General features: G+C 40.4%; 6 protein-coding genes, 1 long non-coding RNA gene and 1 other non-coding gene across 10 annotated transcripts; 6 read left to right on the top strand and 2 right to left on the bottom strand.

The window, feature by feature from the left end:
- Positions 1 to 126,311: 126,311 nt before the first annotated feature.
- Positions 126,312 to 126,384, top strand: trnak-uuu (transfer RNA lysine (anticodon UUU)). The gene has a single exon. It is a non-coding gene; the product is annotated as a tRNA-Lys (tRNA).
- A 130,463-nt stretch (positions 126,385 to 256,847) lies between these two features.
- spring1 (SREBF pathway regulator in golgi 1) lies at positions 256,848 to 291,774 on the bottom strand. The gene is made up of 5 exons (XM_052032269.1): positions 291,563 to 291,774; positions 261,215 to 261,371; positions 260,828 to 260,979; positions 259,577 to 259,690; positions 256,848 to 258,230 (listed from the first exon to the last, which is right to left on the bottom strand). The coding sequence occupies exons 1-5, from the start codon at positions 291,671 to 291,673 to the stop codon at positions 258,147 to 258,149; spliced, it is 618 nt and encodes a 205-aa protein (XP_051888229.1). The 5' UTR covers positions 291,674 to 291,774; the 3' UTR covers positions 256,848 to 258,146.
- A 617-nt stretch (positions 291,775 to 292,391) lies between these two features.
- On the top strand, positions 292,392 to 324,891 carry rnft2 (ring finger protein, transmembrane 2). Of its 2 annotated transcripts, XM_052032271.1 has the most exons (10): positions 292,392 to 292,473; positions 292,939 to 292,959; positions 294,655 to 295,133; positions 298,421 to 298,497; positions 300,933 to 301,033; positions 307,288 to 307,441; positions 320,200 to 320,349; positions 320,813 to 320,878; positions 322,934 to 323,035; positions 324,132 to 324,891. In XM_052032271.1, exons 3-10 carry the CDS (start codon positions 294,746 to 294,748, stop codon positions 324,348 to 324,350), a joined length of 1,257 nt encoding a protein of 418 aa, XP_051888231.1. In that variant the 5' UTR covers positions 292,392 to 292,473; positions 292,939 to 292,959; positions 294,655 to 294,745; the 3' UTR covers positions 324,351 to 324,891. The 2 variants fall into 2 exon arrangements, with proteins under 2 accessions (XP_051888231.1, XP_051888230.1); XM_052032270.1 differs by lacking the exon at positions 292,939 to 292,959 and having other exon boundaries at positions 292,398 to 292,473.
- Positions 324,892 to 341,616: 16,725 nt separating this feature from the next.
- On the top strand, positions 341,617 to 458,445 carry fbxw8 (F-box and WD repeat domain containing 8). The gene is made up of 11 exons (XM_052032225.1): positions 341,617 to 342,665; positions 351,235 to 351,339; positions 352,041 to 352,205; positions 360,847 to 360,935; positions 376,193 to 376,350; positions 403,415 to 403,611; positions 415,500 to 415,718; positions 439,998 to 440,125; positions 451,787 to 451,960; positions 453,702 to 453,818; positions 457,751 to 458,445. Exons 1-11 carry the CDS (start codon positions 342,198 to 342,200, stop codon positions 457,890 to 457,892), a joined length of 1,962 nt encoding a protein of 653 aa, XP_051888185.1. The 5' UTR covers positions 341,617 to 342,197; the 3' UTR covers positions 457,893 to 458,445.
- A 14,072-nt stretch (positions 458,446 to 472,517) lies between these two features.
- vsig10 (V-set and immunoglobulin domain containing 10) lies at positions 472,518 to 482,536 on the top strand. Its single transcript, XM_052032505.1, has 6 exons — positions 472,518 to 472,644; positions 475,572 to 475,853; positions 478,528 to 478,809; positions 480,405 to 480,689; positions 480,790 to 480,897; positions 482,520 to 482,536. The coding sequence occupies exons 1-6, from the start codon at positions 472,575 to 472,577 to the stop codon at positions 482,534 to 482,536; spliced, it is 1,044 nt and encodes a 347-aa protein (XP_051888465.1). The 5' UTR covers positions 472,518 to 472,574.
- Positions 482,537 to 483,462: 926 nt separating this feature from the next.
- Positions 483,463 to 491,756, top strand: LOC127579515 (uncharacterized). Its single transcript, XR_007957684.1, has 3 exons — positions 483,463 to 483,600; positions 487,038 to 487,104; positions 491,122 to 491,756. It is a non-coding gene; the product is annotated as an uncharacterized LOC127579515 (long non-coding RNA).
- An 11,571-nt stretch (positions 491,757 to 503,327) lies between these two features.
- wsb2 (WD repeat and SOCS box containing 2) lies at positions 503,328 to 525,877 on the top strand. 2 transcript variants are annotated; one of them, XM_052032352.1, is made up of 9 exons: positions 503,328 to 503,652; positions 505,983 to 506,157; positions 509,236 to 509,468; positions 513,551 to 513,682; positions 518,025 to 518,125; positions 519,427 to 519,599; positions 522,904 to 523,020; positions 523,316 to 523,423; positions 523,700 to 525,877. In XM_052032352.1, exons 1-9 carry the CDS (start codon positions 503,613 to 503,615, stop codon positions 523,860 to 523,862), a joined length of 1,242 nt encoding a protein of 413 aa, XP_051888312.1. In that variant the 5' UTR covers positions 503,328 to 503,612; the 3' UTR covers positions 523,863 to 525,877. The 2 variants fall into 2 exon arrangements, with proteins under 2 accessions (XP_051888312.1, XP_051888313.1); XM_052032353.1 differs by lacking the exon at positions 505,983 to 506,157 and having other exon boundaries at positions 503,397 to 503,652; positions 523,700 to 525,831.
- Positions 525,878 to 526,057: 180 nt separating this feature from the next.
- On the bottom strand, positions 526,058 to 560,348 carry rfc5 (replication factor C (activator 1) 5). Its single transcript, XM_052032354.1, has 11 exons — positions 560,142 to 560,348; positions 555,868 to 555,932; positions 545,550 to 545,686; positions 542,967 to 543,046; positions 540,065 to 540,138; positions 539,008 to 539,167; positions 536,543 to 536,624; positions 536,320 to 536,449; positions 534,272 to 534,349; positions 528,623 to 528,677; positions 526,058 to 527,307 (listed from the first exon to the last, which is right to left on the bottom strand). Exons 1-11 carry the CDS (start codon positions 560,180 to 560,182, stop codon positions 527,211 to 527,213), a joined length of 999 nt encoding a protein of 332 aa, XP_051888314.1. The 5' UTR covers positions 560,183 to 560,348; the 3' UTR covers positions 526,058 to 527,210.
- Positions 560,349 to 576,716: the final 16,368 nt, after the last annotated feature.

Here is a 576,716-nt window from a genome sequence, read left to right as displayed (position 1 = left end):
GACTGGTCTAAGTTTGTGTCCAGTGCCTCAAAAGTCATTGGCATAGTACTTTTTAATTCAGTGTTATGCAATTGGAAATTGTTTTTTGCCATGAGTGAAGCATGATAATGATCACTTTGTGTTACTTGGAAGATTCGACCAATCATTTCCTGTCGTGAGTCACCCATGCAACCCTGATGCCATTTCCCCAACAAACTCTTGCAGCATGACGTCATTCCCCCTGTCTACGGAGAACATAGACCATGTTGACCTGAGGACAGAGAATTTGGACCATCTTGCCCTGAGAGCACCCATTGTTGACACTCCTAGGACTAGTTTGACTCCTAGGACAGCCACCCCCAATGCACCACTGACCCCTGATCCATAATGCCCCCTGACCTCATGACCACCCCTCCTTTCCTCTGATCCCTTTCCTTTACACCCCTTCCCAAGGCTGCTGGATGCCTAATGTAAGGATTCCCCCCCACCCCCAACACGACCTCCCACTGGCCCAATTGCCCCCCCCCCTAAATTTTGATACATTTGGATAACTTACAAGTGGTACAACTTTGGAGAGCATTTAAATTTCAAAGCAAAGATCTAAGAGGTTTATAGGGTTACATGGTGGTTGTTGGTGATTATGGACCAAGGAATGTGTTTATCTGGAGATTTTGGTCATAGGATGAGGGTACATCTATTTATAACTCACTTCTACAAATGCAAAATGGCAGCAGTAAACAAGCAGAGTAACAGTTTTATTTATGATGTGAATAAACTAGATTAGACATGTGGTCAGTCAGACACACATTGCATTACATCTGCCTATGCTGCTCTGATTAGCAAGTATGTAACTTCTGTGACAGCCCTGATAGCAATTAGAACTGGATGTGGGCGTAAAGTTTCACACAGGGAGTCATTCTGGAGTGTATACTATCATACATTTATGTACGAAACATGAATTAATGTATGTATGTGTGAATAGATAAATAAATCCAGTGAATAAACATAGCCAATAATGGACTTTGCCTTCATGGAACATCTCCAATTGCTCATTGTCACAGTTTCACTGGAAGTGTTTGCAGGAATTAAAACAGAAGTATATCTGCTGCTGCTACTTGTCAGCTGATCATGGTGCATCATTATCAGCCACAACAATTGTATTCTGTATCTGCAGTTTGGCTCACACTCCTGTCTTAAAGAGGCATGCAGATCTAAACAGACAAAACAAAACAAGAAAATAATTGATCAGAGAGAATTTTAATTTGGAAACAAAAGTGCAAATTTTATGGAGAGGGTGAGAGATCATTTCTGTTGTTGGAAAAATGTAACATTTACTGACCCAGCACACTGAATTGCATGAAAATGAGTGTTATCTTATCTGAGAGTTGATTGACAATTTTTTTTCTCTCTCTATCTTTCTGCAAGATGCTTGGTTTCTCTCAGAGTTTAAATTCCTGTTGTGGTTTTCCTACCAACTGCCAGTTACTTCCTGTGGCTTGCAACGCAGTTTGATTTGGGCTCATTACTCAGGGAAGGGCAAGCAAGGCAGTGTTTGTGACATTTACTGACTGCAGGCATGAGGGGAAAAATTAATTAGACCACTTAATGACATTAAATCATAATCAGCTTTCTGAACTTAAGTAATGAAAATCAGGAATTGGATTTACTCTTTAGAATAATCTAGAAATAAAATTTATTAAAATCATTTGATACTTAATGAAAAATACTGAAACAAAAGCAGAAGCGAACTAAATATCTGACACCTTATTGTTCTCTGCAAGATAAGGCATCCCCCTAATTTTGTGAAGACTACAAAGACCAATTCTACACTTAGAAAGCCATTTCTAAAGAGACATAATCCTCCCTGTGCCAATCATTATTTATCTCAGTGCCTGTCATTTAACCAATAGGATGGAAAATATTCCAGATCTTTACCAAAAAATTAGTGTAAGAGATTCAACCTAGTATCCATCTCTGCCCTTACGCTTAGAGATGCCCTACTGACCTCTTTCATTCCAAGCTTTCCTCACCATTTGTTTTAAACAGTAGGTTAGTTAAGTATATGCTTCCTCTCTACATGTACATCTTATTCATAATAGGCATCTAGGATTTCCATTTAGTTGTCATTTATATTTTCCCTTTACCTTTTAAACTGCTTTAGTTTACACTGCAAATTGGAAATTATAATTTATAAATATTACTCCAATTACATTTGGAATGAATGTAGCACCTTTGACATTATCCAAAGAGCTAAAGCTATCCTGCACACTCCCCTATTGTTTCAGCATGAATGCTGAAATGGCTTACAACCTGAAAGATTTATCATCTATGCAGAGCAAATTTAAATGAGGGTACGTAATCCGAAGAGGGAAGGTAGGAAGGATAACTGCGATCAATATAAAAAAACTTTTGCTTTCCCAATTTGACCTCATTTCCTGTGCAACTTTACTTTGTTTTGTTCAGCAAGTGGTTTTGCTGCAGATACGTGAGACAAGATCAGCAGGCAATGCCTCTGCTGTTAAATTACTATCCTCAATGCTTCCCTATTAAGTAGGCAAATGCACTTCATAGTAAAGTACTGAGCATATAATTGGATTCAATTTCTCTGTGATATACAGGGCGAGTGTGTAATGATCCAGGATTCTAGTTTCTGTTTATTATGCAGTGACCATTGCTGGACAACTTACATGCTGGCATCAGGTCAGAAAATCAACAGATCGTATTGCAGTGGACCTGTACAGTTAAAATAGGGCCCCTGCATGTGGAGTCCTGGTTTATGCAGAGAGCGTGCTACTGCAGAGGTATTAATATCTATTGAACCACAGCAAGAGTCTCTGGTCTTTAGGAAATGAGGAGGGTGGGAGTAGAGAAATGGTATACTTCATATATGTGAGAACAAACAGTCACAATGAATGGGTAGGAACTCCTCTCTGATTTGGGTCACAGGTCAAAAATCTTGTCGGAGTGGTTAAGGGCCCGGTGACATTGAGTGTTTAAACTTGGTCCACAAACCACATTGCATTGCCAGAAAACAATAGTTGGCTTCAGAACTACTGTTACTGCACAGATTATTTAATTTCCTTGGCTGTTTTGATATTATGGCAGTGTGGAATGAATACATCACTCAATGGGATGTACTGTATTCCTAAAGATGGTGATCGCAGATTAATATCATCATAATCTTACTGATGTACCGTAGGCCAAACATTAATCCTCAAATGCTATCAGCAGGGGTATGTGTTGTGATCTGTTGAATAAGTAGAGGATATCTACAGGGAAGCAATGAATTCCAAAAATAAAGCCTTAAAGAAGCAATGGTTTAACTTACAGCTCCTGTTGTATCCCGTTAATACTGGGATACATATTTTCAAGACAGAAGGATTGTTATTCTGCAATTTAAAGCTACGCAATAGAAACTGGCGAATGTTGCCTCAGAGTTGGTGTTGAAAGATTTGGGTTTTGAGAACTCTTGTAAATGTAAATTAGCATATGATTCACGAAGATTACTCGAAGATGCAGCGGGTACTCACATCCAGATAGAGTGACAATTGATCCTGTGGAATCTTTTCCTGTTTCTGAGCAAGAGGGATTGGGTTTAGGGCCCACTCTTTCCTCCCTGATGAAAAGAGACCAGAACATAGGCTTTACATCCTGCATTTATATCCAGCATGAATAGTCATACACCATGCTGCATATCCTTACCCCGTCCCCAAATGGTCTTTAGTCTTGGGTGCAATCTTGCAAGGAGAAGGTAAAAAGTGTGAAGAAGGCAATCACCCTGGCTAGTCTTCAAGTTCAAGTTAAAGTTTACTGTCATAGACATATATGCCCAGGGTATAAATGCCATGAAATCTGTAAAAATAACTTGCAACTCTTCTCTTGTAAAAATGTTCTATCTGAAACTTGAGGAAGACTCATCCAAGGGCAGACCACAATGGACTGGTGGACTTTTAAAATTACGATTAGAGGCAAAATGGTTTGGAATTAAGTGGGTTTGGGGTGTAATTTACGTACAACTGACCAGGTCTGGGAGGGAAATGAACTGAGCTAGAAGAATATAAAGTTCAAATGCCTGCAGGAATGGAGATGAAAACCTTGTCCGAGACCATGGAAGGATTTAAACTTAACATTAGAACTTTAAATCTAAGAATGGAAAGTAATGTTGGTCAGTGAGCTGGAAGGGATGGCAAGAGGGCTTGACATGGAGGAGTCAATGGGCAGCATGGTTTTGGATTAGCGGAGGTTTACAAAAGAATAAAGGGCATCCTGCCTGTTCTTGAACAATCGAGGCACGAGGGACATGTGTATCAGCAGCAGATGAGTAGTGATGAAATGCATGAAATATCACTCCTAGAACCCATGGTGATTGTGAGGATATGAACATGAAATATGCAACATGAATATCATGAAATCTTTTTAAGGTATAAGCACATCAAGAGTTACAAAGATAAGTTGAAACTGGAACTTGTGACTAGCAGTACAGTCAGGTGTGGTAAATCATTCAAAGAGCTGGAAGTTTTGTAAGGTCCCTGCGGAGGATATCAGTTAATGTGTAACAGAGTGTGAGGAGACACTTTGGGATCTGTGCACTTTGATCCTCTGTTTTGTTTAAGCCACTGACAAATAGCCTTACTGTAGATAGTTATTTTGAAACCTGCCTTATTTTATGTCATGGTGGATGAATGAGTGAGGCCATTGGAACCACTGATTTGCAGAAAGAATATCCTGAAATCCCAAAAATATCACCTTTCCCTTTACCTCTTGCAATAGCATTGCCGTTGCTGCATCCAGCACCTGGAGATTTTTCCTGAGGGCTGCTCCATAGTATCAGTAGACAAAATTTCTAATGCGTTTGACTACCAGAAGTATTCTCCCCTTAAAACTATTGCTGCAGCACTTTTTTTAGCTTCAGAAGTTTCGAGCAATCTGCTCCATATCTGCAAACCCTCAATGGGGAAGCTTCCATTGATTTAGAATCTGGTCCCAAAGGATTCTGTGGTTGGCTGTAGAGAGACGGCAGGAGGCAAATCCGCTCTTACATTTGATATTCAGAGACATTTCTTTCATGGTGTCATAAAGGAATAAGAAGTATAACAAAGAGAAAATAATTTTGTTACTATTTCTGATCTGCAAATGTGTTTCACAGCATTAAATATTCTCACGACATCACATGGAGTAGCCACATCTCTTGGTGTGTTATTACATCGTGCAGATTAAGAATGTCTCAGTTTAATGCCTGTACTGTGCTACAACAGTTTATCGCAGCCAATGTGATGAGCTATTGTAACACAATTATAATTGGTCACAGTGGTTTGGACTAAGTGCGAAAAAGTTTCCATTTGCTGATTGCCACTGAGTTATTGAATGGCATGTCAACATAGGAAAGGGAACAGATCGGGGCTTTGTTGTCATTGCATTGTTCCCTTACTTGCTGGGTTAACATAAGAAGTGTGAGTCACATACCTGAGAGCTCAAGGCACCTTTGGAACTGAACCCGATCATGAATCAGTTACTTTCAATGAAAATTCAGAAAGAAAAGCTTACTTTTCCCTTGTTTTCCACAGGTTCAGACAAAAGAACGTCTAAAAGTCAAAACACTATAATTTCCAGCCATCCAATTAACATTCCACCCCTACTTTCTTCTTTCAATTCCTCTCAACACTGAGCTGACTGACTCCTCCATTTCCAGTACTGCAGCCCTAATCCAGTTCTGTTGCAATTTATTTACCTCACTGAATACTGCTTTGCAGGTGTGATTCACTGTAAATACAGACTCCGTCAACAGGCCTCAGTCTAATGAAGTGACTGAACCATACCGCAAACTGGTACATTAATATGTGAAAACTTTCATAAAATGTTAAATGTTGGCAAACCAAAAACCAAAAAAGATGCAAAGACAAATAAAGCCCAAGCTTTGGTCTGCTACATTACCTCCATTTGGCAAGAAAGCAGTCTTGAATGTTGATCATCAACTAATTAATTAATTAATCAGTTAGTTTAGAACAACATGTGGTAGTTTATCAGTTTCATTCCTGTTTGTAATCAGTTCAGGTGCCTGCTGATACATTTTGAACAGCCTGTCAGGTTCTATAATTGCAATCAGATTCTGTAACAAATTTGCTGATCAAATGACAAAGTTAAAGAGAATATGTTGGAAAACAATAAAGGCCAATGTTTAAAAATGTCTTGGCAATGTAAGATTTCAATAAACATGGGAAATGGTATGTTAGATTGCATTTCCAGATGATCAAATCCAGGGATATAAATCTAACACTGATTAATAGTAAGATCCAACCAACAATACTCCATTCAGATGTGGCCAGTAAACCACTGGAAGATATTAAAGGCAGCAGAAATTGTACAGGGAAGAACAGCAATGATTAATTGCCAGACACTGATGTGCCAGGCTAGATCATGGGTTCAGCCTTGCAATGGGGCTTGACCCCATGATTTGTTTCAACAATGAGAATGCTACCATTGAGCCAAGCCAACTCATTTACATTCATACTAGGCCCTGAAGTCACAGACAGCATAAGTATTATTTTGGCATTGGGTCCAGGAAGGCCTTGTGAAACTGAAGGATTATCACATCTGGTGAGATAGAGACCCTTTGTTTCTGCGATGATTCTTATTACAGGGTTTAAAAGCATGTTATCCAGTTTCGTAAATTATCTTAACAGATAGAATACAACAAAATGCTTTATCAGATGTGAGTTGGGAGCATGATCTCACAAGGTAGAAAAATATTTTCAGTGTTTTCTTTTTCCTTATCCATATCTGCAACATCTCACCACCAGAGTTAAAACCTTTACACCAACAAAGCACTTCTTATATTAATGATTGCTATACCTAAAGCAAAATACTAGTGCAGCTGCAGATGATAGAAATGTGTGAGCTTCTGAGAATTTACTAGGTATCTGATAGAATTCTGAAACATACAGGCTATGCACTCAACTGGAGTCAATTGCAGTGGTAAACCACAATCCTTGGAGCAATGCCACTGCCTAAATTATTATATGTGCACCCACTGAATGGTTTCTGTGTTTAAATAAATTATAATATGGAATCCCTTCAGTTACCAATAACATTGTACATAAGATCATGTGACTGTATTTTAATATATGAGAGCATGGAGCCCCCTGTGGCTATGGGTGTAAACTACATGACCCAGCAATTCCTTCGCAGAACAACTTAAGCTCTGTCAGACTATGTTTGAGAATGGATGCATCCCCTCCAAAGAACAGTCACATCTCACTTTGACAGAGAAAGACCTCAAGTCTTGCACTCAAATACATGTTACTCTTAAACTGTGAGTTTCACATAGCATTTTTATTCTTAGCATTAAACATTTCTTATAATAAGACATCACACAGGGGTCATTAACAAAATAAAAAAACGTGAGAAGTTGAGAAGAAAAGAAGCAATTGTAGAACAATTGGCCCCTGAAGCCTGTCCTGTCATTCATTCTCGATCTTGACTGCTCTGCCTCAGGCCTTATCCCCTTTTCTGTGCCAGCTCCCTATCGCCCTCAATTCTCTGACCGTTCAAAAATATGTCAACTTCCTCTTTAAATACCCCAAATGATCTAGCCTCCAGAGCAGGCTGTGGTGGAGTTTTCCAGAGATTCGCCACTCTCTGTGAGAAGAAGATCCTGTACACCTCGGTTTGAAATGACCACCTGCTGGTTTTGTAACCATGTTCCCTCATGTGAGATTCTCCCACAAGTGGAAACAACACCAACCCTGGCTTACTTCTTTAGACCTTATGTGTTTCAACAAGATCACCCCTCATTCTTCTAAGCTCCAAAGAATGTAGATCTAATTTCTTTAAATATTTGATTTCCCAACCAGCAAGTCCGTCATTGAAGGAGGAGAAGCACAAACCCTCCTAATCAACTGTGAACTTCAATTAGGATGTAGTTGGGCACCTGAAATAAAATCAGGAATCCAAGTGGGACTGTTTATTGAGCAGCTGCTGCAGAACTGGACCCAGTCAAATGAGAAAAGTCAGTCTTACAGACCAAGTCCTCTGAAGAGCCAGCACAAGCAGTCAATAAAAGGAGCATGTGGTGATAAACATGAGAGGACAAGAATGCTGGTGGGGAGCAGTTTCCTGCACTGTTGACTTCTTTCACTGTCTCCACCTAGATTTGAACTAAGAACCCCTTCTGGTTGAGACGGATCGTACTTTGTGTGAAGAAGCTTGACTGGCAAATGTTTGCAACCACGGTCTCATTGGATTCCAGGAATGTCAACTATTCTTTAGCACTGCGTTGCTTCCTCAGGTTACTTGCCTGCTGCAACAATGATAAAGTCATTGTCCTGTGACCTATTTGATCCATCAGTGCTTATCCACCTCTCAGTTAAGCAACACGTCGGTTTTAAAATTCTACCCTCGTTTCCAAGTCCTTTCATGTTGTGGCTTCCTCATCTTGTCAAGCCCTTTCTGTACCTGGGAGACCTGTGCTCCCCACATCCTGGCTTCCTGATCATTCTTTAATTGCTCCACCAATGGTGCCTTGCCTTCAGTTGCTGAGATCCCACACTCTGGAATTCCCTTCTCAAATTCCTTTTCTCTCCTTCAAGAGACTCTTCATCTCCTCCAATACCCACACGTGGTATGGATCCATGAAATGTTTGATAATGTTCCCATCAAATAACTTGGGATGTTTTGCAACATTAAAGGTGGGATATTAAAGCTAATTTTTGTTACGGTTACTGGCACACATCTCCCCCCTGGTAGGCAAGAAGGAGCCTGCCTTAGCTAAATTGAGGTGTTCCTAAAGAAGATGTCATAATGTTCCCTCTGCATCATCACTAAATGTTAGCCTCCTTGGTAACCCCTATTGCCATTACCAGGTGATGGGTTGTCCAGCAACAACAAAAACAATTTAAATTTTTGGGACTGTTGCAACATGGCAAAATGTCCAAAAGTGTTCAATAACAGCAGAATCAAAATTTTAACAACTGGAACATCAGAAATATCAAAGCAAGCAAAGAGGTAGAGTTTAATGAGTGTCTTAAAGGAGGAAGGAGGGGTGGAGAGACAGTGGTAGGGGTTGGCAGGAGTCGGGTCTAGAGCTGGCAATGGTTTGCAAGATCCAGTGCCACAGAGGAGATGAAGCAGAGGTGAAGTCAGTCAGGATGGGCAGGATCTTATGTGGCCTTCTCATTTTGGTTCGGCCCTTCGAGAATGCTGATCCTTCTCTGCATAAAACCAAGGGGGAGATTGGATCCAGTCTCCAAAGTACGGCAAAGTTTCTAACAAGATATGGATGTCTTTCCTTTCACTGAAGACTGCAAGTGACAGAATGCAGCCCTGGTGGTAGTGCCACTTTTGTGTGAGGGCTGGTGTCCTGTCAACTTTGGAAATATGGAGCAGTCCCAATGAAAGAGCTCTGCTCCTGGCAACAGCTACTTTAATTACTTTTACAGATGTCTCAAGCCCTGCAATGCTCTGAACCAGACTGCAGTCATGAGAATTTCCTTTGACAGAAAAAATAGCGGACAGGAAGTCTATGTTTACCAGCACTCCCAATAATATCATTAGCCACACGCCATTAATACCAGCATTAGGCTCAATGTCAATAATTTCCAGCCTCATGTCTTTACAATTAATTTGCATGGTAGGATTTTATAGCAGTTAAAAACTGCTTTTATGCTTTTAGTTATCGTAAGTTCATTTTAAAACTCATTTTCACAACATGGAGGAGTAGACCAATCAAAAATGAGGCAGAGACAAAAACAGCAGGTTAAAGTCTCAGATGAAAGTACCCAATGACATTATAAAATTCCACCGGCCTTGTGGGGAAGGCCATTTCACCGCTGAACTTTAGGATTTGATCAGCTGGATGGGTTAAACATTGTTTGGTTTACCAACATGGATGAATGATCAAGTTTATCCTTTGCAACAGAGTAATCTTTCTTCTGTCACAAGTCCAAAATTCATCCAGGAGGAACAGCTTGCGCTTATCTGACACCTTTCATGGGGTAAAATGCCTGACTCTTGTCACCAGAGTGTTATCCAAAGAGGTTTGATGCTCGGCCACATTGGAGAAATCAGGACAGATGACCATAAAGTTCCAAGGAGACAGGTTTCCAGGAGCTGTTTAGAGAGGTGGATGCTTGAATAAAATTCTTCAAGGTGATAGTAGGGCAGAGTTACAAATATGGAAACATTAACTATCATGATATATCATTAATGAGAACATTGCTTTGTAAGAAGAGAAATAGGTAGCTTGATCTTATCAAGCAGATGGTAGGTCATAAGATTCCAAAAGCCTGAAGTAAAGGGTCTAAAAAAAGGAGGAGAAACCTACCCAGGTTTCAGAATGCATGCAAGAATCATTTTGGGATGTCTGTGGATAATTGTTGGAGGAGTGCAAATTGCTGCTCTGGAAGGTGGATTTAGCTTACAGGTTGAGTGAGGTATTACCAGGCACGCTAGGTCAAGGTTTGCAATAGCTACCATCAGATGAGGAGAGAGATAACCACAGTGAATGCTGGGAACACTCGGCAGGTTAGGCAGCATCTGTGGAAGAATAAACAGAGTTAATGTTGCAGGAATAAGGCTTTGCCTCTTTTTGAATAGGACGTAGTGGAGGAAAGAGAAACATATGGGGCCACGTCCACAATACTTTTTAAGGAGCAGTGCAGAGCAGAGATCTAATACTTTGGTCAGTGGGAGAGATGGTGGTGGTGATGTAGGCCTACAACAGATGATGTAGGCCTCTCCTACATCTGGTCCAACAAAGGAGCAGGTAGTCTGCACCCAACGATGCAGGGCAGAGAGGAAAGGAAAAAGGGAGTCTGAAAGGTAAATATTCAGGTTCCAAGGATCCACCACGGCTGACATAAGTCAATAGTGTGTTATGTATTCTGGTCAGTAGCAGACCCTGGAAAAGGTCAGCGGGTCAGAAGGAAATCTCTCCATTTGCTTACTGAGCACAAAACTTTAGACCAAAATCTAGGAGGTCTGGTCTTTGGATAAAATATTAAACCAAGGCTCCTTTTGCTTTCTCAAGTGAACAGGCATGAACCCATAGTACAGGGGAGTTCCTACTAATGACCTAGTCAAGTTTTAGCTCATAACCAGCAATCTAAAAATTGCCATACTGCTGATTGTAGGTGTACGTTAAGCCCTAATTCCTCCACCTCAATAAGTGCTTCATTGAAACATCATGAATTTAGGAAAACATTCAAGTATTTGTTTCCCACCTGCAATACTTAGTGCTTTTATTGTGGGCCACTTGCCCGTGGTGTGAAATGAAGGAATCCTGAACTGAAGAAGGGCACTCCCTCCAGTGGAAATGACTGTGGCCTCCATCTCTGAAGGTATCTCTGAAGATACAGGAAGAATGTTTGTAAATAAAACCTTTAAAGTACTTGCCATTGACAAGCTGCACCAAAGGTCCAGGCTTATCTGACCACCCAGAGTGCAGGAACTCATGGCATTGCCTTCTTGAAACAATGGGCCCAACATGGAACAATTGCCTCTGTGTTCAGCCCTGCATCCTCCCCCAAGGGCAATGCATTTTCCTATAGTGACACCCATGGGAATCCACTGCATTGGACAGCCCCCACTCCACGGTCCTTCCATGGAGTGGAGTGTGCTGATGGTGCTGACCAGGGCCCAGGTGGGGGAGTCTAAGGCTCCAGTTATCCTCAAGTCCGTCACAATGGCTTTTATCAGCTCACTGTTTTTAAATGTTTTCAATACCTGAGAGGTTTAGAAACAGTTTAAAAGGTCCAAAGCAATTTTTGAAACAATTTTAAACCACTGTAAATTAATTAGAAATATAAATGTAAATTGAAGTAAAGTAATTAAATCATTAATCTGACCTTACCCTTCCATTCAAATGAATTGTTGTTTGTACATTAGCAACATAAAACTAAGGGACTAAGTATAAAGGATATCTGACTCTTTAGCTCAATATAAACTAGAACAACCTGTGGACTCAATGGTGAGTTCAATGAGAGAGCATCAATAACTGACCACTTATGTTCACTTTGCAGTGTACAGATGCAGAAGTTCAAGTTGCCTTAAACGCCCAAGACAGGGGTTCTGTGGCCCACATCAGAGCTTGTTCTGGCTCAAAATGCCTCTAAGTTACAACCAGACCATCCTGGAAAGTCTGTGGTGAGATTAGATCGAGACCTGGTGTAGTTCTGAGAAGTTCCATCATCTTCCTGCTGAAATACGCAGGGGAATTCACTGGATCAGACCAGGAATTTTTGTGGTTCTATCTTTTCAAATCATGTTGTTGCGTGCTTTAAATTTCCCATTTATGCCAATTGGCACAGAGGTATTTTCTGTCAGATATTAAGAGAATGCAGTGAGACAGGACTATACCTTTGTACAGCTGGGACCAGGGGGAATAAAAGACAACAGCTGTTAATCGCCAGCACTTGCACACTGTGCAGTGTTCAAGCATGCAGATCTTAAACTGCAGCTGAATATCCATGTGTCACATGAGGACAGAAAAATAACACTTTTTTAAAGGGGCCACATGTTAGTTGTGAGTTTGGTGCTTCACCAGCTGTGAATCCAGTCTTGTTTACAAGTTCTCTCTTATTCAGTTTCATAATTTTTGAACCAAATCTGCTGTAAGCTAAAACAGAATAAACGAGCCCCCGGAGAACTTCAGCTGAATCTGAGAGTAAATGTCAACACATTCTTGAAAGGGAATTTTGCAATTCTTGGTCAGATTATCATCCAACTTTTACCCAATATCATCAATGGGAATGATTTCATTTGTGTTATCTTCAATGCATTGTTTAAGCTCAGCGCATTATTTTTTTGTCACATCTTAGACAGTTTTGTCACATCTCTGTCTCAAAATTGTTACAGAATTGACCAACCTAAAATGGTGCTCACTTGCTTCAGAAATACAAATATTCAACTGCAAACATTACTTTGCTACCATTACCAGCCAAGTACACAGCATGTGTCCCTCAAAATGGATCCTGCTTTATTTTTTCCACACAGAAACAAGACAAAAGGAATGTCCTCCATCTATCATCCACCTGCCTCTGTCTCCCAACTCCACCCCTCCCCTTCCCCTACCTGGATTGATTTGCCTGTCATCCAACTTCCCCACCCCCCAACCCCTCAGACCACCAATCACCTCTGGCCCCTGTCTCACCACTCTCCCTCTCTACTTTATATTGGCCATCTCCTCTCTCCACTCAGTCCTGACACAGGGTCTCGACCCGAAATGTTTACGATTCCTTCTTCCCCCCCCCCCCCCACCCGCCACCCCACAGATGCTGCTCGACCTGCTGAGTTCCTCCAGCAGATTGTTTGTTGCTCTAAATTCCAGCATCTGCAATCTCTTGTATCTCCGAAAGGAATTCCTTGCTGAGAAAAAGTGCTGTAGTTCAGGGAAGCAGTTACCCAGACAAAAAAACTGAGCAGGAGCAGGAGCAACATTCATCAGATTGTAAAAAAAGATGGCATGGTTCTTCTGAAAATTTACCACTTCCAAGGTCTGAGGGCAGGCAGACTTCTTTAATAAGCAAAGATCCTTCCCACTCATTCAAAGAATTGAATGTTTGATTCTATGCTTTTTCATTTGTATCTTCAGCATTTATTATAAATGAATTATTAGTGAAAATTACAACAGAACATTGTTAAAAATTCTCTTTTCAGTGACCAAGTTGGAGATTGCAGCTCAGTGCCCGGTCTGCACTCTGCAGTTCCAGTAAGGAAGTGCTCCCCTACTAATGGCTCTTTCCTCCAACTTTCTCCCCTATTTGGGGCTCACAGGGGATTAGCTAATCAACTGTGGTACCAAGGTGCATTTTGAGGGAATGTCCTTCATTATGCAGAATACCATAATAAGGTTTGTCTGAAGTCTTCAAATAAATTAAATTTTGGAAAAAAACATTGGCTCTCAAGTGCCGGATTCCGACACAGAACACTTGGGGCCTACAAGTTGCCATTGTAAATGAATACTATATGTTTAAGAATGGACACTCTCTCAGCCTACTAAATGTACGCTCAAACTTTATAAGAGCGCACCATTGATTTGGTCAGCAGCAGTGCAATGATTGATAACAGTCCATGGTCTCTGATATAACACAGACTGCAAGAGGCTTCCTCAAAAGCAGACACAACATCAACCCAGAGCTCTAAATTGCTCTTCACTGTCAGATACCATTTTATGGTTTGCAATTACAGCTTTAATATGAAGAATCAACTGTAGTAGGCAAAATATTTATTGTTGAAAATGAAAGTGAAAAATAATTGTTTGCAGTTTTTAGAACTGAATTGTGACTATTTGCTGTCCTGATGTACTCATGGAAAGAAAATACAACAATTATTGGGTAACAATTATTATCAAAGCCTTGACCTTGGTCATCTGCACATACTTGGGAAATCAGTTTAAGTCAAGTGAACAAATGAAAAAAGCCTGATTAGATCTCTAATGCAAAAAACTGCACAGCTAAAGATCTGAAATAAAAACAGAAACGAGATGAGAGAAGCATTTCAGGTCCATAACCTTTCATCAGAACTGTCTGATACCTTGAGCATTTATGGTATTTTCTATATTTATTCCACCTTAAAATATTTCCAAACAATGAAGGTTTTTCTCCCCCAGAACATTGTGTCAAAATTCCCAAGGCCAACAGCACTTATAGTTATTTATGAACAACTCACACCAATCACACAGCAGCTTGAAATGATGGCACAGACAGACACACACACACACAACACACAGAGTTAAGCACAAAATCCAGAAGCTGCTGTCCAAAATCAGTTCAGCTTGAAAAAGCAAAATCTTGCAATCTCACTTATCGTCGGAATGTACTAAGTGGAGTGAAATTCATGTGTTTGTGTGGTTGCCAACACTGTATTCTAAAAGTGGCCAGTTTTCTTTGCATATTATTGTTCTTGAAGTAGTTGACAAGTTTGACAACAGCTAGTCAAAGGAACTGGCTTAGCTGGCTATCAAACTATTATGTGAGCAAGGCTTGCTCTTGCTCATCTCGAGGAAGGTTCCCAGAGGACCCACCAGTCGAATCACCCCCAATGTAAGTTTAAATTAATTCTGGAGGTCCACAAAATCCCAATCTTTGTGTCTACTGAGTGACTGCAGAATAATTACTGAACTGGAAACATGCTGCTCAGGACCAGTTTTTGGAGGTTTCAACATTCTGGGGTCACAACTGACCAGAAAGTCAACTGGACTACTCATATAAATACCATGGCTACAAGAGCAGGTCAGAGGGAGGGGATATCCTGTCACCTCCTGATACCCCCAACTTTTACAGGGCACAGGTCAGGAGCGTGGAGACACAAGAGACTGCAGATGTTGGCATCTGGAGTAACAAACAATCTACTGAGGGAACTCAGTGGGTCGAGTGCCAACTGTGGGAGGAAAGGAACCGTCCTGATGCCGGCTTTCGACCCAAAATGTCGACAATTCCTTTCCTCCCACAGATGCTGGTCGACCAGCTGAGTTCCTCCAACAGTTTGTTTGTTACACAAGTCAGGAGTGTGATGAAATGCTCTCCACTTGCCTGGATGAGTATAGTTCCAACAACTCTCAGATCGTTCAACACCATCCACGATAAAGCAGTCAGTTGGCGATGCAAGATGGCGCCGGAGCGTGGCAACTCGTTGCAAGCTGCTGTCTGCAGATCTACTCATGATACCAATACTTTCAATATTCATTGCCCCAATCACCAGCACACTGTGGCTTCAGTGAATTCCATCCACAGAATAGACAGTAGTTACTCACCCAGACTTCTCCAACAACACTTCCCAAACCTGCAACCTCTATCACCAAGGAGGAAAAGGGCTTTGGAGGTATGGGAACAACATGTGCAGGTTCCCCTGCAAGTTGAACACTATCCTATTTTGGAAATATAATGCCACCATTTCATCATCCCTGGATCTAAATCCTGGAACTCCTTACCCAAAAACATTGTGGGAGTACCAGTAGGACTGTAGCAGTTCGAGTAGGTGACTCACCACCATCTTCTCAGTAGCAATTAGGGATGGGTAATAAATGCTGGCCTTACCAGTGATGCCCGGATCCCAAAAAAATAGTAAATGAAAAAAAATTATCAGCAGAATGCAGAGTATAGTGTTGCATTTGTATGGACATTAATTTGTGTGGACAAATGGGAATTGTTCATGCAACACTATATTCTGCATTCTGTTATTGTTTTCCTTTTGTGCTACCTCTATGTACTGACATATGGAATGATCCGACTGAATGGCATACAAACAAAACTTTTCACTACAGCTTGGTACATGTGATAAACCAATAATAAACCAATTACCAATCGTCACTAACTTTGTTAATCTGACAAGGAAGAGTACTTAATTTTTTGCAATGGACCAATTACAAATCTCCAACTTAAATTGGTAAAATGGGCAGAGCAAGGGTAAATAAAATCTGATTGTAATCATGATGTATGTCCTTAAATGTCTGCCATGGCTTATCTATCATTTTACATGCTAATCTATTTTACAAATCCACTTTAGCCAATCCAGCCTTCTGAGAGAACATGGCAGTCAGGACTTTGGGGAACTGACAGAGATTTGGCTTGCCAGGGGTATCATATCAAACTGCAAATTTTTACTTCATTTTGTTAAGGCGCATGATTAACACTTCATAATAAAAATTACAATGTTAATCTGTGGTCATATTAAATGCATTCGTTAACTGTGACTAATTGACAGCACTAATCATTTTTCAAACACGTTCATCCTGATGGACAATCAGTAATTCCATGGACCTTGTTTTAGGTTAACCTGTGGTATTTCAGAGATTACTAAAACTTTCATTGACAGCTACATTAGTGGTGTACTGGTGAAATGGGCAGGGCATGTGATTATTGTTCTTATTGCGTGTAGGAAGAGTCAGAAATGATTATGTCAAGTCTATTCAATCGTGTTGGGAACACCAGATAACATTGTGGCATCAAGCTTTGAAAGGAAGGTTGGCATTCAGGCTCCCAGATAAAGAGCATTTGGTTTAATAAATTGTTCCTTCAAACTTTGCACACATTTGTTAATACAATTGCAATTATTTTTAGTGTTTCCTTCAAGGCCGGGAAGATGGGCTTTTCTTGGTAAAAATCAAACAACACTGCAGGGTTACTAGATATATTTTCATGGCAAAGTAATACGATATACAGGTTTAGAAAGCAAAGTGGATGGTTCAAATTCTGGTCAGCTGTAATTAAGTGAGAACTTCCATTAGGCTGTGGTGTGCAAGTCAATAAGCAACTCCCATACTGATTAAATGCAGAGATGACAAGCTGAGGTGTTTATCAAAGCATGAGAATTGCTTATTAGGAAGGACATACTGCAAAAAATGTCAAGTATTGTAACTGCAGCTGTGCTATATTTTAATAATAATGCTGAGGCAAACTAGAAAATATATTTGTAGTAAAAACGGAGTCAATATGGGCTTTCAAAGGAAATCAGATCAGCACTTGAGGGAAAGTATGGGGAAAGAATGGGATAATGGGACTGAATGAATCACTCTACAGAGACTCGACATGCATGAGTGGTGCTAAATGATCCATTGTGCAAATCCCAGAATGATTGCAGCAGGGAGGAAGGACATTCAGCCCATTGAATCTTTACTAGCTCCAAGTAAGAACAATCCTACTGGCCCCACACTTCTGCCCGGTCCCCACAGTCCTGCAAACTCTTACATTTCAGATACTTTTCCAGCTCCCATTTGAATGCTCTACCACTACACCTAGCAGTGAATTCAAGCCCTTAACCACTCGTTGTGCACCTCCTAGTTGTTGACTCATCCACCAATCTCTCTTTCTACTATGTTTATACTATTCATGATTTTAAATACCCCCATCAAACCCCCTCAAAACCTATTCAATTTTAAGTACCCAATCCACCCACATGTGGAATTATGTTGGTAAATCCCCTACATCTTCTCCAAAGCCTTCACATTCTTTCTAAAGTGTGGATTATAATACTCCACTTGTAGCCAATCTGGTATTTAATAAAAGTTCATCTTGACCTCTCTGCTCCTGCACTCTGTCCCTCTTCTTTTTAAGCCCATGATCCTGCATGCTTTCTTCTTAAATCTTCCCTCAGCTTGTCCTATCACCTTCAATGAACTATGAATACATAGCCCAATTGCTCTTTTCTAGTGCCCATTTTAGAATTTTGCCCTCTTTTGGTGGAAAGAATGAGAAGGTGCAATATAACACAATTGCATTTCCACATTTTATCTGCTAATCATCTGCCCACTGCGCCATCCTGTCCATAACTCCTTCAGATTTATCACTATCTTGCTCAGAGTTCACCGCATCTACAAATTCTGTGTCATGTGTAGATACGAAAACTGCATCCTGTGCGCCCAAGTCCAAAACTATAGATACCAAGGAAAGCAACGGATGCTGGGGAACTCCACTGTACACTTCCCTCCAATGTAAACAATCTTTCAACACTGTTAAGTTTCTTGTTCTTTGGCCAATATCCTATCCACGCTGTCACAACCCCTTTTATTCCATGGACTTCATACTTGATCGCAAGCCCATGATGTGGTACTGAGCTGTAACAATCAATGGTACCACATTAGAATTTCTAAATTTGTACAAGACAGGTTCTCTTGGCATTAGTGCATTGGATCATCTGAATACAGTGCCCAAGGGAAATTGTATAAAGTTCCTTAAATAGGTCTTCCCTATGTGCATATAGACACACTCCTTGCGGCTGAGAAAGCTGTCACAGTTCAATGCCAAAATTGGAAATCCATTTAATGGCTTCAGGTGAGGGAGTGTGAGTGTTTTTGTTGGGCAAAAGATCAGGTCCACCTTTACTGTCTGGACCTTCCCTTGTGTTTCATTTATGGCCACATCTTCTCTGGCCTGTACTCATGTTGTTGAAGGTTGTCCACGTTTTCCTTAAAAGATTAATTAACAGTTAGCACCAGTAACCCAGGTTCAATTCCGGCCGCTGTCTGTAAGGAGTTTGTATGTCCTCCCCGTGTCTGCATGGATTTCCTCGGGGTGCTCTGGTTTCCTCCCACATTACAAAGACATACGGGTTAGGAAGCTGTGGGCGTGCTATGTTGGCGCCGGAAGTGTGGCGACACTTGCGGGCTGCCCCCAGAACACTCTACACAAAGATGCATTTCATTGTGTGTTTCGATGTACATGTGACTAATATAGATATCTTATCTTATCTTCTTCATCCCTCAGAGCATTTACCAGATGATGGCTGGTTATTCTTGCGGTGAGCCAAGACGCAAGGCTGGCATTAGTTTGGCGAACATAGAGTGCATTCAGTAGGGGCAGTGGGATTTTGATTGGATGAATGGGTTTTTATGGGGTCCTTTATCAGTGGGAATGCTTCCTTGGCAGTGTTCCTTTAAGGAAGATGTTTCCCCTGTGGACATCAGAAGGTCCAAGAGGACTAGCACAGGAAGCCACTCAAGCTGTGTTGGTCTTAATGCTCTAGAGATGAACAAATGAACAGATATGACTCGGTTAGAGTCTGAAAACTGGATTTAACATCTTCAGCAAGGAGAAGAGATTCACCAGGATGTAGCCTGAATTGGAGGATTTTAGTTATGAGGAGAGATTAGATATGCTGGTTATATTTTCCCAGGAGCAAAAGAGACAGAGTGGTGACCTGATAGATGTATATAAATTTGTAAGAGGTATTGATAGGTAGATAGAATCTTTTGCCCATGGTGGGGTGTCAAAAACAAAAAAGACATTGGTTTAAAGTGAGAGGAAGGAGTTTTCAAGAGAATTTGATAGTATTTTTTTTAAACACAGAGATTGCTGGATATCAGGAACTCACTGCCAGAGGAGGTGGTGGAATCAGAAGCAATCACTATGTTTAAGAGATCGGCAAGGCAGAGAAGGATACCAATGTACTGTGGGCAAACAGGATGAGAGTAGATGGGCAAAAAGGCTGGCATGGATATAAATGGGCCAAAGGGCCTGTTTTTGTGCTATGTCAAATCTATGAGTCTATGAGGGGAAACATGAGCCAGTTAGGTTGGAGCCTTCCATCTACAGAACAATGGGATTTGAATTGTGAATGTGAACAAGAGTGTCAGAACTATTCTGTGAAGAGACAAACAAACCTAATACTTCAGCATCAATTTTCTCTCACTCCTTGACCCGCTGAGTATTTTCAACATTTTCCTGTTCATCAGATTTCCAGCTTTCCCAGCGTTTTGACTTTTTTTTTGATCAGGTTTGAACATTTGACTCTAATATTTTGGTAATTTTATACATATGTTTTGAATACTATCCCCAAGATCATCCAAGAATTTTATATCCATGTCATAGATGGCTTTTTTTTCTAGACACAGTAACAATGTGTATTAAGGTATCTTATAAGCAGAAGAACCTCCTTATTATAAACATCCTATCCGTAAACCTTCACTCTGTGGAATATCTATTTGAATCAGCAGAGTAACAAACACAAACAGATAAAAACAGTCCTTGATAAAAAAAAGAATCATTTCCAGGGAGTTATTTCAATGAGTGTTGACAGTAACTGTTTTATATCTGCAGAGAAAGATGACATTTGTTTAGTGTTAGATAATAGAATGGTAAAGGAAACTGTTCCTGTTAGCTATCAGAATACTCCAACTTCAAGAAAAGTATAAACAAATTAAGAAAAATGTGCCATTTATAGCCAGGCCAGTGTATATGCAATCATCGCATAAACAATTTTTTGGCAATTGTTCTGAAAAGTACAAATTGTTTCAAGTTCTGCTCCTTATATAGTGAATAACAAAAAAAAACTGTTATTTTGGGTAGATGTATTTTTTTCTCTTGTTCTGATTTTTTTTTAAACACATTGACATTATCAGAGAACAGTTATGGTTGAGTCAGTAGGAAACCTTTACCAAGCTTTAAATAAGCTTCCTTCCTGACCTGATAACATTTATTTTACAGCTTTTTATTTCTTATTTTAGTGTGAACTGAGTTTAACTGAGAAATTGCCTAATAGTGTGCAACATACTTTTGCTGGTCATTCATCAAAGACACAACATCAATTGCCCAAGACATCCATCAAAATAACAAGAACTTGCATTGGTATAGCATCCACCTAAGGTTTGTTGAAAGGTTGATATTTCCCATTCATGCTTGGGGGTTGAAATGCTGAAGCTTCCATTGAACCGGCAAATCAGATAATTTTGCCAACATGAGAATTCTGAAATACGTTCAGAACTCGCTGCTTTCTCAGGAGCACTGTTGGTGCTGATATCCCGTTCTAAGCGGAATGTATGTGACTAATAGGATAAGTCAAAGTTCAGTGTGAATGTTACAGTTACAATCACTATTTAACCAAGAACTAAGTGGAGTCAGTTTCAAATGGGAGCAAGAGGAATTCTCTTGCTTTCAGGTTAACTCCAATCCCTGGATGTCCTGATCCACAATCCAATGGCAGAACTCAGTCACTCACATTTTTCTGTATCATTTCATCGGTTATCCAGTAGCATTTAAATATTAGGACAATTTGTTAAATTCTGGAGAGGAATGTCATTATAAGCTGCTCAGCTGTCATTTCCTTAATGGGCTTATGCAAAGCACTTCTGTAGCGAGCTATATTTATCCAATGCACCAAAATATACTGAAACAGCAGCATAACAATTAAATGGTAGAATGAGGTTAATATTTGGATAACTTCATAATTGCATGTCAAAGAACAAATCAAAACAAGGTAACGGTGAATTATAAGATATAACCCTATGTATTATTGAGTACTAGGCACACAGTATAATCCTCATCATATCTGTTTTGCTGATTGTAGGATAATGTTATGAAGCCTCCAGGGCACAGTTCAATGACTTGTGTGAATTCCACATTCACGTAAGTGGATGTTGCATTTCATCTCAGCTTTATACATTTGAAAATGAGTGAACCTTCTCGTAGAACCAGTTAACATCAAGCGATCAGAAGGTTAATGCTTAATGTGTCCATTCTCATTCAACAGCAGAAACACTCATACAGTATTTAAGAGCTCTGTAAGGCAGGTCACTGAGACAGAGATGCTTGCTGCAGCTAAGAAATATAATTAATTAAGTTGTGATTTTAGTGAAAACCAGCTGCTTGAATCAAGTCTAAATCCATTCTTTCTGATTGCAGTGATAAAGTAGGAAATGATAACTCCTATGCTGTCTTTCCTCAAGCTGAGTCACACATAAAAAGAAGAGGAAGATGGAGAATGTTCATATCTGAATTATTAGCCTGGTCATATTAGTTAAACCATCAGAATGGATACATAATTAGAGGGACAGGACCTAGACTGTGTTGTGCCTGATGCAACAAATCCCTTCAAATGTTTTGCAATAATGTTAATCGATGAATCACATTAATTACAGAAGCTGATTTAGATTGCATGTGCAAGTGTTATACAGTTAGTGCTCATTTATTGTGGAAGTGGGAAGATTAAGTGGCACTTCTGTGTGTGGACATTTGTGCAGAAGGTACTTTCTTACATGAAGCCCTTTCTCAGAAATGAAAAGATTATTGGGAACAGTTAAACTACAGCCCCTCACCCACATAATTCAAAGTTAATAAAGCCTGCCAGGGAAAGAATCATAGGGCTGTTCCGGAGGAATCCATATGGCAACATTCAAATATTTATTTAAATCACACCATTCCAAATGTTTGAAAGGAGGATTAGCAGCAGATTCAATATTCTTCTCAGAAAGACAAAATGATCATAATTCTCTTTTTTCCTATCACTGTTTCTATGAACTCTTCTTTGTGGAGTTTTATCTAACCTGCTCTACCCACATACCGGCCCTCCCCCGACTCATATTGAATCCTTCTTAAGGGCTACATTTGGCTAAGTATTTGTATAATTGAATAAATGGAAAGAAAAATTTCCAGTTATAATCAAAGAAAGATTTTCATTTATACAGTACTTATGACAACCTCAGAATAATCTCAAATTACTTTAAAGCTGATGAAATACATTTAAAATATGGTCTCTGATGCCATATAGGCAGTTCCCACTAACAGCAGAGTAATAATGACAAGCTATTTCACCTGATTTTGGTTGAGGTTTATGTATTGGTGGGATACTAGACGAACTTCCTGCTCTTCTTCAAAGTAATGTCATGGAATCCCTTGCATCCAAAAGGGGAAGCATATAGGGACCTAAAGTTCTTGACTTTTCTGAAGGATGGAATCTCTGACTGTGCTGTATTTGTTTAGTGCTGAGCTGGAGGGCCTGCCTAGGTTTCTGCTCAAGATCCTGAACTGCAAATTAAATCTGTTGTCGTCTGACTTCCAAGTGAGAGTCTTACCAGTTAACATGATCAAACAAGACCTGAGTTAGACAAGACAGGAGAAGTGCAGAAAACCTGTCGTGGAATTAATACCTCCTGGCAGCCAACTTCTACAGAGTTTTGCAGAGGTATAAGGGCACAGCAAGTCTTCAGTCCCACAGAAACTAATCGTAGGTAGGTGTGGTAAATCAAGACAACCCCTCAAATAAATCTGAGAAATTCACATGCACACACTAAGGGAGATATAGAATTGGTAGGGAACTAGGAGCAGATGGCTTAACTTGACTTGTGTACAATATTTGCAGGACCGAGCTACAATATGATGAACTAAAAAATATGGGATGTTTTTCAGTGAATAACTAAAGAGAAGGGGAGGGAGAGAGAGAGAGACAGATAGTGAGGAGGCAAGAGAGGGAGATAGTGAGGAGGGGAGAGAGAGAGAGAAAGAGAGAGAGACTTAGGGAGAGCTTATAGAAAACATTCTAGAGCTTAAGGCCTTAGGATCTAAAGAACAGGCAATTAAAAATTGAAATGCACATGAGACCAGAATTGGAAAAGAGGATCACAATGTGTCCCACAGTTGAATAATGTGCCAAAATTCTTCACTAGCAGCCTGCAGAATGATCTTGGGTGGGGTATTGAAAGGAGACATTTGGAAGAAAAGGAAATAAAAGTTGGAAGCAGTTGTTAAAGTCAGGATAGGAAACCAAGAGGTTCCACACAGAACTTTGAGGGTGGTTTTCTCATACATAATTATCTTTCTCAGCAATTGTATCATTCCTTAGAAATACACATAAGGAGTACATGGTGGGGGAAACAAACAACTAAAACACACATCTAATCACACCTACAAGGTGAAACATCTTTTGTCATGATACAACTCACTTGTTTCTAAAAGCACAGAAACAGCTCAGTAATAAGCTGTCAGTAAGTCCATGTGTGCAGACAAGATGGTTGAGGTATCCACCAGTCTCTGTGAGAATCTAGTACTGTGCAGTACAACAGAATGCAAACAGGCAGTCATAATTAAAGACTAAATGGAGTAGAGGAAGAAGAACACAGCTTCCAGTAAAAGTGCTCTCAAAACCGTACAGACTCTGTTGCTATAATTACAAAATTGTTCTTAAAAAATGTGAATGTGATAATATGATCATGTTTATTTCAGGTAATTTTAATTTTGTTGTACATGAAATACTTGTTGTTGCTTGTTTGCCAAAATGAGTCATCAAAGAAACTTTGCAATAAAAGCTCTATTTTAGTAATAACAATTATGAGATTACATTCACGTATGAGAGGGAAGACAGAATCTGACAAATATTTAATGCTTTTGAAATAACCCAGTGTCCTGCTCAGAGAGTAACATAATTAAACAAACTTCATTTTGCAAAAATATTTCAAATCGGTTGAAACAAAGCATGCACTGAAAACAAGAAAAGAAATAAGAAGAATTTGCATTTGAATGATATCTTAACTGTTGTCAGGATATTCCAATTAATTGACAATTCAAGCGTTGCCTTCGAAGGATAGGGATTGTCACTGTTAAGGCAAATACGGTGGCCATTTTACACATCAAATCATGGATAGAATGAATGAGCAAATAACCTGACTTTCGTAGAGTTGTTTACAGATGAATCTTCTTCTGGATAGCTCTAGATTTCTATACCTGTATGAACAAGTGTGCAGGACCTCAGTTTAAATAGAGTTTTCTACAGCTACCAAAATTGAGAGTTGGGGTAGGAGGGGTCCAATTGAAACTAATGGGCTGACTGAAAGATAGAAAGAACTTATGAGAAATTAGGCAGGGAGAAACTTGAAGAATGTTAAAGAAGCACTCTTCCACAATTAAATTAATAAGTGAGGAACTATTAAACAGAGAAAGGAAATCACAGGGGAAGATGATGGAAGTGAAGTAGTTGCAGACATTGGCTGGAAAACTAAATCATATCTACCAAAGAGGAAAATATTGAAGATGATACTAAATATACAACTGGTTAAAAAAAGAGGCAACAGATGCTACAATCATTGAATGGACTGCAGATAAGGAAGGACAAAGTGAAGATGGAATATGTCTACATACTCTCAGGGTACTGGGGAACAAATCACATTTCAAGGCTCTGTTGTGCAGTGTGGAGAGTATCAAGTATGTGACAGAGGTTGCTATTAAGTTCAGGCCTGTTGTTCAAAATCTTTAGTTATCTTTAAAGCTAAAGTTATCAACTACCTAAATAAGACAATCTAAAAAGAAGAAATTAATGAGTATTTCAGATTGTCATACCATATTGGCAAATCATTGAGGAGGCCACAGGTATGAGTGCACGATGGATGTGATAAAGATGAGCCTTTGACAAGGCATCACAGAGGAGATTGCTGGAGAAGATCATGGGGTATGGAATTGTAAGTGTTCAAAGAAGGGCAAGTACAAACTCAATAATTACAGACCAGTCAGTTTAAACTTAGTGCTGGGGGAAGCAATTGAAACAATAATCTGGAACAGAATTATCAGTTACTTGGAAGTGTGGATTGATAGAGAAAGCCTTCATGGAGTTGTTGGATGTGGTATCGTGGGCTTCCAAAAGGCATTTGATAAGGTGCCACATAACAGTTTTTTCATCATGTTTGATGCAATAAAAGGAACTATGGCATCGTGGAAAGAAAATTGGTTAAGTAACAGGAAACAGAGAACAGCAGTGAATGGTTGCTTTTTTGGACTGGAGGTCAGTATGCAGTGAGTTCCCCAGGGTTGGTACTAGGACCCCTAACTTTCTTAATACATATTAATGATTTGGATTTGGGTGTACAGGACGTGATTTCCAAGTCTGACAATGACACAAAACTTGAACTGTGAGGAAAGATAGTAAATAGGTTTCAAGGAGATCTGGACTGAAGAAGCTGGTGTTATTCTCTTTGGTACAGAGGAAGTTGTGAGGTGATTTGCTAGTGGTATTTAAAATCATGAAGGTTACAGACAGCGTATATAGAGGGAATCTGTTCTATTGGTGGAGCGGTCAAGAACCAGGGACATAGAAGGAAGGTGAAGACAAAACAAGGAAGGTAATTGGGAAAAAGAACCAAAAGTGACAGGAGGCAAAATGTTTTTATGCAGCCAGTGGTTAAGGTGTGGACAGCATTGCCAGTGGAGGCAGATTCGTTTGCAGCATTCAAAAGGAAGCTGGATCAGTTTCTGAAAAAAAGTATTTGCAGGGCCATGGTGAGAGGGTGGGCAAGTGAGACCAGCAGGATTGCTCTTGCATAGAACTGGTACAGACTCCATGGGCTGAGTGCTCTCCTTCCATGCTAGTATCACTCTGTGACTCTGAGTTGGAATGTGGGCAAGGGTGAAACTAATAAACATAATTAAAACTGATTAAAAAGGAGGAACATTGAACTGAACACATAAGCCCAAGAGTATTTTCTCATTATTCTGGTTATACTGTCCCACAGAGTTCCTTTCTGGGAAAACTTCCTTTCACCAAGTGCATTAGTTTTGGAGATGTCACAAAAAGAGGAGGAATTGAAAACAATTCTGAGGACCAAGGGAAGCAACAGAAGGATATCTATGAACTGCTAGAATGGACATAAGAGGTAGATGGAGTTTGTTGCACATAATTTTGTGAATTTTGTTGGGCTTGGTTACACTTGATCTGCCACCTGGTGCTATATAAACCAATGTATCCTCTTCCATGATCAGATTGCTGGCTGCTAGATATGCCCTCATATTTGGACTAGACTGGTTGAGGAGGGTATATCAACATCCAACAGGACTAACGATGAACCAAGGTCCATCCACATCTGGTGAAGAGGTAGATGACATCAGTTCATCTTGCCCAAAGTATCAACTGTTGTGTAAAGCAACTCAATGAACATTGGAGTGGAGAAGGATTGGTCAGTAGCTGGGTGTCCCAGAGGTGCCCCAATTGCTCATGGCTGGCTTGATCTGGTTAGAACTATGAGCTGGTAGACAACAGAATTATGAGAATACTGCACGGGTTGAATAGCTTGTTGCCTGGTCAGAAGAAATACAAACTGCTCCTGGAAAGTGGAGAACAGTGAAGATAACAGATAACAATAGAAATGTTTAAAATTACTTGAGGAAGGAACAGGTGCAATTGGTACAGGAAAAGAGAACACAGAAGAAGATCAAATATGAGATTTATGATAGGATAGTGAAATGTCTTATTTTACACGAAAGTTTGTTAGGCTGTGGAATGCAAGAGCAGACTCAGTGACTGGAGCTAGGCCAAATAGGTTGAAGGAAGGGAGAATAGAGACATAGGAACAGATCTTGCTCCAATCAGCTTTCCCAGGTGTGGATGAAGTTTGTATACAACTGCCTCAAGTTCAGGTGCAGCCAGCCTGCTCATCATTGGCAGCCATGCATTCATCTGCCTTATCTCCAAGATCTACAATTGTCTCTCCACATTTGCCTCTCCACTTTCTGCTGCTTCTTAAGATCCAAACCCTTGGCAAAGGTTTCCATTACTCCTCATAACATTTTCATTTTCCTTACCTACTTGTTTTTCGCCTGATTGTGTATGAGAGCCACTACATGAATGCAAATTTAGGAAGGGTCCATCCCAGTTATTGAAAGTAAGAGTAGAGTGTGATGATAGTTCAAATTCCTTTCAACTAAATATCATCTCTTTAAAGTGTTGTGATGTTGCAATGACACACTGCAAATCTCTGTACTCAAACTCCAGGGTTTAAACTGAACTGCCAATCAATTTGAACCACAGTGACAACAGGATTTATTTCACTTCATGTTGCGGAGAAATGTCATGGCCTCCACATGTCAAATGCAAAATAAGCAACATTTGGGAAAGATTTCAGTCTTATGTAAGGATACAAATAATATCGGAATTCACAGAGCAGGGGTTTATGAATTTAAAAGAAATCCAAGCCTAGAATTTAAATTAACAGATTATGGAAGACAGTTAGTAAAATATGGGAATTTTATAATAATATTTTGCAGATTTGTGATAATTTGAGAATTCACTTCTGATTTTTTTAAGGGAATTCCAAAGTTTGGACACTTTTAAATGATCACAGAGGAGCGTTATCTTTTTTGTAAAACCAATATTGCTTCATCAGAAAATAGGAACACAGTAATGCTGTAAATAAAAATGCTATGGATTACATAGAACTTTACATTAAAATTAGTCTTGGATATTTTGGTGAGGAGAGAAAGCTTGGTGAGTAATGGGAGAGAGGAAAATACTTCCTGAAATGGCATCCAGAATAAAAGACACAAGCTGCATTCCTCAAATATTACCTTTATAACAAGATAGGATGATTGTCATGTTTTGAGAATCAAAAGGTAGATAACTTTTGACATCACTGAACTGTTTTTATTTGTTTCTAATATTTATTTTCCTTCACTTTAAGTTATTGAGTTGCACTGGACTGTCAAGGACATTGATCTTCCAAGTTATTTTCTGCACGTGCATACAGATACCTGAAATTCTCCAGGAGAAGTTATCCCTCTCCTAGACTGGGGTTTTCACAGTCTCTGATTGGAGTTGCTGCAGGGTATCAGAGGAAACACAGTAGAAATTCTGCCCCGAAGTTTACTGTAGTGGCTCTGAAGTGGCATGATCATTTATTTGGGTCTTTTACCCCCTCTGTATAGCTCAACGCATTTATTGGCTCAAATTGGTGGAAGTGGAGCTGTTGATGGTTTAATAAGTTTAGCAATGGGATCATTAGATTTCAGACAGAGAAAAACAAAACAAGGATGATGAAGAAAGAAGTCAGTCAATTACAGCCAATTTAGATACAGAAAGAAAAATCAAGAGAAGAAAAGAATGATTAGTTTGAGAGTAACAGAGAGACAGAAGGAAAAAGAAAAAGAACAACTGAATTAATAAAAGAAACATTTCAGAACAGTTTACTACCTTCATGAGATTCTATTTTTCCTTTCTTGAATTTGTTTGACTGAGTGACATTTCAGGGATATAAAGCCTGTCTTTAACAAGAGTCTTAAATTGCTAAGTAGCAATCCTAACTTTTTGCAGGGAATTTAATTCATTTCATTGGTGTAAATGCAACAATTCCTTTAAATTCATGAAGAGATTAGCAACAAGCTTTCCTGTTTGCAGACCTATCGGTAACTGACTGATTTCTATCTTCTTTTTGCAGTAACGCAGACGTTACTCATCGTCCCCCTGAGTGTCACCTTGGTACAAACTTGTTTACAAAAGTATAATTAACACTAACTGACGGAGCTTATCTGTGTCCTTTTGCACAGAACTGCCGATCTATTTACTAGAATGTTTTAATTACTTCTCCTGCTGCATAAGAGATAATTTTTACATTTAAAATTCATTAGAGATCAGTGGAGCAATGTTTTTCCAGCCCGAGGGATAAAGTTTTGTGTTGGGTTTCATTAGGGCAATAGATTAGTAGGCCTTCTGATATTTCAGTGAGTTTTATTTATCTAATTTTGTGTTTCTATGGGTGAACATGTGAAATTACTCTTGACTAAAACATTCCAATTACTAATCGAGTCTCTAACAAAATATAATCATGCTTCAACAGTGGCTGATGTTTTGCAGCAAAAATGTGATGGTCCAGAGTTTAGTAACTGTAACAATTAGCCACTTTGCTGCTGCACAATGGGTTTTCCTGCCAGCTCTATTTGCAATAGGATTGCCAGATCTGACTGGATGTATTCCCAGAGGTTTCCTGATATGACCTTTTGGCTTCAAGCAGTCAAAAATAAACATTTTGGCCATCTGCAATTTTTTTTTAGCTACTAAAAAAAGCGTTCAAAGATAATGATATTTTTTCAAATGCTCCTCTGAGTCTTCTCCTGGGCTGTTTGCAGTGGTGTTCAGGAGATTAAGTTTTAATTCATGCAGAACATTCCAAGAGGAGTGCCATCTCCGGGATGAGGCAGGTGGGTACGTGACTCAGCTCAGCAGGTTCTGTCATCTTTCAGCTGAACTGCTTAAGTGAGCAACCAGGGAGAAAGAAAACAACATTGACAGGTCTCAGCCTGCTATCACTTCTATCAATGCAGTGGTCAGAGAGAAATCTACACCTACGTTTCACCCACTATCTCAGCCTCAGGAGCATGTGTGCAGATAAGAAATATACCTGGAAAGAAACACAGGGAGAAGTGAATGAAAAATGAAAAATAAAAGAAGTTAGCCAGGTCCACTGGAGCTTGTACCCTTCTAATGGGCTACGTGCTGACAGAATAACCTTAGGACTCAGTACATCATTAAGTACAGTTTCAGACTCTCCCAAGCAGCAGGAACCTGCTCTCCAATCCCAGTAGAAAGAGGCTATTTATTTTATTTTTACATCAGAGTCACCTTTGCACCATTGATTAAACTTGTTGTATCCCCTTAACCACACGTTAGCACATTTATGTTAAATGAAAAGTTCTCCACCAAAGGAGTACAGAGGGTCAGAATGATAGATTGAACATCAAGTCTTGCATGACTGCTCTGATAAACATATACTATTTTAGTACAAAACCTGGCATGGCAAGACTGCAGAAATGTGAACCAATACGCATTTTAAAATTTCTTATTTATTGTCAGGATATGTTGCCTCTGACAAGGCAGGCATTTTATGGTCCATTTCTAGTTTGTCCTAGAGAAGGTATTAGCAGATTGATTCAACTGAATGCCTAGCTAGACCTCTTTAGAGAGCTATTAAGAAGCAACAATGGTGACGTGAGCCTGGAGTCACATAAAGGTCAGACTTGGTAAGGACACAAGAGAACCAATTCTACAATAACCTGATAGCTACCTGGCTACTTCACAGACATCAGCTATTTCCTTCCAATTTTTTTTAAACTGAATTTAAATTCACAAGCTGCCTTCGCAGAATTTGAACTCATGTACCTTGTTGAGCATGCACTGTGGTAAAGGCAGTGCACTGCACTTCTCTTCTGAAATTCAGTTCCATTGACTTCAAGGAGATTGAATTTCAGAAGGGGATTATGAAGTATGGCTAACACCCTGTTGCATATTTAGCATTAATGGCTGAAGACTAATTCCTCTCTTTTAGTCTTTGGAATCTTAGTACTATCCTGTTGGTGACAGCACTATTCTGGTAATGTAACAGCAACAACAAATAACAATTCTACAATTCACTTCCCAAATTATTTGCATTGATCTATAAACACCACTTTATTGCAAAATTCTATTTTGGCAAGGTGTTATGTGTTGCAAGTGTTTTGTAGCCATTTATACTACATATTGAGACAGCCTGTGCGGTGTAATAGCTAATGAAATTCAATCTGGGCCCAATGTGAAAGCTGTTTTGGGATTTAGTGCCATAATATATTGACCATCACTTTCCTATGCTAGTGTTGGTATATGGAACTGCAGCTTCTTCATAATTAAAAACATTAACATTTCCTAGCAGATGATTTAAGAAAAGATGAGATGTTCAGGGGAAGTTCTAACTGAACAAAGCGAGGACATTGTTCAGGAAAGTTTTATGCTCCCTTCAGAGAGAGAATAGACTTCTAAGATCTGGCATTCTCATCCAATGCACAATAGGTAATTATTTGCAACTAACAATGTAGCCTTTGTATCCCCAGCGACCTCAGGTTTTATAGGCCTCCCAACACATCACTAAATGTTGTACTTTGGGTGGAATACAGCTCGTGACTTCTGTTTTTTTTTGTTAACTGCTCCTCTTTCTTTCCTCTCATTTTTAAGTGACTTTGTATATGACAGGAATGAGAGAATATAGCCTTACACAGTTCTGAAGGCAAGATAGGAGGACCAAGGCTGTGGAATTAAGGGAGGCTGTGCATCGTATTAAACACTACAATGTGATGTGGTACCCTGTATTCAGTTTTGCAATGTATGAAGGGTAATCTTTATTGGTTCAGGTCCCAAAGAAAACAAAGAACTAGCAGAATCAAGGAAGTCTTTATAAATGTAAAGGAACATAAGATGACACAACATTGTCTCCAAAGAAAGTCTTATCACCAACCTCAGAAGAGAATAACTGTCTCAGTGTGGTGACATGTCCATTGCTTATATTCTCTATCCTTTCTTCCAGTAAAATAAAAATTGCTGAAGCTGAAATAACACCAATTACTGGTACTTCAGGGAGAGAGATCTGCACTAAGCTTGTATCTCCCGGGAACCAGTTTATAACTGCTGGAACCCAAATCACTGGCAGCCCTTAAAAAGCTTCAAAAAGAGGTACATTTGTTCAGATCAAATGGCAGATTCTAAAAGAAATGCACCTGCACCGAATCAGAGATTTATCTCCATATTTTGTAACATAGAGACATTTAGAAAAGTTAAATGGAGTTTAAGGATTTGACACTGATGTTTTGCCTTGAGCTGTAGCTTTAAATCCAGTCTAGGCCAATGAAACTAAAGCTTCCTCTGCCTGCTGGCTGTAAGGTCTTTTATGACAGGGGTTTGGGCCATTCCATTCACTCTTTTACTGAATGTCAGTCAGCCAGCAGTGTGAAATTGTCCCAAATGGGCACCAATGAAACAATCTCTTTCAAAGAACTCAAGACAGTTGCTGAGGGAATTGGAAAATTGTCACATCTGTGAAGAATAAAGTACTCACCTAGATTTAACCTGTTGGGATCTGTTTGTTATTCACTTCTGGGAACCTGAAATAAGAATGAATGAGCCTGCACTTACATAACACAGTTACAGTTCTCACGGACGCCCAAAAGTGCTTCAAAACCAACTAGTTGCTTCGGAAGGGTAGGCACAGCTGGTTGCTCAGTAGAGCAGGTTCATGTTCAGTCAGATGCAAAAGCTGCGTGTAGAAAGGTCACAAAACCAGGTAATTTGCTTTGCTAAGATTCTTGAATCATCTAATGCAGTGTTTTGCAATCTTTTTGATGTTGGGGACTAACCTGCTACCTTCCTTGGGGTAATTTTCACATGTGCACATCACAGATAACTAGTGTAAAATAAAGTGATCCAGTCACCTCATTCTAATAAGATTTCTCAGCTGCTGTGTCTGGTATAGCAGCTGCCTCACAGCTCCAGTGGTGCAGGTTTAATCCTGACCTCCAGATCTGCGTATGTGTAGTCTGTATGTTCTTCCTGTGACCGTATGTGTTTCCTCTGGGTGGTAATATTTAACTTTTCCCCCCTTTTTCTTCGAAATATATTCATTTATTTGTCTAATCTGACACAAGCTGGCAAAGATGCTGCTGTGCTCTTGTTGTTGAAAAGCTGTTGTCCAATGAGATGTTTTACATACACTCCTACAGGTAGGCGAGACATTTATTTATCATCTCACCACAAAGACTTTATCTTCAGCAACGGAAAACTCCCTCAGTATTTTACAAAGTCCTATCCAAGATGACACACTGGAAATCAGGATTGGGATTCATCATCCAGCAAAAACTTCCCTTGTCCTGGCTGGCAGAATTTGAAAACAAATTTTGCATCATCATGGCAGCATTGCCCAGTTTACAAGTAAAAAGAGCATTGTATAAGATATCTTTATTAATCACAGGTACATCGAAACACAAAGTGAAATACATCTTTTGCACAGAGTGTTCAACCCGCAAGTGTCGCCACACTTCCGATGCCAACAGAGCATGCCCACAACTTCCTAACCCGTACGTCTTGGAGTGTGGGAGTAAACCGGAGCACCCAGAGGAAACCCACACAGACACGGGGAGAATGTACAAACCGGAATTGAACCCGGGTCACTGGCGCTGTAATAGCATTATGCTAACCGCTACACTACCATGCCTGCCAAGAGATTCAGATATGACTGATATCTTCCTGGCAAGGCTTTACATTAACACATAATTTGCAGTCCTCAAGGCCAAATTTCTGTTTAGTTCAACCAAACACACATAAAAATGACTTAATTAAATCATCACCTCAACAATTACAAGTTAATCATTCAAAATTAACATTACTAAAAACAGAGGATCTGGTCATTATTTCAATGATGGGGCGTGGGATTTTGCTGTACACACGTTGGCTGCCCCGTTTCCCTAATGACACTACGTCTACACATCAAAGACTCTTCGTTACTGTTAAGCTCTGTGATGGCCCAAGAGGAATGAGAAAAGTGTGTTACAAATACTAGCCTGTCTTTTCATAACATATTACCACTTGGCTAAGAAAACATTCTGATATTTTACTGAAGAGATGGAACTAAAAGTGGCCAACACATGCCATGTTCCAACAAGTTGGACTGAAGATTAAGCAAAACTTCAGACCAGCTAAAGATATTAGGATATTAATTCACTTACAGAAACAAACGCAAATATGAAAAATGTAGGAAGTGGAACAAAATGGAACAGCTGCACTAGAAGTGCAAGGTTTGATTTTTGGTCGAGATAGGATGACAACAGTAAGGCCAGCTGAAAGCAAAACCAGAAATCCAGAGAAGTGGCCCAAGGTAGTTCACATCGGAGGCCTTATTGTTGGGAAGATGGGGGGATGGTGGAAAGTAGTGTAAAGTTGAATGACACGGAGGCTGTCCACCTATTTCAGAGGAAGGGAAGGGAAGGGTTGCAGGTATCTGGTATGGAGCAGAGTGTGAGGGGAAGGTGGGAGTGGGAAGATAGGCTTATTCAGGATGGTGGAAAGGATAAAAGTTGTTGAGGCAGCCGGAGCCCAGGCAGAGGTCCCACTCCCTTCAGGTCCAAACCAAATGTGAGGAAACCATTTTGTTGGGGTCCCATCTAGTAAAGGTCCTTTATGACGATGCTTTCACTCGTAAAAGCAGTTTCCCAGTTCAGTTAAGTCTCTAGGCATACCATCAGGAACAGTCATGTACATAAAAAGAAGATTCTTTCCAGTTTTGGGTAGGTTCCTTTGTTGACAGCAATGTGGGATAGGTTCATATACAGAACTGTGGGTTCCAAGCAGTTTTAAGTGGCTGGGAACACATTAGCTGCTACTTATGTGGAAGCTGAGATTGTTGTTGCTGCTGGTAAATAGCCAGAGTGACTTCAACTGCTATCCACCTAGATTCCATAGAGTTACAATCAGCCCCTTGTTGTTAATGCAGAGATAGAAATGTCTTCTATGTGTTGAATGAATTCAGCTTCAGATTCTACTTTATTGATCAGCACAGGCATTAGCCATATTGACATTGTGGCAAACGTCAATACAGCCAATGCCAATACAGTAAAGCTGGTGTGTCATCAGTACCCGGGAGGTTTAAGTTATAGGCATGAATGTTGCAGGGTTGGGAAGGGTGTGACAGGTGAGGGTGGTATTCATGCATTTCAAATGTGGTGGCGTAGCTCTGCAGCTGCTCTTGCACAGCTTCAGCAACTCAGGTTCAATCCCGACCTCCAGTGCTATCTGTGTAGACTTTCCTTGTTCTCCCTGTGACCGCATGCATTTTGACCAGTTCTCTGTTTCCTCCCAAAGACAAGCTACTAGGTTTATTGTCCACCGAAAATTAGTGTAGGTTGGCGGCAGGAGAATCAGGGGAAGTCGATGGGCATGTGGGAGATTACAGATTGCAGGAAATAAGTGGGGGTATAGAACTGATGGGAGTGCTCTGAGAGCTCAAATAGACCCAATGGGTTGAATGGCCTCCCTCTAAATCATAAGAAAAAATATGAGGATATGAGAAACCGGGAAGTTGGGATTCTACCTGAGCACGCTCTATCCCTGATAGATTACCCGTCCCGGTCAGGCTGAATGAGGGACTTGGCTTCCAAATTGCCTTAGCATTAAAGGTTAAGAGGGGGCAGAATTTTTGAAGTGTGTTCAGCAGAGCTATTTGACTTAGTGCACAGATAAACCAATGAGGGAAGGAGTATCACTGGACCTTATCTGGGGAAATGTAACTGGTCAAGTGGAGGGAGTGTCAGATAATGACCATAACTCTGCAAGTTTTAGAGTGGTTTTGGAAAAGGATAGGGATGGACCAGTAATAAAGGTCTTAAAGTGGGGAAAGATCAATTTCACTAGCATAAAGAAGGATCTGACAAAGGTAGATGAGGAGAATCTGCTTGCAGGTAGGTCTACATCTGCATAGTGGGAAGCATTCAAAGGAGAAATAGCCAAGAGTTCAAAGCCAACATGTTCCTGTAAAGGTAAAAGCCAAGGGTAACAAAAAAATAGGGAACCCTGGATGTTGAAAGATATTGAAGCTGGATAAAGAAAAGAAAGGAAGAAGATGACAGGTTTTGAGAACTAGTGACAGGGGAGATCCGTTAAGAGTATAAAAAGTGCAAGGAGGTGCTTGAAAAGGAAATTAGGAAGACTAAGAGAGATCACAAAAAATCACTGGCAGACAGGATTAAGTAAATTCAAAATGTTCTGTAGGTACATTAAGCGCAAAAGAATAACCAGGGAAAAAGTAGGGCCCATGATGGACAATGTAAGACTTAGCTGAGGTCCAAAATGACTATTTTTCATTAGTATTCACAAAGGAAACAGACATTGTAGAATTTACTGAAAGGGTAGGTGAATGTCTGGTGCAGGTCTCCTGAAATAAAGAGGAAGTACTCGATGTCTTAGCAGGCTTAAAGGTGGATAAACCCCAGGATCAGATGGGATTTATCCCATGCAGCTACAGGATGCAAGGGAAGAGATTGCTATGGCTCTGGCTGTGATTTTTAAATTTTGCTGGACTCAAGAGATGTACCAGCTGACTGGAGGACAGCAAACGTGGTCCCTCTTTTCAAGAAAGGCAGCAGGGAAAAGCCTGGTAACTATAGACCTTGAGCTGAATATCAGTGGTGGGGAAGTTACAGGAAAAAAAATTCTGAGGGAGACGATTAATGATCACTGGGAAAGTCAGAGATTAATCCGAGCCAGCCAATATGGACTTTCTAATGCCTGATCCTTCAAAGAATTCAATTTGATTGAATCCTTTGAAGAGGTAATGAAGTGTATTGATGAGGGCAGGGCAGCAGATGTGATTTACATGGACCTTGACATGTCCCACATGGGAGATTGGTTCAAAGGATTGGGGCCCATGGGATTCAGGGCAAGTTGGAAAACTGGATCCAAAATTGGCTTGGCAATAGGGACAGAGGGTGATGATAGATGGTTGTTTTTTCAATTAAACATCTGTGACCAGTGGAGTCCCACAAGGATTGGTGCTGTTTGGAATATATGTGAATGACATGGAAGTGGGAGACATGATCAGTGAGTTTTTTGGAGCACCTAGACAACCGCAAGACATACATCGGTCTACTGTTTATCAATTACAGCTCAGCGTTCAACACAATCATTCCCTCAGTACCAATAACCAAGCTTCAAAACCTGGGCTCCTGTTACCTCCCTCTGCAACTGGATCCTCGACTTCTTTATAGGAAGACGACAGTCAGTGTGGCTCAGCAATAACATCTCCTCCTTGCCGACTATCAACACAGGCGCACCTCAAGGAGGTGTGCTCAACCCACTGCTTTACTCTCTCTACACTCATGACTATGTGGCTAAGTACAGCTCAAACACCATCTATAAATTCACTGATGACACCACTGATGTTGGTAGAATCTCAGATGGCGATGAGGAGGTGTACAGAAGTGAGATAGATCGGCTGGTTGAGTGGTGTCACAACAACAACAACCTCGCACTCAATGTCAGTAAGACCAAGGAACTGATTGTGGACTTCAGCAAGGGGAAGTCGGCAGAACACACACCAGTCCTCATTGAGGGGTTGGGGTGGAAAGGGTGAGCTGCTTCAAGTTCCTGGGAGTCAACATCTTAAAGAATCTATCCTGGGCCCAACACATTGATGCAATCACAAAGAAGGTATGCAGTGGCTCTATTTCGTTAGGAGTTTGAGGAGATTTGGTATGTCACTAAAAGCTCTTGCAAATTTCTACGGATGTACAGCAGAGAGCATCCTGACTGGTTGCATTACTGCCTGGTATGGAGCCTCCAATGCACAGGATCACAAGAGGCTACAGAGGGTTGTAGACTCAGCCAGCTCCATCACGGACACAACCCTCCCCACTATCGAGGACATCTTCAAGAGGTGGTGCCTGAAGAAGGCAATATCTATTATTAATGACCTTCACCATCTGGGACGTGCTCTCTTCTTGTTACTTCCATTAGGGAAGAGGTACAGGAACCTGAAGACCCACACTCAATGATTCAGGAACAGCTTCTTCCCCTCCACCATCAGATTTCTGAACTATCCATGAACCCATGAACACTACTTCATTATTCCTTTTTTTTTGCACTATTTATTTTGGTAATTTATAGATTTTATGTCTTTGCACTTACTGCTGCCACAAAACAACAAATTTCACGTCATATGTCAGAGATGACATATCTGATTCTGATTCTGAAGATTGGCATAGTTGTTGATAATGCAGAAGGTAGTGTTTGCCGGCAGAGAGGTACCATGCATTGGTGATATGGGCTGAAAAATGACAGATGGAGTTTAATCCAGAGGTGATGCATTTTTGGAGAATGAATGAGGCTAGAACATACATCATGAAGGATAGGATCTTACTGAGGAACAGAGAGGTCTTGGAGAACAAGTCCATTGATCCTTGAAGGTGGCAACACAGGTAGATAACATGGTTAGCAAGGCATACAAGAGGTGACCTTCATTAGTCAGGGCATCGATTCAGGACCTGGCAAGGTGGGGTGGCATTGGGAGACCGGGGTCTGGGCAAAAGTGTTGCTAGAGATCAGAAGCCTGTGTTGAGGCAGAAGGTGTGCCCAGAGATTGGAGCCAAAGGAGAAATCCCTGTAAATTGGTGTCAGGGCATTCAGAGTTCAGAATGTTGGACACAAGATCTGGGTCTGTAAGGGGTCTTCAGAAGATTGTATGTTGAGGAGGGGGGGGGAAAGAGAGAGATAAGCTGCCTGAAGAGATAAGGTAAGCTGTAAATATTAAAGGTCACCTCCCTTAGTTGGATTTCCAGCATTGGACCAGGACCTGCTCCAGGAGGACCCCTTTAAATCGTGCAGGTGCAAAGGCAGCAGTAAATTGAAAGCACTATTTTTCTGGGAGTGGCTGACAACAGGCGCTCTTTGGACCAACATAACCTTATTTCCTCAGAGCTGCGTAGTGAAAGAAGTCACCTTGTGTGACACTAACACACTAATTACACCAGGCATTCAAGGGTGAACCATGATGGGCAGTACCTGGCCAAATTTCTGGAGTGGTGTAATTTGATCAAGAAGTAAATGATATTTTGGTGGGTAGAGCTGAAGAAACAGAACAACATGTTCAAAATTTCAAAACTTCTGTGAGGTGCCCTGTAGTATGAAGGAACAGTGTACAAAAGAACAGCAAAGTTAAGCAGGGATAAACAATTTCCATTGGCAAATGCATCAAATATATAAGGTTACGATCTCAAGATAACTTCTTGGTGTTTAAAGCAAGGATTAGGAGCTTGTTTGTGCAAAGATTGTGATGAATATTGGATGATGATTGATCCAAAATTAATGAAAATGTTCAAAAAAAGCACCAAATAAATACCTAAAGGTAATGAGGTATAATAGGTGGAACTGTGCAGCATGAATACAGGAAAAGGCACAGAAGTGGTGATATTGTTGTTAGGCAATGGAAAATTGGACCAAAGGAAACTAATTGCCTGTCTCCTGGGTAAAATCTCAGGCTCCCAGTCTCTGCCTCTTGCACCTACTGTTAGGTGAGATGGAGAGATACTACTTGAAACAGGCACTCCAATTCAAATTTACTGAGATCAATCTCGACCCTTCCCGCTTCCCCATCAAAACTGGACAGGGAGCTATTTCAGTAACTTCCAAGCACAGCTCCATGGATTTCCTGCTCCGAGGACAATTCCCAGCAGAGATGCACAAGAGAGACCACACCGTGGGAATGACATTTTTAGTATCGCCACACCAGCCCTCAAACAGAAAGGTGAGACATCAGCCCTATGTGGGATGACAACATCTCGAGAGGATCTATCCTGGGCCCAACACATTGATGCAATCACGAAGAAGGCACGCCAGCGGCTCTTCTTCTTTAGGAGTTTGAGGAAATAGGGTATGTCACCGAAGACTCTTACAGATTTCTATAGATGTACGGTGGAGACCATTCTGACTGGTTGCATCACAGCCTGGTATGGAGTCTCCAATCCACAGGATCGCAAGAGGCTGCAGAAGGTTGTAGACTCAGTCGGCTCCATTACAGGCACAACCCTCCCCACCATCGAGGACATCTTCAAGGGGCGGTGCCTCAAGAAGGCGACATCCTCTACTATGGCCCCGCATCACCTGGGACATGCCCTCTTCTCATTACTACCATCGGGGAGGAGGTACAGGAGCCTGAAGACCCAAACTCAATGACTCAGAAACAGCTTCTTCCCCTCAGCCATCAGACAGTGTTCATGAACGGTCCATGAACCCATGAACACTCCCTCATTATTCCTTTCTATTTTGCACTATTTATTTTTGTAATTTACTGTAATTTTTGTCTTTGCACTGTACTGCTGCCGCAAAACAACAAATTTCACATCATATAACTCAGTGATAATAAACCTGATTCTGATTCCATCCTTCCAAACTCCAAACCCATGGAAAAGAGATTCAATTCAACACGACATGGGGAGCTCCTCCAATATCTCTGGGCAGCTCAACTCCCCAGCATTACACAGGATTCTTCTCCATACTCACCCTTCCCCATAATTACAGGGATGTTCCACAGCACACCACACCGGTTGCTATTCTACTCTGAGCAATATGGGTCATATCTCCCATCATCCCCCAGAACCAATCCCCTCCCTGCATTTCCCACTCCCAAAGTCATAACAGCAGCTGTGCTGAGCCCAACGTGTAGGGAGCTGTTACCAGTGGCAGCCCTGCTCCACCAGTAACACAGAGAGAACAGCCCTTCTGACCAATAACAGAGCACAGCCCCCCCTGACCAATAACACATAGAACAGCCCCCCCAACCAATAACATATAGAACAGCCCCCTCGACCAATAACAGAGAAGCCCCCCCAACAAATAAGAGAGCATCCCCCCTGACAAATAACACAGAGGGCAGCCAGCCCCAAGCAATAGCACATAGAGCAGCCCTCCCCTGACCAATAACACAGAGAACAGCCCCCTCCCAACCAATAACAAAGAGAGTAACTCTCTCCTGACCAATAACACAAAGAGCAGCCCTCTCTTGACCAATAACAAAGCAGTACTCTCCCTCCAATAATACAGAGAGAGCAGCCCTCCTCCACCAATAACACAGAGCAGCCCTCCCCTACCAATGACACAGAGAGCAACCATCCTCCATCAGTAACAGAGAGCAACCCTCCTTAACCAATAAGACAGAGAACAACCCTCCCCTGACTAATGACACAGAGAGCAGCCCTCTCTCAGCCAATAACACAAAAAAGAGCAGCCCTCCCCCACCAATAACACAATGATGCCCAGCCCCTTCAGCAGGCCATCACAACAATAGACGTCCAATGTATTTGGGAGTCGCAATGCAATGGGGAAATCAAGAGGACATTTTGCTACTGCATACCAAAATCTAAGCAAGTTCCAACATCTTGCCCTATAAATTGAAATGAAAAACGTTGACTAAATATATCCTATATTTTAAGTACTAGAAGTTATTTTAAAACACGTCTCACCCACAGTATGAAGCAACAGAGGAAAGCCTGCGTAGACTGCCAAAATATATTATGATACGTTGTGCTTCAACCACTGAATGCACCACAACATTTTCCCCCACTTTTAAATCCTTCGCTGTCACTTGCATATGGCAAGAGCTGAATGTTACAAAATGTAAGGACTGGTAACACTGAGGAATATTAGTAAACATAAGAACCTATGAAGCAGAAGCAGGAATTAGCCATTTGGCCTGTTCCACCATTCAAATAAGATCATGACTGATTTATCTCAATATCGTTGTCTTGTTCTATCACTATATCCTTTAATAGAAAGATAAAATAAATACTCATGTTTATATTGCACCTTTCATGCACTTCCCAGCTCACCTCAGTGAAATTTTGTTTTTGAAGTGTAATCACTGTAGTAATAAAGGAAACAAGACAGACAGTTTATGGATGCAAGTTACTGCAAACAGGAAGATGACAATGACCAGTTATTTCATTTCTAATAATCCTGAGGACCAAATATCAGCCAAGCCATCGGAGAGAGAACTCTCCTAGTTCCCTTCAAAATAGAATCATGGGATCTTTTACATCCATGTGAGTCAGCAGCCTGTCCCTCAATTTAACATCTCATCTGAAAGATGACAACTCTCATAGTTCTCAACATTACATTGAGGACTCAGTCTAGATTTCTCTGCTTGAGCCCCTGGAGTTGGATTTGAATGTATCCTAACCCTACCAAATAAGCCAAGGCTGGCGTGACACAGGAGAGTTCCATTTACTTTATATTCAACAATGATGGCAAAACCTTGTACTGATAATTTCATTCTGTCAATATTGGTGATAGCTTATTTTTGATATACAAGTTAATAAGAAGTAAATATATGGCTATTTCCAGGTATTCCCTCCCCTTGCAGCATTCCAAAAGAATTTTTCCCTCCATGTCCCCTCAGTTCACTCTTCCATTTCCACCAATAGCCATTCCTTTCTCATGGCGTTTACCCATGCAACCACAGGAATTGTAATCCCTGCCCTTTTACCTCTTCCCATCTCACTATCCAGGGACCTAAACACCACTTCAGGCCAAAGCTGTGATTCACTTGTACAACTTCCAATCACCTGGTGCTCATGATGTGGTCTCTCCTTGGTTGGAGAAACCAAATACAGATTGGATGACCACTCAGCAGAACAGCTCCATTCAGTGACCCTGAGCTTCCAGTTGCCTGTCACTTTAATTCTCTGTCTCACAACATCTCGTTTTCCAACTAAGTATGTTTGAGCTCTGAGGACTCAATGAATTCAACAAATTCAGATAAGCAGTACGCTTCAGAACTACCTGGTTCTGATGGAAAATCACCAACCTGTAATATTGACTCAGTATTTCTCTCTCCATTGTTGCTAACTTACCTGCTGGACATTTCCAGCAATCCACGAACTGCAGTTTTTGCATTTCAATTACAGCAAAAAAGGACATGCCCTCTGCCATTAGAAGATTATTGGAATAATGAGATAAAAGTGCCAGGACATTGAGAAAATCGTAACACAATCAGGGAGAGTGAACATGGTTCAACGAAAGGGAAATTGTGTTCGACAAATTTATTAGAGTTCTTTGAGGATGTACAAATATGGTTGATAAGGGGGAGCCAGTAGATGCATTTAGATTTCCAGAAGGGATTTGGTAAGGTGCCAAATACAAGTTTACTGCACAAGATACCAGGACTGGAGAGGATAGCTGTTGAGGAGGTGCTTTCACTTTTGGGGAGATCTGGAACTAGGGATGACAGGTTCAGAATAAGATATCACCCACTTAAGAAAAAGATGAGGAGGAACTGGTTGTAACTCTTCGGAATTCTCTTCCTTGGTATAGTGGAGGCCAAATCATTGAATGTATTCAAAGTCAAGATAGAACTTTGGTCTCTATGAGAGTCCGGTGTTCTGGGAAGTAGGGAGGAAAGTGGAACTGAAGCCAAGATTAGATCAGCCATGATCATATGAATACAAGAACATAAGAATAGAAACAGAAAGAAGCCATGCTATTTCAGTTGCTGCAGTAGCACGGATGGAGCCAACCCAATCTCCCAATGATCCAGCTGCCAAATTGGAGAAGTTTGACACTCTGAGAGAACAGCAACATACCAGCAGATAGCAGCTTAATGTCCTCATTGATCAGAAAGAAGTCACTCATGAGCAGATTGCTGTTCTCATTGAGCAGTAAGATGCCACTTTTGAGAAGGTGACTGCTTTCAATGGGTTGCTGCCCATGAGTAGTTCATGGTTTGACAGGAGCAAAGGGATGCTGTGTGTGTGTGCAGCCAGCTACTCTCCACGAAGACAGCGATGCTGCATATCCCCAGACTGCTTTGCTTGAGCAGAGAAATGCCACATGTGAACAGGTGACAAGACATGGCACATGAGAACTTGTCTGTCTTCTGTCATCCCTACCAACCCCACTCATCATCCTGCTTAAAGTCTGCAGAGAGTTGATTGAGGAAAGTGCGAAGAAGCAGAGATCAGCCACCTGTGATTCAGAGTCAGTCAGCTGGCTCAGCTCCAAGCCTGGGGGTGGAAAGCGCCCTGTGTGCCAGCAGATCGGCACACCATTATCGACCCAATTTGCTGGTCCATCTGGCCCTCCCGGGCAAAAGCTTCTTGTAGGTCAGCAGGGACATCTGCATAGGCTCAAAGTGAATGCGAGCAGCATTCCAGCAGCCAGCATGCAGGGACAGAGGGGACATTAGGACATCGAAACCCACACATAACATGGTGAAATGGACAAGCAAGTAGTTTAACTGAAAAATGTTATGATTTCCAATCACTGTACTACTTATTAGTCTGTTATAAATAATTCTGTACATATTACTGAAATATGCCCCCATTCAGGGCAAATAACATCCCTCACTGTACAAAGAAAACAGATACTGGTGCAACGGCTGCTGGCATTGTTGTAGACACCGCATTGCCTCAGTTGGAAAAGCTGCTAATGGAATTCTGGCAGCAGTGTCACCAACAAGGCCCCCCCCATGGAATGAATCTCTCAGCAGCAAAATGCTGGAGAATTTTGGAAGGTGTTTGAGCAGCCGACTGCTAGCTGTGATGCTGCCTGAGTTCTAATGTCAGTAGTGGCCCTTCAGCAAGGCACAGATGCATCAAAATAGCAGAGTGCATTCCTATTTGTGGTGTGGATGTTCAAGAAAGGTTGTAGATTGCACCAAAATCTCCAATTTACATTGGTAAGGGAGGAAGTATGTCATTAGGGGTGTGATTGACATCAGGAAAAGGTCAGCAGTGTTAAAGTGAACTGTTCACATAAATGCCCAGGCAAATTTCCCAATGGGCACAAATTCACCTGGAAATGATCATGGCATGATCTTGTCTAGGTTAAAGTACTTTAATACATGATTTGCACTTTTAAAGCAGGCACAATTGGATCCAATTTCTTGGCTTTTCTGTGGAAAAAACATTTTCCCTAACATTTCCCCTGTATCTTCCTCTCATCACTTTAAGTCTATGTGCCCTGATCCTTGAACTATCCACTAATAGAAACAGCTTCTCTCTATTTACCCTGTCTAAACCTATCATGATCTTGTACACTCTTTCAAATATCCTGTCACCCTTCTTTGCACAAAGGAGAACAACTTCTACAGTCTGACATGAAAGCTGAAAGAGCTCATCCTTGGAACCATTGTGGTAAATCTTTTCATTTGTAAAGGAAGACCAGAATTATTGATCTGTAACATCATCATATCTTTTCTAATGTACTGGGACCAGAACTGGATGGAGTATCCCAGTTGGGGCCTCACCAGTGCCTTATAATGACTCAACATAACCTTTCTGCTTTTGTACTCCATGCCTCTGTTTTCAAATCAGAGACACTAACTGTTCTCTCAACATACCCTGTCCCTTTCAAAGATTTCAATAGTGCAAATGCCTTAAGTTTTAATTTTCTTCAACATTGCTACATTTGATGCATTTCAATGGCTGCAACAATTCCTGAAGAGTGAAAAATGCTATCTAAAAACCCAAGACCTTTTTTTAATCTATTAACAACCAATCTCCCTTTCTTTGAAATGGGAAACACTTTGAGCCACTTAATTGATCTAAATCCCTTTTATTTTGGTTGGTGATAGTTATGGAGTTCATGTTCCTTTTATCCAAGGCAATCACGAAATGTGACCAGAGCTAACACAGGAAATGCGGCACCGGTACATGCTATTACATCAATAATTCTGGTCTTCCTTTACAAATGAAAACCACTGTGTGGAGAAACATTAAGCTTCCTCTATTTTTCTTATTCCTGGCAGGCTTATGACTTGTAAGGTTTTTCTAAACATGCTCATCTTTTGCCATAGGTAAGGATTTCTCAGAGTGCCAATGTAACAGGTTTAAATATATTCAAGAAATACAGTTCATTTCATTAACATCACATGCCATTTTACCAAGAAAATAAATTGAATAGATTTGTTTTGCCTCTATTTTTAAATTATGTGGAAAGTAATGCTATTATAATAAAACAATTTGTTGAACATTCATGTGGAAAATAGACTTAACTCCTGACTTTAAATGAATGGAAAATCTTTGGGTATACAATCTGTTGTTGTCAATGATTTAGCTCTTTGCAGCACAATTTCAGATGCTTCTTCCTGCCAAAACAAATCTTGGCATGCAGAAGCATTTAATATTCCACACCTTCAAACTCATATTTTCCTAATTGGGCATGTCTGTGCTAAATATCTTCAACATGTGGACAATAACCTCTTCAGTTTGTAAGCCAATTTTATTTATGGTTTTTACGAGTTTGATCTTTTCTCTCTTAAGGGTGCATTAAACAAAGATTAAACAGAATTGTAGCCGTCACATGCCTTCTTCCTTTTAACAATGAGAATATTTACTGTGGCATGAATTAGCTCTCCCAGCCAACACAGAAGGAGAATTACTGACAGAAGTATAGACGAGTGAAAGGATGTCAATAGATTTAAAAATAAATTATTTCCAAAGTCATCCCTTTGAGTAAATGTAATCTTGGTGCTCAAGGTTTCCTGCTGAAGTAAGTTTAAAGCAACATCTTGCTTTTGCTTTGACCAAGCCAGATGCAGTCTGAAGAGGTTTGAATAATTTGCTTAATTCACTTGTTAATATCTCAATGACTAACTATTGGGAGGTAGTTTTTTATCACATTGAAGTATTGGCTCTTGTGTGAAGAATCACTTGTTGAAAATGTATTCATTTTTAGAATCTAATTCTTTTCAATGTTCTTTCACCAAGGACTCAGAAACTGAAGTTCTTTCAGTTGAGCTACTGAACTAGCACCAGAATTCAACTGTTCGACATCTTTGAAACACTTGAGAATGTAAATGAAGATGCATTTTTTTAGGCTCTATTTATATTCTTCAGTGGGCTAACAAACCATTGTATGGACCATAGCACAATGACTTTCTTGTGTCATATTTGCACATTTTATGTTGTTAAGTACTACAAATGGTATAATGTTGTGAATGGCAATAAAAAAGGTGTTAGCTGACAGAGATTAGTGAGAACATACAGATTTTACTATTACTTAAAAATATGCAATTCAATTGTTTCGAAAGGTAGATAATAAGGAAAGTATTTAGGTTTAAACTTTTCATAACCTGTCAAACATTTTGTATGCAGGCAGCTGGAAGCTGATTCACATCTTCCATCCAGATCCTGTCGTATTCTGGATAATTTCCCACATTCCCTCAGGTATCCTGTTACACAGATATGCATCGAATCAAATGGAGGGAGGAGGTGGTCAATGGGGAACTGTAATTAAAGGTTTGGGAAAGAGAATGAGAAAAAGACAATTGAAGGATGTTGTAATTTTGTAATAAAAAGCCCTGATGATTGGAAAGAATTCAGTGATGCTCTCAGCTCCAATCTTGTTATGTTTTTAAGAGTCAGAAAAAAAAATCAGTGTATGAGCCAACAAAAAGAAATACTGCAGCCTAAAACTAAGCAGCTATGTGCCCCTCTCCCAGAATTTCTGCCTCATGCTGATAGATTGGGAAATGATGTGGATGCTTTTGTCATGATGTGGAATTTGCTTTACTCAAGTCTCTCTTGTCATCCTAAAGCAATAAGATTTAGAGACAAAGCAAATGGCATTTTAAAACAAGGTATCATTTTACACTAATTAAAACTTCCTCAGGAGTCTATTCCATGACCAGTTTTCTTTTCTGAAGAGTACATGACAAAACTCCAACATGGTTTACTGCTGCTAAATATAATCTTTTATTTTTCAGCTAATCACTTGTTTTTGAAGCTGCATGCCCTCTTCATTTAATATTTTCCTTGGCTTCCTTCCAGACCCAATTTGTGTGCATGTGTTTGTGTGTCCATGTTTTATGTGGAAGGGTGTGTATGTGCTTTTATATCTCTCCTTCTCCCCCCTCTCTCTATGTTTCTCTCTCTCTCTCTCTCTCTCTCACACACACACACACACACACACACACACACACACACACACACACACACACACACACACACACACACACACACACACACAAAACAGTAATACACATCTGGTGTTGGAGTCACAAACACATCACATCATCACATTAGCTTTACATTAACCCAGCCAATACTCAGATCAATCTTCCCTTATCAATTAATTAGACTAATAAATCACATTAACAAAAAGATCTCTCATTCTAATGAGCAAGTCCCTTGTGTGTTCTGTGTACTGAGACCCCTGATCCTCCCACGAGTTGAGTCCGTGGTTCTAAACCCACAGCAATAAAGAACATTTCACTTTTGATCTTCTGGCGTGATTTAGGCCTCATCACTAATTACCAGAAATGTTGTTTCTATTGTACATCACTTGAACTTGTTTCAATTTATTTCCTGTCTTTGTTTAGATTATAGCCCTAGGATCACTCCTGAACATACGTAGGAAATACTTTGAAAATCTGTTTTCAGCATACTTAGAAAAGCAGTGCAAGGGCCATAAACGTTCTGTGATGTAATTTAATTTCTTTTTCACAAAAGTAAAAATTATAGAAAAAATTCCTTCTGCAACCAAACAAAGAAAATAAACAAAGTAACAGCTTGGTTTTCTAATATTTATTTTATGATCATGATTTAGGTATGAAGGGCTGCAATAACTCCCTGAGGTGTCCATTACCATTTCTGATCGCCATCCAAAATGTTTTGAATTTTTCCGTAGTTTATTTAAGTGGTAGTATTAACCAAAGAATGTCACATGCATTACAATTTTTTCCTTCTCGATGAGCACTGCAGCATTTTTTGCAATGACTCTGACTTGAAAGGATATCTGAAGTAAACATGCTGAGAAACAAATCATTTCAGAAATTCTTGAAGGGTGATTTAGTTAAAAGGATCTGGAACCATAGGCCAGCATTTCAGTGGAGCCAGTAATTAATTGCATTAAAGTTGTCTGCAATTCTTTAATTTTTTTGGGGGGAGCTGTATTGTGACCACTTCCTTCAATTCCTCTTTTTTAGATTCTGCTTCCCTGATATACCCTTTAAATGGAGGTCAGTTAAACAGTGTACAAGAAATATAGACTGTGACCTTCACTTTATTTTCCCACTGCAATACATTTCTTTACTTGACTCTACTTGCTGACAATCCAAAACAACTTCAGGAACTTGTGTTTTAGAAGATATACAACTCCAGTGTAGGGTGACCACTCTCCTTGCAGTTGATTCATAACATAAACAATACCATCAACAGGGGTGACAAGTATGCTTCACTCACTGATAAGAGAAGGATTTGCAATCCTACAGTGTTCTTGATGATGTGAAAACACTTTAGATTCAAGTAAGTATTTTTGAAGTGTAGTCTTTGTTGCAATATACTAAATAGGGCAGCTAGTTTTTACACACCAGGATCTCGCAGGCAGCAATGCAACAAATGACCAGATAATCAGTTGATTGGGGGAGTAAACCTTGGCAAAGACATCAGGAGAACTCCCATCCTCCTCTGAAAATCTCACAGGATCCTATACATCCATTTAAGAGAAACAGGGCCTTGATTTTAGATCTCATCCAAAGAGTGGTGCTTCAGAGAGTGCAGTTGTGAAATTTTATCTTACGTTTTCCATTCAAATTCCCAGAGTGGGACTTGAATTCACAAACTTCTGAGGCTCTTACTGACCCAAGGCTCATTGTAATGAATGTTGTTAAAATCAAGGGCCAATTAATGGTGACTTGCAAAAGGCCTGCAGGCAGCTTTCATGTAGTGGTAACATAGTCAGATCAAAGATTTGTGAGCAAGTATCTTGTTTGTTCTCTCTGCAAATGTAGAAATGATGCTCCATTCAAAGATGCCTGACCCAGAAGGATGAAAATCAAATACAAAACCAAAAGGTAAATGATAGCGAGGTGCAGTTTTTGGTATAAATGGCATTGATTTCCATGAAGCACTTTGAAATATCCTCCAGAATATGAAAGGCTTTCTCTCAACACAAATTCAGAAGTGAAGGACAATCTCAATACCAATCAAAGGCCTCTTTTGATAGATTAGATTTTAAATTTCTTGTTAGTGTTACTAACGAGCAAAAACTTGACTTTGCCTGGTACCATGACAGCAAATATTGTGCAATTTTAACCCCATTTACCAGCATATGTAGCCACAGGTAGCTGGAGGTTAACTAAAACCAGCCATGTGACATTTGCTAATATCCCATGGAATCCAGTTATCTTCATTTTAACCAATTCTTCTGAGCAGGTGCCATGTGCATCTTGGTATGTGAGGTTGTTGGAATATGCATTTGCCCAATGGTATTGTCAGGCCCAACTCACAAATCATGTATTACGCAGCAGATGAAGATGACAGAGAAAGAACCAAAGATCTTTTAAGATGTTTTTTTCCATTCTGGGTTCACAAAAAAGAGCGGTATCCCATGTGTCCTGCAAGGAAAGGTAATGGCTCTTCTGACCCCTCCTATTTTGGAAGACCCTAGCAACATTTCTTCTCTGCACCATCTCTTTATCCAGTGCCAGACCTGAAGCGAGTCATTCATCCAATTCCCATCCTGGGTTAAAGCCACAGCTGGCATAGAATTTTATGTACATTTATTGAATTGTAGGCTTGAAATTGGGCAGGAGGGGGACTGGCAGTGGAGGAGGGAATTGAGGACCAGTACTTCCAGCAATCTAACAACATGACTGCATCTCTACTTGCTGGCAGAGCTGATGGAACACAAGACTGATCTAGGGAAAGGGTAAAAATAATCTTTGTTATTTGATGGTCTTATCAGTTAAAAAGAAGAGGTAATGGGAGAGTAACCTAGATTGAATTCTGGGCACTTTATCTGACCTCTCATAGCGTAGGAATGAAAATGCATCAACATTCCCCACATTGGATGGAGAAAGGAGAAAGCATCCAGTTTTCCAATTCTAATGAAAGTGAAGGATCTCTCTCCATAGACACTGCCTGATCTGCTAAGGTTCAGCATATCTTGTTTTTCTTTCAGATTTCTAGCAGCTGTAGCATTTTGATTCTGGATCCATACTCTGTTACTTGTTAGAAAACAAAAGCAGGACATTTGGCCCATCAGGTCCATGCCAGCTCCCAACAGAGCATTCCATCGGTCTAATTCCCTTCACACATTTCCTTGTACTTCTGCAATTGGCAGTAGTTAGTGCTGCTGTCCTGCAGCTCCATGAATCCAAGTTCAATCCTGACCTTGGGGAACAGGGTCCAATCCTGACACAATGGGTTGCCTCTGGGTGCTCTTGTTTCTGCCTACATCCCTAAAACATGCTGGTAGGCTAATTGGCCACAGTAAATTGGGTTAATTGGCCACTGTAAATTAACCCTAGTAAAAGTATGTGACTGAGAGTACATCGCCAGGGTACAAGGAAATGGGGGTGGTGTGAGGTGAGACTGATGGCATTGCTCTTCTGGGAGCTGACGTCAACCCAATGGGCCAAAACTTACTGCTTAACAATGGTTTGACACTATTATTACCAGCTGAAAACAAAAATCAAATGGATCAAGTTTGCCTGCAATGTAAGTGGTTAGTTAAAGGAAACTGTTTACAATTACTCTGCTCACAAAAGTAATAAGGATCCCCTTTGTTCTTAGGGATAAAATACTTTCTTAAAAAATTAGGTGACAGACAGTCTTGATTTTAAAAAAAGTCCCTTGGCACATGTGCAGTTTCTTAACTAACAGCACAATCCACCACAGAAGCATACTGCAGAACTCAGGGCACTTTTAACTTTTGCTAAACTCTGCGCAGCCCTGAAGAAACCAAGTCAGCAGGTACAGTATGTTAAGGGAAATGGAAGGAAATTGGTGGTGGGGGTGGGGGTGGGGGGGGAGGAGGAAGAGGTGGTGTAGGTCTTACACACTCAATCCATGTTCACCAGTTCACAGATTTTTCTCTCAGCTGTAAATTGGACAGCCTTTATTGGAAAGTAGTCAATTAACCTACCAATTGGTACATCTTTGGGACGTGTGAGGAAATTGGAGTACCCCAGGGAAAGCGTGTGGTCACAGGACACAGGGAGAACATGCAAACCAGAGTTTAGGATTGAATCTGGGTTGCTGGAGTGGTGAGGCAACAGTGCAGACAGCTTCACCCCTGTGCAACCAATCCTCGCGAGATAAGAAGTTTTATCATGCAGATGGCAGTGGATCTTCTCGACTCAGGAGAGCTGTGACGACTCAATAACAGTGTATATTGAAACAGAGATCCATAAATTTCTAGATATTAAGGGAATCAAAAGCTATGGAGTCAGTAAAAGAAGGCAAAGGACTATTGAATGATCTTATTGAATGGTGGAGTAAGGGCGAGGTCTGATTGGAAATAGAAGCAGTGGTGGACCAATGTCCTTGCAGGAGGAGTCAGCGCTAAACCAGCACCATCAAGAGAGGACCTCAGTGGAGGATGGAGCCTCGGCCATTATTTGGAGCAACAACCATGGAGCGCAGAGATCACTGAAGATTACCGCCTATTTTTAATTTGTTCCTTCACAGGATGGGACATCACAGGCTTGGCCAGCATCTATTGCCCATCCCACAAGCAAGTTAAGAGTTAACCATGTTGCTGTGGGTCAGGAGTCACATACTGTATAGACCAGACCAGGTAAATATGGCATATTTCCAACTCTGAAGGCCATTAGTGAAGCAGTTGTGCTTTTACAACAAAACATAGGCTCACAGTTACCATTATGACACTAGCTTTATATTTTAGATTTATTTAATGACTTGAAATTATATTCCTCAGGCACTTCAGCTGAATTCATTCTCAGACCTGGACAACCTTAACACAACTGTATACTCATGGCCAACTTTCCTACCACCATCCTACCACTCCTAATTCTAAACCTCATCTAACTTGCAGGTTGCCACTGGTGCAACCAAACATGCCTCACTTGCTCCCACTCAACTCAACAAAACCCTATCCTTGTGATGATTAATAAATGGCCAACCACCAGCAAGTGAGAAAACAGACAGCAAAGAGGAAGGCAGCCGTCACTCCATCAGGACTACATGCAAGCCTTTTGAGTGAAGTAGCATGCTGATGACAGAGCTAAGCAATCCCACAACCAATGGATCTGCAGTCCGACCATTTCCAGCCATGAATGTGGTGGATAATTAAACAGCCAACTGGAGGAGGAGGCTTCATGAACATCCCCCCTCCTCATTCTTGTTAGAGTCAGCACTTGGAACCACTGCTTAAGGATGTCTGGTGCTGATATAGATATGCTCTGCTGCACCCTTATTGAACCAAGGCTGCTGTCTTGCTTCAATGGTAATTGTAGAGCAAGGGATAAGACAGACCATGTGGTTACCAATCGTAGTTCTGTTGCTGCTGAAGTCCCACAGTGTCTCATAAATCCTTAGCTTTGGATCCATCTCATATAGAATTTTATGTCCCCAGTATAAACTGAGACCTGGTCTCCAAAAGGACTGAACAATGGGCGATCCCAGCAATACTATCACTGATACATTTGCAACATGTAGATTGGTGAGTACAAGGTTAAAGAGGTTTTTTCTCCCCCACAAGTTGCTTCTCTCACCAGTTGCCACAAACCCAGTCCAGCAGTTATGTCCTTCATCCAGCAGAGGAGCTACCAAGCCACTGTTTGAAATAGACATCAATGTCTCCCACTTTCATACAACCTGTGCCCTTGTGGTTCTTCACTGGTGTTCAACATGGAGTACTGATTGATCAGCTAACGGATGACAGTATTTGATAAATTGAAAGTTTATCTTTGTTAGAAATCCTGAGCAGGGAGAATGCAAACTCAGAGACTCTTTGTAATTCTACACCATTTTCCCCTCAAGGGTTTCTCCGTATTCGGGAAGAATAGTCAATATATTTAATTTTCCCATCATCCTGCCTCCCTTCCAGCTGCATGTTCCTGGTTATTTTGCTCATGCATTTGAACATTTGTCTTGTGTAAAGGAGTCACGGTCAGATTGTTTTGATTTGGATAATTATGAGGTTTGCGCAATTTATAAAGGCAGGAAACAGCTTTGACTCAAGGTTGCAAGAGCGAAATGAAAAAAAAAGTAAAAGTTGTGTATGCCTCGGTAATGTAGAACTATTCCTGTGCTTGGATCAGCTATTTGGTATGTTGTGAAAATTAGTATCTGGATAAAGGTTGATTATTTAGTTACAGGGGAAAAGAGTCTGTTATTGTCAACAAAACTGAATGCAAAATAAGGTCAATTACTCAGAAAAAATATAGGAGGAAATAATGAGGCAAATTATTAAAGTGCAAATGCTGCTGCTCACACAAAACATACACAAACGATGGTTGCTAACTGAAATAATCAGTGATAAGATATTAGTTGACTCAACACATTCTTATTTATACAGTTTTAAGTAAGTTCTTGGAAAAACCTTGGAATAAAATAAATTTGGTTCTTTGCCAGGCACAACTGTTGATCAGGAGACAGAAAACTCCCAAGATGAATTACTATTGCCACTACTTGGGTAACAGGACTCCAATGAATTCATAAGCTTCTCTCTGCATCTCCAGTCAACAAATGAGGCATACAGAATAAGCTGGATATCTGGTAAAGAACAGGGCTTGATTCCTGGTCTTTGCTGTTAACTAAGTTGCACTGAGAAAACTGGCCAGTTTCTGCTCCTAGTTGTGCACCTAAAAAACAACAAAGGAAGTTCATTTGGGGAACTGGAGGATGGGTATTAGAATGTCCACTCCTACTATATAGCCAGTGACCTGCTATACAATGCAGAAACTGGTAAAGGCAAAATTGGACAAACTTCTCCATCACCACACACCTAGCCTCTGGGTTGTGCTGTTGTTTGACAGGATCCAGTGCAGTTGACATCAGCTGTCCAGTCCTAGGTTCTTGTCTTGCCAACAGATATGCTGGCATAAGGCTGCCAAGAATGCTAAGGTTGGCAGCAAGGAAAACCAAGTGAAGAGAAGAAAATGGATCTTCTGGCCTTCAACAAATCTAGGGCATTTTGGGCTTTTTTTTGGTGGTACTGGAGCTGATGACACTTGTACAATGTTGCTGCTAACTTAGCCAATGCATGAGGCACCTCACCACTGGGTGAGATGCTGGAGGGTATGTCAACATCCTTGAAACAGGAGCTCAGCACGAGACAAGAAAGGGAGGGGATTGGAAGGAGATACTATGGATGGAACATATTTATGTGTGTGTTATTTTTATTATCACTGACACTGATTCGGATGGTGGATTTGAATGGCCTACAAATACTGGAAATTATAAGACATCTCTGGTTGAAGACATTTACCTAGAAAGGTCCCACATCAGACCCCCCTACCACTTATTTCCCACCCAAATGTTAATGCAGCAGTCGACTGGAAAACTTACCAGAAAATCTTGAAAGAAAACACTGGGGAAAATAGAAAAGATCAATCAGAATGTCAAAAGGGAAAGAGAATACTTTGCATGAGAACTTTGGTTGTAAATGCTTTCCAGTGTATGGATTTATAAATGTTGTTAAATCTGCCTTATTGAATCTCCACTCTAATTGTCTTCTCAGGTTTTAATCTCAGGACAATAATTGCACAATCACGCCTGGAAACTGAAAGTTTACTCTTTATCGGTGTGTCAAATAGGCTCTAAGTGTACCTCCAGATCTCAGTCAGCAAAACTTCAAGAAATGCGAGAGAGAAAAAAAATCATGAATATGGTTTTTCATCCTGGATCATGTCATGCTGAATAAAGACCTTTTACATCTGCAGCTCCAGGCTCCAAGTGGCTCATTTATAATCACAACAGTTGGGCCTATAGAAAGGATGTCATTGCACCGGAGAGAGTGCAGAGGGGATTTACCAGGATGTCGCCTGCGCTTAAAGGAAATGTCATTGACCTGAAACGTTACGTCCGCTTCTCCATCTACCTCTGCTGCCTTCCCTGTTGAGTATCACCCACATTAACGCTCACTGCAATGGCTACTTACACAGAGTGCCCATTGCCCATGAAATCCATCATCTGGAGGGGAGGTGGAGCACAGAGGCTGGGAGGATAGTAAGAGCAAGAAGTTTGGCCCATATTAAGTTAATCAATTTTCAGCAATAGTAAACAATCATTCTTGCCTATTCTTTGTCTCCTTAAAACTCTCACAATTTTCATCGCAAATTCTGTTGCAACTAATCCAATTTCTCAAACAACTTGATTTAGGGGAAGAGTCCTTTGGAGCCGAGAGAATTTCCTCACCAGCCCGGTGTTACAAATCCCTGGTCAAAACACACCTGCAGACTTACATTTCGCCAAACAAATGCAAGATCTTATTTACGTACAACCACAACCTTGGCGCCAAAGATCATAGGACTGTGGGAACAAAGAAAGCAGCCTAGATGTTGTAGTTCAGACTCAATTCAAGTTACTGCTGTTTATTTGCACCATTCTAGCTCTCATCCTTTGCATTCATTTTGGGCCATACCCTCTTCTCACTGCTTCCATTGGACAGGAGGTTCAGAAGGCCTAAATCCCACACCACCAGGTTCAGGAACAGCTACTTGCCTCTAACCATCAGGTTCTTGAACTGACCTGCACAACCCTAATCCTACCTCAGCGACAGAACACTACCGACCAACTCTTGCACTACCATGGATTTGTCCCTGTGCTTTTTGTTTGCACAAATATCTTGTTTTGCAGTATTTTTTTTCTTCACTGTCTTGTATAATTTATAACTTACATATAACTTACGTTCTGTGTGTTGTCTGAATCCATGTGCCTGTGATGCTGCTACAAGCAAGTTTAGCTGTTTCTCACCATACTTGTGCATATGACAACAAACTCGAGTTGACCTGACTTGACACTGTAAAGGTATTTTTCTTCTTTGTTATCTCATTGCTTTTCTCCTCTCTTTTGACTGTCTGCATCCCTCTCTCTTCCTTCTGAACCACCTCATTTCCTTGCAGCCCCTGACCTCCATTGCCCTTTCCTTCCCCGTCCTAACCATTACCATCATTCTTGTGCAGCTGGGTCCCTTGATTCCAACCAGAGGAACTGGATGGTGTGGGAAAGAAAATAAAATCACCTGTTTAAACTTATCGCTGGTAGGACGGTTCTGTTTACTCTGGCTAATTTCTTACTTCTGCTTACAAAAATTGAAAGAGGAGCTCTTCTTTTAAAGCAGTTTCTTCTTTATTAAAAGTTACTATTAAAAGATAACAGATGTCTTTGAGCTTTTTTTCCCAGGGTAGTTGTGCTTTCTTGCTTGGAGAGAGCAGTCTCCACACCACCAGTGGCTCCCACCGGACTCCTTGGCCTGAAGCCTTTGGGCAATCAGGATTTTAATCACAACTATTTGGCAAAGAAAAACATGGACCTTTCACACTTACAGGGGCTGTGCCAACTAATGAGAAGCTTTTTCAAGCATGTTCAGTTCAAACCAGTTCTGAAAACTCCGCAGTAATGATCTGCTGATGACCCTTTAATAATTTTACCACAGAAATCCATTTGTTATGGAATTATATTCACACATTTGTCATCATTGTTAAAATAATGACAGAGATTTAAAAATAATGATTTGAAATTTGATTGGCATCAAGAATTCTACTGTACCCTATGTGCAAAATCCAAGAGAAAAATCTCACAAGGCACTTTTTCATGGAGGAGTGACTCTTTAAAAGGGACATTTATGAAGTATTCAAGTGGAATTCAAAAATTCCAAATTGCATTATTAATGCAAAGAAAATGGGAGGCCAGCAGAATAAATAGATGCCTACAGATAATTTCCTTTTTAACTTTTAAACATGTGTTTTCTATCATATAAATATCCAGTCAAATTGTAATGGTGAATAACAAGATCAAGAATTAAAAACCAGGGAGAACTCATTGAACTGCTTTTCATACAGTAACTATAAACTTAAAGTTAACAAATCTGGGAACATTTTAGGTTTTTATTTAAGCTGTAACAAATACTGCCATTTTTCCTGAAAATTGTATGGAATATTTACTTTCAAATCTGAAAACCGCCAAACCTTTAAGTACCTGCTCAATTACTGAAACAATAATATATCCCTTTCCTTCAATACAATATCCAACATCTAGAAATTGTAATAGTCATATTTAATAGTTTAGAACCAGTTTTTCCAGCCAGTGCTCTTCTGACTCCACATGTTCCATTATTACCTAGAGAGTCTAAGTTTCCATGATGCCCAAGAAATGAACTCCCTTCCTCCGAACATGAAACACAAAGTTATACCAGAATGTTCCAGGAAGCCACCTTGTCAAAAACTAACCAAGGAGGAACAGGTCAACCTAATAGCAAACACTATGATTCATGCACTTCTGCTTTGAAAGAAAATCTAATTAAAATCAAGGATTTTATTGGACTTAATCACACTGAATGTGGCCTATCACCCATTGCACCTTCCTCATGCACGTACTAACCTTGTAAGAATACATAATGTTACTCATCCAGTGCTTTTCAAAACCAGAGATGAGCAGTGAGATAAACATAGTCCTCAATGGCGACCAGGCCGCAGGTAACATACTGCTGAGGACCTGCTCCCCCAGAATGCTCTGACAACCTTTGACAGGAGATTGGGCTCGGGACAGACCTCTCAAAGTCTGTGAGACTTTGTAACTGTTTTTAAACACCTCAAATATACAAGGACATTAACAGATTGTTTAAATCATTATAAATAATTAAAACAATATACTTCTACAAAAAAGAATAAAATTGATTTAAAACACATTAGAACACTAATAAATAATTAAAACATTCAAATGAGGTAAAATTCGTACAAACTAAATAACTGAACTTGCCTTTCTCTTCTGAATCTCTGGGCCTGTCTTCACGTGGAGCAAAGTGACACATGCACCCACTTTGTGCTGGTCTAATACTGGAACTATGCAGTACCAGGCTGTACTTACCTGCGAGTGGCTGAACACCAGTGGTTTCCTTTGGAACCATCTGTCATAGTCAGCATGATTTACAATATCAGGCTTTAAACAATGCAAATACCTCCAAAATAAACAAGAGTGTCCACTATTAGAGCACCTTTCATGATCTTAGGAATTGGAAAAGTACTTTTTGAAGTGTATTCTCTGTTGCAATGTAATGTATCTCAGGAACTCACAAAGTAGGAAATGTTTGCAAGTTTACAAGACAGCTATGCAAATGTTTATAGAGTCATAGAATTATACAGCAAGGAAACAGGCCCTTTGGCCCAACTCATCCATGCTGGCCAAGTTTTGGAAAATGTTTAACAAACTGAACGTTTGATGTGGGGAATGACTGGGGAGAAAGTGGAGGTAAGTTTGTGAAATGAAGAGGACCAGCCTTTGTTATGCCGCACATTTGTGGATGTAACATCAAAATAGCACACCAGATTTAGACAGTAGCCAGGACAGCCCTTTGAAACAATATAAAAAATATCCTGAAATAAGACTCCCAATGCTGCAGTATTGATGTTGTCTTTCCAACTGAGAAATCTGCTGTGGCCAGTCTCTCTTTGGTTTAGTTCACCTTGACCTAAAGGTGAAGTTAAGTCAAGGTACTGAATGTATTTCACAAAAAGGTCAACGCTTAGAGAAAACACCTCAGTCCACAGGCAGAAGTCATCATTTCAAGAAATGTAAATCTTGACATATCAGACCATTATTTAGCTACAGGAATAGGGATGAGATGTCTCCCCAGCTATTGCATTTGTCTTTTTGTGGTCAATAGATATAAACACATAAACATTGCACAGAAAACATGGGTAAAGCAGAAATCACAGAGTCAGGAATTTACATTTTAATATTGGTGATTCATGGCCCAATTCTCAACATGGCTGTAATTTGTTATTTTTAAAAATTATTTGTAAAAATCTGGAATGGTGAAAGAGGTATTCCAGATTTCTGTTTTGGTATTGTAGTGTATGCAATATTGATTGTGAACAACAATTATTACTTTGAGGCTGTTATCCCTTTAAGGATTGTGTCATGTGACTAAATGCTCTCTGGATTTCAACAATGTGGACAGAAAGTTCCAGAGTTAGCCTCTGAGGATCTCTTGGGGAAAAGAAACACACACACACACATACTTTTTTGAGCTCATTATGTCTCACATGTGTCATTCTGTTCCTTCTGTAATGGGTATTGTTTGAGGTTAAAAGACCACTGTACACACATACTTTACAGCTTTCAATGAAGTTTCAAATAAATTGAAGTTGAATCTACCTCCCCTAAAGCCTGAATCATTATTTTCCATCATACTTTAAGGGTTTTCTTGAGAGGGAAATTCAATAGATCCCAATCCTAACAGTTCATTTTCTGTATGAATTAAACTCTGCAATGCAATATGCACATTGCATTTTTGCAGGAAAGTCAAAGTTCTTCTCTCTTTCTCCCTCCTCCTTACCAGCCATTCACATCCCATCCCTAACTTAATTTATTCAGTGGGCCTTTATTTAGTTGATATCATAAAGAATTTAAGAATGGTCATCATGTAAGTATTCATAAAATTCCCTTTCCCAAATATTAAATAAAGTCTATTTCAGGACAGCACCACATGCTGTCTTTTTGTTACACAAATGTCAAATTTCTAGTCACCCCCTTTTCAAAGAGAGGTGCCTGCATAGCCTGGAGGATATTGTTTGCCTTTTTAGTATCAGTGTTCCACGCAATGACAAAAATAATGCAGTATTCCATGTGTTAAATATAGTGTCTGCAGCATATTATTCATCACAAGCATCACCAACAACAGGAAAGCCCTGTAACACTGATACTTCATCTGAGTCAGAAAGTCATGAGTTCAAGGCCCAGTCCTACATCTGACTGGTGCCTTCGATGGCTCAGTCTGTAACCCTCTCACCTCTGCTTGAGAAGGAGGTGGCTTCAATGATCACCCTTGAAAATTTGGAACAAAAATCTGGGCTGGCATTCTGCAGGCTGCCCAAAGGATGAAGTAGTAAATCAAAACCATCAACCTTCTCAGGCACCATTCAAAAAGCAAGAGAATTCCCAGTGTCCTTGCTAATATTTATCTTTCAAACTATATCATTAAAATATAACTGGGGCACTTGCTGTGCTCAGTCCAGCCGCTATATTTCCCTGTATCACTGCAGTGACCTCCCTTCAAAAATACTGCATTGGCTTTGAAGTGGTTTGGGACATCCTGAGGTTGTGACAGGTGCTATATAAACGGAAGCATGCTTCTTTCTTTTGTAGTGCCAGTCATGCCTGCAGGCAGGACTGTGACAGGCACTCTCAGTGCTAAAGTTGACATAGCTTAATATCACACTTTGGCCTACCTGGCATCACACTGGGTAAGTGCTGGTTTATAAAGCAAATACTTTGAACAATTTATATTTGTTTATTGTTATGTTTTCCTGCCAAAATCTCAGAACCACAGGATGGTTACAGCATGGAATGAGGTTATTTCGCCTGTCGAGTTCACAGCAACTCTCAGTCCGAATGATCCAGCAAGTCCCACTCCCCTGCCCTCTCCCCATTGCCCTGCAAATTCTTTTCTGTCAGACATTTTCAGCTCCCGTTGAACACAATTCAATCTGCCTCCACTACAACTCCTTAGAATACATTCCAGATTCTCAACACCTGTCGTACGGCAAAACTTTTCATCCTGTCACAGAGACAGAAGAGATTCTGCAGATGCTGGAATCTGGAGCAACACACACAAAATGCTGGAGGAACTCAACAAGTCAGGCAGCATCTATGGAGGGAAATAAACAGTCAACGTTTCAGTCCTGACGAAGGGTCTCAACCCGAAACATCGACTGTTTATTCCCCTCCGTGGATGCTGCCTGACCTGCTGAGTTCCTCCAGCACTTTGTGTATATTTTCCTCACATCACTTTTGATTCTTTTGCCACCCACTTTCACTTTATGTCCCCTGGTTCTTGATCTGTCCATCAATGGGAACAGTTTCTCGCTACCTACTCTCTCTATACCTTGCATGACCTTAAATGCCTCTATCAAATCTTTTGCAACTTGCATTGTCCCAAGGAGAACAAACCCAGCATCCACATAACTAATGTCCCTCATCCCTGGAATCATTTTAGTCTAGTTCTTCTGCAACCTCTCTAAAGCTGTAACATCTTCTGTAAAGCATGGGACCCAAAACTGGACCCAATACTCCAGTTTTATAAAAATTCACCATAACTTCCTTGCTCTAACACTCTATGCCAATTTATAAGGCCCAGGATCCCACGTGCTTTTTCAAACACTTCCTTACCCTGTACTGCCCTTTACAATGATCAATGCACAAGCACCCTCAGATATAGAATGGTTGGCATAATATTGCAGCTGTTACCTCACAGCCCCAGATTCAGAGCTGACCTTGAGAGCTGTCTGCCAGGTACTCTGGTTTCCTCCCACATCTCAAAAATCAGAAATATGATATGATAGGTGGAGACCAAGTTTGCCTTGGTGATACAATGCTCTTGGAGCTGCCTTGTTAATAAATGAATGAGGACAGTTAGTGAGAGAGAGAGAGAGAAAGAGAGAGAGAGAGAGAGAGAGAGTTAGCGAGAGAGGGAGTTAGCGAGAGAGATAGCAAGAGAGAGAGAGAGTTAGCGAGAGAGGGAGAGTTAGCGAGAGAGGGAGTTAGCGAGAGAGGGAGTTAGCGAGAGAGAGATAGATAGAGAGAGAGTTAGCGAGAGAGGGAGTTAGCGAGAGAGATAGCAAGAGAGAGAGAGAGTTAGCGAGAGAGGGAGTTAGCGAGAGAGATAGCAAGAGAGAGAGAGAGAGTTAGCGAGAGAGGGAGTTAGCGAGAGAGATAGCAAGAGAGAGAGAGAGAGTTAGCGAGAGAGGGAGTTAGCGAGAGAGATAGCAAGAGAGAGAGAGAGAGTTAGCGAGAGGGAGAGAGTTAGCAAGTTAGAGAGAGAAAGAGAGAGAGCACACACACACACGCACTCAGGTTAGGTGAGCACTTTGCAGATCACCTCTGTTCAGTCTGCAGGGGTGACCATTAGCTTCCTTCTGCCTCTCACTGTAACTCACCACCTCACTCTCACCTTGACCTCACTCTATCTGGCTTCCGACCAGGCAGCACCACGATGCAGCGGGTAGTGCTGCTGCCTCACAGCTCCAGCCACTTGGTGCAGTTTGCATGTTTTCTCTGTGAGTGCATGGTTTCTGCTCCCGTTTCCTCCCACCTCCCAGAGATGTGCTGGTTGGTATGATAATCGGTGACTGAAAATGGGTGGTTGGTGAGAGAATCAGGTGTTGTCAGAGAGATACAGCACAGAGGCGGGCCCTTCTGAGCCTGCACTGACTATCAACCACACATCCACTCTAATCTTACATCAATCCCATTCTTTATTCTCCCCACACTCCCATCAACTCCTCCCAGATTCTACCACAAGCAACACACCAGGGGCAATTCACAGTGTCCAATCAACCTATCAACCCGCACACATTTTGGATGTGGGAGGAAACTGGAGCGCTCAGCAGAAACCCATGCAGTCACAGGGAGAACTTGCAAACTCCACATCAACAGCACCCAAGGTCAGGACTAAGCCCAGGTCTCTGGTTCTACAAGCTGCACCACTGTGTTGCCCTTTGATCGACATGTGACAGAAAGTAGGTTACAGGGAAATAAGTGGGGGGGGGATGAGTTTAATGGGATTGCTCAGAGAACTATCACAGACTAGCTGGGCCAAATGGCCTTCCTCTACGTCATATGAGAAATGCACTGTTCCCACAAAGCTCAATGTTAGGTGAGGAACAGAACCTCATCTTGCATCTAGGCAGACTGTAGCCCTCAATATTGAATTCAACAACTTCAGATAACCAGCCTTTCCTGTTTATGTCAGAACTGACTAATTCTGATGTAAGGCCATCTACCCCGTGAGATTAACTCAGTTTTTCTCTCTGCTGGGTACTTGCATTTGGACTTCCAGTAATTGCCAAGTCTGCAAATCACATTTCCATCATGCTCAGTTTTTTTCAATCTCTATCCGTCCTCATTCGTCTCTGAACTAGATGCTCCAAAAGGATTATATAACCAGGACCCCCTCTGTATCCGCCTTATTAAAAACATTCCTTTGTTCTCTTCACCCTTCCCCCTCTGTGCAATTTAACCTTACATTAATCCTTTTTCTTCTCACTTCTGTTCTGATGAAGGGGAATTGGCCTGAAATTTTAAATCTGTTTCTCACTCCTGACCTGTGGAGAATTCCCACCTTTTTCTGGATTTCTTTCACATTTCCAATGTTTGCTTGCTTTCTATCACTACTGTTCTCTGTTTCCCATTACAGACTCCTTCATTTCACAACCTCACAACCTTGATCTTTAAACTGCTTTTTTTCAGCTTTCTTAAATTAGATAAAACACCAGGTCTACAGTAAAAACTTTTCATCTCCCCTCCACCTCCTCCCCTTACTCCTGGAGGATAATACATAGCAGCTCATAGTAAATCTTAGATATTACAGTTCTCAGCTGTCCTTTAGGTACATCATCTCCTCCACACCATTGCCTCTGCTTCACTTTACCACCTGCCCCAAAGCCCACAAGTGACATCAGCACCCCTCACAATTATTCATATTTGACTGAATCATTACCACAGAAACCTAACACAGAGAACACCTCAGATAGACTGCGTGTGCAATGGTTAATTCAAGAAAAGGCATTGGTTTCTTGTGGTGAATTGACCTATGCTCAGGCATCCTAGGACCCCTACTACTTTAAATAAGGATAGTAATACCATAATTAAAATACCGGAAAAGCAATTTCACATGAATGTGTTTAAATTATACCATAAAAACAACACAATTTCACTCCTAGTTTTCCTATTTTCATCAGTCAATGTGATGCACTGCAAATTATGCTGACATGTATCATTCCAGCTGTGTGCTGCCCACTTACAGGATCTGATCTGCTCTGGGTATTTTCAAGGATTTCACTGAATTGTGGCTGTACAAGGAGCTGTCTGCTAATTTCATAAAAGCCATTTGTTCAGTTAATCGGTACTGTAGACACATGCACAGCCTCCAAAGCAAATGTCAAAAGCTTCTGACTCGGCAGAAACTGCAGCCAGTCTGTTGCATAAGCATCAAAACATTTTCAGCAAACTCAAGGACATCTGGCCCACGCAAATAAAATGGAACTCATGACTATGTTATGCAATGCATGTAATGAACTTGTAGATTCATTAGTTGATGCTGTGCTCACAAAACACTGAGTTACATATTGTTGACTTTGCTTAGAGTTAGTCTGAAACTTGAGCAGCCCGTTCATCATGTAAAGACAATAAGATCCTTCCTGAATTAATAACTCATTCACGTTAATACAAGGTGAATTTGGAGAATTATCAAGTTCACAATCACCTATCTTTCGCAACATCTGGTTCTGAAAATAAGATCAAATAAACATGTCTGGTCACAGTCAGCATGAGCACCACAAGACAAGAGTTTCAGTTGACCTTGGACTTTCCCCCTTCACTTTATTTGTGCCCTATCCAAAGAAATAGTTGCTTTCATCTCAGAAATAATTTTGAACAAAATGACAGAAAATTCAGTGAAAGATGTTGCTGGGAGAGACAAGATACAGTAAATTGACTTGATCCTCTGCACTTTATTTTGTGATCTTTCTAAGGTTCAAGGTAGGACTGGCACCAATGGATTAGGAATACAGCTGGGCTTAGAAATCTGAAAGAGGTCAGCACACCATGTGCTTTAATAGCAGAATATTTCTCTGCACAATAATAGTGGAGCTGTACTGTGTTTTCCTTCAAAGACAAAGTTTGTTGGACATCTCCATCAAGCTGAATTATGAAAATCAGAATTTAATGTGCAGATTGATGGAGGATTATGAATATTGGCAGTCAATTGCTGCTACTGATGGCAATGTAGTTGTAAATCTCATCTGTTAATACTCAATGTGACTATGAAATCTGAAGCCAGCTGCGGACCATTGACCAGAGTGTGGCCACGGGAAGTCTGCAAATGCAATGGTTGTACGTAAGTGCAATGGTTTCACAAGACCCTTTGGACTGGTATAGTCTGCTGAAGACTGGTCTTCAGATTATGTTTTATATGTTCAACCCTATTTCCTCATTCTCCCATACAAGATTGATATCAGGAGGCACTAGACTGCCATTTTAATAACATGTCCAGTCTACCTACATTATCTTTGAACATAATTTCCATGATGCTACTTGTGTTTACACTCTCAGGATTCCCAACGTTTGTAATTTTGCCCTCGCAGAAAATGCTCATCATTGAGTGCGGGGATCAAATGTGAAGTTGTTAAGACTACTTAATGTGCCAAAAAGGAGAAATGTTAAGACCACTGCATTGTGGATCTTCAGTTTGGTGGAACGGCACATGTTGTGTTAGCTGAGAGCTGATGTTCAGAGTTTGCTGAAGGCTAGCTAGCTTTAATGATTCCTGAAACAATTACATGTCCATCATTAGAGATGGTTAACCAATTACGTAAACCAGTCCAGCTTTTGTCAGTCATGAAGTGGTTAAAGCCGGTGCAGGGACATTAGAATGAGAAAGAATTAAGAATTGGAAGAAGATCCCATTCTTACTCACATTAATAGTGAGACCATAAATATTTAATGTTCAGGATAACTGTCAACGATGACCTGAAAATCAGTGTCTGTGCGTGGTTTGGAATGTAGGCCATTCAAGTTTCCTTACATATGTTTGAAATAAATCTGAGTACTTCCCCTGCTATAGGAGGGAAGAAAATACCTCTGTGGATTTTGCAGTCAACTTTCCTGCACTTATTTTCAGACAGTTGTGCAAAAGCAACACCCTTAAAGTCTTGTTCCATTCATTTACTGATCAAGGTGATGTGAAATACCTCAAAGGCCCATTTTGCACCCATCTGCTGGGCTTTCATGCTTGCCAGCATCCAGTTATTTGATGAAAACTTTTTGACCTCAGCTGACGAAGGGAGGTCTAGGTTCTCTTTGATGATCAAGGGCACAATAGGAAAGGATGGACATTCTGTTGAGTGAACAGCTGAAGTTTTCAGCCTAATTCTGTACAATTCCTTCTTTGTCTTTGATGAAAATGTTTGTTTTCTGACTTCAGGGGAGCTGTGTCAAATTTTCATGGTCCATAGAGAGAATTAAAAGACATTTTTGCATTATTTATATTCTGCAAATCCTCTCCCATTACTCACTCCATATTTTCTCCAAGTCAGATTTCAGCTTTCACTGTGGTTACATGGAATGAGTGGTGAAAATGAATGTTCTACCATTCAATCATGAAGGTGAGATAGATGTAAACACTAATAATCTTTTTAGGTTTACATGGTGGGGTACAAATTAATGACACAGTTACATTGATGTATGTTTGGCTGTAAAAGGATGACTGCAGTCTTAAAAATGCTATCTTGTTAAATACAGTGTCATGAGATTTTACTGTTCTTTGGTCCGTATGAATTTCTGTGAAAAGTGCTGAACTCATTTGGGGGTGATGCATAGCTCTGAGTTTGTCAATCTGTCCAATTCCTCTCCCACAAGATTACACAAATTATGCAGGTGCTGCACTGGCCAAAGGATGGACATCACTAATCATTGCCCATTTTACTGGGAAATTTATGGAAATGCAAGTAAACTAAAGCAAGCCAATTCCGAGCAGTGGACTAAATCAAGCAAATGGGGAATGAGAGAGTTCCAGGAAAAACAAATTCAGGCTAGATACATCACAAGGCTGAGTGGCAATGTTACAATGAGGCAAGCTTTAATATGCATGTGGAGCAAATGGAGATGTTTTTCTGCACTAATGAAGTTATAAATATAGCAGAAGAGAGTGACAGTGAACACAATGTCACCATTCATGAGCATAAGAAAGTTATCCTTCCTATGGAAATGGTTTGGATACTTACACAGCGCTTGTTAATTTACTAGCACTTGGAAGAAAATCAATGACTCACTCAATGAAGTTGTTGATAGTTTGAGGAACTACTTTAATCCAATGCCCTCAAAAATTTTCAGAAGCTGAGTTCAGTACTCACAAAACCCTAGAGAAGTGACTGTCAAGGGATTTATCACAACATTGCAATTCTGGGATATTATTAGACTGTGCATTAAGTGATCGTTTTGTCTGCCAGCTCACAGATGAATCCATTTAGGCTAATCTCTTTAACGTACCAGAGCCCACATGTGAAATCTTGCTGTGGTCATGGAAATAGTGTTGGAAAACATGAAAAACTGCTGTTTTGTGCAGGGGAAAGCTATGCACAACAGTAAAACATTGAGTGCAGTAATGTGTTTAATTTTGACTGTAAAAAGATGATTTTTTAAAAAAATGAGTGCTGGTCATGTGATGACAAGTAATAGTCTTGGCAAGATAGCCTCTACTGTGAATGGTGGGAAATCATTGTCAGGACAACAATTCAGATCAATTGTGTCCACTTAGAAAGCCTGATGTTTTCACTACAACAAAGCAGGACAGAGAGTATGTTTGCGGAAGGCAGTAAAAGCACTGCAGGTAGTAGCCCACAAGAGTTCATAGCGCAAGGAATTATGTTCACAAAGCAAAGCAACTCAGTTGGGAAAATGAGGGAAAAAAATAGGAAATGCACCTTAAGTGGTATTTATGCCAGTGACCAAAAAGCAAACAGCAGTGATTTGAAGACTACTAGGAAGATAAATGGCAAAGATCTAGAGATAGATATGGATATTGTGAGACACTGTTCAGTCATGGGATGGAATATTTACATTGAAAGGTCATTTGTACCCTGCTAACTGACAGCAGCACGGTGCTATGTGCATATTCTGGTTAGGTACTGAAGACATTCAGCAAAATGACATGCAACATTCTTTGCAAGGATCAAGAAATTGAATTGCAAAGATTGTGGCAGACTACAGACAGCAACCCACACTGTAAGGCAGAGATCTGTGACCAGGCTGAACTGGTCACAGATCTATATTATTAGGACAACAGATTTGTTGGACAAGCTTCTGAGACAATAAACAGATCTATTCAAGGACTCCCGCAGTGGCATTGAAGGGAACAAGACTCACATTTATATTTGGTAGGATGCAAAAGCCATACACTACAGTTGGAGACCAGTTCCTTATGTTATTAAGACCCAAATAAAAAAAAGAGTTATGGATGATGGAGCAACATAGAGTGTTGGTTAAGTTAGAGCAGGACACTTGGGTAACACCTATAGTGATTGTTACCATGTCTGTTTCGCTTTGCGGTTAATGTGAGGTCATTCTGAAATAAGTAGTGGCTGATGAACAGCACTGACTACAGATATCCCAGGATTTATTTTGCAGAGCTGGCAGATTCTCAGATCTTCAGTGAGCTCAGCATGGTCTGGAGAGCAAACTCTACTTCATGGTCAATATCCACAAAGGTTTATGTACCTATACTGACAACCATAAGAGGTAAAATCAGCCACATTGTTCTTTCAGTCATTCAAGGATCAGATACTCTTCATTGTCTCTGCAATCAAGATGACATATTGATTGCTACAGTGACTGAAGATGAACACTTATGAAATTTTTCCCAAAGCCTCAAAAGGCACAATATCAAATTGGAATGAAGTAAATGTGTCTTTTTAAAATAAACTTGTGAATCTAAGTCTCAAGGTAGACAAGCACAAACTGAGACCTACCAAAGAAAAATAGTGGTGACTTTGAATGTCAGAGGGTTAAATAACGTTTCAGAATTTCAATCCTTTCTAGAAGGGCCGCACCATTACAGCAGGTTCCTATCAGGTATATCAAGTGTACCACAAATGCAGATCAACCCTTCACAACAAATCATTTATGGCACATCATGAGATGAACAGGGGACTGAGACCAGCCCATGATACCTCTGACTGGACTATTCAAGCCATCATCTTTCATGTCATTGATACAGGTCTCAAGAGACCAAGAAAATAGACCCTCTGGTATGCTAACGAGTGAAAACAATATTATATGTAAATCAGAAAAGAAACATTGGCTATTTTTATTGGATTTACTCATTGTTATTTGAGAAATCCCTCACATTGGAAATGGATAACAAATCTTTGCTCACCAAGTTCAGGGCAAATTCTGTAACCACCACCACTTTCCCACTCCCCGACCCACCACCCCTCCCCCCAACTCACACACTCTCCCCACAACAGCCGCTTTAAAGCCACAGAATTTGGCTAAATTGCTCTTACAGTATGAATATAAAAGTGGGAAAAGAAATGCAATCAAAATGCCACTGTGGATTTTCTCAAGGATTCCTTACAAAGACAATCTTTGTGAACACAATTCTCACACTACAAACTATTGATGATAACTTTCCAGTTACAACTGAGGAGATTTCCAGGGCCACTCGAAAGGTCATTAAATTATGACACTTATATGAGTACACTTTGACTACATTGAACAATTCCTATTTCAGTGTTTCACCATGGGAGCACCAATTGACCAGCAACTAAGGTTATGTCAAGAAAGGTCACCAAATGGTGATTGCCAGAGGACTTCAAAGGTGTATCTTGGCCAACCTTCATGCTCAATGTGAGTTGGCAATTTACAACTCCAAGGATACAAGAATATCCAAGGTGTAAGATACATGTGAAGGGGATGTCTTAGAGGAAATCAAGGAAAGGGTGGAAGAAGTTAAGATGGAGGACCCAAGAGAAATTCTGGTGAATCCTGACTGGAAAGAGCAGTTGACATCCAAGACAAATACAGGTGAGGTTTTGTTCACAGCAGCTCTGTTGTGGTAGTCTAATCAAGTTGCATGCATTTTCTTCTGCCTTCCCTTTTAATGAGAGGGAGCAGTGTGGTGTACTTAGCATGGGCTGTAAATGTATAACAGTGGATTTATAGCTGACACCTCTCAACACTGTGCCATGTGGTCGTGGCAATTGTCTGTGGATTTTGCAGATCCACAGGCAATTGTGGACGGACACTCATGCTGCACTGTGCTCCGAGTTTGCGGCTCTGTTCCATTCCTCACCCACTGGCTTACGTGTACGACTTGTACATCACAGTCGTGTGACAATCCCTGATTTTGCCATTTCCAAGATAAAGGAAAACAGGTGAGATGTAAAAGTTAAGAAATAACATTTCAACATTCTCAGCTTTTAAAAAGCAGAAGCAGGCACGGAATGCTCAGATTTTCCAACATTAAATCTTAAGTAGACCCAATAGTACGCTAATTTCTTTTCTTTTTTGACAGTTGCCATTTCTCGCCCATCATCTGTTCTCAGCAACCCAGATACGAATATTCTGATCCCAAAGCAGTCAGGTTTTGGAGCATCAGTGTGGCTGCTCTGATCTCCTGACCTTTTCACTGCACGAGCTCCAAGTACAAATCTTTGTCCACGTGCAATTGATATTAAAAACAACTTACTTACAATTCCCTTTTTTTCCTTCAAAATATTTATCTTGGCATAACATTATAATTCTTCCCTGAAGTGTATTTTCAACATCATTTCTTTATAGTTCATAGAAATATCTTTTGGGAACACAAATGTTCTCCATTCTGGAGCAATGCACCAGGCTGTGAAGTGATTGCACTTATAATGTTGCCTCCATTGGAGATGTAGCACTTATGCCATGGTCTTTTATTAAGGGCCCTCATGTTAATAATTATATTCATGTTGACAAGTCGGGATTTCCTGCTCCTTAATTAGTTAGGACACAGTGTTTGGTTGTGCTTAATGTCAATTATCAAGTTTATCTATAGATATGAAGGCACTGATGACTAGAATTTGAATTGCTTGCCTTCTGTATTTTAGATGCTAATTGTGCAAAACTGGTTTTGCCCAGAGTAGATTTCACAAGTGAACATTTCCAGATGAAATCATTCCAATTGCAAAACTGGACTGGGAAGTTCCATGGGTGATACACATTAGTGCATCTGAATTTTTTCCTGACATCAGGCACATATCTTATGATGCCATTACTCACATAATACTAACATGTTCTTGTACCAATGTAAATTGATGCTCAAAGCTCGGATCAATGACTGTGGTAGAAGTCTCCTTAGAATAATTGAGTACATCACATTACTCTCTTCTCTTGCAACATAAAGGGTTACAATATTGAGGTTGGGAGCCCTGAGTGGTGATCATTCAAAGTGACTGTGGCCCGTCCAAACACCTTACAAAGTCCACAACTGCAACTAACGTGGACTGTTTGCCTTGGCACTCAGACTGAGACAGGACCTTGGAGCAGGAGACAAGTATATGTGTACCCATCAGTGAAGATATCTTATGGTTGAAATCAGACAAAGTAGCAATTAAGTAACAGCCCATAACACAATCCTATTTCCAGACTTTTATCTTTTTACCAAGACAAAACAAAGATGATGAATTGGTGGAAGTTATAATTAGAATGCACTTTGCTCCAGTCAGATCACACCTCAAGTGCTGAATCCACTTCTGGCCACGAGGAAGTGATGCCCCTCGGAAGACTGCATCCTAATATCAAAGATCTGAATTATAAGGACACATTTCTTGGGATTTTTTGATTGGACCTTACGTTCCTGAGTGCTGGGTCTTGTAGAAGTACACATGACAGCTAGAATAAATAGAAATGGAATAATAATTTAATTCAAAAGAAACAAACCACAAAGATTCAGGAAAGGATGAACACGCTGGGTAATTTTTCCTCCAGATCAGGGCTGACGGATGGTTTCCTCCCACAATCCAAAGGTGTGCTAGTAGGTTAATTAGCCACTGTAAATTACCCTTTCGTGTAAGTAATCAGCAAAAACAAACAGGAGCTGAGAGGTACTTGGCAGAGAATAAATTGCAGGATTACAGTGAAATAATTAGAGGGGGGGATGGGATATGACATAGCTGCTGGGAGCTTGTATATACCTGATGGGCTGAATGGCCTCCTTCTGTGTCATAATAAGTAAGTAATCTCTGGATTATCACTTGGCAGATTGGCAAATTCTGCCCATTGGATACACAGAGGAGGCAGCACAGTGGTATACAGGCAGGAGGGAGTAGCTCTTGGAACCCTCCACACTAACCTCAGATCCCAAAGGGGTTTCATGGCATTGTCAAACATGGGCAAGGAAAGCTCCTTCTGATTATCATCTACCATCCTCCTGCAGCTGATGAATCACTGCTCCTCCTTGAACAATACTTGGGAGAAACACTGAAAGTAGCAAGGGCACAGAATTTACTCTGGGTGGGGAACTTCCATGTCCAACACCAAGAATGGCTTTGTAGCACCACTACAGACCAAGCTGGACAAGTCCTGAAGGACATTGCTGCCAGTTTGAGTGTGCAACAGACACCAAGTTAACCAGCTAGAGCAATAAACTTGGTTTGGTCCAAAGGAAGAATAAGTTTGCAATAAAGGGGAACACATTGAAGGTTCATCAGATGGATTCATGGCAAGGGAGGTGGTGATGGTGTGGGGGTTAGGGGAATATTACAAGTGGCTATGCTCCCTGGAGTTTAGAAGAGTGAGATGTGATGTCTCATGTAAAAATTCTTACAAGGCTCTCCAGGGTAAATGCTGAGATGATGTTTTCTCTGATTGGGATGTTCAGAGCCAGGACACATTTACAGTCTCAAAATAAAGGGTTGGTCAATCAGGACTGTACTGAAAAGAAATTTTTTTTTTCTTTTTTTTTACACCCAGTGGATGCTGAATCTTTGGAACTCTCCAGCATGGAGGGCTGTGGAGATGCAGTTGCAAAATATATTCAAGGCAAATATCAATAGATTTTTAGATAATGTGCATCAAGGTGTACGGAGTTAGTGTAGGAAGGTAATAGATCAGCCATGATTTATTGAATGGCAGAGAAGAACCAAAATGTTGAATGGGTTAGTTGATTAACTCACTGTCCTTCTTCTATGTCCTTAACAGGAGACAGGCAATAATTTCGATGGTGTGGGGAATATGTTTGGGGGTTTCACTGGGAGTTAGATCAGGTGGTTCAGGGCCTGAGACATAAGCATTTATGTCAGAGTCACTTAGTACAAATGAAGATCACATAGCCTATTAAATCCATGCCAGCTCTTCTCAAGCTAGCCATACCTGTCCACTTGCCTGCTCTTTCCCATAAGAAATTTTTATACCCCAATTGTAAATCCATTTCCCTTTGGAAAGCATTGATTAATTGTTTCCACCACATTTACATGCAGCGTGTTCCAGATGATAACCACTCTCTGTGTAAACAAGATTTTCTTCACATCCCTCGATATTCTTTGCCCATTACTTTGAAACCTCACCATATATCAACAACAACCTATAGTGTGCATCTAAAATATTCCCAAGGCATTTTACAGGAATGTTATAGGATATGTGCGGGCGTCGCTGCAAAGTACTTGGGAGTAGCGGTACTGATCGATCTTTGTATGCCCTCTCTCCCAAGAGGGCTGAAGCCAACAACTACACACCCATCAGAGGTTGACTAAAAGTGACTAAGTAGATACAAATAAGACACTGAATATTCTTCAGCTACGTAACTTACTTTAAACACACCAAAAAACATTTGAGAACTGGCTATGATATGTTTATACATGTTATTCTTGAGAAAATATTTCTGGAGTACTCATTAAATAAAACTTCCAGTACATTTCCTGTCAATTAAAGCCAGGTAATTCCACCTATGAAGGTCATAATATTACCGGCAGTGTGCTTAAAAATGAAAGTTATTGAAAAGCATTGCAGAGCCATTGAATTAAATAACACCATGTAGAAATTCCCCCTCAGCCCCATAAAAGAAGTGGTACTTCTTTCATCATGTGCTATCACTGCAAACTAATGATGACCCAGGGATCTGGCGAGGATAAAAGCAGAAGAAAAAGCAGACCATTCAGGCTCTCACACTTCCTCAGCCATTACCTTCATCTCAGTTTTGAATGCACTCAATGACTGAGATGCCACAGCTGTCTCGGATGGAGAATTCCAAAGATTCACTCTCCTTTGGGTCGAAAAAAATTCCTATCATTTCAGTCCCAAATAGTCAACCCCTTCTTTTGAGTCTTTAGTCCCTGGTTCTAAATACCAAAGTCAGGGAAAACTGATCCTCACAACCGCCTTGTCAAACGCTGCTGCGATGTTGAGGCACAAGAGACTACAGATGCTGGAAATCTGGAGCAACACACAAAAGGAGCTGGAAGAACTCAGTGGGTCAGGTAACATCTATGGAGGGAAATGAATGTTTCTTCTCATTTTTCTAAACTTGAGAGAAAGTGAACACAATTTGCTTAATTTCTCCTCATAGGATAGTTCCACCTTATCCTGGTGAGAAGTATGTGGGATAACCAAAGAGCAAGTCTGGGCAAATTTAAGGTGAATACAATCAACAGCTAAAATGGCTTTGTATTTGGAAATTACTAATGGGTACTGTTTTCAGGATCTTGTTCTTAATTACTGATTTAATGGCTTATTAGTGACTGGAGCTAATTCTCCCTCACTCAACTTCAGAGAGATATTCAAAACGGAGGTGATTCATTTGCCATCCACATTTAATTTGATCGTCTAAATCCTACAAAAAGAATGAAAATGTACTTTTCTTCTAAAATAATCCTTAAAATGTTTTTTTCTTAATTGAATTTTCTCTTGCTTTTTTACTTGCCTTTGCCAAATAGCACAGTTGAGCAAAAATCCATGTGGCCATTACCAGGCCCTGATCAATTGTGCTCTGTAACTTGCCATGAGGGTGTAGAAGGGAGAATTCCGAGTCCATCCAGAAGGCACAAAAACAAAGAAAACAGGAGCAGGAGTAGGCCATTCAGCCCTTTGAACATACTGTGCAATTCAAAGAATCATAGCTGATCCTTCATCCAAATAATAAATTTGCACTCTCTCCCCATGTCCTCCTCCTTCAATATATTTAATGACTTGGTCTTCAAAACCTTCTGTGACAGAGAATTGCACAGGTTCACCATTCTCTGAATGAGGAAAATATCTTCATGTCAGTTTTGAATGTCTTACTCCATACCTCAAGACTGGTGACCTCTGTTTGAGACCGAAACATCCCCACCTTCATCCCCCACCAACCAGGAAAGGGAAATGTAGTCCCACCAGCCAGTCTATTTGTCCACATGTTGTACTTTTCAATGAGATCCCCTCATTGTTTTACATTCTTGTGAATACGGGTCTAGTCGACCCGATCTCTCCTCCTATGACAGTTCTGTCATCCCAGGAATCAGGTTGTAGTATGTCCTCTATAACAAGAAAATCCCCTCATAGATAAGGTGACCAAAAGTGCCCACAGGACTCCAGGTGTGATCTTAGCAAGGCTCTGTATAATTGTAGTAAAACATCCTTGTTCCTGTATTCAAATCCTCTTGCAACGATCCACTTTATACTGTGTCAGACATGTATTTGCCCACCTAATCATCTTGTGTAAATTGCCTTGACATAGTTGTTTTCTCTCTGTCAACTAACTGGAAAGACACCAATTAAAGTGCTTAAGAGTAATCCCAGGGAATTTCACTGCCACCATGTTACCTCCGCCTACCTTACTGTTCAGTATCTTGCTTGTTACCATCACTTCTCAGCCACCTCCCTTCAAAGCAGACAAGTTCACCTTTATCCAGATCTTCCATATATTCAACAGTAGAATTCTACTGTTGGAGATAACATCAAGGCACATTTATGAGCTGTTTTTAATCACTTGACTGAGTTTAGTTGACCAAAACTGGTTCCAAGGCAAGTCTGTTCAATGCTTCATGGAGTTTGACCATTACTTCATCTGATTTATACTCTAGGTTTTGGCAATAAAAGTCAACATTATTGGCTTTGCCAGTTCCTGCTTTGCATTGGTTAGATAACGTGGTCAGAGTCTACTCAGAATTATTTCAACACCATTCACTGAGTGCACAGCGCAGACCATTTTTCTTCCAACGTCCAGAACCCTCCACTTGTCAACACTGAATTCTATCCACCAATGGTCTGTGTGTTTGAGTGTTGTTCAACAGATTTTGTCTCTTTGAACTCTCTCATCAAAAATCAAATGCCCTCCCATTGTGGTGCTTTCTCAACATTTCAACAACTTAGATTGAATATCTGAATCCAAGACATTGATGTATATTGGAAACAAGAAATGACCTGAAGCTCATCTCAGGGACACCATACTCAGGCATCACTCCATCATGTTCTACAATTGCTGCCCTCATCAATTCTCAAATTGTACCATGAATATGCACCCTTTTGAACTGAACTAATCACCTTTCCAGTGAAATATTTCCAAAGGTTGCTTGAAAGTAGATAATATCGTGGAACTAGCAAGAGCCCATGAGGCAGATCATTTGCTGGAAAACTGAAGGATACTGGTCAGATGGAGTTCTGAACTTAAGTTGACAGCAGTTGCTGAGTGATTGTAGAGAACATCACATTTTCTTCTCTTTAAATACTGAGGAGATAGGAGGTGGGGTGTTTTCATGCACCTGCTGAGTTTGTTATTCTAGACAATAGCATGGAAGGAGCAGTCAAAGAAGTATTGGCAAATTACTGCAGTCTTCTTTGTAAGATGGTACCACGGCAATAGAACACCAATGGAAAAGGGAGTGGATGCATAACTTGGTTAATGGTGTGCCAAACAAGTCAGCTCTTATCTTGAATGGTTCAAACTTCTACATTCAACCAGGTAAGTGGAGAGTGGGCACAGTCAAATGACACGACTTATAGTTGGTTGAAAGGCCATCAGTTAGGAGAGACTTAGGAGGTGACCCACAAAACAGGGGAAATCCAACTTCTGATCAACTCTTTTAGCTATTGTATGCATGGTTTGACCAGCTAAGCTGCTGGTCAGTCTCCACTCTCCCCCATACCACCACAATCCATGCTCAAAGGTGAGGATCAAAGTCTAGTTTATTGTCATATGCACAAGTACATGTATGCACAGGTGCAATGAAAAACTTACTTGCAGCAGCATCACAGGCACATAGCATCAGATAAGCAGCATTCACAAAAAAAGCAAATTACATACAATTTTTACAAGAAAGAACACAATTAGAACACGATGATATATTCTGTAGTGAAAATACCTTTAAATGTCATGGAGAGCTAATTAAGCTCACATTGGTGATGCTATTGTTGGTGCTTGTGTGACACAAATAGTGCTTCTTACAACAGCTGGCCAGACCATGCTACATATGCGGATGGATTACTTCATTATTTGAAAAGGCGTGAATGGAACACTATGAAGTCATCAGAAAACATGGAGCTCATTGCTGAGGCAGCTGAAGATCATTGGGCCTTGGACACTGAGGAACTCTTGCACTGATGTCTTAGGGACTGATGCCCAAACACCAGTAACCTTTGTGCTCACTGCATCTCCAGCCACCGATGTGTTTTTCCCTGATTCACATTGACTTCAGTTTTATTAATGTTCTTTGATGCCACACCTCGTTAAATGGTTTCTTGATGTCGAGAGCATTCTTTTCTCATCTCCCCAGAATCCAGCTTGTTTGCTCACATATGAATCAAACTGGCAATGTGGTCCGGAACCAAATATTCCTGGTGGAACCCAAATAAAGCATCAGTGAGCAGGTTACTGGCAAGTTAGTACCACTTGATAACAGAATTGATGACATTTTCTCTCACAACAGATGAGTGACAGGAGATTGATGGGCAGTAATTGGTCATTTTGAGTTGTCCTCCTTTCTGCAGATAAAATATATCTGGCAGTTCTCCACTCTGTTGATATTGATGTTGCAATCATACTGGAACAATTTGGCAAGAGTCTTGGTTTATTCTGGAGCACTAGTCTTTACACAACAGCTGGGATTTTGTTGCATTCCATACCCTTTGCTCTGTCAATGTGCACAGGCATTTCTCGATTTTATTTGGGCTGAATCAAGCTGCATGAAGACTGGAGCAAAAAGCAAACTGCTGGAAGAACTTGGCTGGTCAAGCAACATCGGTGAAGGCACAGGGGACGGTCACTGTTTCATGTTGAGACCTTGCACCAGTCTAGAATGAAGATAGCCGGTGTATGGAAGTGAGAGGGAGGGATGAAAAAGGCTGTAATTGATAGGTGGAACCAAATGAGGGAGGGGGGTGATGGGCAGATAGAGGCAAAGCTGGGTAGTGTAGGATGAGGGGGAAAGAGGCTGGAAGGCAAGAGGTGGAAACATAAGAAAAACTATATAGCAGATGGAGTTAGGTGGGGGACGGGATAGGAAAGGCCAACCAAGTAGATTGGTATCTCGGTGATGGGCAGGTGCAACCAGGTTGGGGGTGGGGGCAATGAGTTTAGGTAATTGTGGGGGGTGGGGGGGGTGAGTGGAGGGGTAGAAAAGGTGAACAAAAAGGAGAGAGAACTTGGGTGTACTGGTGGGAGTGGGAAAGTTTTGACCTTCTGAATCAATCATATTTTTCATAGTTCAAGTACCACTCAGCATGTTGGAGGTTGTCCTCAGTGAGGAAACGAGATCTAGTCTCCACAAGGTGGTCTTTCCTGCAGGTATTGCCTTGGACATAGGCAGCTGTGCTAGGTAGAGGCCAATATCAGGTGACCTTTTCCTTGGTTTCCTAATGACCTGCTGTGTGTCCAGTCTGAAGTTGTGACCTCCAGGATCTGACTGGTTCAGTTGGTGGTAGCATTACCCAATAACTCCTATTGATGGATATTGAAGCCCCCAGCTCTGGATATATCCTGCACCCTTCAGGCAGTGCTCTAAAGGATTTATCAGCTGAAGGCAGATGGTGAGTGGTAATCAGTACAAGGTTTCTTCAGTCAGATTTGATCTGATTGCATAAGATTTCATTAGGCTTAGAGTCAACGTTGAGGATTTCCAGAACCCTATGCCACTGTCCCACCACTTGTCAATGGAACAGGACATACTATTTTTGCTGCTGGATCAGTCTATGAACATGGGAATGTTAGGCTGTGCACAATCAATTTAACAACTAAAATATGTTTTAAAAATATTAAAAATTTAAAACATAAAAAATGAAATCAATTCAAGCAATTTGAACAATTAAATACATTAAAGCAATCTCAATTAATTAAAGCAAAATGTAAATGACCTTAATCCAAATTGCTTCCAGCCTTTCCTCTCCATTGAAGAAGTGTCACTGCTGGGAAGTTGTAGCAAGTTTGAATTCCACCAATGGTTTTCCATTAGTTGGGGATTCATCATTTGAGTTTGGCGAGGAACTGAGAGACTTCTACATCTGCACCGGGATCCCAAACCTGCCGGCACTAATCCAGAGGACTGCCCACAGTTAAATCTAGGTATTGGTCTAATGCTTCTTGCAACAGACCAGTAATACTAACTGCTCCATAATAAATGTTAGAAAGACACTGAAGAGTTTGAAAACATCTTATGCGGTACCACTTTCGTAAAATGTGACAAAACGGTGTACAGACAAGTAAAAACCCAGTAGACTTACTTTAATGTCTTAATACAGGTCAGTACCTTAAAGATCTCCTCCTTTGTCTCTTTTAACGATCTGGGATAAATATTTATCCCTTGAGTTTTTTTTCCATTTTGAGTAGAAGTCATTGATTCAGATCATGGATAAAGTAATTGCTCAAAATATCAGCTGCCTTATTCTCATCTTGTCTCAAACTGTTTGGATCATCACCTCTTCTCTGTTACGTAGCAGCAATAAAAGACTTTCCAACTATTTGGCTTTGTACCTTAATTCTTAATGGAACCATTATTAGGATCCTTTGTCCTTGTCCCTCAAGAATCTATCCTTAGCCCACATGCTGACCAGAATCTGAAAATATACCATCAGTTTCCACGTGTACACTGATCACACTCATCTGATCACCCTCTCTCAAGATTCCACCACTGACCCTATCGTATCACATTTCTTGTCTCATTTCCAGTTGATTGTGGAAGGGGCCTGTTTCTATGCCATATCTCACTATGACTCTATGACTGTGACCAAAACCACTATCTTTGCCCTCCCCCACCCAACCACAAGCTATTTCCCAGTCACCAAGTCCATCCATCTCTCTACCACAAGATAGAGCCATGGATTCCTAGAGTCATACAGCATAGAAACAGGCCCTTTGGCTTATCCTATCCATCAAGCACCCAACCATACTAATCCCATTTACCAGCACTTTCCAAAGGATATAGCAAACTATTTCCTAACACAACCCCCATCTTAATACTGATATTTCATTTGAATCTAGAAGCCAACAAACCCAAAGAACTGTTCAAACAACGAAGTTTAATAATAATATAAAAGTTAAGTAATACAGAAACACATATTGGTAAGGCAATGTTTTCTTTCTTTTTCAATCTTTTTATTAGTTTTCAAATTATTACAGATTAATATATGACAATGTTTGCACATGTAATACACAAAGAGATCAAGAGAACAATCATGGCGTAGATAATCATAAAGAACAAAATATAAAAACTGTAGATCCCACAATCTCTTAATAAATGAATATAATATAAAAGAAAGGAGAGAAAAAGATTTTATATATAAAAAAGAAAAAACCCAAATCCATAAGAAAAATTATAAATATATCAAACCAAACTAAACTAAACAGAAAAGTTTCAAAGAAAAAAAAAAGACTGGACTGAAATTTCTCAGTTAGAAACAGAACAATATTATGTCGTCAACTCCGTTCCTCTAAATTAGAAAGTTATTGAAAGGGAATCTATATCATGTGAAAATATTGAATAAATGGACTCCAAATATCTTCAAATTTAAGCAAAGGATCAACAGTACCACTCCTAATTTTTTCTGAGTTTAAACACTATATAGTTTGAGAGAACCACTGAAAAGTAGTAGGGGGTATTGGATCCTTCCATTTAAGCAAAATGGATCTTTTGGCCATTAATGTAACAAAGGCAATCATACAGTTAGTGGAAGCAGATAAATGGCCAGACTCTATCCTTGGTAATCCAAAAATTGCACTGATAGGGTGAGGTTGTAAATCAATATTCAATACATTTAAAATAATGTTAAGAATGTCTTTCCAATATTTTTCCAAAAGAGGACAGGACCAAAACATATGTCAAAGAAGCCACATTCAATTTACATCTATCACATATAGGATTTATACAGTGATAAAAAACAGGCTAGCTTATCTTTTGACATATGGGTCCTATGAACTACCTTAAACTGTATTAAAGAATGCCTGGCACACATTGAAGATGTATTAACTAAATGAAGAATTTTCTTCCATGTCTCTGCAGGTAAAGTTGTCTGGAGTTCGCTTTCCCATTCATTCTTAATTTTGTCCAGTGATCCTGAACGTATTTTCATAATTAAATCATAGATTATTGCTATCAAGCCCTTCTGATAAGGAAGAAGACCTAAAATTTTTTCCATAATTTCAGTTTTGTGACGTGTCAGAAAAGAGGGTATAGTAGCTATTAAAAAATTTCTAATCTGCAAATATCGAAAAAAGTGTGATCTAGGCAAGTAGTTAGACAATTGTTCAAAAGATGAAAAGCAGTTATCAATGAATAAATCACGAAAACATACTATTCCCTTCCTTTTCCATATGGAAAAAGCCAAGTCAACTCTGGATGGATGAAAGAAAAAATTAGATTGAATGGGACTTGACAAGTAAGGCAATGTTCTAAAACTGTTTTGTAATATCACTATTGTGCAAGAATGTAAGAAATAGGAGGAGTAGGCCTCATGGTCCCTAGACCCAGCTCCATTATTCAAAAAGGTCATGGCTGGTCTGACCTTGTCCTCAGTTCCACTTGCCTGTCTGTTACCCTCTCTACCCCTGTAGACCAAAAATTGCCTGTCTCAATCTTGAATAATTCAGCCTTCACAGCTCCCTGGAGTAGAGAATTACAAAGATTCACTATCCTCTGAGAGAAGAAATTCCTCCTCGTCTCCATCTTAGATTCTTGCTGACCAGTTAAGCTACATCTCAATTTCAAAATTCTCACCATCACCTAAGAGTTCCTTCATGGCTTCTTTCCTCTCCCTCTCTGCAATTTTCTTCTGTAATTTTTAGCATCTTTATCATCAATGAATTGAATTGAAACACCATTGGTAGAGGTGCTTTCATTTGGCAAACCCTGAAATTCCCTCCCAAAAATCTCATTTCTACCACTCCTTCCTCCTCCAAAATGGTCCTTAATACCTCACTGTGCATATTGGATTACATGCCCCTCTGTGGCTGGGTATTCAATTATATTTCATTGTGAATGCTTCCATGAAATATTTGGGGTTATTTTTCTGTATTAAATGTTATGTATGAATCCTGTTATTATAATAGAAAAATAACCTTGATACAAGAAATCTGAAATGAAAACAAATAATGCTGGGGATACTCAGCAGGTCAGGTAGCATCTGTGGAGAGGGAAACAGATTTAAGGTTTCAGCTCAACTATCTTCCATCAAAACTGTTGTAGTTTTTTCAGTTTTGCAAGAAAGGCCATGATAGAAATCAAATACAGCAAGGCCTTGTTTTGCATTCCTTTGTACAAGTTACAAGGAACTGATGGTGCATGATGAGACAGTCCATAGTAAATTGGATAAGTCTGTTAATGGATAAAATGATGGAACATCAGTTTCAGATGTTCAAAAAATAATTCAATATTATATGGAACCAATTTATATCCCCAATTTGCCAAAAATAGCAGTCATCAACGTCTTAAGATGCAAGGAAAAGCATAAATTAAAATTAAAAAAGTAACAATGCCAACAGCAGCAGAGGTATTGGTGACTGAGGAAGACACAAACAGCAAAAGATTATGCTTCAACAACTGTGAAATTTGGTGTAAAGACACAATAATATTTTACTCTTATATTAGTTGAAAGTGGAAGAAAGCAATATTGAAAACTGATATTATTGATGTCATTCATTATAAATGCTAGACATTTTGAAAAGTTATTTACATTGGATTTACAGTGGAGAAGAGACAGAAAGCCAGACACCATAAGGAAATTACTCATGAATAAGGAATAGGGACACACCAACATTTAATGTGAGCAAAGCAACAGAATGAAGATAATCACATTAAGAGTGACAAATCCCCAGATCCGGGTAGTTTCCATCCCAGGTTTACAGAAAGTAGATAAGAACACTGGAGATGTTTTAACTATACTCTTAAAGTTCTTTTGAGAATTTGAGAAGCTGGTTAGAAAATATTGCATGTCATTCTATGACATAAAAAATTGAAAGAGGGAAATCAGAGTTGTAGTCCATTAACCCCTCATCAATTGCTGTGGAATTACTTGACTCAATGATTACCTGAAAAATGTTCAAGTCAGAAAGAGCAGCATGGATTTGTGAAGGCCAGGCATGCTCAACAAAAATGATCGAATTCTTTGAAGAGGTGACTGAATTGATGAACACAGGATTATCCATGGATATTATTTACATGGATTTACACCTCCCAAGAGTTTATTGTCCTGGAATTGGAGACAATTTTTATTATATTTATTCAGGGGCTGAACCAGAATATAATTGACCATCCCTAATTGCTCTTGAGAATATGATGGTGCCTTGACCTGGTTAGAAATTTAGCTGCATAGCCAGAGCCAGAGGATAGAAATAAGCAACAGATATGAACCTAGAATATAGGTTAATTGTAATTATGTTCCACAAGATTATATCAGCATTGTGGAAAATGTAGATGCAAGCACTAAATTAAAAAAGGACATTAATAGATTAAATCAATTTCAATGCTGGAAAATGTGAAGTCATCAACTTAGGACTTAAAAGTGAAAGGTGAGAAGCTAGAAATAATGGAATTCTTCCAGAAGTCCACAAAAAGTTGAACAAAGCCCAGTTTAGACCACACCTGGTGGTCTGTGAGATGTTCTGGAAACTTCACTTTAGGAATGATGCGTTAGCTTTGGACAGAGTCCACCATAGATTTGCCAACATAATATTTTAATTTCAAAAGGTTAAATTATGAGAGATTGCATTGGATTTTATTCCCTGGAATAATGGAGGTTTGCTCTGTTCAAAGCTTTCAAGATGCTGAGGGGAACTGGTGCAATTCATGGAAAGTATTTATTTTGGTTGGGGTGTGTAGGACTGGGGGCCATTGTCTAAAAAGTACAATCAATCAGGCTTTTCAGGAAAGAAGTCAGAAAACATTTCTAAATACTTAGGATAATAGAAAATCTCTCAAATGTTGATTAATGCTCGGTCAATTGTTAATTTTAAATCTTAATCTGGTAGACTTTTGTTAACCTAAAGGGAAATGAATAAAGCAGAGTATATGAAGTTAGGTCACAGATCTGTCATGATCCTACTGAATAGTGGAACAAGCCTGAGGGGCTAAATGACCTACTTCTGTTCTTATGTTTCCAGTTCCTACCTTCATACTTAAAAAGTTACAGAAAACAAAATTGCATTATTTTTTTTATTGCTTTCAAATGATTCACAAATCAAAGGACCAGTTTGTATCAAAAGAAGTTATTACATTATGGAAAATATTGAACTGCCTCTTTGTGTTAACAATAAAAATGCAAATTTCTATTCAACCGTGTCCCCTCTATAGATAGAAAGTTAATGTGAAAGAAATTCATCTTTGGTTACTGACACTAAACTGGTGTAGGATTATTGACTGCCAGTTCCATTTGGTTATAAGGCATACTCAAATCTATGTTTGGTTCCATTGGTTCTTTAGATCCTACAAGGCTCTGACAATGCACTTAGAATTGCAACTTCAAGTGCTGAGAATCTCTACATTTTCTGTTTTAATTTCAAATTTTCTGAAACCTGCAGTTACTTTTTATTTTCAATTCCCATCATTTATGTTTAAACCAGTGCATAATTTGAATAGAAATGTGTGCTTTTAAAAAAGTGTGATCATAAAAAAAATCATGAAACAAGAGTAATATTAAAGCTAATAATTATATGACTGGCTGAGTTCCTGAACACAAATGAAAAACAGAAAGTGTTGAAAATACTCAGCAGATCAGGCAGCATCTCTGCAGAAAGAGAATTAATATTTCAGACTGATGATCTTTCACCAGAAATGAAAAAAAGTTGGAAATCAAACATGTTTTAAGTTACAATGAAGGGGGAGGGATGGAGGGAACAAGGGATATGTCTGGGATAGGGTGGAGAGTAGCAGAGGCTGACTGACACAAGTAGAAGTGCTAATGGCCAAGACAGGGTGCTGACGGTTGATAATGGGCAGCAGATCTGGAGGAGATGTAATTGGAAGGAGATGAATGAAAACAGAAAAGCTCAGAAATAAAAATAGGCCTGGAACTATGAGGTAAAAGCATACTGCAGATTTTGGAATTCTGAAATAATATAGAGAATGCTGTCAATTTTCAGCAAACTGAAAAAAGCTGGTTATCTGAAATTGTTTAATTCAATTTTGAGTTCTGAGGGCTGAGGGCAGAAAATGAGATGCTCTTCCTCACACTTTCATTGGGCCTTGTTATGACAATGTAAGGGGCCAAAGGCAGAGAAATCAGAACAGCAATGGAAAGGAGAATTAAAAGTGATAGGCAACTGGAAGCTGAGGATCACCCAGCAGGCTGAAGGGAGGTGATTGCAAAGCAGTCATCTGATCTGTCTTTGGTTTCCCCAGTGTAGAGGAAACCACATTTCAAGCACAGAATGCAGTACAGTATATTCAAAGAAGTACCCCTGAATCCCTGCTTCAGCTGGAATGAGGTATCTGGGTCTCTGGTTTGAGCAAAGGGAAGAAGCAGAAGGACAGTTATTTCTCCTGCCTGTGCATGTCAAGCTGCTATGAGAATGAAAATATTGCTGGATTGGGAAGAACTAAGCAGGAAATCACAGAGGGAATACTGAAAGGGGAGGGTAGAGGATGTAGGTAGGAAAAGGGAACTTTATCCTTGCTCTTGGGGAGAGAAGAGGAAATCCAGATTGTTGATGGACTCTGTGGGCATGGAGTGGATCTTCATGGCTACTTATCCCTGAGATGGAGGTCATGAAATGGACAGGAAGAGAAGGACCATATCAAAAGGTAGAGACAGGTGGAAATAGGTAGCAAACTGAAGTAAGCTGGCCCCTCTAAGTTGTTTACTTTCCTGCAATGATAATACTACAAACAAAAGCAAAAAGGGACAACAATTAGTTGCTTTAACACTTGGCAGGCCAAGGCACAACAAAAAGGAAGAGGGAGGAAAGAGATACAATTGTGACAAAAAAAAACAATGAAGTTACACATCTTGTGGAAGAACAGCACAAAACAGGTCATTCCTTAGCAGTTAAATGACAATTATCCTCCAAGGGTTCTCTTGGCATTCCTTGTGATGTGTAACAACCCACACAGAGTAAAACTGATCCTAGTCTGTGGAATTCTGGACAATCCCAAAGGAGTAAAAGAAGCATGTCAGGATTCCCAATTCCAATAATCCTTCCTGGGGGAAGAAAAAAGGTAAAGATATTGGGCAAAGATAGATTTAGGCTTGGCTTAATTCCTTTCCCTCACTCTCACCACCACAGAAATAAAGGTCACCATCTGGGCACAGGCGTAAACAATGATTACAGGAAGGGCAGTGGCGGATTGCTGCCATGTGTGCAGCTAATCCTAGCAACATTCATCTCCTTCAAGAGAACGCAAAAGGAAATAAAAATTTTATCTACTGAACTTCAAAAGGTGGCATCCATCTATCTCACTTCTACAGCTCTTCCTAACAAATCACATTTGTTTTGGCAACCAATTCGCCAGTGTGAGTGGAGCAAATTCCAGGAGCCCGAGAGGGATGGAGGCTGATTGGCAGTCAGATCTAAACAATTTTGCGGGAGGAAGAGATGCTTACAATATCCTGCTGTCAATGATCAAATATAAATCTCACATTGTCCAAATCATAGAAGTGAAATGTATTCCAAATCAGATTGTTAATTATGAGCCATCCGTTCGGAATGGACAATTATTTAACTTGAGACCTCTGCTGTACACAGCTAGCCAGAGAAAAAGGAAGAACCTCTGCATGATATTTAGAAGAAACAATCTAGCCATTGCCCAGCATTTATATCAGAAACAAATCCAGTATCCATTCTGGGTCCAAGGATTTAATACAGATCATCCAATAAACAAATGGTGATTGAATACACAACACAACTGGACTACTGATACCTAATGCATCCTAAACAAAGTATGTTACTTCCTCCTTCTCTTCCAGCCCATTCCCCATCCAACAACATCCACAGGCAGTTTACAAAACACTCAGCATGAATATAACTCTTCATTTTTTTTTTAAAAGAAACACTTTTTTTTTTATGAGATTGCCTTTAGATCTGGTTGTCCATACCTAATATTGAAACAGTTCAGTAGAAAAATGTCTATTTTTGAAAGAGCAGTCAATTCCAAATTAATCAAAACATTCTGTTGTCCGGTCCCACTCTGGGAGAAAGACAATGTCAACAATGACAGTGAATGCAGCATTCACTTCAGTTTGTTCAACCCAATCTCAATCCTAACCACAATATGAAATGTTAACCATTGTGCCACCAACTTTGTTCTTGACAGACTAGAACACAAAAAGCATACAAAGACTTGTATTTGAAGAGTATTTTCATTACATCTGAGACATATCGTAATTTAGTATACTGGTTGAATCAAAGTGTAATGAGGCAGCCATTTTGTGCACGATGAGAGATCCCACAGAAGAGTTTTTCTCTCATTGGTTGAAGGATAATTTAATCAGTGGATCTACAGATTATGGGGCCTCTATCCTTTTAGATCTGAAGCACTATGCAGTATTCACTCATTATTCTGTTGGAGTACAGGCAAAGTTTGGGACTGAACCACTAACTTTTAACAGTGAATCAAGGGCACTACCAGCTGAGCAAACATTTCATCAGGTGATCTGACTTGCGATGCCTACCTCTTCTAGTGGATGATATCAAGTTTATCCCAAATTCTTCCCAACTTACGTAAGTTCCCATGGTACTTGGCTAAAACTTTGCACATGACAGTTAAATAGGTATCTCCTTTCAACCTTCAACTTTTTAATTTGCTGTAAATACAAGTTAAATTAATTGAGAATACTTTGATTGTGTGAGCCAAAAGTTCTGTTGGGACATTTTAACTGACTTCAGTGCTGGGTGCTTGAAGTAAAGTTACCTGCAGCTACAAAAATTATGTCTGGCTTCATAAATAAACATACACATGGAATTTACAATTAATTCTGTTTGAAAATGAAAGCAAAGATGTATGCAATTTGCAGATTCACTCCAACAGAATCCTGATTCTGGTGTCCTTTTCAGGGAAGCATCCATTTGGGAGGTCTGGCAGTGTTATAATACAATTCCTCCCCCTTCTCCCTGTCCTCAATAATTTACTAGCTGTACATTTATGAACTGGCATGTTTTAATGTAGATAAAATTTTATAATAATGAGGCCATTCATATTGCATGTTTTACAATGATAGTCATGAAACTTTACCCTTTGTTGTGCAAGTCAGAATCTGCACAGAAACAGACCAATGATGTGCAAGTCAGAATCTGCAGAGAAACAGACCAATGATAACTATGGGCATAGATTTTCCATATGGTAAGTGCACTATATCCTAACTACATGTAATTCGGAGGGGTTTCTGATTTTCTTGCACAGTATTCTTCCCCCTTCAATTGTAGTGTAAAAATTTTCACCGCCTCATTAAGTACATTAATTGCCCATGTCCATTATTAATCATGATTGCAGGTCAGTGAGAACATTACCACTAAATATGTTACCAATGGGGCATATATTCATCTGTGAACAGGAATGTCACAGACTATATGAGTGCAGTGACATTTTAATTCAAGTCATTACAGCTGGTCAGAAATGGCTGGTACCTCCATAGCTTGGTAGACCGAAATGATGGCAAAGGGCTTTTGCAGGAGTTCCAAGCAAATACATCTTAGAAGAAGAGTACCCATCTAGATCATGGAATATCAGCACTATTTCATGGCAAAGAGATGTCAAACATCTGCATTCACCTATGTGCAACTGTTCCAACAACATCCCAGCTGTCCTCCTAAATAGCCATGCCTTTATCCAAGCTCTTCTTGTTCAGCTATAACACTGGTGCATGCCCCATAATATAGAAAATTACCCAGCAGACTATTAATCATCTGCAAAATGATAGAAGGTGTCGTGGACAATGCTATCAACCAGCACTTATTGGCAGGTGAAGCGTGCAGTTGGAATGGTAAGCAGTATGTTGCCCTTTATCGCAAGAGGACTAGAGTGCAATTGTAAAAAAGTCTTGCCGAGCTTGTAAAGGGCTTTGATGAGACTCAATTGAAATTCTGTATTAGCTTTGGTCTCCATAACTAAAGAATGATATACTTGACAGAGTCAATGAAGCATAGATTCAATGGACTGATTCCCAGGCTTAGGGAATCAAACTTTTAAGAGAGATTAATAAAGATCCACCTACATTAACTGAGCATTAGATGATGAGAGGTGATCACACAAGGACGCAAGAGAATTGGAGAGTCACTGACAGGGTAATTACTGCACCTGGTTGGAGAATCTAGAAGGGGTTGATCACTTTGGACTGCAATGAGGGAAAATTCTTTTACACATTGATGCAAGTCATTGAATCTCTAACAGCCATAGATGTTCTGTACATTCAAATCTGGGATCAATAGCTTTTTAGACATTTAGGGAATCAGAAGACACAGGACCTGGTGGGAAAGTAGACTTGAAGCACAGGTCCAGCCCTGATCACATTGAATGGCAGAGCAAGGTGAAGTTGCCCCATCTCGCTTCCATTCTTCCATTGCATGGTCTGAAATATGAATGGAGAAAACTGCACTCTAAAAAATTATTAAAACTAAATTTAAAAAATGAATGCATTAACTTTATAACATTCCGTAATACTTACAAATTGCCTTAGGCTCCCCCAGTGGCTTAGGGTCTTCAACTAGTGAACATTGGGTCCCATGTCTGATCACTAACCTGTGCTGATTTAGCGGTGAGGGACGGTACAATAGGCCTTGTAAGAGCGTTGGATGTTTTGCTGAGATTGTACATAGCTTTGGCAAGACCTCATTTGAAGGGCTGTTTTCAACTTTGGTCTCCATCTGTAAAGGAGGATATTTTTGCCTTGGAGATAATGTAACATAGTTTCACTAGATTGACTCCCTGAATGAAGTGGTTGTCTAATGAGAGTATGAGTAAGATTGACCGATACTCTCTTACATTTTGAAGAACGCGAGTGAACTTGTTGATATTAATCTTCTGCTAATTATTGTGTCCAGCTCCTCTTTTCTGTTCATAGATTGGATGCAAGTGTAGGACTGTGTATATTTGCTGAGAAAGGTTATGTTGTGACCTTATAGTTATGAAAGCATTCATTCTCAAGGATCACACATCAAAATGAGCAAGCTTTATTGAGGAACTGGGATATATTCACTCATCAATGGGTCAAACACTCGGAGAAAGGATTCCTCAATGACAGCCTTCCATTTTTCTTAAACATTGTGAGTAAAAATGTTAGAAGAAATCTAGTCAGGAATGCAATAACAATAACGGAGAAAAGCCCTTGGAATGGTTATAAAGACATTATCTTAATCACCACTTGTATTAGTGGAGAGCAGTGGTTGGTTCTGATGGAAGGTTATTAACTGAAATTTTTAACTATTTTTCTCTTCACAATTCCAATTCGACCTGTTGAGTATTTCCAGCATTTTAGTTTTTCGCAGGTTGTTTAGCTGCCTAATTCAGCCTAATCTGCCTCCATTTAAGAGAGGGAACTATTGTATTTCAGCATTCTGAGGACCAGCCAAGAATACACAGAACAGGAAATTGAGCAATTCTAAGTATCATTTTCCAGGTATTTATTTTCATTGTGGGTTTTCACATTTTTAATAGAAAAGTTGCAGTATGGCTATCTATTCTGATTTATACCATACAGGCTGTTCAGACAAAATTATTACACAATAGTGGTTGGAATTTCCTTATACCTGTGGCATGCTTGCTGGGCTAGAAGCAGCAAAGGAATAAAGTGAGTTACCTCATCCATAAAACCTCCAAGTGCCTGCTGAAATTATTAAAGAGGTCCTCAGAATTCTTGTGAACATGCAGAACTTTACCCAGTTCCTTTGAGCATGTCAGTACCATTTTTGATGCAATACGTGCACAGTAGTATAGCGGTTACATAACGCTATTACAGCGCCGGTGACCTGGGTTCAATTCCCGCCACTGCCTGTAAGGAGTTTGTACGTTCTCCTTGTGTCTATGTGGGTCTCCTCCTGTGCTCCAGTTTCCTCCCATATTCCGAAAGACGTACGGGTTAGGAAGTTGGGGGCATGCTATGTTGGCGCCGGACGTGTGGCAACACTTGCAGGCTGCCTCCAGAACACTCTACGTAAAAGATGCATTTCACTGTGTTTGATGTACATGTGACTAATAAAGAATATCTTATAAAAGTGCCATTGTAAATAGCAAATCTGAAATGGTATAATATTATGTTAAATGAAAAGTATGTTGCTTTAAGTTTACCAATGAAAAAGAAAGGGTAAAAAGTTTCAATTTTATCAAAGTATATTCATAACACTGAAGGAAAATATCTGATCAGATAAGAATATGAGTTCTGTGTTTCTGATGTTTAATTTGTGGCCACATAATTAAGTTCTGAAGTATGTTTGTTGGGTGCCAGAGGTGTCAAATTGATTCACATTTGGCATCTGATGCATGCATGCACCCTAGATGTTTGAATAGTACTGGATATACAATGCTGCCATTTTAGAGCTTGCCACACCAGCTAAAATCCCTTTTTCCATGCGGAACATGAATTTAGCACAAGGAAGATGCTCCATCAATATTCCTTGTGCTAAATTCATTCCCAGGTTACAAACGGGTTTCATTTTTGCAGACATTACAAGTCAATTTCATCCACAGGTTGGAAAATAAACCAAATCACTCGATACGATAACCATACCTCAACAGTATTGTAATCAACGGTGTTGATGATGGCCAATTAACATGAACGTTTATTTATCATCTTCCCCTGCCTAGGTACAATGGTACAGAATCAGGATATCCCATGCTCAATGGCCATTTTCAATGGGCTTGAAGTATCAGTGCATGTTACATTGTCTAATAGGATATCATTGGATAAGTACTAATAGAAGAGATTGCCTGTCAATTTCCAAAGCAATTCTCTTAAGTGGCCTCCCACAGTGAAACAGACAGCCTGTGTTCTTGAGACAATGGTGCCTGATTATTGGAGAAAGATTACATGTAAGGAGGTTCCCCCATCCCCAAGAATGTTTCTGGTTTGAATTTAATTATATTTATGGGAGCTCATTTGTACATCCATAAGTCAGACTTTCTTAACTTAGGGAAGACCTATAATGACAGATTTCTGTTGGTGTTCCGATGATTATAAAAGTCCATTCAAGGCCAAGTCAGGGCAGTCCAGGGGTACAGCTTTGGAGCTGTGACCTCACAGCTCCAGTGACTCAGGTTCAAATCCTGACCTCTGGCACTGCCTGTGTGGAGTTTGCATGTTTTCCCTCTGAATTGGTTAGTTTCCCTGGTTTCCTCCCACTTCCCAAAGACAAGTAGTTGATAGGTTTATTGGCCAAAGTAAATTGTCCCTGGGGCATGCCTGACAGGTAGAATCTGGGTGCAATTGATGAGAATGTGGGAAAATAAGATCAAATGTAGCAAAGATTGGTGTAAATGGATGCTTGATGATTGACATGAACTTCTGTACCAAAGGGTTTGCTGCTGTGTGTTATGCCTGAGTCCTTTCGCATGCTGAAGTTTTCAGTGTGGTGTACCAAAGGATGAAGAAACTTTGCCTTGATTTCAATGCTCCTAGAATATACAAGTAAGTATTACCTTTGGAATACAGAATGACCTGGGGAAACTAAGCACAGGAAGCAGAGAAACGAGCAGCTAGAAGAGGGAGGAAGAAGAGGGGCAAGTCCGGATGTCATAACAGCTGAGGGTGTTCATGAGTCTCCCAGCTGAAAGTCAGTAATGAGCAGTGTGTGTTTCTTTGCTTCAGTAAACATGTCTTCACTGATACTTGCCACTTGCTGCAGCTAAGGAATAGCAACCCAGGACAGGGCAAGGACAATGCCCAGAGTTACTATGCCCATTGACTTTTCATTTCAATGCTGCACAGTTTGCCAACTATTGCTACAAAAAGGAGATCACTGAGGCTCGCTTTTCAAAAGAGCGACTACGTTTTGTGTCTCTAACCAAAGAGAAAGAGATGGAGTAAACTTATGGTTCTGCATGATTTGGAAATGTTCCCAATCCAAGGTTCCATTGACTGCATGCACATTACTCCAAGAGTGCAGGAAGTCAACTCGTATGTATTCTGCAGTGTAATGGAATGGCATTCTCAAACTACCCAGCCTATGTAACTAGAGGTAGTGCATCATGCACGTCAATGTGGATATTCTAACAGTTGCCATTATGCCTTCATCTCATGGCAGTAAACTATGCCATTAATAGTTGAGCTACCACATCAAACCAGCATAAGTAGGAAGTGATGAGGACTATCCTCTAATGACATGGCTTTGGTCCCCTGGCACAATTCACTTATAAATAAGCAGTCTGCACACAATGGAACCTATGCTGCCACAAGAGATATGTTGGAGCAGAACAATGGTGTGCTGGAATGAGAATTCCACTGCTTGGTGGAATGTTGTACATTGCACAACTTTGCCACCATTAAGGCTACGGTCTTAGCTACTTACTATCTGGTGAGGAATAACACACCAAAAGAGGTTAGAAGGGGGGAGGGGGACAAGAATTGATTAGATGGTTTCTATCCATACTTTAAGTGAAAAAAAAATCAGCCCGTGATTTTAGTGAGTAACCTCAACTCCCATTCACCAGAAGTCCTGCACCTTACTGCCTCTCTATGACTGAAGATTATATTCATTGGCTTGGCCACTGTGCAAAATTAAAGTAAAAATACAGAGTCAAACAGGTGAGCCAACTAATGCCAATTTGCATTGAAATGTCACTGAATCAGCCTTGTACATCCCTGAGTGTCATCCAGCCTAATATTTTTGCCTGTCCCATTTCTCCTATAATATTACTACCCAAATCGCTGTAGCACAGCTAATGGATGGCTATTGATTTTCAGTAGAGGAGATTACAGATGTCCTAGTGTTCAGTTGACTCACCTGTCTAAAAAGCCAGGCAGCAGACTGCACCATTTTGGTGTAAGCAGCAGCTATGTGGGCTAACAGGGTAACAGGCATAGGCACCCACAGAATGGCAGTGAAGGAATCATGAGTACTTTCATCCTAAGTGAGGAGAGTTTGTGGCATTGCTGTGCCAGGGTCCTTACCTACGGGTATCCAGCATCACAACAATAGCAGTCAGATCTACTAGAGTCATAGAATTGTGACACAAAAAGAGGCTATTTGGTCCATCAAGTTTCTGCAGTTTCCCTTGTACTCTCTAGACCTTAGGTGACTGCTGCTTGTCCAGAAATGGCAGTCAAGTCATTGATTAACAGACACTGCAAAATGGTTGGGTCCGAAATTGTTCTCCATTAATTGCTCACCACTGCTATTCTGAAAAAGATAGTTCCAAGCAACTGTTGCTGTCACAAGCATACCTTCTCTTTATGAGGTCAGAACTTGCTTTAAGAATTGCAGGCTGATTTAAGTGCTGCTAACCTCTCCAAATATTGGGCCCACATTGAATAATGCAGCTAGTGTGTTGACCGTAAAGTGAGCAGATTGCACAAGTCTGACAGGTTTTCTGCATCAGAAGTAGTGGATTGTTCCTAGTCTTCTCTGCACATTTTCAGAAGCACCTGGATTTAGCCCCATGATATAATATACAGTTCTGTTTATGAATGGAGAACCACACAGAACTGTGAGCCAAAAGTGAACAAGAATAAAGTTTGGTTCACACTGGTGGAAAAATTCTCAAAAGAATGGTGTCTCTTGTTCAGAGAAAAGCAAAAAAAGCCCCTCAGCATATGTCAAAGTGCTACTATTTCAACTCAACGAGCTCTATAGCATCTGATGTTTGTGGCCAGTGCCAGAGAACCAAGATAATTACTTGCCTTTTAATATTTTCCACACATTTTCCACTTTATTTACTGCTTTTTTATGATTCCTGGTATTAGAAGTTGGGAACTACTGCTTTTTATTATTTTAGATTTCCAGCATCTGCAGTTCTTTTTATTTTTAAATCTTCAACTTCTAATTATTTGGTAGTCTTAACGATGGCTTAAAATTATCTCTACAAATTATCCTTTGTTGAATTAACAGAAGTGTATAGTTGCATCCTAACACTAAGATGTAATTGTGAATACTTCCTCTTAATCCTCAAGTAAATTTTTGCTCCAGAGTTTTACAATATTAGGTATGTATTCAGTCACTGAATAATAAGCAGGAGATCCATCTATGTTACCTGGACTCAGCTTTTCCTTTACAAATATCCATGTTATAAACTAATGGCAATGAGAACCCAAAATCTCCAAAACTCATAACTAAACTTTTAAATTCCTTTCCCCCCCCCCCCCCACACACAGATATTCTCAGGAAATTAACACATTTGCAAGAGTTAGATGTAGGTTCTTATAATCAAAGCCAATGAAATTTTTACAAAATGGATTTGGGAAAGGACAAGTATCTCCAAAAGATCCTTTGGTAAAGAAATTATTAAATAATTTTAAGTGCATCTTTTCCCCAGGAGGGAGCCATTCATAAAAGCTTAACATATCACTGCCCAAACATACGCTTAATATTATAGCCTCTTGGCCAAATCATCCATGGATATATAGCATTCTGCTTTCCATATATATGTTTTCTTAACATCTCACAAACTAAAAATGAATTTTCTTTAGCAGAAATAATGTATTTTATACTCAATTATTTCCATGATTTACACTTCAAAATCTTAGGAAGAGATGTACAAGTGTGTATATGGGAAAGGAATATGTTCAAAATAAGTTTTGTTTCAAGATTGCATTGCCTCTGTGCATTGCTGATCTTGCAATCTTACTTGATGAAGCTATTCAATTATATAATGAAGCAAATAGCATCCAGTTTAAAAACATTTCTCCAATGTAAATATTCAGAGTTATAAAATTAAGCATCAAGTACACAACATTATGATGTCCCATATAAATTGTATAAAAGCAATCTACACTATGAATTTACCATTTCATTGTGGATTGTATAAACAAGATCAGGTTTTTGTTAAATTATTTAACTACGTATCAAGTAGAACATACTTTGAGGAGATGACCTCCCTTAAGTATTAACAAGAAAACCATTGCAAGATTTTTAAGAAGTGTTTAAAATCTTGACATACCTCATTCACAAAAAAGAATTCATACACACAATTTGTAGAGCAGCACCTGAACTGGATAAGTTCCTTTGACAACACCTCTTCTGGTTCAGACCAAGGTTTCTTTGACAGCACCTCTTAAACCTACAACCTCTGACAACCTTGACCTGAGAATATATAGCCACTATTTTACCATCACTGTGTCAAAATCTTAGAACTCCTCATCTAACAGCCCTTCAACAGTTCACAATCTAATTTACCTCCACCTATTCATGAGTAATTAGGGGCAGGTTTACAACCAACATGTCCCATGAATGAATAAAAGAAGATTGCATAGGTCAGTGGTGTGAAGGAGAGATTAACTTTTTTTATATTTAATTTCATATCAATGCCATTTGTTTCAAAAACAGTGAAGATCTCATGTTTACTTTTTTTAAATGTTGTTTTACTTTATGCATAGGATCATTCCTTGGATTCTTTGGTCCATGGACAAATTGGGAAAAGTCTGCAGACAATCTGTTTCTAGATTGCTACCCATGCATTTCTAAATTGGCTCCTATTAAGTGTGTCAAAACTGCCAATTTGTACACAGCTTGCTCCCACACTCAGCAATAACATTATTGATCAGATAACCTGCTCCTTTCTTTGGCAATGAAGGAAAAAGTACTGAACTAGATAGTGGGCACCTCTACGATACTTTGAATAAGTCACAAAGACATCTCCAGTTGAGGTTTCAGTTTAATATTTCCTCCAGGAGATGCTGCCTCTGATGATGCATGTCTCTCGTCAGTACTCTTGTGGAGCAAGTGCCTGTTTCTAGACCTTTAATCTATAAGAAATCACATTAAGTCAGATATCATCTTCAATAATTTGTTGTTTTCCAGCCTTGTTACAATTTGTAAGTTCATGAGATAAAAACATTCGGAGGTCCTTTGACCCCTCATATTCTATCATTCCAGAAATAAAAATCCACATCCCCCATCACAACATCCATCAAAGCTTTAGAAGTTCCTCTCCCACGCATGTTAATTATTGTTTGAAGTTCTTGCCGATAACAAATATCACTTTCCCTTTGACCAGCAGTGTGAAGCAGAGATCAAGTAGAAAGAGCTAAACCTCAGTAAAATTCTAATGATAGAACGTAAGAAACATAGAATAGTACAGCACAATATAGGCCCCTCGGCCCACAATGTTGCGCTGACTTTTAAACCTCGCCTAAGACTACCTAAACCCTTCCTCCCACATATCCCTCTATTTTAAATTCCTCCACATGTATATCTAGTAATCTCTTGAATTTGACCAATGTACCTGCCTCCACCACCGCCCCCAGGCAGCGCATTCCATGCCCCAACCACTCTCTGGGTAAAAAACCTTCCTCTGATATCTCCCTTGAACTTCCCACCCATTACTTTGAAGCCCGGCCCTCTTGTATTGAGCATTGGTGCCCTGGGAAAGAGGCGCTGGCCGTGCGCTCTATCTATTCCTCTTAAAGCACCTCTGAAAGCACCTCGGCACAATCTGCATTTAGGCTAAACCTCAGTGGTGAGAAGGAAAGCAATCGGATCCTGCTAAAAGTCATCTTTTATCTTCCTCATGAGTATACAATGGAGAGCAAGCTTAAAACTGTAAGGGGCGGACAGCAAAACAGATTGGAAATGCTGCCAGCTAACCGTGGCAGAAAATCACAAGCCCATGGCTGCCATCAGGCACCAGGTCAGCAACAGCATTGGATTTGGGGTGAGGGAAAGATGAGGGGGGGCAGAGATTGAATCATTGATGGTCTAGGCTTTCTGGTTCACATAAAATGGTCACCTGCTCTACCTCCAGATATGAAACCAAATGACAGATGACTGAGCCCTAATGTCCTCACTCTTCTTCCCGTGGTCCAGCTCTCTGGACAAGCTGATGGGAACATGTGTGAGTGAGGTGGTGGGTGGAGAGCGACATGTCCCTGCTCCTGCAGGAAAAAACAACTTCAAGTTTCCCATATCTTTGCTCAAGGAAGAGGAAAGCCTCTTGTGTGGGTATATGGAATGAGTTGCCAGAAGCAGCAGTAGAGACAGGTATAATTACAACGTTTAAAAGACATTTGGACAAAGACATGGATCAGAAAGGTTTAGAAAGACAAGAGCCAAATGTAGGCAAATGGTACAAGGGTAGGCAGGCATGTTGGGTGGCGTGGATGAATTGGGCTGAAAGGTTTGTTCCCGCGCTGTGTAATTCTATGAATCTCTGAACCTCTATGAATAAATGAGCAATCTAAGAGCATTTAATAATCTGGTTGTAAAGCGAAAACAATCCAGTGCAGAGGCTAAGAACCGGAGATAATTAAACAGGAAATTGTGATATTAAAGCATTCTGCAGCAACAGGAAAATATGGCGAGCAGAAAAATATACACAGAAGCATGGCTAGAAATTGGACGAATGCCAAGCCATCCATCCAACCATCTTTATTATAATTTGTCACAAGTAAATGATTCTCCTCCTGGCAGGATTGTATCTGTAATTCTCCACAGTGACTCTGGTGAGTGCATTATTAATGGGTCTCATTTTCATGTGAGAGAAACAACCTTTACTTCGTCATTATTCTCATTCTTTTTTTAAATTTAAGCACAGACTGCACTTACACAGCTCCTTTCACACTTTGCGCTAATAGATTACATGGTGTATTTTTGGAAGAGCAATATTATTTTGTATATTTCTATTCCCTCTGAATTCTGCATGTATTTTTAACGATTTGTTGTTACGCTTTGTTTGGGCTCGTGAAGGTGAGTCCTTAATATTTAAAGCATGACAAAAGCATCCATACTAAAAACTCTACTGCAGCTATAAAATGAAAAGTTTGCTGGATTTATCCTCCTGACATTTATTGAAACAATGCACTAAATTTATTTTGTAAAAATTGTTGTCAAGGAATCCAGATTAAATGATGAACCCTGGTGGCATCAGTGCTTGGGAAAAATCATTAGATAGATAGGGAGACTGAGATGATGGGAGACTATGGGAAATAACTGGGAGGATGAACCCACTGTCCACTGCAGTATCGAGCTGAACCAGAAAGGTTTGCAGGTTTGCATGAGATAGAAACTGGGTAAAAATAAAGTTGCCACAGAAATCCTCAGACTTTGGGAGGGGAAGACAGGTCCCTCACAGAGTTTCCACTCAGTATCTAGTGACCTCTACTGGAAAGTATATCTTTGTGGACTTCAGGTGAAGACAAGAAAACATTTGGGTGCAATGCAGCCCTACACTATGGGTTAAAACCTCACTGACACCAGGAATGAAACAGTCTGCCAATAATGTAGTTCAACTGAGGCGACAGGAAGCTCAAACACCTTGGTGTTGGCAAAAGGTCGAACCTTTTGCTGTTGGTGGATCTTGGTCAGTTCAAGTCATTTGTAATTTTGTTACAGCATAATAGTTTTGAATAAAAAGCATTGTGATTTTGCATACTCATTTAAAAAGTCTCCTTATATTGGGGAAAGGGGGCAGGGGTGGAAGTGATGTAAATATGTTTTATGATGTAAATCCCAGCTGGATTTAGACTGGTGCTGACTCAAGGTTTAAACATCTACTAACACCAAAGCTCAAAGTTTACACAACGGTCTGTGAGTGACATTCCTAATGGTCGATTGACACCTGTGGCTGAAGCCATGCTCAGGAGAAAAGGAGTAAAATTTAGTCAATTCCAGAAGGGGTCTGGCGACTTTGCTCTATTTTGATAGGAGAAAATCAGGATAAAATTCATGTTGTGTCTCATTGTTTTAAAGAACATGGTAGTTAAATAATGATCCAGTCTCAGCTCACAGCTAGAGTAGGGCTTGAAGATGCAGCTGCATTTTTAACCCTGTTCCTACAAACAGTGGCTGAAAACCTCCAGCACACAATTCCCTGAAGTGCTTTCCAAGAGACTCATCATTTATTTTTGAATTTTTATAAGCAATTACCGAGCACTTTCACCATTACATCACCATCAAGTGCCGCTATAGGTGCTGTAGCCCTTATTAGAATGAGATATTTGAAGAATGTAATGCATTGTGGATATTGACAGTGAACATTTTTGTTGAATTCATTGGAAGTATGATTTGGAAAAATGCCAGGTAGGAAAAGAATTGGCATCAATCTAAACCCTTTTTGAATTTACATCATAAAAATGTTCACACCATTTCCACCCCCAGCCCTCCCCAGCAATGGGACAGTTTTTAAATGAGTATGCAAATTCAGTCTGCATTCTAGTAGCAATTATTGTGCCGTAATACATTTACAAATGGCTTATGTCTAGGCTTAAGCTGACCTATCAAAAACCATAAACTGCTACTGCTGAATGGTAACTCATCTGCCTGTAGTTGGAAAGATGTCAAACCCTGCAAGTTCTCACCAGCATTCATCAAAATGATGCCATTTGAATGACATGAGTTATGTGTGTCTGTATAGTGGATGTTGACATTGTATAATGCCATAGATGGGCCTCTGAAATTAACCGTCTGGGGGACCGGTGTGCATTGATGGACAATGCTTCACACCTATCAGACACTTTTACTGACTCCTTCACAAATGAATACGAAGTAGGTGGGGCCAAGGAGACTCAGATGGATTTACTGACCCAAGCACAGTAATACCTTGATGGTCAATTAACAAAGTTTCACCATTAATTCTTTGGGGCATGTATCTTTAATTTACAAAGCTATTTTTCACTTCAACAAGCCCACTCTCAATGCGTAGAAATAGAACTGGGTACAGGAATGCCCAAAATATATATAACATACAGCTTTTTCAATTTACAAAACTTTTGTTCGTGAACAATTTCTAAGAATGCATTCCTTTTGTAATTTGAAGAGTGGCTGTACTGTAAATTTGATCCAATTCACCAGCATAAATTAATATTTATAGTTTGACAACTCCAGGAAGAGCCAGCTGTTGGAAGTAGGACACAGAAATCAAAAACTGCAGATGCCAGAAACTTGAAATAAAAACAGAAAATGCTGGACACACTTATCAGGTCAAACAGCAACTGTGGAAAAGAAATCCGACAGCGTACAAAAAGATAGATTGACCCTGAACAGTCACTCCCACAAAAATAGACATTTCATGAGCCAAACATACGGGACTGAACAGGCTGCAGATCATATTACAAGATGAAATCCATAGTTGGAAATTGGGGGCAGTTTCTTGAGGGTGTGACAGAGAAGAAAAAGGGAGAAAAAGTGAGGCAAAAAGCAAAGACAGAAAGAATGAGCATTTATCGAGAGCTTTTTATGATCTTAGGATGTCTCAAAATACTAAACAATCAAATTAAATGCTTTTGAAATGTAGTCACTGTTGCAATGTATGAAATGCAGAATGCAGCAGCTCATCTGTGCAAAGCAAGCTCCCACATGCTTGTGGGGGGGAGGGGTGGAGGCTGTTGATTGATTGTTATATATTGGGCAGAATGTCAAGCAGGCCTTCCTCGTTCTTTTTTGAGGTAGTGATTCAGTGTTCAGTATGATAGCAATACAACACAATTGTTCAACCTGATCATGAAATATATGACCATAAGACCATAAGACATAGGAACGGAATTAGGCCATTTGTACCATTGAGTCTGCTCCGCCCTTCAATCAGGGCTGATTTATTTTTTCCTCTCAACCCCATTCTCCTGCCTTCTCCCCGTAACCTTTGACACCCTTACTAATCAAGAACATATCAAGCTCCACTTTAAATATACTCAATGACTTGGCCTCCACAGCCGTCTGTGGCAATGAATTCCACAGATTCACCACCCTCTGGCTGAAGAAATCTCTCCTCATCTCAGTTCTAAAGGGACGTCCTTCTGTTCTGAGGCTGTGCCCTTTGGTCCTAGACTCTCCCACTACTGGAAACATCCGCTCCACGTCCACTCTATCCAGGCCTTTCAATATTTGGTAGGTTTCAATCAGATCATCCCTCATTCTTCTAAGCTGCAGCGAGTACAGGCCCAGAGCCATCAGACGCTCCTCATGCATTAACCCTTTCATCCCCAGGATCATTCTCGTAAACCTCCTCTGGACCGTCTCCAATGTCAGCACATCCTTCCTTAGATATGGGGCCCAAAACTGCTCACAATACTCCAAATGTGGTCTGACGAATGCCTTATAAAGCCTCAGCATTACATCCTTGCTTTTATATTCTATTCCTCTTGAAATGAATGCTAACATTGCATTTGCCTTCCTCACTACCGACTCGACCTGCAAGTTAACCTTTAAGCAATCCCAAATCCCTTTGCACCTCTGATTTCTGAATTCTCTCCCCATTTAGTAAATAGTCTACGCCTTTATTCCTTCTACCAAAGTGCATGACCCTACACTTCCCTTCGCTGTACTCCATCTGCCACTTCTTTGCCCATTCTCCCAACCTGTACAAGTCCTTCTGCAGACTGCCTGCTTCCTCAACACTACCTGCCCCTCCGCCTATCTTTGTATCATCCACAAACTTGGCCACAAGGCCATCAATTCCATCATCCAGATCATTAACTTATAAAGCGAAAAGTAGCAGACCCAACACCGACCCTTGCGGAACACCATTAGTCACCAGCAGCCAACCAGAAAAGGCCTCCTTTATTCCCACTCTTTGCCTTCTGCCAGTCAGCCAATCTTCTATCCATGCTAGTACCTTTCCTGTAATACCATGGGCTCCCATCTTGTTTAGCAGACTTATGTGCGGCACTTGTCAAAGGCATTCTGAAAATCCAAGTAAACAACATTCACTTACTCTTCTTTGTCTCTCCCTGCCTGTTACTTCCTCAAAGAATTTCAACAGATTTGGTCAGGCAAGGTCTCCCCTCAAGGAAACCATGCTGACTTCGGCCTATTTGATCACGAAGCTTCCAAGTACCCTGAAACCTCATCCTTAATAATGGACTCTAAAATCTTACCAACCACTGAAGTCAGGCTAACCGGCCAAGAAGTCCCTGTCTTTGTATTCCTCCCTTTTTAAAGAGTGGACTGACATTTGCAATTTTCCAGTCCTCTGGAACCATTCCTGACTGTTGTCAGTGGGCTTTGTCATAAACCCATCAGAGATCAGAATAGGGTAAGGTTAAATCCAATTGTGTTCTTGAAAGGAGTGTATTCTTGTTAACGAAGAAGTGTGACGGTTAATTATGCTTTGGTTAAGATTAGTATTTTTAAGATTATTTTGTGTCTATTTCTGCAGTTGAACTGTGTTCCTTGACATTCCTCTTCAACACTGAAGGGAACTCAAATTTCGAAGCTTTTCAGCTGCAATTCATCTGGGACTTCATGTTGTGGTTTGGGAGTTTGAGGACACCAAATCTGTCAAGGACAAAGGGATATTGCAGAGGGAAGTCTGCATGGATCCTTCATTATCCAAGTGTAAGCGGCCCATCAGAGACATAAGGTCATATCAGGGAAGCCCACTTCTTAACGGGGAGGTTTTCCCAGGTTGGGTTGCTGAATTATAGACCACCTTCCTTTGCAAATAGAAAATTGGTCACACAACAGTGCATGTTGAAGGAGTAGAGAGAGCAACATGTCCTGGAGCTACAGGCCAACATGGACGTTAGCAGTCATACATCACACACTTTAGTTGTGATACACTAAATTAAAGTGTCATACCTTGAAATAAAAAGATGTGTCAAGGCTCTCAACTATTGCCTGAACAGAACAGATGCGGTTACATGATATCTTTTTTTGTTTATTGTCCCACTGCATCAAAATGCAGTCAGGCCTCAATCACAACAAACTGGGCAATGCTCGCTCTTGCATTCGAGAAGATGAGCTCAGGTTGTTGGACCTGCGGCTCCAGTGGGTCACTGGAAAGTGGTAGGTAGTCCCAGGGTAGGGTGTCACAATGGCATTGCTGCTAACTCACCCTGTGCAGGGACACTCCAGCACTCTTGGCATGTGGGGGTGAGAAGGAAAGGGTGGGAGGCGAGCAGATTTTCTGGGATAGTAGACCTTGAGCTTAGGGTGGTGAACACAGATCGAGGGCATATCGAGGGATTTGTGGGAATAGGTTTAATGCTGGAGGCAGGCAGGGGTTTAGGAAGTATGATCCATCATCAATCTGCAGGTTCTCCCAGCACAGCTTGTCTAAGGTACCCTGCAATGGTCCAAAAGAAGTGTGGCATCATCTGCGAACCTGGAGTGGAAGTCCTATCAAGATCTCAAGGGTGATTCATGACAGGAGGTCCCCAGTCAAATTTACAGGGTGACATAAAACAATCTGAAAACAAAATAATGCCATTGAATTTCAAGACATGCACACTTTATCTTAAATGAGTGAAACAGAAATCACTTGAGATGTGGAACTGGTTGATGACACACAATCAACCATTTCCTTCCACCAGACAAAGTCAACAATTACACCACAATGTTCAAAAGGCAGAGCTGAAATATCAAAGCATGCATAGAGGTGTGGGCAGAAAGCTGAGAAATAGGTGAGGATGTGAGGCAGCTTTAATGATGGAAGGTTAGCTGCAGGTTATTCTATATGGTGCATCTCAACAAGTGAACACTTGTCTCTGCCTGAATTAACCAGGGTATTTAATGCACTGTATGTGGCACCTCTGCCACTGACTGGAATGGAAGTGGAGAATGCATTTTGGCAGATGTAAATCTGACAGTCTAATTGGTGGTGATGGACTACAACTGTGCTCCGTGCAATTTATAGAAGTTGAGAAGAGCATTCTAGTCATGCGCAGTGACTGCTGCTGGGAAGAAAGAACAACATGGTTGCTGAGAAGGACAGGATGTTGTGAGGTTGAAACTCACCTGCCCACACTTACTATATCAACTCAGTTGTGAACAGTGATCATTTGGAAAACTATTGCTGCCTGTAGGATACCCCCCCCCCCACCCCCAGATTTTCATTGGGTAAAACAGGTAGAAGTTTACCTTTGGCCACTAACACTGAACAATCACTGTGATACCTGACCCTGGTACACTCCACTTCCTAGCATTTAAAACTAAGCTTGGGAGCGGTGTAAAATAGGCAGTTCACGCTATAGTGCCTGTTTAAAGTGATCAAACATGAAGGACATGTTTCTGCCACACTCCTGATTAATAAATAAAAGTTATGGGGACCTTATATCAGGCAGACTATGATGGGCTGGTTCTGAAGGGGACTGTCAGTAATCAGCCATTCAATGAAGAGACATTCCTGGACTAACTGGGCACTGTGAGTCGGGGGCCAGCTGACAGATTCAGTGGGCCCTCCAAGCAGACCATTAGCAGAACCCATTCCTGCTTGGGTTCTGTGGTATTTTCTCTGCTCAGTGACCGCTGCGCAAAAGGAAGAACAATGTGAGATGGACTTGGTGCAGGATCTGTGTCCCATTGATTTCACTGGGGATTCTGGGCCTAGAAATTAAGAGATGTCATCACCATCCAGACCTCTCCATCACACTTGAAGGTGCAGAGGGCCAACAAGCTTGGACCTCCACATCCAGCCCAATGCCAGAGCAGGAGCCACAGGCAGCAATCCCAAGCCGTGGGCCTGATCCCAAAAGAGCCCAATCATTAACACTGGGGTTTGATCCACAGACCACAGACACAAATTAAACTTACTGAGACAACCGTTTGAAATATCTTACAAATAGGATGTTATTCAAACAACCATGCAGTGCAGATGAAGAAGGCAATTTGTCAGGTATATTTTCTCAACACAAGTGAGAAATGTGACAATAAATCTGTCTCCTCAATTCATACACGCACCAACTTTTTGGGTCATTTTGACAAATGGAAGAAAATATGCCAACCTGATTTGATTAAAGCTGGCATTGGCATTAATGTTGGGGTAGAAGTTCACGTTTGGCCACTAACTCTGAACAAGTACTGTGATATCCGCCCCGTGATGCATTCCGTTTCCCATCAGGGGAAACTAATCTCAGGAGGGGTGTAGAATAGGCAGCCCATGCTATCATACCTGTTTAAAATGATCAAAGTTTATTAAGGGCATGTTTCCATTCACAATCTGCCACTCACCTAAATAATAAGTGATAGATACAGGGACCTTAAATCAGGCAGGTTACAAGGGGCCAAATCCTGCTGGGTCTGAAGGGAACTTCCAGCAATCAGCCATTCACTGAAGAGTCATTCTTAAACTCAAACTGAGTGCTGTGAGTCCGGGACTTGCTGAAAGATTTGGTAGGCTCTCCAAGCAACCCATTAGTGAGCTCACATTACCCAGCTGAAGTGATAATCTTGCCGGGGAACCCAAATGTCAGCAGAGAATGTCTTAGCCAGCCTCAGGATGGAAGAGTTGGAATATTCTCTTTATAAAAATATCAAAATGTACATACTTTCAAAATAATAATATTATTTGTATCTTGCCATTATTTGATGTCAAGAGCTAATCTATTATAGTCTACATTTGAAAACTAACGTTCAAATGGCTTGTAAAATCTTGTGTTGTGAAGGTCAGCAACTCTATTAACACTATGCAGCAGTTTTCGTGTGGTACAGCAGTTTGCTTTGTCTATATTAAAAATTGAGCTTCAGGCACCAATTCTGAGATGAGATTAATTTCAGGGATGCAACGGTGTAGACAGCCTGTGATTAATGAAATACACTGTGTGTACTGGGGGAGGCCCAGCAATATTATACAAACAGGATTGTCTGTTTCTTGTCCTTACCTTCTTGCACATGCCCGGTTTTATTTAACATGCCATGGCTTGAGACCTGATCTTGTGCGGGAAGCAAGTTTTATCTCCGAACATGATAGATCATTAGGAAAAAGGCTTCACACAGCAGGATTCAGCCACTATAAAATGAACTCAGGTGCAGATAATATCGTTCACTAATTCTATTAAGCTCAATAGCTACTTAAAATTAAGCAAATGAGAAAATATATATGAAATTTCAAAGAAATGACACCATATCACTCTCTCAAGGACCCATTGTATATACTTCAGTGCTCACGTCAAATTAAATTCCAAGTTATTCAGCTCCTCTACTGCATTGTTTGATTTGAAACCTGGCAAGTCCTAACCTTGATTCCCAATCCGTGCTGAATTAGCCTCAATAATAAATGATGGATAGCAACTGTTTCTGGGTTGACAGTTATGACAGACAGGAACATCGGTCAGTTTTCTGGCTTCAAAATGACCATCCAGTATCCTGCTAGTATGGCCATATGGCCAAGCATTCCTTCAGTGTTATTACAAGAAAGTTCATGTACTTAGAGGTGGTAGGGTGGGATTGGGATAGATTGATGCTTATCATGGTCCAATACTTTGCTTACCCTCATTCAGCTCACATGAAATGTAGCTATTTGGGCAAAGTGCTGGAGGGTTGCTGGCATTTGAGGAGCTGCAGCACAGAACAAGTTATTTCCTTCAGAAAAGTAGTGGACAAGAGGAATTTGAAAGGGAAATATACAAGACCCCATGTGTGTCACTTAATGCATGACAGTTGGGAACTGCATCACAAACAATAGCTTCCCCTACTGACAATACTCCCTATTAAACTGGCTCTTAATTTTGGGGAGAGGTTGGAGTGGTTCTTCTTGGAGCAAAGAAGGTCAGGACGAGATTTGGTAGAAGTGTCCAAATTCATGACCAGAAGAAATAAAAACAGAAAATGCTGGAGATACTCAGCAAGCCAGGCAGCATCCATGGAGACAGAAATAGAGTTACTGTTTCAAAGGTTTTTGACCTTTCCACACATCTGAGGTTGATGCAATAAGATAATGTTTTCAACCAAATGTTTCTTTCTTTAGTGATCCTAATAAAAGATTATCAATCTGAAACATCAACTCAGTTTCTCTCTCCACAGATGCTGACTGACCTGCTGTGTTTGTCCAGCATAGATTTTATTTCAGTTTTCCAACATCTGCAGTTTTTTTTTCATTGATAGGTGAAAATGTACTTTGTCCATTAGCAGACGGCTCAAGAATCACGGGGAATAAGTTTAAAATTTTGGGCAAAATAATTTATTTTGCAGTAGTCTCGATCTGGAATTCATTGTTTGTGTGGGTGATAGAAGCAGAATCAATCTGTGCATTTATATAGGAACTGAATTAAGTACTCAGGAGAGAATAATATAGAGGGCCACAGTAAGTGGGACTGACGGGATTCCTCTACCAGGATAGTGTTGATGGGAGGAGCAACTTCCTTCTGTAATTCTATAATCCGATGATCCAGTAATGAGGAGTCAGGGACTACAAATTAGCTGGTGGAATGATGACAGATCTCTCTTAATGAGAGAGATGCATTACAAAATCTGCAATTGAACAAGCTCACCAGTAGAAAATCAAAACTCTATTTTAAGTGCAGAGGGCCGTGTTTGCCTGCCCTTCCAATTCCGACTACACTCTCCTCTGCCCGCTTCACCGAAAAATGATAAAATTTATTGTATAAACCAACTTCCCCTCAGGAGAAAAGCTCCATCATTTCTCTTTGCCCAGCACTCAGCTCGAGGAAAGCAGTGGCCTCTGAGAAAAAGTCAATTTCTGTGAACAATGATGCTCCAAACCCTTGCAATTACTAATATGGCAATTATTCATTATCAGTAAAATTTTTTTTTACAAAGCAGATTTTAAGCATCTAATAAATCAAACCACAGAGACTGCAGCGTGCCATTTGATTTGGTCATGGCATTGTCCTCGGATGAACTTAATGGGATTTATTTTTCTGTCATTCATCTGAGAGTCAAATAAAGATCATGGGAGATTTGGCTCAAGGCTGGCGTGCTGTGGAAATATTTCGAAGCACAGTTGTCCCTATAACCACATTCAAATGTAAATAACCTCACTCATTTCTGTCAACAAAAATGCTGCATCTTAAATAAAAAATAGATGAAAAGGATTAAAATGTAAAAATTCTATAAAGGTTGATGTCATAAAATAAAGGCTTTAACAAAATGTTTGTTTATTTAGTGGCTTGCTTGTTGTTGCCCTCTTGTCCTTACATGCAGTGCACAGGAGCCTGACTTAAGACAATCTGTCCAAGGCAGACGATCTAGATTCCCAGTGGATGATGCCAGTTGTGCCAAAGAATTATACACACTAGGTTTGTCAGCAGGGACCCTGAGTGGATACTCGGGTCATCAATTCAGAATCTGCAAGGGCAAATATCATTATTTTAACATCTTGTGGCTTTGCTGCTTTTATAATGGAAATTCACTTGGCTCCATGCAATGCAATTGAAACATCCAAAATTCCCACATTATTTATTCATACAATATTAATTTGTTTTCAACCAGATAATAAAAACTGATAATTCCTGTCGAGTGAATATCCTCTTACCCAAAGGGATTTACCTATTTACTTAATGCATAACACAAATTATTAAGTGAGATTCCAGAATGCAAAGTAACTATTGTTTCTGAAATTTTCCCCATAACAGAAAACCAGATGTGATGAAACAAATTAAGGATTTTAAGAAATATTTCATCATAATTAAACAACAAGCCATCCTTTTGACATTTGCTAAACTTTTATCCATTTCTTTCCAACACACACAGTAATATAAATCACAATCATATACTTGATTATGCCATCTGCTTACAATATCACATTGGCAGAAATAAGACAAGTCCTTTAGCTCCTCTCATTCTCCAAATAAAACATGTTTTGATGAAAGCAATGCTACTTGAAACGTAGCTGGCAAATAAGCAAAAAATTTGATCTTACCAACATTCAGACACTCAGTAAAGAAATTCAGTTTTGTAGCAAATATGTTTCTCCCACAAATGGAGTGGTCTGAACAAGATTGAATCAAACTGCACTGATGTGAAAAACTTTTTAAATTTGTAACTTGTGTCATGTTCATGGCAAGCAATTAGGGCAGTTATTATCACCTAGCAACCAAGCAAGATACTTTGTTCTCAGGTCAATCAAACTGTTTATCAAAAAGCAAGGTGGTCAGCATGTCAAAGGAAATATGATCCAAAATACAAGAACAACAGATTCTGGATCAGAGGGAATTCCATGGACTAGTTTGTTCAGATTACCATAACAAGTCTAGTTTCACAGTGCAGTTTTCAAAAATATTTGCCACAACGCCTGTTGTTGAAGGAAGGAGAAAGGTCCAAACAGATTCATACAATTTGTATTCAGAAGCTACTTTGAAATACTTCTCTAGATATTTTATCACTGATTAAGTACCTTGTTTAGAGTGACAAAAGAAGGTGAATTATTCTGAAATGAGACTTCCATTTATCACTCCAGGTAATGGTTTGACAACAATATAAACAAACAACACCTTTGAGGTGGATATCACACCTGTGCCAAGTTGGAAACCTGCCAATATGTACAGGGAGTTGAACCACTGACCTTAATCTCCATCAATCCTTTTCTATTGCACAAAGCTCCTGTCCTCAGAAGCTCCCAATTTCGCTTTTGATTTTGCATTCCTCTTGCTCCTGACTAAATGTGTGGGGTTTCTGCATTTTTTATTTCTGGCTTTGCTGAGAATTTAAAGATGAACACAAATGCAGATTATTCCTTCTGCTTTGATCACCAGGACTTGAGCACAAAATCCAGACTGATTCTCTAGTACAATACTGGGAGAAAGCTACACCATCAGAGGTTCTGCTTCATAGGTGAGATGTTAAACTAAGGACTTATCAGCTCTCTTGGGTGGAAATAAAAGATCCCTGTGGACTATTTTGAAAAAGAGGAGTTATACTCAATGTCTGGTCTGATATTTATTCGTCAGAATCAGGTTTATTATTGCTGACATATGTTGCAAACGTTGTTGTTTTGCGGTAGCAGTACAGTGCTGGACATAAAAATTACTATAAGTTACCCAAATAAATAAATAGTGCGAAAGAGGAATAACAAGGTAGTGTTCATGGACCGTTCAGGAGTCTGATGGTGGAGGGGAAGAAGCTGTATCTAAAACATTGAGTGTGGGTCTTCAGGCTCCTGTACCTCCTCCCTGATGGTAGTGATGAGAAGAGGGCATGTCCCAGATGGTGAGGGTCCTTCATGATGGATGCTGCCTTCTTGAGGCACTGTTTTTTAAAGATGTTTGAGCTGTGCCTGGCCACACAGTCATGAGTGTAGAGAGACTAGAGCAGTGGGCGAAGCACACATCTTTGAGGTGCGCCTATGTTGATTGTCAGCAAAGAGGAGATGTTATTACTGGTCCACACTGACTGTGGTCTCCCAATAAGGAAGTCAAGGATCCAGTTGCAGAGGGAGGTACAGAGGCCCAGGTTTTGAAGCTTGTTGATTCGTACTGAGGGGCTGATGCTGTTGAACACCGAGCTGTAATCGATAAACAGCAGCCTGATATATGTATTACTGTTGTCTAGGTGCTCCAAAGCAGAATGAAGAGCCAATGAGACTGTGTCCACTGTAGACCTGTTGTGGCGATAGGCAAACTGCAGTGGGTCCAGGTCCTTGCTCAGGCAGGAGTTAATTCTAGCCATGACCGACCTCTCAAAGCACTTCATCACAGTAGATGTGAGTGCTCCCGAGCGATAGTCGTTGAGGCAGCTCACCCTGCTCTTCTTGTCGGCCTCTGAGATAGAGATCACAGGGTCGTCAGGTGCTGTGGGGATTCGCACAGGCATAGTGTTATTCTCCCTTTCAAAGCGTGCATAAAAGGCATTGAGCTCGTCGGGGAGTGAAGCATGACTGCCATCTGTGCCTTATAATGGCATGCAAACCCTGCCACTGATGTCGTGCATCCGATCATGTCTCTATCTTCACATGGAATTGCCTTTTTGCTCTCAAGATGGCCTTTCGTAGATCATACCTAGACTTCTTGTTGGGTTCATGAACTAACAGCACAAAATCAGATTATCTGGGAGTTTGCTGTGTATGAATTACCTGTTGCATTTTCTATATAACAACAGTGACTAGACTTCAGAAGTATTTTAATAACAGCTTAGTGCTTCGGGACATCCAGGAAAGGTTGGGAAAAGCACCAGATAGAAAGTCAAATCTCTGTCTTTTTGGTCGTAAAATGTGTACTTCTGTCATTTCTGACAACATACTACCAACTGCATCAGTGGCCTGCACCTTTGCTCATTTTACACACCCACATCATCCAACAGTCCACAGACACCATGCATTCAGTGTCAAGAGCATGGAGGAGCCTAATACTGATTGAAATAGAGCTTGGAACCCTTCCATTCCAGCGTAGAAACAATGGATAATTCTGTTCACATGCATCTTGAGCCAACCCCATAAAGCAGTGGCTGATGGAACATTACAGCTTTCATTACAACTCAAGCAAAAGCCCCACCATGTTTGAATACTGCAGTGGAAGTTGAGACTGCTGCTATCATGACTATCATACGCCATGAAAAACTGTTTGCAGTGTGGACATCTGATTACAATTGTAGTATATGTAATATTGGTGAAGAACAATTGTTGTTTTAAGGCTGTCATCCCTTTACATATTTTGGCATGACACTAAATGCACTCTGGGTTGCAAAATGTGTTCAGAAGTTCTAAGGTCTGTTCATGAGGTGCCCTTTTATAAATTCCTCACACTTTGATTGAACTTCTTGCATCTCATGTGTAACCAATTCATCTTGGGGAAGTGTAAGAATGAAGAGAGAAATGAAGTTTGACATCGTCAGGAGAAAAAGGAGAGGAAAATGCTAGAAATATGATTGGCTGATTACTTGAAATTATTGAATACACACCTTATGTGTGTGATGTGCCAAGTCAGAAGAAAAGATTCTTGTGCTTACCTTAAGCTTCAGTAGAACCTTGTTAGGAGAGAGTGGTGGAAAGGGTTGAAGATGAATTGGTAGAACATATTTAGCACAATAGATCACAGGCATGGTTTATGGATTTTCCAGAACACTATGATGATGCATTTCAGGATTCCTACATGCTTTTATATGTATCAATCTGATGTAAAACTAGACCTATACCATGTGCGCAAGAAGATCAGGTCAAAGAAGAACTACACAAATTGGAATGATATAGAGTATGGGTCATAGTGTCACAAAGTGGATGGACACTATGGTGAGTGAATAACAAAAGGCAAGTTTGGGGGAAGTGTAAGAAGGAAGAGAGAAACGAAGTTTGACATTCTCAGGAGAGAAAGGAAAGAAAAATTCCAGAAATATGAATGGCTGATTACTTGAAATTATTGAATTCACACCTTATGTGTGTGATGTGCCAAGTCAGAAGAAGAGATTCTTGTGCTTCCATTAAGCTTCAATAGAACCTTGTAGGAGGCCGAAGACAGAAGTCAGAGAGGGAGTGGGATGGACAACTAAAGGAACAGCAACTGAAGCTCAGGATTACCCAAGCAGACTGAACGGAAGTGTTCTACAGAGTTATCACCCGATTTGAACTTGGTTTCACCAGAGTCGAGAGGACTACATTGTGAGAACCAAATGCAGTGGACTAAACTGGGAAAATATGAGTGAATCACTATGTTATCTGGAAAGGATGTTAGGGTCCTTGGATGGTGGGAAAGGCAACTGCATGGGAAGAGGCCATGAGGTGAATGAACATTGGCAGAGATGGAAGAGTGGACCAGAACGTCCAAGAGGGAACAGCCCCTTCAGTCCCTCAAAAACTTTCTGTACTTCCTGATCACATTCACACTGCATCTCGTAAGAACAGAGCCAAACCCTCCTGTACTCAGTTCAATTTTGGACAGTATATTTACGCTGATGTTTTCGAAAGCCAATTCTGGACCCTAGGTTTAAATTGTTGGGAAGTGTTGACATGCCCAAGGTGAAATCAGCACATGCAGCATACCCTAAGATACAATTACAAATTAAAAACATTTCCCATTTGCCAAGAGGAATAACCAATTGTTCCAGTTGGGCCCTTGTTCTCACCTACACTTTTAAATTGTTGACACAAAACGTATAGAAGCTCATCCAAGTGCAGTCATGTTAATTGCACTTTATAGTCACATCAGTGCAGCGTGCTCTGCCTCCGAAATTCATTCCAAACTTCTGCAAGGTAAATGGTAAATGGTAGCATAGCGGTTAGCATAACACTATTACAGCACCAGCGACCTGGGTTCAATTCCCGCTGCTGCCTGTAAGGAGTTTGTACGTTCTTCCCCTGACTGCGTGGGTTTCCTCCGGGTGCTCCGGTTTCTTCCCACATTCTAAAGACGTACAGGTTAGGAGCTGTGGGCATGCTATGTTGGCACCGGAAGTGTGGCGACACTTGTGGGCTGCCCCCCAGCACATTCTCAATAACGCAAAAAGACATATTTCACTGTGTGTTGCAATGTACATGTCAATGCCAGCATATCAATGCCAGCATATTATGTGCTGATGCTACTTCATGGCACTTTTAGCATGAGTGAACAGGAATAAATAATAAGCCAGGTGGTTACTTTGGAGTCTTCAAACTGCAGCTGAAACGCTCTTCACCCCTGTAGACTTTTACTTCAGGGAGCTCAATGTGAATTGTCCTGGACTTATTTGCCTCAGTTTCCAATTTCACAACAACTTCAGAAATCATTGCAGTGCAACACAGAAGCTGATTTGTAAGTTCAAATCCAACAGAAATTCCAGTCCGTAACAAATTCACAGAATCCTGTGTGACGATCTTACTAGCTTTCAAGACTTCACATACAAATTCACGTCAAAAATAAAACATAAAACTGTCTTCAACATTCTCACCTTTGCACTTGCTCTAGCCCTTCACCTCTGCTGTGCATCTGTCAATCAACAACACAAGAATCCCCTTGCTGATCAATATTATGGAGTCACAGAGAAATACGGTACAGGAAGAAACCTTCAGACCAGAAACTCCAGGCCAACCATCAACCACCCACTGACATTCATCCTACATTAATCCCATTTTTTAAATTCTCTCCACATTCTCCAGATTCCACCTGTGCACAAGGGCCAATTAACCTACCAACCCACAAGTCTTAGGGATGTGGTAGGAACTGGAGCACTCAGAAGAAACCCACGTGGTCACAGGGAGAATGTGCAAACTCCTCACAGACAGCACCCGAGGTCAGGATTGAACTGGGGTCCCTAGAGATGTGAAGCAGAAGCTTTACTTGCTGAGCTAATCTAAAGATGTCGATATAATACCACAATGTCGGTATATTGTGGATTCTTCTGAACTGGTCTAAGACTGGGAATCAAGATAAAAGCAGAAAAACAGAAAATATTGGAAACACTCAGCAAATCAGGCAGTATCTGTGGACAGAGAAACAGAATTCATGTTTCAGGTCAAACACCCTTCATCAGAGCTGTTCAGATATCTGTAGTTGTTTTGATTTTCATTTTCTAGAGCTGAGCATCACTAACAGAGTTAATGTTTCAGGTCAAAGATTCTTCATCAGAAATGTTCAAGCACCTGTGGTTTTATGATTGTCCAGTGTCTGCAGTTGTTTGATTTTCAATTTCTAGAGCTCAGCATCACTTTAACTTGCTCATTTAGACACTGAGTCCCAAGTAAACACTTATTGTGGCAGTCAGTCTTCAGCCAAATGTTACTGGAGCTAACCAGATGGCATGATTTCCTCAGGCTGCAGCAATCCACCAACACAAGGCAGTGGTTTTCCTCAGCAGCTGATAGACATACACCACGAATCGTGATTGGCATTAGTGATGTGCTTGACTGACTGCCATGAAAACTTCAACTGCATGTGTAGCATGTCAGAAGGCAGAAGCCTTTCTGATGAGGACGCTTTTTAATTATTTTTGAGAGATTCACTGAAAAAAACTGCGGCAGTTGTGTTCCAATCATCCTTTGAAACTGAGAAACTGAAGAATACTGTGAGATGTATCAAAAAGGTGTCATGTTTTGACTTGACTATTTCTGAATCACAATTTCAAGGGCCCAGCAAAATACGATGTACACTCTCAGTGAGGTTGTTGTGTCAAATATCACTCTAGCTTTTGTGTTGACTTTAATGAATCTTCCCAGAAAGCCAAAAGGGAATTTTATTTTAAACTTATAACTGGGTGATCCACAAGGAGCTTATCCAGATAATAACATGGCCTGCACAGTATCAGGAAAACACAATCCGGAATAAAAGCACCAGGCTTGAATAATCTCTAAAAATAGATAGAATCAATCCAGTACAGCTGTAACTTCTCATACTCTTTGCCATTCTGTGCTGCACTATATTTAGCCACTTTTATATTTATCCCTCAATGCTTTGTTGTGTGGGTGGTTGCAAAAATGTCAGTGAAATTAACTTAATTGGAATTTATGTTTTTGTTGCATATCAAAAATACTTCAGAAAACCTGTCTAGACAATTTCCATTACATTAATAGGGCGTCATCTGCAGTTAAGCTATTGGAAAATGATCGCACCCCACCACCTCCCCCCTCCCCGACCTTTGGGGTGGTTTTACAGATGCACACAGTAGGAAACGTCCGTCACCCTGAGGCAACGTACACCTGTCCAGCCTTTTGATTGTCCAACAACTTAATGCATCAACCCTCGTACAATATGGTAACAAATTCATAAAAAATAACCTTAGACTATTTCAGTAATGATAACATGATTAAGTAGGATTAATAAAGCAATACATAAGTTGCAGGGTGAATTTCAAATAATTGTACTTGAATTGAGGACAAGACAGACAAAATTACAGCAAAATAAAATTGACCTTTTATCAATACCAGTAATTTGCAAAGGTCAGTAAGCATGGTTGTTTCTGACAGCTCTATATATATATAAACACATGTTCTACCTTTTAATAACAGTTTATATCTCATTATCTTATGGTTGCCGTTGAGAGGCAACTGCTGTTATTCCCCAACCATTGTCCTCATTTCATCGGCAAGGACCAGGGAGCGAGCAGGGTGGCACTTGCACTGATGCTCGGAGAGGGAAGTTGTTTCAATCCCTCTCCTCCAAGCTGGAGGAGATGCCGTCAATCACTCAGCCTAATCCAACCCCCAGGAGCAGGACACACCCACCCACTCTGTCCATCAATCTCAGTGCAGACTAACTGACTGAAACCTCATCAGTCTCTTACACCCTCTATTCTTCCTTTTCCTTATCTGTCTCTAAGCTCAATGTGGGTCCAAGTGAACCTATTCAATAATGGGCTCACCACTCACACCATTGTCTTATCTCTCTCTCTCTCTCTCTCTCTCTCTCTCATTCTCTCTCTTTCTCTGTCTCATGCTCTCTCTCTCATTCTCTCTCTCTCTCTTTCTCTGTTCTGGACACTAGGTTCTGGAAAGCTGGGGTGTAAGAGAGAGAGAGAAACTCATTCTTCAAGGAAGTGAGTGTATGGGGTGGCACTCAATGCCTGTGCCCTTGGCCAAAGCATTGAAATACAGGCATAACATTGAGGAATCTGCAATTTCCACAAAACTGTAATTTTGTCACAGCCTGAGGAATTCAGGAGGAAATATTCTGGCATCAGGTAACCATCAGACTCCCAAATACTACTCGACAAACTGGAGTCACTTAGCCATAATTGAAAATGACTTTCTTCTTCTGGATTGGTGTTGAGGGGTCTCCCATCCAAGTCGTCCCAGCCTCTTGACTGCAGTGGGAATTTGTAGGCAGCCAACAATAGGAAGGACTGTAGAAGTTTTTCTCAGGAATGGGAAGAGGCAAATTTTAATTACACACAATTATGCCCCCATTTCTGAGGTACTCCATGCCATTATCAATAGCATGAAAAGCTTTTAGAAAGAATGGAGTAATTTGTAATAACATAGTGACTGAGAAACTGAATTATGCCTACAAAGGAAATTAATTTAGCAGTGAATGGCAGACCAGCATAAGGATCAAGGTGTTGTGTGCTTTACATCAAAGCTTCTCACTTTGTGGGCTCAAAGGTTATCTTTTGAGTGTTCCATCATCATAGAGTGTATGAAGGCAAACAGGTCATTCACAAGGTCAGAGCCAACTGTCAATTGCAGGGTATTGGAATTTAAGGCCTGGGTCAAGTCATTAGAAGGGTCCTCAGTCAGTTTCTGGAGTCTGGAGAGGATCAACCTGGCAATTAGGGTGAGGTGCAAGGTTCAGGATACTGATCAGAGCTCAATATTAAGAAGTGTGAGGGCCAGGGTCATGATCTTTGGGGGAGCCTCTTGGATTTTTTTCCGAAAATATTGCCTGGGATGGAGCAGTCCAGTTATGAGGAGAGACAGGAGAAGCTAGGTTTGTTCTCTCTGAAGCAGAGTAGATTAAGAGGGGCCATGATTGAAGTATATAAAATTATGAGGGGTATATAGAGGGTAAACTGCAGGAAACATTTTCCCCATTTCAGAGATAGATAAAGCAAGAAGACATAGGTTTTGGGTAAGGGGAAAGAGATATAGAGGGGATGGAGGGGGACCTCCCTCACCCAGAGAATGATAAGTACCTGGAATGCACTGCCTGAAAGACTGGTTGAAGCTGAGTCCCTGATTGCACAAGAAGTGTCTAAATGAGCACTTGAATCACCTACACATAGAGGGCTATGGGCCAAGTGCTGGGAGATGGGATTAGCATGGAAGCTGCCCACTGGTCGGTGTAGATGGGTTGGGATGACTGGCCTGTTTCCATGCTGTACAATTCTATGGCTCTATGACTCTATTACACATAATTCATCTTACGTACAGTAAATACAATCAGAACATTTCATTTTCTTCATTCACTGTACTTAGCAGTTCAACACATTCACTCACAATATATCAATGCAGCTAATGTTTCATCCCTAAACATTGAACCAGTGAAATATTTGAGAGGCTGTTACACAGGTTCCAGCCCTCAGTGTCCAGTGGTGGCAGGGCCCAAGACAGTGGCTTTCCCACTTGGCCACTGCCCTGAACTCCAGTGCATCCCTCAGCACGTACTCCTGCTCCTTGGAATGTGCCGTCAACACCTTACACTTGTGGACATCCCCTCGCACCGGAAGACAAGCAAGTTTTGAGCAGACCGAAGTAATAAATCGATGATTGTCTCAATGTGTGGGCCCTCCTGAGCAGCAGGTAAAGAGGACCTCTCTGGTTCTATGGTCTGGGACCTAATCTGGCAGTTCCCCTTACAGTCATCACAAAACACATGTATGGTGAAGCATTTGTATGGACCAAAGTCATGGAAATAATGTCCAGTCATACATTACACACCAATGGATGCTACAGAGCAGTGCCACACTCTTCAGCGCCTAAACACAACAGACCCACAGAGGATCCCAGTGAAAAATCACCGATTTCAAGGAAGCTCCAATTATCTTTAAAATCTTCTATTATTGTTGAAATAGAAAGATTCTTTCAATCAATGAAGCACAATTAAAGCAATATCCAACATTTGGCAGACAGTGCATGCATAGCAAGATCCCACAAATGGCAACGGCATAATGATCAATCACTTATAATGACATTGGACAGGACATGGAGGAGAATTCCATTATTCTGTTAAAAATATGACTTTGAATTGTTTATGTCCATCTGAGAGAGCAAATAGGGACTTGGTTTAAAAGATAAGATTTCCGAAATGGCAGCACTTCCTCAATATTGTACCTAAGTGTTTGACTTCAAAAAACATGGGAATGCTAATACTAAGCCAGCCTATCACCTGAAAGGTTTACAATGGTTTCCTTCAAATGACATAATCAATTGAAATTTTCTAAATACTAATTATATATTAATGTATTAATCTGACATAATTCTATTATTAGACCATGACCTCAGGAATAACATTAACATGGAAAATCAAATGACTTGCCTGACAAGGAATGCTTTGGAAAAACTTCAGAGAGCTCACCTACAGGAACATGGAGAAGTACCAACAGGCATTAATGAGGAGCAACAATAAACAAGGAAACTCTCTACTATTGGCTTTTTTGAGTCAGCCTGTTTCAAATGTTTGCTGCAGTGTCATCCATCATTAGAAAAATACAGTATTATAGTTGTCGTAGTCAAGGTTACCTCCAGGAGTATGTCGTCTTATACTGCTGACTTTGCTCTGTGACTGTGAATAGTTGGAACACAGGCGTGAGGACTAGAGATTAGTAGCATGACTACACAAACAGTGTCTTCCTGAAACTGACCTCTGCATGACCAACTCTATAATGAATGGTGCAAGGTCAGATGCTTTCTGCACTTTTCTTAAGTAGCAGAGGGAAACCGAGATAAACGCGAGTCATTGGAGCTTTGAAGTAGCTGGTACAATTTTCAAAGCATTAAAGCAAAATCCATACTAAATTAGGTTTGTGAGTGAGCCGAAAGGTTCGATATTTACACGTCAGGGTGTGATTTCTGTTTACATCTTGTCCCAGTACCATTAATTTTAATTTAATGTAAATTAAAGCATTTAGTTTTTATATCAAAAGATGTTTGTTCTTGATGCCAATAAATACCATCAGCTTCATTTATATGTGAACTGCATCATTTTAAATATGATACAGAAAATAGTGTGTGTTTATGCGATCACTTAAAACACAAAGGTTGTGGCAGCCACATTTGATGAAGTGGGCAGTGCCTTGATCCTCTTGCTTTCATTGCTGGTACACCTGATGAGCGCCTCATACCTGTAATGAGCTGATATCAATACACATTAATTCACATTTGCTATTTGCACTCCTGGGGAAAGGAACATCTATTGGTTCGCTGTGGAGCCTTGTTTCAGAGCAAGTCAGATATTTGTTTGGAAGCCATAGGCTTTGCTTCATCCTCAGGATAAACACCTCACTGGGCACATTTCTCAAGCCATTACAACTGGCAGCACCAACAGCGTAGTCCCTTAACACACGACTATATTCAGAGGATTGACAATGAAATAAATGCAAAATATTTTTTTAAAAATACCTCACCAAAACTGGAAAAGATTTTGAAGCTTTTCTTTCCAAAATTGTATAACTTCTCCCTCCCCACACCATACCCACTTGCAAACAGGCCACCAGACAGCATATGAGCAAAAGTTTTAATGATCAGGGTACTGGAAAGCAAATAAATTATTTCACTAATTTAAAGTTAATGAAAGCCTGGATGTTAATGGGACAGCATGGCATGTGTGAGGTAGTAATGGCGCAGCACCCTTTACACGTTTGATGTACTAAAGGTGCCATCAGACCTGAGCGAATGGAACAAGCAACTGCACATCTCTACAATTAATGAGACTCAAAGATTGTGATGTACATTGTGCAATGTCTGAACATTTGAGGTGTAATTGATCAATTCAATGTTGAAGCACAGAATAAGTAATGAACAGAGGGGGGAGAAAGAAATGTAGGAGTGTGATTCCACCTTTGCAATAAATTACTTTCCACTATAAGTGAGGTTGACGGGTTTAATTAACAATGAACACGTTATTTACATCATCAAAAGGCTCCCTAAAATTGATATCACTCAGCTTTGTTGTGAAATTACTTTCAACCCATAAAGGAGCTTGTGGAAGTTACAAAGGAACAAGGAGGAATGGTACTTCATTCCCAGTAAGCAGCTTAAAAAAAGTGAAGTGATGGATGTGTATGCATACAATCTCCACGTAATATTAAGGACTTACCCCTCCAAAGATTTGCAAACTTAAATTTAGCATACTCACCTGTACCTATTTCCAAGTACAAGAACTTCATACCACTCAAGGATGAGGAGCCAACTCCAAGATTTTGTGAAGTTCCTGGTAGATGGTGATCCTCCAACAATGAAGTCTTGGTTTCAGCAGCCAACTACCTATCTGTCCCTCACCCAAAGATTCTGTGTCAGATGTGCATGTATGAGAGTGATCACTACTACACTTACCTTCATTTTGACAGCAGTTTTGGTGCCATTGATTAAGCACCATAGCTGCAGAGCCAGAAGCAGATTGTATTGAACCGATAAGTATATGCAACGGAACCAAGCTTTCAAAGGCAAAATAGAAAGGATTAATTCACCATCAAATTGGACAGATTTACTCATTTTTCTGTATGAATTAATCTTCATTCTAGTGGCATATTCCAATCTAGCATTTATCACTGCTTGGATGGAGGTTTGTGACTTCAGCTTCACACAGCCTTTGACATTTATGTAATATTCACTGGTAGGTGCACATATTCAGACCACAAGAGAAGTTCATAGCATAAAAGTTGACCTTCAGCAATAATGTTTAATATATGTTCCAATAATGTCTTCAACCATCACTGTAATAGTGTTAAATAGAGACGGAAAACAGCTGAAAATGCTAAAATATTTTCCATTCTGATGGAAAAATCTTAAAAATCAGACACTTAAAATTCATTGAAAATACACTCTAAAAGAAAAACAGAAACACAGAAGGAATTCTGTCTAAGTGGGAAGGTTAAACTTTGAGAACCTTAATTTAAAACATTTGATTATTCTGTTCTGCTTTCAAGGTAAAGGATGACAATGATGAAGAATGGAACATTTCTTATTTGTACTCAGTGAGTGCGTTGCCACATCAGGTATCACAAAGGCCAGGTGGAATGATTTAAGAGTTTTCCTACAATGACCCAACAATGTATCTCATTCCCAGTCAGAGCTGTCTGAACAGAGGTGGGGTTATCTGATAAAAGCTTGCTAAACAGAGCAGAAATGGAAATATAGTCTGAGAGGGAATTTGATGCAGTAGGAAAAGCCAAAGGCCTTAAACTCAGGGGCAGCAGGAAATAATCACACCAGAGGAAATAGAAAAGGGTGATACCATAATCAGCACAGAGAACAGCATCAAAAACAGGAAATTAAGTATCAGGTAAGTATCCAGATTATCAACAGTGTTAGTTATTTTGGTGGTTAGTGTTTGGTTCCAGTTAGTATGGATTTAATACTGCCAGTATTAGCTAAAGGAAAAAGAGCTGCAATTAAATTCTAACTGCATTTACACATGCTAAAACCGATAGCAAGCTAAGTAATTAATCACATTCGCTAATTTATTTAACATCAAGCTTAATCCAATTAATTAATAAAGTTAGACCTCAAGTGACCAATTAGTTCAAGAAATAAACTACAGATAACCAAGTGAAGTAATTCATTAATTAATTAATTAACTGCTGGCTTGGCAGCCCAGGTGTATGCCAGGATTGTACTGTGGGAGTTTATGGGCAATAGATTATAGCATTGGGATAGGCCTCAGTTGAAAAGGGCTGGGGCCAATGTCCTTATCATGACAACCAGGACTGTGGATAAAATCATAGTCTAACATAAGCAGCAATAATTTTACAAAATTATAGAAACCTAATAAGAAGAATCAGGAAATGAGATTGAAAGTAAAACTGAAGGCAGCAATAAGGATATCACAGGTGTCTTAAAGTCATAGCATGGAGGTAAACTAACTCCTGAAAAGAGATTAAAATGATTCAAATAATCATTTCTTTGTAAAAAGTAAACTCCTCTACTCCAACAAAGTTCCAGATTTGACGGCCAGTCTGCACTTACTTAGATGACTTCAGACTGATTGTAGCATGAACTCACTGTCCATAGATTTAGAAGGGTTAAGTTAACCATGCAAATGTCCTTAGTTGCTGTTCAGCATTTTCTATGACAAGTGGATTTGTATGAACGTCAGCTGAGAATTGGATTGATCATGGCTGAGATTCTACCCAGGGTCACATAGCCTGTTGACAGTACATCAAGGCTCACATATAAATAATAGGTGCTCTTTTACAAGAGAGGGTCTTTCATTTATGAGTGTCAGAAACAAATGTCAGAAGGTAGTCAGTGCCTTTAGGAGAAATGCAGAGGGAGAAAAATTGTCAAGAGAGTTAAAGAATTTATTATAAAATGTCATTTTATAATAAAAAATGGAATGATGTAATACTTGATTGGAATGCAACACATAGTGCAAATATGCACAGATAGTACTTTCCCCCATGTATAAAGCTGAGATGGTAGGAAAATTGATCAAAGGAACATTTTTTAATGAAAACTACACGTCAACTCCTAAGGATGTTTTGCAGCTGAAGTGGCATCTCCTGTGTACAGATCTCATGTATGGCCTGATTTAAATAGAGCCATGTGAAGACCACAGTTACAGATGGAACAAAAAGCCTTACTCAGTTCTTTGTCGCATTACTATATTATCTTTACAGTAGGTTTCAGGATAAGATGATTAAACTGAGTGGATGAATTTGGCAAATTGATGTTGCACAATACCAAGCCTGTTCTTATTGTCTATTTTCCATCTATCTCCCCTGTTCATCTTTCTAACAGAGGTGCTCTAAAAGTGAGTGCATTCTGAAGCCCATTATTAACACTATCAAGTAAACAGTCCATCATTATTCGTGCATGGCTAGTAGGCTGCATAATATATGATGGGTTTGCTTTGCAGTTGCACAGAAGATCATTCGTCAATCAAAGCTCTAAAAGAGAAAGGTTTTCATCAGCAATAACTCAGCAAGCACATTGATCATTGCTCAGTTCGCTTCAAAGGATGGTGTTCTGAGAAAGAAAACACATTTAAAAAACTACCAATGGACCTGCAGTGAATTCAGCTGAGTTGACGTATTGCTGTAAAATAGGAGGCTCTGAATTGAGAAGCCTATTATTGCTCGGCACTAATAGGGCAAGCTCTGATACCAGTGGAGAATTGCCCTTTGCATGTGGTGACAGTGCTAAGTACATATGTCTGTCCTAGTGTGGGCCAGTGCCAATACCCTGAGTAATTGTAGAATGGCAATATGAAACCACAGGATCCTTAGGCAGCGACTGCTAACTTTGAATCCCAATCTCCAATGACTTTTAAAACTCATCTTCCGTCACGTGCTGAGTTTGAAGACTGCACATTGATTTCACTGCTGCCACTGCTTGTTTGCCACCAGTATTTTCTGCACAAAATTGACATGCAGTTTATTTAAAATAGGATGAAATGAATGATACCAGATTTAGTTTCTCTGAAAATAAACTGAAAACTTTTCAAAGCTAACTGATCGATGTTCAATGACAGTCCATTTCTGATTTGTTAACCTTAGCTATAACCATCCACTATGACGCACGTTTCCAAAACTCGAATCGGTTATAACGCGATTGATGGATTAGGGAACACTATTTGCATTACATGGGCCACATTGTTTATAGTACGATTGAGAAAACCTATTTAAGTCTATGCTTTGAAGGCAATACAGCCCGTTCTGCTGGAACACAACTTCCTATATATTAGGAATTACCTGTACTGGATTTTTTTTGGAAGTCACCAAATAATATCACTGATTTGGGACATCTTTGCTTTAAGATAACATTGTCTTAATTTATTCCCTTTAAGAGACACTAACCTGGATGTTTCACACACACTGCCACTTGCTAAGCAGCCAACAGCAATGCTGGCCCATGGGAAGTGGGTCACTGTTGCTGAAGTCATCTCATGGCAGGCTGAGTAGGGATCAAAGCCTGGGTAGCTCAGTCGGTAGAGCATCAGACTTTTAATCTGACGGTCTGGGGTTCAAGTCCCTGTTCAGGCGCTAACTCTACATCACAAACTTTACACCTGTACTCAATGCCAGAAGTTTTAGGGCAGGCATGGTAGTGTAGCAGTTAGTGTAATGCTTTACAGTGCCAGTGATCCGTGTTCAAATCCAGCCACTGTCTATAAGGAGTTTGTACATTCTCCCCGTGTCTGCATGGGTTTCCTCCATGTGCTCCGGTTTCCTCCCACGTTCCAAAGACGTACGGGTTAGGAAGTTGTGGGCATGTTATGTTGGCGTCGGAAGTGTGGCGACACTTGCGGGCTGCCCCCAGAACACTCTACTCAAAAGATGCATTTCACTGTGTGTTCTGACATACATGTGACTAATATAGATATCTTATCTTATCATGAAAAATGGAAGCAGGAGGGGAGAATATCAGGAGGAATTTCTGGGGAAACCCCCAAGCATGGAATGGGTTGATAGCAAACTGTGGCCATGGGTGATCCCTCAGCATTCCATTCAGGAACAGCATCAGGTCACAGATCACAGCATCTGTGAACTGCAATTACCAGCTCACTGAAGCCTCTATCTGTACTGAGGGCTGCTGGTGTCAGCGTTTAACAGACATGAAAATTAAAGGAGATGATTTTCAATGATAACCCAGGGGGACACTTTAAATCACACAGGTTTCATTACTTTCAGCATGAGGTACTCCTTGTTGAATTGTGTGTTAATAACATAGGTCGTAAATTGCAACCTTTTGATCCAATTTCTGCCGTAAGTAAACGTTGTGCATGTTGATCATGTCATTACAAGCACAAAATATGACAGTGAAGTTATATCAGTGTTGGAGTGAATCACAACAGGAAGCACCCAGTTCAATTTCCCACTGGGTGGGACATCACCAAGAAATGTCTGCAAACATAGCAAAACATGTCCAAAACCACGTGTTATGTGTTATTTACACATAAAAGATGGCCAGTTATGAATTTTTTCTAACTCAATTTTTAGGCTCATGCATCTTAGAATGACTATCAGCACAAGATACTCAGTGATCAAACAGATTTGATTGGAGTAGAACTCTCTCTCTATTGTTGGGTAAAACACCTGGTGACTGGAAATGACTGGGAATGGAGGACACCAATTTATGCCCAAGGAGCATGGAAGAAACTAGCACCAGTTTCTTGTCATATGTTTTATTCAGTGACTCTTCAAGTTCAAGTTCAAGTTATACTTTATTGTCATTTACCCATATGCTGTAAAACACATGGAGGAATGAAATGTCATTTCCCCCAGACCCACACAACAGAGGACACACATAGAACAGAGAACATACGATAAACGCAGACAGAAAAATTGTGCAAGAACAAATAGTGCAAAAAATGGCATTTACAGGATAGAAAATTAGTGCAGGGTTAGTGCAAAACCAAACTCGACAAAGAACATACAAAACTCAGTGTATTGCACTAAGTGTATAAACATGTTCAGCAGCAGCCAAAGTTCTTATGCGCTGTTGTACAAACCGGGACTTTTGACGCGGCATTATCTGAGACTGCCTCCAGGGTATTCAGGAGCCTGACAGCCTGAGGGAAAAGAACTGTTGTACAGTCTAGCAGTTCTGGCTCGGATGCTCTGGTACCGCTTGCCAGACGGCAGTGGGACAAATAGGTCATGGGAGGACGAGAGGGGTCATCTATGATTCTGCAGGCTTTGCGGGTGCATCATGTGTTGTAGATGTCCAGGATGGAGGGAATGTGTACTCCAATGATCTTTCCAGTTGTGCTCGCAATTCTCTGCAGAGTCTTGCAGTCTGAGATGTTACAGTTACCATACCAGGCAGAGATGCAGCTGGTCAGGACACTCTCAATGGTACCCCTGTAGAATGTGGTGAGGGTGGGGGAGGGAAACTTTGCTCTCTTCAGCCACTGTAGGAAGTGAAGATGCTGCTGTGCCTTCTTGGCGAGGGAGGAGGTGTTGGTTGACCAGGACAGGTTGTCTGCTATGTGTATTCCCAAGAACTTATAGCAGCTGACTCTCTTACAATGGTGCCATTGATGGACAGGGGTGAGTGGTCAGCCTGGGCCTTTCTAAAATCCACAATCATCTCCCTTGTTTTGTCCACATTCAAGGAGAGATTGTTGACTGAGCACCAGTCCACCAGCTTCTCCACCTCCTCTCTGTAAGCTGTTTCATCGTTCCTGCTGATGAGACCCACCACTGTTGTATCATCAGCAAACTTGATGATATGGTTGGAACTTGAGTTGGCAGAGCAGTCATGGATCAGCAGCGTGAACAGCAGTGGACTGAGCATGCAGCTCTAGGGGGCTCCAGTGATCAGCCTGGTGATGTTTGAGATGGTATTTCCAATGCGAACTGACTAAATAAAGTTGAATTTAGATAATGTTTATTGTAATTGGTCTGGCTGTCACTGAATTTGGGAAAAGGAAAACAGTCCTTTTTCTGATGGTTATCTAGCAACTATTCTGGAAGAAAATGTGAGAACGTCAAGTGAGGACTTGTATGATATGGCTATCTTGTATGACAAGTAGACTACCTACAAACTTTGTCAAGTTCCACAGGTGAACAGAAGACACAGGAGCAAGGTACCAGGCAGTGACCATGATCAGTTGAACTAGTTTGCCTTAAGAATATAAGTAAGGGGAGGAGGTAAGGGGAAAATTATTGGAGAAAATTGAGTATACAAACAAGTGCAACAGCTGAAAACCCATGGAATAGAATAGCATAAAAAACCAGCAATGGATACAAAATCAATTGGAAGGAAAGTAATTGGCAAAGACTAATCAGTCATGATTTTTATAATTGCCAAGCTATTTTTTACATTTCCAGTACTCTTATTCAGCAGAGCAACTCACAGAATAGTAAACACATCCCACATTTACCACAATGGATGATTTTTTTTATTTCCGGCATTATTATTTTAGCTAACATAACAGTGGTTTCCTCTTAAATATATTCAGTTCTCCTGCAAATAAAACTTGTGCTCATCTATAACAGATCTTATGACAAGTACCCTTATTTAATTCAAAAACTATATCATGGAAAACTGCTCAAGGAAATGACTCTTTACTGATTTGTTTGTAGGTGGAGCAACCTGCATATGATTTTTGCATCACCATATTTGATGATTTGAACATTTGTCACATTTCAAACATAATTATTTCTGTCAAAATAATTATGCAGAGTTGTGTTTTATTTATAACATTCTAAAATTACTGATGCACTGGTAGATCCTGCCAGAATACTACCCACTAATCATCTTGACTGGAATATTAATAGCCTTGTCCTGTTGCCGCTTCATAATTGGATATTGTTGGAACAGTATGCTGTTCTCCATCCATCTCACCCGACCATATCTCCTCTCAGCAAAGTCACTGAATGGCAAATGCAGAGACTGCAGTCTCTTTGCCTGACACCCCATCTGAAAGAACTGTACTATGTGAGGTTAGTTGGGAATTCGAAGATTTTTTTTGTGTTTGATTTATGGTTGGTTGGGGAGGGAGAAAATAAAATCTTTATGGAGCCTTCCCCCAGGGAATTAAACAGATTGGATGGAGCCTATGATAAAACAGATTGTACACAGGCTATGGATGGACATGTGGATAGATTTGATGAAATAAATGGCTTACTTCATTCTATCCTTTCTGATATAGATTCTTAAAGTATACATTGTTCTTTCCGACTGCATTGTAGGCAATCTAGATATCATAGTTTCACAACAAAGATTCAAGGGGACACACTGAAGCAGAATTTGCACTCTGTAGTGTATTAATAAGGACCATGACATTGATCTCACTTATCATCTGGATGAAGAGAATCAAGGATCAGGTCTGTAGCCCAGAACATAACAAAGAATTAACCCTCCCTCACCCACCCTACCACTTCTGACAAGTAATCGTAAATGTTTATTCAAAACAAAAATAAAATCAAACACACACATTGTACCTTTGACATGATGTAACTTTTCTGTCAAAGACTGTGCCAATTTGTTTTTCACAAAGAAACCAATAAATCTAGGTCTAAAATGTCCATTCTGCGCTCACATTAATTATTTGCAAATAAACAGAAACTCATCTAATCTGGTTCATTCGGAGATCAGCATTCAGCTTGACTCTGACATCGAGTCCTTGTGGAGCCAATCTTATTGAATATAAGTCTCATCATAAATTAACTTGCAACAAATCTCAACTCATTGCACTTAATACACTTATAGTTAATTCAGTGCAAGAGTGCTAGAAAGTGGAACCACAATAATCAGTATGAAGTTCAAAATAACATTTAAGGGTGGTGTTTGCAGAAGGTGGTATTCATGAACATCTTACAGCAGTTAATAGAAAAGCTTTCTGTCTCTTGGATCTGCCGACAGGTTTCTTTTTGAAATTCTCTTATCTGGTGTGAAATGTAGAGACTTGGCTGCAGTGTACATTACTGAAATAACACAGAGAAAGACAGTGTGCTGATGACAGATGATCACAGTCTCTGCCTTGTAAACTTGCAAGCTTATACATCAATCATAGGCTGCAAAATAAATTTGATCCATCATATTTATGTCTTGTCAAGATTATGTAATACAGTTTTGATAATCCCAGAGGTGTCATCTAATGCAATATTTGCTCATTTGATTATGTGGCTTGCCATTATGTGATTAAAATATTGCAAAGTACCAGATTGTATATTGCAGGTATATTGTGTTTCACAGCATATCTATCCTACTTGCTGTTTGAATGCAAGATCTATCTGATATTGTGACAATGTGTTGGCAGGTAAGGCAAGCATCATGTATGACGAATTTTCAGCATGTTATAACATCACAGTGCAAAAGTAAGCGAGTGATAACTGAAATGAGGTATGCAAGGATAGGACTGGGAGTCATAAGGAGGGACCACACATGGAAAGCCGACAGCAGGGAGGCAAAGACGATCCAGCCGACCTCACATTATGTCAAGAGACTCTGAGTAAAGTAGTTCAGACACCTGGTAAAGATGAGAGAGAATGCTCTCATAAAGAACATAACATGAAGGGGAATATTAAGAGCAAAGGCTTTCCACAGAAAAGATGGCAAGGGGACATCGGGGAATTAAAAATGTTGGAATCCAACCCTGCAACAGGCAAATGAAAAAGTGAAGAAAGGAACTTTATATCTCATCTTAAAGCTGGGAAGTGGAAGAGGATAGGGAACGAAGAACAACATCCACACCAGTTTGCTATAGAGTGTGTCATTGTGTCCCTCTGCCAGAACTTAGTTTGATAAAATTGTAAATTAAAACAACAATTTAATTCTTAATACCTCAAATGTAAAAACAGAAGATATGGTTTCAACTCAAAATGGGAACACTTAAAATAAAAGCAAATAGAAAAGTCAGAGTTACAAAGTTCCTTCCTTCATTTTTTCATTTGCTTGTTGCTTGCTGCAGGGTGGGACCTTCCAACATTTTTAATTCACCAATGTCCTCTTGCCATCTTTTTAAAGCCTTTTGCTCTTGTTATTCTGAAGCTACCACCTTGTGCATTAATTCAGAAAACAGCACAAATATGATTCTGATACAGATTCAAATACATGTTTGGTCTGTGCTTGGCCACAAAGCCTCTTGATGTGACGGCAATGCAAGCAGTCACTGCTCACTAAAATGGCCTGGGCCTTTAAGTCTGTAGAGTTTGCAACTCTCCAGTTGTGGTTCTAGCAGGAGATCAGCTGAAACCAGCAAAATAGCTGAAAACAGATCATTACGCTTTTTTTTATTGGGAGATCTTCTGATATTAAATCAGGAAGTGACAAAAAAACATAGACTTTGAGGAACTTGTTTCATTATGACAGGTTTTAGTTGAGGAGAGCCTGTCCAACCAAGGGTTCAACCTTTCTTTGTGAGAAATGCCTGGAGACAAATTTGGGATCAACTTGCAACAGAACTGCTTTCAAAAGCTAGGTCAAATCATAAAGATTTGATGGCAATGTACAAACCATAATTGGGTCAAAGATGACAGAAATAGCTTTAAAGTCTTACTCAGACACATCCTAATGGAGTGTTTGTTGCTGAATCTGTTATCTAGTTGTCTGAACATCGTAATTTGCTTCAAAGCCTTTATTAAGACATCACTGTGCTGAAGAGGGGAAGGGGTTCTGTTGGTTTGATGGATCCCAGACTGCCATCGTCTCATGAACTCAAAAGCCAGGGTATCATAATGTGTTGTGGAACAGGACTCTCTCAACATAACTCACACAAAGTCCTTTCCTTCATGATCTCTTGACCTTATAGCGGGTGGAAGTTAGGAAGGAAGTGAGTTGAGGACAAGATAGGACAACAAAGTTTTCCTCTATTGATACTTCAAGATGCCATCAATCCATGTGGGACAAGTCTATACTGTGAAGGTGATTTATTAGTGCAAGCTTTGGACCATGGGGTAAATATGATGTGATTATCAGCTAGTCTGTATTGTATCAAAACTTAAGTGGTTGAATAGGGTATTGACTCTACACAATAACTTCATGAATATGTACAACGATCCATATTCATCCAAGTTTTGTGCTGTTAATGCCCATTGTAAGGAAACAATCTAACTTAAGGTTTAGGACATACGCATTGGTAATCTTCCTGATTACAGCCAGTTCCATCCTCCAGGGTTTTGTCTATAAGTGATACGATATTTACTCTTTTAATTCCGGCCACTCCGAATGAAGGTTACACTTGCCTTGAAGCCATTGTAGTATGGATTCATGGAGTCAGACATCACGGAAACAGGACCTTCGGCCCAACTGGGCCATGCCAACCAAGATGCCCCATCCAAGCTAGTCCCATTTGCCAACGTTTGGCCCTTAACCTTCTAAACCTTTCCAATCCTTGTACACGTCCAAATGTCTTTTAAAAGTTGTTATTGTACCTGCCTAAACCACTCCCTCTGGCAGCTCATTCCACATGCATACCACCCTTTGTGTAAAATAGTTGCCCTTCATGTTCCTCTTAAATCTTTCCCCTTCTCACCTTAAACCTACGCCCACTAGTTCTTGATATCTCAACTCTGGGAAAAAGACTGAGTGCATTCACCCTATCTATGCCCCTCCTGGTTTTATACACCTCTAGACTGATTCCTGGGAAGAGGATTTGAATAAGAATTAGGGTAAATAGTCAAAACCTTTTTCCCATGGTAGGGATATAAAAAACAAGAGGGCATAGACTTAACGTATTAGATTTAAAGGGGATTTTAGGGGTAAGTTTTTTTTTAGACAGAGAGGGGTTTAGACCAGGGATATCTGGTATTTGCTGCCAGAGGAGGTGGTGGAATTGGATACAATGACTAAGTTTAAGAGCCATTCACAATGACATTTATATAGGCAAGGCTTAGAAAGATACATTCCGAATGTGGGCAAATGGAGTTAGCTTGGATTGTCAAAAAGGGTGGCATGAACATGGTGAGCAGAAGTGTCTGTTTCTGTGCTGTACAACCCTATGACTCTCTGACTTTATGAAGATGTGCCTGTATTAATTGGAGTTTAAGGAAAGAAAAGTGAAACACAGTTTTGAGAAGGAATGACACAATGGAGAGCAAGTGCTTATTTCCTCCAGCTAGAGACCAGAACAAAGGGCCCTAACTTCAGGATATGTCTTCAGCTTTTTCAGGCTAAGATGAGGACACCTTGACTCAGAGGACTGCAAATCTATGGAATTCTCTTCATCATAGGTAATCAAATGTTGAATATGTTTAGAAGTAAGATCAATATATTTTGGAGTGAAACTAAACAAGGGACATGGGGATCAGCTGCAACACGGAACAATTAGCAGAAAGTCAACAATGATCCTACTGAATGGCAGTTCAAGAGACCTACTCCTGCTCTTATTTCTTATCGTCTTGCCCACATGCTAATCATGAACTTGTGATCAATATACTTAAAAGAAGGGTCTTTTTGGGTTCAAAGTGGCTTCAACATTATTCTTTGACGTTATCGGTAACTTGTGATCCAGAGTATCAATGGCACTGCTGATTAACAAGCAAATCTGCTGAAATCAGGGAAATAGGATTTTTCCCTTGCTAATATTACAACTATCACTGTGAAACCAGCAGGAAGCTTAGCAACCCTCTGTATTTGTAAACTGCACACTTTTAGCTGCTTAAGTTCCAGAAGTCCTCTTGCACACACCCATGCATCTTTGAGTTCTCTCTCTCTTGGCAGCATTTGGCAGTAGAATGAGGTCTAGTCGGGAAGGAATGTGCTCCCTACATTGAGAGAGAAAAACACTCCATATGGGTTTCACAGCAGATTGGCTTGAAGGCTCTTAAGTGTGTGTTGGCAGGCAGCTGACCAAAACTGAAAACAATCTGGTAAATGATAAAAAATACACAGCACCCAGCGCAAAAGCACTGTTCAAAGAATATAAGCTTGTGCATCAGAGATCAAGAAATATTTCCCAACTTTTGAAGTTGTATTGTTATTTCAGATACTGCCCTAGTGTGCAGAACTGCTGGAAGTTCACTTAACGCCAGGAACCTGGAAAAGTGCAGACAAGCATGCTCAAACACGGACATCCCAAACGTCTAGATTGCAATTCCCTGATTCCTCGTAGAAGTCAGCCATTGACTGAGACATTCATGAAATTCCCCAACAGTTATTCTGGGGATTCCGCCTGCCAAACCTGCACCAGATAATATGGATAAGCTTCAGGTTATTTATGTTTTGGTGAATTCATTGAGTTGACTTATGTGTATTTAATTATTTTGGTTATTTAATTGCTTTTAATTTTTCTAGTCATTTTTAAATAGTATGATTACATTGTAATAATCTTTGAACATTTACATCCAATAGTGCCATACAGCGTGGAAGTAGGCCCATCAGCCCACCATGTCCATGCTGACCATCAAGTACCCACCTGTACTAATCCCATTTACTAGCACTTAGTCCATAGCCTTCTATGCCTTTGTGATTCAAATGCTGACCTAGATATTTCTCCAATGTTCTGAGACTATCTGCTTCCACCACCCACTCAGGCATCGCATCCAAATTCCAACCACCCTTTGGGTGAAAAACTTCTTTCCCTGATCTCCTCGAAACCTTTTACCCCTTAATCCTACATCCTCTAGTTATCTGCATTATTTTTATGGGGAACGTTTTCATACTATCTACTCATCTATTCCCCACATTATTCGATACACCTCCATCAGGTCCCCTCTCACTCAGCCTCCTCCACTCCAAGGACAACAAACCTAGTTTATCCAGCTTCCCCACACAATGTGAAATGCTCCATCCCAGGCAACATCCTGGTGAATCTCCTCTGCACCCTCTTCAGTACAATTATGTGCTTCCTATAGTGTGGCAACCAGAACTGCACACGACCTAACCAATCTTTTAGAAAGTGCACCATAACCTTCCTCTCTGAAATCTTATGCCTCGACTATTGAAGACGTGTATCCCACAGGCCTTCTTCCTTATCTTATTTACCTGTGCTGCCACCTTCAGGGATCCTTAAGCTTAAACATCAAGGTCCTTGTGTTCCTCAATACTCCTTCTAGCCCTACTATTCAATATGTATGTCCTACACTTATTAGTCCTCCCAAGTCCATTACCTCGCACTTATCAGGATAAAATTCCATCTGCTATTGTTTTGCCCATTTTACCAACTGATCAATATCATCCTGTAGCCTATGACTATCCTCCTCACTATCAACACCACTAAATTTTATGTCATCTGCATACTTATGAATCAAATGTCCTAAATTCATATTCGAATCATTGACGTACATGGTGAACAGTACTGCTCCCAGCAGCAATCCCTGTGGTACACCACTGGTCAGAGGCTTCCAATCACAAACAACCTTGTAGCACATATTACCAAGCCAATTTTGGATCCAATTTGCCAACTTGCCTCGGATCCCATGGGTTCTAACCTTTTGAACCAGTTTCCACGTGGGATCTTGTCAAAGGCCTTACTGAAGTTCATACAGACCACTTTCACAAATATTTCATTGCTTGACAGTTTTGACAGCTAATTAGGCCTGAGGGCATGGCTTAGCTGGCTGTCAAAGCACTTCCACAGTGCAACTTATGCAGCAAAGTTGGAAAGCAATTATGTGGGACTATCTCCAGCAGTAAACTAGGTCCTCGCAAAAGCTGCTGTAACTAGAGGTGTTGCCCTTCTCTCTTAAGGTGTAGCCAAGGCCAAGAGTTTGTTATCAATTGCAAAAAATTGTATTCAATTGCCAACACTAACAAACTGGGAACAGAAAAAAATAAAAAAATGCAAGTTTGGAAGGAATCTATGTTAAGAAAATATAACAGTTCTAAACCCATTATTCTGCAAATATTCTGGAATTCTACATGTTCACACTCCTGTCAAGAAGAATCTCATACTTATTGCAAAAGATTTCATGTGTAATGTTGCGAGCTTTGATCCTGGCAGAGATGGATTAGATGGTGGGGCTGGATGAGCTGAAGAGAGGCCTCTAAGACTGGTATTGGTATTGGTATATTATTGTCACTTGTACCAAGGTACAGTGAAAAGCTTGTCTTACAAACCGATCGTACAAGTCAATTCATTACACAGTGCAGTTACATTGAGTTAGTACAGAGTGCATTGACGTAGTACAGGTAAAAACAGTAACAGTACAGAGTAAAGTGTCACAGCTACAGAGAAGGTGCAAGGTCACAACAACATAGATCATGAGGTCATAGTCCATCTCATTGTATAAGGGAACCGTTCAATAGTCTTACCACAGTGGGGTAGAAGCTGTCCTTAAGTCTGGTGGTACGTGCCCTCAGGCTCCTGTATCTTCTACCCGATGGAAGAGGAGAGAAGAGAGAATGTCCCGGGTGGGTGGGGTCTTTGATTATCCTGGCTGCTACACCAAGACAACAAGAGGTAAAGACAGAGTCCAAGGAGGGGAGGCTGGTGTCTGTGATGCGCTGGGCTGTGTCCACAACTCTCTGCAGCTTCTTGCAGTCTTGGGCAGAGCAGTTGCCGTACCAAGCCATGATACATCCAGATAGGATGCTTTCTATGTTGCATCGGTAAAAGTTGGTGAGAGTCAAAGGGGACAAACCAAATTTCTTTAGCCTCCTGAGGAACTAGAGGCGCTGGTGAGCTTTCTTGGTTGTGGCATCTATGTGATTTGACCAGGATAGGCTGTTGGTGATGTTCACACCCAGGAACTTGAAGGTCTCAAGCCTCTCGACCTCAGCACCATTGATGTAGACAGGTGCATGTACACCGCCCCCTTTCCTGAAGTCAATGACCAGCTCTTTTGTTTTGTTGACATTGAGAGAAAAGTTGTTGTCATGACACCATTCCTCTAAGCTCTCTATCTCCTTCCTGTACTCCAATTCAGGAAGAAAAAAGACAGGAATCCAGTAATGTGCATTGGCTGGGTGATCACTGTACAATTTTGTTAATGTTCAAAGTGATTTTTCATTTATACTTGAGACTCCATCCTTTCATTATTGTTAACATGGATATTTCAAAATGTCAGTTACATATATTGATGGAAGGTACATTCTTCAATTAGTAGAGGGACTTACAATTAATAACTGAATTTCTGCTGTAATTTTACCTCAGCCTTGACGAGAAAGAGTTGTTTATCCAAAGAGTCTGAGTCCAAAGAGAATTGAAAGAATTTTTTTTTTAATTCCAAGAAAAAGAACCATACTTTGTATCTTTGTTATTTTGGGGTATTGTAAGAGCAGCAGTTAGAAAGGCAATATGTGTAATTGAATGCAAGTGACTGCATTCACTCCAGAAGGTCTTTCATTCAGGTCAAGAGAGCAACCGTAAAGTTTCTCGTAAAGCCGATGAAAACAGTCGAAATTTAGGCTTTCTTGCAACCAAAAGTGAATCAAAGCCATTAGCAGCTACAATGAGTCCCTGAGTAGAGATTGCGCACAGCCAGTAATATGTTACATTTGCTGTGCATTGAATCTCTTGAGAAATAGAAGCTGATGGGACTGATAGCAAGGAAGCCTACAGGGAGCTATTAGGATGCTGTCTGCCTCAGATCTGTGCAAACTCAGCAGAAAAGAAAAGATAATAAGAAAACTTAGAAACTGGCCTCTGCCATTTAACAGCATTCAAAGTGAATGGAAAGGAGCACCTGGTTGTTAAATGTGCAAGAACTGTGAAGGAATTGTTGATACCCGTCCTTTGAAAAAGGTGTTAGAGTTCTCCAAAATTCAAACACAAAACACTACTGCTGCAAGGATATCTGAAATACACTGGAAAAATACAGCAAGTTGGACAACTTCTGTAAAGGAAAAAAGTTCAATGTCCAATTATGCACAACCCTAGACTTGCTGCCTCTGGTTTCCTCACGCCCAAGCTAACCGTGAATACATGTGGAGGTGGAATCTCACAGGACACCAGGGTCCTGGGGGTGTCTGGCAAGGTGATGCGAGGTCTCAGCAGCAAGTAGACCCCAGCCAGCACAGTGCTAAGGCCCCAACCCCAGAACACTGCAGACAGGATTTGACAGAAGACAAGGCTGGAGGAGGAGCTTTACCTCATGTCAAAGCTATCGAGGAGCTTAACAGCTTTTAAATGCTTCTGAAATTATTTGAAAACTATTAAAGCTGATGTAACAATGTTTCAAAAATAAGATTCCTGAAACTTTTTTTAAAATAGTAAATGATCTCCATTAAAAATACATAAAATCATTTAAAATATTAAACTGAAGTAAAATAATTTTAAAACATAATCACTCACTTTCCTCATTCCCATTTGAAACCCGGAGCTCCGGTGGAGTGAGACAGTGGCTCTACTAGCTGCACCATTGTACCACCCCCAATGACACTATTTCTGTGTAGTACCATTGCACAAACAAGCACAGTCCACATTGCCATTTGAAACAACCTGCAACTTCTTGCAGCCAGCACCCTGTCACTTTAAGAGGTGCAGCCTGGTTTTAAGCAGTGCATTCTCATTTTAAGCAGTGTCAGCCTTTAAGATTTTTTGACCCAGCTGAGCCACAAAACCAATGATCAAAATAGTCCACTCTGATGGTTCACAGAAGTCTTGTGAAGTAGCAGCCGGTGCAAAGTGGGTTTGCTGCCTATTTCTAAAGTGGCAGCTACAGGTTCATGCGGTTTCAAAATCTCTGCACCCACTTTGAGACCTCATGAACTTAGCAACCCATCCAAGTCTGTCACTGACCTATTTAAGCTTTGGTTTTGAAGCAAGGGCCTTTACCATTCACCAGTTGTTCACACTTTAAAATCCTGTCATCTGCCGTGAGTCTGTATTGCTGTATTAAGCCGTTGGATACTGGAAATGCGATTCAGGAGGGTTTGAGAATAAAGCAAAATGAGAGTGGCCAGTACTGATAGATCAGAGAAAATATCAAAAGCAAAGTGAAACCTTGTGAACAGTTGCACTTCCTATGGACTCTTGACTTCACAATCTACCTCGTTAAGGCCTTGCACCTTATTGTCTGCCTGCCCTGCACTTTCTCTGCAACTGTAACATTTTATTCTGCATTCTGTTATTGTTTTCCCTTGTACTACCTCAATGCACTGTTGCAATGAAATGATCTGTATGGATGGCATGCAAAACAATGTTTTTCACTGCATCTTGGTACATGTGACAATAATAAACTAATTTAGTTGCAGTCAACAACAGGAAACCTTTGAGTCCTTGTCAGGAGAAGGCTACAGGGGATAGTGGAAGGCAGAGAATTCAAATCGGGATTGAATTCTAGAATTCACGGGATTGCAGTACACTAAATCACAGGGAATTGGATTACATTGCCTTTGCTGGCAAGAGAAACCTATTTTGTTCATTTGGCTATTTTTAATTCAAGGCACCTGCAGTGTATTCAGTTTCCCTTGCACTGTGTTGTGGTATCACATAACTCATTGAAACCAAGAGGGCAGGGAAATGTCTGTTTATTGTGAAAGACTTAAATTGAAACTGCAAGTACTGTACAGCAGTGTTACAACGATTAATTCCATGCCATCGTCCCAAAGGTGATAGCAACACACCCTGGTTAAAGAAACAGACACTTCCAATTAGTGCCACCATCCAATATACTTAAGTCCTACGATCCACTAAGATTATAGTTAGTGCCACTGTGACAAGATTCCTTCCACATCTGACCTTCTCTTCTCTCAGCAGGTGGCCTTATGTGTCAGAATCCTAGCCAACATACATTGACCTTAAAATATCGACCTTGAAATTCAATGGAGGCCCTTCATGTATATCAGTGCAAACTTTGCTCCTCAATGCACTCTGCCTCCCACCTCTACCCTTCTCCTAAAGGCCTTCTCAGTATTTGAGACTATTGTCTTCTGGTCAGCAATAGACATGAAATATTAATAGATTGTTGATGCTCTTTGATCACCTAAGATCCACATTCTGTATTGGTGGCAATTCTGATTACCATCATTCCTAAAATTGAAAGGCCTGGATAGCTTGGACATGGAGAGGATGTTTCCATTAGTAGGAGAGTCTAGGATCCGAGGGCACAGCCTCAGAATAAAGGAATGTCTCTTTAAAACTGAGAAATTTCTTCAGCTAGAGGGTGGTGAATCTGTGGAACTCATTGTCACAGAGGGCTATTGAGGCCAAGTCAATGGGTGTATTTAAGGCAGAGATTAATCGGTTCTTGATTGGTAAGGGAGTTAACGGTTATGGGGAGGAGGTGGGAAAATGGGATTTAAAAAATAATCAGCCATGATTGAATGACAGAGCAGACTCGGTGGGCTGAATGGCCTAATCCTGCTCCTATATCTTAGGGTCTTATGGCATTAGTCCAACATTCTAACCATTTACTGATCTATTGGCATACATTGTAGGTGGTGCAGTTTTGGGATCTTCTTTGTAATTATTGACTAAATTTGCACAGAATGATATAATCCCTTGCACCAGGTAGAATTCTATAGTGCATTTTATGTTTTAATAAATGAGCAATATATATCAAGAATACAAGTCAATAGAAGATATAGAATCACTTTAAAGCCTGTTTGTCAGAGTAATCAAACCTTATCCTGCTCTTGACCCCAAAAATTAAAACAAGCACTTTGACTCATTTAGCACCAAAATATATTCCTTCAGCTCAACCAAAATGTCACTGAAGCCAAATGATGTATCACCAATAAGACTCTTCAGAATTAGCCAGTTTTGTTTGGTGGCCTGTATTTTACTTTTAAAGATGTTGCACAACTTTCAGATCAGCTTTATTTGGGAATAATAGTGACCATCAGGTAAAGCAGTTCCTTATCGCTCTGAATGCCCATGATATTGACTGTATGTCAAAAGGGTTAACTGAGGTCAGAAGTAATGTGACAGAATAATCCAGCTGCTCCCAGATTCTCAATTTATCTCCAGTGCCAGATAATTCAACAAGATGAAATTGAGTGGGTTAATCAAATTCTGGGATTTAAATTATGTTGAGACACACATACCTGATTTTCTACTGGTCTGCAGACCATCATTAGGATAACCTTATTATTTATCCAACTGGTAAGCAATTCCTTTTCTCTTGATATGGTGTGAAATTGCCTCTGTGTCATTGCAGGGTGCATTACAATGGATTACAATGGCATGAAGAATCTAAGCCCTGCTCATTCACCTCCTATCTGCAAGTCACGGACCAGACAGGCTTAATCCAATTCTGTTCTAAACTCAAAGGAAACAGCACTCAGAGCAATGTTTTCAAAGTAACTGGCTTGAAATACAACAAGATCAGAGGCAATGCTCACTTATTTGTGACATTGGAACACAAATCTTCTTCACCAAAATGACTTGTGGCTGAATGTTACTAATCAATTGCTCAATTACTTGTCTTTTCCCAAATAAAGGTGATTTCCACAGCCAAAGTTTGTATCGTCTTCTCTATTGTGTTGCAGTAGAAAAGCTTGCTAAGAACCTAAGTTCCAATTTCTGTAAAGTATTTCCTAATGGTGGAATGTAGTCCAGTTTTGCACAAGTTCATTAAGAAGTTCTGGGATATCGCAAATGGGGAAATATTGTTTGCCACTGCAAAATTGAGAACAACAGTCAAAGAGCCTACAAAAAAACAAATCATACAACATTTTAGATTCATGCAATGCTCCTCATAACAGCTCCAAAGTTTCAGAACTGAACATTGCGACGAGAATAAAATAAGCTTTTTCTACCATTCACAGCACCCAAATCAATGAATTTGCCAACCTCCCAGTATTGGAAATTTCATTTCTAACACTGTGCTGAAGACAGAAGTCCCAATGCTGTTTATTTTGCCATCTGTGGAAAGCTAGATGTAAAAAATAAAGCTTTAATGTATTTCAGGGGGATGGACCATCCCAGCCGTATCAGGCGCAGAACAGGCAAAACACAAAGGAGGCAATAACAATAATGTATGGAAGGAAGAAACATTGAGCAAATGTTTTTGCTTTAGATTTACCTTTCAATTGAAGACATCATCACAGCTCATGGATGCAGAGTTCCTTAACTGAAGATATTACGAATCTCTCTAAACATTTTCTTTTAATTTAAACAGAATTTAGATTAACAGACTCATCAATAATGTGGCACAGAATGATTCAAAATTCCAACAAGACCGGATTAAAGTCTAATTAATAAACTGCCTGTGCACAACTTTTAACACAGGTGTGCATTCAGTGCCACACAGAAAGCTGAGAACAAACTAAATTCCTTCTGTTCTATATGCAGTCAAAAACCAACTCCTGAAATGACTGCAGCATAATACTTTTCAATACTGAATCACAGGCTTGACATAATTATGGAGGACTTTCCCCTCACTCCCCTGTGATCAGCAATGATCAATGTCCAATTAATGTGTTTGGTTAGCAGCTTTCCTGTTCTGAGGCTATGTGATGTAACCATGTGGGACTGTGACTCATAATCCTCAAAACATAACACAACACTGCTGTGGCAACTCAATGGGATTCCTGTTTGTGTACTGGTAAATTATGGAACACAGAACAAGCTGAGGTATTTTTGTTTTCAAAAAAAGGGATATGGAACAAATAAATCACTTGGAGGTAAAAGTGATTCATTCCTTTTATTTAATTTGCAAACAAAAAAAAGAAACAAAAGACAATAATCCATCATAAAAAAGACTCCTGAAGGCTATAAAATTAACCAATTTAATTGATGAACTGATGGGTGTATAACATGTGAATAGTAACCAAAAGTTTGGCAAGACAAGTTAAGCAAGCATAAACTAATTTAGTTCAGGATTTTAAAATATTGGTTAACGTGCACTGTGTACAAATCTCTGGAGCTCAAAATTCAGAAGCACATTAAAAACCATAAGTTTATACTTCAGAAGTCATGTTATTTAAAATGAAAAGAACATTGGGGGAGTAAACTAATTAGCTTTTAGTATTGAAAAATACTTCTTCCGGCAAGAATATGAGTGCAGAATGGATTAATTTTCACTCTGATGTGGAGTGCAATCCATTTGGGAATTCCTGATCTAGGCTGCTGTCTTTGGCGAGATACATATCGAGATCAGGCACTTCCTTAACAAGGAACCCAAAGAGAGAATGGCCCATTATTAATGTAAAATCCTCCTCATTCATGCATACATGCCTTCTTCAATTTGCTTCCAGTTGTTGGTTTTAAGCTGGCCAATGAAACCAATGTTGGAGCCATAGACTCTTCCAATGGTGGGAAAGTGATGGCTGAGACAGGGAGTGAGTGATTTGGCTCTCCTTTGCCTCTTACACAGAGCTTCAATGTCTCCCAGGGCATGTCCTCAACCTTCTCAATACCATCTCAAATGACCCTTCTCCACTTTAAACAATCGTAGGTCAGAGGTTCTTAGGAGTCACTGGGTATGTTTCACTTCTTCAAGGAAGCTTGGCACATCATACTTTAATGTTTTTCTCTGTCCACCTGGTAATCTCCTCTTTTACAGAGCTTGGAATGGAATATCTACATAGCACATAGTACATTGAACAGTGCATCACAGCAACAGACCCTTTGGCCCAAGATGCACATGCTGACCATTATGCCAATTTAAACTGCGCATCTGCTTGCACATGGTCCATACCCCTCAGTTCCCTGCCTGTTCATGTGTCTGTCTAAATGCCTCTCAAACATTGCTTTCGTATTTGCTTCCACCACCACCCCTGGCAGCGTGTTCCAGGCACCCACCACTCTCTGTGTCAAAAACTTGTCATGTAAATCTCCTTTAAACTTTGCCCCTCTCACCTTAAAGCTATGCCCTCTAGTATTTGACATTTCAACCCTGGGAAATAGGCTCAGGCTATTTACCCTGAAAATGCCTCTTATAATCGATGCAATCACAAGGAAGGTGTGCCAGCGTCTTTACTTTCTAAGGAAGTTCAGAAGGTTCGGCTTGTCACCGAACACTCTAACAAATTTCTACAGATGTACTGTTGAAAGTATCCTGATTGGTTGCATTATAGTCTGGTACGGCAACTTGAATGAGCAGGAAGCTACAGAGAGTAGTGGACTCAGCCCAATATACCACGGGCACATCCTTCCCCACCACTGATAGTATATACAGGAAATGCAGCCTCAAGAAGGCAAGATCTATCATCAAAGATCCCCACCATCCGAGCCAAGGCACCTTCTCGCAGCTACCATCAGGCAGGAGGTACAGAAGCCTGAAGTCCCACACCACCGGCTACTTCCCTTGCATCATTCGGTTCTTGAACCAACTGGCACAACCCTAATCACTACAGTTTAGCAACACTATGACCACCTTGATCACTTTACACTAAAATGGATTTTTGCTTTTTTTTGTTTTAATTGTGTTCTTTCTTGCAAAAATTGTGTATAATTTACGTTTAATTTATTTTTCTTGTGAATGCTGCTTATATGATGCGATGTGCCTGTGATACTGCAAGATTTTCATTGCACCTGCATATACGTGTACTTGTACATATGACAATAAACTCAACTTTCACTTAATCTTTTATATACATACACCAGTCCCCCCTCAGCCTCTGAAACTCCAAAGAAAACAATCCAAGTTTGTCCAACCTCTCCTTATAGCTGGTACTCCCTAATCCAGGCAACATCCTTGTGAACCTCTTCTGCACCCCCTCCAAAGCCCCCACATCCTTCCTGTAATACAATGACCAGAACTGCGCACAATACTCCAAATGTTACCTAACCAAAGTTTTATATACCTGCAACATGACTTCCCGACTTTTATCCTCACCACCCAGACTGATGAAGGCAAGTATGCTGCACACCTTCTTTACCACCCTATCTACTTGTGTTGCTGCTTTCAGGGAGCTATGGACTTGCATCCCTCTGAACATCAGTGCTCCTAAGAGTCCTGCCATTTACTGTATACTTTCCTCTTACGTTTGACAAAGTACAACATGTCACACTTGTCCAGATTAAACTTTATCTGCTATTTCTCTGCCCACATTTCCAAATGGTCTATATCCTGCTGAATCCTTTGACAACCTTCCTCATTTTCCACAACTCTGCCAATTTTTGTGTTGTCCGCAAACTTACTAATTAGCCCACCTACATTTTCATTCAAATAATTTAAATATATATCAAAGACAACAGAGTTCCCAACACTGATCCTTGCAGAACACCACTGGTCACGGACCTCCAGTCAGAATAACACTCCTCCACCACTATGCTCTAGGCATGGAATGACATGGCTTGCGCAACCTAGCTGACTAGAGTAACTAGGGCCTCAGTTCTGGGAATGGTGGCCAAGGAGAAGATGCTGATATCCACCCAGTGAATTTGGAGGATTCTGTGGAGACAGACTGGGTGTTATTTTTCCAATGCCTTGATGTGCCTGCTCAGATGGTCAAGATCTCAGAAGCACAGGAAGTCTGTGCTCACTGCTGCCTAGTAGACAATGAGTTGTGTGACAGCTCTGAGGTTTTGATCCTCAAATATTCTCTTTTCCTCAATCCATCAAAGGCTGTTCTGACTCATTGAAGGTGGTGGTGAATTTCATCATCGATGTCTGTTTTCGCCAAGAGGTAGCTCTTGAGATGCAGAAGTAGTCCAAGCTTTCGGGGGTCTGGCCATGAACCTTTGTTGTCAGAAGGCAGCATGGTATAGTGGGGGCAAGTTGATGTAGGAATTTAGTCTTGAGGATATTGAGTATAAGCCCCATCTACTCTTATGATTCAGTGAATGTCAACGATCTCCTGGAAATTGGCCTCCGAGCATGTGAACACACAGGCATGAACTACATACTGTTTAGCTTACTTGTTCCAACCTTATGTCCAGCTTTGTGCCCCAGTTTACAGAAAGTCTCATACAAAATTGTTAGATCCTCAAATGTGATTAGAATTATTGTTTTAATACATCTTCTGGTAGGTGGGAAGATGCACACAGAGAAAAACCAGCATTAAAACAGCATTTTTAACAACCTATGACACAAGATCTTACAACCAGTAGAGTATTTCTGAAAATTAATCATTGTTGTATCAGAAAAAAACATAGCAATATTGGTCATTTAGCCATCTTCTGTAGCAAGGACAGGAGAAACTTCAAAGCAAATGGGAGAAAATAACATTAAAACTGAAAAATATCAGAGTCCTTTGGAAAGAATTTAGATAAATGAATGGAATTTTTGTGGACTTGTTTACTGTGAGGTAAAGACAGACAGTAGTTTATGAATGAATTGTGGGCATGCAAACTGATGGTGCAGGTGACTCATGTGTGCACAAAGACTCCCAATCAGATTGTGAGTGGCACTAAACTAGTGCACTTAAAGCATTTGGGAAAAAGCAGGAGTGAATGCTGAAAAATAGGTTTTATGTGTTTGCATTGTTCTGAAAGAAAATAATGTTGGCTGAAGAAAAGCCAAAATAATTCAAAAAATATTGAAATAATTTTAACATTTCACTTTGTGATCTTTGTTGCTTTTTGTTTGGCAATTTTCAGTGAAAATATTAATTAGTTTTTTTTTTGGATTGGTTAGTAGTTATTGCTAATAGATTTTACACCAGCTTGTTCATGGCTGTATGTTCCCCAGTCTGTCTATCTTTGAATAAATCAGCATAGTTAATTTGAAAGGTTGTAGTTGGTTGGGCTCGATGCACTTTGCTTCAGTGACTCATTCAGGTATGACAATTAGCATGCAGTTCGCAATCACCCTGCACAAGATGCAACAATATTAATTACCTAGGTATATTAGTTCTGACATTCTGCTATAATTTCAGCAGAAGATTGGATGAACCCCAGAGAAACAGCATGAAGTACTGCAAATGAAGGACCCCCGCAGGGGCTGTGATTTCTGATCATCCCTTGATGCCTCATTGAGCTGATCCAATGAATAGATGAGTGTGGTGTCTGTTGGCTTCTTTCATGTTGCTGCACTGTCACTCAAATTACACAGTTAACCACAGAATAACCTTTACTGAAGGCAGTCATTCTCAAATTAAACAGCAGTGTCTGGTACAGCAATGTATCAAGGTCATATCCTGTACTGCTTTAAATGTATACCCACATTCATATCTACTACTTCCCCTTTAAATAGAAATGAACTCAATTAAACCATTAATAATCTATATATATTGAATGATGCTATTAGACAACTCCTGCATGAAATTCTACAATTAACTAATAATTTAAAGAGAGATCTACACACAGTTATAAATTTAACCAAACACAGATTTACTTATTTTCTTAGTCTTTTCATCTACCAAATTCTTCACAACAAGCCTGTACTTAACATCTATGAAGTGTCTACTTTAGCCACCAGTGATTCCACCTCTTCATATGGGTCTCATACACACTTATCCTTCTCTGTAATTTCTGCAATAACATGATTATCTCTATAACTTTGAATATATTGCATTCAGTACATGGTTTACATAAACCACAACATCAAAAATCAAATTAATAGTCATAATAAATACAATTACACAATGTAGTAAATATGATGAACTCAGTAATAACGGCTTCCTAGCATCCTCCATCATCCCAATTTTGTTTTCATGCTGACTCTGCTCCTTCCTTTCTGATTCCTAAACCCTACTTCTTCCCTTTACTTTTTTAGTTGTTGTTGTGGATCCATCCCATGCTTTCAATTTTGAGGCAAGTACTCTGCCTTCCCCCAGAACACTCCATATACACTCTTGTAAACCAAAAGTCTGCAGATGCTGGAAATCCAAAATAAAACACAAAATGCTGCAAACACTCAACAGGTCAGGCAGCATCTGTGGAAAGAAAAGCAGAGTTAATGGTTCAGGTCAAAGACCTTTTGTTAGAACTGGAAAAGAGAGAAAACAGGTTAGTTTTAAGTTGCAGAGAGGAAGGGTAGGACAAAGAGGATATCCCCAATAGTGTGAGGTCAGGGTTGCCGTGGTGACAAGCTAACACCCTCTCATACTTTCTGCACCTTAAGACTAAAGATTTTTTTCACTTTTCCAGTTCAACGAGCCTTCAGTCTGAAACATTAACTCTGTTTCTTTCTCCACAGATCCTGCCTAACCTAACTTCCAGCACTTCATGTTTTAGACCCACTGACAGTCCTGTATCCCCATGCACCAAGTGGGCCCATGATCTACTGATCGCCTAGAACTTAATCTTACATTGCCCAGGTGATGAATGAAAAGTGAAAACCTTAATTTTACTTGTCACTTCTTCTGTGCACTAAATGTTTCTAATTGGAAGTTCCCTACAGTTTGCAATAGCTAACGTGAATAATAGTAGCCACACTTCACTTTTTCTTTCAATTTTTTTCATTATTTCATCTTCTTATTTGCACCAGTTTGCACCAACTCCTTTCACACCCTGGCTTCAGACTGCAGACCTCTTTCCAGTTTGGAGTCAATGACAATATTTCTTGCATTACCTCCATTCCAAGAGTCTCTGTTGGTTTAAGACTGATCTCACCCATGACATGTGGTTAACATCAACTTTTCTGCTCTTTATTCCAATTAGCACCATCTGTGTTTTGCTACCCCATCTTCTGTCACCTCTGCCAGTGCCTCAATCAAGATGCTCCACCATAGCCGCACCCAAGCATTGTATCTGCTGACTGCTAGCTGGAAATTTCTTGGCATCTGCCAGGAATCCCTGACTAATTGTCTGCTCGGGCAGGGTCAGTGCACCACAGAGTATCACTGGCTTCTGGATTTCTTCACTTCCCTCAACGTTATCTTTTCAGGAGCACAAATCAGGTTAGTAAAAAGGAAATAAGATTCCCAACAAAGCCGGATGGGCTAACGGGATGGTCAATAACAGCTGGAGGATGAACTAGCCTGGTTTGTTTTTATTCTTAACATGGAAGGGAGGACACTCCTAACTGTATGTCACAAACTTTCAGTTCGTCCATTGCCTTCTCTACAAAACATTTCTCTTGAATCCTTTTCCACACCAGCTGATAGCTCCTTCTGGAACTTCATTTATGGGCAGGTTTGTAATTGATCCTACACCCTAAAGAAACCTACACAAGCCTCACTCCCTCCCACTTCCCACCCCTCAACACCAGATACATAGCACCTTAAAATAAAATTACTGGGTTGACTTCCACATGCCATTCCATATTGGACCCAAGCCCAAGTGCCAGAGGTGTATTAACCTACTCATGCTATTCTCACAGCGCATTTAGTAGCAGTGCTAAGGACAACTGTTGTTGATGTGCAAGTCTCCTGCAGCTCAGTAATTCAAAAATTAATTTGCTGCATTCTCTGAGGTTGGTCTTGTCAATTATGGGTAAGTTTCCTCCAATTTAATTTCGTTCAAAAGCTTGATTCCATAAGCCTTGACCCACAGAGGTTATATATCAGAGATAGAGCCATTGCAATGGATTACCAATCCTCCAACTCATATTACCTGCAAGCACAGCAAGCTAATGCAAAACTGAGGATCAAGGTCTCATCTTCAAATACAGAAAGTACAAACAACAGATCAGGTTAGCGAAGGCAGAATAAAAATCCCAACAAAACAGGGTAACCAACGATATAGTCAAAAGTAGCCTCAGCATGAACTCTCATGGTTTATTTTAACTCAATGAAATGAAAATATTCAAAGAAAAAAATGAGATGGTTTTGTGAACTATTTTCCAGGCTGAGTTCAAATTACTGCTCTAATGTAACACTTATATAACACTGGTATTCAAGCCCTGTTGTGTACCACAGTTTCTCTGGAGAGAAACAGCATGGAATTTACTTCAGCAGCAACATAACAGTATGAATGGAGTGCTAGATTCCTTGACCAGTGTTAAAATTACCCCGTTTAATAAAACCACAGGGAAAAGTGGAACTTGATCATCATAAGTAGATTAATGGTACTGCTTTATTTAGAGTTATAATTTAACATTAGCTCTAGCTGCTGGTGCCACATAAGCAAACTTTCTAAGGTTATAATAGGTGGAACAAAGAGTGCAAGTAAAGCAACCACAGACTCTTTGGTTGTAAGTTTTTAGCTGAATAACAGTCTAATTATCGCACACCTTTGTTGATGTCAAACTTAACTGTTAAAACAATTAACGAGTTTTAGCTGTAATAAAGGATACTCTCAACAGGACTTAGGTACAACCCCTTGTTTCCCCACCTTTGACACAAATGTAGCTGAGAAATTAAGGGCAATTTATGCTGCTGAATTCCCTCTGCTGTATTCATGACCCCAGCCCCATCCTTAAAATGCCATTTGCTCAGAAAGGGTAGAGACTTTATAGACCAGCAATTCCCATTTCTCAAACTCATGAGATGTACGGTGTAACATTCATCACTTTAAGCCAGTGAATGAGGTGTATTAGCTCCAGAAAGGTATAAGTGACCTGACCCCAACACCTGAAGAAGATATATATAATATTGCAGATTGATGCTTCAGCCTTTTCAACAGGGTTGCCAAGGAAGTGAGGGGAAATGTGTATCATAACAGTGCTCAGTGTGTGCAAACATCAGGTAACAACAATAGTTACAATTTAGTACTTTTCACCCTCTACTTCTCTATGAGCAAAGCCATTTTATTTTGCTATCATCATCCTACCACTGGAGGCAGTTCGAAGCAATAGATTTGCATCATGTCTTCAAGGAACCTCTGACGAATCCAGGATAAATGCATCTCTCTTCCCTTGCAGTGGAAGAAAACATACAAATACAAAATAACATCAAAAAAGTGCAATGCCACATCAAAACAAGAAAACTAACATTTCCATATTTACGAATTCATTCCATCTGGTTGTTCCCTCATTAATTGTGAACAATACCACTTGGTTTGCTCTGGAACTTGCCCACTAGACCTAGCCCTGGGAGTAGGGAAGCTAGATCATTAGATATATTTAAGGTGGATATAGATAAATATATGAAAGGTCAAGGAATTGAGGGTTATGGGGAACTGGCACAGAAGTGGAGTTGAGGTCAGTATAGATCACCAGATTTATATTGAAAATTGGCTTAGGCTTGAGGGGCCAAGTGGTCTTCTACTGCTCCAAATTTTCTTACGTTCTTGTGTTCTTGTGTTTTCTGTGGATCAAGCCATCCTTTGTCCTCTGAAAAATGCCATGAATCAATGGTATCCAAAATAGACACCTGTTGTATTTAAACTGTCCAATTTATTGAAGAGTACTCCTTTGAATCTTGTCTAATTCAATCAGCTGGTTAGTATCAGATAAGTTAAGGGCTGTGAAGGTCTGTCCTACACCTAAAATGAGAAAATAAACCATGAATCGGAGGTAGGGTGTACCTGTGTCCCTTTGTTGATTTTATCTTGTAATGTCCACAGATTCTAATGGTGTCATCTATCTTCACTACAGAGATAATCAGTGAAGCTGAGTCAGAAAACTCAACAAGCTCAATGACACTTGCATCCTGCAGTCTCTTCATTTCTTCCATAAATTCTCCTTCCAACTGTGAAGGTCAGGTCAAGCTTTGAAGAACTGAAGTGCAGCATTCTCCTTCATGTGAATCTTGGCATTCGTATATTGAATGTTCATCACAAAACACCTCTGGATTCTTGTCAAGCACAACTGGTACAGACAGGTCCTTCGTGCTCTTCAACTCTCCCCAGTCTAGCTTTATCTTCGATAGTCAGTTTGTGCCTGTCAAATTGGATTCTTGTCCTGGAACAGTCAGGGGAAAGAGCCTCACTTCACATTCAGCGCTTCTCAATATAACCTTACATAATCTCATCAATGGATCCTTTCCTCTGTACAGGTGTAAATTCAGCAGATGAGTCCTGGTGTCTCACTGTACCTTCTGGACAATCCTGCTCACACCTCATTGATAGCGCAGTGTTAATTTCCATTCATGTTCCCTTTCATTCAATCAATTTTAATGTACAGAAAGGTTCAGTGGCTTTCTGACTGAACATGAACGATCCAGGTATTTCACGATCTTCTTCAATTAGTTCATAAATTCAATGCCCTTCACTGTTCATGACAATAGGCTTCACACTGATGTTTGCTTAAGTTTGTTGTAGTTTTGCTTTTCTTTCTAGCAGATTGTTGACAGATGTCCCCTGATACCACAATTATGGCAATCAGTCTCTTTGTGTCAAGACTCATTAGGCCAATGCCATGTGCTGCCACAATGATAACATCTGCTGTTTGGGTTTTTCCCATTTCACCAAGGTAGCACAGAGCTAGGCCTCACTTTGTTAATGCTCCAAGTCTTTTACAGGGCAACTCTTACTAACTGTGTGGTTGCTTGACCCTGCATCTATTGGTTGGGCAAGATCAAATGCCTGCTTGAAATTCAGTTTCTGCTCACCCCTCTGAGTACAAACATCACAGATTCCACAAACTATATGATCACACAACACTGTTTCCAAATTCATACCATACTTGCCACGTTTAACAATCCATTTCAAAGCTGCCACAAAGTCTGCAATGGTTTCATGAATACTGATTCTAGCTGTTAAACTTAGACTGTTGCACTAAAGACTAGTGGTGGTGTATTCACCCTGTTCAACCAACTCCTCATGTGTCTCCTGGTTTGGCTGGAATCAGTGAAGTTTTCATCAACTTGTATGTATTAACATCTAAAGACAGGAGTAAAATTAACTTCCTCCTTTCTGCAATGCCATGTTCCATTCTTTCCACATATCTAAACCAGTTAAACTATTGAAAGAATCGAAAGTAGCAGTGGTGGTCATCTTAGCTAGCTCACAATACAACTGATGCAAGCACGAAAAAAAAAATGATTGGTCTCAGCAAACTTTGCTGCTCTGTAGCTCTAAAAAAAACCTCATGAAAGGCAAACAATACTCCTGGAACTACCGTGGTCAATTGTTTCTCATCTTCATCATCAGTTTTCATAAGAGCACCGGGCAGTGCATGCAAACATCAAAGAACAACAACACTCACATTTCAGCACTTTTCATCATGTGTTTCTTTATGTACAAAGCCATTTTGTTTTGGTGTTGTCATCCCACCAGTTGATAACTATAGAATCCCAATATTTCATCAGTCCAGGATTTCACAATGAAGTCAATGGTTGAATGGCCTATATGATGACCACATAAACTCCAGGAAGGTGGGTGACCTGCGCATTTTGTGGCTCCATTTGTAGAATCAGAACAACACAGAAGGAAGCCATTCAGCCCATCAGGATCAATCCCATCCCTCCGCTCTTTCCCCACAGCAAAAGCAGAGAAAGGAACTGATGGGATTGTGTTGGGATTCTGATGAAGCTGAAGTGACCAGAAACTTCTTCAAAGAATATTACCCCTTTCAATGTAATATCCAATTCACATTGACTCATCAAGGTGCTTCAAGCATAATGTAACCTCTCAACAGTGTTAGAAGTTCATCCATGTTGTCTGCAAATATGACAAGCAACACTTTCAGCTCAGCAAAATTTTAGGGTGTCTCTGGAGAGATACCATTCGTTATGTGTTTGTGCAAGGTTCAATGCTGTATGAAGGGAGTGCTGCATTGTTGGAGACACTTAGATGAGCTGATATTGCTCCTTCTGCTTGCCGAGGTGGACATCAAAGAGAAATCAACTGCCCTGGGGCCAGGGTAAATATTCACACAACCCCAACCAATTTAGCCAAAAACTGATCATTAATCTCATTTACCATTTATTGAGTCTTTTTTGTCTGCAGAATGGCTGCCATGTTTACCTCTGCAACCATGGCTTCCATAGTTGAGACGTGCTTCAGAATGATCTGATGAGGCACCACATAAATGTGTGTTTCTTCTGTTCTAGGGTTGTGGTTACCACACAGAGACCCAACATTTCCCATTGCCAAGGGTTGAGGCTACAAGCTAAATTTTAAGATATTTTACAGGAGTCCAACCAAAAAAATGTAAAAAGAAAGCTTCTATGACACTAACTAAAATGTCAAATTCGTGACTTAGTTTGATGAATGATGTAACTTTTTCATGGAACTAATCAGCTTCCAGCATGTCATCACAATATAAGGTACACAAAAACAGCACAAAGAGTTCATACAAAAGGAAAGAATTTTCATTAGAAATTTTGCAATGGATAAATGTGATTATTTTCATGAATAGTGGAGTAAGAGTTTGTCAGGTGTTTGTGTTTGTCAATGTTCCAGGACACAATTGAAATGGAAAATGCTGGGAACACTCGGCAGGTCAGGCAGCTCCTGTAGAAAGAGAAACCGTTAATGTTTCAAGATCCTCCATCAAATTTCTGAAAGTTCCACTTTTGCACTATTTATTAACTTTTGTAACTTATAGTAATTTTTATGTCTTGCACCGTACTGCTGCCGCAAAACGAATTTCACGACATATGTCAGTTATGATAAACCTGATTCTGATTCTGAACACTCCTTATCAGAACTGAAAAAGAGAGAAAGTGTCAGCTTAGAGAGCAGAGAAAGTGGTATTCCAGCATTTGTTTCAGGTATCCAGCATCTGCAGAATTTTTGTTATTTTCAACAGTTGATGTTCATTCTGCTAAATCCAATAAAAACAAGACTGTTTGCATAACAACAATGATTTATTGAATAGATGTCATGTGGAAAAATGTTTGCTAGAAGTTACATCCTAAAGAAGACTCTGACCTCATGATCTACCATGTGACCTTGCACCTTATTGTCAACCTGCACTGCACTTTCTCTGTAGCTGTGACACTTTACTCTGTACTGTTATTGTTTTTACCTGTACTGCCTCAATGCACCTGTACTACCTCAATGTAACTGCACTGTGTAATGAATTGACTTGTATGATTGGTATGCAAGACAAGTTTTTCACAGTACCTCGGTACAAGTAACAATAATATACCAATACCAATACAAATACTGGGTGCCGCATGTTCACATTTCACAAGCACTTTTCTTCATAGACTGGGCTCTAAACATTGGCTCAGTCCCCGTCAGGACAGGGTGGGCTTTGGGGTTGGAACTCAGCATACAGGTGGGTAGGTTGAGCTCAGGCTGGACATAGAGAACAAGAGCAGAGAGGTGAGACTGGCCACCATCGTCAGAGGGACATCACATGGGTTGACCAAAGACATTGAGCACTGGGTTGGGGGTAGGGGGAAGGGAAAGGAGCAGTGGTAATCAGGGAAGCCGGCATTGGGATGGAAGAAGGATGGGAAATGGTAACATGTGGAGAGGGTTGGGGAATACAGGTGAAGCCATCAATGAGTCTGGTGCCAGTGTGTTGGGATGAAGTGGGGGGGAGGTGGGGCTGGTGGCAATGACATTTCCCACATTTGTCTGCAGGTCCTCCAGATCAAGAGTGTGGGGTTAAAACAAGATTCCCCTGGGAGTGCTCCAACATCAAACCCAGTATAAGTGTTGCATGGGGAACTATGCCATCCCATATGTCCCCGAATAGAAGTTGTGTTGGTGTCATAAAGGTGACTCACAAGGAAAGGCTCCTGATGGAATGTTTATGATAGGCATGGTTTGACCCTAAATTGGCCACAAACATGATTTACTCCAGGTTACACCAATTTGCAATCGTAAAGCACCATGTGATCAAATCTCAAAGCAGTGACTTTTGAAATCAAAAGACAAGGTCAAGAATAGATTGTTGTGATAAGGGAAATGAGTTAATAAAGGCTCTATTGCTCCTTGTCTTCTGCATGTTTCACTTCCAAGATGTGAAACCTCTGGTTTATCCATAGTTACTCATCCCATGGGTGAAACTTTTCACATAACATAACTCACTCCCTGCTAACAGCTGAAATGGTCACAAACCCTTTACTGCTTTCGGCATCTGTGGTGGTCACTGTGGCGGTGCAACAGCAGACATGTGGGATCAAAATGGGGCAGGGAGGGCTGACACTTGCATCTGGCAACTTGGCAGAAAAACTGATTAAACCTGCCTTGAACAGGAGTTACTAGGTTGAAATACTAACCTCCCACTACCCTTGGGCTCCACGGTTTAAGGCAAAATGAAATAAGGGAAGCCACATGTACATTCAGAACTTGGAATCACAATGTGACAATGCTTATGTGTAAAACATTATATCCCATCTGCTGCTTGCTAATTTTCTTAATTAGAAAACATGAATTGGGACTGCGCTGGAAAATATACAAAGTCAGGCATGCTAACAGTAATGTAACCTTATGTTTCTGAGATCGTGAGGCTAACATATGATTTACCTGCTGAATGTTCTGACTGATCAATCTTATCACACCTCACACCTTCTCATCTGAGGGGAATTCAAAAGAAAGCAGACAGAATGATTGAGAGGATGGAGGGACTGGATGGTGAAGAGTGATCACATAAAATGGGGAAAGGCTAGGTTGCTTTTTGGTGCACATTGTTGTGGGTAACTTCAAGTGATCTCCTGGGCCCAGTGCAACAAGAGGTTTAATAACCTCACATAATCAATCCAGTCAAATCCCATCTGCTGACACATGCACAGCCTCAAGAGTGCAGCCCATCATCCCCTGAACCTTGTGTAGGGAGTGATAGGCTACAAGTTCTTGTGCCAGCGATTTGGGCAGGACCATGGCCCGTGCAGTGGTATGACTCACAGTGATTGAGAACTTACAAAAGACCCACAACTGAATATCAGAATTGGAAACCAAAAGTGATGGAAACACTCAGGCATTATCGGTGGAGAGAGAAATAGAGTTAACATTTCAGGTTGATGATCTATCATCAGAACATTCATGGAGATTGATTGCTTTGATTAATCACCAATGCCACTGCCATTGTTTCATGTGACTGTAGGAATGGGTTTTGTTTCTCTCATCAGCAATTCCTTTATAACCGGCATTCTGGAATAGACAAACCTACTCAGAAAAAAACGGAACTCCTAGCACTTTTTACTTTATATGCTCAATGTCACCAGGTTGCTAACATGAGAATGGTTCCATTGTGGACTTAAAGTGCAAATGAAATATTGAAGCCATATACCAGGTATGAAGAATAGTTCAAAGGTTCATTGTAATGCTACACACATGAAGTACAATGTTATACAGTTGAAAAGAAGTAAGATGTATAGAATTTGCTCCACGAAGAGGTTATAGATACAAATCTGAAAATCATGTACATTACACTAGTTGATGGAGGGTGCAATAGTTCAATCTAAAACCAGTGTATTATGCCTAAAGAAGGGAGACTACAACAGGATGAGGGAGGAGTTGGCTACTGTAGACTGGAAACACAGGCTATATGGTGGGACAGTTTAGGAACAGTGGAAGACTTTCAAATGTATTTTTCACGGTGCTCAACAAAAGTATATTCCAGTTGAAAGCAAGGACAGTAAAGATGAGGGAGAGACAGCCTTGGATAACTATGGAAATAAAAGAAGGCATCAAGCTAAAAGCTCATGCATACAAAGTCGTCAAGAGTAGTGGGAAACTGGAAGATTGGGAAAACTTTAAAAAGCAACAAAGAACCACTAAGCAAGCAATAAGGAAAGGGAAGATAGATTATGAAAGTAAACCTGCACAAAATATAAAAACAGACAGTACAAGTTTTTATAGTTACATAAAGCAGAAAAGGGTGGCTAAAGTGAATGGAGGTCCCATAGAAGATGAGAAGGAGGAATTTATACTGGGTAATGTGGAAATGGCCGAGGCCTTGAATTACTAGTTTGTGGTGGAGGACACTTCGCGGTGGAGGACATGTCTAACATGCCAAAGAGAGGTGTTATGGATGTGATGGGAGGTGAGGACCTCGATACAATGGCTGTCACTAAAGAGGTAGTGATGAGCAAACAAGTGGGCCTAAAGGTAGACATCCCACCAGTCCTGATGGGATGCATCCCAGGGTACTGAAAGAAATGGTGGAAATTATAGTAGACACTTTTGTGATAATTTACCAAACTTCTCTGTCCTCTAAGCAGGTCCAGGCAAATTGGAAGACCGTGAATGTCACGCCACTATTTAAAAAAGGATGTAGGCAAAAGGCAGGTAACTATAGGCCATTTAGCTTAACGTCTGTAGTCAGGAAAATGTTTGAAGCTATCATTAAGGAAGAAAGAGCAAGACACAAGAGATTCTGCAGATGTTGGAATCTGGAGCATCACACACAAAATGCTGGAGGAACAGCAGGTCAGGCAGCATCTACGGAGAGAAATAAACAGTCACCACTTTTCGGGTCAAGGCCCTTCATCAGGACTGGGGGTCTGAGACATCTTGGTAGAAGTGACATCTGGATAGAAGGATCTGAGACATCTGGATAGAAGTGGTTCCATAAGGCAGACACATCATGGATTCAGGAAGGGCAGGTCCTGTTTGACAAACTTACTGGATTTCTTTGAGGATGTAATGAGCACAGTGGATAGAGGGGAACAGGTCGATGTTGTATACTTGAATTTCCAGAAGGCATTCAATAAGGTGCCGCATAAAAGACTTATCCATAAGATAAGGATGCATGGAGCTGGGGGTAATGTATTAGCATGGATAGAGGATTGGTTAACAAATAGAAGGCAGGGAGTTGGGATAAATGGGTGTTTCTCTGGTTGGCGATCAGTGGTGAGCGGGGTGCCATCGGGGTCAGTGCTAGGCCCGCAACTGTTCGCAATATCCATTAACAATTTGGAATAGGGACCAAGTGTAGTCTATCTAAGTTTGCTGATGACACTAAATTGAGTGGAAAAGCAAATTGTGTAGAGGATGCGGAGAATCTGCAGAGAGATATAGATAGGTTGAGTGAGTGGGCAAGGGTCTGGCAGATGGAGTACAATGTTGGTAAATGCAAAGTCATCCACTTTGGAAGGAAAAATAGAAGATCAGAAATGGTGAAAGATTGCAGCATGCTATTGTGCAGAGGGACTTGAGAGTGCTTTTGCATGAATCGCAAAAGGTTGGCTTGCAGGTGCAATAGGTTATCAAGAAAGCAAATGGAATATTGGCCTTCATTGCTGGAGGGATTGAATTTAAGAGCAGGGAGGTTATGCTGCAACTATACAGGGTACAGGTGAGGCTGCACCTGGAGTACTGTGTACAGTTCTGGTCTCCTTACTTGAGAAAAGATGCACTGGCTTTGGACGCAGTGCAGAGGAGGTTCAACAGTTTGATTCTGGAGATGAATGAGGAGAGATTGAGTCACCTGGGACTATACTCACAGGAACTCAGAAAAATGAGAGGGGATCTTATAGAAACATATAAAATTATGAAAGGGATAGATAACATGGAGGCAGGAAGGTTGTTTCTACTGGTAGGTGAGACTGGAGCCAGGGGACATAGCCTCAAGATTTGGGGGAATAGATTTAGGATGAAGATGAGGAGAAGCTGCTTTTCCCAGAGAGTAGTGAATCTGTGGAATTTTCTGCCCAGGGAAGCAGTAGAGGCTGCCTCATTAAATATATTTAAGACACAGTTAGATAGATTTTTGCATAGTAGGGGAATTAAGGGTTATGGGGAAAAGGCAAGCTGGTGTCCACAGCCAGATCAGCCATGATCTTATTGAATGGCGGAGTAGGCTCGATGGGCCAGATGGCCTACTCCTGCTCCTATTTCTTATGTTCTTATGATTAATTTGCAAAAGCAGAGTGTGGGATATACCAGTCTTGGCTAATGTGTAAACCACGACTTCATCAAGATATTGACATCTCTCTTTGATATGCATTGCAAGAGGAATGAAAACAGCACATAAATAGAGATGAAATATTCATGATAGGATTACTGATAAATGAAGATTGGATTCGACTATGAGAGCACACAGTACTAAAAGCACAAAAACAAAAGTATATAGTAGCAGTGTTGGACTCATAAATATTTAATGCTGTCAACAATTAAAGTAGCTGACCTCAGGTAGCCTTGATTATTCCATGTAGAGATGAAAATAAACTCAAATTCAAAGAGCCCAGGTTCAATCAAGTGAAAAATTGCAACAGCTAAATTCCATATAGACTGGATATCAGCAATTAAAACAGAAAATGCAAGAAATACTCAGAAATACTCAGCAGGTCAGTCCGCGTTTGTGAAAAGACGTTCTGATCAAAGGCCTTCCACTTGAAACATTAGCTATACTTCTCTGCCCACTGATGCAGCATTCTCTGTTTTTATTTTAGGTTTCCAGCTTCTGCAGTTTGTTTGATTTTCACAATAAACAAAAATGATGAAAACTATAGCAAGTCAAACAATTTATACCTCCACTCTAGCCTTTCCTCTGTTTATACCCAAGCTTATCTTTCTCTGGTTCTTTATGAGTTTAAATACTGCTAACGTCTGACATTATTTAGTTCTGTTGAATGAACACTAGCCTGAAACATTTACTATGTTTCTCTCACCACAAGGGCAGCAGAGTGGTGCAGCCAGTTGAGCCTCACAGCTCCAGTGACCTTTGTGATATTTGTGAATTTGTGAATTCACCTTTGTGAATTGACTATTGTGATAAGACTATTGAACAGTTCCCTTATACAACGAGATGGACTATGACCTATGACCTCAAGATCTACCTTGTTGTGACCTTGCACCTTATTGCACTGCACTTTCTCTGTAGCTGTGACACTTTACTCTGTACTGTTATTGTTTCTTTTTACCTATACTACATCAATGCACTCTGTACTAACTTGATGTAACTGCACTGTGTAATGAATTGACCTGTAAGATCGGTTTGTAAGACAAGTTTTTCACTGTACCTTGGTACAAGTGACAATAATAAACCAATACCAATACCAATACCTGGATTTAACCCTGACCTCTGGCGCTGGCTGTGTGGAATTTGCATGTTCTCCCTGAGTTTTACGCAGGTGCTTCAGTTTCCTCCCATATCCCAAAGACATGCGGGTTTGTAGGTTAATTGGCCACAGTAAATTGTCCCTCGTGTGTGGGCGAGTGGTAGAATCAGAGAAGTTGATGGGGCTTTGGGGAGAATATAAATGCGATTAATGTAGGTTTAATGTAAATGGGTTCTTGATGCTTGGTATGGATCCATGGTCCGAAGGGCCTGTTTCTGTGCCGTATGACTCTGGGACACTGTGAGATACTACCTGAGTCTTTCTGGTTTTAATTTAAGAAAATATGATGTTCGCTAGTTCAGCTTTTGATTTCTTTGACAAATGCAATAGAAAGGTAACTACACAGACGCAATTCTGTGCGCATGCCTGATCTGGTGGAAAAACACATTTAATGTTTACAATCTGTTTTTAAGAATTTAATTTTGTGTTTTTCTGCAGATTATACAGCAGTTGGAATCTTTAAAAATGGTCCAGCGGTTCAACTCAAAAGAGATCCAGTGGATTAGAACATTTAAAACTTAGAAGGCTCAGTTCTCTGTTGTTCATGCAAAAACAAAACACACAGAATTCTGATTTGCAAACTTTAGTTACACGTCCTTAAGCTTTCTTTGCAGATGAGTAGATGAATTAAACATGGACGCTCATGGGTGCAAGTGTGATGTCGGCATTTACAAACAACTGGAAATAATTTGTAGATCTAGGGACAAAGGGGTATTTATTTCTGTAGAAAACTTGAAAAATATTTAAATCAGTCTTGTAAGGTTTCAGTTTGCTCCAAGGTTAACATTGGTCCTCAGGGACATGTTAAGCTGCCTCCTCATCTCTTTAATATGTTAAATCTGCTTTACTTATAAAGATGAAGATAAGTAATCCTGTTATACCTGGGAGATTCTGCTTGCTGCAGTTTCAGTCATAAGTTTGGAGACTCCCATCTTCTTCAATATGACCACCATGTTATTATTGAGAGACAAACAGAAAATAATGGAGATAGATACTCAGCAGGTCAGGAGGCAGCTGTGGAGAGAGAAACAGGGTTAATGTTTCATCATTGTGAAATGCTGCCTGACCTGCTGACTACTTCCAGCATTTGCATCAGTAGGTTTTTGCTTTCAACGTGAATGTGATATTAACTCCAAAAGGAACAACATATCAAGAGAATCCATCGTGATGTAAAATAAAGAAGCCACCTTTACTTCACAGGCAGAAATTCCCCAGCTTTCATCTTTGACCTGTGTCAGAGGAGCTTTCCTCAAACAGATAATTGAGTTAATGAGGGTGCAGGGGAATAACGGCCTGTCGTCCTCGAAGCTGATCACAATGGCAGGGAACATGTGGAGATTGATGGGGCAAGGAACATAAGATCCTGTTGTAATGTCCTTGAAGGTTTAAACAGCCGGCTGACACTCTTCGTCAACAGCCAAACACTGTTAATGACCACTTGAATGAAATATTGAAGGATTATTTTTTAAAATGGGCTTGCTCAATATAATTTTAACTAGTTTTACTCTGAAATACTTAACAAAATAAGATTATTTGCCACAGGGTTGATTTTTGTTGACCTGTACCCATACATGCGTGATTGCCTGCACAGTGAGATTCAAACAAAAAAATTAAGAATCAATAGGTTCCTTTACAGTGCATTCGCTTGACTTGCTGAATTCGCAAACATTCTCTGTACTCAACGAGTCTTGTGTATTCATGGCCTGAATGAAGAGTGGAGGCTTTCTCAAAAGTCCCAATAAATTGGGCAAATGTTCTCCTTCACTGTGCAACATGAGCTTAGCAAAGAAAAATAACTATTAATTAATATTAATCCTTATGTTTTCTCCCAGTGTATTCTTTCTCCATCATTTCAGCTGCAGTTTGTGCAATCTATGGCATTTAACAGTCCCTACTGACTCAAGGCTACAGGGACCCTCGTTCACAGCCTACCAATAGCTGCACGAGAAAGGACCAAGGTGGCCATATCTCTAATTTTCTTCATCACCCTCTGTGTGGCAAAGCTCAGGCTTGCTGTAGAATTATGGATGTAATTTAGTCCTATGATTCAGATGCGATAAATTGATGCTCCAACATGTGGTGTCAATAGAACATCCCTAAAGCCACCATTACATCATTACAGCTGCATGTCCTGTGATCATTCTATGATAAAAGAATGAAATGCCAATTAAAGGGTACTTATGGTCCATGCCAATGTTGTACAAATGAAAGACAGGCTTTCCTTTCATGCACTTGGCTGAAGAGGATTCCTCAGGCAATGGCTTGGAGTAAATCAGGCAGAGATGGCTGCACACTGTAACAGAGCCATTGTGACTCTAACACAATACTGTATTCAGGCAAAATAGGGCAAGCTCCATTATAGGTGTACAATCCTCCACACATCATGTTCCTATGTACATTGCACCCTGGGGATTATTCATTCTCATGTGCATTTAAGTATAAGACTGCCTTGTACTTTGGTCCCTAAACATTGTCAGAATGCAATTTAATACTCTTCCATCACTTGGTAGGATTCTTACAAACGATACGGTAGCACACTCATCTCTGGCTCAAAGGCTCACAAATTCACTGGTCTCATGGACTGTATGGTCTTTATAAAGGGAGACGTTCGACCAATGCCTCAGTAGAGGTGGACATAGCAGAGGTGAAGGATGGCGTAACAATTGATAAAGCGGAAGGTACTGGAAAGCCTGGGTATACATAAAGTAATTAAGTAACCTGGTCCAATTGGGATGAATCCCAGTCTGCTTAGGAAGGTGCGGGTGAAGATTGTAGAAGAATTCTCCATATCTTCCAATCTCCCCCAGTTACAGAAGAGGTGGCAGGGGACTGCAGAATGGCAAACGTGACATCCTTTATCAGAAAAAATTTTAAGGACATGCCTGATAACTGCAGGCCAGCCAGCTTAACTTCAGTGGAGGGAACACTTCTATAATTAGAAATCAGGGAAAAAATTAATAGCAACTTGAAGCTTGAATTAATGAAGGAAAGCCGGAGTAGATATGTGAAGGCAATTTTGTTTGACTAGCCTGACAGAATTTTTAATGGGGTGAAAGAGAAGGATGATGAAAGAAATACAATAGATGTTATTTATATAGATTTTTGGAAGACATTTGACAAAGTTCCTCGTAAAAGGCTGGTTAGCAAAACTGAGGCCCATGGATTGAAAAGATCAATGATAGCATGAATAAAATATTAGCTCAAGGACAGAGAGAAGAGAGTTGTGGTAAGGGGTTGTTTTACAGACAATGGTGTTCCCCAGTGGTCAGTACTGGGCCACTTATTCAGATACAAAAGGTCTACCTTGCTGGTCCAAAGCACAATCTGTATTGTAGCAGACATCGGGACACCCTGAAGATAGCAAGTCCCACAGCCATAGTGCAGCAAATAATCCCCCATTTGCTCTATTTGGACCTGCAACTTCAGACAAAACACAATTCCGGCCCAATAACAAATTATTTTGGTGGGTATGTGAGGGGAACGTCTCTGGTGAGTTCTATGATTTGTAACATGGAATCAGAAACCCAGTGCTTTAAGCTACTTTTGTCAAAATAGGCACAGAAAAATAATATGCTTTATTGAATATAGAGAGATATATGACATTATGAGGGACATAGATAGGGTAGAGAGTAGGAAACTTTATCCCACAGCAGAGGTATCTAAAAGAAGAGGGCATTATTTTAGGGTGAGGGATAAAAAGGTTAGGGGGGATCTGAGGAAGAACTTTTTCACCCAGATGGTGACTGGAGTCTGGAACACACTGCCCAAGCAGGTCATACACTCACCTCGATTTAAGAATTACCTCGATGAGCACATGAATTGCCAAGGCGTAGAAGGTTACAGAACAAGTAGTGGTAAATGGATGAGTATAGATAGGCACTTGATGGTTAAGATGTTTCTGTTTCTGTGCTGTATGACTCCATGACTTCTAATGACAAACTTCACAGCTTTCTGTGTGAGCAAATTTCTAAGGTCATGGGCTGGCATTCATAGAAATGTCAGATCATCCAAATTCAATACACTTTTCCTGCCTTCTCTCTGTATCCCTTGATCCCTTTCGCCTTCAGTACCATATCTATCTCCTCCTTGAATACACTTAATGATGTGGCCTCCACTGCCTTTCTGAGGTTGAGAATTCCACGAGTTCGCCACTCTTTGAGTGAAGAATTTTGTTTTCATCTTCGTCCTAAATGGCAGGGCCCATCTCCTCAGGCTGTGTCCCCTGATTATGGACTTCCCCATCATCAGGGACATCTTTCCTGCATCTCATCTGTCCGGTTCAGTCAGAACGTTTTAAGTTTTAACAAGGTCTCCCATTCATTTTGCTAACTCCAGCAAGTATAAACCCAATTATCTCAACTGCTCTTCATTTGTCAGTCCTACCATTCCATGTGATGCCTCTTATGGGCAGCACGGTAGTGTAGCAGTTAGCATATCACTATTACAGCACCAAGTGACCCGGGTTCAATTTTCGCTGCTGTCTGTAAGGAGTTTGTACATTCTCCCCGTGTTTGCTTGGGTTTCCTCCGGGTGCTCCGGTTTCCTCCCACATTCCAAAGACGTACGGGTTAGGAAGTTGTGGGCATGCTATGTTGGCGCTGGAAACGTGGTGACATTTGCGAGCTGTCCCCAGAACACTCTACGCAAAAGATGCATATAACTGTGTGTTTCGATGTACATGTGACTAATAAAGATATCTTATCTTAGCATTTTCCAAAAATGATACCTCCAGAAACATTCCGATATAGAAAAGAAACCTTAAATTCCAGCTCTTCTACACAAGGGAGTCATCATTTTTTGGACCACACTTGCAAACACATTTCAGGCACACATTTTTATGAAAATAATAGAAAGCATCCTTCTTCTGCAAATGTCAAAAATAATTCCAGCTGTTTCCTTTTCAATGGAATTCCAAACTGCTTCACAGTATTATCTCCAAGGTAAGTGATCTGTCCTTGTTATTGATATAACATTCAATACTTTGTAAAGCTGAGACTCAGGACATGGCTAAATTGCTGATTTTATTGTCTGTACTTTCCTATGTTGCCTACCTACATTGATTGGCTTTATCACAGAGTAGTTAGCTGTGTTTCTGTAAATCAAATTTTAAATGTATTTGATTATAGAGTAATCTTCCTCTGCCAATCCTCTGCCTCATATGTGAATCCTGGCTGATAGGGATGTATCTCCAACCCATGCTGGTGTGCAGAGAGGCTTCACACAAACAACGCAGCTTTGACAGAAAGCAGATTTGGAACAAACGCATTTTTGCAGCTTGGTCAGCTCTAACTATTGAGGTGCTACAACAATTGACAGGGCTGCAGTTGAAGCATTTCCCAGGATAAAGGGTCAGACATTTGGGGTCAAGATCAGTAAGAATATCCTTCATTCAAAGGGTTATAGATCTTTGGAATTCAGAGGGCTGTGGTTGTTGAGTTTATTCAAGACTGAGAAAGATAACTGGCTGGTATCCTTGATCTGGTTGAGCAACAGGGCAGGCTGAAGGGGTCTTGTGGTTCACCTGCTTCTGTTCCTCATCTTCACATGTAATTTCCACCTCTCCAAATAAGAGCAGATGGACTTCCCTCATCCATGTAAAATTAACTGATACAAAATCATCATGACTGCAGCAATAAATTGGAAGGAGTGGGCCTTGTGGATGACCAGGGTAGTTTTTGTGGTCTTTGTAACCCTGTCAAGATACACTTGGTGGTAAATTGTGTTCAGATGGCAGTCGTTCTTATTCATACCCCTTAAACTATCTTGGACCATGAAGCAATTTTGATGAGAGAACAGATTAAGAAAGAGATTTGTAATTCTAAAGCACCTTTCACAGCCTTAAGTCATCCCCAAGTGCTTTATAGCCAATGAAGATATAGCATTGGGGTTTTCCTACTATAAGGCAAAATGCTAAACAAACTCACTGAGATTCAGGAGCTCCAACTAACATAACCATTTATTCAAGTGGCTCCTTCAGACTAATTCTGGAAGCTACTATAGTGTTCTGACCCAGAAAGTAGTCAGTTGATGCTGCACTTAAAGAAGTAGAATACTTAAAGCTACAGAAATAATTTTGAAGTATAATCACTTTTGCACAGTCGGAAATAAGATTAAGATATCTTTATTAGTCGCATGTACATCGAAACACACAGTGAAATGCATCTTTACGTAGAGTATTCTGGGGGCAGCCCAAAAGTGTCGCCACACCTCCGGCACCAACGTAACATGCCCACAACTTCCTAACTCCTACGCCTTTGGAAAGTGGGAGGAAACCGAAGCATCCGGAGGAAACCCATGCAAAATAAGCAACTTAGCATCAATGAGATCACACAAATAACAGTGGGATAATGGCCAAATAATTTACTTTTGGTGAGATACTTTTGGTGTTATCTGGAAGAACAACAGTGAAAAAAATCACTGGTGCGCTGACCAATATCCCAGTGGATACTGGTCCGCTGACCAATATCCACTGGCATATTGGTCAGCATACCAGTGATTTTTTTCACTTTTGTTCTTCAAAATAACACCATAGGATATTTTTCATCCCCTCGGATAGTAGAAAGGCTTGGGGTCTAACATCCCAGAGGTCACATCCCCAAAAATGCAGCACTCTCTCAATGCTGCACTGAAGAGGCAGCAGAGAATTATCTGCTCAGATCTATGGATTGGGCTTGGACCCACAAATATCTGACTCAGAGGTGAAAGTGCAACAGAATCAGCCACATTCTCACATTTGGGCCACAAGTCTACGAGTTCCTAATGTCAACTAAAACAAACACCAGACTATTACTGCAGGCTAACAATATTACTGCAACAAAAACTGAATATTACATTGACTAATAAGGAAGCTAACTACAGCTCCCAGTTTAGGTCCAGTCATAAAATGCAATCATGAAAGTCGACCCACTGACATTTGCTGAAAAGTGGCCTGTTAAAGCCTTCTTAGAAGCAACTCCAAATGGAAAATGCAAGATCAAAATGACAACAGATTTAGCACTTCAGGATATGTCTTTCAGAGGCATTTTACACTTACAGTTTTTTTTTGAACATATGAAGGCATACAGGTACTGAGTGTGAATATCAACCACCACTAGGCCAGCTAGAGCTCAACCAGAAAGAGGCGAAGAACCAAACCTGCTCAGATATGCCCCAATAACATGCATCAACCCCATACTCAGTGGTGTACCACCATCCACACCACAATGACTGTGAGTGGAATTATTAGTACTGAATTGGAGACTGAATATGTCATAAGTTCTTGGTGCCTGGTACTGGTTACTTCAACATCCGTAACAGGTGAGCTTTTTATATTTCTCCACAGCAATAACCAAAGAGAATGGTACACATATCATAGAACTGATGCTATTGTAAAGTGGATTGAATAAGTCACAGCAACTGGATTTCATTGACATTGAACATTTACTGCTCAGGTGAGCTGCTCAGTCCTTATGATTTCCATTCAAAACAGGGGAGTGAAATTTGTCTTGAGCAGCTGTGGAAAATGAGCCATAGGAATTTACTAATCCATTAAACTAAATAGGAAATATAATCAGGTGAGTTTCTAAACAGACCTGACAACTTGCTAACTCCCATTTTGCACAATGGTCAAAAACTAACTCTGCAATTAACACTGCAAACTAGTTACAAATTTTAAAAATGTTTTACAATCAAGGGCAGTTCTTTTTTTCAGTATTGTATTTATTGAAGGACAGAAATGGTTGAATAAGAAACAAATGCCACACACATTGAATGAAGCAAATTATGAAGTCAGCTTGTGTAATTAGTTTCAATTTTTGGTCAAATATTAAAATTAAATTTTCTTTGTTTTAATCTACTCATGTACTTAAATTTTCTTTTACTGAAGACCTGGTGATCTAGACAATTGTCAAAATTTAATGCTGGGAAGTCAGGTCATTGGAATAGCAACACGGTGTCAATTTTCATTCACTCTTGTTCAAAATATTGCCCAATAACTCAACACAACAGAGTTACAACAAATAAATCAATGTTGAATATCATTAGTAGTCAATTTAAAACCTCTAAAACTGTCATGAAGGTAAAAACAACTTGACTATATTATTTAGTATTAACATTAAATGTTATCCATAAATGTAAGCAACTTTGTCACCCAATGTGTTTATTGCATATAACTGCCAATTGATTAGAGCATTGAAATCAGATTTCAAAACAGGCAGATCAAAAATCAGGCTGGGCTCTTGAGAGTTATAAGGTAACCAGGAAGGAGCTTAAGAAGGGACTTAGGAGAACTAGAAGGGGACATGAGAAGGCCTTGGTGAGTAGGATTAAGGAAAACCCCAAGGTACATGAAGAACGTACGTGAAGAACAGGAGGATGACTAGGGTGAGGGTAGGACCGTTCAGGGATACAGGGGGAAACATGTGCCTGCAGGCGGAAGAGATAGATGAGGTCCTTAATGAATACTTTGCTTCAGTTTTCACCAGGGAGGGGGAATTTGATGAATGTGAAGTCAGCATAGAATAGACTAATATGCTGGAGCATGTCAAAGTTAAGAAAGAGGCTGTGTTGGAGCTTCTGAAAAACATTAGGATAGATAAGTCCCTGGGGCCGGACGGGATATACCCCAGGTTACTACAGCAGGTGAGGGAGGAGATTGCTGGGGCATTGATAATGATCTTTGCATCCTCCCTGAGGACAGGAGTGGTACCAGAGGATTGAGGATGGCAAATGTTGTTCTGTTGTTCAAGAAAGGTAATAGGGATAATCCTGGGAATTATAGACCAGTGAGTCATACATCAGTGCTGGGCAAACTATTGGAGAGGATTCTTAGGGACAGGATTTATGAGCATTTGGAGAAGCATAGTCTTATTAGGGATAGTCAGCATGGTTTTGTGAGGGGTAGGTCATGCCTCACAAGCTTAAAAGAGTTTTTCGAGGAGGTGACTAAACAAATAGAAAAAGATAGAAGGTAGATGGATGTAGTGCATTTGGATTTTAGTAAGGTGTTTGACAAGGTTCGCCATGGCAGGCTCATCCAGAAAGTCATGAGGCATGGGGTCCATGGAAACTTGGCTGCGTGGGTTCGAGATTGGCTTACCCACAGAAGGGAGAGAGTAGTAGTCGATGGAGTGTATTCTGCCTAGAGGTCAGTGACTAGTGGTATTCTGCAGGGATCTGCTCTAGGACCCCTACTCTTTGTGATTTTTATAAATGACTTGGATGAGGAAATGGAAGGATGGGTTAGTATGTTTGCAGATGACATGAAAGTTGGTGGTGTTGTAGATTGTGTAGAAGGTTGTTGTAGGTTACAATGGGATATAAACAGGATGCAGAGCTGGCGGAGAAGTGACAGATGGAGTTCAATCCAGAAAAGTGTGAAGTGATACACTTTAGAAGATCGAACTTGAAGGCAGAATACAAGGTTAATGGCAGGATTCTTAGCAGTGTGGAGAAACAGAGGGATCTTGGGGTCCATAGATCCCTCAAGGTTGCCACTCAAGTTGATAGGGTGGTTAAGAAGGTGTTATGGTGTGCTGGCCTTCATTCGTCGGGGATTGAGTTCAAGAGCCACAAGGTAATGTTGCAGCTCTATAAAATTCTGCTTAGACCACACTTAGAGTATTGTGTTCAATTCTGGTCACCTCATTATAGGAAGGATGTGGAAGCTTTAGATAGGGTGCAGAGGAGATTTACCAGGACTAGAGGTCATGTCTTATGACGAAAGGTTGAGCAAGCTAGGGATTTTCTCTTTGGAGCATAGGAGGATGAGACGCAACTTGATAGAGGTGTGTAAGATTATGAGAGGCATAGATAGAGTGGATATCCAGCACCTTTTCCCCAGGGCGGTAATGGCCAATACCAGAGGACATCCATTTAAGGTAAGTGGAGGAATGTTTAGGGGAGATGTCAGAGGTAGGTTTTTTACACAGAGAGTGGTGGGTGCCTGGAGCGCACTGCTGGGGGCGGTGGTAGAGGCTGATACAATAGGGACATTTAAAAGACTCTTAGATAGGCACATGGCGTAAGAAAAATGGAGGGTTATGGGCTGTGTAGGAGGGAACGATTAGATTAACCATGGATTAGATTTGATATAGGTCGGCACAACATCATGGGCTGAAGGGCCTGTGCTGTACTGTTCTTTGGTCTATGTTCTAAGATAAAGTAGACTTTGTTAAGAATATTAAAGTCTCTCAGGATAAATTGGATTTTCCTTGATTTAGTTCTGCCACTCAGAAAGATTTTGTGCAGTCTGCTATTGGGAGGATAAAATGCTCATGTTAATTACCAATTAAATGGCAATTTAACAGGTTGAGTGTGAAAGAAGCTTTATTACTGGTGCCTTAACATTAGCAGCTTTACTTTGATTATTTTTAAATGATTCAGATTGTGGAAAATCTTTAGCACAATTATCAGTATCTGCCATTTGATTTGTTTTTTTTAATAATGGTATTGTCTGTGCTCTTGAAATTAATATTCAAACTTTTTATATTTCTTTTAATGTTGGTTCAAAAGGAGTTAATTCTGAGTGTATTGATTCAAATTGCTCAGGATTGAAAGTAATAACCCATTGTATATGAGAGGGCAATTCACAAAGTCATGGAGAGAGATACAGCATGGAAACAGGCCCTTCAGCCCACTGAGTCTGTGCTAACCATCAAGCAAACCCTTTTTGTGTGAATCCTACCTCACCCATTTTATTCCCCCACATTCCTAAAGGACTCTTCCCAGATTCCAACTGCATACTTATAGAACGCGGGAGGAAACCAAGGTGGTCACAGGGAGAACATGCCACCTCCACATAGACAGCATTGGAGGTCAGGATTGAACCCGAGTCACTGGAGGCGGCAGCTCCACCAGCTGCGCCACTGAGCTGCCCATTTACTCTTTTTCTCCATGCAAGGTGCTAACAATGGGAAGGCATCAGGTCATCAGTTAACAAAACTGAAAAATGATTTGGTCTTATTCAGCATGCACATGTTCTCCTCAGAGATCAAAATGCCTTACAACCAGCTAAGTAAATCTATAATGTAGCCATTGTGATAACGTAGTAAATATAGTGCTCATCCTGCATGGCAAGCTCCCAGAAACAGCAATGCAATTATCATCACACAAATAGGAAGCATCTTAGGCTATTGGTAAGGTTGTCTTCGAAACAATATTTGGGAGGTACTTACTTTAGGTTGTTAGATCACAGAAGGCACATTACAGAGAGGCAGAGCAAAGCAGAGAATGGAATGCACTAATGCATGTGTTCCAGTGATTCACTGTGTCTTTCCATGATTCTCAGTATTACATGCACTACTTACAGTTAGAACTGACGATGCAGTCACAAGGAAGCAGAGAATGTAACTCATGTTAAGAAATAAACAAATGGATGAAGCTGAGAAAGGTGCTGTTAGCAGCAAGTTGAGACACTGGTAACATTGCTGAGCAGAGCTGAGTGACAGTAAGAGTAGGGATGTGAAGGATACCAGCCAATACTGTGCATAAGAAGGGGAACAGCCTGTTTTAAGAGGCTCCTGAGTAAGTACTGTGGGTGAGAACTCACACAACTCAGCAGTAGAAATGGTAACGGGAGAATGCGGTGGATGTGGTGTACTTGGACTTTCAGAGGGGTTTCAATAAAATGCACCCAAGAGGTTAATAAACAAACTTAGAGCACGTGGGATTGGGATTAGTACACTGGTGCAGAGTGAGGATTGGTTAATAGATAAAAGAATAAGAATTCACAGGTGTAATACGTTCAGGTTTGCAGATGATACAAAGCTGGTTAGCTGTGTGAGCTGCGAGGAGGATGCAGAAAGGCTTCAGTGGGATATGGGGTAAGTGAATGGGAGAACTCATTGCAAGTGGAACATAATTTTTTTTAAATTGTCATCCACTTTAGAAGAAAATATAGTGAGGCTGAGCAATTTTTTCAATGATGGGAGATTATAAGGCACTTTTTTGCAGGAACCCAGGTATTTTTATGCATGAATCATACAGCAATCAATTAGGAAGACAAAAGGTAAGTTGGTCTTTACTGCAAGAGGATTTGCGTACAGGAGTAAAGATGTCTTATTGAAATCAGATGGTGAGACAGCACCAGTAATATTCCACATGTCTGTAGTCCCCCTATCCATTTGCAAAGGAATCAGTGCAATGAAGGATCACCACACTGATTCCTGGGATGGGAGGATCGTCCAAAGAGGGGAGATTAAGCAGGCTATACTTGTATTCTGTAGACCTAAGTAGAAAGAGAAATGATTACATTAAAATATACTAAATTCTTACATGGCTTCATGTGGTTGGTGCAGGGATAATATTTCCCCTGGCTGAGGTATCTAGAACTAGGGATCACAATCTCAAAATAAGGAATTAGCTATTCAGGACTAAGACGAGAAGAAACGTCCTCATCTAGAGGGCAATGAATATTTGGAATTTTCTACCAAAGTGAGCTGTGGAGATTAGTGAAGTATATTCAATTGCTTTTTGGATATTAAGGGAATCAAAGACTCTGGGTTAGTGTAGGAAAGTAGCTCCAAGGTAAAGTTCAACCATGAATTTATTGAAATTTGGAGCAGTCACCAGGAGCCAAATGGCCTTCTTCTGCTTTTATTTCTTATGTTCTAATGTTTTTCTGTAACTTTTGCAAAGAAAAGTAGGGCAGATATAGTGCAGACTGTAGAGGGACTGAAAGTGTATGTGCACCAGGTTAAGGAAGCTTCCAAGGTTTTAGCAACATGACCGATGTGCAAGAAAAATCGATGTAGATAGTTTAATGAATTGTAAGTTGTTGCCAGTGAACTGAGCACACAGAACAAAGATGGGGAATAGATCATGCACTCTGCTGTGATCTCATCAGTTTGGCAAGAATTTCACCAAAAGAAGACAAAATGGCTGCTTACACTCAAGTTGGTTGCAATGAAAGCTTTGCGGTATGATTAGGTGTGTGCACCTTTCAAATCATACGAAGGACATCTGGTTTTTGGAGCAAAAATAATAGAAATTGACAATGATGGTGAAAAAGTTCCTGCACAAAACAAATCAACACAGACTACAAGAAAGTCATCCTTCTAAATGAAATTGGTTCCAAAATACATTAGTAAATATTTCAATGCCATCAAAAGCAAAAAGGTATTTGGTATAGGAAAATAGGACAAATGTTACAGGATCATTTTAAACCTAAACAATCAGGAATTGTGAGGAGAGACATAAATTTGGAACCAGAAATCAGAAGCCTGGCGAGACTGTCAGTGAGTAAAACATCTTGTTGAAGGACCTGCAACCTTGGCACCTTTTTGGACTCTGCACTGCATGACAAGTTTATATGTGGTTCAATCAGTGAGAAAATTCAATCAAAGTTATTAAACATTTTTGATTTTGTGTGCAAAATTGTAATGTCTAAAATGATGGCATCCAGGAATGTTAAAACATTTCATTCATTGCAAAGTGCAAATATGATAGCAGTTTACAGTCACAGAATGGTGGCAAAGGCTAGAGTTCCGAAGTAGCATCCAAAGCAAGCAGGTGTGACTGAACTAACGGAAGCCATCCACAACACTGTGTTAATTTAAAACTGGCAAAATACTTTAACAGCCAGAGAAAAGAGCACATATCCTCAGTTTGCAAGACTAAAGCCAAGACAGTGAATCAATGCAACTCTAGTAGTGTGATTTCTCAACAGGAGTGTAGTTTTCACAGCAAGAACCCTCAGAGTAGAAGTCTACGCAGACTAAAGCCAGCAAGAATAAAGGGGAATTTGGCCTACATAGCATCAGCACCATTAATGGCAATGTCAGAGAGTACAATGACCTCAAGACAAAGGATGATTAACAGGTCACTGCATCAACATGTCCACTGATACGGAAACAGACCACTCAATTATACGCAAGCATACACAACTCTAAGTCAGTTTAGCCAATTAACACAAACAAAGAGTACAGCTACTTGAAAATATATTCAGGCAAAGCACTGAAGACTTCAGGCCAAATGAAATGTTTAATGAGTCTCAGTGGTCAGCAGCAGAACTCCCAGTGATTGTAGCTGATTATAGTGATTGACTCAGAAAATTATAGCATATGGGAGAGAAAAGTTCAGTATGGATTCTTCAAAATCATGCTTAGGCAGGCTATTGGGAAAGTACATAAATATGTTCCAGGATACATATGCAGGTAATACTGGTAACAATGCTCATATCTGTATCAAGCCAGGTGCAAAACTAATCTAAGCATTGATTTATCCAATGTGCATTGATAAACCATAGAACATAGAACAGTACAGCACAGGAACAGGCCCTTCAGCCCACAATGTCTGTGCCAAACATGACACCAATTTAAACTGCACATTTGTCTGCACATGGTCTATATCCCTTCATACCCTGCCTGCTCATGTAATTGTCTAAATGCCTCTTAAACATTGCTGTTGTTTCTGCCTCCACCACCTCCCCTGGCAGTGCTATCCAAGCACCTACCACTCTGTGTAAAAAACTCGCATGATAAATCTCCTTAAGACTTTCCCCCTCTCAAGTTCAAGCTATGCCCTCTAGTATTTGACATTTCCATCCTGGTGGAGGTAAACCAGGTGGAAGAAAAGTTGGATAAATTGGAATAAAGCAATGTTCCAGTGATAGCAGGTCATTGTGACTCGGAAATGTTGATGGTGTCTGAAAGAAACAAGGTTGTGGTGACTAATATACAGTATGTGCAAAAAGATATGTCCACTTTCTCATGCCATAGCTTACCAGAAGCATCAGCCTCAGTTAACGGTTTTCAGTTTTATTCATTTCTACTTGACCACTTTATGGAAAAAAACTGGTATTAAGCACACACTTTTATCGACATATTGTCCAGCTTCAAATCGAGAGATCGGAGAGAAATTTCAAATAAGCTCTGAAGAAGCAAGTTTTTCTCAAGTTTAACACTAAAACAAAACTGATTAGCAAACTTCTACCTGAGCTCCAGAACGATGCTACATTCCGCAACAGTTAGTATGAACTGTGTTGAGTTTCAAGTGCACGGAGGATAAAAATATGATTCCGCTTAGTTCAGCCAAGTGTTGAGGGGAGAATGGAAGAGAAATAGTTGAGGCAGAGGCAAGGCATGGTTCAAACTGTGGAGAGAAACAGTTTAAATAATGTGACAGTGCTTATGTGCTAACACCATCTAAAATATCTGATGTTCAGAAATGGAATGTTGGAGTGATAATTGAAGCACATGTAACAAAGAGAAATCTGGTGGAACAGGAGATAAAATCAAAAGTGCACAAAAAATCATTTAATTCCAGTAAGAGGAAAATATGGAAGGATATCAAAAAATCATGTGATTAGGAGTGTGTTACACACACTGAATCAGTGGAGATTGGGGAAGCAATGACATAAAATTTTACTGAATTAAATCAATTCAAGGAGTGGATATGGTGCCAATGGTATGAGAATATAAAAGAGACTAAAATATTGTGAATAGGTTAAATCTGTAAATAAAGCAAATGCATGAATCACTCTTATCAAACAGAGAAAAACAATGAAGCACATGTGAATATATAATGAACATGTATAACACATATGCCCAATACAGCATGGTTACACTGCAAATAAACATATATTTAAGCAACTCTCCACATCTCTCCACGATCCTCAATACTACCAACATTCAACAGTTAGAACAATTCATCATATCATTCACAGAAAGCTTTATTTCCCTCTCATTGCTTCCAGCCCCTGGGTGATAGGTTTTCTCATACTGTCGGCATGAAGTTGTGTGCGAGTGCGTGTGTGTGTGTGTGTGTGTGTGTGTGTGTGTGTGTGTGTGTGTCTTAAAAGTCTGAACCAGCTTAGCTTCCGCAGCCCAATGATTAAAGACTTTGTAAATTGTGTCATTATTCCTCATAATGCGGATGTGTAAGAAGATTGATTTTTCTAACTCTGAAAATTGTGAATTGTTTATTCATGTAATTTATCTAACTAGACCAGTTTATGTCTAACAGCATGCCATAACTCAGAAAAATACTATTTTTGTTGATCTATTACATGTTCCAGGCATTACATTTTGGTAACCATCAGTAAAGTGTAAGTATTTTTCAATAGGGCAAAGTGTCATTGTTGTGGTCACTGGTTCTGCAGGGAACTACTGCTATTCAGTGATTTTCAGTGAAGTCCCAAACTTACTCCGTCAGACGGAAAAAGTTCTGAGGAGTAGCACAACCCAGCATTTAGAGAGGCACAAGTTGATTACGGACCATCAGCAAGGATTTGCTGAGGGGAAGTTTGTTCTACAATTGATTTTTTTTTGAGACGGTGATAAGGAAGGTCGATGAGGCGGAGCATTTGATGTAGATTTTGACAAGGTATTGACAGAGTCCCATATAGGAAATGGATCAAGGTTTCCATGGGATCCAGTGGGTGGTGGGAAGTTGGGTTAAAAATTGATTTAGTGGCAGAAAGCAAAGCGTAATAGCTGAGAGAATTTTGGCAGGAGGGTTGTATGCAGCAGGATCCATGGGGCTCAGTACGAGGTTCCTGGCTTTTCATGGTGCAGGCCACTATTAAGATGTTGCCTTTGGGGTTTAAATTGATAACTTGATTGACCGTGAGAAGGAAAACTGTAGCTGCAAGAAAACACCAACAGATTGGTTAGGCGGGCAAATGTACTTAATGTAGAGCAGTGTGAAGTAATGCAATTATGAACAGGAGTCAAGACAAGAGAATACACAATAAGTGGTAAGATACTAAGAAATGTAGAGGGACACTTGCAGTGCATGTCCATGGATCCCTGGAAGTAGCAGGGGGAGTAGATAAAGTGGTTAAAAGGCATACAGGATACCTGCTTTCATTGGCTGTGGCACAGAATACAAAAGTAGGGAGATAGGGCGAGAAGTTTATCAAGCATTAATTAAGATCGCAGCAAGAGCACTGTATGCATCTCTATCACTCCACAAGGGATGTCAAAACACTACAAGGGATGCAGAGGAAATTCGTGAGGAAGTTGCCAAGGCTGGACTATTATAATAATGAGCTGATACTGCCTATGCTGGGGTTATTTTCTTGGGAATAAAAGAGAGGTTTATTTAAGGCAGAAGAGGTCTTGCAGATGCTGGATTCTGGAGCAACACGTAAAAAATGCTGGAGGGACTCAGCAGGTCAGGCAGCATCCATGGAGGGAAATAAACAGTCGACGTTACAGGTCGAGACCCTTCATCATAACGGGAAAGGTAGAGGGCAGGAGCCAGAATAAGGTCGGGGAAGGGGAGGTGCACAAGCAGGCAGGGGATAGGTGAGTCCAGGTGAGAGGGGAAGGTAAGTGGGTGGGGGGGGGGGGGGTGGAAGATGTGAGAAGCTGAGAGGTGATAGGTCGAAGAGGCAAAGGGCTGAAGAAGAAAGAATCCGCTAGGAGACGGCAGTAGACCATGGAATAAAGGGAAGGAGGTGAGGAATAGATGGGCAGGTCATGGGGGCGGGGGACGGGAATGAGAAGGACTGAAGGGACCACGGGAATGAGGGAAAACAAATGGGGGGAGGAAGAGGGGAGGGGTCACCGGAAGTTAGGAAAATTGATGTTGAGGCCATCAGGTTGGAGACTACCAAGGCAGAATATGAGGTGTGCCTCCAACCTGCATCTGGCCTCAACGTGGCAGTAGGGGAGGCCATGGATAGACACGTCAGTATGGGAGTGGGATGTGGAATTGAAGTGGCTGGCCACTGGGAGATCCTTACTTTTGTGGCAGATGGAGTGAAGGTGCTTGACGAAGCGGTCACCCAATCTGTGTTGGGTCTTACCGGTGAGGAGGCTGCACCGGGAGCACCGGATACAATAAATGACACCCTCGGATTCAGAGGTGAAGCACTGCCTCACCTGGAAGGACTGTCTTGGGCCCTGAATGGCGGTGAGGGAGGGGGTGTAGGGACAGGTGTAACACAGAGTATGGTTGCAGAGATAAATGCTGGGGGGGTTCTTCAATGGGGAGGAACGAATGGACAAGAGAGTCGTGGAGAGAGCGATCCCTGTGGAAAGCGGAGAGAGGAGGAGGGGAAGATGTGCCTGGTGGTGGGATCTCATTGGAGGCGGCTGAAGTTATGAAGAATGATAAGCTGGATGTGGAGGCTCGTGAGGTAGTAGGTGAGGACAAGGAGGACCCTGTCACTGTTATGTGGGGGGTGGGGGTGGGGTGAGGGCGGACCTACTGGAAATGTAGGAGATGCGGGTGAGGGCTGCATTGACGGTGGTGGAAGGGAAACCCAGAGCATCTCTGATATCCTGGAATGGAAAGTCTCGTCATGAGAACAGACGCGACGGAGATGGAGGAACTGGGAGAAGGAGCTGGCGTCCTTGCAAGTGACAGGGTGGGAAGAGGTGTAGTCAAGGTAACCATGGGAGTCAGTGGGTTTGTAAAAGATGTCTGTGGTTAATCTGTCTCCAGAGATGGAGACAGAGAGATCCAGAAAGAGGAGAGATGTGTCAGAGATGGACCAAGTAAATTTGAGAGCAGGGTGGAAGTTGGAGGCAAAGTTGATGAAATTGATGAGCCTGGCATGGGCGCAGGAAGCAGCCCCAATGCAGTTGTCAATGCAACAGAGAAAGAGTTGGGGAGTGTTACCAGTGTAGGCTTGGAACATGGACTGATCCACATAGCTGACAAAAAGGCAGACATAGCTGGGTCCCATGCGAGTGCCCATGGTAACACCAATGGTTTGGAGAAAGTGGGAGGAGCCAAAAGAGAAGCTGTTGAGGGTGTGAACCAGTTCTGCCAGACGGAGGAGGGTGGCGGTGGAGGGGAACTGGTTGGGTCTGTTGTCAAGAAAGAAGCGGAGAGCCTTAAGGCCTTCCTGATGGGGGATGGAAGTGTACAGAGACTGGACATCCATGGTGAAAATAAGGCAGTCAGTGCCGGGGAACTGAAAGTTGTTGAAGTGATGGAGAGCATGCGAAGTGTCATAGACGTAGGTGGGAAGGGACCGGACCAAGGGGGACAAAAGGGAGTCAAGATATGACACAAATTCAGTGGGGCAGGAGCAGGCAGAAACAATGGGCCTACCGGGGCAGTTAGGTTTGTAGATCTTGGGTAGGAGGTAGAAATGGCCAGGGTGGGGTAGGGGAATTATGAGGTTGGAGGCTGTAGAGGGGAGATCTCCAGAGGTGATGAGGTCAGTGATAGTGCAGGACACAATGGCCTGGTGCTCCTTGGTGGGGTCCAGGTTGAGGGATAAGTAAGAGGAGTTGTCCAAGAATTCACATCCAGCCTCAGCAAGGTAAAGGTCAGTCTGCCAGACTACAAGAGCACCACCCTTGTCTGCAGGTTTGGTAGTAAGATTGGGATTAGTACGGAGAGAGTGGAGGGCAGTACGGAGGGAGATTTATTTAAGGTGTGTATATTATGGAAGTTCTAGACTGGATAAAATGGAAGGAACTATTTCTTTAGCAGGGAGGTTAGTAACTAAGGAGCAAACAAATTAAGTTAATGGATGGAATGCTTCAAAGAGAGATGAGCAAAAAACAGTTCTGGAATTAGTTTGGAGGTCTGGAAGTCACTGGAAATCCTACCTCAAAAAATCTCACCTGGACAAGCATTTGAAGAGCTGTAACCTGCAGAGTTAAGGGCCAAGAATTAGAAAGTGTTATTAACCTAAAATCCATGGATTGGCATAGACAAAATGGCCTTGTTCTATGCTGTAAATTACTATGTTTCTATTACTTAAGCAGACCCTTACACTACTGCGTACTTTGCCTCTCTGGTGCAATGCTAGGTCTGACTTAGCTTATGATCGGAAACCACATTCAGAGACATTTAAAAATTGTTACAAATAATTACAGGCTTTGACATAAGGTGAAAGCCCTGCCCCAACTTGCCTTCTGTCAAGTGTGGTCAAGGACATTCTCCAGTAGGAGGCAATAGCAAGACACCTCCTCATCACAGGAACTAGGGGTGTGCAAAGTCAGCAAGGTCAGCCCTCTGCGTACGTCCCAGGTGAGTGCAAGCAGGTGGGGACCATCGGTGAAACTCCAGGCAGAGGTCTGAGTTCAGGAAGAACCCTACATCATGTTAACATTCAGCTAAATATAGTGTGAGTGAAAGGTACAGCCCAGAGACTGGGGGATGCTGAGTCCACTTCATCATTTATCAAAAGCAATGCACATTCTCAACAAAATCAGGAGACAATAGGAATCTAAGCTTTGCCTGTGATTCTAATTTGATGTAAGATACATGAAGAGATTAAAATATGAGAGATGTCAATGATTAACAATAATATTGGGAAATATCTGAATCTGAAGTAAAGATGGCATCTATGACTGTTCCAGCAACAGTGTTCAAATGCTTAAAATACTTTCCATGTACTTATTTGCTGGTTTAAAATCTCTTTCAACTTGATTTTCCATGTACCATTCACAACAGTGGTTGTGGTTTATAATTCACAAAATGTAAAATAATATAAACTAGTTAACATGTTATAAAACAATAAATTGTGTTATGACCCTCTGATCTGCTCCTCTTGGTTGAAATTGCATGTTTTAATTATTCACCAATTCAATTTTTCTTTTAACATTGCTGTGTGATCCATGTGTTTCAATTTATTGGATAATTCAGATAAGTGATAATGAATAGCCATTACTGTATACCATGGAAATCAACGGAAAGGTGGGTGCATCATCAGCAGCCAATTCAACATTGCCCATTTTATCCCATTACCCATAGTTAATCTCACCCTCATCGTACTTCATGATAGTACTTCATCATGTGCTAACTGTTGTCTGAGTCAGATTCAGATGTTGAGAGCATCCACGATACAAGCAAAGACTTTTGGTTTATTCAGTTTATTTCAGAGTGTCTCAAAGTGCTTTGTAGTAAGAAAACCAAAGTATTTATGGAGAAAAATGTAGTAACCATCTTTCACACATCAGGTCTCAGAAACTACAAGATAAATATTCAGTGTATCTGCTTTACAGTTGGTTTGAGAGTCAGGATTAGAAGGTTTTCTTTCCTAAATTACAATAGGTTCCTTGGGATCTCCGCTATGACATGATTGGCTCAATTCTACACTTTTTACAAAAGACACCAGACAATTGTTGGCACTTTATAAAGTACCACCTTAGATTTAAAAGGATAATGTTAACTCTGAGTAATGGGACGCATTAAACAGACCAACAGATTTTTCTTTCAGTCTATTTCCTTGGTATCTAATGAGGGGATTGTTCATTGTCACCTGTCTTTTATCATAAATTGATCCCCCGGGTGTTTTAAGTTTAGCAAGAGGACTTCGTTTCTGGGGTAGAAATGTGCCCTCAGTCACTTAAGCTAAACATCTAATATGGTAACTATTATGAGTTGTAGTTCACTTCCAAAATTCCAAAACTTGCAACCAATGATGAATTTCTACCCCACCATCATCTGAGTCAGATACAGAGCCAAATGGATAGTAAAGATTAGAGCTAGTTTGTGTGATGCATAGCATTGTGCTGCCATATGTTGTGCTGACTTATGCTAAAGAGTCATAGAATGCATATGGCATGATTTAAGTCTGTCATTCATCAACAGATCATTGAAAGCTTTGGATTTGTTCCAGAAATTCCACTGTAACAAATAGAGTGTTTTTTTTATGGTAAACTTACTGAATCAGTTGATTGTCTTTGGAAATAAGCAGAACTTGAATAGTCTAGACTCATGTCTGTCTGCTACCTTTTGGAGCTGCTTTTTATAGTTGGTGTTAAGAGTGTGCTAGAGCCATCGACTCCAGACACACTTTATCAGGTCTTCTTGGCTACCAGCCTTAATCAATCTGGCAAGCTCACTTAGCGAAATCCTGCCAAATACAGAGGAGACACAAGGAAAATGAAAAATACCCTCACAATAAGTATAGAAAATATAGTTACACATAGATTTGGCATCACTAGAAGAACAAGCAAGGAAATTAGGAGATATTTTTTCACCAAGAAGTTATTAAACTGTAGAAACCACCATCTCAGATATCCATTGAAACAAAAACGATACTATTTAATCAGGAAATTAGGAGATTTATTAAAAAAGTACGTAAAGGGGTGCATAGTGAAGGGGAGAGAAATGGGAGTAATAGCTCATATTTATAAAGTAGTGGAAATCCATTAAAAAAAAGTTTACATTTTCAGCTCCATCTGAGTTGAATGAGCAACAGTGACCTATGAGCCTTTCTTCTTCAGCACGTGTCCCCAGAACCACACAAGAAACATTCCTTTCTCCTCACAGATGCTGCTCGGCCCACTGAGTTCCTCCAGGCGATTTGTTTGTTGCTCCAGATTCCAGCATCAGTGTCTTCACACAACAAACAATCTTGGAACATATCAAATGATTATCCATGGAAAGTGGAAGCATAATGATGTCCATGGAGAATAGTGATAAAGACAACAAAATGCTTCAACTAATCTTTTCAAAATTAACCATCCCAAAGCCATTACATTTGTATGAGTTTTATCACTCACTTGCCAAGCATTAAAGATACTAGAAACCAAAAATTTAAGGTGCAGTCTTAAAAAGTATACTTTGCCTCACAGCTGTGCGGAGGGAGATTGAATAGGGAGAGTCACGTGATGCACATTGCCACATATCCACTGTTTCTGAGTGAGTAATAATAAAGTTTATATCAAGACAATCCCCATTTTCCCAGATTGTTGTAAAGATCTGGGTTTCTGCCTTTGAGAATTTCTGAGCTGCATTGGAAGAGGTGGAACCTTAGAAGAATGAAGGTAGAGAACTAAATCCATTCCGCTCTTCGGTGATCACGGGGTGGAGGTGTCAGGTAAGTGGTAGGATTTCCAGCCTCGGTGCCAGGCCAGGCATCATAAATTCAGCCACAAGTACTTTCCTACTGACACCACGTAGCAAGTCATTGTATCATGGAGCCATGCAGCACGGCAACAGGCCCTTTGGCCCATCAAGTCTCTGCTAACCATCAGGCACCCATTGACACTAACCCAAAACTGCAGAAAATCTCTAATAATCCAGTAGGCACAGTAATGTAGCGGTTACTGTGACACTATTACAGCACCAGCGACCCAGGTTCAATTCTGGCCGCTGTCTATAAGGAGTTTGTACGTCCTCCCCTTGTCTGTGTGGGTTTCCTCCAGTGCTCCGGTTTCCTCCCACATTACAAAGACGTATGGGTTAGGAAGTTGTGGGCGTGCTATGTTGGCATTGGAAGCATGGCGACACTTGCGGGCTGACCCCAGAACACTCTACGCAAAAGATGCATTTCACTGTGTGTTTCCATGTACATGTAACTAACAAAGATATCTTATCTTATCCTATCCAATTGTTCAGAAATCCTGACAGCCTAATATCTGGCTCACTCATTGGTCAGGGCCCCTAAGTGCAAGCAGGGTATGTAGACAAGACCTGGAACCGGATTGTGGGCCAGGTGTGCGGCTGGATACTACTCCTGATCAGGGCCCTGATGCAGAGTTTCGACCTGAAACATTGACAATTCGTCTCCTCCCACAGATGCTGCTCAACCCACCTGAGTTCTTCTAACAGACAGTGCAGGACCAGGCCCTTCAGCCCACCATGTCTGTACCAACCAAAATGAAAGGTCAATTTTTTTCCATGTTGGTTCTTCATGATCTGAATGACGTCAGTGCTGAAGAAATTCAGGTTTTGAATGAATTGTCATCACCAACAAAGCAAATTTCTGAACTCCATCCAAGATCCCAATCCCTGGATGATTCCAGACTCAGCCCATGATGGAGGCTCTATTTATAGCTTGTTGGGGTTTTCTCTGCAGCATCAAACTGCCTAAAGGAGTCTTTCAACAAAATAAGTACATAGTAAAGTCCATTTAACCAGTCTGGATTGATGTGCTGAAGAAATTTGGGGAGGTACAATGACGTAGTGAGCAGACCTGCTGCCTCACAGCACCAGTGACCTGGGTACCATCCAAATCTCCAGTGTGGAGTTTGCATGTTCTCTCTGTGGCCACGTGGGATACATCTGGGTGCTCCAGTTTCTTCCCACCTCCCAAAGACTTGCCACTTGGTAGGTTAATTGCCCGCTGTAAGTTGTTCCTTGTGTGTAGGTGAGTGGCAGCATCTGGGGATGGTTGAAGAAAATGTGGGAAGAATCAGATGGCTGGGATTAATGTAAACAGTGCTTGATGGTGGGCACAGGCTCAGTGGGCTGAAGGGCCTGTTTCTGTGTCATATATCTCTGTGACTCTGTAACCTTTTTGGAATAATTACAGGACTCCTACAATTCAAACGATGTTAGCCTACCCTCCCAGTACAAATGAACAAAAAGCACAAAACAAACCCAAATTTGCCACTATATTCGTATCTCTCTCAGGAAGAGAATGGAAGTTGTGGGAGACAGAGAGATGTAAAACTTGCAAAGTGGAGCTTGCACAAAGGTTACACTGTTGGGACGGAGCTGGAGGGAACTTTACTGTTTTTTCTCGTGCCTGTCCTGGGAATCTCAAATGTAAACCATTTACCTATTTTAAATTTCATGAGCTGGGCTCTTGAAGAGCAGGTTTCACACTCTGGCAGTTAGCCAGATACAAGTCTCCCAGAATTTGTCAAGATCTGGTGCTGAGAGAACTTTTTTTCTGGGCAGACTGTACTGACGAGGATCATCAGGACAATGGAGCTGGTGGAACAAGGACCAGATTGTGAAACCCCAGTGCCATTACCGTGATGTAAAACCACCTGAATGTTTAGCTGGTGCTCCATAGAAGACAGCACATTAAAAATCTTAATAGGAAAGGAGTAGTCTCCAAGCTTACTGATGTTAGCACAAACTAAATTACAGACTAATTGCTCAAAAAGTGGCTTAAGTGAATAGGTATTTGTTTTAAAGTAGAAAACAATATATTCAACAACAATGGGGAAATATATTCTAGTTAAAAACTGCTGGTCTTTATTTTTCACTCAAGGTGGTATTAAATTTCATGAAGTCATTAGTACTGTCTTTCTGGGACATTTCCTTGAAGTTTTTTTCTGACATGAAACAGCTGCATAAATCTTTGGTCAATTTACTGGATGAGTTTGTGTATCATTGCCATAGGCTAGTTGAATTGAAAGATGTCACAAGCAGAGTAATAGATAACTGACTGTGTCAGGGCATTGCAGTTAAATAACTTTTGTGTTAAGGGATGAGGGTATTGCTGGCAAGGTTGGAATTTCCTGCCAATTGCCAGCTGCCCCGAGGAGCCAGTGACTTGCAAGGCCTTTTCAGATGGCAATTAATAGTCAATTACTTTGATGCCAAAAGAAAAGACAGGCTGGGCAAGGGTGGAAGGTTTCCTTCTGTGAAAGGTAGGAATGAACAAGTTTAGTTTTTAGAGAAATACCATAGCTTTGTGTTTCTTATATTGTTCTCTATTTCTAGTTGCTTTTAAAACCATGTTCAAGATCTCAAAACCACATGGGCGGAGATTTAAATTTATGTCCACTGGATTATTAATCCAAAATTCCAGATTGCTCATAACTCCCACACTACCACACCAGGAAGAGTAAATAAAGCACAAGCCATTTCTTGAATTACTGCCAATATTCTCCCTTTTTCATTCAATATACTAACCTTTTGCTGAGATATAGTGCTGGAGGATAACACAATGGTGCATCTACTAGAGCTGCTGCCTCATTGCCCCAGCAAGCCAGGTTCAATCCTGACCTCTGGCGCTGTCTGTGTGGAAGTTGCATGTTCTCCCTGCGAACTCCTGGGTTTCCTTCGGGTGTTCTGGTTTCCTGCCACATCCCAAAGGCATGCAGGTTGAAAGGTTAATTGGCCACTGTAAATTGCTCGTGGTGCATAGGTGAGGTGGGAATGGAAAGAGAATAGGTGGCAGGGAAATTTAGTGGCAGAATGGGATTGTTTAGTTAGCCAGCAGAGACTCGATGGGTCAAATCACCTCGTTCTATGTCATAAGGAAATATGGAAATACAGGCTGGGAATGTAATGGTCAGAAGAAGGTGCACCTTGCCCTCAAATGTTGCAAGGTGTTACCTTCAAGAGAATTTACATGGGGAACGTCATACTATTCAACAACAAGAAGTATCACGGCTGATACCAATACGATCCTCACTTGCTATGTTGGAGCATCGGCTACCAGACAGCAGTCAGATATGGGAGCATTGCTTGACTGTAGCACGCCCTAGACAAATATTAATGTACCAGTTACTGTCCCTGGCTGAGGTCAGCTAACACAGCAGAGTTGCTTATGAACAATATTGTTGCCTTGGATCACTTACTCAGCTTCTTGAGCTTCTCTATGAATAAAAGCAGCCTTCCATTTTTTGCATCAGTGAACTTTTCCATTTGAGTTTTGCCCTTGGACTCTACCTTGCCCTTCGATGGGGGGACGTTTACTCGACAACACTGGCAACCATCACCTTTCCAATTATGGAATATTTAACTCAGCATCCTGCAACAGAAAGTGGAATGTTAACAAGATCGTGGCAAAGATCAAATGCTCCTACTTGAAAATAAAGCCAGGATCTTCTCATGGTAGCATTGTTACAAGATTTTTATTTTAAAATAATCCCTTTATTTCCTGCTCTGCGTTATTGTGCTCCTTTCTGTATATATTTTCATTGCTTTTCATTTCCCCAATCTGGGAGGATTTAATTCTAAATACCCTGACTTTATCTTTTCATCTATGCAACCACATATGCAATTATAGTCATTGCATTCATTATATCAGTTTTGCACTTGTATTATTAATGGACCCTGGCTGACTAGGATTCTCTTTGTCATTCAGCAACATAAATTACTGTAATTCTTGTTTCTTTTTTTCTCAATGTCACTCATTTATTATGAGTCGCCAGATAAATTTTCTTTTGATTTCTGTTAACATTCTGGTTATAACCTTTTTAAAAAAAATGTTCAAATAGTGTATCCAATTGGAGAACTTTAATTGATGACTTTTTTGCAAAGCAAATATACTTTGCTGATTTTTCTCAGAATAACTAAATTACTGTGATAATCACTCCATTATGCACTGCATAAACATTTGTTAATATATAGCAGGATCAGGAGAACAAGGTTATATTTACCCTTATTAAACTAAGCTAATAAGATTTTCAAATGGCTAAATATCACTTTGTATTCAGTTATCTCCAGTCAAATATTTGATCTCTTTTGCAAACCAAACCTTTGCCCTATGTAATTTATTTTGGTGGGAAATAAGAGTATATTTATTACATATTAATGAATAATATTAATAATGCATAACAGTATCAATAAAATAACACATGGCAATAGCTATGGTCAATAAATTAACAGTTCAAAAGCACTTTTTGCATTTTGGCAATAACTCTGCATCTCAGACGCAGCCAAGAAAGGTTAATGCTTATGTGCCCGAGAATGTTTGAATTAATCTAACCCAAACAATCCATCAGAATTGACAGCTTATTTAGATCACAACAGGTGCCGTCTCACTTGCCTTGGGGGCTATTCACAGCTGAGAAATGCAGGGTTTTCTGTGTGAAGCGCACCCATTACTGATGGGCAAGGCCACTATTAAACTGTGAGGGTATGCCACTGATGCCATATCGTTGGACGATCAAAGAAAAGAAATAAGGCAATAAAATCCAGCTGTGAGGGATTAGCAATAACATCCATATTTAATAAGCATAGATCAAGTACACTACTTGAATTATCATTACACTACTAGATAAAACTTTGCAGATCAATATAGTGCTTTCATCCCTAAGTATCTTTGTGATTTATATAATATTTTATGGAAAATAAAATCACCCCAAGTATTTTACTTCAAACATTAGTTCCAAAGACAAAGAATTGGGCAAAGTAAATTAAAAGCTGTATACATTTAAAGGATGAATCTCATTTAATTTTACATATGATCAGCAATCTACAGCCCTCAAATATACCCTTGTAAATTCCCCTTGATAATTAACACTACAGTCTCTATATATGCTAATAGATCTGTTAATGCCTTACTTAACATTCTGTGAGCATATAATAGCATCACATAGCAAAGGATACAGTGTTACAGCAATGATGAAGTGTGATATGGTAGTGTTTAGGAATTCAATTTTTATTCAATACAGAAGGGACTTAAAAGTGTGTGATGAATCTTCTGGAATGCTAATTTCAAAGCGGCATCCAATTTCTTTTCACTCGTGTGGCGACAATAAGAATGCAGTTCAGACAGAGTGCAGTGTGTATAACTATTATCATGTGTCTGATGCATGTTAAGGGTAGAAAGCCCGTCCTTGTGGAAGTGATTTATCATTGTGACACCTCACAATGCCGAGCTGGCATGGCCAAAAATGACGTCTTGGATAATTGAATGCAGACCGGAAGGAGAGTGAATAAAGGGACCTACATTCACTATGATGCAAACCCTTTTTCTTTGCGTCTGCTTGGATTTCTAAATAAATTCTAATTCTTCAGTTCAGTTAAAAGGCAACCTGCCTTTTTGATGGTCCATACCTCATTACCTTTTAATCCATTGGAATACAACACATTGTTTGCTCTCTGTTAGCAGGCCTGTATGTAATGACTTGTAATTGTTGCTGGAGTGTGCTTCCCAAGCTTAAAGATTTTAGACGGAGGGTTCAGACAAACAACTTCAGCACCCCCTAATGGTAAGTGCATCCACTGTAGCCTGCAGATCTCTCATTGTGTGCTTCGGATCTCTGACAGGCTCCATCAGTTATCAATAGTTTCTTTTCCTTAAAGTAGAATTAGTCATTTGAACAATGAGATTTTTATTTTGTTATTCGCAATGTGCCTTTCAGAAATGAAATAGCAAGCGTGAGTGGAGAATTCAAGTCTTGGCCCTGTCTGCATGCTTACACAGGCATTTTAAATATTCATCCTTTATTAGCCAAAACAACAAATGTAAAGTGCTATAATGTAGAAGACATCTCCAAACAGATACAACAATTTGTTTGTAATTTTGATTTTGATTTCCACATTTCGGCATTAAAGTTTCCATATGAGTTACACCAAGGACACTTGCAAATATTTCATCAACACAGTGCATTTAAAGAGTTAACTACTTTTCTTGGCAGGAGGGTAGTTGCTTGCCTCTGCTAGTGGCTGAGATTATAAAGGCTTATTCTGGATTCCTGCAGTTTTGCAGAAGTTAATCTTTAGATTCAGGAACACATTTTATTGCTCTCTGAAATACCCAAACCACCAGATATCAATTTATTTTTACATTTAATATGTTATTAATTTGATACAGACCTTGCCTTTTTCTTTTCACACTCTGCATAATCATTATGCACTACTTTTGTGTTTGAATGCATTACAAATAAAGCATGAATGGTGCTTACATGTTTGGCCATATCTTCTGCAAAACTGCAGTTGCACATGAGCAGGTTGGAAATATTGCTTAACATCTGGTGTGAAATGCCCAAAGGTAATACAGTGCCAATGCATTGTCCAAGTGCTGCTCTCAGAGTGAGAATATTTTCCCGCAGCAATCTAAGTGCAGTCCATGGTGCTGAGGGCTACCCTTCAGGTTAAAGTAGGGCACAGTATTGAACCACACAGGATTGCTGAAATTGTTATTTTAAATGCACTTACAACAAAGAAAAATCATTATTAATTCAGGATATTTGGCCAATTTTAAAATGTTCACTATAAAATAGCTAAAAGCCATTATTTTCCTTTGATTTATCCACTTGGATGATCAATGAAAGCAAACAAGGTACAGTGAATTGTGGAATTTGTATTATCTGAAAAATCTTAGTCCTTGAAATCATTTGCATGCGTATTGGAGCAATATGATGCAGGCATTCAGATTAAATTTATCCATCTATCATGAAAGCAAAAAGAGTAACCCATTTATTTTAAATGGGTTAAACCCAATTGAATAGAAGGTAAAAAAATCATATGTGAAACTTAAGCATCCGTGCTCTAAACACACTCAGCTTAGTTCCAAGGCCTGAATCACTTGGCAGCTAAGCTGTGGCTAAATAGAACAGATGGAAGTCACGGCTGGTAAGGTTTAGAAGGTGGAAGATGCTTATTTTAAATGTAATATTGTGACATTCTTTTATCATCAGTGGAAGCGCAATCTCAGTTTTCCTTTTTAAGCAACATTTTCTTCATTCTTATAAGATCACCCTTCTCTTAAAATGAAACTTTGCCAAGATTAAATGCTTTGTCATTTTAAAATCAAGCATTCAAGCAGCAAACAAATAGCTTACTTTTTTGCCTCCAGCTAGTGACTTAGCAACAACTTCCAATGCCGATATAATTGTGACATGTCACCAATCAGCTTCCTTTCACTGAAGACAATTTAAACCATATAGACAGATATTCATACATGTGGTCACAAATACATATTTGTTAATGATTGCTATAATATAATGCAGGTAGGAATTTATGCCATAACGTTAATGCCTGTGCTAAAAATAAGAGCTTAGAGGAAATTAAAACCTCCATTACATGTTTGGGTCTCACAATGTCTCAAAAATCTGCACTGAAATTATGATGCTATTTTGCCGGTATTTCTTTTTTCAATTGTATTTTGCTAAAATCTGCATAAAGACATGCTCATTCCTGAATCAATACAACTACATTGTGAAAGTGACCTAAAATTGGCAAAGCAATAATTGGAAATGGGATACTGCCAGTTTGGTGATGAAGTAATGTGTAATCCCTGAAAGTCAGAAGCATATACAGTAACAAGCCTGGGAATTAGCTAGCATCTGATTGCCACATAAAGGAACTACATATATGATATGGAGATATATAACAAAACAGATAAATAGATGTTTTATATACATTAATATTTTACATATTAAATAAATATATAGATAAAATAAGTGCTTATTGTGTGCGTGTGTGTGTATTTACTCAGCAAAAGCACAGTTTCAGCAAAATTATGAGACAGTCTATGCCATTTCTCATGATAAAATCAGAGAACAAGAGACAAGAAAACCATATCTTGCCTCAGGCAGAATGGCTTACATTGAGACTCCTGCCGTCCGCAATGAGAAGAAAACTACCATCAACATTCATCCTTTTTCTCCTTCTATCCAAAAACCTCTTCTTCTTCTTAGGCAGTCCCTCGGGAACAAGGATGACTTGCTTCAATTCTGGGTCCTGAGGTCAATATGGGAATCGCAGACTATTCCACAGATGGGGCAAGAGACGTCTGATGGGGCAGGTGGGAAGGTAAGTGATTTGTGAAATAAGATGAGAACAATAAATATTCAAAAGAGACTTCCCTTCTATGCATGGCAAACAGTTGGATTATAACAAGCTTCAGCACCTCCATCCACTCATGATTTAGACTGGTGGAATCTCTCTCAGCCCTGTTGTTCAATAGTCCTTAATAATATGCTGTCAATTATGGAAGTTATTAAATGCTTCAAGGGTCTGAACTTTGGTCATTTTTTATTACTTCACCAGTGGAAACTGAAGTGTCATCCCTTTGTTTGACTTCATTTCCATTCCATCTTTCCATTTATGAGTGGTGTTGGCTGATTTGTTTGGCAGTATTGCTGCATTAAAGAACAAAGTTGAGAGTAGAGTCATAAAGTCATAGAATGAAAACAGGCCCTTCAGCCCACTATGTCCCTGCCACCCATCATACATAACTACACTCGTCCGTTTACCGGCATCAGGTCCATAGCCTTCAATGCCTTGGCAATTCAAGTACTTGTCCAGATGCTTCTTAAATGTTGCAAGAGTATAATTAGTTATTATTCATGGTGGTCTGTACAAACTGGGACTCACCTTGCAAGGCTTCACTCATACAACAATCTCTGGTCAGAAGTATTGACATTGGAAATCAAACGTGGAATCAGAGACCAACGCAACACCAAAGCTAAAGCAAGGTGTACACTTGGCAGTGTTTGTTTCAGTACCACCTCAATTTCATTAGCAGGAACAATAAAAAAGTAACCAATGATGCAGTGCACTTCTAAAGATATGAACTGAGGGAAAATGAGTGATAATAATCCTGATATAACAAGGAAAAGTTTGTGTAGCCAGTTGCATTGATTAATTTCCCACAAGTCATTTGAAACAGACTACACACAATGATCTAAAATGTTGCCTCAATGTCCTGGCTCATATTACTTGCCCCTTTATTTCCAGATCCAGTTGGTATTGGTATTGGTTTATTATTGTCACATGTACTGAGATACAGTGAAAAGCTTGTCTTGCATACCATTCATACAGACCAATTGAGGTAGTACAATGTAAAACAATACAGAATGCAGAATAAAGTGTAACAGCTACAGAGAAAGTGCAGTGCAGGTAGACAATAAGGTGCAAGGTCATAACGAGGTAGATTGTGAGGTCAAGAGTCCACCTTATAGTACTAGGGAACCGTTCAATAGTCTTATAACAGTGGGATAGAAGCTGTCCTTGAGCCTGGCAGTACGTGTTTTCAGGCTTTTGTATCTTCTGCCTGATGGGAGAAGGGAGAAGAGAGAATGTCCAGGGTGGGTGGTATCTGATTATGTTGGCTGCTTTACTGAGGCAGCGAGAAGTGTAGACAAAGAGTCCATGGACGTGAGACTGGTTTCCATGATGTGCTGAGCTGTGTCCACAACTCTCTGCATGTTCTTGTGGTCACAGGCAGAGCAGTTGCCACACCAAGCTGCGGTGCATCTAGATAGGATGCTTTCCAAGGGTCGATAGAGACATGCCGAATTTCTTCAGCCTCCTGAGGAAATAGAGGCGCTGGTGAGCTTTCTTGGCCATGGTATCTATGTTGTTGGACCAACACATGCTATTGGTGATGTTCACTCCTAGGAAGCTGAAGCTCTCAACCCTCTCAACCTCAGCACCGTTGATGTAGACAGGTGCATGTGCATCATTGCCCTTCCTGAAGTCAATGACCAGCTCTTTTGTTTTGCAGACATTGAGGGAAAGGTTGTTGTCATGACACCATGTTACTAAGCTCTCTATCTCCTTCCTGTATTCTGACTCATCATTATTCAAGATATGGCCCACTATGGTGGTGTCATCTGCAAACTTGTAGATGGAGTTAGAGCAGAATCTGGCCACACAGTCATGAGTGCAGAGGGGGTAGAGTAAGGGGCTGAGGACACAGCCTTGTGGAGCACCAATGTTGAGAATAATCGAGGAGTTACTGCCTATCCTTACTAATTGTGGTCTGTTGGTCAGGAAATCAAGGATCCAGTTGCAGAGGTAGGTGTTGACTTCCAGGTCTCGGAGTTTGGTGATGATTTTGCTTTGAATTATAGTATTGAAGGTGGAGCTGTAGTCAATAAACAATAGTCTAACATGTCTTTACTGTCCAGATGCTCCAGAGATGAGCATAGGGCCAGGGAGATGGCGTCCACTGTAGACCTGTTTCGGTGGTAGACGAATTGCAGTGGGTTGAGGTTTTCTGGGAGGCTAGAGTTAATGTGTGCCATGAACAGCCTCTTGAAGCCCCTCATGATGGTGGATGTCAGAGCCACCGGACGGTAGTCATTAAGGCACATTACCTTGATTTTCTTAGGTACCGGGATGATAGTGGTCTTCTTAAAGCAGGTGGGAACCTCAGATTGAAGCAGGGAGAAGTTAAAAATGTCTGAAAATACCCCCTCCAGCTGATCTGCACAGGATCTAAGGACACAGCCAGAGACACCATCCAGGCCAGATATATTTACCGTGGGTTCACTCTTCAGAAGACTGATCTTATGTCCGCAATGGTGGCTATGGGTTCAGCTACATTGGAGGCTGTCAGGGTGGGTGGTGACAAACCAATCCCCTTCCATTCAAAACATGCATAGAATGCGTTAAGCTCATCGGGAAGGGATGTGCTGTTGTCATCGGTGCTGCCCGACTTCATTTTGTAGCCCATTGTAGCATGTAAACCCTGCCACAACTGACGACTGGTCTGGGACTCAATTTTGGACTGATATTGTCTCTTGGCATCTCTGATAGCTTTATGGAGGTGGTGTCTCGATTTCTTGTAAAGGTCACAGTCACCTGATTTGAATGCTGCAGTCCTAGACTTCATTAGGGAGCGGATCTCCCGGTTCACCCACAATTTCTGGTTTGGGAAGAGCCGGATTGTCCTCTTTGGTACACAGTCCTCAACACACTTGCTGATAAGGTCCGTAATTGGAGAATGAGTCACACAGAAGATTGAAGTCTGCTTTGGGAGGGAAATTTAAAGTGAAAGAGGCAATTAAATGCCAGTATCACAATTAAGATCAAATTTTTTGAGGGAGTTTCGTGAAGAACAAATGAATGCTAAGCCATAAGCAACATTGGCCGAGAAACTGTGGAAATCAACTCAGGACAAGCAAAAACAAAATCAAAGGTTCTGTCCTATAGGTCTTACAGGTTAAACCAAAGCCTCTTCTGTCTTCTCAAGTGAAATATCACAGGAGCCCAGGAGAATTCTCCTGGGATTCTGGTCAACAATTCATCTAACTCAACATAATTAAGAGATGATACCACCATTAGTCATTAAAATTTTGTGGGACCTTATTCAGTATAAATTGACTGCTGCATTCCTTACACTACAAAAATGACACTTCAAAGAAGTACTTAATTGACTGTAAAGTGATTGGGGATAGCCTAAGCCTGTGAAAGGCACTATATACGTAGATTCAAACTCTTTTTGAATGTACACATTTGAAGAAGATGAAACATTCTCATTGCAATTTGCTTATCAAAACTGCATGGAATTTTACAATGGGGCTTTCATGTAAATTAATGTTAATTAATACAACATGAAGAATACTTCTTGTATTTCTACTGTCTGGAACTCCAATCACTTGAACAACCTTGTTTCCTCTGGCTTATTTCTCTACATGCAAGCAAGTTGTGAAAATCAAGGGGAAATGAAAGAACTTTATTCTGATAGTAAAGTACTAAATCCAGAAACAGGGAAGCTGGGGAGTACAATTCCATCATATTATTTGTTGAATCAACAATAGGTGTACAGTATGTTTATCTCTTACCACACCATTAAGATGAAGATCTGGGGATTAAAATTTTGACCATTATACTAAAATACAAGTTAGGCATATGAAAAGAATTAAGTTGACACAAAGGATTTCTCCCTACTATCATTAAATAATAGTGGTGAGGGAAATCCATCATAATTCAATCTGCATAATTCATAAAGAACTACATGAGCTATTAATTTTACTGGTGGAATTGGGACAGAAACGTGGCTTCTTCAGAATGGCATTTGAGCAGCTTATCTATAAATCCATTGATTATAGATGGATAAGCAGCAGACCTCTAACAAACATGTTACAATCGAGCTGGTAGCATTTTATTTGTAATATTAAAGAATTATTCATGTATCTTTAAGCAAAGCATACATCGCTACATCCCATGAGGTTCTGCAAGACTTTTCTTAGGAAAGATTACTAAGAAACTTACTGCTCTACTTGTTTTCCTTTCACTTATTTTCTGATGGGAGCAGGACTTCCAAAAATAATGATAGAGAAATAGTTTGTCACCAATCTCATGCTTATATTTTTGTTGTTCTTTAAATGGATCACAAAAATACCCTTCTGTGCCTAATCTAATGAGCTTAGCAATGAATCAAAATGTCATAGTTCACCAAGTTCAAATGCTCTAATTAATCCTCTGTGTACTGCAAGAAATTTTCTGAACACAACTACCAAACATGTCAAAGAGTTTTCAAAGGAATCTTTAAAATTGCATTTTATTACAGCAAATAAATTATTCTTTTTTCCCCTTGTCAGCCATTGGGGAAAATAAAGCAACACATGTTTAGCACAGAAGAAAGAATCAGCCAAAAAGGAATTCACAGAGTAAATGGAACAACTGATGATCAAGGAAGTCATTCTTTTACATTACCTGCTGGACCTGAGACACGTCTTCACTGATGATTTGCTTTGTGGCCACATTTGCAAATCCCCCAGGCTCGTTCACTCTGCAGCACTGTTTAAGAGTCTGAAAAGAGATGACGCATTCTTTCACAGAGAGTGGGTGTTAAACAGTAAACTGCAATTAAAATATTTGTGATTCACAGGTGAGTGATTCACTGCCTTTCCACAACAGCAAGAATTTGTTCTCAGGCAAAAAGAAATAATGAAATAAAAGTGAAATAAAGCTGCCTTTGTGCTATTGAAACTGAATTGCATTATGTTGGAGAGTTCATATTTGGCAGCTGAAAATAACTTTGTCATTTTGCTTTTTGTACTGTTTCTGCTGAAATTTCAGTCAGGAGATGCTTAAAGCTGTGTATCCTTTAAATAGATATAATGCAAAACAAAAGAGTCAGAAACATTTTATATTCATTTTTGATGATTTGGGCATTGCTGGCAATGCTGGCATTTATTGCCCATCCCTCATTGCCCTTGATGGTGAAATTGGTAAATTAAATTCGTAAATTGGTTTATTATTGTCACATGTACCAAGGTACAGTGAAAAACTTTGTTTTGCATGCCATCCATACAGATCATTTCATCACATCAGTACATTAAGGTAGTACAAGGGAAAAGCAATAACAGAGTATCGTGTTTCAGAATAAGGTGCAGTGCAGGCAGACAATAAGGTGTAGATTGTGAGGTCAAGAATCCACCTTAATGTACAAGTGGTCCATTCAATAGTCTTATAACAGCAGATTAGAAGTCCTTGAGCTTGCTGATACATGCTCTGTGCCTTGAATTACTCAGTCCTTCTGGTGAAGGTACTCGCACAGGATTGTTGTGTGGGGAGTTCTGGTATTTAGACCTGGCAACGCTGTTTTAACATGCATGCATTCCTGTATTGCAGTGTCATTATGCTGGCACGTTATTATTTTTAGGTATGCCTACTGCTGCTCCCAGAATCTCCTTCTGCATTCCTCACTTTACCAGGGTTGATCCCCTGACCTGATAGAGTGAGGTACAGATGGTGGTGGTGAATATCTCTGGAACATGAAAAAAAACAGAGAATGCTGGAGATGTTCAGCAGTTCGGGCAGCATCTGTGGAGAGAGAAACAGAGTTAACATTTCAGGCCAATGGCATTCCATCTGATCTTTCATCAGCATGCTCAAGGGAATATTAAGAATATTTTTCAAAAGACATGGGTTTGCATTGCTGGCTGTTTGCTTATCAATCAGCAAGAGCTATGAACATCTTCATATCCTCATAGGGCAGCAAGTGAAGTAAAATATACATTACAATGGCAGTGAGAAAGTTACTTGGGCATGAACTCTCCGTTACTGATATATGCATGGAGGCCATGTTGCTGTGGAAAAGCAATCTGCAGAACAAAGCATCAAGTGAGCCAGAAAACTAAAGCACAGTAGTTGGGCAGGCACAATAGTGTAGCAGTTAGCTATTACAGCGCCAGTGACCCAGGTTCAATTCCAGCCACTGTCTGTAAGGAGCTTGTATGTTCTCCGCGTGTCTGCGTGGGTTTCCTCCGGGTGCTCCGGTTTCCTCCCACATTCCAAAGATGTACAAGTTAGGAAGTTGTGAGCATGTTATGTTGGCGCCGGAAGTGTGGCGACACTTGCGGGCTGCCCCCAGAACACTCTACGCAAAAGATGCATTTCACTGTGTGTTTCAATGTACATTTGACTAATAAAGATATCTTATCTTATCTTAAATGTCCCAGAGTGAAGGATCAGTCCTTTCCAAGTAGACCAAGTTCAGAATATCATTTGGACAGTAATGGGAACATTCCCAGTCCTCAGGAGCAGACAGTTCGGAAGGAGAGAGAAACAAAAATCTGCAAATGCTGGAAATAATAAATGACCACCAACCTGAATCATTAACTCTGTTTCTCTCTCCACAGTTTCTGCCTGACCTTCTGAGCTTTACCAGCATTGTCTGTTTCTAGTTTAGTTTGGAGGACGGGTTGTTAAGGAAGGGTTGTTATCCATTTGGAAGATAAGAAACAGCCAGCTCATTGAAGCGTCAGGACAACACCTGTGCTATTGCAAGAATCCAGAGACAAGGTGGAAAGTGAGAAGTTCACCACAGGGTGCTGTGAAGTGAGGTAATTTCAGTGCAGTCAGATGATGCTGCTGCAGTGGATGAGGCCGTGCAAGACTCAGGAAAGAGGTTGTTTTCTGTCAGATATCATGTATGGGCTTCAGATTGAGGGAGTTATGTGTGTGATGTGGAGGTGATTCAAAAAGTTCCAAAGATCCCATGAGTAATGTTAAAGCAGGCCTGGACTTACTGATATCAGTCAACTCAATACATTGTAGTCAGACTGCAGTAGGAGAGGCTGAAAACAGTCCTGGTCAAGACCAGAGAGGGAAGTTCAGAGACAATGACTTTTTAACTTCAACAGCAGCAGAGAGAAAAGGTCCAAGTGTAGTGGGAAATTAGAGCACAAAAAGATGGGGAGCCTTAAGAAGGAGTCAAAGTTGAAAATGACATGATTGTTACAATATTTTGTACTATACTGAAAATAATGTGTAATTGGAATTATGTAGTTGTTCATAAGTGTCATTATCCTTTGTTAAATTTAGTGTTACAGTTGATGTTTAGAAAATATGCAGTATGATGTATTTATAGTTAAGCACTGTTGAGGTAACAATTGTGGTACAGGATGTGAGATTAGTTATTATGAAGCCGAATTTGAGGAGAGATCTGTGGAAGTTGTCAATGCCTGGACTGGATTCTGTAGAGATGTTAATTGTAGTTTATAGTGTAGAATTTGCAGTCAAGAGGTTGTAAATTTCTGATTGCTTCAATTTATGCCAGTCTATATATACTGTAGGTCTCTATAAGTAATTAATTCATATATATAAATAGTCAATTATTAAATTTATGTAAATAGTTGATGGTTTGTATGAGTGTGTGTGCACCTGTAACAACTGCATGAGTCATAATTTTTGTTATATGGTTGTACCAGCCACTGCTGTTCGTTAACTGATGACAGCCGTCGGGAAAAGACACACTGTTGGTGCTCTCTATGTATTTGCCACAATGAACAGCAGCACCATAACACCACATGACCACAAGAAGTGGAACAAGAATTAGCCATTCAGTCTCTTGAGTCTGGTCCACCATCCAGTAGGATCATGATTGATCCAACACTCCTCAAGTCCACTTTCCTGCCCTTTCCCCATTACTTTTGATTCCCTTATTGATTAGAAATCTATCTTTCCCAGCCTTAAAAATACCAAAGACTCTGCCTCCACAGCCCTCTGTGGCAAGGACTCACAACACTCTGAGAGAAGAAATTCTTCCCCACCTCCTAAATGGGAATCTCCTTATCATGCCCCTTGGTTCTGGACTCTCCTATCCTCTTAACATGTTCACTGCGTAGCTTTTAAGTATCTTATTTATTTCAATAAGATCGCCTCTCACTCTTCCAAACTCCAGTGAGTAGAGTTGCAGCCTGCTTAACATTTCCTTGTAGAACAATCCCCCCATAACTGTGATGATCCCGGTGTACCTCCTCTGAACTGTCTCCAATTAAATATCTTTGCTTCAATAGGGAGATCAAAGCTGCTGATAATGCTCTAGATGTGGTCTCACTAGTGCCTTCTACAGTTGTAGTAAAACTTCCTGACCTTTATCCACCAACGTCCTTCAAAATAAGGGTCAACATTCCGTTAGCCTTTCCTATAATCTGTTAAACTTGTGTGCTACTTTTCTGTGTTTCATGCACAAGCACCTCAAATCCCTTTGCATTGCAGCTTTCTGTAGTTTTTCTCCATTAAAAAAAATACAATTCTTTTGTTCTTCCTTCCAAAACAAACAACTTCACCATTTACCAATGTTTTTGCGCACTCACTATCAATAGCATCTGTTTGCATCCTAACCTATTGACTTTCCACCTATTTTAGTGTCATCTGTAAATTTAGCTATACATTTGCTTCCTTCCTCCAAGTTGATAATAAATATTGTAAAGAGTTGCAGTCCTAGCATTGATCCCTTTGGTACCCTGCTGATTACAGATTCCCAGCATTAAAACGACCCCTATGTCCCTACTTGCTACCTCCTACCTGTTAGCCAATTGTCTATCCATTCCAATATATTACCCTGAACACCCTAGGCTCCTCTGACTTAATGTTTTACAAAGCACCATGTCAAACAGCTTCAGGAAGTCCGAATACAATACATCTACTGATTCCTCTCTACACACTCTCATCAAGACTTCCTCAAGAAAGTTTAATAAATTTGTCAAATGTGATTTCCCCTCCATGAAGCTATGCTAACTCCACTTGATTAGATGATGATTTTCCAAATGTGTTGATGTAACTTCCTGAATAATTGATACTCACATTATTCCAACACTAGATATTAGGCTATCTAAAGATTTTGGAAAATTACAACTAATGCATGCACTTTCTCAGTAGCCATATCTTTTAAGATCTTAGGACTTAAGCCATCCGAGCCAGCAGATTTATCAGCCTTTATCTCCATTAGTTGTCTAATACTATTTCTCTAATGAGGGTGATGGTATTTAATTCCTCCCCAGCATTATTCAATATTAATAGGATATCCTTACTACCATCAACCATAAAGACTGATGCAAAAATATCTCTTTAACTCCTCTGCCACAACTATTTCCCCAGGGGTCAATGTTCACTTGGACCTCTCCCTTCCTTTATATCCTTGAGAAATTCTTAATGCCTGTTTTAATATTTCTTGCTAGCTTGCCTCATCATCTATCTTCTCTCTCTTTCTTAGCTTTGTGATCCTCCTTTGATGGATGCTGAATTTATCACAATCTTTGGGTTTACTGCCTCCTTTCACCTCCTTATACATACTCCCTTTCAAATTAATACCCTCCTTGATATTCTTGGTTAGCCCTCTTTCCTCCTTATTGGGGGAGAAATCTTTCCTCCTTGTTAGGTTTTTTTTTAATGGAGTGTTTCGAATCACTTCCATAAATACCTCCCACTACTGCTGTTCCCATTGATCTATCTGCCCAGCCCACTTTAGCCAACTCTCTCCTCACTCCATTGTAATTCGCTTCAAGAACAATTGTTTCCAACCCAAAATATGTACAGGGTCTACAACAATGGCACTGATAAGTGATTGCCCAAAATTTCATTTACTGTCATTAACACTGAAAATGCAACACAGTCAATTCAGCCCTTTGTACACTGCCCCCAAAATTCAGTTCCTTGACTTCAAGGGAAGTGAATTTTGGGGGCACAGTATAACACATTGACACTACTGTATTCTTCTTCCCGGGGAATCTCTCATGATCAAAGATGATTTGCTTCCATTCCAGTTTTGTTGATTCTGGGCTATTTAATTAAGCCAATGTGAGAACTGCAGAGTCTTCCACAGGCAGGGCGGGAAGTGTCTGATGGGAAGTGTCTGATGGTGCTTTACGAACTGGTCAGTCCTTCTACTGCTTGAGCAGGGCTTCTGTGTGCTCCTGATGCATGGCCTCAAGGTTCTCAATACTCCTAAATGCTCCTCAACTTTGAGTGGTCATGGGCCAGACATTCCCAGGAAAAACCAGCAGCTGGGACTTCCCGTTCTGTTTCTATTTTTGAGGAGAAGCAGTCTATGAACTCCTTACATGGAGAGAGAAGTGGCAATTAGCCATGTGAAGAGGAATGTGAAAGATTTTTCATTCATTCTCAGGATGTGAGATCACTACCTTTTGCTTTCTCTACACAGCCGCTCACTACAACAAAATAGCTTGTTAGGCCACAGCAGAGGACAACACTTGAGTGCAGACACACAAATCATTAAAATTAGCAAAGTACTTCAAAGTGTTGAATTCCGTTTGGTTAAGGTTCAGGAGAAAGCGCCAAAACAAATTAGAAAGATGATGCCAGAATTGAGAACATACAACTGCTAGAAAAGACTGAAGGAGCTAATCTCATTTCTCTGGAAGAGAGGTGATCAAATGAAAGTATTTAAAATTATTAAAGAGATTGAATGGGTAGATGCAGAGGGAGTGCAAAATCAGGGACCTTCAATATAAGATACCCACTAATCAATCCAAAGAGGAATCCAGCAGAAAATTCTTAATGCAGGAAATGATAGGTGTGTTGACATCTTTACTGCATAAAGTGGTTGAGGTGCATATTCTAAATTCATTTAAGAGGAAGTTAGGTGAGTATATGAGGTGGGAATGAAACAGAAGGATTGATAAACTGTGATGAAGTGAGAGGTGGCTCCTGTGGAGCGTAAACATTGCCGCAGATCTCTTGAGCTAAATGGCTTGTGACTGTGTTGTAAATTCTATGTAATTTAAGAGTGAACTACATTAGTTTGAGATAGGTTTTGCAAACTGACATTTTCATAGCCATTTGTTTCAACTATTACTTACATTTCCAGTTACTTTTAACTAAATTGAAATTCTCAAACTGCTGCGGTGAAATTTGAATTCACATGCTCTGAATTATTGGTCTAGCAACATAACGGTTGTCATATCCAAACAGGCTTAAGGTGGTTTCAACATATTTGGAGGATTTTATCTTTGCGAGGAAGGCAATATATGTCCATCTGGAATTTCACCTAGCTGAACAGGTTCAAAAGCAACCTACCTCAACAGTTTTAGAATCCAGCTTAACAAAGTCCACCATCTGCTGAAAACAGTTACACAGGCACATTGGCTGATGTCAGTGAGATAAGCTGACAGATCTTGGCAGACATAAACCGCGTAGAATGGGAACCATGCAAACATTTTCACAGTTACAGCTTTCAGGCTCTGGTTTCAAACCCTTTTGCATCTCATGACAGATGCTGTGAAGTCCTCTCACTAAACCTGAATGACTTGGTTGTTGCAGAAATCAAACAGTAAGAGGTGTGTGGAGTGAGAGGAATGGATCTGTTAGTGCTGGAGGGGGAAAGGTATATATTGGGTTTTCTTTTCCTGAATCCTTCTGAACTTCAGCTCCAAGGTAAACCCAAAGTTTCTGTTGCTTTTGGCATTGCCTGCAGATGCCTGGGTCTGTATGCCTGGTACCTGTGTCAATTTAATAGATGCCAACACCAGGTGGAACCTTTTATTAATTGCAGAACACACTGCACATTTGGTTTATTGTGAACATGCACTCTGGTTTTTTTTTCAGATTGTTTTTCTCTTATCATATCCACTCCTCTCCTGTTGACTCCTTGTCGCAGTACATTTCCATGCATCATCCCCAAGGAGTTACCATTATACATCTGTGAGCCTCCACTAACTGTTCATCTCTTAGGAAGCATCATAGATGAGCCCAACCCAGTGCAAAGTAAGTTCAATTTCCATTTTCTTTTAAATGATTTGGTCATTGATTGAGGGAGAGAGAGTGCGAGAGTGAGAGAGAGTGATAGACAGAGAGAGAAAGAGAGAGAGTGGGCCTGTGTGTGTGTGTGTGTGTGTGTGTGTGTGTGTGTGTGTGTGTGTGTGTGTGTGTGTGTGTGTGTGTGTGTGTGTGTGTCTGAGTACGTGTATTTGTGCAGGTGCATGCATGAATTGAGTGCCAGTATGGCTCTTTTGTTGTGTGTTCACGTCCATCGTGAACACATAACCTTCCCCAATGTAATTTTTTTCCCTTCAAACTAGCATTTACTGTTTCTTTTAAGCACCAAAGCATAACTTGTAAAACCTTGAAAATAAATAAAGCAATCAACAAAAAAAGTGTATTTTACAGATACCAATTCTGGCTCAGTGAACAAAGGCAGTGAACACAGTGAACATGATGTGATACAGGTACAAGTGGTCCAGGTTCATCATCTGGTCATAATCGGGTTTATCAGTCTTGAGGAAGATTGCGGAAAGGATGCTCTAACCTGCCTCAGCACACCTAAGCTGGAAAGAGGACAAAGGCCTCCTGAGCCTGGCTGCATGGCTGAGACAAGAGTGAGATTATACTGGGTGCCAAGTAAAGAAAAAGATGAGACCATCTGCATCCAACCAAAAGCTCTGTTTTCCCTTTCCGTAGTTTTGTAGGGTTCTTAACACAGATACAGAATGAGAATTGGATCACTAAAGTCTAATTAATGCAGAAGAAGGGGTTAAAATGATTCACAGAAGTACTATGAATACTAACAGGAGACATTGAAGAGGCTGGGACATGGTTCTTTCGTAAGTTTAAGACTGAGGAGGTGACCCGTTGGATGTCTTCAAAAAATTGTAGCATTTGTATGAAGAAAGATGCTCTCACTTGTGGGGAGACCTAAAAGCTACAAATATAAGGTAGGGAAAATCAAGGAAAATAGCAGAGCTAGAATCCAGAGCTTGCTACCACATTGAGTATTGAGGCACAATGCTTGAATATGTTCAAGAATGTTAGATAAACACATGAGGAAAATGGAAGGCTTTTCTGATGTGGTGAGATGAAGAGAGGTGGGATACAACTTTTAAGGAGTATAAATACTCACATGGATGAACTGGCCTATTTCAGTGCTGTGTATTCAAAACAATTCTATGAAGTAGACTGCCAATAGTCAGTGTTCATCTGCGTCCATCTGGCACTTGGTGAGATGCCCACAGGCTACTGATTCCTAGAGAACCAACAGGAGAGAAGAGAATAAAACTACATTTTTCCTCAGGCAACTACATTTGATGGAAAGGAACAGGTGCAAGTACCCCCCCCCTCCCATGTTTTCTCTCTCTCTCTCTCTCTCTCTCTCTCTCTCTCTCTCTCTCTCTCTCTCTCTCTCTCTCTCTCTCTCTCTCTCTCTCTCTCTCTCTCTCTCTCTCTCTCTCTCTCTCTCTCTCTCTCTCTCTCTCTCTTCTCTCTCTCTCTCTCTCTCTCTCTCTCTCTCTCTCTCTCTCTCTCTCTCTCTCTCTCTCTCTCTCTCTCTCTCTCTCTCTCCTCTCTCTCTCTCTCTCTCTCTCCTCTCTCTCTCTCTCTCTCTCTCCTCTCTCTCTCTCTCTCTCTCTCTCCTCTCTCTCTCTCTCTCTCTCTCTCTCTCTCTCTCTCTCTCTCTCTCTCTCTCTCTCTCTCTCTCTCTCTCTCTCTCTCTCTCTCTCCTCTCTCTCTCTCTCTCTCTCTCTCTCTCCTCTCTCTCTCTCTCTCTCTCTCTCTCTCTCTCTCCTCTCTCTCTCTCTCTCTCTCTCTCTCTCTCTCTCTCTCTCTCTCTCTCTCTCTCTCTCTCTCTCTCTCTCTCTCTCTCTCTCTCTCTCTCTCTCTCTCTCTCTCTCTCTCTCTCTCTCTCTCTCTCTCTCTCTCTCTCTCTCTCTCTCTCTCTCTCTCTCTCTCTCTCTCTCTCTCTCTCTCTCTCTCTCTCTCTCTCACACACACACACACACATACACACACCAACGAACACAGAATAGACCACTCATACAACACACACTGACACATAAAACACAGATGCACACACACACAAACCATGAGCTTAACATAGTTTCACACAAAGCGCTCAGCAAAAAGCACATTATCATAATACATAACAAAACACTCACAAACAATAAAATGCAAAGGACATATATAGACACATTAATATGTGTGTGTATATAAATGCACACACACATCCTCACAAAACACAAAACACACACAAAGTTCATGACAAAAACCATGATACACATGCACAACATGCTGACACATGAAATGCAAACACTGATGCACATGCATGCACACACACAATAATACATGCTGGCATGAGAAACACACAGACACAGATAAACACACACACACAACAAAATGCACTGGCGCACAAAACATAAAACAAAAATACACACACACACAAACACACATACACGCACACACAGTACACTATAAAACATTGACACAGAAAGCACCAACAGACATGGGCATGCACGCATACACACGCAAATAAATTACAAACAAATTCACAACACAAAACCTACACAAAGTACCTAAATAAAGTATGCTCTGATACACATACAACAAAACACATTGACACACAGACACTGACTTACAAACACATACTGAGCACACAAAAGCACACACACAAAAAGTAGATTACAAAACATTGGTGCACACACACCAAAACACTGACACATAAAACAAATACATGCCTAACAAGACACAGACACTTGAAATACAAGCAAATCACACAATAAACCAAAAAAATTATATGTTAGCACACTGACAAATATACAATAATTCTCTGGCACAACAAAACACATAAACAGACACACATCGCATGCAGAGCACACAACAAAAGAGCCATACTGGCACTCAATTCATGCAAGCACACACACAAATACACATACTCAGACACACACAAACACTCTCACTCAATCAATGACCAAATCACTTAAGAGAAAATGGAAACTGAAATTATTTTTTAAATAATTACATTTTAATTACGGTATCCAAGCACTGGATCCCCATCACAAATGTAATATTGTTGAGCAAGTAAATAATTAATGACATGAACAGTTAAATCATTCCCTTTTATCAAGTTCTTCTCTGCATTGTTAATAGTAATTGTACAGATTTTCATCAATATTATTCTGCTTGAGCATTCAAAGTAGTTTCAAGGACATTAGAGCCAATATATGGAGATTATGAACATGTTTATATTAAACACTCGTATTTGGTATCCAGCCAAAAGATGATTAGCAAAAATGTCTGAATTTATACGAAGTCATTAAAATAAGGATTGGGACTATAATATAATGACTAACAAACAATGTGGTTATAGATAATCATTTCCTTAATTTAGCTGTGAAAATGCATGAAAATTTGATTATTTATGCCTGAAAAATCATTTGTTTAGAGTCTTGTGTTTTAGTCTAAAAAAAGATCATCAATGGGTCGATTCCACTGAGCACTTAACCCAGCATCTGTGAAAATGAATTTTTAATAATATTTTAAAATCTGGCTAAAAGCAAAAGAGGTTAATGTGCTCTGAGTGTGGCAAAACTATCTTATATCACAGTGAATCTGTTCTGATTGTTTCTAACCTAATCCAATTTGAACTCAACAAATCTTAATTACTGGATTAACTGCTTTTTATTTCAGTAATTGAGATTTTTTGGAGCTCAGATATAAAGCAGAGCTCCCAAGGTGGTTCAATGAGTAACACAAGGGCCAATTCTCTAATCAAGGGGGAAGCTAACCTCCTCTCTCTGCAGTGTGTATCTACTCAAACATGTGGGGTTGGGTTATTTACATAATTAGAATATCACCAGTGTGGAAAGGGTAATGTTTAATTAATAGACATAAGAAGTGGGGTTGCAGCACCGTTTAAAGACTGATGCTTTTATGGAGTTTTCTTGCTTTGGAGGCTTGCTCCTGCTTACAGAAATGGGGAGAGGAGCACTGAGAATTGTTCCATTTGTTGAAATGAAGCTACTGGGGCAACTAACTATGGTGAAATGTTTTAATGATGATGATGATAGCCTTTGTAAAGCAAACATACAGCAAGCACAGGACAAAAAGCTGAACAGATTCAGTACAGTTTACGATATCTCATGTCAGAGTAAATGTACACAGAAAGAATTGTGTTAATGTTGATCTGAGTGAAATTGTCTAATGAATACCCATGCACCAATAAAAAAAGATTCACATTTATCCACATTTATCATCATTTAAAAATGTCTCAAAAAGGATTTAAAACCCATGAAATACTTTAGAAGTATGAATACAGTTAGAATGAAGGGAACACAGTAACAAATTGGTGAAGATACTCAATAGCAGTTAGTTTGTGTTTTGATGACACACTAGTGATGCAACTTGCCCCGACCGTACACTTTACACACCCTCACTGTAATGTCACACAAGATGCAGCTCCAACCCCATGCCAGAAGCTTCCATTGATCCGGACAAAATTATACATTTTCTCGTCAATTCATTGTGGCTCCTTTATCATTGATCGGCTGTGGCAGGAAGGAGAAAATTTCATAGTTGTCTAACTCAACCCTAGATTTAGCTGATGTAGCCTGTGAATTGTGCCCTCATTGAGCAGCCCCACCCTTCTGTCTCCTCCTCTCAACACAGATCAGTCTCCATTTCTTAGAGGACATAATTCAGCGTATTCAGGACAAGAGACTGAGGAAGCACTGTGAAAACTTGTCTATTACTTCCATATTTTTCCATCGACTGCTCAAGCTTGAGCTCCTACTCCTCCTCCAAAGAGGCAGTGTTACTCCAGTTTACACCCACAACTCTTGTTGCTATGTAATATTGTGCAAGTGTAGCCAGACACCATTCTAGACACCCTAGATGGTGCTTCCAGATCCACACAGGCAGCTGGTCCACCTGAGGATCAAAAGCCAAGGGCAAAAACTTTGTGGTTCTCTGCAGGATAGGGCCAAAGCTGGGAACTTGGGAAAGGCAACTTAACCAGCTTCAAAGAGCAAGCCCAGAAAATGCACAGTCTTCCAGCCTGAGGCTTCCAGGAGAGAAGTGGAGATAACTCCCACTGCCTGAAAGATAATTGAGAAGGCAATTGGGTGTTAAGCCCAGTCCATTCCCAGTTCTTCACTTATTTCACACCAGTACGGAATCAGTGGAATATAACCTAGACATTGATTATTACATTCTAACTTATATTTTAGAAGAAATCTACATGGATCTATGGAGGCTGCATGGTTGCTGATGGAATAGCAATTTAATCTGGTGATTTCTTTTCTCATTCATTCATGGGACACAGGTATCTCTGACAATGCCAAAATGTATTACCCATCCCTAACTACATTGAAAAGTTGCTGGTTTGCCATCTTCCTAGATTGCTACAAATGTTTGGCGAAACTAACCCACTGTGTGGGGAGGCAGAGGGTTGCAGGGTTTGGCCCAGTGTCAGTAAAGGAATTGCAATACCGTTCCGGGTTGGGGAGATGTGTAACTTGGGGGTCCTTGCAGATGGTAATGTTTCCCAATCACTTAATGTTCCTTTATGTCTATGTTGTGCAATTCATGGGTTACAAGGTGCTGTCACAGAAACCTAGAGAGTACTTGCAAATTAATCCATAGAGGGAGTGGAGAGGACTGTGGAATATGTCTGAAAGAAAGAAGGTATTGAGGGGGAGAGGGGAAGGGAGAGAAATTGAAGGAGTGAGACTGAAAGGCAGAATTAGGAACAGATGAGAGATAAGCAGGGAAGGAGTTAGGGTAATGGAAGGAAGGGGGTGCAAGGAAGAGGAGTGGGCCAGAGTATGTGCTTCTGTTGCTGTGAGCTGTGTGGTCAGAGTGTCCTTGCATGCGTTTCAAGAGTATCAAGGCGTCTGTATGTGAATCCATATTCATGTGTAGAGCCAGGTCCATGTAGAAGAGCCAGGTCTCTGATCATCTTGGACCTCATTGCTGTTTGACCAAGACCTTACTCTGTCATGTCCACTTAGTAGCTGGTGTACAAGGGTCACCCAACATTAAAAGAGGCTCACACAGGCATCTCCCATTCCTCAAAATGCTGAAGTTGGAATAAGTCTCTTGACTGTAAGGGACAGACTAAGGAGATGAGAGGCAAGAAAGCAGAGATGCTAGAAGAACTCAGACAGTCAAGTAACATCTGTGGAAAGAGAAACTGGTTAATGTTTCAGATCACGGAGCCTTCTTCAGAAATTAGAAAGGAGATGAGAGAACATATTTTCCATTGGAATATCATTAGGTACCCTAATGATAGGTGAATGTCATCAATGAGATTCTATACTTCTGGTACTGGCATAAGAGTGTAATGAGTTTGTGGGTTGTGGTGTCACAGGCAGAGCTTACCCTGCTCTACGTTGTGTGCAGGTGAGCTTTCTGTAGGTGGCTCAGTTTGGTTTTGGTCTCTGTACCTACAGCAGGTGAACTCCAGATGCTAGAAGTACAAACCCCCCCCCCCCCCCCCCCTTGACAGAACTCTGCTCCCCTCCTTCAAATCCATGGCAGTCACTGCCTGCATTGAATCACATGCAACCTCACTACAAGCCAGAATTTGTTTTTCCTGGAAAATGTCAATGTATATGCAGATCTAAAACCTATGCATGCTCCATGTGAAATTTAGCCTTGAAGGTCTGATAACCAGGGAATAAAAAATGCAAAATATGCAGGAATATAATGCAAACCTTTGATGTCTAAAATTATTGATCAATAAGTCCCAGGAAAACAATATTGTAACTTCAGAATGTATATCAATCTGTCCAAGATGTAACCATTGCTGGAGTGGATGGTCAACACTTTAATATTTCATCATAATATTGGCATGTTACCAATAGGCATCAGGGAGACAGTGCTGGTGGTAAATATTGGGATTATGCCTTCCTTTCCTTTTGAAAAAAGAAACATATGTGCTGCTGGAAAAGCACAATCATACCATAATCGTGTGTTAAATATTATAATGCAACAATATTCTACATTCTGTTTATTTATGTTACTGTTATATCCTGCAAGATATTAAAGCAGTATTTTAATATATCTGAGAAATATCTAACCTCGCCAAGATGCTACAACTTCCTACCATGGGCTATCCCCACGATCTTGCTCCTAACACTATTGTACCCCCGTACAAAATTTCCAAAGCCTTTAACATACTTCAAATTACTGGAGGAATAAATTACAGAACCTTTACATTTATAGTTTGAAAAATATTTATCTTAAAACAAAGATAATTATACCTTTTAAATTTGGGTGAAAATGTTAACCACTTTTTCAGATGGATTATTACAATGGTAAATTGGTTTATTATTGTCACATGTACCAAGGTACAGTAAAAAACTTTGTTTTGCATGCCATCCATACAGATCATTTCATTACAACAATACATTGAGGTAGTACAAGGGAAAACAATAACAGAATGCAGAATAAAGTGTTACAGTTACAGAGAAAGTGCAGTGCAGACAGACAATAACGTGCAAGACCATAATGAGGTAGATTGTGAGATTAAAAGTCCATTTTATCACATTAGGGGAGCGTTCTTATAAGTCTTAAAGCAATGGAATAGAAGCTGTCCTTGATCCTGGTGGTACATGTTTTCAGACTTTTGTATCTTTTGTCCGATGAAGGGGGTGTGGGGGGGAAGAGAGAGTGTCCGGGGAGGGTGGGGTCTTTGATTATCTTGGCTGCTTTACCAAGGCAGTGAGAAGTGTAAACATAGTCTGTGGAGGGGAGGCTGGTTTCTGTGACATGCTGAGCTGTGTCCACAACTCTCTGCAGTTTATTGCCATCTTGGGCAGAGCAGTTGCCATACCAAGCCATAGTGCATCCAGATAGGATGCCTTCCATGGCGTATCGATAAAAATTGGCGAGGGTCAAAGGGGATAACTTCTCAATAGATATCCTTCATTAATATTTTATATTAGACTTACAGTGGTCTGAAGGTTTATTATGGCTTTCTGAGATTCCAGAAGGTTGATTTTGATCAGCCATGAACATATATCATTGGCTTAAATGCATTTTGTTTAGAACTCCTTATTCAACTAGCAAGGAACTTCCACCTTGGGACTATTTTATGAACGCACCTCGAACATCAGAATCTTTTCTTTCTCTTGTTATCTTGTGCAGCGCCTCCACAGTAAGTCATAGCCACTAAAAATAATTCCTTAGAGTTAGCCTTGTCCTGACCAAGTCAGATGTTTCGGCTGAGAATTTGCATTCAGCAGTATCAGTTCAAAGGGGCTCCATGTGTCAAACTGGCTGAACAATCAATTGCATTAAGGAAATCTTAGAGAATGCCAGATAAAGATTGCAATGTTCACATATGATTGTTAGTAGCTGAAATATAATAAATATTTTTACATTTTTAAATTTTAGAATCACACTTAATGAAATACTAATTTGAAGGAATTACAATACACATACATAAAATTTGTTTTTTTGTGTAGCAATTGCTAGGTAGCAATTATATCTTAGTACAACACTGAAAACTCATTTAATGAAGCACAGACTTTCAGGATAACTTATAAAGGGACAACTTATGAACAACTCAAAATTCATGTCAATTCAAGTGATTTCCATTGGTTACAGTCATGAATCCTGCAGACAGCATAACATATGAAGATGCACAGAATCATTAATGGCAAACTTGAGATTTCTGCATAAACGAAGTGCTCATCATATATTGTAACAATACAAAAGAGGCCATTTGGCCCATCATATCCATGCCAGGTCCCAAGGAGACAGACCAATAGTCCCATTCTCCTGCTCCTTATTCCCCTGTACACTTACAACTTATTCAACACATGCCAACCAACAACTCTTTGCTTCTTTTTAAACATTAACCTTCACTAGTGTTAAATTACAATTTCCAATTAACCTACCAGCACATCTTTGGAATATGGGAGGAAAACTGGAGTATTTAAAAGAAACCTACACAGTCACAAATAGATCATGCAAACTCAGCACGGACAGCACCCAAGGGCAGGATTGAACCTATGTCCTCAGAGTTGTGCGCCGCAGCACTAACTGCTGCACCACTGTGCTACCATTGCTGTTAGTTTTTTTGGAATGATAACTGCAAGTGCTGGTGAAACCCCATTCATTTTACCCTGGTGTTATATTTCACTCCACACATACTTCATATTTCATCCTGAAGCTTGAAGCTCACTAAAATACATTCCCTATCTTCTCCAACCAGGCTAAATCCAAATATTCAAATGAGATATTTTAACAACCAGTTCTTATCAAAGATAAAATAAAATCTTATACTCGCTCTGTGCATCATTTTCAGCATTCTCCTTTACAGGAATTCCAAGCACTGGTATAATTGTAGTTGTAGATCCAGACCCCATGATGACCATTACAACAAATGTTACATCTTTAATGTAGAAATATGCCCCAGAGCTCTTCACAAACACGGGACTAAAGAAAAATTGACACCGGGAGAAAAGGGGTATATTAGGATAGATGGCTGAAGCCGTAATCATTTCACTTGAGGAAACTATTGCTGATTGTTGGACAAGCTGACTGTCAGCAAAAATACAATGGAGGAGTTGAGAGAAGTGGTGGAGAGATCCAGCTGGATTTCGTCAGTGTACACATCAACAGTCTTCAAAGGCTATCATCATAGAGCAACACGGAGACAAGGAATAGGATGGAACATGTATTGATCCTTATGGAATTTCAATGCTAATTTCACATAAAGGAGGAAAGAGGATCCTGGCTATGAAGGAAGAGATAAATATTGAAAGAAGCAAGGGTCATGTTACTTTCCTCAGTTATGGAGGATGATAGTTTTGAAGAGGTTGTGAGAGGTCAAGGATAGTGAGGAGAGCCAGTTTATTGTGACGGCAGTCGTTAGTGGATGAAGTTTGTGACTTTGATCAGGGTAGTTGTATTTCTGTGTGTAATGTGAAAGGTCATGGCTGTCATGTGACACCGTTGCGTACTGGTCGAAAATGACACCACTGTCAATCAGGGTCTAGCTCCACCAGCCATTAGCAGTACACTCTTGACCACTGGTCCCTGTGCACACCTCTCATACCTGGCCATGACTCATTGGACTTGTTGAACTACCTGAGCTAGTTCCACCCAGCTCTCCAGCACTATAAAGGGTGCCACATGTGCGTGGCTCTTCCTCTTTTGATTGCTGCCGGGGTCAAAACCACGTCGAGGGACCACTGGTAAGAGTGTGCACGTCCACAGGGGTTTAGGGGCATTTTTAAGTAGGTTCCTAGTAGCGTAGAGCTATTGCTTGTCCAGAGGCAGGGGTTTCAGGCACCGTATTGTGTTTTTCCCTGACCATTTGTAACTGGTTCACTGTGTGTGTGTGTGTGTGTGTGTGTGTGTGTGTGTGTGTGTGTGTGTGTGTGTGTGTGTGTGTGTGTGTGTGTGTGTGTGTGTACTTCACCCCTGTTGTGACTCCCCTCATGTTCCGCGATTACCCGAGTGTGTGTGTGTGAGTGTGCATCCATTCCTGTTCATTCTGTTCCCGCGTTTGTCTTTGTAAATAAATTCTTTTTAAAATCCAAAGACTGCGTCCGGAGCCCTCTGCCTTTGAGATCCGAAAGAACCTTCTCCCACAGCACTGTGGTTGTGATGAAAACCTGAATGAAGAGATTTGGATATGGCATTATGTGGAAGGTAAGCTCAGACATTGGAGGCAACACCAGATTCAGGACTTTGAAAAGGAAAGGAATTTAGACATGGGTGATAAGTTGCAATAACAAAAATCAAGGGTAGAGTTTTGAGTTGATTTTACAATCCCTGAGTTATACAGTCAACCCGTGCATTCTTCAGCAGTGCACTGTTTTGGCACCAAATGATTAGAAAGTTTACATTACCACCTGCACAGAATGCCTTCAAAATCAATGGAGTGAGTATAAGGGTATAAGGGAGGTTCAATAAAAGGTGTGTGATCTTCTTCCATCGATTATTATCTGGGATCAAAAACAAAAGTCTGTTCCATGGTTTCATGAGGAATGGTCATCTTGCTTTAATGGCCTTTCCTTCCTGCGCAAATTCAGGAAATTCAGGCTATTTAACTGAACGTAATTAATTCTGACCTTTCCTGATATCCCCACTTAGGCTTTGGAATGAGATTTACTGGACAGCAGCAAAAACCTTAAGCAATTTCCCGCTTCCAATGGGGAAACATTGAGACTTATCATGCAGAACCTACTTCTGACTGGGTGAACAGTGGCCATCTCAACATAGACCAAACCAATTCAGATGATGTCCTTCTAGTCTTTGCAGCTTAGTGTCAGCCGTTGGCTTTCAGTTTAAGAAAACCTTGCCTTCAAATATATTGAAGACCTTTGTTACTCTTGTCCTTTATAAATGAAGTTGACTAAGTTATGTGCCTCCTTCTTTATCACAATGGTAGGTCAAATACGTCTGATCAACTTTATATCTAGTTTGGTCACAGAGCAATGTCTATTTGGATAAATGTAATCTCCAAATCATTAGGTGGCAGAATTACTTTTTTTGGCTCTCTGCTGCCATCTTTCTGGATTCCTCACTGCACAACCGATGGTTTAAGGATCCAGCATGAAAATCAAACCTTACCCTATTCTATCTGCCCTTTAATGTATGCAAGGTATCTCAGCTTACCCGAAATAATTTTATTCTTTTCATTACCTTACAGGAAAAATTTACTTCAAACCACAAATTATCAGAAGCAGACTGGGATGTTTCTCTCTGGAAAAGAGACCAACAGTCAACAGAGATATTTAAAATTATAAAATAGCTCATAGGGTGGATGTGGATGTGGAGAAACTTTTCATTTGCAGGTGATTCAAAACAAGGCTGCATATATCGGAGGTACATACCCCAAAGAGTCAATGGCGTTGTAGCAAAAGTTCATAAATCAAACGTTTGTAAATTGAAGAGTTACTGTATCTGACAGGAGCTAAAGGAGCGAGAGTTTGAATAGAATTTCCTTAGACAGAGACTTCTGAGAGCGTGGGATTTGCAGCCACAGCCGTTGAAGCAGAAAGCCTTGGCACATTTAAGACGAGGAGATATGGAGCTGGATGGGAAGATGCCCAGTCCGAAGTAGCCAGTTTCTGCGCTGTTTATTCCCTCTAATACCATGTTGGAGATTTCTGGAACAGAGATATGACTTGGAAAACTGCAAGGTTTTATGTAGATTTTACAAATAATCCTTGAAATACACAAGGCTTATGTTCCATGATTAGCTTCGTATAATATTCAATTTGTATATTAAAATGCTTGTAGCATTTTGGCAAGCATTGTTTACATGAAATAATGGCAACTTGTAGTAATTTTAATTGACAAAAAATACACCTGCTTTTATGAGGCAGCTTTTCAGCTTTGTTTTTCCAGAGCACTTTACTATAAAGTATTTTGGAATGTAGTCACTGTTATTGTCACCTTCTTAGACAATCCCTCAAGATCAAAGATCTCTTGTTGAAGCCAATGTGGAAACCATAGACTCTTCAACAGTAAGGGCAGGAGTTGCCTGACAGTGCAGGGGAGTGGGTAGTTTGTGAGGAGATATGCACACTCTGCCATTTGGACATGTCTTCTGTTGGCTCCTGGTTCTCGTTACCATCCTGAATGCTCCTTCGGGATGGTAATGAGGCAAGTGTTTCCCAAGAGTCAGAGGGTATGTTACATTTTTCAAGGAGGATTTGAACACATCTGTGAACCTTTTCCTCTGTCCACCTGGTAAAGTCTTCCTGTGACAGAGATCAGAATACAGTGTCTGTTTTAAGAACATAAGAAACAGGAACAGAAGGAGGCCATCTGGCCCATCAAGCCTGCTCCACCATTCAATAAGATCATGGTTGATCTGGCCGTGGACTCAGCTCCACCTACCGGCCTTTTCCCCTTAACCCTTAATTCCCCAACTATGCAAAAATCTATCTAACTGTGTCTTAAATATATTTAATGAGGTAGCCTCTACTGCTTCCCTGGGCAGAGAATTCCACAGATTCACTACTCTCTAGGAAAAGCAGGTTCTCCTCATCTTCGCCCTAAATCTATTCCCCCAAATCTTGAGGCTATGTCCCCTAGTTCTAGTCTCACCTACCAGTAGAAACAACCTTCCTGCCACTATCTTATCTATCCCTTTCATAATTTTATAGGTTTCTGTAAGATCGCCTCTCAATCTTCTGAATTCGAACAAGTATAGTCGCAGGCAACTCAATGTCTCCTCATAGGCTAACCCTCTCATCTCCGGAATCGACCTGGTGAACCTCTTCTGCACTGCCTCCAAAGCCAGTATATCTTTCCTCAAGCAAGGAGATCAGAACTGCACGCAGTACTCCAAGTGCGGCCTCACCTGTACCCTGTACAGTTACAGCATAACCTCCCTGCTCTTAAATTGAATCCCTCCTGCAATGAAGGCCAACATTGCATTTGCCTTCTTGATAACCTGTTGTACCCGCAAACCAACATTTTGTGATTCACGCACAAGCACTCCCAAGTCCCTCTGCACAACAGCATGCTGCAATCTTTCACCATTTAAATAACAATCTGATCTTCTATTTTTCCTTCCAAAGTGGGACCTCGCATTTACCAACATTGTACTCCATCTGCCAGACCCTAGCCCACTCACTCAACCTGTCTATATCTCTCTGCAGTCTCTCCACATCCTCTGCATAATTTGCTTTTCCACTCAATTTAGTGTCATCAGCAAACCTAGATATGTTACACTCGGTCCCCTCTTCCAAATCATTAATGTATATCGTGGACAGTTGTGGGCCCAGCACTGACCCCTGTGGCACCCTGCTAACCACTGATTGCCAACCAGAGAAACACCCGTTTATCATGTCGAGAATGCAAACAATATGGCCTGCCAAGTGCAACTGACTGTGCAAAGAGAGCCTCTCTGTTGGGAGAGAACATGGACATTGGTTTGCTTATCCCCAATGAATGTGGAGGATTTTTGGAGACAGCATTGGTGGGATCTTTCAAGTCCCCTTGAGTGCCCGCTGTGGGTCGTCCAGGTAGGAGGGCTAGTATCACTGATCTCCAGTAGACTATGAGTTTTGTGGCAGAGGTCTTTTCATCATTTACCAAGGACTCTGCTGGCCATTGATTGCGATGGTGAATTCCATCAACAGTATCTACCTTCGCTAACAGATGGCTCCCAAGGTGTCTGAAGTGGTCCACGCTTTTCCAAGATCTTGACATGAACCTTTATTGTCAAAGGTTCACAGAACATCCAGGGTAGTAATTCTGAACTAAACATCGGTGTCTAGTATAGCCAAATTGTACCAAACAGTGCAGTCAGTTCTTAAAGATTCCCTTACATTCACATACATTATCCCCTTGAGATAGTTAAGGACTCAAATATAAAAGGTGTTATTTTTAAGATGAGATGTCATACTCTGTTTGCCTTCTTCATTAGATGAAAAAGATCTATGAAACTATTATCAGAGGGGGCAGTTTGTATTTATTTGCATTTATAATTTATTTTTAGCTTTTTGTTTGTATTTCTTTACTTATTTTTACATTTTATTAATGTATGCGTATCTGTGCAGCAGAGGCAGTTTGGTAGAGGATATTTGTCTTGCAGTGTTGAGTGGAAGGCCCATCCTCCTTTATGCTTCAGTGATAGATCCAGCGAGGAATCAGAGTTTGGCCTCTGAACGCATCCAAGCACAAGTGTTGTCTGCGTACTGCAGCTCAGCCACTGAGGTTTGGGTGATATTGTTTCTGGATTGTGGCCGCTATAAGTTGAACAGTTTCCCATTAGGTTTGAAAATTAGCTCCATTACCACAGGAAGTTTGTTGGAGGTGAGAAGCAACATTTTTCAGCAGAAAAGACTGAGTGAAATGCAGGTGCAACATCACAGCCTTATTTGACACTGCACTTCACGGAGATTAGCTGTTCTGTCGATCCATTAGTTAGGATCATGGCTAATATGTTGTCATGAAGCAAACATAAAACTGTGATGAATTTCTGTGGCAACTGAATTTAAGGAGGATGTTCCACAGTTCCTCCTGATTAATGGAATGAAAGGCTTATGGTTGAATCGTAAAAAATACGACCATTTATAATGCACACAGTAAGCTCCCACAAAACAATTACACAAGAATGACCAGCTAATCTAGTTTTACTGATGTTGACTGAGGAATAAATATTGACTTGGACATTGAGGATAATGCTACTGCTCTTTGATGGAATATTTCCATAGAATTTTTAGATCCACTGAACAGGACAAAGGGAGGTTCATGTCTTAAAAATGGCACCTCCAGTTTTTGTCCTTAAGTATTTCAAGGGTATTGTGTTTGTGAATATAAGGGTGTCTTATGAACTAAGTGTACCGTTGGTATGACTTCGATATATTGTTGTACCAGACACTGGTGTTTCGTCAAGAATTACGGTCTCCAATAATGCTCTGCCTCTTTTTATTTGATTCTGCTTGCAGCTTCATTTACGTTGCTGCGAGAGGCACTTTGACACCATGAAGAGGCACTTCAACCAACTATCACCAAGAGCGCTACCCACTAACCCAGAGATGAGACATACCGAAAGTGATTTTTTTTGTGTGTGATTTAAGAGCACACGTACAACACTAACTTATCGGAACAGTTGTTCACAAAGATGTACTAATCATGTCTGAGGTGTTGTGCAGGTATCATTTGAGGCTCTTTACTGAATCAGAAATATATGTGTCCAAGTCCCACTCCAGGGACCTTGGCACATAATCCAACACTCAAATGAAGGCCAGAATCGAACTGTTGGAATTGCCAGTCCAAAACGTCTATAACATAGTGTCATGTTTTGTGCAAGATGCATCATCAATGCAAATCCATAAATTAGACATGGGTCCTCCAGGACAAGCAAGCTCAAAGTGACTGCAGAGAATGCACAGTGACAACAACCCGCCAGCAACAACTGTTTGATGCCACTAGCCTAAGATTGTAAAGCATAAGTGGTGCCTGTCAATACCATGGGCCCAAACACTGAATCTGGCATCCTGAGGGTTGAGGCCTGCTTTAGCATCCTTTGAAAGGCTGGACACTGCCTGGGCTGGTGATAAAGTGTCTGGGATATCTATTTTCTTCTTTGTTTTCTTTACATGTATTTGATCCCCTTTTATCTCAGGGGCTGACCCCAACCATCTCCCTGCCTCATTAATCATTCCCTCTTATTCTTTTCCTGACCCCATCCCACCACAATCCCTACTTAATAACGATCACTTAACCAACACTGAACGAATGTACCCCACCAATCACCTCCACAACCAAACACTGCTAATGCCCAAGTCATTTTTCTGACTGAATCCTGCACCCTCATAACTATCCTGTCATCCTGGCGATCCTCTCCCCCATGGCTCTTCCCCTGTTAATCTTCATTCCCATCCCAATCTGTTCCCAAACTCATTTCTTAAATAAATACAATCTGCCTCCTCTTGTAATAGTTTCATGGATCTTTTACATCTAATGAAGAGGGCAAATGTCTCATCTTAAAAATAACACCTCTAATTTTTGGGTCTTTAATGTTTCTCAAGGGGATAATATATGTGAATGTAAGGGTACCTTTAAGAAATGACTGCAACATTTTTGTATAGCTTGGTTGTACCAAAATCTGGTGTTTAGTTGAGAAATGCTCATAGAGGGAAAGGGCTTAATGGGACTTCCCTCTTGCTGCAAGTCCTGTGATAGAATATTGTGAACTGTGGACCCAGTGTAAAATTAGTGTGGCCCGAACACACATTTTCATGTATACTCTTATTTATAGCTTCTGCAGCCTCTCAGATGCTAAACTAAAATTCTATCTACCCTACTGGCTAAATGTAAGTGGAAGTACGGCATTATTTTCTGAAATTTCTTCTGCAGATACTTGTCCCCTATACAGAAGACGTCACTTATTCGAATGAGGCCAGTTGAACTTTGAGACAATTCTGCTCACACAATTCAGCTAGATTTCACTGTATTCACTTCGTCTACAAAATAAATAGCTGATGTGAGTAGTTTGCATGTTTTCTAGGGCAGCACAAAGCAACTATGGATAGATGAGGGCAGCCTTGATATAATACTGACTTGGTACCACACTGTACAATGAACTGTACACTAGAGCATCTGCTAACTTTGAACTCCCCAAAGGACTTGCTCAAAATGAAGATGTGAAAGAATAAATTAGCAAACAAGGATTTTATTATAACACCAGGATCAATAGGTATTTGTGTTCACGCAAGCACTGAATTTAATTGCAGTTAACTACTGTATGGGAATCCCCTGGCAGTGAGAAGTGGTGGAAGGTTCACACGTCAGTATCAGAGGGGATTCAGAATGGGTTTGGCTATGATGTACTCCAGAGACAAAAAGCCCACCAAATCACAGAGGGTCAGCTGGTCCTGGCCACGTGTCCAAACTGGCCACCCACAATTCCCACCTGCCCGTGTTTCCTTCCTTTCCCCAGAACCTGCAAGATGCCTCACACAGCGGAGTGGGCTCTAACGTACAAGCAAGTCTCCGGCGTGGTAACCTAAGGACTCCTGGTGAACACCCACTGATGACTTTTGACAGTTTGCTGTTGTCAATAGCTTTTCGATAATTCTTAAGTCTCTGACAGTCAGTGATATTTAAAAACTGTCCTTACATACATTAACAGCTTTAAAAGTCAAAATTAAATAAAATCATATTTTTACACTCACAAATAATTAGAGACTTTAAATTAAAGTAAAAAAAAGTCAAGCACTTAGCTACAATGATTGTTTTCCATAGAGCAGCCCACCAGGATGCACGGTGTATCCAGACTCTGTTCAGGAAGCCACTGTTCCACTGCTGGGGTCAATGGTGAGTCGAGCGATGGTGCAGACATCTGTCCTCCAGCCTGCCACAGAGTTCTACCTTTCACCGTACATGCTGGACATGCAAAAGCAGGAATGGCTGATAGCGGGCGGTCCTCGTCATGACTACCAGCTGTCCATTTTTCATTGTTTGAGACAGGAAAGGCAGATTAAACCGAAAACAATTGCCATTCATTGAACTCTAGAAAGGAGAGCGGGTGAACAGGACCAGAATTTACAACTTCTCTTCAGCATTGCTAAAATACATTAGTGAATGCGGAGTCATAGAGTCCTAGAAAGATACGGGACAGAAACAGGCCCTTTGGCCCATTGAGTCCACACTGACCATCAACCAGCCATTTACACTCATCCTACAATAATCTTGTGTTTTATTCTCCTCAGATTCTGATCCTTCCCTTACCTACACACCGGGGGTAATTTACAGCAGCCAATTGACCTACTAACCTGCCCATCTTTGGGATGTGGGAGGAAACCAGAGCACTTGGAGGAAACCCACACAGTCACAGGGAGAACATGCAAACTCCACACAGACAGCACCTGAGGTCAGGATTAAACCTTATGCTGTCTCTGGTATTCTACTCGCTGCACCACTGTGTCTTCAATCAGATCTTTGTCAAGAAGTTCAGTTTCAGGGTTCTGATAAAGGGTCATTGATCTGAAACTTTGACTCTTCCTGCCTACACCTCCTGACCTCCTCAATATTTGTGTCATTTTCTATTTTGAACTCAGTTTAAAAGTTGAACTACAGAATTTTGATCGCTCTAAACCTTCACCTAGTTGACTAGCCTGTTCAGCTTTAAGAGATAATGTTTAAATATTCTCACAGATATACTTTAAAATCAAGAAATAAAAACATATTCAATTGAAGCATTAATATCAAGGGAAATTTCCACATTTACAACTAAACATGAGAGAAAAAAATGTTTTGCCTATTTTCGAGCAAGCAGTTCGGGAAATTTATTCTTTACATTCTCACTTTGGTTTAACACTGCAAAGCTGTAGGAACTCGGAGGCAGCTGTGTTTATGTCATAGATGGATTAGCATTGCCTCTGAATGCTTAATTCTCAACAAACATCTGTGTGTGGTGAGGATCCACTGAACCAAGCATAAATCGCCACCTACCGAGTGCAACGCACGATGGAAGAGGATGAGCACTTTGGAATGTAAAACACATACTCAAGCTGCCATTTTAATATGAAGTAAGTATGTATATGTTATTAATACAGGCCTATGAAAAATTTATAATTGCACCTATTATGTCTCCCCACTCCCCACTCTGCTGTCAAGTGTACATTACTACACACTAGAAAGAAAAGCTGTTTCTGTCATTAGGCAACCATAGAGAATGCAGTAAAACGTAATTAACAGAATAAGGAATCATTTCTTTTCACTGCATCATCTGCCAAGCAACTCTTGCGTGACCTTGCTCAGATATTTAAAGAATAAAGATCTGAAAATCTTGCTTTATTATTAATATCAATACAGAGACTAGGCAGATGGTCAAATAGCTTTTGCAGAATGCTGAGAAAAAAAGAAGTTACATTTGCATAGCATCTTTCACAAACTCATATTTTCTAAGATGCTCCATGGCCAATGAAGTAATTTTGAAGAGTAGTCACTGTTGCAGTGTCTACTCTAAGCTCTGTTGTGGGAGGAGATTACCAGGGTACAGAGAAAAAGATTCAAGGATGTGCTCAAAGTTTCCTTGAAGAAGTGAAACAGCCCCAGTGAGTCCTGGAAGCCTTTGGCCGATGAGTGCTCTTCATGGAAAAGCACCATTCAGGATGGTACTGAGAACCTTGTCCATGTATCGGGAGTGGAGAGAAGCCCTGTGTAAGCAGCTGACGGAGTGGACCACCTCACAAACAACCACCGACCCACCCCATCTGTCACCTCCTGCCCCATTTTGAAAAAGCCTGCAACTCCCACATGTTTATTAGTCAGAATGGAACCAAGTCTCCTTGATCCCAAAGGACTGCCTAAGAAGAAACATATAGACAACACAACAGTCAGTGGTCATTAACAACTGTTAATGAACAGCAATGTGCTTATGACCAACTCATTGATTTAATGATTTTGGTCTTGGATAAACATGCCCAGGACACCAAGGTGAACACCCCTGTCCTTCTTTGAAAAGTACCATAGGATCTTTCACACATACCTCCAGGGGGAGACAGGACCTCCGCTTAACATTTCCTCTGAAGGACGGCACCTCTGACAATATAGTGCTCCCTCGGTATTGCGCTGTCAATTGAGATGTTGTGCTCAGGCCTGTGACTTTAACCCACAACCTTCTGACTTAGAGGCACGAACATCACCAGTTATCCACAGTTTACATTGCACCTAACTTCATAGTTGTTGCTGTCTGACACATGAGGCTCCCAGGTTTGATCCCTGGCCTGGATGTAAGCTGATCTCCATCAGGAGGGAAGGAAGGTCACCACAATTGACCTCAACGCTCTTAGAGTAGTAGTGGGCTGGTGAATATGGTCACAACCAGTCATAATCCTTATTTCTAATTATTTTCTCATTTTTCCTCATATAATATTGAAGGAGACCATTTGACCCATCAAATCAGTGCAGACACTTGGAGAAATCCCAGCAATTCCATTCCCCTACTTTTTCCCTGTGACCATTTCTCTCTCACATGCTCACCAAATCCAACCTGATTTTCCTACCACTCACCTATGCTAGGGGTAGCCAATTAACCTACCATCAGTATGTCTTTGGGAGGCAGAAGGAAACAGGTGCACTCGGGTAAAACCCATTGATTTCCAGTGACTTTTACTGTAAACGACTTACGTGGAGTCAAATGAGGGCATGCTCATTCTCAACAATGATGTCTGTGACAGTTAAATAGCCTCCTCACATTCATTGCCAAGACCTATATAGGAATTATGGCTGCTTGAAATATTAAACTGTTAGTTCCTGTGCATCCACCCCCTGGCAAATGCCAATCTGTCCAGGAGATGGGAGACAACTGAGAGAGATGGTTGTGGGAGGGAAGCTTTAGAAACAAATGGATATGGGGAAATTATAGGCAGCTATTTGTCAGAACCTTTAACACAAATGATTACTTTGCAGATTGTAAGGAAGTTCCAATAATTGTTTGCAAGTTTGTTTCTATTAATCTGAAATTTATCCTGGTCTGATCAAAATGAGGGTATAATGGATTCTATCAAAGATTGTTGCAACAGGGTGATAGACACAGACTGCTGAGTGAGGATTCAAAAAGAAAATTAAAGACAATAAAACCACACAGCTGCCAAACAAAGAAACCATTAGCATTTAGTGTACATAGAATGAACTCAATTTTTTTGATACAAATCTTTCTATTGTATCCAAATGCAAAGATTGTTTAATTATGTTGTACATATATTTCAAAGGAAATCTGGTATCTATGACAGTAATCATTTAATCATTTAATTACTGCTCCTCCAATACACTTTAGTTTCATGCAAGCTATAAGTATTGCAGATTATTTTCATTTCAATCTGTTTATTGAAGCTTTATGATAAGATACAACATTGAAGCCTTTCTGTAAACCTTTAAAAAACATTTTTCTTACTGTTCTCAATTGCTGCTTTGGTTGCAAAAAACACAATTCCCCGTGTGAACTAAGAAAATATCCAGGAGGCAATGTCAGTGTATTCTTTTAACCAAAGAGAAACATCCTTTTATTTTTGCTCTTAAAACATTCTTTCTGCTCATTATGTACAATGAATCACGATGCTGGTGTAGATAGGATTAATGCAGTAATCTGACCTACTTCACAATGTTCGCACCATCAGATAATATTATCCTGTGTTGTCATGCAGCAGATGTCACATGCAAAATGCATTTATTAAAATAAAATTAATTATGATCAAAAGAACTTAACGCCAATGTTTTACAAACCATATGAATCCAAATGGCCTCTTCAAATCCAGATAAAAATTTGAAAAATTGTACTTTTAAGTTTGCCTTTATTCCTTCTCAGGAGGTCACTGCCCATCCCTGGTTTCCTCTCAAGCAGTGATAGATCATTTTCTTGCACTATTCTGTCTGTGGGCTTGCACATGACTGAGGACTTCCAGAATTTTGACACAGCGACAGTGAATGACTGACAACGTTTCCTGGGATTTCCATTACAGTGTGCAGGAATGCTAAAGGTACCTACAAACCAACTACTACTTCAGTCATCAACCCAACACATGAAGCCTCAGGTGCATCTGAAGTCCCTAGAATTCAGGTGCAGCAGAATGGCCAAAGCACACTTGCATAAGTGAAAATGTATCTCCTGATCCTCCTTTCCTGAGGATCACCAGCCACGTGCCCAATCCATGAGGGAGATCTATCACTTGTGGAACCTATAGATTGTCAGGGGAGGAGGTCTGGACCACAAAATTGCCTGGGGGAATCGCCAGGGTGAGAAGTGAATGCCAACAGATTGTCTCAAGGGTTGGAGGGTGTCAGGACAGGCAGCAATGGGAGAAATTATGGGGTGGTCGGGAGAAGGGTTGGGGGGGGTGGATGCAGAACCAGAAGGGTCATAGGGTTGGTAATCAGGGAATGTTGGTTGGGTTCTTTCAGTGCAAAAGGAGCGTACCATTTACACAATGTACAGGCTTTTCAATTTGGCATTGTGTTGTGAAGACCACATTGCCCCAGAAGTGCCGATGGACAGGCTCAGAATGGTCCAAGTCCCCTTGCAATGATCCAAAGGAAGAATCATATGGGGAATGATGTCATCCATTTGCATCTGATATTGTACTGGGAGGGCAAAGGTAGCTGAAAACAGGAAGTGCCTGGTGAAATTTTCCAATAGCAATTTGCTTAACAAAAGTTAGGCAATTGAGTTTCCAGACCTACATGACCAAATCAGAATGTTTTGCAAGTTAGACGTTTATTTAGATGATCCCATGCTCTGCACACTTGCCCTAGATGGCATGTTTGCAGGAAATGGTGAGGAAGACTTGGCCAAATAATAAACTGCACCCTTTTAAACTGGAGCTCACTGCAGTCATTTACATCTGTTGCAGAACAAATGAATGTCTACATGGAACTACATAGAATGTACATCACAGAAACAAGCCATTCAGCATTGTCAAGCTGTGCTCTTATTTACATTCTGCACAAGTTTCCCCAGCCTCGATTTCTTCTCAGCCCTGCAGCTTATTTTTTTATACCTTCCTCTTTCGTGCACTTGTCTAATTTACTCTCGAAAGTGTCTTTGCCATTTGCCAAAAAACACATGGTTGCAGTTCCACATTCTACCCATTCTCCAGGCAATTAAAGTTCTCACCCCAGATTTATTTGATTCTAATTGCTACATTTTGCACCTGGTTTGGGATTCTTCCATTAGTAGAAATGTTCTTTCCACAGCTACCCTGGCTAACTCACACATTGTTTTAGAAACTTCCAACACATTCCAAGTCTCTTCTAATAAAAAGCCCCAACCTGTTTAACATTTCTTGATAGCAGTCATCTCTCAGTTTTCTATCTATCTAAATCTGCTTTGCCCTTCCTCTAGTACTGACATGTTCTAATAACATGAGGACTAGAACTGAATACAGGAAATGGCTATGATTCTATTCTATACACTCATTACAATCTCCACAAAGAACTCTGTAGAACTCTGCCCCTGGCAATAAAACCTGTGGCTTTAATAGCATGTCTAATTGTCTTGCTAACCTTCAAATGCTGTTTTAATTTTAATGATCTGTCCACCTATACCCTAGATTCCTTGCTCTATCTTTATTTTCTGTCTGAACCAGCTTATCGGATACCAGTGCACAGTAGTATGGATGAAAAGCTACTTCTCACTGTGGGATTTATTTCTTTGCAAATGGCTGTGACATTCTGTAGAACCTTTGCTTAAAATAAAATCATGCATATTCCTTTAGAATCGTTATTAGCAATTTTTCTGCTTCTCTTTAACAGTAATGAATTTTGTTTAGAGCATTCATTGTTTTATGTTGGTTTTGTTCGCAAACAAGCCTTAACTCCAATGTAGATTATGAATTGTTCAGAATAATTGAAATTTCTTCAACCATCAGAAATGTAATAAAATTGTTAAAATATTTTGATTTCTTGTGATTCCAGAATATTCCATTACAGACGCAATCAATCCTTTAACCGAAGTAATACACCTGCACATTTAATTTAGGATCTAATAGAAAAATGTATTTGTCCATTCTGGGCCTCTGGGGGTTTATTTCACTCTGTAGTCTAGATCTAATTCACAGGTTTACATTGCATTAATGGATAGTAATTAGTTGTATTAACATTCATGGAGCATTGCCATAGTTTTACTCAAGCTCTTAAACTTTCTTTTCAAAGTGTGTACTTTTAATGCCTGCTAATGCACAGAAGCAGAGTTGAGATTGTTATTTCTTTACTCGTTTTTGTTCATGAAACCTGGCTCTTAGCTTATCTCCAATTTCTTACATGCAGCTGTTGTCTTCAGCAGCTGAGGTCCTTAACTCTAGAATTTCATTCCTAAATCTCCTAGTCTCTCTTCCTTTAGGATCCCCCTTGAAAGTTACCTCTTACCTGATCCTTATGTGACTCAGTATCGAAGTTTTTTTTGACAATTGCTCTTATGGAGTGTCTATTGAATTGCTCTTTCACCACATTAAAAATGCTGTACTAATCATGGTTGCTATCTGACAGCCAGAAAGGAACATTGAACATGCAGATTTATTCGTGATTCTCTTTATTTTTTACTGCATTTGAAGCTGGTGTATATGCACCAATGAAAACCATCAGAAAGCAGAGCTGGTTAAAGGAAGGGCCATTTAGTGACCTCTGCAATAAGGCTGCCAGATTAAAACCGGCCAAGTGATGCACAGCAACTTGAAGATCTTTTTTATAGGACTCAATGGATCAACCCAATAGTGAATATTGTGGAGAATGAGGAGTAAGATATGTTGTGGAAAAACTAGACGAATTAATATGTCCTGTTGCATCAGCTCAATGTCATGCCATCTACCTTTGATATACTGAGAAATGGTCTCTTAACAAGCAGCTGTTTAATTGGGTTTTGATCTGAACTCCTGGAACAAATTCACTCAATCATCCAACTTCACTTCCATCATATGCTTCTGAATACCATCAACAAAAACATCTTGCAAATCAACCAGCTTTTCACCTCTCTGTCTATTAGGTATTGAGTTTTTGCTGCATTAATATTCAGTGCACAACAGTTTCAACAGCAGCATTCTCATCAATGGAGCCCAGTTTAGATAGTAACATAGAATTCCCCAAATACAAAGCACGATTAACTGCACTAATCGTTCAATCACCATTGACCAAGGCAAACTCATTTTCTAGGGGCACTTATGATATGCACATCAAATAGTCTCCCATGGTTTAGTGTGGAAGCCAGAATACAAGAGGGATTCCTTGGAAACACAGGCATTCCCACTCCAAATCTGGCAGAAATCCAAAGAGGACTAATAAAAATGGACATCCACAATGCAGTGAAATTTATCTTTGGCTTAAAGAAGTCTAATACATGGTTTACTCTGGTAACTCTTTTGGTTTGACCTGGTGTGTTGATTAAATAATTGTAGCACATGATGGAGTGAATAATCTTGCCATGAAAGGATGTAAAAATACTGACAGAAATGGAACAACCGTGCACTCGTTGGTCAGATCTTGATGGTCTGGTCCTCCACCTTGGAATCACTGCCCTTAGATCTGTTATGACCATACTTACCCAATCTGGATGCAGATGATGAATCTCACTGGTCTGCAGGCATCTGGAGTCCAGAAGTGTGGTCTGACAGCAATGTGACCTTGGGCAGTACAGTGAGGAAGTCCTATCCCGAAACACCCCTGAAGTTTTGACAGCTCGGGAGAGGAACTGGTTGGCTGTCATGTGGAGTAAACTCATAGATTTGACTTTCTGAATCTGTCTGTTTCTGACTGCTCATGAACAGACATTTGGGGTTTACTGCTATTAAAGTGTTGAAACATCAACTATACCATTCACCGTTCATGGTCCCCATTCCTCCATTCCCCTTTGTTAGATCCTTCCAAGAAGAAGCCTCACCCAAAAAAACTCCCCTGGCACCCTTGGGCAGCTGGAAAGCCAGATCAAAGCTGCCAAATTTTCTCAATTTTCTTAAAGTCTCTGGCATTTAGAAATGTTGAAAAACTACATAAAATGACATTTTTATTTAAAATTAAACCAAATAAAAACACAAAAATCGTTCCAAATAATTAAAAACATGAAACAAATCACTATTTTGTTTTACCCTTTCTTCCCTGCAGCTCTACAATCAATAGACTCACAGATATTGCACCAAGTCTAAAACTAGGGGAATACAGACAGAAATTGGTGGAATTGCTCGGCCGAGCAGGCAGCATTCCTTGGAAAGAGAATCAGTTACAATAACATTCTTGAGTTCTGACAAAAGGTTACTCTGATACTTTGTTTCTCCCTTCACAGATGCTGCCTGATCTGTTGAGTATTGACTGCATTTTCTGTTTTTATTTCAGATGTACAGCATCTGCAGTGTATTATTTTCCTAACATCTGGAAAAACTTCTCAAGATCCTGCCCTACAGCTGGACTCCAATCTGACAAGGGAACACAACCAGGTAAACAGCAACAAAACCAAGCAAAATGAAAGCTATGGTAACTAGTAATAATCCTCTCCCATTTTCACAAACACCTTTGTGGAATTAGGGGCTTATAAATTTCCACTTACTTGTCAATTGTGAGACATTTTGCGTGACTGTTTTTAAATACCAAGAATATGAAACTGATTAAGATTAGATACTACCTTGTAAGGTATTTGTTATTTGCACTATCACAATGTGAATGTGATCCTGACAGCAATTGTTAAACCAAATCTAACCATCTTCTAATCTGAATATAAATAACAAACAGGAGGATATTAGCAGCAATACTTCCACATAAGAGCTGCATGAACTATTTATATTTCTAATGTAATTACAATTAGCCATTAATTCAGATTTTTCCTATTAACAAGTTACTGGAACATTGACACTTTATTGAAAGTAAAATTAAACTATTTTCTAATTAGATGGTAGCTTTCTAACCAATATTTTTCGATGCATCTGTTATTTTTTTTCAGTTCTGAGGAATCTATAAAATCTATGAGCCCCACCTGAATTTACCACATTGAAAAACAGATCATCATATGTAGAATGCACACTGAAGTACCAGTTACTGTATGTATCAATATATATATTGAAGTAATTGATATGACAATTCAGTAAAGCACAATTCTTGGGTCAATTTCTATGTTGTACAGTTAATTAAGCAACTACTTTATTAGCTACGTTGCATTGATGTGGTTTCTTATCACATTTCAACTAACCAGACTGCCATTAACTAAATATGCTTTTCTAATTGGCATTTTATTTAAATTACATATGCCAGAATTGACTACTTATCTTGATCATTTCAATAGCTTTCTTTGCCATATAGTTGAACAATAATTATCTTATTTTAGTCATTCAGACATTGTATTAATAAGACAACTGAACATTAATGAACTTCAAAAAATCATTTCCAACTTATCATTAAGTAGACTGACATTTATACTTGAGTGTAGGTATCAGTAACATAGACAAGGAGCTACTGATACTTACGCTCTGCTACGTTGGTGTTATGCAAAAGTTATCAAGTTTATAGACTTTTCAGGAAGTGGCTTGGTTAATATCTTATCAAAACAGTGTCCTAAAGCACTGTACCAATGTCAATGAGCAGAAAGTGTGATGTGATCTTCCATCGTAACTTTTGACCATATGTCAACTGACATGAACTTTGCACAGCTCTATATAATAACTGCTAATTGGGTTGTAGAAGTTCTATATTGATAAACTGATCACAATTAAATGATTTTGAAGGTAAATTAAATTTGCAGTGAATCTCATGCATAGAGAACAGCAATGAAAATCAAGTGATATTGGTTGTATGTGATAGGAATATAGATCAAAATGATTGGTGTAGATTTTAACTTCAAGTGATAGTGTATGACAGGTGACAGCAAATTTGTCACCCCAATTTACAGCACTCCTGTTTTTTTGTTAATTCTATTGTGTTCAATGGAATGAAAGGTCAGGAGAGATGTAAAATGAACTGTAGCCTTGTTTTCACCCCTTCAAGTTCTGCCCCATTAAGTGTCCGATGCAAGTGTTGCTGACAACCCAGTAAGCATTTATTTGTCCCTGCTCTATACACTTATGTTGTGTGCCTTTAAATGATTATTGTGAATCTCCTGCCAACAATGCAATGTTGTCAACTTATCACAGCAAAATTGGAAAAGCATTGGGAAGAGCATTGGACCTACCACATTATTATGTTCTGCTCATTTTGTGCTGACAAGTTCTGCTTTAACTTGAATCACCTGGAAAATTCCACTCCTTTCAAGCACAAGAAAAATTATGAAACTCCTTAAGGCAGATAACATTACAGTCTTTCCCTTACAGATGCAGAATCTAAACAAAAGAAAATCAACACTAATTTATAAATTCACAGGTCCAAATGGATAAAAATCTTCTTAATTTGCAATAATTGAGTTAGACCAGCTACACATGGATGCCTGATCAATATGTTTGTGCCTGTGATTGTGCTAGATAACAGGCTCAAGCAAACAGCAGTGTCACTTGGGTCCTCTTTAATGCAATGCCTTTGCTGTCACAGTGATGGATGCCCTAGTTCGAAAATGCTGATCCAATCTCTCCGCTGTGCCATTTTCACATAACCTGAGCCCTAATAATAGCTTCATCTTCCTCTACCAATTAAAGAAGTTAGAGTTATGAATTTCAAAGCTCAGTTAAATATCATCTGTTAGTTCTGAGAAAATTACATTTGAAATGATAATGTGCTTCATTTTGAGAAACCCAGACATGACAAACAAAAACATGCTGCTGAACAGATTAATCAACTGTATCAAAGAAAGATTCAATTAACCAAGGCCAACCAACCATTTAATCTCTTGTGACAGAAACTTCATAAAGATGCCATGGATTTTAAAATACAAAATATTGGATCAAAGTTATAAATGTTCTTGTTAATCTTTGCAATTTCTTGTTGTGTTTAGGGTCTAAGTGATCGCTAACACTCAGCTTTATGATAATTATAGGACAGTAGCTTTCCAAATTACTGGGTTATGAAGCAGTCTTCAACTGCAAACCAGAAGGAAGTGCTAATAGATCAGCTATGTGGGTGTTTCAGAAGAAATTCAAACATGGTGAGCTAAATGAACTTTCAGGTACTTTTAATGCACATTCTGACTAACTTTAACTTCATTGAGCTCAATGGAAAAGCAAATCAGAAGGGGTGTATGATAGTGTCTGCTTTATTTGCCCCACTAATGCCAATTAATATCTGCCTTTGAATTATCACAAAGTTAGTTATTGTAAATTTAAATATGCAGATATCTTCTGACTTGGTATTTCCCATTTTTATCCTTCTTTTCCCAAATGCATTTACCCGTACTGGTTTATGGCTCCACGAAGGTAAATGATGTTTCAGTCCCATTCTTTATGTGCTGTTGCGCGTTGGCAGGCAATTCAGTGACGAGTGATATCATGACTGGACTTGATCCTGTCCTCACCAACTTGAACACCCTGGACTTTCCAGCAGAGGTCACTATATAGCATTAAAGAGCTGGAACCTGAGTGATCCGTTTCTTCCCCTCTCTCTAGAAATAGTTACATCACAGTTCCTGGCACAGCACTTTAAGGTGAACTTATCAAGAGATCAAACACAGGACTTTTTAAACACAAGATCCTTAAAAGAATGTGGATATTGATATTTTGGCAGGGTTGACATTTATTGTCTCTGCCTTTGGAATGTGCAATGATGGGCTTTCTTCCTAAAATACAACCACCCTGTGGGAAAGGGTACCCCCGCAATGCTGTTGGGAAACCAGGGGAGTGTCACCTGATTGCCACTCAACCAGGCTGTCACTCAGATTCACGTGTATTAACAGGTGCTGTTGGGAACCAGGGGAGTGTCACTGATTGCCACTCAGGCTACTCAGATTCACGTGTATTAACAGGGGTTTGTTGCCATAGAGGAAGCAAGAAAGATTTCTTACCCATTACAGATCAACATGACATATTCATCACGAAGATAAAAACCAAGAAATCCAAGGAAAGTGGCAAGTTGAATCGAAAATTGTCTCATTGGGAGAAAGCAAAGAATAATGGTCCACTAGTACTTGAGTGAGTGAAGGGCTGTGAGCTGCGGATTCAAGAGCAGGTATTGATCAGTTAATCGTGGATCATACAATTGAAGAGTTTGCTGATGATATAAAAATGGCAGAAGCTGATATTGAGATAAAGTTAGAGCTTCAGAAAGATATTGATTGAGGTATATAATATTATAAGAGGCAGATAAGATAGATAGTCAGAATCTTTTTCCAATAGTGTGAGTATCAAAAGCAAGAGGGCATAGGTTTAACGTTGCAGGACAGAGCTTTAAAGGAGATCTGAGGGGTAATTTTTTTCTTCACACAGACAATGGTTTGACACAGTCATTGGCTGGACAGGAGGATTTTATTAATGGGGAGAGATCGCATTGGCTGAGCAAGTTTTCCCTGGAGCAAAGGAGGCTGAGGGGTGACCTGATAGAACTATATAAAATTATAAGAGGCATTGATTGGGTAGGTACTCAAAATCTTTTTCCCATGGCAGGAGTATCAAAAACAAGAGGGCATAGGTTTCAGGTGAGAGGTAGAAGTTTCAAAGGGGATCTGAGGGTTGTTTTTTTTTTACACAGAGGAACATGCTGCCAGAGGAGGTAGTGGAATCAGGTACAATCACCATGCTTAAGGGACCTTTGGGATGGTCTGAAGTATGAACCTAATGTGGGCAGATCGGATTAGTGTAAGTAGGCAAAATGGTTGGCATGGAGATGGTGGGCCAAAGTGCCAGTTTCTGTGCTGCACAGCCCTGTAACTCTCTGAACGGTAGGTGGGTGTAAAAGCGAAAAATAGAATTCAGTCCAAAGGAGTGTGAGGTAATGTATCCGGGGAATGAGGCAAGGGGATACGTAGTAGTGGTAGGATACTAGGGACCGTTTAATATCTTGTAATGCATTGTGCAAAGTAATAGGAAGCTAAGTAGGGTGGTTAAGAAGGCAAATGACCATTTGGCTTTATTAGCCAATGTATGGGGATATTTTGTTGGAACTGTATACAATACTAGTTAATGCATAGCCAGAGTATTCTGTTTTCTCTCTCCACAGATGCTGCTTGGACCTGCTGAATACTTCCAGCATATTCTGTTTTATTTCAGATCTCCAGAATCTGTACTGGTTTGCTGTAAGAAACCTTTGTACACTTCTGGTTACCACATTACCAGAAGGATGTCTATAGCAATAGAAGGCATACAGAGGAGTTTGGCAAAGATATTGTCAGAACTGGAAAAGTATAGTTAAGTGGATGAAATCGGCTAGGATAAAAATAGAAATTGCTGGGAATACTCAGCAGGTCAGGCAGCATCTGCAGAGAGAGTAACAATCAAATTGCAGGTCAATGACCACTTAATAAAGGATTATTGACCTGAAATATTAACTCTTGTTTTCCACAAGGCTGAACCATCATAATTTGCAATCTATCCACAACATGACATGGATGAATGAATGATACAAAAGTGGAAAAGAAAGAAAGCTTTTTGGTGGTCACAAAGTGTGTGAAAAGGAATAGAAACAGGTTGAGTGAATGAGAAGGAAATTGGAATAAGGAGCAGAATATGAGAAAATGTGAGGCTTTAACAGAAAAAGTAGAATGTTTTTAAACAGTAAAAAATCATAAATACAAAGTGATCAATTAGAAATGAAAAACTTGGCCAATTATTTCCCCTCCCAAATCAGGGCACTGAAATTAATTGTAACTGCACCTCTCGCTGAGGTCAATTATCTCGTCACAGATCAGAAATCAAACCTGAGGCCTTCCTGGTCATATGACTCATGCACTCTCTTAAATCACTTGCAGTGTCCTAGAATCTTTTTTTAATATGATTCTAGTTACAAGTGACATTATTCTAAAGCTAACATAGTTCTGTTATTCTGGATAACCTGAGATATTCATAACTTATAAAACTGGTATCTACAAAACTGGACAATATCAGGGAAGAAACCGCTTATGTTCATCTTTACTTTGGGTTTCAGTGCAGATGCATGTAGGTTATAGCAATCACAATACTGGAATAGGTTTTTCGATGTATGGATTTAATACTTTGTTTTATCAAATGTTAATTACAGGCATTTTCTTAAAAAATGGAAAATAAATTGCACTTGATTGCATTCATTTTATAACCATGAAATCTAATATTAGCTATAACCATAACTTTGTACACGCTTCCATAAATGGATCGATTTCAAACTACAGCTAAATCTTTATCATTGTTATTACCTGTCTAAAATCAGGCAGAATTCTAACATTTATTCAATGACAATTTATGTCAGTGAAAGCAGAAATAGTGAAATGGTTAATAGGGATGAGAGGACCCAAATGAATAATCATTGCTCCTTCATCAGGAAAAGCCTGCAAGACCGGCGTAGTCTATGTAAGTACATCTGAACTACTGCATGGTGTATTTGATGATATGTGCATCATTTTACGCATGTGCACAGGCTGAGAAGAACCTTTAATAAACAAAATACACCTATTAGAAAAGTCTCCAATTTGAAGCAATTTACTTTTCTTTCCACAGATGCTGCCTGACTAGTTGAGTGTTTCCAACACTTTCTGCCTTTTTTTTTCAGACCTACAATCTGCGGTTTTTTGACGTTCCTGCAGCTTCTAGTGTATTTCCTGAATATTAATCTGCACAATCCACATGCCACATCAGTGTAGATTAGGGGACTCAGGGTTATATACATTACAACCGGCGTCTTCTGGTCTGTGACAACTGGTTTCTGTGCCTCCAGCTGATGTACAAAAGGCCACTTCAGACTGTCACACAGTCCTAAAGTTATCCTTTGTCAGTTCAGATTTGCGACTGGTAAATTTGTAAATTGGTAAACTGGTTTATTATTGTCACATATATGGAGGTACAGTGAAAAACTTTGTTCTGCATGCCATCACATCAGCAAATTGAGGTGGTAGAAGGGTAAAACAATAACAGAATGCAGAATAAAGCATTACTGTTACAGAGAAAGTGCAGTGCAAGCAGACAATAAGGTGCAAGGCCATAATGAGGTAGATTGTGCAGTCAAGAGTCCATCTTATTGTGCGGTCAAGAGTCCATCTTGTTGTGCAAGGAACTGTCAGAGCTTATGTTGAAGCAATCCTCCAGATTTTCCTTTTTGCACAATACATGTTATTGAGGGTTCATTTCATTTATTTTATTTTATCCATTTACAGGATGTGGGTGTCTCCGGCTGTTCCCGTTAATTTGCCTCGTTTCAAGGCAGATGGTTGCAAATTTCTCAGTTCCCCGCAATTGCATGATGACGTAGCTCAGCCTGTGCACAATCAGATTATTGAGTTGTAGTTCACGACCCTGAGAGAATGGGTTTCCCAAATATCTGCAGCTTTTATTAGCAGGATGTTGTTTTTTTTTAAATCATTTTCTCTGTCTATGTACCTGAGAGCCAGTTTGATTGACAGGATAGCCACCTATCGAGCCACGAAGCCTGCAGCCCAATGCCATTGCTGAGCAAAGGGTGGGGGTCAAGTCGGGGGCGGGGGGAGTCCTGCTGGAGTGGGGGTTGGGGAGTGCAGTAAAAGACATCACAGGGGCATAAGGGTGGTCAGGGTTCCCAGACCCAGGGGCTGGGGCAGCCAGGGCGGGGAGTAATTGTACAAGCCAACTGTGGATGCAGAGGAGATTATAGTTGGGAGCATTGTATTTGCTGGGTGATGGGGGTATGTTGGAAGGGGTTACTACGTAGCAGGTTCTCCTCTCCCTCTGGACCACAAGCAGTGGCGCAAAGGCACCTACATCATGGATTCAGCTCTTCTCGCCCCCTTTTACCTCCCAGGTTTCCCAAAGCCTATTAACACAGGTCAGTATGTATTAAAAAGAGAAACACTGTTAAAATGGAAGCTTGCAACTTCCTTAACAACTGACCCAGCTCTTATATGCATTCTTATCACTCATCCTTCATCATGCTTCAGTTAAAACCAGGAATGAGTTGGATCAAAAGTAAGCTGGGTTCCTGTTTCACGTTTATACTTTTTAAACATACTAGGTTAACCATGAAGGGATTAAAATTACTGCAATACAGTAAGAAGCCATTTCACCCTCTGGTGTAGTCCGCTAAAAGAGACGTCCATTAGTTCCACTTCCCTGTTCCTCACCCTTAGTCCTGTAAATGTTTCCTTTTCTCCGTAATACAAATTACGGAGAAAAATCAGAGACAGTGGGGTTCCATCTATCTCCGGATTAACTACTGGATGTAATGTTTTACTCCAGTGATAAAATGAAGATTGTGAGATTCAAAGACCAAAGTTTGTCCTATTGTGAAGCTGCATGACTAGGTTAATCATTTGTATTGAAACCTAAGCTTTTATCTTAAAAGATAAGCCTCAGAGATTACTGCAAAAATATATATATTTGCTAATATTTATTGTTTGGAGTGATTGTAAAATTATAAAGAACAAAATTGTCACAGACTGACTCGAGGAAAATCAGACTTTTCTAAAATATGTAATTACTGTCAAATGTGATTCTCGCCCCTGCCCTGAGCACTAATTTGCTCCTTTCGTTGTCAGACTGAATGGTAACAAATAGCTGGTGATTAGATCCGGAGTGGGCTGAACAAATCGCAACATTTAGCATCAAGCCAAAAAGGGTACGAAAGTGGAGTGGTTTGCAACTTTAACATTTGGACATCCATCACACAAGAAAAATGTTTCCTTTTGAAGTCATCTCTCCACAGTCTCTCTTGACCTTACTGCAGTCTTTGTTTTGTCAGAATGACATTCAAGCCTGATGAACTATAATTTCCTCCAGCTAAAGATACATTGCATCCTCACCAACAATCCTATCCCTTTCCTCGGCCACGGGTCTCAAGCTGATCAGGATGGTTCAAAGTTTCATAGAAATCATAGCGTCATAAAAATTTACAGCACAGAAAGGAAGTCGTTTAGCCCATCATGTTCATGCTAGCAGTAAAGGAGCTGTTTGGACTAATCCCACTTACAAACTCTTTATGTGTTCGTTCACATACATTTAAACACAATGAAGATTTCTGCCCTCACTACCTTTTCAAGCTGAGTTCCAGACTGCTACAATTCATTGACTGAAAAACATGTTTCTCTGCTCCCCTCTTATTCTTCTACCAATTAATATAAATCCTTGCCACCTAGTTATTGACCTTGCTGCCAAGGGTAGCAGATCCTTCCTCTTCACCCTGTCTAGACTTCTCATAATTTAGACACATTAATTAAATCTTCCTTCGTTCTCCCCTGTTCCAAACAAAACAACTCCAGCTGAGCCAAATACTTCTTAAAACTATAATTCTCCTGCCCTGGAAACATCCACATAAATCTACTTTCTGCACTTTCCAGTGCAATTAATTCCTTCCTGTAATGTGGTGACCAAAACTGTACACAAGGCTCCAGCTGTGAGCGAAACTAGCCTTTCATGCTGTTCCAGAATCATCTCGCTGTTCTTGTGTTCTTTGCCTCATTGATGAGGGCAAATATTCCATATGCTTTTGTAACCATTTTATTTGCTTGTCCTTTAGTTGTCCAGGGATCTATGACAATGCACACTGAGATTCCTCTGTTTCTCTATACTTCTGATTATTCTGAATCAGAATCAGGTCCGTTATCACTGACGTATGTCATGAAATTTGTTGTCTTGCGGCAGCAGTATGATGCAAGACACAAAAATTAGTAAAAGTTACCCAAAAAATAATACATAGTGCAAAAGAGGAATAGCAAGGTAGTGTTCATGGACCATTCAGAAATCTGATGGTGGAGGGGAAGAAGTTGTTCCTAAAACTTTGAGTGTGTGTTTTCAGGCCTCATAAAGGTTTATAAAATCATGAGCAGCATAGATAAGTTGAATGGTCAGTGTTTTCCCTAAAACTAGAGGGCATAGATTTAAGGTGAGAGGGGACAAATTTAAAGGAGACCTGAGGTGCAAGTTTTTCACATAGAGGGTGGTGGGTATGTGGAATGAGCTGCCAGTCTCAGTGGTAGAGGCAGGTACAATTAAAAAGTTTAAAAGACATTTGGACAGGTGCATGGGATGGAAAAGTTTAAAGGGATATGGGCCAAACACGGGCAAATGGGACTAGCTCAGGTAGGCAACTTGGACAGCACGGATGAGTTGGGCTGAAGGTCCTGCTTCCATGCTGTATAACCCTGTGACTCTAATGTGGTGCCATTCCTTAAACAGAGAGAGGAATAGAGTGAGTAATTCAAGCCTAACAATAGTGGTGGGAAAATCATTGGGGGGATAGTTAACAACATTTGGTAGGTTGGAGAATGATTGGGCACTGCCAATTCCTCTCCTGCTTCTCTTAATAATTTTTATTTTTAAAGAAGCTATGTCCTTTAGTGTCTCCTCTTTATGGTTATTTCTAATATTTCCTCTCTTCTTCCTCAATGTCAATATTGTGGTGGCCCGCATACGCAGGACTTGAACTGCCACCGGGAGCCGTGGGCAGACACGTGGTAGCGCATTTGGAACTACCCGCTCGGGGCGGACCCTCCGGGGACAGTCGGACGTCACGTCCGCCCCGCGGGTCACAGGGGCCCATGGGATGGGAGATTTAAGCGCGCGATTGTGAATCAGTAAAGGGTTCACCGTGTGTTCCTTTAGTAGTGCGTTGCGTGCAGCTACATTGGTGACCCTGACTTTCCAGATGGCATCTGGAGCCGGCGACTCAGCGACCAGCCATGAGTTCAATCAACTCACACAGCGTGGTCTCTCTAAAGCTCCTGACTTTCTGGGCCACTCAGCCCCACGTTTGGTTCGAGCAGGCTGAGGCCCAGTTCAATATCAGAGACATTACAGCCGACGCCACGCGGTACTACTATGTGGTCAGCACGCTCGACCAGGACACGGCAGGCCAGATCATCGACCCTACACCTGCCACCAACGGAGGACAGGTAGACTAAGCTTAAGGCGCTCCTGATCCGTACCTTCGGACTCTCCTGCCACGAACGGGCCGCGCGGCTCCTACACATGGACGGTCTGGGTGACCGCACGCCATCTGGGCTCATGAATGATATGCTGGCACTTATGGATGGCCATAAGCTGTGCCTTTTATTTGAACAGTTGTTCCTCGAGCAAATGCCAGAGGACATTCGCCTCCTCTTCGCGAGTGAGGATTTCAGCGACCCACACAGGGTCGCGGCTAAAGCAGACATCCTTTGGCAGAGTAAGCAACGTGGAGCAGCCTCCATTGGCCTAGCCACGAGCGCGCGCCCCAAAGCCCAGGCCCTGCAACCGAAGCCGTCGAGACCCATGGGGAAAAAGACATAAGTTCGGAACAATGGTGTTTCTATCACCAAAGATGGGGTTCAGGCGTGTGCCGCTGCCGTCCACCATGTGCTTTTCTGGGAAACACCGGGGCCAGCCATCGCTAATGGCTATGACAGCTGGCCACCGAAACAGCCTCCTGTACCTCTGGGACCGACACTCCGGGTGGCGCTTCCTGGTAGACACCAGGGCCAAAGTCAGCGTACTTCCCCCCTCGAACATGGACACTCTTAACGCGGTCCCAGGCCCCGAACTCACTGCTGCAAATGGCACCAGTATTCGGACGTACGGCCCGTGAACTATCTCACTGTGTTTCGGGTCCAGCCATTTCACTTGGACTTTCACGTTGGCAGCGGTGTCACAGCCACTACCAGGGACAGATTTCCTACGAGCCAACTGCCTCCTGGTCAACCTAAAAGGCAGGCGTTTGGTCCACGCCGAGACGTTCCAGACTTTCCAGCTCAGAGAAGCCAAGCTACCGGCCCTCCACCTGGATTCTGTGACCCTCTCGGGTAACAAATTCGCCAGGGTGTTGACGGAATTCCCCTCCATAGTCACCCCGCAGTTCTCCACGGCTGACCCCAAGCACTGCGTGCAGCACCACATCCCCACGCAAGGACAGCCGCTGCACACCCAAGCTCGCAGGCTCCCACCCGACAAGCTCCACCTCGCCAAGGAGGAGTTCCGTAAGATGGAAGAGATGGGAATCGTACACCGCTCAGACAGCCCGTGGGCATCCCCGCTGCACATGGTGCCCAAGTCCACCAGAGATTGGAGGCCCTGTGGAGACTACAGGAGGCTCAACGACGCCACAAACGCCGACAGATACCCAGTACCCCACATCCAGGACTTAACGGCGAACCTGCGCGGGGTGACCATCTTCTCAAATATCGACCTGGTCAGGGGATACCATCAGATCCCAGTGCACCCCGACGACGTGCCCAAGACAGCCCTCATCACCCTGTTCGGCTTGTTCGAATTCCTGAGGATGCTTTTCGGTCTCAAGAATGCAGCCCAAACTTTCCAAAGGCTCATGGACTCGGTGGGACGCGGCCTGGATCTTGTTTTCATTTACTTGGATGATATCCTTATGGCCAGCAGTTCACACCAAGAGCACGTGGCACACTTGCGCCAGCTCTGCCAACGTCTGAGCGACCACTGACTGGCAATCAATCTGGCGAAGTGCCAGTTCGGGCTGACGGAGATCGACTTCTTGGGCCACAGAGTCAACCGACATGGTGCAGTTCCGCTACCAGACGAGGTCCAGGCCATCCGCCAGTTCCCCAAGCCCAGCACGGTCAAGGGCCTGCAGGAGTTCATAGGGATGGTCAACTTTTATCATTGGTTCGTGCTGGTGGCGGCACGCATCATGAGACCTTTGTTCAGCCTGATGGCCGGCAAGGCCAAAGAGGTGGCATGGGATGCGGAGTCCATGGAGGCATTCGAGCAGGCCAAGGAGGCGCTGGCAAAGGCAGCCCTCCTAGTGCACCCGAGAGTCGACGTAACCACGGCACTCACAGTCGATGCTTCCGACACGACAGTCGGCGGAGTCCTGGAGCAGCTTGTCGAGGGCCAGTGGCGACCACTCGCTTTCTTCAGCCGGCACCTACGGCCACCAGAGGTGAAGTACAGCGCTTTCAACAGACAGTTGCTAGCGCTTTACCTGGCTGTCCGACATTTCCAGTACTTCCTCGAGGGAAGGGAGTTCACCGTGTATATGGACCACAAGCCCCTCACCTCCACACTGGCCAAGGTATCGGACCCACGGTCGGCTCGGCAGCAGAGGAACCTCTCCTTTATTTCAGAATTCACCATGGACGTCCACCACACCGCAGGGAAGAACAATGTTGTCGCTGACACACTGTCTCGCCCCTGTCTCTACTCAGCGGGCATATCGTCCTCAGGAATAGACTACACAGCACTGGTGGAAGCACAACGGTTGGACACCGAGATCCCAGCTTACCGCACCGCCGTTTCGGGACTCCAATTGGAGGACGTCCCCATCGGCCCAGCAGCAGATCGACTCCTGTGCGACGTGTCTACCAGCAAACCCCGACCGATGGTACCAGCAGCATGGAGGCGCTAGGTGTTCGACACACTGCACGACCTGGCTCACCCATCCATCCGGGCATCCATCAAGCTGGTGGTGGACAGATTCGTCAGGCACGGTTTGCACAAACAGGTCGGACACTGGGTCAGGACCTGTGTACACTGCCAGACCGCCAAAGTCCAGCGGCACATGAAGGCTCCCCTCCAGCAGTTCCAGCCGATGTACAGGAGGTTCCAACACATCCACATGGACATCGTCGGCCCCCTGCCAGTCTCCCGGGGCGCCAGGTATATCTTCACCATGGTAGACAGGTTCACCAGATGGCCGGAAGCCGTACCACTCGCAGACACGTCCACTGAGTCCTGCGCCAGGATGGTCATTGCAAACTGGATCGCCAGGTTCGGCCTCCCAACGGACATCACCTCCGACAGAGGGGCGCAGTTCACGTCTGGTTTGTGGACAGCACTGGCGCAGCTCCTGGGCACCCAGCTGCATCACACCACAGTGTACCATCCCCAGTCCAACGGTTTGGTAGAGCAATTCCATCGGCATCTCAAGTTGGCCTTGATGGCGTGCTTCAGGGGCCCCAACTGGACAGATGAGCTTCCCTGGGTCCTAATGGGCATCCGCACAGCCCCCAAGGAGGACCTGGGCACCTCCTTGGTGGAATTGGTCTACAGCGCCCCCCTGACAGTCCCGGGCGAGTTTGTACCAGAGGCCCTTTGTTCAGAAGAAACTCCAGCAGGGGTACTAATGAGGCTGTGGGACAAGGTAGGGACCCTGGCACCAGTCCCGACCTCCAGGCGTGGTCCCACGCCCTCCTTCACCCCTAAAGACCTCCGAGTCTGTGAGTATGTTTTTATTCGCAGGGGCATGCACAGGTCACCTCTACAGCGGCTGTACGAGGGACCCTTCAAGGTGATCCGGCACAACAGATCCACATGCGTCGTGGAGGTGGGTGGCCGGGAAGAGACTTTTACAGTGGACTGCATCAAACTGGCGCACTTGGACATTGAGCAACCAGTGAGGGTACCTGCACCGCACTGGTGAGGCCAGCCATCCAGGCAAGCCACACAGACTGGGGGCTCCACTCCCCTGATGGACATTTCTGGGGGGTGGGGGGGGGGTGTAGTTGTATGGCGGCCCGCACATGCAGGACTCGAACCGCCATCGGGAGCAGCAGGCAGACACGCAGCAGCGCGTTTGGAACTACCCGCTCGGAGCAGACCCTCCGGGGACAGTCGGACGTCACGTCCGCCCCGCGGGTCACAGGGGCCCATGGGATGGGAGATTTAAGCGCGCGGTTGTGAATCAGTAAAGGGTTTTTGAGTTCAACACTCTCTGCCTCCGTGTGTTCCTTTAGTAGCGCGTTGTGTGCGGCTACAATATCTTTATAATTCCTCTGTTCCATGAAGATAGGCACAAAGTATTTATTTGAAACTGAGTCCAGTACCCATTTCTTGTTTAACTTGCTAAGTAATGAATTCATTCATTTTCAATTCATCTAAAACTCCATCTCCACATCCGATCACATGGCAAGGATCTTAGCCCCATGTTGTGGAATTCCCTCTGTAACCCTGCTATATTTCCTCCTTTGCCTTTAAGTCTGAGATCTTCTTCCATCCTCCTGATTCATTGTCTTTCATTGTGCTTGCTTCTTTTTTTTTGTGTGGTTTAAGCCAAATTGAAGCGCCTTGGGGATTTTTTTAACATTAAGCATATTGTGCAGTTACACGTTGTTGTTCCAAACAAACAAACAGATTGAAACCAAAAAAGGAACAACTCAGCTTTCTAAGCATCACTTTTATTTACCACTTTCAGAAGCAATAAATTAAATTAGATCCACCTTTAATCAAAAATCCATTAATGATTCAAGAAATAAATGTTTAAAAGGGCTAAGAAAAATAAATAGAAAGTGCTGGAACTACTCAGCAATTCAGCCAGCATCTGCAGAGAGAGAAAGGGAGTTACTGTTTAAGGTTGATAACTTATCATATCCCTGGCTTGGCTTGTCATCAAAACTGCAGAAAAATGATTTCCAGGAACATTCACACACTTTTAAAAACTATTAAAAATCAATTCAAAAATGTTAATACTAATTTAAAATGGTTAACACGCAGGAAAGTGGACTCAAGGCTGTAGATCAGGTCAGGTGTGACATTATTGAATAATAAAGCAGGCCGAAAGAGTTTTACTGCAGACTCTTTCTCTTAACTCTTATGTTCACAGTATTAGAGTGCAGTTGGGAAATGATCTGCAAAGAGCATTTGTGTGAGAATCCCAAACTAAGTGACATTTACACAGAGAAATGCCAGCAGTTCAGTGCAGAATTGCTGACATTCCTCAATAGATCTGGCGCATTTTAAATTAAAAAAATAAAGGAATTTTGTTTTTGAGAAACCTATAGGTTTTCTACTTTGCATTCAATCTGTGTCAGAGTCATAGAGTCCTGTAGCAAGGAAATAGATCTGACCATCATTCGTATCAGTCTTGACTCAGAAGGCGCTCACCAGTGAATGAATTAATTAGAAGTATGTGGATTTCATTCCTTCACCCGAGACCTGAACACATAATCCACTTCAGAGAGTACTGCAATTCCAGAGTCTCATCTGAACGCTGGTAAAATGAGAACATGTTGGTTCTCCTAGCTGAAGTCAAATGATCCCATGGCACCACTCAAGGAAGAATTGGCACATTCTCTCTGGTCTGCTGGCTAATATTTATCCTCCAACAGTAACATTACAACAAATTGGCTAGTCATTACCGTGTGTGGGAGCTTGCTGTGTGAAAATTGGCTGCAGTATTTCATGCACCTTATCAATGGCCTACACTTCGAAAATTATCATCCACTGTGGGATATCCTGAGGTTATGAAATGTGCCTTACAAAATGCAAGTTCTCTTTTCTTTTACTTAACGTTTTGCATATCGGTGATAATCCAATGGGAAATCATCCAGCAGCAACCATATGAGTAGCAAATTTATCCTTGGTCTCTTATGACAGGACTCAACAAAATTGTCCAGAATGCAACACAGATTAATGCCTTGCTCAGGAAGTCCCTAAAAACAGTGACAAAAATGAAAATATCATGATGCTGCATTCTATCTCAAGGTATGGATACATTACAATTTTGGGGTGTAATGAAAGAATCTTGGCACTTCTTTATTGTGGGGTTTGATGATGAAAACATATACCAAAGATATTTCATTCCCTTTCATTTACATCTTTAATCTTGATGGTCATTAAAATGAACTGAATATTCTCAAATAGATATTGATTTTAATTGCACCTTTTGTTCATTTTTGAGCTGAGCCTTTCTATCTCATGTTTATTTTGGGGAATCAGCATGTATGCAGAAAGCTAACTTAGGACTCAAATGACCTCAGTTAGACAAGATGGTCTGGGCCTGATGCTCCCAGCTCATCAAAATTATTAATTAGTGTGTCAGCTGCAGTCCCTGCTCGCCTGGATAAACATATCTCTACATTAGTCAATGCTGCTTTGGCTAGAAGCTGAAAGAAAGACAATTTGCACCTTTCCTTTAAATTCCCTCTTACATGCACCAAATCACAATGAGCAGATTGTTTGCCTGATGTATAAACAAATCTGTCAAATTAATGGGGATTAAAATTTGTCCCAAGTGCATGCTTCCTTATGTAGATACTGCTGCTCTCCTGGTAGAACCATATCCAATTTGTTTTGACAAACTGAGATGATAACGATACCTACATGTATTCAGACCCTTCTGCAAGCCTAATTTCTGATCATTACTTCATTCTATTAACAGAAAAAGCTTTTGGGTAATACATCTTCCCCACCCCCCGCACACTAAGTTTGTACTCTTTGCTGAAAGCCACAAGCTGCATGGTGATAGTATTTTTGCCCAGAAAGCCAGAAAATGTTATTTAGAAAGATTATGTTATATATTAATAAAGAATCCATGTTATGTTAATTTGCCACTTGTAGTCTGTTTAATGACATTGATTCAATTCAAGCTAGTTTTGCAATCAGGTAAATGAATCTTATGTGTCAAAAACTAGAAGACCATTTTTGAGGGTCAGGCAGAAAAGCATCAATGCCTACTAAATGTTTTCATTTACATAGTTCAAAGGCCCAGCAAACATGAGGCAAACGCAACAAGGCCATCCCGTTAATTGTTTCTCTGAATTCAGGTTGTTTGGATCATCGGAAAACATGGAGAAGTCACTGTGAAAAACTGATTGGAATTAGGACATGAATCATACAGGGTAATAATTTGTACACATCTTAGAGTCATAGAGTGATAGAATATGGAAACAGGCCCTTCGGCCCACTGAGTCTGCACTGACCATCAACATCCCACTTACTCAAATCCTACATTAATCCCATTTTTTATTCTCACATTTTCATCAACTCCCCTCAGATTCTACCACTCACCTACACACAAGGGGTAATTTACAGTGGCCAATTAACGGACCAACCCACATAGCAAACTGAAGCACCCTAAGGAAATCCACATAGTCACAGGGAGAATGTGCAAACTCTGCACAGACAGCAGCCGAAGTCAGTCTTGAACCCAGGTCGCTGGCACCACGAAGCAGCAGCTCTACTAGCTGCGCACTGTGCACCCCCTGTTTCCACATCAGCTTCATCAAAGGCAAGGAGTTAATGTCATGATCCAAGAAGAAAGCAAACAAATATTGCACAAGATAAAATAGATAACACGGAAATGCTTTTTGGATTGGCATCACTCAAGTTAACGTCTTTTTTTTCCCCAAAAGGGTGTGTTGTAGGTTGCTGAGGGAAGCCAGATTGCAGATAGCAGAAACTACAATCACAGCCTTTCAATCATTCTTCTATATTAGTTGTACAAGAGGACTGAAGGGTTGCAAATGCACACCTCTGTTGTTAAGATAGGAGATAGCCCAACTTAGAAACCATAGGCCAATGTCAATGCCAAAAAGTTACTCGAAATCAAATATCTAGGACTAAATTAATTCTCACTTTGAGAAGCTTAGGCTAATAAGAGAGAGCCAGCATAGATTTGTTAAAGACAAATCATTCAACTAACCTGATTGATTCCTTTAACAGAGTACCAGAATGTGCTGATGGGAAACAAGGAAGTTTCATTGAACTATTGCTTGCAAAATTTTTATTATTTTGGAAATCAGTACATACCTCTAGGTAGCATATTTTAAGAAGGATGTCGAGAAAGTATAAGGAAGGTTTAGTGGCACAATCCAAAGGAAAGGGGGCTTCAATTTTGTGGGGTGATTCAAGAGGTTGGGATTGTTCTGTGGAAGAATTGAGGAAGAAGACCTGAAACAGGTTTACAAAACTTTAAGGGATTTTGATAATGTAGAAAGAAGCTGCTTCCTCTGGCGCTTGAGATCATGGATTTAAAATAAGGTTGCTTATAGTGCCAGTGCTCTACCCAGAATGGAGATAATTAAGTAAATCCTTTCAATCAGGCTTGTTGTTGCTATCAGTGATTGAGACTGATTTTTTTTCAGAACTTGTTTTTATTGAGAGCAGTGTCTCCAATTTGTGTTTCCTGTGTCCCCTTGTTTTCAATGAACATTGTTAAAATAACCGTCAAGTGAACTAAAGGGGAATTAAGTGTTCTTCCATACTGAGGTTAAGATCCAGAACACAAAACCATTCGAGTGCCAGAATCATGCTTCATAAGAAGTTTCAAAGGACAATTGAAATATATTTGAAGAGATCTAATTTTCCGGGTTATGGGGAAAACATATTGGCATGAAGAGTTAAATGATCTCCTTCTGCCTTTCTCCTTCAGTGATTCTCTGAGTCTATCACAAGATTATACAAATCCCATGTTACCCAAATGAGCAAGTTTGAAATAACTGCATTATGTATTGTGTGAAATGGTACCACTACAAGAAGGAGATAGTTTGCAACTGGATCCCTTCTTGCTCTGTACATCACAGTCCCAAATATTGAGGACATTTTTCTTTAATTTTTCTCACAGAAGTGCATAAGCATTTGGGTTTCCATCGTAATCGAGGACAGCTTTTTCTATTTACCATACCTTCATAAAATTATAAGGCAAAAGAATTAATAAAATGGTGCTTTCCTTATTTTGTTCAATGAGTTGTTTAACTTGCACAAACCTATCACTAAGCTTAAGATCTATCCCATTGAGTTATTCAGTAATCCACAAAAGACGACCTTTTTTTGCTTTCTAGTTATAATAGGCACTCTTTCAGCATACAGACAGATGTACCTTAGCTAAGGGAGGAAACTTAATGCAGCTTGGCAAGGAAGAAGAAAGTGATGCCCAAGTGTACATACAGGCACAGTGTGAGTTTAACCAGAAAATTATGCATGATTTGCCAATACTGAGCATAAAAAAGTTCCCAAATATAGCCCAAAACCATCAATTAAGGGTCTGGTAGGCAGAGTCATCTAGCACAGTAAAGGATGGATCCAGGTGGGTGAGGGATGGACAAAGGGAGAAGAAAGCTTGGTGGAACAAATCCCTCCACCCTCCTCCACCTGGTTCCATCTGCCCGTCATTCCCTCCCCATCTGGTTCCACCTATCACCTACCAGACTCTATTGCACCCCCCTGCATACTGTTGATATACTGGCAATCTTTCCTGTTCCATCAGTCCTGATGCAGGGTCTTGACCTGAAACATTGACTTACACCTTTTGCCTCGACAGATGATGCTTGATCTGCTGAGTTTTTCTAGTGTCCTGTTGTTGTTCTAGATTCACAAGATCACAAGACACAAGATCACAAGACAAGGGAGCAGAAGTAGGCCATTCAGCCCATCGAGTCTGCTCTAAAGAAAAGAAAAAAAAGAAAAAGAAAAAAGAAATGAGAAATGGGGGAATGTCCATGAGAAGAAAAAAGCTATTCCTTTCTAGCCCCAATTTCCAGCCTTATCCCCATATCCCTTGATACCTTGACTAATTAGATAACTAACTATCTCCCCCTTAAACACCTCCAATGATCAGGCCTCCACTGCTGTACGTGGCAAAGAATTCCATAAATTCACTACCTTCTGGCTAAAGAAATTTCTCCTCAACTCTGTTTTAAACCTGTACCCTCTAATTCTAAGGTTGTGCCCTCTGGTCCTGGACTCACCAACCAAGGGAAGCAGCTTGGCCACAGCTACTCTGTCCAGTCCTTTCAACATTCTAAATGTTTCTATGACGTCTCCTCTCATTCTTCTGTACTCTAGTGAGTACAGTCCAAGAGCCGACAAACTCTCATCATATGTAAGCCCTTTCATTCTGGGAATCATCCTTGTAAATCTCCTCTGAACCCCCTCCAACATCAGCACATCCTTCCTAAGATATGGGGCCCAAAACTGCACACAGTATTCCACATGAGGCCTCACCAGTGCCCCCAAAGAGCCTTATCAACACCTCCCTACTTTTATACACTATACCTCTCGAAATGAATGCCAACATAGCATTCGCTTTCCCTACTGCCGATCCGACCTGGTGGTTAACCTTTTGGGTATCCTGCACGAGTACCCCCAAGTCCCTTTGTACTTCTGTACTTTGAATTTTTTCCCCTTCTAGATAATAATCTGCCCGTTTATTTCTGTTTCCAAAGTGTACAACGGCACATTTCTCAACGTTGAATCTCATCTGCCATTTCCTTGCCCATTTTCCTAAACTATCTAGGTCTCCCTGCAACCTTCCTGTCTCCTCAATACTCCCTACTCCTCCACCTATCTTGGTGTCGTCTGCAAACTTAGCCACAAAACCATTTACTCCATCATCCAAATCGTTAATGTACAAAGTAAAAAGAAGCGGCCCCAACACCGACCCTTGTGGAACACCACTAGTAACCGGTAGCCAACTAGAACAGGGTCCTTTTATTCCCACCCTGTGCTTTCTGCCTACCAGTCAATGCTCCACCCATTCCAATATCCTACCTGTAATTCCATGACCTCCTATCTTACTAATCAGCCTCTTGTGCAGCACCTTGTCAAAGGTCTCTTGAAATTCTAAATACACATCTACAGCTTCTCCCTTATCCACCCTACCTGAGATTTCCTCAAAAAACTCCAATAGGTTGATCTTCCCTTCATGAAACCTTGCTGGCTTGGACCTATCTTGCCTTGCACCTCTAGGTATTCCATAACCTCATCCTTGAGGATCTGCTCTAACAACTTTCCCACCACCGATGTCAGACTAATAGGTCTGTCATTTCCTTTACGCTGCCTCCCACCTTTCTTATACAGCGGAACTACATTTGCGACCCTCCAGTCCTCCGGAACCATTCCAGTGACTGCAGTCTCTTTTGGCTTCAACAGGGACTGTTGTTGTAAGGAGAGGTTGGAATAAACTAGGTTTATTCTCACTGAATCGTAGAAGACTGAGGGATGCAGGCTGACAGTAGAAGGAGAGAAATTTAGAGATCTGAGGGGTAAGTTTTTCAAAGGATGGTGAATATCTGGAATGAGTTGCCAGAGGTGGTGGTGAAGAGAGATACAATTATGTTTAAAAGGCATTTGGACAGGTATTTGAATAGAAAGACATAGAGGGATGCAAGCCTAATGCAAGCAAATGGGATTAGTGAAGATAGGCTACACGGTAAGGATGCTGTACAATTCTATGATTCAATTTTGTGTTTATTAATGGAAAGGTCTCACATTCTATTGTCTCTTAACCTCTCATTCCAACTGAATGTTGTTCACCATGCTGGGTGGCATTTGAACAGCGAAAAGAAATTCCAGGAGAAAAATAAATGATTGTAAACAAATCATCTTTTCAAGCCACACGTGGTATTACAAAGCAAGTAACCATCAGACCCCACCAAGGAATGTTTATCCTTATAATGAATAATTTCCAATTTGAAGGAGGATAAACTCAGCAATCTTATGTCTCCTTTGCAGAATAGCAAACAATAAGAACCAATAAATTCTACATTAAAGGAGTAACTTTTATAGATCTAAGTACTTACTAAGATCACAAAGTTCATGCCATTTTTGATGTTTCTGGCATTGGTTACCTTTCAAAGCAGATTCAGCTATTTCTCCCCTGAATTCATGTGTGTGGTTTGATCACACTGCAATACACAATGAATATTCACACAGAATTCTGACCAGATTTCACGGACAGAACCCCTTTAACATACCACTGAAAGAGTTGACTTTGCATTGGTGCTGTATTTTTATTTGGTGCTTGTGATCAATGTTAGATATTAATTTTGGTTCATGACTAAAATTAAAGTAATAGATTAAGGAAATAATTAATCAAGAATTTAGAAAATAGGTTTATTAATATTGTATATGGACTATTCCCTATGGTTTTATTAAATATGATAGTCATATTTCATTTACAAGCAATTTATGCCATTTCAAACTGTGTTAGTAAGATACTAAAAATATATGCACTCACTTACAAATACCATATTATTCATAATAATTAATATTACTTGCTTTAATGGGATGGAGCACCAGGTGACACAGTAAATTATAACATTGTTCTTTTACTTCAGTGGAAAGAAAAATCATCTATGATGCTCAATTCATCCATCTTATGCCCCTGACAAAACAGAGGTTAGATTTTAACTGGAGGTCATCTGGCACAATCAGGATAATGGCAACCCAAAAATGGCTTACTTACCAATTAACACCAATATTCCAGCCACCGACTTCTCTAAAGGGGCTTTCATTGGGCAGTCAAATCACCTAACCTGTTTCAAACAGTCCATTCTCTGAATTCTAAATTTGGTGCACAGGCACTCTATTGCCACTGGGACAGAACTGTGATTGGTTCATCCAGGTCTAGCTGGAGCCACTGCCAAAGAAGATCCTAAAGGTAAATTGTTGTTGATTTATATGGAGCCAACAGCATTATCAGGAGTGATTTGAAAATGTAATGCCATAGTCAGTGGGAGGAGAGGCAGAGCCTGAGGCATAAAAGCTAAGTGTTCAATTATTTAACTGCACAGGAGATACTCCAAAACAAATTACCTAACAGACAAGAGCCAAAGCTAAAGTATCAACATTAAACAAGTAAACAGATGCAATAGGTTAAATGTACCAACATGAACAATGGAAGTAGCTAATTTAGTATTAAAGGTGATTCAACGAGCACAAAAGATGATAAACAATAAATCAATAAATGCAATTCTTTTAGAAATGCGGTCAGTGCAGCAGGACTGCAGCAAGTGGGAATTTGTGGATAGAGTGATTGTCCCAGATGACAGCATTTGCACCAAGTATCTCCACCTTGACTTGCTTAGGCTCAGATTCACTGAGCTGGAGTGCTAGTTACAGATGCTCCAAGAAAAAGGGAGAAGGTGGAATATCTGATTATTTTGTATTTTATTCCAAATGACAGTGAGATCACAGAGAGTTGAAAATGCATAGAGTGCAAAACTGACCATCACCACAAAAAAGTGAAAGCATCGAAAGTGGTGAATGGGAGATCTTGGGCACAAATTACAGTTCCCAGAACATAGATATTCATGGCTTATGCCATCCTATTTTCCAGATCATGGAGAATGTGTTGTCGTAAGCCAAGAAAGACCAATGCCCTATACTCAAAAGAACATCTCGTGCACACTAAAAATTCCATATTTGACATTACACTCTTGTAAATTCCAGTAGGATTCTTTAGATGTCAGTGGGAAGAAAGACATGCAGTTCATGGGCCAGCAGAAAATGAAGGGGAGACTAGTTGCAAAAAATTCTGGTGAATGAGGAAAAAAAAATGCAGAAACCCATTATAGGCAAAATGTAGGATGGATGCAACAGGTGTGACATTGTCCTTTGATTCAATGCATCATTTGCTTTGTTTTGGACCGGCAGTGAGCTGCAGATATCAAATGAGTAACCAGCCACACCTTGCCCAGCCATCCAGAAATTATTGTATGAAGTCAGCCGGCAGGCAAAGCCTTTTAGAGTGGGTATGGCTGCCAAGTGGCGGGGGAGAGAAGTGGGTCTGCAGCTGGTGAGAACAGGCCACTAATGTGTCAGGAGATTTGAGAAGCTTGGAAAAAGCATTCTTGCTCCTCAGAAAACAGATTTTGGAAGCAGTCTGTTACTTTTCATTTAAGGACTGCCAATTAGATCTCTCAACAACTGCAGAAAGTGGCACCAGGTTCCACTGTGTATCCTTTATATACTGTATATCCCCTTGGAGGTAGCTTTCAAATTCTGCAGTTATAAAATTGGTGGTAATAGACCAGCAATTAGTTTTCAACCCAGCTATTCATACACCTTTGCCGACATTCAAAGCAGCTCCCTCTGCACATTCTAATCAGCTTTACAACTGGTTTCCCTAGTTAGATGGACTCCTGCCTGTTTCATGCAGGACAGCTGTGGGGCCATGAAAGCGGCTGCCTGAAAGTTGATTCAGATGTTCAAATGTGTGCACAAGGAACCCACTACACTTTCAATTGCAGACACTCATTTTCCAAGTGAGAAAAAATGGCCAATTGCAAATCGTCACATTTTCAAAACTAAGTAAATTGCTCTTCAGTTCCAGTCAAAGGATATACAGATAAATATTGCAGATGGGTTCCAACTGATGCAATAAAGGCTGCCAAAGTATGTTTATGACTCTGAAAGTCTATTGAACTGCCTCTTATTTCACTTCGGATTTCTCCATAACTGGGCTTAATCCAGTCACTGCTAGGGAGATGTAAAAATTATAAATTTTATAGGTCTATAGTAAATAAATGAAAGAACAGAATATCAAGGCAACAATATCACACAAAGCCCTCTGCCAGGTGTGATGAAAACCCAATGTCAGCATCAGCATGCAAATTACTGTGATGCACTCACTGATTTCCCATTGTCTCAAGGTTGATGTATTATTCAGAAGTAAGCTGTTTATGATGTTAAAATGGCTGGCTCAGTCAGCATTTCAGCGGCTAACCTAAACCCTTTAAATAACTTGCATATATAAACCCTTCACAAGTTTAAACGTAACCTCCTAGAAATATACAAACTAAGCCAAAATCGTGCTAAGCCAAATGGTAAAAATTCCAAAAGCTTAAAACAAATTGGCAGTCATTTTTTTTCCTCTTCTTCCTACGAAATTACATTTGTCAATTGACACCCTAAGATCAGAACTCAATCCAGCAAGGTTTTTAAAATTAAAATTAAGGGTCAATTTAAAAACATAAGTGGAAATAAGCCTTCGAACCCTTTTGAGTCTGGTTCTCCCATTCAACATGATTATGCTGATCCTGTGCCTTACCCACTTTCCCACCTGACACCATATCCTGACACCAGACTGCCCAAATGTCCATTGACAGTATCTTTCTACTGTATTACTTATGCCACTTAATTCAAATAAGTTGATCGTTCAATTGTGCTTAAATTCCAACTTTGTTAATTCAAATTGTTGGATAATGCATTTTTGGTGCAAGAAACAATCAAAAGTAGCCTGCACTTTCAAAACATTTCCCCATAATAAAATTACTTAAAGGAACAGATTTCACTTTAACACAACTTTTTTAAAAAAAAGTTATTTGCATACAAGTTTGACTAAATAATACCAACACTGGAGGAAAATGACTTCCATTTAGTAAAGCCTGGGAAGATGAAATACATACCAGAAGACTGTGCCATGGAGGATGCATTTACATTGCAGATTTCACATTAGTTTGGTCATTTTCACTTTGTTGACTCTATCCCAATGCAAAGCAACATAAGACACAATGGAAGCAGTGCTCTGCCATTGCTGTGACAAGTGTTCTACTTGTACATCAACTGAGGTGTCAAACCTCATTCATAAATTGTTTGGTTGTGACTGCTGGACCTTTTTTGTTTAAATATAGCTGACCTCAATTTAAATGTTTAAAGAGCAGAGTTTTACTCATTGTTGGAAGAATGCCCAATACAGAAGGAGTTTTCTCCTAGCCAGCATAGTTAGCAATCTAACCAAGGATGTCAGCAGTGCAAAGCAAAGATTATTCTGTCTGGGTGAAATTTGAACTGCAGATACCAGTCTCAAACCAGTACCTCCAATGGCTGTGCACTTTTAAATATTGTAAATGGGGTTAATTCAACATGGAAACTGAAGTGCTCTCTTGGAGTAGGGATGAAGTAGGCAGCGGATACCTGCGGCAAATGGGAGACCAAGACATAAACTACTGTCACAAAATAATGAGTCTGTTTGTAAGTTACAGATATCAACTCCTACAATTGTCATTTAATTTGACATTATTCCATTGACATCAAAAATATACTTATACCTTTTGTAGTTATATTTCCATTTAATCCCATAAACAAATTAAATTAGATTATATTAAGTATATAGAAACTTCAAATACGAAATGAAAAAAAAGAAAGCACATGATTTATTCCAGCCCTCAGGAAGATATTCTCTACATCACAACGTCTTTAATACAAAAAAAACATACAGAACAGTTGTCTCATTTTACCATTTTTCATTTACTAATCCTTTACATCCAGCTCATCTGCCCAGAGACTCAAATAGAAAAAGATAATGCATGGCAAACACCTTTCAACCTCAAACATTCAATGAATATGTGTAATTTTAAAACTGAGATTATTACAACAAAAGGGCTCGTTTTATCTGCAGTTCCACAACTGTTTTTTGCTTCCTTTTTCCTCAGTTCAACTGCATAATTCAACAGCTTGTCAGGAAACTCAAACATGTTTTTTTTCCTATTTTTTATTTTATCTATATTGTAGAAAATGTCCCTCTAGACTTTTATTTTATCTTTCATTGATTAATGGGTTGTCACCTTGGGAGTGCTGACATTATCAGGAACATCCAGAGATTACAAATGATCTTTAGCTTGTGTAAATCAAGTAAAATACCACAGGATAAAATTTACCTCCTGTTGCGTGCAATAATCAATGTAGTAATGCACAAAGAATTTGGCTTCTAAAATCCTGTTATATCGACTTCAAAGAAACTGAATATCATAGACTGAATTCAATGTGTATTCATTGCTACAAGCTTAACAATACTACTGAACACAAATTTCTAACCCCATGTATTATTGATGGTTCTCAATATACAATATTGCACAATAGCACATTTATCATATTAATTGGAGATAACCTAATATTAGCAATCCAAAGTTTGCATTCCATACTTCACCAAAACAATTCAACTTTGCTGAATCAACTATCATAGCTCACTCATCACCAAAATACTAGTGTCCTTCATGAATTGGCAAGACTTGAAAAGGTGACAATCAAGCAAGCAAGAAGCCTGAAATGCTCATAAATCAAGTGTTGTGTACATCTTAATTTTGATAAACATATGCATATATTTACATATCTTGCACCGATTAATCTCCAAATATGCAAATAAACTGTAATTAGTGTAGCAGATGATTCTTTATTTGCTGGCAGTAGTCTGCTCAGACTGCAATATTCAGCACAACACTAATTACAGATTTGGATGGATACTGTTTGGCATTTGGTTGTCTTGATTGCTGCAATCAAGGCAGTTCAAAAGCTAAAACAAAATAAATAATAAATACTGATATCGAAAAGAGAGTTATTGTAGTTTCTTATTTTAAGAAAATCTGTATTCCTTCCACAGCGAAAGTTTGCCCAAACAAAATATGCTTTAGTTTTCACTCCCATTTTAACAATGTAGATTACAGAGGAAGTAATTCTGGCAGATCTTCTCCATAACAATATTTTGCAGCAGGATCTCTGTAGTTATTTTCATGTTGAACGCTCTACAAAGGGGGGAAAATGTGTAAGTACTTATTCTGAAAAGGGCAAGCTTGAAGGCATTGTCATCAAACCATAGTAGTGTTGTATCACATACCTCCAATCAGTTAAGCTACAAGCAGGTTGTAAAAACCAGCTTGGAAAGTAAAATAAATCAAATGAAAATTTACATTCTCATAGTTCTTACTGACATTGAGCTAATGAATTAGTCAGCTTCTGACCTGATACTTTTGGAAACAGTGCATTACCAAATGACATCCCAAGTAGTCACTTGGGTTCAAGGATGACCTACTTACACTCCAACATTTTGAGAAGTGTTGGGATGTTTGTATGTGACTCCTTTTAATAAGGTCATGGTACACCAGCTACCAGAAAGACTTGGTAGAACAAATTCTATTTAAATTGGGAAGGAGATGCAAGATGATTGAAGATCAGGCTCTGCTGCATGGGTTTATTAGATGCACATACATGGACACACACCCTTGGATGCATATTAACCGTGCACACTCATTTTGACACAGACAGGCACTCATTCTTGTAAATAATCTAGACTGATTCCCCCTTCCTCACCTCATTTCTCTGTCAGTTTTCTCATCCCCTAACCCCTTCCATCAGTCCCCTTCCCTCCTTCAGTCCCCCTTCTTATCTCCATCTTCAGTTTCCCTTCTCTCTACCTCCCTCAGCCCCACTTGCTCTCACACAGGTTCTTATTTTGTCTTCCTTAGTAGAGCTGAAGGGCGCCTAGTGATTGGTAGGTCAAGAGCTCTCTGATGGTTTCTCAATATTTTCTGTAGCAATGTCCCTGAATGATAATACTGTTATGGGTTTCTTCACAATTAATCAGCTTGGAATTCAGTGAGTTGGGTAATATCTAGCCCTAATGTTTAAATACAGAGGCATGGAGAAATATTTTCACTTGGAATCTGAAATTCTTTAGAATTTTCTAGCTCGATTATTTGTCTTCCCAGGGATTGTGACAGTAAGGAAATTCTGTCAGGTTTTATCAGAACCATCACACTGTATTCAGCAGTCCAAGGTACACTTTCAGGATACAAATTTTTCTTTTTTACATATCGTAATATGAAAATTAGAAATTATTCAGCGTATTTTGACAAGGTTATGATTTGAAACTAAATGCAGTCCTTTTGAAAGTTAGCCAGTTGTCAAAAGGTAAATAGCTTTTCCAATCATCTGAAATGGCAAAATGGAATTTTTGTAACTATAGGATGATATTCCAAATAAAAATTTTGCTAAAAAAATGGTAAATTGAACTTAATAATGCATGGCATGCATTTCTATTATATATTTTTCTGATTAACTCAGAGTCATCAGAAATTAATTCATTACAAACCTGAGAAGATGTTCTGCACTTTGCCAGGCAGAGTTCGAAGTGGTCCTCGATTGCTGTAAACAGATTCTGGAAGGCTTCTGCAGCCCTGTTCAGGAAACGTTCTAATAGAGGTTGCTGAAAATGAGAACACAAATTATAAGTGCAGTTAGCAATGAAATATTTCAAATACTGTCTGGAAATAAGGCAGTTTTATATTTGTAAGGTTAATTCATGAAGAAATTTTGCACATGACACTAACTTTTCAAGGATAATCTCATCAAAATATTAGTGAAGGAAAGAGTTTTTCAGGTTGATTCCCAGCAAAGTAACATTATTAATGGAGGAACTACTTAGATGGTTGAAATATTTCTACTTTCTATTGACAAACTGTTTGTAACTATATATTATGATCAAACTGAATATCCCGTAAGTATTTTTCAACTTGACATACAGTAAAATACTATTTGCAACTTAAATACTGACTATTTAGCTAGTGTAATTGGGACAAATCAAGTGGAAACTGGCCCATCGCATGGACTCACTGCCTGCTTCCCTGCCTATTTGTACTTACTTGGGTCTGAAAAGCAGATCCCCCAAATTTGGGAGGGTCCCAGTGTAGTGTCGAGTCTCCCAACCCCTGAATGGCTTGTCAGCCTTTGAGAGATTCACAATGATGTTGCTGGGACATGCTGGCTTGAGTAATGAGAAAGACTGAATAGGCTGGGACTGTTTTCCTGGAGCAAAGGAGGCTGAGGGGTGACGTTATAGGCATAGATAAGGTGGATGGTCACAGTCTTTCTCCGTCAGGATAGGGGAGTCTAAAACTTGAGGGCATAAGTTCCAAGAGGGGAAAGATTTAAAGGGGACCCAAGGGAAAAGTTTTTCACACAGAAGATGGGTATATGAAATGAGCTGCCAGAGGAAGTGGTAGATGCGGGGATAATTAATGTTTAAAAGACAGTTGGACAAGTGCAGGGATAGAAAAGGCTCTGAGGGATATGGGCCAAATGGGACTAGCTCAGGGAGGCACCTTGATCAGCATGAATGAGTTGGGCTGAAGGGCCTGTTTCCATGCTGTATAACTCTATGAAACAAGACTACTTCTGCAACCCTTCTATGTATCACCTTGAAAGCATAATTGATATTAAATGCTGAAACATTCAACTGTTTACTCATAATTGTATTAACAGTTAGAACTTTAGTCATTCATTTCAACATTTACTATTTATAATCTGCCAGATATTTACACCATGAAAGAAAATATTTTCTCACCTTATTTGGCTGTAGGCAACAAGAAACACAATACTCATACACACTGCAGCAGTCATTAGGCAGGCAGGTGTCACATGCATACAGTTTTGTGCTTGGTGCATTTATGCTGCAGCAGCCATTGACAAGCAAATTCTTCCTCTCACACACATAGCCTGCAATAAAATGGAATAAAAGGGAAATTGTGATAAATCTCTAAATTATTTTAGGATTTGTACGGCTTGTTCTATATAAGAAACAATGTCAAAATGTTACAGAATGTACATTATTAGATTATCAACCGTTTTTAAAAACATCACATGACAATTGATGAAATGCCTGTTGTATTTGAGAAAATGAGTAGGTGGATGTGCTCAGTGGAAGAAAATAGGTCATGGTACATTTCCTCACCTTGTTCATCTGTAATTAGCAGTTTACCCTGGATGGAGTTTCGACACTGTGCATTCTGTCTACTGCTGTTACCGAGGTTAAAACGCACTTTCCATACTATTCGCCGTTCAGGACCTCGAAGCTGCAGCAAATTTCGGTCGAGTACTGTTCTTTCCTCCTAAAGGCATTAAGCAAGAGAGAAGGAAAAAAAATCATGGAACTCATATTGCCATTCATCATCCATAACATTTGAAAAAGTATGAAGCATTTCCTAATCTTGAGGTGTTATGACCATTAAAATTATGGGAATGCAGCAACCTATCAGCAACCTCTGAGATGAGATAATCACTTTTAAAGATATTGTTTTGGAAGCAAGTGTTGGATAACACACTGGAAGAACACTTCTACCCTTTTTTCCCCCCAAATAGTGGCAAGGGTTCTATTATAGACCTACGAAGAGAGCAGACGGAACTTCATTTTAATGTTTCATCTTAAACAAACTGTTCAGCATTCACTTCATGCCACCTTGGAAATAATGTGATCATGTCCTGGAGTGGAGCTTCTAATATAATACTATCACTGAACAAAGGTAGAAACCAATAAAAGAGAGCCAGATCCACAAGTTGCACTTACTGCCAACACTTCAACACAATGTCATCTGCTTTTGAAAATGAAAAAAATGAAGTTTCTGTGCTGACTTAAACTGTTGTGTCCATCACGAAATCCTTATAATAATTTTCTCAACCAATTCTGTGTTGATTGGGTTGAGAGGACATAGCAAGATTTAATTTTGCAATTCATAATTTCAAAATAAATTACAAACTAAACTACAATAATTATTTTTGGTCAATTTAGTTCTACTTACTTTACACAATGAAATTAATGTTGCATAACTGCTCAAAAATTATGAAATTCAGCAAGGCAGTTAAGTGGTTGTGTAGCACATCACCAATGTGTTAACAACCCAACTAATTGTCTGGACAAGATGTAGAATTTTTAACATCTGTTGCATATACAACAGATTATAAAAAAATGCCATTTTGAATAAATGACAATTTTAATTAAAAATCTTTCTTAAATAGATGATTAAAAGACTCATTAACAGCTTTAGCTATTACTATGATTCATGTTTTACAAACGTTAGCACACTCGATGCATTAATTTTCACAAGTAATTACAATGAAAATACAAATCCAGTGAACAGATTTTCACTTTTTTGCCAGAATCTTTACTCTCATGATTCAGTTACTTTAGCTACAGAAGCTTCATTTTAATATTCTAGACTTCTACATCTGAAGTGTATATTATCTACCACATTATTCATTTTGATAAAGGAGAAGCTGATCTACTTTTGATGACTTTGTATTCAAATAAAAGGTCCAAATAAATCCAGTCAATATTTAGTAGCTGAATTACAGTAAAAAGCTGGTCTCACAGCTGTTTCAAGTACTTGTTGCAAGAACCAAACATAACCAAAACAGGACTTCTAAAATTTTTTTTTTACTGAATGCAATGTCTTTAAGCTTAAAACAGCCACGGTCCAAGATCATCAGTGTTATAATTCAGGCTGAAGCTTCCAACCACTCTCATGGCAGCTAACTGGAAATAATACACGAGCTTAAGGAGAAATCTATTTGGCTGCATAATCATCCCACCCACCTGCAGTCTGTCCCTTTTTGCAGGCAGATGTGGCATGATAACAGATGCAAGAGTCTCGTTATAAGCATCTATAAAACCGTTTCCAACTCAGATGGGATGGGTAAGCTTGCTGGATTTTTTAAGACTCTGTTTTCCCCTTCTGTATTTTGCCCCAGCTGACTACCTCATTACAAGAAAAATCAAAAAGTGTTTATCTTACTGCAAATTTGTTGCTGCTGAATAGTCTGTGTTAAATTCAAGTTCAAAGTGAATACATAATTCTTCAGACAACACACCACACAAACTCTAGGTCTCATTTTATATAAAACAAACCTTCAATGAGTTCCCTTCCAAGAGTTCGGCTTACTGTAATCACATTCAAATGATAACTACCTGGAGCCCTTTGGAAACATCTATTTGATATATCATTAATTCCATTTGGAGAGGGAATTGCTAAGATAAACCTCAGTGTTTCACTATTTTGAAAATGTTCCTGCACTATTATAGTCAAGTAAGTTAAGAATCCATTTATTTGCCCATTTTGAATCCAAGTTGAATGTATTTTGTTCCGAAGGCCTGAGTGCATAATTTAATCTGACACCTCAGTGTAGTTTTGAGGCTGTGCTGCAATATTCAAGGTTATCCTTTATGTAAGATGTTATACCCTAGATGCAAACTCAGATGGATTAAAAAACCACAAACTTCTATTCAATGAAATTCTCTTGGTGCCCTTACAAATATTTCTCTCAACCAACGTCATTAAAAACAGATAATGTGCCAATAAATCTTGTTGCTGTTTGTGAGATGTGTGTATTAATTGGCTGCAGTACAAAAGCGGATCATTAGCTGTAAAACACTTTGGAATGTCCCAAGGTCTCACAAGGTGCTATAAAAATTCAAGCCCTTTACTGAAATAGGGATCCTGTAGCAGGTTGGTGACTTCACTACTTCACCTGACTGACAGAATGCATGTATATCACACACGTCTCTACACTGCTCACAAGGACACTTCCCCAGAGAGGTAAATATATACTAAGTAAGGAAGAACAAGAACAAGCCAGGACATTTATCCCTGTACTCGCTGCTTAGTTGTACGTAATGATGGCATGAGAGGCCTGCCAATAAAATAAATATTGGAATGAAAGAAAAAAAATTAGTGTATGATAGATTTCAAAGAATATTTCACAATTTCAAACAGCTTCAAGAAAGTCAATGTATTTAAACCTTTCTTTTCACGAGCACTGATCTTAAATCCATTTGTGAATCACTGCATCAAATACACAAAAGGAAATCTCCTGTAGGCTTAAATGGAAATAGGTAATGCACTACATATTATGAAATTTCCATTTGGGATTGGAAATCAGCAACATAGTCAGTATGTGGCCACACCCACTGAATGCAGCTGTAACAAATAAATACTTCAATCTGCTTTATGTCTTTAAATCTATGTATAAAGTTGCTTCACCCAATGTTAATCTTAGTTACTAAATAATTCAGAGATTTTGTGCAATGCTCATCCAAGTTTTATCCATCAACAAATCTGTTAAAACAAATTAATATTGTCATTGTTCAGCTTATTTTATATCTGTGTAACATGCCACAATTTGAGTTATTGTGGCCCACTACCAATAGCAAATGGTTAAAAAAATAGCACAGTGAAATTACATAGAAGAGTATTTTGAACACTTACTAATAAAATCTAGTGGGCAAAGGAGTTCCTGTACATTTTTTAATAATTCTATTAGCTAAATCTTTATTGCTGAATATCAAATGACTCACTATCTCCCTTTTACACAACATACAAGTTTTAAAACAGAGTATTCAGCTTTTTTTCCAATAGTGCATGTAATCCTGCCCCTAATCGCTAGTGTTACCTTTGATTTACAGTTCTACAAGTGTCCCTCTACCCTCTTCTCTGTGGCCATTTCTAAACAACAACCTTAGAAGAAATTATTGAGGGTCAGCTATTTAATTGTGGGGCATTGCTATCAGGACTGTTCCCATGGTCACCCAACACCCATACCCAAAATGCCTTGCATATGAACATACCTACAACACAGAAAAGGTCCTACGTCATTTTACATGGAAGGGGATTAGAGAGGCAACAAAAGGAACAAAGAAGAAAGGAGTATGTTTGAAAGCTTGGTTCAAATGCACATTCAGAGAACATTGTTAAAGGAGCAGATTTCTAGCCCTGCTTTAGTAGTTATGGAAGGCTGTTGAGGATTTTAAAAATTTTGTAAAAAAAGGTGGGAATGAAGTGAAAAGGCAGGCAGATTCAGCCACAAAGTTCCAATTGTGTAAGATCTAGGTAGTGTGAGACTATACCCTGCTCCAAGGTCTGCGAGAAATACTAGCCCCCAAGAACAAAGGCTAAAGCAGGGAAGGAATAAAAATAATAGATTATTAAAGCAGGAGTAGGACAACCGGGCTCTAATGTGCACGTTTCAGGGTTGTATTGGAGCCTTGTTTAGACAATGGCGAGAAAGTAGAGATTTCATAATTGGACTCACACTAATAGGAGATGTAAATACGGTGTTTTCAAATTGGCTCCAAATTTAATTGTGCTTTATGGGCCTCAGGGGACTTACCAAGGAAATGGAAGTAAGTTTTGGCAACATCTCAGGAGAGTAGTTAAAGTCGTCTTTGTCCCATCTGTTTAAAAGCTCATGTATTACAGTTTCTGTTTCAATTCCTTCAAATAGATGCTTGCAGGGCAATCTAGTGTGGAGAGAGATTTATTCAAGCATTTCAGATTGATCAAATCAGGATGGGAGGTGTTCCTTCGCACGTCCAAAGAGAGAAGCATCATTATCCTGGACTGTGCTGACATGAACCAAGCAGAGGTGAAAAGGACAAATTCCCATGCCACAGGCCTTACAATGGTTCAGCTTCCTTGACCTCAGAGAACAGCAACGCTTCTGTAGGCTAAAGTTCTCATGTCAGATGTTGGTAGATCTCCGTAGCCTTGTATAGGAGGACCACTACAAAAGTCACCACTATCCCCACACTTTGGAACTGGTGACATACAAAACTACCAATCAACTACACATAAATGCAGAAAGCTGATCACAAATACCAGTGATTATTTCAATTTCCCAAAACATTAGTCACATTGAGAAGGTAGCTGGATTCTTACGTCTCGCTAGTTCTCCCACCCTATCTCCAGCATTTCCTTCCCCCAGTCCCATGCTTGGAACTCACCATCAGATACAGAACCGAACAGGCCTTTGATTCCCCCTAAAATCACACTCAGCTTTACTGCTTCACAGCAATGTGGCCATCTTCACAACTTCATTTGTCAATTAGTGGAAAGTATGTTGGTGAAAGCAACTGTGCAGTTATGGATGAACTTTGTACAATGTGAACTTTATCTCTTCTTTTTCTTGTTTGTGAAATTTTGATAATCACCAAGATACTTAATAATAAACAGAAAGAAAAGGAGTTTTCAAGCTTTTTGTTTAGATCCTGACTTTTCTGGGTATTTTTCTTCTTTTACCTCTAGGTAAACAGCCCAAACTCAGTTGAACCAACTGAGTGGATTTGAACATTTGCTTCCATCAAGCACGTATAAATCATTCTCCTGTAGCCTGGAACCAAACTATTTATTCTTCAAAGTAAAGTTCTGCAGAAATATTATTCAAACCTCAAAGTACCACATTACTCAAACCTAATTGCTGCCATCCACAGGCAAATTTCTCCCTTTTCCTGCAGCAAAAGAAACAATGTAGGAATTAGATCATCTTGGTGCATATTTAACCCTATACCATTCACAGCTGATCACAAACATGATTCCTCAGTCCCTGCTGCAGCATCAGCTGCTATCAGTGGCACACTATCCTGCACATCCAATACTAAGCTGGATCATACTCGCTGTGACCAGCAGTCCCAGTCAGTCAAACCAAATTCAGTCCCAGACTTGTGCAAATGCATGGTAGGATGCAGTATTCCAGGACTTAGTAACAGATTTGGCCTCCATGCTCCCCTGCTAGCATCTATATGGAGTTCAGCAGCACAGCCCTGTCTTGCTAGGATTCCCCAGCATTGAAGGATAGGAGCTAAATCTCCAGTGACAACAATGGGGTTTGTAGGGCACAGATTTATGAAGCAAATGGGAAGATGAGACACTTTACAAAAATAATTTTGCTTTAATTTCATGTTTTAATTATTTCTAAATGTGTTGTGCTTTTATCTGTTTTTTTTAAATAATAATTCTCTTTTTCTAATTATTTACCTCGATGTTAATAATTTTTATATGTCTCTAAACGTTGGCCCAGGCCATGCAGAACAAGCTGCACCATGCTGAGTCCAGCCCTGGTAAGTGCAGGTGTGCAGTGAAAGCAGGCACTGATTACGGGCAGCCGTTTCTCCAATATTGCTTGGGGCATATTAACATGGAACCAATGTTCTTAATTTCTATATCCATATTATGCATCCCAGAATTCTAAAGATCTGCTTCATGGCTCCAGAGTCATTTTTTCTTCAATTAAAACATGTTCATTCCCAAATTCTTCCTATATTCAACCCCACTGAAAACAATGGAGAGTCAGTTCCTGCCTTAAACATTTTCCTCTATGAAGATAGCAAGTTTATTGATTATTTTTTAATACCAGAAATAGCTTTTACTATTCTTGGGTATAGTTCTTGTCAACAAAAAATATTACCTGAAAGATGGCCTATTTTTCAATTCCACTTCCTTAATGATTTTTTAAAATCAGGCCTAGATCTGGTTATTTTGCTTCACAGCTTGTTTTAGTTGAGCAACGATGATATTCCCTGGTATTCCAGCCTGTATGAAACCCTATCAATACTACTAACTGATGATTGTCATTTTGCTGTTTTTGGAAAATAACTGAAAGTAAATTGGCTGCCACCTTTTCTATATTAGAATCATGACTACACTTCAAAAATAACACTTTGACTGGAATCACCAGACTGATTTCTGAATTCTGGGATGGTGGCGCCTCTGTATGATGAGAGGTTAGATCATCCAGATTTGTATTCACTATAGTTTGGAAGAATGAAAGGAGATCAAATTGAAACTTACAAAATACTGACAGGGCTTGACAGACTGGATGATGTTTCCCCTGACTGAGAAGAGTGTTTCACACTCCCAGGCTACAGGGCTAGAGTTTTAAGATTGATATGAAGAGAAATTTCTTCACTTAGTAGGTGGTGAACCTGTAGAATTTGCTGCCACAAAAGAGTGTAGAGAGCACATCACTTAATATATTTAAGGAGGAGACAGATAAATTACTTGATGCAAAAAACATCAAGGAGTATGGGGAGAGAGCAAGCATATGGCATTGAGACAGATTATCAGCTATGATTGTATTGAATGGCAGAGAAGGCTCAAAGTGTCAAACAGCCTATTCTAATTTCTATGTTTCTATGAAAGTGCTGTGAATACTCTGAAAGGGAGCACTTACATAAATGTAGTTCTTATGTTCTTTTATAGGGGCTCTGTGCTGTTAGTTGAGAATTACTGTATCCAGAATTTGGACGGACTATTAAATAACAGAGCCAAGTCTTTGTGCATTGCTTTTATCACAGCTGAGAAATAACACTGAACAAAATCAACTTGCATTTAGATAAACCCTCTGATCTAGAAACCAGTCCCACAGGTAGAGATGTGGATTTTATTCTTAAAGTGGAGAGACATAGGTTTATGGAAGGAATTTCAGGTTTAATGGCCTCAACACCTGAAAGCAAAGCCATCAACAATGGGGCAAAGAGATAAGGGGTTGCACATTCAAAGGAAGAACTATGAATACAACAAATTCCTATGAGGTTAAATAACAAGAAAATGTGGTCAATACTCAACAGGTCAGACATCATAAATGAAGGGATTTTATACACCCCTATAAGGTCACCCCTCAATCTCCTATGTTCCAAGGAATAAAGTCTTATCCTGCCGATCCTCTCCCCATATCTCAGCCCCTCGAGTCCCGACAGCATCCTCATAAATCTTCTCGGCACTCTTTCCAGTTTAATGATATCTTTCCTATAACCAGATGACCAAAACCGTCCACAAAACTCACCGACATCCTGTACAACTGCAACTTACAACTCCGATACTCAACGCCCTGACTGGTGAAGGCCAGCATGCCAACCGCCTTCTTCGCCACCCTGTCGACCTATAAAGCCACTTTCAGGGAACCATGCACTTGTACTCCCAGGTCCCTCTATTCCACAAGATTCTCCAGGGCCCTCATGGTACAAGTCCACCCTGGTTTGACTTCCCAAAATGCAATATTCTGCACATCTTTATTGAAAGTAATTTGCCAATCTTCAGCCCACTTACTCAGCTGGTGAAGATCACCCTGTAATTTTTGATAGCTGTCTTCACTGTCAATGATACCATCTATTTTAGTAGCATCCGCAAACTTACTAACCATGCCTTGTACATTCACATCCAAATCGTTTGTATAAATAACAAACAACAAAGGTCCCAGCACCGACCTCTGTGGCACACCACTAGTCACAGGCCTCCAGTCTGAGAAACAACCCTCGATCGTCACTCTCTGTTTCCTACCATCAAGCCAATTATGAATCCAATTAGCTATCTCTCCATGTATCCCATGCAATCTAACCTTCTAGATTTGTCTGCCATTCAGGACCTTGTCAAAGGCCTTGCTGAAGTCCATATAGTCCACTGCCCTACCCTCGCCTGTCTACACAATGATCAACTTCTCCTTGAATTCCATTCACTTCCTCCAAGTAAGATTCTACTATGGATCCAAGCTATACTGCTCTCTTTGTGGGACTGTTTCACTGCTACCTTTGCCCAAACTGGAAAATTTTCAGCTTTCAGTTGCAAATTTTCACAATGCTCTTGCCTGCACACAGCCCATCCCTGACTTTTCCCTTCCTTTTTCCATCTCCATTTCAAGGAGCGCCATGTGTCTACTGACTCCCACAGCTGCCATGATTATACTTCATCCTACTGTAATTCCTGCAAGACACATTCCATTCTCCTGTGGTTTCTGAAGCTCTGTTAAATCTGTTTGAATGATGCCTTGTTCCATACCAGTGCTTTCAATATGTTTCCCTCTCCTCATTCATCACCTTCAATTTATGCCTTCTGCTAACAGATCAGCTGCCATTAACAAACCTTCACCACCCCCTTTCAGCCATCATCACCATCTGTGGTGTCATTCAGTCTCTGTCTCCATCTGAATACACACATGCCCTTTGTACTCTTCACCCTTCCCTTTTTTCTGAAATCTAATTGTTGATTTCTAATTGTTCCTAGTTCTAAAGAAAGGTCATCAATCTGAAACATTAGCGCTTGTTTCTTTCTCCACAGATGTGATCTGACCTGCTGAGTATTTCCACCATTTTCTTTTACTTCCAATAGGTTTTCATTCTCCTTGGATCTGAATCCCCCTTCAAACAATTAACATGTCCCTGACATACATCTGTCCTATTTCACACACCACGACTTGGACCCTTTCTTCCCACCACCATCCACCCCCCACCCCCCCACCCCCCAATTTCTAGAGTTGGGACTGGATTGCCCCTTTCCTCACTTTCCACTCCAACATCCTTTAGATTCAACAGATCATCCTCCACAATTTCGAGCATCTCCAATGTCATTCCATGAATGGCTGCATCTTCACCTCTCCTCCTTGTTCAAAATTTCAAAGACTCTGTTCATTGTAGGACACTCTGATTCACTCTTCCATCTCTGGCTTTACCCACTCCGTTCCCCATGGCACCCTCCCATGCAATCACAGATGTTACCTCCTTTCTTCCCCAACCCCAAGGCCTTAAACACTCTTTTGACATGTGGTAACAAGTTATTTGTATTCTAAATTGCCACTCCCGTCTACACTGGTGAGACTAAATGCAGATCAAGTGACTGCTCTGCAAAGTAACTGTTTGATGGCAAGTGTGATCCTGATCCTCCGGATACACGTTATTTTAATCCTCCATCTCACTCACATAATCAACACTCTGTCCCTCGCCTCCTATGCTGTTCCAGCAAAGTTCAACATCTCAAGGAACAGTATATTTACCTACTGGGCACATTGCAGCCATCTGGACACAACACTTTCAGATAATCAGCATTGCCAGTATTCTTATTTCACATTTCCAGCATTCAGTCCACTGTCCTATGGTCATTTTAGATAATTATTCTGCATTACATCTCCTCCAGAATCACCTGTTATTCCCTTAAGAATCCTTCTACCCCTCCGTTCCCTTTGCATTATCGTCCCATTTGCAAGTCAACCTATCCTCATGCTCCCTCTCTACATCATAAAGCTTGTTTATCTCTAACCATTCCTAGCCCTAATGCAAGGTAATCAACTTGAAACACTCTACTTCTCTCTTCAGATACCGACTGACCTAATTATTTCCAGCATTTTTATTTTATGCACATTCTCTTTTGTCACTCATTTAGAATCATGTTTTACTCTCGGTCTCCTCAACAAACTACTTGTCTAGTTCCTATTTCCAGACTGGGCAATATTGAAAAAAGTGTTAAGAATAATGAAAATGAACGATATTTATTTGAAAAATGAAATGCTATGGACTAGGTCAACTATCTACCATAGACCATACAGCACAAAACAGGCCCTTGGCCCACCATGTTGTGCCTGTGATGTCATGCTGTATAAACAGAACCCCAAGAGTAAAATTGATCTATCACATTTTCTGTCTAAGCTATCCCAAAACCAAATTATAGAATCACAAAGTGAAAGAGTTATACAGCAGAGAAACAGACCCTTCGGCCCATCTCATCCATGCTGACCAAGTTGCCTACCTGAGCTTGTCCCATTTGTCTGCATTTGACCAATATCCCTCTAAACCTCTCCTATCCATTTACCAATCCAAATCTCTTTTAAAAGTTGTAATTGTACCCACTTCTACCATTTCCTCTGGCAGCTCATTCTATATACCCACAACATTCTCTGTGAAAAAGTTGCCCCTTATGTCCCTTTTAAATCTTTCCGCTCTCACCTTAAATCTACGCCCTCTAGGTTTAGACTCCCCTACCCTGGGAAAAAGACTGTGATCATCCACCTTATCTGTGCCCCTCTATGCCATTACTTCTATAAAGTCACCCATCAGTCTCCCACGTTCCAAGGAATAAAAGCCCAAGCCTACCCAGTCTCTCCTTATAACCCAATCCCTCCAGTCTTAGTAACATCCTTGTGAATCTTTTCTGCACCCTTTCCCATTTAATGAAATCCTTCCAATAGCTAGGCAACCAGAACTGCACACAATACTCCAAGAGGGTCTCACCGATGTCTTGTATGGTTTTAACATTACTTCCCAACTCTTATACTCAGTGCCCTGACCAATGAAGGCAAGTGTGCCAAACACCTTCTTTACCAACCTGTACCTGTGTCACCATTTTCAGAGAACAATGTACTTGTACCTCTATGTCCCTCAACACTCTCCAGGGCCCTGCCATTTACTGCGCAAGTCCTGCCCTAGTTTAAATTACCAAAATGCAACACTTTACACATGTCTGAGTTAAATTCCATTTGCCATTCCTTGGCCCACTTTCCCAGCTGATCTAGATCCTGTTGCAATCTTAGATAACCTTCTTCACTGTTCACTATACCACCAATTTTGATGTCATCCACAAAATTATTCATCACGCTCACTGCATTCTCATTCAGACTGTTAATATAAATGATGAACAGTGGACTCAGCACCGAGCCCTGCAGCACAGTGCCTGTCACAGGCTTATAATCTGAAAAACAACCTTCCACTACTAACACCCTCTGACACCTTCCACCAAGCCAATTTTGTATCCAATTTACCAGCTCACCCTGGATCCCATGTAACTAGCCTACTATCCGGGATCTTGTCAAAGGCCTTCCTAAAGTACATGTAGGCAAAATTTACCAGCCTGCCCTTATCGATCCTCTTGGCACAACGTCTATCGCCCTGCCCTCGTCAATCCTCTTGGTATATTTACTACCATGCCCTTGTCAATCCTCTTGATGCAATGTCAGCTGCCCTGCCCTCATCAATCCTCTTAGTACAACGTCTACTCCCCTGTCCTCGTCATTCATTCTATTACCTCTTCCCATCCTATACAAATCTAAAGATCTCCTTTTTCAACTGTGTTGGTTGGAGGAATCTTGCACACACTCTGACTTTCTCTCTCTTCCCCCCTCTCTTTCACAATGTGTCTGGGGTATCTTGAATGGTTTTTGTTCCGTTAAGCACAGAGGAAATAGTAGTAGGCCATTCAGCCCTTCAAGACTGCTCCACCATTCATAAGATCAAGGTTAATCCTGCACTCAACCATCCCTCAAACACATTCACACATCCCTCAAATCCCCTGCCTTCCGAAGTATCTCTGCCTCTTGAATATATTCAACAACTGAGCATCCACAAGTTTCAATAACATAGAATTTCAATGATCCACAATTGTTTGAGTGAAGAAAGCCTTACTGTCTCAGTCTAAATCCCTTAACCTTTATCCTCAGTGTTCCATGCTCTCTCTCAATGCACCTAGAGTACACAAGATATATATTTTTTCAGCTCCACTGCACTTGGGATTGTTGGAATCAATGATGAGATAAGATTCACTAAATTCAAAGAATATCAGCGGTTATTATTCCTTCAGATTTCTTTGATAGATATGTTACACCCTCAGATAACATTGGCCTGTAACAATTTCTGATAAGATAGCTCTCAACTGAATCATGAAAACCACAAGAAAAAGTCATGACATTTGCAGGCTGCTTTTCCAGTAATAAAAGTGATGTGAAAACCAACATTTGACAATGATCTCTGGGAGACAGAAAAAGTGGTAAAAGATGTCAACAAAGAATTAGACAGGACCATAATAAACAGGTGCAGCAGTCAGCTAGTCAACACTTCGAGCATGCCCAGCCATTCAATATAATGGCTGATCCAATTTTGGCCACTACACCACTTTTCTGCTTTCTCCCCAGACCCCTCCATTTACTCGTAATGCAATCATCTGTCAACTGCCTCTTGAATATATTCAATGATCCACCTCCAGAGCCCTCTGGCATAAAGAATTCCAAAGATTCACAATCCTCAAAGAAGTCCTCCTCACCTCCATCTGAAAAGGGCAATCCCTTCTTCTGGAGCTATGCTCACTAGTTCCAGATGCACCCAGTGGGGAAAGCATCATCTCTGGACCCATCCTGTCAGGATCTTATGTGTGTTAATAAGATCACCTTTAATTCTTCAATACTCCAAAAAATATTGGCATAACCTGATCAACCTTTCTTCAGACAGCAACTACTTTATCCCAGGATTCAACCTACAGAACCTTCTCTACACTGCCTCCAATACAAATTAAATATGGAGACAAAATCTCAATGCAGTTCTCTAGGTTTGGTCTCAACAGCATGCTGCAAAGTTTCAAGAAAACTTTCCTGTTTTTATATCCCTACCCCTTGCAATAAAGCCATAATTCTATCAGCCTTCCTCGTTGCTTGCTTTACCTGTCTCCTTTTTGTTTCATGTACTAGGACGTCCAGGTCTCTGTGTATCACAATATTTTGTCGTCTCACTCCATCTAACTAATAATTTGCTTTTGGATTCTTCCTTCCAAAGTGGATAACCTCACATTTTCCTATATTATACTCCACCTGCCAACTTTGTGCTCACTCAACCTACCTCTAGCTATTGCAGGGTCTTTGTATCTTCCTCACAATTTGCTAACCCACTGATCTTTGTATCATCAGCAGCTCTAGCTACAGCGCACTCAATCCTTTCATCTAATTCATCAATGCAGAAGATAAACAATTGAATCCTAGCACCCAACTAGATACCAATTGTTAATGTGAAGATGACCCAGGAACTCAGTGGGTCAGGCAGCATCTACGGAGGGAAATGGACAGTCGATGTTTCGGGTCGAGACCCTTCATCTGGATTGGAAAGAAAGAGGGGAGATTGCCAGTATAAAAGTTGGGGGGGAGGGGGTGAAGCAAGAAAGGGCTGGTGGGTGATAGGCAGATCCAGGAGAGGGGTGCAGATGAGGGAGGAAGTGGGAATGATGCAAGAAGCTGAGAGGTGACAGGAGGAAGTGACAAAGGGCTGAAGAAGGTGGAACCTGATAGGAGAGGACAGTGGAACGTGGAATACAAGGAAGGAGGTGGGGAGGGGGATCAGTGGGAGGAATGTGTCAGTAATGGGCAGATGGGGGGGGGTGGGGAAGGGGAAAGAGATGGGGTGATGGGGGCCAGTTGGATCAGAAACGAAAAAAAAAAGGGAGAGGGGAAGGGGAAGGACAGATGGGAGTGGTTATCACAAGTTAGAAAAATCGATGATCATGCCGTCAGGTTCGAGACTACCAAAGCGGAATACGAGGTGCTTTCCTCTAACCTGCACTTAGCCTCAACCCAGCAGTGGAAGAGACTATGGACAGACATGTCAGTGCAGGAATGGGAAGCAGAATTAAAATGGCTGGCCCCCAGGAAATCCCAGCTGGCATGGAAGAAGGAGCAAAGGTGCTTAACGAAGCAGTCCCCCAATCTGAGTCGGGCCTCATTCATGTAGAGGAGGCCACACCAGGACACCGGATGTAATAAATGACAACAATGGATTCACATGTGAATGACTGCCTCACCTGGAGTTTAGGGCCCAGGGTGGTGGTGAGGGAGGGGGTGTAGAGGAAGGTGTAACATTTCACGCAGTTGCAGGGATAAGTGCCTGGAGGGGGATAAATGAGGAGGGACAAGCTGACAAGGGAGTCATGGAGAGCGCAATCCCTGCGGAAAGCAAAGAGGGGAGGGGAGGGGAAGGTGTGCCTGGTGGTGGGATTCCGATGGAGATGGCGGAAGTTGTGCAGAACGTTTATCCTAACTCTGTTTTCTATTAGCATTTCTCCTCTCCGTGCCAACATATTACCACCAATCCTGTGCTCTCATCCTTCGTCCACCTGTTGTTACACATCACAATGACTGCTAGCAAATTTGTCAAACACAATTTCCCTTTCATAAAATCATGTTAACTACTTGACTGTCTGGAACTTTTATGAATGTCCTACTATTACCTCCTTAATGATGGATTTTAGCATTTTTCCAAAGATACAGTAGATGTTAAGCTAACTAACCTACACCATTCTGCTTTCTGCATCTCTCCTTTCTGGAATAGTGATGTTACATTTGTGGTTTTCCAATCCTGTGCAAATGCGCCAGAATCCAGAGAATTTTGGTGAATTACACATCCACTGCCGAGCAACCACTTCCTTTGAGACACTACGATGTAGACCATCAGACTTCAGCCCCATTAGTAAGTCTTTTAAAATCTTAGCCTCCAGGAACAGATAGAGGAATCCTTCTGAGGTTCCAGTTGTATATCCCACATAACAGCTGTGAGCCAGATCAAAAAAAATCATTATGTATTAATGTCATTATTACTATTACTTAGAAAAGCATTTCAGATAGGACACCTGATTGAGTGGTGCCGCAACAACATCCTCTTGCTCAACCGTCAGCAAAATTAAAGAGCTGATTGTTGACTTCAGGAAGGAGAAGGAGGGCAAACGTGCACAGTACATATTGGGGGATCGGCAGTGGAGAGAGTCAGCAGCTTTGAATTCCTGGGCATTAACATGTCAGACAACCTGTCCTGGGCCCTGCACATAGATGCAGAAACAAGGAACGCGTGCCAGCATCTTTACTTTATTTAGGAGGTTAAGCTTGTCACCGAACACTCCCACAAATTTCTAAAGATGCACTTTTAAAAGTATCCTGACTAGTTGCATCATGGTCTGGTACAGCAATTCGAATGTGCAGGAACGCAAGAAGCTGAAGAACGCAAGAAGTTGACCCTGCCCAATACATCACAGGCACATCCCTCCCAACCATCGGCAGTATCTACAGGAGGCGCTGCCTCAAGAAGGCAACATCCATCAAAGATCCCCACCATCTGGGACATGCCATCTTTTCATAGCTACCATTGGGCAGGAGGTACAGAAGCCTTAAGTCCCACATCACCAGGTTCAAGAACAGCTAGATACTTTCAACCATTCGGTTCTTGACCCAACCGGCAAAACCCTAATCACCACTATGAGCACTCTGATCACTTTGGACTAAAATGGCTAATTGTGTCTTTTATTGGAAAATTTGTGTATAATTTGTGTTTAATTTATGTTTTTCTTCTGAATGCTGCTTATATGATGTTATGTGCCTGTGATGCTGCTGCAAGTAAGTTTTTCATTGTACCTGTGCATTCATGTACTTCTGCATACGACAATAAACTTGACTTTGAGTAGTTGATTCTTATCTCCCATAAACCGAAGAACTAAACAATAAAAAAAATGTCCAAGAGAAACCAACAAGTTTCGGGGTCAGAATTTGGGAGGCACTAACCCGAATGATGGGAGTTGAGAGCTTGTGGGCACTTAACAGCTTAGAGTCCAGGGGCAAGTCCAACCTGCCTCAGAATAGCAGGATCCAGGCATATTGACCAGGGCAAGGGGCCTTTTTACCTGTCTCAGGATATGGTAAGGGGTTGAGGGTGATCTCACCTGTCTCTCGGTGGATTGGGAAAGGGGTTGGGGTTGGTCTCACCAGTCTCTCGGTGGATTGGGAAAGGGGTTGGGGTTGTCTCACCAGTCTCTCGGTGATTGGGAAAGGGTTGGGGTTGGTCTCACCAGTCTCTCGGTGGATTGGGAAAGGGGTTGGGGTTGGTCTCACAGTCTCTCGGTGGATTGGGAAAGGGGTTGGGGTTTGGTCTCACCAGTCTCTCGGTGGATTGGGAAAGGGGTTGGGGTTGGTCTCACCAGTCTCTCGGTGGAATTGGGAAAGGGGTTGGGGTTGGTCTCACCAGTCTCTCGGTGGATTGGGAAAGGGGTTGGGTTGGTCTCCCAGTCTCTCGGTGGATTGGGAAAGGGGTTGGGGTTGGGTCTCACAGTCTCTCGGTGGATTGGGAAAGGGGTTGGGGTTGGTCTCACCAGTCTCTCGGTGGATTGGGAAAGGGGTTGGGTTTGGTCTCACCAGTCTCTCGGTGGATTGGGAAAGGGGTTGGGGTTGGTCTCACCAGTCTCTCGGTGGATTGGGAAAGGGGTTGGGGTTGGTCTCACCAGTCTCTCGGTGGATTGGGAAAGGGGTTGGGGTTGGTCTCACCAGTCTCTCGGTGGATTGGGAAAGGGGTTGGGGTTGGTCTCACCAGTCTCTCGGTGGATTGGGAAAGGGGTTGGGGTTGGTCTCACCAGTCTCTCGGTGGATTGGGAAAGGGGTTGGGGTTGGTCTCACCAGTCTCTCGGTGGATTGGGAAAGGGGTTGGGGTTGGTCTCACCAGTCTCTCGGTGGATTGGGAAAGGGGTTGGGGTTGGTCTCACCAGTCTCTCGGTGGATTGGGAAAGGGGTTGGGGTTGGTCTCACCAGTCTCTCGGTGGATTGGGAAAGGGGTTGGGGTTGGTCTCACCAGTCTCTCGGTGGATTGGGAAAGGGGTTGGGGTTGGTCTCACCAGTCTCTCGGTGGATTGGGAAAGGGGTTGGGGTTGGTCTCACCAGTCTCTCGGTGGATTGGGAAAGGGGTTGGGGTTGGTCTCACCAGTCTCTCGGTGGATTGGGAAAGGGGTTGGGGTTGGTCTCACCAGTCTCTCGGTGGAGTGGGAAAGGGGTTGGGGTTGGTCTCACCAGTCTCTCGGTGGATTGGGAAAGGGTTGGGGTTGGTCTCACCAGTCTCTCGGTGGATTGGGAAAGGGGTTGGGGTTGGTCTCACCAGTCTCTCGGTGGATTGGGAAAGGGGTTGGGGTTGGTCTCACCAGTCTCTCGGTGGATTGGGAAAGGGGGTGGGTTGGACTCACCAGTCTCTCGGTGGATTGGGAAAAGGGGTTGGGGTTGGTCTCACCAGTCTCCTCGGTGGATTGGGAAAGGGGTTGGGGTTGGTCTCACCAGTCTCTCGGTGGATTGGGAAAGGGGTTGGGTTGGGTCTCACCAGTCTCTCGGTGGATTGGGAAAGGGGTTGGGGTTGGTCTCACCAGTCTCTCGGTGGATTGGGAAAGGGGTTGGGGTTGTCTCACCAGTCTCTCGGTGGATTGGGAAAGGGTTGGGGTTGGTCTCACCAGTCTCTCGGTGGATTGGGAAAGGGGTTGGGGTTGGTCTCACCAGTCTCTCGGTGGATTGGGAAAGGGGTTGGGTTGTCTCACCAGTCTCTCGTTGGATTGGGAAAGGGGTTGGGTTGGTCTCACCAGTCTCTGGGTGTATTGGGAATGGGGTTGGGGTTGGTCTCACCAGTCTCTCGGTGGATTGGGAAAGGGGTTGGGGTTGGTCTCACCAGTCTCTCGGTGGATTGGGAAGAGGGTTGGGTTGGTCCTCACCAGTCTCTCGGTGGATTGGGAAAGGGGTTGGGGTTGGTCTCACCAGTCTCTCGGTTGGATTGGGAAAGGGGTTGGGGTTGGTCTCACCTGTCTCTCGGTGGATTGGGAAAGGGGTTGGGGTTGGTCTCACCAGTCTCTCGGTGGGATTGGGAAAGGGTTGGGGGTGGTCTCACCAGTCTCTCGGTGGATTGGGAAAGGGGTTGGGGTTGGTCTCACCAGTCTCTCGGTGGATTGGGAAAGGGGTTGGGGTTGGTCTCACCAGTCTCTCGGTGGATTGGGAAAGGGGTTGGGGTTGGTCTCACCAGTCTCTCGGTGGATTGGGAAAGGGGTTGGGGTTGGTCTCACCAGTCTCTCGGTGGATCACCAGTCTCTCGGTGGATTGGGAAAGGGGTTGGGGTTGGTCTCACCAGTCTCTCGGTGGATTGGGAAAGGGGTTGGGGTTGGTCTCACCAGTCTCTCGGTGGATTGGGAAAGGGTTGGGGTTGGTCTCACCAGTCTCTCGGTGGATTGGGAAAGGGGTTGGGGTTGGTCTCACCAGTCTCTCGGTGGATTGGGAAAGGGGTTGGGGTTGGTCTCACCAGTCTCTCGGTGGATTGGGAAAGGGGTTGGGGGTGGTCTCACCAGTCTCTCGGTGGATTGGGAAAGGGGTTGGGGGTGGTCTCACCAGTCTCTCGGTGGACTGGGGAGGGGGTCGCGACGGTCTCACCTGCCTCAGGGGGATGGAATGGACTGGGGGAGGGGGTCGCGACGGTCTCACCTGCCTCAGGATGGACTGGGGAGGGGGTCGCGACGGTCTCACCTGCCTCAGGATGGACTGGGGAGGGGGTCGCGACGGTCTCACCTGCCTCAGGATGGACTGGGGAGGGGGTCGCGACGGTCTCACCTGCCTCAGGATGGACTGGGGAGGGGGTCGCGACGGTCTCACCTGCCTCAGGATGGACTGGGGAGGGGGTCGCGACGGTCTCACCTGCCTCAGGATGGACTGGGGAGGGGGTCGCGACGGTCTCACCTGCCTCAGGATGGACTGGGGAGGGGGTCGCGACGGTCTCACCTGCCTCAGGATGGACTGGGGAGGGGGTCGCGACGGTCTCACCTGCCTCAGGATGGACTGGGGAGGGGGTCGCGACGGTCTCACCTGCCTCAGGATGGACTGGGGAGGGGGTCGCGACGGTCTCACCTGACTCAGGATGGGATGGACTGGGGAGGGGGTCGCGACGGTCTCACCTGCCTCAGGATGGACTGGGGAGGGGGTCGCGACGGTCTCACCTGCCTCAGGATGGACTGGGGAGGGGGTCGCGACGGTCTCACCTGCCTCAGGATGGACTGGGGAGGGGGTCGCGACGGTCTCACCTGCCTCAGGATGGACTGGGGAGGGGGTCGCGACGGTCTCACCTGCCTCAGGATGGACTGGGGAGGGGGTCGCGACGGTCTCACCTGCCTCAGGATGGACTGGGGAGGGGGTCGCGACGGTCTCACCTGCCTCAGGATGGACTGGGGAGGGGGTCGCGACGGTCTCACCTGCCTCAGGATGGACTGGGGAGGGGGTCGCGACGGTCTCACCTGCCTCAGGATGGACTGGGGAGGGGGTCGCGACGGTCTCACCTGCCTCAGGATGGACTGGGGAGGGGGTCGCGACGGTCTCACCTGCCTCAGGATGGACTGGGGAGGGGGTCGCGACGGTCTCACCTGCCTCAGGATGGACTGGGGAGGGGGTCGCGACGGTCTCACCTGCCTCAGGATGGACTGGGGAGGGGGTCGCGACGGTCTCACCTGCCTCAGGATGGACTGGGGAGGGGGGTCGCGACGGTCTCACCTGCCTCAGGATGGACTGGGGAGGGGGTCGCGACGGTCTCACCTGCCTCAGGATGGACTGGGGAGGGGGTCGCGACGGTCTCACCTGCCTCAGGATGGACTGGGGAGGGGGTCGCGACGGTCTCACCTGCCTCAGGATGGACTGGGGAGGGGGTCGCGACGGTCTCACCTGCCTCAGGATGGACTGGGGAGGGGGTCGCGACGGTCTCACCTGCCTCAGGATGGACTGGGGAGGGGGTCGCGACGGTCTCACCTGCCTCAGGATGGACTGGGGAGGGGGTCGCGACGGTCTCACCTGCCTCAGGATGGACTGGGGAGGGGGTCGCGACGGTCTCACCTGCCTCAGGATGGACTGGGGAGGGGGTCGCGACGGTCTCACCCTGCCTCAGGATTGGACTGGGGAGGGGGTCGCGACGGTCTCACCTGCCTCAGGAATGACTGGGGAGGGGGGTCGCGACGGTCTCACCTGCCTCAGGATGGACTGGGGAGGGGGGTCGCGACGGTCTCACCTGCCTCAGGATGGACTGGGGAGGGGGGTCGCGACGGTCTCACCTTGCCTCAGGATGGACTGGGGAGGGGGTCGCGACGGTCCTCACCTGCCTCAGGATGGACTGGGGAGGGGGGTCGCGACGGTCTCACCTGCCTCAGGATGGACTGGGGAGGGGGTCGCGACGTTCTCACCTGCCTCAGGATGGACTGGGGAGGGGGTCGCGACGGTCTCACCTGCCTCAGGATGGAGACTGGGGAGGGGGGCGCGAGCGGTCTCACCTGCCTCAGGATGGACTGGGGAGGGGGTCGCGACGGTCTCACCTGCCTCAGATGACTGGGGAGGGGGTCGCGACGGTCCACCTGCCTCAGGATGGACTGGGGAGGGGGTCGCGACGGTCTCACCTGCCTCAGGATGGACTGGGGAGGGGGTCGCGACGGTCTCACCTGCCTCAGGATGGACTGGGGAGGGGGTCGCGACGGTCTCACCTGCCTCAGGATGGACTGGGGAGGGGGTCGCGACGGTCTCACCTGCCTCAGGATGGACTGGGGAGGGGGTCGCGACGGTCTCACCTGCCTCAGGATGGACTGGGGAGGGGGTCGCGACGGTCTCACCTGCCTCAGGATGGACTGGGGAGGGGGTCGCGACGGTCTCACCTGCCTCAGGATGGACTGGGGAGGGGGTCGCGACGGTCTCACCTGCCTCAGGATGGACTGGGGAGGGGGTCGCGACGGTCTCACCTGCCTCAGGATGGACTGGGGAGGGGGTCGCGACGGTCTCACCTGCCTCAGGATGGACTGGGGAGGGGGTCGCGACGGTCTCACCTGCCTCAGGATGGACTGGGGAGGGGGTCGCGACGGTCTCACCTGCCTCAGGATGGACTGGGGAGGGGGTCGCGACGGTCTCACCTGCCTCAGGATGGACTGGGGAGGGGGTCGCGACGGTCTCACCTGCCTCAGGATGGACTGGGGAGGGGGTCGCGACGGTCTCACCTGCCTCAGGATGGACTGGGGAGGGGGTCGCGACGGTCTCACCTGCCTCAGGATGGACTGGGGAGGGGGTCGCGACGGTCTCACCTGCCTCAGGATGGACTGGGGAGGGGGTCGCGACGGTCTCACCTGCCTCAGGATGGACTGGGGAGGGGGTCGCGACGGTCTCACCTGCCTCAGGATGGACTGGGGAGGGGGTCGCGACGGTCTCACCTGCCTCAGGATGGACTGGGGAGGGGGTCGCGACGGTCTCACCTGCCTCAGGATGGACTGGGGAGGGGGTCGCGACGGTCTCACCTGCCTCAGGATGGACTGGGGAGGGGGTCGCGACGGTCTCACCTGCCTCAGGATGGACTGGGGAGGGGGTCGCGACGGTCCTCACCTGCCTCAGGATGGACTGGGGAGGGGGTCGCGACGGTCTCACCTGCCTCAGGATGGACTGGGGAGGGGGTCGCGACGGTCTCACCTGCCTCAGGATGGACTGGGGAGGGGGTCGCGACGGTCTCACCTGCCTCAGGATGGACTGGGGAGGGGGTCGCGACGGTCTCACCTGCCTCAGGATGGACTGGGGAGGGGGTCGCGACGGTCTCACCTGCCTCAGGATGGACTGGGGAGGGGGTCGCGACGGTCTCACCTGCCTCAGGATGGACTGGGGAGGGGGTCGCGACGGTCTCACCTGCCTCAGGATGGACTGGGGAGGGGGTCGCGACGGTCTCACCTGCCTCAGGATGGACTGGGGAGGGGGTCGCGACGGTCTCACCTGCCTCAGGATGGACTGGGGAGGGGGTCGCGACGGTCTCACCTGCCTCAGGATGGACTGGGGAGGGGGTCGCGACGGTCTCACCTGCCTCAGGATGGACTGGGGAGGGGGTCGCGACGGTCTCACCTGCCTCAGGATGGACTGGGGAGGGGGTCGCGACGGTCTCACCTGCCTCAGGATGGACTGGGGAGGGGGGTCGCGACGGTCTCACCTGCCTCAGGATGGACTGGGGAGGGGGTCGCGACGGTCTCACCTGCCTCAGGATGGACTGGGGAGGGGGTCGCGACGGTCTCACCTGCCTCAGGATGGACTGGGGAGGGGGTCGCGACGGTCTCACCTGCCTCAGGATGGACTGGGGAGGGGGTCGCGACGGTCTCACCTGCCTCAGGATGGACTGGGGAGGGGGTCGCGACGGTCTCACCTGCCTCAGGATGGACTGGGGAGGGGGTCGCGACGGTCTCACCTGCCTCAGGATGGACTGGGGAGGGGGTCGCGACGGTCTCACCTGCCTCAGGATGGACTGGGGAGGGGGTCGCGACGGTCTCACCTGCCTCAGGATGGACTGGGGAGGGGGTCGCGACGGTCTCACCTGCCTCAGGATGGACTGGGGAGGGGGTCGCGACGGTCTCACCTGCCTCAGGATGGACTGGGGAGGGGGTCGCGACGGTCTCACCTGCCTCAGGATGGACTGGGGAGGGGGTCGCGACGGTCTCACCTGCCTCAGGATGGACTGGGGAGGGGGTCGCGACGGTCTCACCTGCCTCAGGATGGACTGGGGAGGGGGTCGCGACGGTCTCACCTGCCTCAGGATGGACTGGGGAGGGGGTCGCGACGGTCTCACCTGCCTCAGGATGGACTGGGGAGGGGGTCGCGACGGTCTCACCTGCCTCAGGATGGACTGGGGAGGGGGTCGCGACGGTCTCACCTGCCTCAGGATGGACTGGGGAGGGGGTCGCGACGGTCTCACCTGCCTCAGGATGGACTGGGGAGGGGGTCGCGACGGTCTCACCTGCCTCAGGATGGACTGGGGAGGGGGTCGCGACGGTCTCACCTGCCTCAGGATGGACTGGGGAGGGGGTCGCGACGGTCTCACCTGCCTCAGGATGGACTGGGGAGGGGGGTCGCGACGGTCTCACCTGCCTCAGGATGGACTGGGGAGGGGGTCGCGACGGTCTCACCTGCCTCAGGATGGACTGGGGAGGGGGTCGCGACGGTCTCACCTGCCTCAGGATGGACTGGGGAGGGGGTCGCGACGGTCTCACCTGCCTCAGGATGGACTGGGGAGGGGGTCGCGACGGTCTCACCTGCCTCAGGATGGACTGGGGAGGGGGTCGCGACGGTCTCACCTGCCTCAGGATGGACTGGGGAGGGGGTCGCGACGGTCTCACCTGCCTCAGGATGGACTGGGGAGGGGGTCGCGACGGTCTCACCTGCCTCAGGATGGACTGGGGAGGGGGTCGCGACGGTCTCACCTGCCTCAGGATGGACTGGGGAGGGGGTCGCGACGGTCTCACCTGCCTCAGGATGGACTGGGGAGGGGGTCGCGACGGTCTCACCTGCCTCAGGATGGACTGGGGAGGGGGTCGCGACGGTCTCACCTGCCTCAGGATGGACTGGGGAGGGGGTCGCGACGGTCTCACCTGCCTCAGGATGGACTGGGGAGGGGGTCGCGACGGTCTCACCTGCCTCAGGATGGACTGGGGAGGGGGTCGCGACGGTCTCACCTGCCTCAGGATGGACTGGGGAGGGGGTCGCGACGGTCTCACCTGCCTCAGGATGGACTGGGGAGGGGGTCGCGACGGTCTCACCTGCCTCAGGATGGACTGGGGAGGGGGTCGCGACGGTCTCACCTGCCTCAGGATGGACTGGGGAGGGGGTCGCGACGGTCTCACCTGCCTCAGGATGGACTGGGGAGGGGGTCGCGACGGTCTCACCTGCCTCAGGATGGACTGGGGAGGGGGTCGCGACGGTCTCACCTGCCTCAGGATGGACTGGGGAGGGGGTCGCGACGGTCTCACCTGCCTCAGGATGGACTGGGGAGGGGGTCGCGACGGTCTCACCTGCCTCAGGATGGACTGGGGAGGGGGTCGCGACGGTCTCACCTGCCTCAGGATGGACTGGGGAGGGGGTCGCGACGGTCTCACCTGCCTCAGGATGGACTGGGGAGGGGGTCGCGACGGTCTCACCTGCCTCAGGATGGACTGGGGAGGGGGTCGCGACGGTCTCACCTGCCTCAGGATGGACTGGGGAGGGGGTCGCGACGGTCTCACCTGCCTCAGGATGGACTGGGGAGGGGGTCGCGACGGTCTCACCTGCCTCAGGATGGACTGGGGAGGGGGTCGCGACGGTCTCACCTGCCTCAGGATGGACTGGGGAGGGGGTCGCGACGGTCTCACCTGCCTCAGGATGGACTGGGGAGGGGGTCGCGACGGTCTCACCTGCCTCAGGATGGACTGGGGAGGGGGTCGCGACGGTCTCACCTGCCTCAGGATGGACTGGGGAGGGGGTCGCGACGGTCTCACCTGCCTCAGGATGGACTGGGGAGGGGGTCGCGACGGTCTCACCTGCCTCAGGATGGACTGGGGAGGGGGTCGCGACGGTCTCACCTGCCTCAGGATGGACTGGGGAGGGGGTCGCGACGGTCTCACCTGCCTCAGGATGGACTGGGGAGGGGGTCGCGACGGTCTCACCTGCCTCAGGATGGACTGGGGAGGGGGTCGCGACGGTCTCACCTGCCTCAGGATGGACTGGGGAGGGGGTCGCGACGGTCTCACCTGCCTCAGGATGGACTGGGGAGGGGGTCGCGACGGTCTCACCTGCCTCAGGATGGACTGGGGAGGGGGTCGCGACGGTCTCACCTGCCTCAGGATGGACTGGGGAGGGGGTCGCGACGGTCTCACCTGCCTCAGGATGGACTGGGGAGGGGGTCGCGACGGTCTCACCTGCCTCAGGATGGACTGGGGAGGGGGTCGCGACGGTCTCACCTGCCTCAGGATGGACTGGGGAGGGGGTCGCGACGGTCTCACCTGCCTCAGGATGGACTGGGGAGGGGGGTCGCGACGGTCTCACCTGCCTCAGGATGGACTGGGGAGGGGGTCGCGACGGTCTCACCTGCCTCAGGATGGACTGGGGAGGGGGTCGCGACGGTCTCACCTGCCTCAGGATGGACTGGGGAGGGGGTCGCGACGGTCTCACCTGCCTCAGGATGGACTGGGGAGGGGGTCGCGACGGTCTCACCTGCCTCAGGATGGACTGGGGAGGGGGTCGCGACGGTCTCACCTGCCTCAGGATGGACTGGGGAGGGGGTCGCGACGGTCTCACCTGCCTCAGGATGGACTGGGGAGGGGGTCGCGACGGTCTCACCTGCCTCAGGATGGACTGGGGAGGGGGTCGCGACGGTCTCACCTGCCTCAGGATGGACTGGGGAGGGGGTCGCGACGGTCTCACCTGCCTCAGGATGGACTGGGGAGGGGGTCGCGACGGTCTCACCTGCCTCAGGATGGACTGGGGAGGGGGTCGCGACGGTCTCACCTGCCTCAGGATGGACTGGGGAGGGGGTCGCGACGGTCTCACCTGCCTCAGGATGGACTGGGGAGGGGGTCGCGACGGTCTCACCTGCCTCAGGATGGACTGGGGAGGGGGTCGCGACGGTCTCACCTGCCTCAGGATGGACTGGGGAGGGGGTCGCGACGGTCTCACCTGCCTCAGGATGGACTGGGGAGGGGGTCGCGACGGTCTCACCTGCCTCAGGATGGACTGGGGAGGGGGTCGCGACGGTCTCACCTGCCTCAGGATGGACTGGGGAGGGGGTCGCGACGGTCTCACCTGCCTCAGGATGGACTGGGGAGGGGGTCGCGACGGTCTCACCTGCCTCAGGATGGACTGGGGAGGGGGTCGCGACGGTCTCACCTGCCTCAGGATGGACTGGGGAGGGGGTCGCGACGGTCTCACCTGCCTCAGGATGGACTGGGGAGGGGGTCGCGACGGTCTCACCTGCCTCAGGATGGACTGGGGAGGGGGTCGCGACGGTCTCACCTGCCTCAGGATGGACTGGGGAGGGGGTCGCGACGGTCTCACCTGCCTCAGGATGGACTGGGGAGGGGGTCGCGACGGTCTCACCTGCCTCAGGATGGACTGGGGAGGGGGTCGCGACGGTCTCACCTGCCTCAGGATGGACTGGGGAGGGGGTCGCGACGGTCTCACCTGCCTCAGGATGGACTGGGGAGGGGGTCGCGACGGTCTCACCTGCCTCAGGATGGACTGGGGAGGGGGTCGCGACGGTCTCACCTGCCTCAGGATGGACTGGGGAGGGGGTCGCGACGGTCTCACCTGCCTCAGGATGGACTGGGGAGGGGGTCGCGACGGTCTCACCTGCCTCAGGATGGACTGGGGAGGGGGTCGCGACGGTCTCACCTGCCTCAGGATGGACTGGGGAGGGGGGTCGCGACGGTCTCACCTGCCTCAGGATGGACTGGGGAGGGGGTCGCGACGGTCTCACCTGCCTCAGGATGGACTGGGGAGGGGGTCGCGACGGTCTCACCTGCCTCAGGATGGACTGGGGAGGGGGTCGCGACGGTCTCACCTGCCTCAGGATGGACTGGGGAGGGGGTCGCGACGGTCTCACCTGCCTCAGGATGGACTGGGGAGGGGGTCGCGACGGTCTCACCTGCCTCAGGATGGACTGGGGAGGGGGTCGCGACGGTCTCACCTGCCTCAGGATGGACTGGGGAGGGGGTCGCGACGGTCTCACCTGCCTCAGGATGGACTGGGGAGGGGGTCGCGACGGTCTCACCTGCCTCAGGATGGACTGGGGAGGGGGTCGCGACGGTCTCACCTGCCTCAGGATGGACTGGGGAGGGGGTCGCGACGGTCTCACCTGCCTCAGGATGGACTGGGGAGGGGGTCGCGACGGTCTCACCTGCCTCAGGATGGACTGGGGAGGGGGTCGCGACGGTCTCACCTGCCTCAGGATGGACTGGGGAGGGGGTCGCGACGGTCTCACCTGCCTCAGGATGGACTGGGGAGGGGGTCGCGACGGTCTCACCTGCCTCAGGATGGACTGGGGAGGGGGTCGCGACGGTCTCACCTGCCTCAGGATGGACTGGGGAGGGGGTCGCGACGGTCTCACCTGCCTCAGGATGGACTGGGGAGGGGGTCGCGACGGTCTCACCTGCCTCAGGATGGACTGGGGAGGGGGTCGCGACGGTCTCACCTGCCTCAGGATGGACTGGGGAGGGGGTCGCGACGGTCTCACCTGCCTCAGGATGGACTGGGGAGGGGGTCGCGACGGTCTCACCTGCCTCAGGATGGACTGGGGAGGGGGTCGCGACGGTCTCACCTGCCTCAGGATGGACTGGGGAGGGGGTCGCGACGGTCTCACCTGCCTCAGGATGGACTGGGGAGGGGGGTCGCGACGGTCTCACCTGCCTCAGGATGGACTGGGGAGGGGGGTCGCGACGGTCTCACCTGCCTCAGGATGGACTGGGGAGGGGGTCGCGACGGTCTCACCTGCCTCAGGATGGACTGGGGAGGGGGTCGCGACGGTCTCACCTGCCTCAGGATGGACTGGGGAGGGGGGTCGCGACGGTCTCACCTGCCTCAGGATGGACTGGGGAGGGGGTCGCGACGGTCTCACCTGCCTCAGGATGGACTGGGGAGGGGGTCGCGACGGTCTCACCTGCCTCAGGATGGACTGGGGAGGGGGTCGCGACGGTCTCACCTGCCTCAGGATGGACTGGGGAGGGGGTCGCGACGGTCTCACCTGCCTCAGGATGGACTGGGGAGGGGGTCGCGACGGTCTCACCTGCCTCAGGATGGACTGGGGAGGGGGTCGCGACGGTCTCACCTGCCTCAGGATGGACTGGGGAGGGGGTCGCGACGGTCTCACCTGCCTCAGGATGGACTGGGGAGGGGGTCGCGACGGTCTCACCTGCCTCAGGATGGACTGGGGAGGGGGTCGCGACGGTCTCACCTGCCTCAGGATGGACTGGGGAGGGGGTCGCGACGGTCTCACCTGCCTCAGGATGGACTGGGGAGGGGGTCGCGACGGTCTCACCTGCCTCAGGATGGACTGGGGAGGGGGTCGCGACGGTCTCACCTGCCTCAGGATGGACTGGGGAGGGGGTCGCGACGGTCTCACCTGCCTCAGGATGGACTGGGGAGGGGGTCGCGACGGTCTCACCTGCCTCAGGATGGACTGGGGAGGGGGTCGCGACGGTCTCACCTGCCTCAGGATGGACTGGGGAGGGGGTCGCGACGGTCTCACCTGCCTCAGGATGGACTGGGGAGGGGGTCGCGACGGTCTCACCTGCCTCAGGATGGACTGGGGAGGGGGTCGCGACGGTCTCACCTGCCTCAGGATGGACTGGGGAGGGGGTCGCGACGGTCTCACCTGCCTCAGGATGGACTGGGGAGGGGGTCGCGACGGTCTCACCTGCCTCAGGATGGACTGGGGAGGGGGTCGCGACGGTCTCACCTGCCTCAGGATGGACTGGGGAGGGGGTCGCGACGGTCTCACCTGCCTCAGGATGGACTGGGGAGGGGGTCGCGACGGTCTCACCTGCCTCAGGATGGACTGGGGAGGGGGTCGCGACGGTCTCACCTGCCTCAGGATGGACTGGGGAGGGGGTCGCGACGGTCTCACCTGCCTCAGGATGGACTGGGGAGGGGGTCGCGACGGTCTCACCTGCCTCAGGATGGACTGGGGAGGGGGTCGCGACGGTCTCACCTGCCTCAGGATGGACTGGGGAGGGGGTCGCGACGGTCTCACCTGCCTCAGGATGGACTGGGGAGGGGGTCGCGACGGTCTCACCTGCCTCAGGATGGACTGGGGAGGGGGTCGCGACGGTCTCACCTGCCTCAGGATGGACTGGGGAGGGGGTCGCGACGGTCTCACCTGCCTCAGGATGGACTGGGGAGGGGGTCGCGACGGTCTCACCTGCCTCAGGATGGACTGGGGAGGGGGTCGCGACGGTCTCACCTGCCTCAGGATGGACTGGGGAGGGGGTCGCGACGGTCTCACCTGCCTCAGGATGGACTGGGGAGGGGGTCGCGACGGTCTCACCTGCCTCAGGATGGACTGGGGAGGGGGTCGCGACGGTCTCACCTGCCTCAGGATGGACTGGGGAGGGGGTCGCGACGGTCTCACCTGCCTCAGGATGGACTGGGGAGGGGGTCGCGACGGTCTCACCTGCCTCAGGATGGACTGGGGAGGGGGTCGCGACGGTCTCACCTGCCTCAGGATGGACTGGGGAGGGGGTCGCGACGGTCTCACCTGCCTCAGGATGGACTGGGGAGGGGGTCGCGACGGTCTCACCTGCCTCAGGATGGACTGGGGAGGGGGTCGCGACGGTCTCACCTGCCTCAGGATGGACTGGGGAGGGGGTCGCGACGGTCTCACCTGCCTCAGGATGGACTGGGGAGGGGGTCGCGACGGTCTCACCTGCCTCAGGATGGACTGGGGAGGGGGTCGCGACGGTCTCACCTGCCTCAGGATGGACTGGGGAGGGGGTCGCGACGGTCTCACCTGCCTCAGGATGGACTGGGGAGGGGGTCGCGACGGTCTCACCTGCCTCAGGATGGACTGGGGAGGGGGTCGCGACGGTCTCACCTGCCTCAGGATGGACTGGGGAGGGGGTCGCGACGGTCTCACCTGCCTCAGGATGGACTGGGGAGGGGGTCGCGACGGTCTCACCTGCCTCAGGATGGACTGGGGAGGGGGTCGCGACGGTCTCACCTGCCTCAGGATGGACTGGGGAGGGGGTCGCGACGGTCTCACCTGCCTCAGGAAGGACTGGGGAGGGGGTCGCGACGGTCTCACCTGCCTCAGGAAGGACTGGGGAGGGGGTCGCGACGGTCTCACCTGCCTCAGGATGGACTGGGGAGGGGGTCGCGACGGTCTCACCTGCCTCAGGATGGACTGGGGAGGGGGTCCGGATGGTCTCACCTGCCTCAGGATGGACTGGGGAGGGGGTCCGGATGGTCTCACCTGCCTCAGGATGGACTGGGGAGGGGGTCCGGATGGTCTCACCTGCCTCAGGATGGACTGGGGAGGGGGTCCGGATGGTCTCACCTGCCTCAGGATGGACTGGGGAGGGGGTCGCGACGGTCTCACCTGCCTCAGGAAGGACTGGGGAGGGGGTCCGGATGGTCTCACCTGCCTCAGGAAGGACTGGGGAGGGGGTCCGGATGGTCTCACCTGCCTCAGGATGGACTGGGGAGGGGGTCGCGACGGTCTCACCTGCCTCAGGATGGACTGGGGAGGGGGTCCGGATGGTCTCACCTGCCTCAGGATGGACTGGGGAGGGGGTCGCGACGGTCTCACCTGCCTCAGGATGGACTGGGGAGGGGGTCGCGACGGTCTCACCTGCCTCAGGATGGACTGGGGAGGGGGTCCGGATGGTCTCACCTGCCTCAAGGTGCTGCGCAGGAAATAGATGAGCGAGAGGCCGAAGACCACGGCGAGCACCCAGCGTTTCCTCAGCACCTTGCGCCACACCATAGAAATGCAGTGCACCATCAGGCCGGCGGCTCTCCGAAATCCCCGACTGGTGCTACCGGCCCGAAGACATCAGCGCGGCGCGATCCTCCACCACCCCGACACCCTGCCCCCGACTCCGGGAAAACAACAGCCAACCCACCAGAGGAAGCTCCGCCCCCCAAATACTGAACTCTGATTGGGTTATCCTCTCCAGGCGGCCATCAATGCTGCATGTTCATTGGTGGATGCAGCTGCCAATTAAAGTCCCGAGTTGGGCTCCCTTCACGTTCGGTGATGTAATACGTTAGACAAGCGAAAGGTCAAAGAGCAAAAAACAAAGGGCTGTCAGTCACGGTGACTGCTGCTGCAGGGAATGAATGGGGGTGAGATTGCACCCAGCACTTGGGGTGTTTTAATGTTAACCTGTGTGGTGAACAGTGCAATTGAAACATAGCAACCCCTTGATATTGTACAATCCAAAGTGATCAGCACATAATATTAACTGGGCGTCACCGCTCATGCTGTGAAAATGTAATAATCCAAATATTACTGGCTGCAGATTAATGCTTTATTCCAACATCATATTAAACAGGCCTCAGACAGATGATAAAAGATTCAGTATGATGTTATTTGTGAAATGTAATTTCTGGAGTTGTTCAATTTACTGTTTGTCATATACGAAAATGAATGTTGATTTGACTTTTTCAAATTTTCTTTTAATATCTATGTCAGTAAGACAACTTTTCATTGCATTTAGATTTTTTTTTCCAATTTACGACGGACTGGAAGAAGATGCAAAGAAGGCATAGTAGTAATGCGGATAACGTCCCACCAGAGAGGTAAGACAAATGTCTGCAGTTATTTGATTAGAAAGAAGTGGATGGGGAGGGCCAAGGGTCAGCCTTGTCAATCACATCTTTGGAAATATTTAATAAATTCAAACATTTGTACATTGCAAATGTGAGTAGTTAATTGTAATTAATTTACAATGGGTAGAAAATAGATTTCTTCTGTAACCATCTGCTTATTAGATGTGATCATTAAATTAATTTTGGATTAATGTAGTTCACTCTTCCCTTAAGAAAAGATGTTTTAATCCTAGGTTAAGATCACAGATGATCAACAAGTATTATATTCTGACTTTTGAAATTATGTTCTCTCTTCAATTCAGAACCTGTTTTATTTCAAATTTCCTATATTTTATATTAACCTGCTCAAACAATGTGTGTCTTAGAAACAACTTCAGAGATTTAAGTTTTGTAACAGTGTGAATTTGTCTATTTCCTCCACCAATTATCCTATAGTTTCTGAGTACTACCATATTTGTACGTATGCATGATTTATTCGATCGTTCGTCTGTTGAATTCAAAGATGGCCATGGTATCACAGGCTGGTTTGAACTCTGTGAGCACGTGAATGGCTGATCAGGACAATTATTGCTTTGAACCGCCTTGTGCCACACTGAACAGGAGATTCTGCTTTGAGTTGCATGATTAACAATGGATACGCTGCTGTTGTGAGATTATCATTGCTTTCGCTTCTGTTCTGTCATGGTTCATAAACTACATTCACAATGGATGGGGCTTCGACAGGTGGAAAAGTCAAGAATAAGATTCTCCCAATATGCTGGGTCATATTGAAATACTTCAAGGATGACCTGAGGGAACCCTTGAAATGTTTCTTTTGCTCATAGTGGGAGGGTTTTTTTGTCCTTTATAGCCTGCTATGGGAGATCTCCTTTGTCAGTTGCCCATCTGATGTCCTCATCTCATCAGTGTGTAAACCTGCCTATGTTTTAGCATCAATATGCAGGACCTTCTCATGCCATCTTATACCTATCAGCTTCCTCTGACAGTCAATGTGAAACTGGCTCAGCCTTACAGCATGGTTGCCTAGAAATTGGATTTCACCCTTCTTTGTTGTGCTAAACGTGGGCTGTGTATAGCACTAACACCCACTTGGATCTCCCAAAAAAAAATTAGTGAAATTCAGCAAAAAAAAACATTAAAAGCAGCACTCTGGCATTTTGCACAGAGTCACACACTGAAAGGAGTTGTGTTGGGTTCCCACTGAACACTTCATGAAGAGCTTGCAACAACCTCTTCATTGTTGTGCACCAGGAAGCAAGCCATAGTTTAAGAACTCTCCCCAAGTCTCCATAAGGTAAGGTGGCAGGAAAGGCTGCATGGTGGTGATGGAAAATGTGGAAGAGGGGGGACATGGCACTGTCCTAGTTACCTGTGCATCCTTCAAACAATAGTCTATCCTGATCACTTCCTGTGCCATGAATAAGTTGTTATCTGGCTGATCAAGGGACCAGTGAACTGATTTGCACATGGAGGCTGCATTTAATAAAGGGAGCTCCAGTGAATCATGTTCTTTCTGCTAACCATTAGAAACTGTTGCAGATGCTGTACGCAAAGCATCAGTGGCAGGTAACAGATTATCATGAATCCCTGTGCAATGTGCTCCTTGTCTTGAGTCACTAATGAAGATTGAACACTTTGCCCAAAACCTCCCAATTAATGCCAGCAATGGAGGAAACATATGCAGTGGCAGTATGTGGTGTCATCAGGTAAATCTCTGGTAAATCTCAGGCGCGCTAAGTTGAATCACCATACGAGGGCTTAGACCATCTTCCCGATGGAAGCTAACTCAATCTACCCTGGGTTAATCTGTATTTGTGTGTAATTTTCTATTTTTAAAAAAAGTGAATGTGTCCAATTTCTAGGCTGGTTTCACATGCACACTTCAGGAACAGATAGCACAATGGCTTTGTAGGCCTTCATTTTTGTTTGTTGACTGATGCCTCTGCACTCCTACATAATTGCATGTAGACTGCCAAAGGCCACACTTATTTTGGTAATTCTGCTGTTGATTTATTTATCAATGTGAACTGCATGTGACAGTTCACCGACTGCAAAAGTAGATGAACTTTGGCAGATGATATATCCAATTATGTTAAAGTTAAGTTTTTAATTGCAACATTGTTTGTGAACTTGTTTTATTTTCTCTTTTAGATCAAGGAGTCAGACAGTTGGTTCAGAGAACAGTGTGGACGAAAATGGTGTTTTTGAAGGGCTCAAACCTGAAAGCCCATCCCCTCAGCAGATGTTTTCTGGTCTGACAGGTCTACAGTCAGGCCCAATAAATGCTGCTTCATTCCAGTCTGGTCTAGTTTTGGGGTCTTCACTCAGTGCTTCAGTTGGAACTGGAGATGTGTTTATTCAGATGACCCCACAGGAAGAAGGAGCCATTCGTACAGAGAACATGCAGTACCATCACCGCCATCGGCATCATCATTATCACCACAGCCACCATCGTTCATCCTTGTTGCATGTTTCTGGTGATCGCCATGGAAATATGGAAGATGGCAGCGATGACCCTGGAACTCCAGCCCCGGCACTTTCAGAGCTCAAGGCTGCCATTGCCTGGCTTCAGAAGGGGCTTCCTTTTATCTTGATATTACTGGCAAAAGTTTGCTTTCAACATAAACTTGGTATGGGCATTTGGATGCTTTTCAAACTTAATTCTCTTAATAACAGATTGCCAAGCTCTAAATTCTGTGCTGATTGTTACTGATTATTTATTACACTGTGGAAACATTTGCAGTTAGCCTTTGGTTGCCCACAGTGAATACTTAGGAACTTCAATGTTTACGTCAAGCAATTGGGTCCATGGGACATCTGTTATGCTTATATTTACATCCTGTTATGCTCGCTAATAGACCAATAGCAGAAAGTGATTTTGCCTAAGCTCTTCAAAGTGCATCTAACCTTTTTTTCTAACAGTATGACTTTTATGTAAGTGTTTTTCTTCTGTAGCAGGACTACATATGTATATCATCATGGCTAGATTCTTTTGGTGCCCTTTTGTGCTGGCATCAAGAGTAAATTGTATTCCATACATCCTTTTAAATTTGACGGACGAGTATTTTAAGACATCTGTCCATTATCTCCAGACACTTACTTTTGATCATGACTTGACATGAAGTTTTATTTCAATGGAGATGCATATCTCATTGAATAATTTTTTTGATACTAAATATTGTGAAGGAAGATATCTAGATAGAGTCATACAGCACAAAAACAGGCCTATCAGTCCATTGAGTTCATGCTAATCATCAAGTACCCATTTACACTAATATTAATCCAATTTTATACCCCCATATTCTCATCAACTCCACCTCAGATTCTACCGCTTTACCTGCACTAGGGGCAATCAACCTACCAACCCCTACATCTTTGGGATATGGGAGGAAACCAGAGCATCAAGAGGAAACACACACAGTCACAGGGAGCACATACAAACTCTACACAGGCTGCACCGGAGGTTAGGATTGAACCCAGGTCATTGGGGCTGTGAGGCAGCACTTCTGCCAAATATGTGTGTACCAGTTTTCCAGTTGTTAGTGGATTTCTCCATAGTGGATCCGGCCCTCTGACCTGGCAATGGTGCACTAAGCTGGTCTGGACGGAGGATAGACCAAGCTGACACCATGTCCTTAGAGCGCTGCAAAGTGGAGCGGATAGTGAGTAGGTGGGCCACAGTCATTTTGTCCTGACATGAGTAGCTTAAAGGCACGGAAACAGTCCCTTTGGACCACCATATCCATGCTAACCATTGCACTTACCTGTCTCGTCCCATTTACCTGCACTTGGTCCGTAGCCTTCCTTACCTTCTTGATTCAAGTGCTTGTCTAGATGCTTCTTAAATGTTGTGAGAGTACCTGCCTTCACCATCTCCTCAGGCAGAATGTTCCAGATTCCAACCACTCTCTGTGTGGAAAAAAAATTCCTCAGATCCTCTCTAAACATCCCACCTTTCAGTTTATATCTATGCCCTCTTGTTTTAGACAAAAGATTCTTACCAAAGGCAAAAGATTCTTACCATCTACCCTATCCATCCCCCTTTTGATACCTCACTGCTGCCAAAGGCCGATAAACTTTTCTTAAATGTCTGATAATCAGAAATATTTAAAAACAACTCAACTAGATTTATATGTAAATAAATGTAATAAAAACACTTTAAAGTCTTAGAAGTTAACTAAGATTTCGATACGACATTAAGATTAACATAAAATTCAAGCAAGGTCAAATGGCTGGGATAAAGCTAAGGGGCCAGATGCAAAGTGCATTCAGTCCTTTGATTGTCACTGGACACACCTCTAACTTCTGCATTTCAGTGCGCAGTTGTGAAAATGAAAAATGAGAATCAAATTGACCATTGTAGAGGAAATAGCTGGCGGTTGCAGGTGAACACAATATGTCACAATATTACTGCTTAAAATAAAACACAGGCATTTTGTATTCCACTCACCCATTTGTAACATTTGGATCAGTTCTGCCTGTAACCTGAAGCATTATAGTAGGTGGCATGCTTATAATTACTGGCATTACATAGACTCTCATAGAGTGACAGTCATACAGCATTGAAATAGGCTCTTCAGCCCATTTTATCCATGCTAACTGTCAAGTACCTCTGCATATCAATCCCTTTAACCAGCTCATGGTCCATAGCTTTCTTTGCCTTGGCAATTCAAGTGCCTGTCGAGATATTTCTTCAATGTTGTGAGAGTACCTGCCTCTAGATTCCAACCACCTTCTGGATAATAAAGTTCTTTCTTAGATCCCCCTAGAAACCTCTTGCTTTTCCCCTAAATCTGTGCCTTCTAGTTTTAGATGGGACAGGTTTCCTACTACCTGCTCTATCTATTATTATAATTGTGGGTACCTCTGTCAGATAACCCCTCAGCTTCCTCTGCTCTAAGGAAAACAAACTCAATTTATTCAATTGCTCATGACTGAAAACTTCCATCTCAGGCAGCACTCTAGTGAATCTCCTGTACCCTCTCAAATGCAATCACCAAATAGTGTGATGACCAGAAAAGTAGTCTTACCAATTTTTTTTTCTAAATTTCACACAATATCTGGTCCCTTGCTGCCTCCATTCTGCAATTTAACAAAATAGAAACAAGGAATAACCAACTTCTTTGCAAAATCTCTTTTCTTTCCCCTCTATTTGGACTGACGTTATCTGAGTTTACCTTTTCAACATCCAGTGAAGTTAGGCCTTTTTAGATAGCACATAAAATATTAGATTGGCTGGTTGTAATGAAAGCTTATTGATTTGAGGGGTTAATTCTATTTCTTGTACTGTAGTTATTGTCTGACCTGCTGAATATTTCCAACATTTCTATTCTCTATTATCAGGACTGCTTTGTTTGTGATGTTTGTAATGAAACTATCTTTCAAACTGGCTTTATTCACATATAATCAGAAAGCTGCACGGATATGCAAAAACATGTCGTTTGAAACTGAGAGAGCTCTCATTATTTGTCATGCTATGTATTATTCAGGTCATAGCATTAATCGATTGAGCAACTGTCACTTCAGCAACTGGTTCTGGCAGTTCAATATCACCATCACATTGCAGCTATGTTTGGGAATGTTCCCAGAGATACCAATTATAAGTAATCTACAACTGTCCTTCGAATGTGATGATCATTATCCCGATTAGGAGGCTTGTGCATTTTGCCTTTGAAAAGATACTGCCAAGTAACACACCTGGGGCTAAGCAATGCTCAGAATATCCTGAATTCAGTGGATAAGTAACTGATTCTAATTTGTGTGATACTTGGGATGTTGACAATGGAACTGGGCTTTACTTGTTAACTCAGTTATTTATGAAGGGTATCACGTTGGAAGATTGGGAGGGACAATACCCTGAAACACGTTTAAATCTTGAAACTACATACAACTGTTTTTTTTTTTGCATTCAATACAGGTATTGCTGTTTGTATTGGAATGGCTAGTACTTTTGCTTATGCAAATTTAACAGTTAAACACCAAGTTTCTTTAAGAGTAAGTATTTCATACTTAATAGCATCTTCTTTCCTTTGCCCCCCCACTTCAGTAAGATAGATTTTTAAAAAATGCCCCCAAAAGCATGTTCTAATTCCTTTTAGTTTTCACTCTTTGCCTTTTGTGCCCTGTTGTTCTGCATTTGAAGAATAAAATAGCATAAGTTGCCTTACATTCATTCTTTATACACTTTTGTATCAAGTGAAAGTGAGGAAATAATTATAAAGATATATATCTGTCATGCTGCTCTAAACCTTAAGGTTCCTCGGATAAATTGCTTAATTAAGTTCCTTAATTCTTATGTAAATATGGTGGGATGTACTGTGAACCAGAATAAGTTGGAAGTGAATACACTTGAGATATACTGTGAACCAATATAAGCTGGAAATGAATACGCTTGCCACTTTTTACCATGTACATTTGAAAAACTGCATTGGATTCAACTTTTATTCCTTTTTATGATTTATTACCAGATTGCCATTGTATTTATTATTTGACTGCAGCTAAATTTTGACACTTTATTTTGCCTGGGGTAAGGTTGTGTTAAGGCTGGCTTCCTTTCAGTAGCTTACCCAAATTGCAATCCTTATCTGAGCCAATGCAGTAAGTCTTGACAAGCTGTTCATCTTTCGGAAAGTGCAACAACTGAGTCCACTCTGTCCTCAATCAACATCCACACAAGCAGTTTCCAGCAGGACCACTGGATAGTTATCAAGAGTGGGAACCTTGCCTATTTCTCCTCTCATTTGTAGCTCCCTATAGCCACACTGCATGAGATCAACTAATTTGGCACAGATTGGGTCTGTATCTAATCACACAGGTTATTACAGTTCACATTCTGTTCAGAGATCCTACTTCTAACATTTTGCAGAGGAAGAAACTTGATCATTGGACAGTGTTACTTTCTATTAATTCTTTATTGATTTATTAATTCAGAACCTTGTGGTAATTTTAAACTAATGATGAATCCTTTAACAATTGACATTATCACAGACCAACTTCAAAAAGATCATAGAAACTGAGGTTTCCTTGGTGCTATTCTGATTTTAAAAAGGAGTAAAAGACAGTAACGTTGCTTTATATTGATTTATAAAAATAGAGATTACAGCGCACTTTGCAGTGAAGCAATCTTGCCTTCCCTGTTGACATCACTTTTATAAATCATTTCAGGATTTTTTTCTCACATTTGGAGCCCTGAGTGACCTCACTGTATTTTAATTATTCTTAAGTAATTTTATATATATAAAATGGAATGTCATTCAATGCTTTTGCCATGTTGCGCTAATCATGTATTGCACTTTCCAATTAATCTAAAGAACTGACTAATGATGTTAAAAGGGTTGCATGACAGTTGACTGCTACTCTACTTCTGAGTCTACTTCTGCCTATAAAAATTGAATCTAGTTTTCTTTTAGTATCCAATAACTTGGATTTTATTTTCACACACTCAATCCACTCATACCCAGAGATGTATCCTTGGCCTAACCCCTGTAACTCCCTGCCCTTTTGTGATCTGATTTGCGCACGTACATTGACAATATCCAGCTCCAACTCTCCACCTCCCTCTCTTCACTTTTCAAGTGCTTCTGTATTGTTGGGCATCTAGGCTTGGATGATTTGGTAGTTCCTGCAGCTAAGTGTTGGGCAGAAACTCCACCTGCTTGTTACAGATTCCATCCTCTCCTTACCCACTGTATGAGGTTGCATAAGACTGTCAGCAGTGTCAATATTCACCGTTCCTAATTTTTGGCTTCATCTCTTCAAGCAAAGAACATCATTGTCCACAGAGGTGTTGCCTCCAACTTAGCTTATTTACTACTGAAACCCTTAATCATACTTTTAGCAACACAATATTCCACAGTACAATGCACAATCATCTGGCCTTCTTTCCTTCACATGTCAACTTTATCAAATCTGAACCTACTGCACGTCAAATCCTGTCCTGCTGTTCTTGTTAACCTACATTTGCTTTCAATTCCTCAAATTAAAAAAATCTCAACTCATATTTAAGTCCCTTTGTCATATTTTTCCTCCTATTTTGACATTTCCTCCGATCTTAATTTCCCTCCGCACTTTCACCTCATCATTCCTCCAACCTGTATCTCTCCTGTGCTTAACTTCAGCCACCGAAGTCCCATGTCTTACATTTCCTTTGTAAACCTGTTTCTCTCTACCCACTATTTCACCTTTAAGACCACCTTACATTTCAGTTAATATTTTCTTTAGCCCAGCATTCAATTTTTGACGATGGTTCTTTTAAAAATGCTATTTAAATGCAGATTCAGCTTTACATTGTGCAAAATGTGATATATAAACATTGTTTGGAAGCCTGCTAAAGGTAAAAAAGAATCCTTGGAGTGAAAAAAAAACAGCCTCAAGAGCTCTTTTAATAAAAAAATCATTGTTTTTAATGTGACTGTTATTTTTTTTAACAGGAGAAAAGATCAGTACTTGCAACCCTGTGGATACTGGTGTTCCTCACAGGGAACACATTGTTTTTGTATTATACTTTCAGTGCCCAAGAGCTCTATAAGAGGTAAGATGTTTAAGTAAAGTGTTACGCTTTCTGTAAAATGCTGTTTATAAAAATGTATTATTTTGAAGCTTATTGGAATCCTATTTGTGCTTGAGAGGTTTTGCTTTTAAGAAATCATTTTGAAGGTTTGAATTGCATTTGTAGGTCTAGCATTTATTGTCCATTCTTAGATACCCTGAAAGGGCGATAGTAAGCCTTGCTTATTATTCACTTATTGTAATTGACAGAGTTGAATAGTGTTCAAGGCCACCTCCAAGGGCAGCCATATTGGTGAAGGACTAGAATCATGTAAACATTGGAAAATATAAGAGTGACGGGTAAATTTTCCTAAAGTAACTAAGCTACTGAGCTTAATACTCTCCAAAGCATTACTGCTTTGTTTGCATTTTGAATTCTGCATCACTGCAAACAGGGACAGGAGTATTGATCCACATTCAATTATTGTTTATCCATTTATCAAAAGTAAATTCATAATTCATAGATAGAATAGATAAAAAAGGAGGAGGTACTAACAGGTAGAACAGTGATGGTAACAGAAAAGTCATCCCACTGAGATGCAATGCATTGTCAATATTACTGAAGAAGTAAATGTGGAAATTGCAGACAGTGAGGTTGCAGTTTTTCCAGACCTCCTCGTACACCAGGAGGACCAGAGGATTTTAAATGTACATTACTATTTAAAAACAAGGAGCTGCATAAACTGGGCAACTCCCAGCCAGTCAAGCATAACGTCAGTGGTGGGAAATTTTTAATATGTAATCCAGGATAAATTGGTACTTGGTAAAGCATAGGGTTAACTTATGAAACCAGTACAGATCTGTTAAAGCAAATTGTGCATGACAAACTTGATAAAGCCCTTTGAGGTAAAGGAGAAACAATGAAGGTAGTGGCCAATGTGTAAATGGACAACTCAAATGTGTTGAATAGATTTGTAGCAACACAGAAGCCTGTTGTGTTACAGGGGCAGTGTCTGAGGTATGAAATGGACTGAGAGACAGAAAGCAGAACAGTGGTGAATGGCTGTTTTTGTAGTGGAGAGACCTACATACTGATGTTGCCAGTATTTAGGTGGGGCCACTGCTGTATTTCCTGTTATTTAATGACTTAGACAATAATTGCACAGTATACAGCACATAATTTTTAACATTTGCAGATGTAACAAAACTCAGATGACCACAGCAAACAGTGAGAAAAATGAATCAGAAGACATAGGAACTTCCAACATTGAAAAGTGGAAAATGTTTCAAACTGATGGGGAAAAATGAGGCGAGGCAAATATAAACTAAATTGTACAGTATGAAGGACAGGACAAAGCTGCTCAAGATTTCAGAATGCAGCTGGGGTTGCATGCGAATCTTTGAAGGTGGCAAGACCAGTTGAGGAGGCTGCTTAAGAGTAACCTTGACAAGTATACTTACAGATGGAGGTCTAGAGTGCAAAAGCAAGAAATTTATCGTGAATCTTTGTGCTATATAAGTTAAATCATAGCTGTAGTTTTGTATCACTTTAACAAGGATGTTATTACCTTTGTGTTGGTGTCAGATTTTTAAAAATGGTATCCGAGATGAAAAGTTTCAATCAGGTGGTGAAACTAGAGGTAGAGGAATGGTTCTCCTTAAGCAAGACAAGGTTAACACAGGATTTGATAAGAGGTGTTTAAAATCATAATAATGTAAATAAGGAGATACTGTTTCCAGTGACAGAGAACTGACAAAACAACCAAGTGAAGTGAAAAAAACATGAAAACACATCAGGAGTGACTATAATCTGGAATGGATCCCACAGTGCAGAAAAAGAAAAGTTTCAAAAAGAAATTAAGTAAATACTTGGAATGGAAATGTTTGAGGGCAATAGAGAAAGGAAGAGGAGTGCAAGTCAGCAACTACAGGCCAGTTAGTTTAACCTCGATGGTGGGGAATACTTTTGGAAGCATTGATCCAGGACAGGATTAATAGTCATCTAGGGGAAAATGGATAAAATATGACAAGCTAGCTCAGATTTTTGAATGGCAGATTGTACTTAACCAATTTGATTGAATGTTTTAATGAGTTAACAGAGTTAATGAGGGTAGTGCGTTCAATGTGGAGTGTGTGAACCTCCAGAAGTCTTCTGATAAAATGTATTATAACAGGCTTATCAGCAAAGTTGAAGCACATGGCATAAAGGGGACATCGATAATATGGGTAAGAGATTGGCTAAGTAATAGATAACAAAGGGTCATGGTGATTAGTTATTTTTCAGACTAGAGAAAGGTGAATAGTGACATTTCCAGGGAATTGGTGTTGAGGCGATTGCTTTTTTTGATCTATATTAATGACTTAAACCTGGGGATGCAATCCACAATTTCTAAATTTGTAGACGACACAAAACTTGACAGTATTGTCAACTGCAAAGAGGATGATGATAGATTGCAGCAGGCTAATGGAATGGGCAGACACATGCAGATGAAGTTTAATGTGGAGAGATTTGAGGTGATGCATTTTGGTTGGAAGAATGAAGAGAGACAATATAGAATAAAGAATGCTTTTGTAAAAGGGGTGCAGGAGCAGGGGGACCAAGAGGGATGTGTGCACAATCATTGAAAATGGCAGGGCAGGTTGAGAGAGGGTTTAATGAGATTACGTGAATGTGGGCTTTTTCAGTAGAAACGTTGAGTGTAAGAGCAGGTAAGTATGCTTTATGAAACGCTGGTTCGGCCTCAACTGAAGTGTTGTGTTCGGTTCCATTTACCACATTATAGAAAGTATGTGAGGGTGTTAGAGAGATGGTCCAGGAAAGGTTTATGACAGTGGTTCCTGGGATAAGGGACCATGGATATTATAAGGATATTGGGTTGAATGGCCTAATTCTCCTCCTCTATCTTAGATTAGAGAGGTTGGGACTATTTTCTTGTGAGACGAGAAGGCTGAGGGGAGATTTGATAGAAGTCTGTTAAATAATGAGTGGTATGAACAGAGAGGATAGTGGGAAGTTCTTTCCTTTGATGGACCAGTTGAGGACTAGAGTACACAGATATAAAATAGAGGGATAGAGAATTAAGAATGACATGAGGAAAAACTTGCTTACGCAGTGTGTGGTTGTAACCTGAATGCACTATCTGCCAATCTAGTGGAAACAGGTTCCATTGTGGCCTTCCAGAGGGTAGTGGATAAATGGATCGTGAGGAAAAATTTGCAAGGTTACAGAGAAAGGGTAAGAGGGGGAACTTAGTGAGTTTAGAGGGATACAGGCCAACGTGAGCAAAAGGAGTTCGCTGAGGTAGGCACCTTGGTCGGCATGGACGAGTTGGGCAGAAGGGCCTGTTTCCGTGCGGTATTACTCCATGACTATGAGTTGCTCTGGCAGAGAGGTAGTGCAGACAAGTGGCTTCCTCCTGTGCTGTAACCATTATATGATTCTGTGAAATTGGATAGTTGTTTCAGAGCTGATTCTGCCATAAGTAACTAAATTGCTGCCTTTGTTCTATAATTGCAGGCAAAAAATACTGAGCAGCTTTATGTCAGTTTCCTATGTTTTATTGTCTTCTCCATGGTTAGTAGGACCCATCTTTTATTCCAGAAGTGGGCGGGGGAGAAACCCTCATGATTGTTTTACACCAGTAGGAACCTTATTTGCACAATGTTATTGTAACCAAGTATGAAGCAAAACCAGTTGTTGTATGAGTGCAAACCAAAAGCCTTAAGTGAAGTGTAAATAAGTAATTTTAACTGAGATGAGACCAGTGCAAATGAAATCTATCAACATTTGGAATTTATAGTTAGAGGATAGCTGATATGAGAACTGGTATTATTTAGAGAGCCTATTCTTTAATGTTTACAGATTTGTTGGAATTTTCTCAGCATGACTTATTTCCTACTGTGTATATTTGCCTTTTAATAAGAACAAAACCTGTAAAAATATTTAGGGTATATAAAAGTAATATGAAACCTAGCTAGTTGTGTAAATGTTATATTCTATCAGTGATCATGAATTGATTACAGTACAGACTTTTGTTAATTCTTTTCTTTGAATTATGTTTTCATGCAATTATTTGGTCTTTATTTTACCCCTGCATGGTTTGCAAGGTGTCATTTGTTTTAACATTGGTTTGTTTTATAGGTTTCATTTGTTCAGTCAGATTTTTGAACATTAGTTGAGGCAAGTGTTGTGTTAATCTGAATCTCTCATGCAATGTGAGTATTTAATTTTGTTTCCATTATTTGATTCTTAACTGTAATCTTTTTTAATTTTTTGACTGCTCTAAGTAATAGCTAAATACAGTCCCAATTTACATCATAATTTTTTGAATAGCCTTAATGACTATCAAGGAAACATTTCTCATGTCCAACTAATTGGTGAACAGCCGGCATGCTATATTTCTTTTTATAGTTTTGATCCAGTGCCAGTGACAAAATACATTTCGTTTAATGCAGAATTCTCAAATTGGAAGATGTGTCAAGGACAGGAAATTTTATCATTGAAGCTCAAATACTATCACCCTATTTACCCTTGCTACTTATTTGCTGATGTATTCAATTTGTGAGCCTGCTGGTTGGTCATCCTGTGGCATTTCATACAATGATATGAACAGTAGCCAAAATTAGGACAGTGAGCGAAAGGTTGGTCAAATACATGGGTAATGAGAAGAATTTTAAAGGCTGGTAACTGTTTAGAGGTGGGGGGGGGGGGGTGGGTGGTTTCTAAGGAGCTAAGACAATGCTAGCTGAAGGTTCTGCCGGTATGCAGATTTGAAGGGTTAATGGAACACATGAAAACTGAAGGGAAAGAATCAAGTTTTTTTCAGGAGTCAACCAACATATTCATGGTGTTGGGGGAGGGAAACTAAAGCTGAGGGTGGTTGCAGAATTTGTGTAACAAGTTCATGAGCACTTTGAAGAAGAATTTATTTGTTTTGAGGTGCACAGAGCCAATGTGAAGAGGAATAATTGGAAAATGAGACTTGTCGCTGGTTAGTATGCATGGAATTACAGTTCTCCTGTTGAATTTCGCAGGATCAAAGACATAAGATCAATTAATCTGTGATTAAAAACCATAGAAGTAGGAGGATTGAAGTAAAGGAGTAGAAAGACACATTTTCTGGTGGAAAGTGGATTTGGGAGTTCAAAGTGTCGATAAAGGACAAAAAAATGCAAGAGTTTGCTCATTATTATTCAGCTTTTACATATGGCTAGATAGAGAAATAGCAAAGTGGTAAGGAGGCAAAGTTTGCAGGCTTTAGTTGTTGGAAGCAGTGGTTCATCCATGATGAAATCAGACAGACAACCTTGCAATACAGCAGTTTCCAGAGTTGAACAGGAATGACATCAGTGGAGTTATAAAAGCTGATGTCATTTTTGCCAAGAGGCAGCTTTTAGGTAAGAAAATCAAGGAGAGAACTCTGGGCAAATCCAATAGGAAGGGAGGCCATCACTGGAGTAATAATAGTCACACTTGGATTGATAGGAGTGGAATCCAAAGGAGATGTTATGAAGGCAAATAATTCGTAAAGGCAAGTCAAGAAAAGATAGATGTCCCTGAGAGGTATAAATCATCATGAGTGATGAGAATGTCGTTTGTGATTTTGGTCAGGGCCATCTCAGTATTGTGAATGAAAGCCATTGGCTGCAGAGAAGGGGAGCTCTGATATTCAGAACGATGCAAAAATGAGAATGAATACAGGTTTGTAGGAATGTGGCTTCAAATTTTATGTGGCCACCATACCACGACATTATATACCAATGTTGGTCAGGTGGACCAAATATCGAACAATCTTACCTCTGTGATCAATTTAAAAATAAAAGAAATACTGCCTTTTAACTTTATTCAGGCTGTGCTTCTTTAAGTTACTTGCTTCTTTCCCTGTACAGAAAATAATAATCTCTATAATATTACATTTCTAAATATTTGAAAACTGCATGTCCAAAATGTAATTGGGAATCCCCAGAATCATTCAAGATGCTGTCATCTGGCGAGACATGTCACATGTCAGCACCAGCAGTTATCAGGCGGGATTTCCCTGCCGAAACATCCTCTGAATGGCAGATTGAGATTGTTATTTTACATTAAAAATATGCTGCTCTACCTACTTCCTCTTTGGATTTCCATCATTCACTTGAATCATCAATGCACAAATTATTGTACTTAACATATGCTATAAGTTTACTTCTTATTTATGCCTTTTGGTGCTAAATTAATCACATGATTAGGTATAATAGTATTTGCATTCATAACTCAATTATTTTATATGTGCCCTTGTGCTTTGTTTTTCTTCTCAGTTTGATATTTCTGAAGACTAGTGTGGAAAGCATGGATTTCTTTGATTTGCTTTGGATTGCAGGAATCACAGACTTTGTCCTGAAATACATCACAATTGGTTTCAAATGTTTGGTCCTCATTCTGCCCAGAATTATCTTAGCTTTCAAGTCAAGGGTATGTTGGTCCTGCTTTCTGTTCATTTCCAATGCAAAGATTGTTCTTTCATCAGTGATGCTTTAATCTCACACATTTATAATTCCATTTTAAATGCTCTCATTTCCAAAGAATGAGTTAAAAGAAGTTTGTATTATGTTAATTGAGCAGAGGGACTTGATGCCATTGATTCTCAACAGAATAACCACGAATAATGTCATTTATGTTGGCTTGGCCTAGGATTGCTGTAGCATAGTGCAATGTTTTTGTGCACTATGCAGTATAGATTTGTTTAAATCTGATTGCTGAACTTGGTCCAATACTTTGTGAACTGGTGGCACACCTGCCGAAATTTGATCCAGCTCTACCACGTGTATGATGCGCAAAGGTGTAATTTGCCACTTTTGATGTCACACTCGAGCATTGCCCACAACAGAGGGCATAACGAGAGGTTTGATGCCTGCTTTGATGTTGGTTAAAGGGGCCATTCATATATTGACCGCTATCGGGACCTCTTTCCAGGTGAGTGCCTTCGACGTTTGTAACCTCCACCACCAACCCCTCCTCCCTTGCAACCTTACAATCATCTTGAAGAAAGTGCCTCCCCATGCCCCCAATCATCTTCTCCCCATCCAACCCACAATTCATTTTTTCCAATATCACCATTCTCCATAATGGCCAAATTCAGTTGTGTAAGGTCTTTTGTACCATACATGTTGCCTGGGCTGTTTTAGAAAAATATGCTTCGAGGCATTGTGCAAAACCGACATGGTCCGGGAACAATACTGCTTTAACATGTACTTTAAGGCACGGTGCAATATCTAGATCACTGGTTTACTGTAGAATCATTTCTGAGCCCGAGTTTGGTGCCCCTAGATTGTATGATCACTCATCAGGATAATAATCTGAAATGCCCTATTTGCTTGTCTGCTGCTGATACACTAATCAATATTTGTGGCTTGGCTTTTACGTTATCACATGCATGATGAAACTTTTCTAATTGGTTGCAGCTTGACGAACGCATTGTGAAATACGCTGTGCTCATTTCATTAGAGAGAATATGTACTTCAGCATTTTGATGAGATTCCCATTTATTGTTACGATCACGGAAAATTTATGAAGCAGAGGGACATTGTCTCTGTGACAACTGGGAAAAAAATCTATCTGGCCTAATCCTGCCTTCAAGCACCAGGTCTGCAGCACTGCAGGTTATGACTGTTCAAGTACAGTTTAAATGTGATCAAGATTTCTGTCTCTCATTTCTCCCCTAATCCTTCTATCAATTATATTCAATCTTATCCCCCTTTTTTTTGATCCCTCTGCCAAGGGAAATAGATCCTTCCTTTCAGCTAGTCCTCTCGTAATTTTATACACCTCAGTTAAGTCTCCCCTCAGCTTCCCCTGTTCCAACCTAGAAAGAAAAGCAACCTAGCTCATCCAATCTTTTTCAGTCCTTGCAACACATTTGTAAATCTTCTCCTGTAATTTCATGGAGTAATTACAGCTTTCCTGTAATACGCTGATCAGAACAGTTCTCAAGCTGTGGCTTTACTATTTCATGTACAGCTCCAACACAACCTTCCTGCTCTTGGATTCTATGCCTTGCCTAATAGAGGAAGACATCCTTTTTAACATATGCCTTTTTAACCACCTTGTTCTGCTATCTTTAAAAATCTGTGAACGTGCACTCCAAGGCCCCTCTGTTACTATATGACACTTAATATCTTGCGATTTATTGTTTACTCACTTGCCTTGTTGCCACCCACAAAAATTCTCTTCTAGCTTTCTTTGTGATGTTGCCTGACCAACCTCTATCCCCCATCATCCAGGGCTTCTCTCATCTGCAATGATCCAAGGCAGAAGATACGGTGTGTTTCTTCAGGCCTTCCTTAAAGTTGGTTGCATACAGGGGAAGTAAAATGGCATCGGGCACTTTTTTAACTATAATATGAACAAGTATCTAAAAATAAGAATTTTTTGCTATATTACAAACAGATTGATGACTAATTGGCTGATGTACAAATTTAACATATTACAGTGCATGCAGAATAAATCTAAAAAGGACTAAGCACGGTGTAAATACTGATTGACATCAAACTGTACACCTTCACAGATAAATGCAGCAGCTTTTCATTTAAAATAGATTTATTTATGAAAAAGAATAAGTTCTGGATGGATTGCATGGTTTTGTTAACCTTTTCTATATTAGACAGATTAAAATACAGGGAGAAAGCATCAGATAGATGAACAACTTAACCACTGCTGAAGATAAATGGTGCTCCCCTTCTGCAGTTTTTGCCCTTGTCGGATTGTCTGAACGACTGGTTAAATTGCAATAAATCTCGCTCAGACATCACCCTTAAGTTTGGGTCACTTAATCCAATACCATCACCACTGACTCTTGTTTTCTGAGCAGTTACTGAACCACATTAGAAGGGCAGCGTATGTGGTTTCTGCACTTCAGTTTGTGAGGTATGATGTCATTATTTAGATTGAAAGATCTTTTCATGTCTCGTTACCACAAGATGCTGTTGGGGCATTATTTCCTTGACCTTTTATTCCTGTTCCTTCTGTATGCTCTGGGTTCAAAGATTTTGTGATGATAACTATAGATTCATGTCATTATAAATAGTCAGTCATATTTTAAGTAAGTTACCAATTTGACCTCCAATTATTTAAAGGTAAATGTTTTTTATGGAGACATAACACAGCAATGCCTTTTTGTTAAAGAAAGGCACAGCACCCATCTGTTTTCTTTACTGACCTAACATTAAATGTAGCTGATTTAGTGATATCTGCTAACCGACTTGGAGGAAGTTCTGAAGGAGAAGGATACAGAAAAAAGGCAGATGAATGTGATGAGAATTATCAAAAACATCTAGACAGATGAGTTACAGAAGATCAATTGAGTGAACATACTAGATATTGGATGAAGTAGGGCTACACAAATTAATTGGCTTTGATATTGACGCCTTCTAACAAAGGTTATTTTCCACATTCCATTAACTTTGTGCCTGTCTATCTTTTGTTTTGGATAATATTTGATTCTAAGTTGATTAGGAGAGTGGGTCCCGAAAGCAATAGCTTCCCTGCTGACAGACTTTCTTTGGGATGACCAACTTGTACATCTTTCCCTCAATAGAGGTTGAGAGGACTTCCAAAAATGGGGATACTTGATGACTCTAAATGAGACATAGAAGAAGATAAAAGGATTGTGATGTAAGGTACAATAGTGAACAAATGCCAGACTCTGGCTTATGTCAAATGTACATTGGATCATTGAAGAAAAGGTAAAAAGATGCACCCTGCAAAGTATAAATATTTTAATACAGGGAGTTCACACTGATCTAGGCTGGAAATAGAGCTTCTTGTAGGATACTGGCAGCAAATGTTGTGATGTCATTTGAGAAACTGTTATGCGCTGTCATGTGAGAATATTTTTTCCCCCTGAATGGATGAACTGATTGGCCTTCCGCCCTTTATCAATCTTTGCTATACATTTACCTCTGTCAGTGCTATGGTGAAACTTGGAATTTTTGCCCTTTCTGTCATCGAACTAATTGATAGGTCTAAATGTAAGGTCTGAACTCAATTTTCATTATTGTACTCGTCCCTCCATCAAATTATGCACCTTTCCCTCAATTGTATTGACAGCTGTTAATGAGGAATATGATCCAGTTTTTTTTTAATAGTTTTAGCATGGGAACCAATTTAGAGCAGCAGTAAGATCAGAGCTGAGATTTGTCTTGCTATGCTGCTTGCATACTTTAGATGTTTACTTATTTTATTATTTTAGACATGATGGTCAAACCTGTCTTTTGTAATTTCTTTCCTAGTGGTCTGTTTCAAAGAAAAGGCAGTTTTTCCTTAGTATTAAATCCAGTGTGAGGTTTCATTTCAAAATAAATTGATGACAAACCTATTATCCAATAGTGGTACTTTCTAAATAAAGGTATTTCATCATCACTGGGTAAAAATAATGACACTATGGGAATTTCTTCCCCACACAGGTTGCAGCACTTCACGAAAGCAGTTCATCACAACATTTTCAAGGACAAATGGGAGGGACAATAAATACTGCCCTTGCCAGCAGCACCCATGTCCCATGAACGAATATTAAAACTAAAATTGCCAAACTCTTCTCCATACAGAACATGTTCCTTGTTGGTGAGACAATGTTGTATGATGTGGTATTTTGATCATTGGAAAGTAACCTGGAGAACGGTGAACTTATTGTTAAGCTAGGGTCACCACTAACATTCTTGTGAGTTCTCACCTGTGTTCTAAAGTCTTTAAAGAAAGACTTTCATTTATATTTCATTCACAATCCTTTCATAGAACGTAGAAAAGTACAGCACAGGACCTGGCCCTTTGGCCCACGATGTCTATGACAACCATAATGCCAAATTAAACTAATCTCTCTGCTTGCACATGGTCTATATCCCTCCATTCACTGCATATTCATGTGCTTTGTGAAAGCTTCTTGAACACCACTATCATATCTGCTTCTACTACCTGCCCTGGCAGCACGTTCCAGGCACCTACCACACTCTGTGTAAAATAAAAACTTGCCCTACCCATGCCCTTTAAACTTACCCCTGTCACCTTAAAGCTATACCCTCTAGTAGTTGACATTTCTACCCTGGGGAAAAGGATTCTGGCTATCCACCCTATCTATACCTCTCATAATTTTATAAACTTCTATCAGGTCTTCCCTCAGGCTCTGAAGCTCCAAAGAAAACGGTCTGAAGCACCTTCCATCCAATGAAGTACTTTGAAATGTAATGTAAGAACACAGCAGCCATTTCGCCCACAGCATCGCCAAGATTGTTACAGATCAATGTCCAGATAACCTGCTTTCAGTAAATGCTGCTTGAGTAAAATTCCTGGCTTGGACACCATGTTCTCCCGTGCTGCTCTTTGAGTAGTGCTGTGGTAATTTTAACTTTCACTTAAGAAGGCAAACAGGACTCTAGATTTAGCATCTCAACTGAAAGATGGTACCTCTAGCACTGAACACTCTCAGCTTTACATTGAAATGCCAGCCTGATACTCCTGAGCTGGAACCTGAACCTACGGACATCTGCCTCAGGCCAAGATTGCCCTCACTGTGCAACAAAACCAGTGCAAAGTGGAAGCACAAATTATTTACAGAACCAAAAGCAGGTATTGGGGCGCTGGTGGCGAGCAGACAGGAATAGTTTTCATATCATAATGGTTTCATTGTTTAACATCAACTTAGCATTTACACAAGGCCTTTTATTGTGACAAAACATCCCACATACTTCATAGGGGCAGTTTCAAACCAGAAAAATTGACACCGACCCACATAATGAGATAAAACTCCAGAAAACCAAAGTTCCGAACAAAAACATAAGATTTTAAATGGCATCTTTTAAGAAGGATAGAGGTGGACCAATTTTGGGAAAGAGTTCCAGAGCGTAGGGCCTTGACAACTGAAGGCTTGATCGCTAGTGGTGAGCAACCTAAATTTGGCATGATCAAGGGGATATAGTTCGAGGAGCGGTGATATCTCGAGGCTTAATAGGCTGGAGTGATAAAGAGGATAACAAGGGGTGGCACCAGGGATGGACATGAAACAAGGGTGAGAATTTTAAAACAGATGTGGCAAAGCAGGATCCAGTGTACATCTGCAGGCACAGGGCTGACGTGAATGGGACTTGGTGTAAGTTAAGGTGTTGGCACCAGAATTTTGGGTAATCGCGTGTTTACAGAGAGTAGAACAAGATACACGAACAAATGCATGAACAACTTGAAATAGTCAAGATTAGAGTCTACAAAGGCATGGATGAGGTTTTTGACAGCGGATGAGTTAAGGCAAGATCTATTTAATGTTACAAGGGAGAAATAGGTGGTCTTCGAGCTGACAGAGATGTGAGGTCAAAAACTGAATTTGCTGTGATGTTTAACACCAAGGTTATCAGAAGAACAGTTCAATTCATAAACTTTCCAGGAAGAGGGCAGGATGTAGTGACTAGAGAATGGAGTTTGTAATGGGGACTGCAAACAATGGCTTCAGTTCCTAATATTTAATTGGAATAAATGAATGCATCTTGATTGTCATTATTAGAGCTAAGAGTGGAGGAGATTGGGCAGAGGGGCTTAAGAATGCAGTTTGCAGAAGAGAAAAGATGCCAGGCATATCTATGAAGTTTATGTTCATCCTGGAAATAGTGATTTTTTTTTAGTAGCTGAGAGCAGAACCAGTGCTGCTTTATATGGTCTGACCCGATCTGACAATGAATAGTTAAATCAGTTGTCCAACAAATTTGTTCAAGTCTCAGAGGTCCTTGGATTTAAGGGGATGTAGCCGAGGGATAACCCTGGTTTTTCTGGGGCTGAGGTAGGTGTTTGGTTGTGCGGATCAGGAGCTGCAACAATATTGTAGTAAGTGGAGGGCCAAAGGTGAGATTGTGGAAGTTGAGATACAAGTGAACTGGGAGAGAGTTTACCAAATGCAAACATGTGAGTAGGGTTCATATGGGGGTGCAGATGGTGAGCAATATCATGGAAGTGGTCATATCGGTGATACTTAATCTGAGTTTTCCATACATTTGAAAGTCTGAAAGTGGGCAACAAGTAAGTAACATGGAATTCCATGTTTAAGCTAGCATTTAAACTAACATTAAAAATCTAGCATTAAACTAACATTTAAACTAACATTAAAAATCAGCTGCATTAGAACACATGGTGGTCCAAACTCAGAGAATTTGCTTGCTATGCTCCTATTTTGCTATTTTTATTTTGTTTTCTTGAAAATGCGATCTGATTATTTTTAATTTTATATACAAGTGCTATTCCTGTCATTATTCTCATGCCAAGGCATTGTTTACATCCCAAATTAAAATTTAGAGACACACAGTTTATATTAACCATCTGTGAGGAACCAATAATTCCATTGTGCTGCAAAATGCAAAATATAGTTTGTAATGGCTGTGCAATGATATATAGTATCTGGCTGTGCATTGCTGTCAACCATCCTTTTACTTTATTGTGCCTGAATTCATGTTCATTATTATTTGATAAAAAGAATTCAAAAGAAAAATGTTTACACATAACTGCTGATGAATTTAAGTTGCTGATCTTTTCCCAATTAACTTACATGTGTAAGTAAACTGTTGAAGCTTTGGATTACTGCATGATGCTTATACTTATCCTTTCATCTCAATGGAAATAAAAATTAGGACAGATGTAAAACAGCATGCCAATTCGCTCTCCCCCATTGTACAGAGTCAAAATCCATACAGTTCTGAGGCATTTAAGGAATTCAGTACAGAACACTAATTCATGGAAAATATTCCCTTTATATGCATTGAGAGGACTCATAACCTTAAAAAACTTATGGTATTGAAGGAACCCCTAACGTACAAGTACAGTGCTACCATCCTAGGGATCCCAAACCCTTCCACGGAAGTATGTTTACTGGGTGACTCCTGCAGCAGGAATCAACAGGGAGCGATGGTAAACAGCTAACACCAGCAGCACTTGTAACCACATCCACCTGACTGAATCTGCCACAGGGTTTTACCTGTAAATGACAGAACTATTTCCATTGTGTAATTGGACCAGAAGTTCCACTAACCAGATCAATTCTGAAAAAGTTACTAACATGTCAGGAGAGTATTGCCATAATTTTTTAATTGTTAAATCTGTTGAAAGCCATTATCTATAATGCTCAGTTTATTTTTCTGTATATTTATTTAAACTACAAGTGCTGATTACATCATTGAGGGATTTTGCTTGCAAATGCTGATGTCTATGGAGATCTACCCATTAATCAGGAGTACTCCAATTTTAATTGTATAGTCCAGGTTAATTTTAGCTCCCTTGCACCACTGGGCTCAAAAACTGTTCCAGCCCAATTTATCTACATGATATCATCACTCCGCACTCACCTATTAAAGAAAAAAATTGTTTCAAATTTAATTTTAGGAGGACATGATGCATTTAAGGGGTAACTAGATAAGTAATGAGAGAGAGAGGAATAGAAGGAAATGCTGACAGGGCTTTGTGTGAAGCATAAACAAACAGCATGGACCAGATTGTATCTGTATTGCAAATTCCATGTAATAACTGTGCAATTCTCCTTAAAATACCAATTCAACAAAAACATATTTCTTAATTCTTTGTCCATTTCCCCCTCTGTTTTATACCTTCCCTCCAAGGCTAGTTAATTGTAATGGAGAATGTTTCCAGGGGTGTTGGCAGGCTGCCTGTCCTTTGCCCAAGTGGCCATTCTTCATGTCTGAGTCTGGTCGATGAGTGCCAGCCAGCTCAACTGTCAGACCCATCACAGCCAAGCCAGATCCATTCTGCACCTGTCACCCGCACAGGCTATCCAGCAGGGGTCACTGGATAGTAATCAGGAGTGTGGAACCCAGGCCAGTTTCTGCACCCACACCATCCCTCCCCCACGACCACCCCTCCTCTCACTCCAAGCTCAAGGATGCAGGACTAATTGTAGCAACAACATTATTTTTAAATAGAACTGCTACGGTTGTTTTTTCCCACATTTGTCATGTCTGAATTAAGCACCTCATCTGGAAATAGAATGAGTCATTTGGGTCATGTCAACAAAACCTAGTCTTATGTAACCAGCAAGGTTTTAGTAATTATTGTTTCTGTCCTGTTTTATGCAAGGTACTTCTCAGATGAAGTGGTCTGTAACTGCTTTCTGTTTTGAAGTCTCACTGTGCAAAATGTTGCCAGCACTCATGGCCCTACTGGTTAATGGGAATGTTAGATCTAAAACAATTGTGGTTATATATTTGTCCCAAGCTGTCAGCTACACAAACCAGAAATGAAAACTGCCCTGGCTGCCTGCTGCAGAACTGACATCACTCAATTCCCTGGAGATATGAGATCACAAAAATGCCAAAGCTATGAATGATTATAATTGTTCAAAGCACAAAAGATTAGAGTGACAGCTTGTTATATGATCTCATCCCCAAGTCCCGTGAGATATCTGTGCGGTTTTATTGGGTGTTGCAGTATAGAGTCTATCCTCCAGCACCAGGCAAGGGGGAAAAGGATGACACGTGAATGTGGCTGTGTCAGATTTGACTCATGGTCTATGGACTGCAGGCAGGTGACTTTTTATTCTTGTTGCAGTGACATCATGCTATCTTTGCAAGAACCCATGGTTTCCATGCCAACTGTTGTGATGCAGCTGCTCTTGGTGCAGTTTGTGTTTGTACCTGAAAATACTTCAGTCACAGCCTTTCGACTAAACAGTCGGATAAAGAAAACCAACTCCCGCCTCTAGGTTTGAAGAATAAATGAATTAAAAGTCAAAATGCTAATTGGTTAGATGAAAATTTAAAACTGCCCATCTCCCTCGGAACAATTTGTCAAAATATAAAAACGACAAAAACATCTGCATTCTTTTGGGCTGCTTACATTGAGGTATATCTGAATGCCTGCTAAAGGGTTACTGGCTTTGAGAAATAAAATAGAGTCAAACAAATAAGTTTATAAAGACTTATGGAAAAAAAGGAATAAAGTATTGGTTCCAAATGACCTTTGGGGAGAATTCCATAGAGATCTGAAACTGTCTCAGGTGAGGGAGAGGAGGCTGGTGATGCATAGATCCAGGAAATCAATTCTTGAGGTCTGAGTAATGTACAAGAGAGTTTCAGGCACAGAGGGAGAGAGGTCTGAATGTAAGTGTGCATTTGTTTTTAGCTGACATTGAACTAAAGAAAACCTAAGCTCATTCAAGGCTTCCGATTAGCATGGGCAGTGAGCTAACATAGCACCAGCCTTGTTAGTTGGCTGCATCTAATGGAATTGAATGTTACCAGAATATACAATGGTATTTGATCCTTTGTTTGAGGATATTGGTACTGAAAGGTATCATGTAGGTGATTAATATGATGGGATGAAGATTGTGGTGGTGGAGCATGTTATTTGATGGGAAAACATTTGTGGTAATTTGTTTTCTCACAGTTAAGAATGGAACCTAAAGAATCTGATGTCAGTCTGTCAGAATTGTCTCAATGGGGCACTCTCACATCTGAGTTAGAAATCCAGAGATTTGAACTAATGCCCCACGAACCTCCTAAATAGAATAATTTGGGAAAATATGCAGTGATATTCCCCTAACATTCCAAACCATTTATTCCATATCTTTATTCTTCAAACAGCATTGTTTTTAAAAGAAAATATGCTATTTAATATGTTCTGTTTGAGGGACCTCAGGTGATTTGGCCAAGGTGTTTGCCTACATTACAACAGAGGCTACATTAAAAAATACTTCAGTGACTCTGAAGCACTTCTGATGTTCTGTAAACATGAAAGACACGACATAAATGCAAGCTTGTTATTCAGTCGGAATGGTCCATAAAAAAAGGCATTGGAGAAATTGAGCAATTGAAGGTGCTGATGACGGTGAGGTAACCAAGTATTGGGAGACAACAAGTCCGAGTCACAGTGGTGCAGGGACCCCTTGTCAGAGGAATATTTATGTCCCTTTTCTGACCTTAACAAACCTGCCATGTACTTGCAGTGTCTTCATCCAGATCCAGGCACTTTCAGTTTTCCTCTTGATCCCATTAGCCTCAAATAATTAATTGCAGTTCTATTTACCATTTTTGTTTACTCTTGCAGGCACAATGTTATTACAATTGTGGACTTATGAAGCAGTTCTAAAGCCTGCTATAAATTAGATACATGCTAAATAATATTGTTCCTTTGTTAAATCTAGACGTCCCTCACTTTGATCACTAGTGCAGAGATTGGGTAATTGATTAAAAGTGAATGGAAACTAGATCAGTATGATATTTCACTCTTGTAAAATGATTTTATTTCCTTCTAAAATAAAGCAGCTCTTTGTTTCTTTCCATTTTTATAAAGTCATCCCAATGAAACAGAAAAAAAACCTCAAAGGAGCAGTCTAATGATTAGAAGGATTTATTTTCATGCAGGGACACCTTGAATCCAGACCGACCTGACTCAATTCAGTTTCCTGTAGTTGAACAGTTCTCCATGACTTGGTGCCAAATGGGAGATGTCACAGAGAGAGAGAAGTTTGACTGATCCCTGAAATACAAATTGTCACGTTGATGCAGTAGGGGGCATGCTTCTGATGTTGGGTAACAACATCAATTTAGAACATAGAACATAGAAAACCTACAGCACAATTCAGGCCCTTCAGCCCACAAAGCTGTGCTGAACATGTCCCTACCTTAGAAATTACTAGGCTTACCCATAGCCCTCTATCTTTCTCAGGTCCATGTACCCATCTAAAAGTCTCTTAAAAGACCCTACCGTATCTGCCTCCACCACCATTGCCGGCAGCCCATTCCATGCACTCACCACTCTCTGAGTAAAAAACTTACCCCTGACATCTCCTTTATACCTACTTCCCAGCACTTTAAACCTGTGTCCTCTTGTGGCAACCATTTCAGCCCTGGGAAAAAGCCTCTGACTATCTACCCGATCAATGCCTCTCATCATCTTATATAGCTCTATCGGGTCCCCCCTCATCCTCCATTGCTCCAAGGAGAAAAGGACGAGTTCCCTCAACCTGCTATTTTTTTATTATGGAACAAGCATTTGTGAGATACCATTTGTAACCGATCTGCACACAGTAAGAAAACGAAATGTTGGTATTAATGAAATATGGTTCACTAATGATCATTACTTGCAATTGAAATACCAGTACTGTCAAACAACATTACAGTTATTGAAAATGCATAATCTTCATATTGCATCTGATTTTTGAAAAAAGTTACATCCTTTTGAGATGACACTGTAGACCTGAAAGCACCATGGTACTGTAAGACCTTGAACTTTACAGACAAGGACAAGCTAGATTTCATCTGTTGTTATTGCTCAATTAACACATTAATTCCAACCAGTGTAACAGTAGGGATGCAAAACAGGATGTGGAAATTACTGAGGATGCTTTGTCACGATTACAGTCCAGTAACCTGAGCTGGCAAGTGGGCACATGTGCATACAAGGTAAGAAAAGGTGTGATTCAATGTTCAGGGCTCACATACACCATACCTACCTGATCACAGTAATCTAGTGATTGACTGTGGAGCTGTACCCCTTTGGCATTTAAAAGTAAGTGGGATAAAACTGGAATTCAGAAATGGCAGAGCAAAAATTCTGTTGCTTTCTCAGGTTGCTAGCTATCATTCCTAGACACTCAAAGTTTGACCTTTTTTCTGGGAGTTGCTGAATATGGTAGCAAACAGACTTAATAGACTCAATTTTGGGTCGCTAATTATACCTGAAGAGAAGGAACCAGGATTGGCATATACTGAAGGCACTTTTTACAACTGAGTAATATTGTTTATGTCATCTAGGCAAACAGTGGAATTAAGAGGATAATCATGTTTAGTAAAGTAGTAGGAAAAAGAGGAGGAAGACAACAAATAAAATGAACTAATTAGATCCAAGGCGCTACTATGATGTAACCAATGATGGGTCATGTTGGGGAGAGCATGGGGTCACCATAAGATGACACTGATTCAATGGAATTTGACCAACTAACTGAATGCTGTTTGAAAGCACCTCTTGGAGTTATTAGTTTATATGTTGCAAAGAAAGACTAGATGTTATACTCTTATTATTCCTGCCTTCTATTTTAAATGAAATGGAACTTTCAGGACATTTCTGAATTAAGTATCAATACTATAAACAACAATACATGTTTATAGCTGGAATAAAAGTATAAAGTTGCTTTAAAATAAGGTAAATTTATCTTATTTACAGTAGAATTAAATACTTTAAAACTGTTTTTGCAGGGATCTCTTTACCTTCTAATAGAGGAAGTGAGCCAGTTATTGAGGTCCTTGATTCCTATTCAGCTATGGTACAAATGCATCATGGAAGGACAATCGACCAATAGTTATTTATTGGAAGGCACTCTCGTTGTTCTGTATAGTCTTTGCAAGGTGAATAATTCAAAATAAACAGACCATAGTTAATTCAAACATTATCCTCTTTCCCTTGTGATTGCAGCAGATTTATTGTTTTTGATTTTGATTTGTTCTATGTACAACAATAATGCATGGAATCAATTAAGAATTGATTTTTAAGCTTTTGAGTATTCTAAAAGTATTAGACCTATTAATTGTTCTGCAGAAATAATCTCCATAGGACAACAATGTGTTTCACTAAGTAATTGCAAAACTATGAACAAAAAGTTAAATTTGCAACATTTATGCTTCAATGCATTTTTAGAGAAGACTCACTTTGTTACTTGTAGGAAGACCATAAATATTGTTTTCATATTTGCCTCAGTGATGTTGCTACAAATAATTAAATTAGATAACATTTTTTAATGTGTGTTGCTTTGACAGTTTATCCAACATTCTTTTGACCAGTAGCATATTCTCTCTTTGTAACACACTGCAGTTCTTGGATGTCTGTGGTCGAATAGGTGGTTTGCGAAAGGCCTTGAAGATCTTGTGTAAATCGCAGGTAAATTATTTTTGATCTACAAAAGCAGGAATATTTTCCAACTCCTGCCATGCATTTTCTCACAGAGAGGAAGGGAATATGCAAGGGTACATCACCCTGATTTTTGCTGCACAACTGGTGGTCAAGTTAACAGACAGGACACATGCTGTCTGTCCCTGTCACTCACCGAAGATCCAGGGGTGCCCAAAGGTGATGAAATAAAGAAAAATGAAATGTATTTTTTATGAATTCTGAACAATATTATGTGTTTGAAACATATTTCATTCATGTTGTTCAGTGTTTTCCAGAGCTCTGATGGTCAGTGAAAGGGCACAAGCAGCATCTGATGGTCAGTAAATGGACACAGGCAGAACCTGATGGTCAGTGAAAGGGCACAGGCAGCATCTGATGGTCAGTGAAAGGGCACAGGCAGCATCTATCTGATGGTCAATAAATGAACACAGGCAGAGTCTGGTGGTCAGTAAAGGACACAGGCAGAGCTCCGATGGTTAATGAATGGACACAGGCAGAGCTTGATTGTCAGGAAATGGACACAGGCACAGTCTGATGGTCAGTAAGTGGACACAGGCAGAATCTGATGGTCAGTGAAAGGGCACAGGCAGCATCTGATGGTCAGTGAAAGGGCACAGGCAGCATCTATCTGATGGTCAATAAATGAACACAGGCAGAGTCTGGTGGTCAGTAAAGGACACAGGCAGAGCTCCGATGGTTAATGAATGGACACAGGCAGAGTTTGATTGTCAGGAAATGGACACAGGCACAGTCTGATGGTCAGTGAAGGTCAGGCGGCGCTCCGATGGTTAATGAATGGACACAGGCACAGTCTGATGGTCAGTGAAAAGACACAGGCAGAGCTCCGATGGTTAATGAATGGACACAGGCACAGTCTGATGGTCAGTGAAAGGGCATCGGCAAAGTTCTTGAGAACGTGATTTCAACCAACGCGGAGTAAACTGTGTTCTCCCAGTTTGGGATCAGTTATGTTACTCTCCATTTGGAGCAAATGACTACAAGTCTGGGAACATAGTGGGTAGAGGATTGGAATGGAAACTCAAGGGGTCAGGAGCTCAAGTCTCATTATGAAAGTGAATTCAGTAAATCGAGTAATTTGTGAGGCTGGCAGCATAACAACAGCAATGAAAGCTGACAGATTGTTGTAAAAACCCCAGCTGGTATACTAATATCCTTGAGGAAAGGAAACCTGGGCTGGATTGCTTTATCCGGCATGAACTCTATGGGCCGAAGGATCTCCCTTCTGTGCTGCAACCGTTCTCAAATATAATATACGGTCTCTACCAGAACTGGCGGCAGATAGTTTCAGTCTCTCGCTGTGTGATTGACTTTTGATGCTCTCAGAAGCGGCCTAGAAAGCCACTCATGTAAAGCAATTGCCACCATCTCCTCAGAGCGGCTACGGGGAGATGATAAATGGAATTGGCAAAATGCCTGAGAGCAGGTCACTTCTGTCCTTACAAGGACTCGGAGTGTGGTAAGTAAAGACATAATCAAGAAGAAGAAAATAAATTTTAAGTGGGGCCAAGAAAAAAAATGTATCAAGTCAAAATAGCTATCATTACAAAAAAGTGTGGAACTTTACAACATAATTGATGTCTGAGAATAAAAGCCGCATGAATTTTACAGCTACTGATGTAATCTTCAATTCCAGAGGAGCGTTAACATTATGGGGTTGAATGTGGATTCTATTGTAATCAGGTTACATAGCGCTGACTTCAAAATTATGGAAGGGTCTCCTTGGTGTTCGAGCAGCACAGTTAACATTATGTCAGCTCACTTCGTCAGATTTTGTTTTTGGATTTTATTTCGTATTTGGACCTTTGGTTTACTGTGGTATTCACATCATCAGCCGCTCAAACACATTGTCAAAAGCTGCCAGAGGACAGGAAAAAAAACTATAAAAACACGAGAGATCCAGAATAAGAGCGCTTTGTACATTAAAGCCTTGGTATTGGCACAATCTGCATCTGTTTTCTTTTTAATGGAAATTAGCAATATTAAAGCTGTGATTCTCATTGCGATTGCCTTCTCTTCTGGCAGAGCTGTGGTGTGCGAGCGACCAGCCAGCAGTGCAGCGAAGCTGGAGATATCTGTCCGATCTGTCAGGCCGAATTTCGAGAACCTGTAATGCTGATTTGCCAGGTAGGGGAGAGGACAATGAGGCTTTTAGAGAAAGGGTGTGTGTGTGTGTGTGTGTGTGTGTGTGTGTGTGTGTGTGTGTGTGTGTGTGTGTGTGTGTGTGTGTGTGTGTGTGTGTGTGTGTGCGCGCGCGCGCGCGCAGACCAACCCTTCCCTGGATAATCTGCAAGTCTGTCATTGATCTAGAATTTCCCTCAGTAAAACTTGATGGTTTTGATCCCCTGATCAAGGTAAGCGTTCGATGTGAATGTTAGTAATGGGCGAGCTCACTAGACACCGGCCCCGTCGGTGAGGTGAGGTGGGGGTGGGGATTGGCAATCATTGGCGCGTTACATTGGGAAACGCAAGACAATGTTCTTAAAATATGCCCTTTGTAATTTTGGAAAGGGGGTGCGGGTGGGGGGAGGAACATAGCCGAAGCGCCATCCCTGTTGGAGTGCACAACACAGGGCGAAGGGGAACATTCAGCGGGTCAGGGGGCTCTCTGAAGGGAGAATCACAGCAGGTTTCAGCTGGATGACCTTCCATAAGGTTTATCGACCTGAAACAAAAAAATAACGTTCTTCTCTCCACAGATGCTGCCTGATCTGCTGGGTATTGCCAGCGCAGTATTATTTTGGTGATTGGAGGTCTGGCTTTAGTTTGGAAGATACGTGGCGCCCAACTGCGGTGTAAAAGCATAGGATGTTATCCAAGCGCTATAGTTCTGAGGCTACAGGTAGAGTGCTGTGTGTTCACATGTAGCCTCCAACGTGTATCCAAGGCGACATGATTAGACATGCAATACATAGATTTTAATTGTAATGTGAAGGTGCATTGGACATATAATTCACGAGCTGTTTGAAGATGTGCATTTTGGCAGAGAACAGATATCTTACACTCCACACCTCCCCCTCAAGACCCTCCAAAACTAATCCCTTTGCTGAAAAGAGAATTGATCGTTGACCCGTGGTCGGGTGATCAACAGCGCGGACTTCTTGTGGCGTGATACGGTGACCTTACGTCGAGTTACAGGTACACTCCTGTCATTTGGGGATGTTATTGATTTTTTTCTCTCTCTGCGTTCTGTTCTCTCTCTCTATCGCTGCTCCAATGCCAGCACGTCTTCTGCGACGAGTGCGCCTGCCTGTGGTTCGACCGGGAGAGGAGCTGTCCATTGTGCCGAACCCTCTGTCACCGAAACCGTGCGCTGCTGGAAGGACGGGACCACTTCGGGCTCACTTCCAGGTGTATTGAATCGCGGGTGAGATCGATCGTCGGCGCTCGGTTCTCACCACCGAGAATTCCTAAGCTTCGGCAACCCTGCGGATATGCGTGAATTTGGCTGCGCAGTAGCTGAGACCCAGCTTAGTGTGAAGAAATTGCTCTACCTTCAAGTAAATGTTTAAACATCTCGTGTTATTAGCTGTTTCACTGCATTTATGTTTAAAAACGATAAATTTTTTTAAAAAAACAATGGAAATAGTGTATTTCAATATCATTCTTCATCTTGTAGTTAAGTATTTAAGGTGGCTGTTTGATCCCTGTGGTTTGTGGAGGGTAACCTTCATTAAGTATTTGTTTTCACTCAAATGTGATTTGAGGTAATGTAAAAGATCCTGGAGCGCTTTTGCTGGTTATGAAACGTTTATTTAAAGGTTCAAGTGTACCATTCTATGAAACACCGGGCTAAAAACATGACCAACATTGTTAAGATTATTTACAGTAAGACTCTAAAAACAACTTTCTTTTAGAAAAAAAACTCTTGTACACACAGTTGCATGCATTAGAATCAGCGACTCTATTCAACTGGTATAAAGTTGTGGTAACAAATGTTGCACTCCACATTTTAAAAACATGCATTTTTAAAAAAAAATTTGCTCTGATGTTTTGATAAATGTAAACGGTGCAAATGTTTTTCCGGGTCCACCGCCCTCCGCATTCCGGTAGTTTGTTCGGCCCAAGTTTGGGGCTGAGTTCACTCCAGAGCAACGCCCCGACCTTTATTGCGTCGATCGAATGACAGACAGTCCACCTGTCACCTGCAAAGTGGGAGAAGAAAATTCATTCCGGTGCTGTTTACATATTGAATAAAAGTATTCTGTCGCAAGATTTATGGAAGTTTTTGTTTTGTAACTATCGTGGCCTCAGTATATCATGCAACACCTCTTCAATGAAGCACAGGAAACGAACTTCTCGAGCGCCGTTTGTTATTTATGGAGCTTTTGAAAATACAAGTAATATTTGAGTCATTTCCAGAAGAGAACAGTTCCCTTTCAATTCCGCCCCTTGGAGAAAGAGAGGGGAAGTACTTCCCCAGTTACATCTTAAGTTCTAGAACGAATGTTTTTAGGAAGGCTTAGAAGTTAAACGGAGCCCAAAATATTGCTCACAAACAACACAAGTTAATTAGTAAATATCCCTGAACTAACATCGTCTTAAATTTCACCCACCACCCTTCCATTTCTCCCTAATTTTTCTTTTCCTCTCCTTGGGATGTAGCCCGCGCAGTGTGAGTTCCACTGGCATACTTTACCGCCCAAGTGGACATGGGTTAGTGTGATTTGGTGGGCTGATGGAAGACCTCCCCAACTCAGCACGATCCTCAGAACCACACACAACACACACATACACGGGTGCAGCTGGGCTGACTGGCTGTGGATCAAAAGGAAGGCTGGCTGATTTTCACCATCAGCTCAGAGATGGCGGTGGCCAGGCCAACTGAATCATCCCTTAACTAGTCCAGCTGAGATCAGCTCTCTCAATGGTGCCCAAGACTTTCCTCAGTGTGACTCGGTGCCACACAGAAACTGGTGAAGCGGGAGTTGGTGAGAGGCTCATTTAAAATAAAGCGAGATCTTTGGATTTACACGTCTTTCAATCAAAATGAACAAACGAAGACTGATGTCAAAGCTATAGAGAATGCCACAGATATTTTCATATTTAAAAGATGAGAATTCTAGTTTCAAATATCATATTCCAAGGGAAAGATAAATTTTATCAATGTTAGTGTTAAAAAATTGATTCAACATCTCGAATCATTAGTGGTCAGTTCACTTATGGGAGAAGATCAAGTACTCTAGTTTGATTGTGCTTAATCACAGTATTGGGCGATCGAAAAGCCGACGGCTCCTCTTACCTGTTGAAGTCCAGATCCCAGGTGGTCAAACTTCCTACAGGTGTTTGTTTCTGATGAGTATGAGGAGCGCTGTGACATGGACCAGCGTGCAAATGGTGTAAAGGTGCCTGTTGCTGACGTTTGTGTGGAGCCTGTTCCTGTCAGCGGCTTTCCTCTGTACCCTTTCTTGCAAATGGTCCCCTATAATCCTCAACCTTCGGGCGACCTCTTGCACTTCGGAGCAGCGTTCGTCTGGCCGGCCCGAGGCGCACAAGCACACCGTCCTGTCCACATCGTCTGCTTGCTGACACATTGCTAACCAACTGCAACTACCGAAAACCTCAAAAGTCAGTGCGTCCGTCGGTAGGAGCTCTATTATTAATTAAAGCTGCCTCCAAGTGTCACATGGCGTTCCGAGGGATTTACATCATCTCTCTCCCCCCGTGTTCAGCTTGTGTTGGAAGGTAATTCTTAACCGTTTAGTTGCTGGACCTGTTATCTAAGTAGTTGTTCCTCCGGGCTTCCAGAAATTACAGGAAAGGTATGATCTTGCTGCGGCGAGTTCCCCTTTATTTTTATTCTTCGTGCTCCTCGAATTGGATTCCTGGGCTAATTTGTCGTTACAGATCAAAGATCGTGAAAGTTTCGGAAATACTTTCTAACGCATATTTGCTACAAGTTTTAAAACGGTATTTAATACATATACTAGATATAGTTTTAATATGTTTTCCTCATTTCTTGTAAAGAAACTACATTTAAATTACAGAATGAAAATAAATATCTTCTCCAAAAGATACTGGGGGCAGATGGCTAATTTTTTCCCTAGAGTCGTATTAGGAATTTATACCTGCAAATTTGTCACATTCTCTGCAGAACCCTGTTGTCAAAACTAACCAAGCGTGAAATCAAATGGCAAAAGTTCTCTCACAGTTCCAATGCACATTTAGCAAAGTTTGCTTTATGTATTTCAATTCAATGTATTTCAGTTCAATTGGTAACTATTACAGGGCGGATACAAGACATTTTTCAATAGAGTTGGAGTTAGTAAGTTTCGTGTTTTTTAGAGGATATTGGAAGGACTAATTGCTACACTGAGTGATTGACGCACGACTGTTTGACACTTTAGAATGCAGGTCAATTTATTATAAAAGCGACTTTGGGTGGGGAAGCTGTGAACGGCAATAAAAGACTTAATCCCAAATTTCAAGAATAGATCCACCTTTTCTTTTATTTTTCCCGTTTCTCTCAGTTAATCCTCGCAATTTCTGCTGCAGAATCTGCTTGCGCGCCTTATAAATCGTTACGTGTTCCTCCTCCTTAAAAATCTCAGGATTAAAAGTGACAATTTCCTTCTCCTTTTCCCGACTCCTTTTTATAGGATTCCTACTCTGAATCCAACCCTATGTCATTTACTGACCTCTCTCTCTTTCTCTGTCCCACCATCCCGCCCCCCTCACCCCCTCTCTCCCCCACTCTCTCTGTCTCTCTTTCTGATTATAATAACCGAGGGTGAAATTAGTTTGGGTAGTCCAGATCCAGTCTTTAACGATGTACTCACGGGCACAAAACTTCACTCATTTTGATATGATATTTTAAAACAGGCAAGCGAGAGGAATGGGTTATGTGGCAACCGAGGGGGTGAAAACACCCAATTATTGGGAGTAAGTTGTATTAAGTGCGAAAGCACATTACAGACGGGGGATATATAACTCTGCTCCGTGTCAGCTATCATGTATGGTATTGTTGATGGTGGAGAGGAAACACCTTCCATTTGTTCAAAGTTGCCATTGCGTTTGTGTTGGTGGGGCCGAGAAAAAAACCTGACATTATTTCTGGACGTTTTAAGTTCTGATCTTCCCACTTTGAAAATACCCACGACTCAGGCAGCATCAGTAAAAGTACTCCTTTGCAAAGCTCCGATTCCATCAGATCTAAATGAGCTGCCAGAGGAAGTGGTTGAGGCAGGTACAACAACAGCTTTTAAAAGACACTTGGACAGGTACATGGGTTGGAAAGGTTTAGAAGGCTTTGGGCTAAGTGCTGGGCAAATGGGACTAGCTGAATGGGGTATCTTGGTCGGCATGGACCAGTTTGGGCCGAAGGGCCTGTTTCCGTGCTGTATAACACTATGATGTCTAAATAAAGTAAAACAGACCAGTAAAATTATATAGAAGACCAAGTAGCTTGCGTTTGCCAAGCCAAGGCCTTTAGGATTACAAGTTGGACACCCTTACTCTACGGATAATGACATGACACATTCTTCAACATGATCATCAAAACATAGTCACAGAATATATTGAGTGTTTATGTGATGTAACCTTATATTTCTAGTACTCAAACTCAAAGCATAAGGCAAGCAGACAGAAATAACATCTTTTTTATCTTGTCCCTTCACATCATGAGCATATATTGAACACGTTACATACATTACTGAGGTGCATTCATTAACTGTTATATAAGAGAAACAACTCGTGCACAGCAAGCCGCCACAAACAGTAAAATAGTCCTGCCGATTGAGAGTGGATTGCGGCCAAGGCATCAAAAGAACATTGAACTCCTACTTAGTGAACCTCTTCGTGCTAGATTGGGTTACAACGTGTGAGGTAGCAGGAGGGTTTGGTGGGCGAAGGGTTGTAGGAGGTGCAGGGCGCGGAGCGCACCTGTCTCTTCGGCCTCCCTCGGTATTGTATTGGTGTCAGTGATTCCACGCCCTGTGCTGTGTGGTTTGAACCACATCTTTCTGACTGAGACAGCAACTTGGTATCGCCAAGAAGCGTTACAGAGCTGTTATCTTAAAAACTTTTAAAGTATGTCTGTCATTTACATTAACGTATGCAAGCTTTTGGAATGTTATGAGGCTGTCATGCAAAATTGGCCGGGAAACTACCTGAACATTGAGAATCCACTAGATTTTTATTTCACTGTATGTTACAGAAATTTAGCATTCCGTTTATTGTTAATGTAAATGTCATTGCATTGGAATGTGCAATGTCTTTACTGGAGGACTTATCTTTCTCCTTGCCATTGTTTTATTCAAATACTTTATGACAAGCAATAGTTATGAACCACCAAGGAGTTAGTGCTGCGTTCAGCTTCTCGACTATCCAATATCAAATTTGCAGGCGTTGACCATGTTTTCTATCCCAATAAAGATCTGTGCAATTACCAGAACGGCTGGATCCCCGAAATCGAAATGATTGGGTTTTCGTTAATCCCGGACCTTCTGCAATGAAGGGGGAAATAGATTCCCGTCAGGAACATTACAAGTAACTTTGATTAAAACACGCAGCAGTGGCAAAGCGGTTGGATAGAGGTTGTGAAAGACGCTGCGTAAAGCTGAAGTCTTCCTGGTTCAACAGAAAGAGTTGATGCGTTTGGTGCTTTACTATGTTTATATTTAAATGTATGCTCACTCTATGAATGCTCCCGCAAAGCAAGTGAAGGCATCACATGTGGCATGTGAATGCCCCTTTCCATTTATACGTGACACGGACAATAAATTTAATAATAAACATTTTAATTTATAGCAAACGTATTCATGTATCCCCACCAGAGGTGAAGAAGATATGTCGTGGGTACCAACTTACCCAATGGTTATTCAAACTGTATGGAAAAATAGACATTGTACTTTCCATTCTCAGCTTTGCTAAAAACGAGTTTCGCGCTCCTTGGCCTTGCACGTTTGTTTCACCCGAGAACCTTATGATGTCTAGCACCAGCACTCGGCCTTTTTTACTTACATAATACCAAACCATGAAACCGACCTGGGATTGGAAACCGGAACTTCAGAAAATGTTTAGGCACATTTTGAGTTGGACTAATGAAAAGTTTGCAAATTGGTTATGATTTATTTCTAGATGAGATCGAAAAACAGGATTTAAAATGGGGAATGGGGAATGATTACATATGATTTAGGGCTATCGATGTTTGTTGACAACAATACTAGGTGTTTCTTAAATGGAAATAATTGTTATGAAAAGTAAAAATATCCATTTCCAGCTTTTCTAGAAAAAAAAAACTCTGTTGTCTAATGTTATGGACTGAAGACCAACAACACCATCCGTGACTACAATATACATCATAAGAGGTAAATTTTGGCCCATTGTGTTTCCTGCATGTCGATAAAAAGAGTTGAATGCGTTTGGTGCTTTACCATGTTTATGAAAACCTTCTCAGAACTTGTCATATCGTCACTTCACCTTGTGAGTTAGATGCAGGAGAAATGTCTATTTCACTAAAAAAAAATTAAAATAGTAACATTTCATCAGCGGACTAATTCTCATGTGGATTAGTCCAAAAACGTCCCGTAAACCAAGATTTTTTTAAAAAAATGTCCAGTTAGAATGCATGACAGTAGTTCCAGTATTTAGCAAGTGTTCAGGCAAATATTTAATTGGAGTGGATTTGCCGCAGGTTAGAATGGAAAACGATTCCATCGTTTTTACAGTTTCGAAGCCGAAGTCCTAGAGGTAGGCCAGTGCCGAAGGTTTGAAATGAGGTTTTAGGTTGCCAGAAGGAACAGACCAGTTCTCAGCACATGTAGATTTCATGTTCAGGTTCTCGAAAACATGTAGCCAAACGCCAGGGACCATTTTAAGTCAACATTCGAACAAGGAAAAAGAACAATTCTCAGGGCGCAGGGAAAAGACAAGTCGGATAAAGCGTTCTTTCTCGGGGTTAAGATGATCTTCCGGAATGGAAAAGAAACGAATCTGCACCATTAATTATTGACACAGACTCCAGTGAAAGTGGTAATGAGTGAGCAAAATCCTCACCTGGTGGATCCTCCACCCACAACGCATCTCCCACTTCCACTCAATCCCTGAATGTCCCTTTCATAGAACATGGAACAGTACAGCACAGGAACAGGCCCTTCAGCCCATGATATCAGCGCCGACTCTGATGCCAGTTTAAAGTGGACATCTGCCTGCGTACGCTCTGTATCCCTCCATTCCCTGCACCTTCATGTGCCTATCTAAATGCCTCTTGAACGTTGCCCCATGTGTCTGCTTCTATCATCTCCTCTGGCAGCGCATTCCGGGCACCTACAACTCTCTGTGTAAAAAAAAGACTTGCCTTGTAAATGTCCTTTAAACTTTCGCCATCTTACTTTTAAAACTTATGCACTCTAGTATTTGACATTTCCACGCTAGGAAAAACACTCCGTCTATCCTGTCTATACCCCTCAAAATGTTATATACATCAGGTCTTCCCTCAGCTTCTGACACTCAAGAGAAAACAGTCCAAGTTTGTCCAACCTCTCTTATAGCTAATGCTCTCTAATTCAGACAACATCCTGGTGAACATCTTCTGCAACTTCTCCAAAGCTTCCACATCAGGGTGGCACGGTGGTGTAGCAGTTAGCGTAAAGCCATAACAGCACCAGCGACCCGAGTTCAATTCCCGTCGCTGTCTGTAAGGAGTTTGTACCTTCTCCCCCTGTCTGCGTGGGTTTCCTCCAGGTGATCCCGCATTCCAAAGAGATACAGGTTAGGAGCTGTGGGCATGTTATGTTGGTGCTGGACGAGTGGCGACACTTGTGTGCTGCTCCCAGCACAGTAACGCAAAAAGACGCATTTCACTGTGTGTTTCAAAGTACATGTGACTAATAAGTATTATTAAGTATTATCTTTTGCATAGTATGATTACCAGAACTGCACACGATACTCCAAATTTGGCCTAACCAAAGTTTTACACTGCTGCAACATGACCTGCTAACTTTTATACCCAACACCCAGACCGATGAAAGCAAGCATACATTGTGCCTTCTTTACCACACTACCTATTTATGTTGCTGCATTTAGGGAGCTATGGACTTGCACACCCAGATCCCTCTGTACATCAGTTCTCCAACGGATCCTGCCATTTACTGTATAGTTTCCTTTTACATTTGATTTCCCAAAGTACAACACCTCACGCCTGTCCATATTAACTCCACCTACCATTTCTCTCTCCATATTTCCAACTGATCTGTATCTTGCTGTATCCCTTCACAGCCTTCTTTGCTACCCACAGTTCCACCAACTCTTGTGTCATCTGCAAGCTTACTCATCAGCGCCCCCCCCCCCCCCCCACACACACACACACATTTTCGTCCAAATCATTTATATATATCACAAACAACAGAGGTCCAACGCTGATCCCTGCAGAACACCACTGGTCACAGATCTCCTGTCAGAATTACACCCCTCTGTCTTCCATGGGCAAGCCAATTTTCAATCCAATCTACCTAGTCACCGTTCCTAAAGCAAACTTGCTGATTTTCCTTAGGTCTGCAACAGTTACGGGTACTCACAAGTCACCCCTTGCTGCGATGAAGTCCAAACTTATCTTCAAAGTGGGTGTCTAACTGGAGCATCAGAAAAGGAGATGGAACAACAAAAGTGACGGACGTTCCACTTCCTTCCTCCGCTTCTTTATTAAGGGGAAGCCTACTGCAAAATAAATGTTGTGACCATTTTGCGTAATCCAGCCACCATAACATCTACCACGTGTGCGGCATGCTGTGTTAAAACAAGGTTGTATTGCTTTGTCCCAAACGTTACCGGGTGGATTGCGTAATTGCAAATGAGACCGAGAATGTACAGTGGGACTTGACCACGGTACAAGCCGGAGGGTGGAGGAAGGCTTGCATTTACGGCGCACATTTCGCGGCCCCGCTGGTTTAAAGGCTAATACATACTTCTGAAATGCAGTAAATCTGATGTAGGGACAGAAGAGTTCTTAGTAAAACATCCGCACGCTATAGCTCCCCTTAAACAAGAATAGGACATAAATGAGTTTAAAGGTAATGTTGAAATGAGTTTAAAGGTAATGAAGTTAATTGGATTTTCGAAGAAGGGGACTCGCCTTTCTGCTGTAAAGAGTCATGCTTCGGAAGATGCCAGGATTTGAAACATCATTCACAAGAGGGCGAGTTTTTCTTAACTCAAACAGTGGTAAAGTGATGGTACTCTAACACAGAGGGATTGGATGGATAAACATTCTCCAGTAATTTCGATTCAAGGTAAGGAAACCCTTGAATTATTTTCGGCAATCTAAACCCCAAGAAATTTGCAGCACAGGGAGCTATTCGGAATGATGAAAAACATTGTGTTTCCAGCTGGAAGTGCATGGGTCACACATAGTAACTGATGGCTCATAAAGCGATTGCACTGTTAATATAACAGCAAAATAAAAATTACTTAGATATGGGTGCACGTCGTATTTTCAAGATGTGCTGATACTGATCATGAAATGGCAGTGAACTGGCAATAGGATAACAGAACGCTGGAGGACATGGATGGGCAGACAAGGGGCAGGCGTAATTTAGCACTTTTAAGTTTGAAGTGATTTAAAAAATTGCCGGAAATAAACAAAAAGACGATTTAGACTAAATGTCACGGATCTAAAGGATATAGAGGAACGGAGGGATGTAGATTACATGTGCATAAATGTTGACAAGACATGCAGAGAGGGCAGTTAGTAAAACAGATAGGATTCTGGGGTTCTGAAGTAGAGGCATAGAACATAGTGAGATAATATTGAACCTCTATAAAGTAATGGTTAGACCATGACTAGAATACTGCATTTAATTCTGGTCATCACAGTTTAGGGAGGATGTGAAGAGGGAGTACATTAACGGTGCTCTAGAATCTTTCCTTGATGAGGAATTTCAACTGCAGGGTTAGACTGGAGAAGGTGGAGTTATTCTCCTGGGAACCAAGGTTGGCAGGAGGCTTGAAGGAAGTTTGCAAGATATAGAGATGATAAATAGAGAGAAGCTGCTTCCATTAGTGGATGTTTCAAGGTGCAGGGGGTCAAGTTCAGAGATGGACAAAAGACACAGGGGGAGCATGGGTGGAAAATCATTTTTATGTGGAGATTAATTATGATCTGGAACTCATTGCCTGGAAGGGTGGTGGAAATAGTCAGCACTTTGGAAAGGGAATTGGTTAGGCACCTGAGGGAAAATAATTTATACTGTAGGGAAAGAATGAGGAATGAAATTGTTCTGTCAGGAGCTAACACGGACTCAGTGGGTCACATGATCTCGTCTGTGCCACAGTGATTCTCTGATTATAGAACTGTTAATGCACTCAGGTCCTAATCAATTTGGTTAACACAAATACAAGATAAGATACAAGATATATTTATTATCGCACTTCATGTTTTGAGAATCAATGGCTCAGTTAGAAAGTCAGGAAGTTCTAAGTTCAAACCTCACTTCAGTGACTTGAGAATAAAATTCTGGGCTAACAGTCCACTGAAGAATGATCGACAGAGCCATCTTTTGAATAAGACTTAAGCCAAGCCTGCCTTCTCTTTCAGGTGGATGCAAAATATCCTGTGGCACTACTTTGAAGTAGTAAAGAGGAGTTTTTCCACAGTGACATTACCAGTATTTATTCCTTTCCCAAAGCAAGTTACTTGGTCATTATTCCCTCTATTTATGAGATCTTGCTGTGTGCTAATTGGTTGCTATATTTTCGATATTCCAACAGTGGCTCCAAAATGCTTTAAAGAATTTTAGGCAGTTTATGTTTATGTAGGAAAAAATATTACAATCTTCATGCTAGTACTTCTGAAAATACTTCTGCCTGTTTTACAATTTGTCTTTGGAAAGCACTTGTAATTACGTTAAACATCTGAGCACACTTCATGGTGGCATAATCACAGAAAATTTATCACTGAGCCAGACAAGGAGATATCAGGGCTGTCATTAAAAGCTTGGGCAAAGAGATAGATATTTTAGAGCATTTCTGCATTTTCTTATGAGGGAGAAGGAGCTGATTCCACCCATCAAGTCTATGTCAGTTCTCAGAGCATTTCCATCAGTCCCATTCCCCCACTTATTTCCCTATAACCAATTCCATCTCGCATAGTGACACAGTCCCCCCCCCCCCCACCCCCCTGATTGTCCTGCCACCCACCTCCACTACTGAGAATTAACCTACCAGTATATCTTTGAGACATTGGAGAAAAATGGTGTGGACATATCAAAGTCTATTGATAGGTGAATAAAGATGAAGGGACATAGATTACCTTTGTCACAATCACCTGCCAATTTGTAAAGTGATATCAATAAATGCTGTCAACATTATACAAAATTATAGTCCTAAGTTTTGCAAGCAGTCTGTTCTCTGTGGGTTGGCTGGAGGTCTTCTGTTATCCTTGCGGAGGTATCAACAATATATAAACGTATACACTTATGGTTATGTTTATTCCATAAGCAGGAAAATAAAAGACATTTTAACATCTCATTTCACTGCTCACATTTCAATACCAGGCTTTACAATGTAATTATATTTCATATTCAAACTACTTAACTATTTTGACTGAATTTTAGTTCTTTTTTATCTTTTGCAGGCAGCGCCCATCCTTGCAAAAATAGATGCATCATCTCCCAGAATTGATTTTTTTTTCTTTACACAGTAGCTTTAGCTATGATTTCACTTTCCTAATCTCTCTGTAGTTATTCAAGTGCAGGATTGGTGAAATAATCCAAGAAATACCTCATGAAATCTTCTTCCTAAATCTGTTTCCCAAAATCCTAACCTTGTCGTGCAAGACCTCTTCCACAATCTTTAAAAATAACACATTGACTCCTGGAGATCTGCTGTGCTCTAATGTTCGGAGCACGTTTACTCCATCACAATATGGGAATCAGGTTTGCATGTGTGCACACTTGCACCTAATTGGTGTAAACTAATTACTCCTAAATGAACAACAAATCTCATCAGCAGCAGTAGGGAACATGAATCAAACACAATGAAAGATGTTTAAAAGAAGCTAACTAAGAGGAACTAATAAGGATATATTAAAATGCAAATAATCAGAATTTATCAGTAAAAGTAAGGAGAACTATAATTAATGCAATTTTCCAAATATGTCTTCAAAATTACTTTAACTTCTCCAAGATTTCACCACTGAACTGAAGGCACATTTTCAGGATGTCCTCTGCAACCAAATGGTTACTACTGGAGTTTACATAGTACAGGAAATGCAGTGGTCAGAAGCATGCACAGGATGTTGGGGGATAGAAATAATTATCCAGCTGTTACTTTATCTTGCTGTACATAAATTGGTTTCTGCTGAGGACACGGATGTCCTAGTAATCATTATAAGCATTAAGGATGTGTATGCATGTGTATAACATGTGTTTAATGTGCACCCCCCCCCCCACAGCACTCAAATTTAACTCCCTGCACAACCCCTACCCCATGCAGGAAATAATTTATGCACAACAAGGGAAGGAAACAACTGGATAATCTATTTAAATAACATTGATGAACGATAAATATAGATCAGTTCACCAAGGAGAACTGTAGTATTCTTTTTTTCTTCAAAATGTGCCACCTGCCAGATGATCATTCATATCCCCCTGCAAGGGCAAGCATAGCCTTCAGCCAAAAGGTGGCACCTTTGACTCTTTTGGCACCACGCCAGGGGCATCAGCCTGGAGTGGGACTTGAATCCAGAATTTCCTGATTAAGAGTGAAATGCTTTGAACTAAACCATAGCAAACACTAGAAAGAAGGAATTCCTAACAAGATAGCATGCTACAGTTCATCCACACAGACAGACACACACACACACACACACACACACACATGAATTTGTATAGCAAACACTAATGCATAAACTGTTAATTTTAGCTGACAAATCAGAAGGCAGAAAACTACAAGTTGGTCTAAGAGCCCAAGAAATGACAAAGATTTTTGATGAGACTACTCCATGCAAAACACTTCGTGCAAGATCCCCAAAGGACATTCCCACCCCACCCACCCAGGACATTCCCTCTTCTCTCCTCTCCTCTTTCATCGGGTAGAAGATACAGGAGCCTGAGGGCTCCAGACTTAAGGACAGCTTCTACCCCACTGTGATAAGACTATTGAACGATTCCCTTATACAATGAGATGGACTATGACCTCACGATCTACCTTGTTGTGACCTTTCACCTTATTGCACTGCACTTTCCCTGTAGCTGTTACACTTTACTCTGTACTGTTACTGTTTTTACCTGTACTACGTCAATGCACTTTTACTAACGCAATGTAACTGCACTGTGTAATGAATTGACCTGTATGATCAGTTTGTAAGACAAGCTTTTCACTGTACCTCAGTACAAGTGACAATAATAAACCAATGCCAGTACCAATACCAGGAGCAGCCTCATGCACACAGACTAGAATTTCCAGAATTTACTTTCCCACCAATGCCTCAGTATGAACGAGCATTCCCAAAGCCACCCAAGTTGAATGGGAGACAAGTGATAAAGTAAACAATTTGTTACCAAGCATTTTACAATCTGGCTTGTTTGAGGAAATGGCACATCAGAGGAAACTGGTGGGCTAAGGGAGGCATCAGGCGGAAGGAACAGCTGGGCCAATGGAGGGGCAACAGTAAGGGAGTAATCAGGCTGAGAGAGGGGCCAGGCCGAGACATCACACCAACAAAGTGGCCAGGCCGAGGGAGGGCCACATCAATGGAGGGGCAGTGTTGAGGGAGCACCAGGGCCGATGGAGGAGCAACAATGAGAGCACGGCTGGGCAAACCCATGATCAATCAGCACATTTGATTAACCAGCACCTGTCAAGTATGGCATGTGCCAGATAAGAGAGATTTCATTGTACGGAGATTTTGTACTTCGAATACTACCACTTGCAAATAGGAAGCGTTTCTTCTGATTTGACCTATCTTTTGATGTATCTCTTGACATAATTTGGAGAATGGTATGGGGTTATTAAATGGTGAAGCGGCTAATCATGATTCAACTCTGAAAAAGAAAGTAAACCTTGGTACAAGGATTCCCTGATAGTCCACTGTTTAGGATTCGATGCCTTCATAACTAGGACTTGGAATTTCACTCTCTCTAGCATGAATTATGAATTAAATGGTTTTATTTGTACAGTGAAAATTCTATGAGTTTAAGTCTAGGGTTTTGGAAGGTTGTATTTTCATTGTCACATGACTGGTTATGCCTAGAAATGATGTGTGCATGCCCAAAGCAGACCAAGTAAGAAAGTCCAAGCTGGTGTGAAAGTAGCAGCATCCGAATAAAGGAAAAAGGCAGGAGAGACTGCAACTTCATGAAGGTAAAGAAATACTGTTTGCTGTGTCAGTAAACTGCTGAGAAATAACTCTCTGCTTTTATCTGGTTGCATTAATATTTTATGTGTTGACAACCTATATAGATAAGATTGATATCCTAAATATTGCTGAACCTACAAGTAGGTTAAAGGACCCAGGGGAAAAAATCTCCTATCTCCATAGTGTGGCTGTGCCTTCAATGCGCAGGTGCTGTGACCACCATAATGTCTGTAATATGTCACTGTATCATGGAAAGTGAATCAACACCTGATTAGTAAGCAATGGAAAATTTCTGCACTGATTCGTTGAGATCATTGTTGAAATGAATCACATAGGTAGAAATAAGCAATAGGCTCTGCTGAGTCAGTACAAGGAGCAAGGACCAAGATTAACAGGCAGAACCACAAAGGTAATACTCACTGAATTACCACCTGAGCCATGAGCAAATTGGCATGGGGTTAAGCAGATCAGAGAGTTGAATGTGTGGCCCAAAGAGCGGTGCCGGAGAAAGTGGTTTCAATTCATGAGGTTTCAATTCATGAGGCACTAGCACCAGTAGTGAGGAAACAGAGAACTGATTCAAGCTGCACTTGAATTGGGAACTGTTCTGGAAAATCAAATAATTAAGGATGTAGATAATGCTCTATAATAAATTTGGGGGTCAAGGGGTTCCAGTAAGGGTAAGTTCAGAATGTTGGAGAGAAAGGACAGGTACAGAAAGCACAGTGAGGCAATATGAGTGTTACAGGGCAGTGTTGTACAGCAGGGTGGTGGTGGTTGGGGGGGGGCGCCATTAGTAGAGGATCATTGTCACTTATTCAGGAGTTATTGTCATATAGCAGAGAAGTGGATCCTTTGGCCTGCTGAGACTACATTGACAATCAAGCAGCAATTTTATTCTCCCCATATTCCCATCAATTCCTACCAGATTCTATCACACACCTACACTCTCAGGGAAATTTAGTGGTCATTTAACCTGCCAACTGGTTTATGAGAGGAAACTGGAACACTCAGAAGAGATCCAGATAGTCACAGGGAGAACATGCAAACTCCACACAGACAGCACCAGAGGTCAGGATTGATCCCAGGTCACTGGAGCCATGAGGCAGCAGCTCTGCTGGCTGCACCACTGTGCCTCTCCTCATGCCACTGTGCTGCCCATCTTGCAGATGTTGAGTGTAAAGGCCATCCTTGTGTATGCTTCAGTGAATGAGTTAATGATGGCATAGAGTTTGTTTTCATAATGCAGCTTGACTACTGAGGTTGGGGTGACCTAGGTTCTGGAGTGTAATCACCACAGGTAGAAGAGGTTCCTATTAGTTCTGAAGAATAGCTCATTCCTATGGGAAGTTTCTTGGAGGGAATGTGTAGCAATGAAGTAAGAAAGAATGGAAGAAGGATTGGGGAATCAGCCAGCTCTGATGGGCAAGCCATGCCCAACACCAGACTCCCACAGCAGACACTCTATTTCTGTGATGGAAATAAATTACTAGGCTGACTGAAAAAAAGATTCAAGGATGTGCTCAAAGCCTCTTTGACTAAATGAGACATCCTCACAGATTCCAAGGAATCCTTGGCCCATGACTGCTCAAAGTGAAAAGGAGCATTCGGGATGGTTTTGAGAGCCTCAAGCAAACAATTCATGTTTCTTTTCTTTAAAAACAATAAATGATATACCTTGGGAAAAGAGCAGCAGAAATAGGATGGGATTCCCATGGTATGTTTAATCACTTCTAACCTAAGTCAAGATTGCACTAAAAAGCAATTACAAAGTTTGAGAAATTGCAAAAATAATTGCAACATCACCAAGAATGTTTTAGCTCAAAAACTGCAGGGACTTTCAGTCTATAGTGATCGATTTGCAGACATATTTAGTTTACAGTTGGAAATAAGAGTTTAGTTCTGTTGTTGTTTGAAATATTTTAGAACAGAATGGAATGACCATGGCTAACTTGATTTTTACCATGATAACAATGAGAAAGTGATGCCATTCTTACAAACCCATCAAGCATTTTAAAGAGAATGGCCTCAGGATAAAATAGTTCATATCATGTAGCCAGTAATAGATGTCAATTTCAGGATAGATAAGTCAGTTTATCAGAAAATGAAACTAGGTGGATCAAGAGTATCACATGATAGAGATCCGTTTTAAAAGTGGAATGAAAGCTTTAGGTTTTGACATTGAAATGTTTTATCCTAAAACCCTTTCATGAATTTTCTTCCTCTAGCAAAAAGGTAGAATCACTCAGTGCATTTTTGACTTTGTAGAAATTGAGTACAAAGAACTTTTCGAGCATGTGCAAACAAGCCCCATCTGCCAGTATTAGTCCTTTAGTTCTGGCCTGCATTAAAGACACACATTATTTCAGAAGAGGGAAAATATGTGAAGATTGTAAAGGTTTATGTTTTAAAATAAAACGAACAGAGGTATTTGCCTCTTTGCTACATTTATTTTTTGATGGTAATATTTCATGAAGTATTCAAAAAGATAGACTGTAACATTTTTACCTGCACAGAACTGTAGTATATCATGGAAACTCTTCACTCTAAAGAAGAGAGCAATAAAGGGGACTAGTTCTTTGTGGCTAATCTGTAGCCTATGGACTCAATTTCTACAAAGTCTAGATATGAACTGAGAGATTCTACTTTTTTGCTAGAGTAATAATAAGATCAATCTACATGAAAACATAAAGCATTAGAATGCAGCCTCAATGGTTTTGCTTTTCATCTTCTGGTACACTGACTTGTATTCTCTAAAGTTTATGGACACTGTTAGCCATATAGGTTATATAGGGTACCAATCAGCTCATACCAATAGAACAGATTTCAAAGATATCAGTGGGCAAAAGTGTAATATACCATAATGCAGTCAAATCTTTAAACATATTCAATCTGTTTGCAAATGCAGATTGCAAAAGGAGTTTCAGGTTCATGATACAGATTTGGAAGAAAGAATGGGATCAATAAAATGAAAGTGTTGTAATGGAAGTGTCACAATTACAGATTAACTCCATCTTGTTCTGTCCTTTACAAATGTGTCAAAAAGGTTCCAGAGTTCCTGAAAGTACTGATTTAAAAAGAAAGAAACTGCTGGCAAAGGCACTGAATTACAAAGGACCTACCTTTTAAGATAAGTACAATAATATTTACAAACTTCATTAATTGGATCACGTGGGCACGTTTCAACCACAGGTGACAACCACAAGTTGTCCAAAAGAACATAGAGACATAAAAAATGGAAGCAGGAATAGACCATTTGGCCCTTTTTATCTGTTCCACTTTCAATAAAATCGTGGCTGAAATTCGTCACGTCTGAGTCCTGAATGGTGACTGCTGACTCTGGGTGTTTCCCATTGATTTTTTGTCAAGGGAAATATCATTCTAGGATCTTTCAAGTTAAGTCTATAAGAATGAACATTAAAAAAAACAGCAGATGCTGGAAATCTGAAACAAAAACACACAAGTCGGGCAGCATCTATAGAACGAGAAACCTTTCTGTGACCTTTCATCAAGCATTGGAAGTCCAGAAGAATATTTTGTATTTCAATCAGGGCACCTAATATTCTTCCAAACTCGCAATGATAAAGACACAGTCTCGTCGTATAACAAATCTGCCATCTGGTGAATAAAAATTTAAAAAGTGCAAATGTTCAAAATCAGAAATAATAAAAAAAGGAAGTGCTGGAAACACTCAGCAGGCCAGGCAGCATCTGTGGAGCCTGACAGAAAGTTAATGTTTCAAGTCGTTGACTCTTCAGGCTAACGTTGGACCTGGGTGCACTCCCTGCATCACAAGTTCGGAAAGCACACCAGATCCGCACACAATATGCTAGGTATATTCGTTCTGCGGAATCAAATTTGAATGCATTGAGTTCCACACGGTGCGGTTTGAAGATGGACCGCGGACGGAGGGGGGAAAGGTGCAGCGAGAGAAAGTCTCCGGGTAGCGAGGCTCTTCAGCCGGCGTCTGCCGTTTGAAGTTTGCGGTCATGGATCATGGGCGATAAGGATCTGGAAGAATTTCGGCAGCAGTGGAAGGACGAGATCTCCGGCCGCGGCTGCACCGCCAAGGGAAAAGGCACGGGCTTAATTTGGGACGAGAGGAGCAGCAAAAGGCGGCGCTATGGGGGCCCCGGGCCCGGTCACCATGGGGACGAGGCGAGCCCCAGGCCCGGTCACCATGGGGACGAGGACCCGGGGCCTGGGCCGGAGCAGTCGGCGAGCTGCAGCCCCCCGCCGCCCAATTACTTCTACCTGGCGGAGAGTTTGTTGGAGGGGCGGACCAGCCCGCTCAGGGACCGCATCCAGCGGGAAGGACCCCACGGGAGGGGGCTCCTCGCCGGTGGCCGCAGAGGGTCGGGCAAGCCGGCAGAACACTGCGGGAGCCCCGCAGGCCGAATCGTGCAAGCCCCGGGCGGCAGCAGTAAAAGGGAGAGCCTGCTGGACCAGTTGATCAGCGACCTGGTAAATCCCACGGCTTCTTCCTTCCACTACTGGTCTCGTCGTCGCAGGCAGCTAGCGTTTAGTTGTTAGCATAAGATAATTGGTCCATTTAACTGTCGATCTTTCCTTCAGTTAGCACTTTTTATACACAACTTATTACTGAACTTGGAGCTTTGTGTTCCGGGGGTTGACTATTGCATCCACATTGCGTTAGTCTTTATTACTGTGAAGTACACACAGCGTTGTGGGTAGGCTATAAAATTTGTATGTGATTAGCGATCAAGGGAACCGAGGAAACCAGAAGATGCGGAATTCCTTGGGGAGAAGCTCTGTGTTTGATATTACTGCGACGGGGTTATTTGCGGTTGTGTTGCACCATGAGTCAAATTGTTTGATCACTGATGAGTTAAGGTCAGAGGCGCAGCTGACAGTCGTGAAACAACGATTTCAAAAGCTGCAATTTTCGAATTACTGTAAGTGGTGCTCTCTTCTAAATGCTACTTACTAGCGGAAAATTATGTTTAGAAACTGAGCTGTATGTGGGAGTGAAAGTCATTAGGAACTAACCACCAAGAGATCCCAGGGGGACAGTTACTGCCTCTTCATTACATGTGCGAAAGCTCTGCGGCAAGTCATAAAACTAATTGAAGATTGTTATTTGCGAGAGATCAACCAAGATATTGGAGTTAGAAGCGGGTACACCGATTCACATAAATTGTTGTTTCAGAGTTAGGTTCGTTTGTTTCAACATATCAAAATAAGAGATCTCAAAACATGAAATTACAGTCATGACAACAGATTGCTCGTTTCAGTAATTAAGAGTGCAGTGTTTATTTTAAGAATTAAAATATATTAAGATGTTATCGATGTTTGTCAGATGGGCAAGATGAGAAGCTTAATTCAATCGCATCATTTGATTTGCAGTTAAAAATGTGACAAATTAGTTGATCTCTCAGGAGGTTGATTGTAGAAGAAGTAGAGCTCTTCTGCGTTAAGTCCCTGCATTAGCAAGACATTCACCAAAATAATATAATTTTGGACAGCATCACTAATTGATGGTTTGCATGAATTATATATATTGATTTCCACTAACAACAAGTGGAACTGTTTGGTCTGTACTTTATATTATTTTCAAAAATGCACTATAAACTTTTAGAGCTTCAAAATATTGATACACTTGTGGTGACATTGATTCCTGATAAGGTGGCAGAAACATAATTCCAATGGATTTTCATGTGCATAATTATATAATAATGCTTTTATGAGAAACAGTTGTGTAACTAAAATATTTTTCAGGTAATTCTGAAGCAATTCTTTCTGAATTTGGTTTTAAATTAATTTTATTATACTGGCCCTGATTGACCTATGGCAGCAATTATAACTGAAAAGCAAAAAAAATGCAGATAATGAATATCTGAAACTTGTTAAAAAAATGCTGAAAATACTCAGGCTGGGCTGCATCTGTGGAGAGAGAAACAGTTATTATTTTAGGTGAGTGATCTTTCAGCAAAACTAGGAAAAGTTAGAAAACAAACTTGTTTTGAGTTGCAGAGAAGGTGGAGGGGTGGCAAAAGGAAGGTGATCAAGAGAGAGAGAGAGCTCTGCAAAAAGTGTTGGTGCTGACTGAGAGGATGGTGAAGGCTTGTTAATCACAGCTGTTCCACCTGGAGGAGGTGTGACTAGAGGGAGATGAATGAAGACAGAGGAGATAGAAAAACAAAAAAAAAATTAATGCTGGAACATCAGAACACTGTAGTTGCTGGAAATCTGAAATTCTTTTTGTTTTTCTTCCTCTCTAGGTGGATTTTTGAGATGTTCTGACCTTTACATAAGTAGTCCCAATCTCTTAAGTGATTGACATTCAAACTGAATTCTCATTCCCACGTTTAGGATAAATAGGGATAAAGGAGTAGATTTTCGAGTTGTGTGTAATTCTAGAATAATGGAACACAGTTTGGCAGTGGGTCATAATTCTATTTAAAATATTCCTTTGATTAAAACTGCTCCAAATTCACTTTCCTCCCTTATTGTGTTCAAAGAGTTGCTGGATTGATTCTTTGCCTCACACTTACTACCATAAATATATACTATTGTATATACAGTATATGGGGAAGCAGCTTGTATTGATTCATTCAGATTAGATTTTCCTCAAATAATAACATTTTGATATGCTGTATATCTTAGACAAAAGGGTTGGCACATGTAGCAGGACAGAAACAGATTCCCAAAGCTCTTCTTGCTTTTTTTTCTTGTGTCATGGTTTCAGTTTATTGTGGATTAATTGATAGAGATGGATTGTTGTGATTAGAGATTTCCAGGATGGTAGCAGGGAAACTCTACAGATTGTTCAGTGATAATGTATATATCCAGTATGTGGGTGCTTGAGCCCCAGTTATTTACAATGTATATCCACGGCTTGGTTCAGTGATCAAACATTCCCAATGTGGGAATGTGAGTAATGATGAGGATGCCAAGAAGCTTCAGGAGGATATTGACAAATGAAGTGAGTGGGTAACCGTGTAACAGATGGACCACAATGTGGGAAAATATGAGATTATCCACTCGATAGAAGAAAACACAGAAACGCTGAGTATTTTTTAAGTACACAACAGCATCGTGGGACCTGCACCAGAAGGAATGCAGTGGTTCAAAAAGGTAGTTCACTACCAACGTTAGTAAGCCATTTCAGAATGAGCAATAAATACTGGCCCAACATTGAGAGCTGCAGCTCAGAAAATGAATTAAAAAGTCTGAAATTCTTTGGGAAACCTTTGCAATACATTACATGAATTTCTCCATCAGACTCCCCTCCCCTTCAATTTCCTTCCAATGTCTTGGAACACATTTCACTTGTGTTAAATAAAGCATCCACTTCCTTTACTTGCTTAAGTGTTCTGGCATCTTATTTTTATTTCATTGAATTGCATAGAAGCTATCAATCACTATTAATTTAAGAGATTACTTTACTAATTTACATTAAATGGAATCATGACCTAAATTATTAGAAAGGGAGATTAAACATTGAGGTCAGTAATTAAGTACAAAACAAAAATCGCTTTCAATGCCAAAGATATGAAGCACTCTCATTGGGCCTAAAGCTATTTTCCACCTCCATTCCAATGAATAATGTAGTACTCAATATACAGTCAAAATATTGAGCTGCTGCAAATCATATTTTAAAACAAATTATGTTCCAAAGTAGCTTCCCCATCAGGAAATTGATTTATACATCTTGAACTTAGTATTATTTGAATAAATATTTCATGTAGCATATTTAACACTATTCAGAGTAAGCAGTAGAACTAAATAGAATCAACATCTTCTAGCACCGGAGGAGATGTGCCAGCCTTTTGAAATAACTGTACAATTAGTCTCACTCCCCTGGTTTTTCCCAAGTCTCTTTTAAATATGCATCCATTTCCCTTTTGACAGTTGCTATTAGATCTGCTTCCACCACCCTTTCAGTCGGTGCATTCTAGATCACAACTCATTCCACTAAAGTTTCTCTTTTACCTTCTATGTCTTCAGTCAATTATTTTAATATTTGTCTTTCATTTCTGATGCCCTTGCCAGTGGAAACAGATTCTCCTATTTACTTCATCAAAATCCCTCATACTTCAGAATGCCTTTATTTGATCTCCACTTGATCCTTCTTTTCCTGCATAGTCCCAGTTCTGCAGTTTCAATAAAATTGAAGTCCCTCATTCCTGGTATAATTTGATAAATCTGCTCTCCGTCTTCTGTTAAGGCCCAACGTTCAATGGCACTCAGAAATGAATACTATCATCTTGCTGTGGCCTAACCCAGGATTATAAAGGTTTGGTGTAACTTCAATGCTTTTGTACTCTGTGTCTGTTTATAGAGCCAAATAATTTTGAAATCTTTTTTTATCCCCCAAGTTTATTGAAGTCTGGCACCTTCAAAGATTTCCATCTGTGAACCCCAGCTCCCTGTGTTCCTGACCTCCTTTTACAATTGTATCATTCAGAAAAATGGTTCCATTATAGAAGTTGCCTTATCAAGGTCTTTTGTCTATTCCTTTATTACATTCATAGGATTAAACATGCACTAGTGACATAAGTAGTCAATTAAATTGTGAATTCAACCAGAGAAAATGCATGTTGATACTGTTGGTTGTTAGTTTAGCTGTTGAATGGATACAGGAGGCAAAAGATGTAGTTTGTATGAATGTAGCTGAAGTCCATCATTAATAGATCTCCTTAAGTCAATGATACCCACCCCAATATTTAAAGTAATGACACTTACTAGTCCAGAATATATTCATATTAAATATAAAATAATTTGCAGACCATCAAAAATGTGTACAGATAATACTAGTATCCTATCCCAGGCTGAACTTCTCCAGCATCAAGGCTCTGGTCACTCTCAACCAACTGTTGTGTTGGGCATGTGGATGATGTGGGTGAGCCACAATGTTCACACACCCAACAGCAGACTTCTAAAATAAGCACTGTACTCCCAACTCTGTTGTGAGAGGAGATCTTCAGAAGGACACAGAAAATGCTTCAAAGATTTTCTCAGTCTCCATGGAAAAATTGCAACATCCTCAATAACTTATGGAATCCCTGGCCTCTGAGTCTCATCGTGGAAAGGAGCATCTTGGGCCCACGCAGGCACCATGCTCAAACAGTGAAGGAGCACACTACATCAAAGCTACCCACCAACCCGTTCTATCACCTCTTTTGTCACCTCCAAACCTACAGTACTGGACTGTTGGCAAATTAACCTTGACCCGAAGGGACTGCTGAAGAAATAGTATGTTTTTAAACTGCACTGAAACTCTTGGAATTTAAGGAAAGTTCAAATACTTGAACTTTCCTTAAATTCACATAAATAAGCAGCAGTCCCGAGCCTGCTGTTTATCTACAGGTATGCAACAGATGACCAACAGTCATTTCATAGCAATCCTTTAAATTGTTTACTATGCATAATTTTAAGCATGCACTAGATACATTTGCCGATGGCATCAGTGCTTCAAAAATGCACTTTCTTCCTTTCCCTGAGAGTTTATAATTATTAAACCTATATTCTAGTGTGGAGAACTTAAACCTTTCTAAACTATTTGCCATTTTTTTGTGATTTACAAAGCACTGAAATAGTCACTTATGTTATTAAGCTTTTGTGCCTGTCCCCTGTAGTCTGAGACTCTTACAGTTATTATACTCATTTTTTTGGTTTATGTAAATTATGCACCCCTGATGTGAGTATGGTGGGATATAAAAACTTCTATAAATATGTAAAAAGATCTTTTTTTAAATTTTATTTACGGTGTGGTAACAGGCCCTTCTGGCCCAACGAGTCCGCGCCGCCCATTTTAAACCCCCAAATTAGCCTACCCGTACGTCTTTAATTCAAAGATTGGTTCCCTGCAGTCAGAAATAGGAGAATTCATTATGGGAACAGGGAAATGGCCAAGCAATTAAACAAATAGTTTGAAAGATCATGAGTAAGTCAGTCTTCTAGAATTATTAGGGAACCAAGAATCTAATGAAGGTGAGGAATGAAAGGAAGTTTGTATTACTAAGAAAATAGTGCTGGAGAAGTTAAAGCACTGAATGCTGATTAAGCTACCAGAGCCAGTTAATTTGCATCCCAGAATGTTAAAGGAGATAGACATGGAAATCGCAGACGCATTGGTTATCATTTTACAGAACTCTACGGTTTATGCAATGAATGTACAGATTGGAGGTTGGCATAAGTAACCCCATTATTAAATGCAGGAGGGAGAGAGGGAGAAAACAGGAGATGACAGAGCAGCTAGCATAACATCAGTTACAGGGAAAATGCTTGAGTCATGAGGTTGCAATACATTTTGAAAATATCTATGGGATTAACCAAGTCAACATCGACTTCTGGAAAGGATATCATGTTTGGTTTATCCACTGGAGATTCTTGAGGATGTAAGTGGTGGAATAGATAAGGGGAAACCAGTGGCTGTCATGTACTTGGATTTTCAGAAAGCCTTTGATAAAGCCCCACATAAAAGGTTAGTGTTTAAAATTGAAGCACATGGTATCAGGAGTAATGTATTGCCATGAATTGAAAAAATTGATAGTTAGACAAAATAATAAGTAGGAGAAAAGGGGTCTTTTTCAAGGTTGTTAGTATTAACCAGTGGAGTACCATAATGATTGGTGTTTGGGCCTCAACAATTCATAATGTGTATCAATGATTTGGATGAGGGAACAAAATACAATAATTGGAAGTTTGTCGACAGCACAAAACTAGGTGGGATTGTAAATTGTGTGGCAAGGAGACTTTGGGGCAACTTGGATTGAGTAAGTGGGCAAAAACTCAGCAGAGACATTATAAAGTGGATAAATGTGAAGCTATCCCCTTTGCAAGGAAAAACACAATGTCAGTGTATTATTTAAATGGTGTTATATTGAGAGGTGTTAATGTGGAAAGAGACTTGAGTGTTCTTGACAACTACTCACTGAAAGCAAACATGTAGGTGCATCAAACAGTTAAGAAGAAAATGGTATAATGGCTGTCGTATCAGGAGGATGTGACTGGAGGAGCAGGTATGTCTTGCTACAGTTGTGCAGGACCTTGGTGAAACTACACCTGGAGGATGTTTTGTTGTACAGATGTTTTGGACCACAGTTTTGGTCTCCAGTTTAGGGAATTGGAATTCACTGCCACAGAGGGATGTATAGACCAAGACGCTGAATATATTTTTAAAAAAAGAGAGAATTTCTTGACACAGAAGGCATAAACAGAATTGGGGAGAGAGCAGGAATATAGTATTGGGATTGATGATCAGTCATAATTGTATTGAATGGCCGAGCAGGCTCAAAGGGCTGAATTTCCTCCTCCTGCTACTATATTTCAATGTTTTATTTTCTATTCATTTTATTCAGGATGTGGACATTGATGGCAACAGCAGCATTTATTGACCATCCCTAATTGCTCTGACAAGGTGCTGGTGAGCTACTTTGTTGAAATGTTGTTGTCCATCTGGTAAAGATATTTTCACAGTGCTGTTGGTGAGGGAGTTTCAGGATTTGGACCCTATGAATATGAAGAAATGGCAATATTTTCAGGATGGTGTGTGGATTGGATGGGAACCTGCAGATTCTGGTGTTCCCATGAACCTGTGCCCTTCTTCTTGGAGATAGAGGATGAGGAGATGTTGTCAGGGTGGTCTAGGCTAGTAACTGCAATGTGTTTTGTAGGTGGTAACACACTGCAGCCACTGAATATGGAGGCTGGTTGATGGGATGCCATTCAAATGGGCTACTTTGTCCTTGATGGTTGAGCTTCTTGACAGTTGTTAGAGCTACACTTATCCAGAGATACTACCATTATGCTCCTGACTCGTGCTTTGTGGATGACGAAACGTGGTATCAGAAGAAGCGTCACTTGCTGTAAGGTACCTGGCTTTTTATTTGGGCAGTGCAGTTCAATTTCTGGTCAATGGTGCCGCTCCTAGATGTTGGTGGGGATAATTAGCAATGCCAATGGATTGAAGGATAGGTAGCTAGACACTCTTTTGGGCGTTAGTCACTTCTGTGGTGCAAATGTTGCTTGCAACTTGCAAACCATATACTGTACATGTGTTGAGTAGTTATTTCTGCATTAAGGCAGAGACTGCTTCATTATCCATGAAGATGCTTCTTGATTCAAACATAGGTTAAATGCTGCTTTGATGTCAAGGGCAGTCACTCTCACCTCTCGAATTTAGCTCTTTGGTCCTTGCTTGAAGTAAGTTGGTAATGAGATGTTAAGCTGAGTAGTGAGACCCAAATTGGGCATTGGTGAGTAAATACCACTTGATAACACTGTTTATGACACTTCTGTTTTGATGATTTCCATCAATCAACAAAAATATGTGCAGGGGAAGCATTTTATTGGAACCAGGTGGTATTGTCTAGACTACCTAAATTTTGCATGTTAATTAGAAATATTAACTCTGTATTGTGGGGAGTGGGGATTCTTTGTATATTATTGCTGCTGTTCTTCAACTGAAAGGAAAAAAGTAAAACCCAGATGTACCGTGGCTGGAATTATTAAAAATAACTACATTATGCTCCTGACTCGTGCTTTGTGGATGGTGAAAAGTGGTGTCAGAAGATGTGTCACTCGCTGTAAGGTACCTGGCTTTTTATTTGGGTAGTGCAGTTCAATTTCTGGTCAATGGTGCCTCTCCCAGATGTTGGTGGGGATAATTAGCAATGATAATATGTAGTTATTTCTGTATTGAAGTTTTCTACAAATTAGTATAATTAAAAATCAAACAAAGAATAAATAGCACTAGCTAAGATATACCTGCTCCAGCTTGAGATTTCAGTTTCTTCTTTTAAGATTATGAATTACAAAGCTTGTGGGCATTCTGCCTTCCTTGAAATATGCGAACAGTACCAAAGTAAAATGGTGTTGAAGGATTCAATAGTACAGATTTACAAGAATAGGAATAAAGAAGCATGTGCAGAAAAAGAAAATAATGAGACTGCCACTAGCATAATTCACTTAGCCAGAAACAGGTAATTGTATTTCATTTAAATATCTAATGCAGTCTTTTGCTTTGAAGAGTATTATTTAATCTTACACTATTCTTATGTTGCAGAATGAAATAAATGAAATTCCCTTTTTTGATATTGACCTGCCTTATGAGCTGGCACTGAGAATATTTGCATATCTCGGCAGAACTGAACTTGGAAGATGTGCTCAGGTAAATATAAAAGTTGAATCACTTTATGAAGAAAATTTAAAGTATCTTTTTGTGTTTTTCATCTTGCAATATTTGAATAAAAGTCTCGAAGGTCTTTTATTGAGCAGAGCATATTAGAAGCCTTGAATTTGAATATTAGAGAACCAAAAGAGAGGTTATAAGCAAATGATGCAGAAATAATCTATGAATTTGGAACTGATTTCATCATAATCATTTTAGCTCACCTAGTCCATTCAATTTGAACTCCATGAAAAACTTTGGAATTCAACGATGTCAAGATAAAGTTCATGGTCTGTTTACATTTATTTAAAAAGTAATTGGATTAAGCAAGGATTGATGTGGTCGCAGGACCAATTATAAAAAATAAAATGTTTTAAATACCTTCTGAATAAAGAGCTGTGCTTCACTGCTCTCTGGCTTTTATTAACCATTTTTCACAAGGTTAATAAAAGGCAGAGAGCAGTGAAGCACAGCTCTTTATTAAGAAGGTATTTAAAAACAATGGCTTTTAGGAACTACGTGAATGATTAGGGCCAATTGACCTTTTGAATTTTTCTTTGAAGTTGTACGCTTAAATGTAGCTCCTTGTACATTTGGTAGGCAACAGTAATGTTCCTCCAAGTTGGAATGGGATGGCATATCGATAACCAGATGTGGAATATTTAATCTTCATAACAACAGATTTTTTTTTTGTTTCTCAGGTGAGTAAAACATGGAAGGTTATTGCTGAGGATGAGGTACTTTGGTATAAACACTGCTTGAAGGAAGGTTACCAGACCAAGGCAGATATTGGCGACTTCACAGGCTGGAAGGCTGTTTTGCGAGATTCGCTGCAGAAAGAACAAACACTACGGACCAACTGGAAGGTAATCTCATAATTCCTTAAACCCTATTAGTTATTTTATTTCAATAGCTGAGCTGTGAGCATGAACAAGTTAAGCGCTGTAATTCTACAAAACTAAGAGTTCAAGAGCCAGAGGTTATGTTGCAGCTTTATAAAACTCTGGTTGGGCCACATCTGGAATATTGCTTTCAATTCTGGCCACCCCATCAAAGGAAGGATGTGGAGGCTATGGAGAGGATGCAGAAGAGGTTTACCAGAATGTTGCCTGGAGTAGAGGGAATATACTGTGAGGAGAGGTTGGATGAACTTGGCTTGTTTTCTCTAGAGCAGTGGAGGCTGAGAGAAGACCTGATAGAAGTTTATAAGAATATCAGATGCATAGATAGAATAAACAGTTGGTACCTTTTTCCCAGGGTTGAAGTAACTAATACTAGAGTGCATGCATGTGTATGTTTAAAGAAGATGTGTGGGGCAAGTTTTTTTTACACAGAGTGGTGGGTGCCTGAAATGCACTGTAGGGGTGGTAGTGGACGTAAATACGACAGAGGCGTTTAAGATGCTCTTAGAAAGGCACATGAATGTGCAGACAATGGAGGGATATAGACATTGTGTAGGCAGAAGGGATCCGTTTAGTTAGGCATTTAATTACTAGTTTAGTTAGTTTGGCACAACATCGTGGGCTGAAGGGCCTGTTCCCGTGCTGTACTGTTCTATGTAACCACCCAGCTATACCTCACTTAGATGATCTTTATTCATTCGAGCATGGTCATTAAAGGTAACACAAAAGCTATTTAACTGCACTGTTCTTATGCCATATACAGAAATGAACTTTGAATGATGTTTATTGGGTTGCATAAGAAAAGGAACCTTGACAAATTCACCAATCTATAATAAGGGCTGCAGAGGCTAATTATGACAACTTCACTCTTGTCCTAACTGAGATTAGCTGAATTAGTATCAACTAGAAAATAAACCTGTAACCTTTGTGGTCTTTGTGCCACAGTTATTCCCTATATGAGTGTGCTGAGCTATTGAGGGAGCTGTTTTAAATTGCCAGTAAAGTGATTGTTTCTCACTTTGTATGAACGCAAAATCTTATATTCCTCTTCTGTCCATTTTTATTTAAAAAAATCAAAAATTATAGTTATTTTGCTTGCAGTATATTTTTAGTTCTGCTTTTGTTGTCATTTTTTTAAAATTGTCTTAACAAAATGATGCCAACTAGAAATTTGCTAAGAATTCCACTTGGTATGGAATCAGAATATTTCAATGATCTCGTATCTTCTTACCTGTACCATAAGTTATCCTGCTTGGACTAACATCTATTCCTTTCTCAGCTGATAAGGTCAGGATGCTATTTACTCTTATTGTTTAAGGTAAAATATTTGGAAAATACTTGAAGTAATTGAATGTTAATTTTTTTTTAGCAGCAATGTACATTTTTTTAAAAGCTGAGTATTCTTTCTTAAAATTATTTTCCCTTCCTTTTCTGAAGGTACTGACTTTTATGGGATATAATTCCATAAGTGACAGTTACTCATCAGCTACTCATCCAAGTGGCCATTTCAGCTTGTATCCATGCACATGTTTACCAACTACTCCAGTGAACTGAGGCCAATTTTAGTGCCTCATTTTAGACCAGTGAATATTGGTGCAGATTGTAAAATGAACCTGGCAGAAGGTGGTCTGGAGACCTTGTTTCAATACCATGCACTGCTTTAATTTGTTGTTAGGCTGATCGCATGGGGAAGCTTTTTGCCTTTTTTGAGTGTCACGGCAGCTTATTTGCTAGTGTAACTTCATTTCTGTAACAATGAACAAGCTGAATTTTGACAGCTTTTAATCATGCAGGTCTTTGAAAGTACTTGCTGTTGAATGCAAATTTATATGGTTATTTTATTTTTTAGACAATTTAGAGGGTAGATCAGTTTCCAGATTGGTATGAATGCAGTTTTTGTTTAAAGGACTGGAATTTTTTTTCAATCAAATCTAAAGGCGACTGTCCCTCCAAATCTTCTTCCCTGGGGGAACATCCAGCCTCTTTTTGCAATCTCTAAGTGGTGATGGAACCATTAAAGCAAATTTGCAGTGCATGGAAAAATGGGTGACAGCTTGAGTGTAGAATTAGTCTACGTTATTTCTCTGGTCCTATAAATTTATAACTTATTTAGCCTACAGGAAAATATGTTTGGAGGATGACCTCATTGATGCCAGTACATCTGAGGTGGTTTCATAATGGTGCTCACTCATGCATCAAAACAAAAACAGCTTTTGTTGCTCAGTGAATCAAAGTCTTGCACAAAATAGCACATGCATAATATTTACCAAGAGTAATCGTTACCACCGCCAACTCTGCTTCCACATTCACCACCGCCAGCCACCTGGATATTTTCAATAATTCAGTACTGCAATGCACATTTGCATCTCTGGCAGATATAGTAGATTAGAATAAAAACAAATAAACATTGCTGGATGCTCAATATATCCATTACAACTCAGTCTTGTGTTATTGTTTTGAATTGTTGCTGATGGTATTAATTTCAGGGCTGCCCTGATTGTCCATAAATCACAAAGTTCTTTTTAGGAACTGCAGATTTACAAATTGTATTCCAGTACATTAGCACTTGTTCTTGATCTCACTGTGTATCATGACACCAGCACAGTGACCAGATCTTTTTTATTTAATTAAAGTTTATTTTGGTATAGAAGCTGGACAGTTTGTACCAATCAAAGGCTTGAAATATTTTCTGTGCATTCCATAATAGTTTATTTTCATTCCAAATTATCCAAGTGATATGAAAATGACCAGTGCCATGATATTGGACATTTTACTTTGTTGCCTGGATTGGAGGTCTTAAGTTACGAGGAGAGATTGGAAAGGCTGGGTTTGTTTTCCCTGGAGTGAAGGAGGCTGAGGGGTGACCTGATAGAGGTATACAAAATTAAAAGAGGCATCAATAGGCCAGATAGTCAGAATCCTTTTCTCAGTTAGGGATATATATATATATATATATATATATATAATAAATAAGTGTGTGTGTGTATGTATGTATATATATATATATATATATATAAATAAATAAAACAAGAGGGCAAAGGTATAGGGTGAGAGGAAGGAATTTTAAAGGGGATTTGAGGAGAAAGTTTTTTTATACAAAGTGTGGTTGATACCTGGAACTTGCTGCCAAAGGAGGTGCTGACATCAGATACAGTCACTACATTGAAGATGCATTTATACAGGCATTTGAATAGGCAAGGCAGAGAAGGATACGGACCTAGTGTAGGCAAATGGGATCAGTGTCGATGAGCAAAAAGGTCAGCATGGACACGGAGGGCCAAAGGGCCCTTTTCTGTGGTGTCCAGGTCTGACTATTGTATGTTCACACCGCAAAGTGAGAGCAACTATCAAGTGAGAGCAACAATCCAGTGATTTACAGTATGTTAAAAATTGGTACAGAAATTTTTGATTATGAAATCATGGGATTCTATTTACAGGCATTAATTTTGAAATCGCATAAAAGTAACACCATGTACTGAAATGAATAATTTATTATGGTAAATCTGTGATTCAGTTAGATTTAATTATTTCATTCATTTTTATTTAGGTAATGGAGCTTATTGTATATTCCTTTAAGAATTGCCTGTGGTTATAACATTTAAATATAATTTCCTTGCCCTCTTAAAGCAAATGTTGTTAAATTGTTTGGATAAGTAATATATTACATTTTTCTCTAAATGATCTTTAAAAATAATAAATTGAAACTAACTATCATTTAACCCCTTGTTTAAGATAAATGAAACTGCACCATATTCTTATCCTCAATTCCAAACATCCTTATTTTCTAATTTACCTCATTGTACTTGCACTTACTCACTTTGGGTTTCTCCAACAAAATAATGAACTGCTGAAGAGTGCTTAACTTTTGGTATTTTATGCAAAAGTAAGAAAATTGATTATCCTTTATAAACTAAGCAAAATGATGTGCTGCATTGTAAAAACAGATTAAATTGCAAGTAGTTCACAACCTGCATAATCAATCCTTGAAGGCGGATTGATTCCTCCAAAATGATTAGTGCATAATCTACCAGTGACACTTGTACCCATTGCTAATTTTGTCTTTATCATAATTGTTGCCAGTAGAGTTCAGGTTAAAGTATCATTTATTGGCTTTGAAATAAGATTTTAATATAATATTCTTGGACGAATGCTTCTACCTTTTCAATCATGGTAGTCTGAGAAATCAGTTTATCAAACATGACTTTATGTTTTGGCCATCATTCTTTACCCAGTTGTCTTTACAAAATCAAAGGAGGTTATAATTATTTTTTTCTTTCTGCTTCTGTGGCGAGAAATTCAGTGCACCCAATTGTATGTGTTAGAATGATATTGCAGTGTGGTTTTGGGATGCCAACCAGGACCTTCTCCAAGGTTGGAGAAGGAAGTCTTTCTTTGGCTCCTTCTGAAGCTTCCAGGGTTCTGTGTTACAGTGAGCTAAATGGTCATAAGTATTCACTAGTTCTGTACAGGGAGTTACTGAGATGTCGGTCTAACTCATTCATTCTCGGACCTTACTCCTCTTCTGGTTTACCCCTCCAAAGGAAGAAGGTATAGCCACTGTATTGTTCTTTAAACTGGCCATCTCCTGCTTAATATGTTTCATTGCAGTGATGTAGGTGTCAAAGTGTGTTGAATTCCTTAGCTATGATTGCAGACCAGCATTCAGGTCTGATGCTACTGGGATTGTCCATGAGGGTAGGTAACATACCAATCCATGAATTTTATATTGTGGAATGGAGTTTGCTTCTGTGTGGTTTCTTTGAACGTGGTGTCGCTGTTGTACACAGGCTTCACAGAGCACAGTCTTGATCCAGTGGCATAAAGATGGACACACACAGCAGCCCTTGCTTCTCACCTGGTTACCACAGCCCAAGCCTGGCCATGTACTGGGCCCTATTTCCAGTCCACGGCTCCATCCACAAACATATCCGTGCTCCTGACCCCCAGATGCGGCCCAACACCTACTCACACCTACCCATGGTCTTGATCCTCAGTGCCAACCATGTACTTGGCCCACAATCCTGAACCTCCTTATCGGCTGCACGTCTGGCCAACGTTCCTGAACCACCCCTTCGGCTGTACACCAAGCCAACATTACTCAACCTTTGAACCAGCCACACTTCCAGCCCACAATCCTGAACCTCCTGATTGGCTGCACACCTGGCTGACGTCCCTGTAACCCTGAACCAACTGCCCATCAGGCCCACATTCCTGAACCTCTGCACCAGCCGCTCACCTAACCTGCAGTCCCAACCCCTGCTGTAGCTGCACACCTTCCCACATTCCGGACCTCAACTCTCTAATAAGCAGTGATTAGCAAGGAAAGAGTAGGGAAGAATTCATGACATATGCCAGTGATAATAAGCCTGATTCTGGTTCTGACATTGTGCTCCTAATGTATTCATGAATGTTCAACGGGCGGCACGGTAGCGTAGCGGTTAGTGCGACGCTATTACAGCGCCAGCAATTGGGGTTCGAATCCCTTCACTGTAAGGAGTTTGTACGTTCTCCCATGTCTGCGTGGGTTTCCTCCGGGTGCTCCGGTTTTCTCCCACATTCCAAAGACATACGAGTAGGTTAATTTGGGTTTAAGATGGGCGGCGTGGACTCGTTGGGCCGCTGTAAATAAAATTTAATTTTAAAATTTTAAATTCCTTACAAAACTTGGATCTTTATGGCTCCCCATCTACCCAATCAGCACCACCTCCTTTGTCAATGTAGAATCCAACTTCCCTCCACCTCCTGAGACTAGTCTGTGGCCCACAAGATCTGATTGTCCCAAAAAATGCCAGGACATTAAGATGCCTTCAGTTCCTTGATTCCGCAACAGTCCTGTTCTCCCAACTATGAGTCCCAAAATAGATATAAGCTCCATCCAGTTAACTAATCCTCTGTTGCAATTCTAGGCCCAATCTTGAGATCCCTTCACCAAACCTTCATCCTTTCATCCCCAGTCACAGCACAGACTCTAATCAGGTCTCTGAATACTGACTGTCCCAATTCTTGAACTGAAATTTGTGTAAGGAGGTCCATGTCCATGGCTTTCTTGCTGCTGCTTCTTGGGCAATCCCTCAGGATCAAAGATGACTTGCTTCCACTCTGTTCTTATGGGTTCTGAGGTGGCTAATGAGGTCAATGTGGGAACAGCAGACTCTCCTGTACTGGGAGGAGATTAGCGGATGGACAAACAAAAGATTCAAGGATACGCTAAAAATTCCTTGAATAGCAGAACACCTTCACTGTCTTATGAGAACCTCCATAAACTTATTAACCATACTGCTGAGATTAATATCCAAATAGTTAATGTATGTAACAAACAGTAAAGGTTCCAGCACTGACCCCTGTGATACACCATTGGTCCTGGTTTCCAATCACGAAAACAACTCTCCACCATCGCCATCTGCCTCCTATTCCCAGGCCAGTGTGGTATCCAATTTATCAACCTGCCTTGACTCTTATGGATTCTAACCTCTTGTGCCAGTTTTCTATGTGGGACTTTGTCAAAGGCTTTGTGCCTGTGATGCTGCTGCAAAGTCTATGTGGACTATATCAACAGCATAGCCCTCATCAATATTACCCATGAGAAAAATTCAATCAAATTGGTCAGATGGGGTTTCTCCCTAACAAAGCCGTGCTATCTTTGATTAGTCCCTGCCTTTTCAAGTGTAAATTAATCCTTTCCCTCACAACTTTTTTCCAATAACTTCCTTACCACTGATGGTGAACTCGCATACATGTAGTTACTTGGCTTATTCCTGATGTCCTTTTTCAATAAAGGTACAATTTTTGCTTTACTCCAGTCATCTGGTACTTCACCTGTGGTTGGTGCAGAGTTAAATATCTCCATCAGGGCTCCAGCAATCTCCTTCCTTGCCTCCTAGAGCAACCTGGGATACATCTCATCAGGCTCTGGGGATATATCCACCTTTAAGTCTGCTAACACAGCCAATATCTCTTCCTTTTTAATCATGTGTTCTAGAATTTCACCATCCCGCTCCCTGAATTCTGAAACTACAATGTCCTCCTTAGTGAATACAGATGGGAGGTATTCACTTAAACCTAACCCATGTCCTCTGGCTCCATGCACAGATTACCATTTTTATCCCTAATTGGTCCTACTCTTTCCTGTGTTACTGTCATGCCCTCAATATACTTAAAAATGCTTTGAATTTTTCTTTAACCTTGAACAGAAGTAGAATGCTGGAAGAATTCAGTGGGTCAGGCAGCATCTGTGGAAGCAAATAGTGTAAGACAACTCTGTATAAGGACTGAGTAGGAACAGGAAAGATTGCCAGCTTCTGTAATGCCTTCCTTCTTCCAGAAGCATGACTTCCCATCTGCCATAGCTGATGGAGTCCTCACACGTATTTCCTCCATTTCCCGCACATCTGCTCTGACCACCCCCTCCTCTACATTGAAAACATCATCCTCAGCAATTTTAGCTGACTTGTCGTCTCTTTTGTCTATTTTCTTTAATCTTGTTTGACGATAATATTTTGTGCTTCCGCTCTTAGACTTGTTCTGCATCAAGTTACAAAGATTGAAAACTTAACACCTCTCTATGGAGACAACACTAAAATTATTTTCTTTGTACCTGTATGCATCTTATGCACCAAATATAGTCCATCATTGAGACTTTGTTCACCTCCAGAGCATTACCTACATAAGCCACCACTGCTGCGCAAAAAATTCATGTTCAGCATCCTAACCATAAGCATTATTTTTATGCTACCAAATCCTCCCGATTTTCTATGGGCCACAAAATGATTTCGACAGCACCATGCTTGTCTTTGGAAACCTCTAAGAAATCGCTGCATTTCAACTGGGAAACCTCCTGTGTTACATCAATGATGACAGAAAGCTTTGGCTTTGATCACTGTCCAGGTCCTCCCCAGATTATGAATGCCCAATTTATGTACAGCCCAGGCATATGAACAAGCGTTTAGGAGACCTATGGGTGGATTTGCTGGCTGCTTTGGAGCTGCAGGCATCTTCTGTCGTGTGGAAACTCTTCGGGGCTGCATTTCCACCTTGCAAACTGTTTGGATTATGAACAGTTCACAAGAACGGAACCCTGCCTTAACCTGGGCAGGACCTATAAATGTTTTATTTACTCCATGCCACTATCGGAGACAGATCTTTCTTTCTCTGTGTCCCTGTACACAAATTTTTAAAAACTTTTTGCCTAGCCACCTCTCCTTGACTCTAGAAACCTATTAAACAACTTTCAACAAAAACCTAAACTCATTAAACAATTTCAATAACGTGCTTCTGTTTTCTGTATCAAATGTTTTAATGTCAAGTGTTCCAACTTCTCTCCCATATTAAGCTCTCAGTTGCAATTTTCTATCCAGACTGGACATTTAAATATTGTCAATAAAGACAAAGCAGTAGATTTTCTTCTTTACTTTGGCTGGTATGTTTAAGGTGACCAAACTGCATCTCATTAACTTTGTGTGGGTTACAGTTGTACACACACATCCAGTTTTGCATTGACTATTTTAGTGAGCATTATGCTCAAGATTTGTTGTAAAAATGATAATTAAATATAATTTAGTTTGTATGTTTCTTTTGATATTCTACAAGACCTTTTAATTTCCAACAGAATCGCATTGGAGCTGCAAGCCAGTTACATTATGACGTCGGAGGAATATTATGTGATGCACATTCGTGCAATGGAATGATAATTTCTGGGTAAGAAAATATCTGAAGTAATTGAATATTTCAAGCTTACAATGATATTGCAGTAGAGTTGAGAATTACAACATATTCCTAGGAATAACTAGAAGGCAGCAATCTCATTGAGGGGTGGGAGCCAAATAAATTTGAGGTTAAATATGTTTCTGAATTCTTTGATTTAAAAAAAACTTTTTAATGAGTTGTATGTGTAATTGAATGCACATGATTTAATTGCATTTTCTTTATAGTTTATGCAACACAGTAGATATTGTTGCTGAGTATGCTCCTAGTGAATTCCCCTGCTTAAAGTATGAAAAATTGAAAATCTTTCAAACATCCTTAATTGGGAGGAAAGTAAGTTATTGTACCTCTATTTGTCATTATGTAACGTGCATAGTGACTTCAGTTTTGCATTTAATAGCAGTGTTATGAAAGCACATTGCAGTTATTATTGTAAATGTGTGTGGGGAAAGAGATCAAAATTAATTTTTGGATATAAATAGTGAAACAACATGTAGATTTTGATGGATTTTTGATGTACTCCGTGCATTTTGGTTGTGCAGTTGAAATTGCTTTTTTATATTAAATACCAATTTCTTAAACTACAACCAGTGGAATGTTTTTCCCCTTGATACCCATTAACTGCAGTTTTATCAAGGGTCCTTGATGCTTCACTCTGTCAAATTCTATCAAGGCAGCCAGTCTAAAGCTCAACTCAAATTCAATTCTTTCTTCTTTATTTCGACCAGTGTCGCAATAAGGTCTGGATCTGAGTAGTCCTGGCACATCCCAAATTGAGCTTTGATGAGCAGATTATAGTTAAATAAAGGATGCTTGATAACCATGTTGATGATACCTTCCATTACCTTGCTGATGGCATAGATTTCTCTGGAACATGAGACTTGAGTGCTATAACCAGGAGGTCGATTGGTCCATAATCTTTGAATTGGCCGAGGACCAGTTTCTAATATTGTGGGGACTTGAGGACGAAGCTGAAGTGGATTGCCCATTTGACAGTTCCTGTTGAGGTTGATTATGAACAATTCAAAGTAGTTTTTGACCTTCGTGCTGGGCCCCTCCATCAATGATGATGGGGGATGTCCTAGTATCCTCCTCCTCCTTCTCCCTCAACTATTTTATTGTCCAGTATCATTCCTGACTAACTATGTTAAGACTGCAGAGCTTCAATGTGATTGGTTGTGGATGCTAAACTCTGCTTATTGTAAGCTGTTCTTGCTCAGCAGCCATGCATCAATATAGATTATGTGTTTTTAATCTCTGGAGAATTATACCCGCAATCTTCCAGTACTATGACAAGAGCTATGCTGCTAATGACTTTAAAATATTAGTCTTGTATATATTGTGAAGAGGCCAGTGGATGAATTGAGTTTGATTGCATAATATGAGGTTGTCTGATTAGTTGGGAGATTGGATCTTAATATTTTATTGGGTGGCTGGGCCTGTCTAATTAGAAATAATAGACCGTCATGCAGTGATGGAGGAAAAGTTAATTCTTGTTCATCCTAGATCACTCATGTACCAGTTAGCTGTGAGTTAAAAGTATCTGCAGGCAAAAGATTTTGAACATGTAGGGATCTCCTGTCAGTATTGAAGAAATGAGTTCCATTTTGGGTGAAGAGTCCTTAAATAATAAACTAAACCAGGATACAAATAAATGACCTGGCTTTTGTATTGTTGACATTTAATTTCACTTCAGCTCTGCTTTAAACAAGCTAATTCCTTATTTAATCAGAGAATTGCTTAATAACAAAAGAATATCTCAAGGTTGAAGTAATTCTGTCTGGCATAATTGCTAATTCATGCTGATTAATTGTTACTTTTTTGAGATTTCCTTGACTGAATCATATTAAAAGTCTTTTCTGGACAAAAATGTCGTAAGGAAAATGATGTTCAATGAAGGCTCAATGAATCTTGTCCAGAATATTAGATATTTTGTTTTAAAGAGCAGCTAAATAACTTAAGCTTGGTCAAGTTTCTAGTTCTTTTTAAATGTTTATAAAATTACAGTAATTTTGTCTAATTCAGGAAACAAATGCCTTCCATGACCTGAGTCTGATTGTTTTGTTCTCCAATACTGTACACGTGTTAGGAATAAGATTTGATAAGAAACTAAATATGATTTTAAAACATATTAAGTTGCTAAAATTTGGCCAAGGAAACAGAGTACTTGCTGTAATTTTGAATAAAGGCCACGAATTTGAAGCTTGGTACTCTGAATGGCCAGGAATGAAATGGATGGGAATGCACTTTCTTTGTTTTACTGTCTTAAAGGTGAAGAGAAATCACATTCTGTCAGGATTTGCAAGGTGGAATCAGGCTCAGGTAGTTTAGACGAGTTTCTGCCTCTTCCCCCATATCTCTTCTAGCTACCATGTAATTGCAGCACCCTTTCTACTGCCCAAGCTTACTTGCCCAACTTGGTAGATCCTTACTTAAAGGGTTAATAATGTAGGAACTCCTTTGTGAACCCAGATGTGTCGCAGGACCGAGTACTTGTCTGAGACTGATCAGCACATTAGAAGATTCTCACTTATATTTTGAAGTGCTTACCTGTCAGTTGCCTCATTATGCAGATATAAATATTTGAAAGCTGACCTTTGTGGTGATGTGGTTGCCCTATTTGGAGTTCATGACCATAATAAAAGTATTGTGTTGCAATGTTAAAGCTGAGCTTGTATGACCCTTCATTTTTTATTAATGCATGCAATTGTTTGCTGAGCTGGAAATGACAACACCATGCTACAAATAAAATTTTGAGCACACTTGTTTGATCAGTGATAATAAAATTGCACTTTTGTTTTCTTTGTTGCTGATTTTTGTTAACTCTTATGTACAATTAATTTGCTTGTGTGTGATAAATCATTACTTTTTATTATAATTGTGAATTAGGTCAGAATAAGTTTTATTAGAAGGTAGTTACAGAATGTTTCTACAATGTGTAGGTTTCTTCAGTTTATGACATTACAATGGACATGAGGCTACAAAAGTACTGAAATTGGTGGATAGAACTTTGGGTCATTCTGAAAGTGATTTGATACATAAATCTAAATCTTTTTCTAATTTCTGTATGAACCTTTGCAGTGTTTTTATATTGTAGATGTGCTGATGCTCAAAATTGTTGAAGTTTGTTGTGACCATATGTTAAAATATTAATATCTCATTCTGAAAGTATTCAAAATGTGGCACTGAATGGGTGCCATGGATTAAGAAAGACTCTTGCAGTCTGTCTACTGTGCTTCTACTCAGAGAATAAATGGATTGCTATGTTTCACAGTGGAGTCTGGTACAAACCATAATTTAACACTTGAAGTGAAAAAGGGAGGCGACAGTTTACTGGTCTTGCTGTCCTTAAGTAGGAAGGGAAGAAATGAGCAACATAAACACCATTTTTCTTGTTTATTAGCTAACACTGAAATGTAAGTTCTGTAAGAAATAGTTACTTTATTTGGTGTAATAACAGGCACTCTGCAACAGGAGAAAGAGAAGGGAGAAAGCATAGAACAATAAGCTCAGTCTGTCATGAGTTGCTGTGAAAAAGAAAGAATTTATTATTTGGTATGTGGTAACAGGACACTTTTTAAAATAAAAGTCATAACGTGGCAGATCTTCTGCCAAGATCCATCAGATTTGCTGCTCCTCATGGAGTCCACCAACACACTGCCAGCTTCCTCAGATTTCCCAGTTCTCAGGTGTTGCAAAGCTCTCTTCACAAGCATCTTGGGTTATGTCATTGAAGACAGTCATTAATTCATTCCACTACATGTTAAGAAACCAATGATTGTATTCTGGCTGCAGTGATGAAAACTGCTGCAGAACTATTGGTAGTTTGCAGTAGCCACCAATAGTGCCTATTGCTAATGGTGATAGTAATAATAACTATTACTACAAAAGTAATAGTACTATAGTGATATTATTACTACTATTGCAGCAATAGCATCGTATTATACTGCCATTTATCTGTCAATGTGGAAAATTCAGCAGGTATGTCCTGTCTGGACACATTCAAGAGAGATATGGGACTAGCTCAGGAAAGGACCTTGGACGGCAAGGACAAGTTGGGCTGAGAGGCCTGTTTCTGTGTTATGTAATTCTATGACTGTGAATTTCCAGATGGCCACATTCAGCTCCTTCACACTATTCTCAATCATCAGAAAATTGATGGAATTTGTTGTCAAGGGGAATTTACCCATGATTTGCCCACTAATGCTCTTTTTTTTATGCCTGGACCAGTTGACTATATAACAAAGACAATGAATTGCAAAGATGAATTGAGAATAATTGTCAATGGCATCAATGAACTCGAGATCAGTGAGAATCGAGAGGAAAATTCACCACTTGCTGGCATATCTTAGTACTTTTGGTAATTGGAGCTTGTGGTATCAAGCCATGACACACAGCTACAGAAGTTCTTCAGGTTTACAGCTGCTTCTTCAATGACTTTCACCAAACCATAATGTCAGAAATGGGGATATCTGTAGATAATTGCACTGTGATTTGCATTGAACAACTTACAATTCATCAAAATTGATGCAGTCTGTATCCATGTTCAGGAAGACCTCAAATGTTCAGCCTTGGGCTGATGACTGTCAAGTAACATTTGCACTGCACACATGTTAGGCAATGACTTTTTCCAACAAGAGAAAATCTTACTTGGTCATCTTGATGTTCAACGATATTATTATCACCAAATCCTACACCATCAACATCTTGGGGTCATTGTTGACTAAAAAGTGAATAGGTCCAGCTACCTAAATATTTTTGGTTGTAAGGTTGAGTCAAAAGCTGGTTATTCTATGGTGAATGGTTATTCTATAGTGATTACCTTTCACCATCAGGGAGACAGAAGTCCAGAGTATGATGGCATGCTCTCTAAACAAAAAAACTTGAAGTGAAGCTCAATAGCGTTCAGGAAAAAACAGGCCAGTTGATTAGCTCCCTGTTCACTGATCCATCATTGATATAATTTGGCAGCAGCGCATCATGTCTACAGATGCACTGTAGCAACATTTTTTTTGTCAGCACCTCCCAAAACTGTGACTTCTATCAATGACAAGGGCATTGAAATGCCACCACCTTCAAATTCCCCTCCTAGTCACATACTATCCTGACCTGGAAATATGTTATTGATCATCACCGTTGGTGAGACAAAATTCTGAAGCTCCCTATCTGGTCAGACGTACAGACTGTGTGACTCAAGAAGGTGGCTCAACTCCACTTCAAGTGCATAGTAATAATTTGTATTGTCATTAATGCCTAGCTCGTGTCTATGGACAAAAAAACAAGTAATTTCAGGTATTCCTTGTTTTTGTGATCATCAGTACAAATGTAAACAATTCCCTGTAAATTTCATTCTCATCTCTTTTGTTCCCAGAAAAGAACAAGATGTTTTTCACAATCCATTAACCACAGTTTGTGTTGTCCATTTTTCCCAGTTAATTTCCCTTATTTCCTATCATCACAATTGCACTCAACAAATACTCTCACTTGTCCCTTTGTGTCTGCACCTTAAAAATCTAGACTAGGCTGAGGATAGAGAAGCTACTTGTTATAAGGGTGCTATGTGAAATGAATTGGGTAATCTACATCCAGATTCTAGCAGGTTGTTGAGTAGCTACAAAAGGAAATGATGCAGGTAATGATGCAGCTTTACAAAACTCTGGTTAGACCACACTTAGAGAACTGTGTCCAGTTCTGGTTGCCTCATTATAGGAAGGATGTGGAAGCGTTGGAAAGGGTGCAGAGGAGATTTACCAGGATGCTGCCTGGTTTAGAGAGTATGGATTATGAGGAGAGACTAAGGGAGCTAGGGCTTTACTCTTTGGAGAGAAAGAGGATGAGAGGAGGCATGCTAGAGATATCCAAAATATTAAGAATAGATAGAGTAGACAGCCAGCGCCTCTTTCCCAGGGCACCAGTGCTCAATACAAGAGGGCATGGCTCTAAAATAATGGGTGGGAAGTTCAAGGGAGATATCAGAGGAGGGTTTTTTACCCAGAGAGTGGTTGGGGCATGGAATGCGCTGCCTGTGGCGGTGGTGGAGGCAGGTACATTGGTCAAATTCAAGAGATTGCTAGATAAGCATATGGAGGAATTTAAAATAGAGGGATATGTGGGAGAAAGGGGTTAGATAGTCTGAGGCGAGGTTTAAAGGTCAGCACAACATTGTGGGACGAAGGGCCTGTATTGTGCTGTACTTTCTATGATTCTATGAAATGGATGCTGGGTGAGTGGAAGCCTTAGTCCTTTTGGGGGACATTTTTCTGAAGTTAAGGCAAAGCATCCAGAGGGAGTTTTCTCTTGCATTTGGAGAGTAAATTGCCTCCACACGTTACTAAAATGGGGAAAAATTCCATTCCCTGTGTTGTTATCTTCATCTTTAGGGGCAAAACAAGATGTATTCTGTGAGTTGCAGGGAAGAGATTGCCATGACGCTGCTTTATTCATGGTACAGTTGTTACTGATTGATTTAGGAAATCGGAGGTGTGCATACTCAATAAACAAGTATGAAATGAATAGGATTACAAGTATGAAATGAATACTTTTTCTTAAAAATGTTGAGAAATCTACAAAAATGTGCAACTTCCAGTATCCTATTCAAAAAACTATTTTCATGTATTGACACACTATTTAGTGGTTTGGAGTGGGAGAACATGAAAGAAAAGCCATATCCATGTTCATCATCCGTGCTTCAGTACTTTTACTAGGGGTTGCTAGACAGTTGAGGCCAGGAATTTTAAATGACCCTCCCGAGCTCATAGCTGTAACAACCCTTCTGTTACCCTCGCTTTAATTGCTTCACTTGGCAGAGACCAGGGTCCATAAATGGACATCTTACATCTGTATGACTAATGTAGGTGTGCTATCAGTGAGACTTGTGGTAGATTGGTACACTATCTTTTCACAACTTGGGTGTTTCACAAATTGAAAACATGGTGGTCTAATCTGTGTGACAGTCGAGAGGACGTTTTACAAGGTTCATTAACCTCAGTCAGTTACAATAAACTTTAGTTCAAGGTCTGGAGCTATCTGGAATTTTGCATAATTAACAGGCTCCCTTGGGACAAAAGGAGCGTGAAAGATGGAAAAGATTTATGCCGTAATACCAAGTGGTTGCTTTACCAATGTCAGTTAAGGCACATTGTTGGAGTGAAATAGAGACACCTTTAACCTTGTTACCTGACTTGAGCGTTCTTGATGTAGATAATGGAGTTGTAACCGAATATTGATCCATTCCCAGCACAGACATCTACTACCCTTGACAAGCCCACAAGACAGTTAATAAAGTTCACCTGAGATTTGGAGCAGTAAATCTTAATCTTTCATCTGAACAATAATGCCAAATTTAGTGAGCTAATTTCATTGAATGAAGTGGATCACATTGTTTCATTAGATTTAAATCTCTATAAACAGTGGCACACAAAGTTACCTGCAGAGAAAAATATAAACTTTAGATCAAATTGAAGTCTCTATGAAATTTAAAAAAATGCCATTGAAACTTTAATCTGTTAATTTCTACCATGCTATCAACATCTGAAGCTTCTGTTGTACAAAATCTCCAGATCAATAGATGTTTGAATTTTGAAAACAGAACTGTCAAATGTGATTCAAAGATCCTAATATAGAAGTATCTTTTTGACGGTTAACACAGTGGTGCTGATTTTCCCAACTCTGGGCATATTCATAGGGTCTGAAGGTCTAGAAAAAAAAACGAATGTTCTGATGTGTATGTATGCCTTGGCAATCCTTCAGTATTTTCCACGTTTTTAACACCGGGTTAGTAGCAGCGTTAGGCTGGCAGCTGCAATGACTGTAACATCATCATTCTTAAGATAATGTGGATGGATGAATTCTCTTAACTGGGGTAGCTTCAGTGCGTCAAACTGATTTAAGGGTACTCCAAAAAATGACAATAGCAGTTTGTTCCAGGACCCTCTGTAGTTGAGATGGTCTGAGGGAGATTGGAAACAAAACATAATTTTTTTTAAAAGTCTGTTTAATTTCCAGGCACAATGTTATTCTAGCTGTTGTTCAGTAACAGCAGATTAAAAACCTCCAGGTCAGTGGCCAGACTAGCTGCTCTTTCTAATCCTGGTTTCTCAGAACAGCTCTGCTGAAATGCTTATCAAAGTAACTTAACAATTTTCATGTATCAGTGTAGCACACTCAAATATGTTGTGCCTGGCTAGTACCAATATTTGGGGTTATGGGAAAATTGGTTAATTGTCTTTTTCTGCTGAGTCATCCTGTGAACAAAGGTACCGGATGCTCAATAAGCTATTAAGGATAATAGTACACAGTGCTGATCCCTGGCCTACGTTGTGATAGTTGTTCTCAAGTGAGCACCAGTTGGGCTACTATGATTGGCTTTAATGCTTCCATCTCGTAAGGAAAATTCACTAGGGTCATTCACTTTGCTGGCCATTAACTCCTGTAGATATCGTGTACTTGTATAAGTACCTAATTATAGCATTTCTCCTGCTGGCATTCATAATCTTGTTCACACATAAAGAATGGCCTGATAGTTCTGTAAAGTGGTCAGCACTCAGTATCATTGAAGGTGGACAGATGAAAATTGAGAGGAAAATTTAAACATGAAATTTATTGACCCTCTCACCCCACTCCATGCATGGAATATAATTTTGATAAATGATTAGAGCTCAAGAATTTCTTCATTTAAAGATTCTAATAAACAGTTAGGTTTACTAGATGTGCTGTACCTGTCATAATAGCGGCTCATCACTGTGTGTGGTTTTACTTGCCTGACAGTTTCATTGCAAGCATGCATTGTAAATGCTTTTAAAAGCTGCCACATTAATGGGGCTAAATCTAGTTTTATGATAATTCTATAAAAATCTGTCAACATTTGATTCAATTTTATCTGTCTCTTATTTAATTTGCCTTAAATTAGAAAATTTCAGTAGTGCAACCTACAGGTCTTTCCACTCCCTTGAGAGTTTCCTCTATTTTTTTACCCCTGCTAATTTACTGAGTGCAACCAAGAAGAACCGAGCAGAATTTCATTTATTGATTTGATGAAATATGAACTGCACGGCAATACAGTCTTGTGACTTTTTCTCATGACAATAGAGCCTCATGTTTACAGTCTGACATAAGCCAATTTAATCCAGCATCTGCTCAGACTGTCTTGTGTATATCATTAAAAATTTATCAAGTGGTAGAAGTGGCTGTATACTTGGTCAACCCTTGATCCTTGCCATTTGAGACTGTGACTGTGGTTACCTCATTCTCAATCAATGTTGTACAATCCAGATTTTCTTTTGCTTCATCTTCAACTTGCTGAAATTTAAAACCATTTAAAAAGTACTTAATAAATACGAATTGTACTATGCTCTGCAAATTCTTACTCCCTCCACAGCATTGGAATAAATCAGTGAAGATTAGTTTCATCATGCAAGCTGTGACTCGAATTTGTAAAAACGAAATCTTTAGTATTACACAGGCCTAGCTATTGGAGCCTTTTACACTCTTTTTAGTGCAACAAGATCCAATATGGTTTGCTATGTGACAAAATGGCAGCAGCAACGGTCTGTTATATTTAACACTGCTTGAAATTCCTCTGGGTATTTCAGTCATGTGTCAATCTTATTGCCGATCACGTTGCATGGGAAATTGAACCACATTTTTTCAGGAGCAGCTCGGACAATCAGTGGTTATCCCAGATCAACTGTATTTTGTTATCACTAATCTGGAAATTACTCCAAGATAAGATAAATCCTTCTACTTACCTTTATTTCAAGGCTCAACTTCCTGTGGAAAAAGAGCCCCCAACACCCTCGCCCTGTGACTCCCAATCACCACCCTTGTCTGCAGTCACCACCCCTGACCCAACTTCTGATCATTACCCCAGGCCAGACTCCTGATTGCCGCCTCCGCCCAGCTACCTAACATGAACCTCCATCCCTTTAGGTTCATATCATATCCAAGCAACTGACAAGTTAGAAACTGGACATTTGTGTAAAGGAAGAAAGAATGATGATGTCAGGAAATGACATAGACTCAGATTAGGAATAAGATAGTGAAAATCTTCAAATCTTAAAGTTTCTTGGAATTCATGATTTAATATAGGCTTAATGTATATTCTCTGAATATGACCCAAAGTCTCTTGTATTTCAAGCAAAAAAACAAGCTGTTGAAAGAACTCAGCGGGTCAGGCAGCATCTGCGGAGGCAAAGGGATAGTTGTTCTTTTGCTCCAGATCCCAGCATCTGCAGTCTCTTGTGTCTCTGTAGTATTTTATGTAATTTGGCTCAAGGATGATATCCATTTAAAAAAAAACTCAATTTTGCAAGGTAACAAATGTTAGTTATATATAGAAGTGACTGATTTAAAGCACACTATTTGATTGGAAGAGATTGGGGAGTTATCGTGCAGCTTTAAGCTCCAACAGCTACTATATCAAGCGCATGTACGTGCCCTGAGATGGGGAGGGGAGTGGTTGGGTGTGGGAAAAGTATGCAGGAATAAAACACACTGAACGTCATCCCACCCAGAGCCAGCATGTGCACTCAGTGTTGTGGTTGTACTAGCATTTTGCAGCTTGAAGGGTCCCATTTACAGCTAAATATAATCATTCCCAAAAGTATGATGCTCATGTATAATCTGGGATTGATCTAAAAAGAAAGGCAGACCACTGGGCTGCTGTTTTTACAACAAAGATGGTAGTTGGTGGGAAAAGAAAGAAAGAGAACATAAGAACCCAAGAAAATCAGACCTTTCATGCCAGCCCCACCATTTCATGTGATCATGGCTGATCTATGCTGGTCTCAAATCCTCTTCCGTGCCTTTTCTCCACACTCCTCTATTCCTCGATCCATCAAAATTTACCTCTTCCATTTTAAATACTTCTAATGATCCAGCTTCCATCACCTGCTGGGACAGAGGAGTCCAGAGATTCACCATCCTCTGTAAGAAGAAAGTTTGATGTACCTCAGTTGTAAATGACCATCTCCTTTTCTTGTAGTTATGTCTCCTTGTTCAAGATTCTCTTATTGGTAAAAACACCCCTATATGTACCCTGTCAAGCCCAGACTTGCTTTCTCCTAAATTAGCATTTTATTTTATCTTTAATTAAGGTTGGACATCAGTTCTCATGTCCATAATAAATCTTCAAAATTGTTCAAAGTGAATTTATCCTAACATGTTTGTAACTTGCTGTTGAAATCTCGACGTTAACAGTATGCTTGTTTTCCCGCTTTTCCCACTCGTTCAAAAGAGCCACATGATGTCATTCCATAAATGACCCTAAAATTAGTGTTGTCATGACGCTAGAATCCACAAGGTGCTGCACAATGTTTGTACAGAATATGGAATTAGATAGCAGCAATAACTTGTATTTCTGTAAGTGATCTTAATTTTCAATAATTTTAAAGATTGCAGCAGAAAATAGTTGTACAATGTGAACAAGCAATTGCATTGAAAGTGCTACTGAGTATTTCTTTTGTGCTGTAATGCAGTCAGTCGACAATAAGACAATTATTGAATTAAAAAGCCAGGGTGCAAACATTTTCTCACGTTAAATATTTGAAAAAAAATATTATTTTGGAACTAACATCCATTTTATACTCAAGCTCAGTAAACCTGAGTACAAATTCAAACGAAAACAGTTTACTATGTTGATACAATTATCGTTATAATTTATTTTATTAAAGTGACCACTGATGTTTATAATTTTCTAGGTAGGTGACACTTAATAACTATCAGAATTAGTTCTGCCTCTAGTGTCATTTTTTTACATACAGTTGTTGGTGCTATGATTTCTAGTGAAGTGGCTGCTGTGCCATTACTTTTGCATTGTGAAGCTGACCTCGGTAGTTGACTCAACTACCTGCCACCAAGTTGTGTGGCAATATCTTTGTCGGGTAGCTATTTTTAGGTATTAATAGTTTTTAATATTGGCATTGGCAGAGGCTATGTTCTCATTGCTATTCACCTAATATTGAATTGATCAAACATCTTCAATGGCCAGCATGTACCACACAGGAGGCGATATAGTTTGGGTCCCTCAACTGCTGTTTGCATAATACAAATGCAGTAACATCACCAATAATTCTTGAAATGATTATTCTGTCTTGTAGTTATTTCTTTCCCTTTTGCTTCAGACCTATTGCTTCTCCTTTATTTTGAAGCTCACTGATACTTTTCTTTAAATTTGGTTTGTTTCCTAATTATAAGTTGATAGTTCTCCAACTCTGCATATGTGCTGCGCCACATTAGCCACATTTGCTCAACCAGTTCCAATGTAACAAACTGTTGCCTTTGTTGGCACTGGAAGCATGGCGACACTTGCGGGCTGCCCCCAGAACTCTGCGCAAAAAAAGATGCATTTCACTGTGTGTTTCAATGTACATGTGACTAATAAAGACATCTTATCTTAAAATATAGAATATGGGATTTAGGATAGCTGTTCAGCCTCCTGAGCAGTTCTGTTATTCAATAAGATCAATATTGATCTGTGTCCATCTACCAATGTTGGTTCTGTCGCCCTTGCAATAGAGTCTTGTATCTCATTATTTCTAAGGTTGGACAGATACAGGAACTTAGTGACTGATCATGTCAGGAATTATGCCAAAACTGAGAATTTGTGCTGAGAACCACAGATGTTTACAGCATAGAAAGAGGCCACTTTATGCAGTGCATCAGTTCTTGATAGTGTCTAATCTTTAACCTAATCATCACCTTTTTTGAAAAACTCCTATAATTTAATTTTGCCTACCAGTTTTTGAGTTCAGCAAATCAGATTATGTTTCAACTAACTGAAGTTAGACTCCTCCAATTAATTATTGTTATAGTTGTGCCTTTCCTGTTTCTATCACTACTTTAAACCTATGATCACATGAACACTTCCATAAGTTCCACAGGACAAAATCCTGTGCTGCTTTTGTATTCATTGGGGTGTGAATACACTGATCAGGAATGTTCTCTATCATACATTTCAGTGAGTCCTTTCCTCTTTATCCTTTGTTATGCTGTATTAGAGTAATGGAAGACCCTTGATCACAACTCCATGGTTCTTGCAAATTTTCCCCTATCTCCTTCTCAATATTTAATGATTCATTTTATATATCAGTAGCATATTCCTTTAATTATTACTGCTCCATGTTTTAAAGCTGTTGGAACCCCTTGCTCCTTTTCCCCCTACTCCTACTATTTTCAATTTGCTTAGTAGCTTTTTGTATTTGGAAAATAGCCTTCAGAAGGAGCAGGTCAGGCTGGGTACATCCCCACTCCCAGAGAGAGAAGAAGGAAGGAAAAAAAAAGAAAAAAACCTAAAAACAAAAAAAAACAAGCTGACCTAATATTACAGATGGATAACAGATATAGACCGAAAAATCAAGTTACTTGATTACCAGAAGGCCGCAACATGCCCAGACGGAAAATGAGGTGCTCTTCCTCAATCTTGCATTAGGCCTCACTGTGTCATTGCAGGAGGCCACAGACAGATAGGTCAGAGTGGGAGTGGAATGAGGAATTAAAGGCAATGGGAAGCTCAGGTTGCCCTTGCAGACTGAACACAGGTTCTTTGCAAAGCAATCACCCAACCTGCGTTTAGTTTCCCCAGTTGCAACAATTAATTGGCTAGAAATTCGTTTATTACTGATTAGAAAGCCAGGTCTCCAACCTGAAACATTGACTCTGTTTCTCTTTCCACAGATGCAGCATGACTTGCTGAGTATTTTCAGCATTTTCTGTTTTTGTTTTAGATTTCTAGCATCTTCAGTTCTTTTAATTTTTGATTAAAAGTCACTTTCTAATCAACTGCAGCCCTCGTACCTTGCACTTCAGCTTTTTGGGGATACTGTTTTTGTCATCAATACACCAAATGTACTGGTGTTATTAACAGTTTGAGTGAAATAAATATGGTTGTTAAATAAAGCTGAAGTGATTGTGTTTTATTTAAAAAGATTACTTTCATGGCACAATTAAGGACCATGAATAGGAAAAAAACCTGGGTATTAAAATAAAAGGCATGTGTGCTCATGGGACAATGGGGAAAAGGATACATTAGCCGAGAAGTGTATAGCCAACAAGTACAATAGTGTTCTCAGCAACCAGGCAGGATGCCCATTACCCACATGCCATTTAGCAACTTCTGCCAAACCAAAGCAGGAGAAAATTATGCCAGTGATTCCTATCGATAAAGCCCGTGGTATCACAAATTGGGTCAGTAACAACACATTATCACTAATAAAAGAATTCAGGATTTGTTGTGGAAAGTTGGATCATAGGTTAGTTCATGGCTTTGGACTCCTATTTAATTTCAAATTTAGCATTTCTCCCTCTCCTTCAAAACAAATCTCTTAAATTGGTTATCACATGATATACAGAATTAGCCACTGTGTACTTTTTGTGTGTTTTTTTAAAACAGAAATCACAATTGGAGTATCTGCATGCAAAGGGTTGCTGTGGCCTGATTTTGAGGTCACTTTGCTTACAGTTACCCACAGACTTTTAATGGTCTTTTGAGCAGTAGCTTGCTGTTAATCAAATTGAAGAATCCTTACTGGTTCATCTAAACCATGGAATATAAATTAGAATATTTATTTGATTGTAAAATTTTTGGTAACTTGTTAAATAGTGCTGCTTCTAATTCCTTAATTTAAATGCTATGTTTATATTCAAAATCAGTTGACTAAATGGTTACCTTGGTATTACTGTATTATATGCATTTAATCACTGTGTTTAATTAGTTAAAAATACAAAGTAAATGATCTGTTGTTATAAACACTTGTCGGCTAAAAGTAATTTGTTCATGAATTATCCCTTTCCCTTTATATAACCTTTGTGGTAAAGGTTATAGTTTCCTTTGTGCACTCACCAACATACGTTTTTTTCCACTCATTTAATATGCATAAAAGTAGTGTTTAATATGCATAAGTAGTAAAGTAAAAGCAGAGGACCTCCGACATAACAGCTAGCTTGCAGTCGTGCAGATTTTTATAAAAATGGTCATTTTAAATGAATAAATATCCAAGCAGTTTTACATAAAAGAAATTGTGGAGCTTTCAGAACATTGCTGACACAACTGATGTCTGTTATTTATCGAGACCATACAACTGGATACACTTTTTGTTGAGAAGATTGCTATCTTCTGTAGTTTAAATTGTGCTCTGTGACCACATTCGAAGCTTTTGAGTCATAAACATAGCTGCTTATATTATTTCTAATTAGTATCTTCACTAGGTGGCCAGCATTGTGAATAAACAAGCAGATAATTGAACTGGTTCTTTCAGATACACATCAGGAGACGTGAGAATGTGGGATACAAGCACCTGGGACAGCAGTGCCTTGTATCTGGAAACGTCACGCAGCTCTGCAGAACTTGGACCACAGCCACACGTCTCCTTTGTGAGGATAAATAGCACCATAGCAGTGGCGGCTTACAAGGGTGGTGAGTACCAAAAACACCACCACAGGGCTGTTCAACAATTAACAGTGGCAGCTGCTGCAGACATTCACTGTGAGGTTCAGAAAGGAACACTTCTGGCCAGTAATCTAAATGCATTAGTGGGCAGCACAAACCCATTACCATTAAAGTTTCTATTATGTCATCCTAAAAGTGAAATGCCAGTATTTCAGTTCCAGTATTGTATTGAGGGAAGAAAGCATTTTTGCTCTTTGTCATGGTTGTAAACCTTGTTCTTAATGCCTTTCAAAATCGAGCAAGTCAGTACACCTCAAAATAAGAACGTGAACGGCAAATTGACAAAGGGAAAAGGTGGAATTACATTGTTTCCTGCTACAGTTTCATCATTATATTGCAATGTATAACACAATCTGATTTATATAACTTTATATTATGAATTTATATTTTGAATGCAGAAAGTTAAATCCGGTAAAACAGATAATCCAGTATGCTATGGACTTTGGTACCAGACTGGCAGGTTTTCCAGACAATTGGACATTATTTCTATTATTATCCCAACACCCCTTTTAATATACTTTTCTTAAAGATGTTACACAGTATTATAATAAATTTTCTGGTGAAGCAGGCACATTTAAAGAGAGCATGGAAGCTGAGTCCCAGTGAGTTTAAAGGAAGTATGGGAAAATGGGGCCCTGGTGAATTTACAGGGATTGCTGGAACTGGGTTCCATCGAGTAGATAGGGAGTGCAGGAATCAGGGCCCTAGTGAGTGGAAAGTGAGCATGGGAACCCGGGCTCCAGTGAGTGGAAAGGAAGCTTGGGAAGCGGGGCACCAGGGACCGCAGTAACGTAGGCCCCCGTGACTGGAAAGGGATTGCAGGAACTGGGGTGTCAGTGAGTGGAAAAGAGCGAGGCAAGCATTACTTGGTGAGCCAAATACCAAACCATTGAGATTTCAAGATAGTCATGTAGCAGATTATAAGAATTTTACTGTAATGTGGTAAATAAGGTGCTACATAATGTAAAATAAGCAGAGCATGAGCAAAGCCTGTGCTCCTCTTCCACTGGACTGCTTTCTTTAAATAATTTATTAAGCTCAATAATTTCTTATTAAACACATGGAACATTTGGAATGGCTAAAACCATCTGAAGAGAAGTGTATTAGTTTGCAAGATTTCAGGACTCCTCTGAGACTCAACTTTCAATTCTGGTTAAACCAGTGACATCTTTTGTTGCATCACTATTTTGCACAATTTTCACTGCTATTTTAAAAATTTATGTAGCAAGATGTAAGGATTTGTTTTTTATTGTTAAAACCCCAAACAAAATTCTCCAGAGTTGACTGTTGTGATGCATAGTAATTTAGCAGCCTTCCAACACTTTCTTGTAAACCTTGGACTAAGAATAAACAGATTGAATGGGCTGAACAGTCTTCTTTCATGATGTGACCATTCTGTGATTCTGTAATGGTTACTTGAGTGTAGTGTCATTGGATTGCCAGTACTTGTGGCATCAGAGCACCAAATGCAAAAGAATGCAGCATTGACCAAAAGGTTGCTGCAACAGGAGAATTTTTTGCCATGAATGAATGTAATTGCTTTGATACAGAAATATCCCTTGTATTTTGTACATACTTTGTACATCCAGTATTACAAAAAGTAAACAAAACAGTTATCATTTTTAAAAAAAATTGAAGGTTGTGCTAAGACACACAATAACTTGATAAATAATTAGGAGGATGGAAATTTGAAACTTTATCTTCAATTCTATGACAACAAGACCTGGAATTGTGCAATTTGTTACGTTTATGATTTTAATATTTTTATGTTTAATCCACTTGTCGATTATGAAAATAGCTTTATATTTTAAAATACATTATTTCTAAATAATATGTTTCAACGCACAGGAAAACTCTTAAATAATGTTCATAAACTGAAATCAAAGATTTGTATTAAGCAGGAAATTTTTGAAAACCTGCTTTGCTATATTTCTCATGTCAAAAACAAAACTGGAACAAATACTCATAGTTATTTAGTGCATGATACTTCACCACAATCTCATTCCTTTGTGATCAACTGATTAAATTGAGATAGTAAATAAGTTTTGCTTAGCTCTCTTGTTTAATACAACTGCTATCTTGTCATTAAAAGAGAAATAATGTGTTTGCATGTCCAGTTGTATTTAATCAAGATCATCCAAAGCACTATGTAACCAATGAATTAATCTTGACATACTTTTACTCATGCTTAGTGTGGTATTACATGGTATTTAAAGTGCAGAAACAGACCATTCAGCCTGGTAAGTCCATACCAATATTCAACAGAAGCCCCTTAACACCCCTCTTCACTCCGTCAACCTGTTCCTTCCTCCTTTGTGTATTTATTTAGATTCCCCTTTACCATATCAATGACTCCTTGTGGCAGTAAGTCCTAATTCTAACCATCCCCAAGATGAACGTGTTTCTTCTGAACTCCCTATTAGATTTGTGAAAGATAATCCTATGTTTAATAAAACCTGATTATTGTCTGGCTTATCAAATCAAAACATCATCTGTACCTCTTCCCTTATGGACCTCTATTAGGTCACTTTTTATTCTTTTGTTTAGAGAATACCAGTCTTTCCTGGTATGTTCCTCACTTCCACTATGATTCTAATAAACCTTTTTTTTTAAAATCCTTTTCTGGGGTCTCATACTTCCTTATAATATCGACACTGGTACTGCTTTATTTTCAGTGGTTTGTGTATCTGAAACCCCAGATGTGAGGATGCCAGCAACTAAGCTAAGCTGAAACTTTGAAGAAGATGTATGGCATATTTTTGTACCTTTTAAAAAAAAAATCACTACTTGTGGATAATACTAACCAAACATCAATTATGGCCAATACTTAGTTGTTTATACACATAGTGATGGGTTAGCTTCTTGAACTGCCACAGTCTTTATTGTAAAGATGTTCCCAAACTGGTATCAGATATGGACTTGCAGTTACTAGCCCAGCTACAGTGATGTAATTGCACAGAATTATTTATTTTGGTGGGAAATGTCAAGGCAGAGATGGGTACTGTTGAAATAATCTTAATGAGTTGACATAGTACATCCTATAAATCATAAACACTGTAGGAAGAGTATTAATGATGCACATCAGCTGCAGTTACAAAAGTGAATCTAATTTTAGTACTAAACAAAAGAGAGATGCCTGAGCATTCAATTGCCTGTCACTGTTCTTCAATTGGAAATTGACTTTATTTTCTCTTGAATGAAACCCAACAACAATTATTTCTAGGGTGTTTTGCACTCCTCAGAAAATTTAACTGAGAACTCCTTGTTCTCAGCCATCCTTACACCCCAGTGATGATATCATTGCTCCTGCAGCATTCCTTGTGGAGCATTGCAGAAGAACTTGGACAGTGTTGGCCAGGTGGTGTCCATCATTAAGCACCTCTGGGATATCTTGGAGTTAAAAGCACAGCATTGGACAGGGAGGTCTGCAGCGTAAGTAAATTAAGTCCTTAGGCCCAAACCCCATACAAAATGACCACTCTTTAGCAATCTTTTTATCTATACTGTCCCGCTGGTAGTTCCTACATCCCTTTCATCTGAGCCAATCTTCCTCCTCAGTCCCACAATACCTCCCAGTGCTGTCACTACCAATTATTCCTTTTCATTTCTCCAAACCCCACACCCACTCCCCTCTCAGCACCACCAGTGCTGACACTCTCTCCCATCAGGAAAGGAGGGCCAAGTGAAAGAGATACAATGTCTGGTCTCTTGTGACTGAATCTTTGGTCCTGGGAATGCATCTGAACTTTGATTCAGGGTGCAAAAGACCAGAAAGATAGTTGGCACTTTGCTTCTGTACCTTAATAGGTGCAATGGAATTTCTAATCAAGAGTCTGTTTTGGAAGTAAATTATATACCTATGTAAGAAAGCAAGCTGAGACCTTGTGGTAAAATATCTGTCTCCTGGACTCTGTACCATATTGACCACTGCCAGGTCAAATAATGGAGTCAGGGTGTCATCTGATATGTTAGACATACATGGTTAATATCAAGCATACTTCATTTCACTTTGGCTTTAGCACTGTTGTTTTGGGTTTCTAAGTGAACTATATTGGACCAGATTTTGTGGGAGTGCGATATCTCACAATGGCTTCATTGGTTCAACTTATTCATATATGTTTATATTTTAAAATATTTTGTTGACAAAGTTATGGAAGTGACCAGTAGTCCACATAGTAAACTGCAGTGTTGCAATTTGTTATATGCAAGGTATCCCTTCCCCACAATATGTCAAAGTCAACAGTTGGTGCTACCACTCTACTGTTCAGCTGTGACAATACAGGCTGAGGTTTTCAAGTGAGCAGTGCAGGTTTGATGGATCTTGGAGGCTTTCTCAAAGAATGAATTAAATAGTCAATCTCTTTTTTCCCCCTGTGGTGCAAAAGCAGTTTGGAACATTTAATCCTTGGAGGTAGATTCTGTTCCTAGAATCATTGCTAGGATTTTGGAAAGTTTCTTCTGTCTACTGAATACAGATAATCTGAACTCATGGGTATCAGATAAATTATTTTAAAATAAATAGTTTATACTACAACAGGAATCAATAATTATACTAAAGTATTATGTGAAATTAGAGGAACAGGTTTAGTGAAACAGTCTCATGGTACTTGCATGGAGATTCAGAATATTAGGATATGCCGTGTTGATAAAGGATCCAAACACTGGTATGAAAGTGGGTGCACAATCCCAAGGAAATTTTAAAATATTTAAAGCCTGAAATTCTTTTAGACATGTTATAAATTTTATTTGTGGTGATAACTGGGATGTTCTCAATGAAGGGGATGTAGAACTACTTTTAGTTCAATTTGAATGCTTTTCATCTGATTTCAAAAATGATTGGCAAAATCAGGTATTATTTTAAAAAGATTTCACTTGAGCTGTACCAACCGTCAATCTCTATAAAGAGCAATCAAATTGAATACTACTAGTAACAATAATTACAGAGATGTTTAGGCTTTGCCCTAACAATTTGATAAAATCTTCCTTTAAGTAATTGTGAGCACCTCTTTAATTTTTGCATCATTTCTGCCTGCATTTTCACTCTTCTGACCTTTCTCCACCACAATCATGCTATTGACCACTCACAAATGCAGTTGCTCAGTGGCCTAAATAAGGATTTCAAAAACCATGTGCGGTGTTCTTACAGTGAATGAACATAGAAATTCTGCATAGTCAATATATATTACTGGCAGAAATTTTATCACTGCAAAAAACCTAATGACTAATTTTTTTTCATTTTCTTATCTTTTAATGTTTAAAAATTCACATCCTATTTATTTGTTTATAATGGTCGACTGCCAACCTGGCACATCCTTTTAAGTGATAGGACTGCTGAGATACTCTCTTGAGAAACCAGTCTAAATATTTCATGAGATCAATTATTGTTGGTGTTGGATCTTACTGCATAATGCAAATAAATTTTAGTCATGATAACAGTTGAAATAAAGTGGCATGTCCTTAATGTGAAAACATATCTGTTAGTCCTTCAGCAGATAGTTCTGTTCTCGTGAAGGGAACAGCTACGTTGAACAGCTACAGTCCAATGCCAACAACGTGCACTGCCTTGTATACCATAAATATAATGTTTCTTTGCTGAATTTGCACATCCAGTACTTTTTAAAGTGCTTTGCGAATCTTGTGAGTAACATTTCAGTAACCTTAGATTCAGAGGTTACTAGAAATGGCATAAATGTGTATTTCATGAGTGGCTAACATCATGTGAAGATGTTTGTCATTAATCGTTTGCTCTCTCTCGCTCATGATGATATAGGTTATGACATGCCTACTATGTGGCAAAGTTGCCTTATGATATTTTGTCAGAACAGTGTCTTGTGAAATAATATGATTATCAGTTCTAGTTCTGTCATTGAATGTACTCTGAAGTGCTCCTATCGTATACTGACATTTATGAATTCTGTTGTAACATTAAATAGACCAAAATAGATATCAGGATAATGGGTGAGCTTAATTACTCAGACAGTAACTTAACTGGTAAAGTAGTTGTGATAACCTAAAATATTAGAGCAGTATAACGTGATCTGAAACTAGAAGTGAGATTGTGATTGTAACATGAATCCATATTATTTTGAATTTTTTCTGTTCTCTATATTAGTTTAAAAAAACATTCTTTTATAATCCTTTGATTCCTGACATGAAATTGTATACATTCGTCACAATTTTTCTTGATGCAATATTTGTCATTGTGGACGACACCTGTGCCTCTGTTTCCCATTCCCTGTTGATATGTGCATGCAGTGTGTTGATTGAGCCAAGGTGGTTTGTGAAAGAAAGAGACACTCACATATACATCACTCCTTTCATGAACTTGGGACATACCCAACCACTTAACAGCAAAAAAGTATTGTTTAATACAGGAAAAAAGTTTCAGAAGTTTCTCTTGATTTCATTACAATGAAAAAAAACATTTATCAATGTGTACAAATATTGCATTATTCTTTCTTTCAAAACAAAAGGTTAATTGAAAAAAATCTTATAGAGAATGGAAGCCTGTTGCTTTCTACTGTTTCTTCTGTAATGGGCAACTAAATTGAGGAAGGTAACTAGATCTTAAAAAGGGCACATCAGATTACCCCATAGTTCTGACAGCAGAGTAGTGAATGAAAGAGCAAAAATGTTTTGACCAGTTCCAAGGGAGTAACCTCTAGTACAGTTTAATATTCAGGTGAGTTGCAACTTATTTGCGGAGAAGGAAATTGCGCAAATGTAGTTTTTCTGTGCATTTCATCTGTTGGAGTTTAAGAGTGCAGATACAGTTGGGTACAGGCAAGTAACTTATTGCTTTGTCCATCAATCCTGTGTGGAGAAGTCATCTGAAGGTGATTTCTGGAAAATTCTACATTAACATTACATCAAGTAGAGGTCATCAATCGCCAATCATCTTGGAGTGGTTGAAAGTCATGATCTCTTTATGTAGGTTTTAAATAATCTCATCATGTATGAGAGTAAAAAAACAAAATGAATACCATCTTTTGACATCAAGGTTAAAAGAAAATTTAGGTATATAACATACATGCTGAATTTCATGGTGTTCATTTATTCCTTGGTCTTTATTCACTTTTTATCATTGAGTGGGATGGTGGGAAATACAAATCATTTTATGCACCTGATGTCTGATAGCAACTGCATTGGAGGGTTACCGTTTGTAGAATTACTCTAATAAAGAGTTTATTACTGCGAAACCGTGTTGTCAATATATAAATTATGTGATTATATTTAGAAAACATAGAATTCTGCTGATTAGAATTCACACACTGAATAACAGAAGTTGCATTTGTAAAATTAATGAACTGAAATGTGGTATAACTGTTTTCCATATGGCAGTAAATATACCATCAACATTTTGACTAGATAAGGGTTATTGCGTATTTGATACATGTTTTGCACTCAAGTTGTTGGTTAGTGTTTTGTATGTGACTTTAGTGCCCTTGCATATTAAATTTGTTTTCCCACACTTTGGCATTATACCAGCCTGATTTTATCACTAATTGCATTGTGAAAATGTAGCTGAAATGAATCAAATAAAATGCTTTAGTTGAACCATTAGATAAAATGGCAGAGTTGTTTTGATAATGAGCAGATGTAGCTAATGCATGGAGATTTGGCCATTTTCAAGTCCCATCTGCTATATGCCTGCCTGCATTTGGCGGCAAGCCACTGCTCAGCAGCCAGACAACTTCTTCACAGTCACATCATTTGTCTCTAGTAACGAGACTGCCTGCAGAACCATTTTCAATTTGAGAAAAGAAAAGCCATTTAGTGTAAGTGAACATAGTTTTTCTGTGTAAACACATTTATGCATTCTAAAATTTCGTGACTATCAGACACCAGACAGAGGATGTGAAGAGTTGATCAAAGTTGTGGATTAATCAAATTATTTACTAGATATACCTGATTAAAAGAGGCAAAGCTACCTTTCATATTTAAGGAATACAATTGAAAATGAAATGCCTCTTGAAGGTGGGGTCAGGAGGTAAGGGGGATGAAGTAGGAATTGCTCCTGAAGCTACAATATAATATATTCTTTCACTGTAACTATACACTTTAGTATTGAATTTGACAGTCTTGTACTATTGTGAACAGATTTGCAGGTAGGATAATGCTGGAACAGCATTTAGAAATGTTGTTACCATTTTTTGAGGGGTTTTATTTTCATGTTAAACATTATCTAACAGGAAAACATATTGGCCCCTGCAGTGCAGACAATTTGGTGGGAGACAGTGTAGAAAAGGGCCAAAATCGACCACAAAGGATCATGCATAGCAATAAAAGAAAGACAAGTAATAAAGATTAGTAAAATAATTTGAAATGCATTAGAACAAACTGAATTGCCTTTACTTTACAAGTTCCTTTGCCTTCTTGCTCCACCATAAGTAATAAGTTTAGGTATTTAGTTGAGATAGTTTATTCATTAATGTAGGTGGGTCTTTTCTTCTGCTGAATAAAAATTCATCCCGTCAATGATTTTTGTATGGAGAGAGTATGAAAGTTAAAATGGCCTTGCAGCTATGTCATACCTTACATTTTTTTGAGCTTTCTGACAGAAAAAACAGAGAAAGTTATGTGGCACACAATTGTTGGCAAGTAACTTGCACTTACTTTATGACATGCCTTCAATACATCATCTTAATTGTGACTACCGGACGGCTTTACAGTAATAACACTTTAGCCACCAACTTATTAACTTGGCTTCCAACCCATCCTTCAGCCTGCACTACAATAAATGAATTGAAATACATGAAAGGGCAGGATGCCAAAACATGTCATCGTTGAAGGAAAATGGAATATGTTTATTTTGCGGCTTTGATAATATTTATCATATGTTCTTTTCAAACTGACAAGTTGCTTTGACTTTGAATGTTTCATGATTGGTTAATAATTAGATGAATCTAATTCTCTGAAATTAAAATTGAGTAATTCTATGACCATATTATACAAGAAATATTACAGCATGCTTACTCTGTGTTACAAATTGCAGGATAAAGTGGATATTATCAATTCCTCTGAGGCTTGCCCAAGATGAATTCCAAATGTGGTTGTTGGTTCTTCTTTATGGAAGAGTCTTTCTGATTTTAAACTACCTCCAACATGACATTATTAGTAATGGAAAATTTCAAACCACATCATTCCTCTGCAGTCTGGTGTCTTTGTGTGAGGCTAGTCCAACGTGCCCCAGGGCATTGGTGGATGATTGAACATTCAGTTTTGTTGATTATTGAGACTTAATAGGGTAGGCTTGAATCATGACCTTAACTATTAGGGTGGTATTAGCTCTGTAATAACTCACAGCCTTTGAAAATATATGTTGCATAATATTTTTTCAGCAAGGAATAAGTGCTTATCAGTTCTGTGTTGTTAAGCTATGTGCTTGTATAACCTTGGGCATTCTTTCCAATTTGTGCTATTTTTCCCCCAAATGTTTCCTTGTAGAATGACATAGATTCCATATTAGGTAAAAGTACATGACATAAATGGATTTTGTGGGATTTTCAAGAATATCAACTACTTAATGGGGGATAAAAAATATTGTTAGTTCATGCTAACAGCTGATGCTAACAATGTGTTAATCAATTTGTATTTTAACATCACCTCATAACATACTTATCTCTATCTCTTATACCTTTAAATAGTGCTCATCAGCCCGCTATTCCATGCTTAAAACTTCTACGATTGATCTACAGAAATGATTCTGAGATGTATCAATTGGTAGATTTATTTCCTGCAACATTACCAGACTAATAATTCTTCTGCCAAGTTTGTGCCATACTTGAGAAGATCTCAGAATTATGTTTTATCAGTGCTTCTAAGAAACGTTAATCTAAAATTAGCGCAGTGCAGGCATGACTAAAAATACAACTAATTTTTGCCAAAAACCTTTAGGCTAATGCAGACCATATCTTTTTAAAGGATTTAACAGCATTTTAGTAACCATGCCACTATATTTGTGACTCTTCACATTTGTCTGTATTTCTGTCCCTGAAATAGTAACCCTGTTATTTACTATGGTGGGATTTCCAAATAGGGTGACAGGAGTTCTGGTTGAGAAACTTGGAAATGTACATTTCTGTGAGTGTCTTAGAACATCATCCACAGTTATGTGTTTTTTTTAAATAAGCTTCCCATCCTGAAGTCAACCAGATTTCCAGGCCAGGCAGTGAACATTTCAAAAGTACTTGTAACTCAGGAGCAGATAGATTTCCGGCTCCTTGAGAAAGAGAACACAACCAGTTGGTTGAATAAAGTGCAGTCTGAGGAGGTAAGGAGTGATTATGGCAGGACCAATGGTCTGCACGAGAGTGATGACTGCAGGAGGCAGTAGTCTTCCGTTCACAGGGAAGAAGTAGGATTAGGATGATGGAAAAGGGAAGAACTTACTGTTCCAAGCAACAACTCTTGCTTCACTTTTGCTGCCTGGTGTTCCTGGGAAATGCAGGATTGTTCATACTGGAAAAGGGAAAAAAATTGGAGGTGATCAGGCACTCATTAAGATATTTTAATGACCATCCTTTGGGAAGGAGTTGTTCTGATTTTACCTGTCCTGCCTCCTTAACAATGAGAAATAGGTGGTTTAAGACAGGTTGGATTTGGTTTGAGATTTGTGAAATTTCATTATCCTACCCAATGCAAATTCTCCTTTTTTTTGGGAAAGTTAAAATTATACTCAATCTCTCACTGGGGAGGAAGCAGAAACAGTAGAGTAGGAAAACTTGGCACTAACTCAGGTTGCCCAAATGTCCTGCCTCAATCATGTAATTTAATCACAGTGAACCATCTTAAAAATACAGGCTGTAACAAGCCAAGTTATTGAACTGATAATGAAAGCATCCTAAAGCTAATGGATTCTGGTGTGTTTAAAGTCATTTTTATTTCTAATTTAGTTGGTTGTATCAAATTTAAACTTTATCCTATAATTTTTGAGTTAATAGGGCCATATTTAGTAATTTATGGAGAAACAATTTTAGAATGTAACAGCTCAACTTCCATGAATTACTTCTATTTAACTAAGACCCTAAGGAGCAGTATTCTTGTGCTGAAAGCATCTTTTACTGACTTGATGTTATAGATTTCAAAAAAATCTAAATTAAACAACAGATCTCAACAATTTACAAGTGGCCTGTTTAGACAATAAAGTAACACCAGGATTTTTTTTCTCTGAATTTGGAACATGTGTGAAAGCTTCTGCTTCTTGCTGCTTCTGAAAGTTATCTCTCTCATATATCAATTTTCTTTCTTTATATGTGAAATCATTTATCGCCAGTAAATAATCTTTTCCTCCACAATTTTAACAGAATAATGCATTGTAATATAAATTTAAACTGAGTATGCTGCAAATTATCCTTATCCTTAAATTATTTTATCTTTTACTTCTAAATATGCTCCTGTTGCTTCCCACATTGTGGTTGCCATAACTTGACAGTGGCTTCACGTCATAGTAATGTGATGTTGATTCAGCCTCCAATCTATTACCTTACTTTGACAAGCAGAGGGCAGGTGCCACATGAAAGGTGGTCGCAGTGGTACTGGTGTAGATCATTAAGGCAATTGGCTTCCTGCTGTTAGAAACAGAAAAAGAAATCAAATCACCAAATCATTAATTTACTCTGATAATGGCACACTTTGTCTTTGGCTAAGCCCTGGCTGTCAATAATGCAAGTTGTGTGATCTTTCCCTTTTCATCCTCAAAGCACTTAATTGGAAATGAGAATAAAATAACTACAGTGATAGATCAGGGCAGCAGCGTAGCCTAGCTTGAAATAAAGCTCAACATAAACATAAAAAAAAGGTAATATCATTTCTGGTTTAATTACCCAATATAAATAACTACAATCATCATTCTCCATTAGGGTGATATATTTTGTATTGTAATTGGGGGATAAAGGGTAGTTTCTACTCTGAAGGTTAATTTTGTTTGCAATCTCAAATTGATGATTGAAGTTACACTTTGAAGTTAATCTGTATATCCCCTTGAATAGGTAGTTGTTTTTAACAAACAGCAGTTTAGTTTAAATCTGTTCAGACAATGATAGTAAAAGTATGTAGTTTTAATTACTTATTCTTGGATGCTGGTTATAAATAACTGTTGAAGGAGAAATATTTGAGAGGGTTCCATTACTTTGAAGGAGTCTTAGAAGTATTTTATTCATTCTACTGTTCATGCCCTATATCAACTCCTCTCTAGCCTTGTAAACATGATTATTTATTCAATTTTATAATATATTAAATTGAGTGATTCAATTCAGTTGAATGTTGTGTACCTAAAAAGAATAGGTAATTATTCTTCTAGAATCTGTATTTTGAGACAGTTATTGGAGTACAAAATACCTTTTTCAATTCTCCACAATCCTTTAGCTTTATAAACGCATCAAAATAATGAAAACTCTAGAGATGCTTGCATGCCTGTAGTCCCTGGAATCGCATCTAAAAGTTTAACTTCAGAGTTATTATAAAATAGTGCAAATTAACAGGACCAAGTACCCTTATCACCTAAATTATCAAAACAAGTATCTGGTTGAACATATAAAAGCCCTTGCTGGAAAAAGAATGACCCTGATTATTACTTAATCACATGTATAGAACAAGGTTATAGAGGTACAACGAGGAGAGGTCACATTTTGGACTGACATAAGCAAATGTTTCATGAAGGATACTGGAGATAAAACTCTGGAGTCTTACAGAAAATGCCTAAGTGCTAAGACGGGAGAAGTGCAAGTTTTGACGTAACAATGAGCAGAAGTGTGCAAACATGGAATAGAACATAGAACATTACAGCACAGTAAAGGCCCTTCAGCCCATGATGTTGTGCCAGCATATTATCCTGCTCTAAAATCTATCTAACCCTTCCCTCCCACATAGCCCTCCATTTTTCTATCATTCATATGGCTATTTAAGAGTCCCTTAAATTTCCCTAATGTATCTGCCCCCACTGCCTCTGCTGGCAGTGCATTCCACGCATCCACCACTCTCTGTGTAAACAAAAACCTTACCTCTGATATCCTCCCTGTACCTTCCTCCAATCACCTTAAAATTATGCCCCCTTGTGTTCGCCATTTTCACCCTGAGAAAAAATCTCTGACTGTCCACTTGATCTTTGCCTCTAATCATTTGGTACACCTCTGTCAAGTCACCCCTCATGCTCCTTCTCTCCAAAGAGAAAAGCCCTAGCTCACTCAACCTATCCTCATAAGACATGCTCTCCAATCCAGGCAACATCCTGGTAAATCTCCTCTGCACCCTCTCTAAAGCTTCCACATCCTTCCTATAATGAGGCGACCAGAACTGAACACAATACTCCAAGTGTGGTCAAACCAGAGTTCTGTAGACCTGCAACATTATCTTGCGGCTCTTGAACTCAGTATCCCAATTAAGGAAGGCCAATACACCATACGCCTTCTTAACAACACTAACAACCTGCGCGGTAACCTTGAGGAATCTATGGATGTGGACCCCAAGATCCCTTTGTTCCACCACACTGCTAAGAGTCCTGCCATTAACCTTGTATTCTGCCTTCAAATTCGATCTTCCAAAGTGTATCACTTCACACTTTTCTGGGTTGAACTCCATCTGCCACTTCTCAGCCCAGCTCTGCATCCTATCAATGTCTTGTTGTAACCTACAGCAACCTTCTGCACTATCCACAAGTGTCATCAGTAAACTTACTAACCCACCCTTCCACATCCTCATCCAAGTCGTTTATAAAAATCACAAAGAGTAGGTGTCCCAGAACAGATCCCTGTGGAACATCACTGGTTACCAACCTCCAGGCAGAATACGCTCCATCTACCACCACCCTCTGTTTTCTATGGGCGAGCCAATTCTGAATCCACACAGCCAAATTTCCCTGGATCCCATGCTTTCTGACTTTCTGAATGAGCCTTCCATGAGGAACCTTATCAAACGCCTTACTAAAATCCATGTACACCACATCCACTGCTCTACCTTTATCAATGTGCTTCGTCACATCCTCAAAGAATTCATTCAGGCTCATGAGGCACAACCTGCCCTTCACAAAGCCATGCTGACTGTCCCTAATCAGTCTATGCTTCTCCAAATGCCTATAAATCCTGTCTTTAAGAATCTTCTCCAGTAATTTGACCACCACTGAATTAAGACTCACTGGCCTGTAATTTCCAGGGTTATCTGTACTCCCTTTCTTAAACAAAGGAACAACATTTGCCACCCTCCAATCATCTAGCACTACTCCTGTGGCCAGTGTGGATGCAAAGATTGTCATCAAAGGCACAGCAATCTCTTCCCTCGCTTCCCGTAATAACCCTGAATATATACTGTCCGGTCCCAGTCCTTTGCGTTTTTCAAAAGTTCCAGCACATTCCCTTTCCTCACGTCGACATAACCTGGCACACCAGCCTGTTGTACACCATCCTCACAAGCATCAAGGTCTCTCTCACCAGTGAATACTGAAGCAAAGTATTCATTAAGGACCTCCCCTACCTCTTCCGACTCCAGGCACGTTTCCTCTTTTATCCCTGATCAGTCTTACCCTCACTCTAGTCATCCTCCTGTTCTTCACATACATGTAGAACACCTTGGGGTTTTCCTTAATCCTACTCGCCAAGGACTTCTCATGCCCCCTTCCAGCTCCCCTAAGTCCATTCTTGAGCTCCCACCTGGCTACCTTTTAACTCTCCAGAGCCCTGTCTGATCCATGCTTTCTAAACCTTAGGTAAGCTTCTTTCTTCCTCTTGACAAGATATTCTACATCTCTTTTCAACCACAGTTCCTTCACTCTACCATCCTTACCCTGCCTTAATGAGACAAACCTTTCCAGAACCCCATGCAAGTACTCCCTAAACAACCTCCACATTTCTGTTGTGCTCTTCCCAAGAATGTTCCCAAGTTATGCTCCCAAGTTCCTGCCTAATAGCATCATAATTCCCCTTCCCCCAATTAAATACTTTCCCATATCGTCTGCTCCTATCCCTCTCCAAGGCTATGGTAAAAGTCAAGTAGTTATGGTCACTGTCTCCAAAATGCTCTCCCACCAAGAGATCTGAAACCTGATCAGGCTCATTGCCTAGTACCAGATCCAATATGGCCTCTCCTCTAGTCGGCCTGTCCACATACTGTGTCAGAAATCCTTCCTGAACACACCTAACAAACTCTGTCCCATCTATCCCCTTTACACAAAGGAGGTGCCAATCAATATTAAGGAAGTTGAAATCACCCATGACAACAATCCTGTTATTTTTGCATCTCTCCAAGATTTGCATCCTGATCTACTTGGTGTCTCTGCTGCTATTGGGGGGGTCTGTTGAAGATCAGATATCTTTATTAGTCACATGTACATCGAAACACACAGTAAAATGCATCTTTTGCATAGTGTTCTGGGGGCAGCCCACAAGTGTCGCCACGCTTCCAGCGCCAACATAGCATGCCACAACTTCCTAACCCATTTGTCTATGGAATATGGGAGGAAACCGGAGCACCCAGAGGAAACCCACGCAGACACGGGGAGAACATACAAACTCCTCACAGACAGCAGCTGGAATTGAACTCTGGTCGCTTGCGCTGTAATGGTGTTGCGCTAACCGCTGCACTACCGTGATACTCCCAATAATGTGATTGCTCCCTTCCTGTTTCTGACTTCCACCCACACTGACTCAGTAGACGATTACTCCAGGATGTCCTCCCTTTCTACAGCTGTGACACTGTCCCTGATCAGCAAAGCCACTCCCCCACCTTTTTTTTTAACCTCCGTTCCTGTCCCTTTTGAAACATCTAAACCCCAGAATATCCAGCAGCCATTCCTGCCCTTGTGACGGCCAAGTCTCTGTAATGGCTACCATGTCGTAGTTTCATGTACTTACTGATGCTCTACGTTCATCGCCCTTGTTCCTGATACTTCTCACATTAAAGTAGACACACTTTAGCCCATCCAACTGACTGCAATTTTGCCCTTTCAACTGCTTATCCTTCCTCACAGTCTTTCTGCACACTGCATCTACTTGTACACTAAATGCACCAACCTCTGACCTATCACTCAGGTTCCCATAGAGGTCTTTAAGCTGGAGATTCATCAGTTCTATAGGCTGATATTAAATCAACAAGTAAAACTGGTGGCACTCAGTGCAAAAAGCACCGGATCATTTTGGCGTGTACATTACCATGTTGAGGTAAATTGGAAAAAAAGAGTCAGCTCTGAAATTTCAAATATCCTTGGATCTTGAAATATTGCCACAGAACTGAAGATTTACAAATGCAATCACTCTGTAGAAAAAGGTTGAAGGCAAGAGCCGGTAGTAATGGACCAGTTGGATTAACAGAGATAGTGGATGAGCTTTCTGATGACATTGATTAATTCAGGAAGGTAACCTGGACTTTAAATAGCAAGTCATGTCTGACAAATTTAAGGAAACATTGACATTAAAGTGAGGTGTAATACAACATGTTCTGTTACCCAATTCTATACATCTGAATAAAAGATTTGCTCAATTTCAGTCTGTACTCTGGTTTATCAACAGTGTTTTTACTGCAGTAATTTATGAACTTGCAAATTACTGAAACTGGAAGCTATGGAGCAGTTAGTCTTACATCTGAAAAGTAAAAAAAAACCTCGAGATTCTGGAAATCTGAAATAAAAATTGAAAACACTAAATAAATTCAATGTAAGGCAGCATCTGTGGAGAGAGAAACACAAAGTTAACATCTGATACCTGTCATGTACTGCTTACAATTTTGCTCTCCTTATTTAAGGAGGAATATTCTTGGATTGGAGATAGTTCAGAGTAGATTCACTATTATTAATTCCTGAAATGAAAACATCATCCTAGGAAGAACGACTGAGCTGGTTTGGCCCTTACTAGATTTTGGAAGAATGAGAGGTGATCCTGTAAGTTTGCTGATGGGCATTAACAAGCTAAGTATCAAGAGGATATTTTCCCTCTTTGAGGAATCTAGAACATAATTCAGAATACTGGGTGCATATGTTAGATGGAGATGAAAAGGAGTTTCTTCTTTCAGAGTTCATGAGTGTTTGGAATTCTCAACCTCAGAGAGCTGTGAATATATTCAAAGTAAAGATGGATACATTTTGGGTCTAAAGCATTCAGGGGTTATAGGGAGTGGGTAGGAGTTGAGGCCAGGATGAAATAACCCATGATCTAAGGGGAACATACAGCCTACTCCTGCTCCTTTTTGTTCTTATGCTCACAAAGCAGAAAAAGATGATTCAGTATTTTGTTTTACATTTTAAGCTATAAAATACCTTTTTTGTTATTTGAGTTGAGTTTCTTTGTGTCTCCATGGGCAACTAATGAGGAGTGTTTCACTAGTGGCAGTTTAAATGAAAATCCACTGTGAGTAATGAAGTTTGTTTATAATCATTCAAATAACTGAGAGTAGAAATGAAGGTTTTTGGCAGGAAGGTGGGAAAGAATAAACAAATGGTTCTAACTAAAGCAAATACTGAGAATCCACCATGTTAGAAAGATGGAATAAATGTATCATATGTACATGACTGGGAATATGGCATTCCATGAAGCGAAGAACATACCTGTAGTTTACACAAGATTGACAGGTGAGGTGGTAGAAATATTGGCCTAAAATTTATACAAAGATGTTCATCCTCCCTAGTTGCTTGTACCTATCCACTGACCCCACTCTTACCGGGTGCAGCACCCCCAGCATAAACTTCTGCAAAGAAGCCAGTTCTCATGGGTGAGGCCCCACCTGTTTTACAAAAAAAGCTTTAGGAGCCAGTTGAGGAAAGCTGTCAAACAGCTTGAACATTTGTGAATTTCTCTGACACAGGTGCTAAGTAATGTATGGGTAGAGCACTGGAGCACAGTCCACCACTGTTGATCAGACTTAAAAGTCTGAACAAATGATTGCACAGTTACAAATTCTGCATTTATCCTGAATTTCCTGAACTGTCAACATTTCAGGTGAAATTTCATGCCATTACGTCATGAGATTTATCAAAGTCCATTGTTTTTAACGAAAAGTTCCCATCACTGATTTAATCATCATTCTGGGTTGGAGGCCCATTATGAGTAATAAAGTAAATTTTTACATACACATTTCAATCATCAGGGTTTTGTTTAAATGGAAAACACAATATAAAGCTCACAATGTGTCAGATCAATGAGGAATTGCACATGCTTAACCGCTTGATTATTGATTGTTAATGTTTTTTATATTGTCTTCCGTAGCAATAATTTTTTTTAAAAGAGGTCGTTCTGTGGTCAAGAGTTGAGATGGCATTTAATGTGCTACTTCACCTTTCCATGTGCTTATTTTTGATTGTGTTAAGTATACAGTAATGGTGTCATTAATATTCAATTATGTCATAGGTAAGTCATGAAAAATACATAACTTTGCATGAAAAAATATTTCGCTCTTATGTTAAGTTGTCTGCTCTGGAACTGAATTTACTAATTTCCAAATTTACAGGTACTAAATTCTGTAGAGATAGATTACAGTATTGAATTATTCTGGCTGAGATACTCAATTTTTAAACGAAGATGCAAAGTTGCATCTGCAGTATTTATTGCAGTTTCTTTCACTTGTTTGAAGGTTACAGTATGTTTAAGTGAAGTCAATTGCCAGCAATTTTCTGGGTGTGCTTTGTCACTGGATTTCCCATGGAGTGCAGTGGCTGACCAGGAGCATGCTGCAGTTATCCAGTTTTAATTGTGGGGATTCTCCTCTTCAATCCTGCACCAGTTTAGACCTGAGTGGCAAAGACAATGTAGAAGCATTAATAACCATGTTCAAACAAATGATCATCCACTCAGCACCATCTGTTTTTCCACCTGAGATCCCACTATCACAGAAATCTGTCTTCAGCCATTTCGATGAACTCCAAGTGATTTCAATGAACAGCTAAGAACACTGGATGCAGCAAAGGCAAATGGACCAGATTGTGTACCGGCTGAAGTATTGAAGTCTTGAGCTCAGAACTAGCTGCACCTCAATCCAAATTATTCTAGTATAGTTACAATATTTGTATCAAGCTGATAATGTGGAAATTTGCATGAGTATATCTTGTCCACAAAATGTGGAACAAATCCATTCTAAGTAGCTAGTCTATTCCAATTAGTCTACTCTCAACCATCAGCAAAGTGATGGAAGGAAATATAATTTGTGCCAAACAACTGCCAGGCAGTGCCATCTCCAACAACAACTACTTTAGGCATTCAGGAGCATGAGTGCAGCTCCAAAAACATTAAGAAGTTCAACACCATTCAGATCAAAGCAGCTCACTTGATTAGAACCCAGTTCACCACCTTAACCATTCATTTCTTCCACCACTGGCACACTGTGGGCTATGTGTGAATCATCTGCAAAATGTATTGCAGTTACCCACCAAAATTACATCTGTAACACCAAACACCAAGCTCTACCACCAAGAAGCACAAGGTTAACAAGTGCATGAGAACATCCCGACCTACAGGTTCCTCTCCAAATAACACACCATCTTGTCTTGGAAATATATTGCTGTCTTTTACCATTGCTGGATCTAAATCCTTGATCTCCCTCCCCAACAGCATTGTGGAAATACCTTCACCAGAAGGTCTGCAGCACTTCAAGGCAACTGCTCATCATTACCTTCTCAAGGGAAATTAGGCTCAGGTGAAAATGTTGGTCTTGCCAGTGATGTCAGTGTTCCAAAAAAGTGAATGAATAGAATTCACTTGAGTCGGGAGAATGCAGTGGACAAAGATGAAATTTGTTTGTATTTTTAATTATCTAAGTCTTTATAAGTTTTTAATCTTTTTACTTTTTTAACTGTTCAATTCATTTTTAATACTATTGAAATATTTCAATGCTCAACAGCCTTGACACAGCAAATCGGGGGATGTGGCTTTACTATCTGCTAAGGGTATCCAAAGGGGTTTTGTGGGTGAGGCTTGTTCTGGTCTATCCATGTGACACAATTAGATTGCCTGAAGCCACACTGCCACTGGAGCTCCACTGCCACTGCCACTGGGACAGTGAGATCAGTTTTCAGTGTCTGAAGAAAGTTTGGGGGAATGGGGAACACAGGCTTGGGACCCTTTTGGGATAATCTGGGTCATTGTATAAACATTTTTTTCTTGCTGGATGAGTCTTTATTCTAAATATATAATTCTAATCCATTTTGACCTCCTGTTAAAGAGCCTCCTGCCATTATGTGAAAAACTGAACCAGATCTTACTGGAGTGTAGCATTGCGTGGCATTTGATGATAGTTAGATCTTTTCCTGCATCCCTTCTTGAAATGTTTTTTTGGAAATGCAAGCTTATAATGCCTTGGCTAGGGCTTTTGAGACTTTAATAAATGAGCGAGCAACTGTTGTGAGGATTAAGAAAGAATCAGAAAAACAACAGAAAATGAGGGTGATTTAGAGTCAATGTGAACAAAGAAAATCCAAGACAATGGAGAGATTGCATTGAGGAAGAGAAAACAGAGAGAGCGTGTCATGGTCACAGCTCAGCACATCATGGAAACCAGCCTCCCTCCATAGACTCTATCCATAATTCTTGCTGCCTCAGTAAAGCAGTCAGCATAGTCAAAGACCCCACCCACCCAGGACATTCCCTTTTCTCCCCTCTCCCATCAGGAAGAAGATAAAAAAGCCTGAATACACTTACCACCAAGCTCAAGATCCGCTTCTATCCCACTGTTATAAGACTATTGAATGGTTCCCTGGTACGATAACATGGACTCTTAATCTCACAATCTACCTCGTTATGACCTTGCACCTTATTGTCTACCTGCACTGTACTTTCTCTGTAGCTGTGACACTTTACTCTGCATTCTGTATTGTTTTACCTTGTACCACCTCAATGCACTGTGTAATGAATTGATCTGTATAAACGGTATGCAAGACAAGTTTTTCTCTGTACTTTGGTACATGTGACAATAATAAACCAATTCCAATTCCAAAGGGAAACAAATGAACATTATTAAAATCTAAATATACGATTGAACATATTAAATTGTTCTCTTTCTGGGCCAGCAACATTGATTAGCTTGGGAATAACAATTTTTATGTTATTAGAAAGACACTTATATAGCAAGAGGCAAGAGGTTCTTGAGGTTCATAGCTCTCACAAACAGCTGGATTTCCTGGGCCATTTCTACATTAATATTGTTAAAATACCTTATTTTTCCAGTGGGATTTAGTCAAATATTTTGCATTGGTGTCAGTGCTCTTTGGTTGCAATGTGATAGTCTTGTATGTTGCTTTATATTTAATTGTACAGGATTGCAACTTATTTTGATTCTTGGAGCTCTAATTTATTTGTTGACTTCTCATGAAGTGAAAAGGGAATCCTCACCAGAATTAAACTACTAAAAAGACATCCATCCTGAAGCCAAATTCCAGTTGAGATTATTAAAGAAATGTGAAGCTCTTTCAGAGCTGTTGCATGTGGAAAACAGAGTGTTTATTGACAGCACTGTGTCAGTTAATGAACTAGGGATTGTATGGGGCATATGACTCCCAGCAAGCAGTCTATTTCATGGCAAGCAAAGTCAATTAAATCAGCAATAAGATGTTTACAGAACAGAGAAACCAGAAACTACAGTAACATCTCTCAATAATAGCAGGGTAATTTTTCTAGGAAACTGCAATGAGTGGAAGATAGTACCGTATAAATAATGTGCATAAAATCAGAGTCTAATTTACCCAATCATCATCACTGTACTTAGCAGTAGCACTGTAACGCTGTGGACTACCTCTTGCACTACCATGGATTTGTCTCTGATTGTGCCTTTTTTTTGCACTTAGGTCTTTGCACGGTCTTTTTCTCTCTTCACTGTTTTGTATAATTTACATATAATTAATATTCTCTGTGTTGTCTGTACCTACGTGCCTGTGATGCTGCTGCAAGCAAGATTTTCATTGTACCTGTACCTCACCATACTTGTACATTTGACAATAAACTCGACTTGACTTAACACTGTCACCATTGGCAGCCTTAAGTAATAGTTAGATAAAAGGGTCTCAGCCTGAAACGTTGACTGTTCATTTTTCTTCATAGGTGCTGCCTGACCTGCTGAGTTCCTCCAGCATTTTGTGTTTGTTGGTTAGATAGTATTGTTTGGTTGCCTTTGGGAAACCATTGAAATATTACACAAAAAGCAGTTGAAGCACCATGTATGTGCTTTTAGTTCTAGCTTAGCAACAAATATTAGAAAATGCTCTCCATGATTTATACTTTTTTGTGAGCTTTGATGGAATCCAAAATGGGACTTTGTAGATAGAAAACAGAAATCAGTCAAAATCTGTTTCCTGAGGCAGAAAACTGTGAATGCTGGAAATCTGAAATAAAAATTTAAAAAAAATGCCTGAGATACTTGGTAGGTCAGGCAGCATCTATGAAGACAACCACAGAATTAACATTTCAGGTCCCTGACCCATCATTAACCTAAAATGTCAACTCTGTTTCCCTCTCCATAGATGCTGTTTGACCCACTGAATATCTCCAGTATTTTCTGTTTTTATTTCTGCTTTATGAGCACCTGATTTAAAGAAACGTATGATAATGCATTATTAGGAGAAATTTACCAGAAACTGAAGTCCCTGCTGAGTAGGATAGAAGATTGCCTGACAGCAGTAATTTTTTCATCCTGTATGAAAATATATTAATTGCTGCATTACCCCATAGGTTCGAGGTCACAGATAATTTTTAGCACATCTCTTTATACAAATACATTGCAATGCTTTAATCATTAACTATCACATTTTCAGTCAAAATCTATTGTTCATTCCTGTGATTTGCTTATGCAATCACTTGGATTTTGCTTGCTCCATCTACATTAATGCATTTTATATTGATTCCAACTCTTTGAGTTTAGAGATCTTTTGCAAAAAGCAAGAAAGAGAGGGAGGTGATTTATTTCAACAACTGTATCATGGCACAAAACAGGCATTAATTATTGATTGCTAAGTTGTAAACTGAGACTTGGCTTGAGTTGATTATGTCTGGCCATCAGTGAAATGTCAGATTATCAGACGCATTAGCTGTGAGGATTAAATTGGAACTGAGCGTGGTGCAGGATTGTAGAAAACACTGTCTGAAATGATAAAATTGATTTACGCAGCTGATCAATGTTTAAAGAAAAATTCATTCCCAAATACTGTTCTGCAAATCGCTTATGTTACTATGGGGAGAACATAATTCAGATTATATTTTATGCTGAAACAGGTCTTCCAAGAGGCTCATCGCTTCCAAACACCTTGGCTAATGTAGAGCTTGCTGATAATACCCAAAAGTAACATAAAACATCACTGTAGTCTAAGAAAAATTATGGAACCTCTCTGAACAGATAGTGGTGCAATTTGTTGGCTCTGAATGAGATGTGATCTCTTTGGACAATTTCTAAATGAGAGCCTGGTTTGTCATTGACTTAAAATAGTTCACACGCTGTCATTTTGGTCAGATCGTTACTAATTCCTAAGGATTTTAGCTGGAGGGATCAATATACAAGAGTGAAATTGTGGATATATACTAACGTAGTTCTAAAAATTACTTTGTGCCAGCTTATCATTTATTTCTCAGTCTGCAAATGGATTCCCTTTGGATATTTGAAAGACTAAGATTGAAGCAGTGAGTTTATTCAAGCATGCCTTTTGTAACGAGGCTTTGTTGAACTGGTAAAACAAGACAGTAACTGAGCTGCCCAGAGAATGCCTAAGAATGATGTCATTGCACTACTGAAATGGTGCAGTTTACAACGAAGGAGCACAATGCATTGTGCGGAGTTCTACTCAGTCAATCTTGTAGAGAATTTTGGGAGGTTACACAATAGTGTGCAGATATCTGTAAATCTTCTTGGAAAGTGTTTTACCCCATTGCATAAGCCATCCAGGAGTAATCTAGTGTGACAGTTTCCTAGGTCTTGTCAAACTTTTACACAATAGTGTGCAGATATCTGTAAATCTTCTTGGAAAGTGTTTTACCCCATTGCATAAGCCATCCAGGAGTAATCTAGTGTGACAGTTTCCTAGGTCTTGTCAAACTAATAACATTATTAACCAACAAGATTCCTTCTGTTTTCCAATATACCTAACATAAAATTTTCTGTACTACTAAAATCATAATTGAATAATTGCAACTTTCGATCATATCTAGCCCAGGCTTTGCTCATAAATTGGTAGCAAGAATTGGAATGTAATAAATTAGGGAAGTGTAATGAACCACTGGATTCCTTTGATTTCTCCATACTTGTGATTGACTTTCCACCCATTGTTGTTCTATCCTGCCAGGGCAAACTTGCTTATGTCATTGTCAACAAGGCAGTTGGCCTGATATTCATGTCTTAAAATGGATAAACCTGGCCTGAAAGATGTTCAGGATCCAAGTCCCATTGTGGGCTGTTTCATTGGTTAGGGTTTGTCCTGTATGGAAAGTGCCAATTCTTGGCCTAAAAAAGCTGAGAATCATGAATCCATATAACTTGGCTGGATTTGTTTAAGATCTGTTTTGGACCAAGCTGTAACACTAATTGTACTGTGATATGTCTACCCATCCCTTCCTACTTTTAAAGGTCTCATCATTTCATTACATATTGAGAACTGATTTTTGACACTGACGGATGCTAAGTTATTGGAAATGCATGTTATGGAAACATATAAACAAGATGGTGTGGTTTTATATCTAGAGATCTGTATTTATGACCCAGAGAAGTCGTTCAAATCCCTCCATAGCAGCTGTGAAATTTAAATTAATTTAGTTAAATAATCTGTTACAAAGAGCTTGTATATCAGTAATGGTATAAATCCACTTGGTTCGGTAGTATTCTTAAGGGAAGGAAATCTGTTTTTCTTACATGCTCTGACTTGTTTGTTACTCAAGATTCACAGTAATGTGATTAACTCTTAACTTCCCTTCAAAGCCTACAAAGCATTACGACAAAACACAGTAACCGTCCAGCATCGACCTGAGTTCTTGTTGTGGAGATGACAAAAGCACAGACTGTCCAATTGACAATCTGACTTTGGGGTACTGATACTCAGAATCATACATTCCAGCCAATGTCCCAGATCCTTCCATCAAGATTCCTGGCTCTGCCCTTGCCCACCAGTAGACCAGACACACCAGAGCTGAGTGGCTGGGAGTGCCCAATATTGGTGCTGGAGCCTGTGAATCTTTAAGAACTTAGGTTAAAAATGAATAAAGAAATCTCCTGCTGATTAACTGGTGAACAGCACCTGGGAAAAGCAATGAGTGTTACAAGGGCACAAGTCTGCCTTTGGTAGGAGGTTACTGCATTATCACCAAAAATGGCTTACTTTGACTAAGATTGACTCAGATGGCTTAGTCCTGAAGGCATAGCTGCCAGCCTGTGCTGTGGCAGGTGATGAAAGAACTAACACAAGGGATAAACCTACTTGATCTAATCCTCAATAATTTACCTGTCACAATTACACCTGTCCATAACAGTACTGGTGGGAGTGATCACTGTACAATACTTGTGTAGACAAAGTCCTAACATAACACTGAGGATACACTCCGTCATTATGTTATGTGGCACTACCACTGTGCTAAATCATTTTAATAAAGAATAAATCTTAGGCCTGTTGTATATCAAAAGCAAAAGTAATGTAATTTGTAACCTCATGGCCTGGCATATCCTCATTCTACCGTTGCCATCAAGCAGGAACCAATAGATTTAAAGCTCTGCAGTTGTGTGGTGCTTGGTAAATGCAGTATGCATGGTGAACGGTTGTAAACACTACATAACTGTCTGCATATGGCAAGACCTGACAATTCTCATATTTGGTTGAGATATGGAAAGCAATAGTGCCACAGAAGTGCTGAGCAGTGATTATCACCAACAAGAGAGTCTAAGCACTTTCCCTTGAAATTTAATAGCATGGCCATGAACACCATGGAGGAGGATGGGGAGGAATCACTATGGACCAGATACATGAGAATTTAAAATTCTTAATTAATGTAACTTCAATTTCCGTTTATAGGAGTGTGTTCCAAACATCTATCACCATGCTTTTTATATATGGAACTACTTCTTAAAAATCTTTTCTGAAAGGTCTAATTTTTAAACTGTATGGGAGAATAACTCCGTTGCTGTTTTCCAAAATGGTGCAGAGATTTTTTACATGCTGCTTAGAACAACAGAGCCTTAGTTTAACATCTGTAAAATGGCAACTCCAACACTCAGTGCTTTACTTGAATATTAGCCAAGATACTTATGCTCATGTCTCTGAAGTGGGACTTGAACTCATGAGTGATTCAATTTAGAGAACGATCAGCCGAACTGAGACTGACATTGGCTAATATGTTAGTTCAATATCATTCTGGTATCTTCCCACAGTTCTTCCTCCAGGGCACAATATATCTTTCCTAAGGCCTTGAACTGGTCTCTGTACTCAAGCTGTAGTCCTCTAAGTATAATCCTCTAGGTATAAAGATCAAAATTCTACTGTCTTTGTTCAGTAACTTTCCATACTTAAGACATTTTAATAATCCATGTATAGTCACCACAAGTCACCTTAGACTTGCTCTGCCAGCTTTTGATCTTTCAGAATGTCCTCTGTTTAAGTTCAACATGGACAATCTCACATTTGCCACATTAAAATTCATTTGCCACATTTTTCCCATGTGTTTAATCTTTCTACTTTCTACCCACTTACAAACCTTCCTATTTTTGTGTCATTTTCAAGCTGCAAACCATGTGTAGCTATCCATGCCAATAATGCGAATAGTCAAATAAAAGGATTGATAGCTATTGAGTCCTGCATTACTATTTCATCACCTGTCTGATATTAAACATGATGTTCAAGCCACTTCTGAGCTAGATTAATGTGTGCTGCTCAATTTGCTGCATTATGAAGTTTAATCTATGAAATTTCCCCAGTGATATGACTAATGGTACACATTTTTAAAATTAAAATCAATTATTGAGTCACAGAATGCATTGAGATGAAATGGCTTTAAATATAATTGTGAAAGACTATTTTTAAAAATCAAAGTACTAACATTTTACGTTCAAAAATCATTGTTGTATAAACATATTACCCATTTTCTCTTATGCTCACTTGCAGGTGCTGTTGATATATGGAGCACAATCCTTGCACGAGAACCAATACATCATTATCAGCATAGCCAGGACATACAGGCTATAGCTATAGCATCAGATAGCGCTGTAATAGCAACTTCCTCAAATTATCAAGTAAGATTAGAATCCAGCGATGAGAAAGGATACTGGCAAAAAGCATGCCAATTTGAACTTCAGAAGCTGGTGGGTTTACGTTTCCATTATTTCTCATGTTACTGGTTTTCTGGTCACTGCTGAATGTGTTATTGCATTATATGAGTCCGTTCATTATTAGAGAATCAAGGAGTTTGTGTGCCATCATCATCTATTAGATTGGTTAATATTTTGTGGGGAGGGCAACTGAAAGGAAGAACAAACGTCAACCAATCAGACCTTTAAAGGAGAAAGATCAATATCAATAAAGCAATAATACATAGATTTATAGAAAACCTTTTTATGTTGAAAGGTCTCAAGAAGCTTTAGGCAGTTAATTGCTTTTGAAAGGTAGTGACTCTTGTTATGACCAAAGGACATTTGGTCCGTCAAGCCTATTTGCATCCATCTATCAACAGTGTATTTGCATGAATATAATATTGAAAATCCTCTTCCTAATCCCTCAGAGATGGTCATCTAAACTCCTGAATTGTATTACCAGTTCATTTTTCAGGCTTGCTGTTTTTGTTCTCCAAGTAGCACAGGAATGATTATTTATTTTGCCTACCCTTTAAAAATGTAATCTTTTTCTCAAACAGCTGTTCATCTGTTTTTCTTTTAAAGATTTAATTGATGTACTTTCACTCTGATATGATCTTATTTATTCATTCTTTGGATCTAAGTATTGCTGGCAAGATTAGCATTTGTTGTCCATTCCTAATTACTCTTGGACTGCTGCTGTCTTGTGTGTTGAAACTCTCCCAGTGTTGTCCTTATAATTGGTGGAATTTGAGAGTTTGGAAGGCACTATCAAAATATCCTTGACAAGTTGCTACACTGCTTCTTGTAGACATAAACACACAGCAGACATAGTGTGAAATTGGAGGAAGGCATGCTTAAGGCGATGGAGGGGTGTCTGTCAAGTTGACTGAATTTTTCTACATGTTATTAAGATTCTTGTGTGTTGTAGAAGCAGCACTTCTCCAGGCAAGTAGAGAGTATTCAAACACTCTGCTGACTGAAGCCTTGTAGATGACAGAAAGGCTTTGGTGTCAGGACTTGAGGTCCTCACAACAGAATAGGTGGCTAATTCTCTTTAAATGAAAATGATCATTGCTTGAGAATTACCAACCAAAATTGAACCTACTCCAAGACTTCCTGGATGTGGAAAGAACTTAAGAGTTATAACTGAAATTCAGCACCGTGCTGTCATTGGAGATTCCCTGGGAAATTCATGCAATGAAGTCCTGGGGCTGCGATGATTGCCCTCCAACTATTGTACCACCTTCCTTTGTGCTAGGACAGAGAGTTTCCCCCCAATTGCCATTCACTTCAATTTTTACCAGGGGTCCCTGACGCCACATCTGGTGAAATGCTGACTTCTTGTGAACAGCAGTCTCTGTCATTTAAAGTCTACAGTTCCGGTTTGTAATCCAAGTTTGGACGAATCTGGAGCTCAGTGGTCCCTGCAGATTCCAGACTGATTATCGTTGAGCAGGTTATTATGAAGTGTGTGTTGGTCAACACCTGTCACTACTTTGCTGATGGCTGAGAGTAGACTGATAGAGAGTATTTGGCCAGATTAGATTTATTCTGCTTTTTGTGGACAGGACATAACTGGGCAATTTTCCACATTTTATTTTAGAAGCCATAGTTGGAGCTGAACTTGAACATTTGGCTGTTGGCAGAGCTAGTTCTGGAGCTCTCAAGTCTTCAGCACTGCAGAAGGAATCAGGTGTACTGGTTCAGAAATGTGCATGTGCACCTGTCAATTAGGACAGCAATTAGTATAATGGACTTCATTGTAAGTGGGCTTGAGTATGAAAATAAGAAAGTCCTGCTGCAATAATACAGCTGTTTAGGGATATGACACATGGAATACTCTGGTCCCAAATCCTTGGTTATACTTGAAATTAGTACTGCATAGATTCACTTGATTCATTCCTGGGACAGAGGAGAGTTCAGTAAGATTGATCAATACTCTCTGGAGCTTAGAAGGATGAGAGGTGTTATTATTTAGACATACAAGATTCTGAGAGGGATTAGAAGAGTGGACAAGTTTGTTTCCTCACATGAGAGAATTTAGAACTAGAAAGCACGGTTGCAGATAAGGACTTTTTAGGACACAATTGAGGATTAATTTCTTTGTTCAGCCCATCATGTCTACGCTGACCATGATGCAAATCTAAACTAATCCCATCTGCCTGTGCATGGTCCATATCCCTCTATTCCCTGCCTGTTCACATTGTCTCTCTAAATGCCTCTTAAACGTACCTATCAGATCTGCTTCCACCAGCTCCCCTGACAGCATGTTCCAGGCACCTATCACTCTCCGTGTAAAAGACTTGCTCCGCACATCTCCTTTAAACTTTCCCTTTCTCACCTTAAACCTATGTTCTCTGATATTTGACCTTTCTACCCTGGGAAAAACTATCTACACTATCAATGTCTCTCATAATTTTATAGACTTCTATCAAGTCAACTCTGGGCCTCCGACACTCCAGCGAAAACAACCCAAGTTTGTCCAACCTCTCCTTATAGCTAATACACTCCAATCCAGACAAAATCCTTGTGAACCTCTTCTGCAGAGACACAAGAAATTCTGCAGATGCTGGATGTATCTGGAGCAATACACAAAAAGTTCTGGAGGAACTCATCAGGTCAGGCAGCATCCATAGAGGGAAATAAACAGTCGACATTTCATCAGTCGAGACTCTTCATCAGTCTTATAAATGAATTGTATACACAACATGACTTGCCAAATTTTATACTCAACACCCCAACCAATGAAGGCAAGCATGCTGCCTGCCTTCTTTACCACCCTATCCACTTGTATTGCCACTTTCAGGGAGCTATGGACTTGCATGACAAGATCCCTCTGTACATCATTGCTCTTAAGGGTCCTGCCATTTACTGTATACTTTCTTCTTGCATTTGATCTCCCAAGTGCAAAATCTCTCACTTATCTGGATTAAACTTCATCTGCCATTTCTCCTCCCAAATTTCGAATTGATCTATTTACTCCTGTTTCATTTGGCAACCTTCCTTACTATCCACAACTCCACCATTTATGTGTAGTCAGCAAACTTACTAATCAGACCACCAGTGGGTTGTAAATATTTAGATTTCTCTATCCCTGACAGCTGTGAATGCTTTGTCACAAAATGTATCCTTCCTACAGTTAAGGCTGAGATTGATTTTTCCCTTCATTTAGAGAATCACGGTACGTGGGGATCGGACAGTGGGGTGATCAATGTGCAGGGTCAGCCATGATCTTGTTAAATGGTGGAGCAGGCACAAAGTATAAAATAGCCTACTCCTGTTTCTAATTCTAATCTTCACTTATAGAATGTAAGAAGCTAAGATGTTTCCAGGATCAGTGGATCTGCTGCATCCAATGTACTCAAAAATTAAATGCTGATATCACATGCAGTGAATGAAGGTTTCTTTCTATGTTGGTGGCCTGTAAATGATAAATTGAGATGGCCTGCAGATGCTTTAGCCATGGGTTGTGGGCACTGCTTTCATATTAATGAAATCTCCTCCTTCCATTTGTTGTCTTTCACACTTCATAGCTGGATGTGGTAGGATGGCAGAGTCCTGAATTGATCCATTGTTAATGGTACAACAACAGAAAATAGTGGAAACATTCAGCTGGTCAGGCAGCATCTATGGATAGAAAGCAATCTAACGTTTCAGGTCAAGACTCTTCATCAGAACTGGAAAACATCTTGGACCTGAAATGTTAACTCTTTCCATAAATGCTTTAGTGTGCCATTTTCTGCTTTTATTTCAAATTTTCCATTGTTTATGTTATTGCTTAATTCTGTGCATAGTATGTTACTATTGCTTACCTTGTCCACTTGCTTGTCTAATTCCTATATTCTCTAAATGACGGGAAAAATCAATCTCAGCCTTTAATATAGGAAGAGTACGTTCAATGACGAAGCACTCACAGCTTTCAGGGGCAAAGAAATGCCTCCTGTCCTATGTGGAATCATCTTTGGATACTTTTGGCATGCTCTAACACTCTCCATTTTGAACTGAGGTTGATCTTCTTGTCTGACTTTTAAGAGAAATATGCTGAACCATAGATTACAGATTGTGAGGGAATATAGTACACCTACTGGGCACGCCTGTGGTGCCTTATGAATATCCAACTGTGAATTGATAGATATACTATGAATCTATCCCTTTCAGCAAGATAGTGGTCCTACAGTACATCATGGAAGATTTCCTCAATGTGTAGGTAGGACTTTGTCCTCACAAGTACCGTGCAGTGGTCATTTCTACCAATGCTGCTGTGGACAAATGCATCTGCACCACATAGATTGGTGAGGAACTGATGAAGTGGGTCCAGGGTAAGAGTTAAGTCCTTCAGGATAGAGTCAGCGAGGTCACTGATGGTACCGGAGATCCAGTCTTAATGTTGGGTATTGGGGTCCAGCGTATAATGTAAACTCTCTAACCTTGCTACCTTATGTGTTTCATGTTTCTTTCTTCTTCTGTTCAATGTGGAAGAGTACCAATTCATCACCTGAGTGAGATTGTTATTTGTCTGTGGTTGGCCCGATATACCATTGAAGAATTTGCTAAAGGGGGGAAGGGGAGGGGGATTGGAATTAATTGAACAGTGATGAGGGGGAAGAAGAGAGTTTAGGATTTGGGGCTGGGGTAGTTGTGTGGAATAGGGGGTGGAAAGATTCAAAGGGAATGATAGATAGTATGTTGTTTGGACAACACTTACAGGGTAAGGAAGTATTTAAGTCAAAAGAGTTAGTAGATGATGGATGTGAAGAAACCAACAGCTGAAGCCACGTTAGGATTTGGGAAAGGAATGACTGATTTGTAGAAAAGTAATTTGAGAGAAAAGGAATGTGATGCTGTAGTGAGGGAGGAGAATGATTTTTGATGGGAATTGTTGGATCAAAGGAGGATGCAGAATGTGACCATTGGTGAGTAACAGGTAATTTCATTGATGATTGAGAGAGGAGCTATGACAGTTAGACCTAAAGGGAATGAAATGAGTGGTTTTATTTGAAGCAGTGAATGGCAATACATAATGTTGGAAGGGTTTAGATGAGGGTAAGAAGAGAAGGCACAGGCTGCAATAATTAATTTGAGCATAAAGTAATAAATAGCTTCAGTGGGATGAGGAAACTTAAAACCAGAGGAGGTCATGTTTACATTTCTCGGGGGCCTCCAGTGACAAACGGAAGTGGGCAGTAGCGTGTGCAATTGCAGCAGAAGGGGAGAGGGAGGTAAACACCATCACAAACCAGTTCCGAGGAGGGAGGAAAAGGACATTTTGTGTACCAGGGGATCCAAAATGAGAGCTGCTCCAACTTCAGAAGCAAAGAAAGCTGGGAACAGAGTGCGGCATGGTGGCACCCAGTGGCCAAAGTCTGCAATCACTGTGTTGTGGTTTTCCACATTTTTGGAATTTATCATAGATAAATCAGAACAAATTAATACAGAAAAATCCATAAGGGATTGTTGAGATCAGAATTTTGAATAGAAGGATGACAAGTTAAACTGTCTTACATACAAAGAAATATATATTTAACACTTTTCTATTCCTGTTATGCACAGACCATATCTATCTTCTGTGACCATTTTCAAAATGTATAGAGCTGACTTTTTTCTTGCAACACAGCTGCCTCCAGAGGCACTGGATGTTTTTATATTTGCTGGTGGAAGCACTCAACTATGAGAGACTGTTTCGATTATGGTGCTCAATCAACATCAAGTAAATCTAACTTTTCCCAATATCAGTGTATCTTGTTGCAGTTAACATAACTTTTCTTCCTTTTTCCTTTCCTAGTCTGACCATAACATTTTAAGAAACAAGAATAGAAGTAGGCCATTCGGCCCCTCCAGCCTACTCCACCATTCAACAAGATCATGGCGGATCTAATTTTCCACAAGTCTACTTCCCTACCCTATCCACATACACTTGATTGTGTTACTTATTAAAAATTTCTCTACCTCATCTTTGAATATATTCAGGGATTCAGCCTCCACAATTTTGGAGCAAGAACTTCCACAGACTTACAATCCTCTGAAACAAAAAATTCTCCCTTATCTCAGTTTTAAATGGGCACTCTCTTTCTCTGAATCTGTGCCCTCTGGTTCATGGGAGAAAACATCTCCCAACATTTCCCCTGTCAAGCCTCCGAAGAATCTTATTTGTTGCAATTAGATCACTTTTCATTCTTCTAAATTGTTGAGTACAGACCCAAAATGTCCAACTTTCCCTCAGAAGACAATCATTCCATCCTGGCATCTCGGTGAACCTTCTGAATTGCCTCCAATGGTAATATATCTTTCCTTAAATAAGAGGACCAAAACTGTACCGAATACTCTAGACCTTACTAGTACCTTGTACAATTGTAGTAAGACTTCCCTAATTTTGTGCTCCAACCCCTTTGAAATAAAAGTCAGCATTCTGTTATCCTCCCTGAATACCTGCTGTACCTGTATGGTACCTTTCTGTCTTTCATGTACAAGGACCTCCAAATTCTTTAGTGCTGCAGCTTCTGCAGTCTTTCTCCATTTAGATAACAAACTGTTTTATCATTCTTCATTCCAAAGTGAACAACCTCACATTTTCCCACTTTATCATCTATTTGCCAACTTTTTGCCCACTCACTTAATCTATCAGTATCTCTCTGTGAACTGTTTGTATTCTTCTCACAGCTTGCCTTTCCCTTGACTTTTGCATCATCTGCAATTTTGGCTACAGTACATTTTCTGACTTCCTCTAAATCATTGACATATATTGCAAGCAGCTGTGATCCCAGCATTGATCCCCGTGACACCCCATAGATTACAAATTGCCAACCTGAAAATGACGCCCTTACCTGTACTTGCTGCTTTTTGATAATCAGCCAATCCTCTATCAATACTAGTATGTTATCTCCAACACCGTGAGTTCTCTTGCAAAGTACCCTTTTGTGTGCCACCTTTATCTTTTGAAAATCCAAATGCATTACATCTACTCGTTCCCCTCTTTCCATTGTGACTGGTACTTCCTCAAAGAACTTTAATAAATTTGTCAGACACTATTTCCTTCATGCAGCCATGCTGACTTGGCTTGATCAGATTATGACTTCACAGATGTTCTGCTGTCGCCACCTTAATAATTTCACCAGTAATAGATGTCAGGTGAATTCGCTTCTATTGCCTGCTTCTTCTGTCCCACCCTTTTTGAGTGAAGGTATTGCATTGGCAGTTTTCCAATCCTTTGATATCAATCCAGAAACAAGGGATTTTTGGAAGGTTACAACCAACTCATCCATCATCTCTGTAGATACTTCTTTCAGGATCTTAGGAAAAAGCCATCATGCTCTGGTGACCTTAACGCAGTTAGTTTGCCCATTACTGATTCTCTTGTGATGGTAATGGTAATTAATTCCTCCCTTGCATTTTCTTAAACTTTCCTCAATTCAGTAGCTGATTTGACCATGATATAGTATTTCCAAGTCAATATACCTGCTTTAACAATATTACATGCATCTTGGTAACTTGACAGAGTTGTGATCCTGCATTAGGTAGAAGACATTTTTGTTTCTCGTTTTTAAGTAACACATCAGTATTATTCAGTGCTTCATCAGTGATGTTTCTGCCATCATAAGGTCAGAAGTGGGGAATGTCCTGATGACTGCACAACATTCAATTCCATTTGAAATTCCTTAGGAAATGAAACAGTCCATGTCGGCATGCAACAGAACATTCAGGCATGGGCTGACAGGTGCAAGTAACGTGTCACTTAAATGCCAGGCAATGACCTCCAACAAAACAGAGTTTAATCACTTGCAGTTATCATTCCATAGCATCACCACCACTGAGTCCACCATCATCAACATCCTGGGGGTCACTGTTGACCAGAAGCTCAACTGTATCAACCATATGAATTCTGTGGTAACAAAGGTAATTCACAGGGTGGATATCCTCCAGCAGATGACATATTTTCTGACATCCCAAAGCTTTGCTGTCACCCACAAGACATGAATCATGAGCATGGTGGAGTACGGTCCACTTTCTGTATGAGTGGAGCTCCAACAGCACACAAGAAAGTTGACACCATCCAGGACAAATCAGTCTATTTGACAATATTACATGCCTCATTTACCTTCTGTATTGTGGAGGGTCGTGGCTGTCACGTGACAGCACTGCCCATTACCTGGTCGAAAGACACACCACTGCCAGTCAAGGTTTGGCTCCATGCCACTCATCAGTGCACACCTGACCATTGGTCCCTTTAAGCACCTTTGTACTTGGCCTTTGTGATCGATTAGTCCTTGCTGGCACTGGGCCATTGGCCTTTGTAAATTACCTGGGCTGGACCCCCCAGCCCTCCAGCATTATAAAGAGTGCCACATGTGCTCAGCTCGCTCTCTTTTGCCTGCCCCGAGGGATCACCCTGCTTCATCCCTGGCCGAGGAACCATGGAATGGCACTGGAGAGATTGTTGGTAAGGTGTGCACTGTTAAAAGGGTTGGCAGCATCTTAGTTAGTATCCCTAGTAGCATAGAGCCATGCCTGCACTGAGTCAAGGGGTAGCGGGTATCGTATTGTTTTTCCTTGATCTTCTGTACCCAGTTCGTTGTGCATGTGTATGTATTTTACCCCTGTTGCAATTTTCCCACGCTTGCTATCAACCGTGCACATGTGTGTTATTCCCATTACCCTTTCCCCGCGTTTGTCTTTTGAAAATAAATCATTTATCTCTGAGACTGTGTTCAGAGTCCTCGCCTTCTGAGACCCCGAATCTGTTTCACAACACCTTCCTAAACTTTCATTCTTTTCACCACTGATGCATTGTTGCTACAATGCGTACCATCTGTAAAATGCATTCTAGTTGCTCACCTTTGCAGATCTGATAGCACCTTTCCTCTCAAAGAAGCTTGATGGCTTTAGGCACATGGGAACAACACACCTTCATGTTCCCCTCCAACTTGCATGCCATCCTGACTGGGGAACATGTTGCTGTCCCTACATGGTCACTGGTTTTAAATCCTGTAACTCCCTACTCATCAGCACTATGGGAGTACCTTCACTGGAATGGTTCAAGGAAGCTCTTCACTGCCCCTTCTCAAAAGTAAAGAGGGATAGGGAATAAATGCTGGCCTGCCAGCAATGCCCAGGTCCTGAAAATAAATAAATACATGGATAAATAAACCTGGTTTTCTCTAAAGTTCAGACACTGTTGTTTGACATGTAAATCAGTCAAGATGCAGAAGGTTAGTTCTAGGTGATAATCATGTTTTAAGGACAATTAATTTAAATAATCAGGCATTATAATGGTATTAGATATTGCCAGTGTTGAAATATGTTAGCATATAAAACTTAATAGCTTTGTCACTGTGCAACCATTCTTTTATTGCATACTAAATTGTTGAACAATGAAGTGAGCTTTACTGGTAATAGGGTCGAGTTGTATGTGCAAGAGGCAAAAGAGGTGGTAATTCAGTACTGCTAACTATAAAGAGCAAAAGAACTAAGAGATGGCCTGAATTAAGAGATAAGAACTTATGGTTTAACTTTTTCTGCTTTTATGAATGAAACGGTTAATATCCTATCTGGCTCACCATAGTAAATTATTTATTTGGCGTTTGTTTGTTCATCAAATGAATATACTTAGAACAAACAAACATATATGTAACTGTGGGGCAGTTCTGTGGTCCTTGGTTTATACCTACTCTGTCAACAAAATAGTGCTAGCTAATCTTTTATTTCCCCTTGTAATTTTCCCATTGGAATGTACCAAAAGGTATTGAGATCCTTGCCCTTATGATTTGCTTTGATCTAAAATGAGATTGGAGCCCATTTATCCAGCATTTTCATATGATGTAAGTTGACCTTTTCTGAATCCTTTTCAATAACTTTCTATTCTAGTATAAAGGAGCAGAGTTAATGACATAATAATGCTTTTAACCAAAGAAATACGACAGCCCAGCTTTTGTTTAGTTCTTGGTTAGTTTTTTGTTTATTATTACTTTTTTTTAAATTCTGTTTTTTTTTCATAGAATCAAAATTTCTTTTTAAATCTTTCTCATGTTCAATTATCAAGAGATTGGGAGGTTCAGATTATATATCTTACTCTTTGTGTCTCTATATGTTAACTGTTATTATTGTAATCCCGATCTTTGTATCATGTGTATAATTATTATGTTTATTAATTTGAAATTTAATAAAAAGATTGAAAAAGAAAGAAAAAAATACAGGTGAAGGTATTAAAAGACACTCAAGGCAAAAGAAAATGAGACAATCTATGTGCTCTTTCATTCATCCTGTGCCTTTTTGCTTCTCTTTAATGTCATTATACTTACTTTTAGCCTAAATGTAATGTACTGACTGTGTTATTCACTGAGGTTCATGAACATTGTGGATATTCTGCACTGTCAATAATATTTACTTGGGGATAATTGTGTATCCACATTACAAAAGTGGCAGCCCTTTAAATGTACTTCACCACCCAGTGAAATGTTTTGGACCATTCAAAGGATGGGCACAGCTTGATATGAAAGCCAGTTTGTCTAAGTGTGCATGTTTTATTCTTAAACTAACTGGTCTGCTTTTAAAACTGTTGCTTTGTACACTGAACAATAGTATTATGAAGAACTGGCTTCTGAATCAAAACTGTGGAGCAAAGGTGCTTTCAAAGTATCTTTTCAAGTTGAAGGTAGAAAACTGGCTAAAATCAAGGGACAATAAAAGTGTGCAATTTCAGACATTTTCCCTTCTCAGAAGCAGCAAGGCTGGCATTTAACTGAGATAGAAAACTGAACAGCTGGTGTGTTTTAAGGGGAAATAGTGAGTGGAAATTTGTATTAATATGAGGGCCAAGGTATTTGCACAGTAGTTTTTAAAAATGAATAAAACCCCAGTAGTGGAGTTTCTTCATTTAATTATATAACTTGATCTGCACTTTCTAATTACCATGAATATCACAGGAGTTCATTATTTCTTAAGTCATTTAATCATGGCTACCCATTTAGACCTGCTGGGTCGCCATGACATCATTTTCTTGCCAAGAATTATATCATTTTCATTGCCTGATGAGAAGAATATAGAGATACCATTGACTCATTTATACCAAATAAAATAAGTGTTTAGATAAGATAAATAAGAAATATTCAAACCATTTAAAAGTTAACAAAAGTACTGTGGAAGCTTTAATTAACCATCATATCAAGATTACTTCCAAAAGATAACAGAAATTAGTGGATAAACAGTAGTTGCTGAATTATACTTCACATTAGTACTGTGAATTCTAAATGTGTTACAGCCGTCCCATCCTTTGCACTGTTTTTGCTGGCAATATTTACTATTGTTTAAATTGCTGATTTGTTAGCTCAATGCTCTTCCTTGCACCCATTCAAAACTACAGTCACTGAACCTGTCAGAAACCCACCAAATCTGCCTGTCAGTGTATTTGCATTCAATATATTTGTACTTGATGGCTCTGAAATGACTGTCCAATCAGACAGGCTCACTGTTAAATTTTAATTTAGCAACTCTGCGAAACTGATTTTACTGGAGTTTGCTAATAGCATAGCTGGAGGTAGCTACATAGATCATTCATACCTCCACCCCCAGCAACTAGGAGAATATTGTTGACTGAGCAGCATTTTTATTCCAGCTTTCTTGTGCCAGTCAGGTGTTTTGAGCTGGCAGATAAGCAGGTGAGTGGAGGAGTGGGATAGAAATAAAACCACCTCAAGCTGGTCTGTTGTAAGCCCAGTATTGTTGTAGTAACTGAGAACTGGAGCCATGAGAATGAACTGCATGAAAAGGAATTTCTTTCCACTAAGGACTTGGTTCCCTGTGAACCAGAGTGTATATTAAACATATTTAATTGATGTTTTCTTTTACATATTGAGACTCATAATCCATAAAACTGCAAGAACCTATTTGTTCTCATTATTTTGTAGGTTAGCTATCTTCAGCTTGTCCCAGATGCTCTGAGTACCAATGGAAATGAAACATTAGTAGCAGCAGCTGAAGATACAGTTTATTTACTCAAACCTGATACAGAGCTAAAGGTGCTTCACTCCATCTATGGAAATACCGTGACCTGCCTGGATGTATCCACTAATTGGGTTGCCTGTGGTGTCAGAAACTTTGGTTGGATAATGAGTGAAGGCAATAAGGTAAATTATTTTCTAAATCCATCATTAAAAATCATAATTTTAAAAATGTTGCAACAGTTATGGCAATATTTATTATATTTGTAGATGTGTTGGTCAGAGTTGCATGGAACACAAATAATACATGATAGTCTATTGCACAGCGCAACTTTTTAATCAGCCGTATGTTATGGAATTAAATCAAAAACCTAATCACTTAGCATGATTGTGGCCTCATTTCACCAGAAGTATACATTTGGATTTTTCTTCCAAGCCCTATGTTGTAATAAATGTGTACTCAAAGAGGTCACCGGGCACTTCCAGTGATGTCGGACAATACACAACACTCTATTAGGCAGGGGTACTGTTGGGGAATTAAGTACCAGGGGAGCAAGTGGATCTTGGGGATGGGATTCTAATCCTATCAATAAGTTTGGCATTTGACGACGACTAACAGATTTGCTTCCACTTAAATGTGAAATAGCTGATGGTTCTGTCCAGTCACCAGGAGTTGTCAACAAAATCCAGGCCACTGGCATGTGTCGGCATTGTAAGTGGGACCCACTAGATTACATGTTAAGGAGCTTGCAAATCGCACATAGCAAATGTGAATCAGAATAGGTAACTGGCAGTGATCAATCTGTTGGTACAATCAGATAAAGTAAAAAAAGAAAACTACGAAAATAAACTTTGAGTAGCTGAGCAACTGTTGTCAATTTTCAAGATGGCAGTTTAGTCTTGTGATCAGTGCTTGCTATCTGTAATTGTTTCAGATAAATGTACTGTCACAGTTTTATGTTCCAGGGAAGGTCATTATCTTCTTCGTCACTCTTTCTGTTAACCATTGTCAGACTGCCACTTGATACATGTTGACGTTTACACAAGGAGATTAATGAATGTGCCAGTATTGCAGCTTTAGAATGAAATGACTTGCAGCTGAGTATTTAATAAATGCTGTAAAACTTACCTAGCAGAAAGTTGTCTGTTAGATGTCTAAAAATTTAGGATGTTCTGCGTCCTAATGGTCCTAATAGGATGTTCTCTTATGTTGGTACTTTCTGTTTAAAAGCTCTTTTATAAAACACCTTAATTATTTTCAGCACATTCTTCCAAGTCACTTCATGTACCTTCAATTCCAGCAGTATACTTACAGTAACAATGAACTTTTATATAAAAATATCAGTTGCATGTCTACATTTTATTGATATTTTTCATCAGCTGCTGTTAAATGGGCAATGCCACATTAAATCTCACTGTATCATCGAGCAAATTAGAGACATAGAGTCATACAGCACTGAAGCAGGCCCTTCGGCCCACTCTGTCCATTCTGACCATCAAGTACCCATCCATTCTAATCCCATTTACCAGCACTTGCTCCATAACCCTCCGTGCCTCGGCAACTTTAGATTCTTCTTAAATGTTGTGAGGGTTTCTGCTTCCACCATACGCCAGGCAGTGCATTCCAGATTCTGGCCACCCCCTGAATGAAAACATTCTTCCTCAGATCCCTCTATTGAATACCTCTATTAGGTCTGCCCTCAGCCTCCTTCATCCCAAGGAAAACAAACCAAGCTTATCCAGTCCCTCCTTCTAATTGAATTACTCCATCCCAGGCAACATTGTGGAATCTCCTCTGCACCCTCTCCCATGTAATCACATCCTTCTGTGGTATTGTCTAGGTTTTGAAATGTTCATTATAATTTATGTGAAGCTCTTATTATTAACCTCCAAGTCTATGTCACAATTCTACAAACTACACATTACTGAACAGAAATCTACTAAAGAACAAGAGGATCTCTTCAGGAAAATTTCGTTATGAAAAATTAGAATAAAATTCTGCTTTTCTCTAAGTAGTAGTGGAACATAGAAAAATGTTCTCAGAAAACAGATATTACAAGCAGTTTGAAAGCTTTGAAGTAGATTGCTGTAGAAAAAAAAACATGCAACATATTATTTTGTACTTAAGATTTTCAAAGTTTGTATTTGTTTTACTTCTCATCTCTGGGACTCAATGTAAGGTAGCCACATGGAAAAATGTTCTGTATTTTCACTTTGGTAGAACACAGAACATAGAGCAGAGCACAGGTAAAGTTGGCTGAATGATCTCCTGTGCTGTATCATTCCATTTTATGATTAACAGAAAGGTTTGATCTGCAAGTACATTGGTTCAGTCAAATCTCGAAAGTGGTGGGAAGTAATTCTGCATTTTGCTTGGTTTGCCACCTGTCATATTTTTAATTACACTTACTGGTAAGTTTAATAAACAGTAGGATCTTGTAAAAAGATTGTGTCAGGGCAAGTATGGTTTTCATTATAAGCAGTGGTATGAGATTAAACGGTATGTTTTTGATTTAGAAATAAGCTGTCACAGCTCTCAAGAGATGTGTGTCAAGGAAGGTCGTATTAGATAAATTGTATTTTCTTTTGTGTCTTCTTCAGCACCTGTCTTTGACAGCTGAGATGGCTTATTCCTACACATATCAAAGCTGTTTAATCCTACAGCACTACAAAGAATTTTTTTATTTAATGAAAACCACCTGTAGGGCACAGGATATTTCATGGATTGTTGATTAAGTTTTTCATATAAGCAATTGCAATAACACTTTTTTCAAGGTGAAAAGTACCATTAGTGGAGAAATAAAAAAAACTCTTCTATTTTGGCCACACTTTGGCACTGCAGAGTACTGCAGAGCTGGCTCAAGCTGGAAACAAAGTTTTCCTCCATTTTTTCTACTGTATTGTTCTGTAGGTTCAAGTGGCTGTCATGTTGTGATGCACTGTGAAGCCAAATATACATTTTACTTTCTTGTTAGAAATGACATTCATTATACCAATGCCATAAGATGAATTCAGACCTAGGTGCTAATTGTGAAAGTGATCAATAGAACTTCATGCACAATGATTCCAGTTTATACTGTTAATGAAAGAAAGTGTCTGTAAATGTGTCCACATCAGGCCTTTCCCCCACCCCTGCCCCAGCCTCCTCTGCCCAAACCCACCCTATCCACTCTTTCGTCATAATTGAAAAACTCCATCTCAGTCATCATTTTCGTGAATCTTCTCTGCACCTTCTCCAGTGCATCACATTCTTCTTATAGTGCGGTGGCCAGGACTGTACCCATTACTCCAGCTGGTGCCTAACCATTGTTTTATTAAGTTCTACCATAAACCTCTCTACGTTGTTGTAATCTGTGCCCTGGTTTATGAAGGCAAGAATCCCATATGCCTTCTTCACCACCTCGTCCACCTGTGCTGTCACCTTTAGAGACCTTCGGACTTGTCGACTGAGGTCCCCCAGTTCCTCAGTACTTCCTTGGGTCCTACCATTCATTGCATATGTCCTAACCCCATTAGTCCTCCCAAAGAGAATCACCTCGCACTTATCAGGATTAAATTACAAACTGATCAATATCATTCTATAGCCTATAACTGTCCTTCACATTATTAACAACACCACCAATTTTTGTGTCATATGCAAACTTACTAATTGTACCTCTTGTTTTAATATCCAAATAGTTAATGTGCATAATAAACAGTAAAGGACCCAGCACTCATTTCTGTGGTACACCACCAGTTGCAGACTTCCAAACACAAAAACAACTCTCCACCATCACTCTCTGCCTCCTCTTTCTGGTCCAATTTGCCATCATGGCTGGATCCTGTGAACTCTAAATTTTTGAAAATGTCTCCCATGTCAAAGGCCTTTCTGAAATCCATGTCGACCATATCAACCCCACTCCTTTGTCTATACATCTTGTTATCTCTTCTAAAAATCTGTTCATACTAGTTGAACAGGATTTCCCCTTAACAAAGACATGCTGACTATTGTTGATTAATTCCTGCCATTCCAAATGGAGGTTAATCCTGTCCCTCTGAATTTTTTCAATAACACTACCACTGCACAGGCTCACAGGCACATTGAGCTGTTTTGATTTGTGAATTTGGTGGGTTTATTTATTATTGAATCACACTGTTGGAAATGCACTGGAGTATTCATGTTATAAGCTAGCTAATAAAATATCTGGTGTGTATAATGATCTGACTCTTACAACTTCAAACAGATTGCTTATTGATTTATAAGCATTAAGCCTTTGCAGAGACACTGCTATATCCAAAGAGTTCTCAAAATAAAGCTGAAATCATGTTTGTAAATGTGGATTTCTTGCAAAGAGTCTTACAAGAAGCTTTCCAAAACTGCTTTCAGTTAGAGCCTGGCTTACCCAACTTGAGCTCAGTGGGACCCAACTATGTGTTTGGTTCAGGTTGGATTGGCTGAATAGTCTGTTGTAACATTAGGGTTTGGTTTGGGTTGGGTTATGCTGTACTGATCCAGCTTAGTACTTTACCCAGGTCAGTTTCACTCTGTATTAGCAGGTTCAACTCTGTATTTGGGAGATGTTTCAGTTGGACATTCGGTCAGGGAATGGAAAAAGTACTTCCGTCGGACTTGGTATGGCATTTTCGGGCAAGGGTGTCAAGTCTGATTCTGTCTACAAATGCCTCCTGATCAGGTTAGGCATGGAAAAAAATATAAGTACTCAAGCTCAAGTGGAGTTTGTATTAGCTACGGTTGGGTGGGTTTCAATTTTGTATATAAGCAAACCTCCATTTTCAATAATACATTTACCTTTACCAGCATATATCCATGATATCAAATCTGAATGCCATATTGGTGGCATTGTTTCTCATTATTCAACATTTGCCTGTTAGGCAGGAGTATTTAATGCCACTTCATTTCAATGGAAGAGAAAAATCTCCCATTGTTTCTTGGTGCACAGATTACAGTAGGGGACACAAGGCTTGCACCTGAAGACTTGCACAGTAATCCACAATCACTGTAGTCCTTCAGAAACTTTGCTGAATATGTTCTTGAAACCACTTAATGGGAAGGCAAAAGGTACCCTGGAATAAGATAAAAATATAATGAAACAGCCTCTTTTAACTTATTGGTAGTGATTTCATTTTCTCCATTGTAAACAAGTTTGTGATGCTGCTGAAGCAAGTTTTTCATGGTACCATACTTGTCGACATGGCAATAAACTTGATTTGACTTGAAGTAACCCAAGTCAGCCACCTCCAAGAGGAATGGGATTGGTTCCTGTCTGATAACATAGTTATGAATAAACTTATGTATTTAAGTGTTCTAAATGTGAAATTTAAGTCAGGAAAATAGAATTATAGGGGCAGAAACTATACATGCATGCTAAGTGATGCAGTGAGGAGAGGGATTGATAAATGGAAGGTAGCAGTTCCACAAAATGAAAGGAGGAGATAAAAAAAATTAGCCATCAAATTGAGGTGTCTTTTATTAGGATTGCATTAATAATGTCAATTTTTGCCATTGTACTTAGCCTCAACTATGTAATTGGATTAGAGCAATGTCTGGGAAGATGACATTCTCACAAACAACTAGCCATTTGAGACGAGTTACTGGAGGCATTCTAACACCCAGGGATTTATATGAGAATTATGGATTTGCAATTTCAGATTCTTTCCCATGCTGCATGAACAACTCTGTAATTCTGGAAGTACATTTCTTATCTTAGTAGATACTGAGAAGTGTGAAAATGCTTGGTTTTAACACACATAGTTGTAAATGGTTTTTATACCTGTTGTGGAAATGTGCAGGTTAAAATGGGTTAAGCTGCAGTTTTGAAAGTCAAACACTTTTTTTAAAAAAAGCAAAAGAAAATAACCTTAAGCTTAACTTTCTTTTCTTGAACTGAGTGAGTTCTTTCAAGAAAAACTGTAGGTAAACATTGGATCATCTGTTGCATATCTTGTGAGAATGTGTTCAGTATATTTTTGTGTAACTGGACAGAAAGGTTGGGTCCTAAAAATATGACTGGGTAATTTAAATTTGCATAACCAATCAAGTGACTCAGTTTGCATACAGCTGCTGCTGGGTGAAATTGGTACAGGTGTCTGGATCAACCTATGGGGAAAAATTAGGAATTAGTGACATCACTTTGATTGTCAGGCAGCACAATATTTACTAACTCTGTTTAGCACATGGTTGTGTTTATTTTCTAAAATGGAATGTCTTCATCATAATAAGAGAACTTGGGTTTGATTGAAATGTGAAACAATTAGTTTTGTATTAAGTATGATCTGAACAATATGTTATTTATTTCAAAGGAAAGAAAATAACTTCTTTCTTTATATGCAGCTATATATTTATTACAGTTGATGAAATTCTGTCCTCTTTGCAATTAAAAAAACTCAGGCTGGTTGCTTCATAGTATCCCAAATCCTGTTGCTTTCAATTTGTTTTTGTTTGCTATTTATCATTTTATCTCTTTAGCTTGCCCTACTATATCCCACACCAGTCTCTGAGTGAGAGAGAGGCTGACAACTTGTTACCAGTATAGTGTTGCTAGTAAGAAAATATTTGTCTTCCTAAAATCTCTTCTCAGCTTTGCTTATCCTGATACGATTTGGCTTTTCAGCAATGAGTTTGGGTTTCATTGTTGATCAAGTGTGATTTTTTTTCCCCTTGTATTATGCTTTTCCTTTGAACAAAATAAAATGGCAAATATGTGTGGACATCTCTAAAGACACCAGTTTCTTTAGTGACGGGATCGTAAATTTGTTTTATTTCTGTCAGTACTGTTGATTGCTACTGTAGAACATGATTAAAAATGGATTATTCATTTTAGAACTGATTCTGCAGCTTGGCACTAGTAGAATGCAGCACAATCAGATGTGTCTGCTGTAAACTTAACCGTTAAATGGTTTGGCTTGTGTTCAAAGATTACATCATTTAAAATAAGAGTAAAACTGCTCTTCAATTTGCTATGCATTATTCATGCACAAGTTGCTTTGTTATTCTTCCTCACCATTTACTGTATGAATTATTTCATAATTTTTCCTCCCTGGACTATACTGCAGAGTCATTGCAGATCCATCAACTGCACTTAAGTAGTAAGTCTCCAATCAGCCCCCAGTCTAACAACAATAGCCATCGCAATTGCTTTTTTTGTAAATTTGCACTGCAAATAAAGCATTTCTGTGTCCCACGATGAACTTTTTTTTATGAGCAGCTGTCATGTTATGGTTCTTGGCCTTTCTCAGACCTCAGCTGCTTGACATTTAGCGATTACCAATTCAAACTCAAGTCAGCCTTGATGATTGGAAACATTTAAGGGTGCACCGTTGTACCACCTAAGAGTTGTTGGACAGTCTTTATTCCAGGAAAAACTGGCTGCAGAACTTTCACTGCTTGGCCATGTAATACCTTTCAGACAATGTCTTCCTCACGAAGACCATTATTTTGCATCTATTATGTATGATTATTCTGGCAAAATGATAGATTCGTAATTCCAAATTCTATTTAAAAAAACAATGCTATTTCTGTAATAAGAAACAGAAGCAGGAGTAGGCCCCTCGTGCTTGCTCTGCCATTCAGTAAGATCATGGCTCTTCTTTTATTTCAAAATCACTTTCCTGCACTAACCTCACATCCTTTGGTTCCCTAATATCTAAAAATGTTTGATCTCTGTCTTGAATATACGTAGTGACTAATCCTCCTTGGGTAGAAAGTTCCAAAGATTCATTGCCCTCCATGTCTCTGTCCTGAATGGCTAACCCCTTATTTTGAGATGCTAAATTCTGGTTCTAAACGCTCCTGCCAGAATTTTGTATATTTCAATGAGATTTCTTTTCATCCTTCTGAATTCAACACAGTATAAGCCCAGTCTGCTTAATCTCTCTGAATATAGCAAACCACCTCCCCCCCACCACCAATCCCAGGAACATGACGTATTAATTGTCTAATGTGTTCTTTCAATAGTTGAATAAAAATTGCATGTAAACTGAAAGGTGATATTGATACCCATTAAAAATAATGCAAAATTCACTTATTTTAGAATGTGAATTTTATAACATGTTGTACTTTGTTGTATGCAAAAGCATCTGATGGCGTTGATCTGTTGCTTTTAACCATAGTCAGTAACATGTAAATATGTAGAGCCAAGCATGGAGATCATCGATCTCCCATTGTTCAGAATTTTTTAAGCTGAATATTTAAATAGAAAATCCTAAATCAAGCTTGCAATGTCCTTCAATTGATATAGTTTCTACCTTTTGATTCCACCTCCTGAAGAATATGGTCTCACACTTTCATACACCACATTACATTTGCCAGATTTTTGCCCACTCACACATCCTATCTGTATCACATGGCAGAATCCAAGAATTCTCATTGCAACATACTTTCCCACCTATTTTTGTCATCAGTCAACTTGGATAACTTGCATTCTGCCCTTTCCTCAAAACCATTTACCATAAAACTCCAATAAACCGGTATCTGATTGTTTGGAAATCCCAGTGGTTCAGCAATTGACCCAGGGCGCCATTTCCCACTCTTCCTTTTAAACTAATTGGGGCACAATTTTCTGAGCTTCCATTAAATTCACTGGGGGCCCTGTTTCCCCTCCTCCCTATGAACTCAGCAGGGGGTTCTTTTTCCCTTTGTCCCTTTAAACTCACCAGAGACCCATGCTTTACTTGAACAGACTGGGATCCTTTCTTCCGCTCCCTTTAAATGCACTGGGGACCTGTTTCCCCCGCTCCCTTTAAACTCAGCGGGAGCCCTATTTCACAGGTTTCTTCTAAACTGACTGGGTTCATTGGAAAGCTTGTTGTACTATGACATGAAAATTTTTTACAGTGAATTAAAAGTTTGCTGGTGTATGCATTGGAATGGTCTGGAAAATCTGCTAGTCTGGCACCATCAAAGGGTGCTAGTTTTTCAAAGTTTTACCATGTGGAGATAGTAAGTAATTGAGCATCAAGAACTGATCCTTGTGGTACTCCACTGTTTACATTCTTCCAGATTGAAAAGGACCCATTTATTCTAACCCTCTGTCTTCTATGTGATAACCAATTTTCAATCCATGTTAACCTACTTCCCTCAATACTATGAGTTCTTATCTTGTACACCAGCCTTTTGTGCACCTTGTCATATGCCTTCTGGAAATCCAAGTGCACTGCATCCACAAGTTCTTCTTCATCTTGTTCTTCCGTTACCATTTTTGAAAATGTAAAATTTATCTACAAGACTAGAACAGTGCACTTAAGAGCCATGTACAAACTTCCCCTCCAAAAGTTTAATATTCTTGCCCACTGTTGCTGGAACTCATCCATTTTAAATCTCATCATTACTTGTAACTCTGGGTCCTATGATGTCAGTGGGACTTGGCATTTAAACTTGCATCTGATGGAACACAGTGCAGCTGCCCCACCTAGTGCTAGCTGTTGGGGAAGAAGCAGAAGTCCTGAAATGTCAATTATTAACTTAATTTGGTGGGTCCAGAGGACAATTAAGCACTAGCAACTGGCTTTCTACATCTTTATTTCAGTTTAGGCAAGAAGCTGACAGAGAGGAATTAAATTAGCCTCGGGAGTAAAATGTTGCAGCTGTGAATGTGATGCCATTAGTCACACACATTCACCTAACCTAAACCCATTCACAGATACAACAATATCTTACATTTATTTATGCTTTCAACATAGTAAAATATCCCAAAGTGTTTCACTGGAGTGGTAAGCAGTAAATTTCTTGGACAAATAACCTACAGCATACATACCAAACAATCAAGTTAGGAACAGTTTGTGCTGTGTAAAATTAAAATAATATGGTTTCTAAATTATTACTGGTTTTCTTAACTGTTTATACATGAAGGCTACCCTTTTAATAGTTCTGTGCTATGCACCAAGGTTTCTCTCTGCAACTTCACATTCCAGCTACTCAGGATAAAGACTAGTGGTGTTCCGCAGGGGTCGGTGTTGGGGCTGCTCCTTTTTACCTTGTATATTAACGATTTGGATGATGGAGTAAATAGTTTTGTGGCTAAGTTTGCGGATGACACCAAGATAGGTGGAGGAGTAGAGAGTATTGAGGAGACAGGTAGGTTGCAGAGAGACCTAGATAGTTTAGGAGAATGGGCAAGGAAATGGCAAATGAGATTCAATGTTGAGAAATGTGCCATTGTACACTTTAGAAACAGAAATAAACGGGCAAATTATTATCTCGAAGGGGAGAAAATTCAAAGTACAGAAGTACAAAGGGACTTGGGGGTACTCGTGCAGGACACCCTAAAGGTTAACTACCAGGTTGGATCGGCGGTAAAGAAAGCGAATGCTGTGTTGGCATTCATTTCGAGAGGTATAGTGTATAAAAGTAAGGAAGTGTTGATGAGGCTCTACGGGGCACTAATGAGGCCTCATTTGGAATACTGTGTACAGTTTTGGGCCCCATATCTTAGGAAGGATGTTGGAGATGGTTCAGAGGAGATTGATGAGGATGATTCCCGGAATGAAAGGGCTTACATATGATGAGCGTTTGTCGGCTCTTGGACTGTACTCACTGGATTACAGAAGAATGAGAGGGGACCTCATAGAAACATCTAAAATGTTGAAAGGACTGGACAGAGTAGATGTGGCTAAGCTGTTTCCCTTGGTGGGTGAGTCCAGGACCAGAGGGCACAATCTTAGAATTAAAGGGTACAAGTTTAAAACAGAGATGAGGAGAAATTTCTTTAGCCAGAAGGTAGTGAATTTATGGAATTCCTTGCCACGTACAGCAGTGGAGGTTAGATCATTGGAGGTGTTTAAGGAAGAGATAGATAGATATCTAATTAGTCAAGGTATCAAGGGATATGGGGATAAGGCTGGAAATTGGGGTTAGAATAGTTTTTTTTTGGCCCCCCCCCCCATTTCTCATTCTTTTACTTTTTTTTCCCTTTCTTTGGAGCAGACTCGATGGGCCGAATGGCCTACTTTGCTCCCTTGTCTTGTGATCTTGTGATATTAAGGTCACAGTAGTGTGGTGGAGGACCAGTGATTGTCCCAATTTGTAGTGGGCTGAAGGTTGGCATTTTGGCAATCACCCAATAGACTCTGCCGATCTGAGCACCTTTCAACCGGAAACAAAGGCAAGCAACAGCTGTTACTCCAGGGAATTATTGGTTGCTTAAGATTAGATCTATCTAATGCAAGTGAATGTTGGCACAGATTCATTGTACTGTGGTCAAGGTAAAGTGTTTATAGTAGATTGTCACTCAAGAAGCATGAATTATACTTTCCAGCATATTCCTTTGTGTATATGCTAGCATATAAAAACAATAGCTCGATTAAGGGGTTGCAGAGTGTAACATATTATGCATTTGTTACACTCTTCTAAGTGCCATACATGTATGAATAATTTATCAGACAGGGAAAGGAAAATGGATGGCTTGTTTGGTCAGCTTGGAAAGAAGAAATGGTCCATGATACTTAAAGCATCTTCATTTATCAATCATCTGTACTGAGATTGCTGATGTTTTTTATCTTTCTCATTATGATAATAACTGAATCTAATGGTAAAGTTCATTTGGGATTTGTAAATTAGTAATATCTTCTCTTAAGTAACTTTTAATCTTTTTCTAATTATGCCGTTATTTCGAGAATGTGAGTTCCAGTTATTATGAGCTTGTCTTCAAAGCTTGCATTAGTCTGCCAATTCCTGTAATTTATTTGTTTGTAAGCTTTGCTGAATTGCAGCCATTTAATTCACAAATGTTGCTTTATTTGTGAAAGACAATTGTTTAAGTATAAAGAAAAAACTACAAACACTTGAAACCATATTGAAGAGGATTTCCTTCATGAATAATCAAGGTTAGCAGAAGATTGAGACTTAAAATTTGGCCTAACTCATATTCTGCACCAATTGCCTGAGTGAATAGAATATAGCATTATGCAGAGAAGAAGTGGATGAAGTACAAATAAACAAGCTGCATTCTTTCAGAAAAGTTTGTTCTGCTGAATTTTTGTGTTTGATGAGGATGTTGGATGATAAATGAAGATAAGTGATATTCCTTGTATAACTTTACCTTGTATTTTATTTAATATTAATGATTTTATACAAATGAAAATGTTAGAGTGGTGGTCGTCTTTAGTATTTAATAGTGTAATTTGAAACAAATTTTGATTAATAGGAAGGGAATGGGGGCAGTGGAGGAGATGATGATTGAGGAGTGGATCAAGTTGTAACAGAAGGAATGGTCCTTGCAGTATGCCAAATGTGAAGAGAAACACTGTAGATTGCATGTGGAGTCCAATGAAATGATGGATGAAGGTGAAGGTAAAATCAAGGAGAACACTGTCGTGATTTTGGGATGTAGTGGAAGAAGTGGGAGCAGAAGTGCAGGAAATGGAATGGTCAAAATCTGGCCCTGGTCAAGTATGTGACTCCTTGGTTGAGGGAAGTGCTGGACTTACTGGAAGCTTTGGTGTCGAAGGTAGCATTTTCAAAGCATGTGGAAATGGAGAAACTGGAAGAATAAAAAAACAAATAGTCACTAGAGGTAGGAGGGGGAAACGTAGCCAATGTAGCTATGGGAATCAGCAATGTAAAGTAAATACTGGTTAGTAGCTTATAGCTTATAACCAGCAGAGGCGATACAGAAGTCAAGAGAAGGAAGGGAATAGATGAAGATGGACCAAGGAGAAGGAAGAGTGGAAATTGACGGCAGGATGTCATGAAATGTTACTGTTCAGTGTGAGAGTAAGAACAGAGCTTGACAGCATCAATACTGAAAGAGGCGATGTGATTAACATCTTTCTTAATCAATGGGATTGAATACTACCTAATAAACTAGCAGCTTGCTTAATTGCAGGTGTGGTGGCTTGGGAGAGCCAGAAACTCAATTTACTGCATTAATATTGCAACTTTAATGTGGATATAGCACAAAACCACTTTCTGTGAAAAATGAGAATAAAATTCAGGCAGAAAAAGAAGGCAATGTGCTATCATGTGAGTAATGAAAATAACATAAATCCTGGTAAAATGCTATTTTGAAAAATGTTTAAATATGGAAGGAGAAAGGGTGAGAGCAGAAGTGCAGGAAACAGACTGAACATAGTCCATCACTGATTGAGCATGGAGAATTCTTGGTTGAGGAAAGTAGAAAATTTGCTGGAAGTGTTGTTTTAGAAAGTGACCTTATCAAAGCGCATGGAAATGGAAAAAGTGGAAGAGGGAAATAGACTCCTTACAAGGGAGGGTAGGAAAAAGTGTCGTCAGTGTAGTACAGCAGTGGTGATAGAGAAACTGAGAAAGAGAAGGAAGTAAAAGAGACAAATATGGACCAAGGGGAGAGAAAAGTGGGAATTGATAGAAAATGAACATATTCCTGTTCATTGCGAGAACAAGAGAGGGAGGATGGGAAAAATAGTAATCAGTGTAGCTATGATAAAAGTGTTTAGAAAGTTGATTCGTACAACATTAAGATATTTGAAGGCTCTATCACCGTTTGGAATTAAACGAATAAGTAGACAAAAATGTCAAACGCCTGAACTGGACAAGTGAAAATTGGGTAGGACTGTTTCTGTGCAGCAGACTTAAGAAAATGTTGCATTTGAGGGAAGGTGAGAGGGTCGGCAAGGAGAACATAAGTGATGTTGAGGACTGATGTGGCAGCAAAGATGAGGTTGAGGCAAAGACAAGAAGTGTTAGCAGATACTGTTATTGGTGGTGGGTAGGATGTGGGATTTGAAGTGAACTCTGGATCAAGCAGGATGTGATAACTTTGTTCCCAATTTGGCAGGTGTGAGGCAAGTGGTGCAATTTGCAAATTGTGTTATTCAGCATGGGAGAAATGGTTTGAAAGTAAAGCTACATAGAAAACATGCCTTCATGAGGAATCACAGAGGAGCAAAGGAGGAGTGGACTCTGGTCGTATTTTTAAGAAGAAAGCACATGTATAAAAATTGGATTGCACCTTTTCTTGGTGCATTAAAACATGTCTATGTTTAGAACTAATGCCTATTTTGGTTCCCTGCAAAAAATGTGAAATCGAGGTCAATATGTAGTTTGAAATGGTGTTAGAGTGGTTTACACTGGAAACCATTGGTAAAATAAGACCTGCACAATTCCCAGTGGAATTTCACTAATCACTGAATGTTAACATGCAAGTTCAGTCAGCAGTTATAGTGGCAAGTAGTTTGTTGGTCACTCTTGTGAGAGGATTTGAGTTAAAGACGAGAGATGCCTTGCTCCAACTTAGGTAGGGGTCTGGTGAAATTGCGTCTGGACTATTGTGTCAGTGCAGAGGCAATGACAATGTTATTATAAAGCAGTAAGCATTCTGAAATAAGCATATCATAGCACTGCAACTTGTAAAAGATTTCAGCCTAGGAATTCTTTGGTGCTGGGAAAGGCACGTTAAACATACAGTCTGTGCAGATCAATGCATGGTTTGTGGAAAGAGCCATTATCACAAAATTCTATTGCACAAAAGGCACATGCATAAATGAAGGTTGTGGATGTGGTATCTGGACATGCTTTCAATGCCACAGCACGTGCCTAAGCACCACTGTGGGGCTGTGCCATAATTGCAAGGAGGACCTGAAAACAAAATCATGAACTTTGAGATAAACAATGTAAGGCTGCTAAATCAATGTACGTACCATCAAAAAAAATTGTTTATCATAAGCTAAGTAAAAGGGTGCTCATAACTGGTTTCTCGTCAATTGCTCACGAATGCCATTATGTCAGTTATTTCTGGCTGAGCGTGCAACCAGTTTTGTGCAGTGGATATATCCACTGCAAACTAATATGAAGTATCCTGAGATTTTCACTTAGGATTCTTCACAGCGTTCAGTATAAAAGATCCTTATCCCATGTGTCTTATGTCTGGATTGTATTTGATTCAGGCTTCAGAGGTGATGCACTTTGTTCTCCATACAGCCCTAGCTATTTAAATAAATTTCCCGAGTGACCTTACAATATTGATTTATGATGTATTTTGTAGATTCTACAATGTCTGTACAGATTTTTACTCATAAAATTCTTGTAGCAATTTACTTTTAAGATGAACAGAAGGTGACATTACACCAGCTTTGAAGTGTTGCGATACTTAAACATGGAATTCAGTTTTGCATATTTCTAAAAGACTTTTCTAACTTTTTCAATGGCAGTCATTTTACTGTGTTACAGGACTGCAAGGCCATAGGCCAAATGATTCCATTTCACAGTGGAATTATGACTTTCACCAATATTCTCTCCAGAGAGAAGATCTTAAAAACTGTGCAATAAATCATCTCAGGCATTCAAAAGATGATTTATAACATTTTTATGAAGTAGATATTTTAGTCATATGAATGGTTAATTTTGATTGGTTTCATATGTATTGAATGACTTGTCGTCAGGATCACTGCAAACTAATTGCACTGATTTATAATTACTATTAGTTCCATCTGAAATGTGTGATAAGAATTCATAAACCTTGGACTAGATGAAATTACACATAATCAAGAGTCCTGGAGCAACTACTTGCAGCATTTATCCTACTAAGTTGTGTAGTCCTGCTAATTTAATGATGGAGTAAATCTTATGATCTTCTGTTCTTCTCCATTGCAATTGATAGAATTCTTCAGTTCACCATTATAGTACGAGAAGAATAGGGTAGATTTGATTAACAACTTTGTACATAATTGAATGTTTTCTAAATGTTGCATGATCTATCCTCTCTCATAAACATTCAGGCTAACATATCTAATCTACAGTATAGGGTGACTGACTGTAAGCCTATTTGTAACTGCAGTATGTAGCCCCATGGTTCATATATTATAATATAGATGACTAAACCACTTTACTAATGCCTCTTAGATCAATACCCTGTGTTTTTAATTTTATTAATACATTAACGAAGACACCCATATGTTACTAACACGTTGAAAGCTTTAGTATCATATTTCGAATAATCAGCCCTTCTGTTTCAATTAAATAGAATGTATGTGGATTATAAATTTCATATGTATAAGCCAGCAACAAAATAATCAGGTAACAATTGGCTTTTCTTGCTCCAATAGATATTGAAAAATAAATATTTGAGTGGATTGGAATGATTGAGTGGTCTTCAGATTCTTAAGTCTGAAGTCCAAAAGATCTTTCGGTACTCAAATAAAATCAATAGGACCTTTGAAGGGGGAGAGAGAGAGAAAGAGCTGTGCCATCAGAAGGCAGCATAATGCTTCACTAGTTGCAGGTGACACATATAAGAGGCTTCAAGTTTCTCTTGATTAGAGCATTAACTGTATCATCCATAGAACACTATCTGATGGAATAGGATCCTGATTTTCATGAGCACTGCTTCTAAAAGCTTAGGAGAATTACTAAGTGCAGATGAAGGATCTTGACTGAAAACGTCGACTGTCCATTTCCCTCCATAGATGCTACCTGACCCGCTGAGTTCCTCCAGCTTCTTATGTGTTGTTTTAAAGTGTAGAACAGTTTCAGATAAAGTAACTCTGATGAGAATAGAAAAGGCTGAAAATAGTTGGGAATAGGGAGAAGAAAGAAGGGAATAATTGCTATTCCCTTCTCTCAGTTCCTCCACCTCCGCCACATCTGTTCTCATGATGAGGCTTTCCTATCCGAGATGTCCTCTTTTTTTTTCAGAAAACGGCATTCCCCTCCACTACTATTAATGCAGCCCTCACCTCATCCCACCCCCGACTTAAAGCGATATGGTTCCCTTTGTCCTCATCCACCACCCTTCTAGCCTCCGCATCCAACACATCATTCTCCACAACTTCCACCATCTCCAACAGGATCCTACCATCAGGAACATAGTCCCCTCTCCCCCCCACCCCTCCGCTTTCTGCAGGGATTGCTCTCTCCACCACTCCCTTGTCCACTTGTCCCTCCCCACTGATCACCCTCCTGGCACTTATCCCTGCAACCATGCTAAGTGTCACTCTTGCCCCTATGCCTCCTCCCTCACCACCAATCAGGGCCCCAAACAGTCCTTTCAGTGAGGCAGCACTTTACCTGTAAATCTGTCAGCGTCATTTACTGCATCTGGCACTCCTGGTGCGGCCTCCTCTGTATCGAGGAGACCCAAAGTAGATTGGGGGACCGCTTTGTCAAGCACCTTCATTCCATTCGCCGCAACAGACAGGATCTCTCAGTGGCCAGACATTTTAGTTCCATTTCCCATTCCCATACTGACATGTCTGTCCACGGCCTCCCCTACTGCCAGATTGAGGCCTGACACAGGTTGGAGGAGCAACACCTCATATTCCGTCTTGGCAGTCTCCAACCAGATAGCATCAACATCGATTTCTCTAACTTCCGGTAACCCTTCTCTTCTGTTTTCCTTCTCCTCCACCTTTGTTTTCCCTTTTCCTGTGGCCCTTTCACCCCTTCTCTTTCCCCTCCCCTACCATCACGACCCTCTTTCTCATTATTCCATGGACTACTGTCCTCTCCTATCAGATTTCTTCTTCTTCAGCCCTTTGTCTCTTCCATCTATCACCTCCCAGCTTCTGACATCACTCCCTTTTACCCCCCTTCCCCCACCCACCTACCTTCCCCCTCTCACTTGGACTCACCTATTACCTGCCAGCTCGTGCTACTCCTCCCCCTGCCCTTTTATTCTGGCTTTTGCACCCTTCCTTTCCAGTCCTGATGAAGGGTCTCAGCCCAAAACATCGACTGTTCCTTTCCCTCCAAAGATGCTGCCTGACCTGATGAGTTTCTCCAACATTTTGTATGTGTTGCTGAAAACAGCCAGCAGGTTAGGCAACATCTGTGGAGAGAGAAACAGATTTAATGCTTCAGATCAATGAGCTTTGATTAGAACCAGAAAAAGTCAAAAATCAAACTTGTTATGCTGCAGAGAAAGGGGAGAACTGGAGAGAACAAAGGGAATATCTGTGTTAGGGGTTGAGACTAAGAGAAACTAAATGATGCAAGTGTAGTGGTGCTGGATGTGAAAAGGCAGTGAGGCTTATTAATTGTAGTCGATCTATCTGGAGGAGTTATAAATGGAAGGAGATGAATGAGAACAGAGGAGATTAAAAAATTGTTTGAACCTTGAGATACAAATGCTGCAGATGCTAGAACTCTGAAATAAAACAACAAATGCTGGAAATGCTGAGCAACACAGGCAGTAGCTAGAGAGAGAGTAAAATGGAACTAAGAGGAACCACTTAGTTCACATCCTCAGCCAAGAGCCTCATGCTGGGCAATGGAAGATTCTTATAATTCCCATAACATTCACCCTTCCCTGCATGCTGATTTTCAAATCAATTACACACTCTCAGGCTCACTTAAGCCAGTACAGTACCTGAGGAACAGTCTTAAATCAGTGTGATATAGTCAATTACTGCCATTGTTACACTTTTGCCATTGCAGAATTATTCATGATTTCAAAGAAGCCTTGTACAATTATGAATGTTATTCCTCAGTATCCATATATTACCTTCACTTTTCAACTCAATTTAACTTCATCAGAGGCTGAATACCATTATGCCAAACAGCTCTTTCCATTCACAAACCCTTAAAAACAAATGGCCCACTTCAGAAAGGGACTAATTAGGATCAGAACAATACAAAGTATCAGGGCTACTCAATGAGGTCAGAAGCTCACTTAATAATCTGCTCCTTGATTCAATGGAAGACTTGGGCATCAGCTGCAAATAGTCACTTGATCAAGAAGTACATTCATTCATCTCAGAGTCCCATTGAAACTAGTGTTTGCCAAATCTTTAGCACTACAGTCCATTTGGCACATCAATCTATATAATTTCAGATCTAAGGTCATACTTTAGCAACCACACTCGGGTCCTACAGCTTCTACAAATCCATTGTGAAAGAAGTATGACAGTGCAGATATGTAATACTGTACTTCAAGTAGGTAAATCCGTCCCTACTTGATTTCTGATATTCTTTACCAAATAATAACTTTTGAAAGATTTTTCCAAGGGTTGGGGAACCAAGCATGAGAGGGCATAGGTTTAAGGTAAGAGGGGAGAGATTTAATAGGTATCTGAGGGGCAACTTTTTCACCCAAAGAATGGTCAGTATATGGAATGAACTGCCAGAGGAAGTGGTTGAGGCAGGTACATTAACAACATTTAAAAGATACTTGGACAGGTACATGGATAGGAAAGGTTCAGAGGGATATGGGCCAAACATGGGCAAATGGGACAGCTTAGATAGGAATCTTGGACCAGTTGGGCCGAAGGGCCTGCTTCTGTGCTGTATGACTCTATGATATTATGATTGTCACACAGGAAGGTGTGAAGGACAGCTGCCCTTCTGATGAAAACCAAAAAAAAATGTAGGTGCTGAAAATATGGAATAAAAACAGAAAATCTTGAAAATTCTCAGTTGGTCAATTCTACCAAAGGGTCTTTGACATGAAATGTTAACTTTGTTGTTCCACAGGTGATGCCTGACCTATGGAGTGTTTTGTGCCCTTCTGATATCATCTGGCATCATGCAATGTATTTGCAAAATTGAGATCATTCTCATGTTTCTAAAGACATTTCAAATCACACTGGTCAGAGGATCCTTCTGTATCACTATTGACTTCTGAGAAGACCCTGCCTCTGTAGAAAGTCACCATTATAAGCCTTTGAACCATCTGCATTGGTCCACTGTTATTACTAACTTTAAGCTGTCATGCTATCAGGGAGTCTGACAATAGCAGGCTGCTGTGACAGTATTGATTACTCTCTTCTGTCAGACTGCATAAGGTAATCTGGGTAACTTCACGTTGCCTGATGACAAGTCACCTTTGATTGGCCTCATATAGCTAGGCTCACTGTCATCTCCTTTGAATTATTCTGTGGAAGTTATCCCAGGAATGGACAACAATCATGCAAGAATAGGATTTGATACTTCTGCAGCACAGGAGGGCGGGGTGCAAATTATATCCCTTTACATAGGCATTCATCTTATGACTTGCGGTGACAATGCACAAATAATTCAATGCATTTGGCTGAGTTACTTGGTTAAGTAAAAGTCGACTGAGGGACAAGTCAAATTAAATGGCTTCACATGGCATGAGCTGCACAGACGAGCAACAATTTTGAAACAGGACATTTGGTTGCAAAGGAAACTCACTGAAATGGTAATGCTTCTTGAGATAAGATGAGTTATCTTTATTAGTCACATGTACATAGAAACACACAGTGAAATGCACCTTTTGTGTAGAGTGTTCTGGGGGAAGCCCGCAAGTGTCGCCACGCTTCCGGCGCCAACATAGCATGCCCAGAACTTCCTAACCCATACGTCATTAGAATGTGGAAGGAAACCGGAGCACCCGAAGGAAACCCATGCAGTCACAGGGAGAATGTACAAACTCTGTACAGACAGCGGCTGGAATTGAACCCACGTCGCTGGCGCTGTAATAGCGTTACGCTAACCGCTACACTACCGTACCGTGTTCTTACAGTCACTGGTGGTGCCTCTTAATTTTGGTAATTTTCAGTATAGGCTTAGAAACCCTACAACTACACCACAGTTTTTCCCCTCTGGCTACTGGAAGGCTGGCTCTCTTTTTAGCTCGGAGATACAAATGTCCTCTCAGGATGCCCATGCTGAGTGTGTGCTCATGATAAGCTGCCGTGTACCAACGAGTATGCTTGCAATCTGGAGAAGCAGGCTAGGGTGCACGTTGTCTGAGAGCCAGAGACCACAGGTTGGATCCTGACATTCTGAGAGGGAACAGGAGCCTCTGTTCCCACACTGCCAACTGGACTTTCACTGCACCAGGCAATGGTGTGAGCAACTCTTGCTGGCCTGATTGCACGACTGCCATCATAGCCTCCAGCACCCTGCCGAGACTGGCAAATAAACCCTGGAGCACAGCTGTTTGCTCCCTGTTAGCAGCACCAATGTCCTGTAGAGCAGCAATCTGCTGTCCCTGAGAAACAGACTGCTGCTGGTTCAAGGTTAGCAGAGCTCCAGTGGACTGGGACAGTGCCTCAATAGAGGCAGAAACATACTCGCTCAGCTACCATCTTTCCTCAGCATTGCCACTGCCTGGGGTGGAAGACCTAGTCTTTTCCAAAGTGGAAGCAAGGTTCTCCTGGCTCTGCACCAGCTCCCAGGAGAATGTGGATGTGGACTCCTTCTTGCTCCTTGTCATCTCATGGAGCTGGTCTGTCTGTCAAAGAGGTTTCTGAATGTTTCATTCTCCTGGGCTCACTCTACTCCTTCCAAGTCAATGCTACTGACTGGATTCAACCTCCATAAACAGAACCTCCATAAACAGAACCTTCATAAACCCCAAGCAAACTGCATTCTGGTAGTGCCAGGTTTCTCCCGTCATGCAATGTTCCTCTAATCTGTTTCCTCACATTACTACTGTCCGAGCTGGTGTTCTGCAGGAACAGGCACACAAATGCAATGGGCTGTTCTTCTGCAACATTAGTGCTAGCATCTCTTTCAGTTCTGCAGAAGACTCCTGAGCATCATGACTCGCAGCTGGCCACACTCTGCTCACTTTCCTGTCTCTGTGAGGAAACCCCAAAAAGAAAAGTAATCTGTGTAAAATATTAAACCTCACCACCAAGCGTGCCTCATAACTCTTGTCGTGTAATGCACCCAACATCTTTCTGTAAGTATCAACTACTGGGTATACTAGGAGTGAGCATTTGTGTCGGAGAGAGGAGCTTATGTTGAAGCTAATAACCCAGGATTGTCAGGCACTATCAGTCAGAATTGCAGGAGACAAGAGTTTTCATTGAATGATGACTATCCAAGATTATGAACATGGGTAGGATTACAACCTTTACCAAATATCTATGTTGCAGCTGTGGTAGGAGTTTAAACAATGTGGGACCACTCTGCTCAAAGTCCTGTATGGCATGTCACAAGCATACTTAATATCCCCTTATATCTATATAGGATCATATCTGGATACAAGTGCAGTCTGTCTGCATTAAACATACAAGTTGACGTAAGGCCCAGATGCATGGCAGTGTCTCTTTGACATTTTACACTGGATTATAAGGTACAATTGTGTATACTTAAAAATGCTGCAGTGCATAAGCCTTTAACTCTTTTTGGATGTCCACTTGGCAAGATTAGCTCAGTGATATATGTGCTATGGCCCATTGTTTGCATCTGACTAACGCCCAGATTTAATTTCCTGATGTCAGAAGGCTCTATTCATTCAGAATGCTTGTAAATGGGCCCTCTTGGATATAGGTGGTCTCCCTACATGTAAAGATGTACAGATGAGCAAGTCGTGGTAAGGTGCAATGAATGCATACTTGGCTGATCTCAGATACTGTCGTCTTCCCCTTAGATCTGGGATGTGCTTGTCCCATCACACTGTTCTCAAGAGGCATTAACCTGTTTTCCTGAGATGGACTCCTTCCAGTCTGCTGCAGCAGCCACCTATTTCTTCAAAACATTTCAATCAATATTTGCAGCAGAGCATTCAGCCATCATGGAATACAGATGAAGAATTCATATTAGATGTGCCAGTTTTTTCAAGTACATCTGCCATGATCCTTGCTGTTTTATAAAAACTCCAAACATTAATTGTTTTTAATGTTCTCCCTATACTTCTTCATTTTAGGATGTAATGTTGTTTTAAGTGTAAATTTCTGTCATGACTACATGGGCCTTTATCCTACACTTTTAAAAACATAGAAGTGAGGCTCTAATTTTTTGAAATGGAATACTGTCATTTTTTCATTTGAAATTCTCCCTCTGCTTTACCATAACTATTTACCTTTGTTTATTTTAAACTGGTTAATCTTAACAAAAGTAAAGAGAAATCTTTAGTTAATACATGCAATTGCAGAATAATACTTTATGTAACTTAACAGCCTATCCAAAAGTAAAATAAGGATCATAACTCCAATCTGTGACCTTGTAAAAAGAACAAGGGAACTGGAGTAGGCTATTTAATCTTTAAAGTATGTTTTGGGATTCAGTGATATCATGGCTGACCTGTGACCTAACTCAATATACCTACCTTTTCTCCACATTGCTTAATACTTCTGGCTCTCGTAAATCGATCATTTCTGGTTTAAAGTTAACAATTGGTCTATCACCAATTGCTCATGGCAGAAGTGAAATCCAAGTTTCTAGTGTCCCCTATTTCTGGGACCTCTTGCTGATTTGACCCTGAAAGACCTGGGTCTAACTGACTCTAGTCCTTGACTCCCCAAACCACTGGAAAATATTTTGTTATATCTATTCAGTAGATCTTCTTTATAGCCTACATAGTCTCTTTCATAATGTACACAAATTTAAGAAGTATGATTTGAGCCTCCATTATTTATGATTTGCAAGGCACTAATATTGCACCAAGGCACTAAGTCACATTCAATTCTATCTGATGTTAGTTGATGTATATATGCGTTCACATTCAAACAGTCTTGGGATTTTTCATGTGCTTGAACAATTTTTATGATATAGATATTTGCTCCATATAAAGTTAAAAGGATATATGAACTACCAATTGTTGATTTATAAGAGAATAATTTTAAAATACTTTAGGCTTCTATTGGTGCCATTTATTCTTCATACAGTACAAATAACTTGTGTATTAAAGAAAAATGAAAGCTGGAATTGTAAATTTCAAGAATATTTATTGCCTTTGAAATCTATTCAGAAATGAGACTTGCATATCTAGAAGTGACCCAATTCTACAGCCTCTAGATTATGCTTTGATTACATTTGATACCAAAGGTTTGTCTAGGCAATCTATTAGTTTTTAAGTGCAGTAATCAGATGCATTTTGACATTTTTTTGGTAAAATATAGCAGTAATTATGCATAATTCTAGCCTGCATTCTGCAATTCGTTTCTGATAGCGTGACTCATTTTTCTAGTCTGGAATACTGAAAATTGAATTATTTACTTAGTGGCTTCTTGCAGCCAGTCCATTACTGTTTCAAAAGCCATGGTGTGCTCCTGGGAACATTACTTAACTCTTTTTGATGACCTTCTTAAAATGTTGACGAGTTGACCAAGTACAGCAATAATCAATACATTAGGTAACAAAGAAAATAATCAATTAACCGAGTCTGTAATGGATTCGAAGGACTAATCCTGTGACCTATATAAAATGACATAAATGGCAGGAAAATATTGCTAAATATAAATTCAAAGGCTAGAGATTCATACTTTAAAAAAGCCTTTTTCGTTTGATGTTATTAATAATTAGTAATTTACAGTTATCGATCTAGCAAAGCTGACATCACTCAATTCTTTACAGTATTGTTTTACTTGTTTTGAGAGAAAAAAAATCACATTCATTCAATGCAACAAAGCACTTGCTTTTAATATGTTCATTTGCAAGGGCAGATTTGAAAGATTGTTAGATTTTTCACCCATTGATCATTGGAAAATATGGATTAAAATAGTAAATGCTTGCTTTGCTGCTGAAGATATTAATGTTTATTAAACACATAGAAGGGTGCTGTTTTTAAGTTGTTTGTTCTGGTTCCTTGTCAATCTTACTTTGGTACCTTTTATCATTACAGAACTTTCATTATCTCCTAGGTCCACATTTATTGCCTACAAACAGCACAGCCTTTGGCAACTCTGGGTAATGCTGCAGGAGACTACACCTGCGTGAACTTAAGGGATAGTCCTCCTTATCTGGCTGTTACTGGAAACAAGGACAGGAAGTATGTAGAAAATACTTATCTAAGACTAAATCTTAACACATTTGTTTAATTTTCATTTCTTCATTTTTAGTTCCCTTCACAGTGCAGAAGAGGCAATGTAATTTGCTTCAGTGTTTTAATGGAGGTACAAGAGATTCTGCAGATGCTGAATCTGGAGCAACACACACAAAATGCTGGAAGAACTCAGCAGGTCAGGCAGCACCTGTGGAGGGAAATAAACAGTTGACATATCAGGTCGAGACCCTTCAGCAGGACTGGAAAGGAAGAGGACAGAAGCCAGAATAAGAAGGGAGGGGGAGGGGGAGGGGAAAGAGCACAAGCTGGCAGGTGATAGGTGAGTCCAGGTGAGAGGGGGTAGGTAGGTGGGTGGGGGAGGGGGGATGAAAGAGAATGATGTAAGAAGCTGAGAGGTGATAGGCAGAAGAGGCAAGACCCTTTTTTTCCATGGTCTACTGCCTTCTCCTACTGGATTCCTCCTTCTTCAGCCCTTTGCCTCTTCTGCCCATCACCTCTCAGCTTCTTACATCACTCTCTTTCATTCCCCCTCCCCCACCCACCTACCTTCCCCCTCTCACCTGGACTCACCTATCACCTGCCAGCATGTGTTCCTCCCCCTCCCCTGACCACCTTATTCTGGCTTCTGCCCTCTTCCTTTCCAGTCCTGATGAAGGGTCTCGACCTGAAATGTTGACTGTTTATTTCCCTCCATAGATGCTGCCTGACCTGCAGAGTTCCTCCAGCATTTTGTGTGTGTTGCTCAGTGTTTTAATGAATTGTTTTGTTAGATATTATTAAACCACATAAATGTAATTATTTTATCAGATATTGGACATGAACATTACTGCATTGTAAAAAATCATTTACGACCTAGTCATTGAAACAAAATTGGCAATTTACAAACTCAATAAACAACCATCTCTTATCAGTTGCTAGATCCATCTCAGAATGAGTGTTGATCCTAAGATTTGAAGGAAAGAAGAATTTTCATGTTCCTTTAGCTTGTTTTCACTTAGAAATTGCAAGTATGCATTTCATTGTTCTCTCAAACATCTGATATTGCTAATTTTCCATTTAAATGTATGTGGACTGTCATTCACAGAGACATCTTACTTCATAGCATATTAAAATAGAAGGCACAAAACAGTTGGGAGCTTGTAATCTATTTCCAGTTCAGAGGTGGCAGTATTAACTTATGTAGTTTATCCAGCCATTGGGTTAACATCCAGTACATTAGATCTGCAACAAAATATGACAACCTTTTTGTGATTTGCCTGTATGTGTGTTCAGCAACAGTTTCTTCCTTTTATTTCCACTTTCATCATCTTCAATGTTTCCTATCAATATAATGTGCTCTGCCATTCACACATGCACTTGTATGATGTTGATGTCAAGTTTATGCAATTCTGAGGAAATAGAAATGGCTTTGACTTGTTGAAAATTTGAAACAAAAATCATTGCACCAACTCATCAAGGAGTAGGACTGCTACATACACATCAGCATTTGGAGCAAGCTTTTTTTAAAGCAATTTCCTTGCATTCAAAATTTGAAGCACATCTGCCTCAACTGCGTTGGAAATAAGTCAAAGGAATTATTTATCCTGTTAACACTAATGTGGTTGTGTCATTTTTGGCTTCACTATTGTGATCATTAGTCAGGGAAATTATTGATGCTGTTAGCATTAATCTGCTTGCATCAGTCTTACTCGCATTGCAGAATTATGTTACATTTCTGGATCTTGTTCATTAAATGGTCTCAAGTGGGACTACTAGTGGAAGGATTGTAATTTTAACAAAAGGCATCTTCTGGGATTATTCTTGCTCAGATATAACATTACAAAATACTACCTATGCTATTTAATTTTGTTTTTTTTTTGTCTCATTGTGCTGTGGGAATTAATTACTAAACTTGAACAAGACCTCTCTGCTTGATGTATGTGATTCAGAAAGTCAGAACAATAGCACAGTGACTCTTGTATAGAAAGAAGCTTTGTATGGACAAAAGTAGAAAGCATTGAGCAGGGGGGCAAAAGGGATAAGGTAAAAATTGGGCAAAGCTATACTCAAAGAAAGGAGGTTTTAAGAACCTTTTGAAAGTGGGAAAATGTGGCAAGATGAGTTCTTTTTGGAAGTGTCTTTCACAAGACAGTCTGACACCACTGTTTATTACAATGGAAAAAGTGGGAAACATTAGTTAGAGTGATCAGCCTTGTTTCATGCATAATAAGTTTGTAATAAGGAGTTATTACCTTGTATTTGCTGGCTTGGTTTTTGAATTTAAAGTACATTTTCAACTTGTACTAAAAGAATAGGATTATTTCACTGTTGAAAAGGGAGTATAGGTAAAGCGTGCAGCAATTACAGCCAACCAAAGAATCTGAAAGAAAGTTATTTTTATTTCTCCAGTGCTTTTAACATTTTGAAACTAAAACCTGTGAAATGAAATAAGATTTCTTTTTAAAGGAAATGGGAAGCCTTGCCATGTAATGGCATCTTCCTTCTGGATGCAGTAATCAGAGCTTCCTCTTTCTATAATTTCCCACATTAGGGAAATAACTCTTTGTTAAATATGAAAATTACTTTTAGATATGACATAAAGTGGTCTAACCTGCCACCCTTTGTGGTGCTGATACTTTTAGATAGTAGATGGGAAGGACTACTGTGTGTCAATAAAGTTCCAATGTGAGTTTAAGCCAACATTGTATAAAACATACCTAAACAATTCTACATTTTAGTTTGGCAGTCCTTGGCATTCAATATAAAATTCCCTTCACCGTATCTTTGAAATCCAGAACCATGATGGTGAATTTGTGGCAAGATAAAGGAAACAGTTTGATGGAACCAGGATTTGTCCACATAACACACACAACCAGACAGACCAATGACAATGCAAGATGGGTGCACATGGCTGCCTCTCTGTGATGGACAACCAAAACAAAAGATTTTGATGTGGAGGCAGCCACGATTTCTATGAAACTGTAACAATTATCTGCTTGTGCTTACAAGGCTAATGGAAAGAAGGGGGAGGGGAGGAGGATGCACTAGTAATACCTCAATGGAGAGGGAATAAGGTGCACCCTGGGATCAATGGAACATAAGAAATACACTGGAATCTGTGACTAGAAAAGATTACTGAGATAGTGTAAGTAATTAGAGATTTTGATGTAAGGATGAGGAAATTGAAATCAATTTACAAAGGCATGTGAAACCTTATGAGGCTTTGAAATCTTTTTTAGAGGCCAAAGGCATGGAATCCAGCTGATTGTATATTGATGAGGGAGTGCTTTGAACTTACTATAATTTCATTTGGGGTTATGGGGAGAAGTAGAGGAGGGTTAGGATCAGTGTAGGCAGAGGAAAGCAGTAGCCTTGTTAACATAACAGTAATGAAGTTTGTTAAGGACTTGTTCTTCAAGATTGAGCCTATTGAGGTAGCTGTGAAGGTTGACAGCATCAAGTAGCTGGTAGGAATTGCAGAGAATGCCTCCAGGTTCAGATGATGTTAAGATGGAAAGAACTTTCTGATGTTAAGCTGGAAAAGTCCTTATTAAGATTGGATAAACAGTTGGATGATGTAACAACTGCACTGCAGCAACTCAACCAGGCAGTTTTGATTGCATGTCCCAGTGCACAACATCTAGCAGCAGTGTAAGGATAAGGGCAGCAATCTTCACCACCTCCATGCTCCCCTCCAAATTTTACACTTTCCTGATCTGAAAATATATTTCTATTTCATCTTCTTTGTTGCTAGGTCAAAATCCCAGAATTCCTGATACAGCTATGGGAGTAATTTTACCATAGAAACCAAAGTGGTTCAAGTCGATCCATATTCAACTTATTTTTATTTATTTACAGCGTGGTAACAGGCCCTTCCGGCCCAACGAGTCCACGCCGCCCATTTTAAACCCCAAATTAATCTACCCGTACGTCTTCTCAAGGGCCATTAGTGATAAGCAATAAATGGTGGCCAAAACTGAGCAGGAATAAAAATGTTTTTCTTTGCAACAGCAGTGTGTATCTTAATGTACCAATTCTATTCCACTTGAGAAGGAACACTGCCAGCAGTTTGCTTGGAAAGAACTGCGAGTGTATGAGGTTGTTCTGGGTCAGAGAATACAGTTGTCTTGCCAAGGACCATCAGCTACCTTGTTGTCCAGCCAAATATAATTTTTATATTTAACAATATCTGATATTACAACAGAAGTAGTGACATTTTCCTCTTTTACTTATGAAGCTATTTATTTTCGTAAAATGACATACCTGCAGATGAACTGAAACTTGATACCTGTGATCATCATTTCAGATGCAAGATGGTATCAAAGTTGTCATTTACTGCAAGTGAAGGATATAAATTCTACTTGTGTATACCAGCAAAAGTAAAGGTTATCTGCTACACAATCATGCATTGTATTTTGATAGGAAAACTTAAAGATTGTTTTATTTAAAACTATGTTTGAATAAACATGTCCTTGTATTGGGGAAAAAGATAACCAAACGGAAGTCTCTAAGGATGTGAGTATGTTTTATCCCTTGGGTTGACATTTTTCTCTAAATGTATGTGCAGCATTTGGTTGATGCAATTGGTATTCCAGTGAGAACTGTTAAGATTATTCATTCTGTCTATAAAATTTATTTGGCAAGAAAAGTCTAGCTTTAAAATTAAAGACTGAATGCTGTTTGATATAAAACCAGGGAACAAACATGTGCACAGGCGGCTGCAGTAGCTTGTGACAAAGCTCCAATGAGCAGATTTCAGATTCCATTTAGTTGATTAAAGGCACCAAAAAGGTGCTTGTTTCAGGTGCTTTAGAGATTTCCTCAGACAGTCCTTTGGCTAAGCTGCTCAAAATGATAATCCATAAACAGTGGGGAAATGGAAACAGAAGCACAAATATTGCAGAATTGTGGCACAAGGCCAAGGTCTAATGGATTTTTTCTTTGCTTCTGAGAAGCCGACTTTTAGTTGTAAATTGTGGGTGCAGTTGGCAGCCCAGTCCCATGGTGGGTGTCAGATTGTGGGGTATGGTTTGTCTGCCAAGAAAAGGATACTCATGTCTGAGGAGCAGCTTGCAGAATAATTGATTAATTGTCAAATTACTTTATGAACTTTAGATTGATTAATTCTAGAGCACTTTGCCTGGCAAATTCTTACAAATGAATAATAAAAGCTCTTGTTTGTCTTTGTATTTAAATTGGTACTAATTCTGCATTAGCAGATGTGAGTGTCTGTAAAAGCATGGGCACTGTGATGAAAGCTCATTGTCCTTTCCCCATGATGATTCTCCTGCAGAGAATACATTTTGATTTTTTAAGTAGCTTTTGGATATAAAATAGTAGGCACTAGTTCTGAGGTTTGTTGTCATTTTGCAGGTCAGAGACCCATACTAAAAAAAATTGAAGAAGAGTGATAGATAAGGAAATTGTAACTGAAGTGCTCTGGGTCCTGTTATACAAGTACATAAAAAAACAGTGTGACCAAGTAACCATGTGCATAAGTTAAGAAGCAGCACAGCTTCCCTTTGAAGAGATGCAGGAACTCGGCACATAAACACAGTGCAGTGCGCCACTTGGCCCCTCAAGCTTGCTCCACCATTTAATAAGATCAAGGCTGATCTCATTGTAACCTCAACTCTGCATTTCCATCTACCCACAGTAATTTTTTTTGCCCCTTTGCTTATCAGGTATCTATCTCTGCCTTAATAAAAATATTCAAAGACTCTATTTCTACTGCCCTTTAAAGAAAGGGGTTTCAAAGCCTCATAAGCCTTTGAGAGAAAAACGTTTGCCTCAACTCAGTCTTAAATGGGCAACCACTTATTTTTAAACAGTGATTGCTATTTCTAGATTCTCCCACAAGAGGAAACATGATCCCTCAAGATCTTGTATGCTTTAATACCTGTCCCTTCTACTTTTCTGAATGGCAGTCTAGCCTGTCCAACCTTTCCTTCTAATAACAACTTCTTCATTCCAGGTATTAGTCTGGTAAACCTTCTCCGAACTGCCTCCAACATATTAACATCCTTCCTTGAATGAGGCGACCAATACTCCAGATGTGGTGTCATGAATGCTCTATACAACTGAAGCATAACCTCCCTCCTTTTGTATTCAATTCTCCAAGCAGTAAAATACAACCTTCCGGTAACTTTTGTAAGTACTTGCTTTTCCTGCATACTACCCTTTGTGAATCATGCACCAGGACTCCTGGATTCCTCTGCTTATTTTACTGCTGAAATGGACAATTTCACATTTTCCCTAAATTATACTCCATTAGCCAGAAATTTGCCCAGTCACTTAGCCTATATCTCTTTGAAGCCTCCTCATGCACCCTTCACAATTTACTTTCCTACCAATCTTTGTGTCATCAGGAAATTTAGCAAGCATACCTTCAGTGCCTTCATCCAAGTCACTTATATAAAATGCAAAAAGTTGATGCCCCAGCACTAATATTTGTGGCACAGCACTTTCAATATCTTACCAATAAGGAAAGCCCCATTTATGTCTACTTTTTGTTTCCTGTTAGCCAGTCAATCTTCTATCGATGACAACATGTCACCTCCTAAACCATGAGCTTTAATTTTCTGCAATAACCTTTAATACCAGACCTTGTCAAATGCTTCTGGAAATCTTGGTACATCACTGATTTCCCTGCATCCACAGAATATGTTATTTATTTAAAGAACTTCAGTAACATGGTCAAACACAAGTTCTCTTTCAGAGAACAATGTTGACTTTGCCTGATTACATGGAAATTTTTAAATGCAGTGCAATAACATCTTTAATAATAGCATCTAACATTTTCCTTATGTTAATTTAAGTGGCCTGTAGTTTCCTGTTTTCTGTCCCCCTCCCTTTTGAATAATAGAACTACTTAAATCTTTGGAAAAGGGAATTTTCAAAGAATTGTTAAAGTTCATCTGCTTTTTGTCCCTTTCTCTCTCTTTTCTGTCCGGAGGATGGATTTGCTATAATTTTAGAAACCCAATACTATACCAGTGTAGTCTTCTGATGCTTGTTCAGCTGCAACATGAAGCATAATTTAAAAACTTCCGGTGCAGTGTTGTGTCTGGAACCTGCAAACCCAAAAGGATCAGTTTTCCTTGCATTGAGATTGTCCATTGGAGTTAAAAGTGCTGCTTAAGTTTCTGTCTGACTCAGAAACCTTGTGAGCATTTCCATTCTTCCAAATCCTTAATTTGAGTTTAGGTTCCCATGAAAAGAAAAATAAATCTAATTAAAATGAATAATGTATTAAAAATAAACATTTAAAAATTAGGAGAAAAAAATCTTAACTTTTATAGAAGTGATTGAGGGAATGAGTAACTGGATTAATGCTTTCACTGCAAACGTGCACATGTTAGTCGTGCAGCTCTGCTCTTTTCCCAGGAACCCAAGAAACAAATGGATTGAATTTTTTATGTCTGACCAAGTGAACAGAGGAATGAATACTTTAACTAATATTTTAAAGAAGGGAGATTTTGACTGTTTCATTTAGATTAGTTAAATGTTATTTTAAAATATATAATCTAGTGTTTAAACAAATGAACCAGTATTTCTGGCATTGAATAAAAATCATCTTAGCACTACATGACTAGCACTAGCAAAGTAATAATAGCTGTAATTGAATGGAGGCGCTACTCAGAACTTGGAACAACATATTATCTCTTTATGGGGGTAAGTTTTTTCCAACTCTTTCAATGTACAGTATTGTGGGTCACACGTTAATGGAGTAATCCATCTGTCAGAAAAAGTGTTAGAAGCAGCATTGTTGCACAGAGACACCTTCCTGAAGGCCACCAGGGAATAGAGCTCCCGTTCAGGATGAGGCCGTCATTTCGTCCAAAAACTGTAGAAGGGCTGCAAATTGCTCAATTGAAGAAAAAAGTTAGAGGGAAAAAATTAATTATTTCAGTAATATCATCTCCCAATTGGGACTTCCGCTACCATTCTTCCCTTGCATTCCCCACTGTTCCAAATTTATCTTCTTTGGGTCAGTAAGGTTAGAGTCAAGTAGTGAGCCTTGATTGAGAGCAGGGCTTCAAATGATGTAATCAGATGATGTGAGTGAACCAGAATAAGCCACCTGCAAAATTCCTCTGGACAGATGGTAAAACTCCAAATTTTAAATTCCGCTAGGATCTTTGACAAATGGAATCTGAATATCCTTGATATTCTTAAACATCTAAAAATTATTAAAAATGAAATTAGTATTTTTTTCAAAAATCAACTAAATACTTCAGTAATAATAAGCATTAAAACAAACATACACAATTTAAAAAACTTGCCCATTCTTGCCTTTCTTTAGACCTATAAACCTGCCATAATATCTGAGAACAGATTTGCCAGTGTAATTGTTAGGGAAATCACAGTAGCTCCTGTTCTGCCATTGAATAGCACATGGGGTCCATTGGTGAACCTCACCTAGGACATTCACTGCAGAGGTCAGCCATCAAGACCAAGACTTATGGCAATCCCAAATTTGCTGGCACTGACATGTATAAGTATCAACAGTTTAGTATGGAACTGTCAGTATTTAACAGAAGTATCTAGTCATTGAGTTTTCGCTTAAGGCACAATTAAAGCATTGGATGGAAATTGCCCTTGAAATTTCTCTCTTTTTCTGAAGTCATGTATCAGTTCAACTTTCTGCTTAAACTTGTTTTTATAATCAGAGACATAAAAATCTTCCAGTTGGTCAGTGTAACAGAATAATAATTACTTCCTCTACCTTTAGGAACATTTGTTGATGCAATTAGGAGTGGTAACCTGTACAGTTCTATTAATATAGACAAAATTGCTTGTAATAGTATTTCTGCATGTGAAGGCCATTCAGTATGGTAACAGATGAAAGGAGACTCAAAAAATTCAATCAGTCAGCGTTGTGGTGCGTGAGGAGATCCTGGTGCACAGGAGGTAGATTTACCCACAGTGGCTTGCTCATGAAAATCAAAACAAAACTGCAGATGCTGGAAATCTGAAATAAAGCAGAAAATGCTGGAGACATTGAGCAGGTCAGGCAGCATCTGTGGAAAGGCAAATAGACTTAACGTTTTAGGCCGAAGAGTCTTTGTTAGAACTGTTCTATCTCTCTTTTCACAGATGCTGCCTGACGTGCTGAATGTTTCCTGCTTTTTCTGTGGCTCTGCTTATATTACGGAAGCTAGAGCATACTTTGCTTCCTGACACACCTGTGGGCCTCAGTCTATTTCCTCAGGTAGTTCTCCGTAATAAATACATCTTTGACCTGACTTCAGTAGACTGAGCAGTGAGCAGATTTCTTCCAATTGTCTGTAGGAATTCTGAATCATGACACATTGCCAGAGCATGCCACTGTATTGGAGTTTTGGCCTTTCTCTCAAATTTGCCTGATTAATCTGATTTTAAATCACTGAAAATGACTTCAAAAATGTGTTAATTTCTTTGGTGCACATATGTCAATTTCATAGTAAATAACATTTTCATGATCATATATAAAAACATTTAAAAGGTACCTACGAGTTCCTTTCAGCCTTAAAAAAAAGTTCCATTTGAAAAATCTCTGCCTTCACAGGGGAGCCATTGATGGAAATGTGCATGCTCAATGTTTTAACTGTGTTTTTAGAGAGCAAAGCCAATTTAGAACAGAATATCATTGTATTACAGAGTAGGAAGAAGCCATTTTATCCATCACACCCACACCTGATGTTTGGAAGAGTTATCTAATTCAATTCCACACCCCAGTAGTTTTCCTAGAATCCTTCAAATTAGTACTCTTCAAGTTGTCTTTATTCATTTACTGGATGTCGGTCAATGTTTATTATCCATCTCTAATTATCCCTATAAAAGTGGTTGTGAGGTGCTGCCTTAACATCAATCCTTGTGCTTGTGATACTTTCACAGTACAATTGGTAAGGGATTTTGGGTGTTCAGAATATTATTCCACCATTCTTTCAAAAGCACATTCCAAATCTTAATAACCATTGTGTAAAATAATTTCTCCTCATTTATTTACATCTCTGACTTCTGGTTATCGACCCACTTGCCAGAGGAAATAGCTTCTGCCTCATTCTTCTATCAAATCACTTCATCATTTTGACTACTTTTGTTTCGTCACTCCTTAATCTTCTTTAAGAGCAGTCCTAGCTTTTCAGATCTCTTTAAGACTTGACCTCTCTTGACTCTGGTGTAATTCTGGTAAACCATCTCAGTATCAGTACCTTCTCTGGGGCTTTGATCACCTTCCTGAAGTGATTCCCAGAATTATAAACATTACAGACCACCTGCTGGATCTCGGAGTAAAGATTTTGCTTGGCTTCAAAGATTTGTGAAATTGCACTTCCAAATCCCTCTATTCACGCACTTCTCAAAATAGTACCATTTAGGTATAAAAACAGAATGTGTTGGAATTACTCAGCCAGTCAGGTACATTTGTAGAGAGAGGGAAAACTGAGTAACCAATTGGATAAACTGTATCTACATATTTCATCCCTCAAAGTTCATGGGTTGTACTCAACTACATTAAATTGTTTCTGTATACTTGCCCTTTCACCAATTTATCTCTTTCTTCAGCTTAATACAATTATTTTGCCAAATGTTATATTGTCAGAACATTTTGAAATTGTCCTCCTTTACCCAGGTCCAGAACACCAATATTTAATGAAAACAGCAATGATTCAAATAGTGACCCCTGGAAGACCCCCACTCAATCCAGTCAGAAAAACATACATTTGTCACCCCTTGCTGCCTCCCAGCCCTCAAATAATTTTATACCTAAGTTACCACATCCCTTTATTACCACGTTTTCATTATGAATAAATCTGTTATAATGTGCTACAAATTCCTTTTAAAGATCCATATTTACAGCATATACGACTCTACCTTTATCTGCCTAATGTTGTTTCATCATAGTACCCTCAACGCACTGTTTTATGAACTAGGATTAAGGATCATGGAAACTTGATCTATGCTTTGTAATTTGAATTTAAAATCCATGAACTTTCACACAAATTTCTGCCAGATTGCTATGATATAAGGAGCATGAATTAGTGGATACCACAGGCCATTTCATTACTTTATAACTGATAACACTAAACTTGTGTTGACAGTAAATCAAATCTGATTTGGTTAGGTTCAGTAGGCTTATGAGGCCTTTTATGTATGCATTTCACATCAACACAATGAATACTCTTGCAATGAAAATAGTAACAACAGTTAATTCTAAACAATCTGCTTGAACAAGATTGTGAGGAAGAGCAGCATTTAAATCATTGTTAATTGGCATATTTTTGTAGTATTGTTCATATCTAATGCAGTAATTACTGATTCATTTCCTGAAAACTAACACGTTTCACAAACATTTTATTGTATCTTATTTAGAACCTGAGAAAAATGTGCTTTGCACTAGAGCATTGAGGTTGTCTATAAAATAGTGTAGCTGGTATTTCAGGAAATTATTACAACAATAAAATGTTTCACAAAGTTTCATCAGTGTAATATTAATTATAGTTTGAGGCTCCCAATGTTGTTTGGATCATGTATATTATGAAGATGAACTATAGTCCCTTCACAAAAGGTCAAGAATCGAGGAAATGAAATTTTGTAGAGAAAAAGGTTTTTTATTGCTGTAAAACAACTGCTTGAATTTCAAGAATTTAGAGAATTTAGTGTACATCAAATTTTCTCTCTTAGGGTGAGAGTGTATGACCTACGGACAAGCAAGGCAGTGATATCTCTCTATGGCCATCAACTTGGTGTGTCCTGCGTGCAGATGGATGACTGGAAGATTGTCAGTGGTGGTGAAGAAGGGTTGGTTTGTGTGTGGGAACAGCGAATGGGAACAAAACTCTGGGAAATGCACTCAAGGTATGAATTTATTGAACTTGGAATCTGATTTTTTTTTGCATTTAATAATGAAGGTAAATCTGTGAATTGCTTTTTCTGTGATTTGAAAGGAAAGGAACTTCAGTTGTGACAAGTTGTTCACTAAAATATTACCTTGATTTGAGAAATCAAAACCACAAAGATTGAATGTAGTTTTCTGAAGATTATTTTTCACTACCCAATTTTGAAAACTTCAATTTTTGTGTGCTTATTCCAAAACAGGTCTCAAATTTTGAATTGCTTTTAATATCCAGTGACTGTTAAGTAGGTAATATTATATTTTGTTAACAACATAATCAAATAGAATATTTAAGAAACAGAGACATTTGAACCCTCATGCTTGCTCTGCCAGTAACAGCTGATCTTTTGGTGCCACTTTTCTGCACTAACCCCATATCTCAAAGGTTCCCTTCAGATCCAATGAGATTAATAACATTTAATATGTTTGACTGATGAAATCCAAGAAATTCCCCCCTTTTTGAATAATGTCAGAGCATTTCTTTGAATCCTACACAAGATATTTTACCTAAAGGACATCACCTTATTACTCCATGTGTACCGTTCAGTAATATTTACTCAAGAGTGTCAGCCCAGATTAAGTGCTCTAGCTCTTAAGTGAGATTTGAACCAACGGCCTCTGAATTTCCTCCTGGTAATATTGCCTCCTTGCCTGTGTATGGTCCCGTAACCATGGATCCTCCTGGACATTTGTAATGTTTGAACCTTGTTGGTGTGCATCAGCGGACTACTCAATCATGCATCGTCATCCAATTATATCTTGAGCAGAGGTCCATATATGCAGAGTAGGAATCACTGGTTAATAGTTGAGAAAACAGTCCAATCCCCGAGCCCAGAGCCTCAAAAAGCAGTTGGACTGGCACTGCATCATGACTGAAATCACTTCTGTACAGATAAGAGATTGGATTAAATCTGACACCTTCTTGTTCCAAAATTCACTGAGCAAAACCAGTTAGCTGAGTGGAGCACTGCCATATTTTTAACTTGATAGTTTAAGGTGCATATTTGTTTCTGAGGCAGCATCTGGAGTTTATGATGTGAAACAAATTTTAAAAAAAACTAAATACAAGACAATCAAAAGTAAAAACAGAAATTGCAATAATTACATGGATGATTAATTCACATTTGAAAGGAAAAGATACGTTGATCTTTTTGATCAGATGTTTTATTAGAACCCGTGTTCTTCAGTTGTTGATTGACTATTCACAGAAAAAGAGCAATTGCAGTTACAAATAAGAAAACCTAAGTTAATTTTGTCAGTCAATCGCAAGAGTCTGCAGAGGGTTATGGAGTCAGCACCAAGCCTGAAGACCCACACTCAGTGGTTCAGACTCAGCCAGCTCCATCATAGCCAACTCTCCCCACCATAGAGGACATCTTCAAGAGGTGGTGCCTCAAGAGGGCGACATCCATCACTAAGGACCCTCACCACCAGGACATGCCCTCTTCTTGTTACTACCATCGGGGAGGAGGTACAGGAGCCTGAAGACCCACACTCAATGATTCAGAAACAGCTTCTTCCCCTCCATCATCAGATTTCTGAATGGTCCATGAACACTGCCTCATTTTTTTTTTGCACTATTTATTTAGTTTTGCAATTTATAGTAATTTTATGTCTTTGCACTGTACTACTGCCACGGAACAACAAATTTCATGTCATATAAGTCAATGATAATAAATCTGACTCTGATAATTACTATTCCAGACACCCTGTACGGTACCTACGTTTTGGTGCACATACACTGATCACAGCAAATATACCCAATGAGAAATACCCAAGAGGTGCCAGCATTATGGATGATGACTTAACTGCTCATCGGAGGTAGGACAAATTAGCGCATGATTGCATGTGTTTTGTATGCCATTAACAAACAGGGTTTGTTCGAACTTGTGATAAAAGTTTACTCATATCTGTATCGTGTATTTGTGAAGGCTTCAGCTCAGCTCCTAGTTTGCAGTGAACTAGAATTAGATTAGTTGTCACTCAGAAACAATAAAGATGGCTACTATGAGAAATAGAAACATCACACCAATGCAGTATGTGGTGCATTTCTGAGGTTATAGCTGAAACATATTGCTAAAGTACGTAATTAAAACAGAAAATTCTGGAAACACTCAGCAGATCAAGCAGACTTAAAACCAACTTGTTTTCTCGTGTTCCCCCAGTTCAGTTCTTTGATTTTGACATTGTGAGTGATTTTGATATTAGGATGACTGCCCAGTGGAGTTTTTGTTCTGTTGGTGAGGAGACCTCCATTTGTTTTTTTTTAAATCAAGTACACAATGATTTGACATTCATCAATATTAAGAGATGGTAATAAAGATTTATTCGGCACATAAAATGTCTTATTTCATAACAATTACTCTGTATAGTCACATTTCAGAGCATGTTTGCCCATTAGATAGCCTGATTTCATTCTTATCTGTCATATTGCATAGTGGTTAGACTAGACTGGAGATTTGGAGATCTAGACTAATAATAGAGTGCATTAAATTAAAATCTCACCATGGCAGCTGGGGAAATAAGTTAATTAAATAATCTGGACTTTAAAAATGAGAAAAAAAATCTCAGGAATAGTGACTATGAAACAACCAGGTTGTCATAAGAATCCATCTGCTTCACCAGTGCCTTTCATGGAAGAAATCTGCTGTCTTGCATGGTCTAGCCAATATTAGGGTTCACTCATACCCCAGCAAATCACTCAGCTGGATCAAGGCCACTAGAATGAAGTGCAAAACCGCAGTGGTGCAAAGAGGTAACTCGCCATCACCTTCTGAAACATATTTACAGATGAGCAATAAATGCTGGGTTTCCCAGTGATTCCCATATTCCATGAATGGAAGGATAAAAGTTGCACTCTGCAAATCCTCTGCAATAGCATCTTCCTGAGCCTGCAGCTTTACCTCCAGTGTTCCCCAAGGATCGATCCTGCCCCTCTCCTTTCAGTCATCAACATTCTACCCCTTGCTAGCATCAACCAAAAGTATAGTTAATATCCACGTATTTGGTGATGACACCCAGCTTTGCATTGTCTCCATCTCTCTTACATCGTCCACTGTCAGAATGCTCGTCCGATTGGATGGGTAAAGACCAAAGTCATTGTTTTCAGCCACATCACAAACTCTATTCTCCAGATTCTAATTCCATCCCTCTCCCTGATAACCTGTCTGAAACCTGGCTCGGCTGATCACAACATCGGTAGTGTGTTTAACCCAGAAACTAGCTTTGCATTGCTGTGCCAAGGCCACCTGTTTCCACTTATCCATCTCTGTCACCGTTCATCTGCTGCTGAAATCCTCATCCATTATTTATTCCACCATACTCCAGGCCTGGCTTTCTCATTCTGCTGTCTGTAAAGAAGGTCAACTCAAGCTATACAGCACCAAAGTCCACTCTTCACTCTGTACTTGTTGACCTTCATTTAGCCCATAGTTAAACAAAGCTTTGATTTTAAAATCCTCTTCTTATTTTCAAAACCATCCATGGCCTCACCTCCCTTCTTTCCTGTAATCTCCAACATCCCTCCAAGATCTCACTTTTTCTCCAATTCTGCCTGCTTAGTTATTTCTGAACTTAATTGCTCCACTTTAACATCTGTTCATTTCACTCTCAAGACCCTCAGCCTCTAATGCTGCTTTGTCTTTTAAGATGCTCCTTAGAACATACTGCTTTGTCTAAGCCTATGATCATCTGCCCTGATATGTCATTTTCTTTGACATTGCTGCTGTGAAACACCTTGGGATGTTTTTACTACGTCAAAACAGCATAAACCCCTTCTATAATTCTGCCTCTTGGCAGCCAAATCCCAGCTGAGTTAAACTGACTATATTTCCCTCTCACAGCTCCCTGTTTCCATCAAATTTCAACTTAACAGTAAGCTCCAATTCAGTTTGGCTTTTTAATTACCACCAATTTTTTACACCACTTTCTAACAGCCATTTGCAAGATCCCACAGGTTAAGGGTTAACATAAGAATTACATGTGTAATTACATTAAAACTATATCTTTTACACATTAAGCATTTATGTTAAAGAGGATTCTCAAGTATCTAACACCCCATGATATGAAATTCTGCCTTCGCTTAAACTGGCTGGTAAACTGTGTGACACCAAGTAGAATTCCCAACGTGGACTGTCAGATTAAGGTCTCTGAAACTGAGAAAGCCAGCAGTTAGCAAAGTAAAAGTTGTGGAGGGAAAAGGAGAAGTGGTTGGCTGTAATAATGATTATGAATTTGGGGGCAGCAGCAGCCAAAATTATTATTGGTACTCCTAGGGTACACAAAGTATTACAATTGTAGATGGAAAGAATTCACACAGAGTCCAGGGTTTACCTTCAGAACAAACTTCCTCTTATTACAAGCTGACGTCAATAGGGGAGTCACTCGTCCTGGAACGAATACTCCCCGATTCAAAGTTTTCATTATGTTTCTACTATACCTTATATACTTTTCCCCTCATTTTCTCTACCCTGCATGCACTGTGTATACTTAGAGTGAGGTAAACCTTTTGCAGTGTCAAGCTGCAGTGCCTATGTGCTACGTGAGCTGTCAAGCTTGAGCCCCTTGTGTGCTACATGAGCCCTGTGTAGTTCTATCTTTATCTTATATGTACAATGGCAAGCTTCTGTCCTGGAGTTTATGGGATTGTTGTTAGGTTGGTAATCAGGCACAAATTTACTGTAGTTCACTTTAGCCTGTAGTTTGTGGTTTGGGTTGGTTTGAACTGATTTTCTCTGCCTTGTACCAACCCTGCAGAGTCCCCCTTTATCTCTCTGCTGCATGATCATCCCCCTGTTCTCTACTCCAGTGCTACAGAGCTACTTCACTATTCCCTTCTGCACCACACTTAGTTAATTTTTGTATTCAGCAGTTCCATAGATTATGGAATTATCCAAATAGTTAAAGAACCATAGAGTCAGAGAGAGATACAGCACGGAAACAGGCTGCACCAACCATAAACCACCCATTTACACTAATCCTACATTTATCCCATTTTATTCTCCCCATGTTCCTATCAACTCGCCCCAGTTTCTTTCACTCACATACACGCCAGGGGAAATTTACAGTGGCCAATTAACCGACCAACCTGTACATCTTTGGGATGTGGAAGGAAACCGGAGCATCCAGAGGAAACCCACGTGGTCAAAGGGAGAACCTGCAAACCACACAGACAGTACCCAAGGTCAGGATTGAACTCGGGTCACTGGCATTGTGAGGGGTACCACCAAAAGTGACCAGCAGGGTCCTAACTGCATCACAACACGCTGATAGCTATTTTAAAGGGATTGTCTGAACCTGACACCCAAGTGCTTTGGAGCCATGTAGGTAAGCTCCTTTAGCATGGAGCTGGTTATGTTTCCAGTGCTAATAAAATGATGAAGCCACTAACACAATTTTAAGGCTGTTACTGCCAGATGACACACACAAAAGCAATCAAAATTAGCTCTAATAACTCCAAGCATCAACTAAATTTCAATTATTTCTGGCCAAAGAAATGATTATTAAAAAAAGAAATGCAATTATCAAGACACATGTTATTCTTTCTCTCTTTTTCTTCCCCTACACCTTCAAAAAGAAAAAAAAATAAAGCGGTCTCTCTTCAAAAGTGAACTTCTTTTTTAATTCTTTATTTATGCATTTGTTGTTTGCATTTTGATTATCTTGTATGAAACCCAGCATTAATTTACAGATTACATTACAAGTTTATTGTAAATATCTCCTAAGATCATTCGCTACCATTTATTGTCTTACAGACATCGAGGAATTATTTATGTCTACGACTTTTCAGTCAATAAATCAGCTCCAGTGTTACCAATTTGTCGTTCATCGTATGATGAAGATGTTGGCTACAACTACAACATAGCACTTTCAATGCCCTATGACCAAATAAAATGAATATGTGTCACCTTGTGAATATATTGGTTCTATTACAATCATACAGTAATTCTGAAAGTAAGCTTGCATTTAACATGCATTTCATTATGCAAGAAAATGTCGTTTCACAGTAAGACAATGGAGACAATGAGGACATTGGAGAGACAAGTGAACGGAGAAAGAACTTTGGCCTTGAAATTTTCAAAAGGCTTTTCTGATTTCCCATCGAGCTGTGAAGAAAAATGACAGAAGTGGCCATTTTTAACAACGTTTCCTTGGAATTTCCGGCTGCCTGCCTCAAAACATTTTGTGAAAGACCTCATCTTTACTCTTCAGTGTTATTATTTTATTTACTATTCCCTTTTTCATTTGGTTCACATGGTAATTTGGATTTTAGAACAATGTTGGGGTGGAGGGGGCAGTTTCACAAACTTTTGATTTGGATCCAGTTGCATAAATCACAGTATGGTGTATCTGTAGATTGAAAAGTGCAAATAATGTAAGGAAATCTGAAGATATAACTGTTTTCAACAAATAGGTTTCTGTTTTACATTTGATTTTTAATAAATTTCAAACAGTGTAATTGACTCTGTTCTTAAATTAGACCCCCTTGAATCAAATCCTGTCAGTAGTACCTGAAGTACCAATCCAACGTACTCACAGTTTCCAAATTTGTGCAATTTGAACATCTGTTGTATGATCAAAAGTGCCAACAGGCAAGCCACGTTCTGCCCTAACTTTAACAGCAAGGATCCTCAGACTGTAATGGAATGCAGGAATTGTGGCTGATTATTTTTTTCATTCATTAACAGGATTAAACTGTCTTTGACAAGGTCAGCAATGCTGTATATAATTACCATTGGGAAGACGGTGGCACAATGCCTCCTGCAACTCTTCGGTAAATGAGGTGAAGGTAATCCCAGAGCACTGTTAGTAGTAAGTTCAAAGCTTTGGACCAGATATCTGTGAAGGGACAGCAATATTTCCCATCCAGAATGCCCTGTGATGTGGCTGAGGACTGAGGTGGTATCCCAAAACACACACAACCCTTGCCCTCCTTGGTGGAAAAGGTTACAGATTTAAGGATTGGTATCAAGGAAACCTTGGTGGATATTTGCTGTGCATTTTGTGAAGGGTACACACTGCAGCCACAGAATGGTGGAGCGAGTGAATGCAGTGGCAATCAATTGAACTGTTTCGTTCTGGATAAGTGTCAAACTTTGAGTGGTGTTAGAGGTGCAAGAATCCAGGTAAGTGTAAATGATTCCATCACATTCCTGACATAAGCCTTTAGGTGATGGAAGGGCTTTGGGGATGAGAAGGAAAGTCAAAGTCGAGTTTATTGTCATATACACATGTGTATGTATGCACAGGTGCAATGAAAGACTTAATTGCAGCAGCATCACAGGCACATAGCATTCACAAAAAAAACATAAATTATACACAATTTTTACAAGAGAACACAATTAGAACAAAAAAGTTGTCCATTTCAGTGCAAAGTGATCATCGTGTTGCTAAACTGTAGTGATTAGGGTTTTGCTGGTTGGTTCAAGAACCAAATGGTTGAAGGGAAGTAGCTGTTCTTGAATCTGGTGGTATGGGACTTCAGGTTTACGTACCTCCTGCCCCATGGTAGCAGCGAGAAGCTGACACGGCCCTGATGGTGGGGATCTTTGATGATGGATGTTGCATTCTTGAGGCAGTGCCTTCTGTAGATACTACCAGTGATGGGGAGGGATGTGCCCATGATGTATTGGGCAGAGTCCACTACTCTCTGCAGCTTCTTACATTCCTATGCATGCAAATTGCTGTACCAGACCATGATGCAACCAGTCAGGATACTTTCAACAGTATATCTGTAGAAGTTTGTGAGAGTGTTCGGTGACAAGCCGAACCTCCTCAAGCACCTAAGGAAGTAAAGATGCTGGTGCACTTTCCTTATGATTGCATCTATGCGCTGGGCCCAAGGCAGGTCATCCGATATGTTAACACCCAGGAATTTAAAGCTGCTGACTCTCTCCACCACTGATCCCCCAATGTAGACTGGTGCATGTTCGCCCTCCTCCTCCTTCCTGAAGTGAACAAACAGCTCTTTAGTTTTGCTGACATTGAGCAAGAGGTTGTTGTTGCGGCACCTCTGAACCAGGTGTCCTATCTTACTCCAGTAAGCTGATTCATCGCCACCTGTGATTCATCCAATGACAGAAACGTTGTCAGCGAATTTGAAGGTGACATTGGAGCTATGCTTAGCCACACAGTCATGTGTGTATAGAGAGTAGAGCAGGGGGCTAAGCACGCAGCCTTGAGGTGCACCTGTATTGATGATCATCGAGGAGGGGATGCCGTTACCAGTCCTCACTGATTGAGGTTTGCTGATGAGGAAGTCAAGTATCCAGTTGCAGAGGGAGGTACAGAGGCCCAGGTCTTAAAGCTTGATGATGTTTGGATAGGATGATTGTGTTGAATGCCGAGCTGTAGTCGATGAACAGCAGCCTGACATGGGAGTTCCTGTTGTCCAGATGGTCCAGAGCAGAGTGAAGAGCCAGAGAAATTGTATCTGCTGTTGACCTGTTATGGCAGTAGGCAAATTGGAGCAGATCCCAGTCACCTCTGAGACAGGAGTTGATTTGCACCATAACCAACCTCTTGAAGCACTTTATCACATTTGATGTAAGCGCCACCGGACAGTAGTCATTGAGGTAGGTCACCGCACTCTTCTTGGGCACTGGTACAATAGATGCCTTTTTGAAGCAGGTGGGAACCTCACCGCAGAAGCAAGAGGTTGAATATGTCCGTAAATACTCCAGCAAGTTGGTCCGCACAGATCTTTTGTACTCAGCCAGGTACACCGTCTGGACCAGATGCCTTCTGGTCACTTGCTACCAATAACCAGCCTCAAGCCTGCTCTTTAACTTACCTTATTTACGTGGTTCATCTAGTTAAATGGATGGTCACTGGTGACCCCTACCCATCCTATGATGTAAATGATGAGGGTTCAGTGGTAGTAATGGTTTGGAATGTAAAATGAAACTGGATGATCATTGTGTGGCACCTTGTGTAGTGCAAATACCATCAGCCACCAGATGTAATTGAGGCATAGTTCATTATCTGACCTTGTAGTGGAGCGAAGGATGAAACAGCTAAAAATTGGTTGAGCTTAGGCTACTGCAATAAGGAACTTCCGCACCAATGTCTGGAGACTGAGATGACAGGCCTCCAGTAAACCACAAGTATTTTCCTTTAAGCTCGATATGGTGATATTCAGTGGGAAGTTATTCCCTTAATTTTCTTTAGCTTCAGTTATACCAAGGTACCTTGGTGCTGCACTTGGTCACGTGCTGCACTGTTGTCAAGTGTAGTCACTTTCTCATCTGACATTCTGACCTTTTGTACATATTTATACTCAGTGGTTCTGGCAGAGACCCATGAACAGGTTATCAGTGAGTAGGTGCCAATTGTAAGCTCACCTGATGACAACTTCATTCACTGTTTGTGATGACTGAGATGTGGTGGCAATTTGTCCATGCTTTTCCTGGAAGGAATTTTCTACATTGTCAGGTTAATACTGGTATCATAGCTGCACTATTGCTGCCAAGACCTCTAAGATCTTAAGACCTACAGGACCAGAAGATCTCACATTTTAGATCTGGGCATATTAAAGCCACTTTTAGCCCCATCCTGACTAAGACAAGCTAACATGTCCCATCCTTGTGATCAAAGCTCGAATTTTTATAACCTTTACGCCTGTGACCAAATAATGCACAGCTGTATAATCAACCTTTGATAGACCTCTACAGTTAGGTAGTTCTGGCTTTTTGGATCTTTTAGTTGCCTCCTGTGCAATACTTCCTGACACTTAGTTGAGAAAATGTGGGTCATTATTTTTTTTAAATATGAATTCCTTTTCAATATACATTCTGAATGGCAGTTTCTTTGATCATACTATTGAAAGCCACTTAAATCAAATAGTTTGGGAATTGGATGTCACATTATTCTCTTGTATCCCCTTTGTACTGCAAGGTTCCAGCTTTGACCATTTTACTTGAGTAAAATAGACTAGTTCATCCATTGATTGTTAGTGTGCCAAATAAATTATGGAACTTTTTCAGTTTTATTTATTTCCAAGTATGTATGATGATAACCTTCCCATCCCTTTTGTTAACCTCCTCCTTCACGTCTCTCCAACTTAAAAAGTGTTTCACTTACTTTCTCCCCCCAGTTCTGATGGCAGGTCATTGATCTGAAACATTAACTCTTATCACTTCCGCCTCAGCTGCTCCCTGATCTCAGTTTTGTTTGTATTTCAGTATTCCATCCCACTTCTGACGTGTTCTGTAGATGATGGAAAGGGTCTAGGAGTCAGGAAGCAAGTCACTCACCAAAGGATACCCAGCAACTGACCTCCTCTAACTGCAGTATTTATTTGGTGGGTTCAGTTTAGTTTCTTGTTAATGATATCCCAATGAGTGTTGAATTTACCAGTGAATGTCAGGGATAAGTGGTGAGATTGTCTTGTTGGAGATGGTGATGTGATTGGCAGGTGTTACAACCCATACCTAAACGTGATCTAGCATGCAGACATTGGCTACTTTATTTACTCAGAAGAGTGAGAGAGAGAGAGAGAGAGAGAGAGACACACACACACACACACACACACACACAGAGTTAGCATCTCAAATTAATGATTTTTCATTAGAGGTTGGAAGGCAGAGATATAATCAGTTTTAAGATGCATGAGAAATAAGTGTTTGTCACTAGGTGGACAGCAGGAGAGATGAAGTGACAAAAGAGGTGATTGGGCTGGGTAAAAGAGGGCGGGAAAGACTATATCAAGTAACAAAGAGTTAGCTCTGGAGGTGTAAATAGAATAATGCAAATAATATTGAAAATGTGAGATACTAAGGCTGAAATTGCAGATTATCTGAAGTAATTCACCTCAATATTGAGTGCAGAAGACTGTGATGTACTTTGATGAAAGATGTGTTGATGTTCCTCAAGCTTGCATTGGGACAGCACTGGAACAGTTTAGAAGACAAAGCCCAGATCGGAAGTGAGTTGGAGAAGGTTCGGATTGTATTTGCAGAATCTTTTAAATTTGAGAAAAGTCAACATTTTGGTTAACAAATCTTATAAAAGTATTCTTTGCTCAAATAAGAATAATTTTTTTAAATCTTTGTCTTATCAACCTTTGATATGTAGTAGGACTGAGCAGTATTGATAGGTAACAGACAAACCAGTCAAATTTGATATTAAGTTTTTTCTCTACATTATAAAAAGAAACTTTAAAGACGAACATTAGTCGTCTAATGGATCATGTATTATCCCATTATTGAAATAATGAGTAATTGGCAACAGATTACATTAACAGGGTATCTCAACTCTGATTTATGTGAGTGTGGTTTTAACAATTCCCATAAAATGAAGCAAGGCTCTCCATTTGTTTAATAAAAACATATCAGGTTGCACAGCTGCAAAGTTGTTACTATTCATCTTAAAAAATGTAGAATTAAGTTAAGTGCAGATCTATACATTAAACATTAAAACTGTTCCAAGTACAAATGACAAAATAAAATCAGCTCCCTCATCCTAGAAATATATTAACATACCAGTGCTAATTGTGAAAATGAATCCAAGGATAACAACCCTACCACAATCAACAATAATAGTATGGAAAGGAGTGAATTCAGCTGCCTGGGAAAGTAATACTGCAAGAACACAACAGGGCCACTGACAAAAGTCCATTCAAGAACTAGAACATTCGTTCTGTTCTTTACCTTGCTGGGGAACATGTGGAGATTGAACAAATAGAAATAAAGACGAAGGTAAGGTTCTTCCACAGCAATAACCAGCACATGTTTTTATTCAGCACAGAATGCTGGAATCTTATGAGACTAACTAACAAACCAGGGACCTTCCACAATACCTGCATGTACAGGGCTCAAAAGGAATCTAAAACCAAGTACTGCATAAGAGCACAAATGGAGACTATCAAACAGTGCAAAGGATGAGCTGGAGATGGTTGAGTGTGACATCACTGTTGAATACAACCACACACAAAAAAGTACCAGGCTTGGCTCCAGATAGGAAGCTTAACCAGTGTTGTCCCAAGAACATGCGATGAAAAATGAAGATGTGTGGACATGAAATGTCATCAGAATGGCCATAACATTGGTGTTCTCTTAAGAAAACCTCATGGGCCATTTCCTAAAACAATGTTATAAAGGAAACAAAACCAATCTGGATATTTGGCAAATATTTAAAGTCATCAAAATTAAGCAATTTTAACTTGTGGAGCAGAACTGTATAAAGAATTTCCTGATGCAGTCAAAATTGTATAATTTAGATACTTCAATTCAACTTTTTAAGCACTGAATTCCCTATATTTATATAGCTCAATGCAAATTAATGGATTTGCACAAACAAACACAACTATATGATTGCAATTAGATGCAGGTTAATTCTTGTTAATCCTGCAATAACAACATTGTGCACATTGTCCTTAAAGGTTGTTAAAGTCGCAATTCAAGATAATATCAGTATGGATACTGGATGCCAGAAATTGCACAAAAACCTGACTCAACTTAACTTGAAAAACAAAACAATAAAATGGTAATAAACCAAACAAATAAAATGAAAAAAATGATCTAATCTGTAATTTAATCTTTTAATTCAAACAACAAATACAAGATTCTAATGCTTTTTCTTACTGCTCATAACTTAATATAAATCGTTGATCATATTCATCTTTGTGAATTTATCCACTACATTCCCGTGAATATCCAGTGATATTCAGTGACTGGTTTAAATTTAGAACAATCTTTCTTATATCCAGCAATTAACAGATGTCCAATATTGTGTATTAATGTTTTGCTTGCATTATTTTTTTAAATCGTTTTGACAATATTAAATAGTTTGGAGACACCTCATTTTGTCATCTGGCAACAATTTCCTTACATATTACAAAGAATATTTCAAAGATTTAATAAATTCCCTGAAAATTGCTTTGGGAGTGTTGAAGTAAATAATTTCAGCCACTAGATGACAGTGCAGTAACATCCCTATGAGGATCGAATGAAACATGCCTAATACCAAAGCACCGCTCAGTGGCAGAAAATGTGTACGGCATAACTATAATAATTACTACAATATTGCTGAAGGGGTTATATTGATCATGTGCAGGAGAGGCAGAATACAACAAATGCTGTATGTTAAATATAGAGAGCATTTGGGATGCAGTATTATTCCAATTTATACCTTAGTAGAATGATTATTTATGAGTTTCGGTAAAAACTTAAGTGTCAGCACAATATGATATAGAAACATACACACAGGAACAGGCCATTTGGCCCATGATGTCTGTGCTGACTATGATGCCAATTTGAACTAATCCCATCTGTCTCACATGGTTCATATCACCACCTCCCCGGCAGTGTGTTCCAGGCACCTACCACACTCTGTGGGGAAAAAAAATACTTGCCTCGCAAATCTCCTTTAAACTTTCCCCCTCTCACCTTAAACCTATGCCCTCCAATATTTTGCATTTCCACCCCGGGAAAGACTGTGATTATCTACCCCATCTATGCCTTTCATCATTTTATATACATCTATCAGGTCTCCCCTTAGCCTCCGATGCTCCATAGATTGTCCAACCTCCCCTCGTAGCTTATACACTCCAATCCAGGCAACATCTTGGTGAACCTCTTCTGCACCCTCTCCAAAGCCTCCACATCCTTCCTGTAATGCAGAAACCAGAACTGCACACAATACACCAAATGTAGCTTGCCAAAGTTTTATACAGCTGAACATGACTTGCCAACTTTTATCAGCAATGCCCCACCCAATAAAGGCATGTATGCTGTACGCCTCCTTTACCTCCCTATCTACTTGGGTTACCACTTTCATAATATGGATGTAGGTGCTAAAGATCATCTCAGTCATAGACAAATATTTACGATGGACGATAAGTTCCACCATTGTGACTATTTTCTATTGCTTCACATCAGTTAGTAGTTGTTAGTAATGATGTTTTTAAAATCTGCCAATAAAGTACCTCACTATTGTAAATTCATCTGAGCTCCTATTTCAAATCCAAGTGCTGAAGCTTTGTAGTGTTTCACTTTGTAATTCTAGTGTTTGTACTGGATTCTTAAATTTGCTGATGGTAGATGCTGTTTATAAAATGCTATTTCCTAAGACGATGGTTGCTTTACGTAATCTTTTAACATTAAACAAAGTGGCAGGCTTACTAGCTAGAGCAAAAAAACTGCAGATGCTGGAAATGCAAAACAACAGCAGAAAATGCTGAAAGCATTCAGTAGGTCGGGGAAAGAACCAAGGGCAATGATTCAGGTGAAGACATTTCACCAAATCTGGAGAGGCGAGAAAAAAAAACATTTTTAAGTTGTAGGGTTGGAAAGGTAGAGAGAACAGAAGGAATATTAGTGATCAGAATAAGATGTCAAGGCAACAATTGCTTTAAAATCTAGCAAATGGTTAAAATGATAAAAATGTAAACATAATACATTGAATCAAGGGTACAGCCACATCTATGAAAAAAGGGACTTATCTGAACTTCTTCAACTTAATGTTAAGATCTGAGGGTTGTATTGTATGTAATTGGGAGATAAGGTGTTCCTTAAGCCTTCACTGGAGAAATGTGGGGAAACCAAAAACAGTAAGGTTAGAGTGGAAATGGGATAGAGAATTAATATTACAGGCAACTGGAAGATCAGGGTAACCCTTGCTGACTGAATAGAAGTGTTCTCAAAAGCAGTCACCCAATCTGCATTTGTTTCTCCAATGTAGAGGACACCACATGGGGAGCACTGAACACAGTACACTGGAGAGGAAGAAGTGTAAGTGAACTGGAAGAATTATTTGGATTCCTGGATGATGGGAAGGGATAAGGTAGAAGGCCAGGTGTTGCATCTCCTGAAGTTGCATGGGAAGGTACCCTGAGAAGGGAGTGGACCAGGGAATCTTGGGAACAATCCCTTCAGAAGGGGAAGGGAAGATGTGCCTGGTGGTGGAATCCTATTGCAGCTGGCAGAATTTATGGAGGACGATCCGTTAATTGTGGAGGCTGGCGAGATGGTTGGTGAAGAGAAGAGGAATCCTTGTTCTGCCTGGGAGGAGAGAGGGTGAGCGCAATAGTCTGTGAATTAGGGCTCAACCATGTCTCCTCTGTCAACTAACTTACTGACTGCTTCCAGCATTCTGTTTTTGTTTGGTGGGCTTTGTAATTTTGCATCTCAATTTCTGATTTCTGCATATTTCTCTAGTTTTAAGGCAATGAACCAAAGAGGTAGTTTATTTCCTGGTGTGACTAAATGCTTCAACTTTAATTTACACAAGATCACAAGACAAGGGAGCAGAAGCAGGCCATTCGGCCCATCGAGTCTGCTCCAAGGAAAAGGGAAAAAGAAATGGGGTGGGAAAAAAAAACTATTCTAATCCCATTTTCCAGCCTTATCCCCATATCCCTTGATACCCTGACTATTTAGATATCTGTCTATCTCCTCCTTGAACACCCCCACTGATCTGGCCTCCACTGCTGTGCGTGGCAAGGAGTTCCACAATTTCACCACCCTCTGGGTAAAGAAATTTCTCCTCATCTCTGTCTTGAAACTGTACCCTCTAATTCTAAGATTGTGCCCTCTGGTCCTGGACTCGCCCACCAAGGGAAACAGCCCAGCCACATCTAAACTATCCTTTCCTGTCAACATTTTAAATGTCGCTACGAGGTCCCCTCTCATCCTTCTGTACTCCAGTGAGTACAGTCCAAGAGCAGACAAACGCTCATCATACGTAAGCCCTTTCATTCCCGGAATCATTCTCGTAAATCTCCTCTGAACCCTCTCCAACGTCAGCACATCCTTCCTAAGATGTGGGGCCCAAAACTGCGCACAGTATTCCAAATGAGGCCTCACTAGTGCCCCGTAGAGCCTCATCAACACTTCCTTACTTTTATACACTATACCTCTCGAGATGAATGCCAACATAGCATTCGCTTTCTTAACCACCAATCCAACCTGGTGGTTAACTTTTAAGGTATCTTGTACGAGTACCCCAAAGTCCCTTTGTACTACCATACTTTCAATCTTCTCTCCTTCTAGATAATAATCTACCCGCTTATTTCTGCTTCCAAAGTGTACAACTGCACATTTCTCAACATTGAATCTCATCTGCCATTTCCTTGCCCATTCTCCTAAACTGTCTAGGTCCCTCTGCATCCTTTCTATTTCCCCTATGCTCCCTACTCCTCCACTTATCTTGGTGTCATCCGCAAACTTAGCCACACAACCATTTATTCCATCATCCAAATCATTGATGTACAAGGTAAAAAGGAGCGGCCCCAACACCAACCCCTGCGGCACACCACTAGTAACCGGTAACCAACCAGAACGAGATCCTTTTATTTCCACCCTTTGCTTCCTGCCAACCAGCCACTGCTCCACCCATTCTGCTATCCTACCCATCATTGTTTTTAAAGAGTAAAATTAATTGTTTAATTCACAAACATCCAAACTCTTAACAGTTTTAAGTGTTCTTCAGAGTAAGTGAATGTCTTAAACAGCTGTCAAAGCATTTCAGTGGCTTGTGCTTGTTCATTCCAGACCACTTAATGCCAGAAACATCAGAAATGGTGACACAGTGCCTCCCTGACCAGGTTGAAATTGACTTTATGGAGGAGTGTTGACCTAGCAAGTAGGCGAACAGTGAATGTGGGCAGGATATTCCAAGCCATTGTCTATAAGGGTGGACCTAATTTGGAGTATTCAGAGATTGATAGCTGGTCAAGTCAACCCCCAAGGACACTATACAAGAAAACGTTCTGCCTTTTAATTAATTTTACAAGAAGTGGAATCACTGTCAAGGCCAGCATCACTTCGGTCAGCCACCATTTTCATTTGCCAGAGTCCTGTGTGATGAAGGTACACCCACAGTAAGGTGTGTAATATGTGCCAGTCTCTAGACCCAGTGAAATAAGGGTGATTCATTTCCAAGTCAGGGCAGTATGTGACTTGGAAGGAGAACTTGGTATTGGAATTGATTTATTATTGTCACTTGCACCGAGGTACAGTGAAAAACTTGTCTTGCATACCGTTCATACAGATCAATTCATTACACAGTGCATTGAGGTAGTACAAGGTAACACAATACAGAATGCAGAATAAAGTGTCACAGACACAGAGAAAGTGCAGTGTAGGTGGATAATAAGGTGCAAGGTCATAATTGTGAGGTCAAGAGTTCATCTTATCATACTAGTGAACCGTTGAATAATCTTATAACAGTGGAGCAGAAGCTGTCCTTGAGCCTGGTGGTATGTGCTTTGAGGCTTTTGTATTTTCTGCCCGATGGGAGAGGGGAGAAGAGAGATTGTCCAGGGTGGGTGGGGTCTTTGATTATGCTGGCTGCTTTACCGAGGCAGCAAGAAATAGAGTCCATGCAGTGGAGGCTAGTTTCTGTGTCGTGCTGAGCTGTGTCCACAACTCTCTGTAGTTTCTTGCGATCCTGGGCAGAGCAGTTGTCACACCAAGCCATGATGCATCCAGATAGGATGTTTTCTATGGTGCATCGATAAAAATTGGTAAGTGTCAAAGGGGACGTGCTAATTTTAGCCTCCTGCGGAAGTAGAGGAGCTGGTGAGCTTTCTTGGCCATGACATCTAGACCAGGACAGGCTATTGGCGGTGTTCGCTCCTAGGAACTTGAAGCTCTCAACCCTCTCAGCCTCATTGGTGGCATTACCTTTAGGTTGTTATTCTTAACCTTCTAGGTAGAGGAGTTTGAAATCTGAAGCTTCAGAATGGCTGGGTGAATCCGAGCAACCTAATTCAAAGTATAGGAGTGGTTTGTTTTTAAAGGGAATTACACTAAGGAGATTGTTTGCATGCAAATTATTCCTTTTTCATTAAAAACTACTGTGTAATGATATCACAAATGAAAACATAATTCTGTAATTAGTCCTTTGAGCCCACTGGGTAACACAAGCATAGATCCTTTGCAGCAAGTGCAGGTGTGAATGTCCAGAAATTATTTCAGCTTATGTCGATGAACCATATTTCATCAGTGATAAAATCCAGAAATTGAAGTCTTCGAAGAATAGTTGATGACACCAAATGCCACCAAAAGTGGCCCATCCACAATAGTCAGCAGTGCTATCAAACATTAATAATGACTATTTTAAAGACACATATCCCAACCCTTTGAATTTACATGCATTTTATCTTCTAGAATAATATTCCAATTGGAAAATGGATCCATTTGTGTACAATCCCTCAACAGCTGTGATGCTGGCCTGTCTTATCCACTGTGCCATGAAAGAAATCAGTCTTTATTACAGCAGAGAATGGTTAGCCTTTAATAGGCAATTGGCAGCCAACTAACATCAAATCAGGTGCAGTGTCTTGTAGCACCTATGATGGAAATTATGTGGAAACGGGTGTTGTGATTTTTTGTATATAAATTATGATTCTGATTAATGTTAATTTTCTGATTGTTTAATTAGTTGATTGAAAAACACGCCGGCCACCTGGTTCTATTCAGGTCCTGTGGTTTAATTTTAAAATTACATATCCTATGTCCTCACTGGTCCTTGAACTCCTGATGTGGAGCAGAGCCATGCTAAATATTGGGACTGAACACCAGAGAATGCATGAAAGACCAGAATCAGACAATATGCTTTCGCAGCAGTTTGGTATGGTGTGGGGGCTTTAAGGAAATGAAAATAAGCTTGAAAATTGAAGGGATAAGAATTGAAAGGTCACTTCAGGATCAAAAGGATGCAGAGTTTGTAAACAGTTTAGTTCAATCCGAGGGAAGAAGTAGGATAAGATGAAGTGAAGTGTTAGTTCCAGAATTTGGTCCAAAGGTTTGAAACTGGCAGTAAGAGAATGGAGACTGTTTCAGCCTGGGAGGGGATAAGCCCTATCTTCTTTCTTTCTTTCTCTCCTCCTCTCCTTCTGCAGCCCTTTGTTGCCTCCACCTATCGCCTTTCAAGCTCTGTGCTATTTCCTCTCTTCCCTCTTCTATCTGCCTATCACCCTTTCCTCACTTGGATCCACCTATCACTTGCCAGCTTTGAGTCACTGTAATGCAGCATGGAAACAGGCCCTTCAGCCCAACTCATCCATGCTGACCATGACCGTAACTAAGCAGTCCCGTTTGCCTGTATTAGGCCTATATCCCTCTAAACCCCTCCTATCCATGTACTTATCCAAATGTCTTTTGAATATTGTCAGTGTACCTGCCTCAACCACTTTCTCTGGGAGCTCATTCCGTATATACACTACCCTGTATGTTAAGAAGTTGCCCCTTGGGTTCCTTTTAAATCTTTCACGTCCCTCCTTAAACCTATGCCCCCTAGTTTTTAGTTCCCCTTCCCTGGGAAAAAGACGATGTGTGTTCACCCTACCTATGCCCCTCTTGCTCCACCCCTTGCTCTCACCTTTTTTATTACTGGCTTTGCCCCCTCTATCTTTCAGTTTAGTTCTCCCCTCTATCTTTGGCCTCAACCCAAAACATCAACTGTCCATTTCTCTCACAGATGCTGCCTGACCCATTGAATTCCTCCAGCATTTTGTTTGTTGCTAGAAAATGCTAGCAGTCCTGACTGAACCTGCTCCCACACTGTGTCCTGACATCAATCCCAAATCTGTGACAGAAATTGCACTTCATGACCTGTTTGTTCTACAGTTCTGAGAAACGTGCCACACTTTGCAACAGCTAAAACACGTCCTTCCAGGACAATCCTTTATTCCAGACCCTTGCTTCCAACTATGTCTGAAATATGTGGGACGGTTGGATCCTGCCATGGTTTCTGCCTGGCTTGCTGAGTGACTCTTAATGGCAGCTACATTGACTGCAGTATTTTAATATTACACCATGTCCCATTCACCCAATACCCATGGTCATGGACCTTCATTATCTCTTGGTTTGGCAATGCATTAGTTTCAATTTTCCCATCATCATTCTAAATCGTTCAATCTCCCTCTTCCACCCCACTGTAATTTTCTACTGCCCTGCAATCACCTTGAACTCCTTAAATGCCTTTCATTCTGACCCCTTGTCTATCTTTAATTTTCTGCACTCATTGCCATCAACTGCTTCAGCTCTGAGCTCCCGACTTTCCTCACCAAACCTCCTGACCTTTCTCCTCCTTTAGGATGTTCATTTACACCAAGCTGTCTAACCAAGAATTATATAGTTTAATGCACTTGAATAAATCAATTAATCCTCAAATACGATAGCAAACTTTAAAATGTGGCTGAGAGATAATTGTCAGGAGAGTAAAATTAAATCCATTTGTACGTCGCCTCTGGAAGTCTCTAGGCGCTGCACAATAATGAATTACTTATGCAGAGATGGCTTTCAGGTGTTAGTCAAAAGCCAGCTGTGGTTGGATTTGGCCATTTGCTCCACTTAATCGTGTCTCGCTTCTGTGCCTGTTCTAAGTTGTCGCCTGAACCATTTTTTTTGTTTCCAACCCTAACCTGCATCTGGCGGCGAGGCCAGGAGCGGCGGCAGCCTTGCAGTGGCCCTGTTTGGCAGGTTGGAGGCGGAGCGTCCCCTCCCTGCCCCGGGCTGGGCTCACCTGTGCGGGGCGAGGACAGGTGAGCCGAGCTGCAGTGCGCCTGTGCGCACATGCGACCAGGAAGTGCTGAAACCTTCAGTGTTGAGCTGCTCGCTGGCCGCCAGCACAATGGGTGGCGTTAAACCGTGGCTGCTCGCCGCTGTTTTTGGCCTAACCCTCGACAGTTTGGTCGGGGCAGGTAGGGGGGGTTGCCTTCTTCTTCTTCTTCTTCTGCTGGAGCGTGTTCGATTGGGAGCCCGAGGGATTTTGTAGGAAATAGCGTGTGGCTCGGATCCTACTCCGAGACAAGTTTGGGCTCGGCGTGTTTATATAGGTTATTTTCAAAATTGTCTCTCCCCCAACTCCAAGTTAGGATTTCCACGTCTTTCACTTGTTTACGCTTTAATTTGCAGCAGGCACCATCTATAACGAATATTTTTTGATGGGAGTATAATTGTATTTGTTATTTTCTAGTTCTGCGCCTTTTATTCTAGATATTTTGTGTCGTGGGGTTTAACTTGATTTCTTCCAACTCGAACTGGTGAATATATCTGATCATAATCCCAATGTTTCTTTTCAATTGGATTTAGAGAGAAACATTTTGATTGAAGATTCAACGGTGTATGTTGCTGTGACAGCCATTCTAACGTTAATTAATACCTGTATTGCGCCTCTGGCTCTCTACACTCTTGGGAGTATACTACAGATGGAATACATTCACCAGGTTTTTTTTATGTAATTGGTTCATTAATTTAAAATTAGACACGTACCTGCTCTGTCAGAAGACAGTTGGAAATGCTCAGGCAGAGAGAAAGAGTTAACTTTTCACTTCGATGACATTTCATCAGAATCATGATCCGATGAAAGGTCGCCTCGCTGAAGCCTCATCGATGGTTTCTCTCCACACTGCTGCTTGATCACTTGAGAAATTATAATACTTTCTGTTTTTATCTTGGGTTTCCAGCATCTGGCGTTGTTTTGTTTTTGCTTTCAATGATCAGGAGATAGATTCATCAATTTGGGAAGATCCTTAATTAGCCTCAGTGTAGTATCCAAACTTTACAAGGTTTAATTTGCCTCCATTATTTGCACTAAAGGCTTATTGCTCACTTGAAAGTAGGAATAACTTGCTGGCATCTATTCCAAAAAATAACATTGTTATTGCTAAACACCTGATCTTAGTTTGTTTCTACAATTTAATTTAAAACAATGTTCTAGATTATTTTAATGCTGTGATATGTTGGATATTATGGAATCATTTCTTTTCTAAACTGATTAGTCTAAACTCAATTCAGATATCTTGCACTGGTGGTTGTCCTCGGGACCTTCTGTGTTCTACTTCTAAGCTTTGTCTTCTTTTTAATCTGCATAACGTCTGTGGAGCAAGAAACAGTTAACATTTTAGGTCAATAGGCTCACCAGAACTCAGTTATGTTCTACTGGTTGGTTGTGAACAACATAGCCTTTTGATGATTTCTGTACTGCAGTAGTTGGCTATGTTTAGTACAGAGTCTATTGAGACTTTTCCTGGGTGTCTATCAACGTCATCTGATAAATTGGCTGTGGATCTGTTGCTATCTAAGAGGGTGGGGAATAGGTTTGTATTTTTACCAGACTTTCTATAAAGTGGATGTGGGTATGGATCTGAAATCTCAGTATTGGCCTATATATGTAAAATTGAGAGACATTTACATTGTCAATAATTTCGGTTTTAATTTTAAATCTGACTAAAGCACAAAGTCTATCACCCTTCTCACTTTTCATCCTTTTTCCTTCAGTGGGACTTCACTACTTATAGTTATTCAGGTTTTTATTTAATTGTCCTTTACACTTTGTTGCACAACTGAGATGGTGAAATTATCCAAAGGATATTTTCCATTTTTTTTCGAGTCTGTTAGCACATGTTTGTCTTGCAGTTCTGAAGAGACTGAAGTGTTGAATGATCTCACTTCCATTTGATATCCAACATTTGTACCATGTCTTTTTTAATAAGCATATGGTAGGGAGGGGTAATATTGAGGATTCTTTTAATCATGTACATAAGTTGTACATAAGTTATGCATAAGATGAAGTTTGTCAGTGATTTTCAATAGAATTTTTTTTATTAGAAAATGTTTTGGTATATTGAAAATAGGAATGAGAGAAGGCAGTAATGTTGATAGCAGCAAATGTAAAGAGACATTTAAAATATGGGAGATCAAATACAATCCCATTTAAGCATGTAAAATTATTCATGAACTAAAATGAGGAAGACATTGGAGGTCTGATGTTTGTTTTTGTTCCCATCTGACTATTCTTTATAATGGACCATATGTGGCATGCAGTGTCCATGGATTGTTTCCAAATCTCAGTGTCTTCGGAGTGCAAATGTACAAGCATAAGCATAGAATTGCAATTTTGTACTCGGTTGTAGTGGAAATCAAGTGAAGATTCCTAACTTTAATTTAAATAATGCATTCTGCATTACCAGCCCTGACTAGTATTATCAAGAAAATGATGACCCTTTGTCACATCTCAGCAGGATGTGGTAAAGACCAATAAGGTATTGCGATGATTTGTAATCTTGGGAGGAAAATCCTCATTTAAAGGGAAATGTAAAGAAAAATAGACATTTGTAGGTGAATTTGGAAATGTTTTAACAAATTGAATTTTGAATCCTGGAAAGAAGTGGCCATTGTAAAATGACCATTAGTTGTCAAAAGGTTTCTAACAAACTGTTGATCACTGGACCCTAATTCTACTGCCATGGAGAATGTTATGTTCGCAGCAGAAATCTCTTTAATTTTTTTTAAATTTAACTATTTTTCTTTATCATCCAAATTACACATAATAAAACTTAAACATTAAAATGTAAATTCTACTTGTAGTGTTTGAAATCAAAGCAATTCATTTCTCCTCCTCTATTACTCTTGGGGGTAACAGACATCGTTGTTTAGAACTTCAGCGAGCATACTTGCACGATAGAATCAATGGCAGTATGGAGAGGTGTGAGTTGGGGGTTACGCAGGATAAGATACTACTTATTAAAGAAATAAAATGCATATCAACCTGTATTCTCAGTTCACTGTGGAATACTATTGAATGCTGTGTTTCTATTGACTAAAAGGCATTTTTTTGCTTTTTCAGACAATGCTGAGGAATTTACCATTACAGTCACACCTGGAGAAAAGTTGCCAAATGGGACAATCTATGTAATCAAACATACTAATGTTTCATTCAACTGCTCAAGCAGATCACAACAAAAATCCAATATATCTTGGTCCTTTAGTCGGGATTCAAAGCAAAAAACTTTTGCAAATGTTGAGGGGCCCTACTCAGAATTTACACTTCTCAATGTGAGTAGTGAAAGCCAGGGGAACTATACTTGCTCAACAAATGAGAGTGTTACCAAGGAAGTTCTTGTCTACCGTAAGTTTATCTCTGCTAAATTAACTTTATCACTGTTATAAGGGTTTCTTTTCCCAAAGGATATTGTAAATTACAAGTTAAGCAAGTTAAAATGTAAATACATGTGTTTATGCCCTATTGGCCCCATTTTATTCTCCACTGCATTGGTGAGAGTGTGTTCATTTATCAGAGCTGCCATCTTTCCTATGAGACGTTAAACCTAAGACAGGGTCTACTTTCTTGAATGGACACAAAAAGAAATATAGCATCATTTTGAAGAACAGAGAAATTATCTCTCATGTCCTAGCCAATATCTATTCTTAAAACAAAATCAGAAAAGTAAATTTATCTTAAAGCACACAGTTTTTGTGGGAGTTTTCTATGAATAAATTGGACCCTGCTTTTCCTACATTCCAAGTCAAAAATAGATTTGGCTATAACACTTTGGATCAACCTGAAATTAATAAAGAATGGCATGTGAATATTTACTGTTTTTATTAACTGCATTGTTTTTCTTTTTTTTTGATGGTTTAATTTTTGGAATTTGTCTATCACTGTGAACTTTGTTAATATATAAAAAAATACAATAAGGAGAAAAAAGTATGAAAGTTTGACCTTGGTTAGAATTTAGTTTCCACATTGATAGTAATGTATCTCTGATATATTGTGGTTTGGATCAGGATCGCAGCAATTGGTGGAATCAGACTGAGAGCAACAGTTATTCTCAACAAAAACGTGTGCAGGTGGACCAAGTCATTGAATAGTTATATCTGCAAGTTCCCCAAGCTGTTCAACTGCAGAGATGACTGTCAAGTGGATCAAACCTTTTTTTTAATAAAAAAAAAGGGGCAGGGGAGAGACCTAGCTCAAATGTAACATGGACTGTGGGTTTCACAGGCCTGACATTTGAAGTGTCTATTAAAAATAATACCAGGGTTAATTTATGATATGCTTGCATAAACTTGGTTGTATTCCCTTGAATTTAGTAGATTGATGTAATTAAGGTGTTTAAAATGATTAGAAGACTTCCAGAGGATCAATATAATAAACCGTTTCCTCTTGAATGGGGAAATCCAAAATAAAATAATAATCCTAAAATGAGTCCTTGATCACTTAGGAGTAAAACCTGGAAGCACTTATTCAAACAAAATTGCTTTAAATTACATTAGTTGAAATTTTCAGCACTGCTATTTATAGATTTTTGGTGAGTAACACTTTTTTTGATTCTGATCACTAGAAAATTTTCCTCCCTTGTACGTGGAATGCTTGCCTTCATCAGTTGGAGTTTTAAAGTTGGGAAGTCATGTTGCAGCTGTATAAAACTTTGGTTAGGCCACATTTGGAGTATTGTCCATAGTTCTGGTTGCCACATTGTAAGAAGGATCTAGAGGCATTGGAGAGGAGGTAAAAAGGTTCATTTGGATGTTATCTGGATTGAAGTGTGAGAAAAGTTTAGGAAAACTTGGATTGTTTCCTCTGGAGTGTCGGAGGCCAAGGGGCAAACTGATAGAACTATATAAAATTATGATGCACAGATAGAGTAATGGTCAGTCATTTTCCCAGGATGGAAATGTCAGATGGAAATGTCAAATACTAAAAGGCATAGGTTTAAGGTTACTGGGGGAAAATTCAACGTAGATTTGTGAGGCATACAGGGTGGTAAGTGGCTGGAACATGCTGCTCGGGGAGGTGATAAAAGCAGATACAATAGTAATACTTAAGAGGCATTTCGATTGGCACTTGAACGGGCAGGTAATAGAGGAATATGGACCATGTGCAGGCAGATGAGATTAGTTTAGATCAGTATTGTGGTCGGTGCAGACACTGACCCCAGGAACAGGCCCTTTGAGTGGGCCAAAGGGTCTGTCCCTGTGCTGTACTGTTCTAAACCTCTTTTCATGTTTTTTTTTTCTTTTATGATATTTAGAGGTCATGTCTTTTAGAGGTTTAGGTCATCTGCCCTAATAAATCTTTAAGTGACTTAGTAACTTTCTCTATTTGGGAAAGCTCCAATAAAGCACAGTGGGAAGTTTATCAAGTTAATGATGCTGCTTCAATGCAAGTTACTGTTGGGCTTGTGACAGGTTGAGAACTAATTTTTCTTTGTTGTTCAGAAACCAGAAGGAAAAGAGAGAGTTTTCTGTTCATGAAAGCTTAAAATATCCACCGTAGCATGATTTTAGCATATTGACATATTGAGCACTGATGTATCCTCATACAATTTTAAGTTCCAGCAATAGGACAGAGCAATAAAAACATTACTAAATTTGGTCTTTTTTTAATATTGTAAGGGTCAAGAAAACAAGAATGAACGGCAAATGGAATGCAATCATTTTCATAGCAAGCAAAGTAATGCATTTATCAGCCCAAATTTGTTTTTTTTTAGTTCTACATGTTGTGCAATATTTGTAGGAACAACAAAGTTATGGTTCCAGAATGTGAGCAAATGCAACAGGGTTTAATACTCAGCTATTATTTTAAAAAAAAAATCCAGTAGAAAAATTAGGAGGCAGCTAATACCTAAAGCTTTTGAGGTTATTTGTTCAGAATAGAGGGCTGAAGAGTTCTTGGGGAAAATGTGATACTTGCTGTATACCTAAGAATCTAGTTCTTGGAAACATAAGTCCGTGTTCCATTCAGAAGCTACAACACCATAGTGAATTGATAATAGGCTTTTAACATTTTAATTTTTCAGATCCACCAGAGGGACCTCCCTTGTGTCATGCAGAATCTTCTGGTAATAACGTGCATCTGTATTGTTCTTGGACTGACGGATATCCCCATCCAACATTTGTTTGGTCAAATGAGACGTGGAAATTTGAATCCAGTGATCAAACACATGGTCAGCCAGGATTAAATGATTCTCTGGTACTACAAGTTAAAGGGTCGGAAATACATGATGGGCAAATATTTAAATGTGTGGGTTATCATATCGCATATGAACAAAGGATGGAAGCATCATGCTCATTGATATTGAGTAAGTAAGATATTTGACTATTCCATAAGAAACTGAAAAATGCAACAAGATGCTAATAGTGTGGTGCTTTCATTTTTTTTCTCCATAAGTTCACTTATTTTGTAACAGTTCAAAGTTATAATAAATTTTAAGTTCTCGAGTAAGGCTCAAAATATTACGAGGCTGATATCATGACTACGTCCCATGAAACAGGAGAGACGAAGTAGGGAACAAAGGACTTTGGGGATTAACTCTTCTGCCTTTTGCTTTGGCAATGAAATGTGCTTTCTTTGAAGAATGAATAGATTCTTTTCAATGAGCATATGAAGCTCCTTATTGTTTTACCACTTATTTTCTTGCTCTTTTAAGTCATATTGAGCCTAAACATCTGACATCAATGGGATTTTAAAATTCCCTTATTATTAAGGATAATAAAAATGCCTGATCTGTACATTAAGCTATCTGCTTGTTTTTAAGCATTTTAATAGAAATTGACTATTATTTGAAGTATGTGCTCAGGAGCACCTGCAAAAGAACTCCTATAAATGCAAATTGTATTCTTAAAATTCATTCTCTGTTTAGCTGAGGTCCTTATATCTGAAAGTTGAAATTTCTTTTATGGTGTATTTTGATACTCTGCTTTCACCATGGTAGTTTTTTTTTTAAAAGAAAAGTAGTTTCAAAACCCTCTTATATTTAGCCCTGTATGATATTGATTGTAGTTGGAGTAGATGTTGTACCATTAATTCTTGCAGTGTAATTTTATACTAAGATTAAATCCTTTTAATTAGTCATTTTACCAGGTGCAGTATCTGCACTTTTTTTTAATGTGGTCGACTCTTTACGCCATATCCTACCCTATATCTCTCTGTACAAATCTCAGATAACTGTGTGTATTGAGCAAGCGTGTTGACCATGTCTTGTGTCTATCAAGGACCTGCTCAAAATAATGACTATCTGAGGCATTTTAAACACCTCTTTTAGTGTGATTAGCTCCTTTAAGACAGCTCCAAATGTCTCAGCTTACTTTTATGGTACCTCCCGAGAAAGGTTTGTGTTTTGCACAGCTTGTCTTTACAAAGGGGTACTTTCAACAAATAAGGAATTTTAACAGATTGGAAGCATTGAATAGTTCAAACTTTTACTTAAAATTGATCTCTCCCAATATACCAGTGACTGTGTATTGCACTTAGAACAGACTTACAAAAATATATCTGCTGTAAATGGTGATCTGGACAGATAAATGACTTGTAAATTAAATATTTTTTTAGAAAAAACAATATTCAACTCTTTCAAAGTTATTATTTAATTTTTTATGCAACTGTAAATCCAAAAAAGAACCCAAAATTTAACATCGATGTGATTCACTGGATGTTACATCAATGGTTTGTGCTGCTTCGTTCATGGCTTTGCTTCAGTCAAATTGCTGCAACTGATCTTCACAATCGAAATTGGGTCCGCGATACTATGTAATTTTTCTCCCTTCCCCTCACCCCCTCATTCTCCTCTCACAATAACATTAAAACGATCTTGGCCTTTTACTATTTTAGTGTGAAAAAGATTACCATTGAGTATTGAATGATATTGTATGGAACATAGATTTTGTTTCATTTCAGAGGCTCCACTTCCTGAGTCAGAACCTCTTGTAACTGGATTTGAGGGAAAGAATACAACGCTGACCTGTCACTCTAAGGAAGGAAATCCACCTCCCAAATTATCCTGGCTACGAAAAAATGACACTGAAATTTTCCCTAACAGTAAATATATAGTCTTACAAGAGGGTGTTACTTCATTCGTAACAATACGGCAGTCCTCTAAAGCAATGGATGAAGGGAGATATGTTTGCAAGAGTGAGAATCCTCTGGGGATTAAAGAAGTGGAAATATGGGTCTCATTTAACAGTGAGTTGAAAGTTTTTTTAAAAAGCATTGTAAATCTTTTTTGTAAACATGGCTATCTTTCATTTGACAACTTACATGCGTTCTTTCTCTGTACAAACAGCTAAAAACATTTCTGGATTGGTTGGAGGAATTGCTATCCTTGTACTTCTAATTATTGCAGCAGTTTGTGGATTTTTCCTCTATCGGAACAGGAACCTGTTTATCACAAGTAAGTACTGAATGATGCTTTTAAATTCAGTAACAGTTCTTGAGCATTGTGCATGAACAAATATTCAAATGTTGGCACTGAAATTTAAATATCTGTAATGCTTGATGACATTTTTATTGAAAGACCAACTGAACTGTAGTATCCATGATAATTTATGTGGGTGATCCTTCTCTGGTTATTTTCACAGACATTTTTCAAAGGTATTTTAAGCTTTAAAGATGCTTTTCCATTATATATTTAAGTATTACACTTATCCTACCTTTGCAATAATGTGTTTATCTTTTGTGTTCTACTGTCCAATAGACAGCCAGTTAATTAATAATATACTTTTCAGAACATTAATTTGTCTTTCTGGTTTCTAATTTACAGTATTTACATTTCATATGCATTAAGCCTTTAAATTTACCATGCAATAGGTCTTTAAATACATTGTATTTTGTCACAGGTAAACTCCATTATCATGTGGTTGCTAGAGTTAATGTCAAGCTGGAAGCTTGTTTCTGTATTTTATTTAATACAATATCTCTCTATCCATACATTTGAGGAGCAGAAGTAAAAATAATATAATGCTCTACTGATGCTGTTTGGTAGCATAGCTTCTCAGTTACCACTTTCCTGATAGTAAGTTTGTACTTGTGTTTTATGAGTTCACTGATGTCATTGTGCCCAACAGTATGAAGTGAAATACTTGTGTCAGCAATTTAAGGCTGTAAAATCTTTAAAATATCATGCAGTAATATTCAATACAAATACAAAATGCTTCAATGAAGACGTTCTTTTGTTAAACATGTGGTTATCAATATGTTAAATAAGTTCAGTGAAAATATTACATTAACTTAAATCATTAGTATTTGTGAATAAAAGAAAATAAACTGTCACAGTAGCAAGAATTCCTTTCCAGTTTGACAATGATGTTTTTGCAGTCCTGGTAATCTACTGTAAGAATTGCCTTCACTGTTGGAATTTGATTGCAATGTTTGTCATGTTCTGTTTTGCAACTGCTATTAATGTTTCATCAGTCAAAAGGTCTGGCAGAATAGATCATTTTAAATCTCCTCTCCCTTTTTTTTTTGGCAAAATCATGTCCAGTTGAACCAGTGAAGAAAGATAAAACCTTAACAGTGTTCCACAACTTTATTCAGTACTTATAAACAATCAAAGTTTCAAGAACAATTACCATCCGAGCATCTGTTGAAAGTATTACGTTTGGCTTGATGATCTACTCTAGTATTCTATCAAAATGGTCAATTTTATTTGGTAGCCTTCAGTTTTTAAGTTAGCAGTCAATACAACATTGCTGGGACTTGTCCCAAGTGCGTAGAAAGTAGTTCCTATTGTTTTTACTCAAAACAAATTTTGGCATTTGGGTCACAAGAATGGGCATTTCACCAGGTTATTAAATTACTTCATGTTGATTTATGAGATGTGATCTTTGCAAGTTACTTAAGCTATTGTTGCTTCTACCTGGACAGTGTTTATATGTAAGAAAATTAAAAGCAAGTTGGTATTTTTAATTACTCTTTTAAGATTGCTGCACTATGCATGGAATCTTTTGTGGATTATTGATATGATAACGAACGTCATCACTACTAAACTTACCAGTTCACTTTTTTTTCTTCCAGGAAGACATTTTTGGTAAGTTAAAATATTTTTAAATCTATATAAATAACATTGTAACCTGACCATTAAATCATTACAGTGGGCTGAAGACACTTTTAGAACCCTGAACAAAATCGCTCTGTTATTAGATCTACATTTCAATTGGCTACTGCAGTCATTTCAATATGATATCTAAGTCCATTATGGTTCAAAATGGAGAGGATTATTTAGAGATGAGAAATCAAATGAAAGTAGAAATACATCATTAAGAAGTCTATTCCAGCTCCTCCATGTGAACATATAAATAGAATTGAATGGGGTTGAATACCTGGTCTCATAGAAAGCCCTCCAGAATGAAAGCATAAATTCACTGCTGTCACTTGTTTGTGCTCTTTGCTGTAACTAACTGAATAACACAATATTGTTACCAAAAGGATTGTCTGATCTAGTGTAGACTATAGATGATAGACAGGGATCAGACAATTTTATTTCAGTGTTTACTGACATACAAATGGGTGTGTGGCAAATGGCAAGATTTAAAAATATTTCTGGAGGAGGGAAACAAATTTGCAAACGGGACCACCTTAATGCACAGCTAATATATTTTAGGAAGTTCAAGGGACTAAAATAGGCACTCAATGGGAAGGTAAAGAAGGATATATAAGAGTAATTTAGTCAAGCAATCATGAGCATGAGTAGCCAGTGACTGTTAAATCTAGGTCACTGTCATGCTGCACTTGAGCTCATGAAGTGGCTGAGTGCAAAATGCATTTGTGACTGTGTAGGATTTTGTGGTCTAAACTTCTGTATAATGTTGATTATGGAAAAAGGAAGGAAAAAAGATAGTGTTGGTAACCTAATTACAATTTTTGTTGTGTTCAATGTTGCCTCATCAGTTTGTTTAACATTTAAAACAGTTTTTTTTTATTAGTAATTTGCTTTAATCACCATGTTTCCAAATTTGCAGGCAAGCGGGTTCTAATGTTTTTACTCTGGTGGATTCAGAGGAAGAGGAATACTTCGGAGATGAGGGTTCATCCAGAATAACTTCAGTTGTTAATCATCAAACTGCCCAGTCAATAAATGGTCATGCTTTTGTTGAAGGTAAATAATCTTTGACCTGGATTATAGGGAAAGGTATTCAATGAACATCTGTACCAGTGACCCAGCTAAAATGCAGTCCTACTATCTGACTTTGGAGTAACTAGAACAGCTAATCCAGTATGACTGTTGTTAGCACAGGACGATTTTTGATTTTTCTTTTTGGACTATACCTCAAATTAGTCTTTCTGTTCCATGCACTTTCCAAGTGTTGAGGATTGGTGAAGATCTGGTGTTTGTAGTGGTGGGACATCAGTGTGATTGGTGTGTGGTGGAGATGGTAGGAATCAGCTCTATATATCACACCTGTCTTATATTGGAAGGCACCTGAAGCAGTCTGAGGGAACTTCCTGAAAATTTCCCAGATTCGCAGAGAATCTGGGATCTCCATTTGCAAATTCTGATCAGCACATGTTGTGGAACAAAAGGATCACTGGCATGAGTCTGTAATTTGTGTCTAAAGTCCTTTATTACTTGTTGGATTTCACCTTGAGGATGCATTCCACACAATCTCCCTGATTGTACAAAGCATGGCATTTCATGCATATTTTGGAAATGAGGTGCAACAATTCCAAAGTACAAAGGGTCAGTTGTAATTTCTTAACCAATCTGAAGCAAGAAAAGTGTGTGATCAGTTACTTCTGATATTAATTTCCTTGTGTGATCATCGTGTGTCTTGGAGACCCCTTCCTCTGGTCAGCATCGAGCGGGCTCAACTTTTGTTAGTAATCACATCTCTATAGAAGCCATTTGTATCCACAGGTATGTTATTCATAGCCACATTACATCTGGTGACTGCCTGTATTCAACAGACCTGTCGCCTCTCCCTGCATTTCTGCAGAGATTAATTATTTTGGGAACAAGCCTGTGACTCCTTTTTATCTTCCTACAGCAGCCATCCATCACATGAGAGGCCGGTCATTTCTATTTACCTTTCACTGGAGGTCCACCTGGGCCAAAATCTCTTGCTCTGTCCACTTTGTTTTGAAGCCCACCTGTTCCTGGAAAACATGGCATACACTGACTCTCTAAATGTCAATTGTCTTCATCTGTGATGCCCATGCATTTCCTTGTGTTGATCCAGGCCCCTTTATAGACTGTGACCTCTGGTGAAGATGAGGTTATTTTTCAAGGGAACTTTTCAGTTGGCTGTTTGATCTGCTAAGCCTACACAAATTGGATCCGATGTTGCTGAAGCAGAAATATACCTTTTTTACTTTATTGTGTGTGTTACATTATGATAAGTTGAAACGTACTTTTTATTTCCGTATCTAGAGGTCTAATTTTGATGTGAATGAAAACATTTCCTTTGTGTTTATGCGTACTTCTGTTGGACACCAATCTGCAATCCAATTGTTCGGTGAATCCCAATGATTCAGTATCTGGATCACCAGAGCCCCATTTCCCATACTCCCTTTAAACTTTCCAGATTTACTGAAAAATTTGTTATACTATTGTGTAAAATTTTTTAGAAAAAGTTAATTTAAGTGTGTTGAGGTATTAACAGGAATGATATCCAATAATCTGGAAAATCTGTCAGCCTGGCATCACCAAAGTCCTGAGGGTGCCAAATTTTTGGAATTTTACTCTATATCTGCACTTCCTACAAATAATCTGCTTTTGAATTATGTCAAAAAGTAAACATGACGATGCCCATTATTTTCCCCCTGCAAACACCATACATCACCTTCCATAAATCCATGCTCTCTTGCACGATAAATCCAATGCTCTGGAGTTCCCTTCTCTAAACTTTCCACTCTGCTCTTCCTCTGAGATCCAGCCATTAAGGTGAGGTGGAGGATGGTCAGATGGAGCCAGGTGGGGGAGGGGGAGCTAAGAGAAAGGCTGGTGGGTGATAGGTGGAAACGGATAAGAAAGAGAAAAAAAAACAATGAGTAGATGGAGCCTAGGAGGGGGGCGGGGGTGGGGGCACAGGTGGCTGGAAGGTGATAAGTAGAGGGATGATGGACAAATGGAAGAAGGAGAGGAAAGGATAGGGAGGGTAGGCCAGGGGAAGAAACCCAGGTGGATAGGTGTGTAGGTGATGGGCAGATCAAAATCGGGAAGTGAACAAGGGGAGAGAGAACCTGGGTGGACTGTTAGGAGTGGGAAATAACATTAAAGGAAGTCCAAAAGAGATTCACCAGTTATAAGATTTCTTTACTAATCACATGTACATCGAAACACACAGGTGAAATGCATCACTGCATAGAGAATGCTCTGAGGGCAGCCCACAAGTGTTGCCACACTTCTGGTGCCAACATAGCATGCCCACATCTTCCTAACCTGTACGTCTTTGGAATGTCGGAGGAAACCGGAGCACCCGGAGGAAACCCACGCAGTCATGGGGAGAACTTACAAACTCCTTATGGACAGTGGCTGGAATTGAACCCGGGTTGCTGGCACTGTAATAGCATTACGCTAACTGCTACACTACCATGCATGCCAGTTATTTCCTGGAATGAGAGGACTGTGCTATAAAGAGAGGCTAAAGGTGTTGGGTCTGTATTGTTTGGAGTTCAGAAGAATGAGGGGTTATTGAAACAAACAGGATCCGAAGGGGGCACGGCAGGGTAGATTTTGAGATGTTGCAAATAGTAGGAGAATCTCAAATGAGGAATCTTAATCTCAAGATCAGGGGCCGGTCATTCAAAATGAGGTACGTAGAAATTTCTTCTCTCAGCAGATAGTGGATCTCTGGAAATCTCTACCCCAGCAAGTTGTGGAGGCTAACTCATTATAAGTATTTAAAGTGGAGATAGATAAAGTTTAGAAAGATAAGGGAATTGAGGGCTGTAGGAAACTGGCACAGGTTAAGGCATGGGGCAGAGCAACCATGATCATATTGAATGGCAGGGCTGGCTTGAGGAGCCATTTGGCTTAGTCCTGCTATTTTGTTGTGTTCTTGTGAATCTTTCCTCCTATCTGTTGACACTGGTGAAAATTGGGACGTGATGGGGTGTTTACATAAATCCTGATACAGGGTTTTGACCCAAAACATTGACAATTCCTCCACCCCCCACAGCTGCTGCTTGATCCAATGAGTTCCTCCAGCGGATTGTTTGTTGCGCCTCAATGTCCAGAGGATGTTTCCCCTGGCTGGGGTGTCGAGAACAAAGGCCACAGGTAAAGAAATTTTGGACTGAGATGAGGTGAAATTTCTTCACTCGGGCCAGTAAACCTGTTGAATTTACTACCACGTAACATGGTAGAGCCAAATCAGTGGATATATTTAAGATGGATATTTGGATCAATAGGCACCAAGGTGCACGGGGAGAGAGTGTGAATATGGTATTGAGATGGAGGATCAAAGGGCCAAATAATCTACTTTAGCTCCTATTTTTTTTTATACAAGTTTCTGTGTATTACCAGAGATGACAACAGCAGTAGCATGAAGATGTGCAAAGCTTTGGTTTCATCTCCAATTTTTTTCCCCACAGATAACTCACAAAAAATTTGTAATGACCGACTTCCAAATGAAGAAAGAAATGAGAGTGATGTTTAAAGGTAGACCATTCATTTCTGGTGCATAGTGCTCGATTATTTTAATTTCTGGTGACTGGTGTGGTTGTTTAATTTTATTCCCATGAAAAACCTAGATGATGAGCCAAGCCCAAAAAGGCAGGACAGGCTACTAGGGGTGGATAAGAAGTGAAGAATTCATTTTGGTCATGCAATTCAATTAAATACATAAACCTCAAATTGACTTTTATATAAATTTTTTTCTCCACTGCCTCCAATCTTCCTCCACTAAAATTGATTTTTTTTTGGAGGAGATGCAGTGATTGGGAGAAGTTCTTTTTCTGCTCTGGGTGGGGAGAATTATAGGACCCTTATTGTACCTGAGATTGAAACCTAGAGTCATTCTTTCCTGCATACCTCAAGTGCCACAGGACAGGATTTTGAAACCAGCAGAGGAGTGTTTTAAATGATTATCATCTTGTTAGTCAGTAGAATAATGTTCAGTTAAGCATTAACTCTAAATGCAGTAGAGTTTAATTTAACACTTAGAATATAATTTGTTATGGTTGTCGTTCAGGCATTGGCTGCTACTTGGCAGTTTAATATTTATGTTAGATGTGTGCCAGGCAATGACCATCTCCAGCAAGCAACTCTAATCATCTGCCTTACATTGAATCTCACTAACTCACCGGATCCTCCATCAACATCCTTTGGTTCATCACTGAGCCAGCCACATCAGTATTGTGACTACAAGAACAGGTCAGAGGCTGGGTATTCTGGGGTGACTGACTTGCCTCCTGACCTTCAAAGCCTTTCCACCATGTACAAGGCACAACTTGGGAATGTGATGGCTTGCTTTCCATTTGCCTGGATGAATATTGATCCAATCCTCAAGAAGTTTGACACCGTACAGAACAATGCAACCTGCTTGATTGGCACCCAGTTCACCACTTTTAACCATTCAGTTCCTCCTCCATTGAAGCATGGCAGCTGCTACATGTACCATCTATAAAATGCACTACATTTACTTGCCTGGATAACTCTGACAAAACCTCCAAAATCGTGACAAGTAACGTCAAGACGATCATCACCTGCGGGTTTCTCTACAACTCGAACACCATCCTGACTTGGAGAACCATCACTGTTCCTTCATCGTAACAGGGATTAAAACCTGGGAAATCCGAGACTAAAATAATTCAATTTGGCATTGAGGGCAGTTAGAGAGCAATAAATAGGGGCAAAAAATGGATCCCTTATCACCTCTGGACTTCTTAAAGACCCTGTGTCCTTTTTATTTTAGCCTCCGTCAAGTATGTCACTATTTTGTCTCCAGTGTTTCTGTTCCACCCAGTTTTATCAACAGTCCCTTTCACTCCTTTCTCCCTCTTGTGTTTAGTTAACATGGAAACATTTAAGTGAATGTTATTTCCTTCAACAGCTTTTTGTAGAAAGTTCCACATTCTGGCCACTCACAGGGTAAAGAAGTTTCTTCTGAATTCTCTACTTTGTTATGGCCATTGGCTTTGGACACTCCAGAAGACAGAAACTTGTCTTGTATGTCATGATCAGGAAACCCTCTGTCACATTTGCCGTCTGCTTTCTTTTCCAGAAGGACTTGTTTCAGTGGATTTTGAATGTTGGTCTCAAGGGATATCTAGTTGGCCCAAGCTTCCAGTTTTCAGTTAGTAATGGATGGTCATTAAATTTCCCAACCACCCCCACCCCCCCCCCCCCCAAGCCATCCCAGCTACAGATCCTCCACAACATGAAATGTTACTTTGCTCCATGACTTTTTATCCCCAGGGATTGGCAGCAGGCTATTTATTTTTCAGTCCAGCCACATTTATTTTGAGGTTCTTGAAGGCTACTAGCAGGGAAAATCCACCACGCCCCACCCTTCAATCCTTAAAGTACGAGCTAGGTCAAAGCAGTTTTGCAGAATGTATTCTAATCACCTTCCTTCATTCGGCAGTGAGTGTCTAAGTTCCTACTGTGTCCTGGCGCTTTCTGAGTGGCACACCGCCAGCACTCGCAGTTTCTCTACCTCCTAATCCTGCTCTTGAATGGCAGCTTGGTCTCTGAAGTCAGCTTGGTATAAACCAGCCTTCTGGTGGTAAATTCTTGGACAGGTGATTAAGCCACATTCCTGTGTTAAACCAGCTATTGTTGCTGTCAAACAGCATGAACAACAATTAGAAACTTTTAAATTAGTTAAAAGTGAAACAATTTTTTAAAGTAGTCAAATATTCAAAAAATAAAAGCAGTTAAAAATCTTAACATTTAAAATTAACTGAATACATTTAAAGTACCAAGATTTTTTTGAAAATAAATTTCCTGAAGCTTTTTCCCTTCACTCATAGCTGTTACTTCATCCACTGAAGTGAATAATGCTGTTGGAGATGCATTTTCAGACACAGAAACAGGCCCTTCGGCCCAACTCACCCCTGCCAACCATGATGCCCATTAGTCCCATTTGGCTGTGTTTGGCCATGTCGCTGTCACCCTTTCCTATCAATATACCTGTCTAAGTGTCATCTTTCTTCACTACTGGCTCACAATGAATCTTATGTTGGATTGATAATGGAGATCAACTGTGAGAAAGTTCTATTTCACACGATTTCTCCAAAGTAATGAACTTACCACAGAACTACTGGCTTTTTTAAAATCTGAATTTAAGCCATTATCTCCAAGTTAACTGCAATAGCTTTTTTTTTCACATAAAAAGAATCGCTCCCTTGACTGAACTGTTAACTAGGTGATTCAGTTGGAGCCAGTTACAGAAAATAAAGAAGCTCTTCTTTACATTATCCCCTGTTCTTTGAGGAATTGCTATCTCAAAACATGTCCTTCAGTATCCAGTGCTGAGTGATCTGTTGTAGCTCTCAATGCAAAGTGAACAAAACACAATTTGTGGCCAAAAAACAAAATGCTGGAGGAAGTCAGCGGGTCAGGCAGCATCTGTGGAGGAAACTGGACAGTTGACGTTTCGGGTCGAGACCCTTCATCTGGACTGCTTGTGGCCTCTCTTTGTCAGCTAAACCAGTAAATAGAATTCCTATGACTAACTGAACATTGCTAACGATAAGAATAGAGGCTAAGATAAACATTATCAAGGTATTAACATTTTTCATTTTCAACTCTGAATTTTCTGCGTTAAGATGGAATATTCTTTTGTTACATGTGATTAATAATACAGCCATCTAAGTTGTAAACATAAACAGTAGGGAACATCAGCATGGATCAAAGAGAAATCAGTCAAATTCTCCTGTCCAGTGGCTACCTCCTGTGCCAATGATTGGATTAACTCTACTAGCTGGGGAAAACAAAACAGATTTGCATTTATTAAATTGTACAGTCAGCTCATTTTGGTAAATGTTAATTTCTAATCTAAATATTATGCTGGTTATTCAGAAATTATACTATATCTAGCAGTTCCATTGGTGAGCTGTCACTGCTGTCAGATACATGCCTTGCTGCAGGATTCTTTCCAGATATGCAGGGATTGCTTTGGGATGTTGTAAATGTCGAATGGTTGGTTATTGTCTTCTGTTGACTTTGTGGCTTTAATAATAGTAACTGAGAGACTATTTGCATTTTACTGATTTAACAAATTTCTAACACCTATACACCATTTTGTTGTGCAAACATTTTTCTTAAGAGTGGCTATAGAATAGACATAACTCCAATAATTACGATGCCATATTTAACCCTTTACTTATTATTGGATAGTTCACACCATTAAAAAGATTTGTAACAGTTAGTTGTTTTGTCCAGTGTTGGCATAGGCTGCCCTACTGAAAAGTAGTGCCAAAGGTGCTTTGGGGAGGATGACAGTTATTCAGAGCCATTTTCTCTACCTCAGAAGGATGGAAATGAGTTGCTTACTTTAGATGACAGAACAAGTAATATAGTACGTAGGATACAAAAAAGGAGAATGTACCTTGTACAAAAGAGAGAACAAAATAAATCTTCTTACATTAACATGCTTGTGATTTCAGCCATCTTTGCTCCCGGTCTTCTGACGGGCACGTGCCAAATAATTAACTTCTGTTCTTTTTTTAGGACCAGAGGAAATCTGATTGCTTCTGTGCAATATTTTCTGCCTAAGTGTGTGGAGAAGACTGCTATATTGGGGATTTCCAGTGAGCTCTGAGCCAATGTACTGTTTGGAAATGATTAACCTAATGTTATTTGAAAAGTATAGTCTTTTTCTAGATACACTGAAACAAATGAAAACAAACATTAGGAATTGCTTTTAAATGCAGGAATTTAGACTGCCAGAAAAATCATTGCAGTTTATGCTCAGGATTTAAGTATGAAAGGTAGGTTTAGTGTGTTTGCTGTATCTGTATGGTATCTAACCTGTTAGCTTGCAACTAATTTAGTTTAAAAGTGCTCTGTCTGTCGCTTTTTATAAAATAGTGCCTGCCTTGCATTCCCTCTCAGTGTTTATTTGCAAGCCTTACAAAATATTTTTGAACAATTTTAAAGCAGAACCTTTTTGTGAAATTATACAGTGTAATTAAGTGTTAAAATGATATTGTGCATCTTGGTTTTGTTCAGTGATTGACTTATTTATGCAAATAGGAATCCATTTTATATTAATACACAAGGACAAATATTACATGTTTATTTTAAATGATTTTACTATTTGTGTAGCTTAGCTTTTTTATAAACAAAACCTGTATTGTGTTCTATTGTTCTCCACAATAAAGATTCCTGTAACAATTTGGATTCACACAGCACTTTTCATATAATACAATTTTTTTTTCTTTTTAAAGCTGCTTTAATACAGAAGAAACATTCCCAGGAGGTTTAGTGGTGTAAGTTGATGATCAGCCAAACGGAGATAGGAGGAGGGGTGAAAATAAACCTTGGACAAAGTGTTTTATCATAGAGAGTTTTAAAGGGCAGTAAGGTATCAAAGTGGAAGGATAGATTGTTCAGGGATGGTGAGCAGAAAATGTTAGAAACCTTCAGCAAATCAGGTGACATTTAAAAGAAGAGAGAGTCAGTATTTGAGGTTACAACATTTTCCTGGAACTAGAAAAAATTTGTGGACTATTATCTAGGGATGTTCAAATCTAACTATGACTTAAGAAGAATTTCAATTCAATTAATTAAATAATCTGGAGTAGAGTCATGGAGCATTACAGCACAGAAACAGGCCCTTCGGCCCATCTAGTCCATGCTGTCTGATCTTCTGCCTTGTCCCATCTAGCTACACCCAGACCATCTCTCTCCAAACCCCTCCCATCCATGTACCTACCCAAACTTCTCTTAATTGTTACAATGGAACCCGCATCTACCACTTCCACTGGCACCTCATTCCACACTCACACCACCCACTGAGTGAAGAAGGTCCTCCCTCAGATTCCCCTTAAATATTTCACCTTACACCCTGAACCTATGACCTCTAGTTCTAGTCTCACCCAACCTAAGGGGAAAAAGCCTGCATGCATTCACCCTATCTATACCCCTCATAATTTTGTATACCTCTATCAGATCTCTCCTCATTCTCCTGCACTCCAGGGAATAAAGTCCTAATGTATTCAGCCTTCCCTATAACTCAGGTCCTCAAGTCCTGGCAACATCCTTGTAAATTTTCTCTGCACTCTTTCAAGCTTATTGATATCTTTCCTGTAAGTAGGTGATCAGAACTGCACACAATACTCTAAATTCAGCCTCACCAACATCTTGGACAACTTCAACATAACATCCCAATTCCTGTACTCAGTGCCCTGATTTATGAAGGCCAAAGTGCCAAAAGCTCTCTTTACGACCCTATCAACGTGTGATGCTACTTTCAAGGAATTATGGATCTGTATTCCCAGGTCCCTTTGTTGTACTGCGCACCTCAGAACCCTACCATTCACTGTGTAAGTCTTACTCTAGTTTGTCCTCCCAGAGTGCAATACCTCACACTTGTCTGCATTAAGTTCCATCTGCCATTTTTCAGCTCATTTCCCTAGCTGGTCAAGATCACGCTGCAAGCTTTGATAGGCGTCTGAAAATTTGCTGATCCAGTTTTACAATGTTATCATTCTAAATCATTAATATAGATGATAAACAACAACGATCCCTGCAGCACACCACTAGACACAGGCCTCCAGTCAGAGAGACTACCATCTACTACCATTCTCTGGCTTCTCCTGCTAAGCCAATGTTGAATCCAATTGACTACTTCATCCTGAATGCCATGCAACTTAAGCTTCTGGACCAGCCTCCCATGTGGGACTTTGTCAAAGCCTTGCTAAAGTCCATGTAGACAACATCTATTGCTTTCCCTCCTCAAAAAACTCTATAAGATTGGTTAGACTTGACCTCCCACGCCATGTTGACTATCCCTAATCAGGCCTTGTCTATCCAAATACTTGCATATCCGGTCCCGTAGAAAACCTTCCGATAATTTACCCATGACTGACGTCAAGCTCACCAGCCTATAATTTCCCGGCTTGTTCTTAGAGTCTTTCTTGAACAACAGAACAACATCAGGTATCCTCCAGTCCTCCAGTACTTCACCCGTGGCTAAGGGCATTTTAAATATCTCTGCCAGGGCCCCTGCAATTTCTGCACGAGCCTCTCGCAAGGTCTGAGGGGACTCCTTGTCAGATGCTGGGGATTTATCCACCTTAATTCACCTCAAGACAGCCAGCACCACCTCTTCCGTAATCTAGATACGGTCCATGACTTCACTACTATTTTGCCACAATTCTCTAGTCTGTCTCCAGAGTAAATATGGATGCAACATATTTAAGATCTCTTTCGGCTCCATGCATAATTGACCATGCTGATCTTCCAAGAGGACCAATTTTGTCCCTTGCTGCCTTTTGCTCTTAATATAACTGTAGAAACCTTTGAGATTCTCTTTCATCCTGTCTGTCAGAGCAACTTTATGTCCTCTTTTTGCCCTCCTGATTTCTCTCTTAAGTGTTCTCTTGCATTTCTTATTCTCCTCAAGTGCCTCATTTGATCCTAACTGCCTATACCTGATATGTGCCACCTTTTTCTTTACCAGGGCCTCAATATCCCTTGATAACCAAGGTTCCCTAAACCTGTTAGCCTTGCCTCTTATTCTAACAGGAACATACAGATTCTGTGCTCTCAATATTTCACTTTTGAAAGCCTCCCACTTACCAAGCATCTCCTTGCCAGAAAACAGCCTATCCCAATCCACCCCTGCCAGACCTCTTCTGATGCCATCAAAATTGGCCTTACTCCAACTTAGAATCTCAACCCGAGGACCGGTCCTATCCTTCTCCATGATTGTCTTGAAACCAATGGAATTATGATCACTAGATCCAAAGTGTTCCCCAGCACACACACTTCTGTCACCTATCCTGTCTCATTCCCTGAGAGGAGATCAAGTATCGACTTCTCTCTAGTTGGGACCTCTATATATTGATTATGATATGTAAGATGATAATATCAGTAGTGGTGACCATGTTGTAAAAGGTAATCTAACATGGATGTTCCTCTACTGACGACTGACTTATGCCATTCATTATTCAATTATGTGTTTTTTGAGCCTATTTGCACTGTAACAAAGAAACCTCCTGCTAATCACCATGTACTGGCCTCAGTTAGCTGCTGAATCAATGCTCCAAGGTGAATACTGTTTGGAAACAATGCTGCTGCGAGGTTGCTGATTGTACCAGATGGTTGACTTCAGTGTCTGTCACCAGCAATGACCTGGTACTATGATAGTATCTCTACATTACATCCATTCAATAAGGGAAAACAAACACTAAAAATATCTGTCAGTTTTGGTGTATATGGGCACAAAGTCCTCCAGGTACTTGAATCCAAGACCTGTCTTTCCAGATTTAGTCCTAACTGGTTGCATTTCTCCGGGCCCTGTTGCAGAGCAGTGATATTCTTCCTCTGCAGGTTAGTGGTGTACCCTCAGGTATCTCCACATCTGCTTCCATCAAGCGGGTTAGTCTCTGTGAAATGGCACCTATTTCTCCAATTTGGGATGCCCTCTAATGAGCTCACGATCTGGGATGAGTTGCACGTTGAATCACTGCTCCCTTCTGCCACATTTGGTATCAGTCAAATGTGGGCTTCGCTGTCTCTTGTTCTTAATGGTGGCAGAAGGGAGTCATGACTCAATGTGCAACTCACCCCAGATTAGACAGCTCTGTTGTGGAAGTGTGACCGACATGGCTGGCAACTACACTCTTGTACTTCTAGTTCTAGCAGTCTTTCTCTTGTTGGAAGTAGAAAATGAGTTAGCCCACTCAAGTCTCTGCACAAAACTGCTCATCATCCTTTGGATTGGGGTATTGCAGAATAAGGTATGTCTGTGATGATTGACCCTTCTTCAATAGTCTCTTGACCACCTTCCCAATGTTCTCTACCTATTCATTTTCCGTGGAAAATGAGGTGATGTCCGGTTATCAGACTGCCGGTCCTTAGGGAACCTCACAAAATTTTCTGCTGTGAATTGCAGCCCATTATCTATGATTAGTAACTCAAGGATGCCATGACGAATGGGTGTTTTCCAAGAAGTCTGTCTCCCAGAAATTTAAAAAATAATCGTCCATCATCAGATTTTCCCCTCGATGTAAATCAGATCTGATGAGTCTGTTACCCAGGATATGTCTGGGATTCAATGAGGATGAAACATGTTATTTAGTTGGTTACGTTCTAGAGATCTGCAGGTCTTGCATTTCTCTGCATATCTCCTCATCTTGCCACTCATTCCTGGCCAGTGGATCCTTCTTTATTGTTTGGTGAAGTCAATGCCTTGACTATATTTGTGGCTTGGGTGCAATTACTTCTTTACCTCTGAAGGTCAGGCAGCTTGAATACCCGGTTCATCTCTCGCATGGAAGCACAATCTGAGAACAAGTTCAACCTCATACTGTATCTCTTTGCATCCTGTCTAAATCACTCACATCAGGTAATCATCATATCTTATATTCTGGTGTGTTCCTTGATCTCAATGGTTGAGAGACTAGAATATACCTAACTATGTTGATTCTCTCATACTCTGTATCCAGACCATTCCTTGTGTCCCTGAGGTAAACTCAACCAAGTGTTGATTACATGCTTGTCTTTGCTCGGATGGTACTGTATCTTCATGTTATACAGCCGTTCCCTGCAACTGGTTGTACCAAACATTAGTTGGATGGCATTTAGAGTATTGTGTACAGTTCAGGTTGCCACACTGCAGGAAGTATTTGGTAGCAATAGAGAGAGTGAAGAAGATTCACCAGGATGTTATCTGGAATGGAAGGCTATAGTTACAAGGAGAGATTGATAGGCTGGGTTTATTCTCACTGGAACGTAGGAGGCTAAGGGGTGACATTACAGAGGTTTACAAAGTTATAAGGGGCATAGACTATAGATGGTTAGAACCTTTTCCCAAAGCAGAGGTATCTCGATCTAGAGGGCAGAGGTTTAAGATGAGAAAAAAGGAACTTAAAGGAGATCTGAGGGTTAAGTTTTTCACACAGGCCAGTGAATATTTGGAATGAGCTGCCAGAGGAGGTAGTGGAGGCAGATCCAACTAAAAGGCATTTGGACAGGTACTCGGATAAGAAAGGAACAGAGGGATATGGACCTCATGTGGGCAAATGGGATTAGTGGAGATAGGCATCCTGGTCAGCATGGCTGAGGTGGGCTGAAAGGACCCATTACTGTGTGATAAGTTTCTGTGATTCTTGAAGCTCTTTGGTGTTCTGTGGAGAGGCTTAACAGCAAAGATCACTGTGCATGTATACAGTTCTCCCCTCTTGTACTGGTAGAATGAAGATCACAGCAAATAGCTGCTTCTCAATTTGTACCTAGTGCATCTTTGCATCTGTCAGAACTCTACTTGAGCATGCTGTCAACTGACCCTCCTGGAAGATCATCACTCCAAGATGACATTGTCTGAAATGACAGCTCCTTCTTATCACCAAAGTATGGCGACACAGGCTACCCTGTGACCAGCCCATTTTTTTTAATTGACCAAAATAAGCTTTATTCATAATAAAAGACAAACTATATACAATAATAAAACAGTGCAAGCCTTTACATTCTTGTACAGATCAATCATTAGTGTTACCTTTTTATATAAAAAAAATACAGCACCGATGCCACTCGTGTGGCTCCCTGGGGGCTCCCCAGTCCCATATTTACAATATTTAAGGGGCTTTCTCGGCTGATCCTGCCCGTCCCTCTCCAGTGGCAGAAGAACCCTAAACTGTAGTCCTTCCCCACCGAGCCCTTGTGTTGGCCGCACCCAGCTTCAGTGCGTCCCTCAGCACGTACTCCTGCAGCCTGGAATGTGCCAGTCAGCAGCATTCCTCTACGGACATCTCGCTGTGCTGGGAGACCAACAAGTTTCGGGCAGACCAAATGGTATCTTTAACCAAGCTGATGACCTTCCAGCAGCAGTTGATGTCCGTCTCTCTGTGTGTCCCTGGGAACAGCCCTGTGGATCAGAGAATCCTCTGTTATGCAGCTGCTGGGGATGAACCGTGACAAGGACCCTTGCATCTTTCGCCACACCCTCCTCGCAAACCCACAGCCCGCAAAGAGGTGGGCGACTGTCTCGTCCCCAGCGCAGTCCTCCCGGACATGGTCATGTTCTGACCATGCAGAAAGGATCTGACTGGGAGGGCCCCTCTCACTGCCCATTAAATATTTTTTTAACCAAAATAAACTTTTAATTCGTCTTTCCAACTGGACTTTGTTTCTGCTTGAGAGCTATTGGAATGTACTGTGGTGGGTGTACTGCCAGCAGTTCCCTCTCAACTGGGACTAAATGCCTCTAGTTTCCCTGTTCCATGAAAGATATCTGGATTCGCATCAGTGAATTGTCTAACTGAAGTGACTGCTTGCTATTCTCATGACTGAGTTAGTGTGTACCTTTATCAGGTTCACCTCCTGGACCATACTGATAAGTACAGATGTGGCATCTTTCTATTAACTATGATGGAACTCACATTGTAGCTCTCTGGATGCTTTGAATTCCACGTTTGGAGAGCATCTTCCAACAGGCTCTTGTGTAGTCTTGCTGTGTATTGACAACACATGGCTGGTTGGTTTTAACTGAGTACTTTATGGTACAGTGCAATTTTCTCTCTTGGTGTGAATATGACACAAACACATCTCTACTTTTGTCTGTACTGATTTATCCTGCAGACCCAGCTTGATATGTATTGGGTAGGAAAAAAAATTGTTTCATTCTTTAGACAGGTTACTTGCGCAGAAATGTGGTGGCAGGAGTGTTTTGTTCTGATGTTGCTTGAATCCCGTGATCCATTGACTTTCAGTGCATGCCCATGTGTTATCTTAATTTTCAGGTACAGAGTCTAAGTTTCATAATTTCATTAATCAGCACTACTGACAACATAAATCAACATCTCTCTGGAGGATCCTGGAGGATAAATTAAACTAACTAAGTGCTTCATTAAACAAAAGAAGTTGCAGAGTGATGGAACATCTTTTTTTCTGTATGTTTACTCTAGACAGTCAACCAGTTGGAGCCAGTCCAATACAAGGTAATAATATCTGCCTGCAGAGTAGCCAGTCACATTTCTGAAAGAGACACACATCCTACATTACATCAGCCACATATGGCACCATCACTGGTTGAATCCGGAAGAACATGGCTAACTGACCTGGTAAGCAGTGAGTGATGAGAAAAATGTTAACCCTTCCCTTACCAATCTATGCATTGCAGTTACATGTGACCATGAAAGTACTGGTACCTTTCCTTATGGAGTCAAAGTCCCTTCTTCACACAGAGGACAGTCTCCATCATTGTCTGTGTTACATTCTGCTAAAAGGAAAAGATTCATAACACATCTTATCAGGTCAATGCTGGGCGTCCATAAAGGGCTGTGGCCTAATAGCATCAGCAGAATTGTATCCCACCACAACCTTTAACCACATCTCTTGGAATGCCCCTCACCTCTTTTTGCCATCAAGCCAGGTAATCAATGGGAGTGTAGAAGGGTGTGGCAGGAATAATACCACAAAAATGAAGTGCCATCCCAGGAAGGCTACAGTGTAGACCCACCATCATGCAAAACAGAGAATGCTATAAGAGGAAACGAGTGATCACACGTGGTCAGATCAGTGTTCCAGAGTTCTGCCAGACCCAGTCATGAATAGAGATGGAGAGTTAAACAACTAACAGGAGGAAGAGGCTGAAAGAACATTCCCAACATTAATGATAATGGAACCTGGCACATGAGTGCAAAAGATGAGGCTGAAACATTTGCAGCTATCATTGGTCTGAAGTGCCAAGAGGATAACCCATCTCTGCCCCCTTCTGTGGACCCCACCGTTGTGGAAGCCAGACCTCAGCCAATAGGACTCCCTCCAGATGATATCAAGAATGGACGGTTGTCTTGAGTTTAGCAAAAGAAGTAGGCCCTGGGGACATTTCATTTGTAACGCTGACATGCCTCAGATCTTGCTGTGCCTCTTTTCAGTATGGCTACAACACTGTTAACCTACACAGTAATGTGGAAAATTGCCTATTACAGTCCTTCAGTTGGTTGGAGTCATGGCTTACATGCCGTTATATAAGATAAGATTTCTTTATTAGTCACATGTACATTGAAACACACAGTGAAATGCATCTTTTGTGCAGAGTGTTCTGGGGGCAGCCCGCAAGTGTTGCCACGCTTCCGGCACCAACATAGCACGCCCACACTTCCTAACCCGTACGTCTTTGGAATGTGGGAGGAAAGTGGAGCACCCGGAAGAAACCCACGCGGGCATGGGGAGAACGTACAAACTCCTTACAGACAGCGGCCAGGTGCAAAATGGAGACAAGTTTCTGAGGGCACCCAAATGCAATGTTTACTGGTGTCATCACTCCAATCACATACTCAGAGCTTTTTGCACCTCGTTCTGAGAAGCTTAATACTGAAGTGGAGCAGATCTACAGGACAGATGGGAAAATGTTCAATCTTCATTGCCTGCACTCCAGAACCAAAGTCAATCCAATCTCAGTTACTGAGCTGCAGTATGTGGAGGACAGTTCCATATGCCAACATTCAGAGGCTGTGCTCCAAGTTATCGTTGACTCGATCGCTAAAGCGTAGCGGAGAATGGGTGTTACACCAAAAATCTGCCAAACATAGGTCCTCTACTGACCTTCTCCCACTGCACCTCCAACCCCTCCTCCCCCCAGCAATTAATGCCAGAAAGTGTGATTCATTTCCACTAACCATGGTGAAATCAGTGAAGGCAGACATCAATAATGAGTTTCAATACATGCAATACCTTAGGCTATCTGATGAAAATTATGCTTGAAGATCAAGACCTCAAATGTGGCTCATGGTCTACTGGACACCAATGATTCCTGCCCTCCTGCTAGATTCAGAGATGTGGACTACCTGCAGCAGGCATGTCAAACCTCAAGAGAAATACCACCAATGCTGAGTCTGCAAGATCTTCCAAATCCGCTGGTAAGAAAAGCGAACCAGTGTCCCCCATCATCAATTCTGCTCAATCAGTTCTGCCAGTGGTAGAAGGAGCGAACATTCCACAAGGGAGATGTTCACCTTTCAACTGTTCTAGATGGTGTTGCGATTCCTGAGTGTTATTCAAAGTGGAGAATATTCCATTACAATCCTGGCACACCTGATATTGTCTGGGGAGTCGTGGGGTGATTTAGTTGCTATGGAGTATCCAGCTTCTGATTTGCGATTGTACCCATAGTATTTATTGAACCTCTATGTTGTTGATGTTTGGGGATTCAGCAAAAATAATGCCATTGACCATCAGACTGAGGTGGTTGGATTTGGATGTGGTCTCTGCCTGACAATGATGTACCATGTATGTTACTTGTCTGAATGCTGCCAAGGTTTTGCTTTATTCTCCAAGAAGACATGAATGAAACTGAACACTGTACAACCTATCAGCAAACATCACCTTTTGATGAAGTCATTTGAAATGGTTGGGCATTGCCCTGAGAAACTCCAGCTGTAATATCGCAAGGCTGTGTTGCTTCCAATGACTCTAATCATAGCCATAGTCATGGAGTCATACAGCAAGGAAACAGACACTTTTGCTCACTGAGTCCGCACCAACCAGCAATCACTCACTCACACTAATCCCATTTTTTTATTCTTCCCATATTTCCATCAATTCCCCATCCCCCAGGTCCCACCACATGTGGCTGATTAAACTATAAAATCATATGTGGTTGGAATGTGAGAGGAAACTGGAGTACCTGAAGGATTCCAAAGTGATCACAGGAAGAACGTGCAAACTCCTCACAGACAGCACCAGAGGTCAGAATTGAACCCAGGTTACTGGAGCTGCAAGACAGCAGCTTTACTGGCTGTGCCACTAGTTTGTGCTGAGTATGACACCAGCAACTGGAAGATTTTCTCTTAATTTCATTAACATTAATATTACTATCATTCCTTGATGTCACACTTGTTCAAATGCAGATTGATGTCAAGGGTGGTCACTCACACTCCATCTCTGAGTTGTTCTTCTATCAATGTTTGGACCACTGGAGAAACCCTGAGCATCAGTTAACAGATTATAGATGAGTAGGTTGTGGTTGACAGCACCTTCCATTATTTTGGTGGTGACTGGGAGAAGACTGATGGGTCAGTAACATTAGGGGAAACCTGTCCTTCTCTGAATTCCGAAGAAGGAATCTTTTGCAAAATTCAACAAACTGCACATACTGGAAATTGAAAATAAAAACAGAAAATGCTGGAAACACTCAGCGAGTCAGGCAGCATCTGTGAAAAGAGAAAAAGAGTTAATATTTCAGGTCAGAGACTTTTTTATATCTGTCTCGGGACAGGTGAGTCATTCGGTTATAGAGCCTTCAAGTCATACAGCACAGAAACAGGCCTTCAGACCAACCTTTTTGCCCATCTATACTATCCCATTTGCCCACATTAGGTCCATATTTTTCTGTGCCTTGCCTATTTAAGCATCTGTCTAAATGCCTCTTAAACATACTGAATATATCTGATTCCACCAATTCCTCTGGTAGTGAGTTCCAGATATCAGCTACTCTATGTAAAATATTTTCCCCTTAGATTCCCTTTAAAACTCCTTTCACAAACCTATGCTCTCTTGTTTTTGATATGCCTAACTAGTCTATCTACTCTATCCATACTTCTCATAATTATATATACTTATATCAGGTCACCCCTCAGGACAAATCCAGCTATTCAAATTCTCCCCATGAGTAATGTCCTCAATTCCAGGCAACATCCTGGTGAATCTCCTCTGCACTCTCTCCAATGCAATCATATCCTTCCTATAGTGTGGTGACCAGAGCAACACACAATACCCCAAGTGCGGCCTAACCAATGTTTTGTAAAGTTGCAACATAACATCCCAAGGTATATTCTATACCCTGACCCATGAAGACAAGCATGCTATATGCCTTCTTCACTGGCCTATTGACCTATGTTGCCACTTTTAGGGAACTATGGACTTGAAGCCCAAGGTCCCTCTGTTAATCAACATTCCACACTATTTACATTATATGTCTTACCTCTATTTGACTTCCCAAAATGCATAATCATGCATTTTTCAGGATTAAATTCCACCTGCTAACGCTCTGCCCAATTTTTCATTCTATCTAATATTCTGCTGTAGCCTCAGACATCCTTCCTCATTACCCACAACACCACCAATATTCATGTCATCTGCAGACTTACTAATCATGCCTCCAACCGCACATCCAAGACATTAGTATATGTCACAAACAACAAGGGTCCCAGCACCAATCCCTGCAGTACACCACTGGTCACAGACCTCCAATCAGAAAGGCACCCTTCCACCACCACCCTTTGCTTCCTATCACCAAGACAAGTTTGGATCCAATGAGCCAGCTCGTGTTGATTCTCAAGTGCCTTAACCTTCTGGACCAGCCAACCACATGCGTCCTTGTTAAATGCTGCACTAAAGTTCATATCGACATCTTTCTCATTCCTGTCTTCATCAACCTTCTTAGTTCCCTCCTCAAAAAACTCAATTAACAGCTCATTGCAAAGCATAAAACCTTCAGCAGAGTGGCATTCCCTCTGCAATGGACTGGAGTGGCAAACCAAAATGTTGTCCTTAAATTTCTGTTATGGGACATGAATGTATGATCTTGCAGGTAGGTGTACTATCGCCGAGCTGAGACTGACACCAACACACAACGATTGTATTTCCAAAAAGTCGAGACGTCGATTGAAAACCACAGGAGTCAGAAAGTGGGAGACACAAGAGGCTGCAAATGGGCACTTTTCACTCTCTTTGCTGGAAGGGGGCGCTGTGGCCGACCGGCTGTCAATCAATCAGCTGGGCTGGATCACGTGGCGATGCTCAGCTGGTTATGGGGAGGGTTCAGTGCTGTTGACTTGCAGTGTGTTTGCAGCAGCGTCCTCCAGTGTAGCCCGTTCCAGGACTTTCCGTGCGCAGCTGACCTGTGATTAAATTATACTTTTTAAAGTATAGAAACCTTCCCACATGGAGTGGGTGGAGCGCAAAGGGGAAGATTTTAAACTGGCCCGAAACCGAAACATAAAGTAGATTCACTCTTTACCATCTGCCTGAGGACGCAGCCCGACAGCTGAATGTTTTTATTGATGGACGAATATATCGCATGCGGCTCAGGTCAGTGAACACTGGAGGGACAAGCCTGTAGAAAGCACACTCTGCACGTAGCGGAGTTGCGCATTACGTTATGCTGGGATTGTTGCAAAGTTTAAACGTACAAGCCTTTTTTAAAATGTATAAATTGTCGAGCTGTGTTGTCGTTATTAATTGGGTTGGAAAAAGCAGTTGCGCCCTGGGAAATGTTAACAGCTGTAGGTGCTTCACCTGAAAAGGGGTAGAGTCTAAATGCTTGCGAAACGATCGGGGAAGTGATATACGAAACCCATTCCGAAGCCTTAAACTGGACAACGTCACAGTGTTTATTGATTCTTTCCTCTTGGCTCCCTCCTGAAAAATTAAGCAGTATTTAAAACTAGTGCTAGCCTGAACCTAACTGGTTTCATTCCATCTTATAATTAGCGTTTTGTTTAATTAACTGGGTATTTGGACCAGGAAAAGAAAGCTGGTTAACTGCCAACATTTTCTGCTGATGAATAAGAATTGTTACTCCAATGATGTAGCTTCCAAATCCAAATTGTTTCAAATGGATCACGTTTTGATGCAAAAATAAATGACTGTCTTCAATGTAATTTAGTGGGGTTGGACTCAGGTGGAACTCTGTGATACGTTGTTCCTGGATTATCCTCCCTTGTTCAATTTATGGATTATGTGAAGGTAACAGATTAATTTTACAAAACAAGAGAAACAATCGGATTTTTTTGGGTTCTAATCAGTTACTAATCCAGTTAAGAGTTTGTTATAAAAAGAGAAGAAATGAGCTAGATGATAATTCTGCCAGATGTTACAATTTTTATATTAGGAACATTAGAAAAATGGAGCTGGAATCAGCCACTCTGCCCCTCCTAACCTGCCTTGATGTATAATATGATCATGTCTGATGTGCCCCAGGCCTCCTCTCTTCTGTTCCAGTTCCCCATAGCCCTCGATTCCCTGATCTATCAAAATGTTTTTCTACTTCCTCTTTAAATATCCCCAATGATCTAGCATCCCAACGCTCTGGGGGGTAGAGAACACCAGATATTCATTCCTTTCTGTGAATAGTAAAAGACAAAAAAAACAGTAAGGTATGAAGCCATAATTTTCTTGCCCCGCTGTCAAAATACTATATTTCAGCCACTATTGACATTGTAATTAGCAGTTTGTTTCAGGAGGTTAGTTCGATCATTTTTGTTTTGGATGGGTTGGGATACAAATTTTGTAAGCTCCTTAAATATTTTAATGTGGCTCTGCCTGTAAGAGGAAAATGAGTATGGAGATCTCTGTAGTCGCCTTGGGGTAACAGGAGTAATGCTCATTGTTGGACAGTGTAGAAAGTGTTATCTTTGCATCCCACTTACCTGCAGGTATGTGTGAGCTTTTGATATACTGGATGGTTTGAAATGGAAATAATTTTGCTCCCCAGTGTTAAGTTTATACCTTTTGATATGTTTCTTTTAAAGAAACGATGAATTACTATAGAGAAAGGAATTGTGATAGGATAGTTCCTAATCAGAGAGGCCTCAGCCGCAATTTAATATAGAAATAATGTTTTGGAGAATGAGAGATCTGTGTGTCACTTTGTGACAAGCTATTGACATGAGTAGTTTCATTTTTTGTTGGAATTTTTTAAAATTGGTCGCAGGATAAATGTGACCCAAATGTGATTTTGATTTTAAACTAAACTCATTCCCGTGAGAGCAGGAAATGATTTGTGTTTCACAATTCACTTGTAATGATTCAACAGGCATGGGGAACTCATTACAAGTGGGTAGCACTGGTAGCCTTTGTTTCCCTGCTTATCACCCTCCAGAAGCTGTCTCCACCTGCACCCTCTTCTTTCTCCCCTCCCACCCGCTCCACTTGCCCTTCTTCTTCTTTCACCCATCATCCACCTGCCTCTGACTCCCAACTTGACCCCTCCCCTCTCCTACCTGGCTCGACCTGCCTGTCATCCTTCACTCCTCCTCAGTCCACGAATCGCCTTGGGCTCCTGCTTCACCACTCCCACTCTCCATACTGGCCCTCTCCACTCTCCGCTCTCAGCCCTGTTACAGGGCTTCGACCTGAAACGTAGACAGTTCCTTCACCCCCCCCCCCCCCCCCACACTTTTTTTTATTAAATCAAAAATTTGTTAATTTTTTTTTAAATGGAAACACTTGGCATAATTACATTATATTTCAGTTTTATATGATGGATTCGTTTAAACGCTAAAGATGTAAAAGTGGGGAAGGACTTGATATCCTCTTACTATTTAAATTCTGCCTGAAAAGTTAGTGTGATGGTGCTGCTTGTTATGGATCAATTCATGAAGGAAAATGTTTGGTATGCAATATAATTTTTTTTACAGAAGCTGGGTCTCTTTTGGTTGCAAAGCTCGTACCCAACCGATCTCGTGAATTAGATTGCAAATCTGGCTGTGAAACTTGGGGTGTGGCATTTTCACCTGATGGCTTGTACTTTGCATGGTCACAAGGACACAATATCGTAAAATTGATTCCTTGGCCACTTGAAAGCTGCAAAATGTAAGTTTTCAAATTCAGTCTTTAAGGAATCAAACAAAGCTTTGGTTATTGATTATTATTCTTCATGTTTATTCCAGAGTTTTTTTTTGTTGTGATGCTTTCATAATTAAAGTATGCAAAGTTGTTGTACTGAAAGCTTAGTTGCTCTCCATGATGGAGTTCGCTACCTTCTCCTTTGTTCCGAGAAACAAGTAGATTATGACAGAAAGTTTAATCTTGCACACGTCAATCCACCAATAAATAGGCCTGGGAATAAAGTTGGGCACAATGCAATTTAAAAAGAATGAAAACTGCCTATGAGAAAACACCTTGAAGTTAATCAATACCATTTTTGCTAATATTTGTAGTTGCCTTTACTGGAGCAAAGCTGTACTTGAGAACAAAATTGCCCTTCATAATTGTCAAAGCATAACTTGGCCATATGATGTACCATCGGAAGAACTGTAAGCAAGGTCTTCATGATTAAATGTAACTGCTAGCTCTATCAAAATAAAAATCACCTGATTGTTAGAGGTGTTAATTTTGGCCTGAATTTTAAGGTTTGCTAGCATTTGTTACAGCAACAGTAAGTTTTTATAACGTTAAACAACTTATTAGATTCTCTTTGACAGCCCATTGGTACTTGCTTAAGATCACATGGTTTGAGATATGTCTAGGATTGATATAAGTAAATGAAAGGCATGTTCCCTTGACAATGGGCCCAAAAATCTATCTCGGAACAATACTGCGTGAATCGTGACAGAATGGGGATTATGCTTTGCAGGTGGAAAAAAAATGCCAGGGTCCTTGGGAGACTGAACGTCTGCAAATTGTTTGATGACTTCAATGTTGTGCATCTTAGGTGCCCTTTTGTGGAAGGGTGAGAGGGACTCAATATTGCATTACTACTTGCCTCCTAAGAGATGACCTGATTCAGTCCCTCTTTTTTTATATATATGTTTAAGGTAATGTGTGTATTTAACACTGACCAACAGTAGCATGCTGGTATCCAATAGGTAGACCAGAGAATATTCCAACAGACACCATGCTATTTAGTGCATGCTACAGGAAAATGGATGTCAATACTACTTCAAAGAGCAATATCTTTGGATGAAGATGCAATATTACTGGGTCACACCCGGACTTCGCGAGGAACTCTGTAGCCTGTTTCACTACCTCACATTCACAAGGACATCTCTCAAATGAAGTCATAACCAATTTCAGTTTAAACAAAAATATTCTCAATAGTAGCAAAATGCATTGATATTGATCAAAAATCTACTTAATTATCCTTAAATTAATCTAGCTGATGAGACCCTTGGTATTGCAGCCAAGATTTTGTTGTTCTTGATAAATGGGCTGGGGGATTGTGATTACAATTAATCTGAATGTGTTTAATGGAATGTAGGTAGTAGATCATCTTTGAGTTTTCAACTACTATAGTGATTGCAGCTATCCAGCCAGCTCAAACAGCCCTGTTCGTTAACTAGACACATTAACAAAGATCTGTATCATATGTGGATGGCACTGATTGAAGCTGGCCTGCACCAGGAGATGCAGGAGAATTACTGTGGTTTATAAAGTGGCAGGTGTGAAACCTTGTTTAAACATTGCAAGACTATACTCGGCAACCACATGCTGGTCATTTTAACCTTTGGTGGGAAAGCCTTTAGAAACAATAAATTGGTGGGGGTGGGTTGATAGAGGAAATTAAGTCACTTGCAGAAGTTTGAGTTATAAAGGGGAGCTAACAAGGAGTTAAAAGCAAACCTGACAGCGTTTTTGGTGTGGCAACATGGAAAGTTGATTGAAGGAATGCAGAAATTGTTTGATGAAGTTGCGCATAAAAGATTGGTTACCTAGAGTTAAGGGTCTGGAGCAGCATTGATAAGGACAGAGAGCAGAGACATGGTAAGTGGTTGTTTTGCAGTCTGCGGAAGATGGTTGCTGGCATTCCCCAGGGCTCAATGCGAGGACACCTGTTTTTGTTGGTGACTTGAATATGGATGCATCGGTCATAATTGTCCAATTCCAGTCAGTACACTTCGGGAAAGATGAGAAGGACCTTGAGAGAGTACGGGGGAAAAAATAACTAAAATTATTCCAGGGATGAGGAACTGTGGATGATGTTCTGCCTCCCTAGCTCAGTGGTAATTAATATAAACATCTGTATTTTTTTAACCATTCTGTAACATCTCATTATACCAGCTTTATCATCTTTACCAGTCTTTTTTTTTCCCCTGAGATAGCCTTCCTTGTAGAGTGATTCAATGGTGATTGTCATCCTCTGCCATCTAGTGCAAGCGGGCATTAGTCATTGCTACTTTACATGGAGAACATCGCAGTGGGTCATGAGCTGTCCTCGCATGACAAACACAGTCCCAGTGAGCAGGAACACTGGCTGATTTTTATTTTCCTAGCTATAAGTTTGGGATGCCTTGACCAAATGTTGCACATTTACCACCTCAGTTGAGATGGTAATCTAGCTACAGACAAATGTGAACCTAGGACCTGTCTAGAAAGATGTCCCAACTGGTCAGTGTCTTGGCCAATTTAACCACTGAATTTCTGAGGTTCTACAGTGTTTTAGGATGGAAATGTCATTGTCGGCCTGCTAACAACTGCATTACTAGTTTACCATCAGAGTGGCAAGAATATGGAACTTGCTACTACTCGTCGTAGTTAAGTTGAATAGAATACATGTATTTAAGGGGAACTTGATAAAGATAATGGAGAGGATGTGTAGGTTTATCAAGTTGGTTCAATGAGGAAAGTCGGACTGGCTGGTCTGGCCTGTTTCCATGCTGTATCTTACGTAAATAATGTTAAGTGTACATAGAATTATCAGGAAAATAACTACAATTAAAATGATTGGATTCTTCCATGATCATGAGGGAAACCACCTTTTAAACCTGCCACAGGTTGTTTTTCTAATATGTTGCATAAAGTAGCTTGCTTGGTCCTTCAAAATGAAGTCTGGATTAGCTGCTGATCTAGTGCAAGCAGCTTTGTGTTTGCACAGACAGAAGTTTTTAATCCTAAAATGGTCAGCATATCTTCAGTGAATTCTTAATCAGCATTTTTCTTTTGTCTTCACAGAAGCCGTAAAAGTGCAAATCGTTTAAAATCGGATGGAAAAGCAAAAAGCCAGTGTGGAGAAAAGATAATCGATTGCGGTCAAAATGTGTGGGGGTTAGCAATTGGAGCACCCTCTTCTAAGAACACATGTCAGTTGTCAGCGAACCAAAGCAAGCGCATGTCTCGGGTCTCGGGAATGATCCTCGCCACAGGCCTCTCCAATGGAGAAATCAAACTGTGGGAAGTGCCTACTGGTAAAATGTCTTGAGGTATCCTGTTATGTTGGCAATGGTGTCATTGTGGTGATAGTGTACTTCCCACCCAGAGGAACTGCAGCCTTTAAACAAATTGTAGGGAAAACATCTTATTTTTCCTCTCTCCTCAAAACACTAACCTCACTGTGGTTATAGATTCAATGGTGCAAATCCCTCTCGGAGTTTTATTTAATCAAATGTAATAATTGGCTGTGGAATGATGGCAGAGAGTATATTTTTGGGGGATTCACAGTTAAGCCTGATCTGATCTTTATCCACTAGTGTGCTTCAAACAAGTTTTTTTTTAATGATCTTGTGGAATATGAAATTGTGTACTTTCCTTTGCTAACCCAAAGACACTAAAATTAATTATAGTGCTCGAAGGATTGTCCTGATAGGGGTCATCAAACTTTGTAGAAGCTGCAGTTTTCCTGCCTGGCAGAGGAGCTTATTGATAAACATTCAGCTGTATGGAGAGCCGGGAACACATTTGAATATCAGCACTGAGTCATTTTGTATGTTTCTCCTATGTAATTCCAGGTTTCAATTTATTTCTATATAACAATCAATAACTTTGGCTTGATACAAAACCCTGTCACTCTGAAATATGGTTATGAAGGAGCTAATTATGGGAGGGGTGGCCAGCAATACTAGGCTGCCATTTCTTGTTTCCTGCTTTGGTCATTGCTTGTCTGGTCTAGGATGGGTAAGGAAGCTGCAAGTTGATGAAATTTCCTTGGGAGCCACTTATTGATAGTTTGCTCAAGTTATGTCATTGGCTTTATATGCAACACCAGAGGTAAAATCTAGAAATGTAATTCTCAACTGGAGTGCTTTCCTTTTAAAAGGAATTACTTTGAAGCCACTCCCGTGTTTACAATCACTCCACTACAGCAAAATTGCTCCTTTTTCCATTTACCCTTCCCTTAAATTCACTGGGGTAGGGTTTCTGCTGGGAGGAGCACTTGGGAAATTGTGTTGGTCAGGCATAAACTTTTACGAGAGCTCATTTGCGTTATTAAAACATTACCACAATCCGCAACAAATAGGCAGCATATTTGAACATGCATTTTAAAATGGGCAGGGCGTGGTATTTATTACATCATGTATTTGACTGGTTTCAATGAAACCAGCTGAATATTGGTTCATCAACAAAAGTAAACTTTTTATTAAGGATGCCCAATTCTGTCTGTGAGCAACCTAATTTATGGTCACTCAATGCTTTTCTTTTTACAATATGGAATACTGAACAAATTAATTTGTTTGGTGTTCTCAGTAATTATGGCAAAGAAAGCTTATTGCTATTTCTGTGAAACACTGTGCAGGAGAACTTGCAGAGTTGTACAGCACAGAAACAGGCCCTTCAGCCCACTACATCCATGCCAACCTTTTTGCCCATCAATACTAATCCCATTTGCCCACATTAGATTGATGTTTTTCTAGGTCTTGCCTATTTAAGTGCCCACCTGAATCTCCCTTAAATGTATTCCACCACTTCCAGATTATCAGTCAGTTTATTAAAAAATTAAAAACTTCCCCTCAAATCCCCTTTAAAACACCTTCTTCCTCTCACCTTAAATCTATGCCCTCTTATTTTTGATACCCCTACCGTGGGGGGAAGAAAGATTCTGTCTACCTACCCTACCTATGCCTCTTATGATTTTATATAACTCTTAGATCACCTCTTGGCCTCCTTCACTCCAGGGAAAACAAACCCAGCCTATCTATTCTCTCACCACTTAGACTTAATCCCCCAAAGTTCTTCCATGCTGGTCTGTGTACTCATTGTCATTTTGTCCATTTTTATGCTGTGGAAGGTGAATTGACCAGATCACTTGCACTGTTTGGAAAATAGTTGTATCAAGTGATTTTCGAATATGGAGTCTATAGTATTGGAGAGCAACTGTGTGTGTTGTCCTTCAGTTTACAGCAGCATAGATTTTTAAACAAAAAATCATGAATTTTCCTGGTTAAAGTGATTAGAGATTGGTACCCCTTTATATAGGGGGGATAAATTCAAAGCATTTGTGAGTAACATTTTTTTTACAAGTTGTTATTTACTGATGCTTATGATGGGAGCCATTTGATTAGAATGCAATTGGCTTGTGAGGGTGTTATGTTAATTGTGGTGAATACATTCAATGAGCTCTGAAAATTTACACCTGTCGTGTAGTGCTACCTCCTGTAAGCCATGGGGTCATCAGGAAAGATCCTCTAATGCAAGCAATAGATCAGTAGCTACTTGAAAGGTTCTGAATCTCAACCAGAAAAGTGGCCTGCCTCTGAATGCTAATGGTGGCACATGCTCTCAGTCTGAGATTTTTGGCATGCAGGTACACTTCCTAAACCACAGGCTGCCCTGGGAAGCTTGTATGCCACAGATGACCTATTAATTGTTGAGTGTTAGCTTGCAGAGTGTATCAGTTATTTTATTATTCTATTGGTATCTGACCATTTATTGCCCATCGCTGTTGGCCTTGAGAAAGTGATGGTGAGCCAGCACATTGAAACATTGATAGGCATGGAGATCCAGAATTCAGATGCAGTGAATTGGTGGTGGTCAAGACAATGTGCGATGTTGAGGGGACCTGCAGCTGGTGGTGATCCCATGTGTCTGCCGCTCTCGTCCTTCTTGGTGGTAGTTTGGAGGGTGACACAGAAGCCCGAGTGAGCACTCCCCAATGACTCAGCAGCCTCTTTGGTAACTCCATGGCCACTCCTCAAAACTAGGAATATCACTGGTTTTTATTGTGCAAGCAGAATGGAGAGGAGATGCCGTTGCATCATGAACCATGAGATGCAAATTTGTCTTTAAATGTTTAATCTTTAATCGTACAAATGGTCCCCTTTGACAACCAGGCATGTTTGTGCATGCAACTGTGTTCCTTCAACGTTGGTTCTTTCTGCTTTGAATTCAGAAATAAGTTTGGTTCCTTTTCATTAGAGTCATTAACGTGCGATTCAAGTTCAGTAATGACCATTGTAAAGTGAAGCATATAGGAATATACTGATGATGGAACTTGGATGTAATTGAGAAATGCAAGATCCAGTGTGTAATGGGTGGAAGCTAACATGTTGGGGCAGGACCAGAGTAAAATTGTATTTGAGTAACTTTATTTCTGAACAATTGGCTAGAGCATGTTACAAGTGATCTATTTTACTTCACTTTTAAAAGACCTAAAGTTATTTCTTGGAGAGTTTCACACCCAATAGTTGCTGAGGTAACTGATCTTTGGCTGAAAAGGGGATGCAGTTTTGAAAGTACAGAGGTATTGTACCATTGGTGGGACCATATCTGGAGAGCTGTGGATAGTTTTTGGTCTCCTAACTTGAGGGATAATCCTGCTGTGTTGGTATTTCAAAGAAGGTTCATTAAGTTGATCCCTGGGGTGAAAGGTTGACATCACAAAGTTGAACAGGTTGAATCAGAACTTGCAGGAGTTTAAAAGTATAAAGGGTAATCTTAATGAAATGCATGATATTCTTGGGGGTGTTAATAAGATAGATCCTGAGAGGATGCCTTCCCCTTGTAAAACAATCTAGAATTGGGTGCAGAATTTTGAAGTAAAAGGGTACTCAATTAAGATGGAGATGAGAAAGAATTGCTCCTTTAAGGGCTGTGAACCTTGGGAATACTTTAGGTGTGGAGACTGAATCAATGTACATGGTAAAGGTTGAGATGGACTGACTTTTGGCTTGTAAGGCAATTGAGAGCATGAAGAAATGGGCAGGAATGTAAAGATGAGGACAGCCATGATCTTATTGAATGGCAGAACCTTTGACAACCATGCTGACAAATGACTTGCTCTGGCTTTTTCTTATGCTCTTGTATAAAATACTATAGATAGAGGGGAAAATCATCCAATGATCATTGTCATTGCTATGTGTTACTTCTCAAGCATGTATTGGATTGACCTTGTCCACTGCAATTGAGTATTTTGCAGGCCCAGACATTAAATGTCTGGGGAAACTAACCTCCTGGAAGCTCTCTGCAGAACACAGACCCAGCAAATGTTCTGTGCACTGATGTGTGATGGAAAAGATCTTATTTTCATATTGTGTTTTATCTATTTCTGTTGCAGCACATCTACTCTTCAATTTAAAAGGACATCAGGCTGTGGTGAGGTGTTTTGCTTTTATCTCCAACAAAAACTTCATGCTGGTTTCTGCATCACGAGACACAACTTTGCGTGTGTGGGACCTACAACAGGATGGTAAATGAAAGTCTTTTCCATTTTTTTTCATTTAATACTTTCATTATAAGGTTGAAGTATTAACAGGTTGTTTATTCCTAAGCCTTTAGGAAAACTATTGATTTAAAAATTATTTTCTCCAAACAAAGCAGATAAAATGTGGAATTAAATTCCAACAGGACTGTTTCAGATTGGATAATTTCTTCAGTAGTTATTTAGTTCTTTAAATAACTTCTCCAGGAGAGCAAGAATTCAGGTTACATGGAACATTACAGTGCAGTACAGGCCCTTCAGCCTACAATGTTGTGCTGATATTTTGTCCTGCTCTAATATCTATCTAACCCTTCCTTCACACACAGCCGTCCATTTTTGTGTCATTCGTGTGGCTATCTAAGAATTTCTTAAATGTCCCTAATGTATCTGCCTCCACCAGCTCTGCCAGCAGTGCGTTCCACACACCCACCACTTTTTTTTTAAAAAGAGAACTTGCCTCTGACATTCGCGCCCTCTCCCCTCCCCCCCCCCCCCCCCCCCCCCCCCCCCCCAATACCTACCTCCACTCACCTTAAAATTATGCCCCCTCGTGTTAGCCATTTTCACCCTGGGGAAAAAGTGTCTGACTGTCCACTCGATCTATGCCTCTTGTGCACCACTATCAAGTCAGCTCTCAGCTTCCTTCTCTCCAAAGAGAAACCCTAACTCACTCAACCTATCCTCATAAGACATGTGCTCCAATCCAGGCAGCATCCTGGTAAAGCTCCTCTGCACACACTCTAAAGTTTCCACATCCTTCCTATAATGAGCTGACCAGAAATTTGAGTAAAGGGTCAATTGGCATATTCATCAATGATAATTTATGGAGAAAGGAAGGAGAGGAAGATTTCTCCCTTCATTCTGAATAGCATTCATAAACACAGCAGTCAGGGGTGAAAGTGACTTAAGTTTCATATTGGTAAAGGTGTATCACTGAGACTGCTGATTTGACCTGCTTGTACTGATTGAATTGGCCACTTTCTTACCGGTACAATGTATCAGTTTCTGTAATCTGACAGTTGTGTAAAATTACTAAATGCTCAATTAAATTGAATACAGTGGCAGGTGGGAATTCAGGAGTTTTTCATTGGCTTCCCCCTTAAATTATCATTTATGCAGCACTTTGCCAATGCAGTTTCAGTGAGTGAGGTGTTGCCCATGGTGAGTTGTACATAATCTGCAGAAAGCAGGGATTAATGAAGCACGTGATCATTACATGATGCTCAGAAAATTGTCCAGCACACAAGGCCCCTCTTCCCCCTTCACACCTTTGTTAGCAGTTTTGAAAGTGCTGTACAGCTACGAACATAAACAGAAGCGAGAATAACTCATCTGGCCGCTCATGCTCTGCCATTCGATAAGATAATGGCTGATCCTCCTCGGCACCATTTTCTGCACTAACCTCTGTCTTTGGGGTAAACCATTTCCCTTAACATCCAAAATGTATCCTTCTCTGTATTGACTCGATGGCTGAGCATCAACAGCCCACTTGGGTAACAAATTCAAGATCCACAACTGTTTGGGGTGAAAAAGTTTCTTCTTGTATCAGTTCTAAATGACTGACCCTTTATTTTGAGGTACTGATCACTTGTTCCAGACATCTAACTGGGGAAAATAACATGCCTGCATTACCTTATTAATTCCTGTAAGTACTTTGTATGTTTTAATGAGATCGCCTGATTCTTGTAATATTTGGAGAGTATAGGCATTGATCTCTCCTTGTAGGCCAACAACCCCATATTAAGAGTCAATCTGGTGAATCCCTGTCACGTTGTCATTCCTTGGGTGGAGAGACTAGACCAATATAACAGTCTTCCAAGCATAGTCTCACCAGGGTCCTATATAATTGCATTGCCCTTCCCCCATTATTTTTTAACTTGTTACCTTCAGTTTGTTTATTCTGTCCAGAGACCTGTCTGAGAGTGGAAGCAGTTTCTCTTTATTAATTCTTTGAAAACATTTCTGATTTTGAACACACACTCAACAAATCTCCTCCGAACTGTCTTCGCTGCAAGGGGAACAACCCAAACTTCTCCAATTGCCAAGTAACTAAAGTCCCATATTTCTGGTTGTTCTGGTAAATCTTCTCTGCATCTTGTCGATGGCTTTTGTCTAGTTCCAAGAATGTGGTGCCTAATACTTTTCCTGACACCTACTCCATTCCGTTGCTATATACTTGGTCCCTTTTTTATCTTAATTATGGTTGGTATTCTTAACTTGTCCTACCACCTGCAAAGATTTGTGTAGGTACACATTCATACCTCCAGGTTTTCTTGTTTCTTTATCCTCTTTAACATTGTATTGTTTAGTTGGTTGGTTACCTTGGTTTCCCTCCTTTTCTGCCAAAATTTACTCCTGCCCATTTCACTGGCCTGACTTTGCCTTGCTGCAGTCTGTAATCCCACTTATTGTTTAGTACTTTTCTGAGTATCATATCAAATGCATACTTGGAAACAAGGCATAAATTTCAAAGTTCAAACATTAATAGATCTCAAAGAGCACTGTCCTAATACCAACACCTGAGGGACGACACCATTGCATGCTGCACTCCAATTTGAAAAGAAGTTCACTACAAGTCTCTGCCCCTTAACTAATTTTGCATCCATGCTGCTTCTGTCCATGTAATTCATCAGGCTTAATAGGTGGTGCTTTGCTGTACTTTTTTTTTTGAAAAGTCCTTGTATACAATATTAACTGTACTACTTTCATAAATCTATTCCCACAGATTGTTTGCCCCATTGTTCATTTGTCATATTTCCTTGCAGCAGGGAATGCCATTTAGCCCTTCAAGTCTATGCCAGCCCTCTGAGCACTCCCAATAGTCATACAGCATGGAAACTGGCCATTTGGCCCAACTCATCCATGCTAACCAAGATGCCCATCTAAACTAGTCCCATATCCCTCTAAACATTTCCTATCCAAATGTCTTTTAAATGCCTCAACCACTTCCATATACTCAGCACCTTCGGTGGGAAAAAGTTTACCCTCAGGTCCTTTTAAATCTTTTCCCCACTTACCTTAAACCTTTGCCCTCTAGTTCTTGATTCCCTTTTCCTGGGGGGGGGGGGGGGGGGGGGGGGGAAGAAAAACTGTCTGCATTCACCCTGTCTGTGCCCCTCTTGATTTTATACACCTCTATAAAGTCGTCCCTCAGTCTCCCACACTCCAAGGAATAAAATCTTAGCCTGTTCAACCTTTCCCTAGAACCCAGGCCCTTGTCCTGACAACGTTCTCGTAAAATTTCTTTGTGCTCTTTCCAGCTTAACGACTTCTTTCCCATAACAGGGTAACCAAAACTATATACGATACTCCAGTCCTATTCTCCCTCGTTCATTTCCTCATAACCTATTCTCTCTCATGTGGCCATCAACTTGCTCTCAGTCTCCTGCCACCCACCTACTCTAAAGGGCAATTTACAATTGCCAATCAAACTACCAGCACACCTTTGAGATGTGAGAGGAATACTGAGCACTAGTATGAAACCCATGCCATCACAGAAAATGTGTAAACTCCACATATGGCAGTCGAGGTTGGGATTAAACCTGGGTGATTGGAGCTGTGAAACAACAGGTCTAATTGCTGCTGTCGCATACTGTGTAGCAGACATATTAACCCTCTAACATCTGGTGAGACAATGAATGGAAGTTAAGTTAATACCTTCTAAATATCTAATACCTCCAAATATCAGGTGTGGGTGTATGGTAAGACAAGGCATCCTAGCAGAGTAGGAGAGGAAATCAAGGAAGAATTTATTTTGGGTCACCATCAGTCATCTGTTGGGGGCAGGATCATAAGTAACACAAGCAGCAAGTATGGTAGAGGAGAGAGGTGGTGGATGTAAATTTAAAATATCCTTTATGAGCATTAATTCGTACTAAAAATAATGTAGCAACAAAATTTGCCACCACTTTAGGCTATCGTAGGATACTGTTTTGTTGGTAATTTGAGTTAACAACTGAGGATCCTTGTTTTTCTTTTGTAGTACTTATTATCTAAAGAAAGCTGCTTTCATTTTAGAAAGAGTTAATATTTTAGTTAGCTGGAGGATTTTATAGCATCCCAAAAATGCATGAGTCATTTAGGCTGGTAACTTGAGGACTTGCTCCTATGATTAAGAAATTAGAGATGCAGTTATTCTATAGATGTTATCTGTCCATTGGAATTCGTGGAACTCTCCATGACAGGAAATGGTTCTTAAATTGGGTGTTTCCCTGTTGGCTCTATGCTGCTTGTAGAAATATTTAACTCATTCACAATTGTGATGTCCAGTACAAAGTGAGGATTATTTTAGTGTGACAAGATTCTGTATTTTCTTTCTATTCTACCACAGGTAAACTACTACGTATATTAGATGGCCACAGACAATGGGTCTATTGTTGTGCTATCTCCCCTGACTCGAGTAAGCTTTGCTCTGTGGGAGGAGGAAAGACTGTAAGTTTCCAATTTTTAAGCAGTAAAAGCCAGCTAGTACGAGGCTTTGAGAGATTTTTTTTAGGATTTGGTTTGGCCTGATGCTTAAGAAAATTGCGTATTATTTGTTGGCAATTGCTTTATTGTGATGCTTTCATACTTGCTTATCCTTGAGGCATAATTGCAAATCAAGATCGTTATTCACACTTCATAGTTAAAAATCAAATTAGCCTGCTATTTGTGACTGTTCAACCAAGAACCATATCTTCCTGTGACCAATGGATTATTTTGCTTCTGCTTTCCTTGTTAATCAAAACACATGTCCCAGCATAAGGTTCACCAAGATTAACCCACTGGGAGTTTTGGGGTGTATTCAATTTATTTTTTTTGGTATCCATTCCTTAATTTCCATTTATCTTTCTGTTCTTTTGTCTTTCTTTCCATTTTTCTCTTCCTGCCCTACCTAATGGCCAAGATGTCTGTAGCTTGTAGACAATTAGAATTGGGAAATAGTGAATGTGATGACTTGACTGCATTGTGTTCCCTTGCTAGAAAGGCTGGCAGCCTCCTGGGAATTGATACAAACTCCAAATTGCAGATTTGACATCAGAACCAATATTTATGTTTACTTGGTTTCACTTTAAGATCATGTTCTGATTTCAGTGACTAGTTACATTTATACTGTGTGCACTGTGCCTTCAAGATCTAGTTTGCTATTCTGTGTATTAAGACTCTCCTCAACCTTCTATTTGACCAAGCTTTTGGTTTGACTTAGTACCACCTCCTGTTTGATTATTCCTCTGAAGCACCACAGGACACCCTTCATTTCCTGCTGTTGTATTAGGTACTGCAAGCTTTGGGCAGACAATGCCTCTGTATCAATTGGAAAGCAACTTGCACACTGACTTGAAACCCAACATAGTGTTTTTGTATTGCCTTGGCTCCAAAATTGTGCCATCTCTTTACTAGAGAAGTCGTATCTGGATGTAGTTACAGTACATTTAGCACATTTATTACACCTACATGAGAAAGGAGGCATAGTAGACGCTGAGTTTATTCCAGTGTCTAGACAAACCAACGGGGGGGAAAAAGGAGGTATGAATGTTTATATTTACAAACTAGATTTTCTCAGCCCTGACAAAGACAGGGGGTTGGTCCTTGAGTTGCTAGCCTAATGTAAACTTGGAAAATCCTAATTACAGTATTAACACAAACTTTTATATTGTGTGTTGGTTAACTAACTCTGTACAAATTCTGCATTGGGATTGGCAGTTGTTTTAGATAGGGTATAGTGGATAATTTTTGCTACATTGCAATTGCAGGTCCTTTTGTGGAGCACAACTTCATATACAATCCTTCAGAAATTAGAAGGACATACTGGCGATGTAGTTTCGTGTGAATTTTCCCCTGATGGAGCATTATTAGCTACTGCATCATATGACACGCACGTAATTGTGTGGGATCCGCACACTGGAGAAAGCCTGATGAAGCTGAGGTAAAGGAGTATCTGTTTAAAATCTTATGGCCAAATCATTTTTGTTGCTTCATACCTTGCACAAAAGATGGTTGTACTTGTTGGTCTAACGTTCAAGCCCCAGGACATCACTGCAGGTGTTCCTCGGGGCAATGCCATGATAAAATTCTCTCCATTTGCAGCTCCAACAAGTGTCGTGAAGCTTGACACCATCAAGGTCAAAGCAACTTGCTTGATTGAGACACCATCCACCGCCTTAAGTATCCTTCCCTCCTCCACTAACAAAGTGGCTGTAGTATGTATCATCTGCAAACTGCGTTGTATTCACATAGCTGGGCCACTCCAGTAGAAACTCCCAGACCCATGACCTCTACCACCAAGGAGGGCAGAAGCCACATTACCAATTACAGGATCCCCTCCAAGCTGCACACTACCCAGATTTGGAATTGTATCATTGGTCACTGAGTCTAAATCCTGGAGCTCCCAACCAAACAGCACTGTGGGAGTACCTTCTCCAGAAGGACCACAGTAGTTCAGGAAGGCAGCTTAGCACCACTTCTTGAGGGCCTTTAAGGATGGGCAGTTAATGTTGTCCTTGCCAGCAATGCCCAGATCCTGAAAAATGAATAAATAAAATCTTAGCATCTTGTTATACCTACAGTAAATGAATTTGAAATACCCAGGATGTCAAGCAGCATTGCTGGGGAGGGCAACAATTTTCAGGTTAATGACATACAATTCTCCAGATAGGGTAGTCTAAAACTGGAGGGCATAAATTTAAGATGAGAGGGGAAAGATTTAAAGGAGACCAGAGGGGCAAGTTTTTCACACAGAAGGTGATGGGTATGTGGAAGGAGCTGCCAGAGGAAGCTGCAGAGAATGGGTACAATTCAGTGTTTAAAATACATTAAGACAGGTATATGGATAGGAAAGGTTTAGAGTGATATTAGGTAAATGGGACTAGCTCAGGTTAGACAACCTGGTCAGCATGAACAAGTTGGACCAAAGGCCCTGTTTTTGTGCAGTATGGACTAAATAACTGTCTTCTCTATCACAAATTTTCTGATTCCATGATTTTTAAATGGAACAGGGAGATGATGACAAAGAACATATACAAAGCAATGGGAAGTGCTGAGTGATCAGCTGATATTACTGTGTCACAGCAAGATTTCCAGCAAGAGTTGCAGTAAAGCCAAATGCACTTAATCAGCAAACAGGCAAATGGTAATAAAATGCTGGAATTAGCATGGCTGCATCTGATGAAGCAACTGAGTTGATGTATTAGGTCAAAACAAAGCAAATATTTAAGTCACCATAAAAATAGAACTTGTGACCAAATCTATGGTAAGGATTCCTGATAGAAGCAGGGTGATTACTTCAGCAAGATGCAGTGAGAGGTTAATTACAAAATCATTCCTAGCCATCTGCAGCAATGTGTTTCCCAGAGAATTCTGATAATTTCCACTCTTGCCAGGAATAGCAGTATCACTATACACATGGGGATAAAGAGAAGAAAGTAAGATGATTGGGTGGAGAGAATTTATTAAATAGGCTGGTGCAAGACAAAAGGAGCTGTTGAGATAAACATGGAAACAATTGATGGGTGAAAATAGGGTGTGTTAAGTTACAAAATGCTAACAAAAGTGGGAGATCTAAGAATACGTTGAATCATATTCTTCATATCACCAGCAAGATTATGATTTATTGACCGTCCGTAATTACCCTTGAAGGGCAGATGAGTCTGTGCTACGGAATTGTTCACATTGGAAGTTCCAGGATATTAAACCTACTAATTAAAAAAAAGTTTTGATTTATTTTAAAACAGTGAGACTTGGAAGAGGGGAACTTGCAGGCACCCATGGTGTTCCCATGCACCTATTGCCCTTGTCTTTCAAGGTGGTAGAGATTTGTGGCAGGTTCCACTGACGAATCTTTTGGAGTGTATATTTTAGATGGCACGTACTGCAGCCAAGGCACACTGATTGTGAACATTTAGGGTGGTGGGTGGGTTGCTAATGGAGCTGGCGGTTTGTGTTGGATGTTGAACTTGTGTGTTGCTGGAACTGCATTCATTCAGGCGAATGTAGGGTTCTCTCTCATTCCTGGCTTGTGACTTGTAAAGGCTTTGCGGAGAAAGGCAAGTCACTCAGAATAATCCACTTGTAATCAGATACTTTTTCTCTGTGGCTGGTCTGGTTTGTATCTGGTCATTGGTGTTCCCCCCCCAGCATGTTTCTGGTGAGATATTTGGCAATGGCAGTGCTGTTGTTGAGCACAGGGAAATGATCATTGCCTGGCACTTACATGGTGCTAATATTACTTGCTAGTCAGCCCACACATGAACATTGTGCCCAAAAGCAGCAACACCTCAACAGACTACTTCATTAACTGATGAACTGTGAATGGAACTGAATATTGTGCAATGATCAGTGAACATCCCTGCATCTGAACCACTGATAAAGCAACTGAAGACACCAAGGCACATGGACAATGCCTTAGGGAAATCCTTTGTCCTGAAGCAAAAATAATTCGCCTCCCAAAACCACAACTTTTTCATTCCCGAGGCATGATTTTTTCCATACTGATTTCTAACATTAGTCTAGTACATTTGTCAAAATGCTGCAGTGATACTAAAGGCAGTCACTCCTAAACTGGCTCCAGAATTCATGGTTTAGTTGGAACACAAACTTGAACATCTTTGACATCCTATTAGTATATACCAATTGCTCATGCTATGGATAAAAGTAGGTGTCCTGTACATTGCAGAATTTAACTGTTGCAACAAAACATTTAACCCCTCTAATTCACAATAATCACTTTGTAGCGGCTGCTACCGTGATGTGAAAGCAAGACACTAGTCGGTGGGCTGCAGAACATAAACTGATTTATTTTCCCACCTTGTGTGGGCCTTTTAAGAGGAACGGTTCCCGCCCACTGAAAACGGAAATGACGTATGCGCTACGTCATCGAACTCTTCCCGCGTGCAGGTTCTCCCCGTCTCTCGGGGAAGACGAAGGCCCAACGCCATCTTGGGCCTCGCCGCTCCGACGCGCGACCCGACTGCTGAGCTGGTTCGCTTGCTCGGACGGTGAGTCGCTACAACTTGTTATTATTTTAGGCAGAGTATCCATTTTGTAGTCACTGTCCAGTTACAAATGGGATTTGTAGTTCTATCAGAGGACAATTTTGGCATGGCAAAATAAAGAATTTTTCTCCTGGATCTGAGGGGGAGAAAAATTATTTGTGTATCAGTTAACCATGTTCCTCAAAAACAATTTTTTTATGAACCAGATTAAACTATTAATGTAAAAATGCTATTTTGCAGACATTGTTCCCCAATTGCTGCTGCTGTGGATATCCATGGTGGTTTCAGTACTGGCTTTGTACGAGCGGTCTCCTTTTCCCAGGAGGGTCTAAGTCTTACCTCGGTGGCTGATGATGGGTGAGATGCTTATTCCTTTTTAAAAATGTTAGCATTGAGAACTTTTCCAGTAAGCTTTTTTAAGCTGCAAGTTTCAAATAGGAACATACTCCCTGGTCAGTTGTGCAGGGAGGCCACCTATTCCTCTCCCAGTAAATATAAGTGATACTCTTCTGTTTATGTGATTAGATTTGTAATCTGTTTTTAAACTAGAGGATTTAAGTTATTCAGTTTATTGCTCTAGCTGTTCTTGGATAAAAGACTGTTCATTATTTTAGTCACAATCTGAAGATTATAATTTTGTATTTTTGTTTAGGTTGCTGAGAATTTGGTCCTTGGAGTTACAAAGGCCAGTAACAGTTGCTCCTCTGGTCAATGGGTTGTGTTGTACATTCTCTCCACATGGTGGTGTATTGGCTACAGGGTAAGGATGCTTTGTGGTTTAATTCTTCTGTATAATGTTAGTATACATGCTGGACTTGCATGCTTGATTCACATTATGTAGACAAAATCTTAGCTGTCACTCTTGGGAAGCATTGATTTGAGATGACTGCATTCTTCCTACCATCATTTAATGGTCATTTGTCTATGACACAATTCTAGTGTGCCCAATGATAATAAATAATATTGCAGAGTTTAGTTCTCATTGTATTTGTGCAAACTAGTTTGTGACCTACACTCTTTCTTTTAACCATTTCAGGACACGAGATGGGCATGTTAAATTCTGGACTATGTCTAGGATCCTGCCAACTCTACAACACATTTGTCGCAATGCTCTGCGCCACGTGATGTCAACCCAGCAGGTTATGCTCCTACAAGTGCCAAAAAAGATAAAGGAGTTTTTAGTTTATAAGACCTTTTAGTTTACACCTGTGAGGTGTAAACATCTTGGGAGGAAAAGTGAACTGACAATTAGCTGTATTTTTTTTTAAACCAAGATTTAGATGTGCATATTATTAAAATTCTCTACAGCTATATTACAATATTACTGTCATCAAAAGACCCTTTTTATATAATTAAAATTGCTTTGCATTCAATTAAAAATTGAGTCCTGTTCAAGAATCCCTTTGCCTCCACAGATGCTGCTTGAGCTGCTGAGTTCCTTCAGCAGTTTGTTTTTTCACTCCAGATTCCAGCATCCACAGTCTCGAATATTTTTGTCTACCTTTTTGGAACTTTCTTTATTTTGAACAGACACAACCTATCGAACTTATTTATTACAATGCCACTACATGTAGACTTGTGTTTTCAGTGAATACATGGTTTGTCTAGAGAAACAAATCCAAGAATTTTTCTATTCTTTTGGCTCCACATTGATGCAAAATACTACTTCCTCTCTAGCCCCTTCCCCCAAAACAGTTGATTAAGTCATGATTAGAAATCAAGTTAAATAAAAACAAGTGCTGGAAACATTCCAGCAGGCCAAGGTCGTATGTGTGGAAACCAGTTAACATTGCATCCAGAACAAATCCTAGTTAAATTATTTCATTCCTTACTTTATGGCTATTCATTAAATGTATTGAAGACCCTGAAAAATAATTCTGAATTTATTTTCTGACTTGTTTATAGCTTCTCCTGTAAGCAGTTTAAAGCAATAATCTGGTTTACTTTTTTGTCATGATTGGAATCACTTTGCAACTGCTGACTGTAACCACTTAATTTTAAAGCTTTTCCTATAATTCGTTAATGTTCCTTCATTTGTTTACATTTGTTTTTAATTTTACTTTTTCTCTTTAGATCAGTACTTTGCTCTGGAATCAGGTGTATTAGTATCAAAGTTAATACAGTACTTTTGATAGCCACAAGATTCATTTTACAAAGTACATACCTTTAGAAAAGGATTGTTTCATCTTTAGAACTTAATTTTTAATAGAATGTCAGGCTTCACGTACGTACAATTTTACAATGCTAGAATTTTGCAGTAGAAGCTGTTTCGACTCTACACCTGTGTTTGTCTGCTGCCTTGTTCTGCACTTCCATTGTTTTCCACATATGCTGGTAGAACTGAAAGTGACAAATCTATAAATGTAGACTAAACACTGAAGGGAAAAAATAGGGAAATGTTTTTTTTAAGAACTTTGCTTGTTTTGCCAATCAATGATACTAAAACTTGGGGTGGGTTTATATCCTATTTTTATCAATAGCTTTACAGGTATGGCTATAATGCACTTTGTTACAGAATTGAAGTGTCACAGTTTGGGATACAATCATTCACGATCATAGTCTTGCTGCACTAAAATGTCCTATGTTTTCAATGTGATTTAACATAATTGTCTTTGCTGAAGAGGCTTTGAAACTTTCTTTACAAACCTATTTAAAATTTAATAATTTTGTACATTGAGCTCAAAGGGAAAAAATTTATGCTTTGAATGCTTTATGTTGCCCATTCTAGGTTAAGCAGTAGATTTTTGCTCAACTTCCTCCACAAACATTGCCCATCTTTGCCATGATTTCCTCTAGTCTCTGCCTTGAATGATCTCTGCAATTCACTTTCCAAAACAAAGGCTTGCATCCTCAACCATGCAAAGAATTTTATTCATCCTTGCCAATTGACTCTTGTCCCAGGCTTCCAATCAATCCATTGTTTTACTGCACACCACTAGGGCAGATTAATCAATTCCTCCTCCTTGAGTAAACATTATGCTCTGAATAATCCTTCTGCCCATTACCATTTCACTGTTCTTGGAAATTTAACAGTTCTTTGGGCTCCTGTCTTGCTTCTCCACAACAGTGGGGGGGGGAAATCTAAAGACTATGCTGTACACTAGATTTTGTTCAATTTATTGGAACAGTTTGTGTTTTTGTCTAATTCCATGGAATTATCACCTTGTTGTTTCATGTATGCGATCTTAACTAGTGAAATAAAATCTGTGTGGAAGCAGTGTCGGATTTTGAGTTGGAATTGTGGGGGCACAAGTTCTAACTCCAGCAGTTTATGAAACAATACTGCATTTGAACAAATACTTGTAATCTTTCCTTCTACAAACGGTACTATGCTTAGCCACTTAAGCAGAATTGTTATAGAACATCAATGAAATGAAAAACTTGCATTTCAGTTTGTTGGAAATACAGGTTTTGCTTTAATATAAGACTTGCAGAACACTTTCAATAATTTGCCTTAAGCATATTAGTTCAGCAAAATGCACATATCATTTAGCAGGCTGGCTTTAAGTATCTTAATTTAACCATCACTGATAGGATTTACTGCTATAAAGATAAATCATTCACAAGGACTGGAATTTAACTACTATCTTGCTACTATAAGGAATGGTTGAAGCAGACAGTGCAGAGATGAGCTTATTCAGTCTCCTTCTAAATGTAGGGGAAATAGAGACTTGTAATGAAATTTAGAAGAAAGATGGGAGGAGCTTTGGAGCATAAACACACATGGCATGGTTCTGTGTTCTACATGTTATGTAATCAGAGATTAAGGATAAACTTAATGGAAATGTTTACAATTTTACTCTGCAGTTATGAATTCTAAGGAAAAATTACATCTTGATGGAACAGTAAGGTACTGTTTGAATTCTTAGCTTTAACTTCATAATAAGACTAGTAAAAGTGCAGAAAATATTTGGAAGTGCCATGCAACAGTAATTATTACTCACTGCCACAGACAAGCAAAACTAAAGGCATCCCTGTAAATTTCATTGTTTTAGCTGGTATCTGTCAATATTCTAGGATGTTAATAATACAACAGGATAACACCTAAAACACTTCTGTTGGAAGGTCTGTATACTTTAATTTGCAACTTTATTGTCTGGCAGTTACTATTCTTGTACCAAATAGGCCAATAAGACATGGCATATCTGCTTTAAACCAAAATACGTGTTAAATTTGCAAATCACTTTTTAAATATATGCACTGTCTTGTTAGGAAAGAGCTTGGTTAAAAAAACAAGTTTGTATAAAATATGCAGACTAAGTTTTGGCAGGAACTTGCAAGACCAATGCCCACCTTCCAATTGATATTCGTAAGAGTAATAAAGGAAGGCAACTGTAAAATATAGATGGATTGAGTCAAATCTCAAACTTGTTGCCACACTATTACAACATTGTAGCGTTTTTCATAAGGAAATTAAAAACAACATTCAAGTGCACTTTCATGGAAGAGTTCAGACAAAATACCAATCAAAGCTAGTTTCCAAACATGAAAACTTCAAACAATATTTAATTTTACAGTATAGTTTGTCACAGTGAAAATATAAGTCACTAGGCTTCAGCCACAACCATATCACGGGCAACTTGAAATGCAGCAATAAGTGAGCTTAACTGGATTTTTTCACTGGTTCCTGATGCCAGCCTATACCTGTGAAAGTAAAGGCAAAAGTCAGCATTGTTCAGAATTACAGCCTTGAGTTTTGTTTCTTTCTTTTTAAGATGTCAAATAGTGTGTCGGAATAACAGGTATCAGGCCAGTTTGATACAAATCAACTACTCTGCCCAAATGATAGGATTGGGTAAATATTATAAACTCTTCCACTATACCAATCATTCTCCATGTGGAGATATGACCAGCAAGTGTTAGTGGGTTGTTCACAGTGGATAAGGTGTGTGAGGTAGCATACTGTTTTATCTTTAATACAGCCCTGAAATCTAATTGGAGAGTATTGCTTGTTTTACTTGTCTATTTCCAGATTTGCCTTACAAGAACAAACAAAAAACAAGTGTACACCATCCTGCCCCACTATCAATAATATCAGGCCTGATCCAAAATTTATCAAAGATTGGAATCCTCTACAAAAGTGTAAAATGAAAGATTTAATCCTCTAACAAGCTTCTCATCAACTGTCCTAAATAGGCAATTCCTTTGAGACAAGACCATCCCATCCTTCTACATTTTGTCAGAGGAAACTCTCTCTCCTCTTAAATCCTTTCAAAATCATGAGCACAATCAGCTCTTACAATCAGCAGTCCATTTAGGAGTTGATAGTTATTTTTAAAAACTGTGAAGTACAGTACTTACTATTTGCTCTTTTCATTTGTTTTAGTTCTCATCCTCTCTCCTCCGTGTGTTTTTATGCACCTGCTATCTAAGTTTGCATAGATTTTCCAGCAGAGATTGTTGAATAATTATCAGATTACCAAGTTTTTTTTCCATTTGTCATTACTCCCACATAGTTCTATTAAGTTTCTGTCATAAAAGGTGTCTAAAGATAATCTGGTTAACAACAAAAGAAAGCAGTTTCACATTTTATTATGTAATTGTAAATAAAATTTCAAAATAGGAACCTAATCTGCTGGAAACTACTGAATAAAATTCTTAAAGAGTTCACAAATTGCTATTAAAAATACTCAACTGCTGGATTTGACTATCTCATATCAGATTCTGAGGTTCTGAATAGGAAGAAAAACATTTTCAATGGTTAGAATCTGGAACAGTAGGTAATAGTGGAGGTAGATTCAATTGCTATATTCAAAGGGGAGTGAGATAAGTAACAAAGGAAGAAATACTACAGTGCCTTGAGGGAAGGGTGACAAATTAGCATTGGCTGAATGGACTCCTTCCATCAATGATCGTGATTGTTTCCTACCCCCACCATGCTTAAAACATGTATTCTACATTTTTGTATGCTATTTCATGGGATTGTCAATTTAATGAAAAAGACTTAAAAGTTACTTACTCAATATCTGCCATCTTGATCAATAGATGAATGCGAATTGAAGGTGGTAAGTCAACTGAGAAACAAGAGTATTGTACTACTGTTAATCATCCAGGAACATGATATGACAAACTGGAAGTCTCAATGTGGAGGGATAAAACAGAAATAGGTGACTGTTGGAGCAAGTCCCACTGGAAGATGTCATGATACTGATCAATGACTAGTCACATTGAAGGACTATGATCCAAAAATGAAGGAGTTCCACCATAGCAGTTTGAAAACTTGAATGGAATTAAATAGATTTGGAATTAAAAGTTAATCTCACAAATACCAACATGGAAAAAGTTGAGTGTCAAACCAAATATCATTTGGAGAATAAAATCTGCTCTCCTTACCTGGTTTAGGCTACAAGACCCTTAACTACTCTCTGAAATTATCCCACAGAGGCCTTTTCCATCCCATGAATGAATTTTTTAAAAATCAATGGATGAACAAAACAAAACAATGGAAATACACAGCAGGTCAGGAAGCATTTGTGAAAAGTTGGCCAAAGTCAGTCTGACGGTGGTGATAACTGAGGGTTTCCAGCATCTGTCATTTTTTTGATTTTCAAAATGGTTGATTATTTTCTTTAGCCCATAAGTTTACAATGTTTATCACAGCAAGAAATACATGGAGGGTATTTATTTTAAAGAGAAGAGATAATAGGGGAAATTTGGTATACTTATTAAAATTACATAAATCCACTTCTAGTTTGACTCTGCAATTGCCAAGCAACAGTGTCAGCATACATTTGGAGCACTCTTCAAAAGTGGGAATAAAAATCCCTAGACCCTTGACAATGCTGGAGGAGAAATTAGGAGAGATATCAAATGCTTGATCTAAGTTGCAAGAATCAAAAAAAGGTTTCAGAGGAAATGGAATGGTTAACCATTATCCTAGGGAAGACAGGGAAAAGCAGAAGAAAGTAATTGTGACAATAACAGAGAGAAGAAACAAGCAACAATAATGACCAAAATAGAATATTACCAATTTTTCTATTAGAATCTAACTATTGTAAAGTTTGTAAAAACATGAATTTAAGTTGTTAAACTACAATTAAGTGTTTTGAAGTGTTCAAATTTAGAAACTTTCCAATCAACAATACACACAAGTTAACCTGTACACACAATGGCATGTGGTAAAATATAGCATATTCCTGGAACAAACTGCTAATTTATAGTAAATTGACACAGGATATATGATCTAGCAAATCAAAATCTACTAAAGATAAATCAAAATATCAGAGGCACATTTTCAGAATTCGTTAAATCACACTCTCAAAAGCCACCTAGTGGTTCCTCCTACAAGAGAACATCTTGTTGTTATGGAAACAGCAATGGTCTCTAGGGAGACAAAAGCTTGAAAACATCCAGCATCACCCAGCAGATGGTGTCGGTTTTAGGACCTGGTTTCTACTAAGTATTTGACTGCACATAGCTGTAACAAAGCTATCAAAGTATACTGTTTACTAAATGCATCCTTGAGATTTCCCCAAACATCTTTTCTAATCTATTAGCAACATGAAACACCCAGCTAAAACACGACACACAAAGAATGATTCTTGCTACATCCTCTTTACAATCAACCGTAATTTAAGTGCCTTATACTATTGTTATATCATAATTTAAGCAGTGTTTTGCATTTTACTGTGGCACATTTATGTTGCTGGTGTAATGTCAGAAAATGTCAGATCTGATCTTTATACATAGAATGGCATCCCTCAAGATGCACGTGAATGGGGCTCCTTATAATCCCATCTTATTAATGATAAGATATTAATTTCAAAATTAACACTGTGGTTGAGGTGAAGTGCCAGGATTCAGGGAGAAGAAAGTTCAAGTTGAGGTTAATCCCCTAAAAAGAAAAATTTACTTAAAACATGACAAGTCTTAAATCTGCTCACTGCCCTAAACTAGGGGACCACCCATCCCTTTTTGTTCAAGACACTTATTACCAACAAAGATCCCGTCTTAGTTCCGTGTTGAGTGACTGCTGATGCTGCACTACCTTTGCCTGCCTTCTAAACGGTTTTATGCGGCCCTGGGTCTGGCAGGGTTTCTACAGTGACATATGAAAAAGGGAGGGGGGTGGGGGAAGCAGAAGCTGGAAAAAGAGAAAAGGGAGGGGGAACATAGGCCATACTCTCAACAGACTATCAGGGAAATCCATTCATACTTTAACTTCATTAGGGGGCACTGACTGCTCTTCACAAAAGCAGATGTCACTTGGTTTATACACAACTCAAATCTTATTTGGGCAACACTGCCTGAAACTATTAAGGCCACCATGGTCCTTAACTTTTTACGTCTTCCAGCTTTCAGAAGGTGACCCAAGCAACAATACACAATTTGCAGTCCACTACTAATTCAGTAAAGTATCCACATGCTGCTTAAAACCCACCTCTTTAACCAATCTTTTTGTTATTGCCCCAATATCTCAAGTGGTTTTCTGTCTGCATTTTAACCTTTGAAAAACACAAGTAAATATTGCTACTTCGAAAGTACAACTGGACTTTGATGTTGATGTGAGAACGCCATTTGGAAAGGAGAAATATACAGTGACTTCAGTGGGGTGACTGAGGGGTATGGATTTGTGGGAGAGAGGGCGCAGTCACCTAGAATTATAAAATTTGTCCTTTACTAAATTCGAGCCCAGTCTTGAAAGGGGTTGATGTGCCCTGTGAGATGCACTTTGAACTCTGAGCCCACTGCAATTTGAGCAGCTTCTCCGTTTGATTCAAGTTAGTCTATGCTAGCAATTTTGACGTGCAAGCCAACAGCCAATGTACTCTGATTTACGAGGGTCAAAAAGAACTGTGCAGTGAGGTCAACTCTGATTGGCTGATATTACTAATGGGATGTGAGCTCTGGCAAAGGGTAACAAAAACTTTGCAGCATGTGGCAGTATGGGGAATGAAAACTGTAGCAGAGTACCACAGGGGACAGTAGCTGGGGGAAAGAGGGAATGAGGCAGCAGAGAGGCCAGGGATCCATCAAGCATCCCACCGCAGCCTTCAACTGAGCACATCCTCTGCTCTGATTATGTGGTGCAGGACTAGGCTTGTCAGGAGATGCATCTGGAAACTTTACTAGTGCCCAAATGGCAGGGCTGTTCATCAACTGGGCATATGCAATGCAAAAATCTGCTCCTAGCATCCCCGTCTCCCCCCCACTTTAAGAAAGCAGTCATTAGACCTTTCACTTAAGAGCCAGATCTACCTTGGACAGCAAGACCTCCTGCACCATAAAGCCAACTGGGAGGGTGAGATCAAAAGCCCCACCCACTTCATTGTCAAGGGCACTCCCTTGGCATGTGTTCCATTTTATCATTTTGAAAAGGTGGTTACTCCACCCATAGCAGGTAACCCATTGTTGTGAAACTGATGAATTGATCACATAGTTGCAGAAACAAAACCTAAAGACATCTTCAGGTGTTTCTGGCAGAGATATTTGAGGGACAGAGCACAAAACAATTTTCAATTTCCCACTGAAACGAAACCTGCATTTCTCCCTCGTCCTATCCCTTCCCACCCACCGCCTCTACCCGAGGAAAATGAAATCTTGATATTAGCCATAGATTAAGATGTGGGATTTATCACCGCACTATTAAAATCTGGTGTAAATATCCAAGTTTGGAATAAATATCGTACAATTGTTCTACACAACTTTTACTAAACATGATTGATGGTGGAGGCTTTTTTCTAATATTTGAGCTCAATATTATGACCTTTTCAAAATGTTTACTTATTTACATAATATCACTAATCTGCTTATTTCCCTATCATTTAAAAGCTCCATGTTGCTAGGGAAATGCTATTAATTTAAATATCTATGGTGCAAACACACTATACTAGATCATGGAATTACTTATAATATGCAGGCAATATTGTGCAGCAGATTTCCTTGTTTCTGCAGAATTGAATTGCCTGGATGTATAGTGAGCAAGGGAGAAAACTTACTTTACTGATTTGGATTTCTTAGTAACTATATTTTCTACAAATTTGGACAATCCAATAGCTCAGGTGCAGGATTAGAAATAATGGCTATTCTAGTTTTGGATGTTTAATTCCATTAGTGTATAATAAATGTGCTCACCAGATAAGTGCATACAGTATACTTATAAATAACTAAAACTAAAGTAAGTCCATGTTAGTGCTTTATAGGAAACAAAAATTGGGCTGAAAATTCCCTGGTTAATGAAAAGATAACAAACCATTGAACATCCAAATCTACATTTAAGGATAACCCTACTCGGAAGTAAATATTCATGAAGGAAGAAACTCGAAGAATTTAAGTATAGAATATAATTTCAGTGAGCTATCAGCAAAACCAACTTGTTGTCTTCTGCAATTTATATTTGAAAATCTAGAAACCTAACATCTTATGATAGCAAAATAGTTTAAGCTGCATTTCCATATAAAAATATTACATCTGTATGGTAAATCAACAGGTAACTATACCATTGATGAGAATTAGATCTCTACAGTAACAGTGTGCATTTCATAAAGCATTTTATCTATTCATGCTGTGCCAAAGAATTTCACCATCAAATTACTTGAAGCAGACACTACTGTTATAAAGGCTAAGTGGAATTTATACTATGAGAAAAATGGCAATTAATCTAGTGTTGGTCAAGACAAAAATGTTGATTAGAATGAGTACAGTAGTTTAGTGGTTACATTGGTGCACTAATAACCAAAGAACTCAAACTGAAACCTGATCACATAAATATTGATAATTTGAATTCTGCTTTATTAAAAAATTGAAAGTTGATAAAAGTGATTATGAAACTGTTAAATTCTCACAAATAACAAACTATGTCACTGCTGTCCTTGAGAGAAGGAAATCTGCCATCCTTACTTAGCAAGACTTTTTGTGGTAGCAGTAGAAGCCGCCATTGAATTGAATTAGAGATAAACAATTCATGCCAACAATATCCATATCCTGAACGTAGTACAAAGATGAAGTAAGAAAGTTCCCTGCAATGTTTGAATAGAGTCATAGCCTTCCTGAAAGGGTGATTGCAACCTCAACTTTAATATATTGTGCAAAAGATAAGATGCACTTCAGAAGTACTGGAATGAAAAGACAATTCCTGCAATCTGATTTGAATCCACAACCAGGATGAGAATGGTACCAAGTGAGCCAATTGTCATCATACCGAACAAATAGGTAGCATCATAAAATATAATTCTGAAGTAATTAGTCTTTCCCAGGAACTTACTTAATAGAACTAACATTTTATTAATTGCCTCCCTAGGAAAAGACAATGAGAGTTTTCCTGCACACTGATTAAAGTTAATCTCTGCTGCAGCTGGTGAAAGATGTGCCCTCATATTACATTGGTCTGCATACTTGATCTTTGCTTAGGTGATATAGTAAATGATACTGGGAATGGTACTAATCTACAGTTTAATAACAGCTCGCCAGAAAGACAAAACCAGATTACAAATTTCAGATGAGTCTATGAGGTGCTAACACACAAAAATCTTTTACAAAAAGGAGTTAAGAACAGATTCTTGGTAAACATACAAATTCAATATTTACAACATAATTTTTATAAAATGTAAATAAAATTGCAACATACAAGGAAGCTAATGGTTTGATTCATTAGATTTAATCATCTTACCTCTATGTACAAAAGTATGAACCTCAGTCAGAATGTCATGTAGGGCTAAACCTTTTAATGTCTTTAATTCCATTATATCTGAAGAAAAAGTTAAGGGGTTTAAATAAAATCTTAAACTAAACATCCCACTGACTCACCCATTAATAAAACAAAACTAACAACCTGGGAAACTTCTACATTCGACCATTACACATAATGAAACTTGCTAATTACATTTTTTTTCCTTGTGCATTCTGTGAAGGGCTTGTACAGAAACAGTCTATAGAGTGCACTGGGGAATGCATTAGTGTCTCAATTCTGAGAATAGTGACTGCGTATATTGGGAATACAAACATGCTAAAAGCTTTAATCACTGATAGTAAATTTGAAATATATTTTTCATATATTTTTCATTTTAATTTCTTTGCATTTGATTGTTTCTGTACATTAACTGCTTCTGTCCATCTCCAAACATATTAACTGGGCAGAAGTTCTACCTGTCTGCAATTTATTTTAAATACTATTCAAGTTTTCAGTCATCTAAAGGACTTTGATATGTGATAAATTAAAAAGATGACTTAGTAGCATGACAATGCAAATCTTCAGAAAAGGCCACAGCTGGCGTAGTGTATCGAGTTTTGCACTTGACAATAGGAAGGATAGGAATCAAATTAATTGGAATTCTACTGGGTTAGAGAAAACACAAATATGAAACAGGACAAGACTGTCGGTTGCTTCTATCCGAGAAGAAATTTAGGGATGATTTGATAGAGTTGCTTAGATTGGTACAGGGCACATAGACAGACCGTTTCTCGTGATTCAGAGGTCCACAGACACAAGACAGATACATTCAGGACAGGCAGTAGTTGACACAGACTTTTACCATCTTCATCCCATTTTTCATACTACTCGTCTCACCCTTTCCCTCCCTTACATAACCACAATCAGGTTCCCCTTGTCCTCACTTCCATTGGCTTCTATATTCAAAAGGATTCTCCCTTCTATTTCCACCACTTTCAATATAACACTATAGCAAAATCTTATTCCTCTCCTCCCTTTTCCACATTCCAGAGATTACTTCCTCTGTAACTGCCCTGTCCACCTTTTGGTCACCCACTACAAATGCTCCCCATGGTAAGACCAGGAGATGTAACATCCAAGTTTTACCACTTCCCTTCTCATCAAGCAATATCCCAAACACATGAACCCACGAACACTACTTCATTATTCCTTTCTCTTTGCACTATTTATTTTGTATTTCATAGTAATTTTATGCCCTTGCACCGTACTGCTGCCACAAAACAACAAATTTCATGATATATAAGCCAGTAATAATAAACCTGATTCCTTCCAGGTAAACCACCATTTTTTATTAACTTCCTTGAATTTGGTATCCTGTAGTCACTGGTTATGACGTGGTTTCCTCTATATTTGGTCACCCAAATGTACTTGAGCCAGTTGGTTTACATAATTTGCCAGTTCAGACTATTAATTCTCCATCTTGCTTCCACTCTATCCAGACGTGGCCTTCTGGACTATGCTGTCGACTGAGCAATTTACATGCTTCTTTTACAGTTCAACAATTTCAAATCATAATGACTACTCCCAATTTTCTGTACATTAGTATATGGTAATGGATCTGCAATTCACATTTATACTTCCTCTAGGTCGGTCTTTTACTTTTTAAACAAAATCTTGTCCCATTATCACACACTTCTTCCTTGCTCCATTTATTTTCTTGTTTAATCTTCAGTGCCAAAAACACACTTTCTGTTTTGTTTTTTCCTCTACTTCTCACTTTCTTTTCCTCTGCACTTGCTTAAAACCAAGTTAAATCTCTTAACCTTTTCTAATTGTAATGAAAAGACATTGACCTGAAATGTTAACTCTTCTTCTTGTTCAACGATAAAGGCCGCCTGATCCGTTCAGCATTTCCATTTTTTTGTTATTACCAACATGGATTGGTTGGGCTAAAGGAACTGTTTCCAGGTTTTAGTTTCCAAGTAATTCTGAGTGAAACAAAATGCACTGTATTGTGTAATCTCTTCTGGTTTCAATTAAAAGGATACTCCTATATGCAGTGGTGAAGTCTTTGTTGAGCATCCAATCAAGGATGTTTGCGATATCTGATTTTAGTGGATGGCCAGTGCAGGTGTACACTGTGTCCTCAGTCACTTTGTCATATGCCATGTTTGTGCTCTGATAATTGAGAACACAACTGGATTACTTTCAGTGTGATCAAGAAATAACCATTGCACATGTAATTCCTGTACGATGTTAAAAAAAACTCACCTGTAAAATATTCAAAGATCGTCGCATGTCACCATTGGAAAGAGTCAAAATAGCCTTCATTCCATCTGGAGTTATGTTGACTCTGTAATGATACATTCACAACTTATTTTTCTTAATTTATCATTTATTGTACCTCAAAATTTGTAGGAGCTGTTCCTTATGGGTAAAGTGTATAATAGATTATTAGTGACAGATCAGCAAGGATATACTTCCCTCGGATAGGGAGTTTTTTTTTTACACTTTTGGACCCTTGCAAGATTTTGCTGATTAATATTTTTGTGACATCCTGGAAAGGGCCTGATTGAAGTTAAAATAGATAAAATTTTCTCAAAGGAAGACGTATAGATGCTTTAAGTTTGAAACGCAAAAGGAAATGTTGGAAACACTCAGAAGGTCTGTGGAGGAGAAAAACAAAATTAATGTTTTTAATGGGTGAGTTTTCATTAGAACTGATGTCAGAATAAAATACGATGGCCATTGTTAACTAGCTTGATAAGCTCACATATGAAATGTCGTACATGGCAATTTTCTGCAAAAATGTATCTTAGAACAAAAGGAGCAGGCCATATTAGATTTGGTAAGGAGTTAAGAGTTAGCTAACAGGGTCCGGGTATATGACTATTTATCGAATAACAGCCTTAATATGTTGGAATTCATTGTAGCACTTGAAAGGCAGAAACATGAGAGAGCTAATAAATTTCTAAAATTAGACATGAACTGATTAGTATATTGGCTGAACTGTAGGGAATAGAGAGTGGCAATAATGGACAGATGCCTACACTGGAAGGTTGTGACCAGTGGAATATTCCAAGGATCAGTGTTGAGGCAGCAACTATTGATTTTAGTTAAAATGATTTAGATGCTGGGATAGAAAGTTGAATATCCATGTTCACATGCCAACACTAAGATAGACATTATTATAGGCACAGCAGATGGAAGTTTTACATTAAAAGAAGTTTGAGTGAACGGTCAAAACAATGGCAAATGAATCTCAAGGAAGACACGTGAGATTATCCATTCTGGACCTATAAAGGTCAGAACAGAGTATTTTGTAAATGATGAATCTAGAAGCAGCAAAGGTTCAAATGGACCAAGAGATCGGTTCCAGATAATTAAAACCAAATGACATTAATAACATTAAAATACATTAATTTGAAAGGCTAATGGGATGCTGGCCTTTTCTTTCCCCTTGTATCCAGTCTTCACAAATAGAAGGCCCTATAAAACCACACCAGGAATATTATGAACAGTTTTGGCTTGGCACCGCACCTTTCATGGAAGACTTACAGACCTCAGACGAAGTGCAGTGTAGATTTACTGGAATGAAACCTGTAGTCCAAAGGTTAAATTACAAAGAGAGATTACATAAACTTGAGTTTCAGAAGCTCAAGGGATATATTGATCAAAGTTTTTAATATATTAAGGAAAAACTGACAAGATTTTCTGCTGGTTAGTGAGTCTAAGACTAGGGGGAATATCTCTAGAGTCAGATCTTTCAGCAGCAAAATTAAGAAACACTTTTGAGGACAAAGGTTAGTAGAAAGTGGAAAAACTGCAATTATTGCCACATCAACTGAAATCCAAGATGGAACAGAATTTCGACAGCTAAAGATGTGCAGTGATGTGGGATACAGTTTGGAATTGAGTCAGAGATCAGCCACGAGTTTACTGAATAGTGAACCATATAACCAGAGATGAGCACACCTAACCTCAGTGGAGCCAAAAGCACAAGAGATCATTGTCAAGAGATCACATCAAGAATCATTGGTCAACATGAAACACCCAGCATGGACCTGTTAAAGAAAAATGTATCCGTCTGACCAAATGAGTTCTTAGTTAAAGTGATGAAAATAATGCAATATTGCCATTAAATGGACTTTCAAAGAGACGTTTGATGAAGTACATCCCAGCAGGCCTACTTACACATGGACAGAAATAAAACCAGAAAATGCTGGAAACACTTGGCAGATCGAGCAGCAAAACAGAGTCAATGATTCAGGCCCAAGACCCTTGGTCAGACTCAATTTTGAAGGATCTCGGATCTAAAAAGTTAACTCTGTTTCTCTTTCCACAGATCCACAGTTCCTAACCTGTCGAGTATTTCCAGCATTTCCTGGTTTTATTTCAGATTTCCAGTATCTTGAATGTTTGTTAGGATTTTATTAAAAGCACAGGAGTGGGTGGGAAAGAGTTTCAGCTTCTAGAAGCTGCACAAATTGGCATTTTGTAAAAATGTTATTTTATATAGAATTAGAATCTGCCTAGGTTAATGCACAATGCAATGTGTGAGAGCAAACTCAGAGAGAGATTACAAAATTATCTCTGCTAAAATGTCTTTTGCAAATCTCTACCAGTTAAAAGATTTAATTCACTGACTGCAAAAAAAAGGATGGAAGCAGTATTAAAAAACATTAGACAGTATATTTCATTTTATTTTTTACATCAAGAATTACTTAGAGACTTACTTTTCTTCCTGGATGACATATTCCAATCTTGGAATCATCTGTTCTGTTGTCAGTGGTCCAAAGCGGAACCTAGTACATCGAGACTGTAAAGCAGGGATGATCTTTGACAGGTAGTTACAGATCAGGCAAAACCTTGTGTTTTCCGTAAATTTCTCAATGACTGCACAACAAATAATTAATAATTTTGAGTTAAGAATTTGGTTAGCATTTTGACAGATTTCAATGTTTTGTAATTAGAAAATATTCCTAATTATACCCGAGCACAGGAGTCCCTGGGTTACGAATGATACGATCTGACCACACAAATGCTCCCAAACATTTTTAAAGCATTTTTCAAGGCAGTAATAATAATGTTTCAATGTATTCATTATTGACTGGATACAGTATATATTCCATCAGTTTAATTATGGGTAGTGTTAGGGTGATTGTTCAAAAAAAATGAAAGGATTAAAGTAAGATTGTATGTAGAGTAATACAATATGAGTTACTATAGAAAACAGACGTTTCTGACTTGCAGAGAAATTGTCCTATGGACAGTTCTCAGGAATAGAACCCTTACGTAACCCAGGGACTGCCTGTATTCACAACATTTCCTAAAAACAAATTGCCATTTCAAATGTGATTGATATTACACTAAAAAGTTCTTCTGAAGAGTCAATTTTCACATGGTTAAATGGAAATGTACCTAAATGGAAACATCACTTAAAAAAACTCTGACATTATAACAGCAGTAAACCCACTGTTCCCAACAGGGTAGGAGGGCCAAGCAAATGAAATTCTTTTGTGTCATTAAATGTCAAGCCATAAAGAGTAGAGACCAGAGAACTGGTTACTTTCCCTGCATTTTCAGCCAAAGATTGAAGTACATTATTCACTTCAGGGCATGCAATATTCTATTCAACCAGCTCTCTGCACTATCTTATAAAATGAATATATTTGGTTAATTTATTAAAATAATGATTTGTATGTCTACCACTACAGCAAACAAGCAAGACAAAAGAACAAAATAAAACTTAAGTTAACTTTTTCATTAAAGCTTAATACGTCCAGTTCTTACCTCTTCTGAGGGCATTCTGAGCATCTTGAGTCATAGCATCTGCCTCATCTAGGATAACAAGCTTAAAGCCTTTCCTGATAGAAATAATTAAACAAAAAAATTACTGAAACTTTTCGTTTGAAAAGTTTGAGAATGATAATACTCAGTTCAGTTAATAGACAAGAGCTTTAAATTATTTTAGTTTTGAACAAACAAGAGGGAATTGCTTGCCCTATTAAAAGTAAACCGTAACAAAATAATAGTGATCAACAGTTACTTGATTACAATTTGAAAACATAAATAATTATAATCAGTGAAGAAATGACCATTCCTTGTGAATATACAGAGGGGGTTTTAACATTTTATTCAAATCTGAGCTGCCAATCACAAAAGCATAGCGGTATGAAACCAGGAGAAAGTGGTCATGGGAGTTCTCAACATTGATTCATGATCCCACTAAAATTATGGCTTTAGGGATGGCACGGTAACATAGTGGTTAGTGTAACGCTATTACAGTGCCAGTATTCAGGGTTCAATTCCCACCACTGTCGGTAAGAAGCTTGTACGTTTTCCCTGTGACTGTGTGGATTTTCTCCAGGTGCTCCGGTTTCCTCCCGCATTCCAAAGACGTACGGGTTAATAGGTTACCATGGGTGTAATTGGGCGGCGTGGGCTCGTTGGCCATGCTGTATAAATAAAGTTTTAAAGTCATAGGCAAGAAAACTCCTGCTGCTTAGCAGCTCAGTTGGTGATTCAGGATTTTTCTACGTTGAATACTACATGGAAGCAAAAGATACAGAACATAATATCGATCACCAAATTGGGGACTTGGTAGTATCACCATTAACCAAAATGGCCATCCCGAGGACAAAGCTGCCAGACTGGGCCTAGAGAAAGTGATACACAAACCAACACAAGTGCAAAAGCCTACTTTTCCTTCCTTATAGGAATAGTAGGCTTTTCCACAACTATCTATGAGAATAACAGAAGAGACACCGACACCATTCTGTGGAAACAAAAGTCCCATCCTCTTGTGGAGGACATCTTCCATTGTGTGGCACTGCCATGCTAAATGGAACAGATTTAGAATAAATCTTGCAGCTTATAACTATGCACCCATGAGGTACACGAGTCCATCAGGAGCAAAAGAATTATATTTAACCACAATCTCTATTACCAGGTTCCATATAGGGGAATGCAGAAAAACATGCCAGGAGCAGCAGTGGGTGTACCCAACTACCTGATGAAGCCACAATTTAGTATCAATATATACAATAAACAGCAAAAGCAATACGCTGCAGACAGAGCTAATGGATCAAAGCTCTATAGTTCCTTCACATCAATCATGACTGGCAATAGCCAATAACAGCTAACAGATGGAGTAAGGTCTGAAAAAATAATCCCATCCTAAACAACCTCAGAGCTCATGATATGAGTGCAAAAGACAAGACTGAAGTGTCTGCAACAATTTTTAACTTTAACTGCTGGATAGTAATCCATTCTGACCTCATCACTAGATCCCCACGATTATGGAAGCCAGTCTTCTGCCAATTAGATTCACTCAACCTGATATTAAGAAACAACTGAACAAACTGGAGTTATATGCCCTAAACATTCAGCTGTGCTCCAGAACTAAACATGCTCTTGTTTAGGCTACTTCATATACAGTCAATTTTACTAGCGCTTACACTACAATTGCCCATGAATGTCCTGTCCATACAAAGTAGAAAAATCACCATCGCATATGTTTACTCCTAATTATCAAAGTAACAGAAGATGTCAGCAACAATCCTTTCAATGTATCACTTCCCCACCAATAACCTGCTTACTGTTTCAGTTTTGGTTCCACCAGCAAGACGAATAAATTAGAAGTCAATTGGAATCAGGATGAAAACACCAATGACTAGAAAATAACTGGAGCAGATACCTAAATTAGTTGGGCTTTCGCTGCAAGTCAGAGATGGAGTTTTCTATGGCAAGCAACTCACCTCCTGACTCTTCAAAGGCTTTTCTTCTATTCACAAGGCACAAGTCAAAGTGTGATAGAGAATACTCCACTTGCCTGGAATAATGTAGGTTCAACAACATTCAAGAAACTCACATTATTCAGGACAAAGCTGCCTGCTTGATTAGCATTCCATCTACCATGTCTTTCATTCCCATCGGCACCAGTGCATCATGGCTTCAATGTGCATGATCTACATGATGAAATGCAACTCAGAAACTTCTTTCAAAAACACCTCTCAAACTTGCAACCTCCACAGCTTAGGTTAAAGGCATCAAATACATGAAGATTCCACCACTTTGTTCTCCAAATCACACACCATTCAGGCCTGAAAATATATTATCACTTCAATGCCGCAAGGTCAGAATTCAGAAATTTTCTAAATAAAACCAAAATGGTAGTACTTTTTAAATCCACATGCAATAACTTAAGGCAGTGACTCGGCAACAACTTTTCAGGGGTAATTGGGAGTGGGCAATAAACAATACCATATCTCATAGGAACATAAATGACAGTTACTGACTGCTGGAGGGGCATATTAAAAATGTTTCCTTTTGGTATAAATAAAAACAGACATAAATCATCATTCTTAAATATATCATTGAATTCATTTAATAGAAAGGAAAAAGAGATTATGTTCTATAATGTTGCACAACTGCAAAGGTTCAAGAACAATTATGAGTGAACTACAACCATAAAGTCACAGATCAAGAATATAATCATTGGGCATCTGAATAATATACCAGAAGAATCTAGCTTTTAGAAGAGTTGATTGCAAAACTAAGTTCAGTCAAATTTACTTTTTTTTCATCATGTACACACTAACATATTAGGATCTTCATTATTTCACAGCGTCTCATAGTTGATGCACTACTGCTTGACAGATTTCTTCAAGAACAGAAATCAAGAAGTACTTACTTGAAAATGGTTCTGGTACTGGCAAAGTTCAATATTGGTCCACGCACTGAGTCAATACCTCGGTCATCAGAGGCATTCAGCTGAAAAAGCAAAATAATGTAACAGTCTGAAATAAACGCTATGTCTCTTGTTGGCATGAACTCTATTGACATGCAGACACATTAAAACACTCACTACCTAACCTGCCTTGATGATGGTACAATGCTAAAGATTTTGTTAATATATTAAATCTGAAAAAGGTCCTTTTTAAATATACCATTATTAACACACATTCTCTAAATTCCCATTAATATGGTTCCAACTCAACTTTAACTAAATCACTAACTTTTATTTCCAAAGGGGCAGTAAACTTGAAAGATGGAATATGAAGCTCTTGAACTTCATAAAATAGCCACTGATTGCATCATTACATACCTCAATTTTCTCAGCATGTACACTGAATCAGGTGTGACTTCTCACGTCACAATTTCAGTCACACAGGGACGTATTAAAGGCAACAATGAAAAGAGAAAATGGGGGAGATACTGAGCAGGTCAGGCAGCATTCGTGGAGAGAGAAACAAAGTTTATGTTTCAGGTGGATGAACTCTCAGCAGAGAAGTTATCAACCTGAAACATTAACTGTTTCTCCACAAATGCTGCCTGACCTGTTCAGTATCTTCACCATTTTCCGTTTTATTTCATATTTCCACCACCTTCAGTTTTTGCTTTTTCATTAAATCTGTTGGCTTAAGTACGGATTTTCCCTTAAGAATACATAATTTGCTGTGTTTTTTGATAACATAGTAAAAGTATGAATTTCCTCAGATCTAAAGTTACTATTACGCATTTCACTCTTCTTTAGGTCCTTATTTCCATTTGTATCAATATGCTTCTTGGTCATTCTTACTGCCAAGCTTTCCCAAAAGTCATAAACTGCAGTGGCACACAGATTATTTTATGTGGATTTTGTTCATCACAGAAGGATAAAAAAATTACAATTTTACATTATAAGTTTTGAAACATTTTTTCTACCACTAGAACTACTTGTTAGAATCAAAAGGCTGGAACAGAATCAGGATCTATGGTTAAACATGTGAATTTTGTTAATATAATTAAGAAGATAATGAAATTTCACACACTAGGATGAGAAAACTATGAGATGAAAAGGATAAATCTTGTTTAACATGGATTGATTTAAAATCAAATACCCTTTTAACCAAGGGCATGCTTTATTATTAAAATTTTATTTGCGTATCGAAACTTCAACTCTCCTCCCCTACCAAAATCTTTAATAATTCTTGAAGACACTAGTTTTATTTAAAAAAAACAGTGGCACCCCTCCAACATCCACCCTGAGACGCCATTTTTCATTTGCAAGTTTAGTTGGTGCATGCATGCAAGCTTTCGGATCATTAAGAGCTTTATAGTTCCTCCAAATCCTTGCATGCGTGCACCAACTAAATAAACTAAATCTGCACTGATCAGAACACTTCATCTGAAATTACACCAAGATTGTAAGCTTCAGCAGAAAACAACATCAAAGGTTTGGTTTGTTTCAATTTCAGTTAAAGATACTTGAAACTGTTTTAAGGGTTTCGGATTAATCAAGAACTGTTAACTCCTCTGACTGCTTCAGACTTCTTGGTTACTTGATTAAAATGGCAAGTAAGCAACCCGTTCCCAGGCCTCACACCCGCTCTGTTCTAATGTCATTAGAATCTGCATAGCAAAAGCAATGGAAATTCAGCCCATTAATTCTATAGTGGCTCTGAGTAGAGCAATCCCCTTCTCGTGCTCTTTCCCCATTGCCTTGTTAAACAATTCTTCCTCAAGTGCTTTTCCAATTAAAAATGTCACACTACATTTATATAGTGCCTTGGTGAGCTCACCTGGAGTACTGCATACAATTTTAGTGTCCTTGCCTAAAAAGAATGCACTTGCTTGGAGGGGCTGCAGTGAAAATTCACCAGACTGGTTGCTGGGATAGTAGATCATGTAATATGAAAAGAAATGAAGTTGGCTTCTTTAGAGTACAGAAGAATGACCTTATTGAAACACACAAAATTCCTAAAGGGCTCAACATGATGGAAACACGGAGAATATTACCCCTGGCTGAGGACTGAAGAAGTTGGGATCACAGACTCACATGTGGAGAAATTTTTTCACTGAACCATTGGAATTCTCTGCCCAAGAGGGCTGTAGAGGCTCACTCATGGATTGCAATCAAAATTTAGATCAACAGATTTTTGGATATTAGAGGTACCATGGATATGGTAGGAAAGTGGTGTTGAGGTTCAAGATAAGCCACAATCATGCTGAACGCTGAGAGGGCTTGAAGGGCCCAATGCCCTCCCCCGCTCTTATTTATGATCTTATTAATGCTATAAAAAGTGGTCCCAGCACTGATCCATGGGGAATTCTCTGTCTACTGTCTTGAATACTGCTGTCTACTGTCTTGAAAAACATGAATTAATCATCACTTTATGACTTTAAGCTCAATGTGCACTTGTAATAAATACTTCTGAATGGGAAACAACATGCTATTATTAAGGTATAAGACCTCACTACAGTACTTTAGAATTCCAAAAACTTTCATTGTTACCTCTAAAACCATTGAGTTTAATTCTTTGTCCTTATAAAGTCGTTTGGCACAAGCCAAAATAGTAGATGTTTTCCCAGTTCCTGGCGGTCCATAGAATAGTAGGTGAGGGAGCCGATCTTCATTGATAAATCGCTGAACTATAAAGAGTCCAAAGAATTTAATTTTGATTGTCCAAGCTTACATTGTTAAATACATGTTCACGTGTAAAATGTATCAGGAATTTTTGGAAAATAAACTAGTTATCATTTGTAAATATTTGATCATTTAAGGCAAACCATTTGTAGATTTTCTTGGAAAAAGTTATTACTCTAGTTTCATAAGAGAAAAAATACTGTGGTAATATTCACACCTATTGAATATAGCTTTCATATTACATAGACAATATCTAAGAAATCTTGCAAGTAGCATAAATGTAAAAGGTTTTGAAATATCCCTTGTGAAGTACCATACCCAAAATCTGAAAAAAAAAGTACTGCAGATGCTGGAAGTCAAGATCTAGGGAACAGGCAGGAAAGTGAAGTTGAGGCCAATATCAGATCAGCCATAATCTTGGTGTATGATGGAGCACTGTCAAGCCCTACTGCTACTCCTGTTTCTTACTGTAACAGAAGCACAGATCAGTGGAGAGAGCAACTGAGTCAGTGCTTCAGGCTGATGACCTTTCTTCAGAAAAGCTGAGATGAAACAAATTTTAAAATGTAAAGAAAAAGTGGGAAGGGGCAGTGACACAACCAAGGAAGCTTTTGATGGGATGGAAGGCAAATGAAATTAAATATCAAGAACAGGATGAAAGAGGTTTATATTGGCATAAATGAATAACAAAAGGAAGGTTGCGTGGAGGAGCTGTAAGTTGGAGAAGACAAATAATTGTCTGAAATTACAAGAAAAAAAACTGAAAACTGTGAGAAACGTGAAATGCAGAAGTTGTATTTGCTGATTACTTGAAGTTATTGAGTCTGGGAGGCTAGTCAGAGGATGAAGTTTTGTTCCTCAAATTTACATTGAGCTGCATTAGAACAATGTAGGAGGCTGAATACAGTGGTCATGGTAGGACCAAGATAAACTATTAAACTCACAGGCATTTGGAAACTCAGGTTCACTCTTGTCCACTCAACAGAGCACCACTAGCTTGTCTAGGAACAAATACCAGCTACAACACAGGTTAAATGCACACAAAACACTGGAAATAAAATGCTAGAGAGTAGGCTGAACAACCCTACAATCATTTGATCAGATCAAATCTTTGCTGTTCTGCCATGTGCAACTGTGAATGGTGGAGGACAATTAAACATCGAAAGGAACATTCCCATCTGCAATGGCAGCAGACCTGAAGTATTTGCAACTACAACTACCTTCAGCCAGAATTGCCGAGTGGATTCTGCTTGGGTCCCAGCTGTCACAGAAATCAAACTTCACCAATATGAGTTATTCCATGTGATAGCAAGAAATGACTGAGTACAGCAAAGGCTATAGACCCTAGAACCAGCCATACTCCAGAAGCCCTAGCATTCACCTGACACTGGAAAATTGCCCAGGTTTTGACCCATTCACAAAAACTAGAGAAGATCCAAATCCAATCAGGCTAATCAAAACTTAATCAGAAAATGAAGGAATGCTTTGATAACAATAATATCAAGTGACATCTACTTACCAATAACCTGTTAATCAACTGGGTTCTGTCAAGACTTCTTAACTCCAGACCACATTATTGCTTGGCCCAAACACAAATAGAATTAATGAACTCCCTGGGGGCAGGCGAGAACAATAGCCCAAGATGGCATTGAATGGAGTGTGCATCAAGGAGGCCAGCTAAATTTGAATTCAATGGAAATCAGGGCAAAAATTCTTCAGTTGCTGGAATCAAGCATAGCATAAATGAAGATGGTTGTTGAAAGCCAATCATTTCAGTCCTATAATTGTTTGTCAGGGTGGTACCCAAAGCACAACTGTCTTGCGTTGCTTCACTGTTGTCAATTGGAGAACTCTTTCAATCTGCAACTCAAATTAAGTAAAAGGTTCCCAGAGGTAGTAAAATCTGGATAATGCTCAGTCAGATAACTGTCCAGTCATATTCATACACATGAGTGCCAACTTGACAGAGTCTGACCAACCCCTCAAGATTTCAAATGGCACTACTATTAAAACCATCACTATCAAGATTGCATGGGGTCATCATTGATGAGAATTTTAACTGGACTGGTTGCATAATTTTTTTTGGCTCTGCACCCACATTGTGTGTTTTTGTTTGTTTCAATGTAACTTTATTTTTAAAAAATCACCCAAACAAAATGTTGTCCTCAGTGTCCTGGATCACTCCAGCCCCTGCAAGACCATCTGGTCATGGAAGTCCTCCAGTGAATCATACTCTGCAGAATAAGCAGCCTCCATTAAGTAGCTACAAGGATATGCTGGAGGTGCATATTCTACAGAAAATGATTCACTTCCCAACTTCCATAGCCTTTTCACCATCTGCAAGGCACATAAAGAATGTACTATTATACTTCCTACATGCCTGATGATTGCAATTCCAATAACAATCAAGCAGCTCAATGCAATCCAGGATAATGCAGCCCACTTGAATGGCAACTTATACTCTTGTTGAAATGTTCACTTCCTCTACTGCTGATGTTCTCTGATTTCAATATGTTCAATAGGTTGCACTGCAGCAGACCTCAAAGCAACACCTCTAAACCTGGGGCAGTAGGTGCGTGGAAACATCATCACCTACATGTTCCTCTCCAAATCACACACCATCCTGACTATGAACTATGTCATTATTCCTCTAGCACCATGGAATCAAAGAGTTGAAGCTCCCGACCAAACTTCACAACCAAAAGCACGGCAGTTCAAGAAAGATCACGAACACTTTAACAGACAATGAGAAGTAAGTAAAGCTGTACTCTCGAATCACAATCATATCCCATTAATAATTTTTAAAAGAAAAGGATTTATGCAGAGATCACCCTTTTCATTAATCATTTCACTTGCAGGGTTATCTGGAGCCAATACCAACCAGCATTAATGAGCTGAAGACGCCATTGCTATAAATATTTCATACTGATTGGGCAATCATTTATAGCTCCGTGGAATTCTGAAGACTCATGGATTCATGTGTTAGAACACAGTGGATTGACATTTTTTGTCCACCTGTTCACAATCAACTGTTGCAATGTTAAAGCCCCTAGTTTTTATCACTGCACATGGAAAATACACCAACATTCAAGGGGAGGGTGCAAGTAAGATAACTAGTATATCAAATTGTAGATCTCACATTTATTCAAGGTATACCCAAACAATACTGGTTATTTCAGAATAGGAAAGCCTAAGAAGGGCTATTATTGAAATTTAGAGGTATTTAAGATGATAGATAAACAGACTATATGGTTAGATGTTGTTTCAAGGAAATAGGAATCTGAAGATGACAGGTTATGCATACAAAATCTATAAGCAAAGCATTAGGTCAAGACCATTAGATTTTGCAATAGCCTTGCTTAACATTTTTAGACAAATCATCTATTAGTCCCAGGTCTCTATTAATCCACAAACTTGGAAGCATACTTCCATATGGTGAAATTTTCCCAGAAGTCCTTAAACAAAATGGATAACATTGCACTTGGGCTACCTACCTACCACACATGGGCTTCATTCTTTTAATTTATCCAAAATAAACTTGCAACCACTGATAAGATATAAATTACCAGTTCTTGAATTGTCAAGTCTAATTTTTACATTTAAACTCCTGACCTCCAGATGAAGCCTTAATACAAAGTACATTGAACTCTGTTACTCTCAGTGATCACAACCCCTTGTGTCGTTTCAATCCATGTTCTGGTGAAAATCTACATATGAAGATAAAGCTTTTCCCTTCTAAGAGCTGTACCTGCAAATTATGCTATGTACTAGGACACCCATATCTCTCAACATTCTGTTGTCTCTCTCCTTTTGAACAATATTCTTCCTACCCAAGTGGATAACATCACATTTCCCAAGTTATCTCGTATTCCAGTGGCCAAATTTATCCCTACTTAACCTAGCCTTTGCCTCCTCTTGCCTTGCTTTTCCACCCATGAAAGAGCAGCAGATTTGGATATAATATACAATTCATCCAAGTCACTTATATTTGTTGTAAATAGTTAAAACCCCAGTACTGATCTCTGTGGCAACCTGAAAATGATTCTTTCACTCAACTTCTTGTTTTCTGTTACTGAGCCAATCTTCTACTCATACTAATTTATAACTCACAATGCCACTAGCCTTTAGCTTGTGACACCTGATTGAGTGCATTCTTGAAATCCAAATGCAACAAAACAGATAATCTGGGATCAGATTGTTCAGAAATCCTGATGGTCTTGCATCTGGTTCACTCATAAGTACACTAAGTCCTTGTTATCAGTGAACCTACAATCCATGCATCCATTAACTCAGAAGGTCAACCATGTAATACTGGGAGCATGGCTTGAGTGTGTGCAGCCAGAGCTGACTCAGGGTTGCAAACACTGGGAGTCAGGAATGTGGGTAGGTTTACAACAGGAGCTGGGGTCCAGAGTGCGAGCCAGAGCCTGGAGTGTTTGTAGATGTCAGCTTGTTTGACAAATTGAAACTCACCAGATTCTGTTTCTCACACTTCCTTTAAACTCACTGGATTTACTGGAAAATTTAATCTATTATTGTGTGGCATGTAAAAAAAAAGTGAAATAAAGTGTTCCAGATAACATCTAATCATCCAGAAAATCTGAAGTCTGGTACCACCAGAGGTACCGGATAACTGGAGTTACATTTGCAGGTTCCTCCTTATCTACCCTGCTTATTACATTCCAAAATAAATTTGTCAAACTTTCTCCCTTTCATAAATTCATTCTGACACAGCATCATTGTATTATTATTTCAGAAATGTCCTGCTCCTTATTTCCTTAGTATTGAATTCCAGCAATCTCCCAATAAGAGATGTAGGCAACCTTGTCTGTCTTTCCTTCTTGCATTGGGGCATTTGCATTTTCCAACCTGCTGTGACTTTCCCAGAATCCAGGGAATACTGTAAGATTATATCCGATTCATTCACTATCTTTGTAGCCTCTTCTTTTAGGCCCCTAGGATTCAGGTTATTAGGTGCAGGGGGCTAGTCATGCTCCCAGAAAGGCAATCCCATTAATCCCATTCCCCCTTTCCTTATTTCCCTATACCTCTGTCACTTATTCTCTCTCAAACAAACCCATCAATTTCTTTTTGATTCAGTTTTGCCATCAACCTGACTTTCTACTCAAGAGGGGTAATTTACAATAGCCAATTAACCCTGCAGCACACCACTGGGATGTGGGAAGGAAATCGCAACACCAACAGGAAACCCACCGGGTCTTGAAGAGAACATGCAAAATCTACACATACAGCAGCTGAGGTCAGGATCAAACCCACCTCCCTTATGAGCTGTGAGGCAGCAGCACTGAATGCTGTTCTGTCGTACTATCTCTTACTTGTCCAATTATTCCCGATCCCTTAGTTCCCCATTATTGCCAGTCTCTTCCTTCAAGGGACCAATATGTACATTAGCTATGTTCTTCCCTTTTGTACACTTGTGGGAGCTTTTCTTACTGCCCGTTTTACATTCCTTGCTAGTTTACTCTCAATCTATTTTCTCCCCACTACAATCTTTTTTTCCACTGCAAAGTCCAGTAAGTAGTAGTCTCAGCATAGTGCAAGGTGTTTCAGCAAATCAAATAGTTTTTAAATTCATTAGCTTAGATTTAGAATTCTACCTGGGCTCTCCAAATCAAGATAAAGCAACTCTCCAGAATCACCGAGAGTTCAAAAACAATTCATTCCAAGTTCATTTTGTGCAATGCAGCAAGAAAATAAACCACACTTGGACAAAGTAAAGCTATGGTTAACAAAGAAGCTACTGAGGATGAATTTTTTTTTCATTCTCTAACTTGTGATTTAAAATAATAAAATTGACAGCACAAACTCCTATAGACTATTCTTAAAAGGTCATCTTTTCATCTTGGGCTTGAGGGAAAGCATATACATCAAGAACTAATGACTCATTACACATGCAGATAACCAAATCCCCAATGGCCTATTATTAGTTTCATATCCCTTGTAAAAATTGATAGATAGGCAACATTAGATGAAATGTGGGTTAATGTGACCATTACCCAGAGGCAAATCTGACATTAGAATAAAGTCAAGCTTTAGATTATAAATGACCCTTCAGGATCTTCTCACATAGATGCAGGGCTTAAAACGTTGATAATTTGGGGTTTTGCGTGGAAAGTAAAAACAACTCAAATTTCAATCTGATATTTTCTTTGTGCAGTGGTGGGTTATGGGAGGGATGGTTGACAGGAAATTGCAGTGGAAAAAATAGAATCTTATTTAGAAATAATTTCGAGATTTCCTTTATAAACTTGAACTAATTTTATACAACTTATCAATAAGTGAGGAACCGAGAAAAAAATCAATTCAGTGTGGGCAGTGAGGAGCTACTGTACATCACAATGTAAACAAATAAAAGCAACAAAACTAACACTATTAAATACAGCACATTTTTTATTATGGCAATGTACAAAGTTTGTTTTTGAAAACCATAGGTATAAATGTGAATTTATTTTTTTCTAAATAACATCTGTTCTTTGTATTAGATTCCTACAGAAGTCTTTGTTTTTTTTTTACAAATGCACATAAAATATTTTCTATCAATTATATTTGAGGCTTAAACATCTTTCTTGGAAAATTTCTTCTATTAGATTTAAAAAATGTACTTTACCTGTTTTTGAATTCCTCAATAATATTATGCAAGTAACTTTTAATTTATAACTTTCATTTTTGTTGTACAATCATAACCTTAACCATTTTGTCCATTAGCAATACCATGGAAAATAATCACCTTCTATTTATATAACAAAAAAAAACCTTGAACTTTGCGACTATCACAGTTGAATGACTCAGAATGGATTTTCATTTGGAATTACCAATGAAGAACAAAGGCTGTGAAAAATATAGAAAATCTTTTTCTGCTGTGTTCTTGTTACCTTGATAACTGAAGCAGAAGACCCAGAAATTTCCAAACAAAAAGCAGACTATAGATAAACCTTGAATTAATGTGTCTATTTTTTGACTTTGAATTTAAAAGGAACAAGCAAAGATAAATACACTTCCACTTTAAAATCAGAATAAATTATGTTGTTAAAAAGATTATAAAATGGTATTTCCATAAAGAATGCCAAGGAGAACTCAAATAAGGAATGCAAGGATAGTGCAGGAAAAATTACATGAAGGTAGAAGATCAGCCATGGTCTTGATGGCCATGCACTTTATTTTCTGCCTGCACTGCACTTTTTCAGTAACTGTAACACTATGTTCTGCATTCTGTTATTGCTTTCACTTTGTACTACCTCGATGTACTGATGTGATGAAATGATTGGTATGGATGACATGCAAAACAAAGTGACAATAATAAACCATTTACCAACTTGATGAATGGCACTAAGAAATTTTTACTTCTGTACTCAAATCCTCTCATATAAAGACCAACAAAACATTCCCTTCCTCATCGCTTGCTACATCTGCACGGTGGCTTTCAATGACTTGTGTGCAAGGACATGCGAGCCCTTTGAATACCAACATTACAGAAATCTCTCACCTTCAAGAAAATATTCCATTTTCCTGTTTTGTGCACTGTGGATAACTTCACATTTTTTCACATTATATTGCAACTGCCATCCTCTTGCCCACTCACTCTCTTTGTCTATATCCCCTTGAAGCCTCTTTACATTCTCCTCACTACTCACAATCCCACCTAGTTTTTTTTATCATCAGGAAGCTTGGAAATATGTCAAATGGTCCCCTCAGCTAAATTGTTCATATAGTTCATGAATAGCTGGAGCCAAACATCAATCCCTGTCACAGTTGCCAACTTCAGAAGAATCAGTTCATTCACATTCTTTGTTTTCCTTCTGATAACCAACACTCAATCCTTGTCAGTATATAACCCCCCCTACTCCCCGCCCCATTCAGTGGTGTAAACCTGTGACTAACCTCCAGTGTGAGACCTTATCAAAGGTCTATCAAAGGTCCAAATACACCACACCACATTACTCTTATCTATCAAAGAACTCTAGTAGAATCATCAATCCATCATAACTCTGCTGAATCCTATTGTTGTTTATAAGATGTCCTTCACTGTAGACTGCAAAGCCTTTTCCACATTTGACAGAAGGATAACAGGTCAGTTGCTCCCTGTTTCCTCTCTCCCTTCTATTTTAAATGATAAGGTCAAATCTGTCAACCTGCAATCCACTGAAACAATTCCAGAGTCTGTAGAATTTTGGAAGATGATAACCAAAACTCACTATCTATATATCCATTTCCTTCAAAACACTGAGATGTTCTTGGGTCCACGTAGTACACTAAATTGGAAGCCATATCTGCATCATGTAGGAGTGTTTGTCTGTTAGGATTGCAGGAAGGGAAGAGGCAAAGGAACAGGTGTTTCACATCTTTCCCTCCCTGTTCACTGATCTCTCTGCTATTCCCTCTGTTATTCTCTGATGTCTCTTTCATATCCAACAACATCCACTCCCCTTCTCACAGCAGATTCCCTTTATCATCAGCTAAGGGAAATGTAATACACGCCCTTTTACCTCTTCCCATCTGGGGACTCAAACATTCCTTCCAGTTAAAGCAGCAATTCACTTTGTGCTTCTTCAAATTTAGTGAACCACATTCTGTTCTTGTGGTGTGGTTTCTTCAACACTAGTGAAACCAAACACAGATCAAACTACTACTTTGCAGAACACCTTCATTCAGTCCACAAGCTTGACCATGAGCTTCTAGGTGCCTGCCTCTTTAATTCTCTCTCCCACTTATCCTCTGGCATTGGTCCAAAGAAACCCAGCATGAGCTCAAGGGAAAACTTTTCTTCCAACCAGGTAAAACACAACCCTCAGGACTCAACAATCTCATAACTGGCCAACTGAGGAAATATCAGAATCAGAATATCAAGAACTAGAGGGCATAGGTTTAAGGTGAGAAGGGAGAGATTTAATATGAACTTGAGGGGCAACTTTTTCACCCAAAGGTTGGTCCGTAAATGGAACGAGCTGCCAGAGGAAGTGGGTGAGGCAGGTACGTTAACAACATTTAAAAGGCACTTGGACTGGTACACGGATAGGAAAGGTTTAGAGGGATATGGGCCAAATGTAGGGAACTGGGACCGGCTTGGATGGGAATATTGGTCGGTATGGACGAGTTGGGCTTATATGACGTGAAATGTGTTGTTTTGTGGCAGCAGTACAGTGCAAAGACATAAAATTACTATAATTTATAAAAATAAATAAATAGTGCAAAAACAAAAAATAATGTGGTAGTGTTCATGGGTTCATCAACTTATAGCGTCAGAGAAAATAAAATCACATAGGTACGATAAGGAGATGGGGAATGGAGCTGACAGGACTGCTCTTCCACGAGCCAGCATGGACCAGATATCCCCCCTCTGTGATGTAATAAGTTCTATTATTCTCACCGCAGATGCTACCTGACCTGCTGAATATTCCCAACATTGTTTTATTTCAGATTTCTAGCAGTTACAGTGTTTTGTAGCTCAGATCTGGCACCTTTTTTTCCTTCTCCTGTTTTCATTCATCTCCTGTTATTTAACATCCATACAGATCAGATATGATCAATAAGCTTTACCATGTGCTCTCAGCCAGAACAACTACCCAGGTATTGAACAGTCCCCCAGTATGATAAGATAGACTCTTGATCTCACAATCAACCTTGTCATGGCCTTGCACCTTATTGGCTGCCTGCACTGAACTTTCTCTATAACACTTTATTCTGCATTCTGTTACTGTTTTCTCTTGTACTGCCTCAATGCACTGCTATAATGAAATGATCTGTATGGATGGCATGTGAAACAAATGTTTCACTGTACCTCAGTACATGACAATAATAAACTAATTCCAATTCTCTCAGCCTTCATCTTATCTAACATTCTCATTGTTCTCTTCAACCCTTTCCTTTGTCTGCATCTTAAAATGTGTTTAATTTCTAACTTTTCCTAGATCTAATGAAAAGCATCTAAAACATTAACTATTTCCCCCTCTTCAGATGCTGCCTAACCTGCTGAGCATTTCCGGCACTTTCAAAACTTACAAGGACCAATTGTAATGCCACACCCTAATAACATGTACCCATCACAAGAAATTGTGTTTTACTGCCTTATACAGAAATATGATTTTAAATTTCAATTTGTTTACATGCAAACTTTTATCTTACGAAAAAAGAGCAGCAACTGAAATACTGCACCATAACTGCAACTCACTTGTGTTGAGGATATCTTGATGGGAAATAAGATCATCCAGGGTCTGGGGCCGGTACTTTTCCACCCTGGAACAGAGATCAGAGTTAATTTATATTGCTTTTAAATAGGTAAGATCAATTTTGGTGCAGACATGATTCAACAATAATTAGAATGGGAGTGATTACTCATGGATGCAGGCACACAGTTATTTCATTACTAAATACACAAGTGCGAGTTAAAAGTCATTATAAATAATGTCTAAAAGAATTTGCAAAATAGTAATGCAAGGTTCCATGAGACCACCAATATTTAAGATCATTTCAAGTTTGTAGTCACTATCTGAAAATTGCTTCAATTTTATCCTCAATGTTTTTAATGAATGTATTGCTGCAAATGATGCACTTCCTCACATGGACAACCCTAATCGTGCACTAAAAATGCCTGCATGATCTCTTATTCATGAACATAATGCCAATGGTGGGTTAAGAATGCCTGTTATAATATTCACTATTCTTTCTGTGATCATGATAGGTTTCTCTGCTGTTATAACGGTTTATATCTTCAGACACAGTCAGAATGAAAACAAAGATAAAGATACAGCAAGTCCCGATTAAGAGTTGCTGAATGCTGATGGTGCCACATTAGTTGCTTGGACAGGAGATCAACTTCAGTAGCTTGTGGATCGTCTTTTCCGTCCGTGCATCATAGTCTCCCACTCTATTAGTGTCAAGAAATTAGTTAGAAAAACAAGGCATAATAACTCAACACATTCCACTGAAAACAGAAAACGATTTTGTTATCTAGAGTCCATTGTGACAGACAACACTGTACTTCAAGGACTTATGCACTTTGTCAAAGCAGTCACCAACTTTGGCTGATTTATTAAGCTTCCATGAATAATAAACTCACTCTTAGTACAAAGATGCTGATCGACAAGGTCTGCATTCTTAGCAATATTTATGTTTAGCAGTGAAACACGGAACTGCAAGCGCTAAGAAAGGCCCAACAACATTCACTTTTGATGTCTCTATGTATTATTTGCACCTCATGGAAGGAAAAAAAAAAATTCAGTACAAGCAAAGATGCTTTTGCTGACCTGGGCATGTGCAAAGATGAAAGATGGACCCATCTCCAAGGATATGCAAGATGGGGAAGTGGCCTGAGCTAAATGATCAGCAGGGCACCCTCAATTCTGATTTAAGGTTTTTAGTGAAATGGATATGAATGCCTTCAAGAGTGATTATGAAAAAGTACTATGGGGTTGCTAAAACCACAGATAAAAGCATATTCTGACTCACAGAAATGGGGTTGTTAAAAACACATGTTATGGTATATTCCCATCCCCACCTGGTTCCATCTGCCCAGCAACCTCTTCCAATCTGGTTCCACCTATCGCCTACCAGCCTCTATGCCCCCATGTACTGCAATATACAGGTCCTCCCCAGGTTACGAACAACTGACTTATGGACACCCTGTACATACGAAGCAGCATTTGGGGGAATAGCGGAATGGAAGGGGATCGATTTGCTGGCTGCTACGTTGCTGCAGCATCTTCTGCTGGGTGGGAACAGGGCATTTCCACATGACTTCTCTCCCCACACCCTCCCCCAAGCTGAAACAATTGGGGGCCTGGTCAAGCTGAGTAGAGCTGAGCAGGCTTACTCACTGAGTCAGCAAAGCTGGCTAGTGGCTGGTCTCCTGCACCTGCTCACTCTCAGGTTACGAAGGGCTCTCAGGAACTGAACCCTGTTGTAACCTGGGGACTGCTTGTCAATCTTTCCTGTTCCCTTTCAGTCCAGATGCAGGGTCTTGACCCAAAATATCAACTTGAACTCTTTGCCTCCACAGATGCTGCTTGACATGATGAGTTTTTCCAGCATTCTGTTTTTGCCTGCCATTTTTAATGCATGGTTGGTATATGAATCAAGTGCATGAAATACTGCATTTGGTGACATCTACACTTATAGCTGCATTAATTAATAAAAACCGAAGCTGTTTTCAGATAGTGACTAATAACATGAAATGACCTTTTAAAAATACAGGTGATGTCATGGAACTTTCCACTATCTTTTTGGAAATACTTCTAAATGTGCATAATAATTATATATATTGACATTCCATTACATGAATAAGTGCAGGTTATCAGTTACTATACATCCATATATTTTCAGTCCAGTTCTGGCGATTCGGAATCATTTATGCACTTTGCTACGTCTACCTACTTAACATCACCTCAACCCACCTTGGCTCACCTGCTGCTATACCCTCATAGATACTTTATGCCCAGACTTGATTATCATAATTTACAACTGGTCATACTTGCATCTTGCATCCCAGATTAATTTATCATATCCAAAACTTGCTGCGTGTATTCTGATTTGCAACAACAAACGATCTGATGGAAGAACTCAGTGGGTCAAGTAGCATCTGTGGGAGGGAAGGAATTGTCAACGTCCTGATGCAGGGTTTCGACGCGACAACAATTCCTTTCCTCCTACAGATGATGCTTGACCCACTGAGTTCTTCCATAAGATTGTTTGTTGCTCCAGATTCCAGCATCTGCAGTCTCTTATCTCTTCTCTGATTTACAACAATGATGAACAGTCTCCAATCTGAAATGTTAGCATTTTCTCTCTTTCCACGGATGCTGCATGATCTGAGGGTTTCTGGCATTTCTGCTATGTCTTGCATTTGCAGTTTTCTGATTTTCATGCCCAATACAAGTTGTTACTGCTTACGCCAAATAAATTGGGCGTGAAAATCAGAAAACTGCAAATGCAAGACATAGCAGAAAATGCCAGAAACCCTCAGATCATGCAGCATCCGTGGAAAGAGAGAAAATGCTAACATTTCAGATTGAAGACTGTTCATCAGAATGTTCTTATGAAAGATCTCCAATATGAAACATTAACACTGTTTCTCTTTCTATGATTGCTGCCTTACCTGCTGAATATTTTCAGCATTTTCTGTTTTTATTTTAAACAAATTGAACATTTTGCTTTCCACTGACTGACTTTTGAAAAATCTAAATGGGACTGTGTTTTATATACAGGCATGCTAGCTTAAAGTACTGGGATGTTAATGGGACTGTGTTTTATATACAGGCATGCTAGCTTAAAGTACTGGGATGTTAATGCGACTGTGTTTTATATACAGGCATGCTAGCTTAAAGTACTGGGATGTTAATGGAACTGTGTTTTATATACAGGCATGCTAGCTTAAAGTACTGGGATGTTAAATGATTAAAAAAAACAACTGATCTTCAGTTGGAGTGTTGCCTGCAGTTCTAGACTCTCCAACAAGTGGAGAGAGCAATGGAAAAGATGGAGTGAAAACTCACCTAAATCATGACACAAATCAAAGATCTTGTTTTAGAACACCCAAAATAATTTGCTGCCTTTTACTCCCAATGGAACAAGTTATGTGGAAAATAATTGTTTTTCAAATTCTGAAAAGTTGAAGGTAAACTTTGAAAGTTCATTGTATTTAATAAAGGCAATCTAATTAGAAACAAAATTTAGAAATCTTTCCCCCAAAGAAAGCATAAAGGTAAAAAAAAGTTAGCATCATAATGGTTTAAAAGCCGCATCCTAAGTGTGGTCACTTCTACAATTTTATTTACACTGTTGTTGTCACTTTCAGATATTCATAAGTTAGTTGTCAAGTGCAATGGAATGCACAAGGGCCGAAAGTTGAACACCATCACCAATTACTGGAGGTGAATTTTCAATATGTACCTGGATGAAATGCACATCACCCACCCCTAATTTAGGACTAAAGATGCTGCTCTACGGGGCGGTACAAATGGAGTTTCGGGATCACGAAACGCACCAGAACATAAAACTGTCCAAACCACCAGGTTGCAATGGCAATGTTCCAGAACTGAGAGTCCAGATTCAGCTGCGAATTGCTGACATTTTCCATCTAAAATAATACTACTAAGAGTTTGCAAAAATGCAAATGCTGCATGTTTTTACGGAGGAACAGGCCCCTGGCTGGTACCAAGCCGCTGCCTCCGTATGCAGGCATATCATGCCTGGGTCCCGGTTAAGTTGCAAAGCTGCTTCATGTTCCAAGGCAGACCTGGGCTCCAGTCCCGGTTCATGTCGCACGGCAGGGCCGCTGACCCGGGCGGCAGCGGCGGGGCGCGGGGACCGTCCGTTTGCTTTCAAATCTGCCGCGCGCGCCCCCTTCTTCCCCGCCCGCCCCCGGAGCTCCTCGTTTGCACGGTGCAAGTCATTGCGGCGGTCGGCCTGAGCACCCTGAGCCGCTCTTCCTTTCCCGGCTGCTCTTACCAGGGAAGGTTCCGGCTCCTCAACTCTTTCCCAGCCGCCATAGTCACAAGTTTCGCGCCAGTCACCGGCGTGGAGCCGCAGCTCTCGCGAGTTTAGAGGCGGTGGCGGCGGCGCTGAGACCGAGTTGCCTTGAGAGAGATGCCTTGAGAGAGTTTCCACAGGAGGGAGGAGAAGGGACGTGTTCCCGCTCGGGGGTGAAGAGTATGAAGTAGGATGGTGCAGAGACAGAAAATGTGGGAAACACTCAGCACCAGTGGGGACAGAAGCAGTCAGTGTTTCGGTCCATGAACTTACAAGAAGCGTGATGGTGCTTTGGATGTTGTTAGGATAAAAAAAAAGCTCGAGGAAGACCAAAGAATGATTAACTCTGTGAAATAAACTTCTCGATGAATGAACTTATTTTGCCATTTGGTTAACCAGTCCATGGCTGCATTTATGCATCACTCCAGTCTCCTAACCTTTTCTCATCTAGATTTATTATTATCCCCCTCATTATCTCCCTTTAAGTGCAACTGTGCAATTCTTTTCAACGACTCTCGGTGGTAACTGCTCCAGTGCTCACTACTCTGGATAAGGAAGCTTCATTGAAATCTGGTCTGGATATCTTGGCTCTTTTGATGAAGCAAAAGGATACCATTATGTTGCCTTAGTGTCTCAGAACAACAAATCTTCCCAAGCACCCAGTTGTGGGGCACCACTATTTTATATACAAATAAAGTATGACCAAAAATAAGCAGCAAGTGTCAACATCTCAACTAAATCACAATTCTATAATTGATATCAGCACATCACTTTATATCCTGCATTGCTAACTGATCAAAAAAGACATCAAGCCAACCAATGGTCAGTCTCCAGGACCAACTGGGCATGAATAAGAGTTACAGAAGAGAGATGAGCAGTCAGAGCAAGTCCCAATGACCCACAACAGTCTTGGACTCCAGATCAGAGGAGGGACTTAAGAAACATATAAATGCTACAGCGGAGGAGGAAAAAGTGGTGTCTGAATTTTCTTGGATGGATTAATCCTGGTCTGTAATTGGTTTGGTGATCTCAAGCATATTAACTCTGGCTAGGTACGCATGTTTGTATTGTCTGCCCTGATCAGTGTTTGTTTCTTTATATTTCTCTCGATCCCTTGTTGAATTAATGTAACTATGAATGTTTAAAAAAGCAACAAAAACTGACCAATATCAAAATTGTTGAATACTTAGGGACAGCTCTGATAATATATGTGCATACATAGTTTGTACCTCAGTCTATAGATACATCCAACTTTACTCATATATCAGTTTAAAACACTCCCCCTTCTTGCATTTTGTATTACTTTGTCCCAGTCCATTTGTGAATAATTAAATATGCAATTTATCATTGTCAATTAATCCAAAAAAATCAAAATAAATTGTGAAAAGTAATCTAATGCTTTCTCAACAAGTTTTCCTCGATATCTCAAAGTTCCATGACCACTACTACCAGGAAGGAGAAAAATTTGAGAATTCCATTATCTCCAAATTCCCCCAAGTTACACAGCAACCTGACTTGAATATTGCCCACTATTCCTTCATGGCTGGTAATTAATGGTATCTCCTCAAAATTCTCCAAATACAGTGGTAGGTAGCAAACCAATATCAATATTCTCTCTCAAAAGTAGGGCTCTAATTAGAATCTATTGGCCCCAATGGGCAGGCCACACCACTCACATGCCCAACATCACAATTTCAAAATAAGGACTCCTCTCCAAACTCTGTCACTGCAAGAGATTACCATATTAACAGGGAAAACAATTCAAGGATGTTTGCAAAGCCTCCATGAAAAAGTGTGAATGCCCACTGATTCTTTGGAATCCTTAATCTGTGATAGTTATAGTAGGGGAATCATTGATGTAAAGACTATAATTCAAGCAGCAAGCCCACCATTATCTTACTGTAATTATATATATCTTTGAGACGACAAATTTTAGTCTCATTTAAAAAAGGATACATTTGCTATTGAGGGAATGCAGAAAAGATTCACCACATTTGTTCCTGGGATGGCAGGTCTGACATTTGAAGAAAGATTGAAACCATTAGGCTACTATTTTCTGCAGTTTCGAAGAATGAGAGGTGGCCTCATTGTAACATACAAAAATCTTAGATAGTTTAGCAGGTTAGATTTGATGACACTGTTTCCCTTGGAGACCCGAACAATGGTCACAGTCTCAAGGGGATTTATTTTATTTGGAACTGAAATAAAGATCTATTTCTTCACTCAAAAAATGGAGGTTCAGTCATCGATTGCCTTCAAAGCAGAATGTTATACAGGTCTTCCCTAGCTTACGAATGCCCGATTTATGTGCACCCTCTATGTACAAGTGAGCATTTGGGAGACTGGGATGATTGATTTGCTGGCTGCTGTGGGTCTGCGGGTATCTTCTGCTGTGTGGGAACCTGGTTCACAGCAGCATTTGCAACTTGCAAACTATCCTAGTTACAAACAGTTCACAGGAAGAGAACCCTGCCCAGGGGTGGACCTGTACTGCTGGATATGAAAAGAAACAAGGGACATTGGGATGGAGCAGGAAAATGGTGTTTAAGGTAAAGGTAAAAGATTAGCCATGATCTTGTGGAATGGCATCGAAGGCTTAAGAAGTTGAATGGCCTACTACTGCTCCTCTTTCTTATTCTCTTATATTTATTGAAGGGGCTACCTGCTCTTCTATTATAACTTAAATATTGTTTAGATGAAAATCATATAATCTTGCTCAACAACAGTTCCCAATGTCTCAGGAGTCAGTATCCTTCCTACCTACATTACATTTCCGCTCAGATTTCTAATTGTGGGCTTACTTTATGTAAACTGATCATGTTCCATCAAGAGCAATCCTAAAATTATTACCCTCAAGGTTATGCTGTTTAATCTATTACCTAATCGACAAAATTCCCTTTGTGAGTTCCCAATTTCATTTCATCACAAATCATTCATTCCATCATGAATTATCTGAATGTTCCCCTTTCCTTACCAAAACTCTTTACACTGTCTCAATGGTGTACTTTATCCTCATGCTTAAATGGCAGCATTCCAATTGGGACTTCAATTGTGATTGCATAGATACTTGTCTTCTGACAATGAAATTCCTTATTACTACTGCAAGTCTTTGGCTTAGTTCTGTCTCTGGCAACCACTTGTTCCATGATGTTATGTATTTGCTTGTGATTGATCTCCTTCGAGTTGTCATTGTCACAGAAGTTCACCACTGAATACTTGTCTGTCAGTTCACCACAGCAGATCCCTATTTGGTCTTCTGTCTACTCTTCTTTACTTGATGGATGAGCCCCACTTCTCTACTTCACCAACATGCTCTGCCTATTGAATGCCTACTTCCAAGATTCTATAGGATAAATACATTTGAGATTCCTGAATATGACAGAAAGTTACCAGTTGCTCTTTGAGCTCAGAACTGTACAGTGATCTGTGATTAAGGAAGCAGCTCATCAGCTAATGGAAGGAGACGATTGAAGAGGACCATGGTGATGACATTCCCTATAACATACAGCAAGGAAACTGCTTTCAAATGTGTCTCCTTTCTTGAAGATTGCTGCAATTATAGCATTTGTGATGTTCCCTAGATGTCCTCCTCCACCTGGATATGGAATATGAGGTTGTGAATTTGTGACTGAATTTACTCTCCACCACGTTTTACAACTTTATCAAGACACCCTCTCTAAAGGCTCTGTTGGTATTAATTTGGTAAAACTGAGAAGAGCTATCCTTGAGACCTTCACTGATAATTTTCTTGCACTCCCTTGGCCTGTCACAGCTCAAGATAAAATAAAGTGAATCAAACACTACCTCTAAAAGAAATAAATGAATGTTTCAATTTGTGTGCCTCTATCTTTCTTACAAAACTAAAGAATGATCATCCATATGTGCCTTCCACCCCACCTCCCCCCCACCCAGCTCCCCTAAACCTATAGATATCCTAAAGCACTTGACAACAGATTAAGCCAATGAAGTATTTCTGAAGTGCTTTGACTGTTATAATTTAGAGAACGCAGTAGTTACTATCCATGCACAAAACTAATGTGACTATGACCAAGTTATCTGTTTCCATTGATGTTAATATTGGGATAAATATTGAGAGTTAGGCATTGAGGGATGGGGTGGCAAAGATCAGTCCACTGAAAGTAGGAGGGCAGGTAGATGAAGCTTCAGGGATCTGAGACATTATCGGTTGGTGGGTTTGATACTGGATTATGGGTTGGTGAGGAGGTGAAGAACAGTAACATTGTCTGGGGTTGGACTGAACATCAAAAAAAATTTCAGAGTAGGACCTACTTGACTAAAGATTGACATGGTCCAGGTAAGACTGGCTCTCGTTAAGTAAAACAGAAGCAGGTCCTAAGATCAACTCTTCTTTAAATGGCCGTACCATTCGCATTCCACAGATGACTTTTGCATTAATGATGTCAAAATCTGTGTTCCATAACATTCACTGCCATTGTTCATGCTTGCTAATAATTCTCTGTAATTTAGAAAATGAGCAAACTATGCATAAAGGACCCAATCTCCAAATGTGATCAAGTTGTAGATTAAATTCTTTCCTGTGGTGCATAAAAATATTGTGCTATGCAAATATTTGTCTGGCTCACAGTGTTACATGCTTTGAAATTGGGAATACTGTTATTTAGTCTATTAAAGGATCCGTTTTTTTTCAACGACAGAACTTGATTTTCTGTTGTGCCCAATCATATTTTCCTAAAATATTTCACATGCAATGAATTAATTCTAAGTTCACTGTCACTATGTGGGAAAATTTGGCAGTGAATTTACACTATAAAGTTCTTACAAACAGCAATTGTATGAAGTGCTAGTTTTTCATAATGTTTGTTGATGGAGGAATGTTGCCTAAGACAATAGATGTTAATTTAAGCCATTTAAACAATCAGTTGGGAATTAATTTCGACATCTTGTTGAAAAGACAGTACCTCTGACAATGCAGTGCTCTCTCAGTGATGCACTTAATTATTATTCTGTTTTGCAGTTGTCAGCAAAAGATATTGTTAGCAGCATCTCCTCCACTGAAGGGAAAATTGGATTATGTCAGGACTAGCAAGGTAAGTTACCATTTAGCCTATACATGTGATCTCTGTGGTCAGCTCTGAAAGGGACATACTACAATCAGAGCAGCACTCTTATAGTTACTGAGGAGTGTTTCTACTTGATGAATGTCTACTGTAATGAAGTGAGAGTGCTCCAAATAGAAACCTGGATAGATTGGTGAAGAACAGTGGTCCCAAGTGCCTTGTCCATTATGCAAGGTGTCAATTATGCCCTAGTTACTCACCAGGGCTGCAGTTGGGCTGGGGGTTGCCACAGAGATCCCTTAATACTACAAGAGTGAAATCTGTAAAAGCGTGCAGTTTGGGGAGACCGTAAGGCAGGCAAACCTGCTTACTCACTCTACCTGTTCCTTTGGGTTGAAAGACAAATAAATGAAATCTTTTCTTCTTGAGTATGGAGTCTGGTGATTCCTAAGTGCAGTGAAGAGCAGCAAACTGTGAGATGTGGGAGACATCAACAGATGTAGATTAGAATGTTCTTAAATTAGGATTCTGAGAATGAATGTAACTTTAATTTTCAGGAACAAAGTAGCCAAGGCACATGTATGTGGCTATATTTGAGATTACAGATCTCAGTGAGGGTGAATAACACAGTTTATGTGTTAACTCTTTAAATGGCATGGTTTCAGAAGAACCAGGATTAGTAAAAACAGGTTGTTTCTTTCAGATCAGTGAGGTTGAAAATCATGATGCAGATGCACAAATTTGTTGGGCAGGATGTAATTTATTAGTTTAAATTGTGTATGTTTAATTAAACATAAGAAAAGGGGTCAATGTCCCCTCAATCTTGGTCTGCCATTCAATAAAGTCATGTTTGATCTGATCTTGGGCAGTCAGACATAAGATTTTCCCTTAATTCCAATCCAGAATCAACATATTTTAGGCTCTTTATTCTGTTCGTTTCTCCAGTTTCACTTTTCATTTCTTTTAACTTTAGTTTAAATATTTGAATAATTAGGGGTACCAGGCCAAAATGTTCCTGTGTAGTGCTACCTACAAATGATACTTTGTATTAAGCATAGATTAGCATTAACAATTTCAATTGTTAAACTAAATTTCCTTAACCCTAATGGATTTATAACTCTGCCAAAAAAAATGTAACCAAGAAGTGACTGGAGTGATAAAAATCCTTAAATTTGAGGTTTTGCAATTTTTGTTTATATTATAATATGTTACTGCCCCACTCGCTGCACATCTGTCTAATGGGTATAGCAAAATACTGATAATCTTTGGTGATGCTGGACTAATAGATTTTCTGGACTATTGGTGTTACTCCTATAAGTACCCAAACACTTAATTTTTACATGTTACACAATAATATGAATTTCCCAGTGAGTTTAATGGGAACTGGAAATATATAAGCTGTCTGGATCTTGATTCTGGCCATAAAATAATGTTTGACCCCTGGTGTTCCAGACTTTGACTCCAGCTGCAGCTGCACTCTGGACCTGTGGCTCACACTCCAGACTAATGAGCAAGCCAAATGCTGAATCAGGATTTCTGAACAATCAAATGCCAGATTATTGGAGTTTTACTTTATTGACATTCATAATGAAACAAGTGAAAAAACATGTTGTCACTTAAGGTTGCAAAGACAGAAGCTGAATTTCCCAATAGCCTCTAAATAGTCGCAATATTGGTCTAATCCTTTTAAACTCATTTTTCATTGCACAACTTTGTATTGAACTTCTGGGATTAACACCACTTCTGTGTCTTCCCCAGTGTTTCAACCCAAGTGCAGTGCTGGTCTGAGGAAGCAGATAAACTCCTACGTGACTGCTTTGAGACAGTGGACTGGTCCATGTTCAAAGACTCAGCTGCCAGCCTTGATGAGTATGCCACCACCGTCACAGACTTTATCAGCAAGTGTGTGGAGCACTGTGTACCAAAGAAGACAATCCGGGTGTTCCCAAACAGGAAACCATGGATGAACCAGGAGATCCACTCCCTACTGAATGAGAGGACTGCTGCACACAAATCTGGTGATCCTGATCTGTACAAGAAATTGAGGTATGACCTTCGAAAAGCTATCAAGGATGCCAAGAGGCAGTACCAACTCAAAATAGAGTCCCTGACCAGCCGCCAGTTATGGCAGGGCTTACATGCCATAACAGGCTACAAGACGAAGTCGGGCTGCATAGCTAACAACAGCGCATCCCTTCCTGATGAACTTAACGCATTCTCTGCGCGTTTTGAACAAAAGGGAAGTGGATTGTCACCATCCACCCTGACAGCCACCAACGCAGCTGAACCTGTGGTCACAGTGTGATCAGTCTTCCGGAGAGTGAACACGAGGAAAGCACGTGGCCCAGATGGTGTCCCAGGCTGCGTGCTCAGATCTTGTGCTGATCAGCTGGCAGAAGTATTTGCGGACATATTCAACCTCTCCCTGCTTCAATCTCAGGTTCCCTCCTGTTTTAAGAAGACCACTATCATCCCGGTACCAAAGAAAAGCAAGGTAACATGCCTCAATGACTACCGACCAGTGGCTCTGACATCCACCATCATGAAGTGCTTTGAGAGGTTGGTCATGGCACGCATCAACTCCAGCCTCCCAGACAACCTGGACCCATTGCAATTCGCCTATTGGCAAAACAGGTCTACAGCGGATGCCCTCTCCCTGGCCCTACACTCAGCTCTGGAGCATCTGGACAGTAAAGACACATACGTTAGACTATTGTTTATTGACTACAGCTCTGCCTTCAATACAATAATTCCAAGCAAGCTTGTCACCAAACTCCGAGACCTAGGACTCAACACCTCCCTCTGTAACTGGATCCTTGACTTTCTAACAAACAGACCGCAATCAGTGAGGATAGGCAGCAATATCTCCGACACGATTATTCTCAGCACTGGTGCCCCACAAGGCTGCATTCTCAGCCCTCTACTCTACTCCCTATACACTCACGACTGTGTGGCCAGATTCTGCTCTAACTCCATCTACAAGTTTGCAGATGATACCACCGTTGTAGGCCGTATCTCAAGCAGCAATGAGTCGGAGTACAGGAAGGAGATAGAGAGCTTAGTGGAATGGTGTCATGACAACAACCTTTCCCTCAATGTCAACAAAACAAAAGAGCTGGTCATTGACTTCAGGAAAGGGGGCAGTGTACACGCGCCTGTCTACATCAGTGGTGCTGAGGTCGAGACGTTTGAGAGCTTCAAGTTCCTGGAAGTGAACATCACCAACAGCCTGTCCTGGTCAAATCACGTAGATGCCATGGCCAAGAAAGCTCACCAGCTCCTCTACTTCCTCAGGAGGCTAAAGAAATTTGGGTTGTCCCCTTTGACTCTCACCAACTTTTACCGATGCACCATAGAAAGCATCCTATCTGGATGTATCACGGCTTGGTACGGCAACTGCTCTGCCCAAGACCGCAAGAAGTTGCAGAGAGTTGTGGACACAGCCCAACGCATCATGGACACCAGCCTCCCCTCCTTGGACTCTGTCTTTACCTCTCGTTGTCTTGTTGTAGCAGCCAGCATAATCAAAGACCCCACCCACCCGGGACATTCTCTCTTCTCTCCTCTTCCATTGGGTAGAAGATACAGGAGCCTGAGGGCACATACCACCAGACTTAAGGACAGCTTCTACCCCACTGTGATAAGACTATTGAGCGGTTCCCTTATACAATGAGATGGACTATGACCTCACGATCTACCTTGTTGTGACCTTGCACCCTTTGCACTGCACTTTCTCTGTAGCTGTGACACTTTACTCTGCACTGTTATTGTTTTTACCTGTACTACTTCAATGCACTCTGTACTAACTCAATGTAACTGCACTGTGTAATGAATTGACCTGTACGATCGGTTTGTAAGACAAAGCTTTTCACTGTACCTTGGTACAAGTGACAATAATAAACCAATACCAATACCCCTTCACTTGTTTTTTTGATGATTGCCTATGTATGCAATCCATTAGATAGATGAACAGCAGATGGATCAATGGTTGGAGGATTGTTTAATGCAAAGGACTTATTATTCAGAGTATTCTATAAGATAAACAATACAAAGTTTCAAATTCAAAGTATTTACATCACACTAGTCACTTTCTGGTTACATTTCTTGGGGGATTTATTAGCCCATTGTGGCTGGGGAAAATCAGGTTAATAATTTGAAATTGCTTGTTAATTCCATGATCAGCAGGAAGTATTGTCTGTAGGGAGCTCTATACAGGAAATAATTGGTAATTGATAATTGGTTTATTATTCTCACATGTACCGTGGTACAGTGAAAAATTTTGTTTTGCATGCCATCCATACAGATCATTTCATCACATCAGTACATTGAGGTAGGACAAAGGAAAAGCAATAAAAGAATGCAGAATATAGTGTTACAGTTACAGAGAAAGTGCAGACAATAAGGTGCAAGGCCATGACAAGGTAGATTGTAAGGTCAAGAGTCCATCTTATCATACAAGAGGTCCGTTCAATAGTCTAATAACAGCGGGATAGAAGCTGTCCTTGAGCCTCGTGGTTCGTGCTTTCAGGCTTTTGTATCTCCTGCCAATGGGAGACTGCAGTTCCCAATAATCCATTTGCTTAACCTAATAAATGGAAAATCAGACACTTCCGGCAATTGACTTCCCACCCAACATTCTTTGTTACTCAAATGGAGCATATGACTGCAGAATCACTCCTGTAACTAATATACGCAATTTTTCTGAATAGAATTTATTTGTGCAAGAATATGATTGTGTGTGGGAAGTTGTTTTTTATTGCCTGATTTGTTTGCAGTACGAGCCATGGTAGTTCTTCTAAATTTAGAATGCAGGCAGTCCTATGAAAGAAACTATCCAACAAGTTCAAAACATGGCTCTGAAAACAACTGTGATGTAATACTAGGATACCATAGGTTTTGCATTTTTATTTGGATTCAAAATTCTGTGAGATATTTTTCTGTTAATGCAGCTTTTCTGCATTACTATGTTTCCACTTTAATGTAGTGTTATAATGGCATCATATGCAGCCTAACTTGAAATTAACAGACATGGGGATTAACAGACATTCACTTCAGAATCCAACACATTTAACCACCTTATGGGAACAGCTGCAGCTTGTATTTTTTAGAATCTTGAATTATAGAAAGACAATGCTGGATATCTTGTAGAAAGAAACTGGAACAAGCATTACTTTCCAGGGGAATTTAAAAGGGCATCCAAAACTTGGTTGAAAAGAAATGTTTAGAGATGGCTCTTTTGGGGTGATAGGTAGAATTAGGGAGGAAGTTCCAGATAGGAGGGTCAGCCTGGATTTGTGTCTGAAAGTTATTGCTGCCTCTAAATAAATAGGCATATTATCTATGTAATTCATAGGTAAGAAGTTTCTCCACAATGCTGTTATATTATTCTTGGTGATGCACCACTTTTATAGAAAGGAGTAGACACCTTAAAAACTAAAATAGTTGCAAAATAATAATGTTAATCAAAACTTCATTGGCACAATACATTTTGTTGCAATTAATATATGCTCAGAAATATGATACAAATTATCCCTTCTCCTGAAATTTACAAAACTGAACCTTATGTGAAATTTCATTTACCTGTACAGCTAATGTTTCTATATTTAGAACTTTTCGGGTGTAATGCATGAAATTCAAATGTGTCATTCTATTCACTGCAACTAGTTAGGTAAGGCAATAATTGCTGACCTTTAAAAGTGCTGCCCAACTTCCATACAGAAACAAAATCAAAACAATTTTATTACATTATTTACAGTAATTATCTAGACCAAGGTGTCCAAGCTTTCAATGTACTTGGGTTGTGTAGCTGAATGGAATGCATCTGCAACAATCACTCATGCTATTCAAATAAATATTCCTCTGATTGCTTATGTAACAAATTTTGGGGTCCTAATTTGTGAATTATCTGCCAGTTAGGCTGTAGTGTTAACTTTAGCCCATCTCAAACTTTCAAATCCTCAGAATTTGAAAGAGCAAATGAGCAAGTAGGAAATAAAAGATTATCTAGGACACAATTTGGGGGCAAGGATTGACAGCAATCAGAATCTGTGGTTGCCCATAGTTTGTACACTGATGATCCAGCCAATGAAAGATAGAACAAGAGGACTCTAAAATCCTTTCATTTCGTAAACAACCACACCACCCCAAAACTTGAAGATCATAGCTGGTACCAGTCTGGCCATTCAAGCTTCTTAACTCAATGTTGTGACACAAAACCTATCATTCCTTCAATGTCCGGATGGCAAATTACCACCAGTGCAGGAACATGTCATACTGTAAAGTATTATAGGTTGTCTGTGTGCCTTGCAGCCATAAGACAAAAATCTTACTGGCAGGCAACTGTGCTTTCCCAGGATGACATGCACTCAGTATGCCCAACTTGCTGCCCCGTTCCCCGATTCTTGCTACCATTCCCCTGACTCTCATTGCTGTCGTTTCCTGACCTTCATTTCTCTTTTGGGTATAGACATGAGGACAAAGCCAGAATTGAATGACAAAGTCTCAGTAAGAATATTGCCCAAATAAGTCTTCTTCACCTTAGGCAGACCCTTGGGATTGAGGATGACTAGTTTCCACTCCAGTTTTATAGCTTCTGTAGTGACTAATGAGGCCAAAGACTCTTCCACAAATTGGGCAGGAGGTGGCTGACGGGGTGGACGGGTAGGGGGGTTGTGAGGTTGTACACTTCTTCCACTGCTTATGCAGCACTTCTGTGTGTTCCTGATGTATGCCCTTGACATTCTCAACATGATTCCAAATGTTTCTTTTCCACTTTCAACTGTCCTGGGCCAGAGCCAGTGGGAGTATTACACTTCTTCAAGGAAGCTTAGAACATATCTTTGAATCTTTTTCCCTTTATGCCTGATAATCTCCTCCCGCAACAGAGCTTGGAATAGAATGTGTTGGGATTCTGGTATCATGCATGCAACCAATATGCCCTGCTCATAGTAGCTGACTGGCAGTAACAAGGGCTTCAACGCTGGGAACATTGGCCTGGGAGAGGATGCTGCCATTGGTTTACTTTGTCCTTCCAGTGAATTAGGAGGACTTTACAGACACAACGTTAGTGCATTTTTCCAGTGCCCTGAGATATCAGAAGCATATAGGGGAGCAGTTAACACTGCTGCCTGGTAGACCAAGAGTTTTGCCCTGAAGTCTTGATCTTTAAATATCCTTTTCCTTAATCAACTAAAGGCTGTGCTGGCACATTGAAGGTGGTGGTGAGTTTTGATGTCTGCCTTTGGTGAGAGGTAGCTTCTGAGATATGGGAAGTGGTTCATATTTTCCAGGGTCTTGCTGCAAACCATTATTGTGAGAGGGACTTGTGGTGCAGCTGGGACAGGTTGGTAGAGGACCTGGTTCTTGTGGATGTTGAGTGAAAGGTCCATTCTCTCATATGCTTTGGTGAATAGACCTTGGAGCTCAGTTTCTGAGTGTACATAAACAAGAGTTAACTGCATACTGCAGCTTGACTACTTAGGTTCCAGTGACTATAGTTATGGATTGTGGTCAATGTAGGTTGAACAGCTTCCCATTAGTTCTGAAGATTGAATCCACTCTAGTGAAAGTTTGTTGGAGATGAGGTGCAACATTGTGGTGAGAAACATTGAGAAAAATCTTGGAGGAATTCGGGCCAACCTTGCTGCCATTTCTGACCAACAAGAAGTTGAGAAGGCTATACCCCAACTCAAAATTAACAATGCTTTGGGAGTAGACAGTATCCATGTTGAAGATGTAAAAACCAGTGGTGAAGAGCATCAATCACAAGTCCACACTCTCACTGTCCAGATCTGGGAAGTGCAGAATATACAGTGGTACCTCAGAGACACCATAATCATGACCATCTTCAAGAAAGGTAACATGTCTGATGTTGTAACTACAGCTATCTGTCATAATGAAAGTCATCATGAGGGCCCTGGCCAACTGCCTCCTCCCAATGCAAAGAACTGCACCCCAAATCACAGTGTGGGTTCCATCCACCTAGAGGCATAATGGATATGAAATAAGTATTTCTTCTTTAAATACTTTCAATTTAGAAAGAGGTTTGCAACAGTATGAAGGTACTCTACCATTCTCAAAGGTACGTTTCTAATACCTTTCTTGATTTACTATTTAATTCTGCTTATTTCACATGCATTGGACATACTGGACTTATTGTTCCTATCCCTTGACTCTTACAATGGAGGAACCAAACACGGTTCCTATCCCTTGACTCACTGCCTCCCTCAGTCCTCACTGCAGCTCACCCTAAATCTTGATTTCATTTGCCCACACACTGCCTGATTCCTGTCTTGCTTTCTCCCTCTTTCTTCTCTCACTCACCTTCTAGTACTTACTTTTACTTTTGGGTTCCTTGGGTATTCAGATTGAATTAATTTCACATGAATGTCCCACACCATAGACCCTTACCAAGGATGTGTGAGAGATTTCTGCACCAATAACAATTGTGATTATCTGTTTCAGTTTTTCTATTGAAAAGAACCAGATGGAACAGTTTGCTTATTTGATAATTTAGACTACAGACTGTTGTGAAAATAAACAAAGGGTAGAGAAAAAAGTATAATAAAAAATTTCCAGTATTTCAAACTATTTTCTTTGTAACTCTTTGATTCACACTTCCATCTTCACCAATGCTTATTCCCCTTCTCTGGCCACCTTCTCATACAATGCAGGAGCAGCAACACCTGCTCTTTAACCTTTTCCCTTCCCACCAAACATTTCCTGCAGGTGAAACAGCTATTCACTTATATTTCTTTCAATTTAGTTATTGCATTTGATGCTCATGATGTGGTCTTCTTTACAATAGAGGAACCAAACACGGTTGGGTGCCCACTTGGCAGAACTTCTCCATTTAGTCCTCAAGGGGTGACCCTGAGTTTCCATTTACTTTAATTCTCTATCCAACCCATACTGTGATACTTCTGTCTTTGGGCTTTTACACATTTCCAACAGAATCCAATGTAAGCTTAAAGTACAGCTCCTGACTTTCTGGCCAGACACGTTACAGCCCTTAGGATTCAACAATGAATTCAAAAATTTCAGGCCACTAGTCTTTCTAGTTTATATTGAAATGGCCAATTCCGATAAAAGGTTGTCAATTTCTAACATTCCCACATTGTGACCATCTGCTGGATATTTCTAGCATTTTCTTTTATTTCTGTCTTACCTGCTAAGTATTTCCATTTTTTATATTAAAGTTCAAAGTGTTTAAAAAAGCTTAATTAAAATTGGAAGCTGCAACATTACCTTTTCACTCCAATTTATGCATTTTGTATCATTAAAATATAGATTTTTATATATCATGAGAAGACAACAATTTTCAAAATTTTTCCAGTTTGAAATCAGAACCTTCATTCTCTAGCCATTGACCATTCCTCTCCCTGGCTATTATTTAACACTGCACCAGGTTGCTCACAACATTTGTATTTTATTTGCCTGAGCTGATTTTCCAGCCCCCTAATCTACCCCTCATCAAGACACTCTTCATTCACCTGCATAATATTGCTCATCTCTGACCCTGCTTCAGTTAATCTACTGGAGCCCCATCCATGCCTCTGACATCTCTAGACATGGCTTTGCAAATGCGCCCCTGATCAGCCTCTTACTTGCACCTTGTTTAAACATGAGGTGATCCAAAAATTGGCTGCACTTGTCCTAATTTGCACAAAGTCCTTTTCATCCACAACTCCTAAGTTTGCTGAATTACATTAGCTTTGGTTCAGCCTTGATTTTAATATTCTCATGTTTGTTTTCAATCCCTCCAAGGCTTCTCTACTCCCTTTATTTGTAGCCTCCTCCAGACGCACTAGCTTCAGAGACAGAGACACAAGAGACCACAAATGTCGCAATCTGGAGCAACAAACATACTGGAGGAACTCAGCGGGTCAGGCAACATCTGTGGAGGGAAATGGACAGTCAACGTTTAGGGTCGAGACACTTCATCTGGACTGAAAGATAGGGGGGAGATAGCCAGTATAAAGAGGTGAAGGAAAAGGCTGGAGCAAGAGCTGGCAAGTGACAGGTCGATCCAGGTCAGGAGGAGTGACAAGCAGATGGAGGAGAGAGCACGAAAATTGCGACAGAGGCTGGGAGCTGATAGGTGGAGGGATCAAGGGGCTGCAGATGATGGAATCTGATAGGAAAGGAAGATGGAGCATTGAACTAATAAGGGAGATGGGCTGGCAGATGGGAACAGTAGAGGGAGGGGTCCAGTGGGAGCAGGTGGTTTGGATGGAAAAGGGGAAAGGAGGAGAAAGAAACAGGGTAATGGGGGGCTGGGATGGGTATAGGAGTAACTGGGTAGATCAGGAGGACAGAGAAAAGGTACAGAGAACATCCTGAGAACAGACATAGTGGAGACGGAGAAACTGAGAGAAAGGAATGGCATCCTTACAAGATACAGGGTGGGAAAAGGTATAGTCTAGGTAGCTGTAGGAGTCAGTGAGTTTGTACTAAATGTCAATGGACACTCTGTCTCCTGAGATGGAGTCGAGAGATCAAGAAAGGGGAGAGAGGTGTCAGAAATGGTGCAAATGAATTTGAGGGCAGGGTGGAAGTTGGTACCGAAGCTGAGTAAATTGATGAGTTCCACATGTCATCTCCCAGCCTCTGTTGCTATTTTCACTCTTCCCTCCTCCATCAGCCTATCACTCCTCCTCACCTGGATCCACCTACAACTTGCCAGCTCTTGCTCCACACCTTCCCCTCACCTCTTCATTCTGGCTATCTCCCCTTTATATTCAGTCCAGAAACATGGACTGTTCATTTCCCTCCACAGATGTTGCCTGACCCACCAAGTTTGTCCAGCATTTTGTTTGTAGCTTCAGAGAAATCAGCATTCCTGAAATTGTGGCATCTTGCACATCCCTGATTTTCACCTCTGCATTATTTGCAATGATGATTTTAATTGCCAAGTGTTTCTCTGAAATTCCTTCTCTTGTCCACCTTTCTTTCCTCCTTTAAGGCATTCTTTAAACTTAATTCTTTGACCAAGCTTTATATGACCAAGCTTACCTTGCTTGGTGTTAAAGTGTTTTTCATAGCGATTTTGTGAAGTACCTGGAATACCATTAGGGATTTTTAAAAAATCTAAGTTGGATCTAATTTAAAAAGTTGATTTAACCAAGCCAGCCAATTTCTGTTAATAACAAAGACACAGAAATACATGAGGAAATTTAATAAAAATTCTGAAGGAACTCTATTCAGAACATTCTAAAGAAAGCCAAATGGTAGTTTTTTTGTTTAGTGAAAAGTAGAAGTAGCTTTTCTTTTTCTCCACTACATAACATATGTTCAGATCTATCTATTTATATAACCTGTAAGTGCCAAGAATACATATGATTACTTATTATCCACTCTTAAGGAAAATCAAAGTTACTCCAGAAATCTATCCAAATAGTTATTTCACTGATTTAAATTTTGAATGCAACTTAATAAATATGCTAGTAATTATCTGATATAATCAAAGTTGACCATGGGGATTATTCTAGTAACCTTTCAGTGTAAAATATCCACT

Source organism: Pristis pectinata, chromosome 17, assembly GCF_009764475.1.
Source record: "Pristis pectinata isolate sPriPec2 chromosome 17, sPriPec2.1.pri, whole genome shotgun sequence".
Classification (NCBI taxonomy): domain Eukaryota; kingdom Metazoa; phylum Chordata; class Chondrichthyes; order Rhinopristiformes; family Pristidae; genus Pristis; species Pristis pectinata.
The sequence above is the reverse complement of the archived record's forward strand: the minus strand, read 5'-3'. Positions and strand labels throughout refer to the sequence as shown.

Excerpts from the sequence above, each read along its gene's own strand:
- spring1 (XM_052032269.1), bottom strand. The coding sequence starts at position 291,673 with ATGGTGCACTGCATTTCTATGGTGTGGCGCAAGGTGCTGAGGAAACGC. Across the intron at positions 261,372-291,562 it reads TGCGCAGCACCTTGAGGCAG|GAGGAAAGAACAGTACTCGA; the intron begins GTGAGACCATCC and ends TAATGCCTTTAG. Across the intron at positions 260,980-261,214 it reads GCTAATTACAGATGAACAAG|GCTATGTGTGTGAGAGGAAG; the intron begins GTGAGGAAATGT and ends ATTTTATTGCAG.
- rnft2 (XM_052032270.1), top strand. The coding sequence starts at position 292,427 with ATGCAAAGAAGGCATAGTAGTAATGCGGATAACGTCCCACCAGAGAG. Across the intron at positions 307,442-320,199 it reads TCTTAGCTTTCAAGTCAAGG|GGATCTCTTTACCTTCTAAT; the intron begins GTATGTTGGTCC and ends CTGTTTTTGCAG. Across the intron at positions 323,036-324,131 it reads CTGTAATGCTGATTTGCCAG|CACGTCTTCTGCGACGAGTG; the intron begins GTAGGGGAGAGG and ends CTCCAATGCCAG.
- fbxw8 (XM_052032225.1), top strand. The coding sequence starts at position 342,198 with ATGGGCGATAAGGATCTGGAAGAATTTCGGCAGCAGTGGAAGGACGAG. Across the intron at positions 403,612-415,499 it reads AATTTGAACTTCAGAAGCTG|GTTAGCTATCTTCAGCTTGT; the intron begins GTGGGTTTACGT and ends ATTATTTTGTAG. Across the intron at positions 415,719-439,997 it reads TAATGAGTGAAGGCAATAAG|GTCCACATTTATTGCCTACA; the intron begins GTAAATTATTTT and ends ATTATCTCCTAG.
- vsig10 (XM_052032505.1), top strand. The coding sequence starts at position 472,575 with ATGGGTGGCGTTAAACCGTGGCTGCTCGCCGCTGTTTTTGGCCTAACC. Across the intron at positions 472,645-475,571 it reads CGACAGTTTGGTCGGGGCAG|ACAATGCTGAGGAATTTACC; the intron begins GTAGGGGGGGTT and ends TTGCTTTTTCAG. Across the intron at positions 475,854-478,527 it reads CAAGGAAGTTCTTGTCTACC|ATCCACCAGAGGGACCTCCC; the intron begins GTAAGTTTATCT and ends TTAATTTTTCAG.
- wsb2 (XM_052032352.1), top strand. The coding sequence starts at position 503,613 with ATGTTTTTATTGATGGACGAATATATCGCATGCGGCTCAG. Across the intron at positions 518,126-519,426 it reads CTGTGGGAGGAGGAAAGACT|GTCCTTTTGTGGAGCACAAC; the intron begins GTAAGTTTCCAA and ends TTGCAATTGCAG. Across the intron at positions 519,600-522,903 it reads GAAAGCCTGATGAAGCTGAG|ACATTGTTCCCCAATTGCTG; the intron begins GTAAAGGAGTAT and ends GCTATTTTGCAG.
- rfc5 (XM_052032354.1), bottom strand. The coding sequence starts at position 560,182 with ATGGCGGCTGGGAAAGAGTTGAGGAGCCGGAACCTTCCCTG. Across the intron at positions 555,933-560,141 it reads AGGAGCCGGAACCTTCCCTG|GGTGGAAAAGTACCGGCCCC; the intron begins GTAAGAGCAGCC and ends TCTCTGTTCCAG. Across the intron at positions 543,047-545,549 it reads TAAACTCAATGGTTTTAGAG|CTGAATGCCTCTGATGACCG; the intron begins GTAACAATGAAA and ends TTGCTTTTTCAG.